The 566,835-nt window shown below is 40.0% G+C and overlaps 18 protein-coding genes, 3 long non-coding RNA genes and 2 other non-coding genes across 44 annotated transcripts; 11 read left to right on the top strand and 12 right to left on the bottom strand.

The window, feature by feature from the left end:
- Positions 1–57,766: 57,766 nt before the first annotated feature.
- On the bottom strand, positions 57,767–85,549 carry wnt7bb (wingless-type MMTV integration site family, member 7Bb). 2 transcript variants are annotated; one of them, XM_026364572.1, is made up of 4 exons: positions 85,068–85,549; positions 78,120–78,346; positions 63,576–63,847; positions 57,767–59,241 (listed from the first exon to the last, which is right to left on the bottom strand). In XM_026364572.1, the coding sequence occupies exons 1-4, from the start codon at positions 85,136–85,138 to the stop codon at positions 58,762–58,764; spliced, it is 1,050 nt and encodes a 349-aa protein (XP_026220357.1). In that variant the 5' UTR covers positions 85,139–85,549; the 3' UTR covers positions 57,767–58,761. The 2 variants fall into 2 exon arrangements, with proteins under 2 accessions (XP_026220357.1, XP_026220356.1); XM_026364571.1 differs by lacking the exon at positions 85,068–85,549 and adding an exon at positions 82,517–82,873.
- Positions 85,550–117,978: 32,429 nt separating this feature from the next.
- On the bottom strand, positions 117,979–124,529 carry LOC113166049. Its single transcript, XR_003299141.1, has 2 exons — positions 124,207–124,529; positions 117,979–120,235 (listed from the first exon to the last, which is right to left on the bottom strand). It is a non-coding gene; the product is annotated as an uncharacterized LOC113166049 (long non-coding RNA).
- A 1,281-nt stretch (positions 124,530–125,810) lies between these two features.
- LOC113166048 lies at positions 125,811–142,537 on the top strand. 2 transcript variants are annotated; one of them, XR_003299140.1, is made up of 4 exons: positions 125,811–126,420; positions 126,511–127,324; positions 134,285–134,386; positions 141,037–142,537. It is a non-coding gene; the product is annotated as an uncharacterized LOC113166048 (long non-coding RNA). The 2 variants fall into 2 exon arrangements; XR_003299139.1 differs by having other exon boundaries at positions 125,811–127,324.
- Positions 142,538–159,747: 17,210 nt separating this feature from the next.
- On the top strand, positions 159,748–170,630 carry pparab (peroxisome proliferator-activated receptor alpha b). Its single transcript, XM_026365231.1, has 6 exons — positions 159,748–159,988; positions 161,594–161,757; positions 163,600–163,738; positions 167,032–167,231; positions 169,745–170,198; positions 170,386–170,630. The coding sequence occupies exons 1-6, from the start codon at positions 159,781–159,783 to the stop codon at positions 170,628–170,630; spliced, it is 1,410 nt and encodes a 469-aa protein (XP_026221016.1). The 5' UTR covers positions 159,748–159,780.
- Positions 159,899–169,734, bottom strand: LOC113165589. The gene is made up of 3 exons (XR_003299121.1): positions 168,973–169,734; positions 161,569–161,750; positions 159,899–159,984 (listed from the first exon to the last, which is right to left on the bottom strand). It is a non-coding gene; the product is annotated as an uncharacterized LOC113165589 (long non-coding RNA).
- A 4,540-nt stretch (positions 170,631–175,170) lies between the features above and the next one.
- On the top strand, positions 175,171–180,355 carry yars2 (tyrosyl-tRNA synthetase 2, mitochondrial). The gene is made up of 5 exons (XM_026365859.1): positions 175,171–175,959; positions 177,182–177,349; positions 177,503–177,658; positions 177,842–178,012; positions 178,352–180,355. Exons 1-5 carry the CDS (start codon positions 175,172–175,174, stop codon positions 178,509–178,511), a joined length of 1,443 nt encoding a protein of 480 aa, XP_026221644.1. The 5' UTR covers position 175,171; the 3' UTR covers positions 178,512–180,355.
- cdkn1bb (cyclin-dependent kinase inhibitor 1Bb) lies at positions 180,356–183,478 on the top strand. Its single transcript, XM_026365860.1, has 4 exons — positions 180,356–180,501; positions 180,542–181,011; positions 181,245–181,372; positions 182,746–183,478. The coding sequence occupies exons 2-3, from the start codon at positions 180,573–180,575 to the stop codon at positions 181,358–181,360; spliced, it is 555 nt and encodes a 184-aa protein (XP_026221645.1). The 5' UTR covers positions 180,356–180,501; positions 180,542–180,572; the 3' UTR covers positions 181,361–181,372; positions 182,746–183,478.
- An 8,448-nt stretch (positions 183,479–191,926) lies between these two features.
- Positions 191,927–326,535, bottom strand: kcnq1.2 (potassium voltage-gated channel, KQT-like subfamily, member 1.2). Its single transcript, XM_026364583.1, has 18 exons — positions 326,033–326,535; positions 316,749–316,839; positions 311,847–311,973; positions 311,602–311,680; positions 311,395–311,491; positions 310,144–310,284; positions 308,036–308,146; positions 307,675–307,770; positions 306,865–307,002; positions 304,227–304,389; positions 301,849–301,875; positions 300,433–300,486; positions 300,075–300,192; positions 243,138–243,213; positions 242,170–242,264; positions 241,127–241,167; positions 240,135–240,196; positions 191,927–193,958 (listed from the first exon to the last, which is right to left on the bottom strand). The coding sequence occupies exons 1-18, from the start codon at positions 326,533–326,535 to the stop codon at positions 193,812–193,814; spliced, it is 2,166 nt and encodes a 721-aa protein (XP_026220368.1). The 3' UTR covers positions 191,927–193,811.
- A 3,350-nt stretch (positions 326,536–329,885) lies between these two features.
- On the top strand, positions 329,886–335,810 carry mrps35 (mitochondrial ribosomal protein S35). The gene is made up of 8 exons (XM_026364532.1): positions 329,886–330,030; positions 330,996–331,048; positions 331,218–331,385; positions 332,040–332,100; positions 332,191–332,330; positions 333,524–333,633; positions 333,740–333,809; positions 335,280–335,810. Exons 1-8 carry the CDS (start codon positions 329,898–329,900, stop codon positions 335,547–335,549), a joined length of 1,005 nt encoding a protein of 334 aa, XP_026220317.1. The 5' UTR covers positions 329,886–329,897; the 3' UTR covers positions 335,550–335,810.
- Positions 335,811–336,572: 762 nt separating this feature from the next.
- On the bottom strand, positions 336,573–338,532 carry LOC113166422 (MANSC domain-containing protein 4). Its single transcript, XM_026366551.1, has 3 exons — positions 338,313–338,532; positions 338,071–338,205; positions 336,573–337,417 (listed from the first exon to the last, which is right to left on the bottom strand). The coding sequence occupies exons 1-3, from the start codon at positions 338,530–338,532 to the stop codon at positions 336,573–336,575; spliced, it is 1,200 nt and encodes a 399-aa protein (XP_026222336.1).
- Positions 338,533–340,368: 1,836 nt separating this feature from the next.
- LOC113166398 (transcriptional enhancer factor TEF-3) lies at positions 340,369–372,218 on the bottom strand. Of its 3 annotated transcripts, none has more exons than XM_026366506.1 (12): positions 371,996–372,218; positions 364,333–364,688; positions 354,164–354,228; positions 353,155–353,226; positions 350,772–350,906; positions 350,239–350,282; positions 349,981–350,042; positions 349,658–349,788; positions 349,012–349,185; positions 345,174–345,314; positions 343,398–343,550; positions 340,369–341,289 (listed from the first exon to the last, which is right to left on the bottom strand). In XM_026366506.1, the coding sequence occupies exons 2-12, from the start codon at positions 364,337–364,339 to the stop codon at positions 341,176–341,178; spliced, it is 1,098 nt and encodes a 365-aa protein (XP_026222291.1). In that variant the 5' UTR covers positions 364,340–364,688; positions 371,996–372,218; the 3' UTR covers positions 340,369–341,175. The 3 variants fall into 3 exon arrangements, with proteins under 3 accessions (XP_026222291.1, XP_026222292.1, XP_026222293.1); XM_026366507.1 differs by having other exon boundaries at positions 353,164–353,226; XM_026366508.1 differs by lacking the exon at positions 371,996–372,218 and having other exon boundaries at positions 364,338–364,391.
- Positions 365,005–365,093, bottom strand: trnay-gua. Its single transcript is given in 2 exon segments — positions 365,005–365,040; positions 365,057–365,093. It is a non-coding gene; the product is annotated as a tRNA-Tyr (tRNA).
- Positions 372,219–374,580: 2,362 nt separating the features above from the next.
- Positions 374,581–402,616, bottom strand: si:dkey-82f1.1 (DENN domain-containing protein 2A). 2 transcript variants are annotated; one of them, XM_026366255.1, is made up of 20 exons: positions 402,230–402,616; positions 389,671–389,757; positions 386,650–387,690; positions 384,807–384,934; positions 383,184–383,296; positions 382,874–383,071; positions 382,595–382,688; positions 382,256–382,306; positions 381,937–382,124; positions 381,658–381,767; positions 380,889–380,958; positions 380,518–380,595; positions 379,637–379,777; positions 379,370–379,518; positions 377,258–377,435; positions 377,111–377,152; positions 376,834–376,939; positions 375,840–376,127; positions 375,572–375,658; positions 374,581–375,463 (listed from the first exon to the last, which is right to left on the bottom strand). In XM_026366255.1, the coding sequence occupies exons 2-20, from the start codon at positions 389,754–389,756 to the stop codon at positions 375,432–375,434; spliced, it is 3,180 nt and encodes a 1,059-aa protein (XP_026222040.1). In that variant the 5' UTR covers position 389,757; positions 402,230–402,616; the 3' UTR covers positions 374,581–375,431. The 2 variants fall into 2 exon arrangements, with proteins under 2 accessions (XP_026222040.1, XP_026222041.1); XM_026366256.1 differs by having other exon boundaries at positions 382,256–382,300.
- A 2,558-nt stretch (positions 402,617–405,174) lies between these two features.
- adck2 (aarF domain containing kinase 2) lies at positions 405,175–410,140 on the top strand. The gene is made up of 8 exons (XM_026366683.1): positions 405,175–406,462; positions 406,600–406,746; positions 406,864–406,992; positions 407,140–407,235; positions 407,414–407,692; positions 408,165–408,293; positions 408,699–408,752; positions 409,261–410,140. The coding sequence occupies exons 1-8, from the start codon at positions 405,587–405,589 to the stop codon at positions 409,399–409,401; spliced, it is 1,851 nt and encodes a 616-aa protein (XP_026222468.1). The 5' UTR covers positions 405,175–405,586; the 3' UTR covers positions 409,402–410,140.
- A 117-nt stretch (positions 410,141–410,257) lies between these two features.
- On the bottom strand, positions 410,258–466,353 carry srpk2 (SRSF protein kinase 2). 6 transcript variants are annotated; one of them, XM_026366682.1, is made up of 16 exons: positions 466,257–466,353; positions 465,944–466,010; positions 427,651–427,802; positions 426,011–426,119; positions 425,017–425,104; positions 424,565–424,652; positions 424,369–424,475; positions 422,390–422,555; positions 420,917–420,942; positions 419,716–420,037; positions 417,994–418,869; positions 417,062–417,162; positions 416,625–416,732; positions 416,446–416,515; positions 414,830–414,922; positions 410,258–412,661 (listed from the first exon to the last, which is right to left on the bottom strand). In XM_026366682.1, the coding sequence occupies exons 1-16, from the start codon at positions 466,270–466,272 to the stop codon at positions 412,477–412,479; spliced, it is 2,574 nt and encodes an 857-aa protein (XP_026222467.1). In that variant the 5' UTR covers positions 466,273–466,353; the 3' UTR covers positions 410,258–412,476. The 6 variants fall into 6 exon arrangements, with proteins under 6 accessions (XP_026222467.1, XP_026222464.1, XP_026222461.1 ...); XM_026366679.1 differs by lacking the exon at positions 414,830–414,922 and adding an exon at positions 414,398–414,490 and having other exon boundaries at positions 466,257–466,352; XM_026366676.1 differs by lacking the exon at positions 414,830–414,922 and adding an exon at positions 414,398–414,490 and having other exon boundaries at positions 420,902–420,942; positions 466,257–466,351.
- Positions 466,354–467,011: 658 nt separating this feature from the next.
- On the bottom strand, positions 467,012–467,085 carry trnat-agu. Its single transcript has one exon. It is a non-coding gene; the product is annotated as a tRNA-Thr (tRNA).
- A 1,201-nt stretch (positions 467,086–468,286) lies between these two features.
- Positions 468,287–474,618, top strand: pus7 (pseudouridine synthase 7). 6 transcript variants are annotated; one of them, XM_026365907.1, is made up of 18 exons: positions 468,287–468,401; positions 468,596–468,693; positions 468,936–468,997; positions 469,111–469,422; positions 469,519–469,603; positions 469,824–469,940; positions 470,036–470,180; positions 470,884–470,995; positions 471,083–471,160; positions 471,274–471,402; positions 471,630–471,755; positions 471,865–471,926; positions 472,022–472,182; positions 472,422–472,548; positions 472,929–473,030; positions 473,145–473,274; positions 473,410–473,501; positions 474,158–474,618. In XM_026365907.1, exons 4-18 carry the CDS (start codon positions 469,121–469,123, stop codon positions 474,292–474,294), a joined length of 1,905 nt encoding a protein of 634 aa, XP_026221692.1. In that variant the 5' UTR covers positions 468,287–468,401; positions 468,596–468,693; positions 468,936–468,997; positions 469,111–469,120; the 3' UTR covers positions 474,295–474,618. The 6 variants fall into 6 exon arrangements, with proteins under 6 accessions (XP_026221692.1, XP_026221696.1, XP_026221691.1 ...); XM_026365911.1 differs by lacking the exon at positions 468,936–468,997; XM_026365906.1 differs by having other exon boundaries at positions 468,596–468,997.
- LOC113166016 (endonuclease domain-containing 1 protein-like) lies at positions 474,451–478,085 on the bottom strand. Its single transcript, XM_026365913.1, has 2 exons — positions 476,539–478,085; positions 474,451–476,440 (listed from the first exon to the last, which is right to left on the bottom strand). Exons 1-2 carry the CDS (start codon positions 476,830–476,832, stop codon positions 475,835–475,837), a joined length of 900 nt encoding a protein of 299 aa, XP_026221698.1. The 5' UTR covers positions 476,833–478,085; the 3' UTR covers positions 474,451–475,834.
- Positions 478,086–479,432: 1,347 nt separating this feature from the next.
- Positions 479,433–480,809, top strand: aplnr2 (apelin receptor 2). The gene has a single exon (XM_026365402.1). The coding sequence runs from the start codon at positions 479,433–479,435 to the stop codon at positions 480,807–480,809; it is 1,377 nt and encodes a 458-aa protein (XP_026221187.1).
- Positions 480,810–481,470: 661 nt separating this feature from the next.
- On the top strand, positions 481,471–488,416 carry hdac10 (histone deacetylase 10). The gene is made up of 20 exons (XM_026364594.1): positions 481,471–481,706; positions 482,635–482,769; positions 482,882–482,978; positions 483,121–483,218; positions 483,342–483,446; positions 483,581–483,649; positions 483,736–483,862; positions 484,992–485,057; positions 485,143–485,202; positions 485,302–485,391; positions 485,652–485,758; positions 485,848–485,915; positions 486,038–486,284; positions 486,411–486,498; positions 486,597–486,682; positions 486,885–486,941; positions 487,043–487,124; positions 487,257–487,445; positions 487,548–487,707; positions 487,809–488,416. The coding sequence occupies exons 1-20, from the start codon at positions 481,648–481,650 to the stop codon at positions 487,811–487,813; spliced, it is 1,995 nt and encodes a 664-aa protein (XP_026220379.1). The 5' UTR covers positions 481,471–481,647; the 3' UTR covers positions 487,814–488,416.
- Positions 488,417–488,879: 463 nt separating this feature from the next.
- Positions 488,880–502,096, top strand: parvb (parvin, beta). Of its 3 annotated transcripts, none has more exons than XM_026366450.1 (13): positions 488,880–489,065; positions 494,826–494,915; positions 495,275–495,345; positions 495,432–495,534; positions 497,172–497,312; positions 497,626–497,741; positions 498,038–498,096; positions 498,215–498,234; positions 498,465–498,526; positions 498,642–498,710; positions 498,884–498,985; positions 499,081–499,153; positions 501,027–502,096. In XM_026366450.1, the coding sequence occupies exons 1-13, from the start codon at positions 488,969–488,971 to the stop codon at positions 501,101–501,103; spliced, it is 1,080 nt and encodes a 359-aa protein (XP_026222235.1). In that variant the 5' UTR covers positions 488,880–488,968; the 3' UTR covers positions 501,104–502,096. The 3 variants fall into 3 exon arrangements, with proteins under 3 accessions (XP_026222235.1, XP_026222237.1, XP_026222236.1); XM_026366452.1 differs by lacking the exon at positions 488,880–489,065 and adding an exon at positions 491,235–491,371; XM_026366451.1 differs by lacking the exon at positions 488,880–489,065 and adding an exon at positions 491,422–492,788.
- A 1,019-nt stretch (positions 502,097–503,115) lies between these two features.
- On the top strand, positions 503,116–512,086 carry parvg (parvin, gamma). Of its 4 annotated transcripts, none has more exons than XM_026366172.2 (15): positions 503,116–503,256; positions 503,352–503,422; positions 503,558–503,588; positions 504,129–504,229; positions 504,804–504,868; positions 505,480–505,582; positions 505,729–505,872; positions 506,035–506,150; positions 506,252–506,307; positions 506,401–506,435; positions 506,548–506,609; positions 507,656–507,724; positions 507,836–507,937; positions 508,642–508,714; positions 510,353–512,084. In XM_026366172.2, exons 4-15 carry the CDS (start codon positions 504,166–504,168, stop codon positions 510,424–510,426), a joined length of 963 nt encoding a protein of 320 aa, XP_026221957.1. In that variant the 5' UTR covers positions 503,116–503,256; positions 503,352–503,422; positions 503,558–503,588; positions 504,129–504,165; the 3' UTR covers positions 510,427–512,084. The 4 variants fall into 4 exon arrangements, with proteins under 4 accessions (XP_026221957.1, XP_033181923.1, XP_026221956.1 ...); XM_033326032.1 differs by having other exon boundaries at positions 503,558–503,850; XM_026366171.2 differs by lacking the exon at positions 503,558–503,588 and having other exon boundaries at positions 510,353–511,863.
- Positions 512,087–522,148: 10,062 nt separating this feature from the next.
- shisal1b (shisa like 1b) lies at positions 522,149–554,569 on the bottom strand. Of its 2 annotated transcripts, none has more exons than XM_026366650.1 (5): positions 554,253–554,547; positions 536,977–537,184; positions 533,807–534,020; positions 530,896–531,198; positions 522,149–524,255 (listed from the first exon to the last, which is right to left on the bottom strand). In XM_026366650.1, coding segments are annotated over exons 2-5 (585 nt in total). In that variant the 5' UTR covers positions 537,044–537,184; positions 554,253–554,547; the 3' UTR covers positions 522,149–524,254. The 2 variants fall into 2 exon arrangements, with proteins under 2 accessions (XP_026222435.1, XP_026222433.1); XM_026366648.1 differs by lacking the exon at positions 522,149–524,255 and having other exon boundaries at positions 530,892–531,198; positions 554,253–554,392; positions 554,473–554,569.
- Between the last annotated feature and the right edge of the window lie 12,266 nt (positions 554,570–566,835).

The raw sequence follows: 566,835 nt of genomic DNA, 5'->3' as shown, positions 1-566,835 counted from the left end.
TGACTTTTACATCATGATTACTCATTTCCATCGTCTTTGCCGTGTTTATTTCAGTGCAAATGTTGTGTTTTTACTAACTTTTCTACCAATGCATATCTGCGTTTGGGGTTTCAGGTCAGGGTGGAAGTGGTTTCATTCCCAAAGCTATCAAAGACACAGCAGAGGACAAACACAACAATGATGATGAAGTGGATAAACGAAATTCCCCCTGGAAACCTAATACAACTTGTTGCTGTGAACTAGCCTGTGTGTGTGTGTCTCACTGAGGCAACAATAGTGAATTCTGTTTGAGTCTTGTGGGTTTTAACCCCAGACCCTGTCTCCCAGTTGGAGCGACAGAAATGGAGGGTCATGGTCGCCGCAGATGCTTTGTTTTCCACAGTCTCTGCTCACTGCCGTCCCACCCGACATGGGACCATCTGCCTTCTCAATTAAAAGACATGTTTGTGCTCCACATTTGTTTGTGCTCACAGATGATTTTTGTAATAAAACTCAGACTTTCTGGTATTTCTTGGATTCCTGGGTGATGACATTGCGCTTTGCTTTTTTGGGCTTGTGGCTGTTTCCCGTGGAAAATGTAGCTTGCAGAAACTACTGTAGCTGTTTTCTGGTGTGTCTGTGGGACGAAATGAAGAATAGAATGAGTCTTACCGATGTTCTCCCTGCCACAATTAAGAGCAGACGCGCAGTGTGCTGGGGAACGCACAAGATGAAGAAGCAACCTTTGCCATCTCCTCTGAGACATGACGGTGGGGATAAAGAATTCCAGCCCAGAAAGTGTCATCATAATAATCTGCTCTATTGTTTTGTATTATCATAAAAGTAATTTGACTTAAAAGGGTTAAAGAACTTTCTTTTTGTTTTGTCTTAGAATATGATTCTAGGAACGAAGGCTAAAATGTTTTCCAAAAATTGAAATTACAGCATAATAAAACGTGTCCTTTGTGCAGCTAAAGCAACAGTGCTTTGACAGAGACACTGTCACATGTATAAATCAATGAAAATATTTCCAGTAAATTCTAGGACTGTAAATTTCCTTTTTGTATATTCTTCAAAATATGATTACAAAATTCAAGGAAATGTTATTAAATTTTTTGTGCACTGCAGATTTGGAATTGCCCTTCGTTTGGATAACACTGGGCAGTCGTGGGGCTCCATGGACCACACACAACACTTTGCCCTGAGCACATTTTGGCCAGTGCCCATTTGCCTAGGCATCAAGTGTGGGAAGAGGTTGGGTGCCGAAAGTGGCCAGCAGTCACCCTTTGCATCAGTACTGTCCAACAGATGGACCTGCCAGGAAGAAATCCACCAAAAGCTGAGAATACATTTTAAAGTCACAAAAAGAAATGTGACTTTGAGACTTTGCTTGTAGAGTGGAAGGAATGCGGAGTGCATGTTTCGAGTGAGGAATCAGCTAAAATATAACATGTTGTGAGATCATCGGTTTGTCAAGGTTCCCACTTCTGATTGACCACTTGAACAAATCTATGTGGATTTAAGAGAACTCTTTATTTGAAAAAGAGCTCATGGCCAATCAGTCAATGGATTGTGCACTTTATGAATGTTGGCTGTGTTTGGAAATGGACTGTGTGTGTGGTATGTGGTAATAGTTAAAGAGAGTGAGAAGGCCCAGTTTGAACACACTGTGGATTCTGAGAAACCATTGCATTTGGTTGGTCTTTGTTAAGCAGCCATGGTGGGTTCTACAGCTTAATCTCAAGGATGTACAATTGGGGCTGAAGGGTGATGAAGCAACACAGTTCAAGCAAGTGTCTGTCACCGAGCCTCCCACCAACACCACACAATGAGCAGCAGCATGGATAGATTTCTCGTTAGGGCATAGCTGCAGCGGTAAGGGGTCTTACTCTGATGATTTTAACATATGAATCCTGAGCTGTGGCTTTTTGCTGGTTTTTCTCAAGAACGTCATGCATGTAAGACTTCCCTCTGCACTTTGATGCATCGAGTTTCCTTTCCATCGTTGAATTAAACATGACACCATTTAGCTAATTAAAACCACAGTGTGATTTATCTCCATTGTTTTGCATTGTTCCCCAAACTGCACACCCACCCCCTGAAAATATGATTGTCTAGTCTGTGTGTGAGAATGTCCTCAGCTGTCATCTATCAGCAGTCACTGACTGAAACAGGCTGAAAACCTTTACACAAAAGTGCAAACCAGAATACTCCAAGACTTTCTTATGGTGCCGATACTGTCTTCCAAACACTTGATGAAATCTCCCCTCAAAGATCCAATTTATCACAAAACATAGAGTTACAACTTTTAAATGTTAACTTATTCACATTTCAACAACAGTGTAATGTAGTTGGACTTAAATGTAGTTCGCAGTGTTAGTATCCTGAACAGATGATTGATTCATTGATTTGGTCTAAATAACATGTTAACTGTGTGAGTTGTGTCTTTACATCCGATTTATAAAGTTTAGAATATAAGTACTTAGCAAATACAAGATGATAACCTTCCTCTGACACGAAACTATGTCCGCTTTAAATGAGCTGTGTGAAATACCTTGAACCCAAGAAACATATCTCTCTCTCAGCTCTGAAATTGCCATCTGGAGCATCAGCTTTCATCCTTGGATGTAGTAAGGCCTTCCCTTGGAGGATCTGTAGTTACATAAACACAGAGTGTCATATGGGGTTTTATAATTATGCTATTCATACTGCATGATACAGTCAACCATAAGCCATGTTGGGTGCAGTGCCATGAATGGTAGGAAGAATATGTGAGCAGTAAACACGAGAAGGTCTGCTCCATTGACAGGAATTCCACTTTCTGCTGCTGCTGTGAAACATGGCATACCTAATTGTACAGTGGTCACCCACTAGGTCTAAATAGGTACAAGACCACACAGTACGATGCAGGCCCACTGTAGGAAACTCTCAGAGACACAAGGAGAAACTGTGAGCTTTATTCAGTGATTGTTTTGCTTTGGGGTGATCTGCGAAGGTCTCAAAATACACAATTCTCCATTTATATCACTGTTACACGTCACGTGGGACGTCATGCCATGCACTTTGGAGTATATGACCTGGGAGTTTGCTTTGTTTTACTAAACCCATTAAGCAATGACTAGTTGCAACACCTGGAATAATCCTCTTTTCAAAACATCTCTTCTATGGCTGTTTAAGGACACAGTATGGTTGTGATGATGGTGAGATGGTAATGTTTTGAGTCAATGGTGGTATCTCGCAGTGCAAGAGACAGAAGCCTCAGAAGTGTCGAGAAATAACAGCTTCGCAACTTGGACGAGTGAGGAGGAGGTGAGAAGATTTATGGGGTGGTAAGTACTGTGCTTACTGTCGAGGATGTGGCCCCTATATTCTCCCCAAAATCTCCCAACAAAAAAGGAAAAACAAGTGGTGTATTCGGTAGTATGTGGATTTTACTCCATCACCGGCCAACCCAAGTTTAGATCAACCCCCCCTGTTAATGACACATTCAAATTAGCTGTGGTTAGGGTTTTCTTCAAATACACAGCTAGATTCACACAAATTCTTCTCCCCACCTCACCTCTCTCTGGTCTGGCCCAAGAAAACCACATGCCGGGGTCACAGTGCGCTCCTCAAGCCAAACCAGACCCATAATTTTGCTTTTGTTTCAGATGTAGCCTCAAAGCCTGAAATATAAAGACCCGGGCCAGTCTGAGAAGGTCAGTGTCTAGAGGGAAAGAACGAGGTAGAGAAAGAGAATGGGAAAGACTGTAAGAAAGCAAGAAATAAAGAAAGTCAGAATGAAAGAGGGGATGGAGAGAAAAAGAGGAACTCAAGAGTGCTGGTGAGAGCCGAGTGGTTTTCAATCTGTTGAGGAAGTCTTTATTATATAGTATGTGTGTGGACAGGAAGAGCTGTGTAACGACGAGCAGATCTTGCCAAACCAACAGCCATTACTGACCATTGCTGACCATTACACCCGATGAGCTGTAGCTATTTTGGATCAGTGCTATCTTCAGGTTAACAGCACAATAACGATCTAGTCTAATCTCTCAGTGTGACGTGAATACTACTTACAACTCCTCCTTTTCATAAATTCTCATGCATGTAACTTCTCCTCACTTTAATGTAGCTTAGAAAAGTAAAACAAGCATCTTTTAAATGTATCACTAAAGTAAGATTACTTTTAATTTTGACCATACTGTTCATGAAGACAATTACTTTTTATGTCTCTTTTGTTAAGTTATATGTTTTTGTTCAACTTAAATGATCCACTTTTGTGAAAAGATTAAATTTCTTCTCACAACTGTGTCTGAGCTGGTATAAAAACACTGTGTGCACTCTTGCAAAGGCCATTCATAAATTAGCTGTTCTTGCAAATGATATTTATAAATCAAATGTGTAATATGTTGTTTATGCTGTGTAGTATTCTTAATGCCAAAAGAAGTTTCAACAATAGTATTATGTTCACGGTCCCTCTTCTCCAAATTTATACACAGCTGACATTTAGGTACGCCAAACCAGAACTCCAGTCACGATGAAACACGTTTCCTGCCAATCACCACCATGTGTTAAAACCTAAAAGGTCAGAATGCACACTATAAGGCTTCCATTGTAAAAAACAGAGTGGAGTGGAGGTGGTGTAGTGTGGGGGTGACGGACTAAAACCCAAAAACCTCAACCTTCTTTTAAGAAAAACAAACCAGTTTTATTTGAGAGCCAGCTAGTGCATTATACTCCTCTGACCTCAGGAAGCTTTCTCTTTCAGTCCAGCTCTGGACACACTGTTCCACAATCAGGAGACCAGGCAGATCTATGACACATGCGATGGCCAAACTGCAGTGTGGCCCTGGCCACAAATCCAACAACATTTGGCCCCTGGAGCCTTGTTTCGTGGGAAGCTGACGCTCTGACCACAGATGGACAATAACATGGTTTTTGCTTGGCGCACATTGGTGTTTTGTATATTGTGTGACATATTGCTTGGCTTAGCATTAGCTATTGTAAAACTATCCATAATCATTCAGCCTCACGAGTAGATGTTGAGTAATGGCAGTCAGTATAAGGATTCAGAGTGACATTTATTTGAGCTTAATGTATTGTAGGAATATAACAAGAAAATACAGTACAGTATATGGAACTTCATTGTAACCACTGCTAGCTCTGACTGTCCCACAGTACATCACATAAAAACATAAAGTAACTAAAACTGCCTCCATCTGTCAGGTTTGATTGAATAAAGCCCAGCATGTTCAGCCGTCAGTCAATGTAAAGGGAACGTCATGTCACAATAAGTAATTCTTCAGAACAAAACCTGCAAGAACTACTTGTTTTCCAGTTACCAAATATTATTACACCTTTAGTTCTTCAGTGACAGTTGAATGTAAGCAGCAGGTTTGTATTTTAGCAACAGTTTTGTTCCGAGAACGCCATGCATTCCTCTCCATCAGACGATGCACTGATTTTATCTCCCGCTTGACAGAAATGCCACAGACTAAAACAGTTTTCTTTTTCTGCCTTGTCCAGCCTTGTGCTGTTGGATCATGTTCTTCGAAAACCTGCTTTGTAGAGAGGCGACATCTGGTAACCTTGGTGTCTACTGCTTTTATAGTACTTGTTAATGTTTTGAGCCCACTGACGAATCTTAACTTGCCATGTTTTATTAAGAACTTTATTAAAGAATCTACAGTGAGAAGTCCATCCTGCAAGATACCACCATGGGGAGTTCTGTAATGAAAACTGAAATGCCCTACAAAGGAATGTGCTGTGCTCTTACTGTATGCAAGGCCTCTAATATTGAGCCTGAATCACAGACATGCTGGCATCTGGCTGGTCAGGGCTTATGTATCCAAGGTCAGTAAAACTGCCAAATCTTAGACATGTTATTGAACACAATATACACACATTCACCACACTGTAACAAAGTAAACAACATTAAACACAGTCCACTGATTTAAATGAGTGCATTACTACCTCTGTTGTGAATTGTTTGTTTTTAAGATGAAGGGTTTGCTGTGCGTAATTGCATCTGACAGAATGCTCTGAGACAAGAAACCACACAACTGCATTATGTGCTCATAGATTGGAAAGAAATGTCAGCGTTATGATTTATCTTCCCATGCACAGTAAACAAGGCGAGACAGGCGATTCCTTCCTCTCTGAAAACAAGCATATCAGACTGGATTCCATTCCTCTCCTGTTTCATTTCATATTTCATATAGCCCATTTGAACAATTGTGTTATTATGGCGATGTACATAGAACGTTGCACTGGGCAAGACCTCAGGAATGCTGATGATGTGTAAGCCGACACTCTGCAGGCTGCAGGAAGCTAAAACATCATTTATTGTAGATTGGTGGCCCCTGTGATAGGTAGGTGGTGTTTATTGCCAGGCAGTTGACTGTATAAGTTGTCACAGAATGGTTGACAAAACTGTCTCAGTGTCAAAATGAATTGAATATAATGATCAGTTTAGAACTGGAAATATGCAGTGTACTTCATTCAGCTAGCTGCTCGTGGTATTTGTTTCTACTGAGGCAATCATTTGTATTTGCAAAGTATTGTACAGTAATCTGCACATATCTACTTTATATTGTGTAACAGCTAAGGATGTTGTAGACACAGGTCAGGTTGACATTACAAGCCTTCTAAAATCCTATGTACTTGGTACATAGTACACCATTAGAGATATTTCACAGATAGTCTGCTCTCAAATTGTAACACTTTAAAAAGTGAATCGTTTCACCTTATATGCAAATATAATATGTTGATGCTTCTAAAATAGACTATTGTCCTATTTTTTCCTTATGTTCTACAATGAGCAATGTGGCTCATGAATCATGCATTATACTGAAAAATAAACTTGCTCTTTGTGAAATTCAGGGGAAATTTTGTGACTGTTTTGACTTACAGTTTGCTGCATATTTCCACTGCACATGTCTCCTCTGGTCCACTCAGGAATGCAGTAAAGTTACAGTCCAGATTTAAAGTTGAAAAGTTTAAGATTTTGCAGTCACAATAAAATAATTGGTTATGCAGGATGTTGTTCAGATTTATTTAGTCATCTAAATATTTAGATGACTAGATTTTTTCCTTTTTTCAGACTTTCTACCAACTAAGGCTACAGAACGTAGTTTTTCCTTTATGAATTTCACTCATACAACTGAAGCCTCTATCAGCCAAGGGAGTATAGTTAAAATGGATCATGTGCTGTGCTTAGATAAACTCACTTAGCTGTATCCTCTAGTGACTGGTCTTGACTGCCCTCTACAAACCACCATTAACCTTCACCTGAGGACACAGGTGGAGTCCGGCCAAAGAATATGCAGTATTTAAGGGTACTAAACAGGCTAACTAGAAAGGTTAGGAAAGATGCATTGCGCAGCTACTCATATGATTTCATATCCAAATGCAGATTTTCCTCTTTTCCACTGCTGGATCCTTTTAACTCCAAACCTAACTGTAAAAATCACAGGTTTGTAAGAGTAGAGGCTTGACTGCTGTGCTCTTATGGTGTACCTGAAGGACAACCACAGTGTAAATCTTCTCCCCTGAGGAAGGAGATTCAGGATGTGGCTTTGAAGAAAAGCAGAACTGCATGTGTGTGTGCACGTGTGTGTGTGTGTGTGTGTGTGTGTGAGAGAGTGACTGTGAGGGAGAGAGTTTTGCACTCAGCACGCATGCATTCTTATATGTTGATGTTGAGCGTGTCTGTGTGCATGTGTGTGTGGTCCTCTTAGTGAGGTGGAAAATTATTTTTAAGTTTTAGTTAAATATTTGCTTTTTCTTCATCTTGCCAATGACATTTTTAGAAATACAGGAGGACTTGACACTGGTGAGACGTGTGAAAAAACACATGGTGAGGATTTTAATGCGCGATCCTGTGAATGAGCAAAAGCACTACACATTTGGAGGGGAGCTCCTGAGTCTTACTACACAAAAGAACAACAAAAAGCAAGCAACTTAAAACCATGTCATTTGAACCTTTACTAATCTAATACTCACATTGAGAAAATGCACAGACATGGCAGCAGACATCACAAATGAGTAACTTGGCATCTGTGTCACTATAGTAAAACCCAAACAAAAACCCAAGTTTGTTTAGTCATTCTGACCAATACTTTATATTATTGGCAACTCTGTTTAGATTCGGTTTTACTACAGTACAAAACTTATCTTCCTGCGCTGCAACAAAAGTGTTCTTCGAGGAAGCCACATCCTATAAATCATCTGGATTTTGTCTGTTTCAGTGGCCTGTATTCATGAGCCAAAGTGGCAGAATCATCATTAAAAGTAGCTGTGCACGTCTGTGTAGACTAATTGATTTAAAATATATGGTAAACTCTTGGAACAGGCTAAGTTAAATAAAAGTATAAAGGAACGTTCCATTGCATGTGGCACTGAGACGTTGGATAAAATAAAAACTAATAAAAGCTACAAAGAGGTTATGTGAAGATTTCTTTTCTAGTGTCATTTTTGCTTTTTAATGGATCTAAAATGTTTATTTAGAGTGAGCTTGTATTTTAAAATTTGAATGTGCTAGCCTGCACCATCACTAATTGTTTCTTTGATAGAAAATCTTTGGTGCAGTATATGGCCAATACATTTACACCCATGTCATTTTTTTGGTTCAAAGACGGGCAGGAGGTTTTGCTTAAGGACCCCTACTGGATGTAGGCCACAGTGGGGATACTGACCTCGATAGTGGGACAATACAACTAAGCAGTGCTTAACAAACTGGGAAAATCTTACTCACCAGTGGTGATTTATAAGCCTCGCTAAACAATGTGTAATATTGGCCAACAGTTAAAAGAGCATCAAAACAATAAATAAAGCTGTCTAGCACAGGCAGAGTTAGTTTGCAAATGTGACATGTTTATTATAGAAGTTGATAAAGACTGATCTAATCCAAGATCTGTTCCACAGAAGGCTCTGCATGAACAACCAAACAACCCAAAGCTGAGTGTTAAAATAGGTGACCAGAGCCTGGCCATTGGTAAACGTATTAATGAGTATTAAAATTATAAAAGTATCTTTAGCAAATATTCAACCTAACTGAATGGTTGGATATTCGTTTGAAGTTAACTATAATCAGAAGTTTACTTAATAGTGCTAAAAATGTGTTACACACAAAGGTTTCCATCATTAATGTCTTCTTCAAAGTGCAAAGTGTCTCCAAAGAGTTTAAAGTCTCACAGCTGGGTACGCTGCTGGTTTTGTTTAAAACTCATCAATGAACTCATGCTAAATCACTTAAAGTCAGAAGAACTAATGTTTGCAAGTTTGGGCAATAAAAAGTAGTAATTGTAAGCTGAATAGGACTTGAAAATAAAAACATGTAAAAATAAATATTAGCTGAAAAAGCCCTGTGTTATGATGAGGAGAAGATACTTTAAGGTATAACTTTGTCTTCAAACAGCCTCTGCTCATGTCCAGTATAATCAATGGTCCTAATCCTCTCACACAACCGAACTCACCCCTAGTTTGTAACAGCACCCCCACATACAGGAGCATTTTGATGTCTGGCATCAAAATGGCGGCTGGTGACGCTTTTTCCTGCCATTAATGCTCAAAACAATGTTGGACAACAACCGTGCAAACAAAGTAATTTGGTTGGGATAAGCCATAGAAAGTTTTGGGTAATGTTCAGATATGTTCATGTTCATATATATATATATATATATATATTGTACATATTTGACTAGTGATCCCTTAATAAATTAATAGCTCTTCTTTAGGCAAGTTGCTAAATTTGACTGACTGAACTAATGACCAATCATCACTCCAATTCTCCAGTTATTCTTTACATCTGTTGATTACTGTGAAAGATTTGCATTGGTTTGTCAATGCAATAGAATTCATTATATTTTATTAAGTACATTCACATCACACTTAGTTTTGTATTTAAAAGTGTTGCTATTAGCCACAAGGCACCACAGAACAATAGATATATACTGTGGCATGATAACGGTCCATCACCAATCCTTGTTTTCACCTATTTCAAATACTGTTGGATTATAGTTTTTAAAGATGAAAAAGCTGAAACAGGCAAAACTATTTTATTTACCATGACAAGTTTCCATAAGCAAAATAATTCCCTATCACCTTCATGTTTGTAATGCCATTCTTCACAGGTGTCAAGGTTTTCTTTTTGTAATAGCTGACAGCAACGTAAGAACAAACACCACTAGCCTCTGGGTCATGAATACGTGATATTTAAGAAAACAACTAAGTTCCCTTCGGCAAAAATGTCTTCAAGGTACCCTTCAGTGGAAGGGTCCTCGAAATCCTCACCTGTGAGAAGCGCTACCAACATCTATTCTGCCTGCCTGCTGCCAAATATTTAGGCTCCTCATTCCAGGGCATCTCTCAGCACCGACTCTCTTATCCTCCTCTGTACTCTGCACCTGAGGGTCTGCGCTCCTTTGCAGGTATTTTTGCCAAAAGCTATAATAAATCATTTGCCTTTTGTGTCTTGGCTTTCTGCCTGTTGTGCTAATGTGTTTTCTCTCTTCCATCCTGGTTGTGGAGTTGAAAGAAGCCTACTTTAAATTGCTGCAGAAGTGTGCTAAGACAGATTCAGTGCTTGCAAGTGATTCTTGCGACTTGTCATCACTCCAATGCCCCATTTCCCCAGGATGAATAGCACAGCAAACATGGTGCTTGAGACACATTTTGACAAGTAACAGGTAAAGCAAAGAAAAAGAAGAGAAAAGCGATATGCTTTGGTCAAATAGTATTGACTGAATATTCAATTTGAAGTCCTTTGCTGACTTTTGTAGACGTTCAAATGCCAGTGACTTTGGCCCTCACAAAGTGACCCTGCAGTAAAGAAAGCATAGTGTTTATACAAGGAGGAAAAATTCTCATTTTGACAAAATTCACAGTGTATAGAGTACAGCTCAGACCGTGTCAATATGAAAAAATGCTTTAACAAAACCATGAGGGATGACAGTTTCCAAAGTACATATTATCTATGGAGAGGTCACAGTGGGAAAGCAGCCCGTCATCCATCTGCATTGCTTTTGGTGGCCAGAAAATCGTGAGCAATTATTGGAATTTTTTGGTAAGAGCTTCATGTTAGAGCCTGAGCCTTCCTGACAACCCCTATCTCACTGTGGCCACCGATACACAAGTTGACCCAGACACATCCACACGTGTACACACACTTTCACACTTACACACATGAACACACAAACACATACACGCACACGTTGCCCATCCAGCTCAGTGGCTTGGAGCGTTTGCAAAGTTCCTAAATCTCCCTCCTGCATTCTGGGTCGGTGGGAGCGGACTTCCTGAAAACAATGGAATGAACTAATCTAGGGATTTGCCAGCAGACTTGATAAAGGCCCATGTTCTAAGCCGAAGTTTCTCTGACCTCTTGTTAAAAACGTCTTATCTCTCCATGGCCATCCCTTCCACTTTTGTCCTTTTCATGAATAGAGCGATGGTGGATTACTAGAGGTGCAGTGTCTCTAATTAAACTGTTCTCTCTGTTCTTCTACCCGTCCATCCTCTGTCCCACGTACACCCAGACAATCCTCTCATTCTCTCTTTTTTTGGCATTTTGGCACAACCATTAGTTGTTAGGAAAAGGCTCATGCTGATAACTCCCAATAGGAGCTAAGTGCAGTGGTGTTAGGGTCACAAGTCAAAGGTCAATCCCCAGAGGTCAGGTGGAGGTTAATAAGGTGTTTTGTCACTTGAAGAAATGTCTAATCTCCCTGAGACTCAAAAGGATACATCTTTCCTTTGGCAAACTTCACAAGTATCCACCAACCCCCTCCTCAGTCTCCCTCAAACCTTTTCTTTCAAGTTCACTCTTCTTTGTAATCCACCTTTTGTCGTCCATTCCAACAACACAAAACTCTGCAAAGCTGTGGTGTGTCCAGGATTAATTTATGGAAACATTTCCCAAATCCCTTCTTTCCATCTGCTCATCATCTTTCATTGAATCTTTCCTGCAACAACCTGTTGGCACACAGTCTGTGAGCAGCCTTGAAGCACACAGCTTGGTCACTCACAGATTAAACTTCGCTGACAGGAACCCACTTGATGAGGGTATTACAGAATTTTAATGGAAACAAGTCGCCTGCTCATAATGTATGTGCATGTGGTCGTCACCGAGACACAAAGCGCAGATAATGAGAGGAACCAAAAGCTGGCAAAAAGCCATCACCAATCTACAGTGCCAGTGAGTTAACCAGACAGCTGCAGACAATGGAGTGGAAAACTCCTTTACAGCCTTTGTTGAGCTCACATTTACATATCTACGGTCACTTATTAGACTTGTCATTTATTTGACTATGTAATGCAATATTATTTCACTCCAAGAAAATGTTTTTATTCAGCAGTGGCAGTCTGCTGGCTGTTTTCAGTCTTTCCCAGAAATAGATGTTGCTGTGCTGAGGACAGACTAAAGCTGAAACTGCAAAATCCATTTGGCACCCTTATGTCCCATATTTCCTGTTTACCATATTGTTATTTTCCTTTGTGGTTCTTACTTGCTTGTGGGTGTGCAGACGTATGTGTGGATGTATTTTTATGTGAATGTTTGTGCCAGCATCAAAGCATCATCTGTATGAATGAATTCTCAGTAGATACGGAGCCTGATAATCTGTATTAACATTCACAGACACTTATTGATGCAGCAGGTTTGTGAGAAATGGTATGAATGTGTCTAAAAAGATATGCTAGCATGCTCACATGAGAAAACCCACAATAGGCCAAGGCCATGTAGTGTGTTGTACCACTGATGATGAAGAGTGTGACATATTGAGGACAAACAGGCTTTTCCACAAACAAAAATATGGGGAAAGCACACATTCATGTTTTCCACTTGTTTTTGAAACCGCCACCCTGTTATTGTTTTCCTGTCAATATAAATTATTTTAATGTCAGAGGACTTTTTGGCCTCGTCTATAATTGTCCGTGTCTATTCTCTGTGAATAAAACCTCTGGACTTTGTCAGACTTTGCTAAGGGAGTAGTTCACTAAATCACTTACTGTATGAATGTCCATAATTATTTTGGCTCCCAGAGAAGAATATGCACTTTTTAGCCCTTTTTTTTAAATTCAATTTTGTATGCAACATTTTAACATTTTAACACAGAGATCCTATATGACAATGGACATAATTCAAGTCTAAATTTGACTGGAGATTCATTATCATATGCATAGAATACGTTGTGTTCAGTAAAAGGTTGCACACTACTGTAAGTGTATATTCTTCCAGTATAAAACACAATAAAAACAATTTAGTACTGGTCAAGCCAGCATACGGGTGATTTTTTTTATATTGTAAGTGCTTTAGAACATTTACATTTAGTTTTTGGCTGACATTGCTATCAAAAGCAAAATATCTAAGCAAGGTGCAAGTATGACACAGTCTTATTATAATGTGCAGTAGTAGTAATAGTCAGTAGTAATAAATAGAAAACAGCAAAAGTGTATGTTTCTGTTTGCTTGTTTGTCTACATCCTTATGCAAATAAGGGTTTAATTTGAATGAACTATTTATTGTGATATGCCAATGTGATACGCCAAAACTCACCAAAAGTGGTCATTCGAAGGTCAGAACTTTTTTTTTTTCCTCTATATTGAATGATGCTTGTCTCCAAGTGCCAAACTGTCCCACTGAGATAAGAGATAAGTGACAGTGATGGGGCTGTAGATGATGTAGTTTCCTATTTGAACACTTTGTATCATTTGACATAGAAAGACTTTGATAATGTCTGTTTTTTTTATTTTAAAGATTATTTGTATTACTTTATACATCCTCTACTGCATGTTTAAAGTGCAATGTATAGAGTTCGTCACTCTTTACAGTCAGTGGCCAGATGGTTGTTCTTCACTGATGTTCTCTGTGTGGTCAGTTATTTCAACGGTGGGTTACAGCTGCTCTGCTTTTGCTGTAGCTTTCAGGCTTCTTGCGCGTCCTGCGGTTTGGTATCACCCAAAGGTGTCTGATGCATTTGGCTGTCGTGCTCGGGTGGCCTGCCCTGCGGTCGCCCTCTGTTTGGGGTTTCTGCTTCATGCTCAGATTAGCAGCTATCTCCACTGAGCTCTGGCTTTTCCTGGAAGCTGCCTCATTCATTGAGTATTTGCTTTTGTTTCAGTGTGAACTGGCACACTCTTCCGCGTTCCAGTTAGCCTCTGCTCTGAATGGTTCAGCTCGGTGCCAAGGGCCAATAAGTACTTCTCTTAACTATTGATTTTCAGCATCAGCTACAGATAATAGGATAGTTAAAGCTGCATCTAACCTCTGAATATAAACAAATGTCTAAAATGCATATTAATGCATAATATCAAACTTTATTTACTGCAGAAATAATTAAGTTTTTAAAAATGCATTGTTTACATTTTTGGGTATTACTGGACCTGAGCTCTGTTTTATATCTGGTTAATTTCCTGTTGTCTTCCTACTTATTGTTTCTATATAGTCTTGTCAGTGTCACTGTCTCAGTGTCTGTGAATGGCTTGTGCAATTTACAGGCTTTTATTATGAATACATCCTATTGCACATGACTGCAAATACAACAATCTCCAGTAATAACGTGGAATGCCAGGCTCAGAGCTTGGAGCTGTGCATGAGATGAAGCAACATCAGTTGCACTGCCAGACTCGAGTTAGTGATACCCCTCTGGAGGTTTCACCGCACAACTCAAACATGATCAGTCTCAATAAAGCTGTCACATAGCACATAAAGATATCTTCCTCACAGCCTGCTCATATCTCCTAAGCATTTTGTCAAAGATCAGTGACATCTCTGCTGGTGATGTATACAGCTTTAATGTATGTGCTAAGCTTATTCCTTCCCTAATAGGTGTATATGTTGCCTCAAACTGCAACGACAAAATTAGTGGAGGTGATTACACAGCTTTTTTTATGTGCTAATCTCTTATTCACTATATTTGAGCCCCCCCTCTCTCTGTCTACTTGGTGGGAATACATCATTGTTTCAGCAGCTAGTGTGTTTCAGTCTCTCTTTGAGTGATAAGTAGAACCCCTGAGATGTGCCAAGTGCTGTTTCCCAGAAGTTTTCCAAAGAACATCGCAGCACCTCTCTCCCTCTTGTTGCTTTCATTGTGCTTATTTGCATTCACGATTAGTCGTGCTCTACTGGAAGTGTGGCCTCATCCCCACTGCGTGAGTCCAGGGCCTTTGTTGGGCTTCTTATATTAAATGCAAAGCTGTGCTTTCTTGATTGGCTCTATAATTGTCTCGTTAGCTGTGGTCTCCTCAGTTCAGACTACTATTGCAGAGGCTTTTCCTCTTCTGCGGGTGGAGATGGCTAGATGGAGGAATATAGAGCTGTAGATACAGAAGGTGAGTGATACAGTTGCACAGATTTTAGTTACAAAATATAAGCAGTAAAAAAAGGTATGCTCTGGGCATTGCTGGAAATGTTTGGTTCTGATAAATCAAACTTAATACTCTTCTTTACAACATTATTTCACATGACATCATTTATGTCACTGAATAACAGGGAATTTAAAAAAGACAGAGACTGACGGAGAAACAGATACAAAAGAAGATATGAGTGAGGCATTTGCCTGGCAGAGGTAGAGGGGGGTTGACACAGCAGTCGTCCAAGTCCTGTCATTCTCACGAGAGCGCTGCTGGTTTAGATTTGGAAGCCAGGGCACGGTGCCAGGGGCTCTTTTCATTGGGGATGAGCCACTAATCTGAGTTTGTGTACCACTGATGGAGCTTCCTGATCATTTAAGGATGTTGTCATCATTGGTTAATGTTGAACTTGCTCATGGTGGTGTGTGGGGGCCGCTGTCAAGAAGTTAGTCTTTTGTATTACCCGATCAGTTATGTTCAAGGTAACCTTTAATATCAGTGTTAAATGTGTTTCTGAGTAAGTATGCTCACTTTATTTGAAACTGTAAAATTGTGGCCATTCATAAGTTAAAGGACAAAAGTTTGTTACTTGTTGTAGATGTTTAAACAGTTGGTTAAACTGGTCTCAGACGCTACTATGCTGCAGGTGAAGTGCTTCAGACCTCTGCTTGATGTTCTTGCTCAACGATTTGCTAAAATCCAAGTACTGTGAGTACTGACAAAGCCTTTTGAAGGAGATCCAAATGAGATGCAGCATGCGTGCTAACAAATTACTACATTTTAGATATTCAAAACTTTATTTTTGTTTTCATATAAAGGTGGAAGTTAAATGTACTCAGCTTGTTTAGCACTAAATATAGATGTTTGGTTACTATACAAATATTTTGTGTTCTGGTATTTGAGCCTAAAATGGTAGTAAAAGAGATAAATAATTATATTCTCTATATTTGTTGTCAGTGTAATACACAACAGAGGGTTTTTTAAGGTATGCTGCAGCTGGAGATGGAAATATTGAGTTTCATTTTATCCTGTTATTATTCCAAAGTTGATTTTTTTATTTATTATTATTTTTTTTTTTATTGTAATTTTACTTTTTAAATGTTTAGGTCGGCACTGTGGTGTAATGTTTTGCACTATTGTTTCACAGAAAAAAAGACCTGGGTTTGAGTCCAAACACTGTGGGAGGACCAAAGAGGTGTCTAAACAGGTCAACCCCATGAATCTTGCAAATCCACACCAAAAGTTTTTTAGCGGTGACATAACTTGACTGGGTTAAAAGTCATATTAACGTGTGAGTAAACCTTATATCAGTGAGACTCCTTAGTTCTTAAACTCTAGTCAGCAAAAATCAGTAATCAGGTGTTAGGGTACAGTTTTTAATCTTTGTTAATTGGTGCTGTTTCCAGTTAACAGTGAGATCATCAATCTAACGGTAATGTCATGACTAAAAGTGATGACAGGCCAAATTAACTTCTCAAGCTTTAACATCACTGTGTGTAAATCAAAGCTGGCCTAGTGCGAAAAGGCATTACTCTATAACACCTCTGTGTGCCTCTGTCAAGTGGTTCTTTTGTTCCGACAATCAGATTTACAGTGAACATAACCTTTAATTTAGTTTAATTTGTTTGCAGCTTCGGGCTGTTGCTTTATTCAGTCTTAAACCTCCTTGCATCAGTAGCTGAAAAGAAGTGAAAATTGTCAACCCTCATGTAGACTGGGCATCTTTCTTTGGAGCCAAAACTTGGGTTTAAAATTAGAAAAAGCCAAATGGAAAGTTGGAGGCAGTAAGCGTAAAACGTAAAGTAAGTGCGATTGTACTCGCACATCCACTCAAACATTTAAGCCAGCATGGAATTACCATGAAAGAGCTTTTTAATACCTTCAAAGTACAAATACTAAACTTTTAGTTAGAGTTTGATCTTATAATCTGGAACTTTTTACTTTGTTTTGTTTTGATTTGTTGAATTAATAGTAATAGAAACATGAAACATGAAAAACAATTGTTTAATGGTCAATATTTTAATCACAATGACATTCTTCATAAAGAAAAGTTACAAAAATGTTTGAGTATGCTGTCAATTATAGTTATTTTATAGAAAGAAATTGGAACTGGCCAAAACCAAAATTGGCAGGTCAGGTTATTAAAAAAATTGGAAAACAGAATTGGCCAAGAAAATTGCAAATGGTAAATCTGTGGTATGAGTTTCGGGGGTTGGAGGTTGCAGTAAAAAGGAAAAATGTCTTAAGAGTATAAGTTCCTTTTTGTCCTTTGAAGTGGCAAGGTGCTCATGTCTGCTTTCAAAAGCCAGGGATTGATGGCTCACAGTATTAATGTCAAGTGACAGGTGTCTCGCGCAATCTGCATAATACTGATGCAATATTTATCCATATGGTATTTTCAGCATGTTACCACTACACTATAAACAAGAAGATCAGATTCAAACCTCAGATTGAGCAGTACTGTACATCTGCTGCTGCACAAATTAGTAAAACGCTAAAGCCTGCTTCTACTACTTTGGTTCTCAGTTCTAAAATGAGAATACACTATGTCCTACTCTACAGAGCAGACATGATATTAGCAAAGGCGTTTGTTTATTTGACCAATCAAAGAGAACCAGGTGGTTTGGGTTTGCCACATAGGTCATATCCAAGTCTGTTAAGTCGTCATTGAATGTATAATAATGTAAAAGTACAATTAATATGGTTTCTAAGCCCTTTCCTGTGCATTAGATTAATTTATTGTCGCATGTGGCAAATCCTACCAATCTGGCACCCCAGTAGGCAAAAACAAACAGTAGAACAATGTTTTCAACACTGTTTGACCCAAGTCTGCTAAGGAGGAAGAGCAGCTACAGTAGAAAGGCTATATTTACTCTCCTGGTCCCCGCTCTAAAGAAGCCAGTTCCTACACCACAGGAAAGGTGTCATGGTTTAGCAAGATGTGGGCACAGCACATTCCTGGCATTGCATGCCAACCCGCGGGTGGAAGCCACCCTGCTACCAGCCCTCATGTGGCTGGTGAATGGAGGCTGTTGGATGGCAAATGAGGAACTTCAGGGATGGGTTCATGTTGAGGTAAACAGAAAGTGTGACTCACTGCTGGTCCAGACAAATGCCACCCGAGACCACAGACAGATAAGTCTACAACACTGCCACAGATGATGTAACAGGAATCAGACCCCCTGCCCCACAGCACCACCCACCCCTCTCTTCTCCACTGTGCAGTGTTTGTGATATGCCTCTTTACTGACATGTTGGTATAAGCCAGGTTAGACGAGGCCAATTGTCACAGAGCTTGTTTCCTCTTCTCTGTGCCTCTTAATAATGTCCCAGACTCAGACTAAACCAGCTGATTCCTTCTTGCCACTGTCCTGCTAAAATAGTTGGATTATGTGATTGCCATCTGCCCAGCCAGACATGAGCTGTGAGCAATAAATGGTGTTGTTTTTTTCGACATCTTAGACACCCTGCTTTAAGATACAGATGTGAATTCATCCTCATGTGTGTCATGGATCCTTTTGTCTAGAGCTAAATGAGGTGCAAAGCTTGGTGTGGTTCAGCAGCACTCACTTTACCTACATACTTAACGTTCAGTCAGGTAAAGGAAGGAATGTCTTCATGGCAGTCTTGGCTCATTGCATCTCAGATATCATACTACCACCATGCCTACCAGAAAAAAAAAAAAAACTCAGCAGAAAAGGAAAACATGCTGCTGTAATTCCCATGGTAGAAATGAAAGAAGGAAAAAACTCAGTGGTTGTGGTGGTCGTGCTGACCTCATGGAACACTTCACAGGAGGATCACTGAAGGAAGAGGTCAGCTTGGTCAGTTTATGGCACCTCATCATTGTGGGTGTATATTGATATAAATTCATTTAAACTGATGTTGATTGCCTGCATACCACTGGCTACGTAGTGTAACGCATCCTCTTAGATTTTTCATTGGGGATTTAGAAGACCTCTCTTTATGTAATCAATAATAAATCTTACAAAGGTAACATGATTTTTTTTTATTTGTACGTCATAGTCTCAATTCTGACTCCTGATCTCTACGTCCTGATCCTCTTTTGTAAAAGTGCGACCAAAAACATGTAGGATGCTTCTAAAGTGTTCAGAACTGTTCACTTTTTCCCACTTTATTGTGTAGTAAATTAAACTTCGATATGGATTTTTTCTATCAAGGTAAACTCATTAATCCCTCATGACAATGTGAAAACCTATTTTGGCCAGAAAGATTTGCTCTAGCAGAGCTTCAGGCAGTTTCTGCAGAAATGGCAGAACATGCTCGGTGGACAAACTGTCAACAGCAGCTGCTGATGTCCCAAATACACAGAGTTTGCCAAACAGCATTTAAATAGATGAGAGCGTGATGACAAAAATCTCTGGTGTGATGACACTTTGAGCAGTACTCCAAACATGTTGTCTTTACTCTACCATCCTTAGATTGAAGCATAGTGGTAGCATCTGTGCTGTGGGGTTGCATCTCAGTAGCAGGGACAGAGAGACTGGCAAGAACTGAAGCAGTAACAATCAACGTCACATGGAGAGTTCTCTGGAAACAGGGTGGTTGTTCACTTCTCAGAATGACAGTGACCCAAAGTATGCAGTCAAGAAAATACTGAACATTTGAACAAGCCTTTCTCCAAAAACTGTTTCTGTGTAACAACACTGTAAATGCCTCTGCCTTTTTGTACCGGATCAATGTGTGGGTTAGGTGTTGCCGCACAGAGTCTCATTCGTGGTACGGTTTAGGTGAGAAAAGCACTTTGTTTTAGATTTTTCTCTATCAATCTTCACCACAAACTTTCTGTACCCTTAACCTAATGTTTTGACTGAAACATAACTAATTTTAACAATGTTTACATCAGACGTTGGTGAAAAAATTATGTTTTATTTAATATTTTGTTAGAAAAGAAAGATGTTTGGTAATGACTTATGCAAATTTTGTTATATTAAAAGAAAACGTAAGCTGGTTGCATGTTGCCTACTTTGCATCTATTTGCAATTGTTGCACCAGTTTAGTTGTTTGATGAATATTTTAGGAGACAGAGTTAATTCATTGCTCATTATGTATTTTGATGATTGTTTTAGATGTAGCACTGCAACTTGCAACTGTGAGGAACTATGTGTATTCTATACACACATACAAATGGATGCATCTTTGTGCTTCTCTAAAGGGACTTATTCCAAATGATTTATGTAGGTTACCTTTACCAGCAGGGACAGCAACATTCAGCTCTCATCACTAACCATCAGAGCTGCTTATACATGGATAATTATCACTGTCTGCTAGATGGCTTTAAGAGGCTCACTGAACGTGTGAGTGTGTGTGTGTAGGTGTGTGAGACATATGATGGCATGTGTATTTGTCTTTGTGTGGTTTTGGGAGCAATGCCACATTCAATTGTATCAGCATCCCGTACCTCTTCCCTAATTCTTATTTTGGTTCAAGCCTCCCTTCTGTTTGTTTTGGCAATTCAGCGTGGGAAACACAAACATACAATAAACGGCTACGACTCTGTTTGTGTTTTTCATATCTACATGAATCTTTTGGTATTGGGCAGTATCACTTGCAGGCACTGTCTTGTTTTGCTGGAATACATCATTAATCCCCTTGTTGCAGAGGGCCCGTGAGATGATCTTTAAGTTGCGTGCTCTAACACTAGGGGTCAGTGTCGTGTGTGGCTCCCATGGTGCCGGCAACAGACTTTCCATTTCCATTTTATTACTGACTTTGAAATTCTCTCACTGAATAACTCATTAAATGACAGTGACAAGATAATAGCTATAGATGTCCAGCTTCTAATTTCATTTTTGCAGACATGTTAGGGGAAAAATAAGTTGATGACATGTCACTGTTATGACTGTCCTATTTTAAAAGAGCCTCATACAACAAAGCACATCCAGTTAAGGGCAATATATGTGCTTGGTAATAAAGTGTTTGAAGTGTGGTGTTTGCTGATTAATACATTAATTAAACCTCTACTCGTCTCTGTCTCAAGCTTTATGAAACACCCTATAAAAAGCCAAACACATCTTAAAAACAAAACTCCTCTATTAAAACTCATTTAAAGATTAATACAACGGGTTCACATTCCTTTCAGTCAATAAAATGCAACCACATATCATGACCTATCTGGAATTGAACTGTTGAAACAAGTAAATCATTAAGTAGGGTAGTGCATGACCTGTTGAGTGTGCTATTTTTAAATAGCACATTTTGCACGCCGTTTCATTGAGCAGCTACAGCTTCCACCTCAGCCTCGCTTAAAGCCACTTAGTAAAAACTGCAGTGAGCTGATGAGGGACCTGAGGCCCCACTATACCTTCATCTCAGGAATATGGCTCATATATCCATATTACCTTCTATATCTGACTAACTTTAGTTCTCCGTGCTTCCTTCACCCAGTTATCACTTTCCTCCCTTCTTTGATGTGCTCTCCTAAGTGTTTGTAATCTTTGTTTTGGATCGACTGCACAGTTGTTTTAGGTTCAGCAACTGCCAATAGTTTAGCTTATAATGACTATGCAGATTAGTTCATTCTGTACTACAAGGTATCATTACTGGAGAAGGGAAAATAATTGAGTTTCCTGGTTTAACAAACAAACCTTAACATTGTATAGCCACCTCACAGCAATTAAATGTGGCACTTATGTCAAGAAAGTGTAGAACCTGCATGTTAATACAGATGTTTACTTGTTTCTCAATAAATTCTATCAGCGGAGCCACTCATTTGTCAAAAAGCACAGGCAAAATTGGAATCAGCCAAACAAGTGCTTTCATCAACCTTTGTTCGGTGGTGCAGCTGATAACATAATGTACCTTATAATATATAATACATAATATAGGTTATTTCTGCAGCATCCATTTTAACCTTCTTTCTCAAGAATCTTGTGTACTGTTCATGTAAAATTTGACAGGGGGTCTGTCTGTGTTAATCCAACTATGGTTATGATAACAGCTAGTTTTAAAAATGAAAATTATGCATGTATGTAGAATATTGACTTAAATTGTGCATTGACCAAACTACTTATTAACATATAAATTGTACACCTATACATACTACTCATATTTGTGTGAAAGGCAAACTGAGGCCATGCAGTGTGTACCACCACAGCAAGATAGGTGACGTCTGATGACAGGGAGTGAGGTGAATGTGAATGTTGTCAAGGCGACAAGGAAATTAACTCATATAAGCAGTGTTTACTTAAGTTCACTTCCTTCAGATAACGTAATAGTCAATCTCTTATCTGGAGAATCACAACTATGTGTTCCAAGTTTAAAAAAAAACACAAGGATCCATGAGCAGTTGGGTGTCTATACTGAGTTGCATGCTTTGCGCGTCATAGGGGAAATTGCAAGATTATGCCTTAGGCCTGGCCAGTAGTAATTACTGAAGAAGTGGCCTATAATCTGTGGTTGTTCTGTGATGTGTGTGAGTATTACGGTGATTGTATGGAGGCCGGGATGGCATTGTTGTACATATTTTTATACTCTTCTATAAAGAGTGTTTGTAGCCAGTCAGATGCATATGAGATGCACTTCACACCTTACCCTTAAGAAAAAAATAATTAATATAAATATTTTATGAAAAATAGGTAGTTACTGTTATTATTTATCTCATCACAAAATAGCATTATGTGCTAATGAGGTAGAATACAATAAGAGTTCTTGTAGGGCTATTAAAGGACCTGAAATATTTTTCTTTGTTCTGTTTTCATAGATGGAACCCTGTCATTGCATATAATAACGTACTATACATTTGGACTATCATTTATTATCTAATGGAAAAGGAAATAGGACATTAACATTTAAACTATACAGACTAGTAATTATGAAGTTATACAAAACAAAATCAAGCTGTTCATAAATAGCCTTAGGAAAACCTTTTTTTAAGCCTCACCTTTGATCTCACAAGATCACTGGCATTTGTTTAATTAATCTTCAGTTTTTCTTGGCTTGCTCTTTCTCTTGCTTTCGTCACCTTTCTCCTTGGCACCCATTTACATCAGGATTAAAGTTCCTCTGAAATAATTAATGAATAAAAAAAAGTTACATTTACCAGCCAATCATAATCTTGGTGTCATTAAAGCTTGATAAAAGCCCTGGTTTGGAGGACAGCACCAGATCTACCTGCCATCAGCTTCTCATGTGCTTCGTGCAGCTGCTGTCTTGGCTGGCCCATCACTGGTTCAGTTCCAGGCCCCGAAGCTCTTTACCATCAACACTCAATCAGAGCTACCACATTAAGGTTGGTGACAAATGACCCCTGAAGTCATGGAAAATCATAACACCTCACAGAAACTCATGACAGCTCGTAGCAGATCAGAACACCTTGTTCCAGCCAGGGCTTTGATGCGTGCCAGCATTATTAACCACAAATGGAGGCTGAGTGTTGGATGCATCTGTTAGTGGTGCAGTTAGGGATTTCCCAGGTACAGTAAGAGAGCCAAGGTCATTAGGTCAAAACAGAGCTGACATTACAGGAACCATTGCACTGTGAATATGTCATTCTGATCATTTTAAGATGCACCTATTGTTCAAAATATGTCATGTTATATAGTAACTACACATGCTACTGAAGTCAATAACCACCCCAGATATAGAATTACCTACACTAGAGCTCCTCAGGGTGGCACGTGGATAGCAAGGGAGAGCAGGTGCATGATGGTGTTTTAAAACGACGAGATGTCACTAGTGAGGTTTCATCCAAATGAAGTGTAAAAGATTAACAGAATTTCCAATGAGTTGCCAAACTTAATATACTGATGGCACTGACTATCCAGTCAGGTACCATTTAAACCATCATGACAAATAAGGGCACTATGAGATTATAGAATTAAAAGAGCACTAGTCTAACCTGAAGCGGTGGAAAAACGAGCAGAAATTTGATTGAAATACATTTGCTCATAATTTGAAATCTACATCTCAGGAAACGTAGCTGTTGTCATTTTGCCCATTTACGAACACGGCCAGCAGTTGCAGCATTGACGAAGCTCATGGAAGCAGGATTTGCAAGTTTATCCCACACATAATAATATTTTTTGTTTCCCTTAAAGAGACTAGAAAACCACAGCACTAAAGAGCTAAGTTATATCATTCAGTTTGCAAAAAAAATGACCACATGCTTGATGAAATCCTGATGAGAAAACTAATAAAAGCTAATAAAACCGTGTGTGTGTGTTGTAGCAGAGAGCTAAAACTATTGAAAAGCTCACTGCCAGAGGCAGGCAGACACCTTGCCCCAGCTTGTTCCTCTTATGTATTACATACGTAACTATACAGATACCCTGTAAAATAGGACATGGTGACTGCTGTTTTTACAACACATACTCCACATAAATCTTCCTAGACTCCTTCAGATGGTCTGAAACTGGGGTCTGTTTGGTCAAGGAAAAATACAACTTTAGTCACTTTCTTGGGGAGAAACCTCGAAGAGTGTATGAGAATTCTGGAAATTCTAAAATTAGGCAAATTTATACAGTGACATGAAATATTTTTTGATTAAATTTGTATTTTTGGTTAATCAGAAACTGCACAGATGAACAGACGATTCATTGTTTTCTCCATTTGTACTTTACAGTGATTTCAATATTGAATGAAAAGTAGTAGCCCTAGGACTGGGCTTCCAATATGAGATTGTGGAAACCTTTAACAAGCAACTAAAGACCTGTTTATAGCTAATCTGAATTTAATGTCTCCTGGCTGTTTGCTTTCATTTGTTCCACTGAGGTACTAAAGGAGTTACTGTACTTATGGTTCACATTCTGTTTGAACACTTCAAGGTATAAAGGTACAGTATCTGAACAAAAAAATCTTTCACCATATTTTTCGTAGTTTGGGTGTCTTTGTGCTTCTTATATGCAGAATGGGACCAGTTTGATTACTTATTGTTCCCTGTGGAAACAGAACAGCTGCAGTGTTTGCGGCATTGAATGGCGAGAAGAGTAAAGGAGGGAAACCAAAGGATAGAGCTTAGTATTTGTTTGAGGAACGTTCATACTTTGAAAAGACCTTCTCTGCCTGTCTTTAACCTTTCTTCTGTGGTGCTGATTTATTGGCTTCTCAGTTGCCAGGATACAGACGTGCACAGTGGTTCTTCATCACACTGAGTGGTCGAGGTGCACTGCCAGAACCTGGTCTGGACTTGGAGCCAAACACTAATGCAAATACAAAATGAGCTACAGTAACTGTAACCTAACCTGTCAGTCTGAGAAAACACAAGCTTTAGCCCACAAGCATGCATCGTGTTAAAATCAGCACAGATTGGATCAATAACCTGATCAAATAACAGTCACAGGTCAATGGACTATTGCTGAAAGACTAGAGTTAACATCTGCATGATTTGAGTACAGCACAAGACATCTACTACTGCTCTCTTGCTATGATACCTAACACACAGGCTAATTACTGAATAATGACTTAATGAGAGTTGCGGGTTTGACTCAGCAGGAAACAACTGTTCTGTTTTACATCCAGTAGCATGCTCCTGCAGCGTGACTCACGCCTGCTGGCCCAGTCCTTGACTACATGTGCACGGGGAGATGCACAAGCCTGTCTGACTGCCTGACTGACAGATTGACACCAAGAGGGATGAAGGGTGTGTATGGTTTAAGCGAAAAGGTGGAATTAAGTGTGAGATAAAGTGCAGCTTCATATCTGGAAGCAAAAGAGTGACCGCAACTGTGCACTGGTGACTTCAACCACGTCGAGTGCTTTTTTTTAATGCAGCTACATAGTGAAAAGGTTCGTACCAGAGAATGTGGACCAGCTAATCTTATTCACATACAACATGAAGAGGATAAGCTTAAAGCTTAGTGTGCTTGCAGTCTGATTGTAATTTTTTAGGCTTATTTTGTGAGAAGGAAATTATTATTATGTTTGTTTTGCTCTTATAACTGTGCCATCTTGTTTTGTTGTAGTTAGTTTTTGCTCTTTATAAGACCATATATTAATTTTAAATGATTGTTTATCAAAATGTGCATGAAGCTACTCCAACTGTGCCAAGTGCGTACCTACCAAGTTTTATTTGTGTTATGTCACTGTATAACTAATGAGGTTTTGTGAATTACATGTAATTGTCAAGACTAAGGTCTACTAAGGTAACACTGTTCACAACAACAAGACAAATCCTGCAAAATATCAAGATAACACCTATTATCAGTACTCCCTCCTTGTAGAAAAAACACCCAGTCAGGCTCTGAGATTCGATAATCCGTCTTTAATGCTGGCTCACTGTTCCAGTGCAATGGTCTGCATGTCTGAAGCTAAGCTGACAAGATGGAGGTATTGACATGAATCCGACAATAGAGGGCTGCCGGCTCCAGCTTGTAATACCCTCAGAAGCCAGTTGGCTTATGCAAATACAGGACCACCCGTTACTGAAGCAGGATTACAAACACTGTAATGAGCCTGCAGTCACTTTGAATGACAAGTTTGGTACAATGACAGCATGATGCACATGCAAACATGTGTGATAGGGTGCTCTCTGCTTGATATTCTGTTGAAACTGTTTTTTTTCCCCACACTGAGCTGTTGTTTGCTTATTGGAAGATGCTTGTGAGTGGATATACATTTGCTGTGCAAGTGCCTGATTCTGATGACAAAGATGTGAATGTTTTGCATAATTGCAAAATTACATGAATTGACTTTGGTTGAAACAAAGCACAAAAGTCAAAATCAGGAAATCAGGAGACAAGATGATTTGTAATTAAAGATACAAACAGAATTATGCTATAAATTAAAAAACAAAAAATTATCACCTGCACCCACCATTCAAATTTGAATTAAAAAGTCTAATAATGCTTTATTTTCACTTGTAGAGTGATGTCAGCCAGCCTACGTCACCAAATTATTTAGTTGTACACCATAAGAGGAAGGTGTACTGTAAAAATACAGATCTATCAACAGATAGTGTCAATGCCTAATGGTAGCTCTAGTGTGGGTCCCAAGCAGGAAGTATTATTGGAATGGATGGCAGTCAGGCACATCCACTTTCACTGGCCGAAGAGGAGGCCCACATACCTGCAGTTGTGCCATATTTCTCTCTCATCACATCCACTGAGAGTAGTTCACAAGGACAAACACGCTCATTTTACACACTCAGATGTCTGAGGATGTTTATCCATGCACATGTAACCACATGCTGTATAAACGCGGCTCTCGTCTCTGAGTTTGCTTAAATTAAAGTAAATTAATCAATATGAAAAAAAAATCCTAAATAAAGCAACTTTTTTATTCTACTCTAATTTGTGGAAGATTTGCCACTGAAATCAGTCAAACTGATAACTTTGTCCCTATTTGAGTATCTTAGCACATACTGACATGAGATTTTGTTGTTGTTTTGCTGCTAGCACCTAATTGTAAATCATATAACAACCTATAGAAAAGAACTTTCTGTAACTGGAGAGTGCTACTCCACCCATTCAAGACTGAGCCAGGGCACTGTTAAAATCTGCGGAATTTAACATTAACATAAGCCTCACAGAGTAAGTAAAATGTTAAAGATTGAGCGAAAAGAAAGGCTGACAAATCACAATAACTCAGTCTTTAAATTTACAGTATACAGACATATAGTAAAATCTGATCTCCTCATGTTTGTGACTATTGTGAGCACCTGAGATAACTCTAGTTATTACTTCAACCTTCTGTTTATTACATTTATTTTGAGATACCCTAGATCCTATCTGTTTTGAGGAATACTGCTTAATTATGGTTACACAACTTCTCTTTTTCTGAACCACAATTCTTGTACCTGAGGGAGATTGTTAGTTCATTAAAAAATTCCATTATGGCCTTGCAAAGAGTCTGTGGGGAAAAATGAAATAGCAGTTCAAGGCATCAGGCCTTAACACATTGGACCACACAGTCCTTTTGGCCTGTGTCTACCTGTCCAGATTAATAACTCAGCACTGTAGCCTGAGCATTAGGCCACAGTGACAAATAGGCAGATCTAAAAGCTTTTTGACAGTAAAGTGTACACTTAGTTGCATGGTTAATAAGATATGTCGTAAAGGTGGTGAGACATTTGTGTTGTGCACGTGTAATTTCGGTTCTGTAATGTGTGTGTATATAGTAATCAATTAGGATTATTAAGCTGCAAAGTGAGCTGATGCTACAGTATTTCAGTCCAGCTCATCCAGTTAGAGTTAAATATGTATAACCCCCCCCCCCCCCCCCCCCCCCCCTCTGAGCTAGACAGATGTGAGCTATGTCCTTGTAATTTTGCTTTTTAATGTTTTAATTAGCAGAATCTTTAAAGATGATAAAGATGTTTTCATGGAGGGTTTATTCACACAGCATTCAGTTGTGCTTCTATCCAAATGTTGGGGTGGGGGACAGCACTTGCACGCTATTTTATTTGTGTTTGCTTTTTGCCTTGGCTTCTTGTGAGGCATATTTTATGATGCTGGGTGAATTCATGTCTTTGTCATGCCTGCGGTCAAGAGTGTGAGCTCAACATGCGCTCTGTATTTTGTTTTCAACATATGATTAGCAAATAAGCAAATGTTATGGTCTTGGCAAACATAGAAACAATATTTTGCTTTCTGAGAAAGATGATTTCTTTCAGGAAAAAAATATTGTGAACTTGAATTTCAGTAAATAAAAAAAAAACAAAAGACAACATAACCACCTGCTCTTAATTTTACTGGAATATGATCAAAACATGGTGAGCTAATCAGGGACAGATGATCTTAATGTGCAATCTGCATTTTATTAAAAAGAAGAACTTAAAATGGACTTAAATGCACTTCTTAAGAAACCAGTGAAGCCTTTCAACTGTAACAACTAAACATGTTGTGAATTAGTGCCTGAATGCCAAATTAAACCACAAGCCATCCTAGTGCTGACCTTTGAACTTGACTGTACCCACCAGCTTGGCACTCCCATTTATCCTGTATTATACTGTGTGTGTGAGCATGTGTGTGTGTTTGTGTGCACATACTTTGGTGGGTGTTCATTCATCTTCCTGTGGTTTCTGTGAGGATATTGGAGGCTGTCATGTAGACATGCATGGGAAAGGTTTATTGTGGGCCTGTGCATGTGTTCATGGCAACACAGGGCTAGGCTGTATTTATTTGGGTTTACTAAGTCTCAAGACAGAGTTCATGAACCAGGAGCCAGCATTTAATTGGTAAACATAATTACGTTTCAAAAACACTTTTTATGGCTATCACCAGGGCTGTGAGGAAAAAGATGTGTATTTATTCGCACATTAGCTGTCACGGCATATTTTGCTCTCGCTATAAATGTGCCAGTGGTTGTAAAGAAACTCATAAATGATATTATTGTATAAACAATTTTGATTAGTTACTCATGCTTCAAATTATTGTTTATATTATTATTATAACTTTTATTTGGATTTGTAGTCTTTAATTGTTGCTTTAAATCAAGATGGTTTCAAAACTTCCTACTCGGGTCAACGCACACATTAATATCTGTATGAAAATGTCTATGCTTAAGAACAAATGTGATTTGCAGCCACTCTTGCCAGGTGTTTGATGCTCTCATAGGGCTTTTGTAATGTTTAACTAGCTATTGTGACTCTTAGATCTGAGGGTGATTACGGGAGGGTGTAAATTCATGCTCTGATAAACACAAACGTATGCTGGTGATATCTGCACTCATATAACATACACACACTCCTTAGTCTAACAGCCCTGCGTGGATTAGTAATGGTTTCTTGGCAAAAAGCCCGGTTTCCAGCACCACTCAACATTGGGATCCCATATCGAGGGGATTTTCACTTCACCTCACAGTGTTTTTCTTGCACTAAACTAATATGTTTTCATCTTGACAGCGTACGTTAAAAGAGTGATTATTGTAATCACGGTAAAACATAAGACGAGTTCAAGAGGGGAGCACATGTTTGTCTAGTTGTGGTTATAAATTGTGTGTTCTGTATTTGTGATGCGTGCCTCAATGCTGCTTTCACAACAAATTCACTAATGGTTTTATAGCCACTAGTCGCCATGGCAGCGCTGAAGGCCAAAAGAAGTGCACCCTGTGAGGACAATATGAGTGTGTTGAGTGTCTTCAGGATTAGGACCACAGGGCTATTTTTCATTTCACCTCTGGGCCACCGAACAAGAGAGTAATGGGGAGCATTGCCTCTCCCAGCATCTAATCTCCCTTCAGCACTTGAGGCCAAGCAGCAGAGTGGGAGGATAGTGTGGGTCTGGCAATAAGTATGTGTGTGTGTGTGTGTGTGTGTGTCTCTGTGTCTGTATTTGTATGAGAGTGAGTAAGGACCAGATGATCCATTCTAACAAGTGCAGCCTCGGAATATTAATCACAGAGTCCTTAGTCTCACCAGTGAGAGGAGAGTGGCCGAGGAGAGTCTCAGCATTCATGACATGTCCACACTTGAACAGCGACACACATCCTGCTACTTCAACTCGCTTCATTACTTGTTTGTGTGTTTTTCAGCCGACACATACTATCATCGACTTGTGGATTTCTTCTCTCAAAGGGAAATTCTAGCATTTGTCAATCTGGATGTTATTTTCACATTTTTGTCCATTGTGATTATTGGTCAAACTCTCCACATCCTTTGCAGAGATTTGGGAAACATGGACTCTGTGTAGAAAGGCACTGACTAGGGCAAGGAGCATGAGCCCCTTGGAAATCCCTCTCACTCTTGTGGTGAACTGCATACTGTAGAATAGCGATCCACTTCCTGGTCAGCTTTTCAGCAAATATTTTCAAAAGTGGTTCTCAGCCTGGATGTCAGGACCTACCAAATGAGTCAACTGATCATTTTGAAAGATGATATATATTATAGTATGTTTTCTTTTTGTATAATATACATTTACTTTTTTATTAAACATTGCATTAGCTTACAATATAATGTGACCAATGCTGAAACCTACTAAACATGAGATCATATAGCCAAAAATGACAGAATTCCCCTTTCAGTCGATTTATTCTTATTTTTAATGGATTCATGTTACAAATAGAGACAGGAAGTGAAAGAGTGATGCCTTGTACACATATTTCCAGGATTTCATGAACTTTCTCAAGGATGTTACGTGAAAACACTAAGGTGAAATCTATGATTAACTCAGATACTGCTCCAAGGCTGCTGTGTCTCTGTTAAAAGCTGGCATCGATGTTAGTGCTGATGTCTTCAGGTATACAGTACTGAACAAACTCACCTCTAAGGTGGTAGACTTATGAGACTCCCCTCTGTAGTTGTGCTGTACCTGCAGCCAGGCAAGCTGAGTGGTTACCTGGGAGAGATAGCACACACACACACACACACACTTTGGACTGTGGACATTTGTTTAATGGTTTCAGTGGAAATCTGCCAAACTCACTGATGGCCTCTCTGCTCTTTACCGCCCTATTCCCTCCATCCCTCCCACTTTACCGCTCCTTTCTGACCGTCTCTCTTAAACCCCTACCACTACCTTTCTTATAAAATGTCCCAACACAGAGAAAGTAGACACATGAGATGTCTGTAAAGTAACAGTCTGTCATGATACACACTGTGCCACACACAGAACAAGCCTGAAGACATAGTACCATCTTATATCATCTTCCTCACTGACGGAAAGCACTTAAAGGAAACCTCCATTTTATTCCTTGGAATTTTTCATTTCTGATTTAAGCACAAAGGTCGTGGCTGAGGCTATTGCAACAGGCTTGCACAGAAAGCAATGGGTGGGCTTGTCAGGAATGTGGAGGAGCGTCTACAAATTGATAAAAGTTTGTGTTAGACCAGTCTGCCCACATGGATGGATATGTTTTTTACTGTGCTACATTCCGCTTTTGGCAAGGTGATGTTTTAAGATGCAGGAGATAATATAATAATATGCATAGATGTGGTGGATTGGTAAAACTGAATTGTCTGCTTCAATACATTGACAGTGGACTCCAATGGTGCACATTAGTGCGTAAACCATTAATATAATGTATGTATACCATTAATATTTCTGTTCTTATGATTACTATCAGTCCATACAATTCACAGTACAACATACACACATAACCTACTCATTAAATAACTTATCTAGTTGTTCAAAGACTTCTTGATAATTTAAGGAAACTATCTTGAGGTAATTAATTTAATTTCTCATTAGCTCAGCCTACTGTAATTAAAACATATTTGTTAATTACATATATGCAATTATGTTCCCTACAAAAACATTTGAACACATAGTTGCAGCTTAGGTGTACAGAACTGTAACTGTTGTGAAACAGGGTGTAGGCATGTATTGTTTAGATCATTCATTTCTTTGGAAATGTGTTTGCACAAACCCTGGTCTCCATTCATACTGTACATGGAAGCCGCCAAAAACTTTACAGACTATTAAATTAATTCACTGGAGCAGGTCAGCACTAGTGGATTACTGAATTTGTGATGATTATTTTTATTGTAGCTTTTAACCACAAATGTCGAATTCCAGACTTACTCTGACCTTGTGTGAACACAATTATCAGATCAAAACAGTTCTTCCATCCAGCCCTCGCCTTGACACCCATTTAGTGTTCCGTGTTTGAAACAGCCAGGAGGCATTTCAGTCCAAGCCAACACTGATTTTTCATTTTCAGCAGTCACGCATTTGATGCTTTGGACACGATGCAACTCATTCACAAATAATGATGCCAAAGAAAATTCATATAGCTGTAATACTGCATTAATGACTGAAAACAGCAGTGTACAGCTGACAGAAGTTAGTTTGTCATTAAGATTTTTCCATCCTTGGTGTGCACCTCAAACAATCAAACATTGTGTTTCTTGGTTTGCGCTGCAGTCAGGAATGTGAAGTGAATTGCTGTGGATGACGCAGAGTAAACAGAATCAGATGTATGTGGTTTTTATCAGGAAACTGAAGGCGACTGATATTGAATACTTTTTGTCCCCATTGTAATATATAGCTCTTGCCTCTCATAATACATTATGCCCAGACACAATGGAAAACTAAGCCATATAGCAGATCCTTTGATAACATCATTAGGAAAAAATGGTGTTGTTTCAGTGTTACAACACATCTGTCTCATTCTTTTCTCCTCCAGATGTTTTTAGTTTTGGAATGCATCAACTTTCTACATCAACAGTATTTTTACTATAGAAATAAGTTGATCTTGAGTCTTTAGTCTCACCTTATGAAGTGTCTAAAAATTAATTTCATATCATGCCATTCTAATTGTCTTTACCGAGGCTTGTAAATAATTTTCACTTCTTGGTAATTGTGACATTAACATTTTGATTATATCTCTGATTTTTTTTTTCCATAGTGTGACTATTATGTTGTAATTTTTAAGCTACTGATTGGTTGACACTACTTGTATTTTATAAGGCAGTAATTGGGACTCATGCACAAACAGTTCTCAAGGAAGTTTTGGCAAACTATCAGGTGACTCAGGAAGGAAAATCAAGGCTTGGGGCAGCCTGTGTTCAGCAGGATAGAACTGCTGATGCTGACTTGTGATGCTGTTGGGTAGTACCTTGAGGAGCTTCTTAGCCAAACCTGCAGGTTCTCTGAGTAGGAGGCAGAATTTAAAGATTCTGGGAAACCTGGTAGTTAAGAAGCTCATCAGGCAAGGCGCCTGGAATGGGTGAGATTTGCCCTGACATGCTAAAGGCTCTGAGCACTGTTGAGCTGACTTGGTTGACATGCATCTTCAGAGTAACATGGAGAAGGGGGACAATGCTTATGGACTATAAAACCAGTGTGGTGGTTCACATATTTACAAAGGGATGCCGAGGGTGTGCTCCAGTTATTAGCAGCACTGTTCTGTTCAGGTTGTGGCACAGTACATGAATTCTGTCCTTTTCATTGCAGTTTGCACCTAAAATCTAGATGTGTTTTGTAGACCTAGAGAAGGCCTATGAGGATGTCTGTTGGGGGAGGTCTTTGGAGGTGGTGTAGGAGTATGCAGTGCCAGGGCCAATGTTACAAGACATCCAGAGGAAAATGCATGGATAATAAGAGAGGAAACAGAAACAAATAAGAATTTTAGAGTCAGAAACAGTACAAGAATGAGTCAGTTCAATCAGATTCTAATCAGAAACAGATTTTAACCACACAACTGAAATGGACAAGCTGTGTTTAACCTGCAAATAAAGTATAGTTTAGTTTCTGTTGACTTAAATCTCAGTATTACTATTTAAGAGGATCCTGAATTCCTGGAGTGCTCATTATGGAGGAAGCCAATAAACAAACCTTGTTTCAATACATCTTCTATTATCAGTTACAGTGGCCATCAGTACAACATTTTTTACCTCTAATCCAGTTGTGGGAGACACAACAACTATCCTAAGGTTCATCTTCACTCAGACTTCATGTTGACTAAAAGAGGAACAGATGGGGAATGTGTCCTTGCCCAGGTCGTGGGTTTCCCCATCTTCACCAACCTAGAGTCTAGTCTAGAGTGGACACTTCTTCACCTCCGCCCCACTGCTTCACAGAGCCCCAGGGCTCCCACCAACACATAGGATTAATCCATATAATAAAGCGGGTAGCTGAATGGGTTTTGAAGAGAGCAGAAAAGAGGTAATGCTCTGTGTTTTCTAAATGGGGGAGCAGAGGGCCTTTCAGAGGGAAAACATGCTGATTACTGTATTGTAAAATGGCTTTTGATTCTCCCTGCCTACTTTAATCCCTGGGACACAACAGTGGTCCTGTCTCCCACCAATGGCAATTGAGCCTCTAAGGAGACTTGTATTACCAGCAAGCGGGGTTTAATTGCGAACTCGATCAGTTATTAAAGAAGCCAGGGCCCACTGAATTGGAGACTGGTGAGCTAGTCCTCCACTGCTTTTGACCGTTGCCTCTTTCTTCATAGACTGTGGTTTGCAGTTTGTTGTTTGCAATGCATAGGCCTGGGATGAATACAGGCTCCCCACTATAGAGTTCTTTCTTTTCCCTCCTCCCTCTACGTTTTTCCTCCTCTTCTCCTACTGGCTTCCAGGGAGCGCAATTAAAGTGGGGAATTTTATGGGAGGATGGAGCAGTGGTGGGGACTGGAGTGGAGGGGGGAGTAGGCCAGCAAGGCTATTATCCATCCCGTAGGGTTGAATGGCTAGATCCCCTCAGCGAACACAAAAGGAGTGGTCAGAGCTGAACTGGAGCATAGCCCTATCTGAAGAATGGTAGCCATCAGTGTTGGCTGGTCGCTGCTGGCTGCATGTCACATTGCAAAAACCTTTGGTCTCCATGACATTTTTCAAAATGTTCACAACATATTGTAAAGGTCAGATGACTTTAGAAACTGGTTAACCATATCCGTTTACCATTCTGGAAGAGGTGGCAAATGCTTGAGTTTTGGAAAAGGTTTGGACAAATGGTGATAAAGTGAAGGTATGGTTGATGTAATTCTTCACATTATTCCCTTTCTCATAGGCTAAGTTACTAATTCTGAATCTGGGGGCAGGTCAGGAGGCAGGTGTGGAAAAAAAAAAACAAAAAAGCAATGTAAGTTTTGCTTTATTGTAAAATAAAATGCATTTTCGTTTTATATTGTAATTCAAATAAACAGTAGTCACTAATTTCCACACACTTGAAGTGATCATACAATATGGGCTCATTTTAATAGGTCATAAGCCAAAAACACTGGGAAGTATAAAAATAATTAGAATGCCAACAATAATAGTTGCACCTCTAGCAAAATAATAAATTGTGGGAGGTGTAAAGCTTTTATTACATTGTTTTTAAGATAGTGAGACTGTCCAGTCCTAAAAAAAAGAAAATGTTGGTCACATATAGACCTGCCTAATATAAACTGTTCACTTTACCTGTTACCATGTGACCATGTGAGCATTCCTTGCGGAGCAAAAAGTCCTGGCACAGCTTTACTTATGGTCAAGGTGCATGGATGAGAGAAAACACACTGCAAAGATCAAATCTACAGCAGCACCTGCAGAACTAACTTTGGCTTGTAGCCTTCATCAGGATTTCAACATTCCTCGCCAATAATCCATCTAGTTCTCCATCACTGGACGATATTACAAATATTTTGCAAACTTATAAGCTTTAGACTTATTGCAATGTACTGTGTGCAGCTTTTAAAGCCAACTCTGTCTTTTTCTGTATAGCTCTAGTTTACCTTGGTTGCTTTATTATTCACATAGTGGCTTATTGTTCTTCCTCTTTATTCTAACAAGTGCAACAAGTTCCTGTTTCTTCTTCTTCCTGAGGACACCCTGGGCAAGCCAGACTCTGTGAGGCCTGATAGCTGTCTGCCAGTATAGGTAAATAGAGGCTCTATAATATCTGTGAGGGGGCTGAGACGTGGGGTCAGAGTATGGAGCTCACTGAACTGGCTGCGATGCAGACCATTGTTGCTGTTTGTTAACAGGTGTGTGTGTTTAAATGGGAGTCTTTCATGGAGCTGCTACACGAGCCAATGGGGCCTAAGCACCTCTCACCCCCTCACAATTTTCTCATCAATGACATCTTTTCAGCCGTCTAGGAAGGCGGAGAGGAGAGGGGGGAAGAGGGACAATGAGGCTGGCTGAGAGATTAAAAGTGAGGACAGACTGCACTGCAGTATTTAGTGTGAGAGCAGGTACATTAGATAGAGACAGAATTTCAACGTGCATGGTAGGAATAGAAATCCACACAAATGCATCATCTATTTAAATATATATATATATATATATATATATATGTATATATGTGTGTGTGTGTATGTATGTATGTATAACACACAGTTTATTGAAGGAATAGTTCAGCATTTTGGGAAGTATGTAGTGTTTGTTTTCTTTCCAACAATAAGTCGAGAACAGTTATATTGACCTCATATGTACAGAAGTGGATGCAGGCCATGTTTAACCAAGTTTAGCATAAAAACTGTTGGTATAGGGAAACAGCTAGCCTGACTCTGTTCAAAGTTAAAAATATGCCAACAAACACATCTAAAGTTGACACATTAACTGATTGCACTTATTTTATTTTTACATATATAGAAAGAGAAATGTAAAAACAGCAGTTTGTGGTTTTAGGGGTTGGAGAGTTGGGGCTGTTTTTGGCAAACAACAGCCGTGTACAGTGACTATGTGAGACAGTCATAGTGAGGTTGCCAGTTCTGATACCATCAAAGCTTACAAAGACAAAAAAGCAAATCCATGTACACTAAATGTATTGACCAAGCCACCTTATATCCGTAAAGACTAACAGCATTACTGGTATTACTAGTACAGTATCACAAATAAAATATAAGAAAGCTCTAATGTGACATTCCCAATTGAAATCACAAATTGATGCTTCAATATTTATAGACATATAAAAGTTAAACAAGATGGAGAATGTAAATAAAACCTCTTCAGAGTTCTTGGTAACATAATATATTTTTCACTTTATAGAATAAGACTACACTACCATCCCTCAGGCTGTATCCTTTACTAGGCTTACAATTTCCTAATCATAGGTCCATATCTAAACCACAGATACGGGAGCTACCTACTCATAAAGAGTTAAATTTCTTTTCTTCCTTTGACACTTTGCAAAACTGTTTTTTCCCATCACATTTTCCTTCCTGTGTCACCCCAGCCTGTGACACACTGAAACGTATGAAAAAAGGTCACTTCTTACGCATTTTCACCACGCGTGTATCAGGAAAAATCGTTAACCCTGTGGCTGTGGAGGTTTAAAAACAGAGGGCAGCGAGTCTCCCTTGCTATATTGGGCTGTGTGTTGACAATTACTGTACTGGGAGAGAGAGACACAGAGAAAGAGAAAGGGAAAGCTGTGTGAATGATAACCTTGCCACACTGCTCCATGGAACCCTGCCCTGTTAATAGTTTCCACCACGGGTGAGTGAGGAGGAGACTGAGGGAAAAAGAAGGGAAAGAAGGAGGTGAGGAGGGAGAGAAGTGGAAGATGCTTCCTGTGTGGCTGGATGGGTGCTGGCCACACCACAGAGAAGGAAGTAGCCTTGGGCACCATGGAAGAAGTGATGAAAGATGCACTTTCCTCCTCATGAAAATAAAAACTAGTTTATTGTATCGTCAACATGCTATAATTATGATTGCTTCTTAAAGAAAGCTGCATAAACATAGATGAAACAGTGTTTTTGCACAGGGAAGAAAGTTCACTTTAATTAACTCTTTCAAGCATACAATTTGGGCTTACAATTTGAACTCCATCTATGCCTAGTCTGGCCTGGCCCCGTCTGAGACGAACTGAATGATTTCCAGGTTCTGTTTCTCACCGCGTGTCAATAAAGGATCTGTCTGTCAACATGGCCCAGCAGAGGTCCAATACCTCACATGAACAAATAAATCCACAAATACACAGTGTTACTGTTTGATGTTTAGATGTTTCAACAGATTAGAAATCGATGACAGATGATATTGTTGAGTCTGGATGGTTTTGTTGCCAGTTTTGAGCCCTCAACTGTCTTTGAGTGATACAGTATTTGTTCTTTGTGTGTGTTCTCTAATTTGATTTCATGAATGTTATTACTTTAACGTCAGTTTCATTTCTTTGCTTCTCTCAAAGTTTGCTTGAGGTAAATGGCTGCTCTTTAGTGACTGTATAGTACAATGTACGTACAGTTAGCTTAGCAGTGGCATTAAATTAGATAATAAATCAGATTTTATTACAGTACAGTCAATTTCCAGGTCATCTTATCTTACATGTGAAACAAAGAAATGTTCTCCAAACCTAAAACCAAAATAATGTGGTCCCTATTATCCAACGTGAAGTGATCTGCCTTCTTTCCTCGACTATCCCACCACACTCTAGTGAATCACAGCTAGGCGCTCCTGTCCTCAGGTGGTGAGATATGATTTTGGAGCCCACGAGACAAAAACAAACTTCTGAGGCCTTCACTGCCCAAGTCACCACAGGCCTTGGCCCTGTCAGGCTTAGTGGTAGAACAGTAGTATGTGGTAAAAGGCAGCCGTGCATTACAGATTATACATGTTGGGATGGCCCTGCTGATAGGGCGGGCTGACAAACCCGTCCACTCTCTCCCTGTGGGAGATCCTAACCCCAGGCAAAAACGAAGCGTAACGGTGTTTTCCGCTATAGGGGAGAGCAGCCATGACATGTTAAGCGCTTCAACCAAAATAGAGAAGAGTATATTTAGTGTGAGTCACCATATCCAGAAAACAGTCCCCTGTGCTTGAGCAAGCCACAAGGGTCTTTAAAGTCTTGATCATGGACCATATAGAAGAGCTCTAACTCTGGATGATTCTAGAGGAACAAAGATAAAATTGGTCACACAACATTTGTCAGTGAGCAGATCATTTGAACAATAATCCTACATCAGAGATTGGTTGGATAGATTAGCTGCATGGAGCGGGGTCATAGAGACCTTGTAGTGACCCCCTCCTTGACTGATCTGCATGTGGACCCCAAACATCATCTGGGGAAAACATGTCGTTAAATTTCCTTTGCATGCTGAAAACAATATGAGGGGCTTCCAAAAAAGACGTGCACTTAAGAAGTAGCGGGAACACAGATTGACAGTTCTTGGTCTGGTGTGTGCTTTTCTATAGCATCTGTCTTCCTGTTCCAACTCAAAGAGACAAGTCAGAGGAAGCATTTTGCTCCTCTCCAAAGCCTTGAATGTGGGTAGGAAATCATCCACACATTGCGTGAGACCCGGCCGTTGTTCACTGGTGTCTGTGACAGCACTCATCAGCGCTGCATTAAATAAATACAAAGTAAATACAAAGCATAAACAATGAACATGTAACCACAAAAACCACAACTACCTCTTGCACCAATTCAGAGCAACGCCAAAGAAAGTAAATACAATAATCCTTTCAAGATTTGTTTCCCCCCCAACCAGCCAGGGAGCCTCCGTATGTGACTTAAGTGAAATGCTTTATTCAACAGATAGGAGCGTAAGGATGTCATTCATTGGGCTCAAGTAGACCAGCATTAGATTGTATTTCACATGGTAGCTTGGCAGGATCTAACTGCAGATGTGCAACTTGGCATATCATGTCATTTCTAAAATAACCTGTTTTTGAGTGCTGTGGGTCTGGGTCCATGTCTGAGTTTAACTGGAGCACCCGTTGGAACTGATTTGTACGTGTTTATGGAGGACTGTGTTTAAACGGTTCTGCGTGCATGTGTGTGTATGTGTGGTTGAATGGGAGTAAGTGAGTGCGTGCAGAGGGGGGATGGTTGAAGGGACAGCTGTAACGGAATCACTTCATAAGTGAAATACCACTCCCTGTACAATAGCCAGCCACAAACCAGAGATGTGGTGCAAATGTTTTTCCACCATGGCATGGGTCTATCCCTGCATACTGAGATTTAAAAAATGCATTTTTCACCTCCCTCAAATGAGAAACCAAAAAAAGGTTATGAATGGTAGACTCCGGGTGCACACCAGATGCACACTATGCAAACAGTGTTGGACAGAGTTGTCTGTTTTTGTAAATTTAAATTGTTGTTTAAATGAAATGTTAAAGTAGTGTTGTTAAAGTATCATTTTCATTGTTAGGGCTTGAGTTGATGATGACATACAGTAAATCTCTCTGCTATTTCACCATTTCATTTTGTAGAGAGGTCTACCAAGACAGGCTTCAGAATGTCTTTGACAATCAAGACAGTCTATTGAGAAGCCAATAAAGGGCGCTAAAATGCATTCGTTCTACATAGTTTCACATGCTGAAGGCTATTTTGCATCCCCCTGAAGAGTTAAGATTCAATAGCTTCTCACCCAGAATTTGCAGAATGGCCTTATTGAAGAGGCTGAGGGGATGAACTACATTCCAGAAGCCTGCTGGGAGAAAACAAGATGGCCGTGTGTGACATGTGGCTTTGTTGGCGGGCGAGGGATGTCTCTCATAGCATCAGGGTGTCAGAACTGGTTACCTCTAATCACGCCTGATAGGCGGAGAGGGCCCAGGCGAACCGCAGCGCCTCGTGATTCAAATCACAACTGCTTACAAAAACGCACCATGACCACACATTGACAGATTAACATTCCGCATGCTTAACTCATATCTCAGGAACTGTGAACAGGCAGTGGCAAACTCCCTCCCAGATTCCAGATCACATTGTTCGACCTTTTTTCCCTCACACCCTCCGTGATGTGAACCTGAGGGAACAGCAGCATAGGAATGTCTGAGATGGAATTCCTCTGAATGGCCGTTTGACCTGACGCACCACTTAGTGTCAGCACAAGGAACAAACTCAGTCATTAACAACTGGACCATGGTGACCGTTGACTAGAATGGCTTTGTGACCCAGGCCTCATGACCTGCATGGCCAATAACATACGCAGGCAGGGAAATCCTATGGCCCTGATTCCACCATTAGCCATGGCCTTTGTGTTATAATGATGGAAAGGAAGCTAGGGAGATATTTTGTTTGGGTCAGCTGCTACCGACTGAACAAGATACTGAGGAAAAATCTCTAAAAATTTTAGGTCTACTTTAACTATGAGACATTTCCCAAGACTGCTTCTGATAACTAAAATTATGGACCTTTTTAAAATGAATTCCATATATGTATCTTTGTATCAGATACACTGGGAAGCCCGACATTGTTAAAGCACAATAAACTTGTAGAAGGAGTTGAAGGTTTGCTGTGACTGAATTATTGTCATTGATAAAATAATATACGTCAGAATGGTCAGTATTTGTAAATTGCATTTAATGTGGATCTGTCACATATGACTGATACCTGGTCAGCTTAATAAGGCCAGTATCAGTGATCAACCGATATGGTATTTCAATTACAGATGCTGATAAGGAACGGTCACTCATGATACATGGTGTAGAGGTTGGTAAGTAGGCCCACCTACAAGAAGAGAGGAAATATCTGATGTGAGATTTTATGTACTTTCCAGGCATTAGGGTACCACTACTAAAATGCAGGACAGTCCCAGAACCTTCAGGACATGTAAAATTTTTATTATTCTGAGAGTTTGTGTTATCTTTATTGTTTAATTGGCAGTGTTTTACTCACTTTTATCAATCATACAGTAACGAGACAAAGGTAATGATGTACATTTGTAAACTAGTAGAATCATATAAATTATATGTAAATATATGAACTGTCCAAACCGGTCAGAGCAAATGAGAACATTATCATCGTTATCAATATCCTGAAAATGTTAAATTGTAATGGAAAATGTAAAAATTTATTATTTACAGTACTAAAAATGTATTGCCTCCGGCAGTTGCCTCAAAGAAATGACAAGTGCAAGCAGCATCTGGAGCATAACACACGTAACTGCCAACACTGTGAGGCCTCCCTTCACCACTTTGACCACACGAGGCTCCCCTATAGCTCCTCTGGCACACAAACATAATGTCATATCACTTTTTCACGTGATGTATCTACCACTTTTTTCCTGCCCAATCCACAAGGTCTTTATGTGGATTGGGACTGAGATTAGGTTTGTTAGCGATACAAGATTTTTTCCATGATGGTTGTCTAATGCACCTGTTTCTCCAAATCCCAGAAAATGTTGCTGTTACAGTGGTAGAGGATGCCTTGACTGCATGAGTCGGAGCGAGTATCAGTGAGTGTCTGAGACATCTCATTGCTTTGCCAAAATTGCAGTGCGGAGTTTTGCTCTCCACACAAGAACATGCCATGTTGGTTTCATTTGATATCTGATCACAGATTATGTTCCCCAGTCATAATTAGGAGTTATCTCTTTCAAAAACAGTGTGTCAGCAACATTATATTATGGTTAAATAAAATCATTCATGCAATGTTAAAACAGCAGCGCTGAGGAAAATGTCACTTTTGAAAAATGTACTCTAGTGTTCACTCTCATTAGAGACTTTTTTTTTGCTGTGAGCAGTAAAATTACTTTAACCAATGCTTGTCAACAGCCAAACCATTAAATAACTTACATGGAGCATATTTTAAACCAAATGTGAGAGAACTACCACAACAACTCCAGCAAAACCAAGCTCTTCACAGGCAGGGGGTCATAAATGAGTCCAAATAATGACACAACGCCACCCAGAAACAGCTGTTGGGGAATGATGGGGAAAAAAGTGCACAGTGACAGTGGGGATGCATGTGGGGTCCTTTTCAGGAGTAGGGAGGAGGGACCTGTCAAAGGGCCTGCCACAGGGGAGAAAGGAGCTTCTCATGGCCCATTGTGCATGAATGCTCGAGCCTCCAGACCTGTCTTTCCAGCTTCTGCCATCATCCTCCTTTCTCATGCCTTCTCGTTACCCAGGTCTGCCTGCTGTCACCCAGTAGGAATGTTTGTGTTTGTTTGTGTACCTCTTTCACTTTTTATCACCTCTGTTGCGATCCACTTGACACTTCACAGACTTCGAACGTGTAACCACAAATCACTTTGTAATTACAAATTAGGCACGAAAACTGTCTCCCCATCTGTACAGCTCCATACACACACAATCTGAAGAGATAATTTCTTTATTTTAACAACCACAATAAGTCAAACAAATCAAAGTTTTCATGGGCAAGAAAACATAAATGAGTCCAAATAATAAAGAAGTTATTCATTAAAATAGTGTCATTGTTTTAATGAATTAAGAGAGACACATTTTAAAAATTCCCCAGTTACCCAGATCTATTTGGAAAACGAAGGCAAACAGCTGTAAGTAACATGTTTAATAGTTGCATTGTCAGTCACAGTTATGCACAGTAACTAACAGCTTAGTTGGTGGCGTGTCATAATTGAATTCATGTAACTGGACTAATATAATGATTATTCAGTTTACAGGTGGATTAGATAACCTGCATTCTTGCCACATTGGACATTATAGCTGATGTGATCTCAGCAGTTACATTACTGAAGAACTGCAGCTGTAACTGAGAGAAATGGTGGACAGTACTATTAAAACAAGAAGCAAGTCATAAAGCATAGCTGTCCTTTAAGTTGAGACTACAGTACATATGAGTGACTGCAGTGGTTTATGAATGTGTTTATGATTGAAGTCTCATGTTGCACTGGGCATTAAAGGATCAACTGTCTAAATTAGTGTAGAGCTGTACACTAAGCTTGTGTTCCTGTGCCATTGGATCAGCACTGTGATTTATACACAGAATCCTTTGGCTTGAAGTCACACAATGTAAACTATGGCAGTAATTCACTATCACAAAGAAAACATGGAGTACTTGGCATCAGTTCTTTCACTTAATATGCCCACACGCCCCCACCCACCTACCTATTTTATGAATCTTCCTTCATCAGTTTTAGTTTCATGCACACTCAGCTTTACTTAGATAATTGAGTCTTCCATGCCATGCCTTCACATTGCGGCTATACAGCTCTGGAATCATGGGGCCCTTAAAGTAAAGCAGTCAGTGTTGAACTTGAAGATTATTTGGTTATACATCCAGCCTGTAATCTACAAGATTTATACCACATTCTACCCCTGTAATTAAAAGACTTCCTAATAACTCACCTCATACATTTATAACATTTACTGTCCCCGCATATCAGCTCACAACAGGACCTATTGAGATGTCAGCGTCAGACACAACACAAGACGGTTTCCATAGTGATAGTCATCATTCATATTCCTCTCAAACCAACTCTGCTTCAAGCTGTGTTTGCTATTTATTCTTCTGCCAGATCTAAAGATCTCTCTGAGTGAACTTCAAATAGCATATTTTAGGAAAGAGAGAAGAAATATGACCCAAGAACAGGATTATAGCGGATCACAGATCACAGTTTGTTTAGCTGTGAAGTTACTTAGCTTATGGAAGCTCAATCAAAGAAAGAGGAATACACATGTTAAAGAAGCCCAGACATATTCTGTCAAACCCAGCACACCCAGGAAGTCCAGGTCATCCACACCACTGAGTTTCATCCATGCTGTCATGGACCCTGATGACCAAAGCACGTCAACCAGCAGTCGGAGGCAGGCTTTGGGGTCAACACTCTGCCCATGGTTCAGTACGGCAGCAAAAGTGTCTGGTCAGACCCTCTGGTCAGGCACCACACCCTGCCAACAACCACTGTCTGACAGCTGCTGCTGCCTCACCAACCTGCACACATGGGAAACGTCCACAGAAAGCCAAGCAGACAGTCGGCACATGACAGGGAAGAAGCTGCATGTGTATCTGTGTGCCCCATCACTTCCACTGCATGTGGAGCGGGCAGTATTCTTTAATGGCCCGAGTGATGAGAGGTGTAGCTGCAGGTCGCAGGCCAGCAAACTGGCAGGAGTTAAAAATGGATTTTACTGCTGCTCCATGACAGACCTAATAGCACTTCCCAGTGAGGTCTAATGCGTTTATGTATTTGTGGATTACATTTTACTGCAATTCAGCTCAATAAAACAGGAAAATGTAAGGGTAGAAGTTTTCTTTGGAAGGATGATATACAGGTCCATATGTAGAAGCCATGATACTCAAAATTAGAAACACATTAATTTTTCCTCTGCTTTCTGCCCAGACCCGCTAATTGATAGAACATATCCGAATACTGGTGAGTACTGGTAAGGTGATCTTAAAATGAACATAGTGAGCCACTATTCTTTCAAACCACATTTCATTTCACATGTCTAATGAAAATCAACACTAAACAAATTCAAATTAAACAATAAAACATTAAACAAAGATTTTGTTCTAATGTGATGTGATGTAATGTTGTGATTACAGTACTCAAAGCAAACAAATTAAACACTACATAATAAAACATTTTGCTCTTTAATCCTCCGAAGAGATTTACAACACATATGGTACTTCACAGCAATGTCTAATCACCCACCCACAAACGTTAATAGGTTTAAAGAAAAGCAAGTGTTATTTACGGAACGACTTGAAAAATATAACTCAGATGAACTATAAATAATCATCTCAACAATATGTTCTGGCTTCAAACATTTTCTAAGGCCAAACATTAAATTAATTTGCTTTGGGGTAGACGCACAGCTGTGTACATCCAAAAATCATTGTGTTGGTGCCAGTATTGTTTCTGCTCCACAAGTTGACACCTACGTTGCAGATATAATAATTACTCGCTAGATTGATGGAACATGCTTCATGCTACATATTACATTTAAAGCTATTAAATTGATCCTGTTGTTTATAGGTCATCATGGGTCTTGTCAGGTCATTTCCTCTTTGTCTTTCATATCAGTAAAACCAAATTTACCATGTTTGATTTTTGGAGTATTGTAAACACAACAAATTTGCAAAGGTATTCTAGACTACCAACTAACAAAGCAGTGTTTACTCATGTTAAATTTAAAATAAGTTACTTTCTACTCTTTTATTAAGTATATTTTTATACTAATAATTATATTTTGGAGCATAGTTTCACCATAATAATATTAGTTTAATTTGATACTCTTTATACTTCTGGAGTAGAGTGAATCCAAACATTGGAAGTAACTCATGCTACTAAACTCTGTTTATGAGAAAATAAAATTTAACTTTTATAGTCAAGTGAAATATGACTTCCTCACAAACAAGTGAGACATGGTTGACCATGACAAACAAGGGTGATAAGTATTCTGTCATTTTAGCCCATACAAAGCTCATTCACGCTTTTTCTGGCTGCTAGTCATTCACCTTTTTTTTCTGGCTGGTGCCCACCCCCATACCCTCCCGACACACTGAACACAGACAGTCAAGAGCTGATTTCACACATGCACTGGAAGCCTGAACTGCTCTAGACACATGTGAGAACACAAATGTTTAACTGTTTGTCTTTGAGTGAAAAGAGAGCGAGTTCATCTGTATTTCAGTCGATCTTCTCAGCAGAACCCCAGAAAGTATAGGAAATATTTACCTTCACCTTTTCTGTTGTTGTATCGCATTTCTCTTCTTCAGGATACTGGGGTCATATACATAACAAATCATTTCTAAACATCCAGATGGCTCTGCTTCAATGTGCTGTAAGAAAACACAATTGTGTGCGAATGCTTCAGACCTGGACTATCTCCTATTGCATGCTGCCTGAGTGAACATACTTTTTACAATAGCACTATGAAGTTTTTATTGTTTTTCTCAATAAACACATACATTTTTTTTTTGTGTTATTTTAGGTACATCATATTTGTTAATAATCTTGACTTAGATGAAGATCAGATCACATTTTATGACAAATGAATGCAGAAACCTAAGGAATTTGAAAAGATTCATTTATTTTTTCTTGCCACTGTGAAATGGCTATGGAGGCACAACCATCGGAGAGAATTTAGTGTCCTTTTGAAAAATCAATCTATTGACAAAGTTGCTAAGTTGGGAACATTGAATGACAGTGTTTAACACTTCTCTTTCTAACAGTCTTTGCTATAGAGCGTGTTTGCTAAAACTATTTTATGGTTGAGCAGTTGGCAGGTCATTGGTAAAAAACTGCAGGTTTTCTCATTAGATAGGAGCTTGATATCTCTATTAGTTTCACACTTGTATTAAAGAAGGAGAGGAGCTTGGAAGATAGTTGTCAGTGCCAGAGCTTTGCCTTAAACAAAGACATGTGTTAGCAAAGAGATGTCAGCCTGCCCGCAACCAAGTACTGTGTAATTCAATCCCCCCCCATATTCTCATCCACCGAGGCGGGGTTTTAGGAAGAAAGGGTCAAGTATGTTGATCAAAGGCTCAATAATGGACCAAAGGACTTCTCTAGACCATCAGTGTGACCTTGGTGCATCCATCAGCCATTAGGGTGTCAGGACTGTGGTGAGCCAAGGCCCACTTGCAGGGGAGGCACTAGGGGTGGGAGAGTGGGGGTGCTGAGGGTCTTTAGAAGCAGGGGTGGTGAAGGGACTGCGTGGTAGATGAGGAGTTAGTAGGGGAAACAGGACCCACAGAGACAAGAAAAAGAGGAGGAAAAGTGGGAGGAGGGTTCGCGGATTAAAGCCCCAACCAGCCTTTAACTTCTCCCAAACCACATGGAGCTGGTGTCCAATGCCCTACATATTCAAAGGCATGTACACTAGCCCACTTCCAGCCAGTGACACAGATGGAGACAGAAATATACAAGCACTGGGCAACCAGTTTCTCTGATGTTGCTTTCAGTGCGGTGCACTATGCTGACAGACTGAGTCAGCCATCAACTCTCTTAGCAGTAGATGGACAAGTTCACTTGTATTCAGCAAATATTGCCACCGTGCTTCTCATCATTACTGGTTATAAAACATTTTAAAAAACTGAAGTACTTGTTGGGTTTGACAGAGCAGAAAAAGTTATTAAATGTAGTAAGATAATTCATTTGAACAACAGGACCCAGTGTTTCTTGCTGCACACTGAGCTACAAGTTGAGGTGGAACTGTTTCTGTGCTGTTCCGGTGACCTTCCATCCCCATGGAAAAGCAAAGGATTCAGCAGAACTTTCCATGTATATAACCTACATCATGGAACCTCATCACCTCCACCACTGCTCTTTCCACAGACTAGACAGGGAAGGATGATACACTGGCACCAAATATCATTGGCACTGGTTGTATACTAGGGTTGGCTATTCTTGGATTATCCTCTGGAAGTGACTCTAAAATGTAATCAACTTGTTTGCTGGTACAACGTGATTTACAGAAGCAAACCAACTGAAAGTGCTCAATCAAAAAAACCTCTCAGTAAGTTGAGAAGTGAAGACTTAGCTAATTATTTGAGGACTGCAGTTGACAACAATTCTGTGCTGTGTAAGTTAACAAAAGTATTAAGAATGCCAAGATCTTGCAGCTGCACAGTGTCAAGTTCTGTGGTCTCAGCTATGTAGCATATTGATGTTGTGCAGTATTATCAAGATAGATCATTTAAGTAAGAACTTAAGTTTTTTTTTTTTGTTTTTATGGTTTGAACTGAGTTCCTTCTTAGCAGTTTTATTAAGCTCAGTTTATTATTTGCAGCATAAAATTAATGAATCGTGGTTTTGAAAAATGAATGTCTGAATAATCAGCTGGTAAAATTCATGCTGTGTCCTTGGAAATACTGGGGCTCAGTTAATGGTAAAAGCAACAGACCATGAAAAACATTTCCAAAACATAATTTTTCATGCTATCATCTCCATGAAAATTGAAATTTGCTTCTTCCAGAATGTTTGTCTTCTACTTCGTCTCGCAGAGGGTGAGGGGTAAAGTACTGAGAAAAGGACCCTTAAGGGTCTTTTTTCCCTAGGTGGAGTCTGCTTTTAGAACCCCGACCTCACTTCATGAAAACAAAACGTGAGGAGAAAAATAACCTCAAGGAGAAGCCGTGGCCTAGCCAACCACCGGACACTGAACAGCACAAAAGCACATGTGGGCTGTCCTCGAACTCCCTCCACTAAATGTCTCCATGTAGAAACCCTCTTCCCATAGGGATGTGTCTGCCTGTCTCACATATGCAATCAGATGTGAACACTCACAGTTACGTATACATGACGAAGTGGCATGCAGACGGAGACATGAGCCGACAAATAAAGACTTTAAATCTACAGTGAGCTTTGCACACGCATGGACACAGTCACAAATACAAAAGAAGGGATTTGACTTCTCCCATCATCTCAGACTGCTGTCCTTACTGTAGCTGTGAGGCCTGAGGGCGTCACCACATAAGTATCAACCTCTCTCATATTTTACAAGCACCACTGGCTGCCACAGTCCAACATAAACAGGTATGCATGCCAAATTGGGCGTCATTACTCCACTCTAATGTCTTGTCTACTTAGATATAGTCAGAAATTTCACTTCACTTTCACTTCTCACGGTTATCTGTGAATCTACACTTGTTTTGAATTTCTGCAATAAGATTTTTTAACAAACAAAACACAATGAAAATGGACAATATTTGCTATTTAGTTTGGCGTTTGATTTCAGGTCAGTTTGTTGTGGTCTGAGCACTATTTCTAAGTAATACTGAATTTACTCTTAGATATTCTTTCCCTAAAAACACCAAAAACACTGAGCACAAATGAGGAAACACAAAACTGGTAGATTATTTGGACAGTACAGATAGAGATACACAGCGGCATTCAGGTAGTGTTCAGAATCCTCAGTCTGGGGTCTTGACGATCCCCATTTTGCCTTGTGGTCTATGATGTCACAGAGGGCTCTGCCTTTGAATGGCCATGTGTTCCTCACCACTAATATCAAACAGATGATGAAAAACCTCCAAATGATGGTCTTTCACTTAAAGACAAGCAGTCAAAACAAAGTTAAAGGAACACAGAAAAACAAGCAATCATATGAAAAAAAAAGGACTGTGCATTCTTAATTGCTACAGGCTGTGTTGTGGGTACCATTGAACTATATTGTGTGCTCTTCTGCTTTGCTGTTAAACCTTTAAACCTGCGTCTTCATGGCAAAAAGCTTAATTACATTTCTGTCCACGCAAACTGTTTGAAGGTGTCTTCAGCCTAGTACGACATGTTTTTATATTTGCATCCTGGAATAAATAAGATATAAAATATTGTCTCAATATAATCCACCATTCATGGGACCGTTAAACATCCCTTTCCTTAACTGAGGAGGAGCAATTGAAGACAACAATCCTCTTCTTCTCAGTTGGTATCTGGCTAATCGAAAGCATCAGCCTATAAGACCTATGACTCTTTGGTTTTTAATTTTATCCCTTCATTTGGGTATTTTTATTTTTTTTTTGTCACCTTTGCTTCCCCCCTACCCTGTGTAGATGTGTCTTATCTCTGACAGGGCAACCTTGCTATCTGACTGTTCCTATCTCACTTTGGCAAGTTTCCAAATCAGAGGAATAGGCAGACATTTGGAGCTTTATTACAGAGGTTTTTAGGACTTCACAAATCAGGAAGGAAAGTATATAAAATAGATTTTTTTAGTCGCCACCTTGGATTTTCTCATTTTTCAGTTGGTGTTTGGCTAAGTTTTATTTCTCTGTCTTTGGCTACAGTTCATTTAATTATCTAGACAGCCATTACAAATTCTCTTTACAGCCCATAGTAAAATGTTTTGTCTCTCATGAGGATCGGCCTGTTCTGACCTGTTGTATTTGCTTAAATCATTTAAGCTTTTCAGGGAATAAGGAAGTCAGCAACCACCAGTTTGTGCACAACCTACTGTACAGTATTTCAGTTTCCTGTCTTCCCTGCTCTTTTCAATCATATTAAATAAAAACTGGCAGTCTTGTGAGTCATTCTTGTCCTGTATGGAGTCTGTTGAATCTGCCCCCTTTTTTATGCAGTGCTGAAAACCCTGACATATTCTGCCAGTGACCTGTGAACAGCATGAACATGCTGCATAGTGTACTGGTAAAATCCCCACTCTCCATGCGAGATACTGGGGTTTGAATTCTAGATGTGGCCTATCTCCATTAGGGGTCCCTATGCAAGACCTCCTTACGTTTAACCTGTCTGCCTTTATATGTTGTAGCTCACTTATCTTGGCTTCGGATCAAAGCATCTGCCAAATGACTAAGTGTACATGTGATAAATTTGCATAAAGTTGATGCACAGCCTTGGCACATACAGCGGCAAGAAAAAGTATGTGAAAGTATGTTTTGTTCAGGAGGAATTTTAGCCCATTCTTCCTGCAGAACCGCTTGAGCTCTGTCGTATTTATTGGATGTCTCAAGTGTATCTCTCCAAAGACGTTCCATAGCATCTCTACTGAATTGAGGTCTGGGCTCTGACTTGGGCACTCCAAAAGGCAGATTTTGTTTTTCTGAAGCCATTCTATTGTGTGTTTTCATTCATTGTGCTGTTGCATCACCCAACTTCTACAGAGTTTCACCTGACGTACAGACATTGTCACATTATCCTGAAGAATTTTTTAATACACTTTGAATCCTGATGCAGCAAAGCATGCCCAAATCATGATGTTTCCTCCACCATACTTTACGAATGGGATGATGTTTTCCTGATGCTGTGCCCTTTTGTAATGTTGTGTGTTCTTTCCAAATAGTTCAACTCTAGTTTCATCAGTCCACAAAACAATACCTCTATGGAGTGTCAATGTGCATTTTGGCAAACTTCCATGGTGCAGCAATATTCTTTTTAGTAAGCAGCAGCTTCCTTCGTGGTGTCCTGCCATAGACACCCTGCTTCTTCAATGTTTTACCTACTGTAGACTCATAAACACAGATGTTAGCCAGTTCCAATGATGCCTTCAAATCTTTGACTGTCACTCTGGGTTGCTTTTTCACCTCATTATTGAGTGTATGTTGTGCTCTCAGAGTCATTTCGACTGGCCACCCACTACTTGGTAAAGTAGCCACAGTCTAAAGTGTCTCCATTTGTAGATTGTTTCTTTGACATCACTTTGTAACCCTTTCCAGCTTTATGTAAACCAACAATTCTTGATCGTAGATCCTCTGAAACCTCCTTTAGGCAAGACATGGCTCACAAAAGCGTATTGTTCTTGTGCGGAGCAAACTTGAACTTTTTTGTCAGTCAAAGTAGCTCTAGTCCACACCTCCAAACTAATTTTCTTAACTTATGCTAACATCTGACACCAATTAGCTTTTTTGAGGTCATTATACAAAAGGTTCACATATTTTTTCCATCGGCACCATGTTGTTTTTTTGGCTGTCCTCAATAAATACATGAAAGATCAGAATATTACTTTAGGCACATTATATTTGTTAAAACTCTTGACTTAGATAAAGATCAGATCACATTTTGTGACAAATTAATGCAGAAAATCATGAAATTCCAAAAGGTTCACATACTTTTCCTTGCCAGTGTATATGCTACACCTTTTTCATTGTTACTTGTTTTCTTACCCTTTTCTCTTATCTTATACACCCTTTTCATTGATCGTTATGTTACCTCACAGCTGTCTCTTGTCCTAACTGGGCCCTGAAATGGTAAAGTGGGTGTGTTGCTCCCAGTGTGAATTGGACCAGAAGCATTAGCTTGCACAATATATACCAATGGACTAATGATCCTGACACCCTAACAATAGCTGCTTTAGAAGAAGGGACACACAGCAGACTCTGTTTTTCTATCTCATATTTTTAATGACAAAATGTTTGTCAGAAACAAATGGATTTATTTTTCTCAATCCAGGGAATAGCATGCAGAGCTTATGTGGTTCCGGTCCCCAGGGCTTCAGACAACTAACAAAACCCATCTTACTTCTGCTCTGCTGCTTGCCTACAATGCTTTTCACATACAGGAGGACAAGAGGGAGCGTCCAGCAAATGAATGAAGTAGCATGACTCTGTTTTACAGAGCCACTTCATAGAAAAAGCTGAATGGCCCCAGTGATTGTGATCATGCCTGAAATGGTAATTTCTTGCTGGTGAATACTAAATAATTTGATGTATAAGATGTCAAAATATGTCACTAACTTCTATTTGCTTTTTTGTTTTCTGTGAATGGCAACACTAACATTAAAATACAAATGAACTGCATTAAATTGAACCCCATTTCAGTGTACACCACTTTGAGAAAGTGAATAGAATGAATTAACTCTCATAAAATTATTCCTACGTTTCACCAAATGTTTCAACCTGCATCGACAGCTGCAGAAACTACTTCTAGAGTGTACCCAATCTTTCTTCAAACCATCTCAATTAGCTCTTATTCTGAATAATCATTCTTTTCACTTGCAGTTTCCGGCTACACATGCACGTCCTTGTTTCATCAAGCCATCCCATCCATCTCAAAAACCCTCTTATATAGGAACTACACTCTTGTTTGTGTGTCTAAAAACAAGAGGCACACTGAGCCACTTTCTATTCACATCAGGTCATTTGCATGAAGTCCTCTTCTCGTTTAGTGACTCCCAACAGCTCTGCCAACACAGAAGGAATGAGTGGCTTGAATCTTGAGCCAGCGAGTTATCCTGTCATCCAGCATCCTACATCCTCATTTAATTTACCCTATCATGAATTTGTGATTATGCTGCTGATCTGATGTTGCAACCACAACAGAAAATAACTAGGCAAGTGATGAGACTAAGGGTTATTGGTTGTATTACATGTGACTCTGGCCACCCAAGTTAAACAGCTTCAATTCATTTGCAGAAAAATCCAGCTTTTTATCCTTGAACAAAAAACAATACAAACGTATAATTACATATTTAAAGAATGATAGTCACATTTAGGAATTTATTTTGTAGGTGGGTATTGTTTATTTTTAATGGAAAATAGCTGTTTTCAAACTACTTGATACTTGTTTTCTTCCTTTTTCCCCTTAAATCTGATCACATTTCTGTTCTACACACATGGAGAAAGAGTTCTTTTCCATGCTGGGAAAGATAATTGACTGTACCATCAGTGCCACAATCAAGACAAAATACCACAGCATATTATGAACATGTGCTGTGTACAAAATGTCAAAGTCAGCTCATTGTTTGATTTATATATTTTACATTTTTAATGATTTATGCCTTCTATTGCATTTGCCAGTTAGTATATTAAGCGTGGTTGGAATGTTTGAATAACAGACTTCTACATAAAGTTTGGCTTCAAACCTGGACACACACAATGACCAGATTTAATGTGTGTGTTTTTCTTCGAAGGGAGACAATTTATGAAAATAATAGCTTTGGATATTTGCTGGAACAGTTGATATGGGCACGCTGAGCATGAACATACTTGTACCAACAGGCATTGAGCAATAAAATGTGGATTCCTGACTCAGGGTTCAATGATAGAATTTCTTGTATGTTTCACAACACAACTCATTATTATATTAAAGACACATTAGCTTTTTATATGTGGAAATGCATTTGCATCTTGTTTTTTTTAAACGCCTCCAGTGGTGATTTTAATCCATATCAGAAGAAAATATAATGTCAAGAGTTAAACTATATTCTACATAATAAGTTACTTTAACTTAACTTTAACTAAGCTAAATTAATTACATGACAGCTGGGTTTGATCCATCTCAAAAGCATCTCTAAAATAAGTTTAAGATGGACATTACTTATTACATATTTAATACAAACTGTATTTTCAGAAATCTCACTGTCTTAAATTCAATTAACTAAAACCTGTGATTTGTTAATTTGTTAGAACCTTTATTTATGTGACAGAAGTATATAGACAAGAGTTTTCAGTGTCCAGTGTTTCACTGAACTATTTAATTGTATTTTACAAATAAAAGCTAATTTAGAGTTGATGCCTGCAACACTCACAAAAGCATGTTTACCACTTTGAATTCCACTTAAATTGTGGAGATTTAGGACACTAATTGATGCAGTTTTGCAAGTGGAATATTTGCCATGGCGAATAAGACTTGACATTGTCCTAATGAAATATTCACTGACTTAAGAAAAGACATTGCCTTGGTAGCAGCATATTTCAATCCCAATGCACACACACATATATAGGTGTCACCAACTACTTTGCAAAGCAGACTCGCCCGACTACATTTCCACTGTTCTTTTGTCTGTCTGACATGAGCTTAGGCCCAAAAGGCTCAGCTGCATTTCTGCATATAATTGAGGTTTGGTTTCCTCTTAGTGTAGCAGAGTTTCAGGTTGTACTTCTGGTTGCAACAGCAGAGCGTGTTAAGTGAGGATGTTTTGTTCAAAGTACTCCTGATTCATTGTGGTACAGTAGTATGATGAATTCTGCTAGAGGGTTCAAAGGTTGCACACATTTAACAGTGGTTTTTGCTCTTGGTCTTTTTTTGCCATGGATTCCATGAATGTTTACCTAGCATATTGCCTACATGTGAATTTGTTTCAGTTTCATGTTGACAAATATTCTTCTTGAACTTTTTGACAATTCTCTCATGAAATGTGGCAAGTAGCAACCTACAAACCATCATTGCTTGCAAAGACTGAGCCTTTTAGATGCTCCCTTTATTCCCACTTGTGATAACCCCACATGTTGCCAATTAACTTAACCAATTTTGGAATCATCAGAGCAGGGTTATTTGAATATTTTATGAACTATTGTGTTTTATTTTGCCTTTGTTAAACTTTTTCGAGTGTGTTGCAGTTGCAAAACTTTCATCATCAAACAGTCATCAAATTTGCTTAGATTTCCAAAATGCAATCAAAGTATGTTCATTGAACACACAGAAAATATTTTCTGTGTACCTTTGTCAAATAAAGAAGGTTCACGTGAATTGACAAGTCACAGATTTTAGTTTTTATGTTGAAAAAGTCCCAACTTCTGACAATGGGGTTTGTATTTACTAAAGAACCCTGTGATGCAAGAGAAGGATGCATCAGTCTCTAAAGCTCTAAAATGTGTTGTTACTATTATTGTGCAAATGTTATAATACATTCTAAACCAATTAATATATAAACCAAATGAAAAAATGACAGCCTGTAAACATAACATGACCTTAAAAAATATTGTAGACTAAAGTTGAATAGATGGCAACAGCATGAATATTACATAAAAACAAAATGGTTACAACACAAAGTGCCCAAAAGCACTGAAGATTCTCAGCCCAAAGTTAAGTGTTATCTCATGGTTTATTTTTTATACCTTTCACACTGCATAAATTAAAGGGACTTCTGCAAAATGTGCTTATATTCACTTTCTTGTCAACAGTTAGAAGAGAAGATCTATCCAGCTTTAACATATGTGCATCATTTGGAGCTATAACCAATATGCAATTAGCTTGGCATCAAAACTGAAACCATTGTGAATCAGCTAGTTTGACTGTACTCTACTATACATTTAGAAAAGAAAACAAATGCAAATAGAAAAAATATTACTTTTTACCTTTACCTTCAAGGTGGTGTAGATTATTAGATTATGAACTGTTGGCCCTGTTTTAAATTTCTTTCTCCTCATCTGACATTTCTGTGTTTCTTGCCCTCTCCTATATAATAGATAATAACAGTAACCTCTTCAGTGGATTTGGTTACCTCTGGCATTGTATAATCAGCACTCTACTGGCCACACCTTTATAGACTGATCGTCCAAAAAAAAGTCACCACCTGGATTTAACTAAGCAGACAGGTAAGATTTGGATAATTACTGCATGGATGATTATGTTTCAGCTGGCAACAGGTTATTTAACCCTAACTGATGCAGTAAGTAGCTTCTAATTTTTTTAAAAACCTGGGGTTGCTGCAGTTGGTCAGGTCTAGGTTCAGCAACATTATGTAGGCTCAAATAGTGAAAGAGTGGTTCAGGGAGCATAACACATCATTTTCACACAAGGATTGGCCACCACAGAGTCCAGACCATAACCCCATTGAGAATCTTTGGGATGTGTTGGAGAAGACTTTGCACTCTCCCATCATCAGTACAAGATCTTGGAAAAATCAATGCAACTCTGGACGGGAATAAATGTTGTGACATGGCAGAAACTTATCTAAACAATTCCATGGCGAACGTGTGCCGTAATCAAAGCTAAAGGTGGTCCAAAAAATATTAGTGTGTGTGACTTTTTCTTTTTGGACGAGCAGTGTATGAGAACAAGTGAATGAATCAGTCTCACTCTAAAAACTGCAGTTTCAACTTCAGTTGACATTTTAGCAATGAACTGCCAAACTGAGTCACATCGGAGTTTATTTAGTTCTCATGAGTTGTATTCGAATAGAAAATATCAGTGCAGCACTTGACAACACATCCAGCAACATGTCAGTTCCATGTTTAATGAATTGAGGAAGGATCTCTGCAGTTAAATTAGTTTTCTTGCTACTGTTGCTTGACTTAAATTGCAAAAACATCCAAACAGTTGTTACTGCTGTGGTTGGGGGGGGGGGGGGGGGGGGGGGGGGGGGGTAGGATGCCAAACAAACTATTCTACAGTAAAATAGAACCTATGTGTTTGAAGGTGAAACACACTGTAATGATGTCTTTTCTTCTCAATATACCAGTAGCAATAAGACCTTCCTATTTTTCTTTCTTTAAAGAAAAGATAAGGTGTTTGAGGGATTAGGGTTCATTTTCTAATAGACACACATCTTCAGTCAGAGTTTCTAAAAAGTAATTTTCTTTACACTTAGTACAAAAGAGACATCTCTACCCGTTAGTGCTTCGTTTTAAGATACTATAACATAAATAAACAATTTATTTTCAGTGTTCAGAACAGACAGTTCCAGTGTGACTGGAAAACTAACATACTCCACCATATTCCAGTTGGCAGCAGAGGGTTTAACAGAGTTTTCCACTTAGATTTTGGTGCATCCCAACACACCATGCTTACAAAATGTTCATCATTTCTGCAAACCCCCAACATAACTTCAGCCAATCTGCAGGGTCATTCACGTCAAGATTCACTTTTGCTCCCCTAGAGTGGAAAATATATTAAGACCCTTAAAAGTTTTCAAAGAATTGACAAATCACCCTTGTCAACCGTCATCAGCTGCTGTCATTTTTTTATCAATTCCTAGATTATTATTGTGTTTTATCTCCATGCATAAGTCTCTTGTGAATTTAACAATAATAAATCCCAGAGTGCAAAGCACAGTTCCTGCAGAGGGCCTCATTCATTACCTCTAGTTCCAACGTCTCTGTGGATATGTCAGTACATAAGCACAATCTCTATGCAACAGTAAAGTTCTGAGATATTACCTACTGATATTTAGCATTTACTTTCTGAAAAGCAATTACATAGATTCTGCTGTGCAAAACGATGCCATGAAGAGCTGATAGTGTAAATTCCATTCCTTTAATTCAAAATCTCTCACTGGTCCAAGTCACTTTTATCTCACTCTATCGGGTCTTCCCCATTCAGCTTGTCCATGGTGCCTCACTTCCTGGCACCGAGTACGTCCTTATTTGCAGGTAAACACCTCCGTCCTCTCACTGCATGTGTTGCATTTGACGAAGCAGCACCATTGGAACTTACAATTACACTGCCACACTTTGGTGTACTGATGTGTATTGTAACCCCGGCCGCAGCACATAAGGTCACAGCCATCTGTATATGGAGAAGTGCGGTTGCACAGGCGTCCCTGGGTGCCAACGCTCCCCGTGGCTGCATCCTCCTCGCAGTAGTTTGGCGACCTCTCGATGTAGACAAGGTCTGTCTCCATGGGCTTGCGGTAGCCCTGAGTCTGCTTTACCTTGAGGTGGGTGGGCTGGCGTAGTCGGCTAGCCCGAACTACCTCCACATGCACAGCTTCATTGTACTTGTCCTTGAGTACGTAGCCAATCTCGCGGAACTTGGGAAGTGTAGTCCAACAGGTCTTGGTGGTACAGGAGCCCGAGACACCATGGCACTTGCACTCTAGCTTCATCCTTTCTTCTAGGACCTAAAGAGCATATAAGATGAAAAAGAGTTGAAAAACTACATCAATTATAGAAAGGATATTAGACTCTCAGCCTCAAATTAACAACAACCATCACTGAATGATAATGACCCAATGTCTGAAAGGTTTACAGAAATAACAATAATAAATATGACAGCTTTATGTAGCCATACAGATCTTATCTGTTGAAGGATAAGATTTATCCAATGCAATGGATGCATATGAAATTTTATGTGGGCAGAAATTTTTAAAAAACACATAAATAGCAAGGTTTCTAACAGAAATGTCCTCACTGCTTTGGATAAAGCACAGGTTATGCTATGAACAGTAGTGGCATTAGAGCTGTAGGATTAGGATTGTTAGAACATTGTCAAGAGAATACAAAACACTGGGTTTATTATTAGATAACCACATTTTCTGCTGACTGAATGCTACCTTTGACTTCTGCCACTGTGTCTGGAAAGTGATTTTTTTTTTTTATAATGCAAAAACTGTTGTGGCAATAGACCATTTCTTATCTGCATCCCTGCCAGTAGTAAGTGCTGATTGTGCAGATAGCTGATGGGGCCCGCACATTTGTGCTGCAGGCACTTACATTTAACAGTCAGACATTACTAGAATGACTTAGAGTAACAGACCTTTGTCAAGCAGATAAAAGCAAATCTGAAAGTCATGTTTGACATGCTGCTGCGTGCCCCCAAGAAGGGCAAAATTATACTTACTGGTTATATCCCATCCAGTATTTTGTTCATCTTCCCTAAACCACATCAATAGCAGAAAAATAAACATGATCTCATACAGCTATCAATCATCTGGGATCATTTGAAACCACATTATTGTGCCATTTGATGTGTTGCACCTGCAATGCAAAAAGAGTCAATTGTTTACAGCTGGACTTGAGGCTTATTTGAGTAGTCAGACAATATTGCGAGAAATAGAACAAACCACTGTTGTTACATGATTGAATTTGGACCTTAATATAATTGAGGTTATCGGCAACATGTGGTACACAGGGCAGAATGTTTTCGCTTTGCTGCCTAATTCTAAAGCATATGGGAAATGTTGTGTGCTGTCGTCAGTATTTAAGTGTCAATCCTTTGTCCCGTGAGACTGAGAAACTTAAAAAAACTCAACTGTACTCTCTTCTGTTCTCAATAGTTTTTAAAAGTAAAAGCAGAGGAAGGATGGTGTGGAACTTGAAAAAGTCCTATTAACATGTCTCTGTTGGTCCTGACACGACTCCTTTAACCAAATTAACAACACTCAGCTTGATTAAACGAAGCATGTCTGTGTTGTATAAGGTGTAAGGGCATTTTCCTGGCACCTCACCTCACCAGTAGTTAACATAATTTCTACTGGACTCTTATGGATTGCATACATTCAGTATTTCTGTTTATCTTATCCATGGACTCGTGGCCACAGCTTCATAAATTAAAGACATTTGATTTAAAAAAACTTGATCTTCCCTGTCTTTATAAAAGCTGGGGTCAACAGTCAATCTCGCCTTGGATGTTCAATCAAATAAAGACTTCCAATAATGTATAGCACAAAAACCACAAGGAATGTCTGCCACAAGGCTTCTGACAGATTCATGGAAACATTTACTTAAACTCTGTCCATCACAGCACTTGATCTGTTACTAATTAGTTCAGTATGACCAGATTACCATCCAAAGACCCAGTGCCAGATGAAAAGGATCTCAGGGTGATTCACTGGGGTTTTTTTTACATTCACTTTAGTCAGGGAATCTAGTGTAATTTCTTATCACTGATTAGGAAACTAAATCTCTGCTGGATCCATCCTCTGACATCAGGGTCAGGATCATTATTTCAGCTTATTTGGCTTGAATATATTGGTGCAAAGACTGCCACAAATAAATCTGAGTATATGTCATCTGCAGTGGACAGGGAAAAGAACTATTATTCCTGTTCCTGCTCTCACTCACACTCTTTTTGTCCCTTCTGTCATTGTCCCTGTCTGTCTCTCGTCTCCTGTCTTTGTTTCTCTCCCCATCCGTCTCCCTCTTCTTCTGTTGTTTTTCTGTCACTCTGTTTTCCCCTGCCATTTTCTGTCCCTTCCATGAATGGTCCATATTCTGTTCTCTGTTTCTCTTCTGCTCACTCTGATTACTCATCTGATCCACCTGTCCACTCTCTCCACTCTCCTCTGCCCTGATCTGTTCCACCTGTGTTTTCAATTTCTATTTAGGCACCTCTCTGACTTCACTTCTTTGCCAGATTGTGCAGTTTCGTTCCCACAGAAATCACTCTCCACCTCTGATCCTGTTCTGTCTCTAACTAGCCTTTTGGATTGTCGATCTGATCACTATGTACCCTGGCCTTTGCGATTTCCCTCTGAATCTGATTTTTGATTCTGGACTCTGAACTCTGTTTGCCTCATTGGACTGTGCTTTCCGATACGAACCATTTTTTTGTACTTGACCCCTATTCTCTATTTTTCATTGGTATTACATTAACCCTGGTTCCCCTCAGGTCTGATTTGCTCTGTTGCATACATCCTTGCCCTTGAGTTCCCTGATCTCCAGTCCCCTTGCCGATCTTATTACTGCCTCACCTGCCCCCAGACTTTATTACCCAGTACCCCCTGCTCCGTACATCTAGAGGAGGACACTTGGGTGCATTCTCAGTTGGCCCAAAAACAAAGAAGCTTGAGAATTGGTCAGTTAAATTCTAAGATTGAAATGAGAAGTACTTGGGTAATGAATGGGTACAATGTTTTAATTTGATTTTATTTTTGTTTTCATACCTGCAGAAGGCTCAGACATCTGTATCGTAGATAGATTCTAGGAAAGATTTCACCTTTCCTCATGTCACAGAAAAGAGGAAATCCGATTTTTGCACATCCTCTCAGATGCCAGTTTCCGAGTCTCAGAGTGAGAACAGCAGCAGTGCCAACTCCAACACTGACAGTCCAACATGCCAGCCCACTGGCATGGAGCTCATACTCTATCAGTCTGCTGTGTTAACACCAACATTGTCAGCCTGCTTTCACACCCTGAATAGGCGCAGTCAAATGGCAGACATGTTTTGGTATTGTGCAGAGAACTGCAATAATATCCTGTTCCTGACTTTATACTTCATAATTCTATGAAAGGAACTGGAAAAGGGGGGAATGGCAGTCCTCCATCTGGCAATCATTGACCAGGCTCCATTTTCCCAGTGGACACGAAAAAGCCCAAGTTATTAATTAGATCCATTTGTCAACATAACATCAACTCTTCTCTTTTATTTACCTCTCACACTCTTTCTCTCTCTCTTTTTCTTTGACCTCCATGACTGTTCTGGGATGACTAATAGCAAACAAACATGTCCATAAAGACGTTTGCCAACACACTCTCAGAAATAAGACTCCCTCATAGAAGCAAAAGAAATGTTGGCTATGGTAAAACAAGCTGCTGAAAAGACTAACTGGGTGATCAATCAATACGCAACTTGGTCAATCACAGTTCTTTTGTCATATGACTGTATGGCTTTTAACTCTTTTTAAGGAACTGTTTGCCCTTCTGCACTGGAACACATTAACACACACATCTGTGCATCCATGTATGCACACACGCACACGTTTCTTCATTAATGAGTCATAGAATGTGTCTTTAAAGAAAAGTTATTCCATATCATCTATTTTAAATCCACTTGAAGGATGAATTATTTCATTACAACTTGGGTCTCATTTCCATCGTTCCATCGGCCATCTGTGCTATCACTTATGGTAAAATTGTTCTAATTTACGCAATTACTGAGATCGGAGGGCCAAAAACATGAGTGGTGACACAGTACAAGGTGCCAAGTTGTATGCAAACCTAAACAGTTTAGTCAGAATGTCTAAACCAGTATATTTGGAAATAAAAACAAAAGCACACCCAATATGTTGGTAATAACATACAGCAAATATGAAAGGTCAAAGTGAAATAAGTATGTCAGCCTGTAGATGTTTGTAACTGATAGTGTGGGTTTCCAAACTACTTTGGCTTTGTTTCTTGTCCCATCTGACTCATCTTTAACAATGTCACCACATGCACTTCATAAGTACAAGGTCGTTATTACAAAAAGCAATGCTGGCCAAAACAACACAAATGAAATCCAAATTGTAAGATTTATTCTTTTTTAATATTATTTTTTGAGTATATTAGCCTTTATTGGACAGTTTTGACAATAGAGAGACAGACAGAATACATGAGGAGAAAGAGAGGGTGTGACCTGCAACAAAGGTTCTTAGCTGGACTGGGACATTGCGGTTATGTGGCATGCATGAATCATTAGGTTAGCAGTGTGCTCCTGTAAGGTTAAGCCTTTAAAACAGAAAAAAAAACTCATTACCTTTCTTCCTGCCTCATTGTTATGCAAGTTCATCAGGCGGCGTGGTGTCTTTTTTATCTCACGGGCATCCACAAAGCGGCGAGAGAACTCAATGCCATACTTAATGTCAGCTGAGCAGCCTCCCCATTTCCAGCCTTCTTCCTGATTGTAATACCCCTGCTTCTCCCGGTCGCAGCCGCACTGGCTCAGGTTGCCCTGGCTGCACGCTGCTGTGATAGCATGGGCCACCCCTGCCGCTGTGATGGCATAGGTGAATGCTGCTTCCCGACTCCCTGAAAGAGGGAAATAGTTTGTTTATTTTAGTTTGTTTGCCAGGTAACTGCCATTAGGAAAATAAAATTATTGTAAATGTGTTGTCTATTAATATAAACTGTTATTTTTGTTATGTATTCTAGTTTGGATCTGTGAACCTTAAACCCAAATACTATAGTCATATTACTGCAAACACAGATGATCTGATATGATAAACAATACAAAAACCCCCCCAAAAACTAAGCGAACAAATAAACAGCTTCCCTTCTACAACTTGGAAGAAATGTGGTTACAGCCCTAATGTCTTTGGACCCAGCCTGGAGGAGTGCAGTGTTCTAGTGTTGGGAGAGTTGGTCTAGGTGCTGTCCAAAGTGCTGAATTCCTCCACAGAAGCACCTTGTATTGCTGCCCACACAGCAAACAGCTGGGGTCTGCAGGTCTCGCTGCTTCACTCACACTGTGCACTGACAATAAAGGAAATGTCTCACAGTGCCAGAATAAGATGATAAGTTCAGCAGCTAAACCTAAATAAGGTATTTTTTGGTTACTCCTGAGTTGAAATCTGGTAAATCCATTGTATGTTTTCATTTGACCATATGACCCATCAACACTCTCAAGGATTACCTTGTTTTCTAGAAGTATATCTAGAAGCAGGGATACTGTTTCACTGATTCACTGCACTGTCTGCAACAATATAAAAGGTACAAATGTAGCTGCAATGAAATGGAAATAACTCGGCCACATCATTCCTGTCTCTTCTTAAATATCTTATCTACAATGCTCCTAATAGATACATAATAATCTGGTTTAAAACAGCTTTCCTGGTCTAAAACTATTGTGCACTTCAAATGGTCATAAAGTCAAAGGTTTCTGTTATTTATTATTTTTCCAGTGCTGTTGAGAGAAATACCACTATATTTCTGTATTATGTCTCTGTCTTACTTCAAATCTTAACATAATCTCAAGTATTCTGGATGCAGAATTAACAAATTAACAAATATTTTACTGGGTATAGTACACCCATTGACGTCAGATAGAATCAAGGTGGCTAGTGTTAGAGCTAGAGCCAAGCCTGTCCATGAAAGTTTTGCAAAAAGCAGATAAGAACAATTTACGTATTGACTGGTTCTACATTAGCTGTGTGTATTCATTTTTGAAATAAGTATGCATTTAGTACTTGTGTGTACTAAATTATGTGTATATATTTTCCATTTCATTTCCTCCCTGTCAGAGGGACTTCTTATTCTTGTCCCAGAGGTATTTTTTTGAACACTTATAGACATTTTCACCCAAAGCCACTGTTAATGTCCTATCCTGGCACTGGTGCTGCAGAACTAATACTATGGCCACAGGTTTGCCCAGTGGGGACTGACTCACAACCACTTGCCTCTCTGCTTAGCAGCAGAGCTGTTCCTCATCAGCTTTTGGTAGCATTCAGCTGCCCCCACCTCACACATATGCACAAATGTAGCCACACATCTGTAACATGTGTGTTCGGATGCATACACATGCACACAAATACTGCACTCAGTGACTGGCCACAAAATAAAATACACAACGCACTCACACTACCCTCCACCCTCACACACATACACTGTTAAAACACATTTGCACATGGACGCACAAACAGATCGCCACTGTAATGTTTAAAACAGGATAAAGGCAGTTTCCAGAGGGGAAAGGGTGGTTCCCTAAGCCATAGATGCATGCCCATTTCTGGGCCTATTGAGTTGTGCTGCTCATGGGGAAAATGATGATGATGGGGCTTGTACTGGTTGTCACCCCCTGGTGGGTCTGGCACTGCCAAGGCTCTGCCTTGCCATAATGAAAGCCAATTACACAAGCCATGGAACTGTGGCACTCAAGACCCTCTCTTTTTCTTTGTGCCATGAACCAAAGAAGACATCAGAAAGTGTATGAAGCATTTATTCTCTCTCCAATTCATCCAATTCAAATCAAATGTTATTGATGATATTGATGATCCTTACAGATTAAATCTAAAAACCCTAAATAAATGTGGAGTTAGGCTTTAACTGCAGTAAAACATGTCAAGTCCAAAGTACTAGTACAAGTAAACAGGACACCAAATAAAACACATTTACTAATATAACTAAGAACCAGGAAACAGCAGTAATGCTCAGTTTAGTTGGACGCGCTGTGTTCAACATCATTTTACCCCTCAGGAAAAAAGAGGGGGGTTGCGGTTGATGAAATGTAGAGGAGAAAAAGCACCCATAACAGCAGCTGAAAGCCCTGAAGAAGCTGGCCCCAGAGTCCTGACAGCCCTCCAGGCGGAACCACCCTGGGATAGCCTCACTAGCTGCCAGTGGAAAATTGGAGTGACCAGAAAAACCTCAATGAACTTGGAAACATCGAGGAGAGAAGAATGGGGGAATATTACACCAGATGTCTAATGGAGTTTAGTGGCAAGTGTCTACTACACTATCCAAAAAAGCAGGGAAGAAGAATATCAGCTTTGCTTCAGTCAGAACAGGTAAAGGAAGTAATAAACAAGCATAACATGTGCTGCTATATCCCTACTTTAGGGACTAAAACTAGAGATATAGTGAAGACTACAGACAGTACGCCGTGGCCTTCACTTCAACTGACCACACCACTTTGGACACTGGCCCCCGCTGCGATCCCTGTCGTGTCTTTTGACGATCTGCCAAGACTGGGACGCAAAAAGAAATCCATGGATGTAGTGGCTCGCCGCTAAAATGGCAATCTGTGTTTAAAGCCGAAGGCAGGCGCACCACTAGACAAATTTCACATGACACAGCACAGGAGATTTACAACCGACGACACTATACAGGCCACGCTGTTATAGTATAGGCTAGCTGATGTAGTAACACTGCCGCTGACCTCAACAGGCCTTGTTTTCTTTTTGCTCACAGGCCATGGTTAGGTTTGGTTGCTGACAAGCGAGGAAAGGGAAAAGATATACTGAAAGGACTTGGACAGGAGACTTGCTGCAGACGCCAATGCTCTGTCCAAAAAACAACCCAACATCAGTTTTGTTGTTGTACCAACATGATATAATAGATGTTGGAGGGTTGTAAACAACAACCTCCTTGCATTGTATTGAATTACATATTATTCTTCACTTTCTAAATACTACTTTGCATTTCTTTGTTGCTATTATGACTAAACATACTAAAATATGTAGCCCAAATGGAGCTGCTGACAATCATAATTGAATTTCTTCCATATGTAAGCATACTTGGCCATAAAACTTGATTTTGACATTTAAGGTTACACAAGCAAATAAGATGTGGGCAATACACAAGCTGAAAAGCAGCATGCTGTCATAATGCACTTCACCACTGATACAACGGTTATTACTACAAAGGAGAGAGGATATAGTGAGGGGATAGGAGAAGACATTCAACAGATAGAAAGGGCTTGAGAGAAGCTGTTTAGGATGGAATACTGGTTGGGGTCTTGCCAAGCAAGAGGAATACACACTAGTGCGCGCACACACATACACAAGTATAGATACCAGCAGAGCCCAGCAGAGCAGCTGAATGGCCTCTCCACTCAAGCCAGGCCTGTTGCTGAAGCAGTGAAGGGGAAAGCTTTTTAAAGGCTCTCTCATCCCAGACATGCACTCACATCCCGGGGACACAGGAGGATTGGATTGCATAAGAAATTACATCTCAACAACACAACGTTACACACACATACTCTGGAGTTTTGAGCTTCATATCCATTAAGGACAGGGACATTCAGACACAGACAAATGGCCCCACAGTGAACAAAGGGAAAAGTGTCACCTGCTGGTTGCCAGGAGTCTTTACACTTGTGGGAACAGTAGATTACAGGCAAAACAGGAAACATGTTTTTACACTGAGCAGATAAAACTCCACGAAACTCACCTGCCACTCAATTACTACTCAAATATTATTACTATAATTTAAAAGGCAGAGAATGAATGGTGATTTTAAATTCCACTATCAAAATAAAATAAAAAATAATGCATCTAAGAAATCCATGCTTTTCCTTTTCAAAAACACAAAAGCTGTATAACATCAGATAATTTCCAAATATCAAACATAACATTTGCTAAATGCTTGATTCACTCTTGCAAAAGTGAATCAAACAGAAGATGCCATATTTTCTTAGCATAGCTGTGTGAGTGTGAGTTCAAGTACAGTACATTAAAAGAGTTCTTTTTCCATCCTGTTCATATATAACAGAACGATGACACCAAAACTACTCAAAACAAGCTCTAACCAAAGTCGTCTCTGCAGTGGAACTGTGTCTCCAGGGCCCCATAGAAGGGGAAGAAAGTTGGAGGAAAACCCCTAGCTTTGTATACCAATCACTGAACTGACTAACACACTCTCTACTACTGTTTTCCGTTCCGCTTAATGTATCGTTGCTATGAACATATGCTCCCAGCAAATTATAGACAAAGTTGTGGTCCGTGAGGTTTGCAGCTTGAGGAATTAGCACAGTCGTGTTCCTTTACAATAAAATAATATTGTTTTACCAGAACTAGGCTCCACATTCTCAGTGTACTCACATCATACAGCAGGGAAAGCGACACAGTTTGGTGTAGTCGCTCACTGTAGGGTCTCTATAATAACGAGGGCTTTGAGCTGTAAAGCTAAAACAATTATGAGGGTATTTCACATTGCCGGTATTAAATACTAAGAATCTAACTAAGCTGCCTCCCAGGCATAGAAAATTGGGCTGGCAGAAAACATCTCAAAAGCATCCTTTTTCTTCTCTGATCTCCCTGAGGTGGAGATAAAGCTTTTTTGACTGAATACCGAGACTTGCTAAAACAAGCACAAATCCTTCTTCCCACTCTTTCATCCTAAGAATGAGACCAAATCGGGACCTCACCTGCTCAGATCTGAAAATGTAGGCCTGTATGTGCTGTACGTGGTAATCATCAAGTTCATGTGAGGACAGTGTTGAGGATTTTCCTCAATTTCAGCCCCATTTGACTTTGTTTCATCTTCAATCAAAAACTATTTACTAAGATATATAGCCACCCCCCATCATATTATTGAAGACATCATTATCATCATTACTATAATCAGCGAGTCAAATATGCCACTGATGACATGTTTTCTTCCTCATCACAAAAGAAAGTTCTAGACCTAATATTTCCATATTCACTTATATTCGTTCTACCCTCAAATAAAGCTCCAGGTCTCTTAACACCCGCTCCCTCCTCCTAGTGTCTCATTGCCTCAAACCCACTAACTCTCCCTCTCTGTCTGTTCTCACCTAAGTGGGCCAGTAGTAGTGTGATTGTTGGCACATGTAAATGTCCAGTGCTGGCCCTGCATGTAGAGAATACAGTGATTGGCCTGGGATTGTGTGGAACAAAGCGCACTGTGAGATTACAGTTGATCCTCTTGCATCCTGTTTCCTCCTGCGTCTAGCAGCACTGGCAGACACAGACAGACGCAGATCCTATCGATAACACAGAACTGAAGGGAGGGAAACGGCAAATGTTACACAGACACACAGGGCCCCAAGGGCCGGGGCCCAAAACAACCAGGGCCAAGTCAGCAGACAGAGAGTGGGTGGGCAAAAGAGCGAGTGAGAGGCGGGTGAAGGAAAGGAGAGAGACCCCAGCTCCTGACACGCCCACACAGTTTGAGACAGAGCTGATGAATGAACAAGCAAAGGGGCCTAACGATGATAGCACTGTTTGGCTGCGTTGGCCAAGTAGCCCCACCCTAGATACAGCACATGTTGTGGGCAGGGGATGTGAGGCGAAACATTGGGAGAAAATCCGATGACCTTTATCAAGACATGATGACCACAGCCCACACACTGTGGAACAACAAAGCATCAGACTCCCCTATCTGATAAAGTTAGGGGAAAGAGCCTACACACTTACACGTACACACGCATACAGTACATATACGACTGCTCTGTTTTCTCTGGACTCGCATGGAGGAGGGCAGAGAGGATTACGGCAACCCACATGATGATGGGCTGAAAAATAGGCCTTTTATCCACCACCGTTCCACCATAACACAATGCACGCGTCATTTCCACACTGTTATCCACACGCCATCAAGCACTTGGCTGCCTGGGACTGAATCTGCAGTTTTGCTCAAAGCGTGACACTAATGCATCACAAGAAGGGATCCGCATCTATTGATTTGTGACAGCAGCCACAATTAAGTTTTTTTTAATCAATATAGGGTTAACAGAATTGGGTGAGTGATTATTTGATAACTATCATTTGCATGACGAGCTCACAACCAGCAAGAAACTAATACCACAAAGGGAAAAGCTTCAGAAGCGGTCAGATGATTGATTGTATTTTGGGAAAGTTCACCAGTGTCAAAGTATCCACTTGTGTGCTCTTAAAAAACATAAGAATGTGTTTTCGACCGTCTTAAGCTCGTCCTGCATGTAGCATACTTTGCCAACTGACTAAGCTCATATGTCAAACAGGGCAATGTTGTAGTTTATCAAGCAGAAATGAACCGTGAAGCTTCGCTCGCTAATGATGATAGCCTTTAAAATATGGGAAGCAAATAAATCTGTTTTGTTTATAAATTCATTCTTCTTTTAATTTCAAATAATCATTGGTTTAACAATGTAGGTGTCTACAGTTACAGAGTACGACTGACTTATTTGCTTTCAAAGAAAGAATGTTTATCCTGTAGTTGATATTTAACTCAAATGTCTATTTTTAAGACTACATCACGACATGACTTAAAAAGGGTTTGTTTAAACTGTTCAGTTGGTCAAAATTAATATTTCAGCTTGCATTTCCTTGTACTTTGTCAAAATGAAGAAACAAAGCATGAACGGAACCACATGGTCATTTGAATAGATTTTCTTGTCCGTTCATTATTAGCCTTAGGTTGGACTGTGATGTTGTACTTGCATTCTGCGGGGATATGATTTCACCACAAATGACCATCAACTGATTCCGAGAAATAGGAAGGAGGACCGCCAATGCATTTATAATCTAGAAGTATTATGTTGTCTTCCAACCAGGAGCTTGTATTGCAGTGCAAAAGAAAAGAAGTGCGAGCTATGCAGGGAAAAACAAATTAATCTCTCCTTCCACCCTTCAACAATGGATAGAAACGAGGATCTTATAATCACTAATTATGAACCCAACCATAATCTTTTCATTCCACTTAATTTCTGTGTGTGGAAAACTTGTGATTTATGAAACTAATACAGTTGTATTAATTATAGAGTGTAATAATTGCTGTAAGAGCACTGTCTTATGTTATATCGTAAGTTAAAGGGATATTTTATGATTGATGATGATTTTTTTTTCTATAGTAGGCAACTGTTTCACAAAAACCTGATTGATACCACTATGTATTCTCAAGTAAGAGCCATAAGAGCCATCCATTTTTATTGTTTTGCATTTAAAAATGCATACTCAGTAAGTCAAATTTTTCAAGTTTTATTTCCTTTTTATAAAATGACATTTTACACACATTTCAGGGCGTTTGTTGTCTCTGACATGCTGCATACAAACATCTTGAAAACCTTAAATCTTCAAAGAAACTTAAAAAGAGTATGGGATTTAAAACAAGCCAAAATCCAAAGACCAGCATCAACCACAGTCTCTTTGCACTTACTTATCCTCCTCCACTGTGTAACCTGGGAATACAAAAACAAAACCTCAGCACTGAGTTATGGCTCTGTCTGTCTGTAGTGACCTTTCCCTTCTTCTGACAGGGAGCTCTGCCCAAAGTCCGCTCTGCATCTCCAGCTCCCGATCAAGTATGTGCCTGTCCAGGAGTTCTTTCCACACAAGTGGTTTTCAATGAACCTGCTGACTTAAACATCTTTTATCTGACTAGACGCTGGTTTGGCCTCTGCAGCCCTGCTATCCAGGCAGGTGGATAGACGACTGCTTTCACCACACACCAAGCTCCCAAAGGGGAGACAGGTGAAAGAGGGACTAGGAAAGAACTGTCAGTGGGGTGATACTATGTATAAAGAAGCATGGGAACACACCATACCTACCATACCTATACATTTGTCGGTAATTATTCAGATAGACATTTCTTAAGTCATTCACCTTTCCCTATTCCCTTCCTATGCATTTGAAATCATGAATTCATTACTAGAAATCACTGGCTGTGGTAATGAGAGAAGCAAAATTGATTTATTGTGCATCTTTGAATCTTTTAATTAAAGATTCTGCAACATTATTAAACAAGGTCGTACTTGCTATTCTAAGAAATCTCTTGGTTAAAGCAGACAGTAAAGGGCCTGGTTCTTGGCTTTGAAAAACTGCGGCTTGCTCTCTGCAGCAAAAGGTTCACCTGCTCAAGTGCGGCATGTATTCTTGCGCAATAAGCCAGAGACAGCATGATTGAACTTTTGTAATATTTCACTGCCGGCACAAGAAGAAACCTCTTTCAGATGAAAAGCATGAGTCAGGACGGTGACAAACTGGCTGGAAAGTCAAACAGAGAGTAACCAGAGCAGGCCATTTTATGACAAGGGGGCCAGTGTTGCCTTTGATGCTGAGTGTAGCCGTTGAAAGGTGTCCATTTTCAGGCTCTAATCACCAACATCAAGTGCATGGCGATTTGAACAGAGCCGTAAGGTGTTCATAAGCAGGTCTTTTAAGTGAAGGGCATCTCTATTACCAGTGGTTTGCCAAAGGAATGTCTGATGGTACACAAGAGGAGCCTTCTTAAGACAAAACATCTTATAAAAAGACTAATAAAAAGTAAAAATACACAGCAATATACAGTAAGAAAACATACAAATGCATAAATCTAGTATTGTTGCGAAGTGAAAGAAATACAGGAACTAAATAAAACAAATGCATGTTAAAGTTGAGGTATGGGGCAAACATAATTTGCTGGATCAAAAACATCAACTTATTATTGTAGATGTAACAAAAAACATATGAGGCTTTCAATACGCTTCACGCGTGGGTGAACACACTCAAATATACATAATAAAACTGCAACAACAAATCACAGCCATGGGATCGGTCTTGACAGGAATATTTAAAATAGAATGATTCACCCAGAAACCAAGCCAAGGATTATGATTGGAGGATTGTCTACGTTTGCCATTCTCTTCCTGAACCCCCCTTCTTTCCTCCTCACCTGCTGATGGATCTGTCTCTAATTTTATCATTACTTGTTAATAGACTGCAACAAGCCACTCAATAACACTCATTTCTGTTAGCACAGGATAATTCACTCCACATTTTTACAGACTGAAGGTACCAACTCATGCCAACACCGAAGCGGGGCACAGGGGGAAGACCACTAAATCTGCTTTTGCAGAGGAAACAGATGCACGTAAATTGCCAGTTTCAAATCTCACTGCGAGTTTATTGTGTTGTCCTCCAATTTGTCAGTTAGAGCATAATAAGAGAGCCAACGCGCTTTTCAAAACAGTGAAACTGTTGAGGGATAGAGCGGCAACAAGAAAGGGGATGCTTTCATTTTTCCATCCATCCATCTACCCTCAAGTCTTGTGTTCAGCAGTGTGCCAGCAGAAGCCACCTTCTTAAGTGAATACACTTTTATGTTTACAGCAGAAGAGAAACAAATATCAAATAGCATGCCTTTGAAACTGAATCACCTCTGCTGAATGAAGATATCTACAGCTCTGTAATGCTCAATAACCCAACTATTAATGTGTGCTCTCTTGGAAAGCAAATGTAATACCATGGAGCAGCTCCAGAACAGAAAGACTGCCTCCAAGAGCCGTCAGCACAGAGAGAATACATTAGGCTTGCGGTAGGCTGATCTTTCGCTCTTGAAAAAATGCCGACATCTCCTCCCTCCAGTCCAAAACTAGGACTGGATCACAGAGCAGGGAGAAAGGTTTAGTGTTCATAATTTGGGGGATTTGAATCAAAAACTTAAATAGGAGCAGAATGGGGATAGCTTTTCCCCAGTACGTGATTATGATGATGTGGGAATTTGCAGATTCTGAGGGATCGGAACATTTTGTTGAAGGGGTGTATTCCATGATTTCATATGTCATGCTAAAGAATTCCATAATACATACAGACATGGTCAAAACATAGCTACATCTTCAATCACGAGCAATGAACACTGGAAACTATCAACAACCGAGGATGCTGTGTGCAACCTGATGGAAGTTTAACAGTTAGGTGCTGAGAGAAATCGCCTCTCTTTCCACAGTGTCAAGCTAGCAGGGGAGTTCTGCAGTAGCTGTGGTGTCTGTGGTCTTCCACGATGACCCAGAGGGACACTGCTGAACTGAATAAGCATTGTCAGATTCCAACCAATACCCTTTCCACCTACAGCAGTGACGCGTTTGCTTTAGGAAGTAATAGCCAATCACACAGCTGTATCTGGCATCTGTCGCCATGATGTCAAAATAAACCATTAGGAAAAGTTTAACAAGCATTAATCGTAAAGTAGTGAAAATGTGAATGAGTAATGTTCATCGCTACATTTATTTTTTAAGGAACTGCACATATATTTATGTTAGCTGAGTCTAATAAACCCTACAATTTTGCAGTAGCTACCAAACACCGCTTCTACAAAAACATCTCTGCACCAATTAACCATAGTTCTTTTCACACAAGACTCTACATCGAAGGAACTAAACTATACACTTCATCTATCACCCCTCACTACAAATGTGCTGCTACTCTCCACATTACCAGACTGCTTACAGTTGGCACAAGCCAGATTGACCATGGATCACTGTAAAAAGTCAGCTGGAGCTCTTTTCTGGTAACCAAAGATGGTAATGGTGGGTGGCACAGCTGGTTCTGATTTTGCATTTAGTCTATAAGACCAAAGTGCAACATATTTGTATTTTACACCCACTAGGACATTTTTAGTGCTAAAAACATAGACACAAACCTAACGGTATCAAAACAACATCTGGACATGTCAGCCAGTGTCAGCACTGATACCAACAAATTACCTTAAAAGAAATTCTTTGTCTAGTTTAGTCAATAATGGACATGGCACACCTCAGGTGCTTCCACCTGTTCATCCAGTAAACATCCTGACTATGATTACACTAGTGATTTATTTATTGTCTGCTCATTATCAAATATTTAAATGATTTTCAAGAAGATTGAAAAACATGAAAAACAATAGATCTCATTCTATCAGGGACCAAAGAGCTTTGTAGTTACTTGGCTGTCTGACTCTGTATGGTGTCCCTCCAAATACACTGTCAAGCTCTGAAGTGGGAATTGGAATCAGTCATCAGATCAGCAATCAGCAGTTCACAGCCGTAAATGTATAATGTCCAACAAAAGGTGTCAGAACTCACTCATCACATAATGTTGGCCAAACAGTGAAAGCTCAAAAGAGAGTTGTCATATTTCAGGACTGTCATGTGTCCAGAATCAGGCGATGCCCAGTGTTGACAGAGTTTCTCGGATCAGTTGTGTTTTGTGGAAGCAGTGAATGAAGTTATTGTTCGTCTCTGAACTTCAGGCTTGATTTTTTTACCACAGTTTATTAATAACACATTTCTTGCACAATGGTATTTACATGTGGATGAGTATGTTTCAATCTGTCATTTTATTTGTATTATTTATTAATAATATTGTATTAAGATGTATTTATTCATGGCAACGTTTAATGTAAAACATACTTTAACTGTTACAGTTCATGATGCTTTTGATACTATAACTTTTCTGATTTAGCTTAAATCTCTTTCGGGTTCCACCAAATAGGCAAACCCTGGCAAGTAGCACAAGTAAGACATTTTCTCATTATTCATTCATTCATGTTTTTACTGAAAAGTGCAAATTCTACTGCCAGACCATCATGATCATATACAGTATGCATTTAAATATTTCAAATGAATCTTAACAGTCTATTTACCTATATTACCCAATTGTATCATAACAGAGAGACTGATTTGTGATTATCGTGTAAAATAAGTGCAAGAAAAATACATAAAAAAAGTCTTTATTTGCATTTTATTTTCTTCATAAACCAAAATTAGAAGTATTTTTGTAAATCTTTCATGGAAACCCTGACTGAAACAAACTTCCACGTCGGTGTAAAAGAAGGCGTCATTGTTTGGATACTTTATTGAGAAGGCCACCAAGTCCTATCATTATTGGACAATCATGGTAGACCCAGTAGTCATCGCTCCCTGACCAGAACTGGACATTGAGAACTGTGATGTGCTCAGTTGAGGCACATGAAGCATTTATTTGTACAAATCTACTATGGAAACCAAACAAAAAAAACAAAGACTGAAATTCAGATGACGCCATGAACAAATGGGATAGAGATGCCACATCACTCACCAAGCAGTGGAAGTGCTTCAACTTTGCATGCACATCAGAAATGCTAAGATGAATGGCAACCCTTATAAATCCACATTATAGAACAAGAACCCTTTGCATTAAGATTACAAAGTGTAGATTTTTTTTTACAAAGTGTTTTAAACAAACAGCATAGTATGTATGAACATCAGTCCTACAATAGTGCAGAGTAGATACCCCTGATGCTTCTGAACAAGTGTCCAATGTCATTCCTGAATCTAAAATACAAGAAAAGACCAAAAGGATGAGAAAAGGGGATGCTGAGTGTTGAGGAAAACAACATGAGTCCCATTACAAAAGAAAATGCCAGCTTCACAACAAAGGAAAAATGCTTTTGGAGAGGGAGCTGGAGCTAATTCAGCTACTCCTTAAGAGAAGTGATTGTTAACAGAGCCACTGGATTAAATGCACAGCCCAACCGCAATGTAATGGCAACAAAGCATCTTCTAAATGAAAGGAAATATATAAAAGTCCCTGTAAAACAAAAGCGATGCAAAAGAGTCTGTGGAACGCCAAGTTTCTCAAACAAAAGCACCATAAATGTAAATGTTTGTCTGCTTTAGGGCTTTTTCTGCATGTATGTGCACACTCTCATGAACCAGCCAGGCATGGACACAACCAATTTAGTCCGATTAACAACAGATGTGTACATCTATTTCAGTTCAACAAGCATTCTCTGCAATAACACCATTAGTTATCTCCTCATTTGCAATATCATTTTTCAGCCATACGTTTTCCTCATTAGGGCTCCAGTGCTTTTTGGTACAGTAGCTTTTCCATAACTTTGGCATAGCCAGCAACGGTCGGCATGCTGCTAACCAACAGGCTCATTGCAGAACCTACATCAGCAGAAACTGGAGCACGCTGGAGAAATACAACATTGTCAATTGAAATGAAGACAACTACGACGGGATGGAATCAGTAGTATTTGAAGCCTTATTGAGCAATGCCAACACGAACAGTTATACAATAGAGAGTCAAAGAGACTGTGCGTTGCTGGTTTGAGTTTTGAGTGTGTGATGTGTGCAGTTTGGGTTTGGCTTGTGAAGAGCCATATTTCATGGGGCTCAGAGTGTCGGGGGCTGGTACCACATTTTTGATACTCTTCTTATATTGTTTCTTAAAACTGAGACAATAGCATGGCTCAAAACACACATTATGTAACTTCTTTTTCCTTTTCAACAGGCAAGTCAAGGGTATTATCATTGTCAACATCATTATCATTACCAAATGACTATTGCTAATCACGGGCTACAGAAGAGTTCCCCACCCTGTATCCTGTGTTGTATGTGTTTTCCGTGCTCAGTTCATGATGATCCATTCTGCCCATTGCACGCTTACAAACCCAAGATCTACTGTACGGTAATGTCATGGTTTATATTCTAGTTGGTTTTAACTAAACTGCTTGTTTTTTTTATCACCTGAACATCAAATGTGTAATCTGTACCTTTAATTCACCGTAACGTTTTCTGTATTTTCAGAGGCTTTGTGATCTTTAAAAACTATGCATCGACTACATTGGAACTGTGTTTGGTATTTTTATTGATTGCAAATTTGTTAAGAATTTGTTAGACTAAAATGAAATTTCAATCAAAGTGGATCCCGTATTACTGCCTGTTTTTGTGGCCCCTTCTTGGATCTGAATCTGATTTTGATTTATTGACTCTTTCAGTTTACATTTTGCTCAGCTGGTTCATATTCCTTAACTGAGCTACTTTGCATTTGTTATGACCTACCCACCAGAGAGTCCTGCAGGGTATAAAAGTCTCCACTGCTCTAAGTCGAACCACTAACTCAAACCTTAGAATGTAAATGCATCTAATTTAAATTTAGGTACCTCTAACTTAACAAGGTTTGACACTAAATGAAATTTGCTCATTAAAGAAGCAGTGGCAGAAATTACATCACTTTGAACAAAACACTCCAACAGCTTAACCTCAAAAAGTTCCCACAAGGACAGCCATACAGGAGCACACACACAAGCACAAGCTGTGTGCCCTTTCCTTTTTTTTTGTGACAGAACTCAGACTGACCTACTCGCAGCTCCTGACCGAAGACTGTCCTTTCTCCCAGCGCCGAACAGTTCCAACGTCCATATCGAAACTGGTATTGACACTCATTGATGCCCATCTGGGCGCCTTCACCCACAACAATGATGGCGTCCGGGCGGCTCTGGCAGATGGCCCGCTGGCGAGGGGCCAGCCCAGGAATCTTGTTGCAGATGATGTTGGCACCCAGAGCCACCACCGACGACAGGGCCCTGCCAAGGTAAGAGAAACACACCACCAGGCACGCACATGAGCATTCGCATACATCACACATGCACATACAACAACATTCATACACGCATACACATGAGCATTCGCACACACACACACACACACACACACACACAAACACAGACTCAGTTAGAACCTCCAGAGGATGGTCAGACTGACTCACTTATGTGAGTCTCTCCAGAACAGGATTCAGTTCATCCAGTGATTGATGCACGTTCCATAGTGAAGTGAAAGCTGTAGTGTATGAACGTTTTACTATTTAATGGATTAGAGGTCAATCAAAAACCTAAAAGCCTAATCCAGCACAGGACGTGAAAAAACACGCACAGGGAAACTTGCTAAAATAGCCCAGAGAAAGAAAACAAGATGCTTATTTGACTACTGACAACGCCATTCCACATTGGTTTGGATGGTGGGAGTTTGAGCAATGAGTTGGGGTTTTTGTGTTAATTGTTAGGTAACATGGTGGCAGGAATAGTTGCCAGACTTGACTGTATATACACTTGCTCAGTGTCTAGTGATCTAGATGCAGAGTTCATTTTTAACCAAATGTCACACAAAATATTATTCCTTATGATTTGTGTAATTATGTGTTTTGAAACATATTCATGGTGTAAAGTGCTGCCTATAAATTTCATGAGGGACTGCTTTTATTTTAGCCACATCCTAAGGCTGGTTTCATGGAAAATATGTAAGGTTTTCAACACTGGTCGCCCTAATTTGCAGGGTATTAATGTAAATGACACACCTCCTTCTCAGTTCTCCTCAGGGAGACGTCATCACATTTGATTGCTGGATGTGATAATATCAAAACATATGTTAAAGATGGTTTTTGCAACCGCTGAGAAAGCCAAAACAGATTACAACTAAACAAAGCGCTGACTTTCTCCACGACTCTGTTTATAGCCCTCGAAACCATGTAGATACATACTTTTCAAACATGTCAACGACGGAGAGTCATAACTGAGTGTGGAGGAAAACACCGGCTTTGCAGTATGACGTCGACCTCCAAAGGCTTAACCGCAAATGGGGTAAACTAATGCAGGCAAGTTGTGTGTCAGCGGAACGCCACGGCGGAATAAAAGGGGTGAAGAGGAAGAACGGGTGAAGAGAAGAGACACAGATGAAGAAAGAGAAACAGAGACATTTCTGTTTTCTGAGGATTCTGGTTCACAGTGATCTTGGTAGAGGACCCCTGACTAAGAACAAAGATTTGATCATTAATTAAAAAATCTCTTTCAGACAACCATGTTCCCTTTGTGCACATTGCTGAAGTTTCCACACAGAGACAGAAAAACATAAATCTCAACTTCAAATAACTCCTAACTGCAGCAAGATGCTTACATTGACACTGGAGACACCAGACTAGGGACCGTACACATTGTCGTGGACTTGTCAGTGAACTGTTCTCGAGCATGTAAAAGAGAAAGTACAATTGTGTATATTGTTAATTTTAAAAGCTTTTAGAAAAAGAGTATATTTCCTTTGGCACTGCAAATGTATCCTTCACTACATGGTCAACAGACGGCTGCACAACTAAAAATGAGAACGTCTTTTAGGAAGACAAGACATTCATCAAGTGTACTCTGTGTCCACAGTAAACACTCAGGCCTGCTGCTGCTTTCAAACCCTCTTTGCTCCCTGTGCTATTAAACAGGCTTGAACTCCTCTGACCCTCCATGACCCTCTGCTGCATATGTGGTTGTTCATGGCAACAACGACATCTAGTCTGCACAAACCAAAAGGTCAACCTCATTAATACAAGTAATGTGCAACTGTAGAAATTCGCTCTCTTGCATAATAAAAGTTAAGGGTGAGTAGAATGGGTTTGTTTATCTAAATCCAAAGGCAATAAAATGCATTTCAGTAATTTATATTGTTTATTTTTAAGCTGCCTAAACGCTAATACAACATCACATAACTACTGTAACTTCATGTTTGGCAAACTGAAGTCCTAATAATCTCCCTCTTCCTTCTTTCTCATGTCTCTCACCTGCTAATTCACACAGTCACAGTCTGCCATGGGCAACCCAAACCCTCAGACAACACCAAACAGAGAATTCCAGAGCTAAGCTTTTAAATCCCTGCATCATCAAAGTGCACAAATGCAATTCTGTTTGCTTAGCGTGTACTCTGTGTGTGCAACAGTGGCTTGGGGACACAGCTCGCCCACAGTCACACAGATATTCTATCAGACAAATCTTTAAGTTACACTGCGGTGGCAGTTACTAAATTTCCAGTTTTTGCGGAACATGCAATGTGATTTGTTATATGAAACTGAATTTTTCGGTAACAAGACAACAGGTGGAGGAGCTGTGCATCCCTAATACTGTGAGTAAACATCTCAAACATTATGCTTTTTTTTTTTTTTTTTTAGATCAATCAATAATTAATAGGCAATCTGCAAATTCATACTTATTTGAGGTTATTTAACTTGTGGATTTATGTCTAACTCACGTATAGGACCTGTGTAGCCTCTGCAGCGTGGCATGCATCAAACTAGTGTCAGCAGTGAGGAACTCACACATTTCCAAGGGCAGGTTAGAAAGTATAGTCTGCATCATGGCTAACGGTGTGCTCACAGCCACCTACTCCATCACATGGAACACTTTGAACCTTGCTGACACACTGTTAAGCTCCCAGACATGCATCTTCTACCAAGGAATGCACTCACAAAAATGCCAGACACAACTTAACTAAGTCAAGTGAATAAATGCTCATCTTTTTTCCAAGGGCAGGAGATGTACTGTTGTTTTAGTGCTGAATATTAGTTTCCTCTTTTTTTCTGCTCGTTTACAGATGTAACACCTCAATTTAAGAAGTGCACTACACAATTAATTAATGCATCCCAAAATCTAATTTACAAACGTTGTAAACTATATCCGACTAAGTTATCACTTAGACTTAGTGATAATAATAAAACTGTCAGATTATTGTCACAGGAACATTTAGCGTGTTAGTGGCGAAATAGCCAAAAACATCTATATGATCTTTTGCTGACAGCAAATTTGCCACCCACAGTTCTAGAAATGTATAATTTAACAAGTTTTAAGAAAAGGGCATTGCATTAATATGAATTCATATTTATATACTCTCCTTAAAACGTATTTTGTGGTTAATGCTCAACTAAAAAATATACTTAAATAATCAAAACAAACAATAGTATGTAGGCTTAACGTGGAAGCCATCACTATACTTAGCAGTGTGGCCCACTTTTAACTGAAAACCGAAAAACCGCATCTATTTCAGCGTCAGGTTTGGGGTCTCCAGGCAGCACAGGAAGGAACAAGAGAGCATGGATGAGTAATTATTTTGGAAGCTTTCAGAAAGCCCGTATCCTCATGCAAGAGTAATTCTCCATTAATTCAAAGCCGCAGCGCATTATAGTGTCAATCACGTGCATGTAGCAGAGAGATATTTTAAGATGTGGGTCTAAATGATAACATTGAAATTCTGAGCATTGACCAGAGATGAGGTAATGCGCAGAGATAATCCCTCAGACGCTCTGACAGGTTAACGGTGCTCGCATGCGTAAAAAGTGCCCGTATCGAGTTCAACTCTCCACACAGGCAAAAAGACAGGATCTCAGCATCCGATTGTCTTGAACATCTCTGCCACTCTGTGGCCAAAACGAATCCGTGTAGCAGTAACAAGATGTTTGATTTTTCTGATTTTGCAAAAATGTTTGTAAAAGCGACACACGCACCCCATCCCAGACACGCACGTCGGCCGGCACGCGGCACATTAGTGCGTTCAGGTTTTCATCTAATTAATTTATTCCCACGTGGATCGTTTTTCCCGGCGACGTTTGCACTCATGAGGGTTCTCTGTGGGGTTTTACGCTCGTTTAACAGCTGGACGTGTGCAAAAAAAAATAAGAAATATCCCAGCGCCAAATTAAATTTGCTGCCCAAGTTGCACTTTATCAGCGACACTTTGTGCCGCTGATGAAACAATCTAAGCAACCTCAACTTAATATCCGGAAAACTAAAGAAATCTACATCAGAGCCGGCGTTTAATCATTATGGAAAGGGAAATACAGCCAGTCGTCCAGGAAGGCTGCAGAGGAGCAAAAGCAGCCCCGTGTTGCTGCGGATGAGCGCGCGCACTCTTTGAAGTTAATTAAGGAGCCTCAATTGGCTCAAACTTACAGGTAGCTGCCACTCGTCAGGATCAGGAAGATCTGCGGATAGTAGACTGACAGCAGTACACTGCGCGACGAGAAGATGATCATGATGACATGGAGCAAATGGCCACGTTCGGACTGAGCGAGACGACGCAGACAGGATGAAAAAAAAAAAAACTCCCTTAATTCCCGGCTTTAAGTCCCTTTCGCGTAAAATCAAAAAGAGGTGCCGTGCGTCTCCGCGTCTTTGGTGTGGTGGCTCTACACAGCTTCAAGCTCCCAGGGCCGTGTGTGCGCCGAGATTGGCTCTGTCATCTCTCAGCGGCGGAGGCTGTTACACAGTACTGTGGGTTCCCGAGCCGGAATGATGATGGTTTTAGGGATTTCGCATGGCAGAAAAGTGCCTCTCTCCACTCTCATGAGATTCGTGCCTGCCATTGGGCAGGGAGAGACAGTGCTATCCGCCCACTTTGCCACAGCGGGACAATAGGGTGACACTGATCCGATCCCCGTTGGACGTGCAGGTTTCATTCATCATCATCATCCCCCACAACCTCTCCTCCTCCTCCTCCTCCTCCACCACCACCGCCACTACCCCACCCACCCTACCATCCAGCCGAAAATAAACACAGACGCTGGCTGCTTGCGCCTCACATCATCATCACAGCCCCATGTGCACGAAAGCAGCACATTTCTTGGGACGGATGCGTCATTGTGAATCAACAAGTTGGTGTCATATCAACGCACAACACGTGGTTATTATATAACAGATATTAATTTGACATTATTTCAGTGTGACTCTATTGAGAGCGAACATAGAGCGTCACCATGAAGGTAATTCTTATACAACTGTTAAAATATTGCTGTGATATTTCATCTGCTCGTGGCCTTTTAATACTTACACAAATGCACTTTTGTGGTGCAGGAATAGCTACGAGTTTCATTGACCTTATTATTTCCTGTGGTACCGCTATAATATTTCTATAGGCGTCTGTAATATTTCTGCTCCGCCTGCCTGTCTACTCTGATGGTATTTGATGTCCGTCATCCCATAATATTCATAAAGTAAAGATGTATAATTGAATAATTCCCTCAGATTGTAGGATATGTAAAGATGAAGATATAAAAATAGCTCCTTTTGCTCGGGGTTGAATCTGAGCCGAGAAATAAAATAGGCCTACTTGGGGAGATTTTTTTTTTTTTTTTCCAGCTTAGTGAGTGCAGGGCTTTTATCGCCTCAGCATCGTGACGCTCACTCAACACCTGCAGGCTCCAGTGATTGTAAATAAAGAGGGTGCCATGAAAGATTTAGCCTCAGTAAAAGGATGGGAGGAATGAGCTTACTGCTCCAGCTTAGTAAACACGGAGATACTTGACTTCCTCTCATGCTGAAGTTACTGTCATGTGATATGAGCATCTGTGGAGCCTGAAATCAGTTCAACGCATCACTCCACATGAGGATCTAACCGGGAGGGCTGACACCTTTTGTCAAGTTCATTGTGGTTGCAGGGGAAATCTGGAAAGTACAACGAATTCACTACATGAGCTTTAGAGCTGCATGTACGTAACTGTTTCTTTTTATTATTTTACTAAGGAAATTATTATATTAGCACCTGTGGCAGGTTATATTTCTATGACTTCTTATTATTTTACAAATACATTCATTTTTGGTAGTTCCAGCTATTTAACAAAAGCCAGTTGCTCATAAAAAGTTCCCAGGTAAAATATGTGTTCATAAATATAAATGATCTATTGTTGGGTTAGAAACGTTCAAATGATTTGATGGATTTAGTCTCCACTGTAGCAATAGTTCTACTGCAGATACCTACGCTTTATTATAACTTATATAAAGTCTATTATATACTGTACCATAGTTTTAAGTTAGTATAACTTTCAGGGGTCAACTTCACTGCTATAGTTTCTAATGTCACTATTCAACAATTATCCTCAGGACGTGAACAAAGAGCCTGTATGATTTTTAAAAGACACTATTTGTCATGATTTTACTGCGTGTCTACCTGGAAATACTAATATATTCATGCTTAAGAGGCTCTGAGGAGGGAGGAAGGGATAGAAGTCCTTCTGTGTTTATGCATCAAGGTGAGGTATTGCAAAACAGGTAAAAACTCCGTCCGGGCAAAGGAATGTGGAAATACAACTCAGTGCTGCTGCTATTAATGAAGGTATGCAGGGGTGAGCTGGATCTGGAGCAGAGACAGCGGCTCAAATTATCTGGTGCGACAAAGGAGCAGGAGTCTCATGAGGTAAACTTAATAACACTCTGACAGCGAATACGAATCGATTGTCTGTTGGCATGAGACCTGATCTGCAACTTTTACGCACAACAGATTCCTCAGGTGCAACCGTTGGCAGATAAAGTTTCAAACAGCTTTTTAAATACACCTGCTTTAAAAAAAAAAAAAACGTTTTCACATCATTCTTAAGTCCGAGGTCAGAGGGCAGGCGATGCTTTACGATAAAGTCTCAGAGTGTCGTAATGAATTTGATCGGAAGGTTTGCGCATGACAATAGTTCAGTCAACGCGCTAATACAGGTAATTATAAAAAAAAACTCACCCGAGTCTGAGGTATATGATGCCAAAACACAGGAACACGTAGAGTCTCCGCTTTCGGAGGGGCTTGTGCATGATCGTAGCCACTTCGTCCAGAGGCCATGCACTGTAACGCAGAGTGGTCCCGCTTTCCTTTCACATTGGCAGGTTAACCCTTCCAGATGCACGTAGACCGCCTGTCTTCCGCGACATCAAGCTGGAGCGACGTTGAAATCTCGGACCGTGTGAAATCCATGGTCCAGCAGGACAGGTGAGATGGTGATGACGACCTGAAAGGTGGCTAAGAACTCCAAAATGAAACCTGAGAGAGGGTCGGACTTGAAAGGTGAATGAGTTCTTGGAGGAAGTGCCTCCTATTCGTCCTTACGGCAGAGCCTAATTAGCAATTCCCATTTGTTGCGCCTTGTAGGCAGAGAAAAAAAAAAACCTGTTGCACATGTAATGCCTTCCCAACTCTGTGCATTTAGCTTTGTTTAAAGCCTTTGCTCATCGTTGGTAATGCATCTTAAACCCAGTCCATACTGACTAACTTTCAACAGCCAGGTATACTAATACAGGTAACAAAAGGGCTGCACGCCTCCTCCTCCTCCAGCATGTATATGCAGGGAATGGGACGGGCTTCCAGGCTGAGCGCAACACGTGTAGTTGTTGTAGAGAAAACTAAAAGAAACGAAGTGAAATGGCCTTTTATAGGCCTGTGGCCCGGGCTAGGCTGGTGCCTGTCGCTTGCAACATTGGGTATTATTGTGAGTTCCCCGGATGGGTTACACCACAACAGTAAGCTCCATAAAGTCAAACAGACGAGACATAGCTTTCCAGCTGTTTGAATAAAAATTGCCATTGCATGACTAATAATGACTAATAATAATGAACTGGCGTCATGATAAATATGTGTCAGGGAGGTTCTGTCAGTCACTTTGATTAACTGCACAATGCATGAACAAAACAACATACACAAAACATCAATATTCCCATGACTTGGTCTTGAGTCAGGGAGATGTGAATTTTCAGCAGATGTTCAGAAAACAGAGTCAAGTCTTTTGGGAGCTTTTATGTGACTTAGATGACTCCCTCTGGTGGCAGCTACACACTGCTGAACTGATCCCATTGAAGGGACAATTCAACCTCTTGATTCCTGCATACTGTATGTATCCCTTCAAAACACTAAAATACTAAAATATAGGTGCAATGCACAATTCTTCAATAGACTTTTATTCTGAAAGATAAAAATGCAATATTGTGTGTGAACATTTCAGAAGTAGACACTATTGTGACAGTCTGAATTACAATCAATATAATTCTCCTGACAAGGCCACACTGGTTTTAGATTTTCACCGGGCGTCTTTTTATTAACACAATATGAATGTTCTGGAGTGGCTTAATTCTTATTTTTATATTTAAATTCACATTTTGATCACCTGGCCTTTCCAGAAAGCATCTTTTTTAAGTTAAGTAAGTTTGTTACTGGGAATGAAGTATAGTACAAAGGTCTTCCTGTTCTTAGGTTTTTACTATACTTACTGCAAATGTCATCATTTTTCTGCAGCAAAACACACATCCCGATACGTCTCTCCTAGGCCTGGCTCCTCACAAATGTAAGAAAGCCCTTTTCGCTCCTCTCAGAATTTTATAGTCTTTGTAGATTTTCTTAAAAGAACACATAAACCATCAATTCAGTATATTTCCAAGAAACTGCATGAAAAATGGTTAACGTGTTGTAATAATGATGGCATAAACTAAAATTACAGACATGAGCTATCTAAGTGCAGAGACTGCTGGGCTGTTGTTGACCACGAGAAACAGACAAAACCGCAGAGACCTTTGTTTCAAGACATCCCTGCATTGTGGTTTGAAGGCTTTTTACTTCAAAACATGCCCATCAAAATTCCAGATGGATTTTAGAAATAATGAAAGTCAACATGCGGGCCCAGGGGGACATAAAAAAGACATGTATTTGATGTCTACCCTGTAAAAGATGGTCTTGTTTGTCTTCAAATGTACATAGCTCATCGCCAAGGCCTGGGTGGAGATGGTCCTGTTTAGTTTAATTAAAATGTTCAAAGGACCAACAATTTTTTATTAAGCGGGATCAAGACCAGGGACAGTGTGCGTCAGCGTTATTTGTCACCCGCCATTGTCATTACAGACATGTCGCACACATTTACGCTCTCTTGTTGTCGGCACACACATTCCTGTGCATGCTAATCTCTGTCTCTTTGTGTCCACATATACAGTAAGCATGCATACAGACTCACAAATCAAAAAGCAGACACAAGCGCTGCAGTCGCAACACAGAGAATCTCACACAGACTGTAACACTTGGGTGGTATGTCGAGGATCTTGTGACACACTGTTTATTTAACTTCAAAAAGCCGAGGCAGGGATGAGAGCATTTGGGTCAACAAGGACATACTGTATCAGTGTGAGTAAGTCATATGCCACATCACTGCTCGTGCTTTGTGCTGCATTACAGGCCATTGTGTTTTTGAAACATTTCCTCTTCCAGTCTCCCTCCAGTCACTGTCTTCCTCGCTCTATTACTTTAATAACTGTCAGCCAAAGTTTTTCAAGATTGCACCATTGTGTATCTGTTCCTTTTCATCTGCATGCACTCTTCCCAAAGTCTAGAGGGGAAAATGTTGGGAAGAAAGGAAAAAAAAAAAAAAAATCAGGGGATCATATTTTGGCAAGCTTGGGATGATATGTCGCACTGTCTTTTTGAATATTATTAAGTACTCTTGACCGACAACTAAATAAGAAAACCCACTGGTTGCCCATGTGTTTGCATGGGAGCTGGTTCAGCTGGAAACAGTGAGAGGGCTGAAATGCAGAGCGTGCCAAACCATGGAGTGGCGTCTGGGGCTGGGTCCACCACATCTACACTGGGCCCCAGGCAAGAGGGGGGAAATGGCTATAATGAACTCGCAAAGTCCCCCTCTCCATCGCCATCAGCCATCTCTCTCTAACTCTCTGTTCTCCTTGATCTTAACACTTCCTTCTGTTAACTGAGCATTTAGATTTAGAACACGATGCAGTGAAACAGGAGCAGCCCTACAGGAAAAGGGTTCATGAAGGTGCGCTGAAGAGAGACATCAGTTAAACCAACCCTACCAGTCCTCCCGTCTTGACCAGTGGGTTTGACCTTTCCCTCTCTTCTGCTCAACAGCTATGAACAAGGAAACAGGGTGTGGTCTGATTAATTCTTCACCATGCTTGCTGATATATCAGCTCCTTAGAGGCTTGTTTGTGTGCATGTGTGTGTGAACACGCATGTCTGCCAGGCTGGATTCACATGCATCCCAGTCTGCCTCTTACTGGCTGATTAGCCTAGGCTGAAATGCTGCGCCATGCCCTCTCAATGGAAAGCAGGTTTTCTGAGGGTTGGCCCCTCTCACTAGTGTCTGATACCACTTGGGGAGCTTATATAAAGTTTAAACCGTAGCTCAAAGGCAAAGCTGTGTTTTTTGTCATGTTAAAACCTTCAAACACTAATTTGCAATGTTGCCATTTTAAATAGGGTTCACTTCTTAGCAAGGCCACTAGCCAAACTGTCATGGTGTTTTTCGAGATCAGGCCAGGGTTCCGAAACAGAGCAGGGAGGGAGGATCACTTTACCCAAATCTGACAGTCTGGGACACCACGCCAAAGCTGTAGCCTTCATTCAGGAGCCATTTCAGTAAAATGACTGAAATGGCTCAGAGGAAAGAAAAGAGTCCAGTTTCAAATTGGAGAGGCCTGAGAATGACTGAGATTAGGATTCACTGCTACTGTGTCTAGACCTGGGTCATGCATATGTAGGTGTTTCACTTTAGCTGACTATATATGTATGTTTTTGAATGGGATATACACTTAATTAATGATTGTATGTAAACATTCTGCAGGAATAAATTCTGCTACACAAATCATAGCAGCATTTGTCACAATGGGGCAGCATAATTGATGATTTGTTTCTCTGGCTCTACGTTTTCCTCTCTAGCACATCTGAATTACAAACTAGTGTTTGCTAATGAGCCAGAATGACAATAAAGTACAATCCGCAAAATAAATCTGTACACTACAATTCATACCAGTTTGCCAATGATCTGTAATCCATTGTTAAATGTATTATGTCATATGATGTAGAAATTGTCCACATGCACTACTTGTGTATGTTTCTGCTGTTTGCAAATTCTGATGGATACAGACCAGTTTGGCCTGAAGATTACATGCAAAGCTGAGGATGGATCACTAAAGGAACAATGAATTTCATCATTAAAAAACAACAACAAACAAAAAGACTGCTGTTACCAAGAAAAAATAAATTAAATAAAATACATAAACCACAATCAGTCTCCTTGGACAGAGAATAGAACCCAAGCATTTACATCCACAATAAAATCTGACAGATGAATGGCTTGTGTCTGTAGCAAAGGTCCCCAGGCCTTTACAGCTGCAGTATGTAGTGGAGCAAATGCAAGCAGTACTCTCCCTTGCTCTCTAATAAGTCTGAGATATGAGAAAAGGTCTGAGAGCGGACAGAATCCATGTCAATTTGGCCCTTTGGATGGGATTTCATCATGTGAAGAATTAATGTCATGACATGTTCTCTATACCCAGAAGCAACAATTCAACTAGATAATTGCTGTTTTGTTTTCAAAGGGGCAGCTTGACTATGAAGAACGGCATTATTAAAACACAAATAACATAAAACAGTAAGTTGAGGTTTTCTTTATGACATTTAGAGTGATCTTAGCACTCCAACATGGCCTATAGTACTTTAAATAACCATCTTGCATCATTAGTTCCTGCACATTTTGGTCTTACTGGCTGCAAGCTATTACTGAATGTTCTGAATATGTTTTGCCTCAGCGGTCAGGAAAATTGATGAAATATAACATTGCAAAACCGAATTAGGTACTAAGTTCCCTCCCCTTTTGGTTGAACCTCGAGGATACATCAAATGCATGCATGCTTTGGCGTTAGAGTTTACATACCTGTGAAAACTAAACAGTGAGCATTGACTTAAGGTGTGGCTCCATATTTGTATCTGACCGCAGCTTTGGATGGGCACAAGTGCATAGAACCATGCACATGCACACACACACACACACACATGCACACCTCATTCTGAGCAGCTGGGAGTGTTTGCAGTGCGAGTGGGTCATTCGTTCTCGTCTCTGTCTCACACAATGACCCATGCACTGTCTGTGTTTGCACTGCACCCAGCTCAAACAGAGTGTATTTCCGTCGCCCTTGCCATTCAAGCACACTCTGAGGCTCGCTTTTGTGAAGACACACAGAAGATTTGGCCTCAGGTCGCACTTGGAAAACAAGGGGCAAGTTCATTGAGAAATCAACTAGAATTTCAGAAATGCACCTGATACACTGACTCTGTGTTTTCTCCTCTGGCAGTTGATAATGTGGCTCCATTCTAACCAGGGTCACAAAGATATTAGTCTTGCATTATTTCATTTGAGTCATGGTAGTCACGAAGACAAACCTGCTGTCGGAAGGAACTGATACTTACACTTCACAAAGGCAGTGAAAGCTTGTTGTCCTTGCTTTCACTCTCTGCTCAGTCATAGAGAGGTTAATAAAAAAAATGGGATGAACAATGAACTCCAGACTGTCTTTACTAAATGAACAAAAAGCATTTTCAAAAGAACAATATATTATACTGCCCTAAATCACATCATACATTAGCCGTACAATGAAATTATGGTGTCAGTTCAGTCAGTCGGTTGTGCTTCAAAAAGAGAAAGCCCTTCTATTCTTCTTCTTTTAATTTTCTCCGAACTTCATTATTCTGCTGATAAACACAACATAAATAATATATCACTCTGGATGAGTGGACACGCTAAATTTCTAAAACGTTCTTTTTAAAAAAAGTGTTTGGCTAATCTCAGTCCACTCTGTCTCTGCATATGCCATTCCCCTCAATCTGTCCATTCTGTTTATCTTCAATCCTGCATTTGGCAGATTGAGGTTTCTATACCAATGGCCTGATATGTTTGGATATAAGAAAGTGGTTTTCCTGTTTTGGCACTGTCTGACTGTCTTTTCATATACCATCCTGACATCAAATACGAGGTATGTAATATGTAAAGGCCATCTGTGGCATTTACTCTTGCTCGCTGATGGCTTGGCAGCCGTATAGTGAGGCCTAATAATACCGGTCTGATAGACTGCGGTAAAAAGAAATGGCACAAAAATGTTTCTTTACAGTGCGGCCTTTTTCACGAGGGCTCATGTGAAATGATATTCAAGCTAGATTTGCTGTTGATATAAGGGGGCAATTAGCTTGCCCAATCATCCTTCAAATCGTATCATGGTACATGCCAAGATTTTGTGTTATGCAATGGTCATATTTCTCCCTGCAGGTTTAAAAGCTCGTAACATAGCTGGTGCATTGTGTTATGTTGTTGTCCATTTTACCAACTCAAACCCACAATACAGCTGATGAAAGTTTTTTCTTTACATTTTATTTGATGAATATTTAATTAGAGTGGAAAGTCCAGAATAAGAGTCTTCTGGCCAAGATGAACAAGCGGCAGCAATCACAATGTTAGTTATTCTAAATTTCCATGTCATAATAAACACATGGTCAGTCACATGTCAGATATCAAACAGCAAATAAGCATCAAGTGGATTTTCCTGACAAAGACTGTGTTGGTAAAAACGGCGTAATAATAATGCTTAATTTGATTATCTCTTTTTTAATTATGTATTTTACTGTGTACCTGTGTCCAGCTGGGTTGGATGTGCACACTTGCCTCCTTTGATGCTTTTCATGTGATGAGAAAGGCCTTTGGACAAAGCTACTAAAAGAATCCAGAGTTTTCCAATGGTTTGCAGTAAATCAAGTTGCCATGTGCGGTAAACAACACAAACACACTTCTCATCAAACAAAATATGAATCAAGGGTCCCGGGTAATAAACTGATGTATGTGATTGTATTTGTGAGTTCACTTTTCTTCTTCTAAACTGGACTCTTACTATCCAATGCCAAGTGATCAAAATCAAATTAAAGCATGTCCGGTGAATTCTATAAAACATTATGTTTTGAAATGCACTTTATTTTATTTTATTATCATTCAGATGCAATTGGACCACTTATCTTTACTCTAAGCAAACTGCTTGTCTTATTAACATTGCATTACATCAATGAATCTCTGAACACATACATACTGTAAAACTAACTGCTTGTTTCCTTTTACTGCATTTATCCTTTCTAAATATTCCTGCAGTTAGAAGGCGTTACAAAAAAACAACCTACAAACAATAATGCAAAACAGGTGGGAGAGTACAGTGAGTAAATGCCAGTACTAACATACATTTAGTCATTTGTCAGATGCTTTAACATAACATGTGCTAATGCCTACATTGTGTCTATGAGCTGGACAGCTAACCTCAGGTGAATTCAGAGTGTCCTGGGCTTCTCCGGCATCCTCAGGTTGTGCCTGGCATTGGGCTGCTTGTGGAACACAGGTTCTCTTTGTTGTGTCAGGCACTCACTGAACCTTGCAGGCGCCTCACATACACAAAGGAATGTTTGGATGGATCCATTACACAGCCACACACACTGCTTGTTTGCCTGTTTGACTCCACAACAGTAATCTGACATCTAAATTGGGTCAGGGAGGTTCTTGTAGTACTTAGAGGCTGGAGAGAGGATAGGAAGGCAGCCAGAGGAAAGGAAATACTAGAGAGACAGTTAAATTGTTCTAGGTCAGGAGGGTCACAGTCAGAATCACTTAAATGGTCAATAACAGTAAATGTAGCAGACATCATCCTGGTGACATTGGTGGAGAGACACTGACAGCTTACCCACTGTGAGTTTGCATTGCAACACGTGTTGCAAAGGGCAACCGACCAGAGACTTGTATTGTCTCAGACGTTTTTCCAAAATATAAATGAGCTCCTTCTGAATATGTTATCTGAAGCTATTTTTCCATTAGGACTGTTTACTTCAACTTTATCTCTTTCCAAGCTGACATAAGGACATGAATCCCACATAATTTGCATGCACAGTCAACAAAACAGTATTTCAACTCTCATCCTCCTCACTGGCCTCCAGTTAACTCCACGCTTTTCTCCCTGTGTGTTTGTGTCTATTAAAACCCACTTTGTTGTGTCTGAGCAGCGAAGCATCCCAGTGAGCAATGGCTTCCTGCAAGAAGTGACTGCTATTTCAACTCTAGAGCTCTGGGCTGCCTGTGGTTTGTCTGTCTGTCGGTCTGGGTGTCTGCCCTCAAGCTTCCCCTTGGCGCACATAGAGGAAGAAGACATTTCCGCCGAGACAGAAGAGTGACAACAACTGCTGCCAAACCCAGAGCACCCTACCAGCAGGCTGAACTCCTCTGGATGTGCAAACAGAGAGCATTCTGGGCTGTTTGACAGCAAAGGTCAAAGGGCACTTTAAGGTTCCATTGGACTTTGACAGTGGCCTTTATTAGGGGTTCCTTTTCTCATAGTCCTCTTCCTCTTCCTCTGTGTGCTGTCTTCACATCAGCATCCGTTCCTCCTTCTGCCTGCTGTCAGAGTTTTGGGTGAAGATGACTAAAGTGACTGGGGCACACAGACAGGGAGCCGTACTCCACACTAAGACTGGAGCCATGACCTCAGCATGACAATGACATTTTCAGTCATGGCATAAACTAAAACAGCAGAGACATGAAAGGCTTTCCGTTTTGGTTTTATTTTGCTGCGGTGCAACACCTTTTTTACTGCATGCATTGTGTCAGAGAAATAAAAGAGCATCTTTGTATGGGAAGACAAAGAAAACAACAAGGCCAAGTGCAAGAGTAAAAGTCATCATCGGCTTTTGATGAGGGGCCGTTGCAATTGTGGCATGGCAATGCACTGTAATGTTCTCATAAAAGGCACATACTGTTACCTAATGAACAATGTTAATGTAAATGCTTCATGGTGGTGCACTGGTTTTAGACTATTTAAAAAAACTAGACCCACATTTTCAGACCGGCATTTCTTTTTTTTCTTTTTTTTTTGTCTTCAAATCCGGTCGTAACATAACCATAAGTGACTATAAGAAAGCAGAGACCAAAATGTTCTTCCGTTCTTCACATGGTGTTCCTTTGAGTATTTATTTTATTTCACATAATTTATTTGTCTTTGGTCAAATCGGCCACCTCCGTATCTCCTTGAGCCAATATTACACACAGGACGGTTCGTCTATGAGTGGATTAGGATTTTTCCATTGACCAGCGGTTTGCAGAGGTTATAATCTTGCACCCCAAAGACAGATTTCCCGTTAAGCCCAGGAAAGCTTTCTGACACCACTTACTGGAATCTACTGGAATTTGTAGCAAATGCATTCCTGCAGAGATGTGGACGCACAGAAGGCGCACAGAAAATAGCAGATAACAAATGTGGACAACGTGCAATTTCTCTTTTTCAGCCAATTTTGCACGAGGGCAATAAATTTGTCTTTTCTTTATCTTCATTTAACTCGAACAGGATAATGGCTCCCAAACGTGTACAGTGCTGGCGCCTCATGCTGTCCAACAGATAAATCACTCATACACAAGCGATTAAATATATTGAGGGATATATTGGTGGTTAATGGGTGGTTGAATCCTGGCATTCCTATATGAAATTCAGACATGACCGCTGTCATCAGGAACCCGCTCGAACCATGATGTCTTTGGGAATCACTGTCCATCTGTGTGTGGTATAATAAATTAGAGCAATATGTCAGAGATTAAACTCAATGTTTTAAACGTGTCTGAAACATTCTGTTCAATAAGTTTTCTTTAGGCTGATACCTGTCAGACTCCCTACGTCAGAGTCATGTGCAGATTACTTTTCTGTTCTGCCATGAAATAAAGTCCCATTACTTGCTAATATTATCAGTCAAACCTGAGGTGTCCCACATTTTTATTTTTCAAGTGTCCAGTTTTATAAAAAGAGCCACAAATTAGCTGCTGTGGAGTAAACTTTGAAAGCAAACTGACAGCAGAGTCGTCCAGTAGATGGAGACAGAGAATATGACACAATCTTAGAACGTGAGCTTCTGCTCTTTTGCAGAGCCGTCTCCCTCAGTCAGAGGGAATAAAAAAAAAAAGCTCATAAAGTTGTTAGTGTAATGTTTTTTGTAAAGAAAACCATATTTTTTAACCTTAAACAAGACAAAACAGCAAGCTAGAAACAGTTGATGATGACAGATCAACAACAAACATATTCATTTAGCTGGTCCTCTGGTCTGATCAGTCAGCACCCAGCAGAGGGAGGTGTTGGATAAGCATTGGCCCAACAGTGGGAAGGAGGCCCTCACTTTAAGCAGCCCCAGCAGCGGAGCCAGTGGATCTGGTCTGCATGGAGCTGAGGTCTGACTGTCCCCCAATCCCTCCGCCATCTTAATTGCTGCCATCTTTGCGGGAGCGAGTGCTTAAAACTATCTTTGTTATAACAAACCTTCCCAACACTGTGGTGAAGACTGACGTGTCAGCAGGTGAACATTAATAATACAGCTTCCACAAACACTCTACATGTATTTGTGTATTAAATGATAGATCTTTCAATAATATGCAAGCCCAGAGAAACTGACCAAGACTTTTATTAACACAAGAATAATTTTAATGTGTTAACTATCCAACTAATAACCACCAATACCACTAATCCACTAATCTCTCAGTCGTATGTACCATTTTATCATCTGTTTGTCTGCAGCACCTCTCTGCTCATTTTTATTTCTATTCACTTGACTCAAAGTAAAACTCTCTTTCTCGTTTCACTTTGTTAATGGTCATGAGCTAAGGTTGAGATAGATCTAGCAGCTGGCTAATAGAGACCCAGTCCCTGCCTGCACGCCACTGCACACATGAATATCATTAATAACTTCATTAGCACTTCCTGACTACAGCCAACACTATAGTGGATTGGACTGCCAACTGGATTGTATATGTGAGTGTGTGTGTGTGTGTGTGTGTGTGTCACAGAGTGTGTTTTGGGAGGGGGTCCTCTTGACTCTTGATTGCACACTGCTTTCTAGATTCAGTGGAACACATCTCTTCCAATTCCAGCCTTGCTGTGTGATTGAAACAGTGTCTGGCTCAGATACCCTACACTCCTGGTCCCACCAGACGGTAATAGTACCCTCATAAAGATTCAACAACAGTTTGATTAAAGATAGACACTGTGCCCACTGCTCCAAGCCAAAGTGCATTATCGCGTTGGGTTTTGTTTTAGCATGTAGCACCTAAACATCAAACAAATGTAAATGCTCTGATTAATTGTACAATCACTGGCCGGAATTAAATGTCAAACCTGTCTCCTTTCATTTTATGTGGATTGATGTCTAAAATCTGGCATATATAGTAGTATGTGGGACCTACACAACCTGAATCACAATCACAAATGTAGTCAATGATCTGATTATTCTCCTGTGAGGAAATGTCATTCATGTCCTTGATTGCGTGAAGGAAATTTTGCATTGCAGAGCAGCATGGTTTTTATCAATTAGTTTAAAGACCTGCCCAGTACACCCGTAGTCTGTTGGCCACCAGATTCCTCCATAGAAATATCAGTTTTTAGGACTTCACTTAACAACACCTCAACTTTCAGAGACAAAGTTTACTTTTCCTTGTCAGATTTCGCTGGTGCTGCTAATAAATCTGGTGATTCTTTATTAAATGTTATATTTTTTTATTTTTATGAAGACCAGAACCAGAAAGGAATTGTACCTCCTATGTCTTTCGTGAATCCCACATGCACAATTGTACTCTTGCACATACTCATGCTACAACTAGTGTACCAACTGAAAATAGTCCTGAGGCAGAACAAGTAGAAATAAAGCTCATTAAACTGGAATTAATCCAATAATAGACACCTTAGATTACAGTTGCAAATTAAAATTAAATAAATTACATTGCATTTAATAATCTTTTTTAAATATTTACTTAAGATTTCCCCAGCTGTTATTTTCTCCGTGAGGTCAGCCATCCTGATGCAAATGACTAGAAAATACACTGCTACTAATGAGATTATCTTTCCCCCGAAGTGCTTCAAAGATTCTGAGAAAGATAAAAAATCAAGATCTAGTGATCCAGTAAATTATACTGACTGGGCATGCACCATATTTCCTGCCAGAATACAATCTGCATCCAGACCAATTCACACCTTTTAACAAAGCAGACCCCAGAGCCATAAACTGCTCGACTCTGACACTCGCTGCACAATTAAAATCTGCTGCTCGAGCTCCTTTCTAATCATATGGGTCAAATGGAAGTTCAGTGAGTAGTACTTGCACGTGCACCGCTTTACACTGATGTGCTTCCTCTGCTCCATGTTTGGTTGTTACGCAGAGTTATGATTATGCTTTTGGCCACGACTGTGACTATGTTAAAATGAAAGCAACAGCCAAAACAACATGACAGATAAGCTCCATGAGCTCGTTTTGATTTATTATACCTGTTTCCCCTTCAATCTCAGTTAAGCAAAACTATTTTTAAGTCACTCGAGCCATCTTGACTGCTTCAAATTAATTTCCCGCCCACCTTGCTCCTTCTAGGTCTGTCATTGGGGGAGACAGCGCTCTGTCACTGATGCATGGACATGCTCACCAAAGGAAGATTGTGGTGATGCCATTGCAAACCGACACTGGGGGGCCCACTGTGCTGATTCAGCCTGTGCTGAGAAGGAGGAGTGAAGAGAAAAATTGTCTCTATCTAGCTACCTAAATATCATAAATACAGCACTGTGACAGAAAGAAGGCTTTGTCGGAGTAGACTCACCAGACTTGGGAGTATGTAAGATGCAAAACCAAAACACAGATACACAAGACGATTTGATTTAGAGGTTTAATTACCACTTGTGCATTTTGACCACCATGCAGTTTCTAAAGATCTTTGAACATGCCTTATTCTTTAGCGTTTTACCACAAAGGAAGTGGTTATTCTGGCCCCGGACAAGGACAATTCATGTTTGTCAACTCTAGGAGATACAGTATGTGGGATAAGACATATACAGTAATAGTGTTGTGCAATGACCAACGTCGATTTCTTCACGTCGTAAGTTCTTTGAGTTCACTTACTGTAAGTGAAGAGTGTGTGCTGTGATAAATCCACAAAACTGATCATTAATTACACTAATGTCTTTCCTGCTGTTTTCTTAGCTTTTTTCACTTGTAACAAGTAGTGAATAATGTTGTATTTCATTGACTTTGCAAATGAAACGTCCTCCTGCCTTTGAGTTATGACACTGTGTGCCCACAAAACAGATTTTGCAAGTGCAGTGCAGTCAACTGCGGATGATAATGGTTGTTTGAAGTGTGAGGCCAACATGATCGTTTCATAAACAGAAAAGCAGTATTTGTCATGGCTGCTTTTGACAGCTCCTGACAACATTTGATGAATAACACATGCAGTGTTGAGTAAGAGAACCGCAGCAAGGCTGTGGGGATCGCCCAACAGTCAGAATCGGCAGAGATCTTCTAGGTCAGCTGGAGGGATAAAACATTCAAATGAAGAACATCGAAGTGCACTGATAGGGATCAGATGCAGCAATGCCCCGACAAACAACAAGACCAAACCATGTGAAGCACACGCTAGAGGCCACATGCAAAAATCACTTGTACTCTGACACATGCAAACACACCGCAAAGAGAAATATATGCACATGACGGATGTAGTAGTGAATGCAAAATACACACAAACCTGTCCTTGAGTCACAAGTTTATTCATGCTGCTTGTATGGATGTAGGAACAAAACAAGATTCCTTCTATAGTTTGATGTTTGAATCTGCAGCCAACTGTTTTCCATTTGCACTGACTGGGGTGAGCGAGTGCATGAAGTCCCATGACCGAAAATAGACAGTTCATCTGAGTGTGTTATCAAGGCCTGCCCCACATCTTGTTAAGGCACGTCTGCCAGCCCATCTAAGCCTATCACTGTGCTCCGAGGGAAAACAAACAAGACCCACATAAACAGACCGACAAAAACACTTGGCAGCATGGGTGCTCATCCTTTCAGACATGTCCTTAAAAAGCATGGCACAGGTAAATTGAGGGTAGTCCCATGCCTTGTTTGTGTCAGAGCATTTCTGGCCTTGTGTCAGGCTGACTTTCTTACAGAAAACAGCATATGTCAAAAAAATAATAGGATGAAGTGCCAGACCTCAAGTGCAATTGGCAGCCCACGTGATCGCCTCACCTGAGACGACCCTTCTGCACATAAATATGACTCATCCTACAGGTGTTGGTGCGGTTTTTATGCCTCCTGTAATAAAGTAACATGACCCACCTTGCACCTTAGCCTAAACCATCACCTCAGTGGTTTGTGCTGGAGCTTTTAAAGCTGCTTATTAGTTGAACTCTATATTGAAGTTCCATGAATAAAACTTGTGAGATATAGAAAGAATTTCTGTCAAAGAAGAAAAGTGCAAATGTAAAATGTAAAACTACTACATGTGAGTTCACTTCACAAACAGTGGTATAATGGAAACATGGCAGCTGTATGTAATGTGTGCTTCTTTTCGTGTTTGACTGTGCGTTTTATTTTATGTTAAAAGTTCATATAGTTCATATAAGGGCAACATGTTCAGTGCAATAATCACAAAGTTGTCATTAGCTTATTTACAGCCTAAGGATTAAAGATAAAACATGAGTAATCATAACAGACAGTTTGGTCTCTTTACTGTATGAACTACCTTTAGAGACCCCAGTAAGATCACCATAGATATCTCACAGAAACGTTGTGATAACTATTTACTAATAATAAAATGCACAATATAATCATGATAACAAAACACTAACTATAAAGTCAATGGCTTGTTTGGTGGGTGAAGAAAGTACAATGCTTGCTTAATTTTGCCTCTAATGGAAAAGCACCCCTTGCTTTCAGAGCAAAACCTATCAATCACAAATTTGAACAAGTGGGTCAGGGTTGTAGAAAGTTAATTTTAAAACTATCCAGTACTAAAGTGAACTTTCAGTTACTAAAGAATATATGAAAGAATTCACCCACTGGATTAATTATTATCTTTTTGACATAAGCTATTATATACATACCCCTGTAACAGCTTTCATTTCGTCTAAAGCTTGCGAGTATGACATGGTAATGCTTTTAAAAATAATATTAAGAATAATAAGATATATGAGCCCAAGGACTTGGGACTTCTCTTTTCGTGTACAAGGTGTTCTCTGGGTTTCTTGGACATTTTGTTGGTGACGTCCCATGAAAAACAACCTGATCAAAGAAGTGGCTGATGGGTTCATTTCATCATCTCCCTGTCCAACCTATCTGGCTGTCACTTGGTCATTTGATTAATGGATCAGATAACCTTCATACTGACAAGATTGAGTTATAGATCCCTATCATATTATTTTTACGTACCAAAAGACCTACATTTACAGTTTAACAGCCTTTTGGCACTGGACCATCATGAATTTCATTCAGTCTCAGAGACACTATTCCAACATCAGCTTAAGAAACTTTAAAGCACTAAGAACTGGTTCAACAAAATATTGTGTTACTCTCCTAACACTGCTATTCATTTAATAATAACCAAAGTCCATTTGCACATGCAACTTGAGATTCCTCATGAAAGATGAACTATTAAAACGGTGAAGTTTCAAGGAGTTTGAGGTTCTGCAGAATTATAAGAAAATACTCTCCTGGAGAGTCTGCATAAGGGTTTGAGTACTGCGATGTTAACAAATATCAGCCAAAGCTGATCAAATGAATAGATCGTTTTACAAGTAGGAAAATAAGCCCGTAATATATTTGCATAAGTCATAATGTACTGCAGATTAGTTTTAAATGCATTAAATGTGATAATATTAAAAACAATGCATTTAAAGTGCTGCACTTAAATCGTATATGTGCACATGTATCTTATTTCATCCAGGTACTGAAATGTATTTTAAATCTCCAAACTCAGCTTTTGAAAATATCTTTAAGTGACAGTAATTAACGGGTTTCCTCTTTTGTAATGTGAGACGCACCTTCTGAATTCTCAGTTGTTCAAACTGTAAATGAGCCAAGACTAAGGAACAGAGCACTGATGGCTATAAAGCATGTCTGGTATAAGCCTTAACCTCAGAGAGTCGAAGGTGGCTGCTGCAAAGTAACATGAGCCGTATTAGCATAGATAGACTGGTTATGTCTTTTCCATGTGCTCAGTATATCTAGTTATAGTTCTTTATTCTGTCTTCTCCTGTTTAGTTTTTCTCAATGCCTACATTTGTATTCAGATTTTGTCAGGGTGTAAGTCACCACACTAGGTGTCTTCTCGGTTTTAATGAATAAATACATTAATAAAAAAACCTAAATGCACCTTTAATCTTATCTTTATTATTTAAAGTTCCCAGAACTAGAAGTGCACACCTCAAAGGAAATAAAATCAGTATGAACTACACAGTAAAGTCCCGCTTCAGCACTTTGTCATACTTTAAAGTGAAATGATTGAGAACAACCAAGGTGAAATTTGACAGTGTGCCCCGACAGCTGTTCTAAGAGGAGACATTAAATTGATGAAATTACATGAGACATTGAAATAAATTGTGTAATAACGTCAAACTGTCCAATAGTTTGCCAAACACGTTTTAAAGTGTTTTGGTGTCTGGTAAATATTTGACAAAAAAAAAAGATCCAATGATAATTAAGCAACATTATCCTGATCAAAAGTTTATATTTATTTTAACATAACATATGACATATTGTGATATAAGTGATAATGTGATATTACTCATTGATGCATTGATGTGAAGAAGCCGTGGGAAAGGTAGTGGCAGGTCCACCCAACATATCACCATGAAATGAACTAATTGCAGATTATGGTGTGGAGTATGCCATGCCTCTGCTATCAGATAATCCCTCATCAGCTGCCGTCTGGGCTCAGAATGAGGAGTGCATTTCATGGAGGGACTCCCCCCATGGAGCTGCGGAAACTGAGAGGCAGCCCTGTTTAATTACTAGCCCCGCTAACAGCACTCCAAGTTGGCGGAGTACAGAAACTGGGGTAGGACAGCGGACTGAGGTTCTGGGAGTCTTATAGGGTGGGGGTGGATGAGAGAATGCCTAACCCCCTAACTGTGGAAAACAGGAACAATGAGATTTTGTTTAGACTGATGGCGCTGCAGCTTTGCCTCAGTTGCTATTGTCTCCCAGGCTTTTTCTTAAGCCCTCATAGGTTACAAATCCAGACGCATGTTGAGTCATTCATGCATCTGTCAATGACAGGGTGAAGCCCATGTAGGAACTCCTGCTGGGACTTTAATGAACATGTTTTCCTGAGGAGGTAGCTCTGAAAGTTAACAGACTAGCACGAGGGAGAATGTGAGAAAGTTAGCGACAGCCAAGAGTTTGAGGTCGGGTGCCAGTTTTGGTTTACAATCTTGTTTGATTTCATGCAGCATTTTAGAGGCTGTGTTGTCTGTCAGGTTGGGGGTCTGGGCTGCAAAAAGAAACTTCTGGGATCAAACATTGTTTTCAAGTCATTGAATCCCGGTACATGTTCAATGTAATGCTTAATAATGATTATGATGATAATAATGAAACAATATAGTAGGTAAAGTAGGCCTCTATTACAAATGTGTGCTGTTCTTGTGCAAAGTGGCCTTTGGTTGTAGATTGAACATGAAGAAAGTTAGCGGGTAGAGCATGAAGTTTAGCAAAGCATTCTGCTTACAAATAAGCATGGCTTAGTGTGCAAAGAGCCTCCAGACAGTTGGAGGTCAAGGAGCATTCAAGCAAAGCGACTCTCCATAGACACTAGTGACCTCACCGCTTTAAACCATGGCTGGAATTCACATGCTTATGGTTGTGATGTTAAACTCCACTGAATTTGAGAGACAAGAAAGTCTTAATCCTTAATCTAAATTTCAAGGGGTTTTGCATTTGCAAGCATGTTGTGTCTGGACTCTTGATCTAGCAGCATAAGAGACTCATTGTGTGACGCAAAGTATAGAAACAGGTTAAGGATGTGTGCATTCACGCTCTGTCTCTGACATTGATGGAGTGACTCTGAATGAAAATGTAGCTTTGTAAGTTGTGTGGTTCTGGAAGTGGGTAAAGAGCAGGAGCACTTAGCCTGGGAAGAAAAAGTAATCTTTCATTATTTCAAGTTTGTGTGAAGAATATAAAGAGAAATATACAATTCATTTACATTACATTCACTCTGTCACAATTCATATTACTTTATAAAATAATATGAAGTACTGAAAATAATGCAAGTGCTTAAATTGAAAACTTGAAACAACCAAGACTGAAGACGGAAATGTAATACAACAGGAGTCTATTAAGTGAAAACACAAAACGATCTCATTTCTTTGGTGCTGCAAACTGTGGCCTTTTTTTCTCATGACACTCCCTCAGGAAATTCCCTCATGATGCAGTATGAAAGGCCTGATGTACACAACACTGAAGATCGCGGCCACTGATGAAACCAAGCTAAATACAGCTGAATCTGGTACAACCGCTCTGGTCCAGTGGTCAACATGTGATTAATCAAAGTGAAGCTGAGCAGCAGTTTACTAAAGTTACAGTTACTTAAAAAAGTTAACATCAAGTCAAGTCTGTTATTTGATTTTACAAGCAGAATCATAGTTGCGTCTTTGTCCTTGGGTCTGTCTGGAGCCGCCAGATGGGTGGGCGTTGAGGGCAAAATCTTGTGGTGCTCCCAGAGACTAGATGGAGAGATTACTAAAACCTGAAGCTTTAAAAACACACCCTTAAACAGGTCTACGTCATGTTGGTAAAATAAATCTTATGTGTTGCACACACACATCTCCAAAAACCTTTGTAAGTGCTGAATATAAAATACCTGTCAGTCTTATCCTCAGTTCTACTTTTAGTCCATGTGGACACACTGGTCTTCTTCAAATAGTTTTCAAAAACAGCAGATCTGATACAGGTGGGTCATCATCATAACAACTAGGGCTGTAATTACAAGTAATATAAATAAAACATTTTTTAAATCGAGCTTTGGATGATCAGCTAAGAAACTGAAATAAATAAATATTTAAAAAACAGTCATGTCAATGCAGCAAAAAATAATTAGTGCTGGGGATTACATGTCCGGGACTTAAATTTGTCCTTAAGTATAACATTTCTTAGTGTAAACAGTCAGAAATCCCTGACATTTCATGTTGTTCCCTTTGTCATAAGCTTGTGATGCCTAACTCATGCCCTGAGCTCACCACTCTATGAACCCGTTCACCCCGCCCAGTAATCCTTGCTCTCCTAACTGCAGTGATTTGTCACATGACAGTTCAGTGCCTGAAAGCTGTGCATGCTCAATCTGGAGAGGATACGTCACAAACAACGGTCACACTTGTGCACAGCTAATCTCATTACCCTTGTCTCTATGCAATATGGGGTCAACAGGGTTGTGCTGCATGTGCTACTGCAGTGCATCAGGATCAAAACCGTCATGAATTTCAGTGAGGCTTCACAGAAATATGAGTCACCTCAGTGTAAAAGGTGGTTTGTATTAATAGCGGCTATCAAGAGGCCTAAGTGGCCTGGCTTCAAAGTAAAACATGTTGCTGGGTAAAACTTGATTGTGTGCCCAACGTGAAAAGTCAGTGCAGCCTGTGTTTACTGTCTGTCAAGTCTGGTATTTTAGAACAGTTCGTGCAACAGGTGCAACGTAAGATACAGCGAGAGTTATTCTGAGTGATCGCTCAAGTCAGCATTAAAACATCCCTAAGGCTACTCAGTCTGTCTGAAGGATTGCAGAGTGAGTAACTTGACTGCTTAAGTGCACTGTGCACAGAAAGCGCTTGGTGCTTGACGGGTGAGCTTACAAATGTGGATGTGTTTATTCCAAATATGCCAAGCACTTGACTGACAACAGACCAAATCTGATGGAAATACTGATGTATTTTCTGCAGCCATAATGCAGCTGGATGCATTCTACCCATGAAACCTTGGCAAATATTGTGCTCACACTGAGTATGAAAGAAGAATAAGCATTCTTCAAGTTGTCTGTGCTTTGTATTGACAAAGGCCACATTTTGAAACAGCCATAGGCAGAAGTGGCACAAAAATAAAAATGAATAGAACATTTCTAGTAAAAAAAAATAAAACTCTGACTTGCTGACTTGCTCTGGTACAAATTTCTTTTATAATATTCTAATACATTTAATAATCTACATGTGTAAACAGTAATTACTAGCTAGACCTCTAAAATTAATGTTTTACAGTATAAGTACACTTTTTCCCTCTGAATTAACCTCACTTGGAAATACTCCATTAAAGTACTTAGAATTGCACTATACATTATACAACTTGTGTATAACTCCTGTACACAAATATGCTTCAGTGTGTGTATTAGGATATACTTCACCAGCCAAAATGCTCTTTTCTAAATCTGACTCCACTGTTTTACATGCATTTCAAGTATGTTACAGTCTTTACAGTAAGTAGATGACTAACCCTTTATATGAAAGTAAATTCACTTCCTGCCACCTCACTGTGAAAATTCATATACACCTATGATGTATTGTAGGTGAGTTCCTAAATTCCTCAATATAGCAGATTTGGGTAGAGATCATTTCTGTTCACTCAAATACGAACTCTTATTAGTCTGGCAACCAGAGCTTGGACCATGCAGTAGTGGACATCCACTGTGGCATCATGGCTCCATGATACAAAGCTCAAGCTCTGCAGACTCTGTGGCCACATGCACAACAGGAATCATTCGATTAAAATCGAAGCAATCCCGAATAAATGTTTTTGCTTCCTTTGACAGCTACCACTCGAAACTCTCTTTGGTTCTCATAAAAACTTCCAGTGCAGCCTTCATGCACAGTGCAGTGAGTCAGATTCGCCAAGCAGCCGTGAGGGGATATTAGGGACAGCCTGCGCAGATGAAACAGATCAAAAGCTTTCACTGGGATGTGTATAATCCTGTCCTCACGACAGTCATCGGACCACCTCGTAGATTATAATCAGCAGCAACACAACGACACGGAGCAGTCGCTCCCGGAGAGAATGCATTCATGTTGCGCCTCTTCTCGGTTTCCACTCATGACTGTTACACCGAGGACGCACAGCTGACGAGCAGCAGACACATGGTGCGTTGTTATGGTGAGTTGACTGCAACTTTTCTTTATGTTACGACATGTGCTTGATGTGATGTGCTTTATTTTGCAAGATTAAGCTTAGCCTCAAATCATTTTCCGTTGTTGCACAGTATTCTTAGAATAGTCATAGTAGTTTTGTCCTTTGTGCATATTAAAAACTTTGCTTTGTCGTTATGGTGGCTTTTCCCTGGTGCCAAGGTTACTTTACAAATAAATCAGATTATCATTTCTACAAGAGTTTGCACTGAGGCTGTTTTTTTCTCTGCTGTAGTTCTTCTGTTCTTAGTATATGTCATGTATTTGTAGAAAGTGTCCCTCATGTGATTTCAGGTTGTCGTGTAAAAAAAAACTAAAAATAAAAAAAAATAATTTGACTGCCAGACTCAACTGAACTTGAAGTTCAGTGTAATTTATGCAGCTGCTGAAGCATTGACAAGGTAGGCAAGAGTTTGGATTCTGTTTAAAATCTTGCAAATGTTGCTGGTTTGTCAAGGAAACAGAATGATTTTAGGCTGTAATTAAAGTCACTGTGGAGGATATTCACATATCACTTTATACCACCAGATGCAGTTATGTAGCTTGGATCAGCTGCTACAATAAAAGTGGAGGTACAGTGTGTATTTAGAAGAAGCTGCGATTCCAAAAAACAGTGTGGAGTTTGAGCTTTTTAATAATTCTATTTTCTGCAGCTTGATTACAAATAGTTTTTAGTTGTGACCCTTGTGTGAAATAAAAATAATAATAAAAAAAAAAAACAGCAACTAAACGTAATGGCCTGTCGATGACAACCCTGCATGACCAGACCGTGTGGCTTTTGCTGTGTCCGTCGACAAACAACGCCCTCATTTCTCATTTTGGCATTACATTATGTTTTATATCAGACAGTCTGAGGTTTGTTCATGACTTAGCAAATGTCACAGGGACTTTTCTTTTTCTTTGTTTAGAAAATCCCTGCTCCACATCCTTCCAAGGTGGTCAAAGGTCACTCATTTAGTTAGTTACTTAAAATCCCCTAAGAAGCTCTGCAGTTTATGTTCAGTCTCACTTGCTTTTCTTTATTTACACTTGTAGGGCGGCAACGTCTGGAACAACATTTAGGAAAATGTAAAATAAAATCCGCGGCTTGTGTCGTACCCTCATGAAGAACCCCTGTTGGCAAAACCTTTTTGCAGCCACTGTTAGAGATCAGATAATATGACACAGTCTGGTTATTCTCACTTACAATTTCTGCATTGTAGCCTTTATACGTTAATGCCTCTGTCCCCGGGTGTGTGTATGTGCGCGTGTGTGCACGCTTCTGCATTCTGTTTTCCAGTTGTCATTACTTATAGAGCTCATCAGTCGATAACGGTGCAGAGTGTAGAGCTCACTGGATGAACATTATGCTCAGAAATCTTCGATAGCTGCTGTAATATAATTAATGATTCACCCAATCTGATGAGTAAGCAATGCCACGGCAGTGACAGTGAAAAGATAATGATTTAGTCTGACAGTAAAATAACTAACAATGTGATAATTTCCATGCAATAAATTGTGGTGAATGCATGTATTCGCTCCTTGAGCTCCTTCTCATTTTGATTGATTGATCTAATATTATGCACTACAAAACAGCTGCACAAATATTTACTGCCATTTGTAGCAACATAGTTATGAGTGTGTAAAAGCTCCTGGCAAAGCCATGCGGGAGGCTTTTATCTTTTCTATCCAACCTAACGCTTGATGCCTGCTTAATGCTAGACTTCATTTTATTGTGAAACTTAATGAGTTGATATTTACAAAGTCAGATGTTCTCCTGCATCATAAGATGTAGATATCATGGCATCTGACAGAAGACGGCTGCATTTAGGGACAATAACGTGCTTTGTTGTAAAATGAGTTTATTATATTGTGACATTTATTTGTAAACAGGTAAAGATTTCAGCAAATGAATGTACAGCAATCACGTTTTTAAAACAGTCTCTGTCATTGTGATGAGCAAATAATGACAACTAAGTTTGAGCGACGTCGTGGTTGCTGTGCTGCAGCAGACTGTTGACTGTCATCTTGCAGAATGAAGAAGGAACAGGTGAACACTGTCAGGCAGCTGAGCTAGACAAGCCAATAAACCGACCTCAGGACACTGCTGACTGATGCAAAACTTGCCTTTAGTCCTCCCTCATTCTTAAACTGTATTCCCGCTGCACTGTAAAGTGATTCTATGCTATGAAACCCTGTTTGTCCCATTTTGGTACCAGCTGTTAGCATGCAGTGCAGAATGCACTATATGTGAAATTGCACTTACCAAGCTGGCCTGCTCTTATTTGGGTTTTTCCTGCAAAAAAAATCCATGTATGTGGTTTTTTTCCCCTGTGACTTTGAAAATGTCTTTTTAAAGTGGTGCATGTTAGTATTTGTGTCTGTGTTCGGGGCTTTTATGTGCATGACCTAATTCCACAGTGAGCAAAGATTCTGCAGTGATGGCTGTGTGGTCATGTGTATGTGTGCGCACACGCACGTGTGTGTGATTGAGTGTGCGCACGTCCTCCTCCCTCCCCCATTGCTTCCTTGTAAAGCCGACAGAGAGCACACACAAGTTCATCTAAGGACAGGGAAATGCTTTTCTTTCCAGTGTGAATCATTTTGGAAAAATGAGCCTCTGGACTGAATTGCCCCAGCAATTTGGCATGTTTCTCCATTCTGCTTTATTGTCTATTTTGGCTGAACTTGCAGTTCTTCACTTCATTGCCAAAAAAACTTCAGGTCCTATACAACAGGCAAAGCCAGTTTCTGAGTCAACTGCGGCCTGTAAGCAAATAAAATAAATCTCTTCAGAATACTGCCATGGCTTCCTGTTTAGTTGTGAATTCCAAAGAGAAAAGAGCGAGCCATGTCTGTACTGTAAATCCAACGTTCCCAACAGCTAGGAACAGCGTGGACAATACCCCTTTGTAGACTTTACACCTTCAAATAAAACTGTACAGGGAAAATGACACTAGCTCCCTTTTTACAGACACGTTTAATATGTTTAGATTAAGACCCTTCCTGTTTTTAAAAGTCATTTTCTCAGCACAAGGTGTCTGCTCTTGTACTCGTGCAGTTTGGAGAACAAAACTCTGCAGTGCAGTGAAAAGAAAGTGTGAGTGGGAGCGGTTTTGGGCTGTAGACAAGGAGAAGGGAGGGAGATAGAGGGGAGTTTTTAATTTTGCAGTCAGCCAGCCCCCTTATAATTCTGCTGGTCCCCCCATCAGAGGGAGCAGAGAGTGAAGACGAGAGAGGGAGTGGTCTGTGTTGAGGTTTGGGTGAGCCAGTGGTGGGCTGTGGCAGCCGGCAGCTGGGCTCTCACCCATGTCCTCCAGCTCCAGCCTGAATTATGAAGGCTCGGGAATGGCAGCCAGCCTAATTACAATGACTGATTGCCCGTCCGTTGGCATTTCTCAGACGGTGATTGTCGCGTGTGTAGGATACAAGGGGAAGGAGGAGGCTCATTTCTCATTGGTCTTCCCCTTTCTTTCTTTGCATGAGAACAGCCAGAGATTGAGATCTGATTGGTTGGAGAGAAAAGAGATGTTTCATGATTTGGCGAGGCAGAACTGGTGGAAAGCCAGAGACAGGTGATGTTGCACTGATGGTGCATTGTAGCCTTTTCAGTCTTTGCACAAATTTCTTATTTCTCCCATGTGTTATACCAAAAAAGAAATAGTCTTTTGCCTTGGATCCTTTCAAAACATGTTAGATTCTAATAATCTTTGGAAATCTGAAACTTTTACTGAGCCCTAAATCTGCTGAATCCTCAACCTGTTGATATTCTACTATGCATCTTAAGTATTTTCTTTATGTATTCCCCTAAATGTGCATTGTAAAAATGAAAAAGGAAAAATGAGAGGTCTTGAATTGGCCATTTGTATGTCAGCAGAGCACTCAGAGGTGTGATGTGTGTGTTAAGTGGGAGCTGGTTTGAGTTGGTCTGCCCTGCTTTGTCCAGTGCTTTGGCTTTTGTTCCTCCAGTAATGAATTGTGGAAGCCTTGGCTTCAGCTGGAGTGTCTCATAGCAACTGAAAAGAGAGGAGGAGAACTGGTAAATGAAGAAAAGACGAGGGGAGATCATGTGTTTCTTTATAAAGGGCAAGACAGGAGGAAAAATCTCTTAGCAGACACATCATTATTTATTACCTTTATTCCAAATGACAGTGTTGTGTGGACTCGGATAGCAGTGTATGTCCTCTAAAATGTTTCTGTGTTTCAAAAAGGCATATTTTACCACTGCTAGACTGCACTTTTAAGGATCCAACAGTGAAAGGACAATAATATAAATGAAGGAAATACAAAGAAAAGCTGGTCTGGTGACAGTAATTTATACATTTCTGGCCACTTTCACTAGTGACATGTCACTGCCACTTATTGTGTTAAGCACCTGGTGATAGTTAAGTATCTTGAACGCCGAGTGGCACCGTTGATTAATTGAAACCTAGTAGGTCTTCGTAGCCATATCAGTTCTCAGGTCAACTGGCAACTGTCTCCCGAGCGTCTGCGTGTGTTTATCTTGTGTGTATGTACACATACGGATATGTGTGCATTCGCACTAGGCTAGCTTTTTATTAACTGGCGACCAGTGCTAAAGCTCGGACATGTTTGCCCTGTGACCCAGACACTACCTGTCTGCTGCCATGGTTACAGGGACAGAGCAGGTTTAGTGGCCTGACTCCAGGGATTACTTTCCCCAGTCTTAACAATCAGGCCTGTGCCCCAGTGGCAGTAAAATGGACCAAACTGCACCCTAACAGTTTAGGGAGCTCTGCAGTGTGCCCTGGTGGCCTTTAAAACTGTCCTAAGTGCTGTGTAAAGGATTAGACCTGTACAACATAATTGCTCTGGTGTCAGTGACTGTCCCTTTTGTGATCTGGTTCACTTGTAGTGATTAGCTCTCATAAATGAAGGAGCTCATGGTGAACGCTGGACACAGGGTCTGAAGTGCTTGAGCTCAAACACATGTTGAATCAATTTTCTTTGTCTTTAATAGCTAAAGATTTTGTCGCTAGACTGAATCTAAAAATATTCCACACATACAGTACTGCTAGTGTTTTTTCTTTAACCGATACAATTAACAAAAAGAAAGCAGTGTGTGTTTTTGTATACAGAAGTACACACTGCAGACTGAACTTCTTCTAAATTGAATAGTCCTGCAATTTATACTACTATGTACATTTTTAGGTGTGTGAGAGATGATTTCATCTCTTCAGGACTTTGTGGTTTGTTACATCAGTGGTCCCCAACCCTGGTCCTCAAGGCCCATTTGTCCTGCTTGTTTTTTTTTTTTTCAACTGCCAGGTTCTGACTGTTTCAGAAACTGGCAGCAGCTGTTTCCAGTCAGCTTGTGATTGACTGAAAACACCTGATCCAGGTAATCAACAGTGGGTGGGATGGGGGCAGTTGAAAAACAAGCAGGATGGCAGACCAGGTTTGGGAGCCACTGTGTTACATGACTAAAGTATGAGTTCATGCGTTCACCATTTATACTGCATGTTGTACATTACAAATATGCTGCCTAATGTGAACATGTAATAGATGCGTAACTGGAAATGTGTGAGAGTGGCTGCAGATCAGATTGGAACTACGCCTGTGTGAATAAACGATTGCCTCGCTGAAGTCTGTGGAGGGGCTGGTCCACCGAGGGTCAGTATGCTCTGGCCCAGATTTTTGGTGACTTAGCAGAATCACAAAGACCTCTCTTATTCTCTTCTGTGACTTGCAGTCTTACAGGTGTCCACCAGATGCTGCAGACAGCCTGCACTGTCCCCTGCATGTCATGCAGTAGAAACAAAAAATCCACTTTGGAGCAAAGGGTTGGAACCATTTCAGTTATGTTAGGATTATATGTAATTTAGTTGTGCATCATAGAAAATAGGTCCCATTTTGGAACTTTGATGATGCATCTGTTACAGAATGTGAACTGGGATAGTGTCTTTAATTCTAGTGGTTTAATTCAACTATTAGGTTAGCTAGTAAAAGGAGAAGTTTGATATAAATCTTTATAATATGCCACTTGTAATCACTGTTTGAGAGCTTTCAAATTACAGACATGCACCAAATGTTGTAAGAGAGTGTTGAAAGAATATTCAATATTGATATAATGAAAGACTGCTGCAGACTTAAGTACTATAATACAGTACGTGTGTAAAAAGTTAATGTATTTCATACAAACCTGTACATGTTTAATGAAGTGAAGCTGGGTCTGTATCTCAAGTTGAGCAGAGCAACTTCACAGTTAACTTTGTGAACAAAGCCAGCCCTGCCACAAGGCATGCTGGGAAGTTTGGCTGCTGGTGAAAGTGCCTGCCAATGTCCAGAGAGCAGCTCTGAAAATCTTTGCGAGGGCTGCAAATGAAGTTTGAAAGTAGAAATAAGTAGAGCAACAAAGCAGAGAGCTCTCACAGCTGTAGGCACAGCCTTCTCTTAAAGAGATATTACCAAATATTTCTTAGTCGTCGACTGCTCAGATCATAAATATAATTCACTAATCAAATGTTTTACCTTATAGCTGTTAAATGTGCTGTGCAACCACATGACAAACATTCAAGGAAATAAACTTTTATAGTTTAAAAACCTGAGTTATAGTTGTATTAGAACTTTATCTGTGGAGCAGGTTTTGTTGTACAGTACACACTGCACTGCTTAAGTGAAAAAATTGATTTTTTTATTCATAATTTATCCTGAAAAAATTGACTAAGAACACTGCAGTGCCGTGGTGTTTTACATTATGAGCTCACTCACCAATACACATCAATTCAGCTTTAAATTATTAAGGGGGTTGTGTGGCTTGCTCATGGCTATGTCCACATTCGTTTTTTGTTTTGTTTGTTTTTGTTCTGTATCAAAATTATTGGTATTCGTCTATTCTGGTTTAACTCTCCAATTTGATTTCCATGTTAATTTTGACTTAAGCACAGGCCTCCAGTATAATGTGGTGTGAGTTTGGCATTTCTGATCAGAGGACTGTAGTGGTGGTGGTCAGGCTGTGGAGGCAACTGAAGCTCAGCTCAACACAGTGGCAGGCAGCCTGGAGGGTCCTGAGCCTTCACTTCACAGTTCCCTGTTTGGCTCTCACACATTGTGCCATTCAGAGCCCAGACCGTAAATTCACCCTGCTCTGGGCACCCCACCATTGTGAGAGTGAGCTCATTTGAAAAGCCTTCAGGATTTTTTGGTGCGAGCAAGTCAGCGCTATTTGCATTTGTTCCAGTCTCGAAGATTTTACAGGTCAATTGAGACAGGCGAATATCGAACATGCCAAAGAGAATTTTCCCTCTTCATCGCAATCTTTATCATCCTCTTGTCTTTGTTTGTTTCACCCAGTTGCTGACTCTTGTCCCCCCCCCCCCCCAAATTTTAGTGTGTTAGTGTTTTACAAGCCTTGATTCACTGATATATGGATATTATCTGGTTTCTGTAACAAAGAGTCTGATCAAATAGAGCTGGGAAAATATATGGTGAAGTATTTAATTTTAAAATGACGATTAAATAGAGATAGTTAAATAAAACACGTTAATACAAGGATTTACCTCAAAAGATTATTGTGATTTTAAGCCATATTGCCTTACCCTGTTGCCTTTTTATCTCTATCTCGTTTCCTCAACCTGCCTGTTCGTTAGGGGCATCTAGTGTAGCAACAGGGGATCAGATAGAAGAGAGAGGGGTAAGTCCAAGCCTTTCAGTGCTGGCCTCCCTGCAGGCAGACTGCAGACAGTTGGGCAGGGCCAGCAAACCAACCATTGTTTAATCCAGAACTACTAGTTTGTAACATGTGACACTAACATACTGAAATATTTAAAAATAAATTTCCAACATAATAATTATTTTATCTAATTGTATTGATCACTTCTTCCTTTAATGAGTGCAGTCCTTTGACCTTTATCCTTGTAAAACAGGCTCACTGTGGTCGGTGTAATACATCATGTGCACCTACGATTCGCGAGTGTTTTTAGTGCAGCCTCATATTCTTCATTGCATGTGAGATGATTTGCCAAGTTACAGTGCCTGTTCACTCCCTTGGAAGTTTTCAACTTTTCACAGCATTGAATCATAGTCGGTTTAATTTGGCTGTTTTGACACCAATCCACAAAAATTAGTCTATAAAGTAAAATTAATCAATTAAAAAAATTTTTGACTGCGTATTCAACCACTTCAAACATTTAGTAGATGCACCTTTGGCTTTAATGATAGCACTGAGTCTGCGTAGATGGTCTTAATCAGTTTTACACATCTGGACACAAAATTTTTTAGTCAAGTTCTTGTTGGCTGCATGGGGATAATGAATGAACAGCCGTTTTCATGTCCAGCCACAAATTCTCCATTGGTTTGAGATCTGGGCTTTGACTCAGCCTCTCTAGAACATTAATATTGTTGCTTCTAATCCGTTTGTATGTAGTTTTGGCTTGGGGTTAGGGTTATTGCCTTGCTGGAAATTGTTGTCCCAAGTTGCAGTTTTCTTGTAGACTGCATCAGGTTTTCTTGCAGGATTTTTTTTATATTTTGCTGCATTCATTTTACCCTCTTCCTTCAGAAACCTTCCAGGGCGTGCTGCCAAGAAGCATCCCCACAGCATGATGCTGCCACCAACATGCCTCACGGTGGGGATGGTGTGTTTGGGATTATGTGGTGTTTGGTTAACACAATGTGCAGCATGTTGTCAGGCAGCCAAAAAGCTGAATTTTGGTCCCATCAGACCATATAACTTTCTTTCTATTGACTGCACACATGTCTCCCACATGCCTTCTGGCAAACTCTAGCTGGGATTTATTATGTTATTTTCTCTTTGCCATTCTCCCACCAAGCTTCAACTGGTGCAGAATTCGGGTAATACAGTAGATTCTGTATGAACAGCTCTCTCTCAGCTCAGCCACAGATGCTTCAGAGTGTGCAGAGTCATTGGTGTCAGAGTACAGTGCACATAACAGCTATTTTTGTCAATTAAGCTATGGATTTCTTTTTTATAAGTCTGTTAATCCAACAATATATATTTTTAGATATAATCTGGTGGTTGGTTCAATTACCAATAAATGATAATCCTTATTATTGTCCAAAAAGCTATAATGATAATGCTTATCATTAATTTTAACATGAAATCTGAAAGAAGCATTTCAAAGTTGAACTTTCACATTGTGAAAATGGTCATTACAAAGGTTATTTATGCATGATAGCCTAATTGGGAAAGGTGTTGTTTATTATATTGTGCCACTGGGGCACTGGAGGGGGTCGTATTTGAGTTGCAGCCTTTAGCTCTGACTGTTTCTGAAAGATGTTGCAGATGACCTAAAACTCTGTACAGATGCTGAATGCAGTGACACCAACCAACAATCAGACTAAACTCTCTGTAATAAATACACTGCTGTCTTGTCATTTTGAGGTCGGAGCGCCTCGGGATGTTTTGTTGTGAGCTGCTTGTGCATAGCAGTTGGTGCTGCTGTGGTAATACTAGACCATTTCAGTTTTACAAAGCACAGAGCAGCTTTGATGAAGCTGTTTGAGATTTTTGGGATAAAGATGCCAGCGAGTGGGAATGATTTGGGTTGAATGTAAGTATTGTGATGCATCAGTTTATTGCATTCCATTAATTTATTTCATCAGTTGTATCAACGTGCGCTTGACCTGTAGTTTTGATTGGTGAACTCTCCATTTGTCCACCTTTTTTCTGCATTTGAATGTTAGGAACTCTCCGCTCAGGGCAAGTCTATCAGTAGGTTTCAACCTTATGTCAAGGGGTTAACGTGACTGTAACTTGGGTGGGGGGTGTTGTCCATCTGTCTACTGGTGAAAAGGGCCATACGACTTGGTGCTCTGACAGGAAAGGAATCTGTCCGGCTTGAGTGTTAAGTTGTCCTGGTCAGTAGGAGGAGGCCGTTTAAAGGATGTGACGTCCTCTCAGCAGACGGGATGCCAGTGGGAGTCACCTCACCTCTCAGAGGAGAGATGGCATCAGGACAGAGTGGACACTTTAATCCAGAAAATCCAAACAGAGACAGCACGAGGTTCAAAGAAACAGCAGCGAGACAGTAGTGTTGCACATGTGGCAGACAGAATACACTTGAATTTGACCTTGACATTGGATGTAATCTTTTCACCTTGACCACTCACATGATCTGATCATTAAAAGCACATTGTTGGTGAAGTGATATTTATTTGATTGTGTATGTTGGTTCCATGGGGAAGTTAGTATAGAAAAATACGCTGCACATTTCTGATTCTTAGTTAGAATCAGATTGTACAATATTTCCTGTACTTGTCTTAACTTTCTGGCACTGTAGCGTAAATTACGCTTTCCTAAGCTGGTTAAAAGCATTATTTGCAAATAACATTTAATAGGTACTGGTATACTTGATACACAGTAGATGGGGCTCGATCTGTGATCCCACTATGGGGTTACCAGTCTCTGTATCCTCTTAGTAAGTCTTGTGGCCCCTCCTCCCTATTGTATGAATCTGGTAGGACCAGGGTGGCTTGGTTCTCTTTTTCTGTGCCCCCTCCCCCACCAGACACAGTGATGGCACTCAGTGCCAGAGACACCCCTCCTTCCCCTCCCTTCCCTTCACCAACACTCCTGTCTCCTCCCTCCCTTCCCTCTCCGCCGCAGGCAGACCCAGGCATGGGATCTCCATCTGTGCACAAAGGAGCCTCCTCTATCTGCATACGCTGCACATAAAAGGGCCTTTTGTCATGAGGTCTGCACACATGACCGTCAGCCTTTCACCCCTCTGGAAAAAAAGATCACTCTCTTCAGCAATCCAACTCCACCCCCAACACCAGACTCAACCCCGTCCCCAGACCCCCACCCCACCAGATTTTCGTCTGCAGAGACAGAGAGAGAGAGAGAGAGAGAGCGAGAGAGAGAGAGACAGAGACCGATCCGCTCTGAAGTTTACAAAATAGAGACAACCATCAGATGCGGCTTCTTCCATCACTGCTGCAAAGGCCTTTTTTACTCTTTTTCATGTCTGCCTTCTCCTTTTCTCTCTCCTGTTGTGCTTGTGTGTGTTCACTGGGAGGCATCAATGCATTATAGCAAGTGCCAAACTGAAATATAAATGTGCTCTTGTTTTTGCTGTCTGCCTTCCTTTCTGCAGTCTCTGACATTTAAGGGGCATTAGTAGTTGGTTTTGTGCCAGGTTATTGCCCTCATATTACAGATGCACAGGCTCAATTGACAGTGGTTTGAGAACTGGTGCTGTTCTTTCTTTGGTGCATGCTGCCTACTAACCACTCGACCCTGCGCTGCTTAGCAGAACCACGATGTTTGGAACGTGTAGAAATAATGACAAAAATCGTCTGTACGCGTGATAACCATATCAGTAGAAGACACGGTACAATTCTCCACCACTGTGAGACCAACGGGCTGTATGCAGTTTTGGCTACTTAACATGACAGATACTAGTAAAGAGGGATATTGAGTCTGTATAGAGATGGAGCAACAACACAGAGGCAGGCTAATATACACTGTCAAGTACATGGTTGCTGCCACAAAAAACGCTTTCCTCAGCGTTTCCTTTGAAACACACATGGCCCTGATGCCTTGCTCCCAGCCAAATGAGTGTGGATTTTGGAAAGCCCTCTAGCTCATCTTGCTGTCGCTGCACACAGGCCTGTGGCGGAACAGAAGGATAAGATTGACTTCTCCCTCCACAGCCATGTCCTCTGCATGACCCTCTGCCTCTCTAAGCTGGTGTGAGAGGTCAGAGGCTGTCATATCGCAGTTTCCCACATGCTGTCCACACCTTTAGCCTGATGATGATGATGATGACAGTGGGTGGAGCAGAAAGAATTAACCACCATCTATTCAGCACAGTTCAGCATGAAGACTACACATGATTTAGAGGGACTCTAAACTATAGAAATAATTGTGAGAATTTAGCACCAATGATGTGCAATATTTACCTATACACTTGTTTATTTGTCTATAGCCATACGTTTGAGGAGCTGTACTGCTTTAAGTATTATAATAACACAATGAAAAAATTTAAATAATAACAATAGTAATAATATAATCACAGTTATTAACATTAAGTGCAGTTTAATACAATTACAGGCAAAACATTTTTAAAATATTTAATATTTTTCAATATTATTAATTGCTTTGAATAGCAGCTCTAAACAAACCTAGGTAGGAATCAACAAATGTGCTGTAAAAAAACTCTCTCAAAACATCAACCAAACAAATGTAACTATTCAAAAAGAGAGGTTCAGGTTTTCTCAGACAACCTTTTTATATATGTCCTCAGATCACCACGTTGCTCAAACATAATACAAAGTAAACAGGATCAAATCAGTCTGTATAAACTTAATTTGTTAACATTAATGCAGAGATCGGTTGTTATCTCGAAACACAGGAAATACTCTTCATGTACTGCAATATAAAGAGTTACTTTCAATGCCTAAACACACATAAAGATGAGGACAAGAACTAGTAAATATAATAAAATAAAAAATATGTGCAGTGTACATTATTCTGGCACCGGTTCTGTTTTCTTTGAAATCTGAAGCACCTCTTAAACACATTATTTTGCTGTTCTTAAAAAATAATATTTTACTGCAATTGAAACAGCCACTAAATTTGCAGAAATAACCCATGGAGTAATAAAATCTCTGTTTACGCAGCTGTCCTGTGAAACACTCCTTTTCTCCCACATAGATGCATATCCTTCTGCTAATAACATTATGCACATCAATTGCAGTATATCTGCCCAAGTGGACTTCACCTAATCAGTATTTTTATCCTTGTCACTTTCAAATCAGTATCAGTGCTGTTTCCTCCTTTAAAGGACGTCACAGTTTTTTTTTACTGTGCAGAAAGTTAGAAGCAATTATCAAGCTCATTAAATGGCATTACTGATTTGGGAATTGGACCAGTTTCTAGAATATTTCCCAGCCCACTTGTTGTTTTTCATCAAAGCTTTTTTGTGACTGAGCTAACTTTACTGTGCTGTGATGTGATTCAGGGGCTGGAGGTTCGGTGGCTCTGTGTTGAAGAAGACACCAGAAGGAGAGCATGTTTATGAAATGGCTAAAGCACATTAGGTGCATGTTTTACTGTTCTCATTGGAACGAGGATGCGGGAGAGACTGTAAGATAACAAAACAGCACACATAAAGTGTTTGTTGAGGCAGTGAACCGCTGAGTGCCTATGGCTCGGCTGTTGGACTCGTTGCAGCCCTGCGACGCAGACACAGGCATTGTGACGTGGCCCCTAAAATGCCAGGCCTGTGCAGTCCTGCCTTAGTGTTGAGTAAGAATAAAACAAAATGACCAAGGCTGTTTAAAGTAGGCATTAGCAGCCCTCTGGGGAAAACTGCAGGGGGAGAGTTCAGGTATGTAGGAGCTGAGTGCAGGCTGGGGAGATGGACAAAAAGAGGATTTTTTTTTTTTATTATTATTATTACAATGCGTTATCGACTTTTAAGAATTTGTCCTAGTTTCCCAGGTAACATTGTGATTTAGACCAGTTTAGTTGCAGTAAAGTTTTGTTAGCACTACTTAATACGCATGATTCAAAGGTCTTTTTTTTTATATTTAATAGAAATAGATCACAATTACCATTAAAACCCTTGATCAAAAGGAGTAAGTAATCTAATTTTATACATTTATTTATCATATTTGTGCTTACTTCTGCTATAATGTGTTTTTATTTTTACGTTTAAGCCACTACTAAAATCCTAGGACTATGACAGTAAAGGTTGTACACTGTGTTGTATAAGTGTTTGATATACGCGTGTTAAGGTGTATCACCTTAATGTATTTCAGATTGATGAGCAAAATGTGAGTTCATAGTGTATGTCTCAATCTACACCGCATAAAAATACATTCATTTTGTTTTGAATGCATTGTTATCAGCATTTTAATATTATTATTGTTGATACCGGAGTTTGAATTTCTGTCTAAGCTGCCCTAGTTCGATGCTGCCACACAAAAGCTGCCCTGATCCATGACAATATGTTTGGCTGTTGAGGGGCTGCCAGAAGTAGTTGTTAGTTACAGTTAGGGTGCGTCCCTCTTTGGATAGGTTGTCCACTCCGAGGTCTGATATCGAATAGGTCCATAATTTCCAGCTTGTTCCCAGGAGAAGCTCTCTCTTGCTCTTTCTCTCTCTCTCTGTCTCTTTTCCACCTCTTCTTCTTTCAGATTCCTGTGAGAAACAGCAAGGTGAGTTTATTCCTGCTGTGTTTTTGACTGTTGTCTTTCTAAAATGAATTGAGCTGATGTATATGACCTTTCTACAAATGTAGTGTTATTCGAATGTGCCTTCAGATTTACCTCAACATTGCGTTTTTCGGACTTTGCATTTTTGATTTGTCAGATATTAGGGCAGCAAATTTAAACGTTAGCCGATAGGCGTTTGGCATACGAAAATCAATGCTCTGCTTTGAGAGAGACGTATCAGGGCAAATTCTAAAACATTTATGCAAAAAATTAAATTTCAATAAAATTACACTAAACAAATGCAACAGTTTGCATACACAAGCAATGAAATCATTTTGAAATATGACATAATTTTATATATGCCACCAAAGGTATTAGCTATTATTATAGATGTGAAGTATTTTCACTTTTTTTTTTTTTTTGCTTTCAATTTTTAATTTTTAAAAATGTTTAATTATCTGTTACAACTAAGAAACTTTATAAATTTAAATCAGAATGCAAATAGTACACATGTTTATTTATGTATTGAGTCAAATCTATTTTCTTTATTATTCATAGAGCCAACTTTGAAAAGTAGTACTAACTCACTTTTGTTAAGTATAATTTTTTGTAAATTGCACTGTCTTCTTCTTCTGCCCAGAAAACAAAATATATTGATTTATTAAATTTAAATGCACTACAGCGTAATTATATTTTTTGGCTAAAGAAAAAAAAATTTGCGTAAAATAAGTACTGTATGTCTTTATACATTAACATAAAGAAAATACATAGTTTGCAGAAATTAATTCAACTAAAATTGTAAACACTATTTGCAATGATAACTTATCATTTAGTTTATATATACACGCGCTGACATATATATGTACATGTTGGTATATGTGTATATATATATATATATATATATATATATATATTTCAGCGGTTTGTTGTCTTGACCAGCTTTAAGATTTATATAAATAAACTACATTTATTTATTGTGTAATATGTAATGTTCTAAAATTAGGTTTTTAAATAAGTGCAAGTTTTACATTTGTAGACAACTTGTGAAAAAGTAGAAACATGAACTTGACCTTTGAGAAAACACTGCCTGAAAATATATCACCTTTCCTTCTATTGTTCTATTTCTATAAATTAATATTAATATGCCATTTTATTTTAGGAGAGACAAACACAAATGATCTGATCATGAGCTTTCATTTTGATGATGGTGAGCAGAAGTTCTGTTTCATTCTGAGGCATCACTGACCTGCTCTTTTCTGAACACGTAGGGTTAAGACAGCTCATCCCGACTTTTTACTTCTACCCCTCTGCTACATGCTGCTAACATGGCAGAAAGACTCTGGGAAGAAATAGTTCTGTTCTTGCCTTTCATCATACGATTATCTGGGACATCATCATCATATGATATATCTGGTACGTCAATACTGCGCATGTCTCGTGTCCACCATTTTGTGATGAGAACTTTATTGCACATGCCCCCATTTTATGAACTTCGCTTTAAAGTTGCAGGCCTTGAGAGCAACCTATTCGAATCATTAATACTTAATTTGGAAGTTGTACTTATTGGAAATGTTACTCAGGTTATTTTGAGATGCACGACTGATGCACAGTCTGCTGATGGAAGTCAAACATCCTTCTTTTTTGAGTGTGAGACTGTTTTACTGAATTCCACAATGTGCAGTGATAATATTGTATCATTTATTCATATTTGCTCAGACAAGAGTTTTTTTTTGCTGTTCTGCACCTCACTGTGATCCTCTTCGTGTGTGTGCATGTGTGTGTGTGTGTGTGTCAAACGTAGAGCAGAAAGTGGTCGTCACAGACGGCTGCCTGGTGGGGTCAAAGGTTAGATTGTGTTAATAAGATGTGATGTGCTGCCCTGGGACCTCAGTCCCATGAGGGATAACCCCCTAATCGGCATTAGTTAATGTGTTAGTAATCTTTACGTTCTTAAAGCAAACAGCAATGGAACAGTCAATGGGCCCGCTTGCCCTCCCGTGTAACGCTTTTGACCTAGGGGTCATGGCCTTTGTTCCCCGCTCGATGGGGAGTGCCCTCAAAGGTCTAGGGTGTAATAGAGAAGTTGTTTAGACACGTGCAGGGCTTAAGCAAGACCACCTCATGGAGTCAGCTCCTGCTCCTGGAGAGCATAACGTCTTCCTTTGCAGTGTAGGGATACATCTGTGGTCAGCTTTTATCCCACTGCATAAATCCATTAAAATATCTGCTTTTTTTTATTGTGCCACATATCATTTCTAGTATGTTGATGTAGTAGTGGTTGCTGACCAAGCACAGAGCCACCCCCACCCGCTTTTACCCCACCACCTAACGTGTCCTTGATGTTTTCAAATGACTAAGTGCAAATGTTGTTTGTCTTTGCGGATCCTCTGCTCACGGCAATTTCATATTCCTCCAGCTCTCTCTCTCCTCACAGTTTCCTGTAGGTCTGGAAAGAAAGCTATAGAAAAACAGCATCTTTACACAGTTTCAGGACCTTGTTGTCCTCTCTTATCTGCGCTTTTGTATAATCGTGTTTGCCTTGACTGACAAATGTCTTTTAAGACACAAGTATGTGTTTATGTTTTTCTGTGCCAGCAGCAGACCACAGCACACGTATTATATGAGGACAAGCTTAGTCATTGTGAGTCTGAAGGTTTGTTCAAGGTCCTGATGTTTATGTTATAATTTGGGGATAATTAACCTTACTATTTTACAGAAGTTCAGTCTTTCTATTTTTTTTATATCCTTTGTAATGCTTTTTTACAAAATAAGCAACAACACGATATCAACACTTTTTTTCTTGTTTTTAAAAATTATAGTGAAATTATGTTGGGCAGTCCGTAACATGGCGCCGGCTTCCATTTTGTTTCACATCGTAGTATCAATAGGCCCGAGTGACTGATTGTGTATAGCTGTACTACACCCATGTAGTAGCCTTATACCCTCTAAATTAAGCTGTTGCTTCTCTGTGTTTTTGTGTCATGTTTGATAGTTTTTAAAATGCTCCTACTTGATTATTTAATATAAAATATAAGTAGTAGAAAAAACAAGTAAAATTATCAAAGTAACTTCATCAGTGCATTTCATCAAAATACAATTAAGTCATTTAAAAGTCTGGATTAGTTGATACAAAATGATTAAATTAAAACTGCAAAATTAAAACATGATAAATAATTGGGAAACGCAACAGAGGAACAATGTAGAGGAGCACAGTGGTGAGAGCTGGCAGACGACCCAAAACCAAAACTGTATCCTCGAATGAACTTCATGTAATGCACAGTGCAGAATGCACACTAAGCATAAATACCTGAAGTGTGCCACTCGACACCAGCTACGTTTAACGTTTGGAATCTATCATCCTGCGTTTTAGGATCCAGCTCATTCCAAAATAAGGTCTCCTAACATATACACATGATCGCTTTATACATTAAAGCCATAATGAAGTCCTGGGTTTCTCAATTGGTTAAAGAGCATGGCGAGATGTGACGTACCGCTGCACTCATTCTAATAGGATTCTATAGCTCATGCCAATGTAGACGCCTGAAGCAGGCGTGTGTCTCATTTAGGGAAACGGAACAGAGAACAAATGAGGTGCAACGCAGCATTTTCTGTACGAACTGTAAATATTGGTAGCGTTTTCCTCTGGTTGTCTGCAAATAGCCTGCGTTTGGCCGCCTGTGTTTTTAGTGAAACCTGTCATGCAACGAGGGGTGCAGAGGGGAGAATAGTTTTTGTGGAGACTTCAGTCTCTGTGCAGCTGTAGTGAGGAAGAGAGCCGGCGAGGAACAGGGTGGTGGCTGTCCTATGAAAGCAGCTCTCACAGACTGTGCAGCCTAAAGCAGTAGCAGCCATGTTAGACAAATCTGCATGAGCTTCAGTCCCCACTAACAACGCAGTGCCCTCTAAAACCAACAGAAAGTTTTCACAGAGTAAAAGTAAGAAAAGTTAAACCCCCACCTTTTTTTCTTTCATTGTCTCTCTTAGGCATGTAGTCCCCTCATGCCCTCTTTAATTCTCAGCAGTATATAAAGCAGCAATGCAATCAAAATAGTTCCTCAGTAACAGATACACTTTACATATCCCCTTCCTCTTTTTCTCTCCTTATGGAGCTCCTGTAGTTCAAGGCCGAGGGTAAAAAGTTAAAGCCACGAGCTCTGCCTTTGCAGTTTTTAGAACCAGAGCCAAAAGAGACAGGAAGTTGTTGTACAATAGCGTTACAGTAATCTGCCACAAATGGAAAAAGCCAAATGCTGATCACCGAGTAGAGAAGGTGGCAGAACACAAGCAGAAAGAGGGAGGGAGGGACAGAAGGGAGAGAAAGAGAGCTAGCGTGTGTGAGAGAGACAGGCGTTACGGCAAAGAATAATCAATACAATCTAAGATGGTGGAAATAGTGTGGCTGCTTAGGTTTCCCCCTTCAGTTCCCTCTCTGGCTTGTCTACTTTTCGTGTAAACTGGTGCATGGATTCAGTGGGAAACAAAATGTTTAGACCGTCATTTTTCCTTTTTTTTTTTTCACGCCTCCTCCATTTCAAACAGCACAAATCGGCATCTCTGGGTGGTTTCTCACAATTTTCTGTGAACTGTTAAATGTGCTCTACCAGGCGAGCGGCAGCTGTTTTTCCTCGAGGAAAAGCAGCAAATTCTCTCTCCAAAAATGCTTATCAGCATTTTGACTTTGTGCCAAAATAGCTGCAAGGGTTCAGCTTCAGCGTTCAGCTCACTTTATGACAGAGTCCGGGCGAGGAGGAGGGTCCCAGCCATGCGTTCTCAGCCACATGTTACTGAAATAAACACTCTGCAAGCTTATCTTTTTCCTGTGTGAATGTACGTGTGTGTGTGTGTGTGTGTATATATATATATATATGTGTGTGTGTGAGTGTGCATTTGGTCTTTTCTGTGCATTCACGCTAGTCACTGTGAAGAGTTAATGCGCTCCGAGAGTGTGTGCTCCTTTCAGACTGTGCTCCCAAGACTGTTGCAGCGACAAGAGCCCCACTACAGTAAGAGATAAGGTTAATAATTCAGCCAGCTCTCAGAAGTGTTGCATATTTCAAGGATCCTTCAGCGGGGCAGTCCATTCTCAGTGATCGTGTATTCTCTCTTATTCTTCACTTGTCTTTTCACCAGTTGATTTAGTAGCTGAGGTACTGTATAGTGTATCCCAGTATGGCGTGGCGAGTGTGTGCACTGCGTCTGCGCACTACTGGAGGAGTGGATTTCTGTGTCATTCTTCCTCCTGCACCCCTCCCACAGTGCTTTCTACCCTCTATCCCCTCCACACCCTCTCTCTCTCCCCTTCTGTGTCTCCATCTCCCACCCATCTTATGCTCCCTCCCTCCCTTACTCCCTCCTTCTCCCGTGTCTCCAGTGCAAATACAGTTCCTTGCCGTGTTGGACATGTGATGAATAAGTGACTGGTTCGCGCGCTCTGCCGCACCTCCTATTTCATCATCAGCAGAGCTTTCCTCCCCTTCACTGTGCGCTCGCTGTCTCCTCCTCTCTTCCTCTCTCGCTCTTCTTTTTCTGTCTGTTTCGGTCACTTCCCTCTTTCTGCTCCAGCCACACACAAGGGGGAGACTTAAGCTCTGCGAGGGGAAAAAAAGAAAAAAGTCTGCTGCTATTTCTACAGTCAGGGCCTCCCCACAGCCCGCCCTTCCATAGACGGAGCTTTTTTTTCACTCACTACTAGCTGGATTTTAACCCTCTGCCTCCAACTAACAGCACAGCAGCTCTGCAAAACCTGGCAACAAGTTGCTTTTTAAGGGCCTTTTCTCACTTTGGCGCATAGATTTTTGCATCACTTTGGACTTTAACGCTGTTTCTTCCGTTCTTCTGTATTTTATTCTGTAAAAATGTTCCGCGTCTTCCTATTTTTTACTCAACTGATGGGTTTCATGTAGAATTTATTTGGTTACTCTCTTTTTGGATGGAAATTCGTGAAGGTGGTGTTTCGCCATGTGAAGGGCCTTGTTCCACCTGGAGTGCCGGGGCGCCATTTCTGACGGGTAACCTGCTTGTAGTGGGCTCATGGTCTGGATGACCACTATGGATGATAAGCACAAACAGTGACCAGTGTCTGAGCATGATACACCCCAGTTTCTTTTAAAAAGAAATGTCCTTCATCAGCGCCAGTGGCTGGTGTAGTACCGCACCTCCTTCGTCTTCACTGTCTGTATCTCCTGCTATTTCCTTCCCATGTCCTCTCTCTCTCTGCCTGTGTCTGTGTCTCTCGCTCACCCTTCTCTCTCTCTTTCACAGCGACTGGCTCTCCTAGCAGGGGAATGAGTGGTGTGCTGAGCCGGAGCTCTTTCTGGGACAGGTGCCAACTGCAAACAAAAGGCATTAAAAGGAAATAAGAGACAAATATATTTGAAAATTTTGATTTTGTTGCAGCAAAATGTCAGAAGTATGTTTTGTCTGTGCATGGCCACTTTGCGCTATTATTGCACGTTAGTGTGAAGCATTAAAATCTGATGCTAGTGGCCGAGGCTGTTGTTAAAGCAGAGGTTTGAATACTTTGCCACACTTATTCTAGTGAAGGCATTTCATTTGGGAAGAGGGAGGGAGTAATGTGGGAGAGCAGCATATAGACTGCTGAATTATTCATGTGCCCAGCCAAGGCTGTGACTGGACTGGTTGTGCTATTTGCATGCATTAGACATGCTGTTTGTCTGTTTGCTAACATTCCTAATTCAGAGACTTGTTAACTAGCAGACAGGCTTAGCTGAAGCCTTGCAGACAGCCTCATGGCCTCCTATTGTTTCAGGCCTCGCCAGGCCTGGACCCAGCCGGAGGCAGGCGTGCCATGCAACCCTGAGTTGGGGCTCAGACTGTGGCTAATAGAAGAAGTCTGAGAGCTGAGATTGAGACTAGGGGTTCAGGCTGGAGCTGGGGGCTGATGCACGGCTGTGAAAGGGGACAGTCTGAGGTGAATGACTGGGTCTTGCGAGAACCACCATAGTGGAGCTTATGGCTTTTTTCCTCTTCTTGACAGAGATGTGGATCAAAGCGGCAAGAGTTGCTGAATTTTGCATCCCGATCGAACGTTTTCGACCTTCTCTCTGAAATATCGGTGAGTATTTTCTGTTTTAACACATATACACTTGCATGCTTTTGAGGAAAGCTTGTCCATGTGTTTACATTTTTGACTTTCAATGTTTAACAAGCATCCTGGACAAATAAACATTTCGTGCACTTGAGGTTCCTACACTGTGTGCTTTTACCTAAGTGCACATTTATGCAGCTGAATATAAAACTCTTCGTGCTCATGTAGTTTAGGAACATTCAGTTTACGCTAGCACATATAAGAACGACAGATTTATCGCTTTTAACTTTGCGAATGCTTTTTAATAAGTTTGCATAGCCCACCATAAAACCTAGTGGTAATGTAGCAATGAAATTTTTTAATTCATTAGTAGCACTTTGATTGCTGCCCGGATAATCCTACTTTGTGTTACTCAGTGCACGAGTAGAAGGTCCTGGTTGTAGAGGTATTTCATGTGAATGATGCGGTCCCGGCTTAGTATGCTCTGTCTGGACAGAAGTACGTGGTGTACTGATCATTTTGATCGGCTTAATGTTTTCCAACGCTTGACTTTTGGCTAAATTTAAATGAGAATACGCAGCATTTCCAGGAATTTCAGGTTTTGCAGGTAGGATTTGCTGAGCTTGTAGTTTGTTCAGGAAGAGAGTGGAGTAGTAATAGTTTTAACAGTAGCGCTAAAACATGGAATAAATATAAAATCATCCTGCACTTTGCAATTTGTGCAAAAGTGTTTACTGATATGAATGTACTGTTAATATCGTTCACAAGAGTTTCTGATATTTATGTGTGTGTGAGTGTGTGTGTGTGTGTGTGTGTGTGTGTCTACCTTATTTTTTAACACAGAATTTAAAAGGACTGAATTTCTGGAAAATGTACACAAGGACTTTCAAAATACATTTTGCATATGAAAACATTTCCGTGTTTTTATTTCAAAGAATGAGCATTAACACTCTATAAGTAGTGATTAAAAAAATCAACAAAAACAATGGCGAAATGAAGATTATGACTTTAGATAAAGTTAGTTTGGATAAACGGATCATCAGTTTCTCTGTATTTATCTTTGTGTTTCGTAATAATTTTCAAATATGTTCTTTTATACCGGAGATATTATGCATAGAAATCTTTCATCTTTTACCTTTTTTGTGCTTTAGTTTTGTGAGTTGTGATAAGATCTTAGGCTTCTTATCAGGATTTACACAAAAGGAGACTTTTTGAAGTGCAGTGCAGTATTACTCAAAGCTTTCAGGTGATTTATGGTCCTTGTTCAGGTTGTCAATAATTTGGTTATTATTGTTCACTCTCATGAACATGAGCCCTGCTTAACTGGCACTGGACACATGGTTTTGGCTGGCAGAATATCACACTACTCCACCCCTAAGGCCTTTTTGGCAGTGAATGGCAGGGGTCCAAGGGAAGGTTGCATGTTGAGAAGCAGATGGCAGGTTGGTTACTGAGGATTTGCAGTATTTTCTGTCTTTGTAAAAGTATACCTGGGCAAACCAGCAGCCTGGAACAGCTTACAATGAGGTTAACTGTGCATCGAAGCAAACTTCAGATTGTAACTAAAGTAGCACAGTAAATACAGCAAAGTCAACAATGGAGGATACATGCAATCGAACGTATATATTCGTATGTAACATTTAATAATTTTTTGTGCAGGATGTAATTTTTAAATGCTTGGTGAAACGGTGAAAATATTGTTAATAAGTCTCTTTTGTTTTTATCCTTTCAGCGTGTGTTCTTAGGCTTGTTGAAATGGTGTGTTCAGAGTGTGTATTCTATTAAGCTCACGCACCACTCCAAAGTCCGTTTTAACAGGTTCTGTCAGTCAATATATTTAATATATTTTCAATTGATTCATTTTTAGTTTAATATACACGTGTTCCAGTGTTGAATAAAATGCAAAAGCAGACATAAGGCACAGCTAGAAGCTCATGCCACAGCTAGAAGCTCAAGTTCCCACACTTGACTGTGGTTTTGAACTTGAATGAGCTACGCCAGGATTTGAGAGGTATTTTAATCTAAATTTGTATATTTCTTAGAAAATACGAGTTCTTGCAAAGTACTGTGTGTTTTTGTAAAGACAAACCTTCAAAACTTTATAGGTTCAACATGAAAAATAAATTTAAAAAAATAAGCAGAGCAAAAAATATATATTTCACATAGAATTATTTTAAGATATTGTTCACAGTATTTATAAGAATTGAGGCTTTTAAAGGTATTTTAATAATTTACGGGTTACTTTTAATGTACTTTGTTTAATTTCTGACTGATTTAAACATATATAAGTTTTACTTTAGTGGGCTATACATCGTATATAGAGAGAACATGCTTAAATGTTGCAAAATAATGTTCGCTCGTATTTTTCATGTAAAGAATGAATTATTTCTACATAGATTATACATATTTTGCATATATATTTATATTTATATTGAGAGAGAGAGAGACAGTGTGTGTGTGTGTGTGTGTGTGTGTGTGTGTGTGTGTGTGTGTGTGTGTGTGTGTGTGTGTGTGGTAAAACAATGCATGATGCTTATTTATGTGTACTTCTATTCCTTGATCATGTCTGGATATTGTGTGATATTTTGTAAATCGTCACAGATTTTTAAAGATATTCACTGCTTTTAAATGTTTAATAGCAACTATTAAGTACCTTTTAAAAACTCACAAATATTCCTATACATGTATTAATTTAATCCAAACTACAGTTCACTTTTTTGTAACATTTATCTAATTATGATATAGACTAGTGTAGAAAAAATAGCAAGCAGTTATTTAATTTCGGATGATTGCAGTTCCTCGAAAATGTCTTATGTCGCAATTAAGCATACTTAATATTATAAAACATATTTTCACAGAACATTAACATGGAATTAACAATTTGGATGCAATCGCAAATGCAGTCTAGGCGCGTAGTATTAATCTTTAGTTGTGTAATATAAAAAGAGATGAAACAGGTTTTTGATCTCATACTAACTTTTTTCAAAGTAAGATATTTCCTTATGTAGATTTTAATGATTGTGTGCGTGGTAGCACTGTATAGACTACTGTGTGTCTCTATTAGTATTTCTGCCAGATACTTTTCAAGTGTTGAGTATGTGGTTTAGGTCATGTGCCAGTGCTCAGTGAATTCGCACTAGTGCAACACAGTGGAAATGAGTCATTCATCAGTACAACACAGCAATAAGCCACCAATACACAGTTTCATTTGTTAAGTGGATAAATTGGTATTTAAGATTATGTGATTTTGTTTCATTTTTGAGCTTGCTGTGATGTTGTGAATTCCATCCAATTTCCTCCTGGCTAATATGAAATACAGATTTGAGTGGTGAATGGGGGCCAAGTGAGCACTCACTGTAAATATATTTTTCTGCGGTAATAATGGAGCCTCTTTTATTTCTTTTGCTAAAACGGTTTCACTGTGCTGTTTTAAGTACAATAAAGACTGAGAAACCCAGCATAATGAAAATTATATTGTAATGCTAAGCTCTCTGGAGTACTGTCAGCATTATGAATTTGATTGACACACAATCGTGACTGGGCTGCTTGTACTGAAACGGCATGTGCTGTATGTAGACTTGTAATTACAAATTTGGAAATTAAGTAAAAGTTCCACAAATGTACTTTAAAACATGTGTTTTGACCCAAACGTGTGCAACAACCTGCTAGCACTGCAGAGATATTAGCTTCTAGAAGTTTTTGAGCTAGACTCGCCCTTCTGACCAATCAGAGAATTTCGATCGTTTCTGCTCGATTAAGTTTTATGGCTTTTTAATTTACTGTGAGTTGATAGAGTATTGACGACTACCTGAAGCGCTGGGCAGACTGTTGTGGGTTGTAGCAGAGCAGAGAGGGAGAGGAAGGGCTGGCTGAAGCAGAGCGGATTCATTTCAAATTCATTCTAGCTTAAGTTGCTTATTGTAGCTTTAAGTTTATGCAAATATATTGTACGTTCTTAAAAATAATTTTTTTTTCTGATCATACAATAATATGATTGCAACATAAAACACTAGGCCACAAATGTATACATTCTTGCTCCAAACTATAAAGGAGAAAAGCAGTGTTCATGGTATTGATATGAAAACTTTGCAGTTCCACCTTCAATGTAAATCTTCTTACTGACATGCTATAAGCAGTGGTAAAGTATAATTAAAACACTTCACCAGGTTAGCTCAAGCAGCTCCCTGCTTGTGGAAAAGGAGCTGGATTGAAATATCCCACTTTGACAGCCCAGTATATTTGAAAGTCACAGTACATTCTGCAAAAAAAATATGAAAGACTGCTTCCATTTGACAGTGCCTGTGTCGGTTATAATAAGATCTGGTGCAGGCTGTATTTTGCAGTTGTCAGTCAGCAGAAAGATCTGTTCAGATCTCCTCAGGGTAAACGACAGTCTAGTCTAGAGTGGGTCTGTGTGGTTCAGTAGAAGCTGCCCTGCTGTGCTGTGAATGTGGGATAGCCGACCTGTGGATGTGCAGTGGCCACTACAGGCTGTGGTGCACTCATACAGGACCAGCAGCACAGTATAGTAGGGAATAGGTTGGGTCTGAAAAGAGAGGAGAGAAAGTAGACAAAGACAAACCCCGATGGGCATATACACACATATACATGCGTTTTTGGTTTTATGTTGTTTGTGCAAGTTCCAGAGTTTTTGCACAAAAGCAAAAAAGTGTCAAAGCCTAATAAGCAAAATAATTACTGCCACATATGCTGATTGCACACACACATGTGTACATACGCCCTCAAAGTCTTTAAGTCTACTTTTTCTCGCTTCTCTCTCCATACATGGAAGCCATTAGTCCATTACTCCGCTGACTACTGAGGATTGGGGGCCATTTTATTCTCCCTGAGTTAATCAGGATGTCAGCTGGGAGTGTCACATGTAATTTATCCACAAAACCACAGCAACTCCACAGAGACGGTGAGCACAGTCATAATGACATAATATTGGGCTGGGGGAGAGTTTTCGGGGTGACAGATGATGTAGATTTTCCTCCCCTGTACCTCCCCTCTTTTCCTTTAGACGTTCTGAAATGAGACTTTTAACTTGCTTTATATCATGGGCCCTTTGGCTGAGGTCAAGGTTTCTTTTTGGGTTTTTTTTCTCGAGTTTATTTACCTAAGGATGGTTTTCCTACACACTTGCTGTACAGCCGGAGCCTTGCTGCTGAAAACTGACCATTTAAACAACTTTCTCAAGGGGATTTGTCAGAAGTTTGACAGGCAGATTTCTTTCACCCAGCCAGATTACTATTTAGAATCATTAACATAAAACTAAATGTTTACTTTGCCTCTGACCACTGAATGTATTCAATATGTGTTTTAGAGAGCCTTTCGTTTGCGGTCTACAGCATCACATGTGAGTTTCTCCCAGCACACAACGACAGGACTGATACTTGTTTTATGTACCTGCCAGGCAAAGCGATATTCCAGATAACATTGAGCTGCGCCCACTCAACTTTTCTTTTCCAACGCTCATATATTTCTTCAGCTTTTGGCCTGTGCTGTCGCCAAGGCAATTTAGTCAGTGCAAAACTGCAGAATCAGCAAAATTGTTCCACTTGGAGGTAAAGTTGGAAGTGTTGAAAGACCTCGCCTGCAACTCTTAGACTATCAAAATACTGTAAATCCCTTCCCTCACTTCACCCCCACTTCATCACTTTCTTACTGTTCATCAGTGCTGAGCTGAATTATGTCGGCTACACATAGTGATTAAAAACAAACACACTGGCTTGAGCTGTTCTTTGTTTCTATTCAATACGCTGTACGCTTTGATATGTCATTACCAACATTTTCTTCTACTGATTTGACTGCAATTCACCACTACTGGTTTCTACTGTGCAATTCAGGACTCACGTTGTGTTTATGTATTCAGGTTTCTTTACTGTACTTACACTGCTCCCTTATGGTAGCGTGACCAGACATTTCTGGATGTCTTCCGACCTAATGGGAGCAATAAAGATTTTTTTTTAAAGGTTTAAAGATGGACTGTATATATTGTGTCTTCTTTGCAGCCATGTGGCGCAGGCTTCATGAGTCATCATCATGCATATACACACAAACAGCGCACTCACACACAGAGTGCAATGAGTCCACAGCTCGGACATGAATCTCTCTCAACGGGCTGGAGGAGTAGGGTTACTCATGAGCCCATAAACATGTGCTGGCGGTGGTCCAAGGCACTGCACTGTAATTACAAACGTTAGAAACAATATATAAAAGACCCGTCCCCGGCAAGGCCATGTCCCGCACTGCAATTAGCGTCCTTGTACAGAATTATCACCCTTCAGCAGCTGTCGCCACACTGAGTGGAGGCCTTTAATTGGCAGTGTCCTTCTTGGACTGCTAGAGGACAAACCTAACATCTTTCTTTATCTCTGTCACCCTCTATTTTTCTCCATTGTGAAATTTTACTAATGATGACTAACTACCTCTGTTGCTTTGTCCCAGTTCACCTCCACAAGACAGTACCGGCATCACGCACCTATGAATACAGGCACATGTTAAAAGCTGCCTCGTGCATTAATGCTGTACATACAAGCACATGCATATGCAGCACTTCACCCACACATACTACACTGTAGACTTTCAGTAATAGAGCATGCCAAAGTGTGTACATGTATGCAGCGAGTGGGTGCTACTGGGCAAGGCCAAGGCCACAGCAGAGCTTGTGTGTTGGTGTTGGGTGAGCAAGCAGCAGTTGAGAGTTGGCCTGTGTACAGGCCATCAGAGAGGGTGCGGTGTGTTACATGTTCCACTAATGAGTTTCCTTGGCCAGGCAAGACCGTGGGGCGAGCTTATTAGTAAACAGGCTACAGAGAGAAGCCCCTGCAGCCCTCTGCTGCTGCTGCTGCTGCTGCTGGCTCTCCAACTGATCACTCTATGTCTGCCTCTCTCCATTGTGTTTCTGTCTGTAAATTGTCTCTCCTTTCAACTCTACAACCCTCGCTCTCTGTTTCATTCTCAATCTCGCTCTCCCTTTTGTAGGCAGTGCGATGGGTTTTGACTTCAACCAAAGGCACAAACAACTTGGCCAACAAGTGAAATCACGGGCAGACAGACAGACAGGCTGGCAATTGCAGCGGCATTGTAAGTACCATAATGTATCGCAAATGTAATATGTTGTTATTTAATGGTCTATTGTAATTATGTTATATTGTCTTGAATTTCATTTAATGAGATGAAGACTGTAATTAGATGCTGTGCAAGTTTCACTTGTTATACTGTATGCGTGGCATTTAACTGCTCTGTCTACATCTATTTTTATTTTCTTTCTGAGACTTATTTTAATATGGGCCTGCACTAAATTAAATCATAATAGTTGGATATTATTCCTTTATCCAATTTGAAAGGCCAAACAGTCCGAATGGCTTGTTGGTCCAATAGATATAAAAACAAAAACAAACTAATCTTTAGTACATGTGCATAGAAAACACTCTAGTTGTAATCGTAATTGTCCACCATGCATAGAAAGTCTTGCCTCTCTCTGTGCCGGGGCCTGGATCTGTTAGAAAATGGCTTCCACTCTGCCTTCCAGCTCTCAGCTCCCTGCCGCCATTTTGTGTATCGCTGCCAAAGTAGTCAGGTAGCAGGATGAGGAGGACAGAGTAAAGTGCGGGAGAAAAAGTGGGTGCAGCTGAAAGCTGGGTTCAGATGAAAATAAACAGCGGAGTAGTGGGAGATGAAAAAAAGAGGCTTCACTGTACAATGATAGAATATTTCATATAAATTATATAAAAGAGAAGCTTTTAATTGTTGCAAAATGACTGCATGCGAAAAAAGGAGCCTCCTCTTTGGACCTAAGCTCTTCTTCTCAAAGAGCTGACGCTGGGTTGATGCCATAAACGGTTGTTTTCCATTGAGGCAAATGTGCTGGCAAGGCCCACAGCTGTATGACCCCCTTCCATCCTCCACCGTCCGTCCGTCGCCCCTCTCTCCTTCATACCATGTAGGCTCCCCAGTAGACTGGCCCCCATGGTAACCCAACCTGTCTGCTTAAAGTGGCTGTGGCATACTAAAGTGGGCTTTAACCTCTGCTTATGTACCTGTCTCCACCCTAACCACAGCGAACTGTTAGCTCTAGCTTCATTTCCCATTGTGCCTGTATCATATGAACTCAGTAACCCCAGGCCGCACCCTATACCCTCCAACAGCAGTAGCTAGCTGCCCATGATTCTGGATCTCTGTATTCGCCAGACATTTGATTACATGTGCAGATGTTATTAAAGTCCTCCTCTCATCTGACCTTAAGACCACAGATACTATATCAAGATTACAGTAGGGGTCTGGATCAGCAGATTGCTAAACTCACCTGACAAAGTCACACTGAAATGTTGTGTTTTATGCACTATATTAAGACAAAATAGAAGGTGTATGGAAATGGGACAGCGCTTCATAAATTGTTTACATGATCTGGGTTTTATGTCATTTTGTAAACAAAATTATTTACTCACTCTGTTGAATGATTTTTTTTTTTTTTTGCATCTTAGCAGCTACCCTAACCAGTGCACCAAAAACATTTAGTGCTTTCCATTAAAGAATTGTAGAACATATATATATTTGTACATTAGAAACCTACAAATAAAAACACCTTGTTGTTGGCTTAAATAGAATATCATCACAACTGTGCTGTATAACTGACTGCTTAATCTGTTTATGGCCTGAAGTGCTGCTGTAAAAACTCCCTTACTGTATCAGTGTGGGTCTGTGCTGGCATGTAACTGATTTAGACTCTAGGTGCAAAATATAGCAGAGGTCCCTCCAGCAGTAAAACCTGGCCTATTTAGGCCTGTCATAGACAAGCTCTCATTGAGATAGACAGTCAGTGGTTTTGTTAACAGTTCAGAATGTACTCTGTCCCCTTTGGCTCCCCATTCCTTAATCTGGCCATGTGTTTGTATATGGGACAGAGTGGCCTCCATATTGTGTTTGTGGAATGAATTATGAATACTATTGCATAACAGTGGCCTGTTTCTAGGGCATATCTTTACAGCATCTACCCAGAGACCAAAGCATGAATACATTTACCCGGCCTAGACGTCTTGGAAATGATACTGTGAAGCTGGCCTGCCTGCGTTTGTTTATGGTTATATAGAGCAGATGGCCATGCAACATGGTCACATATCACACACTGGCTGCCTTGCTGGCACTGCCACACACGCAAATGCTTATAGGCAGAAATGTAGGACTATTTAAAGGGGAATCAAATCCATTCATTTATTATTCCTCCTTAACTCACAGAGGAAAAAGCATTAAATCTTTTTATCAGTGTGCATTACTCTATATTTCACCTCATTTTGGCAGCATTCCTGGAACTATAGGCACTGTCGCTAATAACTACTGCCAAATCAAGCTTTTCAGTGCTAACTGTGGTTGACTGTGCTGTATTTACAACCTCAGCTTTCAGCTATAACTGCTAACTACTATAGTGAGTTTGACTACAGCCAGCTATATCCCGAGGGTAACAAGCTCTTCAAGGTTACATACTGTACAGATCCCTGTCTGCCGACTCTGACCCACTGTCTGTCAGCTGAAGTTCATATCGAGGGAGAAAGGTATTTGTCCCACCATCTAAATATAGCTGGCAACAGATGCAGCTCAATGGGGCACTGCCCAAGCTGAAAGGAGCCCTGCAGGCAGGCCAGAGCAGAGCTGGGCATGCAGACATGTCAGGACTATAGACTTCACCTAATAGACAGAGGCCTTACAGGTCACCGGCAGCCATTGGCATGTCAGCACCCAGACTATGGTTATGAATCAAAAAATTATATATTATATTTTATGTATTTCTATGCAGTGTGTATGGAAATAGTGCATTGTAGGAAAATGTCATAGTCCGCCCTGTGGAAAAACTTAAAGTTGTTCTTCACCTTCTAATGAACTTTGTGGACACTATAAAATCTGTATTCTGGCTAGAAATGTTTTGATGCGTGACTGCGACTTTGATTTTAGTGCTTGTATCTTTGAAATTTGATAAATATAAAATATCGCTTGGATCACAAACCTATAAAAGGCTATTAACCTTCTAAACCTAAAGTAGGAACGACAGCCATGGGTTAAAAGCTGGCTCGACTGTATAAATTTGATCAAGACACAGATTTGTTTTTTTGCCCACGGCGTTCAAGTATGTGGAAAAATCTCCTGATGGAAAAAATAGATAAGTAGAAGTCAAAGAACTCCTTAAAGTTCTGTTGTGGACCAAAGAAAATACAATAAAAAAACAAAAATCCATTTAGAAACTTCTTATTATAATTGTGGTGTCCTTGTTCAGTCATTAGTTTAATTACTTCACCATTAAGGTATTACAAAACATCAGTATTATTTTTCCTTTTCAGCCTAATATAAGCTTGAGTACCATGACCAACAATGAGCATAGTGATTAAAACTGTTAAAGGGACTCATGTTTTCGTTGTCCTGAAATGCGATTGTAGTGCACACCTGCCACTCCTTCATGAACAAGAGTTTCCGTGCAGAGCTTTCTATAGGCTGGCGCCCTGCTGAGTATCCTGCTGCCTCATTGTGTCTGTGGGTACCCACATCCATGCATGTGTGCGTATGTTTCTCTGTGTACATGTGTCTGTATATTTTGTGTAAGAGATGAGAAGCAGCTGGCAAGGTTGGGCTGAGCGGCCTGGGCGACCCCTGTTGCGTGCCCTGTCATTACAATGATTGGGGTCATTTTTTACCTCCAAAGATGGGGCCGGGGGGGGGCTTCACTGAGATCAGCTAACTCTGCCTAATCCAGCCCTCCTCACCTGGCATGTTTATGGATCTGCTGGGGGATGGTGGGGTGGAGGAGGGGTAAGTCACCGGGGCCGGTTCATCTCACAACCTGACTGGCGGACGCACACATTATGCACATGCACACAGCGTCACACATGTATACACATGTTGATTCACCCACACAAACCACACAGCCACAAGTGCACATACTCCGCATGCATTAATGCATACATGTAGCTGCACACGTGCACACGCAGGCACGTATTCCAACACCTTCATAGGGACTCAGACATTCCCTATTCTTTCGCTCTCTTGACTCACGCAGTGTTTGCAAGCTCAATATCAGCCTTACGCAGAGGTGACAGGGAGGTCAGCCTGTCTGACTTTGAGCAGAATCCCCCTGTGGCTTGCCCCAGCCATCCCCTCTGGCATGTGTAACAGGACCTACCCATGCAGCCTCTCCTCTTCCCCCTACTCCTATCCTCCCCCTTCTCTCGCTGCCTCCCCTCTGGCCCTGGTATAAATAGATGGGTCGTGCCTACTGTGCTACCCTGAGGGGTCTGTTGGGGGGCACAGAAGCCATGCTTCCCTTTATAAAGGTTCCACCATGTCTATCTGGATTCCTCCTGTGTGCGACTAGACACCACTTCACTTGTAGCTTGGTGCATATGTAGATGTATACAGACAAAGAAGAAATATATGCGCACAGGTCCCCACCACATCAATATTATGAGGGAAAACAGGAGTGTGTGTGTACAAAACGTAACCATAAGCTCAAATAATCTTGCAGTCCAAGAGATACCTTAAGGTAAAGGGTAAATCTAAAGAAGTTTCACGAGATGTCGTTTAAATTTTTTTTCTTTTAGTGCCACAACAAAACTTTGGTTTTAGGAATTAATTAATAAAATCTGAAATTTTGCAATACATGTCATATAGAGAAAATAAATATCCTGATGTATCCTGGTAAAATAAAGATTCAAATATGAAAATATTAAACATGCAGAATCCCACAACCATAAAATTCAGGTTTAGCAACACATTATTAGTTTCTCTATTTTTAAATATAGAGTGGTGGGTAAATAGAGATATACTGTACAAACCATAATGAAGAATGGGTATGCATATTGTGCAAGTGTCCACCTACTGACTGGCCACACACTACCAGAACCCCAAAGAAGATCCAATTACAAGGTTATAGCACTCACTATACTATCACTGCAGTGAAAGTAAGCTTCGGTATTGATTGATAGGCACTGTAGCACTTAGACTGAAGTGTGATTAAATTAAAGTGGCTTTTTAAGCAGTGCGTTCTTATGCTGTGAGCACTGTGTGAGAGTGTGATAAGGTAAATGAATATCTTGTTTTGCTACATTCCCTCCAAAGGGTATTTTTCCACATTTGTGTGTGAATGTGTGCGCACATGATTTTACATTTGGAGCTGTGTCCTTGTTTTCTTGTATGTAGTTGTTTATGCAGTTGTGTGTGTTTGCATGGCTATCGTTGTGAGGACCAGGATGAATTTAAGAGGACAATGAGAAGGGTGTTCAAAGAGCAATTTATTGGTCAACACTAGGTTTTAGGGTTAGGGTTAAACTTAGCTTTTGGTTAGGGTTAGGGTAAGGCAGTACACGTGATAAGTTAAAAACTGAAACAGAGTAAATTAATATGGCCTATGCTACAGTAGGGGGCTAGGGAATGCATTAGGTCAATGAGTGTCCTCACACTGACTGCCATACAGTGTGTATGTGTGTAGGTGTTGGTGTGACATTATGAGGTGTAGAAAGCAGGACTTTGCACCCCAGCCCCTCTAAACAGCTAATGGAGGTGTAAGGCTAAAGCAGTGTATCAGTTACAGACGCTGAGCTTTCAAGTCATGGAGTGCTTGCTGAGTTTGCACACTTTTAAGAAGGTTGAATTTCCAGGTGGACAAGCTCTTAGTAAACGAGGTGTTTTAGATTGTGTTGCATAACTGTGTAAAGAGCCCTAAACAAGTGTGCACAAGGGTGCATGTGTGCTTGTGTTGCATATCTGTCCTCTCTAGTGCGTGTGTGGGTGCGAGTGTGAATATTTCCCTGTCACTGGATGATAGCAACTGGCTTCACTTGAAAGCAATAACTTTCTTGGACTTGGACTCTGTTGGTCAGGACCCCAGAGCCATCTACTATATTAGATTGAAGTATATCCAGTCACCAGAGTAAGAGGACAGTATGCTTTGACCTTACCTTATGAAGTCCAGGGCTCACACAGGGGAGCTTTTAGCAGAGCTGCACAATGAGAACAGATTGTGACAACACTGTGCTGATGTGCTCTACGCCGAGCACGCAGGTTCCTACTCTATATGTGCTGAAGTTACTGTTGTAGCATGAGTAGGATGAAACCTGTCTAATTCGCAACTTCATTTGAATTGTTTTGTTTGTTTTTCAGTTAAATGCAAAAAACTTGCAAATAACGTCCATGTGCAGAATGATCGCTCACTTTAGTTCCACATGCATGTCTCCATCTTAGTATGTGTGTGCATGCTATAGGTTCCCATAGTGTATCTTTCTTTCTTTACCAGGTGTGTGTGTTTGTACACTACACTGGTACTTAAAATGCACTCATCCAGTCTTATGGTGTAAGTAAGACAGTGTTGAATAATGCAGAGAGCCTCAGACTCACCACTGAGCAGACAGAATGGGGCCTCTCAGCTAAAGACATAGCGTTCTATATTGTGCTGTGCCGTGTTTCAGATATAGAATATTATTGTAGAGGTATGTGCTGACAACGATTAGCCTAATATGACCTTGTTTCATGTAGGACAGTGTGGTTTCCTCACCAAACGTCATACAGAATTTAAGACAAGTACAGTGTAAAGGCACGTAACCACATGCAAGCAAACCTGGACAATATGTTTTCACATGAATATCAAAAACACTCCTCTACGGACTGACAGCCACTGGGGTCTTTGAGATTGATCTGACAGAAGTCAAATCTCTAAGTCATCGTGTTAAAGTATTTCTCCTCTTCCTTTGTTGCAGAAGTAACAGATTATTCCCTCTTGGGGATTTTCAGATGGAAGCTACCTGACATGCTGCTGAAACCATGATGGAGGGAGGAGGTGATAGGCCAGTGTCTCTCCCCCCCCCCTCGCTGCGTGTTATAGAGCAGGTGAGAAACATTAACAGCAGCAGCAGCTGCGGCCCTCTGCTCCGCACATGTGGGCCAGGATATGAGCTAGCTCGAGCTCGCCCACTCTCAACACTGTTCGCTAATGTTAACACTCTCCTCTCTGAAAACATGGGTCAGATTGTTATACACAATAAAACCTTTTTTGTATGTTGTATGTTGTAGGAGATGTTTTTTTTTTTTTTAATAAAAAAAAATATAATCCATGAATGGATATTGCATTTTGGTAGTTTTGAGGTGTAAATCCTTATTATAAAATCTTTATTATGGTTGTCACAGTATACTGGCCATGTTTGAATATGGAAATTCCTGCCTATGCAGTTTGTTTGGGACATATGTACCTCGTTGGATCATTTGAATTCCACCTCAGCTCGAGCCATGAACTGGGTGACCCAGCTGTCACTCCGTGTTCTGAACACTCATAGCCGTGAGGTGTCCCAGAGGAGAGTGACATGTGTATTTGTGTTTCTGTAATTCATAAGTACTGTTTTGTATTCAGTGAGGTGTGTCAAAGTGGATTACCTGCATGAACGGGGACCTGAAAGAACTTTGTTTTTAAAGACTGTCCTTTGGGGTGAGGTAGTAGGTTGTATAGTTTTAGGGTCATACCCTTCCTGTCAGATAACTATACAACTTACTGTCTTTCCTGAAGTGGCTGTAATGTCTTCAGATGCCAATGTTGGAGCCGTTGGATCTGGACCGACACTGGAAATTGCATGTTTACTGACTCCTAACAGCACAACTCAGTTATAGCATTTGAAAGTGGTATGTCTTCTAATACTGTAGTTACTGTAGATAACTATGTTGTGATTTTTATGTCTGGACTTTATGGTCAATAAAGGTTTTTTCTTTTTTTTAATCATACGTGTTGTCTTGATGGCTGTCTGTGAACCACACAAACAACAACAATCAACATTAAATTTCCTATCTGACACAATATATATAGTAAAGGTTTGCACAAGATACTGAACATTGTCTTTGTTGAGGAAGAAATGTGAAAATAACACCTAAGCTTGCTTTCCTGCAGGACCTTTCTGATGTTCGTACGGGGTGAGGTAGTAGGTTGTGTGGTTTCAGGGTAGTGATTTTGCCCAATCAGGAGATAACTATACAACCTACTGCCTTCCCTGAAGGGCAGCAATACTTCACCGTGCATGAAAATATTTCCAGAATCAAAGCAAACCAGCTCACCTATCCGGGCCCTGAGTCAACAGATCATTGCTTAACTGGAACAGCTATCGGCAGCCAGTCGTAACAGCACAGGGGACCATCAGGTAAAGTCTGCTCACGGTGGGATTTGTCTTTGACTTGAATTTTCTGCTTCAGACGTTAATAAACAATAAGATGGATGAATCAGTTTGTCTTTGATGTTTTGTTTTTATGTCCATTAAATTAAAAATTTCAAAATATTAAATGGCATCCTATGGCAATAATAGAAAACTCATCAACTACCAAAATCTGTGAAATTCTTGTTTGGTTCTGATGACTTTATGCAGTGTACTATCCTGTGTGAAACATAGCCAACATTTTCTGGTAAACAGTGGAGAAAATATTTCATATCTCTGCAAAATCGGCATATGACTACCTCCATTCATTCCTGATATCATCCAGTAGCCCAAGCTGCAAAACAGATGGAAAGAAGAGTGATGGCACAATCTCACCTTCTGGGTTACAGCATGATTCATATGGCAACAGTTGATTCTCTGGCCAGCAGCACACATAAATACACACTCGTACAGATACATGACGAGGTGACGGTATCAGGCCAACTTGGGCATCAGACATTCCTCACTGTCTGAGACTGCAGCCCTGTATCTCATATCAAGGTCAGACTTGGGGTTGTCATTCACAGTGAGAGCCCTCACTTGACCCTGTATCTTCACTACACGGTCACATAAGCAGTGATTGACTTTGTCACGTGTAAAAATGGGTTAAAATGTGTTTTACTGTATATACAGTATGCAGTACAGACACATTTCTACTGTACATACTTTCACTGTGTCTGTTGGCACACATTTTGTGCTTGACATTGCAGTCACACCAGACATGCAGAACTAGTTACACATTCATCAGATGTCTCTGACACAATGGGAAGGCTTATGTGACAGTGCATCACCGAGGTGGCACAGCATAGAGCTGTAACATTGCAGCGTGGGAAAACTGTAGTGTATTCCATTTGTCTAGACCAGTGCTGAGTGTATTTGAATGTGGGCTGCACCCACTGTGTAGGTGTCTCTGCCAGCCACCATATTGAATTGATTTGAGTCTTGGCATTTGTGATAGAGCAAAGTGTGCTGAATACTAAGCCTGATGAGACAATGGCTCTGTGTGCCTCCTGTCTCTGGGGTTGTATCTCTAAAGGCCATCCTCCATCCTTCATCTCCTGCCTTGCTGCTTCTCCAAAAACATTGCAAAAAGCCTTGACATCAACCCCGGGATATTATTTTCCCATGCAACGAGGAGCTAATGAAATGCTTTTGAAATTCAGAAACATATGAGTCAGAATTCAATAACATACTGTAGTTTCATCTGAAGTTGCCAGGAATTTCAAAGGAAATAACCCTCACTGCAGCGCTTTTCTAAGCATTTGTATGATGTCATAACTGTATAAATGGAATAGTGTTATTGATTGACTGTAAGTGGATCGTATTGAAGGCTCTGTGTGGGCAGGCTCTTTAAATAAACCACTGAGCAGCGTGCATTTGCTGAAATTAAGAAAAGCTAAGCCTGCATCAAAACATATACAGCCACAGTAATCTCTGCTATGGTGATTATAAAACGTCTAAAATGTAGAGCATGAAAATTAAATACTGTGTTTCTATAGCGATGGTATTTAATCTATATTTACATTTAGATTTTCTGCACATAGAAACAAACTATTTTCCTTTGCCTAACCTGCAGTATCATTTCGTAACAGCAATAGCAGGCCACAGTCACTTTGTTACAGCTGTGGCAAAGGCGCCACCTAGTGGAGGTTTGAACACACAGTCCCTTTGCACATTGTTTACTTAAGCAACATTATAATACTTTTGTTTCTCCACGTGTTGTGTTGCTTCAACAGCAGGAGCTTTACTGTGTGGAGTTTCTATGTTCACTATTCACCTACGTACAATTTTATAGTATTTAAAGTTGAGTATGTCCAGTTTCTGTTACTTCATAATTTCTATTCACTACATTACACAGGAAAATACCAGTATAATCTGACTTCACATTAAAACTTTCACAGGTTTCTGAACAAAAAGCAATTCAAATCATAATTTCTAGATAGATTTTTAGATGTAGCCGCTGGATAGTGTTCCTTACACGTACCCTACCTGTGCCTTGTACCTCTCATGTGTTGGATATCTGACAAATAACCTTATGTAAATTTATATTTAAAGCATATGACTTTCTAAATGGTATATAAGCTCAGTAAAATATGCTCTAAAATTACCAGCAGCAGCATTAAAGTTGTGAGCGCTGCCATTCATCACAAATTACTCTAGGCAGTACCTTAAATACTTCATCAGTTTGTTTACATAGAACGAAATCAGAACAAAAATCATCTCAAGAGACTTTATATTGTAAGGCTTCAGATGACTTTACAAATCACTGAATCAAGATTCACTGATTGAATCTTAGATCTTGAATTTAGGCAAAATCTGTAAAATGTTCCAATCACAGTTATTAAAAACCACCTTGAAGATGTGTAGTTCTTTTCTTTTGTTCTGTTTTGTTTTAAGATAATACATAAAACTGTTCCCTGTTTTCAGTATTTCTTTGGGTATTTTGCTTAAAAATCTAAATGATTAAATCTGTGCAGATTAAACAGCAGCTGTGTGCAGTTTGTCAGCAGCAGGTGGCAGCAGAGGCCTGTCTGCTGGTGTATCTCAGGGACTGTAGGTCACCACTGATGGAATGAGCTACAGATTACCAGTTGCCCTGTTAAAATATAATAATAATAGTAATTTATCTTTTCAATTACTTCATCTAAGTAATTTTTATACTTTTCTCTGACTTTTCCAAAAAATGTTTTAAATTAACCCTGGAATGTAATGAAATGTGAATTTACACCACAACAGCAGTCAACACTGATTACTGTCAAACTAGTTGTAGCTGTAGATGTTTCCCCAGGTTTGACATACACAGGCTTTACACTGTGCAGTCTTTCTCTGATTTCATAATGAAAATATTGTTCCATTTCCAGCACTAAAAGCTGTTCTTGCCCCACCTGTCGGGTTAAATGTCATAAACTATTCATATACATTTATGCTTTTACCAAAGAATAACATGCAAGAGTTCTATAAACCATGGCAAAACCTTTATTAAAACAAATAATGTGCATAATTTAGGTTGAAGCAAAACCCTAAAGTTTCATCATCCGTGAAGGCAAGCATGAAGCTGTCTTCTCCTAAGGATGGATGCCCTTTCATAATCAGAAATTTCTTCATCAGGTCCTTGGTAGTCTGTATTATTGCAGCTACAGTTCAGGGACAGATATGTTGTAAGCAAATGGGGCAGTTGTCAGTATATTATCTACAGTAGATGTGGAAAGCATTCAGAGGCTCCTGATAATTGTAAGACCAGCTGTTTACCAGACGGAGAGTCTTGACCATAGCCGACTACTGTAGACTCTCTTTCTGTCTGCTGTAATGAGTCATGTTGCAATGAGCCGTGTCTTCTCAGTCTAATGTTTCTCCATGTCCTTCTCACATGGGAAACTCACCAGTGGCCTCAGAGAATATTGATGCACTGCAGCTGACATTTGTGTGGGTGTTGAACTGATGATTATCTATTACTGCAGGATTTTGCATTTATTTGTTTTATATTTATTGTGGAACTTATATGAGCTGCACTCACTCTCCACTTTAGGCCACTCTTTACTTTAAGTTTGCTGTGTTTCATAAGCAAATATTGCACTTTAAGCTCCCCAACACTTATTAAACTGCTGCCTTTTACACATATTTATAGGTAATGAAGATTTTACATATAATATAACATATGATCATCTTAAATATGACAAATCGTTGCATATCGTTGCAAACTATCAAGTTATATACAGAGTTTGACTAACCAGTCTCATTTCACTGTGCACTTTATTAAACAGTCGATGAATTGGATCTGGAGTTGGATCAATTGGGGTTGCCAAAAGTTTTGCTCTGTTAGATTTCCATGTTGTCTTAAGTAAAAGACCTGAATACGGCCTCCACCAGTAACAACGCCACTGTGGATGGAGTGAGTGGGGACTCATGGGAAACAGCCAGGAAATGAGCCAAGCTTTAGGGTGAAGCACATATTACTTTGCCAAAGGCGTGGACAGAATGTGATAGGGAGCTGGGACAGGGAACGTGATGAGGAGACAGGAGAGCAGAGAGGTGGAGGAGGCAAACAGGGTCGCACACACACACACACACACACACTGACACGAGCTGAGATTCATTAATGGGCAGTTTGTTGCAATAGTTTGACTGGAAACCATCACAACTTGGCCTGGTGTCGCTGTGGAAGACAATGTCAGCTGCTGCACAATTTTCCTGACAAATTGGGAAATGATGCACATAGACTGGACTATGTCTGCTTTTCAGACATTTGAGAGAATTGTGGCTCTTGTACAATACTAGTCTGGACACCAGTCCAGGTCCAGGCACTTGAAACCCCCCCTGCACAAACAGTATGCCCATGAAGTAGGTTGTACATTATGCAAACACATTTGCATTTGACTTTTCATGTAAGTTTATATTTTTAATAAGAGAGAAGAAGTAATATGACTGATAACTAATTAACTAATTATTGGAAATGTGTTCCAAAGCATTTATGTCATAAACCACAATAAGGTTTTTATCGACACAGGCAAGTTTGGCATGTCACCATCAGCAAATATATGACCAAATGTGAAAAAACTACAGGCAGAATGGAAATTTAGAGTGCTTCCTCCTTTATTATGACCTTGTGCTTTAAACAGTTAACCTCTTCACTTGTATCTAGCTGAAAGTAACTACAAATCCAAAGAACGTATTCCAGGTACTTTCACTTTAAGTGTCTGTGCGCTGTGTGGTATTTAGTCATTTCTGAACCCTGTGGTATCACTAGGTCTGCACCTGACACAAGCTGCTGGTGCTTTTAGGTGATTTCTAACCATAAGGTGACAAACGACGTCCCGGTGCGGGACAGGGAAACGCCTCTGCGAGGTGTCCCGTGGTTCGGAGGCGTCCTCCACAGGACGCACCGCTGCGCTCTTTCTATTCGCTGAAATAATAGGTGTGTCAGGGAGGGAGGGGGGGGGGGGGGTGTGTGCGCCATTTCTCCGTGACATGTCAGTCATGATGTCACTTCCTGCGGGTGTGAGCTCATGGCCCTGCTTTGTATGGACGTGGTGGGGGATTTTTGACAGCGGCAGCGCTGTTGGGAAACAAACAAGGACGTGGTTGGGGTCGGGGGACTATTTTCTCCCTCCTTGCTCCTCCGTCGATCTTGCACCGGCCACTTCTCAAACCAGCGAGATTTCCGATGGTATGACGGTTTCGGATTGGGCTGTCTATTGGAAGGTAGACGACTTCATTTGGCATTTTTGATCAATAAGTCCTGCAGCAGCTGAGAGGCTGTGAGGGAATGTGGTGCACAGGCGGCTGCAGCCTAGACACGGTCTGTGGTTTGAATTCATCATGATGCAGTCCAACATATGCACCCTGATGTTTACAGGCAACTTGGGTTAATTTGTGCTGTGTTTAAGGGATTATAAGAACATTGTTATTGCATGAAGGCAGGTTAATCTGATTTCAGTTTGCACGCCTGCGCAGCCACAGTGGCGCTTGCTTATCAATAGGCAGCGTCTTGTGATGTAAGCCATTCATTGATGAGCCATGCGCTCAATACACAGCTTGTTAGTGCGTAACAGCGCTTAGGAGGACGCGGCTGGTTGTTTGCTTTCCTTGTTGTGAAGCTCCCTGCTGAGCTCCTCGGATGCACCGGTGACCGTGACCGTGAAATATGAAGGAGCTCAGTGCTGTGTGACCATCAAACAAACGTGAGCAGATGCAGCTTCAGTCAGGAGTAAAACACTCAAGATGTGGAGCCCAAGTCCGGAACACCTGCTCTAGAGTTTAACAGCAAGTGCATCAAGGAGCTTTATGTTACAGATTCTTGCTCAAACTCAGATTTCCTTCCTCAGTATTGAATTATTCCACATAAAGCAGAGTCAGTGTTGGAGTCTGAGACCCCCAAATCTGTGTGTCCATTGCTTTTGCAGCACTTTGCATTAGTGTATTGAAGTGATGGTTGGCTGACTGAAGCAGGGGTTAATATGTAGCTGCAGGTGCTGTGAAGTAACTGCTTTAATACCCTGAGGTACTGTAGGCAATCACTCTCTCTGCCTCTGTGTGTGAACAAACTTTCAAGTGACTAAAATGTTTGTTACACTCTCCCCTTTAGTAGCATTACGTTGTTTGAGTTTACTACATGAATACTGTCCCTTGTTATATTTGTAATGTGAGCGCCTTGCAGTGCTCATTTCATGTTAACACTCTTTTGGGGTCAAAGTGAAATTTGACCCAAATCCTGCCGTACCTGTCTCATTCCATTTGAGTTGTTTACCCTCATTACTGAACTTACTACCCTTTTCTTTTGTTGCTTAACAGAAATATGGCACCAGGTTTGACGGCATAACGCAGATACAGGCCGGTAGAAGGTTTGTTGATGGGTTTTAAACATAGGTCAAGCTCTTGGTTGACATGAGACTTGATGGATGATGTGGAGGCAGATGTTTTGTTGTGCAGTCACATTTCACTGTAAATACACAACTCTGTCCTCTATGTACCAGGCCTTAACATCAGCCTGCTTCTATTTGCTAACCCTCAAACCCTGTCTCCACATTGACGTGGCACGGGGATCAAAGGTCTTCGGTCAGAACTATTTTTACACACCTTAAACACTCTCATTCTGGTGCTTAAAAAGCTATTAATAATTGTGATAAAATGATCATTTTTTTATTTGCAAGTAAATAAAAGCCTGTTAGTGAGGAGTAAATCACTTCAGAGGCGCAAACTATTCAAAGAGATGATATCAAAATGTGGTAACCAAAACCTGATCAAACGGCAAATAAGGTTGTTATCTTACTAGCGAATAAAATGTAGGTGTGGTTGTCGGGTAGTATTCCCATTGGATGTTGAGAAGAAAAGTTAAAATCCTTCTTGTGTTGTTTGGACAAAATACTATTTCCCCCCTTAAGTTCTACCTCTGCTTAGTTCAATTAATGCAGACTTCACTGGACTTTAAAGCCACACACTAACTTTGCATTAAAGCAGCACAAGGGGCTGTGTTGTTGCACTAGTATGGGTGTGTTATCAGATGTACAGACAGTGAAATATGATCCAGGAAATCCAGTTGGTGGAATTGATTTATTAGTTTGAAGCTCATTAGATGCCAAAACACAGCACAGTGGTTTGTAATGCTGACAGGACTGTACAGCTTTGGAAAACTGTCTCAGTTGCTATTCTGGTTGGTTGGGACAGGCTCGAGGTAAGTGGTGTTGCAAACCTGTGCAGATTAAACTCACTTCTCCCATTCAAATGATTACGAGGGGCGCATAAACCCCTTATACTGTGACAATGTGTGAATCCAGCCTTACTATCAGCAGACGTGTTTGTTTGTTTTCGTGTCATATTGTGAGTTTTTTTTCTTCTTATCAGTCCTTGTAATTTGCCTTGAAACCTCACTGTTATCAGAGGGACACAACGCATTTAAGATAGTATTATCTCTCGTGCACAGTGCATGTGAAATGTCTTCAGAAACAAACTGAAGTGTGCCACTGCCCATACAAGTATTTGTGTGTCTTTCAGTCAGCTATCAGGGAACTTGTCCTGCTATTGTTTTTTTTGCTAAAGCTAGTTTTTGTGTGGCTGTGCTGCTGCCTGGTCTCCAGGAACCTGAGACCTGTAATCAGCTTCTGCCTCGTTACATTCACAGCCTGCAGAGAGTCAAAGTGAGAGTTTTCTCCATTCTTCTCCGCAAACAGGACTTTCTAGTTCTTTTCCCAGCTCAAAAGTCTCAAGTTTATTATGAGTGTCTGTTGTGAGCCCAGAAAACAGATGTATAAGTATGTTAAGCAACATGAAGTTCCACCAACCTGTTTTTCAAGTCCCTGCACCAATGATAAAGGAGCAGTGGAAAAAGTGTTAGCACTGAGCATGGTTTGGAGAGCATGCGTAAGACAAGTCATGGTCTTAGATTTCCAGCTTTTTTTCTGTGCATTGGAATTAGTTTTATGAAACAGTAATTTCCTAAAGCTCTCTGTAGTACCAAGGACCCTTCAGATACTTCTCTTCTTTGCAGGTGGCAGTCCAACCACATTTAAAAGTCAACGTGTTTATATCTGTTAGACATGACTTCAAGTTAACCTAAAACCGGGTTAACTTTACTCAGTCTCACTTTGACGAAAGTCACTGTTCACTCATTTGAATACACAGAAGTCAACAAAACCTCTGACATTGCAAAGAGAGAGAGTGAGAGTGGACTATCAGACATTTAACTTTTCCATCATTGAAATGGGAGACAAAACGATGATCGCTAGCTTTCTTGAACTGGTATATCACCACTCTTATTAAGAACAGTTCAGTCATCTGATAATCTGTTAAGTCATGTATCTGTTATTTAAACTGGACTCCCTGAATCAATGACATCATCTCCTCTCCTGAAGAACACAACCACAGCAATGCAGATTGAGTCAAACGTTAGTCACTTGTATGATCTATTTGTTTTGTGAATTGCCTCTGTCCTCTTCCTGCCAGGTTTGACCTTCATCTTGGCCGGATCTTTTCCACCTTATGGAATTCTTGTGGGTTGAATAGGATTGGGAGTTACCAGCCAGACTTAACAGTAAGCAGCTCTGCACAGGAGATTGTCTGTGCTAGTGATCAGGGAGGAATGCTGAATTTGTATGGTGAACCATGAGGGGACTTGACAGGAGGGGATTTAACTGGTTTTGCAAAGACATACAGTATCTTTCTCATTACAACCTCTTTGTCTCAGCCAGTCCTGGGTTTCTGGTTTGCCTATGTATCTCATCTTTTCAACACTCAGTTTGTCTGAGGCCAATCTATTGTTGGAAAATGTGCGAAGTAGACGCAGTGGTGTTTGATCTACCCCGAGTCTTATCTGTTCTCTCATTCATAAAGTGCACTGTCTTTCAGCTCTACTGTCTCTGGCGCTCGCGTGGAAATGGTAATGGCAGTGTGTTTATTGGAATGACAGTTTCCAAGGTTGAGGAAGGGCAACGATTGTTTTGGATTAGGGTTTCTATTTCTGCCAGAGTGAGTTAACTGACTCTTTTTAGCTCTTGAGAAACGTAGTGAGAGGCAAATCTAATCAATATAACCACACGACTGTAAGTCAGCTGTGCAGTTTAAAGTCTATTGAATCAAGCAAAGTTATATTATGAGCTGAGTGGAAAAATAAAATGACTAGAAACAGTCAAAATGTCTGATGGCAGCTGCTTACCTACTGACTGCAAGTAAAAAGCCAAAAGAACATTTTGGTCTTTGTCAAACTCAGTAATCCTACTACAGTAGCAAATTAGTGTTGTTCTGACACCAGGGCTGTGTTCTGCATGCCTCCCCACAAACATCCAGCTGGTTTGGCAGCCAGAAAGGGGGAACTCAGGACTCCAGTGTCATGCTTTAAAATGAAATGATGATGATACACACAGCTGTCAAGCAGGGAGAAATGCTCTCAGTTTTTTGTGATTGCTGCACTCTGATGCTCCTCTCTCTGTTGTTTTCCAGTAATACACAAACTCCATTAAAACAGTTTTGGAGAATTGAACACACCTTAAAGATGTTTTTTAGGCAAGAATGAACATAGCATGAGAGAAGACTGAAGGCTGCACTTTAATAAATGCAATGAAGTCTAAAAATGACTTATAAACTTAATAGAATATAAAGCTGTTTCTTGCAAATGAGGCATAATACTATTTTGCTACAGCTGCGAGATTCAATCGTCCCTCTGTCATGTGGAAACATGGTTACCATCCTCCTGAATCGAGACACATTATGTAAAAAGTTGTATATATCTTGACAGCACTGGACTCTAATCAAAGTTCAAAACTCAGACCTTTGTCTGCTGTCCTTGTGTTGCCAGGAGAGGAACATATTGTATCTTGGCAGAGCCGAAGGAGACAGAGCAGCTGAGAGAGCAGTACACAAACACGTATATCCATCTCATGTACATTGTTCTGATCACACAATATTGTTTTATTTCTAGAGTGAAGCGTGCACCTAACCACTTCCTAAATACACAACAAGTCCAGCACAAACGTACTGTACTCAATAGAAATGTCTAAGCACTGAATGCTTTTAGCATTGTGAAGAGAAAACAGATATGCACATCATTTCATAGTCAGAAATGCTTAGTATTAGTTTTATTTACATGTTTTACAATATTACATAGTCACTGTGTAACTGCACATTATAGTTAATGGAAGGAAAAACTGTAAAAGTTAACAATGACAATAAACCAAGCGTGGTATAGATCATAAAAGGTGTGCAGGTCATACAGTTCACTGATGTAGGCACTTTCTGGTGTTGCTGGTGTCCAGTTTAAAAGGTGCTAGCATTGCTTGATGTCTTGTTACCCCCAACCCTACATCTGTCGAGTGACAAACACAGCTGGAAAAGATTGCAGCAGTTTCCCCACTCTGAAATTTACAGTTTGGATGAACTGCAGAGGAGGGTTTTGTAATGGTGGCCTGCTTGATCCTTGTGACTGATTTGGAAATAAGTACAAAGTGGCAGCCAGGAGCCAGCATTTGGCACAGAATGGAAGTGTTGCTTAAGGAAAGTGTTGATAGCTGTGGGCGATTTTAGCAGCTGGGAGCAGTGAAGGTTGAGGCCGCCACTGGTTCAGCTGTAAATGCATCGAACACACTCGGGTAGCTTGTTAAGCTACGGCTATATTACAGATCAAGGTTAAATGGTAATTATGTAATTTCTCCACGTGGCCTCTCCACAACAAAAGAGACTTTACTCAGACTGTAGTGTTGTTTGATTTATATTTAAAATGTATTGTTCAGTGTTTTAAAGCTCTGCCAATCATGTACAGTGAGTGTGATTCCAGGCAAACTGTCATTATTGTTGATTAAGAGAGTTTTAGTGAACAGTAGCCACCCACTATGAGCAGCCAGGGACACTTACAGTAGATTAGATCATATGCTATATAGTATAGCATTGTCATTTGCAGTAGTTCGGCAAATATTTGTATTATAACACAATGAGTATAATAATTTGGCACAATTCCATTAAGCTGTCACCATGTGCTCATAACGAAGAGGCACGGAGACTTTTGACTGTATCAGTTCTCTCAATTACAGCATGGTATGCATGCAACCTTAATGTGGAGTTTAATATCATACCTTTGCTGTCAAGCATTATGATTACAATAACAATGTGTAAATACACACACAACAGTTTGTGTTGTTATATATAATATGCTTAACAGTTGTTGTGGTTAAACTGCTGTATTCTTTATAGTAGGTTATTTTCATCGGTTGGACTGATAAGGTTATCTAGTGTTAATAAAATATATTTTCCACAACATGTGTAAGGCCCTATTGTAAAGAGGCAGTGATATCATCCTGTATATTAACTATTTTTCGTCCTCGCTGACACATCAGACTTCATCCAAAGCAGATAAAGGAGTATAGTATTTATATAATCAGTAAACTGTATCATGACTGCTCGCTTAAATCCACTAACTCTCCCTCCCTGTGATATATTCCACTGAGCCAGATAATGATGCCCTTAGGAAATCAGATTTATTGTGAATCATATGCTTTTAAACACAGCTGCTCAAATGCAGTGTTACTCAATGAGTCCAAATGTGAGAGTATTTTCTTTGAGGGGTTTATTAGAAACTAATATTTATCTACTATGTAAGCTAAGTGCATCATATAAGTGAAATGTTTGTTCTCTGTTAAATGTTGAGAAAAAGAACGTACCTGTGATTATGTTTGATTTAATATTTAAGAACATCTAAAATTTATTAGAGTTTATGACAGTAATGAATCAGTGTGGCGTCCTGTCAGCCCAAATCCATTTTTTTAAATGGATAAATTTCATCGTGGGTCTTATGACTTCACAACACACACACACACACACACACACACACACACACACACACACACACACACACACACACACACACACACACTTTCCACCACGTAATGTTGTGCCATAAACACTGCGTGTGAGGGGGTCAGGTCACAGTAGACTTTTGAGGTAACGTGATACACTATCACATTGCACCTCCTGCTGTGTTTTATTGTCAGATTGGATAGCCTTTCGTGAAAGTGTGCACATGTAATTTTTATTTTGACACCGAACACGCTGTCAGTGCAGAAGCTAGTGTCCACTGGGGTTTATGTAACTTAATGTTTTATTTCTCAACTCAGTGCAGCGGTGGGTATTGAGTATGCTGACAGCCAAGGCAACAGCATGTCTTGAGTAACACTTGTCTTCATACAACATCACAAGTCCTGTCCATTTAGAAATGGAATAATTGAGAAACATGCATGTTTCCTCTATGAGTGTACAAGATGACCCTAAGAGTTTTGAAAATGAGCATGTTTGATGCCTCTTTGAGTAACAATTTCTGAAGAAGACCCAGGATGCATTTTCTTTAAACATGATCTACGTGCAGTTAATGTTCTAATCATTTCCTGGTTTCTAATCTCTGTGGGGTTAGTGGGATATAATATGTGTGAGCAAATATATTAGCCACTACTCATAAAGAGAAAATTCTCTTGATATTGCATGTAATAGCTCATATACAAAAAATCATGCATATTTTTATTTTTTAACTAAGACAGGTGAGAACACTTCTCTGAAAATATGAACATATACATTACAAACTTGATCTGCTGACAAAGGTGATAATTATATGATCCAAAACTCAAAGAACAGCTGAGATTGTTTACTTGGCGGTTGCTTCTTAGGTCAAGATTGAACTTCGAACCTCTAATCACTTGTATACTTCACTCGACAGTCAATTATTTAGCAAATCTGCCGGCTGTCTCTATAACATGTAATAATAACATAAAATGTACTCTTTCAAAAAGAGCTATTGTTTTCTTTCATATGCATGACAATCTATAAGCAAACTCTTGAAACTAGTTGTGTGATCCATCAGCTCCAAAACAGCTATTGATATTATTATCATTATCATTATTATGCAGTGTAGTGCATAGGTCTAAACTTTGTAGACACTGATTTGGACCTTCAACTCTAAAAATAGCAGACAAAATGTGCCATGTTCTGTACATATAAATGTCACTAACCCTGCCGTGATAAGGTAAATTACCTGATAACCGTAAGCTATCATATGGCTCATCTGTCACTGACTAATACTAAAGTCCAATGTCAATCACTTCCCTGGCCTGTACTTTGGTCAATCTCCATAACGATAAAAAGGGTGCCGGCCAGCATATCAGCTCTGAGTGATAAGGGTTCACTTGAGTGTTTACACTGCAGGCATGGCTGAGCTCATAGGGTTCACTCCTCAAACAAATGGACAGGCAGAGCGGGCGGGACAGCCCCATCAGCCCATATTCCTGCTTTAAGACCACTGTTATGCCCCTAAGACCCTACGTCTTACAGGCCGGTCAGCACTCAGACCACAGGATCGGTGGATTAAACATTAACCTGTGTCTGCTCTCTCTCACACACACAAACACACGCACACTGAATGATCATAGACGCTCCTGGGAAGAGCTAGATGTCATGTTGTCAGTGATTAAATTTGCATGAAGAAGTATTTTGGATAAGGAAGGTAGAGGCGGAGAGTTTTGTTTACTCTTTTTACCGACAGTAGTTTACAGATTGGTAGCAATATGGGTTTTATTCTAACAGACAAATAGAGTAGTGTGTGAGCATTTTATCTCTCTTCTGCCAAGGTACGTTGTTGTCTTGGAAGTACTACAGTGTTTTTTGTGTGCGTTTGGTAATTACACTCTTTGCTGTTTGTTGTCCTGATCTTTGTTGGCAGAAAGCTTTATTTGATGCCTCACAATATCCATGTCATGGAGATTGAGTGCCTAAACCCTCTCAGCAATCAGCTGTGGCCAGATACCCATCGTGTGGATACTATATATATGTCACAGGATTACAGAACATGATCCTCTTTAAGTACACGTCTTCTTGTTGATGGATATTCTTACTGAATCTGTCAGACCAGCAGTGCTAGTTATGTAGAGTCGCAGGTGGCTATTTAAACTAACTTCATGCCCATATTCTACAGTATGTCCTGTCCTCTTAGCAGAGCAGAAGGCTGTCTTTATACCTGCTTATGTTCAGAGCATGTTTTTCTGCCTCAGCTACTCACTAGTTGCTTCGTGGCTTCTGTCTAGTGTGGGTCTGGGTTGCAGTTGATGAGCGTAAAATGGGGGCTGGGTGACCATCCTATGCAGAATCCACGGGATCCTATGGATTATTTATGCTCCATTCGCACATCTGGCCTTGTGATCTGTTGTACATACTTGCTAATACACATTTAACCTATTTTTCCATCAAACCATAATGACATTTGTTGATTTCACGAGAGATATTCACATACTCACCGGCTGCGCTGTGCCACTGATTTTAAAGCCTGATCCATGTGTCGGCATTGCCATGGCATCGTCATGGCGACCTTGGTGGTTCTTGGTTAGCGGTCTTTTGTCAGTGTGAACCCCCCATCCCCTCTCTTTGGACCCTAATCCCAACACTAACTCACGCATGTATGACCTTGCTCATCTTCCACTCAGTGTGCACTGCCCTCAGCAGGCTTGGTTGAGTGAGCACAAGAGAGGTCTTGACCTGTAGGACAAAGGCTTGCTGTTCCTTGTTAGAACTGCTGTTTTCTTTCTCTCTCTGCCTCTTTTGCTCACTGTGTCTTGCACTACGCTGATAAAGAGCCTGTAATGCAGCTTAGCTGACATCCCTCTCCACACTCTTTCTCAGTGTCGTTCTGTCTCAGTCCAGTAGACCTCTGCAGCTAAGCAGCCTTGTGTGTTTACATTCTCCTGTGTTAGGTTGGTGCCAACACAAGGTTAGGTCCACTACTTCATAGATGCCTATATGGGGGGCATGAGTTGTTACGCAGTTACGCATGAGTACCATAAGCTTGGGTCGTGTGTGTGTGTGTGTGTGTGTGAATATATGTATATATACACATACACATACAGTGGAAAAAGTAAGTGAGCCAGCATTAATTTGTTATAAAATGTGATCTAAAATAATGACACAAACAACTTTGATCTTTGACGTCCTTATTGAGAATATATATATATATATATATATATATATATATATATATATATATGTATATAAATATATATATGGTGAAGTGAGTGTGTGAAACAGAGAGTCCTCTAAAGGAAGACCTGAGGGTCAGGAGCTAGCAGCTGAATACTAAAGAGTCTTGCTTTATCCTAGCAGAGCTAACACTGCCTCCATGCAGAATTGCAAGTATATTGTAGAGCAGCTCAGTAAATCTTCCTGCTCACATGCCGCGTTTCTTTTCATGTGTGGTAACGTTTTTAGTGGGTGGGAATCTGTTTCTGAGTCTCTCCTTTTAGTTCATTCAGTTTACAATGTGATTTTGAACTGACGGCTGATTGGTTCATTAAAAACTGCTCCTTGCAAACTTCTCCATGTTCATCACTTGCTGTATCCGCTTCTTCATTTCTTGAAATGTCTTAAATAAACATTCAGGTAATGACAGTATTACCTGAATTCCTAAGCTCTATGCGTCAGAACATGCGTACCAAGTTCCTTGTAAAAAACAATTCAAAAGCTTAAGTGTGCTAACACATTTCTTTTCAGTATAGGAGTGACAAGAATGATTGTTGACTTTTTATTGTTAACAAGGTAGCTCGATACTGAGCCACAAACAACAGTGACGTCACCTTACTCACAATATGTACATATGTCATTAGCTCGCTGCTCATCCTTATCCACATCCATTGTTGGACTTTGAGATACATCTTGTTGTCTTGCTGTTGTTGTTATTGTACTGTTTACTTCATTCTTATCACTCATACGGCCTTCTTTCCCACTCATTTAAAGGATTACAAAGTCAATGAAACAAAGCTGATTGTATTATTGTTAACAGTCACAAAACACACTCGGCAGAAGCTGAAGTTTACAATATTTGCCTCCTGCACTCAAGGTGAAAATACATGCAAAATATCTGCACCATACTTTCCCTAACTGCTTCAGGGAACGGTCATTCATGTCTGTCATTAGAGGGACTGTAGTTTAAGTACACTCATAGAGTTCACCGAGTGCAGAAACGTTTTGAGCATGTTGTCAGTCCACATTTTAAAATAGCCTACAGTTACATTACACACTACGGGGTAAAGTTTAGGTTAAACTGAAGGCAGTCACGTGTATGCTGTGGAATGACAACCAGCAGTGGCTATGTAATTGCCATATGACCACCGTCACCCTACTTCCATCCCCCATTTCCCCCTCCTTTGAGGTTCTTAGTGGGGCCTGTTGGAAAGCAGGGCTTACTGGAGAGTGACCCAGTTTACATGCGGATGTATGAAGTTTGAGTATGCCGTGTAAGGTCTATTCTGCTTGGAAATCTTAAGCCAAGCCAATGAGGCAAGCCCCCATCTGACTATGTTTCATAGCACATCCTAGGTCCCTGTGCACTTCAGCAAAACCTCAGCCTTCTACTGTTGAAGCCAGTCTGTCAAACCCAGACCCAGCTGTCCTATCGCAGATCAATCTAAGCCAGCCCATTGACCTACATTTATCCCTCCACATGTCTCTCTCTGTCCCCTGTCTTACTCTTTCTGCAGCACTATGAGGTTTGTAAGGATATGGTTACTGTATTTGGAGCGCTTGGCGTAGAAGGGTGTGTGTTGTGACATACGATATTCCATGTCCTTTATTTTTTCATTGCCCGCTGACCCCCTAGCACTATCCATCACTTGTTTGTGTGAAAGCCCACATGCTACATCAGCACTACCCATTAGACCTAAATGCATTAGACAGTACTGTGTTTTAATCTTGCGTACTGTAAGATAATACAGTATTACTGCGAGTCTACCGCTTAAATCTGATCTATATTAACAGTTATTGAATTTCCTTACAGTTATTGAATTTAATCTCCTAACTCTTATTGTAATGCCACCAGCAAAATCACATTTATCTAGTAAAATATTCCAACGTCTACTCTGGATTGGCAAAATAATTGATGCAGAATTTTTCTCAAGTGTCAAAGGTTAAGGTTGACATTGGTAGTTTTGTATAAAATGTTGCAACAATTATGAGATGAAGTGCCAGCACATTTTTTAAAGACACTTGACCCTTCTCATTATGAATCTTAATATTTTTGTTGATCCTGTGACTTTAGAGCCTTTAAATACAGCCTCACATCTCTGCTACCATGGATGTAGATTATAGTCTCTAGAAATTAAGACAGAGGTGACCTTAGAAATAAATTATCTTGGCTTCCTCTGTTTGCCTGCCTGAATTATCATATGACCTCTTTGTCCTCTCTCTTATTTCTGTCTGTCCTCTGCCGTTCCTGTGTCTCCAGTCTGATGATTGAAAGTGCCAGCAGCCCGTTCCTCCACCACGATGGTCGACATGGAGAGCCACTACCATCCCCCTTCTCCTGTGGGGGACTCGGTGATGGGCAGTCCCCTTTGCGGTGATGGTGACTTCATGGGTGACATGGAGGAGCTCCAGGACATATCTCAGTCCATTGACAATGATCCCATCAGCTCCTTTGATGTCCCTGAGTACCAGTCCTCCAGCAATGGCTCAGAAGGTTCCACCGTCCTAGGTAAAAAGGTCTTGTTGTGATTGAATCGAATTATCTCATTAGTTCATTCATAATATGGTGAGATGGCAGTATGGGGTTTGCTCACAAACTCATTTTGTTTCAACATGTTCCAAGCAGCTCAGTGTAATCTTGTTGTTGTTGTTGTTGTCATAGCAGGGATACTTTATTTTAGTTCATTAACCCTTAATTTGCTTCAACTACAGAGAGGACATGCACTTTGGCTCTTTTAGCCTCTTTTCTTAACCTGCACAAAGTCTCAGCTACAGTGCTTTGACAGATTATCTGACTGACCCACTAGTTCTTTGATTAGATTGCCCTTCTCTGTGTTATTTCTTCGTCTCTGTATTTCCTTATTTTTATTTCTGTGTCCTCCGCTAGCTCTTCGTCCTTGCCCCATATCCAGTGAGGAATTCACACATTCCTCAGCTGCTATGCACCACCTCTCAGGAAACATCCACTTTGCTGCTGTGTGTGCTCCTGAATAGAAGTCACATGGACATGTGGGAAATGTATTGTACTGCCAAAATTGTGCATTAAGCGAAGAAGCAATGAATAGTGACAGAAACTAAACTTTAATGGAATAATAGAGGGTGGAAGTGAAAAGAAAGGAGGGAAAATGAGAAATGCTAACAATGATATACAGAAACATAAGAAACAGTGACCTGTGAAAAGAACTCGCACAGTTAAAATGTGCACTTGAGACAGACGGCAAAAAGGGAAATAGAAAGAAGAGATCACACAGAGAACAAGGGGAGTTTTCTGGGTGTTTTTTTTTTTCTACACAGGTGATCGGGGTAATTGTAGTCTATATTTATGTAATTAATCTAAACTTTGCAAGAATTGTCCTTTGTGTTGAGGGTATAAATGCTCTTATTCCCTCTATCATTTTCAGAGAACCACCCACCCTGTCGTTTGCCCTTCATAATATCTGAATTAATACTTGATTTTTCAGACTTCTAGTAATTCAAGAAGTAAAGTATAATTTCCATAACAGAGCACAGCTCCAGATCTGTTGCCAAAACTGCTTATCCCTGTTCTGGCATCTTGACCGACTCATGTGGCTTGACTTAGAGCCACTGTTTTGCACCATTTCTTACGTGCTATTTGTGTACCAAGCTAGTTCCACCAAGCATGTTCCCCTTGCAAGGTGGAAATAGGAAACTGTTGGCAGTCCATGATAAACCACATGACCATTCTTCCATAAGGAAAATCAGTAATACTACTCCAACACTAATAGTGCACCACAGACAGCATGATCATTTTGCTGAAAAAACAAGCACAGTGATGAAACAGGCTTCTGGCGATGTGGTTGTTGTTGTTGTTGGGGCAAAGGGGTCAAACAGCACTTAAATTCCACTCAGTTCTTTGCTGCTGGGACATGAGACTTCACAGTAAAGACACATTCAAAAAGACAGATATGGACGCAATGGTTAGGCACCTTGCAAATTACACAGCTGAGGCAAAAGATTAAAAACAGTAAAACTCAAATCCTTCACAGTTTCTCTGTTCTGCAACTCCGGCTACTGAGTAATGTGTTTGTGATTTTCAACACTTACAGTATAGTGTAGTGGAATACATACCTAAACATATGCTTATGCTTTGTAGATGCCCTCACACCAGCATCCAGCCCCTCATCGGTTGTATATGGGGTGGCAGCGAGCCAGGAGGACTTCTCATCTTCCACCTCATCACTCAGTTTGGAGTGTCGAGTATGTGCTGACCGCGCTTCAGGCTACCACTACGGAGTCCACGCGTGTGAGGGCTGCAAGGTGAGATAAAGACTACACATGTTAATTGTAAAGCCAATGTTATTAGATTTTATATTAGATGGTGGAGAGTTCTAGCGCAATGCAAAGATGAATGACTTAGCAGTTAGAACAACAGTTGTTGAAGGACACCATCATTAAAAGTCACCCATAGGCACATACAAGCCAGGAATCACAAACAGCCTTCTCAATAAACATTAACTGATTTCAAGACAATAAATCACAATTGCAATCATAACACTTTCACAAGAAAGTAGGACATACTACCCAGAAATCCAGAGGCAGTGTGTCGTGTGACAAGTGATAACTCCAATAAATATCAGAATAACCAGGCTCGTCCTTCACACGTGGTCTCTCAGTAATCTTTCAGTTAATTGTTTACCAGTCATGTTGAAGAACAACCCAAGGCTGTTTGTTAAGAGACACCAAAGGACAAAGATAGTACAACTTAATGTGTTTCTTCATGTCTTTTGAGCCTATGTTGATGTGTCAGTACTCAGATTTTTTTTGATAGATTTTCCATATTGAACTGAAGGGGAAAGTAGCTACTGAAGCGACAGACTGTTTCCCCTGAGTCCAGCTAAATGTATCTGCCAAGAAGGCAGTGACAGTATGAATGTCAGGAAGTGTCTTCATCATGTCAACGTGCTGTTACATAAACATTCACACCAGAGCAGTAGTTCAAGTGTAAGTATTAGCAGTATTAGCATAGTGATGCTTCTACTTTGATGCCACTGGGCATCCACAAGTCCACTACTGTACGTCATTAGTTCAAAGTGTGCATTTTAAATTCTGAATGGGACCTACACAGGCTAAAACCGACTAGGAGGAATGCATTTAACATCCATCTCTTAGAAGAGTCCTAGACCTTTCCAGAAGGTAGTGGTGAAGCCCGTGCTTGCAACAGTATTCATCAGAAGGTTTTTCCCATTTCAATTCCACCATCTTTTTTTCGCATATTTGGGGGACAGGGTGTCCTTTGCAGCCCTTAATGTTTCATAATCCACTGCACTGATAACTGTTTTGTTACTATGGAGCATTCAGGGAGTTGCTGTCAACTCCTAAAATTGGAATATATCCAAATGTATACAGAGGCAAACACACACACAGACACAGACACAGACACACAAATCAGCTTCATCAGTAATATACTGGTATACATATAGTGTAGTGGAGGAGGCTGACCTGTAAATACACTGATCCTTTACGACCGTGAACACAAGCAGTGTTGGCATGAAGCCCATTTGTCTGAACTCGACTTATGTCCTGGCACCATGCCACCTTCTTTATGTGTTTTTATGTGTGTGTACACGTGTCTCATTGGGGGTTAGTGGGTGAGAGTCAGTCAGGTATGTCTGAGTTATTTAACATGTACTCACGTGGTTGTAGCATGTTTGTGTAAGCCTGTGTAATCTTGTATTGTATGACCATTTGTGTGGGTTTGTAATTTGTCACTCAGGGCGACAGTTTCAGATAAAATTGCAGTCAGCTATTATGCTAAATATGCTATTATTAATTCCCCAGGTCATTCTCCACCCTCTAGCCAACTGCAAACATGCCAAGTTTAAGTGTTTCGTTTTGTCACGGTGGTGAAACTATGAAAACTTTCGATATTGACTTCAAAAGCTCTATTCATATCTGAAATGTCCAATGGCTCCTTTCATCTGCAACTTCAGTTTATATTAACCTCTGTGTCCATGTGTTTTATATATAAATGTTTGTCTTGTTGCTTTATTAATTTGGTCTAAGATGTTCATCACTAAAAATTAAACTATAATAAAACATTTTACTTAATGTGAGAAAAATTCTTTCTCCTCATTTCTTAATGTTGTTTCGTTCCTCCAGGGCTTTTTTCGGCGGACCATTCGTCTGAAGCTGGAGTATGACAAGTGTGAGCGTCGCTGCAAAATCCAAAAGAAGAACCGCAACAAGTGCCAATACTGCCGCTTCCAAAAGTGCCTGTTAGTGGGCATGTCCCACAACGGTGAGTGCTGCACTGCAGGTCTGGGCACTGCTTCAAGCTCACCAGCACACGCACAACACTGCTCTACCACAGTCATGATGCCAGGAAGGATCGGACTGGCACGTACACACATAATTAGCAGAAATAGCAATCCTACACCCCAGTTGGGTGTTGGGCTGCATGTTGTGGCAAGACACAGACTGAGGAGAAGTCCAGGTTAGTTTTTTTTTTCTCCAAAACTGACCAGTTATAGCACATGGTCTGTGTGTAGACTACTGGAGTCATATTGCATTGCAGTGGCTGAACCCACTTGACCTTTCTGTTGCGTATACTACATGTGAACAGGAAGGGAAGTCACTTGACTCTGTGCCTCTGCCCACCTGATTACATGCTTTCTGACCTCCAACAAACCAATGGAGGACGCTTAGTCTGCTTTACTGTACAGGTGGACCTACAAGCTATTTTAAGAGTCAAAACTAATTATTATTACTGCTAATCACTCACATTATTCCAGTCATTGCCAGAGAATGCATGAAGATCAGATTCAGTGATGTAATCTTTCTTAAAGTTTTATTTATTTTGACACTAAAAGAAAGCATCAACCTCTTACTGCAATAATTTCTACTCCTCTCACAGCATTCAAATTAAGAATACAGCTGTGAAATTGAAAGATGGTCAGTAAAAGAAGTTTTACGTCCTGTTATGATAATCACGTTAAGCAACAAAATACATCTTAACACTTTTATCAGAATACTGTTTTTATAAATACGAAACAACCTTTATTCCTTTGAATTGCAGATTTTATAGCTTAAATTAACTTTTCCACCTCTGATAAATTCCCAGAACAAACTTTTGCAGTTTTTTTTGTTTGTTTTTGTTTTTGTTTGTGTAGCTATTTGTTCAGTCTGACATGTTCTTGGAGTCTGATACTGAAGCTCAAGGGGTTTCAAAACCCTCAAAAGTAAATCGCTTACAGAGAAAACTTTCTTTTTCTCATAAAACATTACATCAGATTTCTACTTCAGCAGTACTTCTTGTTATTTGGGATACAGGAATATTGAGGTCAAAGTATGAGATTCTAGTGAATGTTGTGTGTGCTGTGTAAACATACAACATGGCATGATGAGCATCGGCCAAGGTCAATGTCCTAATTGAAAAAAATGTTCTAACACAGATTTTGGAGATAACACGACTGTGTGGGTGTCCAGGTACTTGTTTTAACTGGTCTGCCTGTGTGTCTCTGCTAGAAATGTCAAAAAGGTCAATGTAATCAATGAGTCTATATATAGATTGTGAACATATTGGTGGCAATGAACTAAAGGCTGAACTGGGTGATTTTGTCTCATGGGGTAATCGACTTGATGGTCGTCTCAGTTTTTCCTGATGGTCATGTTGATAGTGCCTTGTTACTGTCAAGTGCACTTCCTCTTACTGTATATGCATATTAAGTTTCATGGACTTAAATGTAACTGTAGAAGGGAAGGAAAGAGATTTGAGATGCAAGTGCAGTCTGATCTTTTGCTCTAAATTTCTTCGGGAACGCTGCAGTGTTGGTTTTGTTGGTTTATCCCTTTGTTTGTAGTGTTCATTCTGTGTATTGACTTTATAGCTAAATCTCAAATAAATATATTTAAATATATCAACAAACAAAAGCATAACAGGAAATCTGTTATATAAACACTGGAATGGGAAGAGTTAAAAAGTTGTTTATACTGTATGTGATATTTACTCATTTAAATCATGATGTTTACAGTAAAACTAGCAAAGGTATGTTTGCATTCATTTCAATGGGATTCAGTAGGTTTATATATTTAACATAACAGTCAGAAGTTGACAAGGTGAAACCAGAACATAAATGAGTTTTGCTTGGTGTAACAAAACATACATTTATTGTAAAGGCTAATCATGTTTGCTAATATTTTTGGTTGTCATTTTATGCCTTTATTCGTAAGTTAACAGTAGAGAAGTTAGAAATACATTTCAAGTTTGAAATGCACTTATTACTGGAGAAATGTGTAGGACGTTTATTTTAAAAATTCAAGGGTGAAATTTAAAAAGGCATAGTTTACTATACTTTACTTATTTTTCTTAGCATTGCCAACACCTTAATAATGCAACCTAACATCATCTCAGATCATATGTACTGTGATGCGTCTATGATCTAGAGGAATGTCTGTCAGATGTGTGTATTAACTAGAATCTTCATCTGCAAATCAGCTGCTAAAACAACTGATGATTCAACTGAATGAGAGACTGTCCTCCGCCCACCTTTGTCCCCCCCCGCTCGCCACTTGAGTCACACACTTATCCCCTCACACCAGCTCTTAGGAAATGGACTTATGCTCAGCTTAACATCACTCACTTCCTCTCATCTTAATTAGACTTGGCTCTTGGCCAGGTGCCCGCTGTGGAGCTTTACCAGCTTCGGATAGTCCATCCACTTTGTGAGCAGTAATCTAATGGGCCTTTGTGCTGTCTGCAAGTTTGGTATCTCATCCCATCTTACTTCTGCATAGTGTGTCTGGATTTGTTTCAGCAGTGGGTGGTAGTTGCAAAACAGGGCATCAGATTTCCTGTTATGCTTTTATAGTCTTATAAATGCAGGCGGTTGGTGCAGATGGATGTTTGGTTCTCACAAGGAGTTATGTGTGTGCACCAGGGGTTAAAAACAGTTCATCTCTAATCTCATTAGTCCAATGAGATCAGATCATTTAAGGGATGCATCCCCTCATAGAAAAACAACTCTTGCAACGTTGAATCACTCTTCATACAACTGGTGGCCACTTTCAACACACCTCATTTGTTTGTTCATAACTTTCTATAGATTTAATGCATAAAAAGGAAAGTCAATTTGCATTTTTCATCCAACAGGCATTGATCCAACTTAGGAACCAATATTCTCCCAGGAAGCATAATACTTCTTCACTATACGTTTGATTTATATAATTATTTCAGAAGCAGACATGTTGTAATGTCTGCTTTTGCTTCCTTTTCTAAAGCGATTTTGTAATTTTCCTCAAGATGTCAGCAGCCTAAATGATTATTGTGGTTATGTAGAGTCAAGGGCTTTTACATTTTCCATAACTGTGTTTGTTCTACAGTACTCTGTGTTCTCTTATACAATAGGCCATACAATAGGACAGTGTTCTTTGGCGCTGGTACAATAAACATAATACTGATATTAATATTTCTTCAAGTACAGTTATATTAATTATACATGTTATCTGTGCCTCCATAGTCGATTATACATAATTCAAGTTTATATTTTCACAAAATGTGCCATTTCAATCTGACTTTCTGTCTGCTCTTCACAGCCATTCGTTTTGGTCGGATGCCCCAGTCGGAGAAGCTAAAGCTAAAGGCAGAGATGGTGACAGGAGAGAGAGAGGTGGAAGATCCCCAGATAGCTGACCAGAAGACTCTGGCCAGGCAGATTTATGAGGCCTACGTCAAGAATTTCAACATGAACAAGGCCAAGGCTCGAACCATTCTCACTGGCAAGACCAGCAACCCTGTACGTTGAGTAAGAGTAGTGGGTTGGTGAGTGAAATGTCTTTGAGCAAACTGCGTGTTCGTAGCTCTGTGAGTTTCCTCACAAATTAAGGTCATGTTGTCTTGCAACTTTTTATTTCGTCCCCACTGGAGTGATTTTTAATTGTACTCTGAGCATACTGAAAATTTGCAATCAAACCTCTGTCTCAATACGACCTGGCAGACACTTCCTCTGAGGTTATGTGCAGCCAGCCGCTGACAGAAATAGCTTGCTCAATCAATAGTGCAAGCCAGCACACCAGCTGGACAAGGAAATATCTGTTTCCACAGAAACAATATGAAGAGCCAGTGAATAAGCCCCTTACTTCCTCCATTGCCACCTGTTTCCCTCCGTTCCTGTGCTCTTTTCATCATCCATCCTCAACCTCACCAAAAACATCCCCTCACAGCCTGTTTCTATTTACTAGAAAAGATGGGCAGCAAAGGGGAGGTCAGAGGCTGCAGGTTTGTTATACATTCCACAGTATGTATGTAGGTGTGAAATAGTTCGAGGGGGACAGGTCAGTCCAAGTGCTCATCCAAGTTTAAACAGATCTATCCTACGCTATCTGGAGACCAAAGCTTCTAAACACAGCAGTGCCCGTTCGGGTGATTGTGAGTCTTTGGACTCTGTAGACACTGGAAAGCAATCTGTTGGAAATTGTTTGACCACCATTAATATTTAGAGTTTATTCACGGCTCACTCAACTTGTTGATACAACTGTGATTTTTTTCCCTATCAAAATCATATCACAAATGCTAATATGTTGCATAACTTGAACAGTATAAACACCAGATGCGACTGACATGTCAAGAGGTATAAAGTTTTACAACGCTCAATATACTGCTAAAAGTCTGTTGGTATAGAACGCACTCTGCTTAATAAATGTTTAAAAACGTAAATGATTAATCACCCTTGTGGAAAAAAATGTACCTACTGCAAAAAACATATTTGGATCCAAGTACTGCCTTTAACTGAGCCAAAAGATTTCAGGCAAGTTTGACTCATCACTCTCCATGTCTGGGAGGAATCCTGAGACATAATGTAACTCTGTTGGTGTTGGTTCTGATTTGATGAACAGCTAATAATCAGTTCTATGATCTGACATAACTGGTTTTGTAGGGGTATGATTCACCTTTAACAATACAAGCAGTTGTGACTGGATGTCTTTAGCCCAACTATGCCAAACAAAAGCACTCATGCTCGTGCTGCTGATGTGGTCTGCACTGCAGCTGAATGTAATTTCATGTTAAAGTTTGGTTTCTCAAACAAATATACCTATTGACTTGTATGAGGAAATTCCGCATGACATGCTTCTGAAACATACAAAGCACATACACATTTTTTTCATTTTGCAACAGCTACTCAGGTAACTTGTGGCACTATCAGTTCAGCTGCCCTGGCTCTACTTTTAGTATAAACAGTAATAATATTTCTTGATAAAGGTATGTGGCTCACAGCCCACATTGAGTCAAGGAGACTAATATTATCTTCGCGAAAAGATAAAGAGTCACACAGAGCTGGGCGATTTATACATGAAACCATTAAAGCACCAACTTCCCTCACAAGGTTATGGTAACAATAGGATAGTGATTTGGTTTTCTTTACACCTGTGGGATCATATAGCATCGGTTCAGGCTCTGCATCCTACATCATCATAGAGCTGAAATTAATATTTCACAAACAAAATAGAGATTTAATCATAATGTAAATTTACACTGACCTTGTTAAAGCATTTGTGAAATCAAACCAACTCCGTCATCAACACCTCAGACGTCATCCGATGATCATGTGCGGTGTTATAGTGACATAGAAGTAACTCAAAATGAAACGGCTCCGTGCGTGTTCCTCATACCTTCCCTTGTTACTCTAGCCCACATTTAGCACAGCATTTATGAGTCACACCTGCTGCTGTGATGTGCAGCAGCAGGTGTAGCTGGTCATCACAACCACATTTGCTGGAATCAATACTTGAACTGTGTATGAAGGTAGTTATCCCTCTTATTCTTGACACTGTGAGTTTTCCCTGGTAAGCACATTTTGCTCTGATACCATGTATTTTTTTAAGATTCATTGTGCTTATATTCCTATTGAATCAAATCTGTCCCGTTTTGGGCCACAGGGGTGCTGGAGCGGATCCCAGCTGTCACTGGGCAAAAGAGAGCTGTAAGAGTGATATCTATAATTATACTATTACAGCTGCACCTTCAAGTAGACTAATTGTCGTGGAAATATTCAAATGTCAATAAGGGCTCTGGGCTGAGCTTCTTCTTTCAGTAAAGATTATGTGTAAACACCACAGTCACCACAGTTGTTCTTGTAGAGAGGTTTTGCTGACTAAGCTTTTTCCATATTTATGCAGTGAAGTCACATCAAGTTTATTTATATTAGCCAAAATCATACACACTGAACTCATTGTGCTGCATGTCAGCTGCAAAGACATTTATAACTACCGCTTGCTCATAAAGCTCATAAGAGTGTTTATGTCTCCACAGCCTTTCGTCATCCATGACATGGAGACCCTCCATCTGGCAGAGCAGACGCTGGTGGCCAAGATGGTCAGTTCTGCAGCAGCGTTGAAGGACAGGGAGGCAGAAGTTCGGATTTTCCACTGCTGCCAGTGCACATCGGTGGAAACTGTCACAGAGCTCACAGAGTTCGCAAAGTCCGTCCCCGGCTTCTCAAGTTTGGACCTCAACGATCAGGTGACACTTTTGAAATATGGAGTGTACGAGGCCCTCTTTGCTATGCTCGCCTCCAGTATGAATAAGGACGGGCTTCTTGTAGCATATGGCTCAGGCTTCATCACCCGGGAATTCCTCAAGAGCCTGCGCCGACCGTTCAGTGATATGATGGAGCCAAAATTCCAGTTTGCCATGAAGTTTAATGCACTGGAGCTGGACGACAGTGACCTGGCTCTGTTTGTTGCCACTATCATCTGCTGTGGAGGTGAGAATGCGCAAAGAAATTGCATTGTTTATAATTAAACTATTAACGCGTTGCTACATTTATTAAATACTTTCATGCTATAAGGTATTTCAGCCTTTCTGCCACTATACTTTCAACCCCACAAGCGAGACAAACTCCGGTGTTAGGTTAGTGGTAACTTCTTTTTTCTTCCCTCCTTTGTGACTAGATCGACCAGGCCTGGTGAATGTAGCACACATCGAGCAAATGCAGGAGAGCATTGTGCAGGTGCTGCAGCTCCATCTCCTGGCCAATCACCCCGATGATGCTTTCCTCTTTCCCAAGCTGCTACAGAAACTGGCTGACCTCCGGCAGCTAGTCACTGAGCATGCAGAGCTGGTGCAGGAGATCAGAAAGACAGAGGACACCTCTCTGCACCCACTGCTGCAGGAGATCTACAAAGACATGTACTGAGGATTGTGGAGGAATAACCATGAAAGACACTCTATGAACCATCTCCTTTTTTTCAGGGACGAAGAAAAAAACGGAGTCCTCCTTAAACTAGGGTTGAACCACTTAAACTCGTCAAATTCAACAAGTTAGCTTTGCTTTCTGGTCAGCGTGAAAAGCAAGAAGCTAGAAGTTGGTGGTTCTTTTGGTTTGACACCGTGCTCGCTGACCTTCCCTGGCAGAAAAGTCATGTATGCAAAGATGTGATGTACAGCTAACTGAGCCCTTTTCTCTGACCAAACTCATGGATAAAAACACTAAATGCTAATCTGATGTTTTTGGTTATCCCTGTCATGACCTCTAACAAACCCTAAAATAAGGAAATTAAGGTTAACTTTATAGTTGCCACTCCAGCACTATGTTTAAAAGTAGATTTTTGTATTGATGTCAAAGAGCAAATAGCCATATACTGTTACGGTTAACAATACCCAAATGACCTCTGTGGCAGCAGCAACATTCAGACAATAATATATAGTTTTAAAGGAAGGCAGCCTCTGCTCATCTGGCCATCTGTAAGGGTGGTGATGGTCATTCATGCAGCAGTCTCCTCCAGCATGTCTCTTCACCTTTTCTAGCCCAAGAGACACTGTGGTGTCATTATGCTCCTTAATGTGATAATTTATTTGTACTGTAATTCTTCTAAGCCATACTTTGTAATGATCAATATCTTTCAGATACTTATTCCTCCTAACAAGACAGCATCAAGACTCAGTGTGGATGATCATCACTTATTGCTCAACCTGTACACAAACTGTACTTGCAATAATATTTTTATATTTTGGAATAAGGTAACAAGACCTTAAAGTTTATAAGAAAAGACTGAAATGACGACAGGCACAGATTCACTGTGTACATATATATATATATACATATATATATATATATATATATATATATATATATATATATATATATATATATATATATACCGCAAAGAGCAACTTAAGCACAAACACGCCTGTGATGCATTCACATGACACTATTTTATACTGGACCTCTGTTAAATGTCTTTTTCAGAAAAAAAAACGTGCAGACATTTGGTACTCCATGCTGTGTCCCAGTATTCCATTGTGTTGCCTGGTATTCAAGGGCTAACACTGAGATAAATCGCATTACTAGCTTACTACAGGCAGAGCTAAAGCGGATTTACTGGAAATTAATTCATCTGTTCCTTAAGTTCTCACTCAGTGAAGCCTCGTACCTCAACATTATGTCTAAATGACATTCTCCTAATTAGTCACATTGTGTCTCCTCTCTTTCCTCATAACCCATGCAGTTGATTACGTTTCAGGGGTCATACGCACATTTTATTTTATTTTATGATGTCAAATGAAAAACATCTAAATGGTACAGCCACATAGATTAAGCCATTATATTATGAGAAACATTTTGAATGGAAGTGTTCAAGTGAAAAAACACAAGCTGTCTTTATTCACTTATTTGATTCAATAACCAGAGAAATCCAGTCTAAAATATGGAATTGAGGACTTTACTACAAGTAGGCAACTATCTGGTGATGGTTGAAGATGAATTACATTTTCATGTGTTATCATTTAGATATCTTTGTAATCTGCAGTAACTGTAACAATCACTGTGCATCTGAACAAGGGCACTCCTGCATTTTGTCTGTCGTATTGCCTTTTGTAGAAATTCAGCTTGCTACAAAAAAGACTTGCAGTAAGGGAACATTTAAAGAAAATCGTGAAAAAAATGCATTTGTTCTAGTTTGGATAATAGGCTATGTACATTATATATGTAGACCCCAATCTGCTTAACCAGTCAGAGGTTCCTCAGAATCATCATAGATTGATTTGACATGATGATCACCAGTCTCCAGTATTGGACCTTTTTCTTAATAGTTACTTCACATTGTATTAAAGAGTGTACTGTACATAGCTGGAATCATCACATTGACTGCTCGCCCCAACTTTTAATTCTTGAGGAATACAAGGTACTAATGATGATCAACTTTTGTGTTCCTCTATTTAAAACAAACAAAAAAAACTTTTAATGCTTGAAATTTTACAGTATATATAATAAGTGTATGCTCTTTTTGCTTCAACGCTATGTAATGGTGTTTTGATTGAATTGGATCCTATTTTTATACTGAAGTATATATGTATGATTAAATCGAATCATTTATTTGAAGTGTCACAATTGAAGAGTGCACTGTAAATAGAATAATAGAAGGTAACAGGGCAACTAGTTATCAGAATATCCACACATCTGAATCTCATAGGGGACATTCCTTTTGTGAACTGCTACTTTTAGATAGAGAACCATCAACACTGCAATATGCATTTAGTTGACTGGTTGATCAACTGTACTCCATTTGCTAAATTAAGCTCTTATGATTTAAACTGAACGCATGCGTGGGCTGCACTAAGTCACAACTTTTTGTTGTGACCTTTAAATACGACGAAGACCCCATATATCACTTGAAAAGTCAAGCTACAGCTCAGCACTGGTTATATGGTTTTTATGCTCTGTTCTCAGGTTGCACACTATAAAACAAACAAAAAAAAAAAACTAAAGGAGAAATGATTATATGCATTATTATCAGAAATGCTCCATAGTTGCCTCCTCATGTTGAACAAACCAACCTGTATTTTTGGTTCACTCATCTCTATTGATTAAATAGAGAAAATGAATGCACTCATAATTTGCTATTGCATCACATGCTATTACAGCAAAGAAGATGCAGTGATGTAAATGCAGTATATATTATTTTATAATCATGTTCTTGTCATGCTTTGTCTGTCTTTTCTCTCCTCACTTGCTGCTATATTGTACTAACTCACCAAACATTTCTAATGCCATAAATAGATTACTGACCTTCCAGCTGCCTCTTTCTTATTATCTTCTCACAGAATGTCAGTCCCATATGCAAAATATATTCAACACAGGTTGGTTGTTTTTCCCCTTGCAGATTGCTGGGACTTCATCCCAGGTGCACTCTGGAAATAACCACAAGTAATCCGTGCCTTACCGTGTGTCCATGCCATAAAACACTAAGCATTCAGTGATAGTCTTGACTTGTACACACACTTTTAGAATTGCAACCTGTTGGCAAAACAGGTTCACGCAGACAGGCAATGATTTCACAGCAGACTTAGGGAAATGTCCTACGTAAACTACAGTAAGATTGAGATTCAAAAGTGCTTCAAAAGTGAACCTGCTTTAAAGAAAGGACAGACTTTTTACAAGCTAAACACAAAATAGTTGAAATACAGGAGCCATGAGGAGAAGTAGTGTAAATCTGTGATGTCTGCTCACCCTTAGGGACGTCTGTTTTCTGTTGAATTGACAAGGGACTTTTTAAACTTGTATCAGGGAAACCTAGTCTTCCTTTGTTGAACTAGCTCAGGACATAGAAAGGTACTGTTCTTCTTTCTCTCTCTTTTTATCTGTCTCACATATTCTCTCTCTGGAATAAGTGAAAAGTGCTCTGCCTTACAGCACACAAACACCAACGACAATATTGATTAATCTTCTCTTTATTTTTATTTTCTAATACTGACAGAAATACTATGTATTTATAGGGGGCAGCAGTCATAGGAATTAGATATTTGATTTTTTTTCTTCTTCTTCTTCTTCTTCTTCCTGGAATTCATGGAGTTTGTTTTTGTGGCTATAGTGGCAGGCAAAAAGACAACAGAAACTGTCTTTGGATGTGTTGTTAATGTGTACTGTGGCTTGGTAGCAATACTGTAAGTGTTTGATGAATGTACATGTAGTCATTTAAACAATGAAACAAGTTGACGTTGAAAGGATTTCAAAATAAAATGATTTTAAAATCCACTACATTTTGTGTGTGTTTAGTTTTATAATTGTGCTCTTATCCTCTAACACCCAAGATGTGTTTCTGTAATAAAGCTCTGTGTCTGCTAGACTAAAATATCCACAAACATTTATCCAAAATGCCCAGTTATCTTTAGGTTCTAACTCTGGGCCGTCATATCAGCTGCAAGTTCACCACCTATTGGTCAACAGTCAAACATGCAATTGCCTTTGTACAGTGTAGTGACATGTGTAATGTGTGTAATGCATTTGGTTCAGTGTCTTAATGCAGTATGTGCACAATGTACTGTATCTGTAAATGTAGAACTCTAATTCATTAATTGACGCAGACGTCATTTTCCATGCTCAAATTTAAAGTGAATCCAGATTTGGATTAAGACCCTTAGAGGTCCGTGAAGTATCTGGGCTGTCTCTGTGTTTGTGCAAAAAAGAAATATGTTTAATGTGGCAGTATAGCCTACCTACACATTTCCCAGAGGGATGGTGGTTGGAAAGGGGTGATGGGGGCCCCACAGTTTATCCTTACCTTACAGTGCATGGGGGCCACAAGGGTGAACCCCTCAGAGCACCTGTTTTTCCAAAGCCCACTTGGTAACTAGTGCCTGGTCCTTCAGAACCAGTGCACTAGGGGGCGCTCTACTAACATCAAGCCACTAATGCCTCCTCTCCACAGCTCCTCCTGTCTCCTTATCACATTGTCCAATATGGCTGCGTCCATGGTGCGGACCTGCCGTGATGTATCGCGGCATGGGTCCTGGATTGTGTCTCGGAGGACGAGTCCGTGCCTCAGACCCACGTCTAAGTTTCACGGTTCTTCCGTTGTACGTGGCGGACTCCTCTTCTCTCTCAATAAACGTGGTATTTTGAAGGACTCCTTCCCAGAAAACGCAGCGCAGGACCAGCTCCCTCGGTTGCTCCAGTCCGGTGCTCAGACCGTGTACTGCGGCTTTGACCCCACGGCCGACAGCCTCCATGTGGGCAACTTGCTCGCTATCATCGGCCTGCTGCACTTCCGTAGCGCCGGGCACCATGTCCTCGCTGTGCTCGGAGGGGCCACCGCACAAATCGGGGACCCGAGCGGGAAGACGACCGAGAGGGAGCGCCTGTGTGCGGACACCGTGGAGGCAAACACCCGCAGCATCCGGGAGAGCATCCAGAGGATTTTCACCAACCACGAACTCTACTTTGACGACAGCTCCAGGAAACTGGGCACCGTGACCGTGCTGAACAACCTGAGCTGGTACAAGGACTGGGACGTGGTGGGGTTCCTGTCGGAGGCTGGCAGGCTCTTCAGGATGGGCACCATGCTGAGCCGCCACAGCGTGCAGTCCCGGCTGAAGAGCGCGGAGGGCATGAGCCTGACCGAGTTCACCTACCAGGTGTTCCAGGCTTATGACTTCTACCATCTGAACCAGGTCTATGGCTGCAGGATTCAGCTCGGAGGCACAGACCAGCTGGGCAATTTGATGTCTGGACATGACTACATTCACAAGTAAGTTTGCATGCTGCTTTTAAAAAGCCCAGCACAGTATTGAGCAATAGTCTGTTTTGTGTGGAGGCAGCTTTGTTCAGAACTCCGTTGAAGATTTTGTAAATTTAATACGTTGTTGGTGGTTGATGGTATCTAGATGTTCTGAATTTTTTCAGACAGGTGTCCATATGAACACTGAATGAGGCTTTTCCATTTCTGCAGCCATTGTTCCTGTTCATACTGGCCATGAAGAGGTCACATAGGGAAATTGTTTAAGATGTGTATCTAATGTTAATATGAGGTGTTACATCAAGTCACCCTTATAAACCTTTTATGTATAAAGTTGCCTCTTCTAACTTTGTACTGTGCTTTGCTATTTTAGTTTCAGTTGAAAAGGCTGTTGCTTTAGATTATATCCATTTAACTTGAGTCATTTGGAGGGCTGCAGCCTTGTCTTCCCAAGCTTTGCACCACCTAAAACAAACATATGGCTGCAAGATTTAGCTGAGTGAATGTCATTCAATGCTTCCCATCATATCAATTGAAGAGTTATTGAGATCTATTAATGCATTTGTCATGTGTTGATTTACCTGTTTAGTTCTGCTGTTTATCAGCACAAGCTATATAATTCAACCAAATATATGACTGCAATATTTAATACAGAGCCACCAACCATCTGGAGAGTGTGGCTATGTTGACTGACAAGTATATGTCAGTCAAGTATATGCCTAAAATGAGCCTATAGCAGCAAAGTTCTCTTTCATATATGAAGGAATAACACTGTACCAAACTCCATCCAAAAATTAGGTAATTTTATAATTTCATTCACACCTTGTAAATGCAAAAAAAAAAATAACTACATGTTTTGTGTGAGAGGTATTCTTAGTAAAATATCGTGTATATTTTTGTCTTTACTAGTATATTATTGGTATATCTAGAGTTATAATAATGAAAATGTGTTTAATGACATGTATAAAATAATACTGATATTTTAACAGTACGGTGTGTTCTGGTGTTATGCAAATCAGAGACAACATTTCACACATGTAAAACTTGTTTTCTTTTTATTAATCAATACAGTGTTATAAGACAATAGCAAAATGTGATCATATCCTTATTGGGTTCCACTTGTTTTGTTATTATTGACCTTTTGTTATGATGACATGAAAAAATGTTGCATACAGCGTTGATGTACCCAAACTAGACTTTCAGACATAGCACTTACAACCGCATGTCTCTCCAGAGTGAGCGGTGAGGAGGTGTACGGTCTGACCATTCCCCTGGTGACCAGCTCCGTCGGGGACAAGCTGGGGAAGACGGCAGGCAACGCAGTGTGGCTCAACAGAGACAAGACATCTCCCTTTGAACTTTACCAGTTCTTTCTCAGGCAGCCTGATGCCAGTGTGGAAGGGTAAGTGATAACAGTTATTGGTTATAATTTTAAAACTATCAGTGCAAGATCTTACAGAATATCATCACTAGTCGTTTTATTTAACGTACAATCTGACGTACTGTAAATACAGATATCCTGGATGCAGACGTATAATATGTGGTCTATTCACAGATATCTGAAGCTGTTCACTTTCCTGCCTCTGATGGAGGTGGAGAGGTTGATGGAACAACAGAGAGAGGATCCAGGTAAACGCCTCGCACATAAGCGGCTGGCTGCAGAGGTGACAAAACTTGTGCATGGAAAAGAGGGCCTTGAGAGCGCCAAGAGGTCAGAACAAGCTCTGTGTATTTGTATGTGATATTTAATGCTTTCTGTAAAACTCATTAGCTGTTATTTCATAGATTGTCCGTAGAGGGGCCATCAGGAAATATGGGGACAGAGAGTCATGCAGGGTCCCCAGCAGGGCTCCAGCCAGGGATGTTGCAGTTACATTTAATATTCTTATTGCAGATGTACCAATGCACTGTACCACAGCAGTGTGCAGGCCTTGGAGGAAATGAGTGATGAGGAACTTCAGGAACTCTTCAGGGAAGCTCCCTTCCACGAATTGCTGTTGGAACCAGGTACCACAGTGATAGATGCCTGCCGCAGAGTAAACGCCATACCAGAGGGACCCAGAGGGTAAGAACCTCGATCCTTCTCTGTCTGAATCTACTAACTAACAATATTCTACATTCAGGAAATTATTTATTTACAAACATGTAGACATGTTAACCTGTAAATGAATGAATGACGGGGTCAGACAGCACATGTTTTATTAAAGCAGGTACTATTTCATGTAATGATTCTTTATTCCAAAGAAAGAAGTCCCAATGTAAACTTATAGACAGCATGTTTGATGGTTCATTCCATGCATTTTTGGTGACAAGCTGTGAAATAAAACAGAGGGGTTGCTGGGGTTTCTGAAGGTTATAAAGATTAAACCCTGAACTAACTCACAGTGTAAATGTTTGTGTGCAGGTATCAAATGGTTTCAGACGGAGCTGTGTGGATCAACCACAGGCGGATAGACAAACCAGAGCAGATACTAATTCCCCAACTCCACATCCTCACTAATGGACTTACCTTGCTCAGAGTGGGCAAGAAGAACTTCTACATCATCAAGTGGCTCAGTCTATGAGACCACCTTCTCTGGCTAGGGACCAGTTTACTGTAATGGACTGACTGACTGACAAGGTAGGAGACTACACATCACCAAGCTCAGAGCGATGCTGGCACTCTCAGATTTTGGATAATACTGGGTATTTGGCATATCCTGAGCTGTTACTGTGTATATGTGCAAATCTAAATATGTATATATGCAGATGTGACATTTATCAAAAGCTAAGCTATTAAAAATCGTTTGATATAAAGATTGTTTCCTGCTGACTTTGTACTACTACACATTTTGCAACGTGAACACTAGGGAGCAGCATTGCTCCAGCCATGCTGTCAGTACTGTGGGCCACCACAGCTGCACCACATAGCCTGAGCCCGCTGTGACCCCTAAGGTAAATAATTGTTCACATTCACTAACGCACACATTATTTATTTTCAAACAGGTTATGATTTTGTGCTAAGCGAATCATATTTCTTCCATTTTGATGTGAACAGAGGCCGGTTTTCGTATTAATAAGGCAGTTTTTTCTGTCTCAGTGGCAGAAAGTGTAAACTATAACAAAATAAAAGAAGTGGGTATTAGGCAAGTGAGAAAACAAACTAATTATCTGTGTAAATTAATTTTAGAGTCCATCAAATTCATATTTAAATTAGGAGGATATTTTTTCTAAATTGGCATTAGCTTTTCCCTTAAAGTGTAAAGTTTTTACTGTGGTGTAAATAAGTATTTAACCTTCAGTATTCAGCATGTTTTTTGTGGCAGACTCTACATTTGTGTAGATGTGCTTATCAACTTTGTATGTCTGTTCTTCTCTATTTTTTAATTTTTACTCTCCAGTGGAGATGAGTAGAGGGTCTTTTGCATGGTGACCTTAATTTACCCCACTTAGCTCCAGATAACTGGCATTTTGTATATAAGATATACCCATTATCAATTTGTGGCATTTGTTTGTTTGTTTTTGTTTTTATATTTTGCAATTTGCTGTATAGCTTTGCTGTTTTTACATTGGAGGGTATACCTGCTCTAGAAGAGAGTTTACAAGTTTACAACTTGGAGCTTCAGTACATGTATTTTCACGTATGTCATCACTTTTAAGGTGGAATGCTTAGAAGCAGTTTGTTTAAAAACGTAATCATCTAAATCTTATTTGATCATCGGAGAGTGTTTTTGTTGCTGTTTGATTGTAGATTTGCATATATATTTTTTCTCAATTGCTAAAATATGTTTGGCTCAGACTCAGGATAATGAAAACATGGCTTGCAGATGTAAGAATTGTAAATCAGTCATGTCTCACACTCTCCAGTTTTGTATTGTTTTCTGTCGTTATGATGCTTTTAATGATTTCTGCATGTCTACAAATTAATATTTCAATCTGCCAAAAGAAGCTGTTTTCCAAGTTAGTAGGTGTAGTAGCGGTAAGCAAATGTAAACCATGACATATCTCTCATATGTGTTGCTTTAAAAATCAACCTAATCCAACGCATTTTGAGACTTGGTAGCAGTTTTGATTTGAAGTTGTGTTTTCGCTGTGTGAAGTTGGAAGAAAAACAGAAGCTGGGTGCTTCTGCAGCAAATAAGTCGGCCCACCTTAAAGAAGAAGAAGTGGGCGGGATTAAGCGATTTGGCCCAATGAGCGCGCGTCTTCGCATTTAAATACCTCAGCGTGTCAATCATCCGCGCACCCCCCCTCCCCCAGGCGAGCTCCCCTCTCGATCCCGAGTGCGACTCTCAATTCGCCATATTGGGTGCTGAGAGGGTTTGTCTGCAGTCTCTCTCGCTACGGGACGAATTTGACAGAGCGGCTTCGGCTCCTGGGCGCTTTGTTTTGTGTCCTTTTAATGTTCCGGTCTTCATGATCCGCGGAGACGACGCTCGGCTTCACGACACCGCGGCCGCCCCCGTTTCCAGCTCGACGTCGTCCGCATGGCTCAAGTCCGTTGACGCTGCTTCTGGATCCCGCTCCGCGACGAGGAGATCGACCCGCTGCTGCTGAGCGGAGAGTGTGTGTGTTGTGAAGACTGGACGCTCCCGGCTGCTTGAACAAAATTAAGTGTGTGTGTGTGTGTGTGTGTGTGGAGGAAAATGTCAGATGTTCGACTTTCAAACGGGAGCCCGACGCTGGAGCGGACGGACACCCGGGTGTCGGATCACCCGAAACCGTCCGCCTGCAGGAGCCTGTTCGGCTCCGTGGACCACGAAGAGTTAAAGAGGGATTTAAAGGGACATATGCGGGAGATGGAAGAGGCTGCCTCCGCCAAGTGGGGCTTCGACTTCGCCAGCCACTCGCCGCTCGCCAACAGCCGGTTCAAATGGGAATTAATGGATCGCAGAGAGGTCCCGGATTTCTACAGCAGGCAGCCGAGGAAGAAGGGCGTCTGCTCCGCTGGGAATAACAATGTGGATTTAAATGGGAATCATAGCTGTGTTGTGGTGGCGGCTCCCGAAGACAGCGACAGGTCCGACGGGCAGATGGAGTGCACGGAGCAGTGCACCGGGCTGAGGAAGCGACCTGCATGTCACGGTACTAGATTTACACCATTACCTCTGGTGCATGTGTGTGTGTGTGTGTGTGTGTGCAGCAGGGAGCCAGGCTGGAGGTCACTGTGCATCAGCCTGGAGTGCAGTAAAAATGCAAACCTGCAGTTGGAGGGGTGGTCTCAGCGTGCAGATCAATATAACCTACATGTCTGTTTGTGTTCAGCAGCTTTTCTGCCTTTTATTTTTTTTAAACTACGCTCAACTTTGCTTTTGCAGAATCCTTGGCTCAAAATAAGAGGTCACACACCAGCTCAGACGAGGTTAGCTGTCCGAGTCTGAGCCACTCTGCAGAACACACACCCCGAAAGACCAGTCCCAAGAGACAAACGTGAGGACCACAAAGGGTAAGGAGGCTTTAATGTGACTTCTTAAAAATTAGATTATTTGTTTTAAAATGGGCTTCAGCTTGGTGCAACTGCACAAGAGTCAGAGAGGGGGGGGGGGGGGGAACAGACCGGTCCCTGTGTCCCAGCTGTTCTGAGCTGCGCAAAAACAAGTTAACTATAGTTTTTCATGGAGTAATGTGGATCAGGTGGCAGCCTAATGCAACCCTGTTGGAGTTGATATTAAATCATAATCCCTGTGAATTTTAAACACGCCTGCAGATCTGACAACCAAGATGCGCTGCGTTTTGTGTGTGTGTGTGCGCGCACTTTGAAGGTATTATCAATTGGCTCCAGTCATTTTGAACTAGCAGCAGACCTTGTAGTGGGAGTCAATGTGGTTGCCGCAGCTGGCAGATTTCACCCATAAGCTTTCAGTTGTATTTTTGCACTCAAACGCTGAGAGTTAAAACGGCGACGCGTGGCCGCGCGTTTTGCGCCTTCGTACTACGCGCGCAGGCTGCGCCAGGGTGCCCGAGGTTCCCACTGAACTGTAAACAACAAGCGCTGAACGACAGTGTAGTAGTAACACGTCAGCAGCCACTGCCTTCAGCACGGAGCAGAGCAGGGACGGAAAGGGGCTGGTCTCTGTGCGAGGGTGCTGCACACACACACACACACACACACACACTCTGCACAGCAGCCTCACAACACACACATCTGTCTCCGCCGGTGGAGACGGTGCAGACAGAGCCGTGCTCGTTGGCCATGGCGGAGGGGAATAGGCATGAAATGTGCACCGTGTGGCAGGATGTGAACTGTCAAAGCTGCAGTGTGCGGGGGGATAAACACCGACTCATGCCTTCCTTATATATCTGTAATTTATTTTTAAGTGGTGGTGTGTTATGGATAGTTAAATATTTTGACTACGTTGAGATGCGTTCAAAACATTGTGCTTCCAATTAAGAAAAAAAGGAGTTTATGGTTCTCTAAAATATATTTTTTATGCCTAGTTGTAGGTTTTGCTTTGTGGTAACTATATAGCAAAAACGTACATAAATTATCAGTAGCTGTTTTAAAATTACACCTTCCTCCATTTATATAATTGTAGACTTTTTATTCCTGCATCACTGCTGTTCAGTAACAATCAGAGGAATAAAACGTCACTAACTGGACAATTGACAGTCTGTTCTTGTTTCCCACCATATTTTTGGACACAGTCTCATGTAAATTCTCCTTGATGTTTTGTCAGAAAGGCTACAGGACTCGAGTGTCATCCAACCTCTGTTCTCCTGCTACAAACGTTTCCTGCATGTTATTGCTGCATGATGTCAAAAACTGGTCTTAATCTCTCTTTCTTTTTCTTTCTCCTTTTCTCTGATTTGCCCCCACAGAGCCCAAAACATATTTCCCCTTTTACGTCGGGGAAACTCAGTGTTGGCCGATATTTTTTTTTTAATTTTTTATTTTTTTGGGAAGAGGAACTACACAGCATCAGAAGCATATCATCTCTCCTGAAGACGGGGGAGGACGCTGTTGAAGCACTGACTAGAAACACTAAAGTTGTGGCACTCAATTAAGTTACTGCCTCTAAAAGCAGTCAATGTAGCAGTGTGCAATTAGGTTTGATTTCCTTTTTTGCTCCTTTTTTTACTACCTGTGTGTAAATAAATAAATATATATTATATTATTTCTCTCCATATGTAGCACATAAGAAAACATTATGATTTGAAAACAAATCCTTTATGTAAAAAGGTGTGAATTTTGATTTGACTTGAAGAATTGCAGTGTAGTTTGATACATGTTTTCAAAATGCTGTGTTTTTATTATATTTCCTGAAAGGCAGTGTGACTTTGACACAGTCCCTATTTGCTACATTTAAAACACAATCACGGCTTCGTACAGTTTCTTAACAGTGTATCTTCACTCCGTCACCTTCCTAACTCAGTTTTTCCTTCCTCTGGTCATTTCGGTGTCACTAAGTGTAGGTTCTCTTATTGGATCTATTTCCCCAGGAAATTAGCACAGAAAATGTAGTATTTCTTGAAAGACATTCTTTAAATTGCCCAATATTTATTTAGCAGTAAGTGCATTTTAGCATCAGTGAAATCCTGGAATATGATGTTTTTTTATTTTTTAAACTTCAGTTCTCCTGCACACCTCAGCCACATTGTAATGTGTGTTTGATTTCCTCTGGAGCTGTGAGGTACTCATATATTGAAGGACAAAGACCATACAAACTACACAGGTTGTGTTGTAAAGTAATCCTCTCCTTGACTGTATTCCTGTTGTTTCATCAGCCTCACTGCTCTTCAGAGCGGAGGGTTTGGAAAAGGGTTGAATGTCCTACAATACCAAATACATGGTTGCTTCAGTATGGTTGCCAGCACTGCCTGTGCTTCTTAGTTGACTTCACATTGTGTTACATTGTGATCGCCTAGACTTAAATTTCCATTTGTTTGTACTTTTTCTTTTTTTTTTTTTTTTCCAACAATGTTGTTAGCCTGCTGAGGATGCTTCCCATTATTTGTCTTAAGTGTGGATTATATTCAAAGGGACCAGCATACACCTAGATGGAGGTCTCAGAAATACAGTCATCATGCCTGTGTATTTGTGTAAATCTTTGCAATGTACCTATGTACATAATTTTGTAAAAACACTGAGAAATTATACTAACTTATTTATGTCAAGCTTTTTTTATGTAGAATAAAAATGGGTTTTGATTACGGTTATCCAAAGTGGCATTTACTTTATTATAATTGTCTTATTTTGTAAAAGCATATTTTTGGTAGTTTTTTTTTTTTTTCTTATCAATAAGGTTGCAAACTGAGCCTGATAAAATATTTGATGTGCATTTTGTAATGTGTGGTTATAAAATGATCAATCAATTAAAAGAGAAAATTTAATCTGACTTGTTGCTTTTTAATGCTTTGTGTAGATTCACTATAAAACACACCCACACACTCTCTCTTTATGTGTTGAAATGTCACAGTAGCCCTATGAATCTACAAATGAGCAGGAAAATAAAAAACATCGTCCAAAACACAATTTGGGAAGTGCAGAGTGTTTACATCAGCTGTGTGAGTGGAGCGTCCTGCTACAATGTGGTGACACTCCCTGTATGAATTCAGCAGTTTTTGAGCAGGCTCATGATTGACACTTAGATTATCCAATGAAAATGAGAATGGGGAAAGCAGACCACTTGTTGCAGCCAGTAACATTCAGTAACTTATTATTGGGAACGGCTTTCATGGGGAGAAAAATGCAAGCTTTTGAGCTCCAAATATGACCCTCAGCTTATTAGTATTTTTTTAATTTTACTGGTTTCAGTAGCATCTGTAAATCATTAAGTGTGTGTGTGAGAGATTATTTTGTAAGTAGGTGTGTTTGCCTTTTTGTGTCTTGTGTGGTGTGTTTACAATTCTATTTTTTACAAATTCTTTAAGTGTGTTATTTTGCACTAGTAGACTTTTTTACATTTATTTTTTAGTAATTAAAGGGGTTGCTTATTTTTAAACAAACTGTTCCATATTAGTTTATTTGCATTAACAAGAGTAAGTCATTTTTTAAATTTCTATCTATTTGTGGGAATTCATTATTTACAATTTATTTTTTGTATATTTATTACATTTTAATATAAATGTGGATCTTATGTCTTTTGATGAGTTAAAATAATAATTTTGAAATAAATGTCACTAATGGAAACGTGGAATTTTCCATATGGATTTAATATTAATTTTATTTTATATAAAGGAATTGTTGTCACTGTGAGTCCTCATCTGTGAATTCCTGCCCTCTGACCTGAGGTAACTTTTCTACACATCTATCTTCTCTGCTGTAAGACCAAATGAATGCTTTCACTGCAGAGCATCTCTCTGTATCCACCTTGTGCCACCAACACAGGAAGACACCTGCAGCAGCTCTTTAAAGCTGGGTGGAGGCTGTGTGTGTATGTAAGGGGAGGGGGAAGGGGTCCAGTCCTGAAGTGTGCAGGTGGGTAACCTCAGCTGAGCCGTCCACCCCTACTCTGAGCCTGGCCCATTGTCCCAGTGCACAGGCCTTTGTGTGGAGGGCCATTGTGAGGGGCCGAGGCCGGCCACTGTTGTGTCTGGGGCTTCTCTGCTCAGACAAAGGGCTTGTCTACGAGCCTCCACCCTGCCCAAACAGCAGTCTGACTGACTGACTGACTGACTGACTAGGTGGCTTGCTGGCTGACTAACTGACTAAATTGCTGACTTGGTGTCTGTTTATTTGACTGATTGATTGGATGGAGGCAGAAGTTTCTGTTTACATTTATTATCATAAAATATACTTGTGACTTAGCTTTTTTGTGTATTTATGCGATTGCACACATTTTTGTTTTGTTTTGTTTTACAATTAAACTCTTATACATTTTGAGAAAGTAAAAACTACATGGAGGCATGTTGTGAATGTGGTGTGAAAATGTAAGTTGCACATTGAAATAACAGGATATGATTCACAGTGTAGATGGTAAATCCTAGACGGTGAAGCAAAGCTTTGCAATATTTAATTTCTAGAGTCACATTTTTAGCCCTGTATGCTGATTAATGAGTGTGTGTGTGTGTGTGTGTGTGTGTGTGGTGTGTGAAAGACTGCAAAGGGCAAACCAGTGCAGCATTTTAAATAAAGTTTGTTTTGCCTACACATTGAGCACAGGTCTCACAGAATTCTGCATGAATTATATACATGTATATTTTTGGATTAATTTAAAAATGTTGTATGAACTGACCTATATTTGACATATTTTTGTATGTTGCATTTTACTTTTAAATAATCCCTTGACAGATGATGCCTTGTTATTACACTATTTCTCTTAAGGTGGCTCATCAGCACTAGGAGTCACTGCCTAACAAACACTTTTTCACAATCTAATGCATGTCTGTTTATTTGTAAGCACCATGAAAATAACCACTGATAACCAGGGTAAGTTACTCTAAAGGTCACTGATAAGACTACACTATGTGGTCATGATGCAAGTCTATTGCTCTTTGCATAAGAAATACCTTTTGTGTTACAGCAAGAATGTCCATGGAAACATTCCTGTAACACTCCAACAATCCACAGCCACCCAAACAAAACCAGACCGAACTATTTCATTGAATAGCAGAAATAGAAATGCACTGACACTGCACTGGCTCCTCGAGTGTTGCCGTGTGTGACGTTTTCTGAGAGCCTGGGAATGAGTGGCAGGCAGGGAGGAGGGGGAGGAGATGTTGGGGAGATGCTGCAGAGCATCGAATGACAGATGTGCAGATGTGCGTTTTTGCAGGGGAGGAAGAGGGGTGGTGGTAATGCTCATTAAAACAGCGCACCTGCAGCCTATCAAAGAGCCTTTATCTTTTATCAAGGCAAATCTGCTCAAGCACGCAGCGCAAGACGTGAAAACAAGCAGGCGGTGCGGCATGCTCACTCTGACTCTATCGCTCTTTATCTCTCTCCCCTGACCAGTGGATCGTACCTGGCCCAGTAATCCTGTCAGGAATGCTCAAGGATGCGTGTAGATGCGTTTGGCTGAGAAACAGAGGTGGAGATTTCAGCTGAAACATCTGTGCAGAACAAATCCATCAGTCTTTTGGCGAAGATTTTTCTATTGTTAATTTCACTGTTACGTTAAATGCAATTAATAATTAAGGGAGTTGCACAGTATATATTTAACTTTAAGGTTCTCTCTATATACAAAACCTTGTAATTTGACCTTTAAGGGTCAGGCTCCCTCGGGAGTGTTGTGTTCTGCTTTATTTTTAACTACTGTTATATAAGCAAAGTCAGGTTTTTTTCTAAAATAATTTCCAACAGTTATTTTTGTGGTATCTTCATGCACAATGTAAAGTACCTGCCCAATAATTGATGCAGATAATTGTCACAGAATGGGGTGAAATCATGATTATATAACATAATGCTAAATATTTACACCTGATGCAACCAATGCAACTTTCTGCATTATTATTATATTATATTATTATTATATATTTTAAGTGTATGTGGCAGTAATTCCAGTCAGTCAAAATATATCTTAACACTGACCACAGTATACATTAAATTACACACCATCAGTCTGACATAATGTCTAAAACCAGTTTCAAGGGAAGACTGTTGGTTAAAATGACACAGAATGGAAAATTGTCTCCAGCATTGTTTTGGATCACTACCAAAAATGCATCAACTTTCCACTTTTCATGAGCAATAAAGTGACCCACATTTCACATGAATATACCCAGACTTCTTTCTAACTTTCTTTTTGGCTTTTTGTCCTGCTTCTGCTGCCCTCATCAGGAGGCTCGTGGGGCCTCTGGCTGCACAGTCCTCAGTTCTGGTGTTGAAAAGATTTCTGCTATAAGAATGAGTGAACATGTTCTCCAACATGGGGCTTGACGAGAAAAGCAGACTCCTCAGCATATGAAACTTACCTCTGCTTGTGGACAGCCATGGCTGTGGTCCATTGACTTTCCAATATTCAATTTTCACTCACTGCAGATTACAGTGCTGCTGTTTTGGGGATGTTAAGTTGCTTTGCTGTGCAAAGTTAACTGAGAGGATGTAAGTACAAAGCTAAAGAAAACTACATTTCTTTTCCCAAGAGACCTGCAATAGATTTAATTCTGTAAACAAAGAATTATATACTGTAAATAATAGATTAGACAGAGGTTAATTGACATTCTGATAGGGTCAATGGACGGATAGAAGTTAGTGTCTTCTGCTCACCTCGTTATTCACGTCACTTCCAAGAATTAGTGTTGTGTGTAATAAGAAATGTGTAATAGTGAAACCAAATTGCACAGAACTACAGATGAGCTTTTCAAGTAATTCTCAGTTTGTGTTCTGTTTTCACTTCCCGTTTCTCATTAAAAATACTTAAAAGATCTAAACATAACACCAGACTGACGTCCAAAGCTTGTACAGCATATCACTTACTGTATGTATTGTTTTACAGTAACAGCCACCCTTTCTCTCCAATAGCAGATCCAAGGTGCAGCTGTCCGCCATGCTTAACATTCTGCCTCGGCTGGCCAACACACTACTGAAGACCTTCCAGCTTCTAGAAAGGAATTGTCTCTCTGTCTGAGAGAAAAGTCCCCAGTAATATGGTAAAATGGTAAATGGTCCGCACTTATATAGCGCTTTTCTACCTAACTGGTACTCAAAGCGCTTTACACTGCTTCTCATTCACCCATTCACACACACAAGCACGCACACATTCACACACCGATGGCAGAGCTGCTATGCAGCTGACCTGACTCACCGTAATATGACATCTACTTTGCCCCTTCTAGCGTACTGCATACCCTCCTGCCCCCAAAAGTGTGCCCAGACATTTGCTCCAATATGCAATAACATATGAGCAGCAGTCAAACTTTGCACGAGTAAGATTTTTCTGGCTGGACCAAGGATGCAAAACTGAGCTCTTCAGAAAGATCTTTGGATCTGAATGGTTTGTACTGTTGTGCTTGGCCACAGAGTTTTCCTCTGGTCACAGGGTGGGGTGGAGCATGTTACACCACAGACATATGGCTGAGGGAAACCTCGTAAGGCCAAAGGTCACTGGGGGTCAATCTTAGTCTTGGCCTCTGGTTGATTTATAATTCCACAGGGTGATGTCACTCTACTCGTATGAAACAGAGACGGGGTCAAAGGGCATACTGTATCTGTTGCGGCTGAGACAAACTGCATAGAAAAGCAGTTTTCTGAGTCAAATAAGACAAGGAACGCCACCACTAGTGCGTTACCCACAAAGAAACACGTCAGTTTTCCATGTTGTAAGTAATAACAGGGCTTAACAGTGATTTTGACATCTGAGACATGTGAAAAAGCTGTTTTTCATATCACTTGCTGGTCAACCTTGACTTTGGTTTGACCGCTTTCATGTGAATTGATTTACACACCATAACCATGAAAATGATGTAAAATGTTCTTCATTAGTCAATATTAATTGTGTAACACAGGCCTATTCTTTAAAGCAACTCCCTTCCCGTTTCTGTATGAGCTCTGGTTTTTTTGGTAGCACATTAAAACTTTACTGGAATCACAGGTGTATGTTTACTGACTCTCTAGTCTCATCAGAATCAACTGGAACAGTGTAGTTTATGCTCAAAGACCAAATATGGGAATGCCAACTATTCTATGGTAAAGGGAGGCAGGGGAGGTCAAGGAGCTGCAACAACTGTCCTTCAGGCAACTGGTGGCTTCAGCTATTTAGAGACAACTCCTGACAGAGTGGCTGGCATCAGCTGCTGCTGACATTGTTTGTCACAGTCTCAGTTGATACAGTACAAACACACACACATGTACACGCACACACACCTGTTGACTCATATCTGCTTTCATATAGCACTGCTGGGCCTCCACATGCCTGGGCCTCTTTAGACAGGTGGCCTCCAAACACCCCCATGGTGGGCAGGCAAGGCTGCACAGGCCACTCACCGGCTACAGCGTCCCAGCTGAGCTTGTTTGGCAGCATTTTCCTTGCTTGAGGTATATTTTTGTGTGCCCAAACAACCATTGGTATATGGTATGAGCCAGAGACTATTTAATCTCCTGCATGACCCAGCAACAACAACAACAACTACTACTACTACTCTCTAGACACAGTAAAGCTCTGCTCTGATGGCCTGACATTTTAAGTGGACATACTTCACTTAAAATGCCAGTTTCTATATGGTAGCAACTATTGAGTAAAGATTTATTTTCTTTTCCTTTTGAAGCTGGCTTCAAAATAGAATTTAAAGCTCCCTGACTCTAACACCCCCTGGTGGCAGTACCAAAAAAGGGTTGAATTGCATACAATTTGTCAAACTTACAGACGCCTTACTACCACTTGTCATTTTACAGCCAGATGAGATTTAAGAAACTGCAGTTTGAACTTACCCACACACGGGTGTCTCTAGGCCAGATCACTGATCTGATTGAAATCCATCTTGGTTTTCCAGGCTTACGGTACATGCAAGTCAGGCCTGGGCCTCCTCTGGTGCAGAAAGAGGTGGTAACACACCTGAAGCTGTTGAGTACCTGCTAAAAACGCTAGAAGAACTGCACGTTACCAGTTTAGTCACAACAATAGCAGTTTAACTAGCTTTAACAACAACCTGCACATGAATGAATTTATGAACTAAAAGTAAGACTATTATCTGTCTACACTGACTCCAACTCATGCTGCTGATCATTCAGTGGTGTGACGGCACAGGGATCAGATGAGCTCTACAGCTACTTGTATTTGGTTAATTGTTGGATGTTCACCTTGGTGTTGTAATAAGACAGAAGAATGGTTCATTTCAGTGGTAACTTTAGCTCCTCTTCATAAAAAGACAGAGCAGAGATTTATATTCGACAGAAACTAGATTCCATGTAAATGTACATTTTGCTTGGATTCTACTGTATGATATTAAGATACCAACTTGTTTTTATTGTATTTTAGTATTTTGTCAGCAGATTATTTTGATAGTGTACTGTATAAGTCTCTTTAGTGTCATGTGTCACTTCTACTTTGCACCTGTCTATTTTAACCAGCATAATAACGTTCTGTCCTATTCGGAGCTGGTTAAGGTGGCAGGATCAAAGAAGAAATGGACAATCTGCAAAGTTTAGGGAGTCTAGCGTTTCATGACCTTGCTTGAGTTCCTCCTCTGCACAGACTCTGGGATTGCCAGATTTCACTGTCCAGCATCTTGCGACAGTGTGCCCCTTATATTCTCCTTTTAACTGCTTCCTCAGATCCTCTTTTAGGTTGTTCTCCTGTGTACTTCTGAGATCAAACTGTCTTTTGAAGTGGGAGTCTCTCTCTTCTCTCAGTCTAGTCTCGAGATGAAAGGGGAGCATGGCGCGACACAGAGCGGCCTCTGCAGATGGAGGTAGCCATGGGGTCTCGCTTTCTTTTTCTTCTTCACTCTTTCTGTCCTGCCAAATCCCCCAGCAATGATAGAAACCAGAAGAGGACAAAAGGCAGTGGAGCACTGCGGCCCTCTGGCCCATAGGCTCTTTGACTAATTGGTTTTGCTCCCCTGTCTGCTCTCTTACCCAGCTCACTTATGCTCCTGCTGTCCTCCTGCCTCTCCTCCTCTCTCTTTCTCCTCCACTTGTCCACACATCCCACTGGGACAACCCTCTCTCCTGCCTTCCCTCTCTCTCTCTCTCGGCACTGGACCGTGCTGATCTTGGGACATCCCCAGTAGTTTTTGGCCTTTCAAGGCAAATATAATTGAGTGGTAATATGAGACATATTCTCTTTTCCCTCTGCACGCCTCGCTCAATGGGTTATGGAATTTTGAAGTTCAAAGTAGGCGCGGTGAACGTGTTATTTTTTCTTTCTCTTCCCCCTTCAATGGTGATTGCAGTTGAAAGGAATTTAGTGAAATGTGGAGTTGAGGAGATTTTATTTGGATGGAAACTCTGGTCCATGGCTTACCTTGACCCAGCTCGGGTCTAGATTTGAACAGACGGGTCCAAAAACCTATAAGACAGGTTTCATACTCCAATGAAAGCAAATTATGGAGTAGATGAGCCGGTAATCAAATTCCTCCCAAGCCAAAAGAGCATGCCAGAGTGTAATGAAATGGAGTTTTATTATTTACAGCAGAGCTACAGTGCAGAGGGTGTGTGTGAATATCATTTACAATTATCCATCTGTACAACAGGAGCCTCACTCTCTGTGTTTCTCATCACTCCAACAAGCAGACATGTTCCAGGTTGATCTTTCCGCATGATAATAAATACAGTACAATAAGGCCATGTTTCTATTTACAACTCTTATAAAACTGTACAGGAGAACAGACATGCGGATACTTCTCAAGATCTGTCACAAAATTAGTGTCTGTAAAATATAATCACTTCATTTAATATAAGATCAATAACAGCTCATTTGAACCACAGCAAAAATATGAAAATATATGTTAGTGCAGAGAGAAAACCTCTACTCTTTCCCTTTCCCTTGTTCACTTCTCTTTTGTGTGTGCATCCGACTTTTTAGGAATGTGCATGCTATAATTAAGGGTGGCCTTTCATTCAGTAGCTACATAGTTGAGTTATTTTCTATTTTCTACTTCCTACACGTCTCGGCGTCCTGTCAGATAAATACTGTGAGTATGAGAACAAAGCGAGAGCATTGTCTTGTTATTTCAAACATGTGCTCTCAGTGGAAGCCTGATATTTCCCAACCTTTCACACAGAATTAGTGCGCCTGCTCCTCAAAACTTACTGTTTAAATTCTGCACATTTTCCAGTGTTTCTTTTCATTAGTCGCTCACAGTGTGTAATCTCCCCTTACCAGGAATTCAGCACTTAATTAGCTCAGGAGAGAAAAAATAATCAGAGCTTTAATGGGGCAAATTCATATCCAATTGCACACAGCAGTATGAGCCCCCTGAAGAGGGTAATAGAGGATATTAAGCAGGTTTGTGGTGGTAGTGTGAGTAGTGGTGCTGCTAAAAGAAACTGAGATATATACATATGAAAACCTTGAGCAAATCAGAGAGACCGGGCAATAATTTCTGACCTTGTTCCTGTAACACGGCACCAAGTCTTGTCATGGCAGTTTGGCTATTTTTATTAGCGGTAATGTAGCTGTAATTCTGCACCATGTTAGCCACCCAACCCAACCCAGACACACTGCTTCCATTTCTTTTACTCCAGGCTTCTGTTCCTTAAAACATGGCAAAGTCAATAGATAATCTGCCTTTCCCTCCTCGTGTTATTCGATCACTACTAACAAACACCCACTGCAGCCGAACTAGGCTAGATGGTTATGCGGCTGTGGAAATAGCCCTGTTGTGTACTGGGTGTGGATGGTGCCAAGATAATCAGGAGGATTTGAGGAATGCCTCTGCCATGGCTGGACTCTCAGTTTTTCTCTGTGTCTTTCGGGATCTGGAGGGCTTTTGATTGCATTACGACTTCATTACTGGGTTAGTTAGCTTTGGAATAATATTTGGAGTAGAGGAATGCAGCACAGTGACAGGCCACTCATAAATTAACATCTGAGTAGCGTGATTATGAGGCTAATGTAGTGAAATAAAGTCATGCAGCGTGTCACTGCTTGACTGACTGTGTGCTTGAAGGGAAGACTGGAGGGCTCCCGATGCTAGTGCAGAAAAGAAAGCTGCATGTAGACAAGAAAGAAGACCCAATGGGGGCACAACAAGCATCAGAAGGAAGAGGTCGGTCAACTTCTTTCTTCACCATGAGTCCCACTCTCAGTGACTTTTTTGCCTTTATGCCCAAGAGCCAAGTGGACAATTAAAAGTTGTTCTTTTCTCAGGGGTCAAAGGTCGTCCATGAAAAAACATACAGCATTGCAAAGGAAAAGGATGCAGGAGGGTTCGGAAGACTCAGTCCTCGTATTATTTTCAAGCTGGCCCCCACACAGAGTATTAGATTGTTTAGGTGAACTCTTGCATCTTTAATTGTCTTTTGGTAATGACATGTCCATACCCAGCGGCGTTATCTTGTGACATCAAGGCCCCTCATCGATGCTTGCACCCATGCGTTTCTGAATGGTCACCCTTCGGATAGAGGGCTTGGCCATCAGCTCTGACTTAGGCGGAAACTGCTCCATCAGAATTCGCAGGATTGAATCCATTTTCCTGTCCATGTGATGGACCTGGATTTAAAACAATGACAAAAAGACAAACAGGTCAGGTCAGCTGAATGCCTTGGGGATAAAACGGCTGAACATAAGTACAGTGTAGACTATGTGCTATGAAACAAACAAAGAATGTCAGTGACTTTGTGCTTTTGTTCCATATCTGTCTCTTTAATATAGTTGCTGTCCCAATGACAGAGCAGCATGGGGAATAATGACATGTTAGGCTGCCAGTCGCCGTCTACCTGCTAAAGCCAATCATTACAAAAGCTGTTGAGCTATATGAATCCTCGGTGGGAGGATAGATACTCTTAAACATGCACACATAGAGGCAGGCACACACACACAAACACACACACACACACACACACACACACACACACACACACACACACACACACACACACACACAGGCCGCTGTTGTTTACATGCTTTTCCAACAGTAAATACAGGTGTGTTACCCAACAGAGACATCTCTGACAGCAGACAGCCAGACCACAGTGTGAATACAGATGAATGGCTCCATCTGAGTGATGAAAGTAAACAGACAACAGACTGCCTGGTGGGGACAGGACAACACTGCATAGGCACACACCCAGACACAACCCCGTACAGTACAGTGCACACCCACAACCACACAAAAGATGGTGTTCAACCTTGCTGCACACGTCTTTGTAACTTCAAAGGGATTTTCTACATTTTCACAGCCTTGGCCTCAGTTTTACCTCTGTACTTATCTAGTTATCCCCCCAGCAGTACTTAGACAGCGAGCGCACACACACACAAACCGATATCCACTGATGGCTCCAATGGCTTCAAGAAACCAGGGAAAATGATAAAGATGCTGCTTCGTAAATCAAAGCCTAAACAGCAAAGCACATCAAAGAGCCATAACGTCTCACGCACAAGGCAGAACAGACAGATTTAGACTCCCGTCTCTACTAGATGCAGATAGTGAACAACCTCGGCCCAACTGCAGCATTTCTGGCAGGGTACAGTCAGATAGTTAACATCAATGGCATTTTCATAGGCTTAAGGGTATTGCCCCTCTTTCTCCCCATCTTTTAGTGCGTGTGCCTGATGTCCTGGACATTTTTACGGTAGAGCAGGACATTTAGCAGCTATTATTGTTGTTGAAATATGAGCCATAATAGGAACCATAAATCTAAAATATCAATGTGTCACAGTAAAGAATGTATTCGTGTAACAGTGTGCCAGCAATCATAATTTACGCACAACTGAGCACTGTCAAAATATCTGACGAACTTTAAAGTCCAGACAGATAAATTAGTTCTACTTTTTTTTGCCAGCAAACATCTCTGTTTAAAGTTTAGATGAGTCAAGCTTCTAGATCTTATTACTACACAATTTATGTTTTAGAGCTTTGTATCTCTACAGTAAAAGATAACAGACAGTAAACTTTAGGTCATGCACAAGGCCACATGCAAGTTCACCAACTGCTTGAAAGACTTAAGTACAACCTTTACAAGTTTACTTGTAAAGGTTGAATTGCTCTGAAATGTACAACATGATGGTGCAAGAATAACTCCATTTTAACTTTTTGTTGAGCTTTGCTGATATTTCTTCTTCCACAGTGTTTTCCTCTTAGAGTGTACCATGACCTAAATAGCTGTGCTAAGTACACGAAGCACGCGCTGGGCCCGGATGAAGCTTAGAGATTAATAGGCTATCATAAACATGTTGGGCAGTAATCTACAGACTTATCAACATTCTCGTTGGGGCTTAAAATGGATCAGGAATTCCTCCTGCTGTGTGTCTGAAAGGAGTGGCCCAAGAGACCCACCGAGAGGCAAGAAAAACACAGACAGGCGTGTTGCAAACATATTTATCACCATTGACTGTGTGTATATGTGTGTGTTTTCTGGGCACGGGTGAGAATGCCCAAGTGGGAAGCAGAGATTGTGCAAGTGTATGTGTATGAATGTGCTGCTGACAGTTGTGAACTGCATTTGTTTCAGAGTGTAGATGTGGAGGGAAGAGGTTTGATTTGACCACAAATGGGAAAAGCCTCATGTTTTCATTTTTTAAACTTTTTTTGGTCTGTGTGTGATTGTGTACGTACGTGCCATTCAGCAAGGTGGACAATTCTATTCTCATCTGAACTCTACAGTGAGTGATGGAGAGTCCATTTATGAGTGCTGTTTCCCTTTTTTCTAGTACACTTCCTTCTTATGTTTGACAAGCAGTACTATACAACACAGCAATGTACTGTATTTTGTCACGATTTATATGATCATACAATTTTTTTTTTGCCACTTTACATAATTTTGCATGTCTATGACAAAAAGATACTATCTGGCCTGTTCAATATAAACTGAAAATTACATATGCAAATTAATAAATGGTGCTATCGTACATATAATTAAATGTAGTTCATACATGTAAATGTTTGTAGAATTTTACTGTAATTTGCATGAGGTTTTGTACTGGGAAGTACAGTCTTATTTTGTCTACCTTATGTGGAGTGTAAATGCGGGTGTTGGTTGTCACCACTGCTGTGTCATTAAAACACAAGTGATCCAGTGACAGGTGATGCTCCAGCTGTCCTTAAACCACCCTCTCACCAAAGACAACACATGAGACAGTCAAAGACAGGCCGGACATTTCAGCAGTAGGGGTTTCCCTGAACTTCCTTTGACTGCATCCAAAACAACTCAGAGACAGTGATGTGGGACACAAGCATCGGGTGTGTTTTAAAGTAGTCTCTTTAATGTAGAGAGTTTCACTTTAGTCAATTCAAAAAAGATTTAATAAAAGCATTTAAGTTATAAAACGTCAGTGAGAGACCACTTTGTCTGGCCTTCTTTTATTTTTCCTTGGTATGAACAAAGTAACTGTAAATGTATGTATAGATGTATATATAAATGTATATTGATATATTATATAAATGTATATACTTGACCAGATAAAGTCCAGCAAAGAGCTGGTTCAGCATCTGGCTGCTTCATCTGGATACCAAGTTGAACCTTTGTTTAACCTTTGTGGAAGGAGACCAAGCCAAAAAACTACTTGTAAATGAAAAATAAATAAATAAATAAATATGGACATCATAGTAATGCTTAAAACAAATGTACTTGTGGCCTAATATTTTTGTACAATTCTGTACATTACTCAAATATTCATTTGTTTTGGTGTTGCAACTGTTTTTTTTAATTATTCCTAAATTTTTTCTAAATTAATCAATTTGCTCCTGATTAAAACTACCCCTTCACCCAGAACATCTGTATGTGATGTTTTCAAATGACTTAGAATAATCAATTTATATTGATTTCATAACTTAAAACAGAAAAAATAAAAAATCACTTTATAGTATTAAAATATATAATGGGTGAGAGGATCTGTGAGAACAAAAATGAATTATATTTTTTGTAATAAAAACGTAATTTGCCAATAAATGACTTTAGATTATCTACAGCATGTTTGATCTTTGACCTGTACTTCATGTACTTCCAGTCACTGCTGCGACTGCTGGAAACATGAAGTATGGGGCCACAGTGGAGATAATAGAGCTCCTCTTCACACAGAACACCCTTCCTGAACCACCTTCCCGCCCCTCCCTGAGCCTGGCTGTGTGATCAACTACAACAATGATAATTTAAAAGTATTAAAGTCCCGATGAGAGATGTTATATAAATGACACCACGGGGTAAAAGTGGTTACCACACCGTTTGTACTACAATTTAAACCAAATGATTCAAGTTTGTAGCTTGTGTAGTGAGATTATATTGCTCAGAGCAAAGATGGAACGAAGATGCAGCTATGACCAAAACCAAAACCAAATTCATATTAAGAGAAGATGAAATTACACAGATATAATCAACTTTAGGATCCCTACAGGGCACTTTTTTTCTTAGACGCTGAAGCTGTAGCAACAAAAGGCTATGAAACCAGCCAATGTGAAAACAAGATGAGGCAGCACAAGTCAGACATACAATACTTTTATAGAGATTTGACATGCCTGTGTTGTATAAACATACTGAAGATTTCCTACAAATGTTGCACACAGGGTCGTCTTTACACAGACACAGACATGTACTTCTTGTTTTACTGAAAATACTAAAGAACCCAACATTTTGCAACAGGCAACACTTTAAGTGACGCACAAGACATCTAGAATAGTGGCTTTATATCTATGGTTTAAGGATTTCACCTACCACTTGCAATGAATAGCTGTAATACTATAAGGTGTTGCACCATACAGTGTCTTACAGCTTAACAATGCACTTTTTTTCAGACTTTAATCTGCTTAGGTAGAAATTTAAGAGCAGCATTTGAGCCCAAGAGATCAGAAACTTCATACCCTGTCTGTCAGAAGAGAAGAGCAGAGGTGTCTGCTCCACTATGAGCAGCGATCCTTCTTCCACATGCAGTCCTCACACCCTGGCCTGTGCCGATAGAGCGATTCACACTGCCATCTGTTGGGGAGTTATATTGGGGTCTGCTATCGCTGCATTCTCTAATCTGTGTCAAATTCTGCCATTACATGATTACTGACAAGTGGTGACATGACATGCAAGAGGGGTGTGAGATACTGGGTGAGTTAGATTGAAGGAGGGTATAGCCTTGATAAGTAAGTAATAAGTGTGGCTTATTCATGAGGGAAACCAAGGCTGGTATGTGTGCTGTAAGTCCTGGCTGGATCACTGAGCACACAGACACCAAGCACGTAGGTCAAGGAAAAGACATTAAATTGATACACAGCTACTACCCATTTGTGTTTGAAAAGTAGTGGAAACAAAAAATAAATAAATAGAAAATTAAAAACAGAAAAGTAGAGTGAAGGAAACAGAGGTGCGGGGCTGCCAGAAGGAGAGACTACCAGCTCCAGGAATGTCTTGGCTTCTGTATCCAACCAGGCTGAGCTATTCAGCAAAACAAGATTCCTGTCATTGAAATGCTCTTAATCTCACGATACAATGGAGACAGAGCTGGGACAGAGGGAGAGATAAAATAAGACCAAAACAATCGCACAGGTCACCATTCTCGCATGATCTAATGGACGTGTAACGTGTTTTCCCACCACTCTGATCTCAAAAGGCCGGCTGCTTCAACCCGTGTAACATCAGACAATTTTACAGCATCATTCTTTTGTACCTTTGTTATGACTGTGCCTACTCATTCATCACTAGCATGACTCACATAATGTTCATTCCAATTGGAAAGGAATTCTTTAACATCCCCCTGGGTCAATTTGAATTACAAAGCAGGTTATAAATTCTGTTATAGTTAGAACAGGACGTTTCTCGTGTCCCTCAGTTTCACATGATAGTGTTTTTTTTGTCCTTTTTTTTCCTGCAACAGCACATGAATAAAAAAAAGATTATTGCATTAAACTAAACTAAACTCCCTTTTTTCCCATGGAAAACAATTATAAAAAGAAGGTTTTGGTTGTGACACTCAACCAAAACAAACTCTAGTTTTGGGTTTTATCAATTTGTAAACTGTAAATAGAATCTAAAACAACAAAATTTGCTATATTGATTGAACTTCACACAAAGTAGACATTCATATGTAAATATCCAGGAAAGCAAGGAGACGAACGTGGTCATGTTCAGTTATTTTTCTAATAAAATCCACAGTGTAATGGTGATAGCACAGGGTCAGTTCAGGTGAATTTATCTGCATCTCCATAGATCTCCTGTGCACCCAGACTGCTTGTCTGCTCTTTGTGTTTCACCTACACACACACACACACACACAACCCAGCGCCTCTCTCTTGACACAATGGACAATGAAGGAAAAGCAACAGAGGGTGTACACACTGGCCTTGCTGGTGGGCCAATGACAAGCTAGCATTACACAGAGGTCATCATTATCATCACTGTGACAGGGCTGCATGAATGGAGAATGGAAATCATGGGTGGAGGAAGAGGGAGAGATGCCAGAAAGAGAGAGTAAAGGAAAAAGGAAATTAAAAGAGCCAGAAGAAAAGGAAAATCAATTTGAAAGCACATCAAAATGGACAGTGGCTTTTGTTTCCTGAGGTTAACACACACACACACGCACACTGAGACACACTGACACATCAGCTGCACTCCACTGGTCTTTGCTTCTGACTTTAAAATTGAAATAAATTCACAAAAAATATATTACAATGATAAAAAGTTTTTTTTTTATAAATTAAAAGCAGTGCAACTGCACAAGCTTACTAAAATAAAGCACTTTGAGTATCAGTAAAGTGGAAAAGTGCTGTATAAGTGCAACATTTACCAATATTTGTGGGTATTTACCATTTATCTTAACTAGTTGTGAATCTCTAATAGATGCATTTGTAGGATTCTGCTATGACTGTATGAAATCATCTACCAAAAGGCTGTAACTGTTACTAAACTAGAGCCGTAACTGCCTTTGCTTTCATTTTCAGAAGTGATGGGAAGTTTGCTTCATAGGCTTAACCGGGGTAACACGCATGAATGCACACTGTACTATATGTTGTTTCTTTTCCCTCAGCCTTGGCTTTGAAAGTAAAGTCACTTAATTTATTTAAGCACTCTTAAAACAGCACTAGCTGACCAAAGCGCTGTAAAAAGTTCAAAGAAGACTAGTAAAAATCAAATATATAAAAACAAACCACAAAGATATACAGTGCAAAAGAGGAATACAAACAGAAGAAAACTAATTTATGCAACTTGTGTTGGAGAGGCCTGAAGAGGATGGATGGATGAAAGATGGAGGGGAGAAAGGAGAGGACGACAGTCAGACTAACTTCAAAAGGCTCTGGTGGCCTTCGTTCAACAGTTTGTTTTTGCTGCCTTGTGCGTGTTGACTCATCTTCTGGGTTCTTTCATATTCAAGGGGAGGGGAGAAAGGTTGTGTTCAGCTTCTGGGCCTTGATTCTGAAACGTGATAGCATCTTATTATTGGTGTGTTTGTGTCGTGGTGTGTTGATATCAGCTTTCATGAAACAGTGTGCAACTTTTGCCATGTGTTTCGCATTATGTGCGCGTTTGTATGCAAGACTCCGTGAATGTCAAGTGGTGCTGTTATTAGCCATGTGTCAGTGTTTGTGTGTTTCGGTAGTGTAAAGCGTCATACGTGCAGTGCAGTACAGCTGCTGTGTGCATGCTTGTGTGTGCGTGTTGTGTGACTTTAGGCTTCCTGCTGCAGCCCTCCTGCAAAATTCCATGACATTTCCAAGACTTTCCACAAGTAAATAAGTGCACTTCCCTGACCTCAAAATCTTCTTCCTCTCTGGTTGTTAAGGAGTCAATATACTAGTTTCCATACAGATAGAGAAAAACAGCCAAAAACCACCAGCCGGTGTCAGTCTGGTGTGTTCATGTGATAGTACTTCCTCTTAGAATTTATTACTTTCTATATGAAGTGGTAATTGCAAATGAAGCAATAAGCCAGCATCTTCAAAGTGTAGATTAAAAGTGCTTCACATGAGGTGAACTGGAGTCATGCTTCGCAAGTTGAGTGAGAATGAGAAAAACAGAGAGCAGAATTACAGATTGCGTGAATGAAGCCTAAACCAACGTGTCAGCTGGACTCAAATTCACCAACAAGCAACCAACCCGCTGGTGACCTCTGTGCCAACTGGAAAAGAGAGCAAGCCCGGCTCAGATTCACCACGGACAGGGCTGCTGCCAAGCAGAATGGATTCACTTTAATGCTGGCAGATACAATATGTTCTTTGTATTTGTAAATGCAGGAGAAAGAGATGGACAGAGAGGAAAAGAAAGTAAGTAGAAATGAAGGGTAAGGCTGGATGGGAGCGGCACTGGACGCACCGCTTCTCCACTGAGAGAAGAAGGAGGGAGCGAAAGAGGGAAACTGTGGTTATGTTTTAAAGAACAGGAAACCGAGGGAGAGCACCTGACGCACATGATAAGTATCAAGGGCTGCGCCACGTGCCGCTAAACTGCAGCCAAAGCTCTTTTTCTCTGCAGGGTTGGTGGTGATGGTGTTGCGTTGGGTGTGGGGTGGGGCTGTGAAGGGGAAGGGGGGGGGGGGGGGGGGTGTACTGGCTAATCTCTCTTCTGAGTGGGTGCACACTCAAAGCTGCTTTTGTTTCTGAGGGCTACTTTCACAAGGACGTACAATCCCCCGTGTCCACTCCTTCTCCCTTTTCCCCTTTTTATCTTCCTGTTGTTCGGAGCACACACACCTTCTCTCTGACACACTGTGGGTGTTTTATTTGATTTACTGACCATTATATTTAGACATGCCTGCTAGGGAGAGAGAGAGAAAGTGTGTGTACATGCAGTAGGTGCAAGTGCTCATCCCCATGTGGTAGTGAATGCCGCATGCGTCCTTGCACTCACAGTATGTGTGGGAAACACTGATGGTCTTTCATGTTGTAAAAGGGTTTTTTTTTTTTTTTGTTTGTTGTTTTTTAGCCATAAATTGAAACAGCAAGAGTGCACCGAGCGAGGGAGAGGCTTTGATGTCATTTTGAAGGCGCATTAGCGCTCCTCACGTTGAGAGATGCAAGGGTCAAGGAAATGTTACCACAAACAAAATAAATGAGCAGAATAAACAAGCCAAAAGAGATTAATTATGAGAGGAGTTCTAAAAGATGAAGCTGCTGTCAAGTACTCGGGTGTGGTTACACTCACTGGTGTGTGGGTAAAAAAAATATTTATATATGTACCATGATACCCTGACGCGTTTACATTTTTGTATGTGTGTGTATGGACCAGAAGAGATGTTAATCCTTGTCCACATTATTTTATATGAATTTCACTTTTAACGTAGGAGGAAAACTATTACTATTTACAATTCAATTCAATGGGCTGTTCCACGGCACTCTTTCTTCGTCTCTGTTTAAACGGTTTGTTTTAGCGCCTGTTTTTTTAATGCCACCTACACCCTGAGTCCACTCTGCTCTGATTGGCGAGATTGGGGAGGTCTGCCAGTGGGCCAAGCAGAGTGGTGAGCCATGGGTGTAATATGAGAACTGGTAGGCACAACTGTGTACTTTATTTGCATGCTGTCCCAAAAAGGAGGTCGATCTTTGTATGTAGGAACATACAAAGATGCCGGGAACATTTTGAAGTGGTCCACAGAAAGTCTATGGAAGCCACTGGTAAGCCTCGGGAAAGTCTTGCAACAGAGTCAACAGAAGCATCAGACAAGATTTTATCTTTGTTAGATCCCTTCGACATCCATTTAGCTTTGCCGTTACATGGACACCCATCATCACAACAGTTAAATTACAACTAAACATCTGAAAAAGCATAAAATAACCTCTTTAAAACATCACATATCAAGCAGTAACTATCTTAAAGTCTGATTATGACCCATCTGTAAATCTAATTATCCATCAGAATTTGCCAAACGTTGAATCATATAGCGACGCTGCAGTCTGGAAAAAAAAAAGCTAAAATACAAAAACAAACTCAAACGGCCATATCCCTCCTTTACACGTGAAACCAGCAAAACAGAATGTCATCTTTCCATAAACACGTCAAACTCATCCAACCTATTTCCAGGAAGCTGTCACCACACACAGCTATTCTAGTTCTGTGACCAAACCGATAAAAGCACTCAATGGTTTTCAGCATGTAAAGTCAAGTAAACACACTGGGGGTGAGGAGGGAGGGAGGGAAGGAAGGAGGGAGAGTGGTGGGGAATAAGCAGTTGCCTGATGAGCCATTTGTCCTCAGAGACAGCTGGACATGATCTGCTCCTAACTGGTCCCTGGTGTGGTGGCCCTCATAAGGACATGACTTAGCTTCAAACACATTTTAATACTTTTATTAATGTTCGCATAAAATGCAAAACATAAACAGTAACTAAGACACAAAAAAATCTGTCTCACACTTGAGAATTTTGTAATTTTCCAACACACATATACCCGCCGCAAATATGATGCACACATCCACCCAAACAAAAAATGTGTGCTAACAAGAGCTTCTAGTTATTTGAGGCCTCTCCTCTTCTAGGAATCATTTCAACACATCCACTGAACCAAGCACTAATATTTCTTCACTGGGCTCTAATGTGGGAAGATGAATAGCCGTCACATGAGTCAATCAGGACAGTTTGATTACATTCCCCCATCTCCATAGTGCTAATAAACACCTCTGTGACGTGACACCACTCAGCAATGATCCAACCTCACAAAGCTGTACAATGCAGCTCCTCTGAATCACTCACTCATCACGGAAAATGAAAAACACGCGCACACAAACAGTGATATGTAACTCCACAAACATGAAGTGACAATGAAACAAGCAGCAGCTTTTGTGTTTATAGGTAATCTGTCAGTTGCCATGTCCGTGCTCCTGCCTAGCTGTGTGTGTGTGTTTGTGAATGTGTGAGCCTGTGTGCGTGCACCTCAGCAAGCCACTTTTAGTTTGCATCCAGGGTGTGGCTTTGCATGGGATTCACACAGGGGAGTCTTTATAAAGGAGGAAAAACCCTTCCCCCCCTTAGTCTCCTCACTACCAGCTGCCAAATCCACCAAATGCCCCCCAACCACTGAAATACACACACATGCAAACACACTCACACACACACACACACCCGCTAACCCCCTCCTGTGCCAGGCTGTAGTGGCAGCCAGCGTGGCATCGTCAGTCACCGGGGACCGTGTTACTACGGCCACTGCTGTAGGTCGGCCACACTGCGGCTTTGTTCTCATCATCAACAGTCCAGTCAGCCTGATATTATAAATGACAAGGGGCGTGCCAGGACTTTGGTCTTGGTCGAGGGCAACTATTGAAATGGATACTAATGGCATTGTGGCTTAAACACAAAAAGACGTTCCCTAAACAACACAGATGCTGCTGTTTTCTACTATACTTGTTATAAATAGCATTGTATATACAGCACATATGGCATATACTGTATACATACAGTAAAACAATGGTGTCACTGCAGGTAATGCTACTTTATATAAATTAATATTGAAATATTTAGCTAATATTGGAAAATACAAATCACAAATGAATTAAGCTCCTTAAGATGCTAATTTAATTTGTTCAACAATAAAAAAGCTATCCTGTTTGTTGTCTGTACTCTTTGTCAGTCAAATCACTGATATACTTAGCTAATTATTAATAACACTAATATTAAGAAAAAGCCACTATTAGGTACTGATAAGCTGTAGCATCAGTCTACACCTGATACACATCAGGTGTCTTCTCCGGACTTACTTATTTAGATAACCAGAACTAAAAAACACTATAAAGTATGAAGCTGCTTAGATATGAGACACACAAGCTACAACACACATGTGATGTAAACAAGAATTGCCTGGGTACAGTGGGGGGGACAAAGATGGCGTGTGTGTGTGTGTGTGTGTATCCCAGACAGAGAGAATCCCCCATTTCCCAACCCCCGCCAGCTGTCTGCTCTGCCCAGACAGTGGCCCCGTGCCTGGTGCCACGGCCCTGATGGCATGCCAGCTGATCCTTGGGTGCAGGAGTCAGTCTGACCCCAACCAACCCCCTTTCCCCTTTGAACCAGCATTAAAGCCATTATTTCTGATAGACAGCCTTATTATACTACATGACCACAGCTGTTCTCACTCTCTCTCTCTCTCTCTCTCTCAGAGGAGACAGAAAAGCAAAGCAGCAAAAGACTGAACAGAAAGAGAAGAGTCATGTTGTCGCCCATTTGTCTGTTTCCAAATATAGCATCCTTCTCTTTCCCACTGGTGGCGTTTTTCCTCTTCAAAGACATAAGAAGCTGTGTTGGTTGAAAGCCTCACTTGGTAGAGACGTTTGTTTGGCTTTTTGAGGAGTGATGTTTTGATGGCGTTGGGGGGGAAGCTGAGGAGGATGATTACGCAGACTGGAGACGCCTGCTTGGTCGGTGACAGTGTTTAGAGACACGTGATTGGTCAGAGTGTCCGTGTAAACTGCGAGGAGGTCTGGGGAACTCTCAGGAGTATGCCCATTTAACCGTAAATTACAAAGAGCAGAATGATAGAAAAGCTGAATGAAACCGCTTCCATTACCACATGCTGGTGGAATGAGACCTGGACTGACTAGTTCCCATTTACAGTCTGGTGTTATTCCAGAGCCGGATTTCATAATAACTCCATCAGTTCTGCTTGGTGACCCCACATTCTTTCCTCAAGACCAACACTGGGCCCGCTAGGCTCGACAGACAAAACAAGACATGAAACTGATAAGGCCAGATGAAACTATTCCAGTCATTCAGCCAGTCACTGTGGCCTTCCCAGTATTCTCAGCCTATTATCTCTGTCTTAAGGCTGCTACTGCATTTGGATGTGCTTAGGTGCACTGAAAAAACAATAACAGCGTTCTTTATATAGCTCTATTAATTAGAATTACTGCATTGCAGTTGTATGCCTCAACTAACCAGAAACAATGTAGTTTACATGCCTGTCTGTCCAAACTATTCCACTAAGTTTATACATGGATGCTTGTGTCAGATGTAATGAAATTCCTTCCAGGTGAAGATATAGGTGGCGATATAGCACTGATGAGAATGGGACATATGAGAGGTCACAATGACCTTGACATTTGACATTTGACCATGAAATTTCTAATCAGTTCATCTTTGACTAAGTGAAGGTTTGTGCAAACTTTTTCTGAGGATATCACATTTATAACAATAATTGGATAAACATGAGGTGACTGTGACCTTGACCTTTGGTCATGAAGATAGTTTTCTGAAAACTGTAGATCATTTTAGTTCATTACAGTCATTTATTTTCTTCGTTTTAGGAAAGATTTAGTCAGTCAAACACTGTTTTAATTTTGTCATCAGTTAACTTTTATGATGTTGTTGTGAACTTTGTGAGGCTTTAATAATGTAAATGGGTAAAAAAATCATTCATCTTAAATATGCCCATATAGGCACTTAAAAAAATGATTAAATGCACCCTGTAATAGTGAAATAAAGATGGGAATGTAAACAATAAAATACAAAGGTTTTACTCATAACTAGCACTATTTTATTAGCTCTATTTATGATTCCATAATTGAGAATGCAGCTGATATATGGTGGTCATTGGAATACATGGTTATATCAGTTTGTGTCACTTTGTAAATGGAGCTGCCAGGGTGAGTATTTAGCACATCTGACTGGGACAGTATCATCAGACCAGTCATTCTGCAGAGTCTGACTTGCAGTATAAACAGCTACAGCCATCAAAGTTGATACTGTAATGTAAGCAGTTTCTGTTTCCAACAGGCCACATTCACCTCAAACGAAACATTAAAATATCACCAAGAACCTAAGGAAGTAAATAGGGAAGTGAAGGTATGTGCAGTTTCTGAGATGCCAACTGGACAATCAACTATAAAACGTCAAAATACTAACAAAATATGTTTTCCCGGGGACTTCTCTTTCTCTTGTTGCCATCCACAATGCAATTTCCTGCTTCAGGAATCTCAGGTATGCCAGTAATGACTGAGGGAAATGTGTTGGTTGCCAGCTTCACCTTGTTTTTAGTTTAGTGACACTTATCTGATCGCCCCTACACAAACAGGAAGGTATTTAATCATATAATCAGTAACTACTTTCATTTTTTTAATTTTGAAGGGAATGGGGGCGGGGAGAGAAAGAGATGCACAGCTGCCGGGGTACAATCGCTCTCACAGTACCTAGTCACTGTCATGTGAGAAGGCCAATTGCCTCTTGTCATCAGGTTAAAAGCGAGTAGTGGGGGAACACACACATGCTAGTCCTGCTACGCACTCAAGCGTGCATCAAAATAGAGGCCTAGTGAGGGAGCTGCTGCCATGAATGGCCAATACAGTACTCATACCAGAGCTTTAACATCAGCATCAACAACATAGTCATTAATTTTGATTCATTGCACTCCCCCAGTGGGGATTTAAATAGATTACAGAGCATGAATAAGACAATTCAGCCTCGGGCTTAGCCAGACACAGGCCGTGTGTCACTGGAGCGTTTGTAAATTGTACTTGTATAAAAAGATTGTGTACATGCATGAACAGTGTGTGCATAGATTCCTGCACATGCTTGCATATAGGCCCAATTTTACAAACATACAGTATATGTGTATATACACTAAACCACACACCTTATTTTCCACCTGTTGTTCTCCCTATAGTCATGCGGGATCCTCTCTCAGCAAACTACCGTCCAGCTGTTGCACTTGGGACAACACACATGGATGTGTATGCCGCCTCCTCCTCAAGCCTGCTGCAAAACCAGGGTTATATTTTTAGCTTGTAGTAAACAGAGAGCCATGCTTTCATCAAACACAACTCCCTGCCATTCTCTCTTCCTCTCTCTCTATTTTCCCTTTTCTCCATCTCACACCTCCATCACTGTCCTTCCCTTGTCCTGTTGATCTAACTAGGAGAAGAGTCGCCTTTTTTCAGGAAATGTCTGCAGGTACCCAAATCTTTTTAGGTGCTGTGCAGAATTAACAGGCTTTCATAGAGAGAGAAAGACAGAAAAAACATTCTGCTGTTGCCACGGATAACACAGGACATACTGGAAATATACAGTGCATGTGCCATTAGTTATACCTCTCTCTCCCCCAACTGAGTCTATTTTGGGTTCCGTAAATACAGAAAAAAAGAGGTTTGTGGGTAAATGCAAGGAAAAGAGGAAAATTAAACTTCCACATGTACAGCTGAGTATTCATCACTTAGTGTGGAAAAAATAAGGTCTGGCTAATTTGATGTTGTGCAATTTTCTCCCGGGTTAGCACATGCAATTCGAAGGAAGGAGAAGCCACCCAAGTTGGGCAACGGTGGCTAAATGCCACTCCTCTTCACAGATTGTGGTTTATAATAGAGGGAATAGCTCGGTGTCACACATCACGCCACTTGAGGTCAAATTATCATGCCATCCCAGGCAAGATGACTCAGACAGAACCAGCACTGTGAGGCTGATGTATTCCACTGTGATCTCTGCTAGATCAGACCAACTGCTTTTCTGCAGACTCTGCTCACTTGCTGAAATCGGTTTCAGCGATCACCAACTATTTCCAAGCAAAGTTCACTTCTCCTGGCCCGACGCTAGCACAAACCCCACAACAATGATAAAATAGAGAAAGTGGTGTCTCTTTGTATATTTGTTCTACTAGAGTCTGTTTGACAAAAATTATGACTTGTGTTGTGTTTTGTAAAGAGGAAAGTATGACGACAGAGATTCCCATTTCCCCAAACTAAACTAGAGAACACGACTGTAATATATGAAAAGAGGGCCAACTATTTGCTAACCAGCCAAAAATAGCCTTTTTCCACAGAGCTGGGACACACACTGTGTGATGCCAACCAACCACTATCAGATTTTGTGGTGCACACAAAGCATGAGTGAGTTTCCATCCAACAGGATGGCAGTATAAAAAGCATTATTTACTTGTATGATGTTTTAGATGCATGCTGCTTCTTTTAGGTGGCAGTCAACCAATCACCTGCAACTTTTCATACAAAATTTTTTCTGTTTTACCATTCCTACCTGCACTATATGTAATTGATTGGATAAAAAGAAAAATCTATCTGTGATATTTATTGACGATCCATCTATTGCTTCCATCAGACACTGTGTAAATGTATCGTTAGTGAATGTCATCTACAGGGCCAAAAGTCAAATGAGGATAAGCAAATGAACGTGTAACCTTATTTGGAGGACACCACTAGCTGCATGACGGCCTTTTAGCGTAAGTCGGAGAAGGCCCGTGACGTTTTGTCACTTCCATGCATGAGTAAGCACGGAAAACACTGATTGGATTTCCTCAAAATACACCCTGAGTCAGGAGATGGCTAATGAGACTCACCCTTCCCAAGCGTGAGTGGGTGAATTGTGTGTGTGAAAAGTGTGTGAATCAATGTACACCGGTTCCTGATTCCTGGAAGTTATAACCTAAAGGCACACACACACAAGCACACACATACAAGGCCTTGTCCGGTGACACAACACTAATAGCAGTGGGGGAATATTGTGAAAACAGAACGCTGTATGCTTTGGCGGTTCAGAACAAGGCCAGGGGGTCTGAGCACTGATCCTTATTAACCTCTACGTAGCCAGCCCCTAAAATCGGGACCACTCCTGCCAGCACGCTACTGAACCATCAACTAATACCTGAAAGGATGCTACAACTCGTGGTGATTGTTAAGGTGCACATAGAAGACAATAATGCCTCTGTGTCAATAAAGGTATAAATAACAAATTAAAAATGATGAAAAAAGAAATAAATCACTTTACTTTCAAAATGAATTGAAAACCATGACAATCCAATCGACACACTTCAATTGCTTGAAATATCAAAATATCAAAAAAAATCTAACATTATATATGTTTTATGTGAGAATTACGTGAGAACCTTTCTCTATTCTAAGTGGATTCTGGACAAGACATTTCAAGGTGTTACAATTCCCTCCTCATGCCAGTTGAGGCAGTGTCCCCGGAGGTCTCTGTTTCCCTGACTTCCGGGGCCAGGCCTTGGCTGATCGGAGTGGCAACAGGTGTGGGTTTTAGCAGGTGTTTGTTGTTAATCATTAGTTTGTCTTGTATTTAAGTCCATGTCTGTGTGTTTGTTATTTGCTAGTGTGTCAACCGTCTACCTCGTTTGTTCCCTGCCTCTTCCATTTACCTTTTCCCCGACCTCTAGCTTTGTTCTCCACGGTTTGTAAGTCTTGTTAGTCTAGTCAGTTTGTTTGCTCTGTAGTTTGTTCCAGCATTTTGCTGCGTTTTTTGTTTCTTCTAGGTCCAGCTTTGTATGTGTAGTATTAGGTTTTGTCCCAGCATTTGCTGTGGTTTTGTTTTCTGTAGGATCGTGTTTAGCTGTGAGGGTTTTGTTTATTATATAACCTAGTGAGTTCCTGGTTTGCCTGCCTTTTGCAGTGTTTTTTAGTTTGATTCTCCTTTTGAGATTTTGGTTTGTTCTATTAATTTTGTTTGCATTACATCCCCTCTGTTCTGCATTTTTGTTATTATTTTTTTAATAAATCTTGCGTGGGAAGTCACACTCTGTTGTACTGCTGTCCTTCTGCGCCTGGGTCCACTAGTTAGCTCGTTCGTAACACAAGGTCTCAAGTCTGCAAACATTTTACATGAACCCTATCAGTCCCTAATACCAATCCATTAAAATAAATTTGACTGGAAGGGAATTAATGTGTTGACCAGTCTCTTACATGAAAAACACAAGTGGCCTTAATATTTTTTACACGTCTACTGCCCAGTGAGGTCAGACATGAAACCACAGCTATTAGCAAAAGAAACATGGCTATGATGCAAATAAAAACACCCTTCAGGCCAACAGCTTCCTTGAGCTAATTGGTTGACCTGCACTGATGGGAAGGATGTTTATCCCGCTGCCCATTTAGAGTTATTTATAGGTCAAGAAACAAACCAGCATCAGCCAGCTAAAAACAACCCCATTTTTGGGAAAATAAAATACAAGTGATTCAAACAAACACTGTAAATAGCTGAGGTGCTGGTGAGAGCCCAAGTGCAAATAAACACATCAGGAAGGAAGACAGAGTGAAGGCCTTTCCGGAACAAATCCTTGTCCAAACACAAAGACAGACAAGGGTTTGTTTGTCTCATCGGCCTCTTGACCTGGGCTTTGTGGTGGCAAACGGCAAGACTTGTTGCAGAGTTAGTAAGTTAGCAGCAAGCAGTGATTAAGTGACTGGGCTGACGACATGCTTTAACCCTGCTACCTGATAGGGGAGTGAGTGATTTACAATCACTCCATCCACTACTCTCTACAATCATTGTGTGACTTCAATACTCCTTGGTTAAAAAGGAGCAACACTGTTCACTGGAGCAACATTACAAATCCAAAGCATGGAGATGATTCTGAATCAAAGCCATCATTGAGTCAAAAAAGAAAAAAATAAAGGTGTAGATGATTTGAAATCTAAATATCTAAATGTTATTCATTAAAATACACAGGGATATGACAGGCTGCCGTTCCTTTTGAATAAAACCTCAATCTGAAGCTGCCACTGTCATCCAAGACTCAAAAGTTACCCAGTGTTGCAACACAAATTAGTTGAGAAAAATGTTTTAATTTTAAAACAAGATATGTGGCAACCCTGAGATGACCAGTCTCTCCCATCAGGAAACAGAAAGGTAGCTGTTCTCTGCTTTTCTCTTATCACTGTCAAGCAAGACGTCCAAAGTACTGGACTGGAAGAGTGGAGTCAGTCCTCTCTCCTAATGCAGTTTTGTCATCAACTCATCTAGTTAAATCAGACTTAGTAAAATATTCTTCATGTTACATTCTTCTACATATTTTCAGCAAGACACTCGAGAATTCCTTCATCCAAATGACATGCAGATCAAGTGACCATTGTCATAAAGGTGACAGAATACGGACTGTTCTCACTAAACAGGGGCCTGGCCCCTGTGTACTACAAAGCATGGTCTTGGATCACCTCTCTGCTAGGGCCTGCAAGAGCTGAGTATACAGTAGAGGAAAGAGGGATGGTTACTCAAAGGTACTGCAGCAGGAGTGTGATGTTTTTGTTTTGCTTTTGCTTCACACGTGGTTAAAAGTAGTTTAGAAGAAATGAAAACTAAAAAACAAATTCCGAGAATTAAGAGGGAAATTTGAATAGTGTCATGGTAAAAGCCCAGTTAACCAGCAGACAAACACTAGTTGATGAGATGAAGATTTTGCAGAGTGAAGATGTCTCCTGTTCTCTCTTCCTAGCTCACCTCACTGCCCTCCACCTTGAGAAGCAATCAGAAAAACGTCTTAGCTGGTCTGCGGTGAAGCAGTATGTCTCTGGCTACGCAGACAGACACAGGTGGTGTTTCACTTTCACTCTGGGGAGAAAGTGACTGGGCTCCGTCTGTCCTCACATCTGGAGTGGGGTGGAGAAAGCAGTGGAGGGAGACGCAGAATAGCAACGTAAAGAGTGTTTGCGTCTGTGTGTAGAGGACGGTATAACACAATGTGTTGTTGCGGTTTTGATCTTTTCATTTTTGCAGATAAGAGGGTGCTTGTGTATGTGTGAAGGGCAAAGACAGAGACCACTTCAGAGAATTCTTACCACGAACATTGAACTTTTTTGTTAAAGATTTGAATGTACTGCCTGCAAACACACGTGTCTGTACAAAAAAGACAATATGTGCTTAAAAACTATGCTCCAAGATGAATACACGTAGATGATGACTGTTCTCATTTTCAATGGCAGCAAATTACGATCAACACGTACTTCTTACCTCTACCGGCTGCATATATCGTCGTGTCACATAATGAATGTCGTTTTTAAGGCTAATAAGTCACAGTTTTTAGTACTTTAACATGCTTATTTAACCCAGACAATTCTATAACTAATCCCAACCAAATCACTTTGTTTGCACAAAAAAGGTCAGCCTCTTTGACCTTTTAGGACCAAAATAAGTATTACTTGCCACCATTTTGGTGCCATTGTACAAGATGACTCCTGAGGTCAAAAGAGGAATGTTATTTCAACAAACACCTGCCTCCCTAAGAGGGAGCACTCTTAGAAACAAACAGTGACTTTGGTCATATCAGAGGGTTGAATGGGAAAAGACTTGTTGCTAATGTACATAAGATTCAAATGCATTTATTTATACTTGCTTATACTTTTGCACCACGATCCAGCACATTTAATTGAAAATTAAATTTCATGCTGCTTAACACACAAGCTTTATGGAATGGCTCACAGTAAAAATCTACTGTACCTACCATAAGCTACCTATAACCGATTTAACAGGTTCTCCATCTGAAACCACCATATGTCATTTGTCCTTACTCTCTCATATAATCCACTAAAACATTTGTTGAAAGAGCACTGACACTCTTTGTCATATTTTACAGGAGGACAGTCTAAACTGACCATGCATCATTAACAATGATTTATTGAATATGAGAATTGTCAAAGTTTGTCTTTTGAACAGTGTAACTGACCTAAAAAAAAAAAAAAAACAAGGGTTAGAGAATAAGTAAGGTAAGTGATGATGGCACAGAGGGAAAATGATCAGAAGAAAAAGGAGGAAAGAAGTAAAAAAAAGAAGGAAACCGATATAAACAGAGACACAGATGTTCCAGTGCTACTGGGAGTGGCTGTGAGGAGTGCTACTGCAGCTCTCAATGACAAGTCATTTCCCAGATCAAGACCCATTTAAAAGGACTCGTTTATGTATTGTGGACTGTCTGCAGAGACTCCTGCACTGCCTCAACACAGGATCAATCATTTGCAACTGGATACACACATAATTAAAAGGATACAGACAAAAATAATCTGTCTTTAACTTTGCAAAACAAAAAAAAAAATCTATTTGTATGTTCTTTTTTTAGTGTATGTAAATAAACATATTAAAGTAATTAATGTAGGAGAAGAGAGAGCCGGGCCTTTGATCTTTATTTTTCCTGTGCACCCTGGTGAGCAGTGTGCCAGTGAGGAGCAGCCGCTATTCATCTGTATGTGTTGGAGTGCGCTTCACATTTGTAAAGGGAGGGGTCCCTTTTCACACAGCTGTGCAAATCTTCCTGGGGAGCATGTCTGTGTGTATGGCGCATGTGTTCCTTTAGGCACCAGCACCTGTACAAAATTTCACTTCTCATCTCAGAGGCCCCCCTGTAGAAACTGACACTGGGTCCAGCTTAATAGCAGGCTAGCACCGTCCAAAAGCAACAGTGGGGCCGGGGAGCCTCTGGTGCTCCTGTGGCACGTGCCTACCACTCCCCTAGCTCATGAGCCAAGACGGAGTTACTTGTTTTAAGGTATGAAACGTCTGCTTGTTGCCCCCTGAGTACCCCTCAGCGCCACACTCCCTGCTAACCCTGGCCCCATCAAAGGCTCCACCGGGTGGAGGGGCGAACACGGTCAGACCTCAGTGTTTTTCTCTCGTACTAGTAGCCTAGAGCATTATAGAGTGTGAGAGGCCACATATTAAGGTGGGTTTAAAAAGGGAAAAAAGAAGAAGAAGGGGCAGGGGGACATGAGGGAAAACTAAACTGTGAACTGGATTAAACAGAAAAGTAATGAAAATCAGTTTCATGCTCATTTGATTTGTGCTTAATGACATCAAACATCTAAGACACAGAAATTTATATTTCTGAATAGCAAAGTTAATAGAGGGCAGTTGTATCAACCCCCTCTGGAGTTATCAGACTTTTAAATTTCATGCCTAGGCAAGTGTAAATGATACACTTGCAAGTGTTTTAAAACATCTGCATTTATATCAAACTAATCATTTGCAGATCTCGCATATAAATGACTCAGACACTTCAAATTTCAGGAATGCATTGTTTCCCCATCTAGTAAGAATCCCATGTTGGCAAAGCTCATTGTTTTTCACACAGGGACCTTGTGTCTTTGAATACAAAACATACTAGGAGGGATGAGCTCAGGGCTGGGAAGATGATGATGATGATGATTTACTGAAACCAGTATTTGGAGGAGCGACTACATGAAAAGGTTACATGGGAATGTTCTATTTCAGTGTCAGTCCTATTCTGGGAATAGAAACAGCTCTAGTCATAACAATGGCATGCTCACAAGATAGCTGATAAGATGCCAATTAGATGAGCTCAGTCTGGGGAATGTGCGTGTGTTTACGTGATAGACAGGAAGTGAGGGAAGGAGAGAGAGAGACAGCGAGAGATAGACACACAAATACAGTAGACAAAAGATGCAGTGAAAAATATATGTCTTAAATGATAAATGATGATCAGGATGAATGTGACATTCTAATGTAGTGGTGAGTGAAGGTGACAGACGGGATGTGTGATGCGTGTGATGTGAGTTTCCTGTTGGAGTGGTTTCCACACTGTGGGGACGACGGGGGAGGAGCCTAATTTAAGTGTAGGTGTCTGCTCTCACATAGCAACATCTATAGGAAATACAGCACAAGCATACAAGCATTTAAAACTGAAAATTTAAAGGAAGGCCAAAAACAAACAAACATGGGAATGTTTTGATATATCAGACAGATGGTTATTTGATTCACCCATAAAAAACTAAAACCCACTGAATGTATAATAGCTCTGGGGCCACTCCAGTGGGCATCTACAAACTGTTTTACTTCGCCCTCTTCTCCTTCACTTCTGATTTAATAAGGTTCTTCTTACTGAGTAAGTCATTTTATTTTGTATTAGTATTTATTAAAAAACCAGGGACCCTCAAAACTCAGTGAGCTGGAGATCTTTTCTTACCATTTAGCACCACTAGCATCCATGCACCACTAAAAGCTCCAGACTGCAGCTGGGAAAAGGAAACAAAGTAAAAGACGAAAAAACTGGAAATGTATGAATGGACTTGTTTTAAGCAACATTTTTGCTTTCTGACATATTAATAACCTTTTGTAAATCTGAAACGTAGTCTCACTTAGAGTGCCCTAAGGTGTGTGACATAATAAAGGGGGGAAACTATGCCTGTGGGTTCAATCAGTGTTTATTGTTGGTCTGAAGTCATAACATCTTCAGGCGCTATAAACTAACAGTACGGAGGTAATGACAAGGCCAAATTGAGTGACCACCCACCTGACATCACGCTGAATTGTCACACACTGGCATTAGACAAGTCCTCTTCAGCTGGATTTGTGCCACCACCACACAAAGTTGGCACCCGCCAGCAGCCCTCGCACACTTTTTTCAAGGGGCAATCTAAACACTTAAAGCCCCAGAGGAGCCAAGAGAGGCCTTAATCAGACCTATTTACACCTGCCAACCAGCCAAAGGACGCACATAATGTGGACCAGAGAATAGACTTGTAGTGGACTTTTTAGTCCACCTCCAAACTGTTGTCAAAAACATCAAACACAGCTAAAGAAATGTCATTTAACTGAAGTTTTTAGTGAAGACGTGTAAAACGATGACAATAAATCCCAAGTCAGGGTCGACCCAAAATATTAGAGTTACATGTATATTATATTTGTTACAATACAACACAAGACACAGATCCATTCATGTAATGCAACTACCAAAAAAAAAAAAAAAAAAAGAAAAGGAAAGAGACCATCATTTCAGCTCTTTCAGCTGTTTGGCCCTTTACCCCCCTCCATCATCCACAATTATGATAAAGACATCACCAGCTATGATAATATAGTCTGAGGAATGACACATGTATGAGAGCATTGTCCCTCTGCTACCCTGAAAGCCAGCCTGTGCTGAACTAGAGAAGAGTGCTGCTCATTTAGAGTGGGGGGCCTTCTTCTACTGCTGCACTTTCATGCTTTCAGTTCTCATTAAAAACACAAAAAGAGAACTGCAAAGGCCCTTCGGAGCCCATGTCTTGAAAATTTCGCTACGCTAAACCTCCATAATATGCACCTCTGTCCCACAAACATACTCAAGGGGGTCTCTTTGGTTGCCGTGTAATAAGTCCTGGCGTGCTAGCCTTGTAATTGGCCATAATTAAAAAGGAGGCAGAGAGAGACGAGGATCTTCCTCTCAGATTCAGCTGCCAGACAGCAGGAAGTAGTAAAGACACGCTGTCTCTTCCTTTACTAGGAGCCACTCCGTCTTTCTCTTTGAGCCTCTTTTCTCCCTTACTTCCTGTAATTCAGCATCTTTCTGAGGAGTATCTTTTGGGTCTCTATTTGGAACTGCCATGCCGAGAAGGGGGGGGTGAGCTTGAGTGTGTAAAGCCTATTCCCCTTTATCCTTAAAACCCCCAACGTCCTCGCTGCGTGTGTGTTTATGTGTGCATGCACATGCTTTGTCTCTGCTCAGCCTGTAATTATTCAGTCTGCAGATGGTCCCTGTGTGTTTGTTGTTGTCTGTTTCTTGCTTGCGATCTCATCAATATCATGTCTGTGAAACTTTCACAACACTAAGCACAGCACAGATTCAGTGAGCAGCCCCAGCACAATTCAGCAATGGATGACTCACTTTAATATCACATATCACACCTATCAGTGTAACGTGTTTATTACATATTTTCTTCTGCACACTTCTACTTCACTATTTAATTATTAAATTACACACAACTTATTTCCACCCTATCTATCCTCACCTCAAAGTTATTTAACTGGACAAAGGAACACTGACACTCTTGGCCTATAACCAGTGTGGAAAATTGCTAGGCGTCTGACATATAGTATGACAAAATCATCCAGAAGAGTTTGAATACTTTCATGAATTAACGCTCATCACTAGAGAACAAAAACTTCCATTTATAATTAAAGACTGATGCAGCATTTTCAGGTTTTCCATTTCCCCACCAAGCATTTCTAATTCATGACCATTGTGTCATTCACAGTGAGTGACCATTTTTAATTTATAAAGCTTCGATGCTGTCTGTATGTTCCAGGCATCGCGTTGGTATCTCAGCTTCAGCTAGCATCTGCCTCAGCCCACTGCTGACAGAAAGGAGAGCGCTGACAGGGCAGCGTTGAGCTTTTGTTACCTGAGCATCACTCACCATAACCCAAAACAAGACAGCTGCTTGACTTAGCATCAAGCTGAAAGGAAACACTGGCAAGGCAGGGAATGGAGAGAAGCAGGAACAAAGGCGGGGAGGGGGGAAAGAGTAGGAGAGATGGGGGAGGAGAACAAGTTCATTTGCGTGCCAAGTTCATATGTGTGCTACCGCCTGTTGGAGGTCTTGCCTTGAATATACACATTGTTGACAGAAAAGATTTTCAGATAGCTCGGAAAGAAATGTAAATATTGCTCAGTTGACAGTTACAGTCAGTGACATCAGATCCATACAAACCACAAACTAAGACATAGCAGGCAAAATATCCAAATAAATAAAAACCTGCAAATCTCTTCAAGGACCCTCAATAAATCATTGCTTCACTGACAGTATGATATTAGTTGCATTTTAACAGCTTCTTGTTTTCTCCAGCACCATAGACACATTTCTACATCAATGTCTGACCTCAAGTCGACTTTGCGGATTTCTTTCTGCTGCTCTTCTCAGTTGTCAAAAGATGAAAAAATTACACCGGGTCAGGCGGGCCTAGTAGTAGCCATATTTCCTAGGGGTCCGCCTGTGGTCTTCACAACCAAAAACACACAACAACAGACAGTGGGAGGATTCGGCCATGACCTTTCACCCTAGCTCTGTTCCCATGGGGTCAGCAGAGGCCATGTTTCCATCTCTGCAGAGGCCAGCACCTGGATCATTGGACTCATCCACAAGGAGACAGTGTGTGTGTGTGTGTGTGTGTGTGTGTGTGTGTGTGTGTGTGTGTACATTTGTGCCCACAGGCTTGGGGGAAAGAGCGTCTCTAGAGAAATGAATCAGCCACTTAGTTTAGCCGCCCGCCCCCTCACTTACAGAGCTGATTTCAACAAGACCTAAAGGTCAACTCTCACCCTTTCATTTCTCTGTCTCTTTTGCCACTTCTCGATACCTCCCCCACCTCTCTCATCAGAGGTGAACAGAGACCTTTTTCAGAGTGATATGAGAAAGTGAAGTGGGTGTTTATATGTATGTCTGATTATGTATGTATATATATTTATATAAATATATATATATGCATGAAAAATAGAGAGTGTAGCATACTTTGTCAGAACATTATGCATCCTCCTTCCTTCCAGCTAGACTTAATTTAAACAATACCACATAAAAAAGCAGACATGGTAAATTTCACTGACAGTCGAGTTTTAATTCATTCTTTGGCTTTAATTCAAGTTGAAATAACAGACGAGACTTTATGTGATATTCCATGCCTTTGTTGGTGGGTGCAAGAAGACCAAAAGCAGTCAGCTGTAATTGTACGTCTCAGAGAAAGCATTAATTAAGTGTTTTACATCTTATGAAGGTGTGGAAGGGAACGAGTCTGCAGCAGACAATCAAAAAGCCCACAAGATCACCATCTAAGAAGAAAAAAACATTTTCTAATCTCCTTAAGCACATTATAAGTCTATTTAAAAAAAAGGCAGGCAACTAGCATGTACAGTATGTGCCTAGATAATGTGGCTTTACACTGAAGGTGGCAAATTGCTAACTTCACCAGGAATGCTGCGCCAAAATTATGGCTCTGAGTGATTATGGTAAAATATGCTGAGCAGGATGACATCTATCCAACAACCACTCTTTTATCAAGGCACATATCTCCATACCCTTAAAATGCCTCACCATTTCCAAAGCTTGGTGCAGGATATATAACAAAGCATAACACTATTTAGCTTGTGCATGTATTTTTTTTGTCTACTGGTGTAAACGTCTGAACAGAAAACAGCATTTGTGGTGTGTAGTGCCCAGAGTGAAATAGGTGAGGCTATCTCTTACCTCGTCACCCTATACGAGAGCAGTGTGTGCCAAAGGCAAAGGAGTACAGTCACATTTGAACATTATATGACACTCATGCCCTCCTATTCCCCTGCGCCACCGCTGTCAAATGCCCACTGATGGAAAGTCGGCATTGGCCCAACATGCCCCCACCACACGTATCGACAAATACATAACCACAGACAGACACACAGGCAGACAGAAACTGGAGGCACACACCCACACTGACACACCTAAGGGCAAATAGGGGAGAGAAGATACTGTTATGGGTGAGACAGACACGAAGAAACTGATTCGTGAGTGAGAGTGTGTGGTTGTGGCTGACATCTGGCTGTAAAAGAATCTGTGGCTACTTAGATGGCTGGGGGCCTGAGGCTGTTGACAGTCCCCATCCCGCTCCCCCCGCATCTCGCATCTCCTCCTGCCTGATGGCAAGGACTGATAGTGCTGGGACAATGTGGACTTTCCAACAACTGTAACAAAACTACAAAAAAAAAAAAAAAATCACAGAAACCAAAAAAAAAATCACACATATTTATCAAATAATTTACTAAACAGCCATAAAATCTTGATAAACTGAGCAACCGAGTTGAGACAAGCTCATCCGATACGCCCAAGTGCAGGTTCACTTACCACAATAACTGCGTATATTTTGCAACACTTCATTTAAAGCCAAACTATCTCATTACCATCAGGACAAATAAAAGAGAACTCTTTAACCTTTCTGTAGAACATTAGCATAATGCCGAATCTCAAAAAAGGGGACATACAGGAGTAGAATAAAAAGCATGATTTGCATACTACTCTGGAAAACTTAACAATATAATAAATCCCTAAAACCCCTTGGTTCAAATTTATAACAAAGGTTAAATAGTCGATTTGTTTTACTTTAGGAAGACCTGGATTAAACAAGTTAAACTTATCTTGTTGAACAGATACTGTTTTTGACTTTAGTCCTAATAAACATTCAATAGATTGGGACATTAAGACGTAGAATTGAGGAGTAGTTAAAAAATGTTGACACTATAAGCTTATTTCTGTAATCAAGAATCAAAATGTCTGTGAATGCAATATATCCAGAATACAACTAGAGTCCATTGGACCCCCAGCAACACAGAAAGGAGGGAAACGATCAATACAACAAACTGACTTATTTAGCACTCTGCTGGAAGCAAGAGGGAGTCAAATTCACGCCACTCCATTGCACAACAGAGAACCAGAACTGCAGATATCATTGTGTCGCTCGGTGGAGTCCAGTTTCCACTGCCTTCCATTGCTTCACAGCAGCAGGCCAGTGCAACTGGATCTGTCAGCCAGGTCCATCAGATAGCCGCCATGGCTGCGTCTAGCTCTGTCTACCTGTTAAAGCTGTGCGGCTGTCATCCAGCCAGTCAGACAGCCATTGCCTGGCCACCGCCCCTGCCTTATCAGGATAATGAGCTGCATTTAGGTCCATTATGAGCTGACCCTGAGGACTTTCTCTGCTGCTAAGCGGGGGCCTTGTGCCAGTGATGGACAGACCAGCGGGAATGTGATACGGGGCTGTGCTGTGCTGCAAGAGCAGGACTGCAGGGGATAGAAATGAAGAAACAGTGCATGTGGTGGCCAACTGCCTCAGGACATGATAATGTGAAATTGGATTAAGAGCATCTCACATAAGCATTTCAATACTTTCTTCGAAGAAACAAAGAATCTGACTCAAAGACTAGCAGCCTGAACTTTTTGTTCTATAAGACTTGATCAGATTTTGTAAAAAAAAAAAAAAAAGGAACTGCTTTCAGATGAAGTAAAGATTAAAAGGTCAAAGGTGGGAACACCTTGTCACTTTTTCTTTGTATTAGCACATGTATATATTTTTATAAAGCAATGTCAGCTAAAAAGAAAAAACTATCTGTAAGTTGCCGCTGTTTGGTCCCAGTAAGGACACTCGGATATGAACAAGACAGGTGGCATTAAGACATCACTGATTACTGATGTTTAGCCAGACTCATATCCGGGAGATCCTCTAGCAGTCCCTAGAGCCTGCAATGTTTATTACAACCCAAAATCCCACACTTTGCAGGCAAACATCATACTAGGATGCTCCCATTCTGGCTGAAAGCTCCAGCACCGTTTCTAAGATGATCACCTCATTTCCTCATTTCAAAATTCGCTGGCACCATATGATGTGCCTCAAGTGGTCTTCCTTTTATCTTCAGTATAAACACACACCAACAGCAGCTAGCCACATGTCAGCACAGGTAGACAGAACACCGTTTACAACACTGTATTATTTTCCAGCTTCAGTGTCCCACATTTTCTGTTTCCCCCCACTTGTTCTTGGACATGTCCCAGGTACTGTACCTTGATTTCTTCTGTATTCAGGCCTTTGTCCTCTGGTCTTGTACAGAAGCTGTCACAATCAATGAAGAGACGAAGGAAAATATCCAGACCTCTACAAACCACAGTCCTAAATAATACTAAAACCACTCCCTAGTGAGCTATGGCAACAGTGATCGTCTCTTTGGGTGAGGAGTCAAGTGAAACAAAGACAAGTTCATGTTGAATGCTACATTTTTTTAATCTTAGATGGCTTGAACCCTGGAAAGCTAAACAAATATCTATACCAAATGTTGAACAAAGATAAAACAGTATTTTAATAATGAATTAATCACAGCTGGTTTTTAAAGGGGCTTATTAAATTAATTTAGCTAAAAATACTGAATTGATAATTAGAAGACAGACAGACATTCACATCAAACTCCCAGTACAAAAAAGGGCTGCACAAATACACAGATGGCACAAATACCCATTCATGCACAGAAATTTAGAGATGACAAACCGCACACACACTATTTAATTCCCTCTAGCTCTCCTGTTGTCTCACCCTCCTTCTCTTTCAATCTGTCAACAAAGTTATAATCATCTATTGATTGTGAGCTCCTAACAAGCTCCTCTTTGTTTTTGCACCCAACAGAGAGAGTGGGAAAACCTACAAAGCTTTGCTCAAAGTGACGCACATTCATTACCAACATCACAAGGGATAATTAGTACAAGAGGTTAAAAATAATGTTGCCATCAATCAAAACAAAGACTGAGGGGGAGGACATGACTGATGAAAGGAAGGGGGAGAGCAGAATTGGCGGGAAGACGAGTCAGCAGAATGAAGCCTATGGTAACTCTGAGTCAGTGGTAGTCATCAGTATGAGGGTTGCAAAAATGTGTGGGAATGACGCATACTCAGACTTATACACAAAGATACACATACTGGTTTGCAGTGCTCGAATAACACAATTAAAAACACCTGCACATAAGCCGAAGCAGGCCTACATACACACATTGCTTTGTCTACACACACACACACTCGCATGTTTATAGCAGCTCAAAAATCACCACCACATAAAGGCACTCTAAATAAAGCAACAAGCCATATTTTCCATGTTCTGGTCTATTTAGCTTGATGGGATTCATCCAGACATCTCACTGCAAACGTCTGCAGTTGTACTGACAGTGCTCAAATTTCAAAGTTCACTGAAAAGGGGGCGTGAAATTGTCTTACTGCGTGTTTATTGTGACCGTATCGCTAATTCAGTTGTGCTGTGACATTGCATATTTGTCCATTGTGTGAGAGCAACTCAGAAATCCTGTACTGACATTAATGATTTATTGGTCATCAAGGGGTTAATGGCTTGCACGGTTTGTCAGCACAGCCTTATCAGTGATGATTGCTGCATGCACAGATGATTGCTTTGCATGAGTCTAAGAAAATACCCATAGGCTCAGGCTCTTTCTCTCTCTGTCTCTTTGTGGTCTTGATGACTTACAGCCGAGTTGATATTTTTAGGAGGATAAACAAGGATTGTAACGCAACGCTATTAATAATGCAACCCTTACTGTGTCGTAATGTCAAACAGATTTATAGTTATGAACAATTGTCTTTGTGGTGGCTTCATAAAAGTAGTTTTAATACAGTGGGGCAGAGTTTAGCTTTTAAAAAGCTACAAAAACACACAGTAGTTTGGATTGATCGCTGCTTGTTTGTTGGTTGCCTGATAACTTGGAGAATGCACTACATGGTGTGTTTTCTTGGCTTTGTCTGCTGAAAAGAGTAATTGTACCAGCTTTTAGTGTCTTATTTTTACAAGCTGCATTAGTGTTTTCCATCAAGCTTCAATTATGGGCTATTCATACATGGGGCAGGCCCTCGTCTGAGTGGAGTGAATGGAACCAACTAGCTAACACTGCCTGGTGCTTTCTGGGAATGTCTACCAGACACAAGCTATCTATTGAGATGCAAAGCATATACGCATTGGTATGCAAACATACATGAACTGTAGATCTATAGAAAGTGGCAAAAACACAGCAGATCCCATGCAAATATGGAAGTGGTCTGTTGAACATGTTCAAACCTAGATCAGTCTCCATGCAAATACTGTATCTGTGGTTTATTAATCTTTTGGTAGGGCTGCTTGAAATTGTCCAACAATATTTTCAGGTAAAAAAAAAAAAAAAGAAAGAAAAAAAAAAAAGAGGTAAGCACCAGATGTAGGAACAATTATATTACATGGTGGACATTGGTCTCTAATGCATGTATGATCAATAACGTCACCCATGGGCTTCGTCTATAATTCCAGCACCTCCCTAATACTAAAAAGGTTACACCACCAACAAAATATGCCAATGATTTGCCCATATACAGACTTTAAACACCAGCCACATTCATAAACCACACCCTGGTGCTACATAATGAAAGCATCCCATCTGGTTCATCCCAGCTCTCCAGACTCTTCTCTCCTCACAACCACAATGGGACTGCAAATTTCAGCCATTCCTGCAAAATGAGCTTTCCATATTGGGGAAAGGGGCCAGCGGCTGCACAAGCTGGAGCGTAGTCAATGACACACATAAGAACATGGACTGAAAGATTTAAAGTAATGACTAGCTGGTGGGCTGTAAAGAAAAAAATATTTAATAAGAAATGCTATCATCCTGTTTTACTAAGTCGTAATTTACAGTATTTATACATTTTGGCCTAAATTGATTACTTATGTTGTTTATTTAAAGACAAACATGTATTTTCTCTGTGTTAACCAAACTAGCAAACGTTTGTTTAATAAAAAAAAAGAATTTAGATTCTCTGCATTGCATATACATTGCATTTCTAAGCTCTTCCCAGTTGAACAAAGGGGATACTCAAGCATAGTTAACAATTTAACATTTAGTAATTGTCACAGTTTTTTCTCAAAGACATTCATTATACATTATACTAATCAATATTTACCTTTGGTCTATTAACAGTAGGTGTCCTTTTGTCAATGGGTTTAGATCATATATTTGCTCTGGTTGCAGACAGAATAGGGTGGTGGTTATGTCTTGACCACAGGACATATATTCCATTCCATCATACTTCCAATTATGCCCTTAACTATTCCTCAGTTCTTCCTAATGCACAAAGCAACGCTGATTAATATATTTTTCCTGTTTTTGTTTTTATAATCAGCCCACACCTCACTTTATTTAGGATGCAGTTGTGTGTTTTACTGACTGGGAAGCATGCCCAGCAAAAGTCAATGAATAACAAGTGTTAAAGTGAAATAAAAGTTGTACTCTGTCACTCATCTGTACAAACAGTACCCAAAACCAAATAACCATAAAAAGTAGATGCGATGATGACGTCTATTTTTGCTCTAAAGGACCCTCTCTTGTGTTTTGCATTTAGTTTGTATTTGTTAGGTAATTTAGTTACTCAGTTAGGTAACTTTTGTTTCTTCATTCATTGTTACACTCAAGCATTACGTGCAGCTCTGTTAAACTATTTCACTGCACTATGCTGTTTAATATGTTACCCAAAGCACTAAAAATGGTTGATATTTTAAAATTTGCTTCATAACCATCCCACACTGAAGTGGATTTTAATGTGCCAATAAATGCTGCAGCTGACAGCATGGTCGCGTGGCAGGTTAATGTGTAGCCTTTTCAACTGGTGCTGCAGGGACAGGTGATAACCTGCTTTGTGATCACACTCTCCCTTTAATGGCCCCGATGCACAATGCCGACCTCAAAGAACTAGCAGCAACAAAGGCAGAATGATCAAAGGCCTAGTTTCGCTTCACATCCTATGCAAAGAGGTTGCACTTGAACACACAGTAATGACTGGAGCCAATAGCCAGCTGACCACTTATGTGAACATATGTTCTATGTTGAAAAAGAGGAAATTACTGGTCACTTTGCTTCGCACTGCCATTTTCAGTCTGTGGTTTCTGGTTGGGGAAGAAAGAAAAGAAGAGAAATCACTGAGGTATCCTTGTATGCTTAGAGGTCTAACATGTGTTAGTAACATCCCTGGGTTTAATCGAACAGGGTACTTTTATGCATGTTATCCATGCTCGCTCCTCTCCTCTAATGGGAATCTAGACCTAAAATAGCCCTAAATGAGAATTAGTACATGTGTTTTCCTTCAGACACAACAATAGGCAATAAAATGCCTTTCCTAAAATTTAAGAAAATCATAAAACTCTGCATCACAAATCAATGATGGTATGAAGAAACAATTTACTGCTCTTCTGTGCTATCAGGGGCTGCATATATTAAGTCAACCAACATCTAAGATTGATTTATTTTGTGTTTTGGCAATGATTGACCCAGGTTTTACTTTCTGCATTGACACCTCTGCTGGGTCAATGGGCAAAATACTACTTTAGCCAATGGCAGTAACCACTAAAAAGGACAAAACTAGTGGCAACGACGTAAGATGTGCTGTCAGAATTCTGACCAGTGGTGAGCTACCAACACTCAGCAGGACAGCTGACTGTTGACTTGGTGGTTCAGGGCCTTCAGTAACCACGGACTTGAAGAGCAAGGTTTTTGCGGCCACACCACATTTGGGAAATTTGGCGGTGAGAGGATGGGCTGAAGTATGGGAAAATCTTAACATATAACTGCTGAAGCGTGGGAAAATGCTATCCTGTGTTACCACACCATTCACACTCAATTTCATGGCAGGGCTTTAAAGTGTCACAAAGTGTGATAAACCTTTATTGACAGTTTTAGGTCTGTCATTAAAGACTTAACAGTGAAGAATGCAGCTGGGAAGGAAAGTAGTATGAGTTTTACTTAAAAATCTTATCAGTGTGCGTTTGCTTTCATTGGGCAACTCGTTGGAACAACCTGGGGAGTAGAGTAGTGAATGTGCTGGGGCTTACACCTTCACAAAGTGGGTCTTTGAAGTTAGAAGAGTTTTTATTTACTAGAAATGGGAGACCAGTAAACCTTCCTCTCTGATCTTTCATGAATGTTATAAACTAAACTTATTAAATGTTCCTCAGCATTCTTTTGTATTAGTCATTTTGTCCTTGTTTTGTTGTGCTGCACTTTATTGTAAGAGGTTTACTTCCCCAAATGCTTCTGTCACCAGACCATAGTCACATCAGATCTGTCTGTCTGTGTGTGCTGGCGTGACAGTGAGTATTTGTGGATGTGTTCATCAGCTTTTCTGCTTAAAGCCTTTCACACTACATCTTGTGATACAGCAACCGCACAGGCATGATTACATGCTCGATACAGGCAGGACTTAGCCACCTTTTGACAGAGATTTAGTAGCTGCACTGAGCTGAATAGGGGTTCACTTTGCTCCTTACACAGTGTGCATCAAACAATACTGTGAACTGAGTGAATTTATATTAAGGTGTGTGTGTGTGTGTGTGTGTGTGGTAAATCTGCATGTGCAAAGCAAGCGGTGTGTGTGTGTGTCTGTGTGTGTGTGTGTGTGTGAATGTATGTCTTCCAGTAGAGGTGACCACTAATGAGTGACTGCAGCAGAGTGACCCTGTGGTTTGCGCAGGGAGCCAATGTGCTGAAGCTGAAAACACGTGCGCAAACACACACACACAAGCATGTGTACGTGAGTGTATGAATATTCACTTATAGGTCAGTCTATGTCTGTGTGTGCACGTGTAAGTGTGTATCATGATGACCACCACCCCCTCATTACCTCCATCATGACTGGAAACAATCAGCCACTCTGCCCCAGTTGTAAGCCAGGCTCAGTAGTTGCAGACCTACAGACCTAGCATTAGAGAAGCCTCGATCACCACAGCCTGACTGGCCTCAGATTGAATCCAGCTTTCTAAACTACGGGCAGTATACTCTCAGAAACCCAAATCAAAATAGCCTTTCCCCCATTTCAACAATATATTCTGGATTCCTAGACATGAAATTTATTGAATTTAATATGTTGTCAAACTATGACTTTTACATTCATGCTTGATACAGATGGAAAATATGAGTTCAACAACCATTAATAATTTATTGTTCATATGATTTGTGAAGACTATTATGCATGGATTAAGTGCACAGTATTGCTTAAATTGTTTTATCATGCATGTTGTGTCTAACTCAGAGTAAATGCACATTTCTAGCAGATATTAAAATAACTGAACTGTCTAGGTTATAAGCATATTAATTCTAAAATGAGAAGACAGATGAAAAGAGAGTAAAAGGCAAAGAATAGGTATCATTTCTTATGTTGGCAATGTTATAATTTTAGATTTTAACCAGGTATCGATTCACTGATTAAAATCTTAGTCTACAAGTGAATGTGTACAGGTTGCCCGTGAGTAAATGATTTAATGTGTTCTAACGATTAAATAACACCAAATCCTCAAAAGCAGAAAGACAGAAATGTGTGACAGGAATCATTATACTGATGTTCATACCACTTATTCATCATTTCCTTATTTCCTGTCTTTTTTCTCCAACCACATTGTCACCATGCTACTATCAAAATCATGATTTATGAATGTATTTAATTTAATTTAATTACATACGACTTTTGTTAAAAGTAAATAAACTTAAACTAAACTTAAATACACTTTACTGATAAAACCTGCAGAAAATGATTTGATTTACATGGAACAGTCCGCACAATGCTCATCCTACTATCAAACTCAGCTTATACAAGAAAGACAAAGGAAATGACCAGTCAGTGACAGAGCTGTGGCTTTTGAGTCAACTGTAAAAACACTGTAGTTGCACTAAAACACATCCAACAGTTGGTGGAGAATGATCTTTGTCACGTGGGCCTGGGTTTACCCCAAAGAAACTAAACATGCACACAAGTGCACAATGCATAAACCTACTGAACTGCACAGAAAACAGTCTCTCATATACACACGTACCTCAGCCTGAAACTTTGAAAGTCTGTGGATGCACATAAATGTGTTGGGACAGTTTTATAAAAGGTAAAGGTGTGTGCACACACACACAAACACACACTCACACCATGGCAGAGGACAATGACAGTAGACCGAGCTGTTATTCTAGTGCAGGCTGGCTGAGCTGACCGTGTAATCTCCAGGGTGGAGTCCATATTGGGTTTCTAGGCAGTTCACTTGTTTTTTGTGTGATTTAGCTAAAGAGAGAAAAAAAAAGAGCGAGAAAGGGCAGAGAGAGAGCGAGAGAGAACAACAAGTGTTGGTTGTTTTTCTTCTTTCTGTCCGGCATATTGTTGATGAGTGTAATACAAGTGGTGGTTAACCTCAACGGCCAAGAGAAGAGAGGACGGAGAGGGAGCGCGAATGAAAAATGAAAAAGAAAGACAAATGAAAACAGGAAGAACATAACGAGAAGACGAAACAAAGGAAGAGTCAGATATGGAGACAAGCTTAAGGCGGGTGGGTGGGTTGGTCTCGAGAAGTTGTGTGGTGATGTGACCACGCCTGCTGTGCATTTTGTTTACAGCCGGAGTCGAGGAATTGTTTCAAAAAAAGGACTTATTGTGCATGGTGACATGACAGCTTGCGACTTGCAACAGATACCATCTGTCATTGTTAGGACAGCGACGCTAAGGCTACAAAGACTGTCAAGGCTGTCAGTGTCAAATACCTCCACAGGAAAATAGCTCCTTATCACTGCAGTTTAAAGTATCCACATCATGTTTGGTCAGTTATTCTATATTTGTGAAGGTTGGTGTATTAAACTAATCATATTAGTGTTTAACTGTTCAGTTCCTTTGTTAATACTAACTAATTTCTGTATGTAAACCTATTTTATATATTTTTTAAGTTTTATGTGGCTCCCTTGAGCTGGCTGACAAGCCTAGAGAACATACAGACTTGCACACACACACATACGGCATCTGCATTCCCACAGTAGCTCAAGTCAACAGTCACAGCACACCCCCTCCTCACTATCACAGAGGAGGCAAGGATGAAGCAAGTGTGTGCAAAGGGAAGGGAACCCTTGGAAAGACAGAGAGAAAGGGAGTGATTTAAGTTCTTCTCCCCTGGTTAAAGGGCAGTTGGAAGGGCCTACAGTTCAGGTGGGAGTAGAGCAGGAGTGGAGGAGTGAGTGATGGAGGATGGAGGGGGGGTGGGGGGTCAGGGGAAAAGGAGGAGAGCAATCCAGCCGAGGAAGCAGATCTCAACAGAGGCTCAGTGACAACATGAAGGTGCTGAGTGAGCTCAGATGGGGAGGGGAAAAAAAACACACACACGGGCTTTGTCTCAATTGACACATACACAAAACACACCCCTCACTTACACTCTAGCAAAAAACATATGCACACTCCACAGACACTCAGATACATGCAACCACCCAGACACACACAGTGTCTCTGCCCTCAAGCGTTTTTCTCACCCGCTTCCCTCCAGAGGAAGCTTTTGCTTCTCCTCTCTTCACCTCTCTGGAACCATGCATAACCTTCTGTCAGCTGGGGCAAACCGACAAGACAAGACACAGTCGCACACGCGGCCAGAGTGGACTCCGCTGTGCTCTAATGAGCAGGCCTGCTGGGGTGACCTTTGATCCCCAGACACAGGCTATTTAGCCAGCGGTGGACTGGTGGGAATGACCTCTTGGCCAACATTGACCTTCACTTCTCACCACAAGCTGTTCATGTGCGCACTTGATGAGTCTGTGTGTGGAAGCCTATGTGCTGTTGAAGTGTAGAAGTCCACAGATGAATTGTTTTTTTGTTTTTTTTTGGACATACTTATGCAGAATATGTCAGATGAAACAAAAACAAGCCATTTTACCGTCCAGCTCTTATCCTGCTGGATAAGCTGCTTATACAACCACTTGATCACATTCCTTCTCGTCAGCATCTGTCACATCATAAGACACAGAATATCTTATCTTACTCCTTATCACTCTGACTTTGGTCCAGCCTTGTCAGTGTTTTCTGCTGTTTTCTAAACACTCCCCCTTGTGTGTGAAGGAAGACGCATATCCCAGTCAGCTCGCCCTTCTGTTTTGTTCTCGTCTCTGCCTAAAGTTCACTGCAACCCTTTATCGGCTCCACTTATCAGCCTTCAGCTCAGACACTCCTGACCTCCTAATCCTCAGCAGTATGTCATGGTGGAGACAGTACAGTATCGATATCTCTAGACGAATGTCTCTCTCTATCTGCTTGTCCGTCACAGTTTCTAAATACCACTGGAACGACAGCAGACTGATGTATCATGCTAACTGTCGTGCATGCACAGTAGCAGCTGATCTGAATATTTTTCATCAAACCTGTTTTGTTGTCATTTTCTTAAACATCTGTCAGACATCTTACGTCAAACAAAAACTCACAGCACTTCTGATTTCAGTGTTTCTGTGTGCATTCACACTTTTGTACTTGAATTTTGTACTTAATACTGGTGTGAAACGTCATAATGAACTATGTCTATTTACACATACTGTTGGTCTATTCACATCCTCCAGTTTACTTCAAGAAGATCATCTATGGTTAAATACCATCAGTCCTGTCCACAGATTATGAGGACAGCAGGGTATAATTTAATGTAATTTCCTCCCGTAACATCTCTGTTGTGACTGCCATGTTGTCTCTATGCAGCAATGGTATTATTTTTTTTTTTTAATTTTGTTTCTTTTGTTTGCACTCGACCTGTTGAAAGATTACTGGAATCAAGGTCCTCGGCAAGCGAATGTGCAGACTGTAACATACAGAAAATTAACTCTGGTGCCACAAAGGGGCTTATCTGTCTCACTTGGAACTAATCAAGGCCAGTAATAACATTTCTAAACAGCGGAAAATGGAAACAACTTATTACGTCTACAGGTCTGTGTATTGCATGCGCCTTTTTATAACTGAACCGATGCTTTCTATTCGTTTTTTAAGTTTGAAAACCAAAGATTCCAATGGTACAGCTGTAAAGATGCAAAGCACTAAAATTACATTTTGGTTAAAAAGTAAGATTTGGCATGCGTGGAATGAGATATTATGATATGCCTAATTCACTCAACAAGCAATGCATGCACTGTACTGTTGGATGCATAACAGAGAGTGGAAGACCTTTTTTGATGTTGACTATTCAAAGTGTTGTAAATATGCAATTTTACAGCCCTATTCACCGATGCAGCCTCAAATAACAGCTTCCTGATTTTATCCATTGTGCCATACGAGACTAGGCAAAGCCCATATCCTGTGTGGCCTGCAGAGTTAATTACACAGAATTGAAAGGTGTGCCGCTTTAATTGTTCAAAAAAAACAACACACAGGGCCCAGAGGTATAGAAACACCCACCATTACATTTACATAAAATCAATACGTCATTTGGTAAGATGAAAAAAATCACTATGGAGCACAGCTTGTTAAATATTTTGCTAAAACCTGATGCCGTTAAAGCAAACTGGAGACGACAGAAGACTTGACTAAGAATGGATAGAGCAAGTTGGGAAAACATGTAGGTTTGCACATACACACATTATTTCATATGGGCACTACCAACTCCACTGCTGCCTGAGGGATGTCTGGGCACGAAGGGCAATGTTTGAACCATAAGTGGCCCAAACACCTCTTTACACAGTCATAAACACACTGGCATTAGTTGCAGATTTAGATAATTACAGCTAGTTAAAATGATTCCATGAACCCTGCTATAGCACAATGCCCTGCTACATTAAATGATTTTCAACTCTCCCTGCAAAGTCTGCCCACCACATTAGCCCAGACTGAAAATCTATTGGATGCATTACTTTTAAAGGCAAAGCAGGGCAACATGTATGCAGCAAAGTGTCTTACATAAGCAAATAAAAGCGACAACAATAGGCCATAAGATATCACAATAAAAACTATTTAATAATAATACAATACACAAAGACTAATAAGACTGTTATAGTGTACTTAAGACGCAGTGATAGGTTGTCTCAAGTGTAATTTAGATTTCAAAGTGGTTAACGGCACATTCAAGATCATCAGGGAGCTGCTTCCATCTGTGTTCATCAGAGTAGCTAAAGCAGCCTCAGCCTATTTGGTACTGATTGAGGGATCTACCAGCTGAGAAGCTTGCTAACATCTAATACTGGGTTTAGATCAAATAAATTATAATAATACAAATAAATAAAATGAAATCAAAAATGTATTTTGGCCCCATATCACAGAGGGATTATAAACTATAACTATAACTTTAATATCTACTCTGTAGGTAACTAGTAGCCAATATAAAAATGTAAGAACAGGAGTAATGTGCTCTGTTCGCCTGGTTCTTGTTAGACCTCTGGCCCCTGCATTCTTAGGCCAGTAGACTTATTTAACAGCACTCGAATGTAGGGTGGCACCAGGGGTACTTAGCACTGGATATTAGTAAGACTACAGACCCCAATAAAACACAGATCCCTGTTTCAGGAGCTGCATATCAACCTCTTCATAACCTTCTTAAACAAGCTCACACCTCCCTGCTGATAATGAACTGGTCCATGTAGTATATTAGTGGTCAGGTCCAACTGAAAGTAGCAGGGGCATTTGGCCAAGACAATAAATTATATGTGCAAAAAATATATCCCAGGGCTCTGTGAAACTTGGGCAATTAAAATGGAAATGTAGCATGTGTATTTACAGCCAGTGAGCAAGCCCACAGTGGGTGAAAGAGAGATGCAGGCAAAGACTAGGAGAGAGCTGATGAGATATGGGCAGCATACGACATGATTTAGATGCTGTGAGTGAGAATGCAGACCTATAATCCAGAAGGCACAGAACCAGACAGAGACAAAGAAATGGCAAAGGGGCAAGCTCTGGGAATGAGAGACCAAGAGCCACAGAAAGGAGAGTCAGTGACTGCAGGCAAAAAAAAAAAAAAAAAAAAACAGGGACTGAGAGTGAAAAAGCGATAGAGAAACACAAAAACAGAGATAGATAGAAAGGGAGAGATGGAGAGCAAGCAGCCAGACATGCAGGCAGACTGTCCGTCTCTGGTTTGTGGGAATGCGGTAGAGACGCAGTAGTAGGCAGCGTCCCGGCTCTGAAATTAGAGAGTGGCGTTAAGAGAAGGGAGCCAGAGCCAAAGGGCGTCTGGGAGCTGCCAGGGGCTGCATCCCCAGCGCACTGCCAAGACAAGATTTACTGCTGGGCTACACTACAAACAGTACACCGCTCCTGGTGCACTATCTAACTCAACAGCAGCACACCACTCATTGCACGCTATCAAGTTCACAGTGCTATAAAGATACCGCATCAACAGTGGGAAGTGTCGATGTGAGAAAGACCAGCTCAGTTTGATGCAGTGGGGTGGTGTAGAGAAGCAAGGCAAAGGTTGTTAGAAGTAAGTCTGAAAATAGCAAAGCATAGTGGGGTGAAAAACCACAATTGGTGTGGGTGGGAGTGGGTAACAGATACTGGTATGAAGGTGAAAGTTGGTGATGGAAGCTTGCTGAAATAATACTTTGCAGCAAAATGATGCACATCAATTTATAATCCCAAATAATTTTTTACTCTCAGTTATATTCACTCCACATTTTTTTTTCACGATGGCGAGGTCAACAGTAGAGTAACACTGTTAATGTAAAAGAGTGGTCAACCTACTAGCCGATATGCTGTCTTGCACATAATTAATGGGAAACAAGGTGTGTTACCAGATAAAGTTTCATAGCACTGCATTGTATTTCACATGGAACATAATGCATCATCTTCCTGCTAAAACCTTTCCAGGCCAAGTACTGAAATCCATGCTCAGTGTGGAAACTAATTTTCTCTTTTAGGATCAATAAAGATGTGTCCTCTCGGTGTCATCTTGCAATAACACAATGTCGCACAAGCACATTTGCTCACATACTGCTTTCTGGCAGTGAAAATAAACCTGTGTAAGATCTGGAACAAGATTTAATCAAAAAAGTTAAATAAAAGGAACTGGTTGCTGTGTGCTACAGCTATCGCTACACAAGTCCAGACACGCAGGATTCTGTATGTGCTTGTCTGCAGCGTGCGGCAATAAGCGTCCAGCAGCTACAGTGAAGCTGTGTGTTCCAGGATTTGTCTGAGTGCATGTGTTTCCTTTGCCAAGTTTCCCCTCTTTGTTTAGACCGGCCCGGTCAGTCCGGCTCCCCGCTGAGCACACTGCGGCCAAATACACACATATATCAAAGCGCAGCACAACAACAGACAGGGTACTCTTAGGGCAGAGAGGTGCTGGGAACAGGAGCAAAGGGGAGGTTAGAGAGAGACAAAGTGGTATCCATACGGGAAAAAGAGGGGGAACAGATAGACCCAGACTGTTGGGACAGAGGGAGGTGGGATGGCAGCAGACTCGCCCTTTGTAGTAGAAGGGCATAAAAGGGACAGAGGGTCATTGTGACCATCACTCCAATTACAGAGGAAAGGGGAGAATGTTTAGCAATAATCAGAGAGGTGAAAAATGAATAGAGTGACACCAATGACCCAGAGGAAAGGAAAGAAAAGAGAGGAGGGGAGAGCGACCACTCGCTGAGACGCAGTTCTACTGACTTCATAATAGAATAATATTCTAATAGAAATGTGTGAATTATATTTCTTATCAATGCTAAAATGAACTGGGGCTGCAGTTTGATACCTTCTGTAGCTTTATAATCTCTGAATCTGAAAAACAAACATTAACCAAAAAAGCTAAAGCAGCATGAGATAAAGTCCCAAGACTTTTTAAAAATCTTTTTCAAAACTTTTATATTTTTCTATCTTGTTTAAGTCGTTACATTATTACTTGGTTTTAGTTAAAATAAATATTTCCCCAAGCCTTTTCATTAATTCTGTTGTGATTATAAAATAATCTTTTGTAGAGAAAAAAACATCACAATTATAGCCTCAAAATACCCTGAGCACTAAATTACAGCAACAGTTTCTATGCGTGTGTGTGTGTGTGTGTGTGTGTGTGTGTGAACTTGTATATTTATGCATGCCTGAATATCCACTTGTATGTTTGTATATGGTTTAATGTATAAATATGTGTCCGTGTGTGTTTAACAGGCCCTTGTCTCTAAAGCGCTCCACTGGGTCTGGATCGGACCAGTCTAAACACACATACACACACACACACTCCTGCCCCCCTCAAAGCCATGCTTTTAGAGACGGGGGGCCCTAAATGCCTTACAGATGGACTCCTAACAAACACAACACTCTGTCCTGGCCCTCAAGTATTCTCAGTATTTGGCCTTGCTGTAATTTATAGCATACTTACCTAATTGAGATGCTATTAAGGTTAGTACACGCATTCTTTAGCATACGCCTACTGCTAATGCACATGATATAAGCATGACATACATGGCACAGTATATTTGCCCTAATATAGCAGAGTGAAGTTAACCACAGAGTGAGTGTGATCTATAGTCTGTGTGGTGCACTTAGCGCAACACAAATAATGATGTGTTGAGCAGAGACATGTCTGTACAGGCCTGGAGGGCACATTAGAGGGTGTTTTCTTCTTTGCACATGATGATGGTTTTATATCCACCAACGATTAGCGCAATTTCCAAATACAACTTAATACCCCTTTGATGACTTAATTATGAGTAAATATTGAATGTCAAACAAAAACGGGATAATTGCACCCTTGCTGCAGAAAAATGAATATTTTCCCAAATTAAGTATTTTCTGCCTTTTTAAAAGCGAGTTTAGACAGATATAAGAGAGATTTATGTTAAGTTTACATTAACATTAAAACCAGCATTTCGACTGTAGATGTACTGTATAAAGTAGCATATTTTATACAGATGTAAATTTGAGTGATTTAGAAAAGAAAAACACACCCATTAGATTATTGTATTTTCTATGTTTTAGGGAATAAAATAAATCAAGTATGAAGTATATAATAAAAATAAAACACATTTTCTGTTTACAAGGAAAAAATGCAATGTTTCAAAATACATTTGGATTAACTTATGATTATGTAACCAATTACTTAATGTCAGAAAATATGTGACCTCTGAAGGTTTATTGTGGAGGTAAACCTGGTGGAAAACGTCCCTTTAACTACTGTCCATAATTAAAGGCTGCTCCCTTGAGCTCTACACACCAACTTCAGTTAAAGTTGCTGGCTGCACAACAATTCACAATATTGTTAAATTTGCAAAAAATAGGATCAGACTAAAAAAGCATAAGCTTGTTTTTCAGACAGACATTTACAAGCTATGCAAAAGCATATTGTTGTAATTCCCCCGGCTTTTCTGTCTATTGCTATGAGAAAAAAAAATCCCATTCCTATAAAACTGGAAGAGATTTACCACAAGCAGTGGGCTGAATTTATCCTTAAGCATGCAGCAAACTCCTTTCTAAAAAGGCCACGCTGAAGCCTAGAGACACTGGCCACTATTTGTGCCGTTTGGGTATTTTTCAGCGAGTGTGTCTGACAGAAAGATAACACAGAGTACCATCCATCTTTGTTCCAAGTTGCTCCTGGAGAATTCAATCTTAAGATAGTGGAGTTAGACACATCAGTGATTAATCAGCTCTATGCTCATGTGTGTGTAAGTGTATGTGTATAGACCTATATGTGTCTCTTTGTTTGTGTGTGATAAATCACTGTCTAACTCTGTACAGGACACACAATGCCTCAGCCTTCTTCAGCCCACTGAAGATAAATTCATCTACAAGTGATGTGCTGACAATAGGAGGACAAGAAAATGATTCTTACTCAGTCCGCCACAACATAAAGCTCAGTCAGACTGGTCAATAGCTGGTGTTTTACAGGGGAAAGGGCAGTAGAAAGTGGGAATTTGTCAAAGAAAAATGTGGCTGGAGGCCGACCAACAGTGAGTATTGAGAAAGGCATGGGAACACACACTTGCACACGTACAAACATGAGGACACAGAGCTGGCGAATAAATCCTCAGGGTTGTTGGGAAAGCTCCTATTCACGAGTAATTCAACTGTGACACCAGGGCTTTGCTTTGTGCGTTACTATTATGAGCGACACGCAAAAGGTGACGCAACGCAGACGTTACACAACGTTATGAAATACATGCAGTGATGCGAGACAAACAAAAGTGACAGCACTAGAGATTCTGTTGCAAACAATTTACAGTTGAGAACTGAACTCAAGGGCACTCGAACCATTTGAAGCTACAACAACAAACTCCATCATTGTACCTCTTGTGCTATTCACAATAAACAATGTGGTGTAATTTCATTTAGCCTTGGACATCATGTTTGAATTGGGCATTATGTTTTAGCTGCAACACAGGTTTTATGCTGAAATTCTGTGTAAAGAGTGAATACATATTGTTGGATGTTGATTGAAACTGAATATAAATGGACCACCAACATTACAGAAAGACTGTGTTCAATGTTTATTTGGTCACCTTAATCCACAAACATAAAGCTGGCATATTTATCTTGAGCATGATAGGGAACGTTCCAAGTATAAAGGGTCGACAGGTTCATCCACCTGCTGCCCGAGGGGAAAAAGGAACTCCTCTTTACCATGTAACAGGTGTGCTGGGCTGTTAGGAGCATCGAAACAAAAAATTCACACGACAAGAAAGGACGTACAGGAAGGGGGCGGGTGCTGAGGTAAGAAAAATAGTAATTATGAAGGACAGGTGGCTCTGGCCTTCCTCTGTTCCACTTTGAAAGGATGCATGTTGCAGCAATGCATGAAAATGCAGCTCTGATTGGGTGAACAATGATTGGTTCCACATTGTTTAGGGAGGGGAAGCAGCGTGCATCAGAAGGGTTCCACTGATTTGTTTCCCCAATTATCCACCTTTCAGTTTTATTTTGACGTCATGTCAAGGCAGCACACAGTGAGAAGAGTGAAAGAGGGTAAAGCCAGAGAGAGAGAGAGAGAGTCGTAGGTAGGAGAGGCACTTCTGAACACAGGTTTATGTTTCCAATCAAGAGATTGTGATCACAACATGTAGCCCAGAGCAAATGGGCTGGAACTCAATCACTGAGGGAGGTCTTCAGGCTTGGAGCAAACATTGGTTCAAGATCATTACTCCTCTCTCCCTAACAAAGTTGGGTTGAAAACAGTAAACGCATGAAAACATTAGGGAACATCAGTGTTGATCAGCGTTCAAAGATGGGAAGGTAAACGTTAAAGCAAAGAGGGGGAAATCCTGAGCTGGCTGATTTGAATAGAGTATAAGTAGCTGCAGAATGCATTGTTCTATTGTATAGGACTTCTTTGTGTTGTGAGAACAACCTGACTATAAGGCTATAGTATTCAGTTTTAAACACAAGTTTCATAAAAAAAAACAAAAAACATGTCCAATCTTTTCCAAATCCACAAACATAATTTCACTTTCTAGTGAAGCCACCAGTCAGACAAACAGACAACAGATGTAGCCACACACCAAAACTAACAAACACATTTCATACCCTGTGATTTGCACATGGAAAGTCATAAAAACAGATACACAGGAAAGCACACATATTCAAACACCAGTCCAACTGGTACAACCGTCGTGCTGTATCATGCTGGCATCACGATCGGCATCACGACGGGATGAGAGAGGACACGCCTAGTGATACCCGTAGGTTCCACAACACAGCTGTTACCTTTTGGCTATGACTCACTGCACAAAGCAGTGTATGGATATTCAAACATTCAAGAATTATCACTAACCAGCCTACCTGGGAATCCACTCCCCACTCGACAGGGTAGAGAGCAGGGGGGAGGGGTGTGTATGATGCTGGCACAGACTGAGCGAACCCAGCCACAACATAGTCATATTAAAAGATTCCACCAGATGCATTCGTGTGATAACAGAGACACAAGCGGGTAAAAAAAGTCACACTCACAAAGAGTAATGCAGTCACACACACACACACACACACTGCTATTTATGAACGCCAAGGAAAGTCTAATCACTTTATCTCTCACTCGTACAGACAAAACCCAAGCACGCTGTGCAGCAGGAGTGTGCCTACCTTATCTTCCAGCCTAATCAGTCGCGCTCCAATAGTTGGGTATTCTTTATCTTCTCCCTTTCCTGGAGATTGAAAAAGAAAATCAAACACACTGAAAATACACACATGCAAACATTCACTGCGAATATACAGCAAATACATTTGCCTGTGCAACAAGGATTTACTGTCAGAAACCTGTTGGCCTCTGCTCTCTATACTGATTAAAAAGCAAAAAGCGAGCTGCTAAGTACAACGGTTGGTATTTATAAGTGATTACATACCAATAATAACACATTTATAAATATATTAATATGGATCTCTCTGAATCTTACACATTGCACCTTAAATTCAGTCCAAGGGCAGCCCAGAAATGCTTGCTACGCATATAGAAAGTGAACCAAGGAAAGAGGAAGGGAGGAAAGGAAGGAGGATGAGTAGCATGGGAGGGAGCTGTCAATGTGAGTTTTATGTGTACAAACTACAGTAGACTGTAAAAGATTCCACCAGATGCTTAATAAAGTGTGAAACTCACATAACTAATGTACCTACATTTGTTGCATCTTAATTAGGACCCCGATTTTGTAACGTGGCAGTCATTTTGTTTTCTTTCAGCCTGGAAGCCAGCAAACGATCTAATTTGTTCTTACAAATATATTTTCACTTTACTTCGTAGGTGTGGTAGCAGTATTTCTATATATACATATACACACTACATCACCATTTGAGATGTAGGCAGTGATGCAGAGGTGTTAAATCAAGGTATTCACAATGTTGGTAATGTCAATTTCACAAGCCTCTTTATTTTTAAATATATCAGTAGCAGTATGCCTTCATGCCCAGTGAAACACGCAGGGTGCTTAAATTCACACACACACATCAGGGACCTCGCCTCCTCCTTTCGTATGTAGTCTGGTACAGCTTGTGCTTGTATTTGTGCGTTATAAACACAGAGATGAAGTGAGGAGTAATCGCTGCCTATCAAATGTAGATTGTTGTATTTGCTGTGTGTTTACCTGGAAGAAACATTCCTGGCTTCCCCAGTGTGCCGTCAAGCCTGATGAGAAAGATAGAAGACACTAGATTGAGACATGGGGCTATTCAATTAACAGAAGTGCTCAGAACTTCTTAACTTATACTACGGCTGTAAGAAAAACCCACAGAGACGTTTACACGGGAGAATAAGTTGATGCAATGCTCCTTTTGAGATGTCAAACACTGAAAACAAACAACGAGAGACGGAGAGGATTCACTTGCACATGTGGCCTGTTAGTCATCTGTACGTTTCCTAGAACAGAGGAAGGACTTTAATATTAATTGTTAAGCCATTCTCTTCTTTTCATCACCTTAAATTAAGGCTGGAGTTTTATCATGGCAATCACATGTCTTTAATTATGTTTCATGTATCTCGCTGACCCGTGTGATTCAAAGCAGTCATGCATTATTACAGCGCGTTTGGAAAAAGTCAGACGTGGCCAGTTGTGATGTAGTTTTTCTTTTAGTTAAATTTTATTTAGGTATAAATCTTTGTAGGCTTACTAAAAAAATATGTCATCTTGGATTTTATATACCTACTAGAAGTTATCCTTGAATCAATTATTCTTTGTTTTGAAGCGTTTCATGTGAATTTAATTAAACTGTCAAAAAGATCTGACTTTTGTTGATTAACTGATACAATACATGGTTTTAAAATTTCACAGCACATTATCATGGTTCAGCTGAATTACAGCAAAAGGTGCTGTGAGGTACAGGTGATGCCCTTACATAAGTCTGACCTAATTTATTACCTAACTGACCTCCTTCATGAAAGAGTGTTCACTTTAAAAAGAGCAGGGAAGAGAACAACACAGATTGAAGATGGAATATAACCTATTTCATTTTAAATGAGAACATATGTTCTATGTTTTCTGACTTCTTCATTCTTCTTGTTACTATGAGATACTGAATTATCCAGAATGATGGCGAAAATGTGCAAAACGTTTCAATCAATTGACGCAGAGGTGGAGAAAGAAAAAGAAGAAGCAAGAGTGAGAAAGAATCAAAACATCCAATACACCACCTTCTCTGTAGCTCCTTGATGCGGACCATCATGTTGAGGTGGCCCTGGGAATACTGCTCGATCACGTCTCGCACATCATAGGGTTTCCGTGCTTGCTGTGGATCCATGAGCAAGCACACACACACACACACACACACAAAAACACACATACACAGAGGGACACAAAAGCCATTGTCATCCACAGCCTCTGTTGCTTGGTCCCCAAAAACATCCCCAACCTCCTTGGGTGCAAAGGGTTCATTGTTAAGTGTGTGTGTGTGTCTGCATTGACAAGTGCATGGTCACGAAGAAAGCCATCTTGTTAAGATCCTTTCACAGCTTTGTTTAGTGTGGCACAGACGTAAGCAGCATCAGAAAGAACCCAGTGAACTCTTTAGGCGATCCTTGCTATACACTGGGTAGAACATCAGCAGCTGAGTTCATTTAGGCCGTAATTGAAAACATGTAGAAAACTTGGAAATGGTAGGAATATAGGAATGATTCTGCAAAAACATGCAGCAAGAAAATTATGACCAAAGAATCTCAAATATGATTATATATTTTTTTTAAGTGCACAAAATTTCTGCTGACTTCAGTGCTACGTGAGGCCACGAGTGTGTGTAAGTGTACTGTATGTGTGTGCAGTACAGTGCCACTGAAGTCCTGTAGCAACAGAGAGAGGTTAGAAGATTTCCCATGATACAACGCCTGAACTGAAGTGAGCACAAAGAAGACATGCAGGTGCAAGTTTCAGGCATTTACATTCAAACAGGCACGTACACACATACACACATGCACAGCAGTGCTGCAGCTGATATATGCCCTTGGGGCTCCCCCTTTCTCTTCCTGTATAACCACATATACACACACAGCACACACACACACAGCACACTTCTCTCACTACATGTCTCACTCTCAAATTGTATTTATCTCTGTGACCCGCTCCTTCCTCATTCTCCCTCTGCTCGTCTGAATGTTCTTCTGCTTACCTGAAATTTCCTCCTGGCCACAAAGTACTGCATTCTGCGCAAGACTTTTACTGCTGATCTCTGGGCATGGGACAACCTGTGAAAGAAAGAGAGGCTGATACACTCATGTACAGAAAAACTTATGTCAGCACTCTGTCTGCCAGCTTTATCAGTAACAAGTGTGAATCTTCAACCTAGTACAAGTGAAACAGAAGAAACCCAGTTTCCATTTAGGAGAAGTCTCAAAACACGTCCCTCGGCTCAAAGCGGCACATCTGCGTCAACAAAAAGTAAAACCCACTGGTATGGAGCAGAAACCATTTGATGCAAATAACACACAAACTCATACATGCACACCATAGAGGCTAAATGAGATGCACTTGTATTTGTTTTTTTAAGCAGGCACTCTGTGTGATGTGCACTGGTGAAATGTGTCTTTGGATGTGGCATGCGTTTAGTCACTCAGTGAAAATACACAGTATAAATACAGACACATGCTTTCTCAATTGACTAGACAGTGACCCTGAATTTAGGTCAGGACCCAAGCATTTTAGTTATCATGTAAATCTGAGAAAGGTATACTCTTACTTTATGTTTTCATTTTCATGAGGAAGCTCCAAATACATCACATATTAATTAGACTATATTAAATGACCTGCAGAATGTCCTTTTGTGCATATGGGCCAAATGCTGGAAGAACATAAGCACTCTACAGCTTTCGGTTTCCTCATTTAATTAGGTTTTAATTAATTATTTCAAACCTAAACTTTATTAATCAGTGAGGGACACCTTAAATGTGAATATTAAATGCAACTAATTTTTGTTAGGAGATCAAGTGTTTACAGTAGGTCTGAGAGACAGGTCACCTTTCAGACATCTGCTGGTATCTGAGACATCAAAGTTATACTGGTAGGCCTCAAAAGAACATGTGTGTTTGTATGGCTATCATTGTGAGGACCAGTAAGGAAATGCACTAAATGCATTGGATGTTTGCATGTGTGCGGTAAGTGCTGCTGCTTTGAGCGAGACGGCAAGATACAAGTTCTTGTACACTTAAAGGACTCCAAGCAGAAACTGAATGACTTCATTCTTATGTCAAAGCCGATGCTTTTGTATGTAGGGAGTAATGAGTGTGTGTGTGTTGTTTTTAACGTTTCTCTCAAGCTATGTCCCAGTGAAAGAGGACACACCCTCTTGCGCACGCAAACTCGCACACACACATACAAAATGTACACACCACCCTCCCCAAACAAGGGTCTTTGTGGAGTCAACAAGTCGCTCTGAGGTCTTAATTAGGCCGAGGGACAACAAAAGGACTTAACAGACAATGCTCTGACATGGGACCATAAAACATGAACATCAAAGGCTGTCGGTCCGCTGTCTTTTTTCCTGCCCTCCATGCAAGGCCTGCTCGAGCTATAGAAGGAAATGCACACAAACAATACCAAACATAAAGAGCATGAGGCCCTTTTGGCCAAAAAAAAAAAACAAAAAACTCTACCCCCCACCTTCTACCCACCTCCTTGCTCTCTTCGTTCATGGATGAGAAGAAGGATGTTTTTTTTTTTTTTTCCTCCCATTTTCTGTGTGACTCGGAGGTTCAAGCGTAATTGGGAAAGAAAACACATGTAGGAAACAAAAAACATGTGCGGTTTTGATCGTTGTACAACTGTAGCCTACTCCCTCCTTGCCCTCCTCTCGTTTCCTGCATTTGACACAAATGTGCACACATGTTCATTGGTATATGTGATAAAAGAATAACACGGAGGGGTTTTTGTACAACACAACACCCCCCTCGCCCCCACCCCATTAAACATTTGGCATACAGAAACTGAAGGAATGTAATTCCCACATCTCTCCACTGATCCTGCCCTTCAAACACTTGTCAGCTCTAACTCATCTCCTGCCTCCATTTCTGTTTTAGTGTTTATTTTTAATTGATGCCAGTGTCTTCTGGGGACTCCTTTTGAGTCAGAAAAGCTCATCTCTCACCTACACCAAGCTCATTAAACTGTTAATTCACCTGAGCAGTAAGATAAATACTCTATGGGAAAGCTGAAGCTTGAATCTCAATTTCTAACTCTTCTCAACAGCCTTACTATTCCTTGTTCAACTGTACAAGCTTCACATGTTGGAGTCTTGAACTGGCCTTGTCCCTCTGTCTAAAAGCTGTGACAGATTTAGCCCCATGGCCTCCCCTGGACCCTCCTCCCTTAATAAGTTTTCACTTTTTTTACACTTTCAGATGGTCACTTTGGAGATCTTAGAGTTGTCAATGGCAACTCTCCTTCATCCCCCCACACCCTTGGCTTTTTTCTTTGGCAGGGGACCGTCAAATATCCTGTGCTTCCATGGTGCGCTGCAATAACCTCAGAGTCAGTCAGGAGAATGAAGCCTTAGACAGCAATGTGCTATGGTCAGGTCCCAGCAAGACTGCTGGCCTGCTTGTGTGTGCATCTGAGTGTGTGTGTCTGTGTGTGAGATAAGCTTTATGACTGGTGCTTCAGTCTATCAAAGAGATGTGCTCCTCTTCTGTTCTCCTCAAAAACAGACATCCCTTTATCATATCTTGGAAGGATAAGACGACTACATTCTTTCAAGCATGTTTGATCTAAAAGTGATGGCGTGCCAGAGGGTGCCGTGTGAAGAATTATAAACGTCCACTGCTAAGACATTATACCATAAGAGCAAGGTTTACTGTTTAATGAGGAGTCCACAAAAATTGACCCGGTTTCATAGGAACAACAATTTTAGAAACTGACGCTTGACAGAATAAAGTCACCTTATCCGTACCACATGTTTTGTAAAGAAATAGCATGTCACTCAGTGTAACAATGGGGCTTGCGGATATGTTTTTAAATTAGGCTCTGAGTCTTGACAAATTCTGAACCTGAAGCTGTAAGAGCGACGTGTATGGCATGCAGCTGGTTAAATATGGCCTCTAAGTCAATAGCTTCTCTCTTCCCTTTGCGTCTGCTTCACTCCATGTCCTTTATACACAGATCAATAGATGCTGTTCAGGACATGCCGGAGATAATTAACAGCAACAAAGACACATCAAAGTCCAGTCCCCATTAAAGGCTAATGACAAAGAGAGAACAGAGAGAACAAGCCGTGTTTGATGTGTGTGACCACAAGGAGACACACAGAGAGAGAAGCCAGAGATACTGCAGATTCACTTTCACCATCATTCCCTCAATAACACATTTACACTGTATGTATATGCAGAAGTGTACAGCATAAAGCAAATGCAGACAGATGCATGGCTTCCATCATGTTGTTTGTACAAAGCATCAGCATATAGTTTGATTTCATGCATACAAAATGACACTGAATAAAAGTCTCCTATAAAGCTCATGAAAGAATTTCATCAAGGAAAATAACCCCTCTTGAGAGATGGTCAACAACATGGTGACCTCAGAAAGGTCCCACCCATGGTTAGTGTTAATGATGCAAAGTCACAGAACCTGTTATTATTTTGGGGAGGACAGAGACACACACAGCTCTTTCCCCACCACACAGAGAACACTACTCTAACAAGTGGTCTAATGACTGGTGAACTATTCTTGACATGATTCGATTTGAGTCTTATGCCACAGCTTTTCCTGCTTCCTAAAAGTGGCATATTGTACCTTTAAATATGTTTTGGAAGGTGCAGCAAAAAAGATCTAAAAGAGATTTGAACAATGGTTACCTCACAAATGAGACCAGACTAATTTAATGTTCTAAGGTGTAGCCTAAAGAGAGGGTGGCGGCTGCAACTAGTCTTCAAAGTGAGCCTAATTAAAGAGTTGGGTAGATTTGGGGTTAATGACCCCCTCTTTGGTCCCAAAACTTCTTCCAGTCTAAATGTTAAGCCTAACATGTATCAGTAATTTTTCTTTACGCCACTATGGCCATGGAACAGTTAGTCAGTCAGACAGGCAACCTATTTTAGCCCTACATTTTCCAGGAACTTTCACTTAAAAGTTTTAAATGAGCAATGGAGCCATTAGCTCTGCTAATGTGCTGACTTTTAAAAAGCCAGTGATAAATAACCCAGAGTTTGAATTTGATTTTTTCTTTTTATTATACAACTACAGTACACATTTTTAATATTGTTGTCTTCATGCAACACTATGAATAACATCCAGAACAGACTGCCTAAAATGTGCACCCACCACCACCCTTTAACGGCAAAGTTAAAGGGTGGTGTTTCAGTTTCAGGACCATTACCGTATTAACACTTTTGACATCAACACTCTCATAAGCACTAAGCCTGAATGCACGTAAGCCAACGCTTTGGTCTTGATAGTGAAAATGTAGGTAATATATTTACACTGCATTGTGGGACAGAAATCAACACCTTTTGAACCACTAATATGTGTTGGGGCTTGGAAATTCACAGCAGGTTTAAAAGAGCAGCATATGACACGTCACAACACTCAACACGTTTTTTTTTTTTGTTTTTTTTTATAAGCGTGCACACTGGTGGTATTTTAACACATATTGTCACTGACAGATGTGCAGCTAATTAGAACACACAACAGTCTTATATCAAAGTGGTATCGTGTGAAAACTCCAGAGAACCAATATTCTCACACTTTGAATTCTGTCTTTATGATGCATCCAGTCCGTGCCATGGCCGTTAACTAATGCGTGACAAATGATATGATTCACTGCCTCCTGTTTCAGAATGATATATCTGGTGTACAGTAGTTTTCCTGTTACTCTATATGGTTCCAGTGCTTTGTACCATCTCAGGTTGTCAGCTTTAAGCTTACACAAATCAATTAGAGATCTCGTGTGTTTTTTTTGTTTGTTTGTGACTGTGCACGTGCATGTTATGAAGACAGGAGGGCGATTGGGTTTCTCTAGAGGGGAAGGAGAGGGAGAGGTGGGGAAGAAGGATTTATAATCCATGGCCTAATAGGATTTGTTGCTGTTTAGCAGGATTAGGCATGTTAGAGAAAGAATCTATTTATTGCTGCCAGTCGGGGGGTCCCCTCGCCTGGGTGGGGTGGGGAGATTTTTTGGGGTGGTAAGTGGTAAGGTGAAGTTGGGGGGGGAGGTTTCACATTGGATCTCAAATTTTTTTTCCCCTAGCCATTTACTGGGACAACCTCCGAGTACCTAAGTCCACCCCTTCCTCTATGCTCTTAGTCTCACAACCACCTTATTTGGATTAAATCTCTTTCATAGTGCTCTAATAATCCAGGCACATGAGCCCAGTGGTTGGTCATGCTAATACGCATGCTTGTTCATGTGTGTTTTTCAGTATGTGTATATGCAGGGACAATTAGCACCACTTTGCCCTTGAGGGAAGCAAGGGCCTGCTGGAGGTGGCGGTCACGGACCTGCCCACGTTCAGCCTGGCTTAACCCTGGCTATGGACCCAGCAGGAGCACAGAGGAGAGAGAGAGAGCAAAGAAGAAGGGAAAGAAAAATGGAGAGAAAGGAAGAGATGGAGGGTGACCTGTGGGCCTTCTTAGCTAAGGGGCTTCCCTTTCCTAAGCCAATGGCTTTAGATTATAAAACTATGGTCCTTCTCAAAAGATCCTTATTCTTTCATTCATGTGTGTGGGGGCTACAATGAGGGGGCTTACTGACATTAAAGACTGCTGTTTAATTAGGCCGTTCAGCAGTGGTCAGCCTTTTTGCTCATGCTTTCAGCCATGGGCCTGGTCGACTACTCTAATAGCAGATGGCATTTGCTGTGAATGTTTTGTTTTTCTGAAAGCAGACAGTAGCATTTTCCATCCTCGATTTATTATTGTCACATCTAAATGAATAAAGAAGCACATATGCCACTTTAATTTGTTGAAAACTTCCATCTCAGTGTGTTTAGTGGTTTATAGTAAATAAAAACATTCATGAAAAGAAATAATGGTGGATTCCCAGTGGGAGACAGAGAAGAGGATTTCAGATTAGAGATATGTCTGAGAGGTCTTGCCAAACATAATGTTGCAAACGTCTTTCAAAGCATGACGAGGAAATTAATGGAAACACTCCAGCTAATGAACAACCACACCAGTGTCTGTTTTAGCTTGGTTTTCTTTTACACAGCCATAAAAGATAAGAGGCAGGCTAATAAACACAGACAAAATTATCTGGTGACCAGTAAAAGGACTCCTCCATTTATTTCTTTCCATACCTCATGTTGTCCAGAGTCTAGTTTGTTCGCTTTCTGCACACCAGCCTTCTTAGTCAATAATAAAATAATATTATGCTGGAACTGGAGGGAGCGGCAGCACTAACAGTACTAAGTTGTAGTGGAGAGGAGGGATTTATGGCAACAGATGAGCCTGAGAATGTCTTGGCAGACTTGCTTTAATAGCTTCCATTCCTAGTCCACTGTACAATTAGCACACTGCCTCTGTCTCCAGATCTGTCCCTGCCTGGATGGTAATTACACTAGCAGCCTAAACACACAAGTAGAGAGGCAGACAGGCAGGCAGGCAGATAGACAGGACAGAAACAGAAGGGCTACAGACAGAGTCACATTATTGACAGTGCAGTTTCTTCAAAATGCACTTTACTCAATATGCAGACGCTCTAATAGGTTCCGTGTTCTTAATAGGTTCTGTGTTCTTATAGTTTATACAACCAGGAGAAAAGCATTTTCAGCCTCTGTTATGATGGCTGCATACGTGACATAAAACCTGGACTTAAGTCAAACCTAAGTCACAGAGATGAGAACCTGAGACTTGACTCAGGACTGTACTTTAGTGAGGCTTGAATTACTTGGGACTTCCCTGGCTGAAGACTCAATTGACCCGAAAAAAAACCAAACAGCATGTGCCCCAAAAGATTTGAAAAGCCTACAATCAAATAACACCAGAGACTTGACTATTCCCTCTTGACCGAGAGGGAATTTGATAAAGATGTGTATTTAGACAATGAGGTGTTGTGAGGAATCACATCTTCAATTTGCTCTTTGTCTCAATCAGTAATTCAGTTAGTTACATTTACTTTTCTTTTACTTATTTTAATACGTACGTAATTAGCGTTTTGTTCTCGCTACTGTTGTCAGTGTTTTATTGTATTACGTTATTTTAGGGTGTGTTTTAGTATTTCATTGTTGCTACTATTAGAGTGGTCCAATTCCTCGTTTTAACTTTTGGCAAGGAAAGCTGAGTACTGTGGGGTGTTGTGTGACTGGAACAAATGACAGATCATATCAGTTCTTCTATGTTCATGCACACAGCGAACACGTGAGCAAAACGAGGCACACTGTTATATTTTAAAGGCGACTACTACACACAAGAATCCCACCTCCACCAGTATGTAAGCAGCCCAGGCGAGGAAATACGTCTTGCTTGCTGCTATAGTGGGATCAGATGACTGTACACTGAGAGTTCATAGGCCCAGGAGGAGATGAAAGATGATCAGGGGATTCGCTGGGTGCAGCAAGGTCTATGATTGGTCAAATTGACCCTTCTAATGTTCGGGCGAGATGAGAGGTGGAGAGGGGAGTGTGTGAATGTGAAATATGGGCCCATATCACTGCTCTTAGCACTGTTTTGAGCATTATTTAAATGTTTTTAGACAGCTGTTTCAACGACATTTGAATACAGTTTGAGGCCCCATTTGAGGTGCTATACTACTAACATATTATCTTACAGTGAAACCTGAGCATTTTGAATCAATACGTTTCATTTCATACCCCCTTTTAACATTTGTTCAACATGTTCGAATCTTGACTTCCAACATGGTCTAAAAATTATATTTGTTCATTTGTGTCAAAGTTCTACAACAGCGAGCAGCCAGATCTGATGATCCTGAAACTGTGCTCCAAAAATCACAAAATCTAATTTGAGTGGGGGAGCAAACAATAGCCAGAACGTTTAGGATGATGTTGAAAACAGGAGCAGCTGCCAAACTTCAGAGCAAAGAGTGAACAGAGAGTCCAATTTATAATCCTGAAAGATAAGAATAAACTCAGATTCTAAACAAAAGCCTGAAGAAAATGTGTTACGGTGCAATAATAACCTAAAGTAATAATATGTCAGAAATAAGAAATGATTTAATCTCTGGGCCAGTCAACAGAGAGCAAGCTATGTGCCAAATGTCAGCCCACAAATACAAGACAGATTCAGAGAATCATGCACAGAGCTGCACAATTTGTTGTAACTGATGTAATAGTGAACTAATAAAAACAATGCAGTGTACAGACGAGTGTATTAAACATGATGAAAAATGACTTTTAATACTACTCCACGCTGACAGACAGAAAAAACAGATATGCTGGTATGTTGCCCAGAGCATTAAATGACAGGCTAAAGTTCAGAGGCATTTATTTGTCGTAATACTGAACTAACGTGAAATCAGCTGATATTCAACATGCTTCACCTAACAACACGAAGCGACAGCAATGGTTACATCAAACAAAAAAAACTATAGGGCAGGAAAGAAATACAGAGAGAGAGAAACACTGCCTAAATAGGAAAACAAAGATGCAGAAGAAGAAGTGTGGGATCCATCCTGTTTTCCAAAAAGCCTGGTTATGAGAGCGGTTATCTGAAACGAGGCACTGGGAACAGGGTGCAAAGCCATAATTGGATGCTTGTCCCCGGCCAATTTTTCAGGGCAAATTATCAACGCATGGGTTGGATTGCTGGAACCACATTGCGGAGGTGGGAACAGTGGGAGCTTTGAGGGGCCAACGTGACGCGCTAATAGAATCATTTAGCACACTGGGATAACGACAGCATGTGATGGATGGAGCAAAGGCTCGACATCTGCTGCTGGTGCCGTGTCAGCCTGCTGACTTACTATGGAGGTAAGCCACACTGCTAAAGGTGTGGGCATCAAGTGTGACTGTGTGTTCGAATGTGGGTTCTGACACTGAGCTGTTTGTATAAGCATGGCATAGGCCATCTTGGCAAAATGCACAGTGTTCTGTTCACTGTATCTGAGTGTGTAAATCAAATGATGACTGGGCATGTTGCTCCAGGAAAACCTGGAGTGCCTCATCCTGCTCCTAAAAATAGCTGTCACTCACAGCTTACCACTGATCAACATTACAAAGTCAAACAGGCCTTTGATTTACTGACACACAATGCTATACTGGATTCACCACTAGAAAGATAGATAGAAATAATTAAAATGCATTACAGTAAGCATCTTCACAGTATATTCAACAAGTACCCAAACGTACAGTGTACATTAGTGAAATAGAAGAAGTAGGTCAGGCAGCCTGGGTTGTGAAATAAAGTAAATATTGTTTATTTTCGGATTAAACAATGTTGGGAGCAAGCAAATCTCTAGTTTGAATCATTAATATAGTTTTTTTTTCCCAATAAAAAGACAAAAAAGATCATTTCACAACAAAATTCCAAGGAAAAATAACATCGCAAGGACCACTATAGCAGGTTGAAGCATGGTTTGTATCTTGAACATAATTTAAGTTATTAAATTATCCACGAGACGTCTGTATGGTTGATTTTGATGCTTAATGCTATATAATAAAATGCTAAAAACACATTTATTTCTTTTAAATAATTCTATTCTGGTTATTTAATTATTCACTACAATTCACTTGAGCCCATTTCTTCCATTTCATCATGATATGACATAAGTTGCTGTGAGAACAACATAAGAAAATAGCTCAGTAGATAGTGTAGTAGTGTAGGATCGTAAAGTTGAGTGTTGTGTATGCTACAGCTGGACTGAGGCCAGCCCAGAGGGGAGGATATTTCATAGATGAAATCCTCTCCATGCAGGAGGTGAGGTAGCCTGGAGCTGTCACGAGTGGTCCTTGTCTACCTCTGCATGGTGCACACTGCTGCACTATGGGAAGCACAAGCTCACATACTACACACACAAAAGCACATGTGTATTCAACGCTCCTCACAGATAAGGATACACATACTCGTACAAAGAACAGCCTTGAACACATGCACATAGAAACAACAGAGAAAGAAAGGGGTGGCAGGGGGAGTAGCGCAAGAAAAAGGAAAGAGCGAGAGAAAGGGCAGCGGGAGAAAGAGTGCAAGATAAAGAGAGTGAAAGAAGGGCTTTGCAAACAAAAGAAAAGTCAGTTACACACTGGGTGCAAGGAGGACAGGAAAAAAAAAGTAGGAAAACGAAAATCAGCAAAAAAAAAAAAAAGCAGGAGGGCAAAGGGAAGAAAATAACCCTGCCTTCAGCCTCGGAGAGGGAGGAGTGAGAGGAAAGGCAGCGGTGAGGAAGGAGGAGAGAGAAAGAGAAAGAAGACATAAGGAGAAAAAGAGAGAGAATAGAAGAAGAGGAGAGTGTCAGGGCTAGGGCTGATTAAGCCTGGGGTCTCCTCTCTGCAGAGACACGTGCGCAGACTTAATCAAGTCGACGCCAGCCAGCCACATTTCCACATTACTCCCTGGCCGCTTGCCTGACAGGTCCGAAAGAGGGAAGAGAAGAGGAGCTAAGAAGGAGTCCGCCCACCCCACACACTCACCCTTCTTCCCTTCCTCCTCCCCATCGTCCACCACCCGAGGGCCCAAAGCGATGCCAGAACACATGTGAGTGGTGTTGGAGGGAGTGTGTGGTGTAAGTGAGCGAGCAACAAGTAGAAATGGTACTGACTCCACTAAACATTATTAGCTGGAAGTACCCGCTACTCCTACTGAAGTTTTACTTACACCTCTGTTGGTTGTGCAAGTATGTCTGCATGTAAAAAATGATGATAGACTATATTGGGCAACTGTGGATCAGTGATGGTGATTCAGCTCCCAGTTCTCCTGGTTGAAGGGTCTTGGTATTAGTTATTATTATTAATACATGTATTAACTATACACAGAGTATATAATATGAAACAAGCTGCATCTTCACAAAATGAGTTCAATATTTCAGATCTTTTCTGAACAGTCATATTTGAACATAACACGAATGACTGTGCTACTGCTTTTCTTTGAGTGACTTACAAATGTACACACAAAAACATTCATAGTGAAAATACATAGTACACACCCTCAACCACACACTCTCGATTTCATACACTCGTTTTGTATTCTTGACGTCTTCTCCCTGCAAAAAAAAAAAACTGTACACCTTCTCTTTCCTCACTTGCATTCTCGTCCACTGCTCCTATTTCACTTTCATGCTCTTTCTTCTCTCCTCGCTCGAGGCCAAGTGGGTCCGGGCCCAAGGTGGGGTATAGCGATGTCATTTAATAAGCAGCTTAACTCCAGCACACACGCCGCAGAGAATGACCTGCACAAGCAGCTACACTACAAAAAAAAAAAAAAAAAAAAACTCCAGGCAAGACTGTTCTTTGTTTTACACTGAATCTTAATTGATTGCGTTTGTGTGTGACTCTGTCTCTACAGTACATTACCATACAGTGACTTAAACAACTAACTAAGGAACACATGCCATCTGCACAGCCTAAACTCTGAAGCAAGGGGAAATCTGAGCAGTTGTTAGTGATAAAATGTGGTATTCATTGTAGATATTATGTGCATGCAGTCTAAAATATATTCGGCTTAAAATAGAATGATGTTTTACCAGTTGCACAGATACTTTTTGCAGCGGAGCCCAGTGTCATTTCACAACAATCAGGCCTGCTTACAGCATTTCCAGTAATGAGTCAACTTCTAATCTCCTCGAGTGAAAGTCCCTGATAGAGATGGAAACAGAGAGACATTAGGCTCTATGCTGCTGTTTCTGAAGAAGTACTGAGGTGTAATTTCAACGTATCACAGGAACAAGGGCCAGTCTGTGCCACTGTAATCTCTCCTAAAATTATGCACAGGTGGTTTGGTGATAAGGTTAGTGGATGTAGATACACTCTGCGTATGTGTACATGGGCATGCACACTTGTGTATCCTCTGGCACCACATCAAGAATAAAGCCCAGTGTTAAACATATGCATGTGTATGAGCGCACAAACACACAAAAGGGGCTTCAGAGGCCTCCTCCGACCTGTGAGTGAGGGCTAATTAAATGAAGGGAGATGACAATGAACAAGGGCCTCCCATAGGCCAAGCCATCACTCAGGGCTGCTGTAATGAACACCCACCTACAGGTGCTGAGCCCTAGACAACTTCTCACATGCACATGCACACACACAAAATACAGTGCCTTGTTTAACACATACGGTATACTCAAATATGCTTCCATATGTAGTTTATTATTAATGCATGAACACATATGTTACCACTACATTAGGTTTCACACACTGAATGCCTGATAATAAACAGCAGCGTACTGACACATGCACATCCGTGCACACCCACACACTTCAGAGCTCTGTGGGGCCCTTTGGTATTGTTTTGCTAAGGGTTGTCACAAGTGTAGCACTGACAGTTCATTAGTGAAGAATCTGCCATCGGAGACAGGCATAATCTGTTGAACACGTGTCACCTGGTGTGCAGCACATGAAAATCCATCAAACAGTCACACATGAATGCTAAGTGTTATATAGACAAAACTTGTTGAATGTGAAATGCCACACAGTCTCATAGGATCTGCCTGAACATAAAATAATAAAGTCTCCTGAATACTTAATCTACTAGCAAGGTGTCATTTCTCATGTATTGCATGCTCGACTTGATGAAGGCTCTTGAAGGAAATGGTAACCAAATGTTCCCAATACACCTTGTTGTTTTCATTTCAAATTCCAATTTATAATGATCTGCTGCATGACTAATCTTGCCAAGGCCATCCTTTATGGCGAAGCAAAACTTAAATGTATTTCCCTCCAAGATTAAAACCAGGTCTCCCCCACTGACTCGCCTTTTCCATTTCCAGTGAATGATTAAACTTCACCATTTTATTTCCAAGGAACATGCCAGGTTATGTGCCATGGCTACGCCTAGAGCTCAACTTCTGCCTGAGTTTTATGGACTTAATTAACGGACCCTAATTGCTTCTGAAAGGAAATAAATAAGGCAGCCAGCGGAGCGCATCCTAGTGTTAACGGATTATTTCCTCTCTGAAAACAACAACAGAATGTTCTGGTTCACTCCCTCGGGGCCAGTTAAAGATTCTCTGCCTGAATATTTCCTGCAGATGGGTTATAAATGTATAGACTTGGTCTTCCTTGTGTCATCAGGAACTGTGTGCCTGACAAATCACATTGAAAAGAGATTGAGTGGAATGAACGCTCATGAGTTCTGAAGACATTATTTTCCCATGTCACTGTAGTCATCCATAAAATTAACCTTGGAAAAACATAACTGAAATATTGAGTTCCCTCCAACTTGATGTTTGAAGCTTGCACAATCCCAACACAATCACAACTCAGCATGTAATGAGAAAGGCATCTAGTCAAAACAAAGGCAGCTCATTCAAATTATTATGTTCCCCCAAGCCTTCTTTCCTGGTCTAGCGCTGCACTGAAATGAGTCTTAACATCAAAGTCTGAGGAGGAAGTGACCCTCTTCCGCTGTGTCAAGTCGTCTACTACACCTGACACCTGATCACGTCAACATGTACACTGTCTCAGCCATTTAGGTTTCACCTTCTTGCATAAACCTTAAGCATGATATCACCCAATGGTGTAATGGTAGGTTTGGGGCCACAAACACCCCAAAGGGCCAGGAGATGAGCCTGGATATTTTATATGGTGGGAGAGTTCACATTTTGTAGGAGAGGTTCGTCCTGCAGTGGAATGCAAATATTTAGTTTTCCCCTGGTATAAAATGAAAATTACACAGTGCGACTGGAATACCTGTGTAGCTACCCAGGTGACCGCCAGCCTGGCTCCATGCAACAGGACGTAAATATAGTAATTACCTACAGGACTTGTGCACAGGAGAGTCGTTTAAATTGTTATTGGAAAATGATTCATCACTAAAAATGAACTTGCGCTGACTCAGCAGGACTGTGGATGACACAACCAATCAGGGAGGCCATGAGAATGTTTCTCCGCGATTTAGGGTAGACGTAAATATTTGTTGCTCTGTGATAACGAGCTCGGATTTTATTTGAGTGGAAGACACAACAGCCAAAAGTCGGGTCAACAATGCAGCTCCGGGTTCACACTGAGCGGGTGTGTGTGTCAGCGAATGGGAAGGGAAGAGGCGTCGTGACGTTAATGTCACAGAGACGTGCTCACACTGTACGTTGACTCCAACATATACTGTAGCTGCAGGCACTATGAAAAAAAAAAAAAGGCCTCTAGCTTTGTGGACACAAACACCTCCACTGTTTACATAGTGTAGTCCGACATGGTGTACAGTGACCACTGGTGCACTGTGTGAGTGAGTGAATGAAAGGAAGAAGGAGGGAAGAAGAGGGAGAGTGCCACCTACAGAGAAGACAGAAAACTAACTGCAGTGACCTTGACACTGAGTGAAAGAGACAGAGGGGAAAAAAGAGAGAAACTCTGCATCCTGTGTCTGATGCAACAACTGATGGATATTTCTACGCTATATCAACATGAGTTAAGTATTATTTGTAAGTGAGCTAGTATTTGCAGTTTGGTCTGTGTGCGTGTGTATGTTTAAATGTGAAAACAGTCTCTCCTCAAATCCACGTCTTTTCCCCATGTGTGCTTTTGTGTATTTATGTGACTTAAGTCTTAGGGCTCACTGTGAGCATGTCAGGCTGTGTGAGTGCTTAAATGGATTTTCCAGAGGCCTTCAACACCAGTGCCATGTGTGAGAGGTTCTTTCCCTCGTATATTGGCCATGACACACTCCCTCCTTTCCTCACTGTGCAGCATGGCAGCCAGCAGCACCTGCTACACCATAAACACACCTGCAAAAGTAAAACAGTAAAACTATGGAAACACCACACACAAAAGAACACAATACAGTAGGGATGACCACACAGCATGCATAACGAAAAGACTACACATACACTATGTTCTTGGCCTGCTTCAAGCACATTTAGGCTGCACAACACTTGTTTAATTGTTTTGAACATCAGTATAGTATAAAAATTGAGATTCTCAATTAAGACAACAGCAGATATTTTAGGGGATGTGGGAGAATAGGAGGACAATGATCAGCTAGAGGTGTGCCTTTATACTATATGCTGTACTGCAGAGAAAAGTTACTTTTGGTTTTCAATTACTAAATAAGCCTAAAATTATATTTATATATATAAAATCTGCATTTGGATAACACAGTAGTGTAGTAGTGTCCCTGCACGTCTTGCCAGCACAAATCCTGACCTCAGATTTTTCTTTTTTCTGGACTCCTTGTAGCTTCGGGGCTGGCATTCATCTTCATGGAGGACTGGTCTAACTCATTGGAGGCTGAATGTTTATGAAACGAGCTTGTTTCCTTTTCTCTTCGCTTCTTGTGTGAGAATTTCTTGTTATGATCTTGTTATTATGCAAGGACGGGACAGATCCAATCTTGTCAAACTCTCCAACAAGAACTATCAAGTCAGCCAGCATATGGTTTTTGGTGCAAGATCTCTTCTGAATGTTTAGTTTCTTAAGGATAGCAGTTTTTAAAGAATGAGGAGGAGAGTAACTTCACTTCCCCACATTGCAGTAAAGCTGGTCCACCAAAATCTGCGGCTATCACACATCATTCCAGTTTCTACACGGGATGCACCGGTGTGAGCAGCAAGTTAGCAGAGCAGCACCAACAGCTTCTGTGCTCCATCTGTGTCTACACAGGGTACATTCAGGCACAGTAATGCGTGTAGGTCACCTGCATTTTGGATGTGCACAGAGCCCAACGTACAATCACTGCAGCTAAACACATACTGTAAAACACAAGTAAACAGTCTGGAAGCACAAAAATACACATGGGGTCACTTGTACGGGCATTTAGTGTGAGTCCCATGCTAGCCACACACAGTCTGTGTAGACAGCTGGATTGTCGGAGCGTATCTGTTGCATCAGAAGGCCAACTGAAAATGCAGCTGCCTGACACGAGACGACAACCTTGTCTGCAGCTCCGTAAGGCTGTACTCGAGCTAAATGCTGAAAAAGCTCATTTGCAGTTAGTTGTAGTTGTATACAGTTTAGCATTTGGTACATCAGCCAAGGTGTATGTGCATTTTAAAGCAACCCACATGTATGGTAAGATGTAACATATATGCATGCATCCAAAGATAGTTATAAAATAAAGTGAGTAATAAGAATGCAGACGTTGACGTAGTACATCTCTGTGCAAAAAAAAAAAAAAAAAAAAAAAAAACCTTGGGAGAAACCCAGCAATGAAGCGACCAACCACACTGCCCTCCCTCAATGCACTGTGACTAAACAGCTTGTAAACCGCACCCAAACTTTTGACAGCTTTGCGTATGAGCACACATGTGCCTCGTAACTATTATCTATAAATGAAAGAATAGAACAAAAGCAGCAGAAATCAGGGGGGAAAACCCACAGCTCTGAATGTTGGTTCATTTTAGAAACTGTTGTTAAAAGAAAACCAGGAGGGAGATAATGTTGGGTTCAGTGGTAATAATGTGATTAATTCTGGATGTTTATTTGAGTGTGTCACACTGATGCGATGGGTGACAGGTGCTGAAATCCAGTCCAAGCATGGACACTGGATGATGGTTTGCAGATGATGGCGTCTTTTTCCCAGAACCCCTAGCAACTGGACCAAGCCCAGTTGGCTGACTGATGGCAGTAACGGGACTGCTTCTCTTGCTCTCGCAATTTATTTCTCTCTTTTTACTCCCTCCTCTCCCTCCCTCTTCTCCCCACCCCAGCCTCCCTGTCCAACTTCTGTGGAAGTGCCTAATAGACTCAGAGCTGGAAAATATGGACTTGGAAAAGAAAGAAAAAAGGTTGTGTTCATTTTTACTGATCTGATCTATGATCATATTCAAAGCCTTCAAATATCAGGGCTTTGGCCAAAGTAATATGATACATTCAAACCTGGCGTCAGTGATTAATCGGAACAACGTCTGTCACGTGTTTCTTTCACCAGGGAGAGAGGAGAAAAATACTGTATATTCTGTCTTGTACAGTATGTGTAATGTGCACTATGACAGAGAGTGTTCTCTAAGGGTGCATGTCACAATTAACCCTGTGCTCTGTGTGTGTGTGTGTGTGTGTGTGTGCACGCTTTTGTCTGTGTACGCCTTTCCAGAGAAATTCCTCCGTTGGGGTTAGTCAGTCAGCCAGTTAGTCATTAGGAGCAGAGTTGTCATTGGTGAGCCTGAAGGTCATTCATCATCCAACAAGCACACAGGACAGGGACAGGGGAGCTCCCACTCAGCCAAACATACACACCTACACACACACACACACACATACACACAAACCACAAACTGAAAAAGGCACCAGGAGGTTTTGTATAGGAAAAGCAACTTGAGATCTATGCATGAATAAGATATGAGACTCCCGAACGAATGTCAGCATGCAGACACACACACACACACACACTAATACTACATAAGCACACTTGCCCGTTTAGAATTCTCCTGTCTCTTAAGTGCATTAACATCTTGCAGGTTTCCGTTTCCTCCATGCAATTTGCATTGTGCATATATTCACTACCTTATAAAGAGACTTTTTGCAGACCCCGGGCTCATCAGCAGTGGGATTGAATGAAAAGAACAACATTTATATCCAATATCGCCACACTGCTCAGGGCCCTTTTTTATGTTAATGCATCACACATGGAGGCATATTCCTACTTTAAAAACAATTAAACTGTTTAATTTGCCTGCCAGTCAAATCCTTGCTGCTTTGTCAACCGTGACAACCACATTTGGAAGGGGAAAAAAAGAGAAGCTGATGTTTTCAAAAGATAATAAGCTGCTGAAAGGAGGATATCTGCATTTTCAAACATGCATGTTTGTGTATTTGTGTGTTGTAGGAGTGCATGGCAGTGGAAAGGCTCCATCTTTGAGTCTATGGCCCTTTTAAGTTTCAGTTTAAAAAGGTTTTACACTATCAGCAAGATCTTCGGTCTGAACTACAGGTCAAGACAAAACACCTTTATTCACTTCCTTTTCATTGTGGTTGATTGTGAAGTTTTGGCAGAAACTGAACATAATATCACTTTAAAAGTTCCCTCTGCGTGACTGGGGCTGGTGGGAGCTGAGATTTGAACCGAATATCACAAGTCCCTGATTTAATCTCATAATAGTCTGCTTTAATGTCCAAATGCAAGACATATGTGGCTTCGCTTTAGTTTGCTCACTCAGGCCATGTAGTACAATCTCCCAGGGCAAGACCCAGGAAAGGGAATTTGCATTGGAACTGAAGCGTTCGTGCTAGTTTAGTGTGATTCTAATTAGCCGAGACATTATAAGCACCCTTTGGTTAGTAGATTTAGAGGAGTGTTTATGGAAGACGTGAATTTGGAGTTTGATGTGCAAGTATCTGTGTGATAAATGCTTGAAATTTAGATTACAAACATTGAAAGGGTCATGATGAACAAAAGATTAAACAATCTGACTGTTGATGGAAGCTCATGTTCTCCTACACACACACACACACACACACTCAGGGCTGCAGCACTACAGCAGTGGGAGTGTTGTGACTGAGATAGGAAGAGCAGGGATTTGTTTAAAGCAACAAGTCCAGGGGAGCCTCAGTTCATGAACAGTGATATGGATCCTTATCTCTTTGTCTGTCACTATGGGGCCCATGCTGTACTAACCGCTCCCATCTGTTGCTAAACCTATGTTAATTCTACACACCTCGATGCCAACAGAACAGTAACAAATACCCTTTATGTATGTGTGTGCAACGTGCACAAAATATGTAGCACAAATAAAGAAATACACTTTGTAACTTTGATGCAACACAATTACTCACTTTGAAGTTTCAACTATAAATATCTTTAGTGAAAAACAGTCAATACTGCAACCAAATGTGTTTTAGTTAAAAATATTTGTCATAGTACATCCTTTTCTGACATGGAGTATGAAAGCCTTACTGTTCAAATGCCTTTACTGCTAACAGCCTGTAATGCTCTATTTTCTGGTCTAACCAAAATAAGCCTTAGATAAACTGCAGATTATCCAAAATAAAACAGTGCATGTGCTGGCCAAGTCAGAAAGGAAAGCACAAATTTTGTCTTTTTCACTCTTTTATTGCCTCTATGTTTGTCTTTGCCTAGACTTGACAGATTATCACCTGACTGTGTCCCTTTGAAATCCCTCTGTGATACTAAGCTGTTGGTCATTATGCCAAGGCTTTGGCCCCTGAAGAAGCTTCTTTGAGTGTTAATGGCCTGCCAGTGCACCAAATCTTAAGTTGGACATTTTGCATGAAACGCACCATGTATATTAAGGCTGACTTGATATCTACACACACACACACACACTCATTCATAATGCACGGTAGTACACTGTGAGACCTGTTCTACATGGATTCTACAATGGATTATTATTTAAATATCCCAACTAACCTAAAAACAGGTGAGGCAGAGCCATATTGTAAAAAGATCACGTGTAGTGTCACAGAATAAATGAGTCGAGGTCTCATTGCTTCTTCTCGGAAGTGATAATCCAGTGACAATAAGCTGGCAGCCAGCAACGATCCCTTGGCCTAACTGCGTAGTTAAGCTCAGCGTGTGACCGGATGGGTTCCTTTTTGTCCCCACAACAGCAATGGGATGGAAAGCGGTATGGGAATGAGGAGGGGAAGTAGAGATTTCAGGTCCACATCCATTGCTTCCAGCTCGCTGGCTGTGGGAGAGTTATTGTAGCCACAAACTGAAGCAGCTATCAGCTTTATCTGGGGGCTAGCAAAAATAACAATGGGTAAAACAAGTGGCAGTATTGACAAAATAGATGCTGTTGGTAATAAAAATGCTGATCATTATGAATATATAATGAAGAGAGTCAAACCGAGGAACATTAATTTGCCTTACACACTATGATATAGCATACTTCCACACTAGAAATTATCTAGAAATTAGAAACTATCATGTGTCATCTATGTTATTATTATCTATGAAACCGCCTTTGCATTGTTCACAAAAGTGCATTATGGAGAAAGTCACCTCATTTCTTTCCTAAATGTACATATACTGTGCGTGTGTGTGTGTGTATTATTCATTCAGCAGATATAGTTGGCTACAGTAGTTATACAGTTGTTGTACTATGTATTTGCAAGACTACTGTAAAATCAGTTTTCTTATTTGATGTTGATAGTCAAATCAAAAATAAGCATTTGTTAAACAGACTTAAATAGAAACACATTTTACAGTGAGGTTGAAGTGTAATCAGAGCTGACCATCCAAAATTACCAGACCTAATTTTAGATGCATGGATCAGATGGTCCACGCTGTTGAAAACCAGCCTTCATGGTCATATGGAGGTCAAAATAAGCCGTCATATCAGTGTTTCAAGATTAATATAAATGTGGCAAGGCTACAACAACAAAAAAGACCTAAGAACAGTAGGTGTAAGACCTGAGAAAACTATTAACAATGCTCATTCCTACTAGTAGTTCACGGACAAGAGGCAATATCCTGGATTAAGCTTTACACACACAGAAACACTAACAGTGGACTGCATTTGTCCCTTCCCCTAAACTAGGTAGCCTGTGTGTCACTCTCCATCCCCTGAATAGGAGCTAGGACATTCATAAAGGATCTGGTCTCATGATGAACAGGAGGGGTTTGAACTGGCAGCCAAGATCCACTGACTGCACTTCCTGCCTCTGTGCATGTGTTTTGTTAGGTGCTTTTTCTAATTATACTTTGTGTAAACCTCTGTAGTGCTTTGTGTAGCGCATGTGTGCATATGTTTTTTGTGCATGAACACATGTCTGCGTGTGCAATCTGGTTTTGTAGAAGGGTTCACATGAGGTTGGCGGGGCCTTCCAATGCCAGTGTGTCGGAGTGGAAAACCCCAGCACAATGGAACTGGGGCTGGGACTTCAGACTGGCTACCCGCCACTACTAACACAGCAATGAATCCAACTGTGTTTCAGTGTGAGTGTAGAAACATTAAAAAAAATGTCATTGTTAATCAGTGGAAGAATACACAAAATATGTTATTCTGTATATTTCTTCTTCATAGGTATGTGCACAGACTGATACACTATGTGTATTACTTCAGGGGTCATCTATGACTGTGTGCGTATGTGTGTGTTTCAGCTAATCTCCTCTCCTGCCAACTATAAACAAGTTTTGCAGGAGTACTTTAACTTGCTGTGTGCACATGTGTCCAAATATCTGACAGAATCTGTGCATTGACGTTTACAATACCAATCCCATATTTATGAAGTTACAAACTGCTGCAAATATGACAATATTGTTAATATGTCAGTGATTTAACATGTCAAAATGTCGTGTGTTGCACATAGACCTCCTGTGGAACAACAGATGGTGCCAATATGGGCTGGTCACAGTATCACAGTACCAACTGTGCGTGAGATGAGCTATGCGCTTTGAGCATTAACGTCACTGGTTTACACTGTAAGAGTGTGTGTGGTCTAGTCATGTGTTGTCAGTGTGTGTGCCTATCACAGGACACCTGCAGGGAGTACGATAGAATCAGACCCCTCATTGGGGCCCTGTTGGGTGGATGAGTTGTATGTGTGTGCACTTGTGAGTATATGTATGCTAACCTTACCAGATGTTCTCCGTCTATCTGTCCATCTCGTCAGGTTGTGAGGCAGCAAAAATGTGCAAGTTTTATCCCATCCCCACTTGGATTGTTATGCTGCAGCCTGTTACTGTTACTGTAAGTGAGGTTTAGCTAAAGTAAATAGCAGTGCCCTGCCATGCCTCTAGGATTCACAGCCCAGGACTTGAGGGAATGAAAAAAAAATCTATTGCACAACTTCACAATACAGCTGCCTATGTGTTGCAATAAACTATGTACCAATGTTGTAAAGAAATGCAATGAAATTTTAGTACACATGCCCATAAATGTAAACATATGCTGAACAAATGGAATGCATTCTGGACTAATATTTTTAGTTAAAAAAAATCTGTTTAACATTTAGTGTTATAGTGCTGTTATGGATAAATGATATATATATACAGTATTTGGCAAACAACACCTTTAGCATTAAGTTTAACAAAATGAGTAAATAACGAAGTTGAAACCAGTATCGTCGTTAACTTGCACTGGCAAGCGCATAGTCAAGCTAATTTAGCAGAGTTGTTACATCCCACCAAAGGGCTACACTGACCCTGTGTGCTCTGTTATTAACACTACGGTAGCCTAGAGGTTATAGAGGCTGGTTTGTGATAAATAGGTCTGTGGTTTAAATCTCAAGAAAGGCTGGTTTTGGCAGAAGGAAAGTGAATGAGTAACACTTTCCCTCCTCTAGGCAAGGTGCTTTGCCCACAGCTGCTCCAGTGGTGTAAAGTACAGTGGCAGAACGCAAAACTTCTGTGGTTGTACTGGGCACGGGGCAGCATCTTAAGTGTGAATGTGTGTTAGCAAATGAATGAGAATAGCATATGGCACCATTAAAAGTCCCTTGAATGAAGGTTTAAAAAGGAAAAGTGGCTAAAACAAGCTTGAGAGGACTTTGGTCATTCACTGTGAAGTAACAAACAGGTTGTGGTTGTAGTTTGGTTTTTTTTCCCCAACTAACTAATGCAGCCAAAGGTTTCAATGAAGCAGCTCTGATACAATAGAAATGTGAATCGTGACTCACATGGTTTACTATCTGTGGCTCCCAGCTATTTGTGGGTGCATATTATTTGTGTGTGTGCTAATATGTGCAAGCATGACTGCCTATTCTGGCTGGTACTATTTACCTCCCTTTTTCCTCCCTTCCAAAAGATTAATCACCCAGATGTTTCCTTGTTTTGCTGTTGGCTCTTTCTCACATTATATATCAAACAGAAACATCTCTTTCCCTCTCTCTTAAACGCCTTTACTCCATCCCCCAGACATAAAGCAATGTGTTTTTTGTTAATGGGCATGTAGTGAATGGAGGGAGACCAGCAAGAGTAGGATTTATTTTCCACTTGCAGTTTGATTTCAAACAGACACATCTAATTAAATTCCAGTGTATTTGCGAAGCTTTTTCCTGTTAATAAAGTTAGAAAGCAGAAAGGCAACTCGACTGTCACTTTGATACTGAAGGTGCTATTCACTTCTAAAAAAGAAGTCCAAATCTCATTGTCTGATTCCAGGTGTCTGACCCATGCCTGTCAGGCGAGTAGAGCACCTTTGGCAGCAGAAACATGAATTATAGCCCTTCACCCTAAGGAAGGCTTATGTTGGTTTCTCTAGATATAATACTTATGTGGTCATATTAAATGTACTGTATGTTCAAACTGTTACTAGATACTGATAGTATTTACTTCACTGTAAGAAATTAGAGGCAAACATGACAGTCCTCATTACGTACAAACAATACATTTGTATCTGACATAAGATTTCTGCAGTTTGAGTTAACCAAACTTCATCTTGGCAATAGTGTGTCTGTTTATTGATTCAGTGAGGGAGCACTGTTTCTGGAAAAGTCACGATACAAACTATTTACTACAAGACTGTTATTTTGGAGCATACTCACTTGAGTTGTTGGCTCTGGCCCACTGCATGGTTCTCATGCAAGTCTTTGCAACCCTATGGACATACATGCAAATCTCTCAATTGCACAAATTATTTAATTGTAACAACCCAAAGGACGTGCGTCTCACTATTACTGATGAAAAAAATGTAATGTAATAGTGACAACTGTGAATCTTTGCATTGCCATTTATCAATCCCTATTCCTGAAGTTTAAAACTGCAGCAGATATAACAGTATTGCTATATCAGTAGTGATACCATTTCAAGCATGGTCTTTCTATGTACCTGAGGACATAAGCGTCACAGTGCAATTATGAACCTTTAATAATATTAGCATCATCTTCAATTTAGACTGCGTTTGCAGGAAATTGGTGTGAAAGGAGGTTTTTGACTCTTATATTCTTGCAGAGTAGGTATACCCGAACCTGCACTTATCTAAACCAAATTTTAACCAGTGCATTGCAACCACTTCTGAACCCTAAAACAGCAGCCTTGTCTTCAAAACTAGATGTTGTACGTTAGCAATTCTGGTAAGGACAAAATCTGGTCTATTCTATAGCAATGTGTTTTTTATGTAATTTATGTAAATCAACAACAACTCCTTAATATAATGATGTAACAAAAAGCTAAACAAAACAATTTGTGACTAAAGTTTAGTTGTATAGAAACCACATTTTTAGCAGACACAGTTGCAAAGTCATCTGAGGTCAGAAAAGACAACACTTTTTTGGTCCTAACGAAATGTGGTCCACACAAAGATAGACATACAAGAGTATACACACACACACACACACACACACACACACACACACACACACACACACAGAGTGAGAGAGATGCAGGTAATACTCAATCCTGTAACTCAATCCTGACTCCTTGACACTTAGGCTACCATGTAACACTACCCAAACCTATGCTAGTGTGGCACATAACACACGCGCACACACACACACACACACACACACACACACACACACACACACACACACACACACGACTTGTACAGCATCTCAACTAGTTGGCTTGCAGCATATGCAGGGCTGGTGCTGTGAAGTGAACAGGTTCCTTTCCTATACAGCCACCGGCCATATGGTGGCCAGGGGCTGGCCTTGGTAATTGATGGTATCTGTCGGTCTGTCCATGGAGAGGGGCCCTGGGGCCCCGAGACTGTGGACCTAAAACATACAGAGCTCCAGCAGGGTGGGGGCTTAGGGAGAAGGGGGGTGGATGCTAGTGTTTCAGCCCTCCTCTCCTATTCATCCATTCATCTATACAAAGAGTTAACTCCCCCAACTCCCACACTGCACAAAACAATTGTGCTTGGGTTTGCAGATAAAGCCCCTTCTCTCACTCTCGTTCTCCCCCTCTCTCTCTTTCTGGCTCTGGCTGGCAGACCCCCTGTCTGTGGTTTAGGGTGAGGGGCTTCAAAGCCCCCTGGCCTGGGTCTGGTCTGGCTGCTTGGTTCTGCCCCTCAAACCCTCTCCCGTTGCGCTGCTGCTGCTAAGTTAACCCCCAGAATAAGCCCTTTGACTGGGGCACAGCCGGCCAGATGGCACCCACTGGATGGGAATCAGTGGGTACTGCCAGATTGAGATTGGGAGAAAAATATGACACTGGCAAGACTTGATGAGACTAGGGCACCTGACAGGGTTTTAACATTTAAATTACTGATGAATAGGTGGTTGGTTGGTCTTAATACCATCACTTTGAGCTTGGTCTATCAGTCACAACATGTACAGTAAAAACATGTACATCATTACAGGTATTATACATATTCTGCATTTGTGATATGCCGATAGTTACATTGTAGATAAGGCCATAGTTTAGGTCATCTTAGCACTTGCAGGATACTGAAAGGACCATTTCCCTTTTTGTGGTTTTCAGTATTATGCTGTATATTTGGTGGTTCTGCTTATTTACATACTGTACATGCTGATGACACCATAGATATTAAAATATATTATAAATTATATAAACTAAAGTGTAATTCAGTAACAAAATAAGCTTAATTAATTAATGTATAACAAAAGTGGTTTCACTTTGTTCTGTAGAGGACTAAAACTTAGCCCCTAATCTCTCCCCAAATGAAGTCTATTTTGGATTTCACGTCTATTAGGAGAAATAATGAGTCACATATAGAGACACACAAAAGAAAACACATCCTGCCCTTTTTCTCATGGTCTGACAACCCCTACACATGTGTGCGAGCTTTTCCGCAGAAATATTCACTAAACTCGACTTCCCAATCACCAGGGGTGAAGCAGAGGTACACAGGATGGGAAGAGTGTGAAAGCGTAGGAGAGGAGAGAAACTGGGCTTGTTCCCACAGGCTTGACTCATTGCTCTGCACTCACAATAAAGGCCTCTGCAATGGAGCATGGCACCCCAGTGGGTAAAGCAGACACATGAATGCAAACACATAAAACACGCGTGTGCACACAATCTAGCACAATTGCACATATAATATATACAATGCACTGAAACACAGGTCAGTATGAAATGCAGTTTTTGAACAACTCTATGACATCACAAGAAAAAACAAAAGCATTTAAAAAAAATAAATGTTGCCAAACTCACTTTGGTCATCAAATTCTACAAACAATAGAAGGAAATGAATTATTAAGGCACTGAAAGGCTACTATATACTGCCTTTAGCTCTGAGTTTTACAACTGCAGAAACCTTGATATGTTGTGCTCTTGGACGTGAACTTTTGAGATTCAGTTGATGAACTACAAAAGCATTCAGGGTGGATCACACATGGAAAAGACAGGCACATATGATGCAATGCCTCAAGGAAAATAAACATTAATGGAAGATGCATGAGAGGATGAACTCAGTGTGATAAGCTGAAAGCCAGATGACATTCACTTTAATGTCTAAGCACTTTGTTCCTGTTTCAGTACCATTGTGGAAGCTACATTACTTAATAATTTCCTCTGACTCGCTCTCTCCTGAATAATGGGTTTGAGCTTCAAAATACTAACAGCTAGCTGGTACACAGGGACAATATTTTAAATAAATTAAAAATTAGCAAATAAAATGTGTTAAATAAGGCTGACCTATATAGAAAATAGGCAATTGTTTTCATCAGTATTGCAATTGCAAATTAGTATGTGATGTGTATTTTTGAAGGCCATTTTTCTTCTGCACTCGTCTTTCTGCATCTTCTCACTGCAACAGCTCCATCATTATAGTCAGATGTATGTGTGACACAGCAAGTTGCTTGTTGCTGCATTCACAAAAGCCTTAAATCCAGGCTTGGTCGCTGTGGTTAGAGGCATCAGGTCTTTCTCTACAAATTCAGCTCAAGTAAATTTCCGGTATTTTAATTCACATTTGTATAGTGATCGTCATGATTAACCGTCCTGCTCATTTGTTCTTCAGCATTCACTCACTTCCTCTGCAGGTTTCAGTTGAGGTCTATGTCTCATTCATAGATGGGCGTCAAGTTAACATTTCGCTGCAGTATGTGAAACACAGGGTTTGACCTTCTGCGACTGATTAGAATGGACCTGTAGAAGGGAAGATCTTCTCATAAACGCCAGAACTGTTCTGTGAACCTGTGATGCAAAAGGTTTTACAGCAGCTGACTTCATAAGATAAGTTGTGGAGTATAAAAATATTGAAAAAAAGGTTACATACTGTAGCTTTAAATGTAGGAGGATGTCTTTATGCTTGTTTTAAAATATGTAAAACTACAAAATTAAAACAGCACCCCGTGTCTCCTAAACCGCTTACCTACATGTTCTTGGCAAGATATATCATGAAAGTTTAGAATCTACTATTATCAAAAGCATTGGTTCTCTTTGGCACTGACTGCAGTCACAGCGAAACTGCAACATGTTGACTCAGTTTCAGTTGCCCTGAAGCACAAATATTACCAGTCATCTGTACCTGCAGTTCCTGGCAAAGCAGTATGCATCACACCCCCCGCTACCAAGCTGGTGAGCCACTAATTGCAGAACTATTATAAACCGCTGCCTGTTTTATTTCCTATCACAGGACATTTTTTGGACTTTTTTATAATGTTACAAATCATTAAGATAATTTCAGATGTGTGTATGATTGAATATGTATATGGTATAAAATCATAATGAGGAATATTGAATGTTTTCGATGACCCAATATGAAGGCACAAATGTAGCCACTTTTCTTTTGTGTAGTGCTCAATACATCACACATTTGATTTTTTCTCTTCTCCAGATTGTCACCTGGCATAATTTTAAACTATTTCATGTCTAGTAAAGAAAACAGATAAATTTATATTAAAGGGATGACACCTTTTATGCAAGCTAAGGAGTTTTATCCAAAGGCCAAGAGGTCATTAAAATGTGTGGATACTTTATAACCAGCAGTAGGATTCAGGTTTAAAAAAAGAAGTCTGCAAAGTTGCCATTTAGACAAAGAGAAAACCTACTAAAAAATGAAGTAGCCAGCCATAACGCGGTCTCATAAAACTCTGGACTGACTTCAGTTCTAATTCTAATTTTGCATTAATCCGATACGGTACATGTGGCAGCCGACATGCAGCCCAGACAAACGGTCTCCTGTTAGCTTTGATTCCATATGGCATGCCACAGACTCTCTTTCATTTGGTGTTTTCGTCATTCTGTCATTCTTTGTTGTATTTTGTTCTGCTTGTAAGAGCTCCTGCCTCCTCCCATGTCTTCCTCTGTACGTTACAGGTCTGTCTCTGACCTGGGCAGACAAAGATGACTATAGTGAATGGCTAGCTGCTTGGCTGAATGGCTGCTCTTATCTGCAGTGTGCAAGCCATGGGATGGCAGCAGCACATGTGCTGATGACAGCTTCACATTGGACAGACTATGGCGCTACACAACACAATACCCCCTACTGTACACCTGTCCCCCTGTTTAGAGGTCTACAGGGTCTGGGGTAATACGCAAAAAAGCATGATGCTCATTTAACATGCATGTGACTTTTGGGGAGAGTAGAACTTGTGAACATTTATAAAATAAGCTCAACACATCTGCCACAGAGAGATTTAGCACTACTGACCTAGGAGGTGTCAAGAAAAGCATCAGACACCTGCCCACAGTGCCAACTCAGCCACTCCCTTTGTTGAGCCAGTGTTTGCCCTGAGTTGCCCTGGGCCAGAGCTATTTGCTCTAGGGGAAGGAGAGAGTGATAAACGGATAGAGGGAACGAGAGAGATGAAGAGGCAAGTAGGCTCTTCATTTGTATAAGGTCTCTGGCACCATTCAGGCCTGCAGGCTTTGACAAATGGAGGCAATAAAGGGGCGAGGCCTGGCAGGGGCTCAATTAACCACTAGTGGGGCAGGAGAAGAGGGGGACATGGACCAGGTCCCTCGCCTCTATAGAGAAGGAACAAGTGAACTGCGGGGAGGGGGAGGTCTGGCAATTTGTTCAGCTGTATGTCTGTGTCAGAACAGACTTGGCCAGTCTGCGACACTGTCTTTTCATCTTTCTCTTCAATGTATTGACTTAGTTTTTGCTGTTGAGGGGCAACTTGAACTTGTCTTACAGTAACCTGGCAGACACAAATGAAGAGATAGGCAAACAGCTGTAAGAATAAACAAGCACGACTGTCAAGTGAAACGGCTTTTGACTACCAAAATATTTTTTTTCTGAAAGGAATCTGATGAGTGCGAAAGGGAAAGCTCAAGCACCTCCCCATCAAAGCCAAAAAGAAATAATCTGGACAAAATGTCTGCCCCAAATCATCTCTTATTCCAAACACATATCAATATGGTACTCATGCTAGTGCAAACATCATAACTTATGCAGAGCCAAAAAGCCAACAGTGCCTAGCACCGCTATCCATTCCCAGTGACAGTCATTTGTGTACCTTACACTCTCAGCACCAGCTAGCTACCTCCATTCAAATTCAAATTGAGATCCAGTGAGGGACAATGGTTGGGGATTCGCTGAGAGCAATTAGTAGTGGACTCCTCCAGTGTCTGGCCCAAAGACTTTTAGCCCTGTGGTTCCATCATGCAGAGGCATTGACCCTTTTGAGATGCTCAAATGGAAGAAGAGAAAGCGAGGGCCGGAAAAAAAAAGAGGGCTGCCTAGCAACGCCAAAATGAGAGGAGGGGAGTGGATTGGCAGAATTAAGACTGTGTGTTGGTTTTCCTCTCCCGACTTTACTCTAAGAAACAAGAGCTGGAGTGTGATGGAAGGGTGCATGGCTGTTGTGTCAACAGGGACTGCAATGAAGACAATATTATTGTGGAGCAGAGACGTTTCAAGCCACACTTACTCTGTGCCATGTACCAACCAACAAATAAGTGAGGACCACAACACACGCAGCTGCTACTGAGGTTTTAAAAACGTGCATTTTGACAGTCATGTGTGGAATTACATGAGGTTTCCATGTACTGTACATTCAGTATTTTATAACTATGGGGTCCAAAAATCTATGAAGAAAAACGATTTTGCTTGTTGTAATAGATACTGATTCTTCAAACTCTAGAAATGCAGATGAAAGCTACAACTGGCAGAACAAAGGTTGTTTTATGTGGGGAATTGTTTCTGATGCTGGTACTCTACCCCACCACAGTTATCCATTTCCTGTTAAAGAGAAGTCTGCAAAGGTGCGGTAACCACCTTATCTCCACTGCCGGCTGATGTATAGAACATACTGCACACATACACACACACACACACACACACACACGCAGATGCAGAAACATATAAACACGCCACAGCACTCAACACAGAATATGGGCACAGGCTTACTGAGGAATTAACAGCGATACAGTTTGTGCAAACAAAAACCCACGCACAACCACATCCAACACACAGCTGTCTTTCTCACATATAGCGTGAAGTAAGGTGAAAAGGGAGAGGAAGATCAAACAAAGAACAACAACAAGAAAAAAAAGAGCCAGAAAGTGAGACTGAATAAAACAAAGAAACTATAAAAGAATAGACCCAAGAATAAGTTAAAGCTAACACAGTCTCGGAAACATTGAAGGAAAATGAGAAGGACACATGAGACTAAAGTAAAAACTCAAAGACTGAAGACATTTGAGGTGAAAAACCAAAACAGATGCAAACAGCCACCTCTTGTTGGTGGATGTTGGGTACAGTTTATCTCACTTGTTCACCTTCACCTGACAACTCACTCTGATTAAATGGAGTGAAACAGCTTAGTGAACATTGAACAATAGTCGCGGTGCTAACTCATTAGTTTACACCTTATAAGAAACCAAAATCATCTGTGCACCCCGTCTTAAAATCCAGGGGTCTTGTATGCACAAATGCTGTATTGTGTGCATGTGTGTGAGGGTGAAGCTGATGTGTGTGTGTGTGTATGTCCGTAGGCTCCTGCTGGGTGTCCAAATGATGTGACTGTAAATGTTTTCCACCCTCTCTGACTGACAGCAGGTCCACCCTCTGACGGATGCTGAATGTTTGTACAGTGTGAGCTTTAGTGCCGAGCCGAACCCGAGCACGGGTGTTTAATCCATTCCAAAAGCAGTGCTTCCCTCGCAAAGTGTGTGTGTGTGCGTGTGTGTGTGTTGGTGAGAAAAATCTGGGTGGGGCAGGATTCCTGTCTATGGAAAAATAACTCTTCACAATGCAGAGTTTTAGGTTGACTTGGAGTTGATTCATATGGACACAAAAATAGTGGTTCAACCAGTGACAGCTAAAATTACGACAGCGATGAGGATGGTAATTAATTATTTTTCTTTAAAGCCGTCAGCTTTCTGTTATTTGGACATGCGTCACTTCTTCTATGTTCCTCACAACCTCTTTCAGACATACCCATGACCATGACAGAGAGCATTTCTTAGACATATGAGACAAACAGTATAACGTATGAGACCAGAGCTTTCTTGCTACAACATGGCAGAAAAATGTGAGCATGTTCCAGATTTTTCTTTTTCCATTCTCTTTTTGCTGTTTAGGGCATTCAAAACAATCCTGTTTTACAGCGAGCTGACCTTCTGTATAATGTCCGTCTTGGTCACAAATCACACTACACACAATGACCTGCATCAACTCACCTTTTGTGCCCATCTGTTAACACAACTGAATGTACTTCAGGCTTGTTCCGTGTCAAAAGTGATCTGAGCATGACCCGGTCTAAAACAGTCACATTCAGATGCCGTCAGATTAATAGAAACGTCATACATGTCTTACAATTTTACAGCAGTACAACAATAATGTGCCTACTGATAGCTAGTCTCTCTCCCCTATGATGCCACATATTGTACAGTGGCAGTACATAAAAACATACACCTGCTGCTGAATGAACAAGAACAGAGTTTGCAGTATAGAAAAAAATACAAAGATGCAACAATTGAACAAAAAGTGAGGAGAATCTGCAGAGTCATGATGGTACAAATCCTGTAATGTTATTAGTGGTAAGACATTTGACAAAGATGATGTTTGTATCGGGGGGCAAAGTTATCGGCACTAATACAAAAAATCTAAAAATGCTTAAACCATTGGGACGGCAGGTAGTTCAGTAGGTAGAGAAGGTTCGAATCCCGGTTCATCCTTGCTACATGTCGGGGTGTCGTTGGACAATTATTATTATTATTATTATTATGTTAGACATATAAATGGATGGATAACCTATAGAATAATTTGATCACATTAGATCAAATAATTACAACATCATTCCACTTAAAACAACAAACATGCAACATACTGAATTACCACCTTCCACTAATGTGTTCATAATGTTGTGGTATTAATCCACAGTTGTGCGTAAGGTTAAGTGTGTGACTGTGTCATCATTTGACCTTGAACTTCAGTAACATCCAATTCAACCTGCTCTTCAGCTGCAGATGTGGTGGAAAACTTGTCATTCCAAACCCGCTCCTATCTTGATCCTCTCCTCTTCTCTCTCTCCAGGAAAATAAACATAGTTGTCAGGGGGCCCATAACAGTGCACATCGCTATGTAGCTGTTGATTTTTACTTAAACTCTCTATCAGCTGCCCATCAGCGATGGGCGGGCCAACATGTTGTAGATATTTTTCATTGTATTCTCAGTCACCCATCTGTGAAATGTATGTGCATTTAGGTATATGTGTGAGTGTGTGTCAGTGTTGTTTTCCTAGCTGCTCCTGAGTGATGAGCCTAATAGAAGCGCCCAGGGGTGTGCGTTTCTGTCTCCACAGCTTCGATGAGGCCTCTTCAGCTGCATTTCTACCCTCCTGTGAGGTCAAACACAGGTCGCGGCGATAAAGACTGAACTCCTGACACCCATCCCAAAGAATGAGACAGCTCATTGTGTAGCAACAGATAGCAGACACAATGAGCCCTAGTCTAAATCGTGTTTTTTGTCCAACACGGTGCTTCTCTTATTGGCCACAGTGGCGGCAGCAGCTTGCAGAGATTCTCCTTTATGGTTGGCTAGTGACCCCTGTAGTCACCCAGCAATGTTTCCCTTTATCAGATTTTTGCCCAAATTTCATCAAACATAAATGAGATAGCAGAGGAGTTCATTCCTCAGTGGTTTGGGAGATGACAGCTTGTTTTTTCTTCTTTTTATTTAATTTTTTAAAAGCTGCATGTTGTGGGCAGAGTAACTAAAAGCAGGCTGACACATTCTCTGTTTAATGCATCCGTATAATGCGGATTGATTGCATTTTCCTGTGTCTTTTTACACTATTTTTTCCAAAACAGCACCAAGTCCACTTGAGAATCCTTGAGGTTTGGAAGAGTCAGTGTTTGGCAGTAGCTATAAGAAAAGCTGGATGTTACCCAAAGACAATAATTTTTATAAAAAAGTTTCATAAATTAAACCATTTATACTTATTATATTTCTGTTCTGTGCTTTTGTTACCAGGGGAAGATAATTTATATAGGTATCAAGTTATATACATTGTTTTGCTTAAATTAATTAAATTTATTGGAAATTATTTTTTCAAAACCTGAAAACAGAGATCTTAGATTTTTTCAGACAGCTCTACAATCTGCGATATTAATTAAATTTCACTATTGTGGTTTTATATTCCTTTACTAATTGCTCAAGCGCATAAGACTATTGCTCAAATGTGATAAAAAAAAAAACACAGCTTCCCTATTAATGATATAAGAATTTGCCTCAAGCTAAATTTATCTGGACCAGCGGGAGTCTAATTTCTGTGATAAAAAAAGACTTACCTAGCTGTGTTACTGTAATTCTCAAGCATCTCTTCAGATTAGTAAAATTTAACTTGATGCACACCATCAGCATCAGATTATATTTATAAGATTAGCTTAATAAACAATATGCCTTATCCTGGCAAGCAAGCTGTACTTCAACTTCTATGCCTATGTAATCACATTGTAATGTCTGCTCCTCGTGAGTTTAATAAATAATGGTGTAGGTGTTAATAGTATTTTGTCATTAAGGGTGAAATACAGTTGTTTATAGGAGCAGCAGTTTTCTAAACAGGGCCAGAAGGTTCTGGAGGGAAAACAATTTACTTGGAAATATTTCTTTCACTGTGTTGTCACAGAACATTTACTTAACACAATTTTACTGAAGCGTATGTATCTATAGGCTTGGTTTTAGTTTCTCGACCCACCAAGAGTTTAAATAAGCTACCATCTCATCAAAAAGGGATTGAAGTGTGTGTGTCTACATGTGTCACAGCTGAGCTCTTGCAGCCTTGGCTACAGAAGCTCAAAAAGAGCTGGAGAAGCAGCAGGTGTGAACGCCTCTGGGGCCGTCAGACGAGCTCACACATACACATAAACACACACCACTTGGGCTGTATTTCAACTTGTTGGCTTGCTCATAATCACCACCCCTTCTTCTCACTCACACCTCACACTTTATCACAAAACCCTAAGGCATTTCCCTCACCAAACCAGGTGGCCATAAGGAAAGAAAAAACCCCCCCTGCCCCAAGGCACACAACTCACCACTTTTGCCAGAGAGCAGGCCTGCCCAGCCCAGCTGTGGCTCTTGCCTTTACCATCTAATAACCATGACCTTCACGCTCTGCCTGTCAGAGCTTTATTACTGCTTGCCACAGAGAGCAAGAGAGTCACAGAAAGAAACAGAGAGGGAAAAGCAATAAAAGGCCACAGATGGGTGTGGGACAACACAGCTGACAAACAGAGAAACAGAGAGCTTTTCACATACCGTCACTGCTGATGATGACTTCAATGACCTAAGATTGGCCGACAGATGTCTGCGCCTTCAGAGCTGCAAAATGTCAATAGATTATTTTGCAGGAGTAGATTCCAAAATTGAAAATGTCTGATATTGTCAAGCTCTGCGGGTCTGTGAATTTGTGTACTCAAGAGAGTGCGTGCGTGCGCGCACATGAACACACAACAGGCAGGCCGCACACATCCTAAATCAACATACACTGGGGCCTTTGCTGGAGAACTAAAAATAATATCTAGGTTACAATGCCCTGCCAAGCACCAAACACAACAAAGTCTCAGGAAGCACTCTTTTCAGCATGTTGCCATAGTGACTGACCACATGTGCAAGTCAGATAGGGGTGAGTGGTCAAACTAGAAGTCAGGCCGTGTTGTCTACTTGACTATAATAGGCCTAAAATACAACCTTCATTTAACTGGGCACAGATGTGTTGAAGATACGGGTTTGCATTCTCAGGTCATGCTGAGGGCATCTGATGAGCACAGCACTAAGAGAGTTGAGACTTCACCAACAACTGTGAGGAGCTAGAACTTGTCCAGAATTCATATTAGTCTGACATGAGTCCGAGCAGTGCCAGAACCCACTGTAAGGAGTTAAAGCAGTTTAACATGAAAAATGGTCGGCTCTGAAAAGAACCAATATGGATGATCGAGTTCTAGGACTGTGTTAAACACCACTGACCCATTGGTGGGTCAATCATTAGAAACAGTGCAGTGGATCAGTGCAGTGAAACACTTTTAAAACTACAACAGCTGATACACATTATAAATGCTATTGTCAGACAGTAAGGATTTAATTTCCAACCTCAAAGTTAAAATAGAATGAGACCAACAAGCTAGTGAAACACTAAGATAATTAAATTTGCTCTGAAAATAATAATAATAAAAAACATTTCCAGTTAATCCCCTAAATTGACAGACTGGGGCTAAAATCAGGGACTAATCAGTCATGTCCGAGTAGTGTATGTCTGTTGTCGAAGGAGGAGAGACATAAATCTAAGTTCACTGAAGCTAAGGTGAACTGTGGATGATCCATCCTCCCGAGGAGGAATGGGTCCAGAGGCAATGTCAACAAACAAATTGCCACTGGAGAGTCATTCACCATAGTGATTTTACATTTAAGTCAAGCTAATCCTTCAGGAATAAATGACTCCTACAGGGGTACTACTCGTATTAGTCTCTCATCATTTATTTACCCTTCTGCCCGCACTCCCTTTACTATCACAGCAGTTGCTAAAGTCAGTATTTTTTCTTTTCTTTTCAAATGTAGCTAAAATCAGATGTTGGCTTGTAGCCACTTGTCTGCAGGATTGGCTATAAAAACTTTAAAAAAAAGATATTGAATGTACAAAAACCTCTCTCCCAACTCAGTCCCTAAATAACCCAAAGGAAAAACTCAGTGGTTAACAGTACAGAACACACTGTACACTTATACTGAACAACCCCCAGGTGTGAAAACGTGTAAAGTGCGTAAGTGTGAAGCAGGGTGCTGCTGAAAAAGAGCATACCTACTGTATATGTTCTGTCAACTTTTCTGGGCTAAACAAATACGCCAGCACTTCAAAAAGGTGCTTGAGAAGGGGAGTGAGTTGATGGATATGAGCGACTGGTGAGTGAAACTACCCCGACACTGAAAAACATTTTTTACAAAGTCTGACTTAGCTAATAGAGTTAGGATCTGGTTTGTACATAATAAATATATACACATGCCATTTAAAGAGGTGCTCTGAATGAGCAATAAAGGATAAAAATAAAAAAGGGCACATGCACCTTATTAATATCATCTGGCTGTATTATCTGACTCCTGAAATTAGGTAATGATAAGTTATCTCACAATTTCCCTCAAGGCCAGAGCAGGACTAATAATAATAATAAGATGTCACTATTACATAAGCGAACAGTTTAGAAACTACGCTTCTGTGATGGGTTACATCTGTGCAGTGAACCAAACATTTGGGACAGCACTGCTCTAACAGGAAGGTATATTTAAAGTCCTCACTTCAGTCTTCAGAGAGTCAAACTGTACTTAACAAGCGCTCTAGACAACTGGCTGCACATATGGTGCTGCACCCTTTGTACCATTTATCATAATGTGAAACTCTTTATCATATGCAATTATATGAAGATTGGAATAAATCACATTAAAAAGAAATGCAAGATTGTCATGCATATAATATAAATATCTGTGCGTTTGAATAATGTTCTCAGTACAATTAATGCACTCTCCTTCTAGAACAGAGAAAATCTGTGCAGTGAGCTAAGTGTCAATAGCTTCGACCTTGGAAACTGCTCTCCTCTCCAGGTGGAGAGTTGAGCCAAGGTTGAGCTCGACTGAAACTTAACAGGTTAGAACACATGGTCTCTTTTTAATGGTTTCGTGCAGCTGCGGAGAAAACAGATTCCATTTGGCAATAGTCAAACAAAAAAAAAAAAATCCCAATGGCGCATTTACATAGACTGTGAGGAGAAAACAGCCGTCCACTAAGTATTTTTCTCTGTGCTCGACAGAAAATAAAGAAAAAAGGAGCAAAAGAAAAGCAAAGAAAAAAATTGAAACTCAATGCTCTGCAGCAGGACTTGGATTCATATGAACTCTTGGGAAAAAATCCTTCAAAACAACATATTAATAACTGCTTATACAGTGTAGTTACTGTATGTAGTTGACCCACAGTGTCATCAGTCAAAGACCATTCCATCATCTGCATAAATTTCTACTAAAGTTAACTTTTCAGCTGCTGGCACCGTTTTCTGTAGCTACAAAGTCAACTAGGTGAGTAAGTCCGTCAGCCACCCAAACAACCAGTCAGTCAGGGTTGGAGGCAGGGGCTCCCTAGCGAGAAGTGCAGCTGTGCTACTGACAGATTGGTGTAGGGCAGGGTGCAGCCAGTCTCTGCAGACCCTGGCACATCAAAGCCCCAGGCCCCCCCTGTAGTTCCCCAGCCAGTCACTTCAAAAGACTTTTGGGCGCATCACAGATTCCCATCAAAGGTTCTGGACATAGCGCTCACCCACGCAAGCAAAGCAGCCAAGGAGATATGATTAAAAGCACATTATTGAGGGAAGGAGGGAGGTTTAGCAGGAACGAAGTGGAGGGAAAAGATGACAGGCTATCGGGCCGAAGGGATCTTTCTTTACCTTTCCCTTATACTTGCACTCTCCCTCTCATTCTTCATTTCTTTTCCAAATAATGCAGTTCTCTCCAGTTTTTAAGGCCATCAAGGCAAAAAAAAAAAAAGATGATAAATCTTACAAACATTATGCAACTCCTCTTTAACGTAATCTCTTTGTTTTCCAAATGCTTGCCCTGTTTTTCCCTTCTTAGTCGTCTCTTTCTCCTTGAGGTCATGTCTCAGGTCATTTAATATAAGCCACTGGCTACACAGCCAATTCACACCTGAAATTGCCCGTCAGTAGCAGCGAGGGGCCATGAATGGCAGCATTGTTGTCGCTGTGGGGGGCTCAGACAGCAGCACACCAGCCAGCAGCCACAATAGGAACCTTAAGATCTGCAATGATTTGACTAAATGCACGGGATTTGTGACTGCGGATTATCACCGTTCAGCCACACAAGTAACCAACCAACCAACCAACCCCCCCACCACCAATCTGACAACTTAAAGCAGCATTGTTTTTAAGTAAGAGAGCAACCAATGTTTTCTATGATAAAGTGGCAACAATTAAATACCAGCTGGAACTCACACTTGGATGCTCATACGTTAGATCCTTTATTGGATTTCAGTGTAGATGCATTTTTGGAAACCTTTTGTGCCATACGAAAGGTGTTTCTACGCTTTGGCCTTCATACATGATGTTGTCAATACGCTTCTCTTTATCTCATTACCCATTCATTCTATAACTTGTCCACGGCTTCATCTTGGATATTGTTGTTTAATTGCTGAGCCTTTTCTCTGCTCATGATAGCTACGCTCCCATTATCCTGCCTCATTAGACTGGATGTCCAAAATGTCAGAAGAATGTTTTATGGACTGCTGAGAAATCACTCTCCAGCACAAGTCACCCAGTGTTCTGCCATGCAGCAGAAGGAGAGAGGGGAGAAGATAAGGGGTTTATATTCTTAAATGTGGGGTGGAGGGAACAGAAAGGAGGCAGCCTGCCTTTAGAAGAGCTTAGGGCCCAGTGTGGCGAATTAAACAGAATGCCCAGACAGAATTAGTTCCAAGGCAGACTGGGTCCCATTCTATGAAACTCAACAATTAGACGGATTAAACGTAATAACTCGGCCTGCACTGCTGCAGCTGCATTATGGTTGGTCTGGCACCCAGAAGGTTGCTCTGTGTGTGTGTGTTTCTGTCTGTTTGGATGTGCCATAGGGTGATGTATGCTCGCATATGAAAAGTGACAACTTGGAGAGAGAATGCAATAAAGTCGGGGAAAAAAGAAGTAAACAGTCGCAAACTTTTTATTTCGTAAATGCAGCCAGTTAACGTGCCGCTGTGATTTTGGCTGTGTATTGCGAGTTGACGACGTGATGGGAAAAGGCTAAGCTTGCTTGCTAAGTGCAATCCAAAAGGCAGCAGTTTAAAGGAAGGACATTAGTGTCAAGGGTTCAAGATGTTCCAGAGGGGCGACAATGACGATGGTACCAATGAAAATGCCTTATTTCTGTTTTGGAATATGAGTGGAGGGAAAAGCTGTCATGTCACACTGGTAAACATCACACAGCTGAACCCGAGTGGCAGATTTGACTGATTTACTTACTGACTGGGCGGCTGGCTTTCTGGCTGCACTGACTGTAGCCCCCATCCACCTGTGTGTAAAAGGTCCTTTGTCAACAAGGTTTAATTTGATCTGACACACCCTACACATGTGGAACAGCTCAACAGCTCCACACACACTTCTGGTCATTACACTGTGTGTATATAAAGGTGTGTATGTCAGGAGACATAAGCAAAGCAGAGTGCAAATGCTGTGGTTCACCTCACACAAACTCTGGCCTTCACCACGTCTTGATTTTTTTGATCCGACACTCAGCTGTTGTCTGTGGTATTGTCTCGTAAAACTATTTTTAATTGTGTTGTTTTAGACTTAATGTCTATTGGTGAAGTTAAATTCGTACCCAGCACAGTAGCTGAGATCAAACGTGGCAGCATCACTACAACAAAAGGAGACAGGAAATGAGCATGTTGTTTAGTTTCATATACACTCAAAACTATAACATAAAGAACCCTGTGAACTCTTTGCGTTAGTCATGTGCAGTCAGTGTCTGAACACCCTCCCTGATTTGACGTGAAATAGAGCAGAGCCAACAGAAAGACAGCATCGGCAGGGGAAGCCCTGTAGTGTAACAGAGCTAGTCCAGATCTGTATAAAACATGATGAACAGGCACACTGGACTTGAGGAGTCTTGCAGGGATCAGCACTGCTGTCAGTCCCGCCACTGTCAGGCTCTCAGACAGGTAAATCCATCTGAACTGTAGCACTGAACAGACACATGGCTGAATTGTAGTAATGCAGCAGGTTGTAAGAACCACAGTGTTGCTGTGTAATAGCAATGTGAATAGTAATTGATTACAAATGACAGCAAAAAAGAGAAAGGTCAAGTAATTTCTGTTTAAACTGTTTAAAACACTTATTTCTTCCCTTCTCCACTTAGACCTAACTTGTTAGTGCTAATACATTTAACTTGTGATAATCAAAGTGGTTTTACATGATCAATTAGCTGTTTCTGTTTTCCTCCCATTTCACCTCTTCCTCTCTCTCCCCGTCTCTAAATGCCTGCCTCTACCCCTCTCGCTACCTCTCACCCTCCCACAGGTCAGCCCAGCTTGGGCCCTCTCCTGTGTATTTAGAATAATTACTCGTGGCAGTCAAGGTGTCTGCATAAGAGCCTGTCATAACCAATCCCCTGGCATGAGTAGGGGCCTTGTGCATGAACCTAATCCAGTCAGTGAAGTCAAATGGACAGACAGAAGGGGTTAAGAAGTTGTTCCACATCAACCTGTAAAATAAAAAAGGAGGTTGTGTGAGCTTTTAATGCTCTCTTTCTTTTTCTTATGCTGTGAATGAGTGTTAGTCTGTACTTGTTTTCGTATAGTGGCATGCTGTGTTTTTGTTTTTCTAAGGTTTACCACATGCCACACAGTTCAAAGAAAATATAAATTTAGCTGTTTTCATTTCTGCTTTGGTGTTTTGTCACAAGACTTCCGTGACAAATTTACAGCACATTCAAATGCAACTGTATTTAAAGCATACAGTATTTTTTTCTGGTTAGGCTCAGGCGCTATTAACAATAGTCCTTCTCTTGTTCTCTTTCACACTTGTGTTTCATCAGTAGATAGTCAGACACTGTGTTTTCTATGCACAAGAGAACAGGGTCTGTATTTGCTTTGACACTGTGAGGGCTGTTTGCTCAAGGCCTTTGACACACACAGACATTTCTCACCCACTTACCTCACCACCACCCCAACTTCTGCAGCATGTCCAGTGTCTAACAGGCAGACAGACAGTGAGACAGACAGACAGACAGGAACTAAGAGGCCAATACAAATCGTCGACCCTCTCTGGGGCATGGCGACTCTGGTCAGACAGCAATAAGAAGTGGAGCCTCGGCCCCTCGAGCCAGACTTGAGAGGAGACGACTTAAAGTCCTAAGTGTTTGGGAAACAGGCCCATCAATGTCAAAGCTTTTTATTGCTTTGGCTTCCTATTGCTTTTCCCTGCTTGGGGGTTAGTATGAATCTACTTGGTGCAAAGGCAGTGGGATGGGTTGCTCTTTCATCAGTCATAACCTTGTCAATTAAGTAAGCACACATGAGAAACAACCCAAGATTAAAAGATAAAAGGTCATGGGGATGTTTTTAGTGGTAAGCGAAGCCTCGTTTCATTATTAATGAGTCATATGTACACAAGCTGAAATATTTTCAATTCCTTTCTGTTTTATGTTAATTTACTGTGTCCGGATGATTATACAACGCTAAAAAATGAAATGAGCAAAAATGAGGTTGATACTAGAGTTTGGAAATATTTGTTTCAATCTATATTATTAACAGAATAAAGTTCAATTTAAATGGGCAGACACAAATAATTAGGCTGACTAAATTACTTCCTTCGCCAAGTTTTTACACATAACTGTGGAGAAAACTCTTTCCAGATTTCCATGGAACCCACTGATATTCGCTACAGATTGTGTCATAAACAATTTTGTTAGAAACACAAAATTAATAACAACAATGTGGCTCTTTTGTTTCAATACTTAATATGTTGTGTATAATAACAAATGAGGACTTCATTTCGATTTCATAGCAAATAAATGACCAAATGCTAATGGCTCAAAAACTATGGCAACTCAGAGCCCATGAAATCATATTTACTAATAAAATTTAAGCAAATAACAATTTCTGCCTTTCTTGTCCAAACAGCATTTTATAGAGCAACAGAGAAATAGAAAAACACAGAGGACTGGAATAAAATGGGAATTGTTGGTCTTACCCAAAACTAATCATTTATATAGCTTTCACTGACATTCTACCCAAATTATTCCAGTGTTTATATTCAAAATCTGTAGTACATCCATTTGCATTTTAACCTACGAGGAAGCAGCCTGTCTTCAGAGTTATTTAGATTAAGTTACACAGAAATGAATGCACAAAAGAGATGAACTATGAGATGAACCCCTGCTTACAGTGACACACACTGCACTCCACTCACCCTCGCTCCTCTCTCCAAGTCTCAAACATGAGTTGAATCCTTTCTCCCTTCCGCAGCCTCACTCACACGTTTTTTCCTTTGTACCCGCCCGCCCCTCTTTTCCAATCTGCTGTTTGTGCACAAAAGACAAACTATCTCAAGGAGAAAGTCTGAGGATGCCTCAATCTTTGCTCCATTAGAATAAGTGTGGAAAATACAACACAGTCAGATGTTACAAACTGTACTTAGAGCTGACTGGTGCAAGGTTATTCTAGTACACTGGCCTCAATTTATTCTTTAAATAACATCAATCCAGTTGAAGTTTTCTTGCCTTAAGTGTTACTTTTTAAACACATGCCTGCCAAATGGTTTCTACAGAACTGACAGATTGATCAGATTGAATCCAGTCCAGTGTGGTGTGATTTGCACGACGCAGAAGTCTTAAATAGAAAGTCCAAGGCCAACTTGTTATTTACTCCAAGCCAAGGCCAAGAATAAACAGGTTAAATGTTCAAGAGAGAAAAGTATGTCCAAAATGTTAAATTGCATTTGACAAGTTTTTCAAGTACATAGATTAAAATATACAGCTTGTGAATGTGGGTTTAGTGTAAATTATTTCCATTCACACATGACTGTTTACCTCACAGTTGCCCAATACTTCCTATAAAACGGTTTCTATGGACCTTGCCCTGCTCTGCAGGAAACGGTTGCTGTCGCCAATAATATTGTTTTCCTTGTAGAAAGGGAGGCTGGTTATTGAGTCAGTTATCTGATAGGAGCCTAACGGATTCTGTGTGTGTGTGTGTGTGTGTGTGTGTGTGTGTGTGTGTGTGTGTGTGTGTGTGTGTGTGTGTGTGTGTGTGTGTGTGTGTGTGTGCGCATGCAAGTGTGTATAAAAATGTAGGGGTTGCTGCCTGCTTGTCATCCAGGCTGTCCTGAAACAACTGAGCCAAAATGCCACAGGAAGAATCTGTGCTCCTGTGTACTATAATATCCTGTTTGGACTCACACTGCTCTCCCCACTCCTACACACACTCCTTACTCATACATCACACTCAAGCCCCCGGCCAAAAACATGCAGCATTGTTGTTGTAGCTTTTTTTTTTTTTTTTTTTTGCAGCACTGCCCTGCAAATCACGAGAGATTGGTTCTATAGGCTTTTAATCTGACACACTCAATGTCAGGTGTACAAAAACATGTGGGTGTGTGTATACATATATATCTTTCTATGGGTATGTGGACCAACTTAGTTCAATGCCATTGTCGTGGGACATTTTGGTGTTGTGTAGATATTTTTCATGACTGGTCCACACAGGTTTAAAGGTTTGTTTGAGGGTATGAACCTGGTTTTAGTGTTAGGCATTTAGTTATGATGGGTTGTGGTTAAGGTGTCTTCACCTTCAAAAGGTGTGTGTTAGTGTGGTAAAGAGTAGTATGTTGAAGTGGCTGCTCATCATTACTGTTGTGGACCCTATAGCAAGACAAAGGCAAACGACGCTGCTTGGTTCTAGTGGGTATATATGTGTGTGTACAAACACAGCATGCTCTTCTCCACACACTCAGTAGTAGTAAGACTGGGGATCAGTGCGAAATGTACACACCCAGCATCTATTCATTTAAATACCTGTCTACTCATCCAGCCACTGTATGCATCGGTCTGCATGCAATCATAACAAAAGAAGACAGAGCTGAGGGAACGGTCCTGTGTGCACGGAGGAGCTCCGCTTCCCGTAAGCAGCTGATAAAAATTACCAAAATAAAAAAAATTTGCTGGCCAAGAGGCAGATACCTCACTTCCCAACAGAGCACAGTGCATTTCCTGAAACTGACAACTGCTAGAACTTGTAATGAGGCCAGGCTAAATGTGAAAGAAACAGGCGGACGGAGAGAGAGGAAGAGAGAGAGAGGGGGGAAGAGGGAAAGAGAGCGTGGGTCACCTGACCTAAAGGCTGGGGAAAATATTTACAAAAAGGTTGCAAATTTTGGAGTGATACACCAAGGGGAGGTTGGAAATTTTAAGAAACACATAGAGCACGATGCACATGAAAACACATACACACACACACTTGTACCTTTTGAACAGTCCTTTGCACCAACCAAAACAACTCTATATTTAAAGATAAAGTGCCTGTTCAAAATTCTTATCTCAAGACAAACTGTTATCAAGTGTTTTGGAACTGGCACACCACAGCTAGAGCAAAGCAGAACATTCGACTCAAAAAAAAAAAGCCTGAATGCTGTTCAACCACAAGAAAAACAGAGGAAAGTGTGGTTGTGTCAATTATATTTATGTATCTCTACTCTCCGCTTTCTTGCTCCGGAACGGAAAAGTGGGATAGAAACATTATGAGTTGCAGGCAGACAGGCTGACCAGGGTGGCAGCGGTGATAGTGGTGGTGGTGGTGGTGGTGGTGATGGTCTTGGTAACGGGCACGCCCAACTGTAGACACCAAACTCCTGAAAATGCCTCAACAAGAACATTTCCACTTCAGTTCAATCCTACACTTACAATTTCCTTTTTACTCTTTGTGGAAATCCGGCACAGGTCAAATTATTAAATCTACATTGAAAAATCTCGAACACTGAAAAAGAGACTTGGCTGGCTGTTGGTCAGGAGAGGCAGACGGGACGGGGCGAGTGATGTTGCTACAGCACAGCCTGCTGGTCACTGACGGGGATGCTTTCACTCCTCTCCCTGACTGTGTGCAGTACTGCTGACATGAGGAGTTTATACGCTGCTGTGTTATCCTCAAAATTACACAAACATCTATATTGCAAACAAAACGTGCATAAGCAAAAACGTCTGCATTTGATTTCTAAGTATATGTAAGCATGTTACCATTTCCTCTTACAGAGGCCTTTAGTTTAATGACTATGACACTACGTAGTGTACACAAGAGTATAAAATATTAAAACTCTTGTTGAAATACTTTTAGCATTTTTTTTTGTTTTGTTTTCCATGTGGCTTTTTAACTCAACATATACTGCATTTTAAATTATCTGTCTCATCATCAGGTACAAGAACCCCTTCTTTGTATTTTATATCAAATAAAAATAAAGCTGCATTTTCACTCTAAAAGCAGCTATAATTATTAGAGAGCAGCTATAATAAGGATAAAGAAGAACTAGGATAATATTTTCTAGAATCTTTTTCTCTTTTGCAGCAGCAGTATACAGCACATTTTACATTCCACAGTGACACAGGGTGTGTTTTTAAAACTGTTATATTTAAGTTTACTGTAGTACATACAGAGAATTATTATTCCCTTTCAAAAATGGGAGTCCTTGTTTCACTATCAGACTCCTAGCTCTACCAGAGCTTAGCCTTGAAGAAATCATTATTTCAATTTTAATACAATTCATTATTATTTTTGTTTATATATATATTAGTTTGCAAGTATTAGCATACTACATATTATCAACCCTTCTTAATTCCCAACTGGTAAATTCAGCAGATACAAAAGCACACTACTAAGGACTGATGCAGAAAACCAAAAGATAAATAAATTATTCAAAGTCTCTAAAATAAAAATAACAACAGATTCTATACAACAGCAATTTATCTCAAAATTACAGTTCAAGCAATAAACACACAGCCTTAGATGCTGCATTTAAACACTGCAATGTTAAGGTGATACTAACAGCAAAGTCAGCAAAGCAGGACATCACCTACCACAGTAAATGAATATTATATTAATATGATTAAGTAATGATGTTCAGTGTACGTATTAATAAAGCAATAACATATATAATGTAATATAATTTGAACTATTATACCCATTTGTTTTATCCTTCTTTTCCAGAAGTGTGTGAATATTTAGTTGTACGGCCTTTATAGTTCTATTATTATGGTGCTATATTGTGGCAGACTTTATTTTTATATGTTATTTATTTTTGATGTGATTGGGTTTGGACTTCCACTCTCTCCTCATTACACAGCCAGCAGAGGCCTTCAGCAGTCAGCTTCATTTACACACAGTGAATACCCTCTGTCCAGCTTTTTACAGATACTCAAAAGCAAGGGTGTATGAAATTTACTGTCATAAGACCTGCAGCACATTGATCCACAGACACACTCTTTCACTGTCGATTTCTGCGGCAGGCTTTATTTAAAAAAAGAAAGAAAAAAAAAGAGCCGTAAAATTACAGTAGTAGGCTGGAAAAGACTTTGCAGCCCACATACACTTGCGGTACAAAGAGTCCAGCCTTTCAGCACTAGAAGAGACTTATTTAGAGAGTTATTAGTCCCATTTACTGCAATGGCCCCCGGGGGGTCTTTCATTATGTACTGGGCTCTATATGGCTCCTATTAACAGCAGTGGAAAAAATACACCAAGGGGTAAAAAAGTGTGTGTGTGTGTGTGTGTGTGTGTGTGTGTGTGTGTGTGTGTGTGTGTGTGTGTGTGTGTGTGTGTGTGTGTGTGCATTTGTGTGCACAGTTGTACTTCGGGAGTAGCGGTGACAGACGCATGGCCATAGCTTACCTGTTCTTATGATTTATAGCTTTTTGTTCGTTCTCCTGCTTTAAAACATCTGGCTCCAGAGGCATTTAAGTTCTTGACAAATAACGTGCGGACCACTTCTTTATTTCCAGGTACAGAAAATATATGATATAGAGAAACAAGAAGAGACTTTAATTTGCCACTTTAATTCTGTACACTGCTTTTGTTTTTTTTCCTCCTACCATACTGCCAAGATGTCACGTAAGATAAGCTTTCAATGCCCCATCTAGTCAAAAACACAACCACAGGAATACTGTGGTTGGGTTTCTCTCAGAAGCAAAGAGCGCACTAAATTCCAGTATACTCTGTGTGGTGAAACTGCAAATGTGTGGGGTTGTGAAGGGTGTCACTTATAGAACTCGTGCAAAGAGAAGGCACTGTGATAGAGGAAACTGACTCTAGCGTCCTGTTGGTTTTCATAGTGGTCAGAGTGATAAAAGGAATTTCAGCTGAAATCATATAAAGTTTCTTTCAGAGAAATCACATTCAAATAAACTTACCATGTGCTACCAGGAAGTTCAAGCTACTGACTTTCAGATTGGCAAAGCTGATAATTCGTGGCCAGGCAACTCTGAATTGTCACTTTTGCTTTATTTATGCCACCTAGCAAAAAGTACTAAATCAGGGTTTTTACAGTGCTTACCTTAATAAACTGAAGACATTTTTACTATATTAACAATGTAATTTAATGTAATTATCCTACAATAATAGGACATTTAATCATTATCATGGAACATTTATTATTCTTTTCTTTTGAGTTGTTCTCTTTAAAAATGATTATTATTATTAATGCAACATGCCCTAGAAATACAGAGGAAAATTTAAAGATGAACATATAATAATAAAAAAATTTTTAAAATATATTTACAGTCTTTGTAGATATTTTTAAATGTAATTCCTTCTATGGAAAGATTCTTAATCTAGTGTGGAGATTATTTTAATGAATAGTTTCTTTTTTCATGTCCAAACTCAGGCCTTTAAAGCATATTTAATGCAAATTTAGCTGACTAAAATATCTTAATGGGAGTCTTATGTAAACATCCTACGTCTCACTATCTAAAATAAAGGAAAGGGATACTTTAGAACAATCACACCTCCAAAGAAAATACACTCAAACCCTCCCACCTCAATGAGATCAGAGGCCACGTCTTTGATGAGATGCCAGGCGACCCATTTTCGCCAATTCAGCCTCTGCTGACCTGGACCCAGCTTTAGTTCAAACACACAGACATGGGTTTGTACAGACAAAGTGGGCCAGGATGGGAGTGTACACACTTGGACACATACAAATACATGTAACCGTATTCTTAGTTCTCCTGTGGTCAAAGAGTGAGTTGAGAGTGTTGTAGTCCTTTAATCAACCCCTCTCCTCTGCAGCAGGTAAACGCCCCGACTTGCCGTATATCGTGCTTCTGCGTATAAGAGGGGAGAAACCACAGGGCCCCACAAGTCAAGCCCCATTAACAGGCCCGCTATTCATTTCCAGCGCTGGAACACTTGGCTCTCTGATGGAGCTGCAGCACCTGGCTGGACGGACCCAGCATCAGAAGCCGAGCAGCAGCAGCGCCGGTCGCCACACCTGAATAAACCCTCCCACACCTAGCCCACATCAAATGGCTTGGCCTGGCCTATATCAAAACCTGAGAGCATGAGAGCTGACAGAGTGTTATGCATAAAACGGCAGCCAGAGAGTTGTGGAAGACTACAGCACTGGCTGTGCAAACAGGCCACTCAGTGGCTGCTGCAGACTGCTGTTTTCATTAACAGGAGAGAAGAAGAAACTGAGCCCGTTACAGGAAGAAGAAAGAGGATCAGGAGGACACACAGAAGATGAATGTATTTATACAGGTGTGTCAAGAAGGACACACTGAGGTGTGAGAGACAGGAAAGCATCTGTACTAAGTCAGGGGATCATCTAAGTAGAGACAGGGTTGGGCCTTACTTAGATTTCTGTAGAGAGAGTGTTGCAGGTGTAGAACAAGAGATACTGTAAAGTCACATGGAAGTGACACTTTATCATGGTTAACATTTTACACATTTTTTCATGTTGTGACAACACTGGAGTTTGCTCCACTCTACTCATAAGATTGCTGTTAATCCCATATCACAAAATCTGCCTCACCATTACTGACTGACTAACTGACCAAAGTATTGTCATTGCTGTCCTGCAATTTAGTTATTAATGTGATTTTGTAACTTCCTCTTTAGTAATAAATGTAATTTTACATTAATTAATTAAGAAGCTTTTAAAAACCTTTTCTATTTTCATCTGGACTTTGTTTATGGCTGTTTTTGCATGGGGAAAAAAATATCCTGCAGCTACCTTCAATCCCATTAATGCGATCCTAATCATTTTAATTTGGGTAATTATGCTGGTTTGTTAGTGTAATTTGTATGTTTAACCTCGATGTTATAACGCTACAATCCATTAGGATAAACATCATTAAATAAAACTAAATCCAAACAGCCAAACAAAGTCTTGAATGGAAACAATAAAATTCTGAAGGCAGTTATCAAAACATTAATTGCCATTAATTCTGCACCGTGACTGTGTGTAATTATTAACAGCACTCAGTTCAAATCACAACAAACACTTTTTCCACTTCGTCCTGCCCCTAAACAAAAGAAAGAGCAGCTATGACATCACAAAGCTGATCTGTTGTGAAAACAGCAATTTCCTGAGTGCATTTTTGTTTTCAATTATCTGTTATTGGGTGGGGTGGGGGTAAATTGAGCCCTATACTTGTAGTGACGCAATGTAACGGAGTCTATCTGGGAATATTGAAGAAAAACAAGGCAAAGAAAAAAGCAATGCTGGGCAGGGCCATGTTTCTGCAGATTTTAAATGCATTCCCGAAGCCACACTTACACACACATTCACACACAGATTCCGTACAATACACTCCAGAAGCAAATCTCTGCATGTTTTTTTTCTCTTGGCCTATAACACAGTGACCAAACACAGTAGAGAAAAGGGACTATCATATTTATACTGTTATTTGAAACAGTATACCAACAGTAAAGTGCTCATTATTAGAGCTGATGTACCTAAGCTACCCTCAGTATAAGTCCAATTGTAAAATCATGAATGCTACTTTACAGTGGCAGCTTCCCACTTCAAATTGATTGCTTTGATATAAAAGACACCACACTACAATAGCACCTTTTATACAGAAAACAACCTCAAATTACCCACAAGAGAAGAAATAACACTGAGCAACAGGTTATGAACCCAACTCTTGTTTCTCTGAGTATTTTCAGCTTGCTGCAGCTGCGAATGCTACTCGGGCTGCTTCCATGCTGATTTTGGACCGAACCCTGGTGCACCGCAAAAGCACCAGGATCCTTCTCAAAAAGCATGCTGCGACAGGCTCACTCCCACTGTGTGCACTCCGGGCAGATTTCATTACTGTCACTACAGCCAAAATGGCTTTCCTATCATTTCCAGCCTGCTCTGAGATCAGGCAATAATCTGGATGTAGCATGTAGACACTGTGTTGATGATAGTATCTTTATTTATTTATGCAACGCATGCTTGCTGAGTCTTCATATTTCCCAATTAACAGTGAGAGGCTATAAAGTGGGCTCTGGTCACTGATGTTGCTCTTCATAAAACCCTCCCTGAACCACTAACACCACTACAGGGGAGTAAACACCACTACCCCTTATAACAGCAGCTTGAGGGCCTTCATTAATGCAAAATGGCCAGTGTCAAGCGTCAACTAAACACTAAGTATTTCATGAAAATGCCTTTTATTGCCCTGGGTGTGACGTATATATCATAAAAGACAGCTTGCTGGTTCTCTTTTTGGCGGTAGTAGCTTGTGAGCTCTGTGTGAAACAATAGTAAAATATCAACACAGACTCTGTAGTGGGCAGTATGTGATTTAGACTAGTGCGTGCAACAGTTGGGGACTTGCTTAATAAGGAACACTGCATTTTACTTTATTGTCACCAATGGTTAAAGCTCTATATATCAGATCTGGAATATGACTTCTTCTTACCAAGCATAGAAATTACAATTAATTACAATCCAGCTTTCTTTGTAAAATCTGATTTCATTTTTCCTCTCCAGTACTTTACATAAGCAAATGTATATAACAAAAAGGAGTTGTTGTTGAATCTCAACAATCCTTTCCATTGTTTTAGAGTTCCACCTAATAGTAAAAATATCATCATCTTTCACTTGTCTAAATGTTGCAAAAACTGCATGGTTGACCAAATTTAGACAACGTGATGAGGGCAGTGATTGCCTGTGGTAACATGTACACACAGCAGCAACCAAACCAAAAAATCCCAACCAACTTAATACTTGTAAGAACAAGACCATTTCAACTACGACTGTACTACACTGTCAGCTTAACCCTAGCGTTATATGATGGCTGCATCTTGTCCAAGTGAGTTCCATTAAACTATTTCCAAGACATCCAAGTGAGTAAAGGTAGAGTTGAGGTCAGTGACAATATAAAAAAGCCCAGAGACTAATGAGATTAACTACTGAATTCCTTCATGCATTCATGCTCTCCTGTCCAAAGAACATGAATCAGTGTGTGGCTGTTTTACTGCTCTAAGACTATTTTCTGTTTTTAGTTTTTTTTTTTGTAATGCTCTAGAAATTGGCAGAAAGTCAAGAAACTAGGGCACAATTTGTTCTTTTCTGTCTATGCTCCTTTCTCTATCTTTTCATAAAGCAGCAACTCCCGGGCAGCTTTTCTTGCTGTAAGGCAGGAGGCCACACATCTTACTCCCCATCCATTTTGTCTGTGTGTATGTGTGTACTGTGCATGTTTCCAGAGTGCGCGTCCTTGCCTAGTCTTTGCCTTTCTAAAACTTGGTAGTACAGCCAAAAATATTTTAAGTTATACTGTATTTACAGTTGAATCTAGCTTTATATAAAATGGCTTTGCCACACAAAGCGGAGGAGGATGGCGGCAGCTGTGAGGGGCGGACTTTGACAAACATTTGTCAAAGTGACAAAAATCAAGGTTTAAAAAAGGCTCCTGTGACAAAAACTATGAATACATTTTAGATTTTTCCTCTTGACTAAACACCATATGTTTGAAAAACCCTCGTCATGCCATCAATATCAGATTACAGTGTACAAGACAGGCACACAGAGGCCACACAGACAAAAAGTCAATTTGTTCAGAGCTTTGCACAATAGACGGCAGTTGCTCAACAGAGAGAGGCCCCTACTTGAAGAGGACAAGTCATGATGCATGTGTCTCTGCCTGCAATCCGTCCTGTGGCGCTGTAGTGAGCTTTTATTGTTTATCTCCGTCTATCTTGTGAGAGGGGAACTAATTAAGAAGTGCCTGCAGGTGGCCCATGCAGGCTTTTATAGGTCTGAGAGAAGACAAGAAGGAGAAGGCCACACCCAGCAGGAAGAAGGGGCGACTGTCTCAAGTCACAGGATGACACAAATATACCAATCTGCTGCCAGACAAAGTAAAGAACCACAGTTTCTGGGGGTACACGGGGGCAGAGTTATGAGACAGTTAAAAAGAACAGAGAGGGGAAAAAAGAGCACAAAGAGAGAGAGAGATACGACACAATCAGTGCAATCATTTAGACTTCCTCTGTTTGGGGCCTAAGAAGTGAGCGTGGAAACATTTACTCGTTCTCCAAGAGGGTCAATCTGCTTTGGGCTGGATTTAGGATCAGCAGCCCCACTGGGATTTGTTATGATTTGATTCGACAGTTAACCAGTAAATCTCAGAAGCGTACATCCTCAAAGTGTTCGGCTGTGTACACACACACACACACACACACACACACACACTGTATCATATCAAACCACTAAGTCACAAGGTTCTCACACATTCTGATGCATGTACACAATCAACGGAAATCAGTGTTTGTCTGAATCGTAAAAATATCAACCCTCATTTACACAGGCCCAAGTAAACAAATAATGAAGGGAGTGTTTACAGTAAAGAGGGAAGAACCATGTTGACTGTGGTGGAGCAAATTGTTTTTTTTGTTTGTTTGTTTGTTTGTTTTCTTGTTAGATTTTTAGTATTTTCTTTAAACTTAGTTTTCTATTTGAGATATTTCTGATCTAACAAATCACTGTAAGCTGGTTTTAAACAAACAAGGCAATAATAAAGATTTATCTTTTCAGAGGAAAGGGGGAAAAAAAAAAGAGTGATTGTGTGTGTGTGTGTGTGTGTTTTGGGTTCAGAGAAGCAAAAGGCATGATTGCGTGCGGACGCTGCCCTGCACCACTTCCTCTTCAGAAGCCCAGAGACGTCACAGCCAGCTGTATTGATGCTTCTCCCACATGTCAACTAACACATACCTACTTATTTTGCTCTATTAGCAAAACCAAACAAACAAAGTGTGACAAAAAAAGATATAGATAAGGCTTACATTAAGACTCAAATAGAAAATAACAAAACTGATGCAGTGTGTGTGTGTGTGTGCGTGCGCATCCAAGTCGTCTCGGGCACTAAGGGTGGATCTGGTAGCTGTCTGCAGCAATCCAGATAGGGATGCTAAAGACAGTGCTGTTCATGGTGGCGTGACACCAGAAACAAAGCAAAACAAACCAGCTGTAATGGGAGTGCCGAGCATGGCCCACATCTGAGCCTAGCTGTAACAGCTCAGTTATAGGCACAGTGGCCCTGCATTGGACACAAATAATAGTGGAGGTGGTGATGAGCACCAAGTTCCTGGGGGTGTACATCATGGACAGATTAACCTGGACTAACAACACTGCGCTTTTGATAAACAAGTACAGCAGTGGTTGCACTTCCTCCACGGGATGAGATGATCACAACTCACCTTACCCATCCTTACCACTTCCTACAGGAGTAGCAGAGAGAGCACTTTAAACTGCATATCTTTGTGGTGCAGCAGCTGCACAGATGCGGACTGGAAGTGTCTCCAAGGAGTGGTAAGGACAGCAGAAAAGATCTCTGAGGCTTCTCTTCTTTCGATCCAAGAGATCGGACACTAATGCTGCCCGTCTCGTGTCCACAGCATCAACAGAGACTGCTCACACCCATGTCAAGGATTGTTCTCTCTGCTTGCCTGTGGCCGGAGCTAACGCAGTCACGCTAGAGAAGAGCCGGAGCAGAGCAGCCACGTACAGAAACCGTTTCACTTCACAGGCCATCAGAATCCTGAATTCATCATAGAATATTCTGTGCAATATCCCTGTCACTGTGAATAGAATATGTGCAACAACAATATAAAAGGTGCAATATTGGAGCTCAACTCCTGCTAAATATTTTTTTACTTTTATGTTTATTTTTTATCTTGTATAGTAATTACTTAGTTAGTAACTTACTTAGTTTTCAGTGATTACACATTGCACATGTACAGTATTTATCGTGGCTTAAATGGATGACAAAGTTTTAAATCTGAATAGACACTGTGTCTGCAGCTGAAGATCTGCTCTCACACACACCCAGTGATGTCACACCCATGCGAACAAGCAAATCACACGCATATGCAATTAAGATTATTAGAGAAAAAAAAAATCTGCACGAACACACAGAAGTATTCAGGTTATGAGATGGTTGTTGACAGTTTACTATGATATTATTTTCACAACTACTTATTGATGAACTGTTTGTTTAAATTGACCGTAACAAAAGCAGTAGTAATGTTAATGACACCAAGAATACAGGTACTAGATAAGAAAACAACAGGCTATGGGCTGTGTAATGTCATACTATACCGGCATGTGATAAGATTGCAATGGGTGACACCTGAATGTACTTGGCTTGTATGTAGTCGTGGGTTCCTTGTTCTGTTTTGATAGAAGACAATGACATACTGTGTTTTTCTTGACGCTAGCATGAATTACAGTGATTCTTTCCATTCTTCTGAGAACTAGCAACTATTGTTTTAAATATAGAAAAAGATTTTCCACATCACATTGCATGCATACTGTGAAAGTGTCGTGTCATGTTCTGTATCTCTTTTGAAACTTCACACCTAGATATTTTTTTTACTTTAAGACTATGTGAGTTCAGTGTCTGTTTGACATTTATTATATTTACATTTACATTATTATTATAATTTAATTATATTATAATTATTATTAATAATAATTATAATATTGTAGTGCAAGCCAAATTAGCAGCATTTATTTATGCTGTATTATGTATTACAATGACATCTGTGTAGCTTAGATAGCAATCATCATTATCAAATAAAATAAAATAAATAAAATAGCACGACACAGATAAGAAGATTATAATTACACTGGATACCAGTATAGGACAAATGTTTGATTATGACCGAATATTGCAAATGTTTTACCTCAGAGAAGACGTTTTAAGAATAAAGTTGAGTTATTCTCTGGGCTTCTTACTATAATAGGGAAAAAAAGAGATTTGGAAAAAAAAAAAAACACTTGAAAACTGTAATTGCATTTTTCAGAAGTGGTGCACATATCACGTTGTGAATGATTAATAGGAGTTTAGGCAATGACTAGTCATGGTTTGTGTCCCATGTCAAAGTAGACATTTTCAACTCAACTCAAATACGATCAGGGTGGATGAGTTGATGGAGAAAGAGAAGAGGACTAAAAGGAGAGCCAGTCTATTATATGCTGGAGTTTAAATGTGCATAAAATGTCCTGAACCAATGCCACACACTGTCATGTATGAGGCAAGGGAGAGAAAAGCATTCTCTAAAAAATCTTGTTGACAGCCTCTTAATCACATATGTTTAACTTAAAACTGTTTAATGATTTTGCCCTCTCTACACAAAAGGCGCACTACACTTTTCTTTTTCATGAGGGCAGAGGGAAGAATGTAGAGTAAATAAAAAAAGCCTGAGGCCAGAGATGGAGGTGAATGACAAAGTTAAGTGTTGACTGGCAGGTCAGAAGTCATTTTGACTTTTAAGATATAAATAAGATTTTAGACCAAAGAGTAAACTGTATAGCTGTCTACATGCAGTATTACAACACAATCTATCTCATAAATGACCAGTTATACTAATAAAGGACTTTCAACGTGACTTAAAACAAAAGCATCTGACAAAACATTATGTTAGTCATTGTAGGAAACACTAATTAATAAAAGTGTGCATTGACTCAACACTATTTATGAACTAAAATATGGGCAGTTCACACGTTTTGTCTCTTACAGAATATATCCTAAACACTACATGTACATATTAAAGAACTAAATGCAATACAAAAACTGTATGTCAACATGTCAGGGTAACACTTTAATTTACAGGCCACGATTGGTGTTTTCTGTCACTGTGGCAGATGTACACTGTGACTGACTAACCTTAGGTATTATTCATGACGGGAAAAACCACATATACACATCAACTACATGGTAATCCAATGTAGCACTCGGGCCTTTTTAAAGCAAATAATCTTTTGAAATCTCTTACTGTCTGCATTTAGTCCCATGGGGCTTGGCATTACCTGCCTGCTCAGTATGTAATCACCTTATCTGGATGCAATGATGCTACATAACTCTGTCCCAGTGGGAAAGTCACTCAAACCGTCTCCCACTACTGGGATTAAGCCAAACAGTAGTGTTGACTGTACAAAGTCTTCACATGTTGGTTCTATGTGAACACTTTTTGTTGATAGTGTAAACTGGTCTGTTGATACTAGTGGCAAAACAGAAGCAAATCCAAAAGTATTGGAAAAAGTGAGGCCACTTCCTATATTTTTGCAGTAGACTGAATAAAAAAATAGTGGGTTCAAACTAAATGTGACATCTTCTAAGTTGTCATGAAATCCAGATGTAAATACCTGCAAATAAAAGCTAAAGTGTTGATATTTTGTCTGATATTCATCTTTTTATGTCAAACCCAAATGTTTTCAGTGTTTTTCAATAGGGGAGTGTAGTAGAGAAACAATGGTGAGGAAATTGTTGTAGCAGCCGTTGCTTCCCATGTTAAGCTGCTGTAAATAAACTCTAATTATTTCAGAACAAATTTTTAGTTCCCATTAATGAAACCTTTAGGGGTCAATAGGAAAGAAAGATCAACATTGGAACACATTAACAATTCACAGAGAAATCAACAGTAGTGAGGTCTCTATTTGAAAACATGCTACAACAAGCTTTTGGTATGTTAACATGTCCAACAACCTATTGAGAGGGATTTATTTGACATTTTCCTGCACACTGAAAGTATAATCCCCTTTTTAACTGTCTGTACCTGATATGGCCTTGGCCCTTGAGAGTCTCTTTAACCCTCAAGAGTGTTCAACAAAACAACTTCATTTAGACAGCAGCCAGAGGGGCTCTTTAGTACAACAAAAGGCCTTAAGGCACTATGACAAGTAGGAAAATCACTATATTATGGATCAGAGATTGAAGGTTTGTGCAGGGTGATGAATGGAAGAGAGATGGGGCCTCCAGAGAAGAGCAACTGGAAAACATTTGTGGACTTACTGTGCTTTCTCAGTCACTACAGGCAGAGGAATGTCCTCACTCATGTAGTCCAGCTCGTCGGTTAAGCTGTTGGCTCGGGAGATGTCTATGGAGGTGCTATTATCCTGATCCTTCTTTACTGTAAAGCACAAGAATAAAGAAAAATATTAAAATACAGATAGGCAAATATTAAGAGTACATTGGCTTCAGTAAAGATCAATTTAACATCATTGGAGAAGCAAATATTAAATATTTGTGACACTGTTGGTTCCCAGTTCAGAATAATCTGAGATTATTATTATTATAATCTATGACTGGATATACAGTTGCTATTTAATAAGTAACAGAAAAGCAGAAACAACAAGAAACAGAAAGATACCTGGAGAGCCAGGGCAGCTCAGAGTGAAAGACGACCAAGAATGTTGTGGAAGGCCTGATGCCATGCAAAAGAGAAAAGGAGAAAAGAAAGAAAGCAGAAAAAAGAAGAAGGGGAAAAGTTTACATCACTGGGTTTGTTCGTGGTTTGGTGACTCCTATGACTAATTTTATGGTGCAATTATCTTACATCAGCTGGGAAGAGGTATTTGAGTTTAAAAACATGTATAAATCTATATAAGGAAACAACATAACCAGAAGCAGAAATTGCAGTACTCCAGTGGCTGCTGGCACAGCTAAAAACAACAGCAAAGAACAACATGTGTGGAGAGGTCTTGACCTGCAGTCAGACTGTCAGCAGACTTTGACATGTCTCTCCAAATCACCAGGCCTCCATTGTGATAAAGAATGGAGAGGCAAATCTGTGTCCAAGAACAGAATGACTATTGCAATTCAAGTAAAAGCCATTCAACCCCACTTGTATTCCATCATGAAGTTTGTTTAACATTGTCCAATCCGGAAGCAGAGACAGTGATTGAGTGAGAAACAGTGTAGAGGAGAGAAATAGAAAGTGAGAGAAAGAGGGGTGACCCCCACCTCACCAGAGTTACCTTTTGCCCCAACTTCAGCTCACTGAAGGAGATATGAACTGGCTTATCAGCTAGACAAACAGGACAAGAGTTTACTGACAATACATAGTTTATCTGGCCCATCAGTGCAAAAGTGTTTGGTTGGAGTACGAGCCAAGGGCAGGAGAGGGGGAGAGAAAGGAAAAGTGTAAAGGAAAAAACAAAAAGACAGTGAGGTGTAGAGAGAGAGAGAGAGAGAGATATGAAGAGAGAGAGAGAGTCATCCAGACAGGGAGGTGGGTCAGACAGATAAGTAGAGCGATAAGTCGGACATTGACTAAATCAAACAATGACGAGTTTATTTCTGGCCACTGGAGCTCCACAATAGCAGCTTATCAACTCCACACACACCCTCCCCCCCTATCTTTAGTGTCCCAGCTAGATCCTGATAGTCACCATAGGCCTCTGTCCATTCCTAGCCAGGCCAACCCTGCTCCTCACCCATGGTGTTGGCAGGGCACCCAGTAAAGAAAACCAGGCCAGATCAGTGCAGAACAAGTGTCTGATTTTCTCTGCTTGGCTCTGGTTTGGTCCAGTTGGGGACAAAGGCCCAGCCAGCCGGCAAGTCTAATTAAAATACTGTCTGGACCACAAAAAGGCAGGCTAGCTAATGATTAACTTAACAGACAGGGGAAGAGAAGTTCTTAAACAGTGGAAGAGGCTGCTGGCTCGACAGTGGAACGACAATACATGTCTTAAAATCCAAGTTTACAGAATGGAGACTTGAAAATATTGTAGGTTCAGTTCCTGGAATAACACTGAGAGTTCCTCATTTGTAGGGGGGGGCTCACCTGTTTGTCTGAACGTCCTGCCGATTCCTGCAAAGTAAGACAAAAATATTATTGTTGGGGTTGCAGTGTGTGTGTGTGTGTGTGCCACAAATGACACATTCTTCCAACTAATGTAATCAACAATCTCTATCACTTCCTGCTTTGCATTATAACCACTTCCTCATTTGTTAGAATTTGATTGATTTTATGTTAAATTGACCCAGATACAACAGTAAAAAAAACCATCCAACACAGTACAGGACAAAAGGAAAGCACAGATAACATTATCTACTCGGTTGTGCTTACGTGACTCTTGCAACGCATCAGTTCATTGCACAGAACAGATCTTACAGACAGATCTAGGGTTATTGAGCTGCCTTAATAGAAATTAACTGTTACAAAAACATGCAGGTCTCTCTGTGAATATGCTCAAACATTTCCAAGAACCCAGCACCAAGTTGAAATAGTAGTGGTTACAGTAATGACTAAAGCAGCAACAGCACTGGTGCAGACAGTTTACATTGGGGATGCTTGTTTTACGACTGGATCTGAAGCGAAGATCATACAGCCCCACGCTGTTTCAGGTCCACACATTATCATTACTAACAGCAGGCTGCAGACATTGGATCTTTACATGGTTTTATGCCTCAGTTTGCCCAATATCTTTTTTTTCTACTCTGTAGACTCAACCTGCCTGACCTTTTGCAAATATAGAAACCAAATTTATACACTCATAAATACTACATATATAACATATGATTTTCCTGTTGACAGCTTATTATGTTGCTTGTTCTCACACAGACTTTCCACACTCTGAGAACATGTGTCATGTGGGAAACCACATGACACATGTTCTCCTCCATTATCTAACATGTACTAAATTAAGCAGGAAACTAAACAACCATTTTTCTCACAAGTGGTTGCTTTTCTGGCGATAGCTTGCCTTTATGTCCAGTTTATGTCACTCTGGCTCCTTTTATGACCGCACTCTTTGACAGGAAAAACTCATAAAGTGCATTTATTAACCTGGAGTCTGGGTCAATTCATTTGGCGGAGTTAGCTTTTAACACAGTAAGTCAAAACAACACCCCTCTTTAACCAACCATCAATCATATGTTGTTTGTGTAGAGCTGCATAAAAATCACTTTCTATTGTTACACACACAAGTGCAGGAAACAATCCTTTATCAGCATCGGCCATATCATAAAATTATATTGATACTGAATCATCGGAAAGCACGACAAAAAGAATCTAGCTCGGCTTTGGAATGGCTGCAGCAATATTGGTAAACTGCAAGTGTTGTAACACGAAATTTCCACTTGTAACTTTGCCCAGGTTTTTTCTACTGAAGCCCAGCGTGAGCGTCTGTGGCAGCAAAAGGGACAAGTGAAGCCGTAAAGGGCTTGTAACCATGACCTCTAATCACCACTGGGACTGTAATAGCTTCCATCTGGTTTACTAGAGACACCTGGCAGCCATCTTGGCTCTGTGGGGATCAGTATAGGTGTGAAACCAGCCCACAACAGCTCCTCCAATAATGTCTAATAGTCTTCATGTGAACCTGGGCAACCAAACGGCAAATTATTAGCTGTACAAAATAGGTAGATATGTTGTCTATTCTTTAAATACAGTGCTCTTCAAGTTGAAGCAAATATGACAATATGATAATGAAAGAATATTAAACATCACTACAAGTCTAGACTGATGCCAGCAGCTCTAATGCTGTATTCAGATACGCGAGTTTCTGTATGCAAGTAAGGTGTAAGAATAAGTGTATTAACTTTATTATGTTTATCTACAATGTTTTCTCACAGCCGTTTGAAATCAGGAAGATAAACCGTTGCCAATACCAAAGGACAAGCTGACAGCTCATATTTCTAATCATTGTGCCATAAAAATGTAATTTAGCACGGAGATGTTTTGGCCATTTAAATGCCGTGACTACAAAAACGCATCAAACTTTTACTGAAATAATGGATTTTCAAGGCCTTTAAGGCAGCATGACATCATTTCACAACCCTGGACACACATTATTTCATCAAATAAAATTCTATTCAGAGAAGCTGATGAAAAAAAAAAAATCGGTTTCATTACTGCAGTATTCAGATGTCCTCCACATGACGTGGGCTTCAGTGCCAGCCGGCCTTGTTATGTATTAAAATGGCAAAGATACTGCAGCTATGCAATATTCAGTGCAATGCAGCAACACCTTTGCAGTACGTGGTCTGTTGAGGTGTCGGGTCTTGAATAAAAATTCTGATATAAAGATGTCGAAAGTGAAGTCACGATGATCAAAAAGTAGTAAAACCCGTCTTAGTTCTTTTATGTGTTTTTGACTTATTGAGCTGTTAAATGTGCATTGATGCAACCTCTGAGTTGCGCTTTTTCCAGTGTGTTACCTTCACTCGGCCCCCTTGGCTCTTCCAGGTAAAATGAGGTATCTTTCTTCTCTGAGTCTTCAATGTGTTCATAGGTGATCTGGGGTATCGATACAGCCCTCTCTGATGTCACGCCCATAGAGCCATTACCTCTGGACTTCAGCCTTCTCTTGGTGCCTTTTTTCTGACAAACATGGAAACATCAACCCCGTTAATGAATGCAATTATAACACTAAACTTGTAATTACAGTCATTCTTAAATTATAAATTAATTAATACATAAATAATAATTTAATAATAATAAATAAATTTAATTTAATAAAATTAAATTAGCATAGCAGGACTTCATCCTATTTGGCCAAGCATCATTTAGCAGCCCAGCAGAACAATGCAACTTGAGACCTGTAAGCATAGAGGCCATAGATTGGACATCAGAGGTGTTGAGAGAGTAAGCAACATGAGCCACAGAGCATCCACAGGATTACAGTTGCAGGTTACCTGGGCATAAACAATGACCTCTACCCTGTCTAACAGAAGATACAGTATTAGGTGCAAAGCATGGTTCATTAGTTACTATTACACTGCTACATAATTTATTGAGTATTTTTCTGTTTTAGTGCCTTGTTACAGTATGCTGTAGTGCTTTTCATGTTAGAGACACATTATGTAATAAAGATGACAAAATGGGGCAGTGGTTGTTAGAGAAGCAAGCTTGTGACTGGAAGGTTGTCGGTTTCTGGTCTCCCAGACCAGCAGGATTAAATCTAGATTCAGTGTTTGCCCCTCAATCATCAACTGTGGTGCAATAAAGGTGAATGGGATCACTAAACATCTTAAATAATGATTCAAATAGAGAAACTAGTTTGGGATGCCCTGGTGGTCCACGTTCAGGATCAATTCAGGAACCACCACAGATTCTCTAATCTATACTTTCAAGAAAGGAAATGCACAGAAGACCAATGCTTGCAACTCCTCTACTACAATTACGTTTTTGTTTTTTTCTTGGAAGCGTGAGTTGAGAGAGAAAACATTTGTCTTAAGAAAATAATTCATTCTTATTTGCATCAACTAAAGTTTTGACTGTATTTCTTTGTCTCCATTTGTCAACAGAAATATTGATACGTGACTGTTGTAACAATAACCACCTTTTCATCTTTCACATTTCATCGTATCCAGCCATTCCATCCAAGTGCTAAAAAGCCATGCTACTGTAAAAAACACTCACATACTAAATCACGTTATTTTCATTTAGCACATGTGTAGTTCGCGCTGTTGTTATGCATGATGATCTTACAGAATTCTGTGCTTGCTGCTAACATAAGCTGTACCCGTTTCATCTTTTCTAAGTGAGCTCTTAGCAGCAGTATGTGTTATGTGAGTCAGTGAGTTTCTGGTGCCTCCAGTCCAATCCTTAGACCAACATCATGGACATGGGTTTTATAGACACTCAATTATTTGGACTGAGTGGATCAGACTTGGGTATTGACAAGTAGCCAGCAGTTCTGTCCAAGTAACCAAGGTTTTAATGACTCATTAGTACGGAGAGGGAGAGAGGGAGGTGGTGGTGGGAGTTGTAAGACTAATAGAAAAAAAAGGAGAAAAGAGGGAAAGACAGGAGGGCAAAAGAAACTGTAACACACTGTGTTTAAGACAGAGGAAGATAAAGAAAGGTTGATAAAGTCAACAATAACGTGGGGAGAGAGAAAACGTGAACATGAATGAGAAAGAACGACACAAGGCAGAGAGGGGCAGAGGAAACTATGCATAACGAGAGGAGAAAGAGCAAAAAAAGAGTTAAATAAAGTCTGTTAAGCAGAGAAGAAACAGGAGGGGGATCTTGAAAGACAGGAGAGGGAGAGAAAGAGAGAGGGGGAGAGAGAGAGAGAGAGCAAAACCAGTGGAGAAAGTCAAATGCTGAAACAGAAAAGAGCGGAAGCAGCCTTCATTCTCCCCAATACATGTGGGTTCAATGCTACACAAAGATTTTTTTGTTGTTGTTCTACTAGACAAAGGTTTACTCCCATGAGAAAGGCTGCGGTGACATCATCTCAACTGACTGAGTCTTTGTCCAGCAGAGACAAAGGCCTCAAGTCATCCTGGTGGAGTCAGGCCTAGGGGGAAGGGGAGTTGCGTGTGTTCATGCACTAGTATTTGTGTGTGTTGTGTGTCCCTTCCACACGTGTGTGTGCTTGTGGGAACTTAACTTGTCCTTTTCATGCTGTATGGCACAACATAGCAAATATTGTTTTAAAAGGTGAATTGCACAAGGAGACAACTCAGTGTGACATGTGTAAATACCACACAGTGACTGTGCATTGTCATTTCAAGAAGAGACGCACAGAATCAGTGATAAACATCAACATCAACAACATCATGAGGTAAAGTCATTTGGTGAAGATCAAAGAGTGAATGGTGTCATTTGTTCTAACTCGGGGGTTCACCTTATTGAACGGATCACAGTAAAGAGACACAGAGTTTGTGAAGAGGACGCTCTGTTGGATTTGAACGATCAAGAACATCAACATCAGCATCACATCACATCAAATGCATAGTTAATATTTAAAGGTGTTGTTTCAAAAGGAAATAAAAAATCTTCTCAAAAAACTAAATCAATCACATATCAAAGAGTGAATGGCTCTGCATCGAACTGATTACTAACCGGTATGTTCAGTTTCCTGACGTTAGGGCTGGAATTGTCGGCTTCCACTATGGTGACAGGCTGTGGCATAAGGACATACATTTTCCAGGTGGCAGCACAGCCGCCTGGTTTCTCTGCTGCATAGCACCTCCATAGTGTCTGAGGACGACAAGTTAAAACATGAAATTAGTTTTTATCAGTGCATTGACCACAGAACCGCAGGATAACAACAATGATGCATCAGCATTAGCCACAAATTCTAGGTTTGACTAATGGTTTACATATTAATGTGCTGTAGAAATTTAATTTCATAATATTCAATAATACTTGCTACATATATACTTTTTTAATGTCTTATGTAGGCTATACTGTTCATGGTATAATCAACAGCAAAAAAAAAGAAGTTTCCAGAATTCATGGAGTGTTTATTTGCATGGTTTCCTGTAAACATTCAGGTGCCTTCAAGTCACACGCATTTAAACTGTGGTTGTGTCAGTGGATCCTGTAATCCTTTAGTTTTCTGCTAGAACATAGCCACATGTTCATCTACTATTTCACTCTTGGCAAGTGGTATGCAGTTCACCTTTCTTCATGGTTCATTATTAACAATAACAACAGATGAAGAAGAAGATTTTGTGTCCTTATTTTATTTTGTTCAATCATTGATGGATTGTGCTCGACTTGGTTTTCAATTTTTTTTCTCACGAATTATGCGAATATTTAATTTCTAATAGGACCTTTGAATTTAATTTCAACATATTGTGTATAGGATTTTCTAAATATAAATATAGTAATACACATCCCATGTCTAATTGCTTCCATTCAATTTACCTGGATGAGTGAGGCTGCAGCAGGGATCTGTCTGTTAAAGTGCTTCTGCCTCTGCTTCTGTTGGACCTTCAGAGCAAACCCTGAGCCCAGGATACCCTAATCGTAAAGAATATGACTGTAACATATAGTATAAGGCAAGAAAAGATATTAAAAGGTTCAACATGAAGTGTGCAAAATAAAGAAATACATAATTAATTTTATCATTACATAAGATCAATAATTATTCTAAATTGAGAGAAAATTTGTTTACTATAAGTTGTAGTAAAGTTAGGACTAAAATTAACACAATAGCTAAGAAATCTAGAATAAAGTCTGCATTTATTTCATGAAATCAGAGCATCCTGATTAAAATTATATTTACAGCAGGCAAAGCGAAGAAGGAGATGGCGAAGACACTGAAACAGGAGGCAATGGCCTTGCCTATCCACGTCTGAGGAATTTTGTCTCCATAGCCAATGGTGGTGACTGTCACCTAGAGACAGAGAGTGGATGAAATGTGAATATAAATATGTTTTGTTAAACATTAAGATTTTACATCAAATAAAGCTATTATGTGGACAGACCGCTGGTGGTAAATACATGTCAGTGAATGCAGTGTTCTCAGAGCTGCTAAAGCAGTCTATAAAGGGAGTTAGATGATCAAAAAAGGTTCATCAGCCATTCTGGTTGTGCTTCACTGCTCCACTCCACACAACTGTCAGTGACGGCCGGAGCATTTGAGGCTCATGCGCCTCAAAAGGAATAAGATTCCCAACCATTAATCCTCAGTCAGTGTAGGAATTTGCCGGGTGAGGAGGGAAAACAAATACCTCTTGCATTTGCATGTACACCCACTCTGAAAGCCGAGCCAATTCTGACACATTCAGAACACACTTGGCTTACTGTGGGTGTCTATGGAGTATCGCCGCCTGAGCCGCCGCTGTGCACTAACACAAAGCGGCTGATGTAAGGTGAGATACTTAAAAGGGCTTTGGGAGTGAAAAAGAAGGAGCAGGAGCGGGAAGGCTGGGTGGGTGTATACTGGAGGGCGGGTTGAGTGGTGGGGGATATAATCCCTCATCCACAAATCCGATGACTAAACAATGTCCTCCTGACCATCAGAGTGGAATGGTCTACTCAAAAAACACCCCTCTCATTCATAATGTAGGGTGTGTGGCAGAAACCTCTTCACGTCTCCACAAAAGGTCACAAACCTTGTCTGAATGTGTTTGTGTATGTTTGTATGCATACAGACATGAATGCTGATCAGCATGCTCTGTGTACTGTATATGTAATAACATGCAATTCTATTTCTACATAAGAAGCCATTAGATTGAAGCCAACAGCTTTCATTTTCCAGATTTTACCTGTCACACTGTGTCCTAATTGAAGTTAGAGAGGTTTTTAATATCAAACAACCATCAACAATTGGCAAATGAAGAAGAAAAGTAGAGAATGCGAGGGTAGGAGAGAGAGAGAGGTGGATATGAATCACGGCATTGGCCTGTCCTCCAGCTGTGCCCTGCACCTGCACACCAAACTGTTGAAACTGGGCCAAGAGAAGGATCGACACACACTGGGAGAGCTTAGCGTTCTCCAATCAGCACAATCTAATTTCAATAAGCGCACACACAAACACTGACAATCCCGACCAAACCTATTGTAGTAGCATATCATGACTCTCAAGTTTACATTCTCAGAAAAACAAAAAGGTGCAAATCCCCAGGCGCGATTCTTTTCTTGACATTGTGAACAGAGCAACGCTAATAACAGATTTTTTTTCAGCTCTTCATAGAGTGGTGAGGACTACTGTGACCCTTCTAACCCTCGTTACATAAAAGGTAGTAATCCCACAATTAAAGTTTTAATTAAGGGAACTGACACTTTATATTGGTGCTCTAAAAGTTCTTTGAGCCTAAGAGCCCAGAGGTGAATAGTTTATTACCGTCTCTTTGTGGCACGCTGATCCCCTGCACAAGGCTGCCATAGGTTTCTCATTACGTTGCACTTTCAATTCAAATGTTTAATTAACTGCTCTGGAAACCTGAGCCTCTGCACAGAGGGAAATGGGCAAAACCACGTCTACGCACGAAAAACATCAACACACCCTCCTCTGTGTCAAGTGTTGTAGCGACACATGCATGCTACATGAAGAACCAATGAGGAGAAAAGAAACACAAGGCAGTTAATAAGTGGCCTAACTATGGGTGGCCAGCCATCTGCATTTTTCCAGTTAAGACTCTACTTGAGTGTATTGTACAGATAAATTGTTACAAATCTTCAGAAAGATTTTTTTTATGTTGCATGTGATGCAGCCTCTCCTGTATGCAAGCTATTGTTCAGGGAAATTCAAATAAGAATAAAAGGTATGTATGAAGTGCAAAACAATAATTTCAGAAATTATATTGCAACAACGCAAAGCAGCAATGAGGACATATTTTGACTACTACACCAAGTATTTCCTTTATTGTCTTAGTTAAGTTGACTTACCACACCCCACCATAGGGCATCAGCGTAGCTGGAGAACCCTGTCTTGCCTTCCTCATCTACAGCATCCTTCTCGGCCAAGTAGACAAAGTAGGAGGAAAAGATCAGGCCTAGGAAACCTATGTACAGGGTAGTAATCAGCTCCTGAAAGACACATCAAAAACAACACTATGAAAATGTGGTACAGTATGATAGGATATGAAGATATGTATTAAAAAAATATGACTTGTTTGCCAACACAAGAGCCATTCGAAATGGGCTCATAGTTTTAGTTGCTGACCTCCAATAACATGATAAGCAAGCCCAAATGTGAATGCACATTGAAATCTAATTGAAGTCTGAGCACACATCCTAACAAGCTTAGCCTACTCCATTCCATCAGCTTATTGACACAGCTAAACACAATATATTTCCACTAAACAGAGCAGAACATTTGATAAAATGGTCATCTGACAACAGGGAGGTGGCAACAAATCACATTAAGCTCTTGTTGGATTCATCTTAACATTTATTTTCCTGACACAATCTACTTCAGGGATTAAGAAAAGAACATTTCATCCTCTGACTTCATTGAGCATCGGCCTGAGAAACTACTGAAACTAGTGTACCCAGATACAATAGAGAGGAAAAAAAACCTTGACTACCTCTCTTTTTCTCCTTATAAAGCCAGGTCTGCTGTGGCTTATTTGAGCACATGTGTGCATGTACCAGCTTTGTTGTAATAAGTATGTTAGGATTAAAGCAACTTGTAGGCACCAAGCACATAAAGATTAAACTGAAGCCAATTAATGCTACACAAGGATAAATTACATTTTCCAAATGATCAAATAAAACAGTAGTAACCTACTGTAATATTTCTTGGACCACATTTTGGTTTGACTACTTGAGTTCTTTTATTGGTGATGGGATCAAATTGCTGTGAAATGTTTTCTTGCCCCCCCCATGCCCAAGATTCTTAATGAGCTTAAGGTCTGGACTCTGTGGTGGCCAATCCATGTGTGAAAATGATGTGTCATGCTCCCTGAAGCACTCTTTTACGATTTGAGCCGAGTGAATCCTTGCATTATCACTGTGGATTATAATAGTGAGATGACCTCACTGTGTGAGATATCTGGAACCTATTAACCAGACTCTTAACTATTTACTTGGTGAAACTCAGTAGGCGAGTGTTTTTGTATATATTGTATATAGATGTTTGTAAGGATTAGGGCATTGTGATTTTGTGATTCATGACACAGATCATTTTCCACCCACCTGTCGATGAATGAAGACTACAGATCCCAGGAGACGCCAAGTTCCGCCCTGTCGATCCACATGTAGCATGCGTAGGATTTGGAGGAAACGGATGCCCCTGCAATACACAACACAATCTCATCCATCATGCTTGTCAATATCGTCTCATCTGTGTCCGGCTACTGTGTGAGTAATTATTAAATGCAGATTGAAAAATTCTTGATCTACCTGATTGCAGAAGTGGCAAACACTTGGCCATTGGATCCTACACCAAGCACAATGATTGAGGCGATGACCACTATCAAATCTGTGAGAAGGAAACAACTAATCAAGGTTGAAGTCAGTTAAGTTTTATTGAAACTTTGTGCTAAGTTAAAGCTTCTATTGCTTGAATGATATAAATTGTTGATCTACATGAAAAATTCACGACATCTGCTGCATTAAATGGAAACTAAACAAAATGCCAGGCGCACCTATGATTGATATAGGCTTCCTGATAAAGCGTAGGCGTCCTTTGATGCCGGCATATTTGCTGCGGCAGCCTGCCGACCACAGCCGGACCACATACTCTGTGCCAAAGAACAGCACCAGCACAATCTCCTGTGGAGAACAATGCAAACACAGAGCAATGGTTACTTAAACAGGACGAGAGAATGTGGAAGTAGATAAGGTATCATTTCTAAAAGCCTTGATATCACAGTGTTGTGCATTAACACTAATCTAAAAGCAGTAAACCCATTATAATCAATCACCAAGATTTACAGCATGATATGAGTGCGTAATGACAGGTGTGTGAGATAAAGAAAGAGACACAGAGGTGGTCCCGTAGTACCGGGACCACCCAACCACCCGCGAAGAAAGATGGAGCTTGATAACACGGCTGATGACAGCTTATATTGACACAGGGTCAATGTCTAAATGATTGAAGCCACAAGATGAAATGCCATCACACTAACAGATAAGAAGGCTAAACAATGGATAGAGAGACATTAATACAAAACTAAAGCTTTCTGCAGTGCAGCTTAAAAATAGCAAAAGGTGTGACTTTGAGCTGCAACCACGGTGAGGTTACTGCTTTTATTATGTTCCAATATAGTATGTGCCATTGTGCATTTGTTTTTGTAGGATGTACTCTCTCTCACTCACACACACACACACACACACACACACACACACAGACACGTATCTCTATGGAATCATTAAGCTTGTCTGAGGGAGATCATCATCTTGGCCACTGTGTATTCATAATATTTAACCACCATACTGTCAGTTAAAACCTAAGGCCATGTGGGTGGCCATCTCGCTCTTAGCTTGAACTTGCTGCTACCTGACCACCCCCTTCTATGAAACTTTACACCATAATCCCTGCTGCAATAACACAGCACCAGAGAGCCCCAAAACAATAACCTGTCAATCACATAAGACTCGTAAAAGTATCAGCACAAAGAGAAAATGCAAAGACGTGTGCTTTTTATGATACTTTAGCATGAGAAGTGATGAGAACAGTTTTATTTATTAAGCTAAAGCCCACTTAAGGTTTAGCATAGAGATAAAGCAGATGGACTGATCCTACTTAGAGCTTTCTCAATGTTTAGTTTGCTCCTGTTGATTAATTAACCATGTTTACAGCTTAGGATTTTGCGCTTGAGTCGTCTGGCCTGGGATTCCTGTACTCCTTACTCAGCCTAATGAATTGTTGATTGTGTGTCAATGACTTAAAGACAAAGTGAGGGAAGGAAAGAGAGAGGGAATGAAAGACTGAGGCAGGCAGATATGGTTCAATAAATCTCTATAATATAGCCTGATAATTAAACTAAACTGCCATTTGGTTTCACTTTATTCATTCATATTTGGATCACAGAACAAATGTGAGATGTGGGCAGTGATCCAGAGGTCCCTGTAACATTCATTTCAGATTAACTGGATGAGCTAGCACTGGGCTTTATGTTTGTTTAGAAAAGTAACACGCTATGTTTCATGTCCCTGTGTCTATGTAATTTAAAATCCATGGACAGTTCTAAGTTAATTGAATTCTGGCCTGTACAAAGTTTCAACTATTAGTGAGAAACAAGGTGAAACTTTCTATTCAACACTCAAAATTTAGCTGCAGGATTATAATGTTATTTTTGGATATATGTCTTTTACCACACAGTCAAACCAAAACAGCAACACCAGCATAAAATGCTCACAGGACCCCAATTCGCCGAGCTTAGCAATTATGACAACTAGGTAACGTTTGAAAGTCAAAGGTACACATGAATTTGGGGAATTTGAAGGGATTAGTCATAATAATCCCATAAAATGGGTCACCCAGATGTTGGGGCGTTTTTGTATGTGTATCTGAAACTGGCAACTATATGTTTACTGAAAACAGCTGTCTGTTGGTGCAGCGATAATCTCTTCAAGCCGACGACAACGACGAAGCTCATTCGGAGAGGATGCGTGAGAATTACGGGATCAGATGAGAATGTGATTAGATTGCTTTATCTGCATGTCCCACAACTAGGGAGGTGAAGGCACACACACATGTAAAGGCACTCATTATTTTTAGATTCCCCTTAGCTTTGGAAGCTCATGAGTGATGCGAAATCCAAAAAATGAAAAACAAAAAAAAAAATCACTGAAGTTAATTAATATCACACGACAAAAATTCTTACATCTCATTAATCTACTCTCAAATAATTTAATTCTACATTTAATTTGTAAATATTTGCTGCTGGAGGGTCTCGTTCGTCAGGATGTGTTTTGAACATGATCCAATTCTCGTGGATTTTCAAAGCCAGAACATCATTGTTCAAAATAACTTTGGTTCACTGTAAAGAAATCAGTCAACAGAGTTCGTGTTCACATGTTTCACCTGGGCTTTTAAAATTATGGCTAAATTAATCATCAAACTTTTTTTTCCCTGAATCTTTTAATTTGATTTTTATATTTTCATAGTAAAATGGGTGTTGAAGTACATATTGAAAGACATCTTTTCTCCACTCTTCACATGCCCTTGTTCCTTTAATTGCAGCTGTTTTGGGATTCCCGATTTGTGATTTAATAGATATTCAGCTTACATCGTACCGGCCGTCTAATGAACTGTGAATGAAGAAGTACAAGTAATTTTAAATTACTGTATTCTGTACTATTTAAAGTAAAGCATGATTTACTCTTTTTACCTGTACTTTGGTTGACTATGCTTATGTCCATTAGAAGCACAGCGTAGGTGAATTCTTTGACATGTATTCCAGTTTCCTTGTTAATTTCGGTCTACTTTTAGTTTACAATTCACAATTAGTCATTTGGCACTTTGATCCAAAACGACTTACAAGTGAGGTACAAGGTACACGGCAAAGGCAAGATAAGAAGGTCTTGCCTAAGGACCCCTACTGGAGGTAGGCCAGCCTCCAACATCGATCTTACCACTACACTTTCCAGCTGCTAGTTTCTTTGTACAAAGCTTAAACCCAATATACTGCCCATGCATTTTAAGACTTCTAGAAAAACAAAAATTATGTCCTTTTCATAACAAATACATTTTCAAATGCAAACAAAAATGGGGTTTTAGAAGTATCGTCAATAGGGGAAATCCCATGGAGAATGGACGTTATGTAACTGTTGTTGAATTAATTTTGTTTCACTAGAGATATGCTCCAAACCATATCGTAGTGTAGAGATGTTGCTTATTGTGCAGCCTTGGTGGCAGTGCAGAAATACTTTTAAAGTTGAAGTTTTTAGAGCGATGCTCAGCTTTGTAATCACACAGAGATTTTAAAATATGTCTGCTTGATTACAACATTTTGTAGCATTCTCAGTTATTGTAGTTTCATAACGACAAATATAGGCCACAATAAAAGGCAAAGAGGAAGACATGGACAGAAGAGAGAACAAAGAAGAGATCCACGTGATGAATGTGTATAACTCTGTGTGTGTGTGTGTGTGTGTGTGTGTGTGTGTGTGTGTGCGCCTCCTGCCCAGCATGGCTTTACTTTGGCAGTCGCCGTCAAGGCCAAATATCCTCAAGGACTAATGTCCCCTATGCCATCCAAAACAAGCCACTCGTGATTCACAGATATCAGCTATCCCCGAACTTCCAAACTATAGCTACTCACACCAGTAAACTCCATCATGTATACACAGCTCCACCCAATGAAACACACACACACTTTACACATAAGAGATTCTTATCTCACAGCTACTACTGAACTAAAACTAAGCATTGTATATACACACATGCACGCACACACACACAAAAACACACAGGCAGGTGTACAAATAAACAAGGCTCAACAATTTGAGAGAAAAGGCCATCAGTAATGTAGAATTTTTAATTTCTCTTTTTGGGCCTGATTGCAAGAGTGAATGGAGGAGGGAGAGAGAGATAGAAAAAGAAAACAGAGAGAAAAAGAGAATCTGCGATAATGATAGAGAGTATCTGGCTCTTCCTGAGTATAAATAAATGAATAACCGTGATAGTACGGCTTCAAAGGGCACTGGCCAAAAGTTTACAGAACACAGTGTCCACTTTGTCCTCTGACTGCCCCCAAGACTCAGGAGGTGGTACGTGTGTGTGTGTGTGTGTGTGTGTCCATGTCTGCGTAAGTGCTGCCTTTGTGTAAGTAAACTGTGTGCAAGTGTGTGGTAGCTACATGCGTATTTATATTCACAGTGTGCTGGCGAGAGACAGATGATGCAAGCTCTTTGTAGCGTTTCCAAACAGCAGCCATAATTTTCTCTACCTGTTGCAAGCCCTGGATTTATGGCATCACTTAGCAGCCTTAATAGCCTAATAAGCCACAAAAAAGTCAATTTAGCAGCAAGTACAGTCGGTGGGGAGCTAAGAGATTCAGCAAAACTGGTGTCATCACAACAGGCTCCTGACAATGGGTCCTAAACATTCCCATGCTACTAATGTACATTCACTTAAATTATTGTAAAGGACTTGCAATGTAAAAGGGTAAATGTAAAACAAGCTAGCAAGTGTTTTATCACAGCATTTGCAATAACTAAAAGTGATTAGTCTTTTGAGATTTGTAATATATTTGGGCTGAGGTGTAAGATGGCGGGTAGGCTCTTTCCCAGACAAGATCTTCTGTCTCCATCATGTGGACACAGGAGAGTACTACAGTGAAATATAATAGTTTTACATCTCTTAGTGCTTCTTTAATTATTTCTTTTAAAAAAAGACATCAACAACAAAAAACTGTTTAGTTTAATGAAAGGTATATAACTGTCTTCAAGTGGTTAATTTAGCTTTGTAGTTTCCAGTGGCAGTCGCAGCCCACATGAATTAAGTTTGTGTTTTGATGTAGTCCAGTTCTATTTAAGTTGTAAAAAGTTTAATATACTACTAATAATAATAATGTGTATTAATGAATGGAACTACTCACCATCCAGAAGAGCGTTCCAGTGGCAAACTCTGCATATTGCTCTATAGTTGACAAGACACTGAAGATTAAACACACCAGGACCATAAGGAAGCTGTTGAGAGACATACAGTTTATCCAGTTAGTCACCACATATCACTCACGGTTGCAGAAACAAAGTGCAGAAATATTTTAATTACTGCAAATAAGACTTAATTTCTTCAATTTTACATTTTTGTCGGAGTTCAGCTGAGAGGCGGCAGAAGGTGTGACACAGTATTCAAATCTGTTGACTTTAGCTAATGACATTTTTAAAAGGGAAAAAGAAGAACAGCTCTGAGAACAGTTTATTAACTTTGCTGCACATGTGAACCAGCCCATCGAGTAGATTTTTGATCACAATAAAATATGGTACAAAATTAAAAGAACGAGCCGTTTGTGTGTCGAACTTTGTTTTTCTTTTTGTCATCAATCTGCTTGTATTAACAGCTGACAGGAGGTCTCCAAATCTCCTGGCAACAGTAAAACATTCCGACGAGTCGGCCCATCTGCCAGTGTACATACATCGTCTACAAAAATAGCACCGTGAGTGGGAAATCCACTATCTGCACACCTAAATGAAGGCAGGCGACAAAGAAAAGGATGGAGGGAGAGGTGGGAACAAGGAGAGATGGGGTTAAAATGAGAGAAAGCAGAAAGCACAGGAGTCATGTGGCAAAGCAAGGTAGGGCTGCAATGATTATTTTCTTTATTAGCCGTTATCATCACCATACTGTTTTCTAAATAAATAAAAAAGCATCCATAATATCTTTCCAGACTTTATGTGATGATATTATTATTAGATATTTCAGCTCGGGCTGACGTGACAGAAGGAGCCAGTTCCCACATTAGAGAATCACAAAACCAGAGAATAGTGCGTTATAATATGTTTTACCCAAACATCTAATTAATAAACCTGTAAAGTGGAACAGAAACAGACGTATATTCTGCTGAGTAGATAATTCAAAAATATCTATATAAATAATGATAAATTACCATAATAATAGTCAATCATAAAAATTAATGTTAGAAGATCAGTTATGCTTTGATTGTTATGTCTTTTAAATTGTTTAACTAATTATTACATGGTAAAAAAAAAAAAATTATTGCTTTTAATTTGTTAATTGCATTGTTTCTAATGAAATCTCTTTTTAGTTTCTAAATGAAGCATCTCTTGCATGTTCTTGTGATACTTAAGTACACTTCACTCAAAATACTATAAACTTTTAATTCTACTTTTTATGGGTAACTTTAACATTCATTAAGACATTTGCAGACTTCATTTCATTTGTGTATTCATTCTAAAGGAGCTTGTAAGGGGCTTTGTTTAGTCTTTCCTGACCATGCAGAATCAGTTGTGTGCGATTTCACCACCCCAGAAATAATCCTTGGAGCACATCTTTTAAGTGCTTTTAAATGAGAGAGTCTGCATGCGTCATCATCATGATCAAGCTCACTTAAAAAAAAAAAAAAAAAAAAACACAGCAGTGGGTACATTTTGATGTGCTGTGTATGACAAGATGGATTACATGCCATATGCTGGGAGGGTTATGTAAATGTCTGTTAAATATAATTCATGTAATGTACAAAATAATTCAAACATGTATACAATCCAGCAGGTTATTTGCCACAAGGGATGCATAATAATAATAATAATAATAATAATAATAATAATAATAATATCAGATAACCACGTGAGCACACATGGAGCCCTCAGGATATTGATCCAGTTAATTTATAGAAAAAGCTTAAGCTAAAAAAGAAAAAGCTAAAGGTGAGCTGAATTTTAAAAAAATGCTTATTTCAGGTGGTGGGATAAGCATAAGATAAAAGTGGGTTGCTGGAGGGTAAGACCCCTAAAGGAATATTCCCCTTATACACATACTGATACGCTGGCCAGATGGGACAGTGATTTTACTGAGGATTACTGCTCACCACACACAAACACAAACACAAATTAAAGGGAAAAAACCTGAATAAATGAGTGGAGGAACATTAGAAATGAATATGCTTCAACACAGGTGCACTGCACGGTATAAACGAACAATTAATACCCAATCATGATCTGTGGTGTGCTGAGCAGCCCAGGTAATCCCTATTTTGAGTCGAGATGCCAACAGGAAATGATCTAAGTGACTTTGAAAGAAAGTTCATTATTGGGGCCAGATGCAATGCTTCTGTAATTGTGCAATACATAATAAAAAACAGAAGGACAACTCTTCCCCAGGTGACCAAGAATGTCAATGCAGACCATCATAAGAACACACTATTTAACTCTCTACATAGAGAGGGATAGTACGGGTTGCAGTGAATAGGTGCTGGTTGGTTAGATGAGTCATCCTTCACCATATTCTCAACTGGGCAAGTGCATGTGTGGCGTACACAAATGCAGTGCAAATAAAGATATCTGCTGTATGCTGTAGTAATATTGCTGTAGTATACTGAACTGATGCGCAGCAACTGACCAGTGGGTAGAGCATTGCCTTACATGTTGCTACCAGGCTTCCAGGCAGTGGCATTAGCGGCCTTTTCAGAAGAAACCAGACAGAGAGGGCAGGTAAAGTCAACTTAAAACCCATTTCCACAATGTTGAAATGATCATCTTATTAGGATAAGCAGAAATATGATGTCATAGCCATGTAGGTCATCGAGAAAGTCATCTAATCTGTGTGTTTTCATTCAGCATGAGACAATGATCGTCTTGTTTAATATGGATAACAGTGCACTGCAATATCCCTGGGATTCCACTTCTGTACCAGCATTGGGATAAATGTCATAATTCACTAGACAGGCAGTAAAGCACGGGACTTCAGCTAATTCTGGATATTTGGCTAACCTAAACAGAAATAAATAAAATTACACATCAACTCTATGTTTAAAACAATCATACTATACTTTAAAATATTTTACATTGTCCAAGTAAACTGATGGAGTATACATAGCTGCCCCCATTCTTAAAAACATATTGTATTATAATTAATATAACTGATACTTTATTAATACCCTCGGGAAAAGTCTTGTGGATGGGCAGCTGTATTAAAGGGTTCACATCCCAGTGTCTTGTCTATGTTTCTTCTCCGCCAAACGGAAATGGCATTTCATCCACCAATCCTGGGGTTCATGTACAAATGTCCTATCAACTGAGGTCGCCCATATGTCACAGTCAGATCAGCAGATCAGGATTAGGATGATAAAGGATTTTTTTTTTTTTCATATTAACTATATATCCTAATCCATGTCCATGTCCTACAGTACATCTACAATAACATTTATCTTCAGTGACTCAGGTGTATTAAACTTTGCATGTACAATGCTGCTGCTAGTTTAAAACTGCTCTTCCGTGGAGATCTACACAGCTGAGAAATGTACCACTTTCCTAATGTCATGTCCTAAAGCTTGATGCATTGACACTACAGGAGGTGTTTACACGGACAGGACTCACAACCATTAGTCAACCAACAAGCATGCGGCTAGCTTATTTAGCCAGGCCAAAACCCCTTGGATCTGATTAAAACAAAACAGCTGGGGTTTTAGTGAGCATTATTGACTGCAGATCTGTCCAGCTTCACTAAAATAAGCACAGCATAAAACCACACCAAACCCTCTTCTCAATCAACTGTGAAACTAAGGCAATATAAGCTTAGGTAACAGCAATTGCCTAAGCACAGAGAGCACATACAATGTCATCTCAAAATACAGGTGACAAGAACGGGACATGTTCAACCTTGCAGATTAGTGCATGCACGTTAATAAAGGGAATATACAAACCCACTGTTTCTGCACCAGGCCCACACACCGCACACTGCACTGAATAGAAACCTACAAAACATAAACCCTCGCAACTGAAAACTAAACAGCTTTGAGTGTGAACAACTGAAGCAGAAGAAACTTTTCCAACACCGGTGGCCTGTTAATCTCTGGGCTTCATTAAGTTTTCTTTGTTTGACAAGTACGTCCATCCCCACAGTCTCTGCAGCTATAACGCAGATGAACTGAGGACAGTTGAGGACTGTTTCCATCAGTATAAAAGATTAGTGACCAATGATATTAGCCAATCAACATAACCACGGTACACTTTTAGCTTGTGGATTAACATTGGCTGGTTGTGTTTAAATAGATGTTATTAATACATTAAGTGACAGTATGTGCCAAAGGTTGAGTGAGCATTCCTTCCACAGGAGTCCAATCTGAATGTTAGCCTACATGATGTCTTAGTCTTAACCCTTTCTTAATCTCATTTAAGTCGGCGGCGGATATCATCCTCTATCCCTACCCTAACCATATTTTTGACCCACTTCTCCATACTGTTTTTGAATGGGTGATTCTTTTATTCATCGTATCTAATTGAGGCATGTGGCCTGTTTTATCAGCTTATGGTAACCTTTGCTTGGCTGGTGATACATGTTTTTAACCAAACTACCAGACTCAGATCATCTAGATGCTCTGGATCAAAAGCTTTTTGAGATGTAGAGAGTAAATACAGCAAAGTGGTATCAAATGCCTACAGTCAATCTGTAGTGAGGGCATGGCTGGAGTCATCAGGTGGTTTCCTTGTCAATAAACACTTCTCAATGCTCTTAAACTGCACACACACAATCAATGTATGTGTGCAGTCTCCAAGGTCTCGTCAAGGGTTAGGGTTAGCAATTACCATGCAAATGTAAACCACAGAAAGCTATGCTACTTATGCTCACTATGGTAGAATTGTATTTAAGACGGTTTATTATCACAATCCAACAGTAGCTTTCAATGTTCTAACTTTGCTAACCTTGCAAACCAACACATGTATCTCTACTACATCTTAAAATAGTATATATAAATACATGAGCTCTTGCAATCAACCTACCTTCACCAAGTCACTCACTGTGTTTTCAGGCACTGACATATACTGTATCTGCACCACCTGTAGCGTCAGTCATGTTCTTTTTCTTCTTCTTATGCTCTTTGGGTTGTTGGCAAACAATGAAAGACCCATTACTGCCACCTTCTGAAAAGCAGGATGGATTTCTTTTGGTTGGATTTTCAAAGCCAAAACCTCACCTGCAGTAGCTTCCCAGCAAGCCACTGTTCAGTTTGTCATAGTGTTTCTATTGCTGGAAACATATTGTTGTTTCTAATCTTCATGGTAAAAAGATAAGTGGGTTTGATCCGATATTCAGCTGATCTTCTATGTGATGTCTGTTAAAGCCGGTAATGCTTTAACAGACATAATGCAGCACTGTTCTGTTTGCAGCAGTGTCAAGTATTAACTTTTGTACACATTGTCTGCATGTTCATGCTCCCATGATATCTCTGCTCCATGCGAGTTGGATGACTTAGCTTCCAGTATGTTTACATAGTCGTATAAGGCTGGAAATAACATGAAAAAGGTTTTGTGACTTGAACAAGCACACAAATTGCCCTGGTCATGACTGCTGCAACAAGCATGGTCAGAGACAGAGCAGCCCTCTTTACTGACCCCTCTCCCCACCCCTCCCATGGAAGAGCTTATGCTGGATTAGACCACATCAGCCACGGGCCACAAACATGGATATTCCATCCTGGCTTAGCTATCATCTTGTCCCCCAAATACTTGGAAAATAATGCAAATCTCCTTACAGGGTGAAGAGCAAGATGAATGAAAAGAGGAGTAGTTAGTGGGGGTATCACACAATAGAGGCAGCAGCATTCATTAACACTGACACGTATGTGTCAGAGTCTGCATCAAGAACACGCACAGTCAACAACTATACAATAAATTTACACACCATTGAAAAGAACACAGTGAAGATTGGTTTAAATGCACATGTACTTTGATGACAAGACAATGGATTAGGCAAACCTATTCCTAGTGATTATAAACGTTGGATTTTAGAGTCTAAGTCTTCAAATGCAGGAGAAAATTGTATGACAAAAATATTTTCAATACTTTATATTTCCTGTATACTTCAGTAATCTCTTGTAAGCAGATGTCCAGCTGGAGGTTTCCTCTCTGTACTTTCCATGTAGATGGAAGGGGAAAGCCTGAAAATAGAGGATTCACTAGCCATTTCAATCATGTGTTCACATAAAAAAAAAAAATGGAACCAGGTTGTGCAGACAGCCTCTGGTCCACTGCATTTTCAAGAACAGAAAATGAGCAATGCTTCCTCTGCAGCTAAATGATTGTGGTTTAACCTTAATGGCATTATAGTAAAAAATAACTTTAACAGATAATATTTTGATTACAACCACAAGCATGAAAAATGAATAGATTTAATGTCTATTAATTTTATCTCAGATGTGTTCCCACTGTGTATACCTTTATCTTAAACACATAAAACTGAACTGTTACACTTGCTGAATAAGAGGTCCAAGGGTTATTGTTGTAATCTGCTTGCTGTCTGAGAAGGGCATTTAGAAATCATGGAGACCTACATGTTTATTCACTTAGCTTATGTAAAAGACTCAGAGTGAGTGGCGCAAACGTGAAGAGGATCATTGCCGCAGGTTGCCTGTGTGTTAGTACGTCTATGTGCCATTGCATAAGACTCTTTTCGGACACATGTCCACGAATGCTGTCCCAAGTCCAAGGGATTTCTACCCACTCTTACCAACTCTGCTGTTATTACCGTGGGATGTGCATTTATGTTTGTCTTTCATTGAGTCTGAATTTATGTTGGACAAATGTGATTTTTAACATATTCTGTTTAAGTAAAGGTTGTTTATGTACGATTGAGGGAGTACTGTTGTTTACCATTTCATCAGCTCTCTGCAATTGGTCTTCCATTAAATAATTATCAGGATATTTGTAGTCATTTATAAAAGTCACGTTACATATTTCAATTCTGTCCAGCAACTAGAATTTTTGATAATACATTGTTGCGGCAAAAACACATAAATCAAACTTTACTGTATCTGTACTGTAGAGATTTATTTTGGTGTGATTGTTGGATATCATTTTTGGCTAAGCCAATTTGTTTGAGTGTTTCCTCACTTCACATCATTGTGCAATCCAACCATATTTGCACATCTGTGTACGCATGATGGTGGATTCATGCTTGTGTCTGCATGGAAACATGTCCAGTGTTGTGTCAGCTGAAATTAATGGCAGATGTGGAAATGTTGCTGATCCAGGCTTCAGCACAATAAAAGCAGTGATGAATAAAGCAACCACCTGTGCGTGTGTGTGTGCTGTGTGATGTTTGTGTGCATGTGTGTCATCCTAATGTAGAGCAGGCCTATTAGAGCAGACCTATTAGGCCTGTCATGAGTTCTGGATAAAGCCCTTTTATTCAGCCCTTCTTCCCTGCCAACCTGTAAAGAGGCCAGAAGAATAGATGGCCACTGGCAATAGCCATCGACAAGTAAAAGTTACTTAAAGGAGTGTCAGCGAGGATCGGTCAGAAGAGTTTAATATTAAATGAAAGACAGGCTCGGGTTCTCTCTCCTCTCTGAGCTCCAATTACTGCTGGGATGGATTATCAGCTATGTAAGGCACACAAAAGAGACATACAATAGAAGAGACAATCTCTGCTGTGTTTCCATGTAACTCCGACTGAGAAAGGTCATATTTAAAGACATGATGAAGACTGATGCTGCAGTTTCACACGGACTGAGGTTTGAAAGTTTTTAATGACCTTACATTAGGCTTATGCTGTGTTTAAATTAATAGTTGACTTGAAGATAATGGAGGTAAATCACTGCAGAGGGGGTTCCAAGTGTTGGATAGTGGATGGTTTGGGAAGAATCAAACAACTTTATGAGTTTAAGGTTCATCCTCAACTGTATTTGAGGTGTGTTTTGCACTAATGGCAGCAAAGCTTACAAAAGTGCAAATGCAAACAAGATAAAACAGTCAAATTTGGGGTGGTAAGAATGACTTAATAAACAGACATCACATCAGAATAGTCATATTACCTGGTTATTCTTTGAGTTTGTATAGATAGCATTTTAATCACAATCCAATCCAGCATACTGCACTGCCCTGGGCCCAGATCTACTTACAGGTCACCACATGGTATATTGCCAATTAATGATAGTTTAGCATGCGTGTGTAACTATAGCAGCAGCAGTAACTAATCCTCCTAACACCCTTTCAAAGTGCGATGACAACAGGCAGGTCAGGATGTCGTATTATTTACTGTGTCTAAACCTCACGTACATATGAGGAGAATAAAACAGATAACTAAGGCACAGCAACATGATGCCTTTTCTAACCCAGTGTAAGACTCAGCTGAATGTAAACAGGGTACAGCGAAGACCTTTTAACTGAAAGTCTTGTCATCGAACTGTTTTTTGCAAAAAAGGTGAATTTTATGTTTTCAAAAAAACAAAAAGGTGACATAACAACTGTTATGCACTTACAGTACATATGGTGAAAGTTAGACAAACTTTAATATAAATGAGAAATGTTTTTCCTAATTGTCTGACATTCCTATCTTTTCTTTGTCAGGAGAATTTATTAGCTTTTACACTTTGCTATCAAATGTGCTAAGTGGATTTGAATTAAAGTTTGAAAAGTTTCAATTTACTTTTATTATTTATTTACTTACTTATTTAACTTACTACTACATTCTCAACTTATTTCCCAGGATATTTGATTGACTTAAATAAAAAAATTAGGTACAACAACAAAACATATTCCCTAACCCAAATTCTGCATGGTCTTTTCTAATGATCACACTGTGCTAAAATAGTCCAGCTTCATCACAGTTTAAGTATTTTAACACCAGCAAAGGAGAGGTGGTGTTCCTCAGTGACACTTAATGAAATAACTCATGTAAGCTCTGTTTTAACTGTAGGTCAGCGTGCTCCCCCAACAGGTCTTGGTGGTGGAATTAAGAAGGCAGCGCCATGTGTCGTGCATGAGGCGTGAGCAGAAAAGACCGAACACTGACCTGTTTCTGTTGGGTTATCTTAAAACAGCCACACTCAGGTTGTACAGACACCTCTCCTTTTCTTACTGGAAACCAGAACCTACTACTGGAAGTAGCTGCACTAGTTGTAAATAATGAGAGTGGAACTGGAGCTAAAAGTCAGTTTCTTAATTTGTCCCTTTGCTTAATTTTTAACAGCTTTTGTCACTAATACTACTAATAAGTGACTACCCAGAGATTTAGTTTCTCTTTTAATAAAGTGCTAAAAGGTTTGTTTAGCATTGTGTTCAGGGACACTGTTTCCCAGAGGGCTTCTCCAGAGAGTGTGTTTGTTTACTATTTACTTTTACATGAATCTCTTCTCATTCTAAACTGCTTGCAAACTGACCCGAAGTCCATACTGCAGTATGCACAGACCAAAGAGGTACTCACACGAGGAAGTGGTAGAGGAAGCATTTCAATCCAGCAGGTCTCTCTAGGAAGTTGTAAACATCCCCCTGCATGCTAGTCTTGATGTAAGGGCTCTGGAAATCCTTTTGATGATGATGCAGCAGCCAGCTCGAACGAGGGAGAGGTGGTGGGACAGAGGTGATAGAGGGCTGACTGTTTATGATCTGCAGCGTTGGGTCCTTTGTGTCCGCTGGCGGACAGCAGGGAATGCCTGATCCATTATTCACCGCTGTGGGGTCCAGTTCCAGTGAAACAGGAGAGTAGTAGCTTCTGTCAGGTGCAGGAGCCTGCAGGGCAACACAACTTGTAGTAGTGCCAGTGGAGTCTGCAAGGTCAGCATCCATCTCCTGGTCCCGGATGAGACCTACACTTGTGCTTGCATATCCATTGGGACTGCTTCTTATAAACGAGCTGCCAAGCCTGTTGCCATAGTCATGTTGCACATGGCATGTTGTATGGAAGGAGCGTGCCCGCCTTTCCCCCATGTTGCTGCCTGCAGGATAGTCCAGTCTAGACAGGGCAAAGGGGGATGTCAAAGTACTGGAATTGGCCCCAGAGGTGGTGACCAAGGTTCAGGTTCTGTAGAAGGGAAGACCACAGCAGCATAAGACACCTAGCTAGGCATGGCTAGCTACCCGCTGCAGACAAGTGCGCTCTTTGCTGTGCTGCATCAGTATCCATACCTACGGTGGAAGAAGTGGCATGAGTCATAGAGATAGTATGACTGAATGTAATTAATTTAACATCAACATGAAAAATGTATGGCAAGGAAGACGACACGGTAAAGCTTAATTGGGTGAACCACCATAATACACCAGCTTTTACACAAATAAATGACTTTTGTTTTCAAACTGCATTTCTTGATATTATTATTTTTTAAGGCAATTATGTGCAGAACATTTTTAATCGTTTAATGAGATTGAAGAAGCAAATAAGTAAAAGCTAAAAATAGTGAAGGAAACATGAAGGAGATAGCATTTGTGAGTAAGAAATCATACTGACATTTCCATTAACTTTTGCAAATGGTTATAGGCTATGACACTGTGACTTATGATCTGTGGACATAATAAAACTGTAATGTAACATTCCCAAAACACAAGCATACGCAACCAATGTGGCAGCCACAGGTCAGCACAAAAGTCCATTTGCTGCCAGCTTTCTGTCAGAGGATTTTCTGCTGCAAAAACAGTATCCCAGTGCATCGTCATTGATGGATGTCAAAACCTGCCCTGTTTCCCATCTGGAAAGTAAAACAAATGCACAGCATGCACTCTGCAAACATTTAGAGAACATAATCCAGCATGTTTACCAGCGTACAACTAATTTTAAGCCACTACAGCTTCAATGTGACCTTCCCTAGCCGTTACACAAAATGTGTCACATCACAGAAGCTTAATCAACATGCACAGGCACAAATTAGACTGATTAAAGCAGTGGATAGCTGGAGCCACAGGCATGATTGTTTTGTTTTGTACCACATCTCTGCTGTTTTCACTTTTTAGGTTATATTCATGTTAAAGTTCGACTTTTCAAGTATTACTGAAAAAAATGCATGATACTGAAATACCACGTTGCAAATCAGGAACGTATTTGAAAAATTAGTTTGTCTGAAAATGAACCTGTAACTAAGTCTGGACATCAGGATGACTTGACAAAAACAATTTTCCATCAGCCTAATCCAGAGCAAGTAACCTCCTTGGGGACTTAAATACAATTAATTAGAGTATCAAAGGTAAGTAGGTGATTCATCTTCTCTGGAAAGACACTGAACCAGGTAGGGTGATAGATGACCGGATGCTGCTTAAAAGGATCGGAAAAAGTCTCATGGGACAAGAGAGGGAGGCTAATTGCAGGCAGCCACCCCCGTCCATATCTGTCCTCAGCTATGGATGAGCTGATGACAAGAGCCACATGCGCTGCTGTCTCCCTGTAGATAGAGTTTCTACCTTTAAAACTCCACAGTCATGAAACACACAATGAGCTGTCAGGCATGCACAGGTTGCTGAGGGACTCTACAGTTACAGAGAAGCCTATTGTGTAACTTTCCGATAAAGTGGAGCGACCATGGCAAGAAACCTATAACCAAATTAGGCTAAATTACGGCATGCGGGTTAGAATAAATTAGGAACATTTAAAAATCATCACTTTATCTAGTTTCATCTGCTGGATTTCACTCATGAAAGCAGTAAAAAAAAACTGAGACTGATGCCTGAAGCTGAATATTCAAGCAAATGTTTGGTCAGTCTTTGGTTTAAATAAGCGCAGCTGAGACCTTTGAGAATTAAACAAGAAAATATCAAACTAAAGTCAAATCTTACCTTTAACCCCCAAAACACACCTCACACGTTGTGATCGGCTGCAAATAATGTTATCTCTGAAGCCAGGCAATAACTTCGGCTTTTTTGCTTTTCATAAAATAAAACATCCAGATGTAGCTTAATTACATGCGTTAGAAATAAATTCCCAGCGCTCAAAAATATAGATAACATGAAAAATACATTGAAAACACAAGTCGTCAATCGATTGCTGTCTGCAGGACTTGTCCCTTTGAAGTGCATCGCAGCTTGTGCCCGAGCAAATGCTGCGTTCGTGGGTTAGAGGAAATTTAAGATGACAACAAGGTGGTACCCTGGCTGTCTGCCGTGGTGTAAAGTAGTAGCATCCTATAAGTGAAGAAGTGAAGTGTTTTATGGCAAAATCAACTTAAACTGTAATATATAACGGAATACACGTATTAATGATGTCTCATCCGGGCATGACAATGTCCAGTGTCATCAGTCGAGAGGGTGTGATTTTATGTCTGATTTGATATTGTCCTTATTTTTATTTTAGTAATATTAAAACAAACGATTACTCTATTCGTTGATTAATGTAGATTTTCTTTTTTTAATTAAGTTCAATATTCATATTTATTTATAAGATAATTCAAAATAGTCACAGGATCGCCTGTAGTATCCGTGCTGAGATCCATGATGATGTCGTTTTAATCTCTTCAGATATTTCACATTTATCATCAACACAGTATGTAGGCTGATAAAAGCCCGTCTCTTACATGAACATGTGCGTGCTGATGGATTATGGACTTATGACTTTCTACATAGAAAAGCTAACTTTATGAGGGTATTTGAAGGCACCGTTAAAAAAATAAAAACACAGCAGCTGGCAGAGGGGCCGCTGCAGGACACAGACACTGTTCTAGCGTGAATGCATACGAAGAAGGGTTGTTGACTCTTTTTCTTTATCAAAATATTACCTCTCCTGACATTGTATGCCACAATCAGGTGGCTAGAGTAACTTTCTGAGGGATTCTAGGGCAAAGATGTGCTCCTGGACACCTGTTGACTCCATTTATAACCATTCATTATTTCCTCTGGCTCTTTCTTTAATAATTAGTTGATTTGTTGATATGAAAATAGTATTAATTTATTTATTTATTGTCTATTTGTGTTTTTAATCAGGCAAAACAAAATCTTGGAATGTATGGCAAGAGTGTGTAATGATTATGATTTATTTATTTCTTCTTCTTATTGTTGTTATTATTTTAGATTTGCTATTGTCTGACATTTTATGCCTGGAGCAATGAACCAATTTATGAAGAAAATTATTATCAGACATGTTGCTAATTAAAATGCAGCCTAGATTTTCTATATTTTCTGTGATGGAATAATCCTAGTTCAGGGTTTCTGAGGGCTTCAGGGGTCCCTGAGGTGTAGGTGATAAAGTCAAAGGTGCACGATGAGCTGGTATTTCCACACCGGCAGGGGGCAGTAAAGATTCATTGCTAAATCAACCCATTCGCGGTTCTTGCCGTTTGTCCCTCGCTGGTGTCCGTAGTCATTGGAAAAACATGGCTTCACACACAGGCAGAGCGTTTCTGAGCTTAGGTCGAATAAATGCTGCTGCTTTTGGACTTCAGAAACCAGTGAACCGGGTCACATACGCGACCGCTTTGCCTGTAAAGTCTTCCACGAGTAATAAAGGTGAGTTTGACTGTCGCTACAAAACCATTGACGCTAATTCAGAATCAGTGCTGCACGATAAGCTAGCTACTTCTAATGCTGTGGCCAAGGCCACTCAGGGTGCCTCCTGATGCCAGTGATGTACTTTAGATTTTAAGAAAATCTTTCTAAAGACGACACATATATTTACTTTTTTTTAATGCAGAAGGTTGATGTGCAGCTGTAAGGATCAGTCTTAGTTTCCAGATTTTGGTGTTGGAGTTGTTATGGGTTCATTAAAGGCTCTTGTGTGTCTTTACTGTCGTTTTATCATAACTTATATTATACTAATACTACATGACCCACAGTACAACAGGTCATTAGAATTAAATTGAAAAATAACGAGCGCGCACTGGAGCATAACAATAAATTGTGTTAAAGATCATTAAACCAAAGAGCATGTTTTAAAGATTACATGGATCCTTGACAGGAAAGTTAAAGAAGCAGAGAGATGGAAAAAGTGAAGAGACCTAATAAAACTACAGCATTGTCAATTATATGTATAAGTTAATAAACAATATTTTTTGTACTACTTGATTATTTGATTAGTTAGAAAATGAATTTGTCCATCACAATTCAGATTTCTATGTTTTAATATATCAACAAAAAGATTCAATTTTACATAAAATTATCAATTTCTTATAAACTCCCATTCAAGAGTTTGGAGTGTACTTGACATATTTGTTTGAAAAAATCTCATGTAATAGCTTAAATAATGAAGAATCTTACATTTTATCAATAACTCAAGTCACTGTTAATTAGCTATTGAATCAATACAGCTAATTTTTAAAAGTGAAAACGTAAAACATAGAAACTGCACTTGAGAATTAAGAATAACGTGGTAGGAAAAAAGTGTCTTATTTCTTCAGACAGCATGAAATGCAGCTATTGCTTTTCTATTGGGGCATTTTGTTCATTAACTAAACATGGAAAATTATACATTTTAGTCTTCTCTCCAAGAAACGGTAGAGGAACCTTTGGCAGAAGACCCAAGAAAACTGTAAGTCTTTTTAAGTTACAGATATTATAACATTTAATGTAATTTCCTATTAAGTAGGTTGGCATTTTATTAAACATGAGGGCAGTCTTAGTTCTAAGATGTGCAGTCATTTATTTTCTCAGTTTCTTAATAAAAGAGCTTCATTTGTCACCTGTGTTTGGGGAATCAGGCAGGGGAACCCAGAACAGAAAAGATGCCAATGGATCAGGACTGGACTGCAGTTTATCCAACTGCAACACCCTTCAGACCCAGTGCGGTCCCCTTGCCTGTGAGGATGGGCTACCCTCTGAAGGGAGGAGTTCCTCCAGAGAAGAAGGGCAACTTGGAGCTTATCAAGGTAAGCATCCTAACATGGGGCCATGGCTAAAAGAGGTGCTTGCAGTTTTTTAATATAACGAGAAAACAGGTGACCTCATCTTCAAATAATGATAATACATAGATAAATACTGTTCTAAATTACGTAGTAGGGATATTTTCAGTCTGTTCAGAAGGTTAAGATCACAGACTATGTTTAGCCACATACAGTAGACTGTCATCTGTATGTCTTTACCTCCTCGTAATCATTATAACCGGCTGAGTGATGCTGGTGCTCTTGCAGTGCCAGTCGAGTGCTTTTTGCTCTGCTGCATGTCACTGATGCTTCTGTCTCTGTGCCCGGATTACTGAGCTGCTGTGTCCAGACACCAGCTGCTCCATCTGGACTCAAGCCACTTGCAGATCCACTTCCCATCACAGCTGGAACTCTGCCGTGCAGCCTAGTGATATTCATTTTGTTCTCTCACTCCACCATGAGGGGCTAAACTGTTGTGCATCCTTTACTTTTTAATCATAACTAAACTATAGAACATGTTGTTATAAATCTAAAAACATCAGTATGTGAAATGAGTTTTGCCTCTGTTTGTGTAAACAACTGCATATGGTCATATTTTTCTCACATGAGCAGTTGTGCATTTGACTTTTCACTTAATCTGTTGCTCATAATATTTTTCAGATACCAAACTTTCTGCATTTGACACCAGCAGCCATCAAGAAACATTGTGAAGCTCTGAAACGTAAGTTCTGGTGTTTTCTTCATGGACCACATTTCTGTTATTTAATTAGTTGTAATGTTTGGGTGTAAACTTGTCTTTGTCTGCCATCAGCATTCTGTACAGAGTGGCCCTCTGCTCTGGACACAGATGCCAAATGTGACGAGCACTTCCCCATAAAAATAGGAAGCACAGACTATGTGTCTGCAGGCCCATCTGTCAGGAACCCTTCTGCTCGTATTGTTCATCTCAAAGTGAGTGTTCCTACTGTTCCGTTGTTTGTTTTCAGACAGCTTTGAACATATGTTCTTCCTGATATTGGCTGTAACGGATATATATGTATAGAACATATAGGCCTAAATGGTGGGTGGAACAAGCTGGCATGTAAAATGAGATCCGAGATTTACAGAAATGCATAATCACCAGCTGACATCATGCTGCTGTCACTTTGAGCATCCAGAGAGACATCCACCGTGTAGTGACCTCAAACCTAAGAAACTATGCCATCAAGTCTACAGACAGATTAATCCTTGAATTATCTAAGCATCTACTGTGGTTCTGCTGCTTCTGTTGTTTATGTTTTTGACAACTTATTTTTTTTACAGGAAGGCGTTACACAATATTTAGTCATTGACATATTTGTTGAGGCATTTTAATATTCCTCTTAATCCCCCTACCATTAATCCATTGATGTGCAGCCTTCCTCACAGACCAGAACTGTACATGTAAACATACAGAGACATGTAACAATCACATTTAATAAAAAGTAAGATACAAACTGAGTGCTGTGCTCATATTGTTTTCCATATGTGAGCTATAATACTGGTCTGCCAAACATCTGTCACTTGAATGTGACCAAGTGTAACTTGTTAGGTTTTTTATTTTTGCTCTGAAACATCTCATATATTAAGTTATATGAACTGTATTTGACAAATTAATTAGGATGGAAATGTGTCACTTTTACCATTAATCACCAGCCATCTGCTACACTGACACTTTATCTTAGATTATATCATCAAGGTAGGAATTATTGAGTCATTAATCCCAGTGGATTAGGCAGGAAAATAGACCCAGATTCTGGGTCACAACACAATTCAGAGGAGTTCAGTCCTGGTCCTTTAGGACCCCTTTCCTCCTTCTTTTCCAGCAACCTTTACAGTTTCTGATTGGTTGAACACACCTGAACTAGGTAATCAGCAGTGGGTAGGGCAGAGATAGTTGCAAAACAAGAAGGACAGTGGCTCTTGAGGACCAGGATTGACACAAATGCTGTTATTTAATCTGTAAAAGTAAATAAAATTACTTCTCCTCTGATTGTTTCCTATGTGTATTTATCATTTATCTGTTCTGTATGTTTCACATAAGTCTGGAAACTACTGCCTAATCAATTTCAGATAATTAGTATTTCACATCTGTTTATTAATCTTTATTGTCATTGTGTGCCCAGGTGAAACTGTCCAGCTTGAATCTGGATGAACATGGTCGCAAGAAAATGCTCAAACTTGTTGGGAAGAGATACTGCAAAGACACTGATGTCCTCACCATCACAACTGACAGGTAAACTGCTGCTTCTTCAGCTTCAGTAAATGTCATAATAAAGGGAGGAAATGAAAACAGATGTCCTTAAATCTCCCCCTTTTCGTCTTTTCGTCCTCTCTACCAGCTGCCCACTGAGACAGCAGAATTACAACTACGCCATGTACCTGCTGACTGTGCTTTACCACGAGTCCTGGGTAAGATGAATTACACACAACTGATTTCTTTAATGATCAAGGAGAAATAAATTCACTGTGTGTTCCTACTGCACACACACAGTCCGGATATCAAACGTTTTCAGCCATACTGTTCCTTACTGCACCAAGGGCTAGCTAAAACACCTGCTTTGGTGACATTTACCCACTTCTAGCGTCATAGCAGAGTACAGTTTTATCAGGGGAAGTTTTGTCCATCTTGCTCAACAAGACACCAAGTCCATTAGGGGGTATCAAAGGTGAATGAGCAGAAGGATGGCAAACAGCAGCATTGTCCAGTTGACATTTCCCCACAGATGAGGGGAAGAACAGACTATCCCCTATCAGGTGTTGACCGTGATACTTGGTCACATTAGGCCAACCACACCACATCACAGAAGTCTGCCAACAGGTAATTAGCCCAGGTGCTGTTTGCCTTAATTTGCAGCCAGACACATAAAAGAAAATGACTCCACTTATTGTGCTGCGTGCACCATTAGGAGCTTTTCCCGTCATGGCTTGGGCACATTTAAAAAAAAAAAAAAAAGTCTCAGTCTGGAAAGGCGTCCGAGCCAGGAAGCAGAGCACTGTCCACTGCCCTTTTGGACACACAATGGCAGGCACAGTGCTAGTCCAGCAGGCTGGTGGAACCTGTGAGAGTGGCGTAGCGTTCAGGTTGTAACACTAGCCCACAAAGAACCCAATTGTAAGCAGCCACTGAGGTGATTTTATCTCTCCACTCAGGGAGATGGACCTTCCTTGCTAATTCCAATGGGTGCTAATCCAGGCAAGCATTGGGACTGATGGTCCATTTACAACTAGAGGAGCTTTACTAAGCACACGGTTTAAAATAGTTTAATCTTAAACTCCTCAGTTTAATAGTTCTTTATTATTTCAAAGGAAGCTACTGATATATTCTCAAGTGTCTAGCACTCCTTTCTCAGAGGGGCCTGGACCTGATTCACACGGAATGTTATATGGATCAGATATGTATAGCACTAATGATGGTCATTAACCTCAAACACCTGGAGAGCAGCAAAGCTGAGGCTCTGTTGTTACTCTGCTTTAAGCTGCTGCACAATGGAGCATGTTGTTCTTCAGGGAATGTGATGATGGGCAACAGACGGAGAACTACATATGGAGAAATAATATCTCTGAAAAAGGAGCATCAAAGAAGGGGTGAGGGGTGACCAATAACCCCCTATTTTATATCTGTTGACACACTGTGTTCCAAATCAGTTCCAGAAACGATTAATGTACAAATATCTAATATCCTTTGTTGCTACCCTGCAGAAAAACAACCGCTTCCACAAATATGAACCCACAATGCACTGGGTTCATATATGTAATTTCTGTATAATCACATGCACAGTTCAGATCTAATGCTACAGACAACCTAGTTTTAAGTCAGGTTGAGTACATTTTCCATCTGTGAGTAAAGTTAACAGATGTTCTGTTTTTCTCATCCTTCAGAAAACAGAAGCCTGGGAGGCTGAGAAGACTGTGGCAGACATGGAGGAGTATAGCTGGGAGGACAGTCCGTCCCAGAAGAGCATCTTAGACACGCTGTTACACATGAAAGTGGCCGGGGAAGGAGAAGACGAGGAAGTGCGAGAGCAGCTGCTGGGAAGAAGAGAAGTGCAGGAGTATAAGGACTCAGTCACAAGGCTGAAGAATGAAGGGGAAAGCGAGAGCACCATACTGCAGTACAAAGAGGCCGTTAAGAAAGTACTCCACCTGTAATACAGCTTAACACAAATGTATTTACATGAAAATGACCAAGAGCAGAAGCTACCTGTAATATGCTCCACAGAACAGTTTTAAATGCATTTTGGATTCCAGCTACATAGCAGTAACACACACAATTACTGTAGATACATCAGTATATAGAGTATACAACCATATGGTCAAGTAATGTATTTTCCAAAATAAATTTACTGTCATCAGGTGTATGATGCTGTCTTTAATACAAAAATAAAAGTCTAATGTATCTTTGTCTTTGAAGTTGGAAAGTTGTGTGAAGTTTGAGTGCATGATGATTAAAGCTTTCATGTATTAAAAGCTCCTTTTAGTCAGCGCATAGCCCAACTTCAGTTCCCATCGTACTCCTGTCACTGTCAGGTCGAGGAGCAGCTCGCTAGCTGAAAGGATGCTTTCAGTGGCAGCCTGCTGAAAGGTGCTTTGCCCTTCTTAAAGAGTTCTGGTCCACAGTCTGTGCACTCTAAGGTCAGAAGAAACCCAATGCACTGAGGAGATGTGCTGGACTGCAGGAGGGTTAAATACTGCAGGTCACACAGCAAAAAAACAAGCCATCTCTAGCCCCACAAAGGAAAAGACATGTTGACAATCTGAACAACCCTTGAATTGTAGCACTTTTTTATTTCTTGCTATGAAAGCGCCTATTAAGTCCCTCTGAAACCAGTACAGACAACCGGCATAATGTCCTTAAGGTTTGGCACCAAATGCATAGGCTGTATTTGGGTCTGCTGTTAGAAGTTGTTGCATCACAAGTAAAAATATCATAGTAACTATGTTCCATCATTTCAGGCATAAAGTACAGTATTTCAGGCTCACTGCACTGAGAGCAATTTCAGTCTTATAATAAAGCTACATCCTAGCTATTTGAATCTCAAGCAGGGGAAAACAGTTTACAAAAATAAAACAGTAAAAACAAACTTTTTTCAAATGTCTCTTCATCCTAATTACTTCATTAAAAATATTGTTGTCCTCAAAAGTAAAAGTGTCAGCCCATCGTTGGCCTTTCTTTCAGGAGCTCTCTCTGACCAGCACATACTTAATCAGACGCATGGAGCCTTTTTTCCCCCTCCATGATGTCCGGTAACGTCCCATCCTCTTCCTCTGACCCCTCCAGCTCACGACCAGCAGAATGGAGCAACAGCAGCTCAGCAGCACGGTGACACAGATGGCAACTGCAACCAGCAACGAATGAGCAGCTACATGCCAACCAGGTCCAAACCCTCCTGAGGTGTCCTCTCCACTGACGCCCTCATCCTTGGGATCATTGGGGTATTGCTTACTGCTCTCTGGGGAAGTTGGAGGGCTGGTGGCTGATTGGGAAAAGGTGGTGTAATAATGGGTGATGGTAGATGGAGAAGGCTGTGCAGTTGTGGTTGAAAAGGCAGGAGTAGTATGGGAACTGTAATGGCCCAGGGTGGTTGTTATGGTGGATGAAGGAGGCGTAGTAAAACTGGGTGTTGAAACTCTGGAAGTGGTCAGGGTTGTTATTTCTGCACTGGCCCCAGTGACTGATGGCGGAGCAGTTGAAGTAGAAGACGATGCAGCTGTAGTGAAAAGTGTTGACTGAGTGGTGCCCTGCAGTGGAGTGGTGGTGGTGATGGTGGCGGTGGTGGCGGTGGTGGCGGTGGTAGTGGTGGTGATGGCGGTGGTGGTCGGCACTCTGCTCACTGTGATGGGGGTTTTAACTGTAGGTGCTGAAGTCAGAGGCAGGATAGCAGGTGGAGGTGGATGAATGAACTGGCGCTTGTCTGAGGGCAGCAGCTCTGAAGCATTGACTCGACTGTAGTGGTGCGGTAAGACGCGCACATTCGATGTGAAGTATTTTCCAAATACCAACAGGTCTGGATCCACACCTGGCACATGAACAGATGCAGTAGAGGATCCTATGGTTTGGGTTTCTCTTCACTTTTTGCTCAAACAACAACAGTCAAATAACATTTTTATGATAATTTAATCAGTGAATTTTTACCATTAAATAATTTTTGTTCTTTAAATTGATACATACATTTGAAAAAGACTAAAAACAATTCTTCATCTCCATCTTTTACTATCATCAGAAGTAATATTAGTATCTTTTATGTACCCTAAGAAAAATGCAGCAATAGCACACTAAAAATACTTTACAAGTAGAATCTTTGAGTCATGTAGTAGTTGTAGCAGAAAAATGTACAAGAAATAATAAGAAAAAAAGTTAATTACACGGAAATATTTGGCCCCTGAGTCCTGTATTATATTACATCATAATATAATTATTGCTCATGTTTTTGTGTGTAAGGGGAACTTTACTGTTATAATTAGTTGAGATAATAGTCATTTTAATTAAATATTTTATGTGATGACATGTCTTATGAGAAGTTAAAAGTTCTTAAATACTTAATTCAGTGTATTAGTACCCGCTGACTAATACTAGTAGTAGTAATGAAGGCATAACCTGTTTCTTGGGAATAGTTATTCACAGTGATACAGTCCATGCCCTGAATGACCACTACTGACTAACTCTACTTACCTTTAGTGATATTGTACAGGACAACGTTTCCTCTGTGACTGAGGATGCAGCTCTCCAGTGTGGGACAGTGCAGGTGGAAGCAGTTCACGTTGTCCTGAGTGGTGTCATAGTGAAATATGGCCAAGTTACAGGAAACTGTAGGAGGAAAACACACACACACACACACACACACACGAGTATCATAAGAAACGTAAACTAAAATGAAAACAAGTCTACTCCGCTGTTCCGGAGACTTCACTCACAGTTTCGCGTCAGGCAACAGGTGCGGCTGCATTTGAGCGCAGTCTCCTCCTGGTAATACTTGAGAAGCTGCGCTCCTCTCCTCAGAGACTCCTCGATGTCGATGAAAACACCCGGGAAGCGTCGAATCCAGCAGTTTTTATAATAGGAGGTCGGCGAGCACTTCGACTCAGTGTGGCACACCAGACTCAAAGCCGTCAGCAAACCCCATGTGACATTCATTGCGCGTAATGTAAATCAGACCATGTTAAATTACAATCTGGACAAAGCATCGACATATCTGGGAAGCGGATTAGTTGGAGGTGACATACATCAAGTGGAGCCAGAGGTCTGTTCTGACGGGTGCCAGTCTCTCTCTCCAGGTGTGTCACTGTTACGCACCTGGAGGAGGTGGAGACACCTGCGGGTCTTAAGATGACCAGACTTAGATACGGTGTGAGCCACACAGACAATGAGCAATATGGAAGCTGCCTTTAAATCTCTGTAATGATGAATATTTAAAGCAAACGATCTCTTTGCTTTGATTTAATTACGCAGGGGTGGACACTGATGGAATAAAAGCGCAAATACCATATTTGTGAAGCTGATCAGGCAGCATTCCTGAGCAGATGGAGATGCACATTTGCCCTGGAAATATATGCCCTCAAATTTCCAATTACTTTGAACACTTTCAGGGTGTTTCCACGTTGGTATAGAAGGTGAGATTAGAGGTTCTTTCATCAGCACGTTACCAGTAACCTGAAAAAAACAAAAAACCAAGCAGTCTGGTTTCAGGTAGGTCAGACATCTGAGACCGGATTACCATAATTATATCAATCTACCTGACTGTTTGTAAATAGGATTAACAGATTAAGCTTTTTGCTCAGTGGTTTTGGGTTTGCTACACCTGTTAGACTGTTCCCCCCTTTGTGATGCGGTCTCTCCATCACCGTGCCACATTCTCACTTCACACTTACCAGATGAAATCAACCAAAAAGCTTAAAGAGCACAGGGTGTCTTTTCTAAAACAGTTCGACAGAAATCACAAGTCCACACTAGTTAAACCTCTTTAGAACTGATACTCCTTAATTAGACATATCAGTAGAGAGTTAAATGTAAAATACCTCTACAGATAAGACAATTTGACAAACTAACCTGGATATTGTGATCTCAGAATAGCAGCTGCTTCTACTGACCAGTAAAGTATTTGGCCGGTGTCCCAGCTGGATTTGTTTCCCATACCAGTGGGAATTTCACACAGAAACCTATTCTTTGCTTCAGAACAGCCACTGGTTGATTATTTGGAAACTGGTCCTTACAGTTAGTGCCCTCCAAACAGTACAGTGTAGTTTTCATGTACAGTTCTGAACTAACCAACCACAGCATCTGATCATATAACCCACCCTGAAAGGTGTCACTGTGTTAAACGCTGAGTTGATGCTTTAAATGATCAAATTATTATTCAGCACTGAAAGCAGGTAGTTGTTGCAGCTTTAAATTAGATACTTACCTTTGTTTTTTTTTTATTTTTTTTTATCACCAATAACTATCACCATATGGACAATTGGTGTTTATTTTGCAGCAGCAAGCAGCTCCTCTACTTCCTTTGAGCATTGCATCATGGGGAAACTCGTGTTTGCATATTAATATCTCTAGTTTGAAGCACAACACATTGAGAAACCTGCTAAGAATTAGTATGTAGTATAGAATTTGACAGGGGCTAAAATCCAATTTGTCACATTTTTCCTTTTTAAACAAATATTAAACCTACTACTATAAATATTATTAGAGACACCATAGCTAATGATTGTGCATGTGACTCTTTATACATTTACTAAGTATCACAACTGAGGGAGGCTATATTATAGTATCATTTTAAAAGTATAGTATCTAGCCATCACTATTTAGCAGCAGGAAACCTCGGTGATGTAACCTGAGGAATGCTAAGACGTTTGATTGTATCAGCATAGCACTTAGTTTTAAGAGGTATACAGGATGCACAGGCTATATATACTGTATTCTATTCATGTAACAGTAAAGAAAACATTGTTCACATTATTCAAAACTCAGCAACTGAGATGCGTTACATAAGAAACACTTATATTTTCATCTGACACTTCAGGCCAAGTAACAGTTACAGACACCTTCTGTAAAATCAGCTTACAGTTCCGAATCTGGTTCAAGTTAGCAGAGTTATTATGTGCCTTTTGTTGAATTCAGATACTTTTCAATCAACAGTAAGACAATACAAGAAACATATGACATTAAACATCAAACAAAATGAATACAATAACTCTTTTAAATCTTTTTAGCGTCTTCTTTTAACGACTGTTCAGAGGAGATGGATTTTGCACTGTACATAATTACTCAAACGCTCAAATAACACAAAACATTGACACCAAAAACAATGATATTTCATGGATGTGCAAAGGAGAGTCTATTTTAAATTACTTTTTGCCCCGTTGTAATTCATATTTAAGTCACAAGGTGGCACCCTGAGGTAGCCAAACTCCTCTGTAGCAAACACCCGCTGCACATGCACATGTGTAAAATAATCTAAATCAAAAACAAGCACTAGTAAAATGTGATGAAAAACACCACCAATGACAAATCTCTCATGCAGGTCTTGTTGGCTAGGTTTGGCTCCTTTGGTATAGAGACCACAGTGTATCATGGTCCTCTTTGCTCTTTTCTTGTCACTTTTCACACATAGTCTGTTCCAGTCCTGAATCCTCTTCCTCAGCAGTAGTAGTGTTCCTGATCACGCTGACAAAGCCAGTGTTTCTCTGGCCTCCTGATTGAGTCGTATGGTTTCAGTTTTAAGCTCATTTAAGGTGAAAGTAGTCCACTGTTTTATGTTAAAGCAAAGTCCCAACTGTGACTATGTCAGTCTTTGACTAGCCTGTAAATATGATGCTGTGCGCCATGCTCGCTAGTGGACACCTCGAAGACATAGGCTATGCACAGCAGGGTCTCCAGTGTGTCCCTGTTAGTCACCACCTGCAGACAAATGGCATAAAACGTCTTGGTTAGCGAACACATAAGTTGAAATGTTGACACTGAGATCGAGCTAATGCTCTATTTCTTATTTCCTTTGCAGAGTGGAAGAGCATCTGACAGTATTTTACTATTATAACTGTCACTATTATCATTAGACTCCCATCTGAAATCCAAACAAACTCTCATCGGATCAGGTTAAAAAACGAGTCATTATAGTTACAAAACTAATTTAATATCAAATTATATATATATATATATATATATATATATATATATATATATATATATATATATATATATATATATATATATATATATATATATATATATATATATATATATATATATATATATATATATTTAAGCATGTAAGCAGCTCCAAAGCCGGCAGACAACAGCTCAATTGCACTGCATTGAATACACTGAACACGTCTTACTGATCATTGTTTTCAGCCTTGCGATGTGGAATGTGTGCAATGTGTCTGCATGTGTCTGTCGTCTGTATGAGAGCACATCTGTTTACAAGCTGTTCATGGTTAATATGAGCTAAATCAGCCCATTCACAAACCTAATGACATGCTGCCATGTAGTCGTCTGTGTGGGCTCAATATGGTCATTGTCCCTTGGCCAGTGGGAATGCAACCACCAACAGAAGGAACACCAATGTCTTTGAACCATGGTATTGAGGACCACTTTGTTACTATGGTGATACCCTCCAGTCTATTCGCTTTCTGAGGTGCTTTCCTACTCATTCACAAAAGTCAAACTTACAACGGAAACAAAACACAACAAAAAAACTCTGCAAGAAACCATTACTGAAATATAACTGATCACAGGTAGTCAAGAAACACTTCCAGCAGTTACTGGTCAGTCACAGTCACCACCACATGAAATATCACAACACAGCTATTTTCAAGTAAAGGCCACTCGGTTTTCCTGTGTCATACCCTTTAACAGTGGGGTACCTGCAAAAAGCACTTCAAATTTGAAAGAAAAACTCAGGATAAGCATTGAAAATTCACATGGCCGTGTGTGCTTTATCGCTTCAGACTGGCATGAAAGGAACTACAATGATGCTTATCCAAATAAATTTTAAGTCAGGACCGTTTGTGCTTCTTCATATCAACACCACAAGCAGAAAAGGAGCTAATTTGATCTGCTAAAACAAGGAGTGCATGGGATTAAGTGCTGGAATTTTTTATTTTGTATGCCTGCAAATTATAAGGTTTTTAAAATAGTTCTGAAAGCAACATTTGAAAAATACGCTTCACATTTGTACACGGACAGTCAGCTCCAGCCAGCTGCTGCTTTGCTTAGCCCTATACCAAAAGGATTAGCCCAATGCTAATAACGCAGTTTAAACAACAGCGTATTTTACATTAATAATATGAAGGTTCACTGTCTGCCCAAACATCTGTTGGCTGTAATTCATATATAGCTGACAAAAATAAACAGTGGAATAATGTGTTTTAAAATAATTTTGTTAGTGTTTTGGAATAAATGTCCATTGGAATAGAATGAAGATGTCCTCAATGGGAGCAGTTCAGATTTGACAAATCTATGTGCTGTGGTTTTTAAACCTAGACTTGGTCCAATGTGGTTTAGATGGAATAAAAGAAGTAGAATCTTCATTTTCCCCTTTTCAGAAATAGAACATGCTTCACAAATCACAAACAGTGTTTTAAAGTACATCTAAAAACACAGATGAATAAATTATAAAATAAATAATAAGTAAGTAGTGCTTAGTTGCTGTTTTTAATGTTTAACTGCCTGTTTGCTATGACGCTGCACTGTTACCTTAGCTGCCTGATACTGTCTGTAATGTCACTGTGTTGCTATCTTAGTCACTATTGCTTTTCTTACAAAAAGAATACCAACTAAAAAGTGAGGCATAAGATTGGCTGTTATGTTGCTACTTAAACTACCTTGTAGTACATTACGAAGGCCAAAACAAATTTCCCTAAGTGGACAAATGAAATATATTCTGTCTTATCTTATTGCCCCAATGTCAAACTATTCATTTGACGTTAAACAGAATACCAGAGTCATCTAAATGAGAGTGACATGCATACACGCAGCTCCGGCATATCCCAAATTCCTGTGCGTACCTGTAGAATGGTGAAGTTCTCCAATACACTGTTCATCATGTACTTCTCTGGCAGATGTTTAAGTTTGTGGATGAAGTTGATCATGTATTCACATAACGGGGAACGATGGATCCGAAACACGTAGCGCCCATTCTCAAAACGTGCATACTCTGTCTAGAAAAACACATACAATACACTATGAAGAGTGCGATATATGAACACATTATACAACAAAACAGAGAATATCCTCTGGAAATATCACTAAAATATTAATTATCTACCAATCCTGTCCATTTGTCCAAGCCCAAGAAGAATTAATTTGGAGAACAAAAATGTTTTAAAGTATAAACAAGAGTTTTTATATTATAGATAATATGAAATACCCAACACCTCAAGGAAAGGATTGTAAAATTAGATCTACACATTTTAGATATTGTACAGGGGGTGTACATTTTTGTTTCACACTGTAAGCAATACCATATGGACAGAGAATTTAAAATACATTTAAGGATGAAATGTGAAATCTATTGGAAAATAACAGGGCTACATATTCCACTAAAACTCAATTAAACACATTGGATATGAACATCTATGTGATAAGCTGTAATATGTATAATATAATATACCTAATGCAACATATGGCATGCCAGATATGACGATAAACATATTTATTGTGACAACCGTAATCAAATGATGGAGCCATTATATATCATCATGTGGTCTACTGAGGCAGATGGCTCTACCTAGGGATGTGTGTATGTATTTATATTGTATAATCCATCAGCAGTGGGTGGGGGCTGGGCCACTATTGTGTCTAGTTAACGGGAAGCACAACAGTTAGTCATGCTAGGGAGATTTGTGAAACATGTCAGTTCCCTGATCTCAGATCAGTGGAAACTGACTGGAATCCATCTCCACAGTAGCGATTAATCATTCCTTTAGGTGATATGATAATATTAGTAGTTGTTTTTTTTTGTTTTTTTGATGAGGTCACGACCCCTTGATGTTGAAATAGTATTCATCTATTGAGTATTAGTAATGCACTCTTCTTGAATTAAAACCCTGTACACTGTATAGTCTACACTTGATATCTGTAGGACTTTAGTATTAGATACAAATAATAATGAAGTTAAATAAATGAAGCAGGTAAATGATTAATTCAGTTACCCCTGCTTCCATTATAAAGGACTGAGAAAATTGAAAGGACATATTTTTAACTTCATCGAAAACAAAGTAGCAGCAAAGTGAGTAGCGTCTACAGAGATCTCTATCTGCTATAGGGGATTAAGGCTTGGCAGCTTCATTAGAATTTAATTTAATAATTTAATTAGATCCAATGAAAATTAAGAAGTCTCAAAGAGTGCATCAGTTGGGGAGCCAGCATGAAGTCAGACTACACATGCATGCTTTAAGGGCACTAAAACTCAAAAGCCTGAGCAAGCCTGTAGATGTTTTCAAGCTCTGTGCCCAGCTCAGTGAGCAACCTTAATTGGAATGACTTGTTCTTGGAACAAGGTATTCAGCCTCAAACACAAGGTTAGTTACTGCCTGTATATATCCTGAAAGGAAAAACATTACAGCTTCTCTCTTCTGAGTTATAACGGCTGGAAAGTAGCTGAATACCATAAAACAAGTTGGTTTGCTTTATTTATACTGTCAAATGAGGAAGAGCACTGAAAAGGTTTTGTGTTAGAAATATGTAACAGGAAAAAGCACTTTAAACACTACAAAGTAAGTGTGTGACTACCAGCATACTAGTTTAAGATGACATATTTATGCTCCAGTATTCTATCTTACCTCCACTTTCTCCACCACCTGTTTTCCAAAGGAACAGACTTTGGTGGATGAGGTGATAATCATGTTCTCAGAGCTCTCGTATTGGCTGGAGACACCATAGAAGAAGTTGCTGTCATCCTGCAGGTTTACACTGAGGTCCGCCTAGAGTGACAAAACAGACAACAGACATCAGATAGCATCAAAACACACCTGTCAGTCTGAAGGAACCACAGTTAATGAGGCAGCTGGAAGGATTTGTGGCTGTCACATTAACACATAACCATTTTATACTGGAGACACATGCTCGATTACAGTGCTCCATATGGGGTCGCCACAGTCTCAAGGAGATACAGCACAAACTCCATAATCTACAACTAAATATCTGTTCTTCTTTTCTGGTTACAGATATGGATCGAAAGGAATCACAGAGACTGTTACAGCTCAACAAAGCTTGGCTGATGCTCTGTAAAGCCAAGAGGCATCCAACAGCCAGATCCTTGTTGACCTTGTGTAACGCGGTCAAATCCAGCTTCAAGATTCCCAAGATGCTGTGTATCTCTTTGTGCGTGTGACTGTGTGCTGCGTCGCATTCAATGCATTCAAATGGCATTTAAAAGACAGGTCCATATGAATAATCCACTGTACTGGAAAGATTATGATAGCTCAAAGATAAAGTGTTGTGATGTATGTTGACATATTAAAACAATGTTGGAGCACATTGTTATTTTTTCCTTATTATACTCCATTTTAATTTAAAGATGACTTTGTATGTTGAAAACACCATCTCACAAGTTCCATTTAAATGCAGCTTAAATGAGTTTCTTGATCCTCAGGTGGATGCAGATTCACCTATCTCTGATCCTCCCACCAGACTAAGTTTGAACTGAGGCGTAATCTGATTTTGGATCAGACTGAGGTGCTGTCTACTCTGTCAGACAGCTGGGCTGTTTTACCTTTTCCCCTGTCGGGCTCTTGTCTTCTAATGGGCCATTGAGACACCGCTCAGCCTCCTCTCATCTCTTCATCACCCCGTTCATCTTCATCCCTGGCTCATGTAATTCCTCTATTTGTCTTCATCCCTGGGGCCTAGTGACCCTCTCCGAACCGCCATTCCCTGCTTCCCTAACAGCCTGCGAGGGAATTCATCCAATTACCATCAGCAATGTGCAATTGGCTGATTAGATCTTGGTGGGCAGGCTGGCTGTGTAACAATTTAGCAGAGCCAGCTCAAATCGGATTCCCTCGGCACTTCAAAGGCGTGAGACAATCCGTTAGGACAGGGCCACAGGCGCTGACGGGGTGAGGATGAAGGTGGGGAGAGGGGCAAGGCAGGCGGTGGCCGACAGGGGGGTTTGCTGGAAATTCAATCTAGAATGCCATAGCTTTGGAGGTGGGCCAGCCGCCTGTCACCGTCACCATGCCAACCTGCACCTCAGCACACCCCCGAGTCATGACCTGCCACGTGGCTGTGTCACTGCGGCAACATCAAATAGGCGCTACTCATCTTTTACGGCAGCGTAAATAAGGTTATTGTCATTTCAGATGTGCTAAGGATTTCATTTTGCTTATTTTCATGGCCAAGAGCACCTTTGCTGTTTTTTGCTCCTGCATGGATGCTGAAATGTCCAGACGTTTTGTTGAATTTCTGTGTTTGGTCATGGATGCCTTGAGAACTGGAGGTCCCCTGGGGGTATGATAAGATGAACAGACTGAGAGGGGACAGTGTTATGAGCTTGTTTTCCTCTAGCGCATATGTCATAACTGTTGACTCCACCAGGCTCTGACATGAATCAAGAGAGTAATATTTCACTGATGAACAACTTGTTGGTTAAATGCCACTCCCCATTTCTTGTGCCATCCCTATCTCTTGTTCACACTGTGTCCCTATTTCTATCTCTTGCTCTTCATTGCTGTCTCGCTCGCTTTTTCTCTATGATATACGGAGAGGTTGTTCATTCCCTCACCCTGAATCAAATGCCATGGCTGGACGAGCTGCTCTCTCCAAGGACTGTAGAAGAACGCTTCCAGTTTATCACCAGTGTCTTCTGTTGCTCCACAATAAATAATGCAGCAGTCAAACATGTGAGAAGAGTAATGCCATACATTTAAAGCCATCGGGTGGCATGAGATAGCCAGGAGGCCCTTTGAACTTGACATTCACAGTCTTTGAACTCTAAACCAGAGCCGTTGAAGCTATACATCTGCTTTGCAAATCACCACCTGCTTCAACACAACACAACACATTTTTTAGAAAGTGGATCAACTTCTCAGACCAGTCAGATTTCGGCATTTACAGTTAGTTTTCTGATGATAATAAAGAGATGACTGTGATTGTGATCATTTCTCATTGAGGCAGTGTTACAGTATGTGTCCACTATCAGCATTTACACCACACCTGAAGTTGTTTGCCTTCTCTTCTACAAAGTGCCAGTTTCTCGTTATAGCGTGCCAGGTTTATGACAATCTGACTGACCACCTGAACAGGACAACCACGATCCACTGTGAATTTCTCTGGTAACAAAAGCTCATTCCTATGGATAGTCTGTGGCACACAACTCACATTGGTGGAACAGCCCCCAAAGTATTCAAACGGATGTGGTGGGAATCATATGCATGATGCCTTGCCCAGGGTAGCCTCGCGAGCCTCTCATGACTCTGAGAGGCTGCACATAGTCCTTTGTGTTTGGAAACATAAAGACAAAATCCAGATCCATTAAGGTTCTGACCCTCAGCTTGACAGAAATTACATTTTGTTTTACTTTATCTACTGTATTGTATTTTCAATTCCTCATACAAAGACATGGGTGGAGTTCCTAGGAAATGTACATTCACTCCCACATCTCTGCCCCTACTGTAAAGTCAACAGATCCATATCGTCAACATAATGAATTCCAACAATATTGCACAACTAAAAGTCACTAAAAGTCTTTTCCTCAGCTGATTTGACGTTTTGGAAACTTAAGTAGTAGCTGTGTGTTTTTAAACATTATTAGTAGTGTTGTACAGAGGTGCCCTAAGGTAAAGAAGAAGGTGGGGGTTTGTAACAGTGTACATGTTGTGCATGAAACAAATACCAAAGGTCTTGAGGTGAAGCAAAGTGGTCAGATCAGAGAGAAGAACAAAGTGCACGTCTCCAGTTACACCATCATACTCCCTGTTTCTCTGTCGCTCTCACTCCCAGTCACTTTTTTCATGTGCTCAGTTTAGTCTTCTCAATGTTTTACTCCCCCTCTTTTCAATATATCCAACATATCTACTCAATCTGTCTGCAATGTAAGTTGACTTTGTCATCGTGCTTCACTCATCTCCCTCAACGTGTGAGTCGGTGGTGTTGTGTGTTTCGCTCTGTGTGTGTCTAAAGTGTAATTGTGGAGGCTTATCTATAAATAAGTATATTGGAGGGGGCACGAGGGTTGGACCCTGTCTAATAGCGCAGAAACAGGTGTCTAGGCTCACATTTCCCCTAGTGAAAGATCAGGCCTGCCACTCTCCCTAAAGCTGCTGTCACACACAATCAAAAACACATCACAGACATATACAGATACACCCGTGCCAAATAAATGCTGTGCAGCAATGCCCTCTTTGCCGGCACGTAAATCACCAACAAAGCCATGAGTGAAATGACTTTCCCTTCATTCTAGGTTTGAAATCACACTTATGTTCATCTCACTCCAACGCTTAAGCTCAACACTGTTATCACCACAAGGCCATTAGCAGCCAACAGGTGTTAGAAAACATTATCAGGAGTATTCAGTGTACTCTCACTTCACCTGCATGATCTGTGGTGGATTAAATGCTCTGGTGATTTATAAAACATCAGAATGTTGTTTTTAAAAAACAAAAGTAAACACATTTTTACCCAGAACTTGACGAGAAAGAAAGCATTGTGTGGCCCTTTGTCAAATAACTCCTTCAGGCCTCCTTTCTTCTCCGGGAACTTGTCATAGATCTGCCTGATGTCCACCGACTCCAAATATGCGTCACTGTAGCTTGGGTTGGACTGGCCAATGTGCACAAACAAGTGCTTGTTGAACTGGCGAGAAAAAAGTGCACATCAGGAGTTTAATTGTCTTTAACCTCAAGTACATAATAAGGCTCTAGGACATCTGGCATGTTGAGCCTGCTGTTGTAGAGCATCATATTTATGGTACTACTCATCAGCTATCTACAACGCACACACTTTTCAACCTGTTGTGTACATTCTTGATGTGTTAATAGTTTATTCTGTTAGCTTAGTAATTTACTTTCATAACAAAGATCAAGGAATTAAGCCTTGAAGTCTTTCTCATGACATCTATTTTCTAGATTTTCTGGTATACAGAAAATATACACAGACACAGGCGGATATGGGAACTCGTGTTGTGTATAAAACTTTTTTAGCTGTTTTTTTTTTTTTTTTTGCTGCAGGTGATTAATCATCTGCTGCATGCATACACAGATTTTTCTGTAACTTTTTTTGTGGAAACCAAAATCAGGGTCATGGATTTCTAGTTTTGCCTACTCACAGTCTCTGGGTCCTGAGGTTGCTCCAGGAAGGCAGAGAACTCCAGCATGCGGAGTTTGGGGCTGGCAATACTTCTACCCTGCCAAGGGGGGGCACCTGGAGACATGGACAGCCCTGCTGTGCTTTCATAACCTGCACAGGAGAGGGACAGTAAGTGCTACATGTGTGGCTGTATATGACGAAGTACAACTGGAAAATGCAGTTATATTGCAACTATATCTATGAGCATTGCGCAAGCTGTCCATCATGAGCGGGGTTGTCTCATCACTTTGCCAGTATGACAGACTTCTGTCAACACAACAAGGGGGGAGAAAGAGCACCCACCTGTTATGGGGGCTGGGCCGGAGGCTTGCATGGCGTAACTCTGCTGTGAGAAGGGCTTAATGCTGGTGAGACGAGACAAGAGAGGGAGAGGCATGTTATGCACCATCTCGGCCTGGTGACCTTATCTCACATACTAATTGAACCACGTGACCTCTATAGATGCTGAATGTCTGACAGCTGAAGACTTTTATTCAGAGTTACACTGAAATGTTTAAGCTGAACTTACTGATGGTTACAGTATAAAGAAAGGTTACTCACTCCTCATGGCCACCTGGTTGTCCTGGAAGAGCCCCATGCCAAAACTGGGGAAAATGAAGGAGTTGAAACTATTATTACTACTATTATTATTATGACTTACTACTATTATTTTAATAATTCTTGGCACAGTTCTAAAATTTTAAGTTATAGTTATTCTACATACAGTATACAGTAGATGGGAGGTGCTGTGCAAAGAAAATCAACCTTTCACAATTTACAGTTACAGTATGTTTTAATGCACATGGAATAAATTAAGTACTGTAAATATTTCACCCACAATAGACAAATTCTAAAGCAGCTTAAAGACAGAAGTTGTTGATGTAGTGAGTGTAGAGCAAAACAAATATGTGCAATTCAGGCAAACTTAATTTACAAAGAGAAACAGGATAAAAAATAAAGATTATAATTTCATCAGAAATCAAACTCAAACTCTGGGATGAAGTCAAAGGTGTGTTTTTATAAATGTGTCTGCAGTTGAGTCTTTCAAGTTAATCTGAATAACATGACTTAAGGGACATTCGTGAGGAACTCACCCCACTGGCAGTGGGATAAGCCGGCCTAGACAGGCCCTGAAGAGCCATCTTATTCTGGAAGGCTGTGGGTGAGATGATCTGGGCTGAAGACATGGTGGCCATACTCTGCAGGGCCTTGTCTTTGGCAGCCTGGTCCTATAGAGAGGAACAGAGAGCAAGAGTGAAACAAACAGACAGTTATGTGAAGTTGCGAGAAGCACTCACAGACTCCATTTAAGTCAGTGCCCCACTTCACTGGTAACACAAGGAGAGCCCTAAAAGGGGAAATAAATAGCTAAAGCCAGCTTGCATCATTGGTGAATCTCTGCCAGCCGGAGAGCTGGAGAGAAGCTGATATTACCATCAAGGGCCTTTGGGTCAAGAGTTAAGTTTATTACTTTGGCAGGGGCAATCCAGTGATGACAACTAGCTTCAGTTAGAGGTTATACTCTAAGACAAGGCAGGCAACAGAGTAAGGCTGAAATAATTCCTCAAGAAACTAGAATAACCTGATTACTTAAGCTCCTCGATGCTAGTTCTTTGCCTAACAGTTTCATTTAATCCGTATATTTATGTACAGTCCACTGTGTTTCTCATGGATGATTATTACCGTCCCATGCTTTGGTGTGGATTGTAAAATAGAGAAAGACAGAGAAAATTGCAAAGGTAGAAGAAGTTCACAGTGTCCAAATTCTGCTTCTATGTCAAGCTGAACACCCTGTATTTTCTCCCCTTTCTGTCACTTTGCATTCCACAAACAGCATGGACATGAACGAGTGCACTGTGCATCTGAATGGGATAGTATCCTCAGACAGGTTATTCTGCAAGTCCTTCTGCAAGACCGAAAACTTACAACTTTGATGATTTAGACATAAAAGTGGGTAATGTTTCAGTCTGGTACCAAGGTTTGCATTTGCAGGTTTGCAAAACTGGAGCCATTCAAGACTCTTGTTCAAGAGTCCTTCTTTTTCACTTGTCTTTGTGAAAGAAGAAGGTAAGGGTTGAACCTGTGCTTAGGATCACATTTCTGAAAGTTCTCAAAGTTGCATAACTTAAAGCTATTGTTTGTGTATTACTATTCATAGTAGTATTTTTCTTTTAGAAAATGTTTTCTTAGTACCAGAACGTAAAATGTCCGAATGGGTTCGGTTTTGACAGATAATATTACTGTCTGCAGTTTAAGCAATTAAAATATGATTAAAAAATAGTTATTAATTTTAAGAGACATGTATTAGTTTTGTTATTTCTTATCTAACTTCTCATCTAATCATATACTATATACTGTATACTGTATGTACTTGACTACTAAGATAATCGACAGCTAAAGCCCTACAACAACAGGGTTATAGTTAAAATACAGATCATAAAAGCATCAAATTTGCTATGCAATGCTGATAAAGTTTGAAACAATATCAAATATGGGATATGTAGATAATTGTCTTCCATATGCTGTGCTGTAAAGTGATACACCTGTTGTCTCTGAATTCATGCCTTCAGCAGTTTCCATACCACAGAGGAGTACAAGGACTCGCCACCCAGCCCTAATGGGCAAGGCCACACAGTGCATTCTTTTTCCCAGAACTGGCTAACACAAGAGCATAGCTGAAATATGGGGGTACATGTGGTTGGGATCTCAGTTACACCAAAGACGCATTTAAAAAGGCCTGTCACAGGGACCAACCCTGTGACCAGTGCTAGACCCTGCCAGCTTAACTCTCATGGCTACTGTCCAAGCTGAGGGAGAGCCCTGTTGCTTGTGTGAGTGCGAGTATATGAGTGCATGTGGATGAGAAATGTAAACTGAGAAAGTACTGGGGGCGACAGAGATGTGTGAGCTCTCTTCGTACCACACAGGAAAACTTTTATTGAGGTATGTAATACCTGGAAGGAATAATGCAGGGATTAATTTGTTACCTGACAATTGCGTTTGGTTCATCTTGTTCATAATGGTGCACAGTAAGCCTCAGGCTCCCAGAAATATGTTCACATTTCATCAAAATGTCTCAGCATCCCATTTAAAACTAGAATCAATTACAGTAGATAGTGCGATTAAAATAGCCAATTGTTTGTGCCTTTATGCTAATAGAACATGAATATATGACATGGGGAAGGGATGTTGAAACACATTTAACAAAATACAAAACTTAATTGTAAGAGGAAATAATATAGGGTAATAATGTTTTCAGCCTATTTCTATCTGCTACTGCTCAACCTAATTAAACTCATGATAACGACTCATCTAAATGCAGGCACCAGGATCTAAAAACCAGTAGATTGATATATAAAATACGTATATAATAATATATGTGCAGTAAGATGTTGATCTTTAATTATTGATTCGACTACTTCATTCATTATGAAATGCATTTATTAAATATAAAAGAACAGACAGAAGTTGACTCACGTAGCGTACCTTCAGCTTCACCTGGATCTCTCTGGCCTTCCGTCGGGCGAGAACCTGGATGTGACTGGACACCTGACACAGACAACATAGACTTAAACACTGGATTACTGTGAGCCATTTCCAGCTAAGCTGAGTTTCACTTAGTTTTAGCTGGAAATGGCTCACAGTGGTGGCTTTGTGTTCAGCACTGTTGCTTCACAGCAAGAACAACCTGGGCTTGACCTATGTTTGTATGTTTTCAACCTACTATATGTCGGGATATGATAACCTCCTGATGCTCCTGTTTCCTTCTACATTTCCCAGACATGCAGGTGATGTGGCAACTATAAACTGGCCAAAAATTTGTCAATGCGGCAACCTGTGGGTGGTGTTCCCTGCCTTTTATCAACTCCCAGTGAACATGCAGAGAAGTGATAGGTGTATACACTGAAAGAGCATGACTATATGTTAAGCTTCTGTGCTCCATGAGGGCTTATCATAGACAAAGCACAACAGAAGTGAAGTACAGCAGCTTTGTTTGCTGTTGAACCAGCAGCTGAATCCCTCAAACCTGTCCCATCATCCATCTCTGACTATTCACTGCCCCCTGCTCCTCTCCTCTTTTCATTCCCACACTGACTCAGCCAGATGACTTAGCAGGGACCCTTCTCTTCACATCCATCACTGCTCATACATCAGTCCTTCCATATCAAATGCCATTGTGCAGATAAAGTTCCAAATCCCTCGTCCATCCCATCTCAGTCTCCCATTCAGATCCCCATGTTCCCTAGCTTCTTTCCCCTTCTAACAAGCACCAGATCCATGAGGTGGTGAAGAAATAACACTGACACTTGATCTAACAGCATCCGTGCATTGGGCCTGAGCCCTAAATCAATCGTCATCTCCAGCTTTCCAAGCACGGGGGCGAGATGGGTCGGGGGAGAGGGTGCCGTGGAGTTGGGGTGTCACTCAGCAAGAGAGGACTTTCTGGATGAGTTTAAAAATAGGAGCTGCTTCAAATGGCACTGACCTGCTTCCTGGTCCGCGTCTTCCCTGTGCGAAGTTTGATGTACCGTGCAATCAATTCATTCCTTCCTGCAAAATGCCAGAAAAAATCAGTTTTGTTTGACAAAGTTAAATACACCCACTGGACATTTTCAGCCACATGTCAACCACCTTCAGACTTAGCATCATTCAAATTAATTTGACAATGAAATTTATCTATCTTGAAAAGTAGGTTTACTTTTAAGATTTCTTTCTTTCAGGACATTGACAAAAAACACAGTATGAAAACACAAAACCTTCATCTTGACTATAATGTAGAGGGAAGTAGAGGGGGTTGATGAGAAGCATGTTCTTGGGGTGAAAGAATTAAAATGTTTACCGAGGCTAACCATTAACTCGTCGCCAGTAAGCCGGCTCTGCATGACTGGCCTAACCAGAAAGCATGAGACAAGTATACACATTGCATACTTCTGTGCACATATTTATACAAATAGTTGTGTGATGTAGTCATTGAAGTCACTGTATAATGAGCTAAATTTACAGCTTTACATATTTCTGTGTGGGCACAAAGTGTTTGCATGCTTGAATGTATAGATGAGTGTGCACGCACGTTCCCACAACAAAAATCAAGGCTGTCAAGTGTGTCAACGCTGAAAACTGCAAGTGTAAGTATATCACTAAGTATATACATCTGTTTGTGTAAGAGCTTGCATCAGTCTCAGGCTGGCCCCCTGAGTGTACACTGAGCTCATTTCTCTACAGTGAGTGTGTGTCTGTGTGCTGCCACTGCTGACAGACAGGTCACATTGGCATAGCAGGTGGAGGCTGCAGCCATGCGATCCTCGGACCGGACTCAGGACAGACACGACACAGTCCGCTGACCAAAGGGGGCCCAGTCTGGAGAGGCTGCCAAGCAGCTGGTGTGTGTGTCAATGTTTATGGAATATGCCTTTGCGCCTGCAGTAAATCTTAGACTTGTTCCCCCTGATTCAAGAATCTCCAGCTACAGTGGAGGGCAACGGTCATGTGGCTTCTTTCACCTTCTACCGCAAAACTAATAGTAGTTTAAAGGCTAAAATTGATAACAATAACAGACTATAAATATTGACCCATTTTCATTAATCTATTTTACATATTCTGTACATATATTGAGTTTCCTGTATTGATGTTTTTGTGTATTTATGATGGTGTTGGATCTCTCCTGGTTGTGGTTCCCTTTCTTTCTGTCTGTGTTGAGAACAACTGTAATGAGGCAAAGCCATTTCCCCCTGGGATTAATAAAGTTTTTTGAATCTTGAATCTTGAATGTAGTTTTAACAAATATCAAAATGTGGCTACAGGAGCTATATATTACTGCCACCATGCAAGTTAATCCAATGCAAGACTCTGAAATACACACATTGTTGTACACACAGAGCAGAAATAATTAGATAATTGATCAATTATTTAATTAATAGATAAAAATGAGAAATAGTAGAGGTCACATTTACAAAGACGTACTGATAAAAAGGGACTCAGACAAAATATGATAAATACACACTCAAGACCAGCCCCAGAGTGAATCACTCAACTCCTGCACTTAAAGGAGATCTCTTACACTCTTACACCGACCCTCACACAGCCATACAAAGGTCTGTTAGACTTTGCACCACCTCTTGAACACGGTGATTTTTTCCCTTGGCACCACATCTCCTTGTGAATTAACACAAGATCAGTCACAACACATAACCTGCTCCAAACCCATCAGACTTTCACCCGCATAGTGACGCATGGGTCAGACCTCACAACCTTCTGCAAATGGGCCAATCAGATGGCTCCAAATGGTGGAAGAAGGAAACGTGAAACCCAGCTGAACCCCCATCAGAAATTTTGTCAGCCAATAAAAGTGATCAGATTTTGCGCGGAATGTAAGACGCGGTTTCTTCCTGGTTCATGTGAACTCAGCACTCCAGGCTTTGGTCAGACATACAGCAGGTTTCCACTTAATACTGTGTGACAGCATGTGTGGTTTTATAATATTAACAACTTAAAATGTTGGTGTTAAGGAAATAAAGTGACATGTGTACATGTGTATTTTGGGTTTCAACAATAACATAAAGATAGAATACTTTGTATATAATAAATATATAATAATAAATAGTAAAGGTTACTGTACACTAAGTAATTGTGACAGCAGAGTTTTATATTTTAGTGTATGTTAGTGCAAATCAGATGATTTGACCAACAGCTTTTGAAGCATTGTTATATTTGACAGGTAAAAAAACAACTTAAATAAAAAATAGAAGCTTCAAAACTAGTATTAGTACTACAAATAAAAAAATAAACAAGAGTGATACTGTCTCTGAACCAACAAATGAATCAGTGTGGGTTTAGATAACCAAATAGGAAAAAGTGGTGGATATGAGTCCTTGTAAAGTTACAGGCTCCTGAAATCCACACACATTCACACACATATTCCCCAGCTGCAGAACGCCTTTTGTGTGAGGCTTTTGTGAACTAAAGCCCTCTCCCGTACGCCGTCTACTTCAGTTTACACACACAGTTGCACACGTAGATATAGACATAAACTGACACACACACTCACACACACACGTCAGCCCCAGCCGCGGCATTCATTCCTCCTCAATCTTATTTTCCTTTCAGGGCTGAAACTCCTCAACCGTTTAATGTTTATCTAGAGGTGCACTCGCTGGCCGATTGTTTGAGCCCCTAAATGCATATTTCTTTAATTCCCCAGGGATTAAGAAAGAGTTCCACATTTCCTTGCAATCAAACTCTTGAAAAGACGTACAGAGAGCTTTGTCACACTCCTCACAGCACTTGACCTTAAATGAACATTAAGTTGCCTGTATCGAGTTCCTCGTATTACAGCACTAAGTTCTTCACTTCTGGAAGCTTCTCTCAGTGTACAGATGTACATTGTCTATCTAACTTAACCACTTTCACAGTAGCAGGCACAGATGTGTGAGCATGTTTCTCCACATGAAAAAAATAGTTTTATGAATTTAAAAAACACACTGTTTGGAAGCCAGACTTCTGAAATTATGCAAAATAGATTTGCCACACTCTACTGGGCCTAAGTTGCAAACTTGTGCCATGTTAACAGCAAGACAAATATCAGGCTCCTCATCTAAAACTATTCTTTTTGTGAGTTTAGATGTAAAACTTGAGGAAAAGATGAATTGAAAAGATATTCTACCACCAACACTGGAAAGGGCAAACTGTTTTATCAATATGATGGTATCCTCCTACAAAATTAGCCAGACATGTATTGCAAATAATAAACAGCTTCATTAATGGGCTGTCAAAGAGAGTTTGCTTCATGTTCTCATATCAGATGCCCTGCCACTCCTAGTGTGAGTGCTTGGGGAAGGGCCCATCAAAAATACCCTCCAACACACCCATGAGATCAGAGAGGGGACTCAGTCACACTGCGATGAGATCATGATATCCAATGGGGGTAGCACAGACAGAGAACTTGCGCCTGCCAAGGCTGTAGGAAAGTCAGTAGGAACATTATACCATCATCCACTGGTTCACAGTTTGATGTTGTTTATCACACTGCCCGCAGTCACAGACAGGTCTGGGGGAAATTTGATTCTGGAAAAACTTCTTAAGGGCACAAAAAGTGACCAACTGCAGCAGAAGCAAAGTCGAGTCCAAACGTCAGGGCCTACTTCTGGATTGTGTAACTTAAAAATTATTCTGAATTATTCTGTGGCTGGTACACTTTGGTTTGAAGTTTTTGAATTTTACAGTTTATTGTTTAATAGTTTTGTTGTTTCCTTGTTGCCAGGAGTTATCTTAGTTTTGTCATTTTGATATTTCTGAACCTAAACAGACTCAAAAGCATATGTGTAGGGCTGCTCTGAAAGCAACTTTGTGTAGCTTTAACTGAACAGCTGCCTCTCCCGTCACAACTGTAATTACAGAATAACAGGCTTCCCCACATTTCACAATATTCTCAAGAGTCACTTGAATAATGTCATCATAATACAACAATATGAGGCCAAATGTAAGTTAGAAGCACACATAGGATGAACTGGATATAGTAAAGCTGAAGCAACCTGACTGCACATCTGTACCAGTGGCCAATCGCTGCGCTGCAACACTAACATATCTCGGGGCCTAAACAGTTGGAAAGACACATTCTCAAGGTTAGGTTGCTTAAAATACTATAAAATGTCATAGAAATGCTTATAACACCTAAAACATAGCATTGACATACTAAAGTTCTTAATCTTGCAGCAGAGATTATCCTAAAATACTGTTTCACCAGACTGACTTTTCCTCCCTTGGCCTGTTAGTAGAGGTCATGGAAAGATGGGCAGGGTTAGTGAAGGAGTGACTCTTCTTAAGTCCCATGGGCTTGGTTGATCATAAATCTGTCAGTGGGGCTGTGGTCATCACTGTCCTGGCTTGGTCTGAACTCTCTCTCGCTCTTTCTCAGTGTCTCGCTCTCGGCCCAGTGCATTCCTGAGGTTCCTCTATACTGACTGATCCGTACCACTCCTGCTTCTTCTGCTTGGTCTGCACACCGTTTAAAACCAGACTTTAATCACCACAATCAAGGTTCAATCGCAAAAGCAATATATTGTGCCATCTTCAATTCTTTCTAAATGTGCAGCTATGATTAAGGCTGTGGCAAAAACACAAATTTGTTTTATTGTTTTAACTTTATGATGCTAATGTTTGTATAGCTAAATCTGTATGTACGATAATGATTCAGGCCGCAAATTGTGATTTCTGTACAATTCAATTTAAAGTTTTTTTTTTTATTACCTGAACCAAAACTTTACAAAAAACATCATCATTATTTTGATAATTAGGTAACAAACAAAAGAGAAATATTCTTTAAGTTTTTTTTATATAGTTTTTTTTTTCTGATTATTTGATTTGGTACAAATAGTAGAAAATGTAGAGACAGTGTTAAATTGGTACACTTCCAATTCAATTTAATTCCCCTGCTAGTGTCACCATAAATTAGTGAAGCTTGTCTATGTCTATATTTTATTCTGTGCACTGAGTCAAGCTCTAAATGAGCTTCTACGGTAGAAACAAGAAATCAGCACTCTATCTACACTATGTAAACAAAACAGTTTTTTATATATTATATATTTAGATATTATAAGGACATTAAGTCTAAATAAAGGATCAGTAGAATTAAGAGCTATTGCCAGTCGCCCTCTCCCTTATCAACTCAATTTTCTGTGAGTTGGCCTCTTTTACATGTCATTGAGACTTGCTAAAACACAACTTCCTCTCCGTGTGACTCTTACACTCAGTCCTGCACTTGTCAGCATGGTAACCAGCTGCACTGCTGTCTGATACAGTGTAGTATTTCTAGCAGTGGAGTATATTTAACATGGGATTTGATGCTATACGTAACAGATGTTATGTTACATTACCACAATCAGTGTCTTTGCAGTCACAGAGATTTATATCAGGGTAGGTTGGCTGAGGTTTAACGTATGTTAATTACGTGTGGATGGGTCTGTCTTTAACCTGGCTGATCTGAGATGTCTAGATAAAGTGACAGCTCAGTTACATGTCTGTCATTGCTCACTATGCCTCACTGGTTATGACGTGGTATACACAGTAGAGAGCTACTGGGAAATTGACCGAGATGGAAGCAGCAGATCTTAGGAGTTCATCATCAGTAGGGGGTTTCCTCGAAAACCCTCGAAAGCATCAAATCCCATGAGAGCCTGAAGGGCTATCTCGGGACCAAATGGTGGGAGGTTCAGGTTCTTCTCCTCATGTGACCTCTCACCCAGGAATACTCTCCCAAAGGGAGCACATCATGGAGGCTGAACACTCATACATACATATCAATTTTCCCACGAATGCAGTGCTGATAAAGAAAAATATGATATACAGCAGTAGCTTCGCTAACTATGCCAAATGTTGTACAAGTTTATTCCAATAAATGATTGAATGATGTGGTGGTTTTTGAGGGAATGTTACCCGAATTTAAGTGTAAATGGCAGTATGATGTTTGTTACTACAGTTTCACTTTTCATTGAAAAACAAGTCTAACATTATCTGTTATATGTTGGGTTGGTGCCTAGGAAGACAAACATCTATTTATGTTTAAGGCAATAGTGCTTTTTCTTCGTCCAAATGAAGAATAAGGAACCTTGCAGCCATGTGAGACTTTAAAAACAAGGTGATAAATTATTCGGAGTATCATGCAGTCATTCAGCTCTGCCCCTTTCATTGTGAGCAGCTTTTTTTTACCATGCACTCTTTTAAAAAGCAGGTTAAAAACCTGATTATGTGTGAATACGGCAGAGACAGTTTTGTGTTCTCTGGTTTTTCTTTCTTTACTCAATGAGCCACCAGAGGCTGCTTCAAAGTTCATCAGGTCAGGGTCACCTTTGAATCTCCCATTTCAGTGCCAAAGTTTGGACTTGGGTGAGAACTCGTTCTTGCTTTCCGCTGATCTTTAGATCACATTTCTGATGCAGATCACTTAATGAAAACATATTTGCATCGCTAGACAAAATCAACAATGGGTTGACATGTTGCACAAGCGAAGCTCAGTGGGAGCATGATTCATTGTGTGGCTATTCTTTGTTCTGAACTGAAAAACATGCCACTACTTAGGGAAGTTTTGTTGACATTATCCACTTCACTAACACAAGCAAATGTTTTTTTTTTTCACACTCGCAGATGTTTGGAAATGTTGTAAGAGAAAACAGCTGCATAAAATCTGATGTAATTCAAGGTTTAATGTAGCTGAGGCGACATCATGAACTAAAACAATTACAGTTGCTCAAGTGCGACATAAATTAAAATGGCAGTTCTGTGGCAGCAGCTATACAGGGAAGACAATCATATTTCCAGTGCTGTATTGTTCTAGTGAGAACCATCAGTCCATTGGTTTCCACTGCACTACAAATTTGTGACTGTTTTTCCATTATTGCAGCATGAGGTCTTCAGTCAGACCACAGGGCACGTCTCTCGCTGAGAGATGCACAGGCAGGAAATGTTTTCCTTGGCAGATGCATGTCGAATTACCACTAGAGCACATAACCACCGCAATATCCGTGACACCATCCCTAATAAGCGAGCTAATAGGTCTGTTGAGTAATGGGCATGAGGGTCAGCGCTATGCGGAGCATTATGGGAAAGAAATGTCATGAATACATGTGAAATATGGGGTAAAAACATTCCATACAATTTAGGAATTTACAATGGATGAGGTGATCTGAACACATTCCTTCTGTTTTGCTACTCAGAGACTCAATATCATATTGTTTAGCAAAGAATGGCATTCATTCCTCAGAAGGGGAATTCGGCCTAAAATTCGGAGTATGTTGCTTTCAGCCAACAGACATACTTTTTTTGCTAGGAGTTTGTTTTGTCTATGTTTCCATATTTATCCTGTAAGGAGACTAAACAAGATTTCTATAACTACAAAGTCATCACTTCACCATTTCATGTATGCCTTCAAAGATATTGTCAGCTGATATTTGATTTGGCTACCTGATTTAAGGCCACCCATCAGCGCTTTAACAGCATTAACAACACTAAAGAGCTTCAAAAAGGCTTTGCATTGATTGTGGTTGCTTGAATGACTTGAGTTGTTGTCCATGCGTGACCCCAGGAATGGTGATAAAGGGGGAGGACTGTAGAGCTTCTGGGGCTCTGAGGGAAGGGCTGGTTGGGCTATTGAGGGGTGATGGGCTCAAAGCAGGCCAAGCATAGGCTCAGTCTAGCTGTATTTCTCAAGTCATAAATTTGGATTTGCAGAAAGGCTGTCAGAGAACAGCTGGAAGTGAACTAAAAGGCGGGTGGACTAACTGACAGGGGAGAAGAGGTTACTCCTAAAGGACAAAGAGAAGCAGAGGACAAAGAGATGTCAAAGAAAATGGCAGAGGAGCAGATGAAGTTAGAATAAAGACACAGTCTTTACCTTTTCTCTCTCAGAAACACACACACATATACACATCCTGGGGACAGGTGTAAGCTCTGATGGACACCACTGCCCACCTTGGTGTTTATTTGTCCAACCCTCCTCCTCCCCTTCAGGCGCTCAAAGGGTAAACGTCTATTCTGGTTTAGGGTTACAGTCGAGCTGCCTTGAACCCCCAGGCTCCTAAGCGCACATGCCATTCCTGGCGGGCCAACGCGCTCCCTGGCACGCATCACCTGCCCCTGACCCCCACAGGGAGGATGGGGCACCTTGGTGCCTTGCCAATCCCCAATGCTACCACCTTTACCCGTCCAGCCCCACAGAATGACCCATCTGCTCCTCTCTCCCTCTGTGCCCCCTCCAACTATTATTACAGGCTTTATAAGGGTTTAAGTGTTGATCAGAGGATGGCCATGACCTCAATAGGTGGCTAAGCTAGACTAGGCAGAGCTAACAGTTAAAGGAGCTGTCTGGCACAGTGACAAAACAAGGCGATGACAGAGGCTGTCAGATTGCACCACTACTTCCATGCACACTGTTTTCCACCAGCAAGATCCACTCTCAAAAAGACGAATAGTAGCACACATCACCAGGCCATCTGTCACCAAACATCTTTCAGCAAGATGTCTCACCTTTCAAACATCTGTTTGGCAAAGACATTACCCAAATATCTGCTAAGCAAAGACCTGCAGTACAAATTTTGCCTTTACGTTTCTCCATTATTAAATGCAAGAGGGTACAACAGAAAGTCTGTAGTCCAAAGGACAAGGTGATATCTGGTCAAGATACTGTGAATGTGGAAAGGTTTTAAAGGTTAAGTCTCACTTTTACTTTTTACTAAACCTGTTTGTGATCAGCATTTTGGAGCTAATATGGTAACAGGAATACAATCAAGTGTTTTCCACTATGACAGCCAGAGATATGATGGGGCAAGGTGTGATGGACAGCACGGTGTCTCTGATTGTACTATGTGAATAGTGATGAGGATGGGATGGTTACATTTATTTTCTACGCATTTTTAAATGTTATTAATTATAAAAGGCTGGACAGATTTGCTATTTTGCGTTACTTCTGAATTATTTTCATCTTTTGCCAAATATGAGTTTCTGATAGAAGCTGCACAGATATGCATGAGAGGGATATTGTTAGTTGGATATTAGTTGTTTGTGTGTAGAAGAATGAGTGATGAGAATGTGTGCGCCTGCTCCTGACACATCATGTCATCATACTGTATGTTACGGCACCAAGTGGAGCTCACAGCTGTGCAGGAAACAGGAGTGATCTGAAACATGAACATGAGGAGTGCTGGTGAACGGGTGTGTATGTGTGTGTGGGAGTATGTGAAACAAATTGTCTGACCACATTAAGTACAGTTTATAGTGGAAAGTATTTGGAAGCAAATATCTGTTCCTTTATGCTTCACAACACTGCAGATGTGGGTTTATCTTTGTATGTTCACATGTTTGCTTGTAACTTTGTGTCCTTCTAAAAGAAATATTTCAGCACAAATAAATAATAATATTTTAAGTTAAAGATTTAATGCACAGTATATGCAGTATGTATAAAAGCTTAAAATGCTCTTAGTACAGAGATCATAGAGCTTCTGGGTTCATTTGTTAACTAAGCACCATTGATGAAAGTTACAAGAGTTCCTGAGTCATGTCCCAAGTCCAAACCAACATATCTCAATAGCAAAGGTCTCACAAATTAAATACAATCTGAACAATTAAACACTGGTAATGCTTCACATCACGTCTACCAGGTTAATAAAGATCTGAGTTATTGCGTAAATGTAGTAAAGTGTGACTTAAAGCCTTTAGTAAATTCAGTGTTTGACTTGGATATCCACAGAGAGCTGAACACAAGCTACAAAAGAACTGTGTGACTTGGATCGTGCTTTATGGAGTTTTCAAATATAGTTGATGTTGATTCATGTGTTGTTTGGATAAAACATGTTTTGATGATGTGGTAGAAACAATAATAATAATATACTTTATTGATTCTTAATGAGAAATTAATGTTGGAAAGCTGCATATAATGGTGTGACAGTACGAGTACAGGGTTTCAGTGTTCTCCAAGAACACTTTGGACATGTGGTCATGAGATTCATGGATGACTGTTCTACCAGCTGTGTCAGTCACCCCATTGAATATTAATTAATCATTTATGGTTTAAAATGAAACTGGAACTCCCCTACTACAGCTAAAGATTATGGATCATTTCCTGATTTGCTTGAATTTAAGGTACAGAAATCACGATAAGGTTGGGCGTACCGTACATCTTGCCCTCGTCAGAGAGGATGATCTTCCTGCGGCCACAGGGAGGGTAGATGGCCAAGGCCTCTTGGAAGCTCTGCTCGATGTCGGGGCTCCACACACCCTCCGCATCATTCTCCAGGGGTTTGTCAAGTCCATCCCCTAGCTCCTCACTCCCACCCCTGGGGGAGGGAGCTGGCACCCACTCTGCAGACGTGGTGGGATAACAAAAAGAGGACCACAGAGCAGTGGGTGTAGGTCAGGGGTAGGGGGGTTGACAGCAGAAGGAGAAGAAGGAAGCCCGTCTGTGTGAAATCCGCAGGTGTGATGATGATGAAGATGATGATGAGGATTCTGGATGTGACAAGCCAGTCCTAGGAAACAAGACATGAATGTTAAAATGTATAGGACAGTATTAAATGTTAATAAAGTTTTAGAGGCTAACTCGTCTAACCAGTCAGAGGAGCTGTTTTCTGCTTATTTCTGGAACATTTTCATTTATTTTAATTTCATAACAATGATTAATGACATACTTTATTGGTCCCCTTGGGGAAATTGTGGTTGGACAGCTGCCAGACAGTACATATCAGCGCTACTACAGGGTGTCTTGTCCAAGGACACATTGACAAGCAGGAAGGAGGAACCGGGAATCGTTCATAAACGACTGCTCTACCACCAAAAAAACATGTCTCCTTCGAGCCGGATTTGAACCAGCGACCTAAGGATTTCAGCTGCGATGCCTCTACAGTCCTCCGCTCTACCAACTGAGCTATCGAAGGGACAATGCAGAAAAGACTACCTAAAGAGAGGAATCATGCTATTGTTAGTATGACTTTCTTTCCTTTGAAATGATTAATACACTTATGTCAAAACTAATCATGAAAATGTTCACCGCTTTAAACACAAACTTCCCAGACCTCTTGCTCACAACCATTGCAGACCATTCATTAGCAACCTAGCTGCTACAGCTGGGCATTTACATGAAGCTCATGGTGAACTACATAATCACACCAGGCTCATAGCTGCTAATCCTGAGTTGGAAAAAGCAACTCAAATCATTTATTAGATTAGCGCCAGCATGAAAATAAAAAGCAAAGTGGAACCTAGCATTGAGGGAAAGAGAGGTGCAGAATCAGCCTAAAGTCAACAAATGAGGACACACATTAAACTGGGATCACCATCCTCAGACACACATGCCAAGGAGGATCACACCAGGATATTAAGGCCAGAGGGCTTTTTAGATTGCCCATTTCTTTATCAGCCTGTACAGTAACTGACTTTGTTATTATTAAACTTATAGACCTTCAGCTAAGATTCTAACCAGTGTGTTTTGTGCGTTGTTTTGGGTGGGTGGGAGTATTACAATAACCAGCCGGCTAATTTAAAAGATTAACTTGACATTCCAGTGGTTGTTTGTGGCAGAAAAGCCGAGAGATCCATAGACAAGTGTTTTGAATTTAGGTAAAACATCTCGCAACAGATCCATATCCTGTTTTCTATGCACACCAATTTGTTTAGGATGTGCACAAAGTGCGTATAGAGACACATCTGCTCCACCTCTTCCTCTCAGCGGACGTGCAGGAGAAAAATGGAAATGGGCACAGTTGGCAAGACATGGTGAAGAAAGAACTCACAAACTCATGACTCAGTACAAACAGGCCTTTGTGTTTGTCACTGACGATTTTCCTGCCACCATGAGAGAGACGTCCATGTCCATTTAGGGCAACAAAAAGAAAAGCAGCAACCATTACGTCAGTTCTAATCCCAAAAATGATTGTGTGCGTGTTAATGCGAAGCCAGTGCAGTGGTCAGTTGAGAAGGACCCCAAGTGATCTAATGAGTGAGTTGTAAGGAGTGAGTAAGACTTTCTAGCCAGTCCCCCTCCCACCCCACTCTTCCTCTGAGCCCCCCGATGTTCCACAATGCTTCCTGTAAAGCGTCCGGCCAGCCTGTGGGCTATTCTCCCATCTATCTTCTCTCCCTCACACGTGTGTATACACAAAAAGACACATGGATAAGATGAAGTCATGCCCACACAAACAAAAGTCCAGTGTACTAACAGACACTTCATAGACCAGACATGATAAACACACATTCACATTTTCAAGTATTTCTCAAGTGAAAGAAGTACAAGAAGTCATTTATTTATTATTATTATTATTATTATTATTATTATTATTATTATTATTATTATTATTATTATTATTTTATTTTTTTTATTATATATGTGGGTCTGTGTTTTGAGGCACAATTTAGGGCTTTTTCTTTTTTGGGTAGGAAACATACTGGCTCCAACTTCTCACATGTGAAGATTTGCTGTTTTACATTATTCTAAATTAAATATTTTTACATTTTTAACTGTTGGTTAGAAGAAACAAGCAGTTTAAATATCTCATCTTGGATTCCAGGAAACTATGATGGACATTTTTTACAGTTTTATAAATTAACTACTTGATAGGTTAATAACCAAAACAGCTGACAGCCCAAAACTAAAAGATATTATTAATTGACACACAGATGACGTTGCTCATTTCATTTAAAGAATCTGCAGACATCATATGATATGTAACAGTCTAATCACAGAGCTCTTATGTGACCCTAAAAGAAAATCTGAACTGACACCACCCTAAAGTAGGTGTGACATTGCGCATTATCAACTAGTTAACAGGTCTACTCTTGTGAGGCTGTGAAGGCTTTAGTAACTCGGTGCTTTTACAGAGTATAAAATTATAAAAATAATCATTAAGCCTTGTAAAATTTCTAAGTAGAAAGTGAGACATGTCTGACACCATCAATGCCTTTACATCTAATGTATTCATCTACGCCTTCGTGGAAGTATTTTAAAATGTAATAAGAGAATCAAAACGAACAACTCAATCATTATTTCAAATTGTTGTTGTGTATTTTAGTCAAGAAAAACCATAAAACAGCAAAATACAATTTGTGACACCACAGTTAAATCTACTAATCTTCAGAGTCAACATTTTTCCCTTCAACAAAACTGACTTTTCTAAATTAAATCACACACATATGACCTCAAACTGTTGGTTCACAGTGCAATAAACATCGTTATTGATTATGAGCTGACCACATACTTGACAGTGAGCCAGCAGCTTCTCTAAAATCAACAGAAAAAACTTAATGCTATTAAATTAATCACAAAACTACTCAAATGTGATATTTCCACTATAGGTGAAGGTGATTTGAAACTTTTAGCTAAACTGTGACATTTGTGGAGGTCATAAAACATTAGTGTGCTGCTCTGAGCCACTGTTAAAGTGTCCAGGAGGTTAATTAAGATAAGCCTTGCTTTAAAACAACCCCTCTCCATCCCTCATCCCCCCAGCGCAGTCACTGATTCACCCTCAGCGAGGCCTCTCTTCCCTGGATCAGCTCAACGGGATAATCTCCCAGCTGGTGCCGCAATCAGGGGACCACATAACATCCTGACTGCCCCCTAGCCCTAAACACTAAAAAGTGATAAGAGGAGAAAACACACTTGAACAAAGAGGGGCCTATACATATAAACACACTTACTCAGACAATATAACTAATGTAATTCATCACATACACACACAGTATAGCAGCAAAAGAAGCCTGACCCACATACACACCAGAACAGAGGGAAACACCACAAGAACAGCACTGACATGAGCTTTTCACCTTTGCCCTGGACCACTGTGAGCCACGTGGGTGGGTAAATAGGTTACACAGGGTCCTGAACTCATTAGTCTGCGTCAGGGAGGGTGTGTTAGATTGTTTAGATACACTCGTGTGGCTCTGTGAACGTAATGTCTGTCGGTGCGTCCACGACTTCTCCAGTGCAATGTAAAATATATCAGTAATCATTAACAATTCCCAGATGATGTCCTAATGAGTTTGAGCTTCTGACTTTTTCTTTTCAGCATTTGTGTGTCAGGCTGCAGGGTTACAATTACATTTTTATTACCACCACAGAAAAGTGGAAGATGCCAATTCATAATTTCCTGTTTCCTCAAAGAGGTGCAGTTAACTTTGATTAAAAACTTTTTTCTTTATAAGTGACCTAACTGATTCTTTAAATAGTTGACACTTCATCTTGGTTAAGTATTTGTAACTGACTAATCAAGGTTAAATTGAAAGAACAGAAAATCAGTACAGATACACAATTTTTGTCTAAGATGTGGAGTGTATGTTTGAGCATGCGTTTGTGAATGTATTTGTGTGTAAACTCATGCTGTCCATACACAGTTTAGAATCAGACTATGCAATAAAAGCAGTGAGAGAACGGGTAGTTTTGTTGAGTTTTTACTAAGAACACACACAGAGACACATTAATAATGTACATAATGCCTTTTTCCTAAAGCCCAATGTGACATATGTTAATTCCAAAGGTCTGACACAACACAACAATTAACATGTAATAATAGATATGTTGAGCTACTATGCACACTTAAGAAAATACTACAGTTTTATATTAAAGCTACTCTGAGCCACTGGCAGAAGCAACAGTCTGCTAAGATTTTGCCATAGCAACTTTGAAATGTCCCTCAAAAGGCCAAAAACTGTTGGATGGAATGCTAAATAAAGAAAGATAGCATTAAAAACGCAGCCTCTATAAACTATACAATCTGAAATTTTGCCTTCATATAAAAACCACAGGCCTAATTCTCTATGATACGACATCCACAGAGGATACAATCTTGACCCTCTGTCCTCCCTGGATGTCGTTAGCTAAAACATTGGAGCCAAAGAGGACAGAGGGCCTATCAGATCATTTCCCAGATAATGCAGACAGAAAGATCCATCGGAGTGGCTGGAATCAGTGAACAACACAGTCATACACACTGCACAGAGCTGTGGGTGCACAGCGCTGCTGGTAGAAAAGATGGGGCGGAGGGGGGGTGCATAAAGTCTTTGTTCTACAAGGCTCATATCTGAGGCATTATTCCTTTCTCTCATTCGAGCGGAGGAGGTATGATCGCTATGTGGGATGTGCACAGCAAAAAAAAAAAAAAAAAAAAGACCTGTCTCAGGGCAGCACAACATAAACTTTGACTCCCAAACAAGGTTGAAACACACACATTCCTGCTCACTCGAACACCTTTTCATACTTTTCTCTTTTTTTTTTTTACCTCCGTTGTTACTTGCTCCACTTATTCGCCCACGCAAATGCATACACATCCACCTCTAGGCCCAGTCACAACCACCCACACACACACACACACACACACACACACACACACACACACACACCAACCGCCACACACGTTAGTGCAGCACAAGCAACACAACCTTAGAGTTCATGTTACAATATCATTCATCTGTCTGAGACAACAGTGAATCCTAAGCCTTGAAAACAAAAGGGACAAGGCCTGGAAAAAAAAAAAAAAACCCTAAACTCCTCTGGCTGTCAGACACCTCAGATGGAGCTTTGACAGGTGTGTTTTTAACCCCTCCACCTCCACCCCACCCGTCTCTCCACTCCTCACACTGTCACCCTGCTCCAATCCACCTGTTGCCTCTCTGGAAAACACTCCTGTCAGCTGTCCTGCGGGACATCACAGTGCACACACACATGCACACTCACACCGCAGCACGCCCTGTGTTAAGCTATCTCCAACCCCGATGCTGCCTTCTTAACTCCTCGTCTCCTCTATTGAAATACCCAACGAGTTAGTTATTAGACAGGTCAAATATAATGGAGGGTTAGGGGTTCAAACAACCATCAATAAATCCGTCTTCATAAAGATTCAGCTTTCATTTTTAGAGATTCAGCGCAGTGTGCTCATTGGTAGTTTGTGCAGCTGTTGAACTGTACTGTACTGTACTGTACCCAAAGGTGGTGATGTTTTTCTAGCCTAGCCCTCTGTGATTTTCAACCCAAAAACAAGCACAGTACGTCAGTGTGTGATGCACCTATTGTACATGACCTCAGACAAATGTTTCACCACGTTTTATGGAATGAAATACACACATATAAACACACAGGAGATGGTTTTCAGAAGATTAAATAAATAATAAACAGAACAATTAACATTAACAGAAACAAAAAGTATTAAAGTATGCAGGAAGGTTACGGCTTTAATATACAGTACATAACACCAGTGTTTAAAACTATAGTCAACCAGCTTGAAAGTACAATTATAATACAGCCTATTTGTATATTATATATACTGTATTTTCATTTTTTACTGCTTTACACTAAGAGTGCAATGTATAAGAGGGAAGTATTGAACTGTGTACTCAGCTACATTAACTGACAGCATTAGTAACTTTGCAGATTAAGATCAAAACAAACAACTACTTAGGTATGTGCATTAAATTAAACTATAAAATAGTTTACAGTTAAAATGAACTTTATCCAGCTACTATATTAAAAAACTGTCATCACCTTAACACACAGATACTATAATAATAGCAGATTTGCAATATTTTGCATAGGAAGAAGCGGTAATCTATGTACAATGCTCTGATTATATGTGGTAGTGAAGAGTGTCTTCTTGAGCTACTTACACTTAAGTATTTACATTTTCTTGCGTCCTCTATGTCGCCGTATTTCATATTTCAGAGGGAACTATATTTGAACTGCGCTACATTCATCTGACATTTGTGGTTATTATTCATTTTAAAGATTTTAAAAACATAAAATAAGTAAAAAAATTCAACTTAAATTCATATACAACTACAACAAAGACAATATACCTGCTTAGTGGGACATTGTAAATGTTAAGTACATTTTGATCGTACTTGCTGATGCTTGGGTAAAGTTTTCTGTGCTTACTTTTACATATATTGTTTTTTGTTATTACTCAGAGCATCAGCATGCTTCCTGCACCACCATAGGCACTAGCAACAAACACTCACAGGTCACTTTATTAGGTACCAGCACAGTCTATTACAATCAGATACAGCAGCTCTGCCATGAATTCCACTCTTACAACGTTATATATTCTCAGCTTTGGTTGAAATTGTCAATAGTCTACTTAAATGTAGAGTGGCAGAGCTGCTCCACTGGATTGCATTAGATTATACAGGTGTATCTGACAAAGTGGCCACGGAGTGCAGCAGCAGCAGCATTGACTTGTTCAATTGTGGTATTTATTTTACTTTAACTACATTTAAAATAATCTGAATACTTCTCCCATCACTGATGACATCAAGCGCCTTTAAAACAGGTGTTTTACTGATGTACCAGACTGTCCAGTGCTGCCTGTCACCGGCTGAAGCCTCCTCCACACACCGCTCACACTTGTTGACGCACGGACGAATTAAACCGGCGAGTTAATAAATACACAGCGGGAATGATCTCGGTGTCTCGGTGTAAAACTTTACCCAGACAGGCGCTAATGTTTGACTGCTCGGCTCTGACGGTGATTCTATCAAAGAAAAAGAGTGAGAGAGAGAAAAAGTTCCGGCTGGCGCACAGGAAGTCAGAGCGCGCACACACGCACACACGCACTCGGTCACTCCACCGCTGGAATTAAAGGGAAAAAATGCAGGAATTCGCGCGGAGACATGTGAGATATTTGAGGAATGTCCTCTGCAACAATGAGTGAGAATGAGTGAGAGAGAAAGCAGAGTCAGAGCCTCACTTCACATCTGCAACAGTCCACAAAGTCAAAGTTTCACCTCGGGCAGAAGTAGAAGTTAAAGGCGCAACAAGAGTCCAACAAATTCTAAAACCCTCGTAGGAACTTACCTGGTGAGACTGTGTCAGCGGTGTGACAGGCGGGCAGGTAGAGCAATATCTAGTTAGATTTAATAAAGAGTGACTCTCTGCATTTTTTTTTTCTTCCTTTGCTTGTTTTCTGCTGCCTCGTCTCCTTCCTGAAGCCGCTTGTTTGAAGCGAGAGGAGGGCAGGAATTTCAGGAATTAGCCGTGGTATGACATGAAGCCTGGAAAAAGCCTGAGAAAAAGACCAAGGGAGAGAAGGAGGGGAGGGGAGGGGAGGGGAAGGAGCGAGAGAGGGAGGGAGGGAGGGAGGGAGGGAGGCAGGTCTGACCGGTCAGCGCGTAATGACGCAGGGGTGGAGGGGTGGAGGAGGAGGACTCAGAAAAGGAAAGGAAAGGGTGGTGAGAGTTGGGGCAGTGCAAAGGAAATCTCATCAAGAATTAAAAAAATAAATACAAGCCTGGGGAAACTGTCAGAGCCTCCAGGAGGAAAGGGATAAACAAACAGTACAAGCATAATGAGAAACCACTCTACCTCTTTATTCTGCTGCTGTGAGTGGACACAGCAGTTTACAGTGTGTGATAATGTGATGCTGAGTGAAAGCCAGTTTAAAAAAAGACTTCATCAGAGTTTTCTTTATAAATAAGAATGTTTGTCTCACTTCACGTAATCTGCCCGAGCTGAGTTCAAGAGCGTATTTATTAAATGGGGACGATTTATTGGGCTGCCATGGTTTCACACCCCTCTCCTCTTTTATTTCTTAATTTCCCTTTTAAAAAGCATGTTGTTTGTTAACGCTGTGGTCCTGCTGTGTGAGATGGTCCCGTTGATTTTATGGCCCTGTGGTGAGTGTCGATAATGTGGTAACCCTAACTACTTCTTGATTCTTATTAAAATTCATATTCAGACTGAAGCTTTGTTGTGTCACAATGAACAACGAGTGGTTCCACTTTCTTTTTTTTTTATCACTTTACCCCAACAGATAAAGCTTTAATATTAAATATGTTAGACGTGGGCAATGCCACAATCATAACTTATGTCATTTCAAGGCTTCATTACTAAATAATGTGTTTTAATATGAATGTGTTCGTCCCCTGCACCACATGACATTAAATATGTTAGCATATAATTTAATTGCTTTCTGTGGCCTTTTTAAGTAGCCTCTTGTCTGGTGTTGTAGCAGATGAGGAGAAACTATAACTTATTTTTAAGCAAATTGGAAATTGTTGAAGCAGAGTGCACCTGTTAACGTGTCACTTCTCAGTTCCACTTTCTTCTATAATCTGCTTGTATTCTCACATAAGCAGGCAAAAGGAGTGACCCTGCTGGACTTAGACATGTTGTGCAAGTTGCTGCAGGACTGGAGGCCTTATTGTCTGAGATGTGATTCTGAACTTTGGACTCTATGAGGCGGCATGTGCAGGTCCACATGAACTGGGTACTAGAGTCCTCTAGTGGGTGTTATGAGGATTACTAGTGCTGGTTACTTAGCTGGTTTCTTGGCAAGACTAACTTCAAACACTGACAGGTTTCTTTTTTCTACTGGGAATGCGTCCTGGAACTTTACTATATGACCCGTCTAATAATATGACCAACTAATAAAAGGTTTGCAGCTATGTGACACCACATGACCAAATTTAGCTCACTAAACCTTGTTTATGCCATCGTGCTGTCCGTGTGCTCAGCTGGAGGTTTTGTCTTTGCTATGCCATTACCTTTGTTAACGAGTGGTTTAATCACACTTTAAGTTAATTTTTAGTGACTTGAAGATGTTGGTTTCATTAATAGTTCATTTTTATCTGAAACCCCTTGGTTAGTCACAAAACAAAATACAAAGTACATCACACATACTCACCACGCCAATATTTTGAGCATGGTATTATACAAAGCATGTATTCAGCTCTTGTGCATGACACGTGCTTTTCAATCACCCTTTTACAGAGCTGTGGAGAGTTTTATTTTCATGGTTTAGCTTTTGCAGTAGTACTAACTACACATACATGTGTAGTTCGAACATAAATGCTTTGACTATAACAATTTAACTTTGTGGCGACCCACTTGGTTGGTGCCATTTTAAAAGTGACAATGTTATAGTTGTAATTCTTTTGTAAGTGAAACAAAGTCTGAGAAAAAGACCAGAGAGACAAAGTGGGTTTCCTCGTATGCTGCTATCCTCCTACCAGAGGGAACAGGATGCAGGTACAGTGCCACCTGCAGTTAGAAGTGCTTTGCTCCATGAACACATAAAACGAACTTACTTCAGTAATATCTTCTGGGCTTGCAGGCTACAATATTTATAAAAACTGTAATATAAAACACACTGTTCAGATGTTATCGTGTTGCATTATCTGAAGTATAGAATCCAGGATTAAATCAGGGTCACTCAGTGTTGATAGCTAACCAACCTTGTGAGCAAACATTACTACCTGACATTACTGAATTAAATAGTTTCATGTTTGAATCTTCTCTACGTGTGTGCGCGTTACAAGTGTTACAATCTTAAAACAAGAAGTAAAATTAGTGTTGTTCAATGATAACGAAGATCAGAGACAAGAAACTGTAAGAATGTACAATACTTGTGAAAACACAGAGAGCCACATGTCTAATTTAAATCATTTATTGATAAAGTTTTATTGTAATCTCAACCAATGCTTTTTGAAACACATTGATAGTGATTATCCCAAGATCCACATCATGCATCAACATTAAATGTGTCCTCATCCGGCACTAAGTGATGGATGTGTTCACATCTCCTTCTCACCTTCATATTAGAAGTCTTCCTTTTGGTGCTCCTTCCTTTTCACATAAAAAGTTATTTATAAGAGTGGTACATAGAGTATACCAACAACCCAAAGTGGTCTACAAACAGTCTGGACTAGACTCTGTTAAATAAAGCCTATTACAAACTACAAGAGATTTATTTGCACTGATTTGGAAATTTAAAAAAAAGAGAGAGAGTAAGTTGGTCTAAAGAGAATATAAATTAACTTAAAAGCCTCCTGTTGTCGAAGAAGTTGTACTATTTCTTTTATAAAAGCTTCTATAGAAAATACTTGGAATGTATAAGAAAGCTTTGTACAAAACTGTATCTTCAGTGACGCTCCTCCTTACACGTACAGGTGAAGTCACTGTGCTGTGGTAAACAGTAATACTCCGGAAGTACTGACTGTATATGTAGAACATGGAAACCTTAGGAAGACATTGTTTCTTCGTGCTGGAAAGGAGGTTCGGTCCAAGCTGAGTAAACCCTTCACCACTGGAATGACTGGCTAATGAAGCTGGGGGCTGAACTGCAACTTTCCCCAAATTTACTCTTGTTAACAAACAATGAGTAAAGTTCATTTTTGAGCGTCTTCCTTTGATCTGGCCGACAGACATATCTCCATCGCTGCATTCTCCATGTCCACAGAGAGTGACTTCATATGCTTTTCTTTTTTTTACCACACACCTCTTTGTGAAGACATCATTTCTTGGAGAGGAATTTCATCTTGTTTCCTGAAGAAGCAGCACATTAAATCACATTAAAAAGAGCACACACTGAAGCGGTTTTTAAAGTCACTTAACTTGCTGATTGATTGAGCCAAGACATACAATAAATCTCACCTAGGCCCTTGAGGAACTTGTTGACTCCTCGTTGTTCACTCCCAGGCAGCGAGTCCAGATACTCTTGTGCTCTCACCTCAAACAGACCTGTTAAAAAAAAATAACACATTTCAAATCAAAGGCTTCATTTATGCGACAAGTAGCTAGTAGTTAAAAAACGTTTTTAAGAATTTCAAACAAATCAAATGTGTCACATTTAGTTTTCTCATATGCAAATGCATTTATAAGCTGTACTGCAACACTATTACGGGAAATCAAATCTCATTACCTCTGAGGCCCTGCCTACGCAGTTCCCTCTCCTGAATGAAACCAGTGAACATCTGAGTCTCCATAAAAACCTCCAGAAACCTTTTTAAGCTCTTGGATGTGACCGCTTTGCGAAAGGCCTCACGCTGAAAGGATGAGGACGAGGAAGATGAGGAGTTGGGCAAAGTAGGGGACGAGACAGACTCATCCTCCCTGTCTGCTCCGCCCATGAAGAGGGAATAGTGACCGACCATCTCCACGAAGAAACGCACAAAGGCCTCGGACACCACCGCGCTGAGGGAGCTAGAGTCTGGGAGAAGGAGGTATGGGATAGGAACCAGGAAAAAAGAACCTTAATAAGGGTACCAAGAGTAATGAAACAAAAAATTGTACACAGCAAAATAGATGTTGCAGTGACCTCTAATGGTTAAAATATTTATTTTTATTTCTGTTGTTCTTGCGGCCACACTATGCAGTAATGTGTCTGTGCTGCATTATGGCTACTGCTACTTTAATTTTAGTGTGTGACAACAAAAGCCACATTTCAACTATGCATTTAATCACTCCTAACACTGTGTACTGTGACAGCGGGGGGTCAACCAGTTATTAAGTCCAAGAGTTCACATACTTTTTCCACTATTACTATGAGGTTTTTATGGTTGTTCACAATAAAGACATGAAAGATCAGATGTTTTAGTTATTTTAGGGACATTAAATTTATTAATACTTAATACTGAATTAGATGAAGATCACATCACATTTTATGACCAATTAATGCAGAAAACCATAAAATTCCCAAAGGTTCACATGCTCTTTATTGCCACTGTATATAAAGATCTGAATTTTGCTTTAAGATCTGGAAAAATAATAAAAATTGTAATTTAAACACAAAGGTTTGATTGAGTTAGTGTATGTAAAAGCAAATGTATTTTGCTGAATACAACTAGCAGGTTAGGAATGTTTTGGGATGGTGGAAAGGTTAAGTTATAATGAAAGCTATAGAATAATTGTATCACCATTGGGCAGATCTCCTTTCTCACAGGCTAGATCTCTTCTTTTATCTAGCACATGCTCGAGAGCCGCCTGGAGCTTGTGAGGAAGAATGGAGTCCTCATCATCCAGCTGTGGAGGAGAAAATACAGATGTCAATGTAGTCAACATACTGTGGTAAATTAAAGTTTTTGCTGTATTTACTGTGCGAAATATCTGGTAGAGCCACTACAAAAATAATAGAGGTAAAGGATGAGTCCACAAACTATAGACAGTGTATGAGTGATTTCTGTGTTGGTGTACCTGACGTAAGAAGCGGCTGTTGCCAAGGTCAACCACCAGAACCTGAAAGCAGAGCAGAGGGAGAGAGCTGTAATTACCTGGATCAGCTGTTCAGCGGAGAAGAACTCCAGAGTCAGTATATCACAAAGAAAAGAAATCTAGTCTTACTTCTTCAATGGGCAGCTCCTTTAATCGAGGAAGAGAGCTAGAGAGGAGGCCAACTATAAAGGGAGTGGGGGTGCAGACGATATCCAACATGGAGGGAGGGAGCACAGGGATGTATGTATGCTGCCAGGTGAAGGGGTAAAGTAGAGCCACTACTGCATGACAACACTGAGACAATGTGCTGCAGAAAAAAAGAAAACAAAAGGTTAATGCTCATTAAACAATAGGAATTAACTTGTATTATTCTGGCTGAAATAATCTTCTTTAAAGGAAGATAATAAAAAAAAACAAAAAACAATCCCTCTAATATTTAAAGAGTCAAGATACAAGTCTAATCTCTACCACATGATGGGGCTAAAGTACTCTTTCAAGAAAAACTCTCCCTCCACCAGCGTATTAATTTGGAACTACAGTTTAAAAGTTAAAGTTTATTTCTGTTGCCCCAACAAACTTTCAGTTACCCTGAGAGGAATGTTCAAAAGCATCTTTTAAGGGAGTGTGATGTAATCCTTAAAAAAAAAAACACACTACACAGCAGCAGCAAACGCAATCACCCCACACTGTAAACTTCCCACCATAGCATCTGCTTGCAGTTAATTTGTTATAAAAATTGATTGACGAGGCCAAGTTTCCACTCCATGGAGAAGAATGTGCTACAGCTCATGATGAGATTTAGAGAGAAGTGCTTCTAATTCTGCCTTTTAAACAACAGAAAAACATAAGATATACACTGCCTGCTAAAAAAAAAAAGTTACCACCTTGATTTAACTTAGCAAATAGGTAAGAGTCTCCCACTGGATAATTAATGCATGGATGATTTTTTTTTTAACAACAAGTTATTTAACGCTAACTGAAGCATTGAGTAGCTTTTCATTTCTTAAATAACCATGTCTAAAACACATTCTGTGGTCGTGGAAAAGATGTTAATCAGTTTCAGAAGAGTCAAATTATTGGCATGAATCATGCAAAGAAAACATCTAAGGAGACTGATGAAACTACTAAAAATGGGTTAAGAACTGTCCAATGGAAGAAGGTCAAGTGGTCTGATGAGTCCAGATTTACCCTGTTCCAAAGTGATGGGTGCATCAGGATAAGAAGAGAGGAGGGTGAAGTGATGCACCCATCATGTCTAGTGCCTACTGTACAAGCCTGTGGGGGCAGTGCTATGATCTGGGGTTGCTGCAGTTGGTCAGGTTTAGGTTCAGCAGCATTATGTGTTGAAAGAATGAGGTCAGCTGACTACCTGGCTCAAATTGTGAAAGAGTGGTTCAGGATGTATGACATTTCATTTTCATACAAGGATTGGCCACCACAGAGTCCAGACCTTAACTCCATAGAGAATCTTTGGGATGTGCTGGTGCAAACTTAAGGCCACTCTGAACGGGAATAAATGTAGAGACATTGCAGAAGCTTATCGAAATGATGCCACAATGAATACGTGTTGTAATCAAAGCTAAAAGGGGACCAACAAAATATTAAATTGTGTGACTGTTTTTTGGACACACAGTGTACAAAAAATTTGCAAATTATAACAGAGAACCACATATTATATTGCATTTGTACTGCTTTAAATCCTCAAGGTATTTCCTTTACTAAGCCATGTTACAATAACTGTGTCCGCTGAGCCCACGAGTTGTTCCAGTTGTACTTGTTAAATAAACCTTTTGACCCTTGCAACAGTGACAATAGCTTAAGAATTAAAGGATTTAACACAACTGTGTGGGTATGATGATGTAATTTTGCACGTGTGTTAGCTCTGGAGTCACGCTCTCAAGCCTAACTCCCTCTATTTGGCATCCATGACAGTTTTCCAAAGAAGAAGTGATTGTTCCCCAGGCGACTATATAACACAACAGCATTCCTTCCCCTCACACTTGGTTGGGATCTTCTTTTCTGTAGAATGCTTGTCAACTTGATGGCCCCATGTCATATCCTTCAAACTCTGTACTCGTCATAACTCTTTCTTCCCTAATCTCATCGTAGCAGATTGATTACATAAATTAATTAAAACACTGCAGTGACTCCACCCACACTTTGCAAAGACTCAATGTGTGATCTTTGGGTTTGAAAGAGGACTAATCATCATGCTCTGTAACAATATGTTGCTGAGCCAACCTGAGTCTATCAGCAGTGAAGATGACCCTGCGTTCTAGCAGTAGAGAGGCAAACACTCGCAGAAGGAGACGCAGGCTCAAAGAGGAGAAGAGACATTCAAAGTCCACGTGTTCCAGACGGGAATCTGATGGCCTACACAATTCTATCACCTATAGGAAAGACAGAGATAGAAAGAGAAAAGGACATCAACCAAAAAGAAAAAGACTATCGCATAATAATGCAAACACTGTGCACATACACATAAAGACATTAATATGAGCATTTCACCTCTGTCCCAGCGCCAGGTAGGAAGTTCTTGACAGTGATGGTTCGTCCTGGAGCAGGGAAGGGAGCTTCCATGATGCCTCTCATAAAAGGCTGCACCAACGCAGGAGAGATGGCCCTCCTCTTTTCCACTTCATCCAGGATCTGGGAAAGACAAAGAAGAGGCTCTGTAATTTGAACACTGGCAATCATGAATACAGTATTTGTACAGGTATACTGTAAATATGCTATGTGTGTTTGAAGCATCAGATGTTTTTAACCCGGAATGGAGAGCTCCAGCTCAAATGTTGTATTTTTGATAGGTTCTGTGAGCCCATGATTTTTACCCCTCTACACACATACCACACACATCTGTATAGTCATAAACTTTTTGTGAAGATGATCTGACACAGATGAAACATATTCAAAATATCATAAGAACTGAGGACTTCCAATGCAGAGTCAGTTATCAATCTACTTGTCACCTTATAACAGCAGATGCCATTTATTTATCCTTGTATGTCCATGTCTGTATCCTCACAAACACAACTGTAGTAATAGTGCATGTGCACTGCACAGACATTTACGTTCACAGTACAACATGCAAACAGTATAAATCTGAGACTCATTACAGGGAACCTTTTCCACTGCAGTAACCACATCAGCTGCAGTTCACATGTGTCTTGGTTCTGGAGCCAGGACTGCAAGGTTCTGTGGGAAAGTAGAGGGTGGATGGGGCTCTGTGTCCCCTTTTGTGTGGGTGGGGTTGCACGTAAGTGTGTGTGTAACACATGCAATGTTGTGTGATGTAGTTGAATTTGATGCTGATTGAAGACATGCATATACAGTACATAACATTTGTGTATTTGTGTCAATGTTATGTGTTTTTACGTCACTGTGTGTACCTTGGAGAAAAGGTCAAAGCAGCCGAGGCGACTGACGATGCAATAGACCTCAGGGAGCCTCCGACCTTTACCACTGGGCTGTGAACAACCAGGACAAAAAAGATGGACAGTTTCAAAACAGTGGTGTATTACAAGGCTGTTCACCCAAATACCACACCCTTATATCAGTGGAGCAAAACTCTTTTTTTGTTAAGAGACTTTTGAAGGTAGACAAATGTAAAACAGTCTCAATCATTTATCAACAAAATTCAACAGCACTTATAGTATAATACAAAAAAGGAAAAAGAGCAACCAAAATTGGAAAAGTAAACATGAAGTAAAATCAAATTAGAAGACTAGTGACCAAGAGCAGAAGCATTGTCAGAGCATACCAAAAGTCGTCGACAGTAGCCAAACCGCCTGCTTCCATCTTCACCGGTGAGGACAAATGAAAATGTCTCACTGAGAATATAAAAGAAAAAAGTTCATTCAGACATGCTGGAAACTATTTAGAGTTATAAACATCAAACATTTCTGTTTCTGTGGAAACAGAAAACTCTTGACTGGACTTTCGCAAACAAAAGCTTGACTTTGTACTTGACAGTGACGACCTGCAGGACATGCTTAGTCTGCAAATGGCTATGTAAACCTTCCTAAGCTCTACCTGACAGGTAATAATTCAGCAGTAATACCCTTCTGATAGGTAAGCGTGTCAGTCCCATCAATGACTCAAGCTGCAGGTGTGTATATGGTAGCCCGTCACCCATTAAACATTTGCCTCCAGCTAATTATTAACCACCAACATCAAGACACACATCATTCCTTCTCTGAACAATGCACATGTTGAGAGGATAAGCTAGGAGGCATTGGGTGATTTTAAACAGCATACGAGTAAACCGGGTGTAAGGTGCTAAATCCACCATCTTTCCCTGTAATCATTTGTCTTTGTCAACGCCTTAGCATTAAACAAAGAATAGTCATCTTTACAAGCTTCGAGGTCATTTCCATTTTGGGCTTGCAGCTTCTTCACTAACAAGTGGTTATTAGCAACAGCTGAGTTATTACAGCTCTCTAGGGAAATTCCAGTGTGCCTGTTGGGTTTCACTTTTTTTTTTTAAAGGTTCTTCAAAGTGCTGTGGCAGCCGACACACTCTGACTGACCTGGGGAAGTTTTCAACAGGCGCCCAGTCTTTGGCGTCAGGGAAACAGAACTGGGGGATGACCTTAAGCTGGTCCTCAGCCTCCCGCATGAACTTAAAGCTCCTCTCAAGCTGCGTGACAAAAGACAGAACACATAAAGACTTATTTATTTAACAATGCATCATTACAATTTACATCTTAGATCATTATGTTTAACTCGTAAGGTAAATTATCAAGTTAGTTTTTTAAGAACAAAAAACGTCTATATAGCGTAAATTGGTGTCTTTTTTCTTCTTTTACCTTGAGAGGAAACTGCTGCGTGACTTCTGGAAGGTATGGCACGCCAGCCTTGGTCTTGTGAAGTGCAACAACTATGAAATACTCAAAGAGTTTCCTTTCCTGTAACTCCATCAGATCCCTTTCCAAGGTGCGGTATCGTCCTGTCTGCCTCAGCATGGATTGGACTAATTCGAGCCGCTGACTGTGAGCTGGGGGATAAAGAAACACAATATAGAGACACATAATGCAAAGAGGCCACAATATATGACCATATATAGTTCTTGTTTGTTTGTTTGCTTAGCATGTTGCTACTGGATGCGTGTTTTCTTTCTGTTCTCACCTTTTAGTTTCTCCTCAGTGTCACTTTCCGACTCACTGTTTTCATCTGTTACTAGATTAAAGGCAATGAAAAAGCAAATCAGTGCAAGGCGACTGCAAATAACAATCAAAGGAAACTCATTCATCCACCACCCTGTTCTCGTACTTGGATCAGTTTCAATTTATCCCAAAAAATATATAAAATTAAAAATATTGAATATACACTGAACAAAGAAGCAGGGAACCAGGAGTTACATGGAGACGTTCTCTCCCGCTAAACTCAGAGTTGATGGAAAGCAGTAGGAGTGCACAAATAAATAATGGTCTGTTCAGTGACCTGTTGTCATTGTGGAATTCTCACCCCTTCCTGAGTTAGACTCAGTAGACTGGGAAACCTTCTTCATGCGTTTTTTCCCTCTCCGTGCCTCGAAGATGCCATTGATTTTCAGCACCATCTGGAGGAGGAAAAGGGAAAGAAAGTCAAAAAATATGTGCAAGTTAAGTTTTTCACTACGTCACTCATAACCAAGAGTAAAGAGTAGCAAAAGTGGACAATCTCTGAACCTCTCTGAGCAGCATGCTGGATCACAAATCAGAGACAGAGCAGAAGATTTGTAAGAGGCCTTTAGCACTCCTATACCTTTGGGATTTTTCTCCGTCTACGATTGTATGGGTCTCCAGAGAGACAGGGCGTGTCATCAGGGCTGCTGGGTGTGGAGGGAGGGCTGATTCGGGAGGGAGAGGAGATGCCGGTGTCCCTGGTGGTCTTGCGTAGCTCCAGAAGCTTGAAGCTTCGCCGTTCTGAGTTTTGTCTGAAGAAGCCAGGCTTAGAAGAAAGCTGGTGGGAGTAAATGGAGTACAGCAGACATATTAGAAGATGGTCTTAATGAGTAGAACTGATTACATTAAATCAAGTTTGTTTTTATAGTGATATATTGGTGAAAAGGTACCTTAGTTGGTGTGTCGGGGTAAGGCGATGCAGAAGCAGGTGAAACGCATTTGCTTCCCAGACAACTTCTCTCTGGCTCTATGTCTTCATAGGGGTTCTCCTTGGAAGGAGGATCTTCACAAGGAAAAATACATTCTTTTCAAAACTAAGAAATCATCATCAACCGCATTACACAACAGTCTCACACACTTCTTTTGCACTTTGGAAAGAGCAGATAAAGTATTATTTCCATATCATTCATGTTTGTTTTGCCAGATGATTCCTACTCCAGATGTGAGGCGGCAGCGTGCTTATCTAACTCATATTTTACTGCGATAAGATGCTTGCACAGCTAAAGTGAAATGTAACCCTAGCCACTGGCCCACGCCTGCAGATAAAGAGTGAAGTAGTTTTAATTTTCCAAAACTTGTGCGTCTTTCTCTCTTGGTCTCTGTCTCTGTGTGTCTTTCCTCTTCTCTTTCAATCCATCCACCAGATGTGACCCGAAGAAGTAGGAGGATAAAGAGGGACGTTCAGTTCCCTACTCCGTGAGGAAAACAAGGGATCAGCATACTGTTTTTCATACTGCTGACTGATGAGAACGTCACAATAATCACTACACTGTGCTTATGTGTGCTGTTAGCTTTGCATGTTTGTCTGTGCACAAGTTAGTTATTGTTAACAATCATAGTGTGCATCTCAATACGTATTGTAGCTGTCAATACACTGCAGCTGTCACTGTATTGGTGACAGCTGCATCCCTTTCAGTCTGAACACCATCAACACTATCAAGACTGTGGATTGGGTTGATGAGAACTTGGCCTGCATGTGTAGGTTCATGATAGAACCAGGAGGACATCACACCCATCCATTACTGTCTACACTATCTCTATTGCTGTCTCCCTCCCTGCTTTTTGAGCAACTGCAGCATGGTGAGTCTGAGTTACTTTACCCATGGGACACTGCTGTGTGTCTGGTGAATAGTGTTTGAGTTTTTAAAATAACAATAATATTGTATGAAAGAAGGAAACTATAAAAGGATTTAAAATAAGCTCAAATATAATTAAACTTAATTTGATTGTTTCCAGCAAGCAGCACTCATTATCCACCAGTCTTAGGGATGAAAAGTGAAAAGACACACTGAAACCATTGCCAGTATTGTACCATGGCTCTGAGCTATTCATATGCCCCCTGCTGCACGGTCTATTGCAGTAGCCGACCTCAGCTACAGTACGACCTCCCACAACACCACTATTGTACAGTGTACAATTAACTCTAGGTGGGGTTGGCATAACAGTGCAGACAATAAGGTAGGAATGCAGGTCAGGTTTCCACATATATTTTTAATAAAAGTGGAGCAGCATGGCCCAATTAGAATGAAAACAGAAAAAAACAAAGAGTAAAGACACTCTGGCCTCCACATCAACTCTGTTAGTGAACTCACTGATCTGACAAAGGAAACTTTAGGGGTCACACAATGTATTATAAATATAAAAAATATAAAAAGACAACTTATGGTGCAGTACTTACCTTTCTAATTATTTAATAGCCAACAAAGAGCCAACACGCTGACACCACAAACCAAACTGACCATCATCCGAGTTGAAATTCTACTTGGTTAGGGAAAGCTTTATGTCTTGTTTACCTATTATATCCTCGTAGACATTCTCCTCTGATAAAGTGCGTGTTAGGCCAAATCTGGACTGAGCGTACCAGTCCACCCCGCAGCTTTCTGTAGATGACTGGAGCAAATCCTCAAATTCATATGACTTCCTGAGGAATAAAGCAGCACAAAGATTTAGGAGAGTGGCACGCCAAATAAAAAAGAAGAGGAAAAGGGATTTTAGACTGATATCCCTGAGTGAATGTGTGTTCAAGTTGATGCTTTAAAATGCTTGATACTGTACGCAAAGCACCAAAACGAATGTTACCATTTACTAGTTCCCACATCTGAATGACCACATCTGTATTTCATTTCTGACACTGATTAAAACCCAGTAGAATAAAGTACACACGAGCACCCACAACTGCATGCATCCCCACATGCATATAAGTATGTACATACATACTAAACTAATGTAATACAGTGCAAAAGCACGCCTATAAATCCTACTGTTATGGAGCTAATCATTTTCTTCTCCACAGGTTTGGAACATAGATTGAATTATGATTAAACATTTTTTCTCCACCCCTATTTTACACAACCCAATTTCACACAGTAAAACAACACAACCACCCATTACACCCTTTTGTCTTATTTGAGCTTTTTTAACTATAACATTAACTTTCCTGGGAACTGCATATAAAAATAGGTATGGTACATGCTGTGTAACATACATGCTATGGTAAGTACATCATAACCATGTCAAATATTTTCCATTGTTCCTGCTATAAAAAGTTGAGCAATGTAAATAACCATGAAGTTGAATTAACAGTTTGTCAGTCTCTGACAAACGCTTTAACAAATACATAACACTGCAACAATCCGGTTTGATTCATTGCAGAGATGTTGCATGGCGTTGGATGAAGCTACATACACTGTACCTAATAAACTGGCAACTGTGTGCCAGTTTCGTTCACACACAGTAAAATGCACATCGCAATACATACAAACATTCAGCCTGCCCAAACCAAGGGCTTGACACGGCACACTGGAGAGAAGTGAGGTCTCCACATATGGTATGGAATGTAACAGATCTGAGCCAAGCTCCAAACAAGAGTTCAGACCACTGGAGAAATTGAACAATAGATGTACTTCAATACTGCAGAGTTCACATTTTTAGTTTTCCCTGCAGAGCTGTTTGTTTGATTGTAACCATCTGATTTTGAAAAACTACTTGAAAGTCTTGAAATTTCCAGCATGTTAATTGCTTGTGACAGAATAAGAGTTTCAGATTCTGTATCACATTTTAGAAATTCAAGCTCTGCAAAATGAATGCCTGACAACTCATCTGACAGCACAGTCATTTTTACCGTCAAGGATAAAATTCTGGAAAAAGTACTGGGCTTCTGTGACATGACTCATAGCACTCTGCTCTCTCCTTCCACTTTTGCAAGGGTACATTAGTTGAGTTGATATGTACATTCCTCAGATCCAACCACTGAGCTCATTCTGTAGAATACTTAGAAAAAGGGTGATGTCACGACGGTCTGATTTACAACAGATGTGGGAAATGTTCACCTCTGTGTTTGGTTGTTGGTGGTGGGGGAAGTTTAGAGAGTAGAGTGACTATGATTTGTTAACTGTAATTTCAGGAGAATTCTCTACAGACAGTTTGTTTTCTGAATGTAGTGCTGGAATTGAGAAAAGATAATACGGCATATGTAGGTGACTGCACAGTATGACGCTTCAGTATGTACAGTGGCAAGAAAAAGTTTGTGGACGTTTTGGAATTTCAACCAGTAATTAATTCACATACTTTTTCCAGTCTTGCCACTGTATTTGTCTGCTGCTAGACGGAGGGTCAAAACAGATCCCAGTCTCTTACCTGTTGTTGCTGTCCCGGGCTTTGTCAGCCCAGGGTCTCTTGCAAACTCCAGGTGGTGGGCATGTGGGTAAAGGTGGAGGAGGAATAGAGGGCAAAGGGGGCAAGTTCCTCTTTCCTTTCACTGAGCTGGGCCCTGAAGCTGGGGTAGTGGGTGGTGTGTGGTGCTGGAAGGTTCTCTGAGGTTTGGGAACTGGGTTTATAGATGGAGCACCTGGCTCGCTGTATACGTTTTCTGGATCCCCCTCCCTCCTCCTCCTCAACCCACCAGGCCGAGTCACATCAAACGTCCCAAAAATGGGCTCATTGGTTTTCTTTTCAGTTTCCTCCATCTCCTCCTTTGAAGGAGGGCAGAAGTAATTCCCTGGAAATGCCAGTGAAGGTTTGTCAGGAACTTCCTTTGTCACCCTCTCCAGTTTCTTAACATGAGTTAAAACAGTTTTCTTTTCTTGGGGTTGTTCTATTGGCTTAGAAGCCCAAACCCCTTTCTCTACAATTACATCTTTGTCTTTGTTTGTTGAGCTTTCAGGAGACTTAGGCCTTGAATCCCCCAGCTTTCCAACATTCTCCTTCCCTGAGTCTTGTCTGTCCCAGCTGACAAACCGCTTGTTATCGGTCCTTTGGACCTCTGAAGGTTTGGATTCTTTTTTCCTCACCGTCTCGACTTCCTTTTGTGTCGTGCTCAGTGGACATGTCCCTGTAGAGGTTAGTTGACCAGGATCCTTTTTGCCTTCCCACTGTGAGATCTTATCTCGTATGCTGGCAGTCTTGGCTACTGCTGGGCTCTTGGTGTGGTTCAGTTTGCCACACAGACCATTCTCCATATTGGGCGTCCTTGTCTCTGTGGTGGCGGCTCTCCTTTGAGCCAGCATGGTGTCAGCAGGACCCGGGCTGTTGCTTAGGCTCAGCAGGGGGGCGAGGGGACACTTAGTAGACACAGTGATGTCCCTCCTGTCTCTGTCCCCTGGGGACCCGCGCACCTCTTGGGGCTGGGGCACCACAGATGGTGGAGCCTCCCCAACCTTCAAGCCACAGCACTGGAGCCTAGAAAAGAAACAAACACAGAAAGATTAACATACATACAAACAATATTATAGTAGATTTAAAAACTGACAAAACTGTCTGTCAGTGAAGGAAGCAAACTTGAACAGGTGTCTGGAAGTTGAGTCAGATTAATAACATCACCTGGATGACTGAGAATCTTCAACAACAAACTTGATAAGATTTACTGATGATTGTTCTTTCATTCTCTTAAAGGAGTTTCCCATAGCTACATTACAGTACAGATCTCTTCGAATGCTCATTTACCATCAAGATGCTGAACCATATTTCATGTTAACAGACTAAACGGTCATGTGTCAATTACAAGATGAACACACACTGTGGGGATGGATTAAAAAGGAAACACCAATAAAAAAAAAGCCTTCTCCTGGTTAATGGGACTGCTGGTTAATGGGAGTACTAACCACCGAGTCACTGCTCCAACTTGTGTACTTAATTCATTCCAGATAAACAGAGGGAGAAAGTACATTGTACTGTTGTCAACTCTAATCATTTATAGCAGTCCCAGCCTTCAATGCACATAGCATAGCATCACGCTCCCCATAGCTCTTAAAGTTGGCCACGCTATGTGAGCATTTAATGTTGTTTCTAATAGATCTCTGTTTATCGGGTAAACAGGGGTTTTTATTAGATGAGCTCAGACATCTGTTTGGTGCCTCTGCTTTAGCTGTGAATCACTTCTTGAAGATTACTGGGTCACGACTGTTTGAACTTTGGGATTCAGGGTCAAAGTTTACAAGCTACACACACAGCTATTTCTGGAGAGGAGATTACATAGAATACAGAGACGAGGGGAGAGGCCGAAGTATAGACATTCTTTTTTTTTTCTTTTCTGCTCCCAACCTACTTAAATCTGTTTTGGCCCAAAGGTCATTCAACAAATGATTGAATTTTCAACAAACAGAGGAAATGCTGCCTTGCCGAGTGACTTCTGACAACATTGTTGGATGTAAAAACCAACAGTCATGCAATCTCAAGGAAAACTCTGGGGAATAACACTAATTCAGGTTTCCTCAGATTCTATTAAAAATAAACTTGATGTTGTAACTACACCCAATGAGGATACCAAATAATTCTGGACTTTATTAGTTTGGCCCTTTGAAACATCAGTGATTATTAAGAGTGAAGCAACAGAGGGAGGAAACTAGGTCATATAGAAAAAAGTAAAAAGGAGGGGGTTGTTTGAGTGAAAGAGTAATAGGATAAGCGCAGCAGATGGAGGAGGAAATCAATACTGCTCCTCCGGAAACTTTGTGATGAACAGAGAGACACAGTAATTAAGCAGATATTAAAAATATAAAAACAATGGATGGGTGGAGAAAGAGCTCATCATGGGCACAAGGGTTCAAGGACACAAAAGCATCTCTGACCAGCTGAGTTAGCACAGGACAAGTAGATAAGGGGAAAGGCTGGAAATGAGTGAAGGAGGAACAGGACACAAAACTAGATTATTTGAATAATATTCCCATTTTAGACCAACTACTCAAGAGATGTACGCAACGGTAACTACAGTAACAAGATGAACAACAGAATCCTCTGTTAGACAGTTCCTTATTAGCACATAACCTCTTCACTGTAATCTAAATGGCCCTAATGCATACTGCAAAGATGACAGAAAGGAGCATAGACAGGCTAACCCTGTACTATCCTGCTCTTATACATTGTTGATCCTAATGGAAAGGGGGCTTGTCCAGTTAGCTTAGGACGATCAGACAATACTTATACAAGCAGAACTATTGTTTTTAATTTCACTTTCATTTATGTATTTGGGTTTGGTGTGCTGGCTACAACATGACACACTACACTACATTACCCATGTGCCTCATTGACTGTTACTATGTAGAAATCTGTAAACAAAACCACTTGATTTTGACATTGTTCACACGGTTGACAGTTATATGTTACAGGTAACTCCTTCTCAGTTTTGAACATGAAGAATCTGAATGCTTTTGAGACACCTACCCGTTGACTGATTGGTAGATACAGTTGTCAGTGTTTGTACAGAGCAGCAGGGCCCTCCCACCTGTCATGGTGCTAGCAGCTGGCATCCTACATAGTCACACAAAGAAATACAATCATTTAGCATAAAATAATGTGTATAATGTATAAATGTATAATGTTCAAACATCTGAATGGAAGGGCAAAAAAGACTTTCCACACATAATTCAATATATCAAATGGCATAAGTACAACAGAAATTAGACAATTGACATTTTAAATTTACAATTACATTTAGTCATTTGGCAGACGCGCTTATCCCTTTTACTAGAGGTGAAACAAAAGCTGACATGCAGACTGATTAATGACAACTGGGTCAAAACCAAAGAACCTTCTCCAGGTACTACACACACATTTTGTTTCCGTACTTTGAATCCTCACCACAAACTCTCCTGTCATTCCAGAAAAGCTCTTTCTTAATTTGTTGTGGCTTCCTCAGCACTGCACACTTCCTTCTAATCTTTATTACAGACAAGTTGCACCAATGGAAGTGTGAGGAAACATGATCAGCCAGTTTGAAATTATTACTTTGTCCAGCTGTATATTGAAAACAGATATACTTTGAGTGTCGTAAAACCTTCCGTATAAAAAACTGACTTAGAACCAGTGGTGCAAACTGGCCTAATGTATAAACATTGGTAAAGGGCTGGCATGGAGCAGAAGGGTCTGTCCTCTGCATGGCACAATGTGGTGAACGTAAAAAAGGCAGAGAGGTTAGGGCTAATTCCTATTGGCAGGCTGTCATACACGTGCTGTTTTTCATAGATGTGCTGCCAAATTACTGCATCCTCACATACAAAACCTTATTTAAAAACACTCCTCTCCATTGCCCCCGACTATGTAGGAAGTCCAGTTCTACTGAATTCCACTAACTGCTGTCCCAATTGGCAGTGAGACAGGTTAGAAAACACTGGCCCTATGGGATCAGAGTTTTGAGATAATATAAATGAACATAATGTAAAGTGTAATGTGTCATCTTTTACATGTAGCTTTTAGTTTTGTTCACAGCTTAGCTTACAGGCCTTCATTGCTCTGTCTTTACCCCCCATCAATTTGAGGCCTAGCAGCCCAGAAAGAAAAGAGGTGAAGAAAGGTTTGCGTCAGCCATCCACTGGCCTGTAGGCCCAAATTATTTTCAGCTGTAAGCTGAGCAGAGGTCACATGTTTGAGGGGAAACATCAACCACTTTTTTTCCTTCCTCCCCCCATTGATTCTTTTCTCCTCAGTAAGAATTCAACACAGAAATGAAGAACAGAGATTCTGCATGGAAAGGGGGGCTGGCAAGCAGGACTATAAAGAATGTATAGATTCTAGTTTTACAGTTTACATTTTTCTGGATTGGGAAGAGTGTATATCACAGTTGGAGTGGAAAGATTGGAGATATGGAGAAAGGGAGAAAATTAAAAAAGAGAGGGGGGCTGGGGAGGCAGGGGTTGTAAAAACTCAAGAGGAAAGTGGATATTGCAAAGAATAATAAAAGTATACTTTTACACTGTGAAAAAAGTGAAGGTCCCACTACACTGTTTAGAGCTCCATGGCCCAATTTGAAAGTGCTGTTCAGTACCTTAAAAGGTAATTTGCTATTTTCACACAATTCTGATTTACAGGGCTTGAACATATCTCAAACTGATGCATGCAGTTCTTCCCAGCACTCGTCTGAACCTGACAAGCAGTAACGTCTCATAAAAGCAGTAAATTTGACAACACTGCCAGTGTTACAAAAGTTGGTTACTGGGGAAACTGGGGAAGGCTTTTGTCTCCTTCAGCCATTGGCAACCATTGTTAACCCTGACTCTGGGAGTAAAATGGCTACCATTACAATTGCAGAGGCTGAGGGAAGCCATCTGCTGAGGCCAATAAAAGCATCACAGGAAACAGCGACCTGAAAGACCTTTACCTGCCCCACCCTTTCAGCCTTGCCCCTGTGAGATGTGACAAGCCGTACACGCTGCAAGACAGGAAGTGGTATTGTTTAGCAGCAGCTGGGTGGATGAGTGTTGGGTGGAGAAGATATCGGCAGAAAATGTGCGAGAAAGAAACTCTCTTGCAATATTTACAACAATCACCTGTTGATTCTATAGTCAGTATTATTATTTACCTAATTTGACCAAAACAATTATATTTCTTGAAGGACAACCTCCAGTCCTGACCTCAGATAAAAAAGGATGGGTGCTCAGTGGAGAGCATACAATCCTAAATGACTTAAAGTCCATAATAGATAGAGATAGCACCAGTCAGGTCACAGGCAGGGCATCAGAGGCAAGCATCAGTTGCATAACAGCAGGAGATTTCCATCAGTGGATGAGCACTGCATATCTGGCCATGGACAAATTCTCACATACCCCTGGGATATGGTTGTTGTTGGTAGGGCTTAACGAGGGAGCAAGACGTCAGCCATACGCCATACTCCATTATCAGAACTTGTATGAATCCCATTAGCAGATACTAACTGCAACATGTTTGACTTTTCTCTGTAACACTCTTCACAGGGGAATCCAAAGCAAGTGAAAACATTAAATCAACTGAGAAAATGAAATTAGCCTTTTCGGTTTAATTGTTAACCTCTCCTAATACTATTTTTATGCATAAACGTTAGGTGATAATTAGGCAAAGTTTTACTGTTGAAGTTGAACTGTATTTATCACACTGAATGCAGATGAAGCTGTCTGTGTTTCAAGCTAGCTTCATCAGGGCTTTCGATAGTTATTAGTGAACTGTGCCTGATGCTATAGCACTGTGGAGTCCTGCTTGCCTCTCCCCAACAGCTGCTTCTCATAAAGATTTCATCCTCCTCTCTAGCCCACTGTCCCTCCATCCCTTTGCCCAGCCCTGCAGAAATAGCTAAAATCATGACATCATCATCCCTTGCTTGTTCTTTCCCCCAAATGCCTCCTTTTTCTCTCTGTCATTTCAAAATACCTAAAAAGGGCAAAGTCCCTCACAACCCACGCTGCATTTCACAGTTATCAGGACATGGAGCCAAGCGATCATAAAGTTGCAGCACTGAAACCAATTTTCATCCTTACGGGTGTGATTTTATGTAAATCTGGGACAAGAAGAAGAGTTGTGATAGCTCAAAATGTGAATGTGAATTATATACTGCAAACAAGGATTATTTACTTTTTTCTTTTTGAGCTCATGCTGAGACCCTAACTACTACAAAATGTGGTTCGCTATGAGATGTGCCAAATCCTTGCCTGCAATCAATTTAACGCACCACTGCACATTTAGCCAGCTCTTTCTGCAATGGCAGACTTGGCTGCTTTTTCCTCCACGTCCTTTATGCCTTTATTTCTCTCTTTCATTCTCTCTCTTCCTCCCTTCCTCCCTCACTTGCTCTCATTCCCACTTAGCTTTGGAGACGCAGGCAGAAAAAGTATGATGATGAGGGAGAAAGGGATTGGAAGTAAGGATATAGGGATATTGCATTTTAATCATTATCCCTTCTTTTACTTTCATATTCAAATAGAGAGCTCAATCAGACATTATTCGCGTAGAGACAGTTTGTTTCAAGCTCTGCAGGGTTGCCAGTCCTGGCATCTGTTTTTTGTAATATGGGGTTTCACAATGACTGACATGCCGCCTTGACCTGGTTTACTTTAGAGTTCTACGTGATTTCTGAAGAAGTAAGAAACCAACCAAGGAAAGGTTTGTAGTAAATGAAGAGTTCTATAGCAAGAAGGAGGGAAGGAGAGCATTGAGCAAATAAACAAAGGAATTTTATCTGGGCTCAGCAGTTTCTCTCTCTCTTTCTGTCTCTGTTTCTTTCTCTGTGTCCTGTTCAGGGACCCTGCTGCTTTCCCAAGCTGATTTCATAGTAAGGTCTTGGACATGAGCCAAACAGGCCAAGTCTATGACTATGCGAGCATGTATCTCTGTGTGTATTTGACCATGCATGTGACTGACTGCCAGAAACCACATTACAAGTCTGGAAGCTGCACACTGAATTTATCCAAATGTCATGTTTACCCCTCTCATCTCCATCTCTCTTTCTCTCTCTCTTTCTTTTCTCATTCTGTTGCATCGATAACTTTTCTGTCAGCTGGCTTTCCTTATCTTTCCATTCTGTATTCAAGTACAGACCACAGAGATTTGAAGTGTAAGATGTAAATTGGCAAAGATGCTTATTTGCTGGCCTTTAGGGGCAAAAGACAAGAATACACACATACAGTGCATGTACGAGCCTTTCTGCTGTCCAGTGTCCTTTCTAAAACCATTGATTGTCCTCTTGTCCCTCCACTTCTCCCCCTGCTCCTGGCATTGTTAAGAGAGGATGAATGTGAGACAGCATTGAAACTGGGTTAGCCACAGAACCAGACAGGAACCAAAGGGGGATACCACAAACAATTAATTTCTCCCTGCATGTTTTTTTGCTTATCAGTCCATTCTAAATATATCACAAAAATCCATTGTTGTATGTCTAACACCATACATATAACATTTCTTGTTATTGTGGTTGCTGTTTATATATCTGAGACTTCTGACAGCCTTGGTGTCTACAGACTATCCTGCTGGGAGCTAGAAGAATAGGCCAAAATATTACACCAGAAAACGTATAAACAAATCTTAATTGTAATTGGGGCCAGAGAGAAAGCCACTGTGGATGTAATTATGGTGCAAAGCACAACCGAGGGACACGCCATTTAAGAGGCTTCTTGTGCATGAAATGAGCAGTTATTTTCTTGTTTGTGCTCGTGCGCACAGACAGACAGGAAGTGTGATGTGCCTTGCAGGAAGTGGGGGTTTGACTTACATCCCGTCTCCCGACACGAAGCTGTCAGGCTTTTGCAAAGTAAGTTTTCTTGCTTACAAATTGCTCCCATACAATAAGAACTTGACCTAACTGTTAATAAATGGAATAAGTCTGACAACCACAAGGTCAAAACGGCGGAAACGGAAGAGAGACTCAGCAGAGAAACTCAGCAAAATCTTTCTAAAAGTCTTCTAGCCTATTCCACCTGTCAGAGTTTACAAATGACCATCCTGCAACAGTTTAACCACAGGCTTTTAATGGGGAAGGTCTCCTTTTCCCTTTGGAGTTTGTGGCTTCCATTTTACATTCCACTGACTGCAAATAGAGCAGCTTCCAAGGTAATGATGCCCTGAAGTCTTCAGTGTGATAAGCCCTACTACAAATAAACGTTTGATGGGGCAACTTTGACTGGTGGGCTAATAAAAGGTGAAAATGAAGTGGATAATTAAGTGGATTAAAATAAAAATTGGCAGAAGTTTCATAAAAAGTCTAAGAACTAATCTGGTTCAGGCCTTTATATGAATTATTCATGTCTACAAAAGAAAAGGACAAGATACAAAACAAGATTATCCTTATAAGAAAAGAAGAACTGGAGGAGGATGAATCTATCTTGGAGGCAGAGCAAACAAATCTCTTGCTATCCCCCCATCTGGGAAGGGTGTCATGTTTCGTCTCATTCCAGAGGTGGAGCATCCGAATTTCAACTCCCTCCCACGGACATATCAGCCCCTCCTCCCCACTGACAGAAAGCTCACATCAGCAGAGCTCCTGACTCATCCCTAGTCTGTTCCCAATTACCCCACTGGCTTCGCATACAAGGGGGCTATGCCAACTCATCTCAGCAACCCGCTTTTAAACAGCTCTCACTTTGGCCTTCATATCGCCATTCAACATGGCCTCTGGGAAATCCAAAAATCCACATTTGCAGCTAAAACACCACTCTAACTTGAGCCTACCTTGGAGGACTTGGAGGTGTGGTTAAATATCTTAAACATAGCAAACAGGCACTTGTTGGCTTTGTATTGTTTAGTGCAACACCGTGAATGTCAATAAGGACAAACTGTCTGAAAGATACAGTTTTTGCTTCTTTTTCATCAGACTATGGATATATATGAATACTATACTTACTTATACCAACCTGCCTCTGCTCAATTAAATATAACTAATGTTTCTAGGCTCCGAGAAAACTTTTCCACATACCCCATGGATTAAAATTTATAATACAAAAAGTGTCATAATTGACTTTTTCTGTAATCTGTAGAGATGTCCTGTAAACTGCTTTTGGCTGCGGATCCCATCAGTGAAAGGGACCACGCTGACTAGCTGCTTAGTTTAGCAAATCACTGCCTCTTACAACTTCCTATCAGACATATTTTCGATTGGAAGTAGCTATTAACCATCTGGGGACTCAGCTGGCAGAATGAAACAAGACCTTCGTGTAGCTGCACCTGTGGTTTGAGTGCTGTGGTTGCAGCAAGTGTAAATCACCACTGACAGAGTGAGTAAGGTCACTGACAGGAAATCTTGCAAAACAAAAGGAGCAATATAGTTCTTCCTGGGAATGATCCTTGTTGTTTTCAGGCAGTGATGAATTTCAATGGTTTATGTATTTTATAAAGCCACAGATAATATGCAACTTGATAGACATATATACCATCTGTCATCTGGAACCACAGCTGTATTATTTTCCCCATGCCCTTAAAACACAGGAGACAGACATGGCATGTCCTACATCCCAGACAATACCTGCCTCTGCTGTTAACAGCCAAAGAGGCTGGATTGTTCAGGCATGTGAGGAAGTGTCACTGAATACGCCATCATTCAAATGGAGAAAAAGACTTCCTACAGTGAGCTTGCTGTGAGCAATATTTACAGCTCTCTGATATTACATTGTGCTGACACACAATGTGGGATTTCTGAGCCTAATGGCAAAACCTTTCCTCTCCAAAACAGGCTCAGCCAAAGCGTATGTGCAGCAGAGAGTGGAGGTACAGGCCCTTTCAACAATAGCCTGGGCTCTTCAGCACACTAACATTATTCTCTGGGCCCCAGATCAGATTTCTCCTCCAAGCCACAGTGTCTAAGCTGAGCTTGAATGCCAAAATTCTCTCCTATCCCTTTTCATCCTGTCCCCCCTCCCTTCACGCTTTAAGGGTTCCGCTTGAGAATTCCCACCAGTGCTCCCCCGTCCCATCCCTGCTCCCCTGCTCCTCTGCATACTTGCACAGAAACAGATTTTTATAATTCACCCGCTGATCCCCCGGGGAGCTGAACAAGGCGAGAGCTTGGGAAAGTGCTCTTCCGGAGTGTAAACTCCAGAGTCAGAATCAGAGTCTACGTTTCTGACCTCCACACACCCCGTGACTGACAACTGTGAGCCAGGGCCAAGACCGGCAGTGGACAAAAACTGAGTGAAATTGAGAGGGGTGTTTAGCATAGCTGAAGCCAAGCTACAGTGATCTTAAGATGTGTGTTTCCATCGTCAACTCTTCAGAAACCTCAGGACAAAGTGTACTCAACACATAGAGCAAAAAGTATGCTCTTTTAATGCAATATAATGTCCCAATTTAGGGCAGTGCTAAAACAGCTGACGTAATATTGATGCCAGACTCAGCATATATAACTTGACACGATACAGCAATATAATTAAAGATGAGATTATTATATTCATCATTACTCTGGAGACAGCCAAAGTGAAAACTACCACTTTTCCAGCTTTAGAACTTAACAAGACAGTGTTTAGATATGATTTGGTATGATCAAAGGTCCTCTCTGTGTCTGCAGTATGTCTGGAGTATCTACTCATTAAGTTGTTACACTTGGATGAACCTCTAGAGATTGTTTTAATTGTCATTATAGAGTGGATCCCTAAATTGACAGGTAAACAACATTCTTTTCATTCTCAGTCATAGATATGATGGGAAGGGAAGGGCAGAGAATACAATAGCATAGAAAAGAAGAAAAGAATTAACTGTCACTGCTCTTGTTCCATCTCAGATATCACACATATACATTGCACATAACCACACTAACAAACATAACAAACTAAACATATTCGTATTTTGGAATACTCATAACATGGTAAATAGAGCCTAAGTCAGTGAGCTGAACAGCCATATTAGAGTTACACTTTGAACCCAGATGAACACATTCCTTTCCAGCCAGCAGCCTTCCCCATATACAAGTTCTTTTTCCAAGCTGCGGATGTTGAGCCAATTGGTAAATGCACTAAATCCATGCTCGCGTACAAGTAAAATACATTAGTATTGTACAGTATTTGGGGCATGTGTTTGTATCCGTGTGCCTGTGCTTGGTTTCCATGTTTGTATTCCGGTTTTTCTATGCCTGTTTCCTTGCATGTGTTATTGTGTGTTCTGGAATGTGTGTGTGCAGATGTATAGTATGTCACTAAACATGCTGCAAGTGGACACAAGCTGCAAAGCCACACAAAGCTGGCAACTCTGGAGCATTGGATAGTCTTCAACATTATCGGATGATTCTCCAAATCCACATCTAACAACCTGCCACCACAATTTGACTGACTATGTCTTTCTACTCCTATTTTGTAGTCTGTGAAAACAATGCAGCAGGACAAGGATTCTCCCATTCATATCCTGCTAAATGTCCCAATTAGAGTCACAGCAATATTTTCCCCCAAGCCATGCTCCATCTTCTTTTTAATACAACTCAGACACTTGGCAGAGTGACACTGCCAGACAAAAGCAACAGCTTGCAAGCGACAGGCTGCGAGAGAAAGAGTGTATGTGTGACAGGGTGCATCTAATGAAAAAACTATGGCCAGCTGCCAACTGGATATGTGCCTCCTTTGATGGTATGCATTATCCATGCAAGCGTTCATGTATGTGTGTTGGTTTAACCCTTACAAGAACAGGGTTATGAGTGTCTAATATGGTATGCATTATCCATACATCTGTGTTTTTTGTGTTTGATCGTGACAAAACATCACAAACCCCACCCCCCAATCCTCCCATATCTTTGAAACAAGAGGAATTCATTGACCATCGCCACAGGATACATTTTTTTCTGAGCATGTCACCGTGGTAACAACAGCAGCCCGGGTATGGTAGGAGATTGGCCCGGTGGGGCCTTTAAGTTACAGGCTGCCCTGCAGAGTGTCTGTCAAAAGCCAGTTCCTGTATGAGGAGGGGTGGACGGGCTAGAACCTCCAAAAGCCCTGCTGTCACTTTTATAAGCAGAGAAGAATAGAGAAGACAGATGTCGCTGGATGCATCCGCTAGCAGGCACACACACACACACATTTACAAAGACAGGCAATGCAAGACTGAACAGATTCATCAGTAATCTAAACCACTGAGCAAAATGCAATCGACTGCAGTCAAACCATGTTAAAACACCTCGGATATCATGTTTCCTATGGCAGCAGTAACAAACAAGCCCACTACTGTAAATATACTGTATATATATTGTTTACAGTTATATTTTGTAAGGTCTTAAATCTTACACTATAAAGTGGCTTGAAACTACTGTTGTGATTTGGTGCAATACAAATAAAACTGAATTGAAATATACAACCTGTTTTTACATACACTCACACAGATGCCCATTAAAAACAAAACAATTACAACATCCATATCTGCATGGAAAACAGGCACATAATAGTTAACTTTCTTGTAAGTTAGTGTCAATGGGATGTTAAACACTGTTTTCCTGGATGCAGTCACATGTTAGTGACTCACACCAGTAATCAAGACTGATTTCTCCACTTCAGCATACTTCCAAGACAGAAAACAGCGAGCTGATTCAGTTGTGAGAAATGACAGACTTGTCATGATGCTAAACATCTGGTGTTTTCAGGGCTTTTCTTTCTTTTCCTTACGAAGCATGCTGATGCATACTGATGAAACACTCTCTTCACCTCCACTGGACAGATTTAAGCTCTCCTGTTGATATGTGATGGTGTATTTCTGTTTGTGGCTATAGCAGAATCATCATGAGTCACAGAAAGAGAAGAGATGAGCAAAAAGTGAGAGTGCTACGAACAAAAGTATCTCAATGTTTTGGTGTAAAGGATAAAACAGTGAAGAAAAGAAGAAAGGAGGAAAATATGCAAGTATTGAAAATGCTTGGAGAATGAGTCTAAGAGTAAAATGAATCACAGAGAGGAAGACTGAGACATAGTGAGCATGACAATTCAGTGAGTGAACTGAGTGATGCATACTTGGTCACAAATACCCAATTTTCAACCAAATTGCCCATTGTTTTCACAGCAGTCATGCAGACAGTTAGCCTCGGCCTTTGACTCAGAATGTAAACAACTGACCCAAACTGACAGACCACTGTGTGTGACAGACACACATACACACAATGGCTCCAGAGCCCCCTTACAAGATTGCAGCCCACTTACTACAACCTTGCTGACTAGCACACGGACAGTCCCTGTTTCTTTATCTCCAGCTCTATAAACCTCTCCAGAGTGCCAGCCAGAGAGTCAGTCTGTCTCAATTCAATAAACTATCACCCTTACACAGTTAAGTAGGGACAGACAGAAACCGGAGACAGAGCAGTGGGATGTTGATTTGTGCTCAGTAAAATGTCTATTGACCCACTGAAGCTATTCATTTACTCCAATATAAAAGTAAAACTATACTAAAGATGCAATGCAAAATAAAAAAAAGAACACTTCAGCTGCTTTTACAATCAGATGTATTTCAGAAAAGGTTCAATGGACAATGTTCTTGGGAGTTAACAATTACCCAAAACAGGCCAAACTAAACCACCTGAGAAAGCCACTGAGATGGGTTATCTTGGCTGATTGATAACCATCTCTCAAGGGTCAGGGCTTCTAGGACATGGTGGACATTCCTGTTCGACTATGACATGAGACTCATCAGAGCAGCTAACACTTCACATGAATAAATCTGGTTGTCCCAATTACAGTCACACATCCCTTGGTTCCATTTCTGCTTTTGTTTCCACTGTTCTCTGCCCTCTTGGACACAGGTTCTGGGAGATTCATACTAACTCAACTTCCAGGAACTTGTAAGGGGAGGAGTTGGGTACTTAAGGGCCTGTGATTGGTTAAAGGTATAGTAAGAGCTGTCTTGCTTCAACCATAACAAGCTTGATGTAAAAAAAACACACACACATCCCCACTCAAGGATGTAAACATCAACCTAAATAAAGAGAAAGAGAGAAACAAACCAGAACAGACCACTTTAGCCCTACAGGTTAAGGCAATGGTGGGCTCTAGGTTGGGGGACAGTAGCCTCCTACAGCCAAAAAGAGCTAATATAGACAGACACACCAGTGTCTATTAGATTTCAGGACTTTAAGGCCATGTGGACTTTTTGACCACTTGCAATCCTACAAAGCAATGTTTTGATAACAGGATATCAGATGCAGTTCTACCAGCAAAACATTTGTCATACAGTGGAAATCCTGGCTTCAGTTGGAAAGCATAACATTAGTTACTCACTCAGGCCTATACATTAACTTGCGTATTATGCTGGTAAATAAAAGGAAAAGGTCAGGTCCATTTAGAGGAAACAAAGTTGGTCTTTCACAACAAGTTTCAAAATATTTGCAAACATAAAAAAAACACTTGCAAAAGTTTACAGTAGAAAATGCATTCAAGATGTTTCTTAGGTCTTAAGGGCGCGTTCCTCTGAGAAATATCAACAAAATAGTGTTTATTTACAATGAAAACCCCACGTTGTGCATTGTCTGACTATGTCAGTAAATGATCAAATCAGTGCCCTTTGCATATGCTCCAGATCATATCAACTTCTTATAATAAGTCACATTTGAACAAACGTGTTGTCATTTTTTATAACTTGTTGGTAAACAGACATTGCTGCGGGGTTTGCTACAACTGCTTCCTCTAATCACGTGGCAATCAAACAGTGGGAACAAGTCTTTTTCATTCATTCATCTGCTGATGACTGGAATTTGTATGTAGAGCTGTTTTCTGAGTCTGTTGTTGCTTAACTATTTTTTTCTTTTATAATATATATATGATATATAATTTCTATATCATTCAAAATAAACTGCTGCTGCTGAAAATTCAAAATGTATCACTTCCTGTACATGTATTTTCATGGCACTATGTAATATAAGTTAAACTCAACTTCACCATTTTAATAATGTCTGGTCATGAATCTGCCAAAAAATTCTCCTTATAACAATACAAGCGCTGGGACCCTGCATGAAGAGGTGCCTTTGTTCACAGTGAAGAAAGCTCATCTCCCCTATGTGCTCTCTTTTCCCTCTCTCCCCCTCAACAAGCCGGTTTGGAATGTGATGGTTTTAGTGTGCACTCTAACTGTTGTCCTATTGCTCACCACAACATCCATCTTCACATTGTTTTCATATGCAGTAATAGGCCGATGAGAGCTGACAACCATTCAATGTGCATGTGTGGTCACGTGCGCTCAGAAACTTCAGCGAGTTACTGATGAGTCTCTTGTGGGAGGCAGTAATGGACATGGTGCAGTTTGAGACTGACTACTTGGCATGGTTTAACTGGAGCCAAAGCAGAAAGCCATACGGATCAAATAAACACAGCAAAACCACATCCTAATGTTTACCATCCACAGTGCTTCAGATGTACTTTATGTACAGGGACACACACATGCATGCTGACACATTCAAGGTCACACATAAGTATGTATGTTCAACCTAAATATGTCCAATATACTATACAGAATGAAATCCCATTTTTTAGAAAATAAGAGAGTAGTAAAACATACAATGTCACACACATGGACACTCCTTTATGCTCCACTCTACCTTTCTGAGCTGGGTGAGCCCTGATGAAGTGCTCCTGGAGTAGTTTCTCATTTTGTGTAACCTGACTCCGCAGAAGACAGCATCCACTTGCATGGTTCCTTTCCTCCAGAGTAGTTAGCCGTTTTCCCTCTTTCTCTTCCTCGGTTAGTACACCCCTACCCCTGCCTCTGACTTCTCTCACTTTGCATAGCCCCTGTCTGTACCTCCTACATATAAACACAGGGAAAGACACTGAGTACAACTCCAGGTGCCAAAGAAAAAGTTTGAAAATGGCACAAAGTCAGGGAAATCCCTCCTCCTGTCCAGCCTCCAGGCTAAAATGTTTACAGCTCTCTCCTCTCTCTCAAACACACTCACTCACTCGCACTCCTGTCTCTCAATGACGCTGGCTGCTTCTCTCTCCCCCTTCTCAAACTTTTCCCACCCCTCTTTCCCTTGCGCTACCCCCCCACTCCCTTTAGTTCTTTCTCTCCTCCCTCTCCATTTTCCATCATCACCACGCTCCACATCCCGCCCACCCACCTATACCACCCCCCTCACTGCTGAACTAATCTGCAGCTGGCCTGGCGATTGGAGCCCTAGTTGCCTGGGAAACCTAGTGTCCTGCTCCAGAAAAAAGAGAAAACCGAGGACTGGAGCAGGAAGGGGCAAAGCTCAGCACCACTGAATACATAAATAACAACCTCCTCTGGGAGCCAATTAAAGAAGCCCAAGGGCCACTTTTCCTATCTCAGTGAGGGGACAACATGTTCATCTATTTATCTCTATGAGATTTTGTTTACTGGTTCACGTGCCATTCAACAGCAACAACAACTACAAGTTGTGTGAGATGAATGTTGTGTGTGGTAAAACGGAGTGTTCCCAGGCAGAAAGTGGTTTGGCAAAGTTTGGGTTGATTACTGCTGCTGACCTCAGTACAAGAACACAAACTGCAGAGTCCGGCTCACAATCAGGCCCAGGGCTGCAGAATAACTCACTGGTCCTTTGGAAAGAGAGGAAAAAGAAAGCCAGGGAGCCGGAAACAAGGCTGGGCATGCATACTGATGACCAAACGATTAATAATTAACCTGTTCAACTCTACAGGTTCTTTGCAGCTTACTTAGTATTACAAATATATACCATGCGGATGAACAGAGGCTGAAATATGTTATGCAGAGATACGTATATTAAATTATAAGACACTTACAGTATAGTTTGAGTAAAGTAGGGGCTAACTGATGTAGTCTCTATACTAACTTTAGAGTTGAAAAGATGTAATGAGGTGCTACTTTAGTTTTGGACTGATGGTCATACAAAATTATTTAACCAAAGTAATATAGACCAAGCATCTAATAAATTGAGAAAGTAATGGAAATGTTAATTTATAATAAGGATTAGTTGCTGTATGTTCAAACGATATCATGAACATATTTTTATATTTATTTTATATTTGACTTTACAATCTGATGTAATTTCACACAATCCTTGTCTAATAATACAATATTACTTGTGTGTGAATTAAATTTTGTTTTATCGCATACTCATGTACAACACAGATGTGCTGTCAATTTTACTGGTTTGATGTAGGGCAGTTCCATTACATTTTTCATGATATTGTGTGCAGACTTCCTGTTGATGCTATCCAGCCGTGTAGAAAATGTTTTGATCTTACTTTAAAGCTCTTGAGTAAATGTATGAGGTAAATTCGAAACAATGAGGTTTATGTTCAGACACAGATATGCACATAAAAGCATGCTGCATTATGTTATTCAACTCTTTAGAACTGTAATATGACTATCTAAAGATGAAACTATGCCAAGAGGCCTGCGATGCATTCCTACACTCACTTCACTGACCAGCCTTCATAACAGCAGTCTAACGGCATCCCCTCAACACAGCAACTATCCTGCTGACCTCTGAGCTCAAACCCTGACCTCTCCTTTGAAATGCAAGAGAGATCTAAAAGCCATCAATAGCAGTGGGGGGAACAGGGTGGGAGGTGGGGGTTAACATCTGTTTAGTGTTTATCCCACCTTATTGTGTTGCTGAGTCCTATATCAGGGCTACAGCTGGGATCCTGGGAGCGTACTGAGCCCACTGTCCAGAGGACACACACCGTGACTGAGAACATGGCTAGGACAAGTTCTCAGTCCTTGATGGTGCATAGTCAGCTGATTCAAAGACGTCTGCTTTAGGCAGATGAAATAACAATGACATCAAACTGAGACTGTTTTTGTTCTCTGCCATCCATATCACTGAGGAAGTAGCATAGAGAAAATCATTAATCAATTAATATGGAAATACTGATAAATATAAATAAACAACAATTCAGGGTTAGGGTTATCAATATTATCCCTGTCTACATACCAATGGCAACATTTATGGGTGTTTGACTGTTAATCTATACACATTAAATGTTAACTTCAGTTTAATGATGGCTACTTCTGATCTGACAATTTTATTATTACATACAATAAATCACATAAATATGTTGTTGTTGTTATTTAGTTAGCTAGAAATACCTGATGCTAGAGGTTTCTGGGACCCAGGTCCCAGTTTTGTCAATACTCCGAGGTCTGTCAACACTCGGCTGGGTTCACTTTCCTCCTGTACATCCTCCTTCACTTGTTTTATGTCCTTGATTCCTTTTGGTACAATGACAGAAAAACGGAACGGGCAAAAACGTGGTGTGTGATATGTCTCCATCTGTGGGGCAGTAACAACTCTACAGTGACTTCACAGAATTAAATTAGCTTGAAAACAATAGTAGGCATGTCTTAAAATTTGCATCAGAAATGCCGACAACGTCTAACATTAAGCATTTATATAGAAGCGGTAATAAAGCGTTCAGATTTAAAGTTTAGTTTATTACCAACAGTTAGCATTAGCTAAACTTAGCTGTCTGTTTTGATTTGTTAACGGCGCGCCGCGATGAAGTCATGTGACTGCGACGCGTCACACCCGGAAGTAAGGGAGACCCATTGTTGTTTTCATTGGTTTGACATATTTGGCTTCTACGGTGTCTGCAGCTGAACCCTGAAATGTCTCGCTGGTCCAGAATGGGAAAAGAAGAAATGTAGTTTCTTCCCGTTTGCAAAAACTACAGTATTTGCCTCTGACCCTAAGTCAACCGTAAGTTAAAGTAACGGCATGTATTTGTAGTGCAAGAGTGTAATCCAGCGACAGCCTAGGTTTTATCTATATTTTAAAGTGAAATCAGACATAAACTGTGAAGGTTTGTATGTGTATCGCACTTTATTCCGTCGTTAGAGTTATTCTTTACCGATGATTGAGCAATTTCGTAGTACAAAACAGGCCCATGTGTACCAGTTCACCTTCTGGTTTGAGCTAGGTTAATATCCGTTTAACGTAGTGACCATGATGGCCTTTAGAGCAAGAGCAGTCCTCCTCAACCTGAGACACACTTTGCACAGAGCGGGCTCTTTTGTGAGAGTTGGCCTCATCCAGAACTCCAGGACATGTCTGGTTAAAAGAGGGCAGATTCTAACCCAGATACCAAAGGTTACACTGCTTTGTTTGGGTGCAGCAAATGCATCATCCTGTGCAGCCAGATGCCAGGAAGCAATCCTTGCACCCCAGAGTGCTGAAAGAAAATCTCTAGCTAAAGTCCAGGTGCACAAAGTTATATTTTTCCTTCGACTCAGCCTTCGTGCATTGGTTCTGCTTCTCAAGTTTGGCCCCCTTCTCCTCCTCTTCCCCTTGACTCTGGTGTCTACACGCTGGGCCTCTTGCTGGCTTGATGCTCTGCTTTGGGTGACTGAGACCTCTGGTACTACTTTCATCAAGCTGGGGCAGTGGGCTAGCACGAGGCGGGATATATTCTCTCCTGAGTTTTGTGAATGCTTTTCAAGGCTCCACGTCAAGGTTCGCCCACACTCCTGGGCTCACACCAAGCAGTGTCTCCGAAGGGCCTTTGGGGAAAGCTGGAAGAAGGTTTTGGTGTTTGAGAGCAAAGAGCCAGTGGGTTCGGGATGTGTAGCACAGGTGTACAGAGGCTGGGCCAGGGCAGATCAGGTGGAGGACCCAGCTTTCCAGTCATTAGTGGAGGAGTTAGAGAAGATAGACTTGATGGAGGCATGGGAGATACCGGGGCTTAAAGGAGTGGCCAGATCTCTGTGGGAGCTCTGGAGGGGGAGGAGAGACGAGGAAGGATATGAGGCGAGGAGTCACCCAGAAGGTCAGCAAGAGGAGAGCAGCACAGAAAAAGAGCATCTCATACCTGTGGCTATCAAGGTCAGTCTGATTGTAGGAAAATATTCTGTTTCATCCTTCAAAATCTCACATTCTCCCCATGACTGTAAGTAAAACATGTGGTAGTATTTTTGTCATGCTGCAGCTGATGTACATTAATTTCTCCTGCTGTATTTAAGGTGATCCATCCAGGTGTCAGGAGGCAGGTGGAGATAGACTTGCTGCTGATGAAAGCAGGCAGTTGGCTTCTGTGCTGCCTACCTGGACTCAAGTGGCTCAGTCTGTGTGAGATAGTTGAGGAATTTGAGAAGCTCATGACCAAACAGGTAGTAATTTGAATATAATCAATGAAGACAGATTTTAGAATTAAAGTATATTATAAACAACTTCATAAGAAAGAAGAATGTAATGATTTCAACGATCTGTCTGAATTTCTGTTTTAGATTGATCTCCGTTTTGAGGCCAGAAACATTGAGCATTTCCGGGATAATTTCCGCAATGTGGATTATGTCAAGTTTCCAACTCCATTACGACCATTTGTCACCAGGACCATTTTAGTGGAAACATTTGAAGTGAGCACAGAAATATTTATAATGGAACAGAAAAACTGACACTACGGCATAGACAGGTTACACATGTTAGAAATTAACACGCTTCTATAACTAGTGATCGATTGTCCTCCTCTGAATTTATATTCAGTCCCCTTTTTATTTTTTTAGGAGAGTGAGCCCATTTCCAACTACCTGAGCTCTGATATTTCTCAAGAGGTGAAACAGAGAATAGCCAGGATGGGTGTAGACACATTGCTGAAAATGGTGAGATACACAATCCACTGACCACCAGTGACACAAATTATTACAATTGCTGCTATTTCATAGCTTTCTCCATTTGTTTGTGGAAATAACTGAGATACTTGATACGTTTCTGAAAAGATCTGACTGAATATTGCATGACTAGATGTACTCCGTCTCCATGTATCCCTTTGCATTCCAGGTTTTTGTGGACAACTTCGTCCATGGGGACCTCCATCCCGGGAACATTCTGGTCCAGCTTCGGGAACCCAATGCTGGTTCCACTGACAGTAATGATGTCACAGGGGAGCTCCAGGGTAAGACCACCCTCACCGACTTGTGGGACACAGTAGTGGTCAGTCTTAGACCAGAACCGTGTCCTCTCCAGTTGGTGCTGCTGGACGCCGGCATTGTAGCTCAGCTCAGTGACCACGACCTGGCAAACTTCAAGGCTGTCTTCACAGCTGTGGTGCTTCGACAGGTAACGAGGGAAAGGGTGCATCCAGTCGTTGAAGTGTCTGTGGTAAATTGTGTTACTTGTTTGGTCTTGTGGATTGAAAGCCTGCACTGCATGCATGCTGACTCAAGTAATGGTTTCATTAGCCTTCAACAGCCCTTATGCACATTAGATATGTTTTTGACCATATTTTTTATAAAAATATTTGGAAAAAAGTGAAATACTTTACTTATAAATGTGATATTCAACGTGGAAATTGTTAAGCTGTGGGCTGTAGATCAACTGAGGTTCTCAACTCAGTGACTTTCTAGGTCAACATCATGAATTTCTGGGATAACTAACTTGTTTTTCAAACCTTGTCTTAAAGCATTTCTAAAGTTTCCACAGCACATCTAACTGGCATTTAAAAGTATAAGTACGGAATCTGTAGCTCAAAGAAACAATATTGCTAAAACTAACTGTGGCTGCCACCATGCCTTTTACATTTTTTCCTCAGGGTGAGCAAGTAGCAGAGTTGATTTTGCATCATGCCCGAGCTAATGAGTGCCAAGATGTGTCAGAGTTTAAGAAGGAGATGGCTCAGCTGGTAGACAATGCCCTCAGCAACACCCTCTCCCTCGGAAAGGTACTAACCAATTACCAAAATGTGTTTCTAATGTAGGACCGCATAATAATGATGATTACTTTGTTAATATTTCCAGCTGTAAAAAAAACAATACATTATGGTGTGATTTTAGTTTTCTTCTGTTTGCCTTGTATCTTCTGTTTCATTGTGATTTAATAAGCATCCTTACTATTGTATTGTCTTTGTTTGCTTTCCCACTCTCAGTAAAGAGTGACGATAAATTAGCTTCACTGTTTTACTCATCCTGTTGCAATTTTTATTGCCTTGTTTAAACCAACCAATTTTATCAGAAACTTTTAGAGTGAGGTAACGTATACATTGTTTATATTGTCTTTAGAAAATAAAGGTCATTAAATGCTACTGATGCCTTTTCATTTACTTATTTTTTGTTCTTGTATTGTACAGATGCAAGTGGCAGACCTGCTCTCCAGAGTCTTTGGTCTACTCATTAAACACAAGGTAAAATATCAGCAGGTTAAACAAATGTCTAGCTCTCAGGAATGCTGTTTAATGGATCCACTGGTTCATACTTTCAGAGTAATTTAATCCAAACCTCAAGAAAACAAGACATTCTTCCTCTGTATGACTGGAGAAATCTCTGGAGGTTTTGAAATATTATACTGACAGGTCTCCCAGAATTCATCTTATGCAGGAAACAAATTACTCATCTTTCATAGTGTCTTTTTGCACTCTGTCATTACACGTTTTGGTACATGTATATTCAGGTCTTCAACACAGGATCTTCTGGCTGAATTAATTACACCAAACCATCGTTGTCCCAGACAAAATAGTTGGATTTTTGCATTTTGGGTAAAAAAAAAACACTGAAACAATCTCGATGTAATAACTCTGTTGCAAAAATGTTGTTGCAGAGCTGTTAACCTTTTAAACACTGCTTGTACTGTATAGTTTATTCTGTTATTATTATAATAACAACAGAATATAATATTGTTACCGCTTTTTTTAGGTGAAGCTGGAGAGTAATTTTGCCTCCATTGTGTTTGCCATCATGGTGCTGGAGGGCCTGGGCAGGTCTCTTGATCCGAACTTGGACATCCTGGATTTGGCCAAACCCCTGCTGCTAAAGAACTATTCTTCACTGCTCTGATTCAATTCATAAAATACATATATGAAGGTGAAGCATAACAGATCAGATGTGCACCTTTACGTGGACACACAGGGACATTGTCCGATAAATTACATACATACTGTACAAATCTAGATATTTATACATGTGTACTGTATCTTCCTCCTGCCACATTGGTGGTTGTGTAGCAAGATTCCAATGTGCAAGTTCACAGTCTTGCTACTGTATTTTAGAAATGTTAATGCCATAAATACCTCAGTGGTGGGTATTTCCACCTTTTTATTACTGTTACTTTTGAATTTTATCATCTGCTATTTAGTTGAAATACAAATATTTTACCCATTGTAATTAACTTAAAGGCATTTCTAACAGAGCCCAATGAATATGAATGTGTACGGTTTACGTGAACGCTAACGGACAAGTCAAACACATCGGCTCAGAGACCAATTGTATGTACTAAATATTGCAATCCTGGTTGATACTCTGATGCATATTTTTACTTTTTAATGACTAATATTGATCTCAGGATGTCTTTTATCGTTCACTCTTTTATTGCATCTTAGTAAATGTTGTCTAATGGACCATATTTGCTTTGATATGAGTCACAGTGTATGGTAACCTTCATTCTTGCACACTAAATTGGCAGTGTGAAGCTAATAGTGCTCACAACTGACCCATGTCTTTTAAACCTTCCATTAAAACAGTGGAAACACTTGTATGAATTATACATTTCAATAAAAAGGGAATTCATGCTAATTGATCTTATTCCTCCTTTTGTTGCCTCTCCTGGCCTGTTGCACACGTTTTCTAAACCTTTTAGTGAGGATGATTGATATTTATAAAACAGCAAATTCACTTCTTCAAGAGCACAGGATCCATTAACTTACAATTTTATTAAATCTGTCAATGAAAAACACAGACAAGAGACGCAATTCTGTGTATATCATCAGGAAGAACAGTCAGCATGGCTGAAAGAGTGAGATCAGGAGGTTTTGGTGCAAAAAAACTAATCACATACCCTTTATTGCAAAACCTTATTTTTTTTCATCACCATCAAGTGCCCAGACAGAGCAGCACTGTTCAAGTAAGGAGGGAGGGGAGAGGTGACAACTGTGTAAAAAAATCTTTTTTAAGAATAATAATAATTATTATAATTAATAATAATGACAAAAGAAATAAAAACATTTCTAATAGACAAACACAATCACCTCAGTATAAGACGAGATTCTGTCACGGTCACAACAACCAGAGAAAAGTTGTTTTGTTTTTTTTTCCCTCTTTTTTTTTAATGAATTAAATAGTTTTTAAAAATATCTCACCATTTAGTTATACTCATCTTTTTTTATTTATTGCGAAAATAGGCAACTGGACTAACTGTGGCGATGCAAGTTTGTGTGTGTGTGTGTGTATGTGTGTGTATGAGACAGAAATAGAGATTAAGTGGAGAGATATAGTGGAAAGTCTTGGAGCGTTGGCACTGAGAGCAGCAGCAGTGTGTGGTAATGCAGTACTCTCGTTCAGCCACCAGGTGGCGCAGTTCTATCTGAGCATTCCTCCAGGGCCGGTGCTGTGGTGGTCCACCCCTCCCACTGTATCAGAGGAAGTCAAGTCCTGCCAACACCAGCCTGTTTTTTTTTTGGAATGATGCCTGTGTGTTGAAACTTTGTCCACGGTTGCGTATCAGCGTTGCCAGATCTCAGTTCTATGTACAAAGGTTTCAAATCCCTGAAGGACATCTACAAAGACAAGTGCAACCTCCATGTGACCATCGCCTTTCTTGAGAAGCTCAGGGATAGGGGGGGAGAAGGGGGGGAAAAGTACCAATCAGATCAGGTAAACGTGCCACAGCAGGACTCAACAGAAGAGTTGTGAATAAAATTCAGGAATGATAGAGGATGAAGATTTAGGAATGTTAAAAGCTAAAGGAGAGAGGGTCGTAACGTTCCTCAGAGTGGGCACCAAAATATCCTAATGCAAATCATTCTATCAGTATGTCCATGAGAGGTCATGAAACGGGAAAAACATAAGCAAAATGCACAAATAAAATAATGCATCCATGGTCCTTTTGTCATATCCATTCATGCCGATCCATCAGTCTCTCCATGCGTTTTAAAATTGTCTTTAAAGACCAAACTGTCCTCCTCCATGTCACTGGTATCTTTTTTCTTTTTTCTTTTTTGCTCAACCTGCACTTTTTCTCTCTGTCTCTGTCAGAGTGGCAACTGTCAGTGTGGTGCCCCGCTGAGGACTGGTTGGCCTCCAGTTCTCTGTGCTGGCCCCCAGGCGGGAGCATGCAGCTCGTTTAGGAGGGGAGACAGTGGGGAACCAAACAGGTGAAGACGGGGCAGGAATTCTTGGAAGAAATCAGGGTGTAAACTTTTAGTCTGACATGGGTGCTTCCTCCCCTGCAGGATGAGGCAGAGTAGGTGGGGCTACTGGACTGGAAGAGAAAAATAAAGTCTGTTTAGGCAGATCTTGAGCACAGGCACATAAGCTCATTCTCATAATAACGCACACATCTGTCTGTCTCTGAAGCCCCGACTATGTAAAGGTCATGGCAGATGGAGCTCGGGGCTGCCAGCACTGCAACAGGGCTTCTCGCTGACATTTCTGTCACGTCATTAAAAAAGATCAGCAGCTGGATCCAAACCAGTTAAACTGAGAATTAGAAGGTGATGGGTAGATAGAGAGAAGGGGCTGGCTGACATCTTGATGGCAGAAGAGAAGAAGAAAGCACATATCCTTCAGACAGAGCCCGACTTCTCCCTTTTACAGTGTGAGCAGAATCCATCCTCAAATGATCAGATTATTTTTTGGGAGCTGTTTAGGAAGACACAGCTACTATTTCTTGTTATCACCATAAACCTGTCTTTACATTCCTTTTGGGAAACATGGAGAGAGCTGTGTAGGTGTTAAGCTTAGTCAGATAAGCACATCGGGGAGCATGTATAGGACAGGGCTGGAAAGAAAGTCCTTCTCATCTGTCTCGACTGTCTCCGGCTTTCTCCACACTGTTGTTACACAGGCTGCCACCAGGGGGTGATGTTTGGGCTAACTGGGAACAAGGAAAGGAGGACAAATGATCAGAGTTTGTGGCTACAAGTTGAGCCAAGGGTGGTTGAGGCATTCACTGGCCGAGGCCCTCTTCTCAGGCACCATCTCCAGCATGGGCAGAAGGAAGTGAGTGAAGTGGCCGGCATCTTCGTGTGTCCAGCCGTACTTCTCCACCAGCACGTCAAACAGGGACCACGGCTTGAGCTTAGTGATATGCCGCAGCTCACCTGCACAGAGGCGAGAGAAAGCATGTCAGTGATGGCATCAGAGGACGTGCGAAATTAGTTTAGCCTGGCTGGTTCACCCAAGATACAAATTGCATGTTTTCGTATTTAAAAGATACAAATTTTGATCCTGCAGTTTGATCCAAAACAAAATTTCACAAAAGTCACTGTAAAATAATATATATTTAAATCTTGAATCCTCATTTTAGTTTTCTGGGATGGTAAAAATAGCAGAATACAAAACAAACACAAAAATATGTCCTCTGTTACTTGGATGAACTGCCACGCCATAATTCTGCAGGCTCCAGCCATTCACAGCTGATTTCACTAATTAGTGCATCACTTTGTGCTAATCAGTGAGGAGCTGTAACGCTGGAGTGAAAAACAGAAGGAGAATAAAAAGAAACAGAAGCGGCAAAGTAACAGGAATGAACAAGGACAGGAAGGTGTTGATTGTTAAAGAGAGGGATTGATTAATGATGAAAGTGATTGATTACTTGCACCATATATGGAAGGGAAAAACATGTTCCCTTGTATTGTTCAGCAGCATTGAAATGTGATTTTTGACAGCATCATAGAGATACAGTTTTTTTTTTCATTAATGGAAACACTGCTTCTTACAAACTGCTGCATGTTTATGATCTTTTCATTCAATTGTTTCCAATCAGTGTTCATGCTTTCAATAAAAATCAGTGTGCATGAAGGAAACAAGGTAACAAGGCCGCTCGATTGCAGTGCACGGCCGAAGGCAGCGTGGCAGACAGCAGAAGCCCAGAGAGACAGAGAGAGAAAGTCAGAGCAGATTAACAGAGTGCCAAGAGATAAAAGGAACATTGAGACATCAAGTGCAGGCTCAGACCTCAGATAGAGGCAACATCAAAGGCAGAATATTCAGGTCTCATGACACATTATGAAGAATATATGAGCAGAAAGGGAAAGAGATCTAGAGAGAGTAAAAAGAGAATAAATGAGAGAGTGCAAGGGTTACCAGCTGTATCAAACACAGATCTATGCACTTACCAGGCTCAAAGATGAGCAGAATCAGTGAGGTGTGTCGCACACTCAAGGCTTTAGATGCAGTAAGGTGAAATCTTACTCTTCTATGTAGTTCTAACAATGTGACTGTACTATATAGTGCTATTGTTACTGCCAGCGTAGATTACCTTGTCATCTGAAGGACTGACTTTTCTTACAGCTTGTAAATCGGATAATTTTATACACATAACCTGTGGTGACCAGCTCGAGCACGTCCTGCTCTGATACAGATTCCAGGATGTCACAACATGCACAAGTACACAGGAAATAGTTCATTTGCAGTGAACTGGTACTTTACCTCAGATCATGACATATGTCAAAACCTTGAGTACAGTAACATAACTGAATTTAGTAGGATAATTATTTCTTTTATTTTGTAAATTGTGTTTGCTTACTTTAGTGATTTCTGATTAGCTTTTAAGTCCTTATTGTCACAGAGCTGTAGTTTTGCAGAACATTTCTCTTACTGGAGAAATGCAGGATATGTAACACTGGATTATTGCCCTGCTCTACAATTAATAGATGAATTTCGCTGTGACTGACAACTCATCTGAAACTATCTGAACCTAATGCAGAATGCTGTGTGCAAATGTAACTACACACATGTAGCGTTACATTCACACTACTTGATCCAGATCTCATGACTATTCCCACAGGGATAACCAACCTACACCTAACCAGCCACTAACCATAGTGTCGTTTACCTTTCTTGGAGAAAAACTCTCGGCTGTACTTCCCGGCAGCGACCACTTTGCGTGGGACCTTCCCAAGGAGCTCCATGATCAGAGCGATGTGGTCTGCCCATCACCACATACATCGCAGAGGGAACAGGCACGGTTCAGCATTACAGCATGCACACACATCAACACGACACCACGCTGTACGGGACTGAAACACACTGCTGTCTTATGATCCTGCATGGACACACTCACAGACTAATTCAACACCATGAAGTGGTGAGAATTACATGGGGTGGTTCTCAATCTTTTCAGCTACATTTTCAATTCACACATTTATGTTTTACTAAATTAAGATGTCCAAATTTTAGAGCTGTTTCAACTGTCTGTTAGTGTCCACTTTCGTCCATGTTAGACGCTTGTGTGTCTCAGTCCCACCAGCTCTGTGGCTAGCGCTACCTCTTCTGTTGAAGAACTCCCGGGAATATTTTCCGGAGAGTGCAAAGTGCCTCGGAATACAACCCAGCAGCTCTATGATGTGGGCTATGTGGTCTACGGAGGAGAGAGGGGAGGTGGGAGGGAAGGAAGAGAGAGGGAAGGAAAAAGGATGCCAGAAAGGTAGAGAAAAGGGAAGGACATCCAGACAAAGAAAGACAGTAACAAGGGGTAAAAACAAAGAAGAGAGAAAGTAATTGAAAGGGGGAAAGAAGAAAGTATAAGAAAACAGAGGGAGAGTGAGGTAGACGGCAAAGAAAAGAGGAGAAAGGAGGGAAAAAAGAGAGTCACAGACAGTAAAGGAGAAAAACCTGTGTTAGTGAGCTGTGCCTCCACAGCAGAGGTGATGAAATGAAATGTCCAGCCTCGGAATAAAAATGACATGCATTCAGACACAGAACCGAATAAAGTGGAACTCAAAGCTAGTGATTTTCAAGTTGGCCTTAATGGCGGCGCATCGCAGGTGCCTTTCTGTGAGTTGGGACGTCATGCTAAACCCGTCACCCGCTTATTCGCTGTGCAAAACATGCAAAACGAGGGCAACTGTGTGTCACATGCAGTGAGCTGGCTGACATCAAGTATCAGCGTCAGTGAAGAGATCAAGGAGTGAGATGAAGATGAGGGTGCACAGTTTGTGGTGTATTTTGCAAGACAGATTAAAAGGGGGCGCGATTAAGGTTAATGACTGGAGTCTACATGCAAATATTGGGACTGTCATACTTGATAGAGTAATATGTGATCAGGATATAGATACACAAGTCCTCACAGGTTAACTGGTTAATTTGTCTGTTAAGAGTTTGACTCTCTCATGCTCCAGAAATCTAGATTTCAGCAGGATTTGTGTGAGCTCCTTGTGTATCTATAACATTGGAGAAATCCAGGTTTTGATATGGTTGACTGAAGGTGAGTGGAGGCAAAGCGGCAGAATTTAAGGACAGGATTTACAGTTGACAGCGGATAGTGGGATTTTGAGGAGAGGGATGGCTCGTTTAAACTAACTCGTTTTTTTTTTCTGTATTCATAGTACCACTAGTCTCTTTTCTCCATTGTTTAGATGCAATGTTATAGACAAGTGTCACATATTTGAGAATAGCTGACACGCTTGCTAAATGATTCTTTAAAACCGTCTTTAAAAATACCTATTTTGGTTATTTTATTTGCTTAGGTAATGTTTGAGAACAGTATGAACATTAGATTCCCTGGTGCAATCTGCATTTTTCAAACTGCTTATGTGAAAATCAGTTAAAAAAAATTAATAAAGGCATCCCTGGATTTGCAAAGTTAAAGCACGATTAGCAACCATGTATCTGAGCAATGGAGATCGCATGTAATTCTTTACAAGCTATTATTAGGAGTTAGAATCACTTCTCATCTGAATTTCAGTCACAAAACCTAATTAAACATTTAGGACACTTTGCTTTTGCATTTCTATTATACATGGAACATTACTCACTAATACTCTACTCTTTTCATCTTCAGGTGAGTGGCTAAAAATTACAGTAAATCAGAGAAAATTTCTATGTTCCTATATTTGGAAACTAAATTTTGTGTGTGCATGTCATAAAAATGTAAATACTCACCCTCATCACGGGAGTAGTCCTCTCCAGAGTGGGGTTCAAACAGGTAATCTCCAGTAGCCAGCTCAAACGCCTGTAAGAGAACAAATGGAGCACTTGAATCTAGGCTGAGTGAATAATTGGAAGTGAATTGTGTGTCTACGTAATGTACTGCTTAGGCAGTAAGTATGTGTTCTGCTCACCATGCAGGCAGTGCTCCAGATGTCTGCAGGAGTGCTGTAACCGGCTCCTATCAGGACCTCAATGGAACGATACTGTCTCGTCTGGATGTCCTCTGTAAAGTGTTTGTGCTGTGAAGAGGACATGGGAGCTAGTAAATGTGCACAAATATACTGTATATGCTAGAACCGTCAGTAGTACTGGTGTGACTAAATGTATGCTTTCATTAATCAAAGGAATGCAATAAAGAGTATTTAGTAATAACCATTATTTACAAACTCCTAGAATTAAATTTGTCCTCCTGGATTTTGTAGAGTTCAAATGTCAGCGTTCATTAAAGTCAATACTTTGACCGCTAAAAACTTCTTTGTCCTTGTGCTGCTGCTTCCCTTCAACACAGAGCTACTAAATGAACCACTTTTTTAGATATCTAAAGATGGAACTAGATTTTGCAACTTACCACCCAGCAGGCATTTCCAAGATCAGCAATTTTGACTCGAATAGAGTCAGCGTTGCGCGGGTCTAATGGGTTGATCAGAAGATCTGCAGCTCTGGCCCTGACTGAAAGAGGACAAAGTAGAAAATCTCAAGATTAAATGAGAAGAATTTTCAATGTAAAAAAACATAGAAACTTAGTCTTGTATGAATAAGTATGATGTCATGTAGTCTTACTAAACTTAAACCTAACTTTTGGACACTAAAACATCAAGTTCAAAAACAAAAAGCAACAGGAATTATTTTACGAATCTACTATAATATGTAAGATAAAAAAAACACAGTGATTACATTAACTCAAAATCAACTCTTATTCTGCTTTTCTTCCTTTTCCTTCATTTATGCAAGTAAAACTGTCATTTACATGCAGATTAAATATTCCTTTTAAATGGAGACCTTAGCAAGAAGGCAGCATAAATCAGCGTGAAATCATACAGTGATACAAAAAGAAAGCGGATTAATACAAATGAAAAGCAATGACAGGCGGTATTCAGTCTGGTTGTGAATAGTGAGTTCACTGAATCAATATTATAAATATATTTTTACATACGTTTGTATAACTCTAAATATAAACTGAAAGAGTTCAATATTAAGTAAAATGTTAATTCTCAAATAGTTAATGTAATGTAAAGTAAAATAATTATAATTATATATGTAATTATAATGTATTAATTTAACTACATTTATATTTTTAAAATAATTTATTCACGTGATTGTTTCATATTAAACACTTACCTAGGCTTCTGGTAATGCTTTACTAGAGTTACCTGATCTGTAAAGCGGCGACTATAATTATTTGTGTACATCAGTAATATAATTCCAATAAATTCATACAGTACTCAACAAAGTTCTTACAAGTCGTAGATATACAGTATAAACTATCTAACCATGTCTCACCTTTGGGTGTGTCTCCTGTGCTTGAAGATGACACAGTGCGACTACGGTCAGCAGTGGGGCTGTTGGGTGAGGGTCCCGCTCCGACGTCAGTCGTTCCAACACAGATGGGGTTTCCTGGCTCAGGATCCAGGGGCAAGTCGGGGAAGATGGGCAACATGCCCTGATGACGCTCACTCGAGCCGTTGGTCAGCGCCGGTTCAGCCAGCTCACCGTTATACATCTCATACCCAGAGCTGAGAGAGTTGTCCCTGTCCGTGTAGCTGAGCTCCGACTCCACCAGGGGGCAGAGGAGCGGCTCCGGGGTGGGGGAGGGAGGAGGAGGGGTGCCAGGGTTTGGTTTCAGTCCTTCAGACCCCAACAAAACATGACCGTTAGTCTTGACTGAGTTGGTTTTGTTGTTGTGGGGCTTGATGGGGGACGTGCTGTCCGTGAGGAGTTCAGCAGTTGTGTCTTCATCCTCGTCGTCCTCGTCGTCCTCATCGTCCTCCGCCTCCTGCCCCTTTGATTCGTCTCCCTGCACCACCACCTCCTCCTCTGTTCTGCTCTCGCTCTTTGGCTCCTCTGTCTCGGTCTCCTCTCTTTCAGCTTCTTTCTCCTCCTCCTCTTCTTCCTCCTCTTCCTCATCCCCTTCCTTGTCCGCCACCTCCCCTTCCTCATTCTCATCCTCTGTCTCTTTCAAACCCTCCTCCTCCTCTTCCTCTTCTTCTTCCTCCTCCTCACCGTCCACTTCCTCTTCCTCTGCTGCTCCATTACCTTCTTCTGAGGCAGGGGGAATCAGGGCATCTTTCTCTACGACAGGCGTGGGCGTCTCATCTTCGTCCACCTCCTCGTCAGTGATGTGGGGTTGCTCGCGCTGCTCCTGAGGAGGTGATGCACCTAACATGGACAGAGAAGAGGAAAAACTAAGAGAGGAAGTGGGTGGGAAGAAGATATAAGCACTACTGAAGACGGCGTAGGCAGTGAGGAAACTAGGATGAAAAGAGACTAAAGATTTAAGAGAAGGAGGCAAAGTAGCGAATGCAAGAATGAAAGAGACAGAAGGTGGAGACGGAGAGTGGAGGAGGGAGACGTAGAACTTCTGTGTTTTGCGTGTGTGTCTCTAAGCCCCATACACAATGGGACTAACGTGGGCTGGGCGTTTGGAGCTAATCCACCTCCTATTCATTCACAGAGAGACCGAGCAGACCTGCACACACGTACTCATAGTCTCGCTCATGAAGCAGATCTGTCACTGCTGTTATCATCTTTCTATTCGCACGAGGTAACCTAAATATGTTGCTCACGTTTCCCTCACAGGGTATTCACGACAACCAGTAACACAGAAAACAATGTTGGATTTATATGTCTGTCTTTAATTTGTAGTGTTTTATTGATTTAGTTTTTCTTGTGAAATATTGAAAATGTGTTCAGGCTACATCATCAGGATGAAATGTCCATTTTTTTTCACAGATTTGAACTTCGGAAACTATTGTAGCTGGAAATGACCCATTATCGTCAAACACTAGTCCTGTGTTCCAGCAACACATTGTGTTTTCTAATGCAAGTTTAATTAATCATTCGAAAAACCATTTGCAATTATGTTAGCACGACTGAAAATGTGTGTTTTCATAAGAAACACAGGCTCAAACCGGTGGTGCACGAATTTAAAACTGCAGCGGTTCTTCTCAAACGTACAAAGAGAAAATTATGGGTTGGATTTTATGTATCTGTAATGTGACTCACATGTATGATTAGTCAACCTGATGGGCCTGTCCCTCTCTCCTCCCTCCTCCTCCTCATCCTCCCCGTCCTCCTCCTCATCGTCTTCATCGTCGCTCTCTCCCAGGGCCATGCTGGGGCCCAGCGTCGGCTGTGGTGGCTGCAGCGGTGAAGGCAGGTTGTGTTCAAGCTCTCCTTTCTCTCCTCCATCTTTGGCTCTCTCCTCCCTCCTCTCAGCCTCTCTCTCCAGGGCTTCGATCTCCAGCATCCGCCTCTCCAGCAGCTCCGCCTGCCGCTTCTGCTTCTTCTTCAGCTTCTTCTTCTTGTTCTTGGAGATCTTTCCAACCTGGGATGGAAAAAGACAGGAAAGGGAGCAGAGAAGTCACAGGGGAGACAAATAGGAGCTATTTAAAGAAAAATAACTTTTGTTGAATGGTGGTAATGTCACCTAACACTTTCAGTGTATGTTAATACATTTCAAATAGAGCTGTCATTGTTGTCCAGTGAAAACCACTTAGCTTATTTTTATTTATTAACAACCAAACAGACAAAACGTGATCAAGGAATGCATCCAGGGACTTTGTGTTACCGCCAGCCAGTAGGATCTGGACCATACAACCTCCTCCCATGATGAGGATCTGGAAAAAATGATGGGATCCACGAGACAGAGAGAGGCATACGGCCTGTATGCTAATGTGCTTGACAACAGCTGTGAGTCTGTTTGCTTGTGTTGCCAGACTACTGCCAATCAGATTCAATCAAACCACAGCCATGCACCTCTGATGACTCAGACTAGCAGAGTGCTGGAGTGATACAATTTAAATAAGCAGTTAAGTTTTTAAGTGCAGTGTCACGGTGCTAGAAACAGGGTTATATTTTGCATTTGTGTAAACTTACAGATACATGGTTTTCACAGGACAACTAGAACATGTTATGTACAGTAATATCTCAATATTACTGATTTTCCCAATAGATTTCAGGGACACTAAAGAATAACATTTTACTGCAGGTAATACAGTATTTTTGAAATTTGACAGTATTTATTTATTTGTCAATACTTTGCCTGCGTCTCTAACAATTGTGATGATGAAACTGAACTGTGGGAAAATAATCTAATGGTATGTATCTTGTTTTGTTTTATTTTACTTGTCTGTGTTTACGTGTGAGTTTATGTTTGTGTGTGTGTGCATTGCTTTATTTTCATACTCACATCTGTTGTACTCACCGGTTTGAGCTGGGGGGCTGTGCTAACTGACAGACAGAAAGAAAAACAACAACCGTCAGAGGCTTCGAAGTTGCACCAACATCAATCTGTCACACAACCGAGGTCAAACTTCAAATTTTTTACTCTTCTGGAAAATAAATAAATAACCAGAGGACCGGCTCGCTCTTCATTGACGTGATACATACAGAATCTGTAGGTGAAGTGAGAAGATTGCAAAGAAAAAGGAAAGAAAACACAATCTTTCACACTCCGCCTGCCTTATTCACTTGTCCCAGATCCATAATATTAATGGTTTATTCCTCTCAAACGTGAGAACGTAGCTCCTATAGAGTGCAGCACCTAGATTGTCTGACACAAAATTTGAATATTGAGCATTAAAATAGTTACAGCAGAGTGATAGCATTTCTAAACAGATTAATATCTGTAAACCAAATATGATTAATCTTTAATATTTAAATATTTAAATATAAAGAGTCTCTTAATACACACGATCACAGAGAACAGTGGTGCGCTGAATCACCCATTTCACACACAAGTAACTGATGTGGATATTCCTCACACACATTTACTATTATAAATATGAGTATATATATATACTGTCTGTATAATGTACCAATAACCCGTTAAAAGTTGCTTTGCTGTGAAGCACATCTCTACTTGTATTAATGACAATACAATATATTTGTTTTCTGTCTTGAGTCACAGAGATTTTATCAACACATTGGCTTCTGTTTTGACACTTGATGGTTTTGTGCCTGACTTTAATTGTTTAGAAATGTAAGCAGTATAATTGGTTACCCTAAGGCTCAAAAAGAATCCACTGGCTGATGCAAGCAATTGACAGCTCACGAGGGGGGGGGTTCACCGAGGGGACAGGGTTCAGCTCGAGTTCGCCAAGTCTGTTTTTTTAAAACCTTGCGTTTTTGTCAGTGGAGGAACTCGGCAACGGAAGATAAAAAAGCAAGAAATGTCTCTGTGTAGAACAAAAAGTAGGCTGCAGAGGAGGTACGAAAGGTTTTCCTGTGAATCCTGTTCTTTACTGGGGGCTTCTATATTAAACATGATCATTTACTATTCACTATCAAAACCTATTCATTGCTGTATTAGCAATTCACGCTTTATTGCATTTCTTAGTATTAGTTTCAAATCAGAAGTACTGCAGATTAGCTGATTGATTAGCTTCCTACAAAATAAACCAAAAACAGGAAATAAGTAATATGCCGCACGTCTGTAGAACATATTTTATTAGAATATCATCCATAAAAATGTGACGATTCCTTAACAGGGGCCACATTCATCGGACACAGGAAACGTTCCTGTGCATTTCCACAATATTCTCATCAATTTTTTACACTTCTAAATGTTAAAATCTGAAGGAAGATGTTCAAGATTCTTAGGAAGAAAACTAATGAGCGTAATTACCAACTATTCTTTTAGAATCTGTTAAACGTGAGATTGTGTGTGTGTGCTTACCTGCTGATCCGGATGGTGGGGGGGCTCCAGCTTTCTGCCATTCAGTTGCCTCCATCGCCATGCGCCTAACAAATGCATCATCTACACACATAAGGATGTTCTCCGGCTTTATGTCCGTGTGGATGATTTTACACTTTGTGTGGAGGTAGTCCAAACCCTGCAGGACCTACAAACACATTCAGATAACCAGACGCATGTTGTTACTGAAAAACATGGTGACTCTCTTTTTTTTTTTAGGGGTGTACACGCTCGACTCAGTTCTTACTCTGTCTCTCTCCTTTTCATTTCTTTTATCTTTCTACAAACCAAATAAGCTGTTCTTCAATGATAATCATTTTCTGGGGGCACAGATGAGAGGCTGTTAATGTTTTGTTTCACTGGCTCTCTTATTTGTTTCTGTCCAGAGGCTCTGAGACTGAAGCAAACAACAGCCTCATTTAATTTCTGCTCGTCTGCTACTTGGCTTTTGAGATGTGCGACGCTGGCAGCAGCTGAAATGGCTCAGCAACTTCACATGCTCATCAGGTGGCTGAAAGGAAAATGCCTGAAAGTGCTGCATCTTAAGGTGGCAGTGGTGCTGAGGTGAGCTGCACAATGCCACACACTGTATTAGAAAGTACTGGATCAGTCTGTCCCCTGCTCTTTCTAAAGTATTTCTTTATCCACCTTCTTCTTTTTCTCTTTTCATCCAGCCGTTCGCAGACCATCTCTAGCAAGCTGTGTTTGGACAAGAAAGCTGAATACATTTAAATGTTTTCCTCACATGCTGAGGAGTTACAAACAGAAATGCTTTCTATAGTTTAATGCACATTTTGCCTTTTTCTCAGATGCTCGCAAAGACACAAAATATTACTGATTCCAAGAAGAAGACATATCCCGAACTACAGAGATGTGGCTGCCTTTAAAAAAAAATAAAAAAAACAACTTAGTTCACCCAATGTGGGACACGTCTATTACAATGTAAAATTATTTGCCAGATTGCCTTCCATATTTTAATTGTTATGCTAGGATTTAAGTTTATTCCCTCGTGTAAAGGCCTTTTTTTAGTGCCATATCATAAAGATGTGTTTGCCTGCTATGTTCCAAAGTTACCCAGCTTTTACCTGCTTTAACATAAAAACATACAATGCAACCGGTGAAGCCGATTTTGAATTTATGTCATAGTCTGAGAATGAACTGTAGATGTCACTGTGGTCAACATGTAGAGCTTCTGTTACTTCATTATGTTATCTTTTATTTGCTAAGATACGTGTGTTTGTGCATGTGTGTGCACTAGGTTCAAATAAAGACATTTGAATTAAGTTGACATGACCAAAGACAGAGAGGTCAGAGCAGGAAACATATAAAACACACACAGCCACTACAAAAGCACAGCCATAATATCACTTACATATTTAAATTGCTACTTAATTTCCAAATTATTGGTTGACATACAATGACATGGCTGATTTTTCCTGTTCAGACAGTGATTGGAGCCACACTTATGTTCATGTTAATGCTCTTTTCTGGTCTTTCTCCATTTGAGCCTTAATTTTGTGGAGGATTTGTTTATTATTTAACAAAATCATTGTTTTTTGCCTTTCTTTTAATTGTTACCAGCTGTTATTGTGTCTGTATACACTGGGTGAACTGGCTTACTGTATATAAATAAAAGTAGAAGATTTCTTTACATACCAAGTTACCTCATGATTATATGTTTACTGTACGATGACTCAGTACCAAAAGTTTACAATGTTCAGAGGAATTCAAGGAAGAGTTAAGAAACATCGAAACAACATGGCTCCACTCAGGATAGTAATGCAATAAATATGTTCTGTGTAATTTTACAAATACCTAATTGTGGTGCATAATTATCCAGGTTTTGTGAATAAACGCAGTTACAATTGTCTGAAATATTTTTATGTCTGCAAATATATGTGTGTGTGTTAGTGTTTGTGTGTGTGTGTGTGTGTGTGTGTGTGTGTGTGCGCGCGCGATACCTGTCTGATTATGCTCTTGACACATGGCAGTGGCAGACCTTGATAGTTGGATTTAATTATCCACTTGAGCAGGTGGTGACCCAGCACCTCAAACACCATACACACATCTGGGATGGAGCGTCAAGGACTAATATTTTTATACCTCTGTCACTCACGCACATTCAGTTATACACAAATCCACAGCTGATCAGGATACGTATGCCGTTGACTCCGGAGATCTTGAAGTCATCTATCAGCTGTACCACCATGTCCTTGTTTGGGTCGCTGGGGTCACTCTCTCTCACCTGGTTGGAGAAGAGGACGAGGAGATGAAGGAAGCATGACAGGAAGAAGAAACAGCACATAAAATAGAAAAAGACTGTGTGGCTGTGAATGAGGAAAAGAGAGAAAAAGGAAGAGGACAAGGAGATAGATGGACGTGAGAGAGGAAGGTGTTGAAAAATTGATTCTACGATGACTGATGTTTCTTGTAAACAGAGAGGTAGACATGATGAGGTGTGAAATGAAAGAAAGCATGCAACAAAGGAAGAAAGTAATATTAGGAAAGAAAAAAGGGAGCCAGGGAGACGAAAGGGAAAACAAGAGGAAGTAATGATGAAAAGAACGGGAATCCCAAACACCGAAATGTCACACTGATCAGATTCTCACACATCGCAGCAGTTTAATCTCATCCAGGGCCGTCTCTGTGTAATGCTGGGCGCTCTTCACCACCTTCATCGCCACAAAGTTCTTCACTCTGTAACCACACACACACATATTCATAGTCTCATTTTAAACGAACTCACAAACCAACAGCTTATTAAAGCCGGCGATGATAATTAATGTATTCATGTGAGAGATGTGAAAATAGCACCTGGACCAATCACAGCACATTCAAGCTGCCACTGGAAATGTAAATGTATGAGCTGTGTGGCATTTTATCAGGAACAAATAATGTTAGGATTATATAACGTACACCTCTTTGTACTTAAATAGTCCACATATATACTTTTTATAACTGAAAGTATTTGTTATTTAGGTGTAATTCTCTCTGGGTTGTCTTTGAGCGATAACATGATTAAAACATTTACTTAAAATCATTTGAAATGACTCATTTGTTTTAAAGTAGAGTGAGAAAAATCATTGTATTAGTCATTTTACTTTAAACACTGTTCTGAACTGAAAAGTATGTGTAAAGTTATCCAACCCCGGCTTACTAGTTCACTGTTTGCCCACCCACCATTAGTGTAATTAACACCAGTGACATGAGTAAATGAGTTTGTACGTGCATGTGTGTGAGTCAGTGAAAGGTGACACTAGGTTGATGATACTGTCATCCATCCACCCTGGTTGCCCCATGAACGCAGAAACAACATTATGGTGCAAGGTGGTGTAGGTTGCAGCTGTTGTCATGGTGACGTGCCAAATCCTGTCAACAGGTGCGTGTGTGTGTGAGTGGTGTATCGGACGCCGCGTGTGTCCATGAGAGTTAGGTGAAGTGAAGAACCGCAAGATTCCCTCTGTTGAGTCCCTGAGTGATTTTTCTGGGTCACGCTGCGCTTGTGGTGAATGTCTATACGCCTGAAAGCAATCTGAAGCTGAATTTAAACACTGTGGTGTGTGTGTGTGTGTGTGTGTGTGTGTGTGTGTGTGTGTGACTCACTGTATGTCCCAGCATAGCCATACGGTGGAGAAGTGGCCCCACCCCAGTTTCCTGATCACATGGTACCTCCCGTTGAACAAATCCCCGATCTTCACCGGATGGTACCCTCCTGAGAGAGATAAAGAGAGACAAGGAGAGAAGATGAAGGTTACAGGTGACTGCAAGTGATGACATGAAATCCATTAGTGAGAGCAGCAGAGGGAGAGGGAGGTCAAACAGAAAGGGAGAAGAGAGGGAAGTGTTTTATGACTGAAAAAAGAAAAAGCTGGAGGACAACACAACATTAAGATTCCTAACCGCATCTAGGAAAGTATGATTAGAAAAAATAGCAGTTGCTCAATTTTAGACCTGTGAAATGACAACAGCTGTAAACCTTAGAGCAAGAACAACAAGTTGAACACAGCGATCAGTAATAATAACAGAAACCCCTCTCAGCATGATGCAACATAATTTAACAGCCGCGCAATCTATATCCTCCAAAATCCTCGTAATGTCAACACTTCTCTAAAACCTTTCAACCTTTATGAAGGCATGATTCAATGCACAGTATTAGACTGCATTAGATTTCCCAGTGCCTTCCTAATAAAATGGTAAAACTGGTGATTGTAATTCATTTTTCACTTTTTTAGATAATGAATCATTTTATCACTTGGAACGATTGAAATGAACAGATGCATCCAATTCAAACATTATTTAATATTGGTCCAAAATATGTCTAATAAATTAAAATAATACACTACACATTTAAAGCTGGTGAGGATTCAAAGTTAACTCTCTACTCCAAATAATAATACATGCTGTAATCTTTGTATATGTTAAGGTGTAGGTTTTACACTATAACTTTTATTATTGCATGAAGCGTTTGTTTCAACTCCACTTTGACAAATGAATTTGAAACCATATTAAGAGGACTGGCTACAAAAACCAGGGCTGAGTTTTAACAGCACATATTTTAAATTGAACAACAAATGTATACTCAGACAACTAAAAAGAATAATTTAGTAAATGTTTGTAATGCCTCAACCTGAGATTGAACGCGTTTACCTAAAGGAGACATCAAAAACCACTTTTGTTCTTGCTACGATGACACTACCAGCTGGCAGAAGAAGCACTCCAGCTTGCCAGGCTCATATGCACTGTAGGTGTATTTTATTGAACACAAAATTGTGTAATTTCAAATAAAATAGAATAGACACGCAAGGAGGGCAGGAAGGCCAGCAAATGCGAGCTTCGAAACAAGATGCAAGAAGCAATCCACTGAAATTAGCAACTCTTACTGATGTTTTACAGCATATGGTCAAAATACTACAGTGTAGTATAGTCAAATGTCAAATGTGTAATGCACAGTGTTTAGGTATCCTGGACCACTGCAGGATGACCACTGCTCTTTTCTGGCCCCAACCAAACAACCTTGAAACTCTGGTGTCACAACTACTGAGCGTCTCGCAATGACCGAATGAACAACACTGCTGCAAATCCCGTCAGGATCGAGAGAGAAATGACAGAGGAAGAAGAGGAAATACAGACAGTGACAGAAAGAGGAGACAGGGCAGCTATTGTTGAGCTCTGGACAACAGATGTAGACGGAGGAATTAATCAGCTGGGACGGACGGACTTCAGTGTCTGTGTGTCGTTCTGACCTTTGCAGTAGTCCGCGGGATCCTCCTGCTCCTCATCGTCAGAGCCCAGGATCTCCTCCTCCGGCTCCGGGGGACCTGCCGGCTCAGGGGGAGGCGGAGGGGGTGGCGGGGGAGGAGGGGCACTCACAGGGGCTTTCTGCTGGATCTCAGGCCTGTAAACACAACAGTGGAATGAAAGTTTGTTAGGTAACGTTTACTGGGAATCCACCTCCTGGCTTGAACCATTTACTTTGAGATACTGAAATACTTTTAGTTGTGACTCACAATAAAATGCAACTGTAGACTGAGCTTTAGGAGCAGGTGACTAATATCAAAATAATAACTTGTGAACTTTTTCATCTATATAACAGTGATTCATTCAGTACTGAAACGTCTACATTGGCAGCTCTGAAGACACATTGCATCAGACAGGTCTCAAGCGAGTGACGCACTGTATGTCTATGTTTGGAATAAGTAACAGATGAACTACAGTACAGTTGGCATCACCATCAACAGGCAGCAAGCTGAAGGCACAAAGACTGAAACTCCTCTGCACAGTCATATAATGCGAGTAAATAATGTAATGTTTTTTTTTTGTGTATGTTAAGTCATTCACCTGTTCTCTCCCTGAATGCCTCACAACATGCGTGACCTACACTCTGTACTGTCCCTGAACACAGCACATCAGAGCAGCTGCTGACTGCTAAAGCTACACCGCACAGAAAAGCAAGTGATAAGTTCCCTTTAATCAATACAAATATCAAATATTTGGTATAATTGCGGGTGTCGGGAGCTTCTCCACAAGAGACTTGACCACAAGAGACCCGAGATATCTGCAACAGCGTGTCATGGTTCTGTCTTCCTGTCTTAGTTTCAGGACTCCTACAATAATTGTCTGAATGTAAAATCAGGCAACTGTGTTTTTCAACAACTCTATTTTTAAAATGTAAAAAAGTACTACTACATAAAAACAACAGCATTCTCGGGATGACAGGCTTGATCAGCTTTCCAGGGTTCATCTCTGTGGTCAGTCTTTTCTGTTAACGGCCTTGTTCCACTTCCTCTCACTGGTCTAAAATGGAACCGTGCCCATGAGAGGGAACACATTAAATAGGCAGAGCACAGACCCTCTCTCTCCAGGGCTGGGTACATTTTAAGGAGTTAGCTGACACTCTTATCCAGGGTGACTTACAATGATTGATCAAGCATGGTGTTCCACGTTGTGTTTTAGGACTGTGGGGCAGTAAACACAGTCCTATACGTTGATGCCATCCTAGCACCACTATGCTACTTCATAACTGTTCACAGGTCCTTTTAAACAGTAGTTTCTATCACAAGATAAATCTGAGGGCCTATAACAGCTAAAAAGATAGCAAAGCAAATATATTTATTTATGCACATTTATGGTGCAAAACTGAATTTAATAAATTGCCTCAATTGATGGATGTTACTGGAGTCAGCACTGGCTGCTGCTGAAGACTACAAGAAATGTAAAAATGTTCGGGTGTGGAGTTAAAAAGATGTGGTTGTGAAAGTTAGAAAGATGTGATCGTGCCAGACCTCCTGAGCTGCTCCTTATCTCTGCTTGACTCAAGAGGCTCAAGGCTGCATTGGCTGCAGGTATATTAGAAATGAAATGTCTGCAGTCGAGTTGCATTGTGCGTTTTACAGCCAGGACATCAGCTTTTAAATAGGAAATATAATACATATAATAAGTAAAAGTGTGAAAAAAGAAAAAAACATTTTCTTTGCCTAAGACATATGAGACTTGTGATGCAACCCAAGAGCATACTGTTTCTTTTTAGGGGTTTACAAGCAAAAACAGTTGGGAATCCCCACTTTAAAGCACTGTAGTGCTGTATGCTGTCACTACAGTAACCATATTGCAAAAATGGCATCCAGCAAATTTCTCCACCTACAGTACATGGTGAATGGAGAGCAGAGTTACTCTGATCGACAAACATATACACATTTCATTTTGTCACTTCAAAAGAACCTTTCAGTGGCATCTCTGCAAGAATTATACAACTGTCCGTGAAAGCAGAGCCTAAGAAAGCCTGACAAACTCTTGTTATTCAGTGTCACCTCACAGCACTGCCAACGTGATCAACTGCTAAATTAGGACAGAAAAAATCTAAACACATAAACACACAAAGCCAGCGCTTGTGAGCTGTTATAAAATTGCGGTCACAGGCGTAGATAGAGCCTCTTGGTGCGTTGCCATGGCAACTGCAGTGCAAAAAAAAAAAGTGGGGGGGGGGGATACAGGACACAAAGCGTTAACGTGGTGGCAAGGCCAACATGCACACAGACACACAACAGCAATGGTTCTCCAACGCAGCAGCAAAGGACAGAAGATATCTCTGGCATTGGGATTCCATTACTATTTTACAATTCACGTACACACAGAGGGAGTAGAGGGATGTGCCCTTGACGGTGCTTCTTTACCAAAGCAGTCACGTAGGGTATCATACATCACGTCCATAGGAGCGGTGTTTTTATCCGGCTCGTCTTGCCATTGGCCGTACAACCCATATAACTTTCTATACCCGAGTAGCAAACACATTAAGACAGCAAATACGCCACAGTGTAAAAGACACGCAGAGGAGAGACGGTGATAGAACAAAGAGGAATCGAACAGATGAACTAAAAGAATACAGAAAGAAAATGAGATGAAACAAGGCAGAGGAAGACTCTGAATCAGAGAGGTGGCCACAACTAGAACAAAACACAAGAAAAAAAGGAAGTCGCATATAGACAGAAGCATAATCTGAAGCATACAGAGAGAAGCATGCACAGAAAGACGTAGATGGAAGAAAATATGCAGGCAAAAAATAAAGAGGTCGGCCGAGAGAAAGAAAGAGACCGAGAGACAAATACAGTATACAGAGAGACATAGAAGCAGACAAACAGAGATAGAGAGAAATAGAGAGGCGGAAAGACAGAAAGAGAGTAGTAGGCTGACAAGCAGAGAGACCAGTCAGAACAAAACAGAGACATGAGCAGAGAAAAACAGAGGCAGCAACAGAAACAGAGAAGGAGACTGCCAGAAGAGTGAGACAGGCTGAATAAAAAATAAATAAAAGAACAGGGACAGTCAGAAAGTAAGAAATACTAAACAAAGAATGTTCATGCAAGATAGCTGCAAGATAGCCCTAAATCTGTACATGTACAAGGCCTTTATTATAATAAGGTTAGATTAGGTTAGTGGTTATGTTATCTACATCAATCAGTCCACACTGATACAGTCTGTGTGCAATCGCACTGAAAAAACAGGTGGAGGTAGAGAAAGCATTACTGCCGAGCAAGTGGAAAACACCAGCACTAACAAACAAGAGGCTGACAACAAGCACAAACACATGACAGTGAACTAAAGTCATTCATTTATGTTTACATTTAACGGTTTTATTCAAAACAACCTGCAGGTAGAAACCAAACAAATAGGAGAAGACACTGAAAGCAAAGTGGCATGAGAAGAAATGCTTTGTCAGACAGAAGTAACAGAGGGGAGAATGACACAAACATAGACTCAGGTACATTTGAGTTGAGGAAAGATTCCTTTGTTGGTGAGTATTTCCTTATTTGCTTATTTTGTTTGCACAAAGACGTTTGTGATGATGCACTGCATCTACTTATGAGGGCTATAAAGTTCTTTCATACTTTCACTCAGACACCGTCTCACTGTAGAAGCTGTTTACGAGCTGCACAAGACTAAAACGTCTTCAGTCTTTGCTGCTACCACAAACTAAAACACCACAACTAGTATTTTAAACCAGTGATTCTAGCAGGATACACTGAGGTCCAACATTATTCAAGTTTTCATTCTAACAAATCAGCAATGATTAGCTTGCCCTTGGTAAAAGGTGTACTAATCAATTCCCTCCATTAATTGGCACTAATTTCCACATTAGGAACGCCAATGTGCTACTCAAGCAGAAGGGGAATTTCCACTAGCGTGATACTACACAGATAGTTTTATAGTCTTAAATCATCCTGTTTTTATATATATTTTATCCATATGGAAACAAGCTGTATGAGAATCTACAGTAAGATTTTCTTAAATATGTATGACGCAATAAACAAAACGACCTAAACTAAAGAAACATTTCAATTATCCATTTAACCTGAGGAAGCCTGCAAGGTTGGTTAAAAGCACCTTTTTTCGGATAAGCTGCAGGCTTGTAGCATTTCTTACATTTTTATTTTCTTCTGTTTTTTGACGTAATTATAATAATATAAACATACAACATTAATAATGATAATAATTGTTCGTCTCAGTTTGAAAGTTGCCATTTTTAAATGAAGGTTTACGTCATAAATGATTAAACATTTGCTCTTATTACTGAAAAATAAAGATCAAAACAAATACAGTAGGTACAGTACCAAGCAAACTCTTCATTTCTGAGCCTGGTGGCTTTTACATTATATAAATGTTTCATAGTAACACAGATGATTACAGTCATTTTCCCCACTGCAGGAACTCCAGCCACTTGTAAATCCACTGTTAGGACATCATGTACTGCGTGCTAACTTTTGGTGGGGTATAATAGAAGAACTGTGCAGATTATCACAACTGTAAATAACAGTATCATAATTTATTCTGACAAGTGTGTGTTTGTGAAAGTGTGTGTGATGCTCTTGCATCAGAGCATTGTAGGAGAAGCTAATATGAACCACCAGGAATGTCCTGTGTGTAAAGAGTAAGTAATTTAATTGTTGATATAAAACTTGTGTGTGTGTGTGTGTGTTGCTGAACTCATAAAGGCATTGTCCACTCATGCAGTAATACATGTGTAAAATGTTTTTTTGTTGGTGGAACCGTTCAGTACATCACTGTACAGCGCAGGTTGAGACAGGCGTCTTCCAGTCGACATCTTTCTACTGTTGCGATACAGTAAATAACTACAGAACCCGCCTTCCATCTTGTTATGTGTGTGGACATGCCCAGACCGTTTCTTACATCCCAACCCAAGCGCGTTCACAGATCGGAACATACACACTGCCCATTTTCAGTTTCAGCCTTTCCACTCTCACACCCCACAATGGCATCTGCAGCCACAGTGTTAAATTTTAAACGGCCTGGCTTATTTTTTATAGATCTGGCATGGTTTATTTGATGAAGAATGGGGCGGCAGTAGCTCAGTTGGTAGAGCTGTTGTCTACAAACCCCCTGTCTGGCAGCTGTCCAACCACAATTTCCCCAAGGGGATCAATAATGTACGTAATTATTTTTATAATTAATAATGAGCACGCAAAAGAGCTACTAAAGATATTTTCTTTCCACATACAGTATAATAAGTTCAAAGTTTATGTTGCACTTGGAATGATTTGTCTTGCCTTGCTTGTCAGTTAAAAACAATTTGTTAGCATTAGATGCAAAGTCTGGGAGTACAGAATATTTTGGTTAATGTTAAGTCTGTTTTTCTATAAATACATGTTTCCTCTTTATTTAATCTTGACCTAACCTCCACTTTAACCTTAATAAGACATAGTTTATGACCTCAGTTTTACTATAACCCTAACAAATCACCTATACCTACTTCTAAGTCTTGGTAACTATTTTTTAACAAGGGCTAAGCCCAAGATATATTATTAATGGCTGAAAATCACTTGTCACTGAATGTGCACAATCTCATCATGCCTGCAGTGGAAATGCTTTGTTGTGCTGAGGGAACTCGAGAATAAAACATTTGTTCTGAGAATAGTGAACAGTAAAATACATACAAACAATTTCATTTGACAAAATCCACAGGGAGGAGATGGAAACCGGTAAATTCCTCATCATGCCACACTGTGTAATCATGTCTCAACAGCTTTGTTTCTGTAAAGGGCTGACCTGACCGGAGCACACTTCAAATAGCAACACTGTTAAAGTAAAACAAGTTTAAGATTTACCCTCCAAACAACTATTAAGTTTGATGTACTATAAATACAGCTGTGTCCACGCTCACAAAAATTCACAGTGAGTAAAACGCAGTACGTTCGGTATGTATATCAGCATACCCAGTATACAGTAAGAAGATGTTGAATCAGTCCTTTTTAGTGAGCACAGCAGCAGGACAACAACTCAACGCATCTGTAATGAAGGTGCATGTCACCCACTGCAACATTGTGGATCATTTATGTTTTTCAATGACTGCAGAGATCTACTGTACGGAGGACTAAGCTATTTCGTTGGATACAGAATTTCCAGGTAAAGAAAATGGAGAAGAATAATTTGTAAGAATAATGTAATGTAAATGCCTCCAGAGACTTGACATCAGTGACTTATCCTGCTAATAATGACAAAGAAAGTCACACAGCATTGCTAACACATCTCCGACCAGTGAGAACAGTTGACCGCTCTTGAGTTTATCACCACGGTAACAGGTATTCCTTAGCAACAAGAGCATCATCCTCCACTGTCAATGTTAAGGCGTGGGATTCAGACCGCGGGTGTCCTTCGTCTCTGCTCATCCACTGCTGCAGTTGTGTCTCTACCTCTGATTGATTCATCGTTAATCTTTCATTCTATATGTCTCTCCATCTTGGCTCATGTCGGCAGGACAGCTGACTCATTCTCTCCTCTCCTCCGGAGTATCTGTCTGTGTGGAGAATTGAGATCTCACCGCTATTTTCAGGATGCAGTCTGACGTCACTGGCTGCACTGCCCCCATTTAACCTCTAGTTGCACATTATGGCTCTGTAGGATCGTGTTTCAGACCACTAGGCCTCAATTCATTATATTACCACAACATGCAATGCTACCAAAGATTCTCACACTAGACATAAACTATGAATGTGCAAGTAGCTACTGCTATAATCCTGAAATCTCATTTCAGCTTCAAGGGGATTCTAACGGGCTACAACAGAGAATCAACAAGATAAGAGGTCCTTGAAAAACTAGGGTTTGTTACGACTTATTACGACTTGGGTTTTACTGTATGTTTAAGCCACAATTTTTTCTTTCTTTTGTAAATAAAGGTCTGACAGAGCTTCACAAAAGTTCATCCTAACATCAGTGAACGGCTTCGTTTATTCGGGATTCAAGCTCAGCAATACTGAGCAGAGAGAGTAAAGCAAAATGTAAACTGCTGCATTCCACATAAACAGCACAGCAATGGTATGATGAATGCATAAAACTGAGAGTGCGAACTAGTACAGAGACAGATGAAAGACATAGTCCACATATTTGTTAGCAAAGGGATTTTTAAAAAATCATTTGCACGCTGAGTAGGAGGTAGCAGTTGTTTGTACAGTATGTTTGAGCATCATGACACTGACAGTTCATAACTGTATGGGATGAAGTGCGCTTAAAACATAATAAGCATAGCCTTGGAAGAGGTGCATATCTTTTGTAACTCCTGCCCAAATGTTTTGTATGATATGTTTCAGTAAGTCTCACTGCATTTTGAGAAAAATCTAAAAACAACTTATATTGTTCCCAAACTTATAAAACATTTTTACGACCAGATATTATTAACCACTTACACTGACCTCATATCAGTTCCAAGCATGCCTTAAGAGCATATGGTGATTAACATCTGGGTAGTTGCAGTTGTTCAGTACTATGTGGAACACATTATTTCATGCTGTGCAGGGCTTACTGTCACCTACAGAGGCCATAAACCAGTGGAGGGCTCTGACTTCTGCAGCCAGCCCATCTAATTTGGCAAGAAGCTCCCAAAAATGCAGGCACATCCTAACATGAGAAGCCTCCCATGTGGTAATGATGTTGTGACCTGCAGCTGCACAGAACTTAATTCATTTTTCAAGTGCATAGAGACTATTTTCTACTTATTCTTCATGTTGAGACCTGTACAGTATGGCCTGTTTGGATCAATCCCTTGTTCCCTGAGCTGCGGTAACAATTGAATTTGCTTCACAGGGGTCAATACAGCAACATTGGTCCAGCTAGCTCTGAAGAAATTCAAAATGTACATAATGTAACTTACTGAATATATGCATTTTGCAGCAATACATGTGTGTTTCATTAACAGGCCCACATCCTGTCGAGATGTTGTTACACAAGACATTGAACTGCTGCCCCCTCACTCACTGTGCTGTTATGTCATTTTGGATAAAAGCACCAGCTAAATGGCTATAACTTGAAATGTAAATTTAGTTACAATAATTAGAAAGGGGTTGGTAGTGTTTTGTTCAGCAGTTCATGTTTGAGCTAAATACTGGCTGTAAATGAACACAGAAAAACATAAATACTCCAGTGTGCCACAGGGTTCAGGCCACAGCAATCTATAGAGGCGGAATTGACTGTTGCTGAAATTCCCCACAGGCAGTCCGATGGATACAAGACCACACGCTATGCTGCACTGACTACACAGCAGATGCATGACGTCTAGCCATATAGACACAGACACAAATGCAAAGACTCTCAAATATGACAAGTAACAAAATCTATGCAAAACCCCGAAAGCAAGCGTGTCTTACTGCTTGTGATAAAACCACTTGACTTGAAATAAAATTTGCAATGAAAAATAGAACACCGCTACACATGGCTGGTGGGTTGGCATATGTGTGCATGTGTACACGCAAACACACACAAACACATGCACAATGCCTCAAGGCAGTGTAAGCCAAGTGACATAGCTGCAGACCCAGTAAGTGCATTCCTAGCTCCAAAAAGAGGACCGACACCCACATCCTCAGAAATGTACAGAAATAAAGGAAATCATGTTCGTTTATCTGTGGTTTTGTGTGCATGGTGTGTTTTCCTGTGCCCTCTTCTACAAAAAGCCATTAGTCCAGGGTTCACGGCATACTCTGCTCATTACAGAAACATCTAACCACACATCTTACACTCAGAGCCGGTGGGTATCTGCTGTGTCTTTCAGAAAGCAGTGCACTTTATATCCTGTACTCCCCCTTCTATAGAGCACTCTTTCATTCTGTAGTTATACATTCCAATGACGTCAGCCGACCACAATGCCTGGTATTGTGGAAGATGCATCTGCCCACATTTGTTACAGCAAGTGTCACAAGAATTATGCGCATGTACGTAATACTCTAATAGAAACATACTGTAGACACACATGACGGCACACAAACATGCTGTGGTGCTCCTGTCAAACCTCTTTTCTTATTTACCATGTGATGTAAGCGTGTACATCCGTTTATCTGGTGCTTCACAAGGACCAGATCAAGGGTTTCTCCACAGGAAGGAAGGATGCAATGACTGGACAAGGAACCAAATTTCGTGCAATGAAATTACCTGCCTGCATCTTCAAGAACAGAAATTGAATCATAACATAATTTTCAATAATCAATAAAACAAACAATGTGGACACATCTGCTCAGGCTATGGAAAATTATACCAAGCATGTTTAATTTCTGACATTTTGTTGTTTTATTTATAATAAACAATGTGCAGATTATTGCACAATTAAAATACATAGATTTGTAGATTTTAGATCATACTGCATCGACTGTCATTTCTGTAAAGAAGATGAAATTGCACAACCAGGAAGGCCTGAGAAGAAAATTTCTCAATTTATTTGACAAAAACAATCTCACCACAATATCCATTTAGTAGCTGTTCTTGCCTTTCAACTGCATCGTGCGATCTTTTCTTGCAGATGTAGTTTGCCAAGCTGTGACTGAACAGCTCTTCTACAGATCGCAGGCACCAGAACAGCTAATGGAGTTTGTGGTGAGACTGTTTTGTCAGCTGCTGCTGACGAGGTCAAACTATAAATTCTCCAGTTGCATTTTTAACATTATGGTTGCTATACAGAAATCTACACGTAAAATGTGCAGCCCTCTTTTTGAAGGAGGCATTTTGCTGTCGATAAAAGACAGCACAGGTGTGATTGATAACTTAAATGAAAATGTACTTTCATGGCTTACCGAGATTTATAAATCGAATGATACAGTAAATCTAATAACAAATGAATGTTAGTGTTGTTCATTATAGCTTTTCACGCTTTGCAATGTCAAAATCTCTGCTTAATTATACTGTTACCAAAGCTTGTAGGTGAGAATTAGGATGCAGATTAGGATTTATTATTGATTTTTATGTAGTGATTAATACTCTATGCATATTCTGTTAGACTGTTAAAATGTCAATCAACAGTATTACCATGTTCATGTTTGGGTCTGTCATCCAGTACAGTTATTCAGTTTCATAACAAATGCCAAGTTAAGAAAAAACCTTCTAATATAATGAAGTTCAGGTACCTCAAATGTTGTAACAGTTACTATAAGGTTCCTAAAGTCCTATATTGTTTACATAAATCTGACTTCTATGCTTTACGATGCTTTTAATAAAGACAAACATCAACAGCAATGTAAAAACCTGTGTATTAATAAAGACTTAACTTTATATTGACTATGCATTTCAAACAACTATAATAATTAACCCTCTGCTCAAATACACTGATGAGATGCAAACTCCACAAGAAGAACACAAGCTTTGTTTTTCACAAGTCCACAATAATTATAAACAACACAGAGGTAATTTAATCTGGTTTGAGACTGTTAATTATTAGTCCTGCTGCTGCAGCCTGATCACCACTCCCATGAGGCCTCACTGATACCAAAGCCCCATCCTGAGCTAAGTAACAATAATCCTTCTGAAAAGTAGCATAATGTTATGAGTTTTCAGAAGGAGGGTCCACCTCTGTTCTAATAATCACTGCCAATCAAACAGGATGCCACAATTAATGAGCTCTCTGTGTAAGTACTGTATATGGCCTTCAGAATAACAGTAGGATACATTATTACAGGCCTGTGAATCTAATAAGAGTGACTGTATGTGCATGTTTTAATGCGTTTCTGAACGATTCTTTTTCCTGCATAATTTACTGTCTATAGAAGGAACAGGAACCAAGGTTGTTTTGTTCAGATGACTCCTCTGATCTGTTTCAGGGAGTGATGTGTTTTATCTTAATAAGATTCACACATAAACAATAAAAGAAATAGCAGTCGTACATCTTTTTTGCCTTTACATATCTAAGCCTAGTTGTGGGAACACATATAGAAACACGATTTAACTGGATTTGTACCACAGTCGTGTGGTCTACTCAAAAGACACAATGAGCAGGGCCAATTTAATGCCAAGTCAAACCTTTCACCTTCACAAACTGAAAGTGACTCAGATTTTGCTTTCTTGACTCATTCTTAAAACATATCAGTGCTGCGGCTAACGATCATGAATCTAGTAGTGCCCTCGTAGCTGAATGGTTCCAGTGCATAGCATGTAACTGCAGCATGCAACGTTCAGGTCCAGCTGGGGACCTTTGCTTTGTGTCATGTTCCTTCTCTTTTTCAATGTTTCCTGTTTATCTCTACACTAGTCGAGTCAGATAAATAAGGGAAAGATGAATCTGTTTCTTTGAATAACTCTTTAGTCGTTGATAAGTCGGAAAAATCTCATTAAAACCCCCCAATGTCCAGTGTTTCTCAGCTACAACTCAAAACCCAATAACTATTTCTACTATGATATAAAAAAGAGAAAAGCTGCAAATGATCACATCTGGGAAGCTGAAATCAGAAAATATTCCAAATAAATAAATCACAAAGGGGTTAATTAATTAGCAAAATAATTTTATACACAATTCACTTCTCCCTTAATCAATAGTTTTCTTATCTCTTGCCTTTATTTGTATATGCAGTAATTGCTAATCCTACTGTAGCAACTACACATGAATGATCAACTCCATCTGGATTAAACCCTTCTCTGCTTGTCACTCACTACCATCTGTGTTTTGGAAAAAAATATTTAGCATTTTTTGTCCTTCCTGGTAATAATGCTAACACAACATTACCACATCCCTGAAGCCTGCACTGAGATAAAAAAATCATTATTTAGCCTATTAGTCCTGTCAAACCGGTCTTTCTTTGGCACCTTCTCCTGCTTATTATGTCCTCCCATACGTGACTCATAGAAGCAAACAAAGTCTCATTAAATAAAATGTTAAGACAAACCACACATGGCAGCACTGAACCCTAGCTTTGCCAGTTGAAAACTGGCCCACACCCCATCTCAAATGTTGCCCATTAGTCTTGTCAATCCAGCACCCCTTCGACACTTTATTCTCTTCCCTTGTTATCTTTTTCCCCTCTACCTGTTTCGGAGGGCCCTGTGGCGCAGACGGAGAACACATAAAGCTAGACCCCATTTCTTCTTAGTGGACAGACACGAGCTTAACTCCATGGGAAAGAAACAAGGAGAGATGGATGGACAGGAAAAACACAGTAGCTCCCGCTCTCTGCTGCAGCCTCATGGATACAGCCGTGCAGGGACAAGACAAACCCAGCCTTGAATTCCAGCTGGTGTCACATGGGGCTATGACACCCACCTGCTAAGGAGCTTTCTCAATGTCCATATAAGCACTAGTGCACACACATGTAAAGTCACATCGGGATCTATTTTATACAGAAAAGAGCAACAACACCACAGCACTTTAGCACCTCTTAAACCCCAGAATCATTATGGTCACCTACATAAACTGTGAAAAGATTTCTAATGCCAGCTGAGCTTCCAGATAACGCGACTCTCAAATATACCATAAAGTGTGATTTGAATGTCAGTTCATTAGTCCTCCAGTGTGTATCCAGTCAAACTTTACTTATTAGTGTTAGGACAGAGTAGAACTGGGGCCTCTAGGTTCAAGCTGGTGAGGTACGGGGTTCTCAGAAGTAGCGTCACATGGACAGTTAGTCCCTCTACCGGGGCTACAGATACTGTAAACCTCAGAGATGACCAGAATTTTGACTATTTCAAGTCTAAATTATTTAATTTTCAATGTGTTACTTGAAAAAAATTATTTTGACTACTAAATATTAAAATATTTGCTTGTTTCCACTCTACAGGACATTTGTTTTTACTAACGCTAAATTACAATGAACTGTCAATTACCTGTTTAGACTATAAAATGTCGGAAAATTGTGAAAACAGGACAATGCAACATATTCATATAGCTTATTTGTGTTTCTAACATTACCTAACTTAGAAGATATTTAGTTAGTTGCTATCAATAAACAGGAGAACAGTACATTTTCATATGTTTAAAGCTAGAACCGTCATTGCTTACATTTGTTGCTGTATAATCTTCCACCAAATAACAACTAATAGTTTCATTATGAATACTTAGACATGTATCCTATCCATACTCTGTCCAGATAGCAGGTAGAGAGTACACACACCACACACCAGGATTACCACACCCAGCCGCCAGTTTATTGATGTGAAACTGGAAGCCTCAGTGTGAGCAGAATGTGCCAAGTTGGCATTATAGAAGACTTTCACGAGTCCAGAGCTCAGTGAACTCCACCCACTCGGGGCTAATGTGGACTGACAAAAAAATGCACTCATCACTATGCTGCAGGAGGAGACACAACAGTGAACAGTGTTCCCAGACACAACAGATGAATATAGTTCTCAGTTATGCAGCAGATGAGTGACTCAGTCCTTCAGGGCATGAGGCGTTGATAAGGGGTTATGTGCAGGAGTATGTACAGGCTGATGTGTTTGTGTGCGACTGTAGCAGGGGACAAAAAAATATTACCTTCAAAAGCAAACATGTTATCTTTTCACACATGCATATGCCAAGCCGCACAAACAAACACATTCCTCCCGTCACACACAAGCAGGACATTATCATTCCACTGCTTCAACGCTGCAGCATCAGAACAGATTAGTCCCCCGGTGACCTAGCATTACCCAACACGCTGCGCAAGTCTGCAGAGAGTCATCTATCTTCTCCCTCAATCTTCCCTCACTTTCCGTGCTCTCCTTCCCCTCTTCTTTTTATCTTTGTCTGTCGTAGGCTCCCCAGCTGTCTTCCTCAGCTATCTCCTGAGGTTTCTGGTGTCCTTTCCTGTTCTTTGCTCTCTGTGTCTCTATCTTCCTTCTTCTCTCTCACTTCAGCACTCAGCCTTTGGCTTTATCGTCTCTTTCTCAATTCCTCCGAGGGATCATCTCTCTCTCCAAAGGCTTTCGTCGTCTCCCAAAAAAAATCTCAAATTTTCCCCCTTCTTTCTGCCTTTTTCCATTTCTCTCCATCTTCCATTTCCCTGTATCTGCTGAGTATAACTTACACAGTGTCGACTAATACACTCATGGACGATAGCTGTAACAAATTGAGAAAGAAATGCCTGGCTGCATGCTAACTATCCACATTGCAGCTAAATGTATTACACAGTACAGCAGGAAAACTTAATAAAACCTAAGAAATGTGTGTAATAAAGGCAACTTAGTGCAGCTCAAACATACATTTCTCAGTTAAAGTGCATTATAATGAATTTCTAATCTGTTATGCTTCAAATACTATAGCTTATTTACATTTTGTGTCAAGGTTTGTTAGATAACTCTGGTAAAATGTCTTTGCAGCAGCAGTCACAACAATAAACATGGCAAATAACGAGAGTGGTAATGACCCCTAGTTTAAAAATGCTACACAAGATCTGGTTCCCACAGAGAAAATATAAACCTCCTGATTGGAACCAAAAGCCAGTGACACAGAAAGACGTGGGTAAAAATAGAAATAGATGAAAGGAAAGAATAAGGGCAAAAAGAGAAGGAGAAAGTGAAGAGATGAAAAGATAGAAAGGAGAGAGATTGAGTGATCTCCAATGACTGTAGCTGCACACTGTAAACATGCAGAGTCAACAGGGAGCGGGAACACGGGACACGAACAAATAAAACAATTAGCGACTGTACTCAAATTATTTTAACTGCACTTTGCTCGTCTACTTATTTTTGCAGCACTATGCTTAAATACCTCGCCCCAGAGAGCTGCTGGCACAGCTGTAGACTGAAAGTTGCTTGAAAGTTAAGGATTGTTTCATCCCACCAAACTAACAGTATCATCCACCGATGCCAAAACACGAGCCCTTACCCCATAGTACCCTGGATAACACTGCAAACGTGCGGAGGCGTTAAAGGCAGATCAGGTGCCTGATTCCAGATCACATGAACACGGCGACGGCTCTCGACACTCTGCTCGTGAGGTGTCTTGTTCCTGTTTGACTCAGTGATGTTTTGTTACTGATTAATCAAATGAGCAGGGTGGAAATTCACAAGAAAGTTGAGCCAGTTTAAGGCCAGTTTCAACAACACATCCACCCGCACACGGTTTTATTTACCATTGCTACATCACTGAAAATCCTCGGAGGCATAGAAGGGGTGGCAGCATGCATGAGGATGCCTGCTTCTCCATCTGTCCTAAATGGAGATTGGAGCAGGAAGGAAAGCACAGCCATTCATCTCTTTCTTTCCAGACATGAGAAGGTGGGTTAGTGGGATACAGGGGATAATGGAGGCCACAAAGGGCCAGACAGGCAGGGCAGGGTGGCTAGTTTGCTAGCTAGCTCCCTGCCACGCTTCATTAGCTGCTGTCATGTTGCGGCGTGGCTGGGGCTGCTCGTGCCTGTGTGCGTTTTAGTGGGTCTGTGGTGAGAAGATGGAGGTGAAGCTGAAGCTACTGAACATATTCTGTGTGTGAAAGTGACGGCTGCTGGATGTGATCTTATCTGCTGCATCGGCCCGGCTTACCGACCGCTGTCCCATACTATTCACCTCCACGATTAGGGTTGCAACTAACTATTATTTATAAAAGATTCTCAAAACTCTTAACTTTTGGGTGTAAATCAGAAAAGAAAAGAAAAAAGTCCATTATAATTTCTTGTTTTGTCTGATTAATAATGCAAAAGCCAAAGAAATACCACTTAGAACAACGTGAACCAGAAAAAACAGCACATCCTCACGTCTGAGAAACTGTAACAAGGGAATTTCTTGACATTTTTGCTTGACCTAAATTATTTATTATCAAACATAACTTTTGATTATTTTCAGTTGATCAACGTGCAGTAAATTAGCCGTTGCATCTATTTTTGTTGCTGTCTAGATACACCCTGCCCACCACTAGAAAGCATGATGCTGCTTGGGTCCTCCCATAGCTTCTTACTGCTTGGTTAATAGCTTTGCAAGGTAACTAGCACCATTGATTTAAAAATAGCAAAAGTCTAAACCCAAAGACATTCAGTTTACAACCAGTGAAGACAAAGACAACGATGCATAATCATACTTAAGCAGCAACAAACAAACAAACAAAAAAATCAACATCATTAATTGAAATAAATTTCTATATTCTTTGTTTAATATCACTATAAACTGAATATCTTTGAAACCCTGAAGACCGTGGACGTTATTTGAGAATGAAAATAATTGTTGTTTTCTACTAGAGACCTGGTTTCGTTTCATAGAGCAGCTCGTCAAGCTTAAGGAGACATAAATTGAGGCAGGATGGAGGCTGTATAGGAATATTTGGATGTATCCAGTAACCTGCGCTTCAAACGGTGTCAAGTAGATGAAAGAGGAGACGAGATGGAACTTTTTGGTGCTCTTGGTACCAGCTGTGTGTATGTGCACATGGCAGCTACGTTACTTCACTTCTTCACTTACACCTTTTAAACTTCTTTATTCTTTCTTTACCTTTTTTTAACCTCCCACTTTCAATTTCTCGTTTCTTCTCTTCCTCTTTGTCCTTTTCTCTGTCCGTGAACAGAGGCTGTTCTAGAGTTTATGGTAAAAATCATGCATCAACAAGTCACACTTGTGTGGTACAGATACACAGTCACACCCCTAAACTCACCAGAACACACGAATGCTTGAATCACGTAAACCCACCTGTAAATATCTGCTTGGGATAACCATTTCTTTTTTTAATCCACTTCGTGCACAGTTTGAGGTGAACAGCTCATCGAAGCACTACGTTCATTTAAACACACAGAATACACACCGGCTGAAATCAGCCTCAGAGACAGAGGTTTACCCATCACCTCTCAGTACTCACGCTTTGAAAAGCTACCAGCCGGCTGTGCAACAAGACCAGTAAACTCTTGACCTTTGTGTGTTTATTTCCTCAAATGTTTAATCCTTAGAGCAAGGCTCTTCGAAAGACATAAGCCGTGCACCCACCAGCATCCGTTATGACCAATGACCAACCATCACCCCACAGAAAGAAGCTTTAAGCTTCTCAAATGCAACGACAATGTCAAAACACATATCCTTACACCCACACACACACACACACACTCCTCGTCCTCCATCCATCTCCAACTCCGCCATGCCTCAAGTGCCAAGTTACACAACAGGGATCGTCTTCCTAATGCAAGTGCTCCAAGACAAATTTGTCACAGTGCCGCCTCCTGCTCTTTTCAGACCTGACTTGTCCATTCATTTGGTTTAATGCGCACAAGTTGTCCCATCTATTCTGCCCTTGTTGTTGACAAACACGTTATTACACATCCAAAATGAAGTTACTCAAAAGATGTGTGTGTGTGTGTGTGTGTGTGTGTGTGTGTGTGTGTGTGTGTGTGTGTGTGTGTGTGTGTGATGCGCCTGTGGCCCAGATGGTGTTGCAGACAGAAAAATTGTGTTGATTTGTGCCAGCACTAAGGTTCAATACACACTCTGAAGACCAATCCTGACTCCAATATAAAGCACTATGCTGCTTTACAAATGTACAACAAACAAATGAGTTGGGGGATGCTACTGATCACATATTATATTACAAATATATCCATTGATTTAGGAGTGATTAGCTTGTCCGTGAAACATCACCAGAGCCTGAAATTACCTCTTTATGTTGCATGTTCTGTCCAACCAACAGATGAACAACAGAAAGACAGAGACAATCAGCAAATCCTCACATTTGTGACAACGGAGCCACCAGATGTTTGGGATTTTTGTTTAATAAGTAACTAAAATGATTAAAGGAAGAACTGCTATGTTTGGTTCCCACATGTTTAAAACCCAGCTGTCCACACTCACAAAGCTACAGATTCCTCTGATCTTCGTTGCAGTTTGTGGCGTTCAAATACAGTTTTGTGTACAGAGGTATTAGCAGTTATGCCCGAGTTTTATTTAGAAACTATTAAGATTGTTTTTCCTTAATTCTGACTCTGTTAAACTACCTGAACAGAGAGCGAGTCCTCTGCTCTGTTGCTCCTGTTATCTGAGATGCTGCAGCCACTGAAAAGAGCAGCACTGTGTCTATGAGTGTAGTTCTTTGTTGTAACCTGTAAAGCAACAAGGGACTGCAGCATTATTCTTAATTACAGCCAGACAGTTGCAACTTAAACAACAGCGAAAGATAAAAGTAGATCCAGAGACTTTGCCACACCAGTGCTGCCAGATGATACTCTATATTTACAGTACTGTGTGTTTATGTGTCCAAGATGAGGGAGTCTACTTTCCTTGTCAAAATGCAAAGCACATACTGTACTTCAAGGGAGTTTCCATCCACGTAGGCCTGTCTACATGTGCTTTTGTATCCAGTGTCACTACCTCTTTCTCAAATTAACCTTCACATCATGCTGATCCAAAACTGCCAATAGAACGGCGCTCTCCTCTGTGCCCAAATGTCCATGTACTGATATTGTTAGTGCCCATTTACTTCTGCCTATTTATGTGCCCACTGTGCTGTGTGTTTGAGTGTGCCAGTCTGGGGCCTGGCGCTCGGTTGTGTGGATGGCAGCAGCTCTGCCTGATCGTACTTGGCACAGCATCAGTGGCTACCTGAGTCATCCAGTCTGCCTGCTCCTCACCCTCCAGCACCCGTCAAATCGAGCACTTTCCGCCGTTGCACACTGAAAACAGGAATGTGGGCTTGGTCCGAACAGATCTGAATGAATAGGGGGTTCTCTGCTTGCAGAATCTGATTCAGACATAATACACACCTAATAGGATGCGATATACTTTTGGATTCGCTTCTTTAAAAATGAAATGGGAACGGGAGACAGTCTTTGTTGAAACATTTCTATGCCTCTTTGCTGTTTTTCACTAATAAAACAAACTTTAGTTCCTTAATTAACTGAGTTCCAACTGTAAGACACCACAACACTGATTTTCTAAATCAGGATAATGTGAGTAAAAAAATAAACAGGTACAAATAATTAAATAATGGCATTAATTACTAGTGGATAATATTGCTGGGATGAGTTAGAAATTAAACCACTGCTAGCTTTGGCACACGTGTCTGTGATATGCATTCACTGGCCATGTTAGCCCCCTCATTTATGTAAACATTAGCTAACACCTTTTAATATAATTCATTCCAGAGTGCATCTGACTTCCAGAGTCATACTGGAGTCTGTGTGTTTTTCTGTATGTGCCACGTGACTGATAATGGCTTGTGACTTTGCTATTTATGCTCAACACCATTACTGCATGTTTACATTTTGTACATCTATGATCCTTTCAACACTTATAGCTGGTCAGAATATATCCACGTGAAGCTGTGTAACCTTCAGAGGTGCCATTGTTTGGTTATGCCATGCACTGAGATGAATCATGTGGCGAGCTGCTGCCTTGCATTGCTGCTGAGATGCACTGCTGCTGCCGCTGTTGGCTGTGCTAATGTTGACGTGCGACACTCTTACTGTATAAGCCCTGAATAGAAAGTAAGTGTGTGTGTGTGTGTGTGTTCTGTTATTGTTTTGATATGAGATGTTGCAGCCTCATAAGGCAGCAGCTGCCCAAGTGTGGATCTGTGTAGAGGCGTGTGAAAGAGATTATGTTTTAACCATGCCGTATATGCTGTTATGTGTATGTTATCAAGGTTGTTCTGATTCAGCAGTCGACTGAAAGGTTACAGCACCATGCAGCACTGCGTTTTGGTTTTTAGTTTTTTTCCTTGATACAGTCAGACTGCTGTGACCAGACAATAGAAGAAACTGAGCTAAGGACATGAAGAACAAACAGAAGCAGACACATAATATGGAGGTGCCGAGGAGGATGGTGGTCGGAGAGGGTTGGACTGTGAGAAAACAACACAACAGACAAACAGAAGGGCATGCACACAGACATATGGGGATGAAATGATAAGGAGCGAGAGGAAGGAAGAGGAGGTGTTACCTTTCAGGGGACGAGGATTTCTCCGAGTTCACGGACATGAGCGGTGCCTGTTAGCCGCTCGCTGGCCGAGGGACCACAGGAGACGGCGAAATAGAACAAAAAGCTGCTTTCTCTCACCTTTTGACTCTTCTCTCCCTATCTAGCTCGTCTGTGTCTCTTCAGTGAAGAAGAGGAGAGGGTTACTGCCTCCCCTCCTCTTCCTTCGCCTCCTCCTCCTCCTCCTTGTCCTTTTCCCTCCTCCTCTTCCTCCTCTCTCTGTGTCTCCCTTGTCCTCTTGCTCAGAGGAGAAAAAAGGATGGAGGACAAGGCTCCGCAAAGGACAAAAAAGAGCAGCAACTGTGCAGTGCACAATCTGGCTGAGTGTGCATGTGTGTGTCTGCCTATGTCTGCGTCTGTGTGTGTGTGTGTGTGTGAGCTGATAGCAAGAGCAGCAATGTCAGTCAGGCGCCCCTCCTCATGCCCCAGCCTTCATCCACCCTCCCTTTGCTTCCTTCCTTCCTTCTCCTCCTTCACCTTGCCTTTCTTTTACTTTCCCTGCTGTCACTGAGGTGCCTTTGTGCCTTCCTCTTCCCTTTGTCTCCTTCGTCACTGGTGTCGCTGGTTCAACTGGGTGATGGAATGAATACACAGGCTCTCGATCCACACTGTCTCTGTCTATGTATCTCTACCTTCCTTCTCTCTCTCTGTCTGGCTGGATCTGTCAGGCCTTCTGCAGCTCTGCACAACAACAGAGCCCTGAGCAAGCTGGAGCGTTCCACTTACTGTGCAGGCAGAGGGGTGTCGGCTTGTCACAGCAACAGGAAAATGAATGCCGTTCGCGTCGAAGCGCACTCTACACCCCCCTTTCCCCTATAGATTAGGTCCTCCCTTCCTTTCTCTCTCTCTTGCTTTCTCTCTCGCCCTCTCCCAACTGCCTTATTACGACATCCTGTATCTCAGGGCAACGCCGCACAGATCAGCCTTACTCTCCCCTCCTCACTCTCTGGCATCCTCCCTCCTTTTCTCGAAACCCCCATTTCCACCTCTGTGTTTTTTGGATGCCACTACTGAAACATGTGTGTCTCATTCCTTTCCCGCACTCATTCTCATCCATCTCTATTTTCTCGCTATCTCTCTGGGCAGATGGGTCTGCTTCTACATGAGTGAACAGCTCACAGTGAGGTAGCCAGAGGGTGTGCCATGAAGGGGGGCCTGTCTCCATCTCTCAATCTGACCTCAATATTAGCGTAGAGAGCTAAAGAGAGAGAGATTATTGCATGTTTATAGTTTGGATTAATATAAATAGGTAGGGCTAGGAGTTAAATACTATGAAATGATAGACGTCTCTCTGCCAGTAGATATTGAAACTGATGGTAACACAAGCAAGCTATGTTGAGAATTAATAAGCATGATTGCTTCATGGCCTCCAACGTTTCCTCTAAAACAAACACAAGTTTAATATTTTATAATATTTTTATATTTAAAAAAACTATTAATTTGAAAGTTATACACCTTCATGTCCTCTGCACAATGATTTGTAATCACTTCGGCGACCTCTTAGCTTTTCATTTATTTCTACCATCAAATCAGAATTTCATTCAGTGCAGTACCTTATTGGGTAAAGGATTGACTTGTAAATGACATTCCTCATGTCGTCAGTATGTTAGCATTGTCACTGTGAGCATATTAGCTAATTGAAGTAAGCATTTAGCTCCCAGCATCAAGAGAGATCGGCTAGAGTAGCTGTAGACGCTTGTTAGTCCAGTTATTACAATACATAAAACAAACATCAGATGGATGTTTATCATTGTTATGTAATAAAACATATTAAAAGCAGCGTTTTTTATTGCAACTTTCATTTGCCATAAATCTTCAAATTAATTTGTGGTAATAGCACAAATGGTGTAGTGTATCTGTGAGCTATCAGGCGAGTGAGAGATGGAGACAGAAGGAAAACAGGAACACAATGATCCCTTTTCTCTCCTGTCTTCATACAGTTCCACTTTCCCACATAAAAGGACTACATTAGGCACACATGTCTGTGAGCCAAACTATTGTCCTCATTCTCTGTGGATGTGGGCCAGTGGGGGGTAAAGTACACACTGGCACTCAGCGCATCCAGACTGCAGGAAGAATATTGAGCTAATATGAGAGGGTGCACTCGACAATTTTATTAATTCATTCTCCAAATACAGCTTTTTTCGGGGTCACGGGAGGTGGAGGAGGGGATGGGAGCATATTAAAGCACAAACATAAAAAAAAAAGCCAGTTCATCGCTGAGACATCCACGTACACTAAAAAGACAACAAAGACTGTGCTTTGAAAACTAATGCCCCAATAAACACTTGCATAACTTTATGTTAGAAGCTAAGCAAAGAGCGGGATTACTGATATTTCAACAAGGGTTTAAAGAGGCCTGAATACAATTATTATAATGCATTATAATTATCAATACAGTAAGTCCACGGCAGGCTAATGTCGTCAATTAGTATCATACTTGGCTTCTATCTATCTTAAAAGGACGAAATTACTCATTGTGCTGTTTTTATTATTGTATGACCTCATGGGTAAGATAAGATGAGAAATGAGATAAGAAAGAAAATCAAGGTAAGGTGAAGGCTACTAGAGATTCTCTGACTTCTTGATCATCAATGCATCCACATTATCAAGCAGACATGGTCCCAACAGGACAATTAAACAGAAGCATAAGAAACTTCAGCTATAGTCAGTCCTTCAAGACCAAGGTACAATAGAGTCCAGTCACAATGCCTGTTGCTTTATGAAGGACAATTTTGAAAGAAGAAGAGAAAGAAGAGAAATATCTGAAAGAGAAGGATAAAAAAGAGGGAGAATGATAAAACAAACTGAAGTTTCCTAAAATCCATAGTGACAAGCCAGGATGCTTCTGGGAAACTCTCCCTTAGACAGCTGAAGCAACATTGGAGTTTTTCAATAAGTCAAAAGAGCTCTTTGGTAACAGAAGAAAGAAACAGAAGAAGAATTAGAAGAAACAACACCGAACCTACTGTAAAAGGTGAAAAGAAGACGTGTTTAGCAAGTCACGGTCCTAGTGTTGTGCATGCTGGTTTATTGACATAGTCTGCTGTAACACCTCTTGGTGAGAGGGTGTACTTTTTTAAAGAGAATAATCAATGACAATATTCTAAGCAATCTTTCAACCTGTCTTAATACTAAAGCTTACTGGTCATGAGGCAACAGTGCTGACCGCTGTGCAGCTATTTATGCAGCATTTTGTGCTAGACATGCACCAGTACTGACCTTATTAAGCAAGCTGGGTATAAACTATGTCACGACCGATCAACTTCAAATACAGTTTCTTTGTCAAGCTTTCAGTTGCATTCATATGGTCATTGTGGACTGCTGCTGAGTCTGTAGTGAAGCAGCGATCCTAAACCAAATGTTCCCTTACACCAAAGCTGCACTGCTGGATTCTAGTGCTGAAGTCCAGAAAATTAAAAACGGGTAAAAGGAGAGTACTGCTGTTTGATCTACACTCAGTATTGGCAGACTTCCTGATTTAAACCATCAAGAATCAGTTTTAGGATGCAGAATTTTATATTGATGCGTCCATATTTTGCACCTTGCAACTTATTTTTCTTTTTTACATATTTCCACAGAAACTCTTCACACACATTTCTCCAGTGAACCGGAGCACAGGGGTGGTCATGGGGACATAGCTCGTCACCGAACGCCCCTAATTTTGATGTGTGTGGTGGTACAATCCTGATGTCGCTTTTCCATTGAGGGAACTTCCACGTGAGATTTAATACCCCCAAAATGGAGTAGCTCATTCACGTGAAAGAAACACACACTTACAGGTATACACATACGCACACATCTACAGGATATTATATCCAGACTATTAATTTGCAAATTCAAAGCCTGATTCTCGTTCTATTTTCAAAAGAAGAGGGAGCAAAAGAAGAATAAGAAAGAGGGGGAGGGAGGGAGATGATGACTCTCATGAGCAGATATATTTTGGGAGCTGGTATTGAGGCTGCCGGGAGCTATCTTTAAGCGGCCTACTTCTCCTCACTGTCTGGCGGATGGTGGGGAAAGAGAAGGGGTTTATGCAGAGAAACACACACATACACACACACACAGCCCATCTCAAATTGCTCCTGAACATATATTCAAACACACAATTGAAACCAGAGTCGCTGGCAAAGACAAACATACAGATGGGTGGACATATGTGTACACAATGCATTGTGTGCAGTGTCTGTGTGTGTGTGTGTGTGTGTGTGTGTGTCTGGAAGATGCTGCTACATTTTACTGACTGTGGGCTTTGTGTCTACAGTCTTGTTGTCACTGTCTGTAGAGAAAACACTGCCCCCAAGAGGAATATTCGCATGCACACATGATCACACACAATGTGGCTTGTCTCTTAATACGTTCTGTGTGTTAGATTCAGTTTGTGTGTGTTTAGAGAAGTCATTGTCCAGATTGATTGGCATACTGATAGCCTCAGGCCTTCCTCAGAGCAGCTCATATTCTAAGCTGCAGACTTCCATATGGCGCATATGGGATTTTAAAGTTCCTACACACGCACAAAAATTACACAATGCACATTTCCTGCTCTCAAAAATGCATAATTTAATCTGGGTTTAACTGCTGTAGCCGGCGTAATGTATTTATGATTGTTTTAGTTTTAAGACACTTTAATGAGAGCCAAGAGAGTATTGAAAGATGAATGACAAATTAAAAGAAAACCCGATTTATCAACGGAAAAACATAAGATCAGATCCATCCATGCATGGCTCAAAGAATGGATGGGTTTATGTGTAGTAAAATGTAAATCATACACTACAGCCTTTGAAGTCCCACAGAACATGTTCTGATAGCACTCTTCATCACCATCGTCAAAACACCAAATGAGGGAATATGTTTTACAACAATGATTTCTCATCCCTACAGAAGAGTTTCAGAGACTTACACAATCAATGCCAAGGTGCACTGAGGATGTTCTGGCAGCATGTGGTGGCCCAGCACTTTACCAATAAACAAAACAAAACATATTGGTGGCTTTTCCTTTAATTTGTCACCAATCTGTATTTATTGGAACTTTCAAGTTGTAATTATGACGTGTGTGTTGTGTTTTATTTATTTATTTACCAGTTCTATTAAGGTTAATGTGTATAAATACATAATATCATATTTATTTAAAACACATATAATTTATTTTTTAGGATAATAATGTGTCCAGTGGACATATGTGAAAGCTAAAAAATGTTACAGCAGCTACAGCAAGAGCAGCTATTTTCAGCAAACAGGCTTTAAAACCCCACAGCATACTACTTGTACTACTCTGCACAAAGCAGCATACAGACAGTGAATAGGAGGTGAACATACAGTAACGGGACATTAACAGCTGAACAGTCAAATATTTCCCTCGAGACTTTGGAGAAACCAAACGCAGAGGCTAAAAAAAGTAATTATTGGATTTATATTCATCAGCTGGATGCAACGCTGACTATGTGTTCAGCGTTGTGTTGTGTTGTGCAGATGAGTGATAATGTTTGCTAACAAGACACAGTAGTTACTGGATCCTGTCCTTGTTCTATTTAAGTGTCCCAGTAAGCCATGACAGTGGCACCACTTGCACAATACTAATTTTCTGCCAGTGCAAAAGACTCATTAATGATGTCATTAAATACACATCTGCACCAGTCATAGGTTTGGATCAGGCTTATCACCTTTGCCTTCAGGTATTCCAGTCTCTTCCTCTTACTCACGTCCTGTCAGCCCACTTTCATTCAGTTAAGTGGGAAAAGGCGTAACATTTCCTTTCACAGCACAAACACACACACACACACACACACACACACACACACACACACACACACACACACACAAACACACACACACACACACACACACACACACACACACACACACACACACAAACACACACACACACACACACACACACACAAACACAAACACACACACACACACACACACAACACAGAGCTCAGTTGCTGGTCAGTGTTGAGTGCTCGTAATTTGTACACAGGTAAGGAGCTTGCACTTTCTGTGCCTCATTACCCCGGGCAATGTGCTCCACAGCAGTGTGTTTGAATGTGTGCACTCTGCAAGTTCAAGCAAGAGTGTGCATGTTCAGTAAGGGGGTGAGGAGAGTAGAGGGAGGAGAGGGGGAGATATTCAGTTTACCCAAAGCTCATACTAAAAACTGGCAAGATTGTGACACAGTAATAGCTCCACCTGGTCCTCTGTGACTGTGTGTGCATGTGAGTGGGAGCTCATTAGCTAAGTGGTGTGTGTTTAATTGAATGAGTGACCTCTGCGCCCTCTTGCTGCACTCTGACCCCAGCTGTTTCACGCTGACATGTTTAAATGGATTCTATCGCACATGGGGTTGGATAACACTTAATACCGAGCTCACCCACAAAATGGCTGACTTCATGTTTTTTAATGTCCATTCACATCACTAATGGAGGACAGGACAAGTCCAATAACATTTAATAACACTTACCACAGACTAGGGTGGTCAATGTAACTGTATGTGTAGTGTTGTGCAATCTTTAAAGGAATTTAAGAGATTGATTTTAAACTTTCAGTTTTTCAAAATATTGCGACTTTCAAGGAGTGTGATTTTGATAGCAGTCTGGATTAGGTCTGCAAGACAATTTTATATAGCATCCTGCATGTTTAGTCTTTATTGTTACTTTCAGAGCATAATGACTTTTATTCTGGAGTAATCTTAACTTTTGTGCAAATCTACAAAAACAGCACATAAAAATTCAAAATGCATAAAAACAAATCTGCATCATCAACATGCACACTTGTTTACATTTAGCAAAAACATTCTAATTTACACACACTGCAGGTCTAATTTAAGACACTACAATTGCTTTGTAAGACGTGCAGAAACCTGCAACTTTCTAGAGATCAATCTAAATGTATTTTTCCAAACCTAGAACAAATATTGGAGGACAAACAGCTTTCAGTCCTTTGTATTCAATGTGACTGTTTCCTGTGTTGTTACAATGACAAAGCTGCCATGCATGCATGGATCGTAAGTAGATGAAAACCTATGACACTTCAGTGAGCCTGAAAAAAGGGAAAAACACTATATATTTTAATATGTAAACATAAGGTTAGGGGTGAAACATTCAGTCATTTCCTGCCAGACATAAAAACAGGAGGTAGAGCTGTACCTACAAAGAGTCCTTTCACCAATGACCAAACACTGGGGCATGGATCCCCTCTGTTGGACAGAATATGAATTACAGTCTTGAGATTCAGGCCTGCACACAAAGCAACTCTTGATCCAAGGCATTCATAATGTGAAACAGCACACTGGGAAGAAGAAAAAAAGAGCACTTTGGGAGGCTAAACAAGGATAAACAGAAAAATAACAAGGTGTTTTCCTTTCTTACTGTCATGAAGCATGGGGAGCAGAGAAAATAGTCTTAACCACAAGCTGAGGGGGCGTACAACAATGAGTGCCCTGTGTCTCCAACTTGAGTACTGCGATAACAGCCCTGCAGCACGGGGCAGGGCAGACAGGCTTGTGGTCACCAATGAGCGTTGATGACAACACAATGAATGTGCTAATTCACTTAGCAGAACTACTGCTGCAGTGTGACTGAAATAGTCTGAGACTGGTGGTTTATTGTCTCTACGACTAAAAGTAAGATTACAGCCTTCAAGTCAAGCTAAATGAGGTTAAACAGGAGCCGCACCAGTAAGGCAGCCAAAAGACAAACGCAGATTGGAAAAATATAGTTCACAATTGGAAAAACATTAAATGACACTAACTAGCTATTAAAATAAGATCTGCTTTGTAATAAGCCAGAAAAATATATTTTTAGAAAAACTCAAGAAGTGCTGCAACATACTGACAATGAGCAGGTATGTGTTTACCATGTTGTTCATCTTATGGAGCAGCACATTAATACGTAAATAAACATGTGTGATTTCAGAATAAAGCACAGCTGAGAGTGATAGCACGGGGCAAACTGAAATCTGTCTTACAATAACTGCAGTCAGCAAAAAGGAAAAGGATGGCAAAATCATCCTGAGGGGAACATTTTATGGTAAGATATTTAAATTGGACTAAAGTGGTGAACTGACAAACTGACTGAAATATGAGCAAACTGCTAGTGAGGCTAAAAAGTTATATAGCACTAAGCATACTCTCACTGTGGTACACTGACTGAACAGTCCTTAAATATGCAGGCTGATGTTCTTTGGATGTATCACATCTTAAGTGCACTCATGCATATCGCATTTTTAACTGCATGCAACAGCAAACAAATGCCACACTACAGCACCAATAGTAAAAACTATTGTGATTTCTTTGTTTTGATGTTTAGAGGGAATTTGATTCCCATTGGGCCACTTCAGTTGGAATCACAGCATAAAATCATATGACATTTTTTTGCAAAACAAGACACGGCCTTGACGTTATTGTCATATTGTACATTTTGTACCATCTCTTTGGTTTTGCATTTGTTTTCCATAATTTACCTTCTTAAGTAAAAAGACAAGGTTTTCAAGAAAGAGCTAAGCGAATATACTTGACCGCTCAGTGTTTACAATAGCAGACACAGCCTTAATAGAAAGGAGCTAATGCATGGGCTGCAGTGACACACATACACATAGAGCATATACACACACTCTCCAGAGATCTGGGTTAGTGCGCTGCGAAGATACTGAGACAAACAAACACCTTGTGGCTAGACTGCAAACATGAGAAGCAGTGATTACATCGGGCACAAGCAATTCAATACCAGAGGAATGAGTATTGATTGTGTCTTGTTGTAGCTGTGTCTGCATTCTTCGTATTATCTGTGATTACTGGTGAATAAATGGTGGAAATGTTTTAATGTTAAAGCACACTGAAATCGTGAGCAGCCTCCTGGTGTCATCACAGGTCTTCCACAATTTCTTAGAACTGAAACTGAACCTACATTTTCCACAGGCCTTTGGATTTGTGTTTAACCATTTTCAAAGGGGGCAATTACTATAAAATCACTGCTGGTAGTTCATCTGTGCAAAAGCTATTAACTGAACAGTAAGAAGCCAAAAGAGGAAGGATTGTTTTTAAAGACAGGACACTAAGTGATTTGCAGGATCACGGTTACTAGACATTTTAACCAAACAGTGAAGACACAGACATAAACGATGAAAAAATGATAAGACTTTGTTATTTGTCTCTCACTAGGAGTTTTACTGAGTCACTAACATTTCTCTTGCTTTTACTAAAGATGAGAAAAGCGAGAAGTTGATCAAATATGTTGAGTCACCTGCAGTTATAGGCAATAATTATGTATTCTCTCCCTAAAGAAAAGGCAATTTAAAAGATTATAATCTTCATAGAGTCTGCAGTCACACACATTTCTCATAAGTGCGGCAGCTCCGATAATTCATTAAAGAATACAGAACTGTGCTTTGGCTGTAGATAGTAGTACATATACTGGCTTTGCATTTTAATGCAACTGAAGCACACTTTCAACAGGAGAAACGCCCAAAAGGAAACGCTTTATGAAAAGAGGAAATAAAGCTGCAAACTGTACGCCGGTTTCTGTCTTCTTTACATTAAAGAGAAAACTTAGAATTAGGTTTCGTCTCACGCCTCAGTCAGTCACTTTATGTTGAAAAGTGACATGTTCTGTTTGGTTTTCAAGCATAACATGCAGCCAGACTGAGAAACGAAGAAAAGCTGCAGTTAAAGAGTGTTAATAATTTGAAAACTCGACAGAACATAAATCAGAAACGCAGCTTTGTGAGTGCAGTGTCTCGTTTCCAATCAACCAGAGGGTGGCAGTGTATAGTGACTCTGTGCAGACTCCAACCTCCCGACTGTGATAAGCTCCTGCCCTCACAGAATTACATGCCCTACTAATGTCTTCCCTTCCTCCTCATGTGGTGACACAACTGCAGGACTGGACTGCATCTCAGAAGCAGAGGAAAAGAAAATCCATGCTTCTTGTCTTTGCTAAATAAATCCTATTTGGACCACACACACACAAACCATTAGAACTCCATCATGCAGGCTAATATCTAATATGCAAAGGGAAGGAAATCCATTTTAAACAATTCCAACATGTGTGCTCTAAAAACATGCCAAGAGATGAGTAGTTCATAACAGATTTTAATTGTGGCACACTTGATTCCTTAATAGTCAGATAAAGAAAGAACCACTCAATTTTACTACTATTAAAAGCCAATAATAATTCCACAACATAGTGGCTCATAAAGCTGTCATAATGGCTGTTCAATAGGTGAGTTTAAATAGCCAGCTTCTCTTTAGGAGTTCCTACTTCTACTGGAGTGGCCTATATGTACATTCAATTAGTCAGTCAGCCAGCAATAATACTGGCACTGTAGCCACCAGGGAGACTATCATTCCCACTCAGACAACACAAAGGAAGCAGCTGATATCAGGTTACAATGCAGTACATAACTATGAATGATTTGAGTGGTGCATGGCCAATCGCTCTAGTGATTGGCTACAGTGTGAGTTTAAAATCAATAAATTTCAGTTCTATTCCTACAGAAAGGGGAAAAAATAGAAATACGGGTATTTGGAGCCAAATTAAGAACAAATCCTTTTTCATATTTTTTCCACAATTTTCCTAGTTAGAACAGATTGATTTTATCCCACAGTCTATGTATCCAGACATCCAGGTTAGGAATGTGCATCATCACAATATATTTTATGACACAGCTTTGAATGTAATTTTGAAAAACCATCCTAGAGACCGCTTGCAGCTTGCTAGCTGTTGTTACACTTCTCCAAACTGACCAAAGAACTGATTAAAGATTTACACACACAGTGTAGAGATGTTTAAAGAAATGTGCGATTAATACTAGGATTTCAACTGCTCTTGAAATCTGCAGTTGTTCCGAACACTCGATATCCACGTGGTGATCATTTTGCTGTCACTGTAAATTCTAGAGCTGCAGGCTGAGATTAGTTTTACCTCACAATCTTGACATGACAGGTGGTGGGTGTGGATGGCTGGCATTCACAATGAACTTAAAAAACAAACAACACTTTCTCTGGTCCTCTGTTACTTTAATGAAACTGTATGAATTGTTGTTGTTCAGGTCTGACTTGTATGACATTATTCAGTGGATGTCATCCTGACTCTGAATACATGGCACAAAACAAATACAGACCTGCAGAGTCATATTTCCACGTAAATAGACTTCTTGAGCTTCCCGATCTCCTTCCACACTTAGTAACATCTTATAAATCTCTTCATATAACATACCTCTACCGGCGAACCTTTCCTGGTTTCCTTTAAACAGGGACGACTCCTTATTTAGGACAACCCCCTTATTAATTTAATTTTGATCAATGTGATTGAGTTTCCTCCATCTCTCTTTTGGAACTGGTTTTCCAAAGGACTGATGTAGTAGTAGTCGTATTAAATTTATTGTTGTTTTATTGTTTATTGTTTTATTGTTTATTGTTTCCCGCACCACAACCGGTCGAGGCAGATGGCCGACTAGCTTGAGCCCAGTTCTGCTGACAGTTTCATCCTCTAAAGGGAGTTTATGCTTTCCACTGTTGTCTCGTGCTTGCTCAAGGTAGATTTTTTGGGTTACCTGTGCTTTTTGTTTACTATGTGAGGCACTTTGTAGGACGTGTTAAGAAAAGTACTCTTTAAATAAATGTATTATTATTTATATTACTTGCCATTCATCAACCTACCAGTGGTTTTTGCTAACCATCTTTTCCTGTCTTCCACTGCCCTGCGGCATCCTTTAATTCCCTCCCTCAACTTTTCTTGATCTCTCTTCCTGTTACTACTGATTTTCTTTTCACCATCTCTGTCCTTCTCCCTTCCTCTCAGCCTCCTTCGACATGTTTTGCTCCAGCTCTGTAGCTTTCAGCATGCTACTCACTGTCTCTGTTTCACCATTTCCCCTCTCTCTCTCTCTCTCTTTCTCTCTGCATGCAGCTCACATGCTCGACTCTCAGTGCCCAACATCAGCTCCATCCAGTCAGGCTGCAGTTGTGATGAAGGAAGAATTATTGGCTGAGCCAAGCAAATCCAATATGTGAAATTACTACTCAAACCATGACATCTTACTCCTTAAACTAGCACATTTGACCACGTGTAAAACACAAGGTCACTGATGTTCACCTACAGACAGAAGGACTCCAGTGTCCCAGAGGGAATCAATGTAATTAATTAACACAGGAGCTAATCTTTGGCTTAAAGGTCAGTAAACAATCAGTAAATGACCAAATGTGCACATAAATATGTGGCTACCAAACACAAACTCTGTCTCAAAGCAATATTTCAAGACTTTTTAACAATGTGCAGTTGGCGAGCAAAGAGGTTTTTTACAGGAACCAAGCTACCAGTTTTCCTTTCTTTTCAGTTTTTATGCTAAGCTACAGTAGTGCAACGATACACCTTCATCATCATCTTGTTTTCATAAATTAATTAAAATAAAAACCTCAACAAGCCATTTCAGTCTTGCTGCCTGATACAATAAAGCCCTGTCTCGTCTCTGCTCCATCGGGCTGCCTGTTCTCATCTTCAGTCAAAGACTATGGGCTGGGCAGACCCCCAGAGAAAATCAATGCAGTTCACAATGCAGTGTGTGGGAATATTAGTCAGGTTAGGGTCAGCTCATTACATGCAGAAGCGTCTACAGTGCTATGAGGGGCACAGAAAGCTGACAGATATAAACCCCTAGAAGAATATTAGCATTTAGACTCACTGGTGCTGTGTCTGGAAAAGTCATGACCAAAAAGATGTTATCACACTGGTGTCGCTTTATATTCAACTTTATTTTCACACTCACAAGCCCAAGTATGTTTTGTTTGTTGATCTGGAGCCATTTAATCAAGGAGGCAATGCACACAAAAGCCTGCAAGTATCCATCATTTCCTGTTAAAAACTGATCTTTAATCAGGGATAACACCAGGTCAAAAAGGTACTATTAGAGGATTACTAGCCTAAACTGTCTTCAGTCTTATATATCTATACCATGACATGCTATTTTAAAAGACCCTAGCTAAGAAAACAAAATTCTTTTGTAGTTTAAGGTAACTCCAACCATCTGCATCAATGTTGTTCCTGTAATCATGGTGACCAGGACTCGCTCTGTTATTATTGCTACTGGTCCAGTAGAGTCATGCAGCCAGTGTTTCTATAGCAACATGCACAACAAAGGGCACGTTGGGCAGCATCTATTTTAGGTGGCGGCCCAAACTCAATAACGGGAGAGAAACGATAAATTGAAAGGAATAAATGTGTAGGTGTAAAAGCTACGACTGGTCACTAAATTAATTGTGTCAGAGAAAAGAGTGTACCACTAATGTTGTGCGTGGATCCTGCAGCAATTTGCAAAGCGTGTGTGTGTTTGTAGTTGTTAGTTAAACATTTTTTAGTAAACAGAAAAAACAACTGTAGACTGATCATGGACAACATCATTAACTCTTTAATTAAAAGTCTGATAACTGATTTTTTTCATTCAAGCAAAAATACCAAGCATTAACAACTCCAGCTGCTCGATTGTGAGGATTTGTTAGTTTTCCTTTTCATATTTATCTTAATATCTTTGGTTTTTTCACTGTTGATCAGATGAAAGAAGGAATTTAAAGGCATGAACTTGGCTTTAAGAAAGTGAGAGGGAAACACTGACCTATGCTCATGAAAATCTAATTAGTTCACTTACTTGAAAAAACTTCTTTTGGCCTTGGGTTGATATTGCTCAAGTAGGACATGAACTGAAGCATCAACACCAGTAACTGTATCTCTATTTTTCATACACAAACAGACTGACTCATTCATACACAGAGAAACAAAATCCAGATTACCATGACCGACCAAAATGATAACAAAAGCGTTAATGAAATAAGCTGATAAGATCAGGTCACTATCTGCAGGCGATAGGCTACAACATCAGAGTATAACAAAAAAGCAAACGTTGGAAGACGAAGAGAGATGGTGTATCAAAGTGAACTGGGTGTGGATTTCTGTTTAACTAAGTTCAAAGTGTCGCCTGCTGCTCCACAGACAGAGCTTACACATCTATATCTGCAGACACACACACACACACAAACATACGCACAGTACTGTGTAATTTTATTAGATAAATTCAATAATAAAAACCGAAGACTGAGCTTTCACATTACAAGTACTGTCTTTGAATTTTCTGGCACTGGCTGAGTCTAGTATGTGGTGGTCAGCACATTCAACAGTGGAAAAGAAATCAGCCTTGAGTAGCTGCAAGGCTACTAGATCAGTTTCTTAGCTTACAAATACACTCTGCTCAGCAGTTCATGTACCTTAGTTGCACTCAAAGATGAGGATGATCGAGAGCATGTGGTCTCTCACAAATGATGCTGTTTCTCTCTGAGTGAATTCACAACACGTATGTCATGTTCTTTTTGAGTCTGTGAAAAGTGAAATTTGGAAAATCGTAAAACAGTGTCAGTCTTTGATGAGAGAAATCTGAGACATTCAACGTCCCATGATACACAATAATGAGATTCAGTACATTAAATGTCGCTGTTTCATTATCACACAAATAGAAATGACTCAAATATAAAATTAAACCAGTAACTTGCAATTATGGCTCCCTTGGTGTTCTGAGTTCCTCTGATACCAATAACAATATATAATGTGTCTTCTGTGTTAGAATGAGGGTGGGACAGTACGTAAAGTGTCAAAAGTAAAACTTTACACTTGAGTTGCTTATTACTATGCACAGAATCAAGGCCCGGCAAATAAAAAGCCAGGAAGAGTAATTTATCAAAACACATGCTAAAAAATCAAATACATGCAAAAATACATGCAAAAAAACATCTACTCTAAACCACAGTGAGTCAGTTGGCAAATCATCGATTGCTATAAACATGGAGGCAGGAGTGGACAGGACAAAGATATTAATTTGCAGTTTATTATCCTTTTATAATGCTCTACTAACTAATAAAAAGACAAAGTAGACTATCAAGCAAAGCAGTGACAGTCAGACATTTAATTTCTTTTTATTAATTATGTATCCGTTTAAATTTGTTTTTAATTGATGTTAAACCAGCTCTACTACTTCAGGCTCATCACCCTAGTTTCAAAACAAGCTAACATTGGGTAATTACCATTAAACACAACGTTTGCTGATGTCGACTAGTTTGTCACACAAATTGTAAAGTGGACATAAATGTCAATAACTATGGGTATACGTCTGCCAGGATACAAATCAGCAGATTTTATCATGCAGGGACCTTGAAAAATCTCCAGATACTCCCGCCACAAATGTGAAAAAGTCACGGAATCACCAATTCAGAGCAGTCCATCCAACAGTGTCGGAAATTTTTCAATCTCAACCAAAGTGGTGGACTGACCAAGAATGCAGCTACAGCACTTACACACAATGTGACTTAAGGGAAACTAATATCAATCCTCTATGCACAGTAAGTGATGCATCTTATGGACTTTCAAACAAAGAAAACCTAAATCAAAGCAATAAGTAGCGGCTCTATCAGGGTAATCACACCTTCATTAGCACAAAAAAAAAAACTGATATGTGGAAAATGCAGAGTAAAACTTTCACTTTTGTGCGAAAAGTGGCTCAAATCACACTTTAACTCTTAAATGACAGCAACAGAGTAATGGACACACATAACCTACAGTTGTCACCACTTCGTTTTGGTGACTCTGTGTCACAGTGGTTAAAGTCACTGACCATGAATTTCAATGTCTTTGTCTGAAATGAAGGGAAAAAAATCCCTCTTATAAATGTGTACGACAATATGTATTCTTGCACCTGTTCTGTGCACAATCTTATTATTTGTGTTGTACGGGCTGAGTAAAGTCAGAGGGTGACTGCAGACAGGAACCTCCTAATGTAGGAATTTATTTCTACCTGCTTGCATGTATTCGTGTGTTTGTTTGTCCGAGTTAATGACTTCAAACGTGGGAAGTTGCATCAGCTTAAATCAGAAGACATCAAAGTCAAATGACAATGCATTGATCTGCATTGTTTTTCAACTGAGTACATAATGCTCTGAATTTAAAGGCCTCTCTGTAGTGTGTGTGCCTGTTGTGGGCCTGAAGCAGTGGCCAACCAAACTGGATTCTGGATCAAAGCAGATCACAACCTTTACAAACAGACTCTCTATTTGAAAGTGATTATGTTTTGGAGAGGAAATCAAGTGTCGCATAGAGAGAGAGAGACTGTGGGTGTGAGTGGGTGCGTCTGATTGTCCTGATCCCACTGTGAGTCTGACCTGGATAAGGATCTCCAAACAGGGACAGGAGGATGGTTTGATGGATGAATGGATGGATGGATGTCTGAACAAGTGTTACATGCTACTGAAGGAGAGAGAAAGATGAAGAGACAGAGACAAAGATCAAAAGTCTAATTCTGATGAATATCATCGAACTGGGCCTGTTGAGAACTGCTGTACTCCTACTCACTAACTTCACAATATTATTATAGATTGTTGTTGTTTGTTGCATGTCTAAACACGCCACACCAACCACGGAAAAATGGAGTCATCAAATCTCTGTTTACTTTATGTGAACAGATAATTGGGTGAAATACTATTAAAATGTTTTTTGTTTGTCTTTTAATATCAATATTGTCTCTGCTTTAAAGGACCCATCTGATGCAAACATCACGTTTTACTAGTTTTTCACTGGGTGTTTGCTATTTGTATGAAACCCCATGGTTTAATGTCTTATTTTAGTTTGGCTGCAAAGTGACGTTTGGGGCTTGTTGACGCATCCACGCTCTGCTCTGAGAGCGTCTTCCCCGAGGCTCTACCCACAGTAATAGTACTCTGTATATACTGTATGTTGTGTTTTAGACGATGTGTTGTGTGTTTCAATTATTATAAATACTTTCATACGTGACTCAGTCATGCTGATTGTGTGTTGACAAAGAATGGCTCCTGGTGTAACAGCGACACTTATTTACCCAGTATTTGACTTTAATGGATTTCACTGTCTCACCGTGTTGTTGTTTGCTCCTATTATACCCGATTAAAATGCATTTTACTGAACCTTTAAAAACTATTGGTTACTGCATATTTAAAAAAAAGCTCATGACATAATATAAAATAAAGTGGCAATAAAGAATAAGTGAACTATTTGTAATTTCCTGTTTTTCTGCATAAACTGGTCATGAAATGTGTACTGATCTTCACCAAACTATAAACAATCACAATCTGAATAAGTAGCATTGACGGCTATGACACTGGCACTTCACATAGATTCTATTTATTTGCCTTTAATCATTAGATAATTGTTTAACACCCTTATGTTTATAGTCTACGCTATGATCAGTTATGAAACTATTAGGCAACCAATCTGTGCAGACAGTTCTTCGCCCCATCATATTTTACATTAGGTTAAAATCATATTTTTAATCATTTGGACTTGTTGGTTTATACTGTCTGCGACATCCAACAGTTCAAAACCTAAAGATATTCATATTAAATGTGACACATAAAAGCAAATCTTTTGATTCCAGAAGCTATATGGCATTTAAATCGTTTATTAAAATAGTTGCCCACATTGGACATCTATAATTAATGGATGAGCTTGTTATTTCAGCTCTATAATAAATAATAATAAAATAATTGTGGTATTAGTTGCTGAATGATCCTGAATCATGAGTCATTTTGCGCCACTCCTACTTGCCCACCAGAACAACAGGGATGCCACTGAAGTTATGATATTTAAAAGAAACAGGTTAAACTCCATCACTGCAGCTACATGTTTTCCTATTATATGAAAGGATAACGAGCTGTGTGGACACATTTGCACACATCTGTTTCCTGTAGGTGTTGGAAATTCCAGTACATTCCAGCACCTGGTACCGAGCAGCCTCCTGAGGTGGTCGCACGGTTGGTATCACCTAATTGATGCCTCGTTCGGCTGCTGGTGACGTCGCTCCAATAGCATCACGCCATGAAGTAAGCCCCATCTCCCTCCACTCAAATTCACATGCACTTATCACAGCCACTGCGCCTCTCCTACATGCCGGCCGGCCGCCTGCAACCACCCCACCGGGGAAATTACGCAGAAATACGCGTGCATCCTCCTTGACCAACACAACCAGAGGCTGACAGTCTCCATAAAAACAATCATCTGGCAGATTCAACTAAAGTTATATAATTAAACAACATGTGAGAGCATCTCCAACTGAGCTGTGGCTCCAAATGTAGACTAGAAACAGTCGCCGGGGAGTCCTGTGTGGACCAAATCGTCCACATACCCAGTCTGGGTTCTCCAACGTCAATGGCAACTTGCAATAGGCTGCTCTGGCTCCGTCTGTGGGAGGAAAACACACACACGCCTTTCGCCATATGTGCGCACAGTCCATACCGCCGACGCACCGGCAGCAGCGCCGGCGTCACACGGAGAGCGACCCGCTGTCAACAAACCAAACCCGGCAAACAAACACAAAACACTTCGTCGTGCAGCCACCAACAGACGCCGCCCCGCTTACCTCCGATGGTGACCCGCTTTATCCTTCTTTCCCTTCGGCCTCCTCTTTCTGGCCTGGATGGCCATCACTGCCGGGGGGAGGTCGGGTTTACACACGGGCACGACCGACGTCCGAGTCCGGGCAAAGGGTGCAGGAGGGACGGGGGAGAGAGAACAGACATGTCATCAGGATCTGAAGCTGGCTGGCACGGGTCATGGAGCGTCGTTTGCACGCACTGCTCGGCTCTCAGCACGCGTAACTTCCGCCACATTTCATTTCAAATCCAGCCTAAAGTGTTGGAGCAGAGGTGGAGAGGAGGCTGAGGGACACTCACCTTTCCTGGAGCTCATGTTTCCTCCTCTTCCCCTCAGCAGGAGCAGGCAGCTCGGCGGCAGCAGCCGGAATCTCCCCCTCTCTCTCTCTCCCTCTCTCTCTCTCACACACACACACACACACACACACACACACACACACACACACACACACACCTCACTACCTTTAGTTGACACGCGCTCCCTCTGTCGTCTGAGGTGGGAGTCGCGTGCAGTTCTATATAAATTCACATTTATTATTATTATTTTTTATTCACTTTTATTAAACAGCTGTTTATTCCAGACACTGTTCTGTTCTGTGTCTATAGAGTAAAACAGTAAAACTATTAAATGTACAAACTGTTTAAAACATCAGAGTCTCGACTTGTTTCAGGTGTAAATCTGTTTTTAAATAAATAAAACAAATAAATGCTCAATTTGTCTTTGATTTTCAACAATTCAACAAATTTCAGGTTTTGTTACCAAGTATTTAAACGTTTACTCAGATTATTTCCATTTTATGTTACACTGCTCTTCTACATTATTGTTGCTTTTCACTCTGCTGTAGTTTCTTGTTCATTTTAAAATGTATTAATTGCTCATATTGGCAGATTTATACCTTTATAAGGAGAGATGACTAAGACACAGCTGGGTTGTATAGAGAGGGTTATTATACATGTATGTAACCAGTGTAATAAAGTGAGGATATGTATATATATATAGATATAGATATATATGCTACAGGGAGAAGCACCTACACTAACAGGTCCAGAGGAAAAGGCACCGCTGGGATTCGAACCCAGGATCTCCTGTTTACTAGACAGGCGCTTTAACCAACTAAGCCACGGCGCCTGTGGGAGTGCGTCCGACTGACAGCAGCTCCGATTTGGATTAAAATGCACATAACTACGTTCACATGAAAATAATGTTTATTTATTTATTTTAGAAAACAATTACATTACATTTGTGACAGTTACTGCACTTGTTTGTGCAGGTTTGACGTATTGTGACCAGTTGTACCACTTTACAATTTATAGGGAATATTTTCTATTCCCCATCCATTTAGAACTTAGTTACATCGCCAATTAGAATCCAATCCAATCATATCTACCCCAAACAAACTAATGCGTCATGTCCATCTTTACAAATGTGCAGATTCTCCTTCTGTTCTTGTGAATCTTCTCCAGGTTTGATCAAAGGTCACAGGTCAAGTTCACTGTGACCTCATGTGCATCTTTTCTAGAAAGTGCAATATCCATATAACCTGAGGGAATTTCTTCCAATTTAGCACAAATATCGACTTCGAGTCAAGGATGAAGTCATTTACATTTGGTGGTCAAAGGTCAGGTGCCTGTGACCTCAGGTCTGCCCCGTTCATCCCACATGATAACTCAGGAAATTTAATGGAATTTCTTGTATGGTATGGAAGTATGACACAAAGGCTCACTAGATTCTGAACCTTTGGTCAAAGGTCAAGGTTACTGTGATCTCATGTATATCCAGTTCTCGTCAACACTATATCTCAGAAACACAGACTTTTATCACATTTAGCACAAATATCCACTTATTATAACATGTATCTGGAGAGACGTTGGTAAAATATAACTTCACATGGTTGGCAGAGACATACAACCAACGCAAGGCAGTAATTTTAGTTCATAATATAATAATATCCTACATTGTTCTGTAGTGGTCCATTCTGAATACTGTATCTTGTACTTTAAGTATAGTAGATTAATAATTTTGATACTATTGAATAATTAAAAACACCTAAACTGTAACTTATTCAGAATAATCTTTGTTGTTCTACCTCCTCAAATACACAAATATTTATTTATATTACATAAACACAATTACTAAAAATAAGAACTAGAAATTCAGACCCACACAAAAGCATGAAACGTGATATTTAATAATACAGGGCAAACCCGATTTATGTAGTCAAATAAGTAAGTAAAGTTATAACATGATATTCGTAGTTGTAAACATATTTATAGTTTATTAAAATAAGTTCGTCGGACAGGGGGCGCTTGGTTTGGGGTGAGACGGGCCGACATGTTTGCAGCGGGGCGGCTTCAGAGTGGGATCTGTTTCCGGCGTACACACGTGAGAAACGCTGGTGTGCTGCGGTGTCTGCAGGCTTTTAAAACACCATCACACAAGCTCAAGTAGGACATTTGGAAACAACAACAACAACATTTGTGCTTCATTTAATTAGCCATCCAGTTTAGCTTAGCTGTTAGCCAAGCTAGCGATGTTTGCTAGCTCGTTAGTGACCATGCGAACACGCTAGCGGCTTTGCTAACTTCAGACTGATTATCTGAACGTTATCTTTATTAAACCTTTTTGTGCTTTCGTCAAGGTCGGGTTCGTTAAAAAAAAAAAGGACCTGCTGAAGAAGACAAGACGCGTTTCCACCTGCTACCACGTTTGTTTGTTGTTGCCTCATCTGTACTAACAGTAAGTCAGCAGCACCTGTTTCCAGGACATAGACGCAGCCATGATGTGATAACAGCTGCATTAAAAGCATAATAAAGAGGCTCATTTTAATGCCACTTTGGGCAAAATTAATAAGATTTCACTAGATTGGTATGCTTACACTTTCCAGAATTGTGGTGGTTATGTATTATTATTATAAATAATAACTTATTCCACTTTCCATTCCACATAATAAACTGGCACCCACTTGACACAATCTGTAGTGTAGTTCCAAGAAATGTGAAAATGCTCTACGCAGGACAATAGCCTTATATCGACCTGCCCGGTAAGTGTAGTTTGTAAAGCAGGCTTTCCATCAAATTCACATTGTATACAACAAACAGCTGACTGTTGTCTCTTAAAGCTTACCACACTATTTCTGTGCCCCTGTTGTCCCAGCTCGGCTCTGATGGCCGATTCAGAGCTTTTGCAGGTTGCTGACCAACTTGGAGAAAAGAGAAGTTGTCCGGCGGACGAAGAGGAATCCAAACCATCTAAGAAACCAAAAGTTGACAACGATCATGGGAATGGAGGTCCTCCACGCCAACAAGATGAGGAGGAGGAGGAGGAACCTGAGGGGGAAGCGAGTGAGGAAGAGGAGGATGGGCAGACCTTTGCTGATATGATGAAGCATGGCCTCACGGAGTTAGATGTGGGCATCCTGAAGTATGTCAGCGACCATGAGGGCTTTTCAGGAATCCTGAAGGAAAGGTTCGTCTTCTAGAGCTAGTAATGAAATTGTTTGGTTTGCTTTAAAATGAATTGGTTTGAAATGTTTAATGGATGATGTGATTGGTTTGTTTTCAGATATTCTGATTTTGTGGTGCATGAAATCAACAAACAAGGCAAAACTGTGCATTTAGACGATCTCTCTATTCCTGCCGACAGTGAGGTAAGATATGAGGTTACATTTTAAGCAAGTGCCCCTTCTTTCTATTATTAAAGTGTCACTAGCATGGCTAGTTCTCTGTGTTGAAAGGAAGGAAACAGGTCTGAAGTTAATCACATATACGCTTGATAAAAGCGGTTATTAGTGTATTCAAATTTTTTTGTTTTTGTCCAGCTATGGAACAGGTCAGATAATGCTTTTACGGTGTTTCTTCTATGTCAAGGAGGTCCCAGAAGCTCAGCCGCAGCCAAATGAACTTGATGTGCTCACTGAAGAGCAGAAAAAGCAGCTTGGGGAGCTGCAGCTTTTCAAGAATAAAGAGGGCGACGTCTCCATCGAGGTGAGTTTGCAGTTCCTGCATTTACTTATGACTTAACTGAAAACTCATTAAGATTTGTATGGAAATGCAGTTTCTTGTTTCTGTAACATCTGTAGGTGATGGATGATACAAAAGAGAAACGGACGCTAGTTCACAAAGCCATCAAGACTCAGTTTCCTGGTCTGGAGACTAAGACAGAAGAGAGGGATGGTCACAAGTTCATAGTGGCGTATCACGCAGCTGGGAAGAAAGCCTTAGCAGGTATGTGGAGAGGAGGTGGGGCCAAATATCAGTCAGTAACTGTCTGAACAGAATTCTTAATGAGAAGAGGGTTTACTGCATGCAGTTTTTTATGTCTACAGCTTCATCTAATCTCAGAAGTGCATGTGATCACTTGTGAATTACAGAGCAGTAAAATATGATGCATGGACTTCTGCATGTGCATGATCAATTCACCGGCATGATTAGGCTCAGTTCTCTCTAATTTCAAACTAGCTGTTTATTTCACTGCCATTTATCAGTGAAGTGCAGTGACTGAGATTATGTTTGACGTAAACTTTAGAAGACAACAAGGAAAACAGACGGCGTCACTGTTCCTTGAAAAAACCCTTCACCCATGTTGCATAAACCATTTAAATACCACACTGAACCATCGCATGCGGTCTCACCCCTGACAACTTACCACACGGGTCATAAGAATCTCTTTCTTAGTAACATTATTCTATCCTCCTTCTGCTCTTCTCTGGTGGATAGAGGTCAAAACAACTACAGGTAAGAAACCTGTTCTCCACACAGGACAGAGGAGGTGTTTAAAAGTTACAATTAGCTTGATTTTTTTTTAAAAAGTAAATCTTTAACTGGAATCTTTGATGAAATCTTATTTTAATATGTGAATTATTCAGTGAATTATACAATGTTTCTTACTCCATATTTCAATACGGCTTTTTTTCTGTGTCCATAAAAGCTCCAAGGAAACACTTTTGGCCCAAAAACCGTGGCAGTTTCTGCCACTTTGTCCTGTACAAAGAGAACAAGGACACAATGGATGCCATCAATGTGCTTTCGAAGTTCCTCAGGTCTGATTGTAGCACAATTTATTTGCTTCTTAAGAAGTGATCATCAATAATAATAAAATAAATGACAGTATTCGTCTGTATTTGTAGGCTCAGGCCCAACATGTTTTCCTACATGGGAACCAAGGACAAAAGAGCCATCACTGTGCAGGAGATTGCTGTTCTTAAGTGAGTGTGTGATCCTGTAAGCACTCCTTAGCATGCATTAGGTGATAACATGCTTTTATGATGTGAGTGCTGTTCTTCTAGGAGTGTGTTCTCTTGTCTATCTGTGCACTCAGGATCACAGCAGAGAGGTTGGCTCACCTCAACAAGTGCCTCATGAACCTCAAGGTGGGAAACTTCTGCTACAAAAACCACCCTCTAAAGCTGGGGGAGCTGCAGGGAAATCACTTTACTGTGGTCATCAGGTCAGCACATGTGAACTTGTGTTTCGTTAATGTGTGTTATAGCCCATGTAGGTTACCTGTGAAGTGGACTCCCAATTCATATGTTCAATGTATTGTCCATATTTGAACCCCCCCCCCCCCCCCCCATCCCTTCTTCTTAAATTGTTCTGGGGACACTGTGTGTGGTCACTTGTCATGTTAACTGTTTTTTGTTTTTTTGTTTTTTTAATTGACATATTTGTGATCAGGAATATCTCAGGAACAGATGAGCAGGTCCATCAGGCCATGTCATCCCTCAAGCAGACAGGCTTCATCAACTACTACGGCATGCAGCGCTTCGGCACCACAGCTGTACCTACACAAAATGTTGGCAGGTAAAGTCACCGAACAGAATTACAGTAATACGTTGGGACAGGATTGTATAAAGTATGATGCAGCATAACTTATGGAAAAACTGTTGTTTCCTCCTTTTGTTTGGGACAGGGCTATTTTGAGAAATGACTGGAATGAGGTGATTGATTTGATCCTGAAACCTCGGCCTGGAGGTAACAGAATGCAAACTCTTCTTTTATCTGTATCTGTAGTGTTTCAGTAGCAGCGTTATTTCAAAGATCTTCTCCTTCTGTATTACTTTCAACAGCTGAGAAAGAATTCATGGTTCGCTGCAGGGAGGAGTGGGCAAAGACGCAAGATCCAGAGGCAGCCCTGAAGAAGCTGCCCAACAAGCGCTGTGTGGAGGGGCAGCTGCTACGAGGCCTCTCTATGTATGGCAAGAAGAACATCGTCACTGCATTTGGCCTGGTTGGTTTTCAGCTAATCATGTTATTAAGATTGAGATAAGGAGCCGTGTTCAACCAACACTGACTCTAGTGGAGCCATAAAAGGCTTTTTTAGAAGAGTCATTTAATTAAATCCAAGACATGACATAGAAAAGTTCTGTCTATGTAGTAAGCTATATATGCATTAGGACCTATACTGTTGATTTACATTCAGAAAGATGACTAGAAGCTCTCTCTAATGACTTTTTGCTCTTTTTTCAGATCCCCCGTAACAACCGTCTGATGTACATCCACAGTTACCAGAGTGTGGTGTGGAACACCATGGTGAGCCGCAGGATCGAAGCCTTTGGCCTGAAGGCTGTGGAGGGGGACTTGGTGCTTAAAGGAAGTTAGTAGTACCTTTTATTTCAGCTAGGGAATGCTGAAGAGTTAAACATTTAGGAAATGTGATTTTTGCTTCATGTTCTAGATACAGACATGAGTGCTATCGTTTATTGTTATCGTCTCTCATCAAGCCACAAGGAACAAATCCATTTTCTGAATGTCAAACTATTTCTAACCATAGTTTCTGTAAAGAAAAAAAGTATTTTAATGCACTTAAATGGTAAAGGTAACCAGAACAAAGTATTTCCAAGGACTATGACTTTTAAACCAGCAATCATTTAACAGATTTGTATCAATAGAATTTCAGTTTGCTTTAAAATAATTTTGAGCCTTGTGATTTTATGAAGAAAGCTCCCCACTGATGTTTCTGATTTGTCCCTTTAGCCACAGCACACGTCCTGTCTGCAGAGAATGCAGAGAGTTACTCCATCCATGACATTGTGATGCCACTGCCTGGGTTTGATGTCATCTATCCCACTCACCATGGTAGGAATCAGTTCAGTGTGATTTTAAAGTTTGTTTGTCACATTAAAGAATAGCTGTAAAAAATCACATGAGGATGGTTTTAGCACAAATTTAATTCTCGTGTGTTTCTGTCAGTGGGTAAGGGTTACAGAGAGCTGCTTGCTGCAGATGGACTGGACATCGACAACATGAGACACAAAGTGAAGGACTACTCACTGGCTGGAGCATACAGACGAGTCATCATCAGACCCAGTGATGTCAGCTGGTTAGCAGACCTTTGATCCTCTTTCTAATGGCACAGTGCATGAAACACTAGTATTTGCTTCTGTGCTGTTGTTCTGCATTTTATAGCTTGTGGCCTATAAACAGGTGTTGTGGTGTTTCTGTGTGTTTTGTTCAGGGAGGTGATTCAATATGACGACCCCAGGATCTCGCTGGTGCACAGTGATTTTGAGAAACTGGAGAGCAAACCTGCTCCGGTCTTCAATAAAGGTAAGTTCACCTTTTATTCCATCAGCTCAAATATTAGCATTTCATTTTCTTGTACTACATCATAGTAAATGGAGTATCTTGTTGTATAATCTTGTTTGAACAAAACGGAGCCAGCGTCGCCTCGGGCTCTAAGAAATGCTGTTCTGCATTTTTCTCACTATTTTGTGACATTGATTAATGGAGAAAACATTTAATCCATAATGAAATTAATTAATAATTAGTTATTTGCAGTCCTGCAACCTTTCCACTGTGATAAATGTGGCATCAATGTAAAATAGCCTGTTTGGGTTAAGGCGCATAGAATAAAGATGAATGGATAATCCATTTTTGTAGGTTTCTCAGTTCTATAAATAACCTTGACAAATGTTTTTATACTTGTCTGAAGTCTTCAAATAGCTTCTTTTGTCTGACACAGAAAATCCTTTTAATCTATAGAAGAAGGAAACAAGGAGGTGTTTAGATTTGAGAAGCTGAAAAAGAGGGTTTATTTATAGAAAATGAAAAGCAAAAATACTAAAATACCCAATTAATAAACTACACAACCACAACCACATTTTCATTTGACCAGTTAATCAATTATTCGCTGCTGCCGTAGTTGGATGATTCCTACTGTCTCTCAATAAACAGCCTAACAGAGTATTTTCAATATCCAACAGAGGGAAAGTATCGCGCTCTGCGGATGGAGTTTTCTCTGCCTCCTTCAACTTATGCTACAATGGCGATCCGAGAAGTCCTGAAGTTGGACACTAGCATCAAGAAACAAACACAGCTCAACACCACCTGGTTCAACTGAGACCAGAACCAGTTCTGGATAAACTGGACAGATGCTGCAGGCTGCAACGCACCTGTGTACTATTGTGAGGGTTTTATGTGAGTGAGTGCTTGGATTTTGTGTGAATCCAAATTTCAAATTATTTCTTTGAAGTACAAAGAGCTTTATCTTTATCTGTTTTTTTTTTTTTTTTTTTTAAATAATGTTTTTACTTGACCTTAAATGTTTCTCTGCTGAAGAGACTCAGAATACTCTGTACGGAAACATGAGTTGTTGTTTTTTTTTTACTTTAATCTAAATGAAGCGACTCTTTAGGAGAGAAATTAAACAATGTTTAAAAGCTGAGTATATTTACTGTAAATCCTGTTGCTGTGTCTTAACTTGGCTTCTTCTTCACTAAGGGATTTTCAGATATTGTTTTACGTAGTAGATTTGTGTGGATAAACACTGTCTCCCTCTGCTGACCATCATGTGAGTTATGTACGTTACCATTAGAGGATCTGAAATGTATTTTGGGCTCTTAACAGTCTGCTGCTGGTCAAAACTGGCACTGTGGATCTGACCATCTGCCACTGTGACCTGTGCCAGCTGGCAGGATAAAGCTGCCATCTCAAACTAAGTGTGTTTTCTAATCATATCTTTCACCCTGGGGCTATGTCTGCCCTGACAGGTTTGGATCATTTCTCTGGTTTAATGTTTTAATCCTGTTTGCAATATTCATAAACTGCTGTACAAAGCAAACAACAACCAAAGAGAAATCTTACATATCCTAATACATAAAATAATAATAGACAAGGTTATATGTAATAGGAGAGGGTGTCATTTTTGTTTTTAAATCAGACTTTATTTTAATGTAATTCAGTCGCCCACATTCTGTGGCACAACTTATGATCCAAATGTCAACAAAAGCTTCTGCCACCAAAATTTTAAATTAGAGCAATGTGCAATACAAATTATATTATTAATGTACTCTGAAAGGAAACATCTGAATGTGGATATTGGCCCAGTTTGTCCTAAATGAGTTCTACTAGAAGTGGTTGTAGTAGAGCGTAGTACACTTGAGAGGATGAAAGGGAAAATGCAAAACTAATCTAATCTATCTGTGACGAACAAAAGGCTTACAGAGCCCGGTGTAGCTGTCAGACATTAAGAGGATAAGTTAACATGAGATAAATGTAGAGTACAACCATTTAGGCTGTGGGTTAATTTAAACAATATACTATAAAGGAAAGAGACAAGAGTCTAGTAATAAAATAGAAATGGGCTAAGGTAATTTTCTAAACACTGTGATATGTTAACACAGAGCATCATTCTTGAGCTTTTCCAAGAGAATACTTGACATTTACTTTGTGGAACTTTATTTCTTTGCATCTTTTTCAACAAGTAGTAAATGGACGGAAAAAAAATAGAAAGTTATGCAAGTGGGGAACTCATTTAAACTAACATTTAGAATCAATGAATTAAAATTAATATTAAATTATTTCTAATCAGCTGCTAAGAATAGCATCTTATTCATTATGTAAATATGAAGCTATACTACATCTGGAACCTCTCTGCGTTTTCAAGGTTGGTGCAGAGCGATGTTTGGACTGTTAAGAGCCACACAGTTGTCATAGAAGATCTGGAATGAGCTGCTAACATAAGTTACCCTCTTGAGAAAGTCCTCCAGCTGTTGCACCGTCATCTCCTGAACCTTATTATTCTCCCTGGCGTTGAGCCCATGAGCTGCAAACGCAGGAAACTTTGCACGCTCGGAGAATGGTGCATTGTGGTCAAAATCCACGCAACAGTAGGCTGACCAGAGGTATGTGGGGATGCCCAGGCGGTTGATGTTATGACGCCGAATTGTGTGTCCCGAGGTGGTGACCCCGGCGATCATGTAGGCAGTACCACGGCAGTAGTTGTTGAGCCGTCTGCGGATGGTGTGCTCATGGTTTTTCCAGGGTCCGATGTTGAACTCTCTGACCTGAGGCACCACGTTCGTCAGGGTGTAGGTGGCCGCTTTGTCATCAGGGTGCGCCTGGTGCTCATCTGGGTTTAGTTGCCCACGTTCAAAGATTACACTGTCCGAGTAGTCATCAAGAACAGCTTGAGCATCTTCAAAACTCTTGTGCACGTTTTCTGAAGGGAACTGCTGCATCTCTCTGGAGCCAGACGCTGTGGACAGCTGTCATGGGAAACATCATTATTACTAAAAACAAACACAAAGTAATGTTCACACAATAAATAAGATGAAGGTTTCTTCAATTAAACACATATCCCTACCTGTGGTTCATACATCCAAGGAACATCAACCTTCTTAGAGCCATCCGAGCGCTTGAAGGTGTACGCAGAATAAACAGGGATGTGGTTGAAGGCGTCATACAGAGTCACAAATCGTGGTTTACCTGAGTAGTACTGGCAGATCTTTTTAAAAGGCTGCTCCTCCAGGCCTCGAGGCTGTGTGCCCATGTAGAGGAACTGTTTACACTCTGGTGAGAAGTTGTCCTGCACCTCAGCTCCTGCTGTCATGATGACAAGCAGACAGGTGAGCACTCGATCTGCTCTGTAGACATACATAACGACAGGTACTGTGCGTCTCCACAGAGCATTTAATCCGTTTGAAACTTTGTCTCACTGTGCAGACTTTGCCTCCGCTGTAGCTCCATCCCAGGTATAATATGCAAATTCTTATCTTATTTCTTTTTACAAGTAGCCAAACCATTGCCATGTTTGAAAAGCCAATAAGTTTCCAAGCTTCAGAGTCATAAACTTGTCCCAAACATGCAACAAAAGTGAACAAGAGTAAAGGTGACATCAATATGAAACCATGCAGATCCTGGACACATTTTGATGTGGTAAGAAATATTAGTACAGTTGTAGCTTAAATGTTAAAAGGCCTTCATTTTGCTCTAATTAACCAAAGGAAGTTGATTGTGGATTTGAAGTTTTCCATCTTTAGAAGAAAGGTGCTGTTCTATTATCCAGATTCACTGAACAGTCGGGAAGCAGTGTGCAGTTTCTTTAAACCAGCTGCTGATCAAATCTGCGGGTATCAGTTTGGATTGATCCTCCTGATAATGGTACCATAATATTAGGCCGGCCCTCTCAGCCCTCCCATGTCGGGGGGTGATGATGTGGATCTATGGCATCATTTACATTGTCTACTTTCTAGTTTATTTCATGCAGCTTTATTTGTTGTTAAACTAACAAGTGTTAAGTCTGCAGAGAGATCTGTTTACTATACCGTGCAGAAGATTGTAAGTGTTGGATGTGGTCTTTCCAAGTCTGTGTGTCTTTCAGAACAATGTGCAGCTCTGTTGGTCTAACTCTGTTCTGTAATCTTGCAGCACATCCACCCCCTGTTGTTTCCCACTGTGGTGCTCAGTTTCTGGTTTCTCCTTAAGAATTACTCATGTTTACTTTGCCTTTCTTTCGTTCCCAGTAAGTAAAGTAAAGAATGTTTTTGGGAGCATCTGTTTCCGTAACAACAGGTTGACGGCAACACGACCTCTGCCCCTATGGAAACAAACACTTCCTGTTTACAGTCGGAGCATCTACACTGTTTACTCTGTAACCACACACTAATCTATTTCCTTGATGTAACTTTTAATAGACAGTTATGACTAAGGACAAAATAAAACAAAATGTCATATAAGCTAAACTGATCATTTACAGGAAGTTAATAATAATCATGTTGGCATCACAGGGCATCTATCTGCCACTCGTGAGAAAATGATATGAGTTATGATAATTATGTTGTAAACCAAGTTACACAGCCGGCTCTGCAGTTTCTAACAGAAATATAGCTTATGACAGAATAATAAACTAATGATAACTGGTTTATTTTGTGCTGCTTGTTTCTTTATTGTTACCTTTTTCTCTGTGTGTATGTTAAAACATCTCTTTTGTTTTACTTTTTAAATGTATTCTACTGTGGAAGAACTGAAAACTAAGTATTTTTTAGTTATTATATTAGTTGATAGGGAGTAAAAGTAAATGTAGCAATATCACAAATTAATACCCTGCAGTATGCAACTTAATTAGTTTAATAATGTAGGTGTGAATGCTGATGTCACTTGTTTTATATAATGTAGGGCGCTTTAATTAAGTCATTTAGGTTTTTAAAATCTGTGTCTGCAAATCAAAAGGTACCTACAGACACATAAATGTGAATTTAAAAAATACAGTATGTACCACTCAAATTTAAATAACAGAATAAAAATAAGCTAAAATAAAGTAACACCTCTCTTTTGATGAAAGTTAACACAGCTGTGGGTCTACTCCACCTGAAAACCCCCTGTGTGGGTTTCTGAATGTGTTCAGTGTTGACACTGTGTATTTGAACATGTGAGACTCAGAATATGTGGAGCCTAGAGCACTGGGGGCATCTATTTGTGTGTGTGTTTGCATGTCTGGGGTTTGTGGGGGCAGTTATTGTGTCTTGTGGGAGGTGTGTGTTTTTGTTGGGGGTGGGGGTGTTTGCGGATCTCGTAACTCTGCTGGGGTGGTCTGACAATGAGAGGGAGAAAGTTTGTCTGATTGTGTGCATGTGTGCTTATGCATTTGTGGGTGGGTGGGCGGGTGTCGTGGATGGTACTACATATTCAGACTCAAGGAGAAGACCCACCAAGGGACGTCACAAAGAGAGAGTGAAATGGGAGACGACATGATGAGAGGACAGAAGCCTTTAACCACACACTGATAGGACTTCATCCAAGCGGATCAAGTAACCTGAGGTAAGTGTTTTAAGTTAACTTTATCATAACTCAGGATGACAACATTTATATGCAAAACCCCATATACAACTATATACGCAATATGACAGGAAGAAGAGGAAGAATTTCTCAAACAAAACTCAATAATGAAATGTTATTGAGACTAATTGGTGGCCACTGTAAAGGATTTATTTAGTTTTTGTTCAAGATCATGTCAGCTAAAATTATAGTTTCAATGTTTTTTGCAGATCTGATTTGACCAAAGTTCCTCAAACTAACCTGCATTAAACTGTGTTAAACTTTGATTTGTTGTTAAAAGAATGGTTGTGTACACAACACATGAATAACTTTACTTATCACTCTGTTTTCAGAACATCGACAGAGAAAACAAGAAGATACCAGCAAACTACTGAAACCTTCAGTGATTTTAATGGAAATTCATTTGATATAGAAACAAGAGAGATGGATGTGCAGACGCCAGATGCAGACTTCCTCACCTTCCCTTCTCCCTCTCCCTCTCCCTTCTTCCACTGCGATTACACCGACTGGTCTCCCTCCTTCTCCATCATCCCTTCCGTCTACCTGCTGGCCTTTCTGGTTGGTTGCCTCGGCAATGCCCTGGTGCTCTGGGTCTACCTGGACAGAGTCGAGGGGAGAAGAACCAGAGCTGGGGATGACAAACAAACGGGAATCAAACATTTTTGTTGCACCAGTACCAGACAGGAGAACATTAACAGAGCTGGACGCGCTCACCATGACTCTTTTCCTCAGAAGAAGAAAGAAAACTGTGGATACTCCTCTCACTCCTCCACCTCCTCTTCGTCTCCTCCCTCCATCCCTCGTCCCTCACGCTCGCTGACAGACTCTCTGATAGCCAGCTTAGCTTTAGCTGACCTCTGCTTCCTGGTGACTCTACCTCTGTGGGCAGTCTACACAGCTATGGGCTACCACTGGCCCTTTGGGCAACCCCTCTGCCAACTCAGCAGCTTCCTCACTGCTCTCAACATGTACGCCAGCGTATTCAGCCTGAGCATGCTCAGTGTGGAGCGGTACTGGGTTCTGACCGGACGCCGCCACTCCAGCCACCATGCCCCCCAGAGCTTCAACAGCAGGGCTTTATGGATACTTGGGGGAGTGTGGGTGCTGGCGGGAGTCCTGGCATTGCCTGGTTTGCTGCTGCGCTCTGTCCAGGAGGTGGAGCTAGACTCTGAATCTGGACCAGTCTTCCTGTCCTGCCAGATGGATTACTCCATGCTGATAGGAGCAGAGGTGGAGGGGGCAGAAAAGGAGAGGGCAGAGATGTGGTGGGCAGCTGCCTTGAGTCTTAAATCAACTCTAATTGGCTTCCTGCTTCCTCTTGTCATTCTACTGGTCTGCTACTGCTCACTGGCCCAGCTTCTGAGCAGACATTTTGGAAAGGGCCCTCGTCCTGATCGCAGGCGTCAACGCCGACTCCTCAGGGTTATTGTCACGTTAGTGATGGCGTTCTTCCTGTGCTGGCTGCCTCTGCATGTTAATAAGACTGTGTCCATGCTGCTGGAGTTTAATTATGTCCCTTACTCTTGCTCTTTAGATCAGATTTTGCTCGCCGCTCACCCTTACGTCACCTGTTTAGCATACCTCAACTCCTGCCTGAACCCTGTCCTGTATGCTGCCTGTGACCCGTCCTTCAGGAAGAGATGCAGAGGTGTTCTCTTCACGTTTTGCAGGATGAGCAGAAGAGTAGAGGAGGGAACAAAGGATGAAAGAGAGGAAGGGAAAAAGAGCTCAGCTTCACCCATAAGAATTAAGGAGGAAACGGCAGATAGGACAGAGGAGGTTATGGTGACTGAAGGGTGAAAGGTTACAGGAACCATGGCTTACAGTTTAATTATGGGAAAAATTAACCTACTTAAATCTAATTTAACCTTGAAGTGTGAGGTCATTCAGTTTTCTGACAGTAGCATTGCTGTTAAAGACAATCAACTTCTACAATGAACTGAATTCAATTACAAACTATTTCAAGTATTTACTAAATAAACATTTTCAGCATGTGAACATTCATGAGGTCATATCATAATTCCTGCCTCCGATCCAAACATTTCCCACAGGAAAAACACCACTACTCCATCTAGACCAAATACTTTTGGTCACATGAGCTGTTTCTATATTTTCTGTTTGTAATATATCCTGAGTTGTTTATTGATATTGTGTTGCACTATTGTTATTGTTGTTTTTAATTAAAATAAGAGACTGGTAAACTCATATTAGTTATTGGTTTGTTATTATTGTTATATTATTTTGTTTGTTGTATTATTTTTCTTTATTGTAAGACTCTAGTTAAGCATAGAGGGAAAGAAAAGTGGGGAAAGCAGTGGGAAGAAGAGAGAGAACACAAAGAAAACAAGGATTCAAGGTTAGAATTAAAACTAAGTTAGATTCCGGAGTCATACAGTAGGTGGCAGTGTTGCACTACACTATGGTTGCGAACCACCATCAACATCAAGAAGAAGATGGTTTGCTCGCACTTTAAACGTGACCTACTTCCACCACTGGTTTATAATCTGCACTTTTCGTTATAAGTAGATAAATTAATGCACAGTTTGGTTTAGAAACAGTCTGCACCAGGAAGAAACCATTGCATTGCAGACATCTTCACCTCATATGCTGCTGTGGGACAACTAGTTAACTCGTAAACATGGGAACAGCGTTGATTTATGATGAAGAGATGACCAGATACAAGCTGCTCTGGGTTGAGTACGTACGAACGTTTTATTTTGGGGGAATTAAATATTAGCTTAACTATATAAGTAATCAATTCAACCTTTACTTAAAATAAACACACTCTCTGTAACGTTAGCTAGATGACGTTAGCAGGAACTAAAGTTGGCGCTTGTTGTTGCTAGTCCGGTCAGTTAGTGGGGAGCACTCGCAGTTAGCTCACTTAATGTTAGCATTTCTGTTGTGAAGTAAAGTTTCTCACTTATTTAACCTAAACTTATCACATCTACTCACATAGTATTTATCCCGTAAACAGTGTCAGCCTTATTGTTGCTCTGTTGGTCATCCAGAAGCAAATTAAACCACATAACTGGACTCTTTATTCATTCTGTGGTTTCTATCAAGGCCAAGTTTGTTTTTCCCTAATAACAACCTAAAAGCTCCAGATGTTTTAAACTCTCACTCCTTTTGTTTAGTAAAAACACTGAGGTGTGAATACCATCTTATATTTGCATACATTTGCTGTCTAAGTGTGATGACAGAAATACTTTTAGTGGGAAATCCCCAGTACCTGTTAAACACTAAGTGTGATTCCTGTTTTAAATTGACATTTCACTTTTTCTTATATTGACTTGTTTTTATGAATACTGTCAGTGGAAGTGTTTTTTCTTATCCTACCACTGAATTAGTTTGATTCATTTCTACTTCTTTTTTTACTTTTAGCAGGTATTCACTGTACAGTAGAAGACTGCAACTTATTTTACTATTACAGCTTCCACTGTATTTAAATTAGCTAACAACAACATTTAAAATTTAACATTTTACATACACACAAACGCACTTGACTGTCCAGTCACAGACACAGATCTACAAGTGAGGATTCACTACTTCACAGACACATCTACAATACAAAATACAAGACATAATTTAAACTCACTTGTTTGATATGTTTATCTTTCTCCAGTCCAGCATGTAAGATTGAAGTGCCCGAGCGTCTGGTGGTGAGTTATGGAGCTTTGGTCGAGAATGGTCTGGCTGATCGTTGCGTCTCCATACCTGTCCGAGAGGCCACAGATGCAGACATCCTGCTGGTTCACAGGTCTGCGTGGACAAAAAAAGCTCCTTATTTTAACTTAATTCAGGTCATGGATGTGAAAAATCAGTTCAAATCAGTCATCTGCATGTTCTTTATACTTTAATGCTCCCAACAGTGAGGAATACTTGGAAGCGGTGAAGAAGACCCCTTACATGACTCTAGAGGAGCTGAAGGAGTTCACCCTGCAGTATGGTGACGTTTACTTTCACCCAGTTAGTCCTAAACTTTGAATTCTTTATTACTCTATCGCAGTATGATATATCTCACGTTTGTTCTTTTGGAATGAATCTTAAGTTGTATTGATGAAAGGTCATTTTCACTCCTTGCTAATCAACCCACTTTCTGCTGTCCTAGAACATTTATCACTGTGCTAAACTGGCCCTAGGTGCCACACTGCAACTGGTTGACAATGTTATGACGGGGAAGGTGAGGAATGGCCTGGCTCTGGTCAGGTGAGACTGTTAATCACTGAGGGAAGACTACTTTTGATTCTCTTTCAGAGCAAATATATGTGCACATTGTTCTTTGTAAAGACTAAATGACAAAGCAATTACACTTATACTTCTCTGTCACAGACCACCAGGCCACCACAGTATGCGCAGTGCTGCCAGCGGTTTCTGTATCTTCAATAATGTGGCTATAGCAGCTCAATATGTCAAACAAAAATATGGAGTTAAAAGGTAACTATTACTAAACCAAAGGTACTATTGGTTTATTTGTTTATTCTGATAAGATCTACTGTACCAGTTGTGCCTCTATATGTTTATTTATGTCTGTGTTTTAGTTTTTTTTGGTTTTTTTTATTTTTTTTCAGGGTGTTGATAGTTGACTGGGATATACATCACGGTCAAGGGGTGCAGTACAGTTTTGAAGATGACCCAAGGTGAGCGTTTGCTGATGGAAAAGACCTTAATTTTATTGATTTTGTTTTCCCATGTTGTAAATTTTTCACATCACATTTTGTTGTAGCGTGCTCTACTTCTCATGGCACCGTTACGAGCACCAGAAATTCTGGCCTAATCTCAGAGAATCTGACTTTGACGTCGTCGGGAAAGAGAAAGGGGCCGGATCAACTATAAATGTACCTTGGAACAAGGTAAAAAATCACAGAAATGCAGTTCACATACATACAAACATACATATATTAGGTATGTATTACAGGTTACTTTTTAATTGGCTCACAATGGTTTTGCTAGCCACAGACTTTGTTTAGACTTAAAGAAGATAACGAAAAGTAAACTCTTAATGGGATTTATGCTTGAATCAATTTAATCTCAATTTTCCCCAAACAAAAAAACAAAGTAATTAAATTTTCAAGGAAAGAATGTGAAAATGTTTTTTATGGTTGGTCACAGTTATGACCCAATTGTGACGTTGTAATATATTACTTCTAGCCATCAAAATTGTTATATATCCCAGACCAGTTATTAACACATTTAAATGTAGCGTAACTATGCAAACAAGTGATTTGGAGACAAATATATATTTTTATGTACTCTAAAACTATTTGTTCCAACACTTTTGTCCATAAATACGAGGCAACAAAAAGCAGAAGTGCTATCACTTAGTCTTAAATTAATGTCTTGAGTGTACAGCAAACATAAATGAATTAGCCGTGCAATGCTAGTACTTTTGGAAGAGAGCATATGTGTATAAATATGTGTATACCTAGATGCACTGCGTGTCAGTATTGTTGCTGTCAACATGTTTATTTGTGTTATGTCCACACTGAGCAGAATTTAATAATTCAAAGGACTTATGTATTAATGCTAGACACCTTATAGGTGAAACGTACCAACAATCTTTAACCTATCTTTATGTTAACACACCTTTCTATTATCTGTATGGAAGCTTTATTGCAGCCATCCTCCTCTCATGGTGAAACCAGGAAGTAAACAGTTCTTGTCCTGTGACAGTTGAGACTAAACTTGTGACACTGCACATACTGTATTAAATTGTGACCCTTTATTACTTCAGTGTAGCTTTAAATACACCAGTGCATCATACGGTAGCTTTTTAGAGATTTAAAATCTCTTTTACAGTCACTATTGTAACTAATGGGCTTACATGTGTTAGAACATACTACAAAAAATGTTAGAGGAAAATTATTTAAGTCATTTATTTTCAATCTGCTAACCATTATTAACTGATCCTTTCAATACTGATGGTTGCACGTTTGTCTGTGTGACTGTGTTAAATAATGAGTTCTCCCTATGCTCCTTAAGGTGAAAATGCAGAACAGTGACTATCTTTCGATCTTCTTTCACGTCCTTCTGCCAGTGGCATACGAGGTGAGAAAAAAAAATTCACATTCCACTAACAGGCGGCGTCGTGTGTTAGACATGATTAATGAACATGTGATTTTTTTTGTCACAGTTTTCCCCAGACTTGGTGCTCGTGTGTGCGGGTTTTGACTCAGCCATTGGTGACCCAGAGGTACTAAATATAAATGAACACAGTTTGAAATACAGCTGCAGTGTTGTTATAATAATACTTCATGTAGTAACTGATTTTTGTGATTGTCTGCATTCTCAGGGGGAAATGTGTGCTACTCCAGACATCTTTGCCCACCTCACCCACCTCCTGATGAACCTTGCAGGAGGCAAACTGTGTGCTGTGCTGGAGGTCAGTTTGTTTATATCAAGCTACATGACACTTAATTACTTAACACCTAATTAAAATCAACACAAAACACAATTGTTTTTCCTTCCATATACCGTCATACCTTATTTATTCTTACTACTGTATCCTTTTGGAAAATAACCATAGTGATTGAAAACACTAGTGTCTGTTTGGTTCAAACATATTTTACAGTTTTATATTCAAAAGTACCACGTCCACGTGATATAGAAGCGGTAAAGTTGATACTGCGTGCATCTTCTCAGGGAGGGTACAACTTGAAGTCCCTTGCCCAGTCTGTGTGTCAGACAGTTCACTCATTGCTTGGAGATCCTGCACCACGGCCTGCAAACCTCGAAGGCCCCTGTAATAGGTCTGTCTCACTGTCTGTGATATTTAAGTTTCAAATTTGTAACGTGCGTGTGTTGAGTTTTTAAACCTGAAATCATCTTTCTCTTTCAGTGCTCTTGAGTCTCTTCAGTGTGTCCGATCAGCACATCGAAAGTACTGGTCCTGTCTCAAACATGCAGGTATAACATCCACATAAGTCTGTTTTGGGCTATTCTTAAAATAACACTGCGCTGATTATAGAATAAAATAGCATAGGAGAAATGGAGATATCTTCTTATTTTAATTTTGTTGTTTTCTGCAGCTGATCTACCCACCTCTGACATCAGCACCAAGCGGATTAAATTAGCAGAAGACGAAGAAGAAGAAAAGTTGGATGAAGTGGAAAAAGAGAAACTCATAGCAGCAATGGTGTGGCCACAGCCTGTGAAACGAGTCACTCCTCCTACCCGCACTGCTGTCGTGCTCCCTGACGGAGTGGCTTGCCCGGATAGATGTAAACACTTCAGTTTATCAGAGGATCCTGACCCACTTGTTGTCCAGAAACTCAGGTATGCAGACATTGTTCATTTTAACGAAAATTATCCACAGTAATCAAACTAATTTCCAATTATTTTCTCAAAAGGTTCATTAAAATATACATTAATCGTAAATGTGCTTTCTTTTTCCACAATAAGGGAGAATTTCATCAAAGATGCAGATGACAAAGATGCTGTCACACTCTCCAGTCTTATTGCCCTTGTTGATAAAATGGAGAAGAATGAGGTAGTCCTGACACGTGATCTGCTTTACAGTAATTTATTTGCTGACCTGCTAACATTAGCTGCAGCCTGATATCATTACGTTTAATTGCTGCCTCTCAGATCTGCAGTGGTTTGGCGCTGGTCCGTGACGTCTCCATGGCGATGAGATGTGTGGCCCAGCATGCTACAACTGCTCTTAGCAACCGGTATAGTAATGTAGATCTAACACCTACGTGCACTGACTGTATCATATGTTTTAATATGACATAGATGATTTATAATAAATCTTATCTCACAGTAAAAGAAGCATTTCTTTTAAAAATCCTACATGTAAACTAAAATGGATCTTACTTAGGCTAATTCACTGTGACAAAGAGTCTGATTTGATGCCACTTTCTCCTTTTGCAGGGTTTTAGTTGTGTGTGTTGGAGATGGGATCGTCCCACATCGAGGCACAGATGATGGGTGAAAATCTTTTTCGCTCTTCTTAAATTAGACTTTGTGAATAAACATGTTCTTCACTAATGATTCTGCTACAGTGTGATGACAGTTGTTATCATCTTCAGGAAAACACTTGTGGTGCACTTCAGCAGCAAAGAGTCAGAGGAACAGGAATGCAAATATTTAATTCCTGTGTGTCTGAAGAAGGTAATGTATGTTACAGGAGTAGATATCACAATGCAGAGGATTTGTCACTGTATGTATGACTGGATGCTACCTCTCTATTACTCCTTTGTTACGTAGTTCAGAGCTTAGTTTTATATATCCGTCCTCTCACAGGGCTGCAGTGATGCATCAGGATTCATACAGGCCGTGTTGGGCCTCCTCCTCCCTCTGGGGTACGAGTACGACCCCAGTCTGGTTCTGTTGGTTCAAACTCCAGGTAGCGGCATATGTGACAGCGTGTGGCAACAGCTAACAGGGCTGCTGCAGGGCCTCGCTCAGGGACACATACTGGTGCTCATGCAGGTCAGAAGGCTGCTGCTAGGGTCATAAAGTGCAGTAAATCCCTGCTCATTTCTTCATAGTGTCGAAGTACAAGTGTTAATTATTTCATTTTGGCTGTTGTAGGAGGATGAGAGGACATGTATTGACCCCACGTGCTCCTCCCTTCTCGGGGATGCTGCCCCCTCTCTGGGGCAGCTCCATGCTGCTCCACCAGAGGATGTGGAGGCGGTGGAGAACCTGAGACAAAGACTGAAAGCTGACTGGAAACTACTGCAGACCACAGGTGAGTTCATGAAAGCAACATCACTCAGTTACACAAATGTAACATCCACAGAGCTTTGAAAACTAACTTCATTGAATTAATTCAAATTTCTGTCTCTAAAGAATAACACAAGATACTGGAGGAGGTGGTGAGCACTGAAGATGATCCTGCTCCTGTTTGTAAAATAAAAATCAGCTGTAGCAATCAATGTCAGTAAAATGTTTTGATAAGGTTTTTTATTTTTTTCCAGGTTTTAATGTTCAAACAGGACTTTTGTTTATAAAAAAAAAGTAAACAGTGTTTTTCTACGTTTATATCTTGTTTTTGTTATATTAAAATACTGTGTCACAACAATCAAGTACATTTTAATGCTGTGTGGTTTTATTTCCATCATTACTGGACAAACATCATATTTTTAATACTAATGTTCAGACCATTAAAATTTGTATCAGCGTTATATGAAATTAGAAATCATGGAGAAGTGAGATGAGCCAGATGATGAAGGATTAATGGATCTCTTATAGTCTGTAGATGAGCATCAGAAAAGTGCAGAGAATCTACAGCAGCTTTAAGAACCTCTCGACTGTATGTTTTTTTTAATGGTGATGATAATTGAATTATTACTGATAATGTACTTCACTATTTCATCTCCCTAAACACTGCGTTTAATGGGTATTCTGTGGCAAACTGTCTGTGTGTTGTTACATAGTCACATTTAACAATATATTAACATCTTTTAATCATTTAAAAAAGTTAAAATCACAAAAAACATACAAAATATTCCACTGCAAATAAAAGCTCTACATGAAAATCTAATCTAATCTAAAGTGCTTAATTTTATTTATTTCTACTTTTATGAGGCTATCATCTCTCGGTTTTTGCTGGAAACTGTCAGGTGATGATTGAACTACATGTTTAATACTGAGGCCACAGTAGGTGGGGGAGTCGTGCTGCAGTGCGTCATGCGCAGAGGTGTTTGACTTTTTGGTTCCCTCATTTATATAAACACGGTAATGATGTAGGAAGGAGAGACTCTTCACCGATCCTGCAGGTGGCGCTGTGGTAAAACGTCTCCAAACAGAGGAGCACATGTGAGTCATGATGCCGAACCAGCGTCTCTGCCCTGCTCCCTGTGGGTTCGTGTCCTTCGTGTCTTTTCGCTGTGATTGGGTCGTGCAGGGCCTACCGGTTCCTGAACGCATCACAGGAAGGAGTGACATTACTAGCAGCTGAGATACAAAACGCTCCCAGCTCAGTTTGGATCCACACACACACTGAAAACATGTCTCTGACTGCGACGAGCGCAAAAATGAAAAAGGACGAATCTTTCCTGGGAAGGTTAGGAGGAACCCTGGCGCGCAAGAAAAAGTCCAAAGAAGGTCAGCTTTTTATTTTATTTTATTTATTTATTTATTTATTTATAAATTTATTATGAGAGGCCTGGATTTGTTTCTCCTTGTTGTGTTTCTGTCCATGGTGCTGCAATCACATGATGCGCTACTCGAGTATTGTCCTGTTATATCAGTCATGAATTGTACACATGATTTCTAACATTTATACACACATACCTCCCTCCTGGTTCTCAGCTCATTATGACTTTGTGGTTTTAGCTTCCCTTTGTATAATACATTAATATATATATATATACTGCATAATAGATATAATGTTCCTAATTAACTTTTGAACACTTGTGTGATTTTGTTGCTTCTATAATTGTAAGAAAATCTTACATTTTACATTACATTGAGTCATTTGGCAGATGCTTTCATCCAAAACGAGGTAGAAGACGAGCAAAATATCTAAGACAAAGCCTCTCAGCAGCTCCACAGGCATTCAACGTGAGGTAATAAACACAAATAGAAAGTACAGTCAGCAACTGGTGACAGGAATTCAGGGTTATGAAGATAAAGGTAAGAGGGTTACAGTCCTTACTGTATTTTAGGTTTCACAGCACTCTTACTTTATTGTCCCAGTTTTCCCAGTTGTTGACCAAACTATTTTCTGCCCTCCCACAGACTAGTCGCTGTCTGGGAAAGGAGACAGCTGCAAGGTTCAACACCTCACTGTGTGTGTGTGTGTGTGTGTGTGTCAGGCATGTGTTTGTATTCTCCATTAAAGGAGGGCCACCAGCAGGAGGACAGAGGTGTTTCAATTCAATAGTTTACTCCCAAAGCTCGGGTGTTTCCACTCATTTTGGATGATATGTTTATGGTTGTTTATAGGTGGGGTAGTCTCACTGTGCAGCAAACACATTAGTGATTGGCTGCACGTTTTAAATTCCAACGGAGGGGCACAACCTCCCCAGGGGTGTAAAATATGTCAGGCTAAATGTTGGCATGATATGTTTGAATTATTTCAGACAAATATGACCACAAGGAGAAAGAAATGAACACAAACGGGCAGAATAACAACAAATGGACACAAAAACCATAAAGAGAAGCAAAATGTCCAATGACGCGAAATGACAAATGACTATAAACAGCAGCAAGGACCACACACTTGTAAATTATATGTTAATAACATTGGTGAAACAGTCTGACTGTGCAGCAAAAAAAAAAAAGTTTAATTTAGATGAAGAGGCCAAACTTGGCAGGCTTGGTGTTGGTGTAATGAGTTTTAAAGTATAGTGGTTGATGAACTGGAACTCATATGTTTATTATAGTGGCAGATTTCTCAAAGATGACTTCATTGTCACACTTTTGGGATATTGATCTCATCACAAAGCTTCAGTTAAGAGCTAGAATGTGATGCAGACTGCACAGTAGAGCTCTTTAAATGTAATAGAATTAAAAAAAACAGTTTGAACATTTTACCTTTGTTTGCTAGTTGCAGACGAAATAGTCAGGTTCCTGAGGATGTGAAGGGTTAAACGAGAAACCGCCCAGGCTGTGGGTTAATTAGATGATAACCGAGAGGTGGGGTTCTGGTGTAATGAGGGAGTTTCAATAATTGTCTTCCTGCTTAGACTTTGAAGTCGTCGCTGTAGGTAGTGAATTCTGCAGTATAAACAAAGGGGAATCCCATCGGTGCAGAGGTGATGTGCTTTTCAGTCGAGTGCAGCAGAGTGAGGGTGCAGTGCCCCTGTGTGGTCAAACGGCGTTAAAGCTCAGATTAAAGCAACATAACTATAACGGTTCATCTCACTTATGTTAGAATTTGAAAACAGTTCACCAAAAGAAGACTGTATGACTTCCCTTATATGTGGTTATAGTGTGAGGTTACGTTCGGGTGTGGTACAGTAGCTCTCGCCTTCTTTACAGGGAACACCCAACACACGAGTTGCTACGCAATTTCTGAATAATCATGAATTGCATTGTTCCATAAGGAAAGTGTGTTGACACTGCTTAGCAACCACACGCACACATTGTAGTACAACACTAGGCTCCACTTCCCCTTGTGTTCAAAAGTGATAGAACAGGATATTTGACAAAATATAAAAGGAGATCCCTGTGGTTTTTGGGCTAGTTTTTAAAGATGATGTTAAAATCCCGATAAAACAGAGAGGAAGTCTGCATCTCCCTGACAAGCTCCTATTGTACTGCTAAACAGTAACAATAGAAGTTTAGTGACAGCCCAAAAGATATTTGCTTTACAAAGACGGAGAGGAGAGAAGAACTCCACATTCACACTCTGAAAATACAAATAAATAACTAAAATACGAGCTGTAAGATGGATGCTAATAATCGTAAGTCATCACTTTTTCTATCCTTGATTTATTTTTTCTGGTGGAAAGAATTTAAGACATTTAAGTACAAGTACACCGCGTATATTTACACTCTCGCTTTGCATATTTTGCTCTTTTACTTGTGTTGTAAGCTCTGAAAGCATCTATATGCAAACACAAGTCATAAAAAAATAATCCGAATGCTAAATTATGCTTAAAATTAGACTTAATGCTTTGATTCCAAGTCATTATTCAAGAGATTCACTGATATTTCAAACATTTAAAAACTACAGTTACTCTATTATTCAAGCAGATCTGTGAACTGTGATGTTGTTCTGTTTTATTCATCAATATACTGAACAGATGTTGACTGATGTTGTACAGCAGAGAGTATTCTGCAACTCTTAACAATATTTAGCTTATAAAAACTAAGCTTTTATGAGTTTATGTAGAAAATGAATAATGACATCTATTTGTCTAAACTCTCAAATGTCAATATTGATTTCAAATTTGTGTTCGCTCGCACAACATTCGACTTTCATTATCGTTTAACTTTGTAAGGGAAGAGCTCAGGAGGAAGAGGGACAGACAGATTGTCATGCAACAGAAATAGAAGTAGAAGTAGAAGTAGAAGTACACTATGGAAAAACAGAATTACAACAATAAATGTATGAAGAGCTGCTGAAGGCCCCGTGGAACATAGTGATGCTGTCATCTCCTGGCTGCGGTTACTGACCGGTGTCTGTGTTGGTGTAAATAACTAGAGCTATATTTAAGGTCCAGTCTGCCTTCTTCATGCTGCCACATTATTTATATCTTCCCTTGTGCCATGGTAAGCCACTTGTCCCCTGATTATCCTCTGCAGCAGAACATATTCAAACTCAGTTCTAGTGCTCATAGAGAGAGAGTTACTCACTGAAATGAGTCTATTCCCTCATACTGTTGTGCATTCACCCACTTAACTGATGATTAGTAAGACAACAAAACCAACTGTTGTGATTTAAAAAATACTCTTAAGAGGTTTACAACACTTTGCTGCATCCATGAAACACATGATACAGAGAATCAGTATTTAGTCGACACTGTAACTATCATTCTGTCCCGTGTCCCAGATGTTACTCGTTTGCTTTCGTACCCTATGTCCAGTGTGAGATCCCCCTCCTGTCCACCCAACACACACACATACAAACCCTAGTGTGTCTCCGGTGTCTCCGGTAACTGCAGTGGTTGGGTGGAGGGTTGGGACAGAAATAAACACGTGATGACGCCCTGCCACTGCTCAGACCCCACCGACTGTGATTCACTCACAGACACATACACACTAACAGCACACATACAATTAATTTTCTACTTTCACTTGTTGCCGTTAGCGGGAATCTGCATATTTATAATAGAGATATGGCAGGCCTGCTGTGTGGGACCAAGAGGAAGAAGCAAGGTAATTTGGTTTTATTCACTGTCTTTGAGGAACTTGTAAGTTGAAATGGGGAAGAAGGTCTTGTTACCTTAGTGCGCTGTGGCTTAAAATATGCTGTGAGAAACCACTGTGAAATGTGCTTTACATTTGTATTATGGAGCTTGCTGTTGTATTTCTAAACTGGTGAGAGAAATTATGTTTATTTCCATGTAGCATTTTGCATTAATGTGCTGTAGTAAATATATTCCAATGTGTAGTTTTACCATTCTAACACAGACTTCACTCTGTCCAGTCCAGTTCAAAAGCTGTAACGCTGTGGATATAGAGTGAGGAGGCAGCACAGTTATGATGAAATCCATCAAGCCTGCTCTGTAATTACAAAGCACGCTGTTGATCTGTAGTGAGATTTAGGGATTGAGCCGGTATTCAGCTCTTATAAGAAGCCTGAATCAGATAGATAGGCTCTGTGGGGACCCCTCCTACCAGGGCAAGTCTGAATATCCTCTCTTTGTAGATGCTTTGAAGATGTGATTGTGATCAGTTTATACTGTAAACACACTGCTCTGGATTTTGTTTCATTATATGCACCATTAGAAAAATTGATTTCACATGCTTTTTATGGGGAAAGGTTTAAAGTGCAAACCTCTCTTTCTGTCACACTGTGGTTCCTCTCGCAGGATTTATAAATAGCAAGCAGGTCAATGAAATGATTGATTTCAGACCATTGATTGTGGTTCAGCCTGATGCAAGTCTTACAAATTGAAATGCAGGATGATAAAAGGGATATGGCCATTAGTGGAAGAAAGGCTTTAAATCCCCTGGGTGTTTTTTTCATTTAGAAATGAAAGTGTCTCAGCAGAAATTGATTTTATTCAAAGCTAGACTCTGTGCGTTCGTGTGTCCAGTCACCTCTAAATCTACTTGAACGTCCCCAGTTTCAAACTAAATTCAAATTCCAACCATATGTTATATATATATATATATATATATATATATATATATATATATATATATAAAGTCTTTCATAAGTTAACAGTGAGCATTTAGTGCAAAGTCCTAAAATGACTTGATTACTCACATACACTTTAGGAGGAGAAAACATGAGGAAGTGAAGATGTGTGATAGCTCAAATACCCTGGGAAGGCATTTCATTCAGTAACCTTGTCAAACACTGCACTCTTCCTCTCGATGAAGAGTGAGTAGATGGAATACATTCACATTAATCTCCATAAAGAGTGCTTAAATTATCTGACCTGGGTCAGTTCATAGTTGTCATTTAGTCCCATCTCATCCAGATAGTACAGTTACAAATAAACATTTAAACAAGTGGAGTCTGTAAAGTATTGTTTCCTGTGAATTCCATAAAAAACACTTTTCACAGTGCTGTAATTAGTGAGCAATGGTGGAAGTGTTCACATCCTTTATTTAAGTAAAATTAGCATGTCAATTTAAAAATACAACTGCCCTGCAGTAAATGCTCGCCTCAGAAGTTTGTTTATGCCATTTAGAGATGCAGAGTCAACTGTGTGATTACTTTAAAAGTTGTAGTTTATTGTTCTCATGCCCAAAACAGTTTAAATTTTAATTTGCAAAGCAAACAGTAGCTGCAGCTGTCACATAATAAAAAGTGCAAAGTGTCTCCATGAAATAAAATGATGCAGAGATATAAAGTAGCAGAAATTTAAAATATCAACGTAATTACCAAGGTATAAAGCATAAATATCCTACAAATATACCAAAGTATAGCCCTCTGTCCCACACTAAATATAGGAAGTGACTAAAGTAGTTTCTGTAGAACTGGAGCAGTTCCAACAAATTCACACTTTTTTTTGTTTGTGTGTGTTTTGATTGTGCACAGATATGGTCAGCAGTCACACAACAAGCGTTTTACTTTTTTACTCCTCTCCTTTTTTCTTCCCTGCTTGTCCTTCTCTGTATACTCAGAACATCCATTAAATCAATTACTTTAGGATTTAAGACCAAGTGCTGTGCTGTTGATTTGTACCTTGGACATGTTTCTTAAAAAGCTTTTTTCCCTCTCTGTTGTTTTCTCTTCAGTCAGCGATCTACACGAGGAGGGGAAGAATGCCATTAATGCTCCCATGCTTCCCACAGGGGTAGACATCCATCCAGAGGACACACTGCTGGGTATATACACACATAGCAGAAACACACACATGCACATATAAAGAACAGTTTTTCGGTTTGTTTTTTTGCAGCTGACTGACTGTTACTGAGATCACAAAGGGTAATATCAGTGTAACATGTTGACTAATGGTGACAGTAGAGGAGTAGGAAATGAAAGTGGGTGGAGTGGCTACGCCTCTGGCTTCAGGCAAAATGTGAAACAGGGTGATAGGGACATTGCATGTTTGTTTTTGTGTCTCCAGGTTTGTGTTATGTGACATAAAAATATGTCTTATCCAAATGTTGAGATAAAACTGAAGAAAATGAATGTTGTTATAAGCCTCTATTCACGTTTATTTGTCTCTCATTGTGTTTATCAGAGGAAAACACAGAGAGGATCATGTTAGATCCAACGTCACGGGAAAATCTTAAATTTAAAGACCTGCTGAAGGTAGATATCATGATTTGATGATTTGTCATGAGATCAGCAGTCAAATATGAATAAAATGGGTTCATTGTATTGTGATGTGTGTTCAGGTCTTGATCGACTGGATCAACAGTGAGTTGGAAGAAGACAGGATCATAGTCAAAGACCTGGAGGAGGACTGTTACGATGGACAAGTGCTCCAGAAGTTGTTTGGTAAGAAACTTGTCTTTGACACTTTTTTTAGACAGAATGTCTGGGACTTCACTTTGAGAACTTGTAGTCGTAGTTATGATTTTCTGTTCTCAACTGTGTCAGCATGAGGGAGTCAAATCACAAACAGCTGGGGCAATTACACCATCAGTAATTTATGGTGCAGCCTGTGGCACAATGTTATGTGAATGTGTGTGAGTTTGGTGCCTGACGAACGTCTGTGTCAGAAAACATTTCAGTAAATGTTAAACTGGCAGTATGCGGCAATTAAACACAACATTTCATGTCCCTACTCTCCTGTGTAACAGCTGTACGTTAATTTAGAGTATCAGTCGAAGTAAATTGATGTAAACTATGCTTTGTTGCATGTTACCCCCTCCCCCCATTTCCTGTCTGCCTCTCTACTGTCAAGCTGTTAAAAGGCCAAAAAAATTATCTCTAAAAAAACATACTTTGATAATTACTCCTAGTAAAGTTTCTTTTTAAAGGACACTTTATTGAAAACGTGACCAATTACAGACCTATAGCAGCAGACACTACTGTGATAAATGTGTTTTCACTAGTGTCTAATAATCTTTAGTTTAGTCCAGAGCTTCCTCCTTGTGTCTGTAGTTTGTTACAACAGGCTGAAAATGAACATTTTTAGATTGTACAGTGACAGTAATAAAAAGACATTTATTTGAAAATCTATTAAATTTTAGTGGTTAAATGTCACACGTGTCTGTATAGAATTTGTCTATTATATAAATTCCTAAATTCTCCATCTTGACTGACTTAATGTGTTTTTTGTGTGTGGTCAGATGGAGAACTCATGATGTCAAACTCCCTGTTCAGCTCCTCTCTTTTTTTAACTCCACACCCTGATGGGTTTCTCCTTCGTCTTCTTCTCTGCTCCGTCTTATTGTCCCTTGTGCAAATTCCAGCTAATTATTCCAACCTGACGAAAAGACTCATTATCTGTCAAACATGTACAAGAATAAAACATCAAGGACTTGGATTATTATTTCTTAAAAGCCAGCTGATGTGACGCAGGGCTGACATGGAATTACATTTGTTGTAGAAGCGCCGCAAACTGCACTTGTAAAACACACAGCAGGACACATTTTGTAAAATGAGGTGTGATTTCTTCATTTGTGTTAAAGCTCTGTTTTTAGCATTCACACTCCTTTATCACTTTTACACCTTATGTAATCTCAGGCTTTTATGGCATCAGTGCCCGTTTTGAAGTCCTTTTTTTTTTCAGTGTTGCTGGTTCTTTGTTATTTATAAAATTTGAACCCACGCTCTTGAGATAAGCCTCTTTTATCCTTTTCCAAGTCATCTTTGTTGTCTGCAGCCACCACATTTGTTCATTTTCAAGATCAGCATGTCCTTGCTTTCCCAAGAGTAATACAAGCGTGAAAAACATTGTGTTCTGCACTTTTTCCAACTTAGACACTGTTTTTCATCATATTTCCTCGGCTATGAAGACAACATCTATGTATGAGTTCATCTATTCCTTTTATTCTAAGCCCCCTAGTTCTTTAGGAGTTATCTTTGAAGCTCAAATTGTTCAGTATAGCACAGGACAACACAGCAGTGTTGCATGATACTATTCTATATATGACCTGACATTGTTGTATCTCCTCTGACACCGACAGAAAAGCTGTCGGGCAGGAAGCTGAACGTGGCTGAGGTGACCCAGTCGGAGATCGGTCAGAAGCAGAAGCTTCAGACGGTTTTGGAAGCTGTTAATGAACTGCTGAGGCCTCACGGCTGGACCATCGAGTGGAGTGTAGACTGTGAGTTTTACGACTTTAGTAATTTGCTGCTTGAAGGGGTGCACCAGGGATTTAGTATGGCACTGCCACAAGGTTTGAAACACATAAAATAAACAGAATAGAAAAGAAAAGACTGGTTCAGTTTGAACCAGCAAAATATCTTACCTTCAGGCCCCCGAAATATTGGATTCTACACTTCTTACAGTGTCTTTCATTTGCTCTGTCCTGTCTCCTAAATGCCACAATTACAGATTGCCTAACAGGGTTGCTGTAAAAATATTAAATCTCAAGTCCAACGAGATGACAGACGTTTCCCTGTCGTTCACTGTTACAGCGATCCATTCAAAGAACCTGGTGGCTATTCTCTATCTGCTGGTGGCTCTCGCTATGCACTTCCAGGCTCCCATCAGACTGCCCGAGCACGTCTCTGTGCAGGTGGTTGTGGTCAAGGTAAGGTGTCTTCTTAAGCTCACGCAATACGGGCAAGTGCAGTGATGTAGTAATAGATATAACCATATATCACTAAATATACCAAAAATTCTATTTATAAATTAAAAATAAATTTTAACACATTCATTTCATCTTATAAATTGCCTGTATGGATCCCTGAAACAACTAACAAACAGTTTGAAGCTGCAAAAAAAAAACCTTTGGTTTGTATCATCTTTTGTTTTTTAGTCATTCTGCATTAACAGTTCAAATAACTCCCTCTTCTAACCTACACCACTTTGGTTATGTCTGAACAGAAACGAGAGGGCATCCTGCAGACTGCTGTCGTGACCAAGCAGCTGACGAGTACGACAGAGTAAGAGCTAATACAATTTATGTTTTCTTCATTAGCTCATGTTTACTCATATATAAAGTATGAGGATGCAGTAGATTCCTGCACTCTGGAAAACTTTTTGTGTTTTTTGTTTTTTCAGAATGATGATGGGAAGATTTGGTGAGTCCACATACCCGTTTGATGTCGTTGCATGCTGTTTCTTTATTTATAACTTTGGACAGAGCTTGGCTGTTTCCATTCTTTATGCTAAACCAAGCTGTCTGCTGGCTGCAGACTTAGACAGACTGGACAGAGGCTTTTCATCTTTGTGACACACTCAACATTTCCCAAAATGTCAAACCATGTGTTTGAGAATTCATAATCAAGGAATTCTTCCTTCTTTAAAACAGAGAGAGATGCATTTGACACTTTGCTGGATCACGCACCTGACAAGCTTAATGTGGTAAAAACGGTAAAAAAGATATTGTCTTTACATTGATTAAAAATGGCATACTTACTAGAAATCTGTACTTTGTAGTTATATTACTAAATAGTTATTTAGTATATCAAATTTGTCTTTTTACTAGTCACTCATCACCTTTGTGAACAAACACCTGAACAAGTTAAACCTTGAAGTAACTGAGCTGGAATCTCAGGTATGAGTTTTAATGGTTTATCCCCAGACCCATCACAGGGTTAGCTCTGCTCTGTATGCATGCATTACTTCTTGAAATGTAATTTTCTAATAGATATAATCCACTCTGGTCTGCTTATGCAGTTTTAATATCAGTTGTGCTGTCATAATTCAATCTGCTCTGTTTGTGTCTAGTTCGCTGATGGAGTTTATCTGATTTTACTGATGGGGCTGCTGGAGGACTACTTCGTCCCTTTGTACAACTTCTACCTAACCCCCGAAAGCTTTGAACAAAAGGTGATTACACCCTCAAATGTTTTATTCTTTTGGAAATTTAGAAGGTTTGTCCCTGTTTAGCTGTGAACCCAGTGTCCATTTTGTCTCCTCTTCAGGTCCACAATGTGTCATTTGCCTTTGAGCTGATGCAGGATGGAGGTCTGAAGAAACCTAAAGCCAGACCAGAAGGTATTTTGCATTAGTTGCATTATATTAAATATATGTGATAAAAGACATAAAGTTGACTTTCTAGGGGAGTATTTACAGTATGGAAGCTAACTCAGAGTATGTCTTGTTCGGACAGGGAGCCACTTCTTGCAGAGGAGTGTTGAATAGCTGATGTCCTGTAGTGGCAGTTATATTGCAGGTTGTCCAGTAGATGGAAACCTTGCCTCACCTTTAAACTATAACACTGATGGATGATGCTAAGTTAAATCATCCTTGAGCTGACATTTCATTGTCCTTTTTAAGTAAAGCACCATATTTTTTATATGATAATACAATACACACAAAAAAAAAAAAAAAAAACCTATGACCCTTTTTGTATTTGTTGGTTACTCAGGGGGCTGTTTATCCCTTTTTTTTGTCCTGTGCCTTTTGGTTCTGTTGCATTGCAGACAGCTTTCTCTGTCAGGTAGCCCTTGAAGAGGCCCCTGAATGTCATTCTGCTTTGTTGTTTTTGAGGTTTCTGTACCCTAATGCATCATTTGAATTTGTCTTTGGAAAAGATTTTTCAGAAATTCATTGCTAAAACCTTTTAGGAGACTACTGCTGTCAGTGGCTTTTCACAATGTGGTAAACTAGTAGTAAAGGCTAATAGGATTGGGCTTGTGGTGATTGTGTTGTGACAGTTTTGTGGAATGGATGACACCCTATAGGATGACCTTAGAACAAATTAACTTCTATTATTATATGATATGACAAATTAATAATTAATATTTGGAAGTGATTACATGATAGAATGCAGTACTTCAGTATTTTGATATGCTAAGATCCAGACAGAGATATTATAGAAATATGTTACAGGTCTCAAAATGTTTTTGTTTTATTCAGGACATACCTTTGGAACTTTTGGCTGCTGTCTATACAGTTTTCATTACACTTACACTATATATTGTCTATTGGCCTGGCAACTAGGCTCTTCAGTGCACAGTGTGCTGTCTATTGTCCCTTTTACACTGTCTGTTTAAAGCAGGATAAATGTAGATAATAAATGTTTAACCCTGACCCTAATGCTAGTCCAACCCTATAACCAGTTATATCTGACCAATCCTTGGTTGTACGTCGGAGTGGTCGAGAGTATCCCTGTTTCTGTTCCACACATTTCGAATGTGCATGTGACAAATAAATATTTAAATCTTAAACTAAGCAAGCTCCAGTCCCTCCATCGAACATCTTTCTGCCTTTTTTTCTAAACTACTTGCATACTTGGTTTGCAGTGATTGAAATCATTATGACTATTATCTTCGTGGCAGCATGACTGTACTTGTACTTGTACTACAGTATACTGTATGTTACTGTATTTCACAATTTGCAAAGGTTTGTGCACATCTGCTGGTTCATTATAAATTAAAGCCGAGATCCCAAAGCCCTTAATGATATCAACACTGTCACCTTAGCTAACAAGGAGATGCAGATGATAAGAAGCTTAAGCCATACTAGTCTGTGCCACGACAAATGGTGCCTGTCTAAAATAACTTAAAATACATCTAATAGTTACAATGACAAAAAGGCAAATAAACATGTATGTAGGGCATCTTGGTTCCTGGAGAGAACAAAGTATTTTTGTGCCTTTGAATCTCTCCTGGTAAGAATACATCATGTAATAATCATTTATTATTATCATTCTTGGGAGCTATTTTAAGCTCTAGTTCATTTCCAGAATTACACATTTTGATGGAATGTACTCAAACAGCAAGAGGCTCCTTTGCACTGTAAATATGATTTTATGGTAGCACAGACCATTTATTTTGTGCCTCAGTGTTCAAAGAAACTTCTCAAAGCGGTTCATATTTGGCAAAACTCTAATGATCTCTGCTTTGTCTCCGTTCTTGTTTTACAGATGTTGTCAACCTGAACCTCAAGTCCACCCTTAGAGTTCTCTACAACCTGTTCACCAACTACAAAAACTCTGAGTGAACTTTTCCAGTTTCACCAGTATTACTTAAAATACTGCCCTGTGCCTGTGCTCATATTACGCATTACAGTCTGGACACTGGAGGAGACCAACTGGGACTGAAAGTCATTATGTGGGACTTAAAAAGACCCAGAGGGAGTTGCCTGAAAAAGGCTCTGAATGCTTGCATTTAATCTTCCCCAAATGTCAGTATTTATTTATTCCTTCCACGGATGTTAACTGGAACCCAGGAAACTCTGTAGTCTTTATCCCTGCATTTGAATACACAGTCATGGGAAAATATATGAGTGCAGAATGTTAAAACTTGATTAATTATCTACAATAGATTATTTAAAGAGGTTCAAAATACCTTCAATGCTGTTATATAATATCTAAATGCTTTGCATGAATATCAAAAGAATAGTTTGACATTTTTTTGGGAAATAAGCTTATTTGCTTTCTCGCTGGATCAGATGAGAGGATTGACACGACTCTTATTTGTATGCTAATATTCACTGGTACATCCAGCAGCAGCTGGTTGTCTTAAATTAATAGCTCATGTTAATCTGGCTCTGATAAAAGATGAGAACATTTCTCCAACAACGCCTTTTGACTTTAAATAATATTTACTGAAAGCACGGGGGAAAATTCTTTACCTACAAACAAATATGTTCACCTTGTCTTTGCTTAGAAATGCTAAATTTCTCTAAATGAAGCTAGTTTATTATAAAATACATTTTATTTAGGTTATTTACAATCACATATGTGGACTAACAAAATTAACTACCAAAATGTCAGGTCATCATCATTTAGCTATTTCTTGAATACAATCAATTACAGGGAATTAGTGAATGTTAACTCTTGGCAACAAAGTAAATAATCGTGTTTCCCAAAATCAACTATTGCTGATGTAAGAAACTTGAACATGTTGTGTATTTTATATTATATTGTGCCTGAAAATGCTTTCTATATTCTTACTATATAACTTTAAATAATACAGTCACTTATTAGTGGAAGGAACTGTGAATGACTCTTCTTTGCTCGGAGCTATACATAACAGATCAGACGTAAAGAAGCCTTTCGGATGAGAAAGAGTGAAACTGTCAAGATTTTCATGTAAGCCCACTCACCTTTGGGGTATGATCTGAGAACCTCCACAGACACCAGGTTTTAAGCCATCTTTAAAAGCTGGTAGCTGTTGCCTCCTGCTCTAAGTGCGATGTGCTCTTACCTTCCTTGGAGACCTGCAGTCTGAGTATCTTTGTATTGACTAGCCTTTCAGACGAGTCCCCTAGAGGGCCTGGACCTGTCACTGCTCTCTGGAAGCGGAGCTGGCCTGGTGTTACTACCTGGAGACCTACTAAGATGTACAGAGCATGCATTTCAGAGCCAAACTGAATTATTGAGAGAGTGGATGAGTCAATCTAGCTGGCACTCGCACTCGATGGCTCACCCCTGTGCATTTTTTATCTTGCCTATCAAGAAATAAATGCCTGGAATCAAACAGAATGAGAATTTCATTTTATCTTTTACTTGCATGATAGGTTAGATTTGCCTTTGCTTTTGAGTGAGATTGGCTTTTGGAACAGCCTATTCCTGCAATTTGGGTTTAGCTAAAGGAATTATGGGTTTATTTTAGGCCTTTATTTTCTTGTCTCATTCCTTTGTTGCCATGGTAACCTTCCACATCCCCTAAATTGCCCCTTCGTCTGGCTGATGGGTGGTCCTTTTTCTTTCCTGCAATAAGGTCGGTGCACATACAGAGCTTGTTGTTTTGTTGTCTTTGTGTCTTTCTGTATTTTTTGGCATGTTGTTTGGAGAATTGAGAAGGCTGGCGAGACCAGATGACAGCAAATTGATCTGACCGGGCACAGATGGAGATGTGTGAGTTCAGCTTGAGTGGTTCGGGCCTCCGAGTGTCACATCTCTCTCGGCCCTCCTGTGGTGTGGTTTTCCAAACAATACATTTGTACCCAAGAGTCCTCCCTGTACTCTTCCCGTTGACACATACGTATTATTAAAGTCTCAACCGGCTCGTGACACAGAATATAAACACCCCTATCAGAAGTAGCTGCTGCAAAGCCAGTACCAAAAAGAGGAAGTGCTGTCTCTCATTGGCGCCTATCTTCCTCTTCGATCTGGTGACGGTATTTTCTTTTAAAACAGCGGTTTGAAAGTAAGTGCAGACAGGTCATTTGCATTGATAGAATTCTCTATGCCTCCATTCAGACTGAGTGCATATCTACACTTCTGATATTGCTGTTTTGACAGTTTGTGGAGTTAAGGAACTCAATTCAGCTGAAGTCGCCCATTTCTGTCGACTCGCTCCCAGAGTGCTGAAGGTAAGCTCATTCAAAAAGACTTTTTGTTTATGACCTTGTTTGAAAGTTCCTGTCAACCTCAGGAAAAGGAAGCCACACAAACCCAAAAAGCACGGGGAAAGAAAACTTGCTCACTGAGGCTTTTCTCTTCTCCAGATCCAGGAAACAACAGTTTGACACGCTCCAGGTCACATCTGTTCTGTCAAAATGTGTTACTTTGTGTGTTTTGTTTCAGACCATATGATTTAAAATGTTCAGAGTGAGAGGTGTCGCCCTGCAAATATCACAACCTATAGTACTTGATATGCTGAGTGCTTAGAGTTTCACTGAAAAAGAGAAATAGGAAGTGAGGAAACTAAACATCTTCCTTCTTCAATTTGACAAGTCTTTGACCAGTTCAGTTCACTCCTGTGCTCTGCTGTTATTTTAGAAACTTCTAATGCTTTCAGGTATGACCAAAAATCTTTCAAGAAGCCTTCTTTGAACCTGAACAGACATTCAGAGGTTCGCACTGCGATCAGCATCTTCCACTGGGGCTCAGCGAGTAACTCCCCTGCAGCAGCCGATAGTTGAGCAATATGGGGAAGGAAACTTACTGAGCCCCTGTTGAAAGAGAGACTTTCCGCCAATCATGTTCATAGAAAAAGTGTTTCTTCTTCCCACTGTGGTTCATATTCAAGAACTTCTTCTAAATGTGTTAGAGCACAGTTGATTCTTTTGTTGACAGGCCAACAGAAGTGAAGATCGCACCTAGAGGAAGAGCAATGGAGACTGATATCTTTGCGAATCAAAAAGAGGAAGATGCCATAGACTCTCAGTATTTCCAGGGTATGTGCGCCTTTAGCAAGCTGCTAAACAAACATGTAAACATGCTTAGTGCTGAACGTTTCAATCAATCTTTCTGTAGCATATTTAGAGCATCATAGCAGTAGTCTTACATGTTTTAGCTTATTTACATGAATCGTACATGTACATAATGTCAGTGTTTCGTTCACTGATATATGTCAGTTAGACCGCTCAGTTTTATGCACAAGTCTAAGGTACCACAAATCACAGCCTCCTAAATTGTGATCATAAAGAGGAATCTTTCAAAAATCCAACATTATACCCCTATAAATATATAATTTAATGCTGGGCTGTTTAGTATGGTGAACCTAATGCACAGCGAACTGTTCTATCTTCTATTCCAAAACAAATCCATATCCAGTTCATAATTAAAATATGGATTCAAGCAACTTTAAATTGCATTATGACACCACAAGAATATAAAATTGTATTTATGTTGTATGGAAAAAATGGATGTGAGGCATTTAGAACATAATCACTGTACAATAAATGTAAGGTAAACCTAAATAGAAACTAACCACTGCAGGTTATATATGTTTTATAAATATTCAAACAGGAGAGAAGAGGAAAGTCATTCAGCCATCATCTTTAAAAGACCCCAAACTAGAAAAGTTAAAGGAGGTAAGCAATTAATTCCTGTTATGTAGACATACTGTAGACCCTTACCCTGGTACTCTGTCTTCCATTCAACATTTAGTATAACTTTAAAGCAAGACTCCGCTTGTATCTTTAGTGAGCTGGAGATAAATGCTACATAAGAAATACATTACAGAGCCTGAATGTATGTCTGTGTGAAAAAGCATGAAAGAATGTCTGTTGCTGGGAGAGAGGTGGAAAGATCAATCAAATTTTAATGAACATAATTACTAGAGGTGCTGGGAAACAGATCAGAAAGCAGCGAAGAGCCGGCAGAGTCTGCTAGATCAGGCTTCAAGCACATTTTGATTGGAAAAGATGGCAGCTCAAGTGCTGTATGCAAGTAGCAATGAATGAATAAATGACTAGATAAGCCTAGTGTATACTCTTTGGAGATTTGGGAGGAAAAGCAAATGAAATATAATTTTTATTTTTGGACGAGAACTTGCATCTACTTCAAAATCATCATATTATGTCTGAAAATTGATTAAGAGCATTAAAAAAAAAGGTTTCATGTTGTTTTTCATCTTTCACAAAGGTGAAAGAAGAATGGGTGGATGAGAGTTTGATATATCTGATGAATTGTGTCTTTCCAGGTGTTGACTAATTGGATCAATGGCATTTTGAAACCAGAGCACATAGTGGTTCAGAGTCTGCAGGAGGATCTGTACGATGGACTGGTGCTTCATCACCTGCTGTGTGAGTTGATGTGCATTTGTAAAATCATTTTTCAAATTAGAAGATGAAAACTAATAAATGTTTGTCTTCCTCTAAAAGCTGTCAGCTCTAACAACCAAAACACAATTCTTGTCATTACGTCTTTACCCTTTACCTGATGTCCACAGCCAGTTTGGCCGGTGTACACTTGCCCGTGGAGGAAATGGCACTGACCAGCACTGCTCAGATCCGCAAGCTGGAAGTGATCATGGAGGAGCTGAACAAGAGATTAGGCTTAGAGGACAGTGACCAGATCAGGTGGAATGTCAATCGTGAGTCGTGAAGTTAACTGTTAATCCTCTGTTCTTGGGATGTACTGCAGGGAATTTGATGTGAACTGCATTAATGTCACAGTAAAGGCACTTCTCTGTTTCCATATGTTTTGGTGATGAAATCTGTCGTATCAGTGCTAGTTGATTTTTCTGTTCTGTCAGTCATCCACAACAAAGACCTTCTGGCCACTATTCATCTGCTGGTTGCCATGGTGAGATGTTTCCAGCCTGAAACTGATTTGCCACCGAATGTGAAGATTGAAGTTGTAATAGTGGAAGTGAGTTTCAGGTCCTGCTTTAGCACTTGTTCTCCGAAGTCATCTTGAATACACTTTGTTGAACTGTTGCTCAATTTTGGTTGACTTTCATTTCCATCCAGGTCGGCAGAAGTGGAATAAAGTCAGATGTACAGGTGGAGATCCTAACTCAGGACAGGTGGGTAGACCTCTGCCCTGTGTGATCCTGTGGATTTCAGAAAAACTCTGGGTTCAACTTTTTTTCCTCCTTCTTTTTAAACTTTTTTAACAGCATAACAAGGAAGGACTCCATCAGCAACACTGAGAGTGAGTACAAGCAGTCAGACGTGAAGCCGGGGTGACATTTTGAATGTCGTCCAAAAACAGCATTACAGCCTACAATGACTCAACACACTTTTCTTGCTCTCTGGTCACTCAGGCGAAGATCCCATTGAGCAACTGCTGAAGCTTGAGGCTCACAAGGTCAACACAGTGAAGAAGGTAAAACATGGACAGGAGGAGAAGTGTCGAAGTACTTTTAGTTAAGAACTCTCTCGGCTGCACTGGTAGTGAGAGAGCAAATGGAAAGGTGTTAGGACAGGAAATACATTTTAGCATCAAGTATCACCTGTTTGTTGCCTTAACCCGTACGATTATAATATAATATAAAGTATAAATGTAAAATTGCCTCCTGTAGTAGATATACATGGATTAATTTTGGTCATGCAATGCTTCTTGTGGCATTTTATACTATTTGAAATGTGTTTTTAGGACACTTTCAGGTCCGTTTATACAAAAATTGCACTCTGGTGCATCCTGTTTCCACTGATCATCCTTGAGATTGGAGTCCACCTGTGGGAAATTCAGTTGATTGGATATGATTTGGAAAGGCATACACCTGTATACATAAGGTATCACAGTTAACAGTGCATGTCAGAGCACAAAACAAGCCTTCAGGTCCAAGACATTGTCTGTAGACCTCTGAGACAGGATTGTATCGAGGCACAAATCCTCTCTAACATAACAAAATGTGGAGAAGGTTAAGCACTGTAAAACCTTTCTGAATGGACTGAATGCCCCCTTTTGGGACTTAAAAACAAAGTCCATGAAGACCCCAAAAATTTAATAGAAAGACAACAGGTTGCATCATTGGGGCCACCTAGCAGTTTGATGTTGTGTATTGGTAAATTGAAGGTCTATAGGTAAAATAATTATCTATTCAAACTGGAACACTGGCGATAACAGTTATTGAGACATCTTACCAAGTTGGAGGTTCAAGTTAAGTGAGGCCGATGAGATAAAATACATCTCTAACCGAAAGAGGAGGTGATAGTTTGCTGTGAGGCTGCAGCTTTTAAGTTTTTGATTAGGGGGTTCATTCTTACGCCTGCCTATGTATGTGCATCTTCAGATGAATAACATTTTAAAAAACCTTTTCTAGTAAGTGTGTCTTTGGGTTTCAGGGATGAATGGAACGTGTTTGACAAACATATGTCAACCACACCAGACCATCTAGTGTGTTAAAACCATCTATCCTATTTTTCCAGGCTATATTACACTTTGTCAACCAGAATATGTCAACCATGGGTCTGCAGGTGGCTGATATGGACAAACAGGTAACAAAAAAAACAGCTGCTGAACAGCTTTCCCGTAAAGAAATCAACTAATTTTAAGATTATATCACCTTCCTCGAACAAGCTCCAGTGCCCGTTGTGTTTTCTGTGTAGTTTTCTGATGGTGTGATTCTGCTGCTGCTGATCGGACAGTTGGAGGGCTTCTTTATCCCGCTGTGCGACTTCAACCTGACCCCTGTCAGTCACTCTGAAATGGTAGAGTATGGATTCACTATAGATTCATCACACATAAGTAAGAATAAATGAATCCATGACACATCTACACACTCTCATCACTATACTTAAATTATTTTGTCAAAAGACACATTACTACTTTCAATTAGTGTTGATTACATTTTGAGTAATATTTTGTGTAAGTGTAGAAATACACAGTCTCCATTATTCAAATTTGAAAAATCATAATTTCCTTTTTTCATTTCTAATTTGAGCTAATCTAATTTCCTCCTCGAGCACAGTGGGTAATGAACTACAGTACTGAAACCTGATCCAAAATTGTGCCTATTACTATACATGATATGATAAAATTAATATTTTACAATTCCCATGATAAAAGTCAATGCATAATTACATCTATGTCATGGTTCACTTGTAATGATATCTTTGATATCACTTTACTTGAAGCAATAGGGTGAGTCTATGAAAAAGTTATGACTCTTTTATCATAGATATGATGAGTTCATGAATTACTTACTGCACGAACACACTGTGACACTCTATAAAAGAGTTTTTTGATGTTTTTTGACTTTAAAAACTTAAAAACTGGCGGTAAACACACACACATATATAAAAGCTTAACCCATAGTACTTTGTAATAGATTCCTCTATGGCCTTACACTAAAGAACTAAACATGTTATATATTTATTTTGTGTAATGACAGTTTTGTTTCTTTGATCTGTAGCTTCATAATGTGACCTTAGCCTTGGATCTCTTGAATGATATGGGCCTACAAATGTCCAGTATTGACCCACAAGGTGAGGAAAATGCCTGCTCTTCTCACAAGACATGCTTTGTTTTATTGACAGCAGATTTCACAATTCCAGGCACAAAGTGTGAAAAAAACAATTGTAAAAGAAAACAGGGGGCTTTAATGTCCAACTAATTCAGATGATAACCTCTATCAGGAGCATTTATCAGGATGACAAAGAAACGCCAAAATCTGTATGTGAGGCAAAGAGGGGAGTTGCTGCAGCAGTTTGAGTTAATCTGCGCCGCTCGGCGGAGGGTGGGCTTGACAGCATTTTGAAGGGATAGCTGAAATTGCTTACTGAATATGAATGAGCGCGATTTGTGTCTCGATGAGTATCACTGTGGATGACTGGCTGAGTCCGAGGTCATCATCGTTCATTTAGAGAGGAACAGTGAGGGAGATGTTCTCAGTGGGATGATGTCACTCTGCTGACCGCTGATAGATACAGAGATTTAACCTCGCAGCTACGGCTATATCTACATTGTGTCTAGGGGAAGATATGTTATCTGTATTCATGAGCACTGCTACTGTATAATACACGGTTATTAGTGGGATCGCATAAATATTCAGATTTGATCTGTCGACTGAAATTTTGTGTTTGTCAGTTTCAACTTGCAGCTTTCACTTATTAGACTTCCAATTGTAAAATCTCAAGTTTGTGATTTGTGGCATTATGATTCTAAGCATGCAGAATATCACGCAGCAGAAGAGCATTGCATTAATAGCAGATTTTCCAGTTGGCATGTAAGGCCTTTAGAACTACTACATGATGGTTTAATAAGGTTAGTTAAGTGAATTTTGTATCCTCTTCATAAAATGGGTCAATCAAAGGTCTATGTCAGAAAAAAAATTAAGATTTTTTACCTTTAAAACCACAGTTTTTCTTTTACTGTTAAATATTTATTGATTTATTACATCCAGTCATGTAGTGGACTTGCAACTAACACTTATTTTCATTATCAATGAATCTGACAAATATTTTATTGACAAATGCTATAAAATGTTAAAATAGTAAATAATGCAGAATTGAAAGTCAATAAGGACATTTTTCAACTTCACTTCACTGCAGATTATTCATAAGATGCTCCCTACACCGTGGTCCTTTTACAGTCACTAAACATTCACACAACATTGCCTGCCAGCCATATACTGTAGCCTGTATTTGTAAAATAAATCCTTAACACTGTAACTGTTAATATAAGGACCAGCACAATTAATCTAAGCCAGGAGCAAGGGGCTAATTTAATTCATTTTTAGTGTCTTTTTAATTACCGGCATAATTGCTGTGATGGAATGAGGAATCCCAGCACTCAGAGTCTAAAACGGGAGCATGCTGTGTGCATTAATTAGGTTAGCCAGTGGTGGAGTCAATCTTTATGTCACATTCATTCAGTTAGTGCATCTCACAACAGATAGCAATTTAGCCCCGTTTTCATCTCACCAAGGACGTATTGATTAAATTTCCATCTAATGATTTTTTTTTTGTCCTCCTGATCTATGACCCGTAAGAATAAATTGTGAGAATACTTATCGCCTAATACTGGTAAAAGCATCCTCATATTCCCACTACCTCAGTGACTTGATGGATGCTGATGGGACAATAAAAATACACACTAAATGTCTCCTGTGGATTGTGTCACAGATATTGTCTCTCAGGACGTCACTGCCACCTTGAAGGTCCTGTACGCCCTGTTCAAGAAGCACAAAGGGAAATGAAAGAGGACACACACGTCTAAAGGGACCCAGCAATAAACAAGTACAGACAGAGATGAAGATAAGTAGAACTGGCAGAACTGTCTCTAATCTGCTGCAAATACGGTCAATCTATTTATTTAAGCAGTGAAACAGACAGCTTTTAGGTCTTTTTTTCTGATGCTCTCAAGCTAATTTAAAATAAGTGCAAGAAGCTTAAGTAGCTCATGCATAATCAGTGTAGCTAAGTCTATGGGCCTAGTAAGGGAGCAGAATCAATTAATTTTAAAGTCAATAACTGAACTTTGAACTTTTATTTGTGAATTTATTTATTTGTATCTTTAAGACTACAGACAACCAAAATGTTTAAAATTTCCCCATCAATTTGTATATAATAATCCTGTCAATGTAGTTTAAACTGGTGAAAAAGGCAAAAAATCAGGTCAACGGCAAAAGGAAAGTCTCCCTATTTTTTGTTTAATTCGAATAACTTGTCCAGGCAAACAGTAGTAATTTATTGCCTAGCAAGAGTGTAAGCGATTAGCTCACCACCTATAGTCACTATCACCGCAGGCCATGAGCGCCACCTGTTTTTGTGAAGAAGTGGACTATTTCTCACAGGATCACAAAAGGCCCAGGATTCTGTTTGTTCATGTTTTGTATATAATTTGATTAAATATAGAATTGTTTAGGAATTGTCTCCACTTATGACCCCGACTTTTGGCGGAGGTTAATGTAGATACATGTTTGAAAATATAATTTTTAAGACTTTGGTATAGCTCATACTGTAACATACTCATGGTATGCTCCTAAATAAATGTGTATTTTTTTGTTGTACCACTTTCGGCTCTGACTGGACTCTTCATAACCTTTAAAAAATTGTTGAATGTATCAATTTGGTTGGTTGTATTTCCATTTCAGTCTGCCACAGCTGCAGACATTTTGTACTTAGCACAACCCTGTCTTTATCGTCACTTCTCAATACTGAATGTGAATTTCATTTCTCAGCTTCTTCTGTAGTATTTGTTCCTGCTTGCTGACAGTTTGTGACCTCCTCTTTTTCTTTCTTATCTGTGAATGGAATTGTCTGTTTGATTTTTTTTTTTTTTTTCATTTTTTGCTATTGAATTGTTCACAATACGGTGTCACACTAATGTAGAAGTAACTCAGCAGGCAACAAAAAAGAAAGGTGTGGATGACAGGCACACAATGGATGGAAAACAGGAGACAGACAATAAAAGCTTATTTTGCAAATGACGTGTTGAATTAGAATTGGAAAAATCCACTTATTATTACAATCTGTGTTGCAAAGAAGAAATTTATGCAAACCATCAGTGACTTGTTAGTGGAAATCCAGCAGCTCAGTTCCTTTGTGTTAAATAATAAACTGTCTATCACTGACACTTTGGTTTTAGTTTTGTGAATTTACCTTGTGCATTAGCTGTTTAGTCTTAAGGTTAAAGAATAAAATCTGTGCAATGCTAAACAGTAACAACAACCACATTCACACTTTTTATTCTCTCCAGTTTTTTTTTTTTTTAACAGATATGTTTGTTGACATTCAGGAAACCAATTTATGCATATCCACAATGTTGATAGAAAATACATGCCTAATTCGCATTTCATTTCCCCTGACATTTTAAAAAGTTTGCAGAAGTTTTGCTTGGCAGTCAGATAGGAACATTAATACTGATGCACGGAGATGATGGAGAAAGCATCTTCCAACATTTTTATAACAATATGAAAAGGGTCATTTGTATGATGAATATAGGAGAGCTGATATACAGAAATATAACCTGTGTAACCTTTTACTGAGCTAGTTAGCAAACTAGCGCAGTAAAACCTGCTGAAATATACTGGTGAACAGAGTCGAGTCAATAGAGACTAAAAACTTCTAGAGTGAACAATAGAATTACTTTTGCTGGTCAGAAAAATAAAAATTAAACTAATAGAATAACTAACTTTTGACACTAGCTTTAAAAGATCAGTGCCAATGTTGCATTTACAACTTCTTTCTGCTGCAAGTGGACAAAGAAATCGTGTTAATTGGGCACTTGACTGTACAGTTTGCAAGTAAAGCTAAATTTCGAATCTGCTGTTTTCCAATTCACATTCCTCAAACCCCTCGCCTTGGGTGATTTTTAGGACAAATTGTTTTTTTGACAATTTAATTTTATGTTACTTTGTGAAAGGTAAAAGCCACTCAATCACACTGTCAAAACATGAACGCTGTTGCAATAAAGTGCTCTGTGAGTTTTAAGGTCTTCTCAGTGCAGATTTACACAAACTTCATGGGACCTTGCAGCTGTTTGAGCAGTCCAGAAAACCCTCATCATTCACTCATGCATGTTTGCTTCCCATTTCACCCTAAGTTGGTCCATATAAATATTTACTCGTAGCATACATTAACAGTGAGCTCTGCATCGTCATTATCATTGCCATTGTCATTGGATTTGTTCTCCAAGACAGCATGTTTGTGTTTCAGACGGCTGGAGCCAACCTAAAATGTGCATTTTTGATTGAATAAGTGGTTAAAACCACAAAGTGTCCTGACTGAAATATAAGGAACATGTTGTGTTAAAACAACAGAGCCTTCAAAACAAAATTAATAATATGGATAATATACAAAAACCTGTTTAACCACAGTAGCAAAGTAACACTCTTGTTTTGTCCCTTTATTTAAACTTGCACATTTCATGGTATTGAAACAAGCTGGATACATCACAGTGATTGCATGCAAACATTTGTGTGTCTCTGATATGGGTGGGCACTGATCCTATGTTTATCCTAACATAGGATAAAGTGAATAAAAGTGAAAGGTAGGATTAATGTTGTTTAGCCACTGTATGCATATCAGCAAAAAGGTCACAGCTTAGTCTGTCACCAGTTTCTAATCCATCCAAACAAGTATAAACAGGGATTAAACCTTTTCTGCTCTAATGGTGGCAGTTTCTTCATCTCCCATTAGAACACCTACAGTATATCACAACCACTTACTCATCAGTGCAGTGAGACGATATAATAAATTGCTTATTTTTCAAGGGCTGGGAACATTCTAAAAAATACATTTTTGAAACTACTGTGAAAGTCTGTGTGACCACACCAGAGTGTTGCTCTTAAACTGTTTCAAGAAAAATAAATGTGGTCTCTTTGAATAGAAAACCCACTGGACATCCAAAATGCTGACAGAAAACATGAGTAATAGCTGCGTCCTTTGTCAAACTGAACAGATGAATCTCACTGTGCATGAAAATGGGACTGAAACCAACAGTGCAGTTTGACTTTGAACATTAAGGTGAAACTGGTGGTTATTCTGCTGGTGTGTTACATACCTACATATGTTTAGATTAATTAATTAGGTGGCTATATTATAGGAATCTAGAGACTTAACACTATTGTTAGGATTAAGCCAGACAGTTCTCCTGAGGTGTTTTAGGTGGTCTAGGCTAATAGAATATCTTGTTCTCTGAGAGTAGATTGACAGTATAAACCTTTGTACAGTATCTCATAACTTAAAGTAACTAGGACGCGTAAGGGGCATTTTGACAAGAAACTGCTTAAAATTCTGTTATGTGAGTTGCTAAAAGCAAGTTAAGAGAACTACTGCTTAAATATCAAACAATACAAAGGATGATAATTATTGTTATAAATTATGCATTAACAATTATCAGATTTCTTGATCCACATCTTTTTTTAAAAAAATCCAAGAAAAAATATAGAAAAGTACAAGTCTGAGGAATAATAAGATCCTACAAAAAAGGAAGTCAGTCACAGGGGACATATAAGTCATTTTACTTGTGCAGTTTGCTGTATTTTAACTTTAAATGCAGTACTTGCAAGGGGGTATTTTTACATTATTCATTCAGATTTGAAAGCAACAAAAGTTGCTGCACACCAGCAATGCAACCCACATGAGACTGAGTTTGATCTCAAACAGGTAAAACTTGAAGGAAAAGAAACCTTGGTGTTAAACTACCCGACTTTGTTTCGATGGTAATGGCAAGTGAGAAGGACCTGGGGGAATTCAATCACGGGTCATAGATTGGGTCAAAGGTCACCTCCTCTGTAGTTGGTGAACCAGTGAAGCCTTTCCACACACTGCTACTTCTAACCTATTGGTCTCCAACCCAATTAAAGGATTTTTCAAGGATCAGACATCTATATCAAACTCCTTCATAGTTCCCCTGTTCATAATGAGTATTGCATCAGTGCTAAAGAGAAACAAGCATTTCATGTGTGCTCAAGAATCATTATGGAGTTTATGATTATGTTTCAAATGTGCTCATTGAAGAACTAGAGGCAGGGGAGGCAGTGTGTATGAAAACTGCAGGAGGGAAAGCATTATGTGCAATCATTTCAATAAATACAAGATCTCCTGTGGTTTTGCAAGTGTATTTACAAATGAAATTACAGACTTGCTGCAAAGAAGTGGTAATTCATGATCATGTTTCATGTATTTTATTACATTTTATGCAATATATCAAAAGCTTAAGCTAATTTCTATCAAACTAAATCCAATCATAATCTAATCTAATAAATGTTGAGAGCAGTTTTTTAAAAGAAGTCTTTGATTTCTTCTGAAGTATCTCTGAGTAATGTTATTCGTGTCATTTTATATATAGTCTCTTAAAAACACCACCAGTTTCTGCCATTAAAAGTTAAAACTTTGGTGGCATTCAAAAACAAAAAAACACAGAAATAACAATACACAGTCTATTATTTTCTCCCAAGAGTGAAGTTGTTATTTTGCTGAAAATAAATTACACTGAATATCCACACTTCCTCTTGGGTGCTGTGACCTAGGATGATATAATGAATAGTGATTTAAAGTAAGTTCTGTTTACCCTCTTTCCAATGCTACAAAATACTAATCCTCCTGTGGGAAACTTGTTCTCTCTGTTTGACTCATTCTAAGTGTTTTTAGTGAGTCTTTTCAAGCAGGAGGTCACTGATGGACACACACACTCACATGAATATAGAACAGACACATACAGAAAATAAGTAGTAGTAAATTAAACCAGCATCTATTGTTTAGGCTTAAAGTTTGGGGTCATCTTTTCGTCCATTCAAATATCACGAAATTGATCAGAATTAGTCATTACTAATGTTGTGGCTTCTGTAGCTGTTTTTTTTTTTTTTTTTTTTTAATAAACAGGCCTTCATAAACTAGTTGAGGATCTGGAGCATCAGCAAATAAATGTGGGTTTGATGGCCTACAAAAGACCAGATGTGATGCACATTTCTAAGTAATCCCAAACTGAAAAAACATTGTGTCAATTATATTTATTTTTTAGACTGCAGTAGGCAGTGCTCATCTTGCAGTGTAACTGATGGAACCTTTCAGGCTCACATAGGAAAGACAGCTTGATGAATGAATGATTGTGATAAAATTGGTAAAAATAATTCTATTTTAAAGTCCTCAGATGCTGTACTGGAGTCAGATGGCCATTACAGCACCTAGGGATTAAGGCTTAATCACCTGCAAGGTGAGCTACTGATTAAACTGTACAGCATTAAGACATTCCTCCCACCAACATATTGATACCACACAGTGGCTGCTGCAGCAATTATCATAATCATCATCATCATCTGTGTTTTTAATCAACATATTAATATAATAATTTTACTAAATAGTAAAAGCAATTTGCCTTTACTATTTAATTAAAGAAATGTATATAGTACATACAGTCAATATACTTAATATACCAATAATGGTGTACAATAGTAAATAAAGGTATTATAAAATACTGTCTTAAAATAAATGCACCAATCAGACATAAATGATGTGATGTGAATAACATTGATTATCTCATTGCAATGGCACCTGTCAGGGGTTGGGATAAATTAGGCAGCAAGTGAACACTCATTTCTTGGTGCACTGGTTATTTTTTTCTTACAGACATACATACTACATAATGTGGACAGCCAGGTGTGTATGCGTGTGTGTCATTTACCTGTGGAAGAGATGACACCAGGATCCATGGTGGCTCCACCTTGCAACTTACAGGACTTGAAGGATACTGCTGACATCTCAGTGACAGATACCAGAAGACACTATCAGGGGTCCTGTGGAGTCTCTAGAGGGACCTAAACAACAATGGACAGGTTGTGGCTAAAAGAAATGTGATACAAGCGTGAAATTATGGACAAATTGCAAAAATAATAATAGTTAATTGTTGCTATTTCATCCTTTATTTACAAAATGTGTATTACCATTTTAATGTTTTACGTTAAAATTGTCCACTTGGGGCCTCCCTACACCAATTTGTCAAAAGCACTATTTTACAAAATGGCGGTTTTCTGTCTTTAAATCTAAAGTAGAAGAAGAAGAACAACAATATGGCGCTCTTTGGACGTTGGCCGCAAAATTTAGCGTTTTCCGCCATCTTGTTGCCAATTTCCTCCTCACCAAGATAAGATCCTATTAACTGGTCTGTTGACATTAACAACATGTTAGTTAGCTAAGTAGTTACACGAGGAAGTTCTATTAAAACTGGTTAAAGCTTGTCACTTGAATTGTGATGTTGCATAATTTTGGTTTAATAACTATGTGGTATGAAACCACTTGCTTTTTGTTGTTGTTGAAAATAATATTGTGCAGTATTTTGGCTTTAGGGGCATAAACACGCACACTGCTCATTTCAAACTCAAAGCAAAAGGTTTGTTTACTTGTTATTCTTCACAACAGTATATCAATTACATCTTTACTGTCCTCACGTTTTAGCTATTGCTTCCATAGCCACATAAATAGCTCACATAATTATAGTTATTTGCGGCTCACCATATACAAAATACAAGTAAACTGTATAAATAAATATTAACATAAAAATATTTTGTATGTATACTTCGAACACATGGTATGTTTGAATCAAAATGTGCCGGTGGTTCCCAAAATCATGTTTAGATCCCCATTTGACTGCATCAACAAATATTAATAATTATTATTAACCTGCCAATATTCTTGTATTTATTTATTTATTTATTTTTCATGTCTCCAATGGGACATCTTTGGATGTCTTGACTTATTTAAGTAGTAGTCCATACCCAAAAATAGTCAGGGCATTTTTGCATGAGGCATGATTTAAATGCTTATCCAAATAGATTATTATATTATATTTAATGATTATTCTTTTGATTAATTCATTGATTGAGCAGTTGTAGGTCTAGACACCTGTAGAGAGGGACTAAATCAATCACAACAAGATAATAAAAAAGACAGGAAATGCAAGATAAAAAAAATCTGATGATGATCCAATTAATATTACAATGAAAATCAATTGTGTATATATATATGTAAGTGAAAATAGAGCAATTGTTAGCATCAACTTGCCTTTTGTATAGGCGTCTCTGGTTTGACTTAACACTATGGAAACTTTAGTGTCAAAGAGGGACAGTATGTCAGTTGTGTTGTGTGAAACTATTTTGGGTGCGCAGCTTGACTGTGGTTCTATGTGACAGTGACCTCTTTCTCTCTCCCCCACTGCTCACTATGGTGGGTTTGGTTTGGTGGCACCGTCCGGATCAGGAGCAGCAGAGCAGCAGAGTGAGTCAGGACCACAGCTCTCAGTAAGTTCAGCACAATCACCTTGTAAATCGTAGAAAGAAAACAGAAAACGAGCCTGACGTGATTCACCACAATAGTGCTGTATGTAGTGCGTATGTTACGTTGTCAATGGTTTTACCAGAAATTCTATCATGTTTATTAAAGTAGGCGGTTTAGGTCTATCTGAAAACCTAGAGCTCCAGTACAGAGTTTTATTACATACACAGAGGTTGAGTCAGTAACTGAGTTCATAGCAAAAGATACGATGCTGCTCAGTACCTTTACCAATCCTGGCATTATGGCTTTGAATAAATTTTGCATTTGTGTTTACACAAACTTGCTTTGTACTTCTTTGTCATGTTGTCGAGATAATTTTTTAATTGCATATATCAACTCTGGGAAACAGTGATGGGTATTTTTCTCTAGATCCTGATATTATCTTGACCAGATGATTACATTATATAGAAAAAAAATTGCGTATCCTGTTACTTTGCAGAAGTTAGGTGTGGTCAGCCACTGCAGTGATACTCAAACACTCACTATAGCTAATTTAAATGGATGCCTTTAATGGTAACATTAATATCTTCTTCCAGTGGATTTGAGTGTGGTGTGGTTCCACAGAAGACCCAGCAAGACCAAGCCTAATGGAGTTTTAATAGATAAATGTTGGCAGGATGGATCTCAGGCTCCTTAATACCAGCAGGATGTGGAAATTCAGACAATGGTTTTTAAATGGTGATCGATGGCAGCACTTGGTTTCATATGCATACGTAGGAAGATTGGTGGTTACTGGCACACAAGAAGGATGTGGACATAAGGCCTTTTAGATAATAGTTTGTAAAACATTGTTTGCTTCATCATTCTCTTAAAGGCAGCTGGATAGTATAGTGGTAAGGTCACTGCCCTCCATGTGGGAGACTGGGGTTCAAATACTGAGTGTGGCCTATCTCCAGTAGGGGTCCTTAGGCAAGACCTCCTCACACTTACTCTGCCTTTGTACCTTGTAAGCCACTTTGTATACAAAGCGTCTACGCCAATGACTAAATGTGACAATTTGACAAACGGTCAAATTTGTACTTATTGGAGTTAGTCATCCCCCCTCTGATTTTCATTGCATTAGGGTCTGCTGCTGCTGGATGCTGTCATTCCCCCTGCACTCTGTCTCTCTGAATCTTTTTCTGTCAATAACGTGATTTTCCTCCGATCGTGACTTCAAAAATTTTGCTTGAGGTTTTCTGTCTCATTACTATGCCACAGATGCCCTGAAAGGGTTGATGATGATGCTGGTCCGTCTGTGCATTTTTCTTGTAGCCTGTTTCACCATTAATTCAGATTTCTGATCAGAATCTGTCTATTAGCCACGTTTGCAAGCATACCAATAATGTGTTTTGATGTTAGCTTACAGACATTCAAAAAGGCAGCAGGGCAATGTGATCAGAATCTGAAAGACTAAAACTGTTCTGACTGACAGATTAATAAAATTAAATCTAGAACAGAGTATGTATTCACAGTGAGGGAAGGGATGAGGTATATTAAAGAAGCCTTAGTGCAGAATTTGCATATGACATTTGCTGATAAGATGTAAACATGAACTAGTAATAATAATTTGAAATAGTTCCATGTTTTTCTTTGACATTCTGCCCTTAATTCTTCACTTCATAGTTTTTGTCTTAGATAACCCTCAGGCCTATCTGTTACTGTGACTGCAATTTAGACATGTGACGTGCTGAAAGTGATATTTAAGTCGTAAGATTTCTATTGTGAGTTTCATTGAAAAGTCATTCATGTCATGGAGAGGGGCTGAATTGGGGGTAAAAAAAATGAAGAAGCAGTTTGACGGCAGAACCTGGGGAGGATGATGGACAGAGGTGGATGTGGGTAGGATAAAGTAGAAGTCAGCTCATTAGTAAAGCTCAAAGAGACGTTGACATTGTGGTAACAAACTTATTGGTTGCTGGGGGACTTTGATGCAAGCAAGGAGCAGCAGGTGTCTGATTTGATAAGAGGTGTTGAGGTCTGACACATCCCGTTGCTGTCTGTCTTTTGCTTGAGTTTTTTACCACCACCTCTCTGCTTTAATGATGTTTCCATGTTGGTCATCTTTGGATGCGAGTCTGTCAGCTTCAAAAGGTCATTTCTTTGAGGGGGGATGAATCATGTCACAGTGTATTGATTGACCACAAAAAAAAACGCACATTCAGAGTCTTATATAGCCCACTCACTGACAAAACAGAGTAAAAGGTTATCATTTAAGTCTAAATACTACTCACTACCTCAGTAATGTGAAGGTAAGTATATAAGTATAGTTTTTCTTTTAGTTTTACAACCTGGAATCAGTGCTGTCTATGGGAGAGTTGTTCTCATAATGTCTTCAAATGGTGGGGCTTTCTTTCTTTTCTTTTCTTTTTTTTTTTGTGCGGCTACTAAAATTCTTTAATTATCATAACAATAATATCAAAGCTAAGTAAGTCTACACTGATGACTTTTTTCTGGACATACAGCTTTAGCCTTATATAACATTCAGTATGTAGTGATATGCTATAGTTAGAAAAAAACTAAATCATGAACATGGATTATGAAATTGAGAGCACGGCTTAACCAGTTACTACAGAACCAATATAGTACAGGCAAACTGAATAATGTCAGAACATCAGGCTTGTAAATATCACATTACAAGCCTTACTGCTTGGTCACTGACGTGCATGCACAACAAAACATGGGCTCATTCTTAAAAACACAACTTTATTATTGCCGCTGCTGATCTTTTATCTTTTTTTATTTCAATTATTTACTTGACTGTATTATTCATCGATGTGTTATTGTATTGTGAATGCGTACTAACTTGGCTTTGGGATTTCTTGTAATATCCAAAGCACTATAAAGGCCTTACATGAAAAAAAAAAAAAAAAAAAAGAAGAACTAGACACTGAGGGATTTAAACACACTGGAAAAGATAAAACTTTATTTCTCCCTGTCGTGACAATACAAATTCAACAAGTGCAATAACAATCCAACTAAAAACTGTACTAAACATTCTATCTGGTAGTAAATACATAGACAGAACGTGATGCACATTATCTTTACTACCACACCCTGAAAGTGAGGTATCAACCGCTACAAAGCTTCTGTGTACAGGTGGGTATTCAACTGTAAGGCAACTGTTACCATGACAACCTGGAGAGACTGAAACAGATGTGAGCTCCCTTCTTCCCATCGTTAGTTTTGTTTTTCTTATTTATTTTATTTTTTTTTTTTATTTGGGAAGAGGGTTGAGCTGATACAATTCTACAGTACCACATCACATCAGGCCAGAGTAAAGACTGTTTTTCAACAAAACCGAAAACATCACAAAACCGAGTTGTAACACTTTAAGAAACGGGGGAAGGATTGCTCATATATCTCTTGAAGGAATCACTTTCAACCCTGCTACCGCTTGTTAGAGGCAAAATGAAGCATTTTTTTTTTTTTTTATTATTATTCCCTGGGTGTGTCTGTTACTTTATTAGTGATAAGAATAGACATAGTCTTATTACAGATCAGATCAGACAGCTGAGACCCCTGAAAAAATTTCCCACTTATCCAGCACTGGGGACTAATGAAATCCCCTTTGTGCTTCTGCACTGTTATAACTTCTCTTCCCTTTTTGCTGCCACTGTTCACACTCTGGGAATAAACTACAGCTACAGAGGGAGAGCAAGAGAGTGTAATTTTGAACCACTGCAGTTCTCTGGGGCCAATTATTTCACTTGAACACATCCACTTTCTCTGCCCCTGAAAGGAATGGCATGAGCCTGCTGGGGCGCACATGCAATTAAACTTTAGCCATCGAAATGGGAATTAACTTGCTCTAACAGCTCAGCAAATTTGAATATTATTGCTGATAACTGAGAATGACATCGGTGGGCCCAGCTTACAGTACTTGGCCATAGGTCTGTTAGGCTCCACTTAAACTTCATGAAACAGAGAGGATAAATATGATGGTTATACCTACGTTTCGTGGCTAAATCATTTCTGTCTGCACATTCCTGTGTTGAACTGGACTCTAATAGTGATCAATGCAACTGTCTGTTAGTTTTTAGTAAGGACTTTGCAGTATGTCTACTCTGCGCAGACCAGACATTCTGTGCACATACATGATTGGCAGCTGCCAGATTACCAATTACAGATGCAAGATTGGTTCACACACGTCTCTTCTACTGTACCTACCTTATGTCTATCTGGACTTTACACTGTGTCACTCATATGCATTCTGGCACCAGCTGCATCGTTTGATCTCACAAACAACCGCATTTTAAAAGATGATTTTCTCAGTAGTTAAATCCGATTTGAGTATAATGTTAAAGATATTCTTTAGATTGTTGTGACTGTAGAGCTGAAACACTTGATCATGTAATGTATGTAGTAGTCAAGTAACAGACAATTGTGCAGCTTTTTTAGTAATTTGCTTATTTTTAAGCAAAAATGGCAAAACATTCAAGCAGTTCAGATGCAAAAATAGTTTTCTTTACTTTGTCTTATGTGATTGTTAATTGAATCTTGGACTGTTGGTTGGACAAAAAGAATAAATAGAGGATATCACCAAATCATTCTTCACAGGCTAAATGATAATTGAGACAGTAATTGGCAGGCTAACCTGTAATAAAGTTCATCTTTAGTTGAGGCCCAAGAGCAATATATTTTGATAAGTTTATTGTTTTAGTAATGTTCAAAATGTGATTTTATCATTTCTTCTGCTAAATAAAACTAAATGCCAGTGAAAATGCAATTTGAAAATTGTCACTATTTTTGACAAATGATTAATTGAGAAATAATAATTGGCAGATTAGTAAAAAAGTAATAATTAGTTGCAGCCCTAAAGTTAAAGTTTTCCTTTAAAAAGTGATGATTAATTTCACTTTTTACCCTTACAAAGCTGACACAGATATGGTTGGAGACCTTTATCGATATGAATTCATTATCCAGACACACTGTATGTCCGTTCATTGACTTCACCTTCTTATTAAGTGGAAACCTCTGTGATACACCTCAGTGATTACCCAGTGCTCATTTGGCTGGCCCCTCTGACTTTTACATACCATGTCATCCTTCTGATTAAGCTACTGTACATTATTGCTGACATTGAAAGGGGGGTTTAATGTATTTTCTGTTATGGCTAATCACTTACAATTGTCTATTACCAATATGGGATATAGAGTGCTTCCTGTAAAAGAACCTAATGGATATTCATTTGCATCATATTGCTAATGGAGCTGTTTTTCAGGCAGCTCTGGTAATGAGGAAGGGCAAAAAAGTCATTGAATGAGGTTACTCTGAGTCACACACTAACTTTATATGTAATAGTCTCAAATGGGCTTATAGGCTTATAGGCAAGTGTTAAGGTTATGTTTAACTTAGCATAAAGCTCTTTGCTGCTGTGAAGGCATCCCTGATCCTCAGTATTGTTTTGGGTAAAATAACTTACCAGTCAACATCCCTTTCTTAACTGTTTATAAACCAGCGAGAAGTTTTGCTTGCCTAATGTGAAATCTTTAAATCTACAGCAGTTTTATTGTATGGCATTGTGTCCTTGTCAGACATATTACAATATAGAGAAATCACTTGTTTTGCAGATAGCAGACCAACAACATTTTATACAAGATACTATCTTTCAACATGTCTGCAACAGAATTTTGTGTCTGGTTTTAATAAGTAACAAAAACATTTTACTCTAAGTGAGATGCTCAGCATCAACCTAAGCTGTTACATGTTCCGAATGTTAACCACTCATATATTTCTCTGACTAGTTCACATAAATAAATCACCAAATAGATAACCCACAACTGTGTCTAACTGCTACTGAACACAAACTGACACAGCAGTGTATTGAACATTTTAAATCTAGAAAGATGAGCTTTTTTCAAAAACACATAAGCCTCCTCGCTTGTGAGTACAGTTTATCCAATTCAGCTTGGATGTGTTTGAGATACTCCCGGACCTGGCAGCCATTTCAGGGGATCACTGAACACCTGTGAGCAGTTGAATTTCTCTGTTGCTCCTCTGCTGTGGCAGCAGAAGTATGGTCCTCTGTTATCTCACAGCCTTTGTTCAGCTGGCTTTCTAAATGCCATGTGGGCCTGCTTCTGTCAGTTCATGGGTGTTTTGTGCTCATCTGAAAGGGGCAGTAGTCACTTCTAACTACTTCGGTATGGCTAGCCCAGCAGTGGTGTTTGTGTCTGTGGTCCAGGAAGGGTGGTCTATGGAGCGTCTCCTCTGTACCGTGTAAGGGAACAAGGTGTTGCTACTCTTCAGTTTGTCCACCTGCACCATCATTCTGCTCAAAAATAGAAAGACAAGAAAATGAGCATCAATGTTTATTCCTCACCATAAAAATCAGTTTATTGGTTTTTCAGAAGGTTTTATTTGACTTTTTTTTATTACTTCAAAGGGATGGTTTAGTAATTTCTGTTTTTTGTGGTTCTGGGTATTTATGCTTTTAGCAATAGTGAAGACTAGCCGTAAATGAGTGAGGGATTTAACAAATATCCCTGGTACAATGCAAACTGGGGACATCGTGGTTCATGGTTGTAACCCATGGGGATGCACTGGGCATATGTGGGCGTAGTGATAATGCAATCTCTGTACAAGGGTGGTCTCTCTTATTATATTCTGTGACCAGTGTCGGTGTGGTCCTTTTTTTTTTTCTGGAACACTGGTGACAGGAAAAAGTCAGAGATCAGGTGCATACACAGTACATGGACACAAAAACTTTGCATGCAGCATGTTTCACACAAAAACTAGTATTTATGAAAAACTACTGAATGTACACTGAGAAGGTGCACACCTCATGCAGTCATTGCTTACAGGCGGTTTTCTTTAGGCAGTCGTGGGTGGATGAAGTGAAGATGGGGAAAAAAAGAAGGTGAAGAAATCTAAATCTGTTTACATCCATTTATGGCTAACTTTGAGTGGAGGCTTTGCAACCACAATTTTAGTAGGAAATTTACACAGTTCTCAACTGTCAGTGAGCACAGAAATAGGATCTGGCAAATTATGATGTTCATGTTGTTCATTTGTTACTACAGACTAATCTAATTGAGTGAGAAAATAACACAGGTTAAGAGACAATAATAATTTGTAACCATTAATGCTAACTAATAATAGCTAAACCATGCCATTTATCTCCATAACTAGTGGCCAGGGCTGAACAATAAATTGTGTGGCATTTAATATTGTCTTTTTCATAAATTAGGTCCTTCGGGAGCTTTGAGAAAGAACTGTATCAGCTTCTAACAAAGTGACAATCAGTGAGTCAGTTGATGTTGGGCCTATTTGAGGAAACAGTTGGAGGTTGCACCAGTAGATACAAAACAACCTAGTAGTGTTTTTTTAAATTCTGGAGGTTTGTTTTGTGGTGTTGCGTTGTGTGATCACTACCTTAACCAGACGTGGTCAGCAAAAACACCCATTCTTGCCATGCAACTTTTTATCTAAAAGCAAAATGTGTCCATACGTTTTCCCTTTAACACTAGTGTTGTCTCTTACTTCCACTTTGGCACTTATAAGGATAGTGTCTGCGTCATTAGATTCCACTGAGTTACCACAGAGCTTGTTTGGAAATACCTCCTGGGTCCTATTGAACAACATGTCTTTTCACTGCATGTCTTAAATTTTCGAAGATCATAACATTGTGCTTCATGTTTCATGTTGATCTTTTAATACTAACATACTGACTTCAAAATCAGCCCAGAAAACACAAAGACCAATAAAGTGGGTCAGCTTTAGTTTTAAAAAAAGAAATCAGATTTACGGGAATATTTTACAAGTCTGTCATTCTTGTAAAGACTCTAAACTCAGCCCTCCTCTATGCGTCACATCCACTGCATTCATTTCTGCATTGTTAAAGGGAAAGTAACAACCTCATCCCCTTATTGATTTTTGTTTTTGTTTTTTTGCACCTTGTAGCGAGACTTTTTTTTTTTTTATCAGTGGACTGATGTGACATTAAAGCTTGTGCTCATTAACACGGGATGTTTTTGTGACTTGATGGTTATTCTATTGCAAGAGAAAATGACTATGCAAATAAATGTGTGACAGAACTAATAAAACATTGCAAAAAGCACAAAATTAGCACCAAAAGTATTCAGCAACCCACTTTGCTCTAGGCAATGCCAAAAGTAACTTGCAGAGAGCTAAACCTATTCTCCGTCTCTCCCCCGTTAGCCTGCAGCACAACTCTGGGCCTGGCTTCCTTTGTAGCATGTATGATGTTAATTAACTCACACCACATGGAGAGTGTTGCTTTAATTGGACAAGGTCTTGGCATGCTGCTCAGTGGACAGACAGGCCAGGAATAATTTCATAATGTACATTTCTATTATTACCTCAGAAAACCAATCAGTGAGTTCAAAGATCGATGTGAATATGCAGACAGAGCAGGCTTTAAATGTACTCTGGAAAAAAAAGCAATGTTGTTTCAGCTTCCTGAGTAGAGCAGCGTGTGACAGTGTCATTTCCTCACCAGACAGACAAACTGGTAGGTGTCTAAGTGCTGGCATTGGGGATGATTACTTATGACCACATTGATGTTACAGACTGAATGAGTGATGGAGACTGCATTTACTAGACTGGGTGATAACGCTGAGTCACTGAGGCCTAACTGTAAGAGGCAGTGTTACGGTTGCTGGTGAGTCAGATATATGCTGAATGAGTCGACATATGCCACCTCATATTTACCACTCCATCCACTGCTAAGCTCAGCTGGCCCCATAAGCTACCAACCTTAACGTGATACTGGAATAGATGGTGGATACTGGCATGAGGTGCTTTTGCAACCTTGTGCCAAGTGATTTATGAATTGCCAATGACAAGTTCTGGTTCATGTGCAGTGGTGTCATTTGATGTTGCCCAACATCTAATTTCTCCTACTTTTATCTGACATTTCTGGCTGGTTCCAAGCACACATTAAACCAACACTGAGTCATGTATTTTTAACTTTGCCACCAAACATGAGAAAATGAGCAGCCTGTTTTTTTTTTTTTTTTTATCTTCATTGCACAGCTATTTTTGCACAGTAAATCTTGATCAGTGCTGACTAAAGATAAATGTAATTCATTCAAAATATGCAGTAATGGCAGGCTGAAATGACAGCAACAGATCAAACAGCAGGCCCACTACACAAGGAATGTAAAATAAGTGATTAATATAAAATTTTTGCACTGCCACCTCCTTCAAACCCCTCTCTTCTGGTGTTAACATATGTTCCTCTCAGTGTAATGTGCTAGTGGCCACCAGTGGACAACGAATCTGGGTTTTAATGCTAATGAGTACTTTATGGTCATTGGAGCAAGAGCTTTCAGGAACTGTTAAGTTTATTAACACTTAAGACTTGCAAGAGAGCACTTCTAAGAAGTAATTTGTCTTTTTCTGTGGCAGTGGTTTTCAATAGTTGATGTCTGATGTCCCACCACAGCCATGTCAGATAGTCAGGAGTGTCAGAAGTACCCCTTCCTTGTCACCTCATGTATAAGGTTTAAAGTTGTTACTTTGAATGGATTTTAAACTGGATGTGTAAAGTATTAGACTCACAATGTAAATTACCCTTATTTGATTTGTTCCAGGGAGTTGAATGAGGAGCTCAATACCACTGTGATGTCTGAAGAGATGTTACTGGAGCCAGGAGCTGGTTAGCTTAGCTTAAAGACTGGAAACAGGAAAATATGGCTTACTAGGCTTAAAGGTAAACAAAGATTCCTACCAGCACCTTTTACGATCGCTAATTATTATTTTATGTACTAATATTAAATTATATACATGTGGATATACTGTTACAAGAGGTTTTTTAGGTTTCTTAAAATTTACATTTGTGCTACCGCTGTTTTTTATTAAGATAAAGGGGATATCTTCAACCATAATGTTGGTAACTAAATCTAATCTATGGACATTTCTGTTGTTTTGAAAAGTGTTAAATGGCTTTCGTTCATCTTAATCTTCATTAATTAAACCTTTTTCCTTTTCAAGTTTTGCTCCTATGCTCTATAAAGTACAGCGTAACACTGACAGCAGGCCGTGCATTGATTTTTCTCCAGTCTCAAAGTCCAAAATGCTGTAAGTCCCGTAAATATTGCATTTGTATGGTTATAGCTGGTACATCAGTTTAACAGTTATTGCGTATTTGTAGAAATTCAATTTTTATTTTCTTTGCTACTCCCTGTGGTAGTAGGAATATAGTATATAAAGTAGTCTTAATAGACATCAATTGCAAATTAGATTGACTTGGATGAGTATAATAAGTACAAACTGGCTCCCTCTTGTAGCTGTGGTTGTTGTAGTTGTGGAGATGTGCATGTGTAGAGTGTCTTTGACTGCACTGGTAACTAATTCTGCTGGATTCCTTGGTTGCTGTGCGACTGGGTCGTTTTTAGATGCTGCTGCCCCAGTTGTGGGACTTGACCCCGTCTCTGTTTGTTTACATTTGGCCAACAGATGTTCAACTAAGTGCACCCAGTTTTCTAAGCCATTACCCTGCATCCTCTCTGGGGATAAAGATCTGTACCCCTGCAAATAAACCATGGGCCATTTGATGACGCACTGCATGAGCAACTGTGGATCACATACAGTATCAGTCATTATATCTACCTATACAGTAAAGACAAAAAATGTAGGCTTTATCTGGATTGTGGGACTTGTTCAACTATGTGAAACATCAAACATGTTATTCTAATGTTGTCCCAGAAAATGCTTGTGACTGAATATAGCTCCCAGCATCTGTCTTTTTTTTTTTTTACCAATGTGAGTGATTCTCCAAGGATATTTTTAGCTCATTGTAAATGCTGTCCTGTTTATTAAGAAGTGGTTGCTCTTTTTATAGCAGAAGATGTTGCATGAGATTATCCCACACCACTATTCATCCAGAAGCAGTTCCGATCACCCATTATTAGAATGAATAATCATGGACTAAGCATGCTCTCTTTTTATGGCCCACTTTGTCACTGAGCATTCTGCTGAAGTTTAAAACACCTTCTATAGTTATCCTCTTGTTTAAAGCTGGAGGGATGGCAGTACAGGTCAACTGCGCCAGTCAATGATTGATGAGTCCTGTCATACTGAACTGACTTCTTATCTAATGAGGAGGCTCCATGGATATGTCCAGTGTTAGTTAACCATGTTTCCACCAGCAGAGCAGCCCCAGGATCCCTCTGCAGCATCCCAGCTCCTCTATCTGTGGCTAGACTACTTCTCAAAGCCATTTGTCAAACCTCTGCACACATTAAATTATCATGACCCGAGAGAGATGTCTAACTCTAGCGAGAGACTCTGAACCCCAGTCAGACAGATAGGGTGCACAGTGTCTGAGAGGGGGAGCTGAATGAAAAATTGACTGCACAAAAATGTAGGTTTGTTCAGACTGTGCTTATCATCTCAAATGTTTTAACAGTGACATAGAGACAAACATACCGTGAGACTCCTGTGAATAAGAAACTAAAAGGGCAGCAGATGGTGTTTTGTCCCAGAAATGTGAAGTTTACTATTGAGAGTCGAATCATTTGTGATAAATATGATTTAGGCTCTCCTGGTGTGCAGTGAAGCTTTCCCATTATTCTGTTTTTTTCTAATCATTAATATTAACTACTCCCTAATCAGCTGGTCAGACTTAAAACCAAGAAAATTTCTCTTTTTAAAAAAGAAGTGCAGCTATTTCGAGATGAAAGACAAATACAGATTAGATGATTTGCAGAAAATTATGCATTACTGGGTGGAGGGGCTCCTAAAACATTTATAAAGTCTGCATTCCTTAGTAAGAGAGAAACCATATATTGAAATAATTGAATTCTTTACCAATGAGTTGCTATGATTTTGAAAGAAGCAGAATTTGTAGTATCACTAGCTGGTATTAATCATGTGCATGCGTTTTTGCATATGTGTGCTGGCCACACTCTTAATAAGAAACTCACGTATACAAGCAGGCTGATGTTTGAGCGTCCTCCCATTTGGTTTGGGAAAAGTGTGCTCTAATTTGTCCTTCCAGACACACAGTTTTTCTGTCATGTAACACAACAGAGAGTACTAAGAATACCAGACAGATGAGGCTCAGGAAGAAACTTTAGTAACTGTGTTTATCTCTTAAAGGGACCATTGAATTTGTTTCTAAGCAAATGTTTCATTCATTGGTTTTGCAAACAACAACAGTCTCTGCACTGCAATATGCCTATAAGAGTAGAACAAATTGCATTCCATAATATCTATCCATAATAAAAGACACCTTACTGTATCGCAGAAGTTATGCGAAATATATTCTTAGTATCCTAAAAGAAAGTTAGCATGTAGCTACAAAAGTCTCTGCACTGTTTTGGATGGAAACTATATGTATTTCACAATATAAACACAATATGTTTGCATTTAAAATTAAAAGTTCAGCAGTATTAGTTACTTAGTAAATTGACATTAATACACAAGAGTTTTAAAATAATTATTTTATGGAAAGGTTCCATTTATTTGGTGTGAAAACTGGCAACTATATTGGATTAATCCGTGACCACTCCAAAGTCGCGGCACCAGGATGTTATTTTGTTGTTCACATTCTGCCAACATGGTGTAAATGAAGAATTAAGCAATCAGTGCTGAGAAGTAGAAATGACTGAAAAAGTACCCAGCTGGCTGTTTAGATATTTAACTAAACTGAGTTGAACATAGTGAAGCTACACAAGACGAAAGACAGCAATCAAACAGACATAAAACAGCTTACACACAACTTAGTTTGTGTGTCATATTAATAACAATAATAAACTGATGTAGGCTAAATTCCATCCGTCTCTACCAGCTGCCTATCATGTGTAAATTATTATTTGCAGACTGCCTCCTCTCCTATGGAGACATTGCCATGAAGATATCAGCTGTATGTTATGTTATAATATGTTAATTAAATTTATTTTATTCATTTATTTTGTTTATTGCATCATGTGACAGTGACTCACCATGCGGTGGATGTGTTGTAGGGCAGGAGAGTGGGGCTGTGGCTCTCTCCTCGGAGGCTGTGTCGAGGCTGGTAGTGGCTGGGGACCATGGGCTGGGCTTGAGCCTGGACTTCGCTCTCCTCTGGCATTGACTTGTGCCACTGACTTCGAGCCTTCTTCAGCCAGCGTCCTCCCAGACCCCATTTCTCCAGGTAGACTCGACACAACTCGTAGTTTATGGCTGAGTAGTAGAGGAAGTCCAGGGCCAGCAGTACCATGACAAAGAAGCCATAGATCCACACGCCAACCAGGGCTGTATAATTACTGCAACAGACAGAAGGATATTAACAGAGTATCTAGGATGATTAACACTCTGCACATCGTCAGAGCTGCTATCCAGAAACCCTTAAGCTTAGTCCTTAACTCCCAACAGCTACAATAGAGCTGCCAGGTGTTAATGTTTGCTGTTCATGTGGCAAGACCAAGACATTCATCAAATCCTCCCTTGACAAAAACCCTAAATATATTATGGGAAAAAAAACCCATCTGTTCCATTTGCTGCTTTTTAAATAGTTCTTAAATCTGGCAAATGATTTCATTAGCACATGAGACTTTTTAATCCATTTAATTTAGGTTGCCTCTGAAAATCTCCTAGTTTTCACCTCTCATAAATTTTCTTAATGTATTACATGATCCAGCTGGATTTAAGTGGGGCACATTTGAACTTTCTTTTAGTCCACCCACATCCATAAAGTCGAACAAGGTAAATGAGAAGAAATGGTTTCCTGAGAAGTTTCGCTTGTAGCATTTGCTCAAAAAGAAATACTAAATATGTCTGATAGTGATGTTTCTCTTCATATGACACTGATGACAGTAAGATAATGTCACATTAATTGAGAATGATACAGCCCTACCTTGATGCTATTCAGAATAAAAACTATTACTCTGACATTAAGAGATGGGGATGATACAGGATAGTGCTTCAAAATTGGGATTTATGTAAATCACGTGAATTTATTGTCTGTAATTGATGTGGCCTTGGGGATATTAATCAGAATTGTTGATCTAAAATTGGACATCTCAGCTGCTCTGTTAAATACGGCAGGTGGATACTACTACTGCAATCAAATCTACATGTACTCCTAAATACATTTAGCTCCTCACCTCCTGAGTGACTTGAGGGAGCCAATGTGGGACCATTTCTGAGTTGACCTGAGTATAAGCAAACAGTATGTGCACAGTCCTTGGAGGGCTTTATCATGTCTACACAGCTAAAACAAATGTTATTCAATATTTAACACAGCTTTCCCGGAGAAGGAAAGCATACAGAATTGATTATCTGCCAGATGTTTTCTTGTTTTGTTTTTTAAAATATGTTCTCTGATGACATTATTTTTACCTACTTTGAAACTACAGTATGTAGAAAGACTGTGAACTGCAGAAATTTTAAACTAATGCAATTTTCACAGTGTCTTTGTGACTACAGATTAGAATTAGAGTTTATGAGTTTATGTGACTTGGCCATATTAAACCTGCAGTTATTTTCTCTTGAGCCAGGATGAAAGAGTGGCCCAACAGGCCACCTGACATTAAAATTAAATATCATGACCAACTGCAGGGCAATGTGAACTGTCCGAGATAGAGGCATGCTGGGAGGGCATTATTCCAGAGAGCTATGGTTTTGTCACCCAAAGCCCCCACTCAGAGCTCCCTCTGAACATTGTTCTGTGTCCTTCACCCAGTGTAAACCTACTTAAAATGAAACAAGAGCGTTTCAGATTCATGTCCTCTATAAAAGTATTTGTAATTTCTTGATGTGTGTGTGTGGCAGAGTTCACCCTTAATATCATTAGAAAATGTGCTTTATTTTAATGTTGAGTTTTCTATAATACAACAAAGGTCTGTATCATAGTGATACTTGATATAATACCCATCACTTAACACCTGCTTTAGTGAGCTATTGTGCGGAGTCATCCCACTCATGACACAACAACTACTTTCAGCATATGCTTCTGTCTGTGGTGGTTTTGAATGCCTCTGTGGGTGGATCAATGTCAGCAAACCCTCTGAGCAAGAGGCAAATGGTGTCAATGAGTGCAGCACTGTCGAGGGAGCAAACTGGTTGTGAGTCTACAGACTGTAACTGGCTGTTTTCATTTGATCTGAGGAAATGTCACATCTGTGAAACAGTTTGCTCCACCATACCTGCTCGCATAAAACTCAATTCCACATCCAGCACACTCTAATTACATCTGCCAAAAAAGTTCTGTTTTGGTCCTGTTTGTGTATTATAAGGGTTTTCAAAAACTACACATTGTGAGTTCTGTGTAGTTTGGTAGAAAATTCTGTCTGACTTTTTGTCTGGAAAGCAATGTGACCACTTAACATTCTGGCTTATTACTTCTGAACTCTGAGACATACTGTAGAGGTAAATGTCTGATGCTGCATGGCTGGGGTAATCAGTTAAAAATTCAATGAATCAACATAAAATCAGTTGGGATCTGTTTTCACATTCAATGTCAAATGTGAGGATATATCATTGTAACTGGAATAGTATTAGGTTTCTTAACTCGACTTGGCCTTTCACCAGGTTTGGAGGACTAGTAGAACTCTCAGATGGAAGAAGGAAATTGTAAGAAGTGTATACTAGAAATAACATTATCAAAGCAATTTAATTGTGATCAGGAGTTAAATGCATATTTGGAACATTCCTACTTCCCTCTCAATCCTGTGGGCTCTTGGTAAAGTTGTGAAATAGCAACCTAATTTTAACATTTCATATTTTATTGTATTGCATTTATCTGAACATTTTCTGTACTTTTCCAAAAACCTTACTAAAGACTGACCTAAACAAAAGAAAACGGAACCACTTACTCCCAACAAGTCAGATACCTCATTTAAACTGGTGAAACAGTGGTATTTTTTTACTCACTTGTGTGCATATCCATCTGAGGTGGTGGTGAGGTTGATCTGCATGACCATCTGGAACTCAGTCTCGTTACAGCAGTATTTGAAGGCGGTGTTGTTGTGGTGACAGCAGAACATGTAGGTTTTGTTGTCTGAGAGGCGTGGACAATGAAAGCCAAAGTGGTAACGCCCCTTGTGGTCGAGGTAGGGTTCACACACCCTGTAATGAGCTGAGAGGGCTGTAGTGTAGAGGAAGACAACAAGATAGATGTAAATTCATTCAGAAATTGTCAGGCAGTATTTAGGTTATTTTGGTGGCTCTGTACAAGGATTGTCTCCTTTTGTCTATAAATAATATATCAATATTTTTAGCCTGTATTGAAATAAGGGATACATTTTACATTGTTAATTGCTGTTGAATGAAAATTAATAATGGCTTAGGTCTACAAGACTGTAGTCAAATCAAGAAGTTGCATTGATGAAGCCTGGGAAAGTAATATTAATGCAGTAATATTACAAAAGTACATCTAATTTGTTAGAAGATTAAGCAAACATGCAGGACTGTCTGTCTGGATAGAAAGACCAAATATACTGTGGTATTTGGTTATTGCTACAAATCAGTATATGATGGTTTTGGTTGAGTTCAGGAAAACAGCATGTATGAAAACATTTTCCTCACAGGACTAAAAACAATGAACACAAGTAAAAAGGAGAGAGATGGACTCAAATAGTCTTGTACATTTTCATCGAAGCGTAAAAATACAGTACACCCTAATAATTACCACTACGTCTTTCTCTCAGCTGAATTTATTACAGCTTGACAGAGTCCCATATGCAAAGATACGTGATAGAAATAGTTCTCTGGCTTATTTGAATTCATCTGCAACTGTGCTTTAAATCCCTGCAGCTTTAGAAGAAAAACTGTGTTGTTTTTGTTAGGGAATCTGGCAACCAATAAGGTTTTGCTTCAAAATGAAATTGCAGGAATTTACTTCAGCAGGGGCAGAAACTCCATCTGATAATAATAAATTACCGATCTGTCGGAAAAATGGTCCAAATATAATCAGCGTCAGTTTACATGGCTGATAAAAATCCACATCACATTGGACAAGGACATTAGACTCTTCAGCAGTCTTATAACCATTCAGTATCAGCTTTCAAGCATAAGTTGTTACCTTTTTGTTACCAGTAATAAAACCAAAGTTGAGTGTTGTATTTTGCATTGAAACAGACTGGTTAATTGTGTAGTACTGTGTAATAATACTGTGTAATAATACAGTAAAAAATGCACAGAAACGAAAGTGATACTCTTATGTGACACCCTGCCTGAAATACACTGTGATTATACACATATATTTATGCACTTAACATTATAGTGTAAAACTCTCTTGCACTGATGCTGTCAACTTTCATGTACTTTATGTTTTGTTTAATTTAATTAGGATTAATTAGGAAAACCTAATTTAGATGACCACCATTTGACAGCCAATTAAACATGAATCATCAACCAAACATTTCCTTGGCATTTCTACAGCAGTAGTTACTAATTGGCTGATGTATTTGTACAGTATTCTGATGTTCTATCCAGAAGGCGAAACATCTTCAAGAACCTAAAACAAGTCCAGTTGATACTGAATAGCAATTTTGGGACACTTCATGTATAGTGCTTCTAAAATGAATGTATTGTTACTGTCATTTGTCTTTTATATCTCCTATCATCAGTGGTGCCTTGAAATCTGGCAGTGTTGTCAGTAAGAGTGTTTTTGCTGTGATTTTGTTCAAGGTCCACTTGATGGGTGCTGCTGGGTGATAGATGGTCTTTCACTAATCTTGGAGAGGGATAGATCCGCATTTGAAAGGCGAGAGCTCTTTCAGGTTATAATGAGCTCGGTGCGGACAGCCAGCCTTTCTTCAATAATCAAAATTTCAGAAGAAGAGGGGGTAAAATGAAGGATGCTGTACAATTAGAAGTCAACCATGGCTTATAAAGTGAAAGAAATCTCTTCATTTGTAGTTAATGAACTGGCAATAAGGAAACAGAGGCCCCTGACATCGGAAGTGGACCATAAAATCCTCTAATGATGCACGACTTATAGGTTTGAAAAGAGAAGCATTCAGGGGAAGTCTCTGGCTTCTAAAATGAACAACAGCTGCTTCTGGAAACGATACAGCTGTAAACACACCCACCTGCTTATTTTAATTGACACCTTTTGAAATTTAGGATACAGTTAACAGCTTGGCCCTTGCCACAGTTTTATTTACAACCTGCAGTTTCAAAACAGCAATGGCTCTCCCTCAGTGCAGCCAACAACAAGCAACATCTGAACATCAGACAGTGCTCACACATAATTTATTTATTTGTAGGTGCAGTCACACCTGCATTTTGTTGACTGTTCTGAGAGGGAGAGGAAAAGTTGGCTTTGTTGAAATTGTTGAAACAATTTCAACAAAGCCAGTCAGTGATCAGTTACAGGATTAATGATTTACTGCAGTAGATGCCATGTAGACTCACAAGAGGCATTCATATATTGGATTATCTGTTTTGTCTACAGTATAAATGTTAGACAATAGGGAAGGTACATAATATATATTATATATTATAGTTATAATTTAATGGATTTTATTTTTTACTAACAGTACTTTCCAAAATGTATCAAATGTAAAGTCAAACTCAGAAAATCTAACTCAGGGAAAAGCTGTTTGCTTCTAAAGGTTTTTAAATGTGGCTCCCCCTTCTAACCAATAAGAATATTACAGTGATGTCTGCTTGATTAGGACTTTCTGCAGTTTCTTATTTATTGTAATTTGATAATGACTAATAACTGAAGAATAATGTATACTCTTTATCTAGAGTCTTATGGTGAAAGAACTTGTTGAGAGAGCACCTTCTGTTTCAGACCATTTCCTGCCAAGACTTGGCAGTAAATGATTCTTGATGTTAAACATCTTTGACGTTACTTCTGGCCATCAGATGTCAGCACATATATCATTCTAACTATAAACTTGTATGCTGATTCACGGCACTGGTAAAAGACTGAGATTCCACATTTTGAGGCATCCTGAGTTTGCAGAAACAGCTGCTAGCATGCCTAATATGAGCACACCATGATGGAGGCTCCTGTAATGAAAAACATATAAACTTTTTAGGACCAGACAGGCGGACTCACTGATAAGCACAGTTTAAACCTTACAGACCTGCAGTGGACAGCAGGAGGAAGATGACTGTCAGGACATTGAAGGACTGCCGGCTGGTGATAGTCATCTTCTCGTCCTCATATGGGAAAAAGGGAGGGTGCAGGTGGGAGGGAGGAAGAAGGGGGAACTGTTTAGTTTTAGCTGGACACAGGCATCTTTTGCTTGTTGACAGCTCCTCTTACATGACTGCAGCTGGGAGTGCGGACTCCTGATGGGAACAAGACAAGCAGGGAGAGAAAAGATTAAGATATTTGATTTAGATTTCTACTTCCAGCTTACTGTGTGGACAGCTTGTCTGGCTGTGAGCACCCACGAAATCTGTCCTGAGGTTTACATGATATGATAGCTTGGACTACATTTTAATTGAAATTGGCACTCTGGCAACATTGAGGCTAAAGCTTATTCCACACTTATTTTTTAACAGTTTCTCAGCATTTGATTAGAGAATTATGTGATCATAACACGTCTGTATATATCGTAGCAGAATAATGTTTCATTAATAAGGAAAACATGAGCTAAAACAGTTTATCAGTTTATAAGCGATTGATTAGTCTGCATGATCTAAGAAAAACAATTGGCATCTATTATATAATGTATTGTTTATATATTCCAAGCAAATATGCCAGAGATGTGTGTGAAGATTCTCAGTCATCCACGTCATGGCTTCATCAGAACTGATGGGGGCAACAACCAAATAAAAGTTTTGTTTGGCTTCATTCAGTCCTCACAGTGCAGAAACACACATGGAAACCTTCTTTGGAAGACCACAGTAGCAACAGCTACAGTATGCTGTAGAAGAAGTAATGACCCAGATGCATAGATATGCAGATATGCTTTTGTTTTGTAGATGCAGAGATGTTTTTGCATGGCAGGTACTTCATGGCTACTTCTTGTGATTGGTTCTAACCATGCTGTAGCTCACCCAACAGCTCCGAACTTGTATTGTTAGGCAGATGATGTGTTAGTATGATTTTTTTCTTCCATCATTCCAAATATCGTTGACATGTGTAAACACATATTCTCAACGGGTTCTTTAATTTCTCCTGTCGCTCCTCTTCGCCAGTATAACAGCAGCCATCTGTGTGCAAGCAGATTCCACCTGCTTTTCAAAATTACTAACTCTGTACTTAGTAGATAATAGCAGCATTTCTCTTATGAATGTTTAAAGTGGGATCAGTCTAACAGCACTTCCAGTAGATTAAAACAACATCTAAGACCCATTAAATATGTAATTATATGACTAAGCTTGGTAGAAAAAGAAAATGCTACAAATGCACTTGAAGTATGGTGTTCTTAGAGAGCATGTTGTTTTTACCAAATATTGAATAAATCACACAGAAACTTGCTACATCAGCACAGCTAGAAGTTTTGATTGCAGAAATGCTGAGGAGCACTTGTCTTGTAAATGATCAATGTGGGATGTGATGAATCTTCTTCTTCTACCTGTGTATCATTGTGCAATTACCATTTGAAGCTGAATCATAGCCAATCTTGCACTGATGCAAAGTGTGATTAATGGGGCGGCAGCACGTTTCGCTTAGCTATGCTTGTTTTTGTTCTGTTTCGGGCAGATTTATCCATGTAATAGTGCCCAATGAAAGTGCACATAAATGCCCCCTGTCCCTGCATTAGTTAAAGGCAATGATTATGGTAATTTATTACAAACTCAGTTTGAATGGTTTGCATTTAGCAGTTGTTTTACACATGCAATGTGACACTAGAGCTTTTATCACTGGTTTAGAAAACACATTCGCTCCTCGAAACCATGAAATCTTCACCACCCATATTCCCATATTTATAACACGAATCATTTTCAACTGCAGATTCAGAAAATTATCTTGCTTCAGCTGCACGTCTACAGTACATTGTAACACACATGAACATACTGTATTCTCTGCACAGGTAGCTTGAAAAGTACTGCAAAAGTGTTGAATTATTGAAAAGCCGACTGAAGATGATGATGGAAGTGGGAAGGCATAAATATAGTTTTTTTTTTTTTTTCTTGTGATGAAATAGAATTTAATGGCAAATCACATCCAGTTAATGTTGCATCATCATGGTTTACATTTGTTTTTTGACTTCTGTCAAGTAGCTAATGCCAAGTGTGGTGCTGAAATCTACTTTTGGAAGACGTTTTGTTTTGGGGCACTACTTTGTTTCATTTCAGTGGTAAGTTGTACAAACAAATTGTCTTGTTTGATGTAACTTATTTGGACAGCAAGTTTAGTAGTCCAATAAAAATGCAGCTATTTTCATTATCAGTTATTAAATTCATTTTTCTAGCATTGCAGCCTATCAAATGTGATTGGCATGTCTGGCCAATCAGAAAGCAGTGTCAGAAAGCTCCAAAAGAAGCAGAGCTCTGAATTAGTGGTCTTTGCAGATCCCAAGATTTTTATTATTATATTATAAAAACATATTGTATCGATCACAGTTATTCTTGTAGAGACGCCAAAGCCAGCATACATAGGTTCTTGTTTTGCCATAAAACTTACGCAAAGACAGGCAGATTGATCCAAACAGGCCTGAAAATAATTACCATATCCAAAATATACATTTAAAAAGAGATGGGATGCCATCACTGGCAGCAGCATGATGCACTACAAGAGAACAAGCTGCCACTGTCGGAACAGAGTACATGTCATTTTTCCAAGCAGTTCACGGATCACACTGATCCTTCTCTCTATCTTGACACAGACCTGACACCTACTGTACAACAATACAATGAGATTCCACCTGACCCAATTAGACTGGATTTAATATGGACCCTTTTCCTTGGAACATAGTGGACACGTTAAGACCTTTTCACTTAAGACAGCCTGAACTACACTTCTAGGAAGATATATTTGTTTTTATTCTGATTTGAGACGTAGGCCCTAGCTGCTTGCAAATATGCAGCCATGTGAATGTTAAGTCAAGCTTTACCGAAAAAACATGTGCCTATTTAATTGAGCTTCTGGGGATAAACAGATGTATTGGAAATCACTGCTAAGTTGAGCAAAAACTGTGGAGAGTTCCGTTCTCTGTGCCACTTTTACCCTGTTCCAGTACCTGTTACTTATGCAATGTAGGACTAATGGTCTCCGCCCTATACACAGGGCTGATCCTATGTACTGTATGGCAGAGTATGTACTGTACATTTATGTGGAGCACAGTACGCTGTTTCTGTTGGAGTCATTTTAGATCAGACAAGCTTTTTCTTCTTCAGAAAGCCAGGCAGCTGAGGTCCCAGGAGGCTTGTTAAAGTGGCGCTTTTATATATTTTTCCCCTCTTTTACCTCTGGTGAGAGCTGCAGTGTACTGTCAGATGACAACATGTGCAGTACTACGAGGGATTCCCATACTCTCAAATCCCCACACAAATGACTCCTCTTTCTTTTTACATCTCTGGTCTTTTACAAGGGTTTTTTATATTCCTTTACATTACTTCTTCATCCCCCCAGTATTTTCTCATGTAGTCACATCATTGTCGCATCACTCCCTGTGTTATACAGGACTATAAAGGGGCAAGGTTCACTTCACCACAGTGCTCAGCTTGTTTGCAAAGTAAATTTGAAAGGTTTGCGTAATGAGCCTGATTGTAGTGAAGCAGAATGTGTACTGTAAATGCACAGACGCACATGGCACATGCATAGCTCCCAGGGACTGAAAATAGAACATAGTGCCCAACTGAACATTCATGTATCCCAGATGGAAGGTCTTGCTGCTTGCTGTTTATGGCTGAGATCAAACTAAAATATACATAAAGACCATGACATTCTTGTGTTACCATTCCCAGAGTAAATGTATGTGCTGTTCTGAGAGGAAATATCTCAACAACCATTAGACTACTGAGGTAACCAAAAGCACACTGAGCTTGTTTGTCTATATGTTACACACTGTTTTGCTCAAAAGTAGGAGAAAATATGAACGGACCAATTACTGCAGCAGCCACTGTAATCTAACAGCACACTTTTCATCACAACACAGCAGGAGACCTAAATCTGTCAGAGGTTTGACGAGAGAAAGTGCACAGGAAGATTTTGGGCTATTTGCAGATTCCACTCAGTGATATGCAAGGCCTATCTCATGAATGGTCTTGTCCAAGTCTTATTTTTGTTCAGGCACTAACTGTCTGTGACATGTGATTATGCTTCCTTAAAATCATTATTTATTTATTTTTGTCTGCTATGTCTTTTTATCTAAAAAGACACAAACTTGACATTAAAATTCTCTCCCTCTCCTTCTCCACAGCAAAACTTTGTTTTTAAGAGAAACATATGCCTGATGTTTTGCCAGTCACATAACCATTCTTTCCCCTATGGATAATAGTAGTATATTTATTTATGCACCCTGTGTGTCTCATTACTAGGTTTGTGTTTTCCTCAGAGCACACAATAACACTCACTGTTACCACGCTGCACCTTAATCCATGTTAATATGCATTATGAATCACAGTGAAACACAAGTTTATGAGAATCTGGACTGAAGTATAGTTTAGAGATGAGACTCCCACTTCACACTAAGAGACTGCATCTCATATCTGGGTCTGTTGATGGGCTTACATCCAAATAGTGATCAGTATTCTGCTGTAATGAGACCTATGCCTAATTGATACTCCCTCTGACTGTCATCATAATAAATTGGGTTTCATTCACTTTTGATGATGATAGAGCATCACCCAGAAGTCCTACAATGCTTCATTAGTGTATGTGCCCATATTGGGATATTTAGAGATGCTATACAGTATAGTCATTGACACAGAGGCCTGGATTGTGTGCAGTGCTACTGTCAATGGGCCTGAGGCACAATACAATGGCTGATAGTTGGCATAGTATAGCAGCAAACTGCAAAAATATAAAAAATATTGAAAAATAAAATGCACACAAAAAGAATGAAATTAGTTTTTCTCTTATTTGGTTTAGTTACGTTTGTAACATACATACTACATACATAAATACCTTTTTTCACAGTTTTCACAGATTACTTTTTAAACTATATTTACCTAAAGCACTAATGTCAGTGCCAAATGGCAATTGCTGCAAAAACAAGAGCCAAAGACTCTGAACAACAACCCACGTTAGCTTCCCTGTTAAAGTCTCCTTCTTATCTAACTGATAAACATGAACACATCTTGTCCTGCACTGTAGCGTGTTTTATATGACATTCACAAACAAACATTCACTGTCAAAGTGCACTGCTATGTCAGACTGGACAGCTATTTAGATGTATTTAGTTAACTGCAGTAAACAGCATATAAACCTACTTGCAAATATCACTTTAGTCCTTTTAGGTACTGGTGTGGTCTCTACTCGTCAATTCAGCTGCTTACAAAACACTGTTTACTGACTTTTAGCCGTATTACAAGATTCTCTTGCTGTTACCAGAGCTCAGCCTGCCAGCTGCTGTCAATCAAAGACAGATATACTACTCCAGACATCTAAGACAGAGAGGAACATTTCAGGTATTTCCCCAAAAAATGTAAATTCTAAAAAACTAACCAAGTGACACACTAACAGTAGTTGGTTGTATGCAGATAACAAGCTGGTGGGTACTGATATACTAAGCTGAAACAAACGTCTGGTGAGTGACTGTCTTTAACTTTTCCTTTGACTTTCAGTTTGAGATGTGTACACAAAGCCCTGCAAACTCATACTAGATAGAAGCAACTACAACACTCTTTCTACAGCTAGGATTATCCCCAACACTACTTAAAAAAAGTCATGTTTCTTATATATGTTTGATCTGTTTGTGCTATAAAACAAAAAGGCACAGCCCAGGCATCTTTCCATTACAAACTGATGAAGTGGTGTCAAGGTTTGAACTGCTTATAACTGAGAAAACTGCTAAACTAAACATAAATTTTACTGATGAACAGAAGTTCTTCCTCAGTTTATGCGATCAGTCACCTGAATAAAATTTCCAGATCAAGTATTCTAAATAAAGCCCAGATGCAGCTGCATGTTTTGCTTTGGTGGCTTGATGTTGCCTAGGAGATGTCCCAGTCACAGAAGACACAGGGAACAGTGTAACATCTAGTAATTAGCACGTAGTGTAGTGTACAGGAAATGAATGCAGTTGATCTTAAAAAAAAAAAGAAAATGGAGAATAACACAGCAGGGTTGCTATAGAGTCTGTTGTGGAGAGATGGCCGGTATGGTTAGGCTCAGCAGTTGTTCACAGCAGCCACCTTGCAGCATGGGTGGTCTGTTTCTGTTTTTGACTTGGTAATGGCTTTGTTACCTTAACATGAGCAGAAGATGAGAGAAGAGCTATAATCAAACTTAAATCTGCTGAGGGCTCCCTGTGCTTCTACCTGTAGAAAATTGTTGTGTTGATGGAAACCATTCTGCCTCTGTCTCCTTCACTTTATCTCATGACACCATAATCCAGCATCAATTTGGATCACAGAGGCAGACTGGAAAATAATACGCATCTGTCTAAAAATCCTTCCCAGATCTAACACTAATAATAAGTCACTGTCGTTGTTGTTGTTGTTGTTGTCGTCGTCGTTGTTGTTGTTGTTGTTGTTACATTTACAGTAGATTTGGTAATATCTGGTAGAAAATGGCAGAAACAGCATCACAAGAGTTTCTTTTTTTTTCAGCTTTTCTTTAGTATACAACTATAACCTTTATAGACCTTTCTTTTAAGACTTAGTGCTTTTCAAAGGTTTTAAAATACCCTAGAGATTTATTTCAAAGGCTATTCTTGACCAAATTAGAGTACAGTGCAGTTCTTTCATCAGTAATTTTGCTTGGCAATAAATATATGCATGCAGCACATGAGAGACGGCTAATGAGACAGATACTAGAGTCTAATAAGTTGAATTCATTATACAATCAAGGCCTCAAATTCATTTGGGGGTGTGCAGCCCTGTCTACCGTAATGCAGACGTACAAAGATCTTAATTCTATGCGAAGCAGTAAGAATGACTACAGGTCACCTGATGCTACAGTTTATGAATCTATTTATAAAACCCTTATTAGACAACTGCACTTAAACTAACAGTTGATAATTTACTGTTACTACTAGAAATGCATATTTTACTATTAAGCAAAAACACCAAGCATTTTCTGGTTACAGACAAAATAATTCACAAAACACACAGTCCATTTAGAAGCTGCTTCGATGCGTCAGTGTGTTGATAGTGCCACGTAGCACACTGCTGCAAAATAAGTTACAGGGTAGACAATAAAAAAAAAAAGTCTTGGTCTTTAGTTTTTAGTTTTTGTTTTTGTGTTTGTGATGGTCCTTTTTTTACTGTGTCGTGTCTCTTTATGAACAAAATGATTTATTACTTAATCTAAAAAGGTCGCAGATCAATCAATAGTCTGAATACAGTAAGGACTGGATTGCAGTCTGTTTTGAACAGCTGCTACTATTCAGAGTTTTGCTTTGATCAAGCGACTTATACATTTGAGTGTTGTTGAATTTGACTGCTAAATGTCACAGATACACATTAGCTGTCGAAGTTAAGTCACTTTCAAGGCCACAGAACGCCTTCCAGGAATTGTTCCACAGCAGCACCCAATACATTCAAGGTCTGAGCTGCCTGTAGGCTACACAGAAGCCTCATCTGTCAACGCATCAGCGCTTTGGCACTGAAATTCTGTTTTCTTTGGTAGCGGGACTGTGACTCATGCAGAATAACTGGACTTGTTTTGGCTCCGGGGTTTGGGAGACATATCCCGTGGACTATTTGGTGTCTGTGATGCAGACAGACACGACAGTATCTCCCAGACACAAGCCACCATTGTTTGTTTGGATTTGCTTTAACACCCCACTCTGGGCTCTGGTTGGTTTCTCTTGGAAATGTTCCCTCTCATCATTTGCCTGACCCTGGATTTAAAATAGCTTCTACCCATAGACAAATAGCCTCGTGGGAATTTCAAAAAAGAATAAAGACAAAATTATGACATGGGACAGTAATGTATGACAAAACTGCAGCTAAAACTCAGCAGTTTGATGATTATTGTTGTGACCTCACATAGCCTGCACTGATATTCTAGGTTTACAGAGACCACTGTGATAGCGAGACAACACTGTACCAAAAGTGTGTGGGGGGGGGGATATTTCCCATGTAATCCAAGCTATTACCTTAACAGATTTAATGAAATAATGAGTTGAAGAAGCACAAATCTAAATTGTTGTGGTTCTTGTAAAATTTAGGGTTAACATTTGGTGCATTGCGTTCACTGCCCTACTCATAAATGTACAATAAGAAATACTCCTTCTGACTACAGAACTGATATTTATACTCAATGACAAAATTAATGCTGCAGGCAGTGTGGATAAAATGCCAGAACATATTGGCAGGAGATTGCTAAAGAAACAATTGTAGAGTTGATTGCTGTTGTCTCATATTATACCCACATTATAATCCCAAATAAACGTAAGGCACCGGGTGATTTATTATTATATTATTAATTATTAAACTTTTGGCTTCTAGCAAGGAAACCATCACATAAAAATGTCTGCAGGAAGGTCATTGAGCAAAGGATGACAGGTTTAAAAAAAAAAACAAAAAAACAATAAAATAAACTTTATGGAGAAATTGACCTAATCTGGAAAAATTGACCAAACATCCATGCCCCAAAGATGTAACTCATGTAAAGCCACTGTTAGTGAAAAATAACAGTGGAAACTCCTAATCCACATTGACTTATACAAGTGTGTCGGATACAAAAGTGGCACACTGAAATCGGTAGATGTCTGAGTTTGCCTTCAGATAACCTCCCCGAACAAAAGCCTGTCTTAAGAGGTTTAAGACACTCCAGATGAAACCCCATTCCACTTTGAAACTGAAATAACCATGACGGATACACTGTGGAGACCTGGGAAGCTCTGTGACACCTAGAGGTCTCAGTGGTCACAGACAACCTCACACTGTACTGCCAAGAATACTTCAGATGAGAGCGGATAATACTCCGCACTGCTCCACATCCAAACTCTAATGGTGTTTTGGCAGCCAGTTTATATCAAGTGCTAGAAAAACCTTAAAATGCAAGAAACCGTTACGTGAGCAGTTCCAGCGATCATTATTGCAAGTGTTGGATGACTGGCTATTGTAGTGGGATTGCACCTCATTAATGAGACTGTCCTGGTTTTGACCCACAGAGAGTGAACTCGCCTCGGTTTGCATAAGTTTGGCGGACCTTCTGTGAATAATAACTTCCTATTATGTCCTCTAATGCTCCCTGAAAGCCAGTGAGTTCAACTCTAAGCTCTAATATTGTAGCTTTCTGTTAAATACTCTGAAGTCACTATTAAAATCTTATATGGAGCTGATTTATGTAACACTTTTTTTTTTTTGATTATCAAAATTAACAATAGCACAGTTACCTGCTGGTATTGGCTGATAATATTTGGACCGGGTTATGATGTCCATTAAAATTATTAGCTATTATTGGACAGAAGGATTATAATGAGCCATTATATTATATGGTGAATCAAAAATTATAGTCATTTGAGCCCATAATGACTCATGGATTTTATTAAGGCTTTATATAACACATAGTCTCTGCCAGTATAGTGAGCACATACACTGATGAGGCCAAAGTACTCCTGGTTAATATGCTGTTAGTCATTTGTGTGCCACCCAAAACAGATCTGACCTGCTGAGGTGTGGACTGTACAAGCCCTTTAGAGGTGCCCTTTTTGGTTGTGGCCAATTGACAAAAGCACAAAAGCCACAGACTGCTGCTGGCTCAGTGGTCTGTATGCATACTCCTGTATGGTAGTCTTACTGTAGACTTTCAAAGTGTTGTTTGAACGTTTGATTCAAGGTATGATGAATAACCATGATTTTGTGCTGTTCATATTTAGATGTATGTTTTTTGAAGATCTTTGTAATTTTAAATCCTCTAACACATAAAAAAAGACAGATTTGTAATCAATTAGTCTCTAAATAAAACAAAAAACTATCCAAAAGTCAAATATATTTAATTTACTATCATTGAAGACTCGATCATAGACCACTGCAACTCCAGTGATTATATCTAAAATTACCAGAGTCATTAAGACAGAATAATATTATATTGTTATTATTATAATAACTCAAATGTCTCGCTTCTGATTGCTGAGCTTTTAAATGTACCTCATTGTGCTCAAATCTAAAGAATGAATGCTCAAGATTGAGATTTTATATTTTATTCAGGAAATGAACATCAATGTTGAGACAGCACAGTCCAACAGACTGTTCTGATATATCACCTAAAAATTAATTAAAAGAATAAAGCGAGCATCTTGCATGCTGATCCAGAGGTTGTGTGCCCAGCTGTTCCTTCACACCTCTCGCTTGCCACTTCTTGTTGACACTGTTGATGCATTTACACTGTTACTTCAACACAGTCTCCTTTTATCTGGTGACAAAAGCATTTTTTCTCTACATTGCAAGGTTGAGCCAAAGCGACCAAGGCTCCACTTCACTTCTGGGTCTGTAATCAACAGCCAGTGTGTGACACTGGCATTTAACCCTTCATCCACCACTCTTGCATCTCAGCTGTCACTAACATCTGCTCTCTCCCTACAACACGCCAGTAAAAGAGGTTAGTCAGATGTATGGCTTTATATGGAAGTTGTTTAAAATTGAAAAATGCCTGTTAGTCTGCTTTGGGTTCAGAGTTTCTACTTTGAGCCTTTTATTTTTCTGATTCCTGTTGGGATTTTATTCTGAAGCTGACTAAAAAATAGGATTTAGATTTTATACACAGCCATAAACTATTTTCTTCCATGTCACTTTAGGTCTGCAGAGTACTGTAATTTGTATTCTTTATACTGGTTGACTGAAGCACCAGGAGTCAAACCTGGTACCTTCATAAAGGTAGAAGGATTTCTACTACAGATAAAATAAAAAAATTGTATGTCCATGAGTGCACAAATATTTATCTAATATTTATAGACCGCTGTACAGTTTTTCCTCTCAAACAGGACTTTCTACATTTTAACAGTGTCACATATTTAACGTGGTTTTTACATGCACTTTTATTTATTTATTTATTTTGATTTTGATTTGTGAGATAAAATTTGCCTCTATATGACAAAACTCATACAGTAGAGAAACTGTATTGCTGGGTTAAAGTGACTTCAAACCAGATTTAAAGTGGTAGTCTGTGCACAACTTTATGATCTTTAGCAGTTTAGATAGGGCTCAGCTTGGTTTAATTCTTTTACTATGTTGTCTCATTAGGATTTATTTTCCTGCATTGACAGGAATTACCTTGAGCAGTCATTACCAAACACATATAACATTGAGCTATGAGGTGATACAGTGGAAATAATCAATTGGAGGTGATAAACACAAGTCGAAGAGGCCACATTCTTTGGTCAGAGGTCAGACTCTGACAAACCAAATAATGAGAACTGACAAAATTGACAAAGTTGCAGTGATTTACATCTCAACGCCTCAACAGTATTCTCCTGGTTGGGAAAAGACCCATGACCTTCCTCCTTGAATTAAGAGTTTTACAAACCGTTAAGGAACTGATTACATTGAAAAGATTTTAACATACCAATGCAGATTATTACTTGTATGGAAATGAACAACAAACATAGAAATGTATTTGCATAATAAATCCACTGCAGTAAATATTTGCTCAACATCTGATTTCCCAGAGTATTTATTCTTTCCGCCTTGTTCCATTATTCACAGGTGAATTAACTGTTTCGTCTTAGTCAATATTACAGAAGCTGTAAAGGTGTCAAAATCAATTTCCTGAATCAGTGTCATTTTTCTTCCCTTTTGTGATGACCAGAAATTCACACACATACACAGAGCAAACAACACTTTCAAATTCAAAACAGCCAGTGGGTGAATTTGTGTCTGAGTTTCAACAGCTTGTCTGTTATTTGATTATTCCTTTGGTCTCTCGTTTCAGTAGCTGCACAGACTTAGGAAGTGCCCATTTGACACAAATAGAAAGCTCTCACTGCTCAGAAAAACGGCATCAAAGCTGAAAATAATGTACATACTGTACACACGTTGAGGAGGAAGGTGTAAATAAATGCACCTCAGTATGTTGACATTTAGCTATACTAAAACATTTAATAGGCTGTTTTATCAGCTGCAAACAAGCAGAGTAAAATGTTCAATGTTTGTGTGCTGACTTGTTTGGCTGTTGAGAACGGAAGTATTACAATAGCACCCACAGGGGTCAGGATGCATAGAGTTATGATGAAGGGCGGGCTACTGATATTAGCATTGACAGTATAATGGGACAAAGTGCTAGCCAGTTTTCTGCCTTTGGCATCTAATGGTTACCGCACGGAAGAACAATAGGGGCCGTAGGGAGGGAGGGAGAGCTGTTACAACTGATGAGGAGAGGGGTGTGTGTATGTGTTTGTGTGTGTCGTGCTACAGCCTCCTGCTAGATTATCATCTGTTCAGTGGAATCTGATATGGGGGGAGGAAGGCAGCATCAAAGGAAACGTCGAGGCTTCATCAAGGGACCTGTTTCTGACAGGCTTTTTCTGTCCTTTTCTCTCTTCCTCACTCGCTCACACACTTTCACAAGAATATAGACATGGACACACACCCTTACAATCTCACCCACACGTCTGTAAAGGCAGGCATACTGTAAACATTGTTGCTCTCTTCCTAACTCTTTCTCTTTCTAAGAACACAAATACATATGCATGTAGAGATCAATGCAAATGAAAGCGCACATGTACTGTATATACCACCCACACACACAGAGCCAAGCCCAGGGCAGGGGAACTTGGAGTGAACTCTAAGGAGAGAGATGTCACAGTGACAGACCAGAGAAACCAAATGAATGCAGTTTTCTGCACCACAGATTGGAAAACAAGGCACTTCTGTGCATACTGAGCGACTACATGCTGCTGTTTATTTTAGGGTTGGAGAATGTAATTATTTGGCAGCTATTGTGTTATTAAACCATTATAGTCACAGTTGGAAACTGTTCAATATGATTTTTTTTGGTGGGAGGGGGGGTTTGGCTTTGAGATGGGGGAATCCTCTGCTCTCTAAATGTTGAGGCATTTGTTCTGTTCAGATGTGCAAACAGAGATATGTCTGTGCCATAAATTAGGCTTTTTGTGGATTGTTAAATTGTTTCAGAACTCTATTTTCAAATACAACAAAAGGAGACACTCCAAAGAGCATGCACTTACACTGCCCGTCCCAAAACGTCACCCACTCTAATAATTCGTTTGACCGCCTTTAACTTTGATTACAGCATGCATTCACTACGGCATCTTCTAAGTCTTCTCCAGCACATCCCAAAGATCCTCAGTGGGGTTAAGGTCTGGACTCTGTGGTGGCCAATCCATGTGTGAAAATAATGCTCATGCTCCCTGAACCACTCACAATTTGAGCCTGATGAATCCTAGCATTGTCATCTTGGAATATGCCCGTGCCATCAGGAAAGAAAAGTCCATTGATGGAATAACCTGGTCATTCGGGATATTCAGGTAGTCAGCTGACCTCATTCTTTAAACACATAACGTTGCTTAACCTAGACCTGACCAACTGCAGCAACCCCAGATCATAGCACTGCCCCCACAGGCTTGTATGGTAGGCACTAGACATGATGGGTGCATCACTTCACCCACTTCTCTTCTTACCCTGATGCGCCCATCACTCTGGAACAGTGTAAATCTCAGACCACATGACCTTCTTCCATTGGACAGTACTTAACCCAGTTTTAGTAGTTTCATCAGTCTTCTTAGATGTTTTCTTTACTTGATCCATGCCAATAATTTGACCCTTCTGAAACAGATAAACATCTTGTCTGCGAGTTAAATAACTTGTTACCAGGTGAAACATATTCATCCATGCAGCAATTATCCAAATGGGAGACTCTTACCTATTTGTTTAGTTAAATCCATGTGGTGACTTTTTTTTTAAATGGTCAGTGTATATAATAGAAGAAATATTTCAGTGTCTTAAAGAAGCTTCCACAGTAGCAGTATATTCAGATTTCTGGATCTGTTTATAAATATGTCCACTAAACAGGTGCTGGTGTGAGATTAGTTTACAGAAACAGTTTCTAAACATGGCATTGACATTTATCACCCTTTAAGTTAATATGCAATATGTATCGGCAGTCACTGAGTAGTTTTATCTTTCATTTCAGTCTCTGATACAGCTCTGTGTTTGGTCAGTGAAAGTGTATTAAATCAGTGAAGTTTAAAAATGATCTGAAACGCACTGTAAAACTCACTTTAAAAGATTTGTGTGATAATTTTCTGTGTGCTCGCAGAGAATAAACCTTTTAATTGGCACATTGTTGCTCATAATGTGCTTTAATATGTCATTAGTGTGTAAGTACTGATTTTAGCTGTAACCTAAACAAATATATCAAAGTTTCATTTTAATTTTCTAAAAACAAATTTGGGCTCTAAAAGATATGTGGGCATTTAACATTACCTATAGGTAAACAAAGCTGTTTACTTTCATTAATTAATTAGCAGGATTTTAGATTTTAAAGTTATGTTTAAAATGAGTGGAAAAGGTAATTAAAAAAAACAAAACAACAACAACAAACTGTGGCCTGCACCAGCCCACTGCACGGGCTCATGTGACCTATCCACCTGTAAACTCCATTTTATCTATGAATGTCAAATAAGTGCATACATGGTTTGCAGCTGCAATGTGTTGGAGTAATGGAGTATTAGTTTAGAGAGTGGTAGAAAAAAACCCCATCAGCCTTCAAACTTGGCTGAGAAACATCCTACATTGTTTGTTTAATTGTTCATTCAGTCATAGGTGACCTTTTACTTCAAGCAGTCTCCTCTGACCTTTGAGGACGTGTTTTTCCATCTATCATTGATCTGTATTCACTTTTTCTGTGTTTTGTGCTTTTTTAATTTTTAACAGTTCTGAATATATGTCTGTTTCAGAGTTCAGCGGGTGGGAGGTAAAAATAAATTGTTTATATAAGAATTATCACAGAGTTAAAAATAGTATTAGATTGTAAAACTGTTGTGTAGCTGTATATACGTGATAAACTGGTGACACATTTCAATCTCACCATGACCAAAGATAGACTCTGACAACATAGTCTGAGTTTGTGCTCACTCCTAAATGACCTACTCTGTCTGCACTCACTGATGTGTCTAGATATACAGCTGGATAAGGTGTGTGGTGTTGATAGCTGAACAGTAAAAGGCTCAGTATAGCTGCGAGTTTCTTGCCTCATGTGGACCGTGATAAGAACCACCATGCGTGAGATGACGATAAGCACAGTTATATTAATTTCAGCTCAGTGCCTCTGACTTTTATGTTTGAGATTCAGGCACCAAAAACCCTTCCTCTGCCAAAAGATTGTCTGCATCTGGCACCGCTAGCGACTCTGCAGTTTTGACACTAGTTTGATCATCTGTTCTGAGTTGGAAATGCTCCTCACTCAAAATTTTCACCTTCAGGGTTTCTGCCAAGCCACTGGTCACGACGCATCTCCCTGCTCCGCCTCTCCTGGTGTGAGTATGTTTGTATGTGAGCTATAGGGTAGCTGTATGTTTTATTCTGCATTTGTGGTTACGTGCACATGCCAGGCTAGAGTGTGATTGTGTATAATGTATGTGCAAGTTAATGTGTGCCCCAAGAACACATTGACAGCCTAGCAATGTCCCCCTAGTCAGGAAAGTCACCCAGCTACTCTCCCTGTGAGGTAGTTTTAAGGCTTTGTGTGGGTGTGTGCACCTGAGACAAGGTGACACTCCTCTACTGATGACCGATGGTCACAGCCAACTGTTCCGTCCTCACTTATCGGCCACTCCTCTGGAGGTAGTTATGTGACAAAAACACATCAAGTGCAGACTAAACATAAAGTGAGGAGAGCCACTGCTTTAATGTCATACTGAGTGGTTCTTTTTCATATTGTTAAAAGCAAATTCTTTACTTTAAAGGTTTCTGTATAAACACATCCTGGTGAATGTAGACCAACACTTCACTGTCACTAAAACGAATGGACAGCAAGGCTTAGGCTTATGCAATATCTCTCCTATTGTGTCAAAACATACACAGTCCAGAATAATTGCCCCACCATCTGCCCACCTGTGTTTACACTTCGAGCACACTATTCTCTTTTCCTGTCCTTTTTTAATACACCCCCACCCATCAGTGAATTAAAAAAAAAACTTCCCTGTTAATCAGTTTGCTTAAGCCTGCGTCACAGGCCTTTGTTGCCAGGAGCCAGAGGCCAACCTCAGCGCTTCCAGGCACACTTAACTCATCTTATATCCACATTGACAAATTGCTGCAAGAAGGCTTTGTGACAAATAATGAGCAGAAGAGGTCTATATTGGTTTCAAGGAGAATTTTCTTTTCGATCATAAACTGTAAATAAATACAGCCTGAACAAAGGAAGTGTCCTTAGAGGCATAAATTACACAACTGCTCATCCATTCATTACAGAAATTGCACAATAGCTCATCCAGAACTCTGTGTTTGAAAGGTGATGACGATTTTAAGACTAGGATGTTTTTATTAGCTCTTGCTGTTCTGCGTTCGTCTGGCTTGTGTAAAAGTGTGAATAATATCTTCTACTTGTGGTAATTAAATATGAGGGCTCACCTAAGAGAATCACTACTCGAGACTCTCTGTACCTTCCCTTTACATGCATGAATACACAAACACACTTTCCATACACATCGCATTTACAGCGCACAAACTCAAACAATGTTCACTGTCGCGCAGAATCATAAAAGCTTACAACTGCTGCCCCAGGGACAGTTTCCACACAGACACATAGGCAAGAGCAGGATTTTTTATTTTTTATTTTTTTTTACAGAGGAGGAGGCTTTTGTGTGAATGAACAAAGGGAATCTCCTTCCTCCTCTGCTCCTCTCTCCCCTAAATCCTATCGTGTGCCACCATCCGTCTCCCACACGCCTGTTTCCAAGTTACCGGCAGCGTCAGCTGCCAATCCCGCTTAATTGCCTCCTGTGTAAAGTGACAGCTGAGGAGCAGCTGAGGAGCTGTCCTTGCCTTTTTTCAGCAGCTGACTCTCTGCTACATTGCCAAAAGAACTGAGAACTGTACTGTATACCTTTGGGAAATTACACGGTAGTGTTGACCTAGTGTGAAACTGGAGTAACCAACCTGGAGACTTGCTGTGTGACAAAGAAATATCAAAAATTTAAGTTAAATTTAAAACTTAATTTAGAAAACTGCTCTGTGAAGACATTTAAATTAAGCCTTAAAATATACTAAAGGATGGAAAGCACATTAAAATGATACGCTTTGAGTAGGAAATGTCTTGTTAGAAATAATAGAGGTAATACAATAACAGCAGTGCTTGTTTCACCAATAAGCAGCTTTCCTCACTAACCTTGCTCAAGCCTGGAGAAAAAGAAAAGATCTTCTCGCTCACTCCCGCTCGCAGTATTAACCACCCTGTTGCTCCTTGTTCTCTGTTCCTTGTTTTGCGTCTTCTTCACAAATAGATCCTCCTCATCCCCGGGACTGGGGCTGGAATTAACAGCTCATGAGGGAAGCCAGGCGGAAGTGAAGGAAAACACACCAGAACAGAAAAGAAACACTCTTCTCACCCCTAAGTCGTCCTTGGCAGTGTATCCCCGTCCGTCAGTGCACAGCGACGGAGAGTGTTTGAGAGAGAGAGAGAGAGAGAGAGCGAGAGAGAGAGAGAGATGAAACGATACTGAGTAAGTGGGGGAGTGAGAGAGTGAGCGAGAGAGGGAGGTAGAGCGCGCTTGTGTGTATGCACAGGAGGGTGATCCTCTATGAACTGTTTATCTCTCTGTCTCTCTGTTTCCTCGGAATGCCCTCCTTCCTAACAGAAGCCACAAGGTCAGCTGCTTTTACAGTAACAACACTTTGTTTCCTCTTGAGGCAAAAGACTTCCTGTTAGTTCTATGTTGTGCTGTGCTGTCCCCTCATGAGAGAAAGCACCCTGGATTTTTTTTCTCTTTTTTATAAATCTCCTCTCCAATGCTTTCTCTCTCTTGCTCTCTTATGCACACAAAATCTTCTTAATTCTGTCTTTAAATATATTAACAATCCACTCAGAGTTAATCTCCCCCCTCTGCTTGTCCAAAGGTTATTATATTCTCATTTGACTTCTAAAACACATATATGGTACACGTGGTCAAACTTTCCATTTAATAAATGATTTGCTCACTATTATCTTACAGTTTATATACTAAACTGTTAATTGAAGTAATGGATTAATTGATAATGAAAATTATCATCATGTGGAGCTCGTTGCTTAAGAACATTTAGTAGGCAGGACAGTGGCTGGTGCCGTCAAAAGCATGTTGGTTTGGTTTGTTTTTTTCACAGCCCAGATGTTTTCCATCTGGGCATTAGTGGGTCAGAATATAATTAAAAGGTCAGAGGTAATGTTTGCTGGGCTTCACGTCACTATACCATAACAATCTGACAGCTTCTGGTTTTGTAGTGATCATAGGTGTAAAGACAACCCTGTATTGTCACTGGTGAATTGGTCTTGCACAGCCTGTGTGTATGGAACATGCTGAAACTGTGATACTCTGTCTTTCTCCGCTTCTGTGCTCATTCCTGATGTGACATGGCAGCCAGAAAGCCTAAGTGTCTCCCCTGAGTGTGGTACATACTTGGGTCAATATGCACATAAAGCCACAGATCCATACGGTCACACACACATCACTATAGGGTGATTCAGGGGCCAGTCCAACACCTTCCTCAATTATGTTGATAAAGTGTCAAAATGTCATGAATCACACAGACAGACATGCACACCACAGGCAAAGTGACAGAAACCCTCAGTCACAACACAGATGAAGTGATAGAGAATTCCTTCAGAGTGGGAAAATGAAGGGTATGAACATATGGCCATGTCATCTTGATACTGCATGTTTGCTCGCTGACCAGGCGAACAAGAGGCGCTCCCATGGTGCACTGTGGGTATTGTGCCGTCTCGGCTGGTGGGTTGTGCTCCAGCACACATGCAGCAGCAGGAGGGAGCTCCGATAACGGCCAGTTTCTGTCGAAAGGAGGATGGCCCATCACGGAGGCCTCAGGCAGGTTGTGTGGGGATTGGGCTGTATGATGTTCAGCCAGGAGGTATGCAGAGGAGCGATATAATGCATCCTCTGAGTGTGTATGCATGTGGGCTTTGTGAGTGCTGGGAGGAAAGACCTGTAAAAACTCATACTAGTCATTTTCGAAACAGCACATTCATCCACATGCCATCTTTTGTGCCGATTTTTCTTTGTGACCCATATTCAGAGCAAATACAAACACTTAGCAAGTGACATAGCTGCCGTAAATCACTTTCTAAAAATCATATTGCGTTTTCCCTGTATGTTTACCAAAATCCATAAACATGAAACAATGAAAAAAACATAAAAGATAATTTCATTTGTCGCAGAAAAGAGCTGTGGTAAAAAGAGCTGCTGTGATTGTTGTTTTATATGGAACATTCACTCACAGTGCCAGATAGTAAATATTATACTGTACATTTCCCTCAAAACTCTCATAAAATATTGAGAAGCTTGAAATGTACTCAGGAAATGAGGTCATGATAAATGAATGCAAAGCAGGAAAACTGTGGATTGTTCCCTAAAAGCACTTAGTCACAAGTATACTGATCTCTTTCATACTGTAAGTAGATCAGTTATTATTTGTTTAGCTAGGGAAAGATTGGAAGCCTTCAAGTGTGTGCCCTGTCTTTGGACTGCAGAGTACACAGTTTGTCCGTGACCACGCTGAGGTCTTCGGTTGCATTTATGACACATTCCTTGCTTGAATTGTCTTCCACCCAGCTGTAATCATTAATAATAACGATTGCTATGAGCATGGAGGGCGTTCATCACCACTCTCATACCTGCAGCTTCCAAGGTGGAATTAAAATGATCCACTCCAATTCTCATTTCTTGTTTCTGTTAAATGTTCCTCCATCCTCTGAGAGATTCAGATGATAGGACTCTTTCTGTCTGGTGTGGCCTTTCCTCCTTTTAAGCCAAACTCTGGGAGATTTCTTTGAATCTTTTTAGGAGGCTCCATAAATGTAGAGGATCAGCTTACATGGTCCACTATTAAACCTGGAGGGTATTTGATACAGATGTGACTTTCAGTCTTCAGAAAATGAGATTTCAGCTTAGCTTTGTGTATATGGTCCAAGTGCAAGGAAATTACTTTTTGAAAGGGCTTGTCTGTTTTTTTTTTTTCTTTCTTTCTTTCTTTTTTCCTCTCCAGGATCTTTTCCTCTTCTGCAACCTCTGCTAGCTTCTGGTGCTGGGTTGTTTTGTATGGCAGAGAATTTGCAGTGGCGATTTTAAAATGAATTTAGGTTTTTATGCAAAATGTAGCCCAGCTATGAATTAGTGTCTTGCTGCTGTGTAGTCCCATGGCAGCAAAGTGAGTGAATGTTGTTGTCGAGCTTTTCTCAGGGGCCCTGCTTAAGCGCACTAGATAGAGGTTAGAGGAAGCATGGGGAATTGTGCAAATCCCTGCAAGTCATTGCATGTCCTCTGGTCTTTAATTGATGCCGCAGTTAGAAATGTGCGTTATGCTACTTTCTAATGACTCAAGCAATCACAAAATGCCACTTCTGGACATTTATGTGAAGTTCTTGCTTTTGTTTTGTATAATTTTAAAAAAGGTCAGAAAAGTAAAGGAAAGTGAATTTAGCCATGTTCCAATTCCCCATAGGAGCTCTGACTTGTACTAACTCTCACAATGAATTGTTGTTCAAGTGTAAGTGTGAAAATAATGCCTCCACCAAGGACATCGCATTTATACTGTAGCTAGTGTTTGAGACAGTATTTACATAATCTAAGACAGCATCAGCTTTCTGCTGTTGCCAGTCACCTAAGTGTGTCTTCCTAATTACCTCTAAGGTTGTGCTGCTTGTTGCAAAGCTGTAAACTCCATCTTGAAAGCAGTGGGGTGTCATTTAACATCAGCAATCACAAGATTCACTCAGAAACTGATCGACCATCTGAAAAATATTAGAAAAAGAATTTATTTTTCCTTTTTAAAAACAAAGTGAACACTAATATGTGGTCAAGCAGGCAAAAGTTATTGTGGTCTTTTTTCCAAATACTTCTTATTCTAAGCCAAGCAGCTGTGTTGCTCACCACACCAAAGATTCAATTCATATTTACACACAGAGAAATTAACTTCCATTGTTGCAGAATATAACTTATAACTAGCATTTTTAGACCAAATTGTTGTTTGGTGGATACATTTTATGAGATTCTGGTAAAGTCATGAGTAAAACCTCCACGTCAACTTTTCCTGGTTTTAGTTGTTTTGTTTTTTGACTTGGCACTGCGGAAAAAGTAAAAGAGCTCTCTGACAGGTTTTGAGTCATACTTCCAATGTGTTTTGTATGAATCAGTGGTACGTCTAATCAATGTCGTCTCCTGCTGTATGTGAAGTGACAAATCAGTCCTGGCACTACACTCAAATAGCTTTTAAGCTTTGATTTTTTTTGCATTTCTCATCTTGTTGCCAAGACTCTCTGGTCAGCTATGGTGCTTTTTCTATTCTACCATCATTTCACCATCATCATCATGTAGGTACAAATATTATGTAGTGTCAAAACCTAACACAACAAAAACACACTGCTGGAAAAAAGCAGGAAAGCACAAGGCCTCTCCTCCTCTAACCAAAGGTTTGTGAGGTTATTAAGCTGATTTGTTAGCTTATCATGTTGCTACCCTGAATTGACAGAACTTCACCTCCAAGTTTAGTTTTGTTGTTGTTGTGTTTGTTGTTGCTGTGTATGATGTGGTGCCGTAAAGTGTTAGGCAGTACTTGCGAGAGATGTTGCGACGGGATGCCAGAGTCCCATTGTCTAAATCATAAGCCTGAGCCTGAGAGTTGGGTTAGCAGTGTCAGATAAATCAAATGATCTTAAAATCTTTTTGTACAGATATATTCAGAATTTGAAAAGGCCCAGAGAAATGTCAGAAGACCCAGCTCAATTAAATATTTAACAGCTGTTGATAGTATATCTTTTCATCGCTGAACAACAAAGCCTCCGAGCGCTGTCACCTATGATGGTGCTTCACTCCGAAGCCTCAGCTGGGAGAGCAGCCGTCAGTCGAAGTGATACTGTACCATGGTCCATGTAAATTTTGCATGAGAGTTTAGGGAAAGGCTTTCAATATGAATTCATATGATTATCTGCTATGCTACTGATGTGAAACTCCACTTTTTGGCCTAAACAAATTAATAAAGCTTGTCTCATCATGGTCGTAGGCATTGTCACAGCAAAGACACCATGCTCTCAGAAAGCCCTGTCTTTTGTGTTTGTGAATAAAGATGATGCATTGTTACAAAAATCCTCTCTAGGAATTAAGTCGTTATTTGTACAAAGCCTAATAGCTTTTCACCTCAAGAGCAACCGTGTCTTTCACAGTGATTGATGACTTCACTGTCGATTTGGACCAAGATAATTAGTGAGAAAAACAATGCAGGGATTCTCAGCACTGAGATCAATTCCTCTCTCAGTCAGACCCACTGGCTCAGGATTGTTTCTGTCTCCTTTTTTCTTTTCTGCATTGTTGACTAAATAAAACATCTCTTCAGGACTGCAGGCTGGAAAGACTGCGGAACGTCTTGTGAGCAGCAGTGACTTTTTTTTTTGTGTCCTATGACAGGTTTTAACTTCGATCACAAAGTCAGACAATAACAAAGAATGACTCTCAAGTTAAACAAGGAGATGGAAGAATTAGCTACACTTAACATTAAACTGTATTGTTCACAATCAGAGATGTTATTAGTGGCTGCTCTCCTCAACTTTATCTGAGAAAGAAAAATCTGTACCTAAGAAGCTGCATGAATGGCCACTGATTAAAGCAAAGATTAAATAGGGGATATAATTCTGTGCTCCTGTAAAGCAGTTACATTTTGTGTTGTTAATCATGTGTTTAAAGATTTTGCACTTTACTGTAACATTTTAAGCAAGGAAATATCCAAGCCTCCTTTGGGCTCCATCTTTTATACCGAGTAGTACATCAAGAACTTTCTGCTTCACGTATAATAAGGCTTTTATAGCTCAAGCTACTGTACCAAGCCAACCCTTTTGATAGATTTAGTAATGTGCTGCGGCAAATTAAAACCAGAAAGTGAAGCATGTTAGAAACCATCCAAGGCAATAAGTTAAGCTCGGCTCAGCTCATTCTGGCATTAATGCAAAAATGTTTAACAGCAACATTAAACTGCAAATCTCTGTGGCAAGAGGCTTTTGTTATGGCTTCCCAAATCAAATCACACACACCTGGACGTCTGGCTCCTTGTGTCTCAGACAGTGATTCACAGTTCTCTGACTTGTCGACCCGGTGTGCTCTCAAGCAGAGGTAACATTTGATAAAATCAACTCTTTGATAAAGCTTTAATCACAGAGAGGCAGCATTGACCCTCCTCTGATCCTCATATATTTCTTGTTATTACTTAATGCACTTTCTTTTCTTTTTTTTAATGTGCAGTAATATTATACTTTAAATTCCTGTTTAGACTGTTTGAACTGCTCTCTGCCTTTGTAGTCTGCTTTCATGTTGAGTAAAACATATTAAAGCCATGTAGAGGTCTGAAACACAAACTAACCTCCTGACCTGAGCATTTTCTCCATTTCCCAGAAATGCTGTAAATCCTTGCCAACCTTGCAAGGGCTCATCTCCAGTTTCTGCTTATTTGTTGAAAGCCTCACTGCTTTCTACCTTTTCCAGAGAGACTTTAGTGTACATTAAAAGAAATTAACATAACTGTTCACAATCTTTTTGTTAACCAAAAGATTTTAAAATTATGTCCTCGCATTTGTTTGTGTTTGCAAACTAAGATTTACTAATTAGCTAATAGGGATGTTTATAGCTTTACAGGTATTAATCATAATCCAAAGAAATTTTAAACTGGTCCTAGAGGAAATACCAAAGTGATTATGATTAATCCTGAGGCATGTCTACCAGAACCCACGGCAATCCATCCAATAATTTAGATATTTCACTCAAACCACAAATGTTAACATGGTGCTGGTAGAATTTCCTTCCATAATACTACTCTGCTAACGTGGCTAAAACTGCAACCACTGCTAAAATTGCTTAGACTGCATCTAGAACTAAAGTTGCAACTTATTGAAATAAACCTGAAAGCTACTGTATATGTAAAATCTAATGAAAACCCTCAAGAAGTATTTACCATAGTGCTAGTCTGCTCAAATAAAAACTACGTATCACCTGCACTCGTGTTTCTGCTAATAGTGAAGGTTTTGCATATCTGAGTCCCCTGCTTTGATCCTTCTTTTTTCTTTTCATAAATGCATCAGCCTTCTGTGTCTAAACTGGAGACGAGCAGTTGAGATAGGAAGATGGTATCCAGTTCTCTGACACAAACATTAATGTCCATTGAGGCTTTAAAGGAAGTCCTCCACCAGGCCTTCTACAGCAACAACAACTGGCGGCACATCACAGGACTATTCATATGATGTTTATATTTAAGGCTTTTAGAGACATACTTACTCAAAGGAACTTAAAATGAGGCTGTATATAACACAGCCACATGATGCTCAGTTGCTGTGGGGACTAGATCTCTCAAACTTCTTCTGTAACCACAACACTGCCACTGTTCTGGTATTTCCTTGACAGATTTATGGATAACAGTCACTTATACAAGACATTTTCACCCACTGCGAATCCTAAACACTCAAAGTGGGCAGTGCACAGAATTTTTGATAATATAAAACAAAGGAAAGCCTCCTTTTGTGTGAAGCATCACATCAGTCAAACATTTCTGTTTATTCACTGTTTTCTAAATGACATCCATGAACAACAATTGGTAAATCATAGTCAAATAGTCAACTTGAAAGGTAGAGTTTCCTTCAACACTTTAAAAAAGCTTAACATGAGCAAAAGTCTGTTTTTATATATCAGCTGCATATAGTAGCAACTTTATAAAGAGCGAGTAGTTAATTGTATTATTTTGTTTGCTTACAGGTTACATTATAAAAAAATACCAAGATAAACATTAGACCTCATTGATTTTAGGGTCCCCAAAATTAGGTTTACATTATGTTTCCAAATGTCTTAAATATTTTTTCTAGCCTGCCCAGTCATTAGTGCTCAGTATAAAATGTGTTTATACATAATTTTTAATAAAAGCAAGTTGGAAAAGGGTTAAGTGTTTAGAAAAAAACAGTTTTCTCATCCCTGCTGGTTTCACTGAGATAACCTATACGTGGTAGTGGAAAGGTTTCCTTAATATTCCCTTTGCCTTGTGGTGGCTCATGTATGTTCAGTGTTCTTCACCTGACAACTCACATGAGCTTTGAGAGATGAGGTGAGGGGGTGGGACAACCGCTGTATCCCTACTGTACATATTGTTCCTTTAGGATAATAATGGTAACATAATATTTCTATCTAGTATTACAAAAAACACGTCCTGTACTTAAAAGTAGCAACACCACCGTGTTCAAATACTCTGCTGGAAGTACAAGTTCTTCATTAAAGCACAAAACCTCCAGAATGGTACAAATATATTACCAGAACAGAGACACAATAGAGTGAAATCTGTGCCAAAGTTTCTTCTTTCTGTTTCTGAAAGTGTTGTTAATTAGAGACAGAATAGTAATAAGCCCTTTAATCATAAACCATGATAAGAGACATTTCACATGATTGCACAAAGTGATTAGATAGCTACCCTGTGTGTGTGTGTCTTGCTGCATAAAATCAGGTGACCTCGAGATTTGAGTGGCGCTCTTGGGAGCACACTCTTCATGACTGATGAGCCGACCTCTGACCTGAGAGTGTAAGAGGACATCACAGGATCCTCCTACTTTATAGTGGCTGCTCTTTCTGTTGTAAACTATTGAACTAATCCAGCACATATAAAGCCCTTATCTTATCCCCAGGCTCTAGTTAGTCTGTAAATCACATTATGTTCTGTTTTTTTTTTTTTTTTTTATTTGGTTCTGGTCTATTTATAAAAAACAAATATCTTATAAGCATAGTATTTGCACATTGTTGGAACTGCTAGGGTCTCTGAGCAGATACCCTTTAGTTTAATTAGAGTGGTTAGAAAGAATTATTCTGTGTAAGTGGCTAAATTGAGAAATCTCAAAGCAACTTTGATAACAACTGATGAAGCGTCCAAGTCAAGTGAGTGTGTGTCTAGGTTGCTTTTTTCAGTGTTATTTCTCTGCAATGATTTTTTCCACTACTCTAGAGGGAGGATGTTAAGCTACAGAGATTGGAAGATACTGCAACTCAACAGCCTAAAGCACATGTGATGAAACACCAGACTGTATAGATGACAAGAATAATGCATGACCATTGATTCACAAGAATCGATAACATTGAATCGATGGTGTGAGGGCGTGTTTCACCTGTGCATAGTGTACTCTACATACAGCTCTGGAAAAAAAGAGACCACTGCATTCATTCCATACCAGTGTCTGTTAAAGTCCTACACCAGCACATCTAATTCTGCTTCTGAATCCTGTTTGATTTTTTTTTTTTTTTTTTTTTTTTTGCTGAAGTGGAGTGTGAAAAACTGGTGGCGAGCATGCTAAAACACACAAACACACAAGCAGTGACTGCAAATCTGGGTTATTCAGTCAAATACTGATTTCCAAATAGGATGAAAACAATATCACCAATATCTTTGTTTACAAGTAAAGAGATTTCTTAGTATAGAGTTTTTTTAATCATTCAAATTCTGCAAACGCTGCGTCATTTCTGTGTTGTCATTTCCTTAAAGTGCGCTGTCACTAACTAGCAATAGTTGTATTCTGAAATATTTTGAGTAGTCCACAAAAATCTAATTTCTGCTTCTTTCTAGTTTCGAGTGCGTTCAAATATACCAGTATCCTTACCATACCAACTCCTTTAATCTGAGTAGGAAATGTGTTTTTAATGCTGCAGTAAACAACTACAGAAATGCTCCTGTTTGGATTGTAGGTGTCTGTTAAAACTGAAACAGGTAAACCTCAAACATAGTTTCAGTCAACAGTTTAACCACTCTTCTAATTCAGTGCACAAGGTGCATTAAACTACAGGTTACCATAGCAACAGTGCTTCTACTCCATGCCATGTTACCAGTTAATTCTCACTGGTGACACTGGTGACACTGGCACACTTACGATGGGTTAAAACCAGCTGCAAAATAAAAAGTACATGTAGAAAAAAACAGGCATTTTAATTAAAAGGAGCGACGCCACAGTGTTCAAATACTCTGCTAAGAGTACAAGTTCAGCATTAAAGCACAAAAGCATTAGTAGGTAAAAAACCTGTCAGGTGAGTGTTTCCGGTCACAGTTGATTTGCATGGCAGTTCCTTTGAAACTTGGCATGGACTATGCCTTCCATAATTCCTATTTTTACTAAGCTTTGTGATTGTCTTATTAAATAATTTGTACTGCTGGGAATGTTTTTACAACCAGAAGTGACAAGGGAAAATTAACTGATCTGCATAATTCGTCTGCATCAGTATAATGCCATAAACACACAAGTGTCTCACATCAAATGTGCATGTCACTTCAATTTAGCAAAAGATGCACCAATTAAAACTGACAGGGCAATAATAAGTACTAAGAAGTTTATGCTAAGGTTATCACACGTGAATTTACAGGAAATATAATCAAATGAAACTGTGTTTCTAAGAGCTAAGCTGAACTTCAGCCCCACTTTTACGTAACTTTATAAACAAGACACGTTTTAATGCTGCCTTCTGTGCTGACACAGTGTAAACTGAATTCTGGCAGTGAGACTAGTCAGATCACTTTTAAAGTTCATGTTGTGTATCAGAGAGGAGAAACTTTGGTTTCATTTCACTGCAGTAAAAATGTGTTTGTCCTTGTTGACTACACAAATATAAATATCCTGTCAGCCCGTGTGGTCAGAAAAGAATAAACACCAGCATATTAGCATTTGAGGTTGAGGTGGATTTCAATTATAATTGCTTAATGCTTGATATTTTTTATGATGAGCATAATTCCAAAATATTAATCTGCCACGTAAATATAAATGTAGCTAGTCAAATAAAGGCAGTGGTCTATAAAGTACAAAAACTCCCTTATAAAAATAGAGACATATATCATAACTGAAAATGGTAATACTGAGTTTAAGAACCTCAAAACTACTGTTTCCTGAGGACAGAAAAAGCTAGTACTGTGGAAAGCTAGAAACAGGCTTATGGTTTAATTTTTATTTTTTATGTTTTGCAACAGGATGTGCAACAATGTAAGCACAGTAAAACACTAGAGTAGAGAAGGTAGAAGTTCATTTGTTCAGATTTTTACTAAGCTAACAGTATTTTGGATTTATTTTATAACTTATAAATACTTATCATAGGCTTAGGACAGTTTTCTTTTTTTTTGCAGTACACAAGTACTGTCGTCAGCTGGAAGCTCAAAGTTTACCAACAGAAGCATGTTATGTACTGAAGCATCCAGTACTGTAGGAGCTCACCAAACTCCTGCCACCACAGCTTTTCCAACTCCCAAAGGAAAGAAACATAGAACAAAGGACTAGTAGCTATCAATAACAACCATTGTAGAGCTTTCCTGCACTGACACTCTACATTTGTCCTGACGCTGCATTCCTAAATTACTTTAAAATGTTGCTCTTGGTAGTTGTCCTGAAGTAACGTAGACAAAGCTGTCAAATCTTCCAAGCAGGAATTATGAATTTAAAGGTAATTGGTGAGATGAGCTATTTAATTTTGATAAGCTCAAAGGAAAAGAACAGAGAGAACAGGAAAGAACACAGAGTACAGGAAAAACTAATTAAACTTTATTAAAATGGCATCATGATGATTCTGTAAATATAAAACATGTTATTAAAAATCCTAGATGTGCAAAAATTAATACTTTGTACTTAGAACAGTTATATTTTTCAAAGGTTTAGTTAAAAGTTGAAGAGCACCAACAGACACTGTAGTCTTAGGTCATTCAAGCAATCCTGTGGTTAATCAATTCACTGTACAGTATATTCTAATCACATACTGCCAATTGCAGTTGCAATGCAATGCAAGTCTAGAATCCAGTATTCCCAATGAGGAAGACAGATGGCAAGCTGGTATATCCCCAAACAGACCTGCAAAACGACATTTGTTGAGAAATGTCACAAACAGAGACACAATATAAGCTCCGTGTAGTATCTCAGCAAATATGAGTCACCTTTGTCCTTCCATTGTGCTGAGACAATATTTGAATTATCAACATTTATGTGAACACGGTAGAGTTCAGGGGTCCTCTCACCTCTTTAATGAATCAGCTGTGGAGCGTCTTGAGATTCCCCTACAGGGTTGAGAGAATCATAAATAAAAATGTAGTTGCAAATGTATTATCCTGTTTATCATGTATATGATAAATGTTCTGTGAGCGCTCACCATCAGAACTAGATATCAGCACTGAGCTTCCCTTCAATCTCAATTCACAGCTCAGAATACATTTGCTTTCATCCAATTCATAAGACTGCATGAGGTGTTTCTCAGAATTTATGCCAGGAATTTAAATTTCTTCTTGCATTTGCTCCCCCAGAAAGGAGAAGGAGAAACTGCATTCTCCACAATCCAAACCTTTGATATCGGGGACCTCACAGCTCGTAGCAAGAGATAAAATCTCTTCAACAATCACAGAAGGTTCATGTCACGTCTCTTATAAGCATCGTTGCTCTCACTTGCATCTTTTCCTTGCATCATGACAGCAAACATTTATTTATTGAACCAAATATTTAAGATAAACTATGAGTATATTGCATCAAATTATATTTCATTCTGACAGACAGGTATTTTTAATGTTATTAAATATGAATGATGAACAACTTCCAGGTCAAGCAGGGATTGGGAAATTATCATATAAGACATTTGAAATGCACCTAGAGTTCATATTTGTGTCTTTTTCAGCCTATACTTTTTGTAGATGTGATTTCTAGAATCTCTACGAGACGGTCATGCAAACCGCTTCAGAAC

This window comes from Anabas testudineus, chromosome 6 (genome assembly GCF_900324465.2).
Source record: "Anabas testudineus chromosome 6, fAnaTes1.2, whole genome shotgun sequence".
NCBI lineage: Eukaryota > Metazoa > Chordata > Actinopteri > Anabantiformes > Anabantidae > Anabas > Anabas testudineus.
Note: the sequence above shows the minus strand (reverse complement) of the source record. Positions and strands in the feature narration are given on the sequence as shown.

Excerpts from the sequence above, each read along its gene's own strand:
- srpk2 (XM_026366676.1), bottom strand. Across the intron at positions 420,943-422,389 it reads CCCACCATCCGGATCAGCAG|TTAGCACAGCCCCCCAGCTC; the intron begins GTAAGCACACAC and ends TCTGTCTGTCAG. Across the intron at positions 420,038-420,901 it reads AACCGGTGAGTACAACAGAT|GTTGGAAAGATCTCCAAGAA; the intron begins GTGAGTATGAAA and ends TTTCCATCCCAG.
- yars2 (XM_026365859.1), top strand. The coding sequence starts at position 175,172 with ATGGCTGCGTCCATGGTGCGGACCTGCCGTGATGTATCGCGGCATGGG. Across the intron at positions 177,350-177,502 it reads CCTGATGCCAGTGTGGAAGG|ATATCTGAAGCTGTTCACTT; the intron begins GTAAGTGATAAC and ends GTCTATTCACAG. Across the intron at positions 178,013-178,351 it reads ATACCAGAGGGACCCAGAGG|GTATCAAATGGTTTCAGACG; the intron begins GTAAGAACCTCG and ends GTTTGTGTGCAG.
- si:dkey-82f1.1 (XM_026366255.1), bottom strand. The coding sequence starts at position 389,756 with ATGCCAGCTGCTAGCACCATGACAGGTGGGAGGGCCCTGCTGCTCTGT. Across the intron at positions 387,691-389,670 it reads ATCTACCAATCAGTCAACGG|GCTCCAGTGCTGTGGCTTGA; the intron begins GTAGGTGTCTCA and ends TTTCTTTTCTAG. Across the intron at positions 375,659-375,839 it reads GCGTAGGCAGGGCCTCAGAG|GTCTGTTTGAGGTGAGAGCA; the intron begins GTAATGAGATTT and ends TTTTTTTAACAG.
- LOC113166016 (XM_026365913.1), bottom strand. The coding sequence starts at position 476,832 with ATGTATGTCTACAGAGCAGATCGAGTGCTCACCTGTCTGCTTGTCATC. Across the intron at positions 476,441-476,538 it reads CTTGGATGTATGAACCACAG|CTGTCCACAGCGTCTGGCTC; the intron begins GTAGGGATATGT and ends TTCCCATGACAG.
- wnt7bb (XM_026364571.1), bottom strand. The coding sequence starts at position 82,599 with ATGATCATCTTCTCGTCGCGCAGTGTACTGCTGTCAGTCTACTATCCG. Across the intron at positions 78,347-82,516 it reads CTGACGAGTGGCAGCTACCT|GGCCCTGTCGTCGGTGGTGG; the intron begins GTAAGTTTGAGC and ends TTACCTTGGCAG. Across the intron at positions 63,848-78,119 it reads CGGTCAGGAGCTGCGAGTAG|GGAGTCGGGAAGCAGCATTC; the intron begins GTCAGTCTGAGT and ends TCCCTCTTTCAG.
- mrps35 (XM_026364532.1), top strand. The coding sequence starts at position 329,898 with ATGGCTTCACACACAGGCAGAGCGTTTCTGAGCTTAGGTCGAATAAAT. Across the intron at positions 330,031-330,995 it reads GTCTTCCACGAGTAATAAAG|TCTTCTCTCCAAGAAACGGT; the intron begins GTGAGTTTGACT and ends TATACATTTTAG. Across the intron at positions 331,049-331,217 it reads GCAGAAGACCCAAGAAAACT|GCAGGGGAACCCAGAACAGA; the intron begins GTAAGTCTTTTT and ends TTGGGGAATCAG.
- parvb (XM_026366450.1), top strand. The coding sequence starts at position 488,969 with ATGTCTCTGACTGCGACGAGCGCAAAAATGAAAAAGGACGAATCTTTC. Across the intron at positions 497,742-498,037 it reads TGCAGGTGGTTGTGGTCAAG|AAACGAGAGGGCATCCTGCA; the intron begins GTAAGGTGTCTT and ends ATGTCTGAACAG. Across the intron at positions 498,097-498,214 it reads CAGCTGACGAGTACGACAGA|AATGATGATGGGAAGATTTG; the intron begins GTAAGAGCTAAT and ends TTGTTTTTTCAG.
- aplnr2 (XM_026365402.1), top strand. The coding sequence starts at position 479,433 with ATGGATGTGCAGACGCCAGATGCAGACTTCCTCACCTTCCCTTCTCCC.
- pus7 (XM_026365911.1), top strand. The coding sequence starts at position 469,121 with ATGGCCGATTCAGAGCTTTTGCAGGTTGCTGACCAACTTGGAGAAAAG. Across the intron at positions 469,423-469,518 it reads TCAGGAATCCTGAAGGAAAG|ATATTCTGATTTTGTGGTGC; the intron begins GTTCGTCTTCTA and ends GTTTGTTTTCAG. Across the intron at positions 473,502-474,157 it reads TGCTCCGGTCTTCAATAAAG|AGGGAAAGTATCGCGCTCTG; the intron begins GTAAGTTCACCT and ends AATATCCAACAG.
- shisal1b (XM_026366648.1), bottom strand. The coding sequence starts at position 537,043 with ATGACTATCACCAGCCGGCAGTCCTTCAATGTCCTGACAGTCATCTTC. Across the intron at positions 534,021-536,976 it reads CCTCCTGCTGTCCACTGCAG|CCCTCTCAGCTCATTACAGG; the intron begins GTCTGTAAGGTT and ends TCTACACTACAG. Across the intron at positions 531,199-533,806 it reads TCAGATGGATATGCACACAA|TAATTATACAGCCCTGGTTG; the intron begins GTGAGTAAAAAA and ends TGTCTGTTGCAG.
- pparab (XM_026365231.1), top strand. The coding sequence starts at position 159,781 with ATGGTCGACATGGAGAGCCACTACCATCCCCCTTCTCCTGTGGGGGAC. Across the intron at positions 163,739-167,031 it reads AGTGGGCATGTCCCACAACG|CCATTCGTTTTGGTCGGATG; the intron begins GTGAGTGCTGCA and ends TGCTCTTCACAG. Across the intron at positions 167,232-169,744 it reads CTGGCAAGACCAGCAACCCT|CCTTTCGTCATCCATGACAT; the intron begins GTACGTTGAGTA and ends ATGTCTCCACAG.
- LOC113166422 (XM_026366551.1), bottom strand. The coding sequence starts at position 338,532 with ATGAATGTCACATGGGGTTTGCTGACGGCTTTGAGTCTGGTGTGCCAC. Across the intron at positions 338,206-338,312 it reads CTGTTGCCTGACGCGAAACT|TTTCCTGTAACTTGGCCATA; the intron begins GTGAGTGAAGTC and ends TTCCTCCTACAG. Across the intron at positions 337,418-338,070 it reads CCTGTACAATATCACTAAAG|GTGTGGATCCAGACCTGTTG; the intron begins GTAAGTAGAGTT and ends TTCATGTGCCAG.
- parvg (XM_026366169.2), top strand. The coding sequence starts at position 503,452 with ATGACCTTGTTTGAAAGTTCCTGTCAACCTCAGGAAAAGGAAGCCACA. Across the intron at positions 503,589-504,128 it reads AACAGTTTGACACGCTCCAG|GCCAACAGAAGTGAAGATCG; the intron begins GTCACATCTGTT and ends TTTTGTTGACAG. Across the intron at positions 504,230-504,803 it reads AGACTCTCAGTATTTCCAGG|GAGAGAAGAGGAAAGTCATT; the intron begins GTATGTGCGCCT and ends ATATTCAAACAG.
- adck2 (XM_026366683.1), top strand. The coding sequence starts at position 405,587 with ATGATGGCCTTTAGAGCAAGAGCAGTCCTCCTCAACCTGAGACACACT. Across the intron at positions 406,463-406,599 it reads TCATACCTGTGGCTATCAAG|GTGATCCATCCAGGTGTCAG; the intron begins GTCAGTCTGATT and ends GCTGTATTTAAG. Across the intron at positions 406,993-407,139 it reads TTTTAGTGGAAACATTTGAA|GAGAGTGAGCCCATTTCCAA; the intron begins GTGAGCACAGAA and ends TTATTTTTTTAG.
- kcnq1.2 (XM_026364583.1), bottom strand. The coding sequence starts at position 326,535 with ATGGGGGAAAGGCGGGCACGCTCCTTCCATACAACATGCCATGTGCAA. Across the intron at positions 307,771-308,035 it reads CCTTCTTCGCTTTGCCTGCT|GGTATCCTGGGCTCAGGGTT; the intron begins GTAAATATAATT and ends CTTTACGATTAG. Across the intron at positions 300,193-300,432 it reads GAGCTGCCCTGGCTCTCCAG|TAAAGAAGGATCAGGATAAT; the intron begins GTATCTTTCTGT and ends TGTGCTTTACAG.
- cdkn1bb (XM_026365860.1), top strand. The coding sequence starts at position 180,573 with ATGTCAGATGTTCGACTTTCAAACGGGAGCCCGACGCTGGAGCGGACG. Across the intron at positions 181,012-181,244 it reads GAAGCGACCTGCATGTCACG|AATCCTTGGCTCAAAATAAG; the intron begins GTACTAGATTTA and ends TTGCTTTTGCAG.
- hdac10 (XM_026364594.1), top strand. The coding sequence starts at position 481,648 with ATGGGAACAGCGTTGATTTATGATGAAGAGATGACCAGATACAAGCTG. Across the intron at positions 485,759-485,847 it reads CTCGAAGGCCCCTGTAATAG|TGCTCTTGAGTCTCTTCAGT; the intron begins GTCTGTCTCACT and ends TTTCTCTTTCAG. Across the intron at positions 487,446-487,547 it reads ACATACTGGTGCTCATGCAG|GAGGATGAGAGGACATGTAT; the intron begins GTCAGAAGGCTG and ends TGGCTGTTGTAG.
- LOC113166398 (XM_026366506.1), bottom strand. Across the intron at positions 350,043-350,238 it reads CAACCAGGTGGCCATGAGGA|CATTAAGCCCTTCTCACAGC; the intron begins GTGAGTAACCTT and ends TCGTCTCACCAG. Across the intron at positions 341,290-343,397 it reads AGAACTTCACCATTCTACAG|GTGGTGACTAACAGGGACAC; the intron begins GTACGCACAGGA and ends ATTTGTCTGCAG.